Here is a 576,716-nt window from a genome sequence, read left to right on the forward strand (position 1 = left end):
ATATGTGTGTAGGGTGGGAATAGATATGTGTACACACAACGCATGCACACACACGCACGCACGCAAACACACACACGATTATGCCCTTAGCCTATGAAAAGGTCAAGAAGGTCCCACAAGAAGTCATGATACAGATAGAAGGGATTAGATCTGGAAATACACGCACACATAATCACTGATGAGATGTTTTATTATATTGCATACACTACACTTTTACATTAAATCTTTACTGTTGAGTTTTTCTGTTTCTACAATTTTTAAAATGTTGAAAAAGGAGTTGGATATTTGCCTGTAATGCAATAGGTTTTAAATGTAAAGGCCTCAGCTCCTGTTAACTGTTGATGAAAGGACAAAGAGCAGATCCGGTCTAATGACAAAGTCAACACAGGTACAGTTTCTTTTACTCTGTTTTCTTAAATTGTTTTCTGTCTCACATTTTTCTTGCATAAAGGAGCTTTAAGGGTGAGTAGTAATTCAAGGTGAGGAAAGATGAGAAAGATGCAGGTGGGAAATGGCAGTGAAAGTCCTCAGGATCATTTTGCACCATCTGATCGGTGTCTTACATGGCAGGGTCATTCTGTTAGCATATCTGCAATGGAAGTAAAGAAGTTAAATAAAACAAACAACTTTAACCATCATGTCACAGTGCAGAGAACTCTTATTTCCTTTACTATTTGTTCACTTAGTTTGTGTTTGTAGTTTGTAATGACAGGTTTGAGAGGACAAAAATGCATCTTAATATCATTTGACAGCAACATAAGCCAGGACCAGTGCATGTGGTAGAGACACATACAAATGGATTGGAAAAAAAGGCAAAAACGAAAGTGGAGGCAGGAAAAGACGCTGATAGTGATGGATGCATAAGTGAGTGAGGGAGTGGAGGAGATAAAGTTGTGTGCAGCAGTGGGAACAAGTAAAGCTGTGCTGTGAGTGCAGATAACCACAGAGGGAGGGGAGATACAGACAAAACAATTCAAGTTACAGTTACTCATGCATTTGTGTGACAAACAAACAAACAAAGGAAGGATAGTTTACAGGTACATTATTTGGTTAGAGGAGAACATTTGAGCAGGAAAAGGTTGACTTACATACAGTAGGAACTACCGTCGCTGTGTAGACAGCTTTATCTAATTAAATGGGTCCTGTGCAGTGCAGGGAGTGAAGGATGTGTCAGATGAGTGTGTTTACCTTGGTACAGTTCTGCAGTCCTGTCCTCCCTTTGAAGGGCGGTTCGGACAGAGAGACAGTGAAAGTGAAGAAATCAGTTCCCCCTGACGTGTATGTTATTGACAGTGTTGTATCTCCAACAACCAGTTTGCACAATTCTGTCCAGATTCATTAAAAGGTTGTAGTAGTATACTGTGATGGAATCATGTTTTTATCCTGCCCAGCTCCTGTGGGGATATACACACCCCTTAAATACCTACAGTAGCACAGTTGGCTGTTGCTAACCTTCTGGAATGCAATGCTATGATAAATGAGAGAAATGTGGGCACTTACATGGCTGCAAGACTGGGTTATTTTCTGTGTGTGTGCAGGTATGTGTGCTTTTGTATAGTGATTGTTGTGAGAACCACGCCATTTATGACTTTTTGAAGTTTGGTTTTAGGTGAAAGGTTAAGTTAAGTTTAGGTTAGGGTGACAGATTTAGTTGCAATGGTGCTGGGTTAGTGAATGCATTATGTCAGTGAAAAAAGACTGCTATAAAAGGTTGTGTGTGTCTTTCAGTACCACATTCGAACCAGTTCATCTGGTATAGCCCCTCTGTTAGCTGCTACCTTCTAGCTCCAGCTTCTCCAGACAGTAAGTTCTTTCAGTGAGAGTTATGAGATCAGCTGCAGCATCATTCTCCAGAATCAAACATTTCCCAAACCACAATGTTTTAGTTTCAGATTTTTTTTACTCAAGGGCCTGTGTGCCGACCCAAAATATAAAAAAACTCCTCAATAGTAAACACTTAGGCCTGCTGACATTAAGGCATTTTCTAGATATTCAGAAAACATAATGCTCTTAACTGCAGCCCATGCTAATTCAGATTCACTGCAACATTTTTTCATCTTTTTTCGTCATCCATTCCAGTCATACCGAAGCCCCTCACTTCTAAACTGCCTCTCGGCCGTGCCTGTTTGGCCCCTGTGTACTCCAACAGTGTATATTTTCACTTAAGTTGCATTGTCATTCATTCCCCTGCTGGTTCTTGGGTCTGGTACTCAGATGACCTCCAATCCTGGGAGTACTGCCCAGAACTCTGGGACTCATACCGGAGCACAAGGGGACACTTTGTCCTTCTCTCTTCCTCTTTTGTTTTTTTCCTCATTTCATTTTCATTTTTTCCCCCAGATTCTTTTTCTCTTGTTCAATTTCTTTGTTTTTTTCATGTGTGTGTGTGTGTGTGTGAGAGAGAGAGAGCGAGATTGCTGTGGGCTCAAATGTCAGAAAGTCAAGGGTTTCCCAGCCAAGCAATTACACAGACTGCAGTAACACACACACATGCAGACACACAGGTTCACATATAGAACATCAAACAAGCATGCACAAGAGTTTAAAAAATACTTTAGTCTTTCCACATGCATATTTTCCAAGCTGCCACCTGCCACTCACATTGAGATCTGCGCACAAACACACACACACAGATCAGGTGGTTTTCCAATCAGCGCAGCTGTGTGCTCTCCAGAGCAGTAAAATGATTTTTAGTCCGCCGTTGGCAGGCTTTGATGAGTCTAACACACCACTGAGTTCTGGTTCATTCTATCTGCCTACAAAGGCTCTGACGGACAGCCGCTTGACTGTTATTAGGCGCTACAAAGGCACCTGCTTTATGTGTGTGTGCACACAACAACACACACTCTTAACAAAAATGGGGTTTTGTGTGTATTTACAGAGCATGTAAAATGAATTCCTCCTGGACTCTTTGGGATTTTTTAGGCAAAAGGACACTCATTTCCCAGAGTTCCAAATATAAAGTGGCCCTTTTTTGTATGTAGCATACACTGTAGGTGGTGGAATTTGCAGGAATATAAATGAGGCAGTATCTGCAGAGTCTGTTTTTTGGTCAAGCAGGAAGCTACAGGAGTGGTTTAGAGAGCAGGATCTATCAGCTCTTCTCATGCTCATGACATAAATCATTGATGAGGTGTGTGTGTATATCTGTCTTCACCTCTCCCTGGTCAGTCCCAGCATGCAGTGAGTGTGTGTGTGTGTGTGTGCAGATCAACAATTTGTGTTGTTTTGTTTTTAAGTGTTTTTATGTGTGTTTAGTATCAGGTTTGTGTGTGTGTGTATGAGGGAGTGATGCATACATTGGGCTCTTTGAAGTGTAAAGTAACAGGCCGTTTTAACTTTTGGGTGTGAAATATTTATATGAGGAGGATTGCTGCTTTGGGAGGACGAGTGCAGAGAAAGAAAGAAAGAAAGTAGGGTGAAGTTTTGTTTAAAAATCCGACCTGACACTTATTGTGAAAAATGTACCTTTATCGCCTAACATCTTTGTTTGTGGGCCGACATAACTTCTTACCAAAGTCAAAGAATGGAAAAACCTTATTTTCCTATATGTTTTTTTTAATGCTTAGGCTATATGTAGCCTACCGGGATGCATTGCACACAGGAAGTGCAGACTTAACAGTACTAGAATTAACAAGAAACTATCACAATTATTTTTGATAGCACCCTCATGACATTAATCTCAGCAGTCACTTCCAGAATCTGTGTCACAGGGGGTTTTTCACTGCCCTGCCCCCAGGAGACTAGTGTTGGGTCATGAGTCTATTGATTCCAATGGGAGAATTGAACATGATCTCAGATTTATGATGGATTCTTTTACCCAATAATCACTAAACCATGCATGTCATAAATCAAACAACTTCAAAAACGAAACAAAAACAAACTTCTGCAATATTTGCCAAATAATGTCCTAGCTAACTCATTTTTGTGATGCTAAATGTAGCTGCTAGCTGAGCTCAAGATAAGGCGAGGAGTTTGTAAATCCACAGTTGATGGGAATGCACCCTGTGCATGGTGTCACTGGAATGCAGTTGGTGCTAAATTCCCATTGTTCAACCTGTTGTTAGTGTTGCTCTTTTCTTCATAATGTCTGTAAGGCTGAAAGAGTTCAGAGGAGGACGCCTCGTGAACTTGGCATTCCTTCTATGTGTGTTGAGAGAGTGTTAAAGGCCAAACTGAATGATTAGAGAACAGGACAAAGGACAAAAAGGTTCAGACATTTATAGAGACCTATGTGTACTTTTGTGTGCATGTTTATAAGTCTGTGAACCTGTGTGTTCAAGTCTCGGTGTGTCCGTCTTTGTGTGTGTGTGTGTGTGTGTGTGTGCATGTGCGTGTGAGGCCAGACGTCAGTATTGACAATAGCCTGTTAAGACCTGGGAGGAGACGGGCTTCATTTAACGAGGACTTGAGCAAACAGAGAATGGAGATTGAAGGATAGAGGAAGGAGGGAGGGAGGGAGGAGTGTGACCTTTGGAGGGGAGGAGGGAGGAAAACATGGGCGTGTTATCATTTTAGAGAAAGAAGGGATGGATGAAACCGACTGAATGAAACAAAGAGAAGAGGAGGAGAGGCGTGAGGAGCCAGATGAAGTCAGAATATGAAACAAAAAGATTAAAGAAAGAGGAATAGAAGCAGAAGAGGGGAGAGAGAGAGGACAAAAGCAGGGTGGAGTGAATGAGAGGAGAAGATGGAAGCGGGATGGAGGGATGGATGATGGAGGGATTTAAAGAGGATGAGGCTATGTTAGAAATTGAAAGAAAAACCACAGGCTTCTGTGAGCAAAGGTTAGCTGTGACGGTAGCAGCAACAGGGTCAAATGTGTGTGTGTGTGTGAGAGCGAGAGAGAGAAACAACACAAAGAGTGCAGAAAATTTTGTTTTGCTGTGCACACACTTACCTCCCTGTTTCTGGTTTGGGTGGAAAGCACAAGGGGAAAGAAGGGGTGTAGCTGTTTGTGAGGGTGTGCTGGTGTAGCACGAGTCGCAAATCGATAACTGATAAATAAATTATAAGCCACAAAATTTCAAAAGGCACCAGCAAATACAACTGATTCCAACACGGACAGTCTACAGGAGAGAGAGAGAGAAAACAGGTGGAGCAGGTGGGCACTGCAGTGTGTGCATGCGTGGCTGGTGGGGAGCTGTTGTGTGCTTCTTTTGTTGCAAAGGAAAATATGTAGCGACTCGGGATGTGCTAATGTTGTAAAGATGGTGTGACATTTTTTACATGCTTAAAAGCCTGTGTGACTGGTGTCAGATATCAGAAAAACCCTCACCCCAAAAACAGCCAGCCAAGTGTTTGGGAGTGGCTACAATGAAAACAAGCAATATTAAAACAATAAAAAAAAAAATTAAAATAAACACACATTATTGGTATATGTTGTTTAATATTAATATAAAATCAATAATGAAATGAGCATGTGCATCTGCATAGTGTTGCTTCTCTGCTATACTCTGACACACAACTTATCATTGTCCGCAGAAGTCCACTGGTCCCCTGTATTAATCTTTTGCTTGCTTAGGCATGTTCCTCCTCCTTCATACAAAGAGTGCATTCTTGGCATAATAAAGCTTCCATTAGAATAAGTGTCTCCACATGTGGCTTGGAGTATTTCTCTCATTCAATGTCCTTCCACTGTGCTAATATAATGGCAGATTTTAGCTATCCGGTTGGCCTTAGCATTCACCAAACTGCTCTGATGCAGTAATGGAGTCCTCTGTCCAACTTTAGCACCAATGCAGAGCAAACACAGGGCATTTATATTTAAATATGGACTATGGACTCTTCTGAAAAGTGGATACTGTATGCTGTATGCTCCAACTGCTGCCATGTTGGCATTGTCCATCTAAACTTCCAATAGAGGCAAACAGATGGAGCTAAGGTGGGTGGACAGTGGTGGAAGCAGGAAGGAACGTCTCCATCCTGTACTGCAGCATTCTGCTGTCATATTTTTATAAATCTGTCTGATGATTTAAAATTCTGTTTGGACCAGAAGCATCCATTTATTTTTTACATCAAATTTTCAAAAGAAAATAATTAGAAAAATAAATAGAACAAACACAAAAATCATTGTATGAATTAATCATATATAAAGATTGAATGGTCATTAAAAGTTAATGTGGGATGGACTTGACTCCAGGTTCTTGCTTTTTACAATCATAAACCCTGACTGTCTTTGTCACATTATGTTGGATATCTTTCATTTTGTCTTGTGATTATGTCGTCTCATTATTCACTAAGTTATTCTGCTGTAATGTGTTCACTTTTATTCAACACAAGCAGTGGTACATTACCGTTAGACTCCACACACACACACACACACACACACTTGGAGTGTGGTGTCTCCAAGGACCTGCCCTGTGTGTATATATATGTGTGTGTGATAATGAAAGCTGCTGGCTGCATGTTGTGATTGGCTGCCTCCTCAGCCTCTAGAGAAGGCCGTCTGAATGGTGCCAGCGAGACGCCAGACAGACGAACACACAAAGTGTGTTCATGTGTGTGTTTACATGCAAGTGTTTAGGTGAAGGTGCCTTTAGCAGGTGTTTTGTGTGCGTGTATGCACCTGCATGAGTGCAGATCTTTATAAATGAGTCCATGTTTGGTGTATGTAGGTGTTTTAGCTGGGTTATAGATGCTTGATGTTTCTTTTTCTCCTATTAGTTTGAAAGCTTCCTCGCTATCCCCTGCTTATCTCACAGAATTATCTCAATATAAATGTTATTACATGCTTTGGTTTGGAGTGTGGGTGTTGTATAAGTAAATCAATAACTAAGGTGCAGATATGAGAGTGTAGACACAGGCAGTGTCCCAGTAACATCACAGAAAGGCTAAAAATTGTTATTTAGCTGCCTATTTTTCTTTATATGCCATCTTCTCCTCTGTCACTTTGAGGAAGGCTTAGTTAATATTCAAATTATACTAAAGTACTGTAGTTAGAGCAGTTATAATAAATAGTCAGTGTAAACAAACAGCTTGGCCCTCTTGCTGACCAGGACATGATCTAATCTACCTTGCCATGCTAAGCCCCATCTTCACCTGGAGGATGTAAAAAGAGGAAAATATTTCCAGGCCTTTGAAAAAACAAAACAAAAACAAACAAAAACTGTATGAATTTAAATGGTGCATGTTAAATGTGTTTTTTTGGGGACATTTATGTTGTCTAGCCCATGATCACAGGAGAAACACCCGGCTAAAATTAGTCTTACCATGTGTTCACTGATCATCGGCCGAATGTACTTTTTGTTTGTCACAGTGTGTTGGTCGTGGGAATCCCCTCAAATAACAAGTGTGGTTATCTATTGAAGCGAAGTCTGCCATTCATTTACCCAGAATACATTGAAATTAAAAAAAGAAACAACATACCAATAAAAACAGTGGCTGCATGTAAAAATACAGAGGTGTTACGTCAACGCCTTCTGAAGGTCAGTCCTGACTGGTAAACAGGATGTCATTCAAGTTCACAAACAAAAAGTCAACTTGACATGAAGTGAAAAAATGTAAAAGAAAACACAGAGTGAATAAATAAAATGTGAGTTTTTTTGTGTAGCAGTGGAGACACATTACAAATTTGAGAGACCCAAAATATAAATCTTGTGTATTAGAAATAATTGGAAGCTGGAGGATCGTCTTGGTCATCTTATAATCAGCCTTTTGGAACCATGGTTACCATTACCATTGTAGACCAATTTACATTTTAATTGGTACTGAAGACACTGGGTGTTTCTTCAGTATTTGGAGTGTTCTTTGGTCTGTGGTTGGTCTCATCCATGGTTACACATCACTCTTGGGATCTGCCTCAAAAAGCCTGCACACTGACTCCTCGTGCAGCATTTTCCTCCCATCACACTCATCATGGGGTCCACACACAGCATGTGTGTGGACTGAATCATCCACAGTCACCTCACTTCATCAGTGAGTGAACTCTGTGGCAGAAATCCATCCTGCTGTAACAGCACGTGTTAAATCACAACAGAGACACAAAGAATGACGCTGGGGCTGGCTGACAGAGCAAGGGAGCGACTTCACCTCTGGACTGTGGCAAAGGGAGTGGCATTGAAAGAAAGAGGAGGGTGTGTGTGTGGGTGACAGAGAGGGCTTTGCTGTCACGCCTTTCCAGAGCATTGAAATAGTATCTGTCACAGAGGACAAGCAAAAGACAGAGCGTAAAAGTTTGGCAAAATAAAAGACAAAGAGAAAGCAGGGAAGAAGGAAGAGATAGAGAAAGAGTTGGCTGAAAGCAGCGTCTGTCTGCCGTCCCACCCCCTGACTGTCTTCCCCTCCTCTCTGCTGCCCGGACAGGGAAAGGAAAAAAAAAACAGGAGAGCAGAGAGAGAGAGAGAGATAGAGTGGGAGCTCAGCCACACTCTCTCTTTAGCGCAGGACTCAGGAATTCCAAGACCTTTGGAGTTGTGAGAACACACACTCGCACACACATGCTGCTTTTCTCGTGGTGATACAAATCCCAACAGGACTCAGGAAGTGAATGTAATCAGGAGCGACAGAGACAAAATTAGAGAACAGCCCTTTTCCTGTGGACTATTTGGCCATGATGGCACCTGCCAAGGGGAGCCGGAGGGGCTGAGGACTGGAACGGGACACAGAGGCAGAGGAAGATGCTGATGAAGGTGAGGGGACGCTCTTTTGTCTTTTTTTTATGACACTTCTAGTGAAGACATTTAATTTTTGATTTCAGAGCTGTGTGTGTGTGGTGTTTTTATTAATCTTCAGTTTTTCTTCATAACTGAGACTTTGAAGTAGTTTCTTATATATCAGGCTGGGGAATACCTTTGTGTAGGTGTGTGAAGTGCAATGGGTTGTGTGTGTCAGCTCTCCTGTATTCGGGATAGTCGGGTGATTTTCTAGTACTGCTGCACATGTGTGTGTGTGTGTGGACTTTATTCAGAGCAAGTGAAACATTTAGTGCATTTGTATCTTTGATTGAGTCCTATCAGTCAGTGATTCATCTGAGCATGAAAAGTAGTTTGCACGAGGGAGTGTGTGTGTCTTTGATGTTTTTATTTCCTGATGTTCCACCACTGGAGTGGGGGATTTATAGAGAGAATTATTATTGCTTTTGCAGAAAAGCAGTTTTTTTTATGTGTAACTTTTTCTGTACAAGAGTCTAATAAGTTTTTTTGTGCAAAATTCAGGACCTTGAAGAATGAATCTTTGTGTGACTGTAAACAAATGGTGCTTTGGTTCTTTTACACCTGCTGTTCTACTTTCCCTCCTCTTCTTCCTTCCTTTCACCTCCATGCCGCCACAGTCTGCCACTTTTGTTCTCTAATCTCATTTACTGCTGCCTTTTTCTGCAGGAATCCCACAACTAATGACAGAGGCTTATCCCTGAAACTCAGCTTTGGTCTCATCTTTTCTTTCACCCCCTCCCCTCCCCTTTCATTCTTCCTCATCTCATCCATTCATCTGCCTGCCTTTATCAAGCTTCCAGTGTCCGTTCTCCTTCATACACTTTGGCTTTTTCTTGCTGTCACTCAGAGGATCGTCTGCGTTTTGTGTGGAAGTGGGTGTGTGTACGTGCTTCCGAGCTCACAGGTGTGCATTTCGTCTGTCATTTTACCCATTCAGTCCTGTAATCCACGCTCTCTCAGGTGTTTACAACCCCTCCACCCAAAATCCACCTTAACCTTTTCATTACAGTAGTGCTGAGACCACACATTAACCCTTAGCGACAAAGGGTTACATGATAGCTATTGTGTGGTCTATTGCCTGTGATGTGTATGCTCTTTTTCTTGATGATGTTAAAGGCATAGGTAGGATGGTACAGAAGGGTGTGGCTCAGACACGATTTTTTTGTTCGTTTCAACATTTTCTGTCAAAAAAAGTGGGATGAAAAACAATACAATTAAAAAAAAAGTTTACTTGAGGTGGTTTTTGATTTCTGATTAAACACAATGATGGGAGATGGACACATTTGCTAAATAAGTTCTGATCTATGGATGTTTTTTTTTTAATATAATACCTTTCACCGAAATTGGCACAGTTTATCCACTCTAACCAGGGGTTGCTCTGACCCCACTGCTACATGTACAGCCCACAAGTCTACAATGGCTGGTTTTAACAGTAGATCCTCACCAACACTTCTCAAGAGAATATATTTTGTGTCGGATGAAAAAGTAGTCCAGCTGTAGTTTATAGTCTAGTTTAGTAGTTTTTGTTTCCTGTTCTGATCACACTGCATTGGTATGAAAGCATGAAAAAGCTCAGTGTTGCCTGCTTTACTTTGGCTGCTTTACTTTCATCAACTTGAATCTCATTTCTGTTTAAGTTAATTGCATTTTGTAGTTAATTGCACCTTATTCTGAGCAAGTTGTTTCTAAGCAGAGTTCAGTTTTGCACCAGTTAAAACTATGGATGCACTGTTCCAATAATGATGCCGATATCTGGGCTTTGCATATTAATGTTAATATATCGACCTGATACCATTTGCTTTGGAAATACTGCTGGTAATAGCTACTATACTGAGTGTGAAATACAGCTCACTGCTTGTTGTTGCTCTACGTGATAGTGGCACGTCTGTCTGTTTGAGATACAAACATCGAACTGAAGTGCATTGGCCCCAAGGATCAACTCAATTACACAATGCCAGATCTAGCTTTTTTGTCAATGCTAGATCAATTACCATTCAGTGTAAGTGGACATATGTGCACAGTTGTGTAACAGATGGGGTTATGTGTGGATAAGAGTGACTACAACGACCACTGTGCCTGATGGTGTCCAGTCTAACTCTTTTACTCTTTTCTTGGCTACCATGGTTACATTCCAGATGTGGTGGCCTACAGGTCAGAAAGGTGTTTAATGACCTGCTTTTGCTCCAGAGTATGTGTGTGTCAGCTGGTGGGCGTTACCTGACGCATTGCCTGCTCTGCATGTTGGATATCGTTGCTTATGCTCATCACTCGGCTGTCCTTGTGTGTATTCCACACACGACCCTTGCGGCGGTCTCAGAGGAGTTCTACCAAGACAGACAGGCTGTGTAGAACAGTAGAGGCATAATCGCTTTCACTACCCCGTCACTGGTTACATGTGTGCCATCTTTTTTTTTTTTTTATATGAGAGAGCAGCAAAGTGGACATTTATTTAAGCCAGCATCTCCTGTGTGTTCAAGGTGAGTCTGTTGATTACCTAGTGTGATGAATTGACCACCAGGGTAACTTGTTAGGGTTGCTATATACACCCATCCACTGCCACACAAAAACCATTAACCCCTATCTCAACCCGTCCTGAGCGGGAAAACGCATTAACCTTCCTCTTAACCTTTTCCTCTGCCTGAAATATCCGTCAGGTCACCAGAAAGTGTGCAACACATGTATACAGGAAGAGTTAGAAAGGCACCCTACAGTATCACATATGTTGCATTTGACTGTATGTGTTTGAGAAAGTATCGAGGAAAGAAAGTAATAAGGGAGGCAGTTCGAGAGAGAGAGAGAGAGAGAGACCCCATGTCAGTTTTCCTTTGTTTGAAATATTTAATGAGTGTCTGTGCTCTCTTGAAATATTGACTTTTTCCCATATAGCCAGAGGGGACAGATGGGAGAGGAGGTTGTTCTCTCATTCAAATAAAAAGCAAAAGGCTGTTAGCATCAAACTTTCATCACTTTCTTTTTATTATTTATTTTTTGTTTTCTTTTTTTGATCCTTGCGATTAAAAAAAAAAGGAAACAAAAAAAACCTGATACTTGCCCTTGATATGGAAGCTACAGCTAATGAAGTGGATAATGCGTGTGTGCATGTGCGTGTACACGAGAGAGTCAGAGCGCACAGCATATGATGAAATACAATATGTAGAACCCCATGCTGTATTTATATGTGCAGAGGCTGCAGAGAGCAGTCGTTTATAGCAAATTTTGCATCATGTCAGCTAGCTGGTCAACTATCCAACTCCGACGGTATTTTATGCTGAATAAGCAAGCTGAGGTTGGCAAGCTATAGTTGCAACTGTGCAGCATTTGAATTGATCTGATGCTGGTTAATTATTAGCTGACAAGAAAATGTGCAAACAGTATGCAAACTATGTTAGGCAGGCAGCTCAGTGTCCACTCAGAGATCATATCCTGGCTTCAAACACCCTTTCTTATTATCGCCTATCAAAGAAGGATATCTACATGTGTTTGTTAGTGAGTTATTTGTGTGGGTCTTAGCCACATTTTCTTTTTTCGATCACACTTTATTTGGTAAGGTTTGTGCATGATAGCCGAAAGATATCAAAAAAAAAATTTGGACTGTGTAGACAATAAAGATACCAAGAAGAAGATAATAGATCTTATGTTTTAGAAGGTGTCATTGGATATGTGTAGATAACCTAAACAAATGGACGGATGGTGAGATAACAAAAGGGTTGAAATGGAGGTCAGTGAGGATTCATCACTGTTAAAAAGAAGAAGATAAAGGATGCAGGGAATACCTTGAACGATACTCATGCTTTACCTTTTAAGGTTACGAGACAGTGGGGGGTAAAAATTGACCCTTTGGTAGCTATTACTGTAACTTCTAACCCAAACAATGATCTATTTCTTACCTGTACGCAGCAGCAGTGATACACAAGCACAGAATCAAAGTACATAAATGTCCACATGCAAACTAAATGGATGTCTCCTGGGTCTTGGTACCTGCAACTTATGGACCATAGTAGCCACCCTATGCTACATTTTTTAGCATGAGTCAAGTTATACACTGTACTCTAAATAATATGAGGATTTAGCTTGGAACATAAAAAAATGTGGTCTCCTCTTTTACACCTGTCTTTGTTTCTCCCAGATTACCTTTCTCTTCTTTTCACTTGCTTTCCCTCCTCATTCCCTTCTCTTACACACACACACACACACACACACACACACACACACACACACTGTCCTACTGGTTTCTTTTTTCTTCCCAGAATGCTCTGGTCCATCTATTGCTGCTGCGGAACATTCAAACTGACCTGTAATTGCACTCTAAGTTGCTGTAGACGTGTGCGAATGCCTGAGTGTGACGTGTGTGAGTTTGGACTCCAGGCCTGTCCCGTCCTATCACCTTGAGCAGCTACGCTTGTGGTGAAGGTGAGGCGGAATTAGTAGGCTTTACACGAGAAGATGGGAAAATAACGAGATTCTCAGCATCGCTGTCACACACATACGCACACACACACACACACACACAGACTATGTCCCAGAGGAATGCTTGAGGGGCTTATGCAGAGGATTTTGCGGTTCTGCAGTGTGCCTGTCAGATAAGGAAGGAGACACAGGCCTGCCTGGTGACATGCTACAGAGAGTGTGCAGTACGGCCTTTTTTTTCTTGCCTTTCTTTCTTTAACCTGTCACTCAAGTACCTACCCTACACTGCCACTGGTGTTAATACTACACACATGCAGGGACTGTCTGGGATCTCATTTGGTGAACTTATAAATGCACTCTTATACACACTGACAGGGATTTTTCCACTGTATTCCCTCACAAACCCTCCATTACTGTCTGGTCTTATGAAAACAAGCCTGATGTCAGTTCTTGATTTTTATTAAGTATTTTTTGTATTTAACGTAGTTTCTTTTTAACCTCTTTCAGTCTTCTGCTACCACCTCATGATTCACTTTCTTCCCTCTCCTGTTTGGGCCCTCTTTCTTACCCCCTCCTTCTTTGTCCTCCCCCCTCTCCTCTCACCACCTGTAATCCTGCTTACTGCTGTTTTGCAGCTGCTCAGGATCACAGATGGAAAAAGAAAGAGTTATAGCAATAGAAAGCACACAGAGAGATAAGCTGTCCAGCTTTACTTGCACTCTCTTGAATCAGTCTTTATTTTGATGCAGCTTTCAGGCTGGTTTTATGTGAACAGTGGTTTGGTGCATTGATCGAATCTACAGTGGTCCTGCTTGGTAAGGATGCAGTAATCCACCTTTTTCCTCTTCAGTCCTTCAGGCCTCTTCACTCTTTGTCCTTCCTCTTATATGCCTTTCAATTAGTCCGGATTCTCCAGTTCTCAGGTTCATCATAGTTTTGCCATTTATTCACCTATTAGCACACTGATGGCACCGGGCTACAACCCAACATTTGGAGCATTTTGGGATTCAGTATCTTGCCCATAGACACTTAGAATAAACAGTGAGTTTATTGTAATCCAAAAAATAGGTTCCTGCAGTGGAAAAGCACATTTAGATATGTGGATAAGGGGGGTTGTTGATATATGAGGGAAACCTGCCTCACTTGGTTTAATCCACTGCTCAGCCTCGGCTGAGGGATCTGAGCGACTTTTACAAGACTATGATCTCCACACAAGTGAGTCAGATCATCCTCAGACCTGCAGCTCTTGTGGAGTGCTCCCATTCTCCAGGGGTCAGTAGTGGTTTGGTGGTTTGTCTCTGTTGGGATTTAGCATCCTCTCTGATATGTTCCACCTCACCGTCTGCACATATATTACCATTTACCTTTTATATGCAGTATGTCTGCAGATCTGTCTATATTAGCTCCTTTCATATCCACGCACCACCCACAAAAACACTCCCTGCCTGCGCCCTTGGCCTTGTCTAGTCTCACTCCATCACCCCTACACAAACCCACACCCGTCACCACCTCCACCATCACTTTCACCCTCTTTTCCAGCACCATCCCCCCAGCCCCAGCCTCTTGGCAGCTCTTCCAGGCAGGCTAATTGACTCGGTCCCAGGAGGAGGGGGGATCATGCCACATTTCTAATTTGGCTTCCCCTCCTCCAGATAAAAGCTACATCCCACCATCCTTCAACCCCTCCCCTCTTCAGAAACAGTCTCTATCCCCCTTAATTGTTACTGTATTTTTTTTTTTAGTTATGGTGACCAGCATGTAAAAATATAACGTTTTTTAATGTTTGCAAGAGAATCTTTAATACTGCACACCTTGCTTTTTCTCCTGCATAGCTGGGTGTTACACTGACTGTCAGCCCCAAATACAGACATTATAGACAACTGAAAACATGAAAGGACAGATACACACACATGCACAGCTCAGCACCCCGCCTTTGCTCACCATGGGGTTCACCTTCAGAGAGCCTCGATCTCCACACACCGCACCTGGGGACTTTGATGGGCGTGTCTCAGTGTATGTGTGTGTGTGTGTGTGTGTGTCGCCATAAACCAAGCTTCACCCCACTAACAAGCAGACAGATGGAGAACAAAGACATGTTTTATCGATTGTCAAATTCTGCACAAAAAATCAAAAGAAGTCCTTAATTCCAATCATCAACATAAAAATCTATTTTCAGGAATCTTCATTTATTCTTTGATGCTATTGACACTATTAAAATATGTGTGTGTATATACAAACACTTTCATTGCCTCTTTATGACTTGTTTACAACCTGAGGTTCTTCTAATGAGGCAAGACATCATGAGTGAAAGTCAGAGCAATATCCTAACAAGGATAGCTGCACAAACCTGTGTGCGTGTGTGTGTGTGTGTGTATGTGTGTGTACGTCCATGCATCACAGATTCAATGCATATAATTTAAATATAAAGTGCTGTATCTTTGCAACAGAGAGGTGGCGTAACCCTCAGGAGCACTGACCCAAAGGGGGGTTTTACAATACACTGACTGACTGAAATTAAAGATACACACACACACATACCAATGATACATAAAACAACACTGCAGCACAGCTCCATGGCTTTGTGACAGATTAGGAGCAGGAAGCATGTTTGGTATGCAGCAATAGCTCCGGCCATTAGTGAAATGACATTTTCAGATGGACAGATAGGTATTCTAGCTGGAGGCTTGGGGTCGACTGGTGTTACGGAAGACGCTGTTGACGTTGAAGTAAGGAGTTGTTACCTACACTTAAGTGTGTGGAAAGACTGCATAGAAGAGTGGAAAATGTAGCCCTGAGTTTATTTTCATAAATGTACCATAACACAAATATAATGGGAAATACATGTACATATGAAGTTACAAAATACTTCAAACTAAAGTCTAAATCACCATCAGGTAGTTTGGGGAAACTGCACCTGCCTAAAGTGGAAGTCTGTTAGTTCAGTCTTCTTCTATCCTGTAGTGTGTGTGTGTGTGTGTGTGTATGTGTGTGTGTGTGTGTGTGGGGGGGGGGATCACTTGAGGGAGGGGGCGTTCAGATCCTGTGTGATCATCTGACTACCACCGGCATACTGATCCCCTCTGGGACACTAATGAGGAGCTTGGACATCTGGAAGGAATGTGCAGTAGAGATGTATTTAAGGGAGACTATTGATCAGATTAGGAGCCCTCTTAGATTCCTACAGGCATGCTTCTGAGCTTATGTAACTCTGTTATTGACTTTACAGTGCTTGCAGCTAATTCACGTTACAGTGCATTTACAACAACAGAATGAACTAATATACGTCAGATAATAGTGAGACTGAAAACGTTTGTCTGATGCCACTTACTATAAAAAGGAGAGAGTTGTATGTGTGGGTGAGGGGGAGACTTCAACAGCCTTTTATGTATCAGACCCTTTATGTATAACTATACAGCTCATTGCATCCCTCATTATCCTCAGTTTTCTGTGTGTGCCGCTGCTTTGATTAGCAGCTAAACGTGATAAAAGAGGCTGGCTCCATGATGCCTATATGCATTTAATTGCCTGAATATGTAAACCTTCCCTGTATTTAATGCTAATATCTGCCTCATTGTTTATGTGACAGCATTGGAATATGAGGATGTCGGAAATGAAAAGAAAAAAATACATGATTAGTGAAAACTTGCTGCAGCAAGTTGTGTCCAATCAAATATTGCTACCTGTTTCCGGTGATAGTCGTACAGATCTCGGAGGCATTCGGTCACTTTTAAGCAGTGCATTTTCACCCTTTCCCCCATAAAACAAGGAAAACAAGCAGAATTGAAGTTGCTATTTTCTCTTTGGTACATCCCACAATCCTCTTACACACCTTTAAGTCCAGCATGTGTTCCTGTGGCATTTACAGCAGATACAGTTTAACTTTTTGTCGTTCTAAAGAAGCTGGGTGGTGTTTTCAGTTATTCATTGTATTTGGTTCATTCCTTTGTGTGCCTTTTTGTGCTGGCTCTGTCTGTCTTTTGACAGTAATGGTGACAGATGAAAGCCGGGGACATAATGAGTGACCAGCATTCTGCAAGGAGTTTAGTCTAAACGCTGAAATATAAGCAGAAAGCACCAAAAGAGCAAGCTGAACAACAGCTCATTTCTCCTACATACCTAACACACCTTCAACTTGCTGACACAAAAATGATGTACACTCACACCAAAACAGCCTCTGTTTATATGTTATGTAACTCATAAGAATCCATATGTCAGTATAAAAGATTTTAAAGTAAACCTCTCTCAGCCCTCCAAACTGTCTATGATGGTAGTAACGGTCTCCAGCTGCCTCCATGGCGCATCTATGAATATAGCTGAAAAACTGATGGATCAATGATAGTGAAACTGGCCACAAACTTGGTGACAGTTAAGTTTGTACAGTTTTTATATAGTAAAACTAGGATCTGCGTCTACATAAACCACCATGCACCCCGTGTCCTCGAACCATGTCATCAGTCCTGCAGGCCTGCTGTGTGCAAGTGGAGGTTTAACAGCGGGTGTAACGACAGGCTGACACACTGATGATCACTCCCAGAACACAGGAGGAAAAAAAAAGCATCAGGCACAATTATTACCCAAGTAAGCAAGACCTCTCTGAAAGCCAGTGAACCGTGGGGTGTAAAAAGTAAAATTGCATCCATGTCATGCTGTGTGCTGCAATCTGTCAGCGGGCTGTGTGTGAAGCCCTGTCATCCACTCACCATGTGAAGTCTGAGAAGATTTGTGAAGCTGTCGGTTTGTTTCTGCCACACTGGCACCATGATCATTTATGCTTGATATGACGCTGCAAGTGTAGCTGCAGTTGTCAAACATTTTGTAGCATTTGTGTATTACTGGGTTTATTTTTTGTAGTCAGAATTTGAATTTGTCAGAATTTCCACAAGTGGGGCAGATTCATCCTTCAGCCTTCTCAACCACCTACCTGCTCCTGTTTTTCATGAATAATTCTGGAGGTCCCTTATGTACATTGCTCAAAAAAATAAAGGGAACACTAAAATAACACCTCCTAGATCTCATTGAACGAAATATTCCAGTTGAAAATCTTCATTCATTACATAGTGGAATACATTAAGAACAAAACACATAAAAATCATCGATGTAAATCAAAATTTTTGACCCATGCAGATCTGGATTTGGAACCATACTCAAAATAAAGGTGGAAAATCCAACAGGCTGATCCAACTTAAGTGTAAGTTCCTCAAGACAAGTCAGAATGAGGCTCAGTAGTGTGTGTGGCCTCCACGTGCCTGTATGACCTCCCTATAACACCTGGGCATGCTCCTGATGAGGCGGCAGATGTTCTCCTGAGGGACCTCCTCCCAGACCTGGATTAAAGCATCAGTCAGCTCCTGGACAGTCTGTGGTGCAACGTGGCGTTGGTGGATGGAACGAGACATGATGTCCCAGATGTGCTGGATTGGATTCAGGTCTGAGGAACGGGCAGGCCAGTCCATAGCATCAATGCCTTCATCATGCAGGAACTGCTGACACACTTCAGCCACATGAGGCCTAGCATTGTCATGCATCAGAAGGAACCCAGGACCCACTGCACCAGCATATGGTCTTACAATGGGTCTGAGGCCACAGCTCTCATTGATGTGCCATCCTGGATGAGCTGCACTAACTGGGCAGCTTGTGTGGGTTGTAGACACCGCCTCATGCTACCTCTAGGGGTGAGAGCACTGACAAAATGCAAAAGTGATCAAACATCAGGCAGAAAGGATGAGAGCAGAGAAATGGTCTGTGGTCAGCACCTGCAGAACCTCTCCTTTATAGGGCTGTCTTGATAACTGCCTCTCATTTCCACCTGTTGTCTGTTCCATTTGCACAACAGCAGCCGAAACTGATTCACAATCAGTGTTGATCCTAACTGGACAGGCTGATTTCACAGAAGTGTGACTGACCTGGAGTCACATTGTGTTGTTGAAGTGTTCCCTTTATTTTTTTGAGCAGTGTACATGTTTAGAAATGTAGCTGCTTGGCAGTCTAGGTGTATTGGTTGCCTTTCCAGTAGATTGCTGCACGTCTGTGCTTTTGTGATGTTTGGTGTGCTTTCCTCAAGGATTTCTTTAAAGTGCTGTTGCTTGAAGTTTCCAGCCATCGTCCTTGCAGGCTCTGAGGCGTCTGATTCAGATGAAGTCCCTTCTGCTGGCCCTGAAGTTCCCAAACACCTTATGTATGCCATTAATGCATGCTGTGCAGATGCATACATCAGATGCAGATGCAGAGTTCAGCTACCTTGTCAACCCCTCAAAATGGGCCAGAACTGTGACGGTCATAGGTCATACTCCACTGCATGTGCACTACAGTATGCACTAGGCTGTGGATCATGTACAGTGTTCTGTACATGATCCTTGTTGGTATATCCTGCTTGAAGACACCTGGGAGGCATATTCAGCTCCATTTGAATGTCCTCCAAGCGTGAGTGTTGAGTGCTTAAAGTGACCCACAATTTCTCTGCATGTTCAAGTTGCACACTAATGTCACTCACATTTGAGTTAAAATGGATAATAAATAATTGCTGATATCTGATAGTTTTAGTCCGATGCCCCAATACTGAGCTCCAGTGAAAGAGTCACACCTTCTGGCTTAAAGATGTTATAACAAAATAAAAAACGGATAAGAGTCAACGATAAAACCAGCCCTGTCTTTGGTTTCTGTCCTCCCGTCCTTTTCTCTGCTCCTCCTCCCGTCCTCACATGAAATAGTCATTAGGTGTAGTGGTAATTCAGCCTGGCTGTCTTTCCACATTAGCTAATGTGCATCAAAGACGTGGCTGTGAATGTGTGTGTGAGTGTGTGTGTGTGTGTGTGTGCGGTGTGTTCATGTATACAGTACCCGGACCCATGTATATGCAGGTCTATGTGCGTCAGCATTCTGAAGTGTGCAGGTAGAGAGCACAGCACTGGTGCTTGTGTGTGTGTGTGTGTGCATGTCTGCGTCAGAGCGCTGCCATGACACGGCTCTCTGTTCTGCCGTCGACAGGTGCTAAATAATAAAAGCACCAAGAGCAAGTAGGAGAAAGAGGAAAAGACAAGACAGAAGTACATGAAGAAAAAATAAGGGAGAAGAGAAGGAAAAGAGGAACGATCTCCAAAGTCCAGGCATCGTCCTCTAAGTGTCCTTCATTCATTTAGGTTGTCTCTCCCCTACCAGAGAGGACATTCGTCTCCTCTTCCTCTCTCAGCTGCTGTTGGCGAGTCGTGCCAAGCAGCAGCAGCAGCAGCAGCTTCAAGTCTTTACAGAGGAGAGCGGAAGTTTGGAGAACAGCAGGGAAAAGCAGCGCTGTAGGGCATAACTAATGGTTTGTTGGTGTTGTGTGTCTGTGTATGAATCAGGTAATTTCCCTCTGTGAAACATGAACTTCTGCCACATACAGAGTGGGAGACAGAGTAAGAATGGAAGACAGACGGACACTGAAGAAAGAAAGGCATCACAAGGTGACACCCAAAGTCAGGTGTCAATAACTGACGCCTGTGTGTCTGTAGTTGTGTGTGTGTGTGTGTAAGTGCTGCACGGTGTGCTTTCAGCTGATTATCACTTCATATTTATAATGTCCATAACTCAGAAACAAATATTCACCTGTATCTGATTAAATGGATGAGATCTGCTCAAGTTTAAGCTGAGTGTATAATGACAGTGTGTCAACAGAAAGTGTCATCTATCTGCCAGTGTTGCATTTCATTGATTCAACCGGATCAGAGACAGCTGTACTCGAGGGGCCCCGTGGTAACTCTATACATAGCGCACACACCAGACTGAGAGGCACACACCTGGGCACAGTGAATCCTTCCCCAAGGGCAGCTTTGAGCGGGACAGATGAGCAGAGAAGGAGGCCAAGATAAACTGCAGAGAAAGTTGCCACAATGTGGCGCTGCTGTGTGACTGTATCAGGGCTGGTAAGGAGAATGGTGTGAAGTGTGCTGACTGCTGATTGAATACACATTATGATGCTTCCTGTGTTCTCACCCACTATTTAGAATAGCTGCACTTATAGCTGATAGCTTAGGATGTGCATATAAGAAGAGAACTGCACAGAAATAAAAACAGAGAAATTCCTGTATCCTAGCATCTTCCTATTGTTTACCTGAGTAAAGCAGATTCATGCTAACTAACAGCTAGCTGGCTAACCACCCCTGGCTCTTTATACCGTGGAGTGGTACCAACTACGCTATGTGGACACCCGGCCGCTATATACGTTTGACCTGTCGGTGCCTTCTGCAGTCGTTGTAATGTCTACTAGTTTGTTCAATTTCCGATTGATTACTCATGGAAATCAATCAATAATCAATAATCCAGTCAATCATCACCTGCAGATCTAGTGAACGGATTTCCACTGAATCCCACCAAAAAACAGACCAAATCCACATGTATATATCACATATAACAACTTTAATGATCTACATGTCTACTGACAATTTTATATTTCTTCTTCTTCTTCAGATAACTTCTTTCCTGTTTTTTATAATGAGTGTGTTATTGTGCTTGGAGAATTACATAAATCAATACGACTCCACTTGGATGAGGCCACGGAAAAAATATTTTGTGAAGTCATTTTTTTGTTCATAGTGATGAGCGTGCCGGTTAGCCAGAAAAAGCACAGAGACAGAGAGATGGAGTCTGCTGGAGGCTGGCAAAGGACCATTGTGTAGACAGAATGACTGTTGTGTGTGTGTGTGTATCTGTGATATGTGTGTGTGTGTGTGTGTGTGCATCAGGACGGGTGAGTAGGCTGCGCACTGAGGCGGAGTTTGGACAATTAGAAGAATTCCTGACTACATTCTTTCCCCCTGTGAAAAACTCCCATAGCGTCAGTGTATGTGGGAGTTTATTTTAGCTTTTCAGAAATTCACACACTTCTCTTTTTTTGTCAGTTTGTGCGTCGTGATCTTTGTATTTTAGTGTAGAGCATCTACTCTGCTCTGTTCAGCAGAGAGAGAGAGAGAGAGAGAGAGCGAGAGGGAGGCAGTGTAGAAGTGACACTCAATATCCTCTAATCCCCTGTGTGTGCATCATTTCGCCATGAAAGTACCACACATGGTGAAGCTTACTACCTCTCATGATGTGTGTGTGTGTGTTTCATTTGCATCCCTCTTCTGTGTGTGTGTGTGTGTTTAGCTCCTATTAGCAGGGGATTTTGGATCCCTTCGTAGTAAATAAGACTGAGACTTGTGACTTTATCTTTAAACACATGCTCATCTGTACGCAGCATATTTCCAAACTGCTGACAGCAAACGCCACATGTAGTTGCTGAATTTCATTATGAAAATTCCAGCGCACAGCACTGACGGACTGACTGAGGGTTGCGTATTTGTATTCGGAATCACAAACCTCCCGCATCAAATCTTCTTTTGCCGTAACTTCGTGCCTCAGACATGTTGACACTTATGGAAATGAAGTGAGCTGAGGATAAGGGGATTTGTTGCCAATCCCATCTGTCATCTTCCTAAGTGGTCTCAAATCCCAGCTTGCACTGTTGGATTATATACGAGTTCTTCTGAGAGGATAATGAGCTGCAGTGTGACTGAAGCCATTTACAGGTGAAGGTTTCACTTTTTAATACTTAGAGTAGCTGAAATTTCACTGGAATCTGGCTCCATCCCAAAAAGTAACCTAAACTGCTGGTGTGATGAAAAAAACTGATCTTTTTTGATGTAAGCTGCAAACAGGTTTGTGGGTTTGTCCCAAGTTGAATGCTGCAGCATTCCTGCCTGGAAAACATATTTTGAAGAAGCGCATGTCTTTGCTATGAACTCACACACTCCTGGGTTGGATATCACATGATGCAACCTCTGTGAGGGCGGCCATACTTTAGACATGTTGTCACTTTAGGAAATGAAATGAGCCCAAAGTTGTCTTGGATTTATACCCAAGCCCATCTGTCATCTTGTTAAACATCTTCAAATCCTAACCTGTTGGATTTGCAGTAACATTTCAGGCTGTTCTGAACTAGTTTTTTAATAGTGAGCCTTACCTCAGTCATGGGTCCAGTTCAGCTCACATTTTCTTGTCATCTTTCTGCTGAGCTGTCCTCTGTCTGGCACCTGCTCAGTTTAACCAATCAAGCCCCGCCTCATTGGGACTTTTGTGAGTACCTGGATTCTGTAAACACCCCTGAAAATCCCATTTGTACAGGCCATTGTTTACACATTTGATATTCATTGTGTATATGAAAATCCATGCAATGCATTCTGGTAGTTTTGTGTTGGGATCCTACAGATGTAGGCATTAAGCTACTTTTTTTTTGCCACTTTGCACAGTGCACAGTTATCACCTAAAAAGAATATACATATCACCTAAAACTCCTTCAGAAATGCATTAAATTAAACTCCTCCTGTGTCCTTGGGCAAGACACTTTACCCGCACTGCCTCCAGTGCACTCACTGGTGTGGCGTGCCTTGCTGGTCATTGTTTGACACTGCTTGGCAGAAGCCTTGAAAATAATATTTTTCTATTAATAAAAGTATCTAAAAAAATAAAATAAAATATAGTAATTGAAACAGATTTGGAGTGATTTTTGGTGTGGTTTGATCTCCACAAACCCACATCACAGTAAAATCATTCAAACAATTAGAGGCAGCCTGGAAGACTTTCCACTAGTGCTTTATTTGTTGGTCTGTCAATCATCAATTATCTCTGTTTAGTGAAAGCACTTGAAGCGTGCAGTCCTGGAGCAGCATGAGTCTGTACGCTCCTGCGGTCCAAATGCCTGAAGTAAGACACTTTTTTTCTATCATGCTAAAACTATGTGGTCCAAAGTATTCACCTTTAAGTCATTTTGTTCTGGATGGTGTTGGAGTTTCTTTCATCTATAAGCATAAACATGAAGAGAAATATCAAAAGAATTCTTGTTCACTGTTTCTATGCTGTGGCACTTGAGGCCACACATACCTACAGTTGACCTTCAGTTTACATACAAAAGCTTGTGATCATTGTTTGCATTCCTCATGGGGACCATGTAGGGACAGCTGGACACTGTTGGCATCTGGCTGTCATGTTTGGTTTCAGTAAGGAGCCATGATCATATTTACAGGAGATGTGGGAACAAATGGAAACATTTGAATATTTAAAGCTTGCTTTCAGAGTGCGCCATTAAACTGCTGACCCTAAAAACATACATCTCAGACCTTTTACCCCCTTTCCTTTAATCTTCTCTCTCTAATGCATTATTAAGCTTTCTCATATCCGACGACATGAAAGTTTAGCTGTTTCCCTGAACCATCGCATATTTTGTAGCATATGACCCCCCCCCCCCCCCAAAAAAAAAAAAATAAAAAATAAAAATCAGCCACATAAGCCTCAGTGAGACTGCACCCGCAGACGGAACTTGTTAATTGGCTAATTAACTCTATGAAGCCCCAATCAAACAGCCAATTAGCATGGGACACATGCAGTTGGACATGGCCAATTAGTGGCAGTGTTCAGACCAAATGCCTTAAGTATGAACTCGTTAAGTGTGTTAATTAATTAGTCGGGGTGAATGAAGGCTGCCACGAAGATAGTGTACCCCCACTGCTTAGCCTGACGCATCCGACACTACAGAGGCGTCTGAGTGGATGCATGTGAGTAATTCTGAAAGAACAATTTTTGTAATCCAAATTTTTAATTCTTATAAGATATGCTTTTCTTTGACCTTATTGTTCAAGGACTGAGTGTGCTGGTACAGTGTATTTGAAAGAGTAAAAGACAAAAAAATGTTCAGTATTTAATATATATTATATAATATGCATATGTATATTAACAAAATAGCTATACAAAATAAAAGAAACAAGAAAGAAACTATTTATTCTATTGTTTTAATACGTTCTCATTCTCAGAGCATGAGATTGTGAATTGACTACACACGCTTTGTTTTAGAGGGACCTCAAAAAGTGACCTGGCTGCGACGATGGAGGTGTACTACTTCAGTTTTGCTGAAATGAGCTAAAATGTTTATGCTTTTGTCTATGTCTATCACATGATTATTATTAGTCTAACAGGTCCATCAGTTTTTTGGGTCCCCCTAGAAACATCTGCCCTGCTTTTAGGTTAAAAAAGTTTTTTTTTTAAACTAGGATGCAAACATAAAGGTCAAAATTGAAACAATAGCATCAAAGAAATGTACAGTACTACCTTCAATCAAGCATCATATATAAAAAAGAGAGACACGAATAATAATAATTATTGTAGGTGTACCTTAACAGAGGCTGGAGGAGACAGATCCAGGTCAGGAGCCTCTTTGTGAACTATTCATGTGAAAACCTATGAGAAATGTCCTGACTTTAAAGGCTAAATCAGGTTGTGTTGGTGTGTCCCCTGTCTGTGCTTGGCACTGAATGTTTGTACTAAAATAGCATTTTTTTTGTGGTGTATTAGTCCCAGGTGTCAGTCACATGTGTGGACGACCTTTTCACCCAGAGGAAAACACTGCTACACTGCTTCCATCGAGGACTCTATTTTTCCCATAACACACTGGTAGACCGCTGTGCTAATTACTTATCTAGGTAATTACAGCTGTGGTTTTTCTTTGATAAAAGCTGCAGTGTCATGAACTTGGTATGGATCCAACCGTCCATACAAGTTGCTGAAGGAAAGTAGTAATCCAGACATTTACAGTGTTCAGTAAAATGTCACAGTCTGTTATCCTGAGTGATGTAATTAGTCTGTGTGACGTTCCAAGTGGGACTCTGGTATTTGGCAGCCAAAGAGCAACAGAATGGCAGAGGAGTGAGGGGAAAAATGAGAAATAAAATGATTTATGAGCAGGCACTATGATTATTTCCTCAGCCCCCCCCCCCCCCTCTCTCTTTTCCTCTCCAGCTGTCTTCTCCTTCCTGACTTCTGCCTGTCTCTCACTTCGTCCTCTCCCCCCCATCTGCATGCGTTGTTTAACTAACCTTATTAGCTGCGTCTGGCCTATAGCTCAGACACTTGTTTAAACACAGTCTGTGGCGAGTATTTATAGTCGTTCCATTATCGCCCAACAGCCACTGCAACACAGACAGAAGTAATCAGATTACATAGTACAACAATGAGCAGTGTTTGTGACAAGTGGTCACAGAGAGGGAATAATAATGGCGTGCACTGCCAACTCATCACTGTTACTTGGTCTGATGCTGGAACCTCTTAAAGGGACAGTACACCCCAGAATCATGTGAGTTTTGGACATATTGACAATACAGGTTACATTCTTCATTCTTCAATATAATACAGACTTGTGGAAGATTTCCCAGTTTGGGATGAATAAAGTCTCTCTCTCTCTCTCTCTCTCTCTCTCTCTCTCTGTCTCTCTCTCTCTCCCTCTCTCTCTCTGTTACAATCTGAAGATGGTACCCAAAAGGAACCCTTCCAAGTATCCATGTGTGATGAGTTAGGAGCCTGAACATGTGGCACACTCACAAAATCAGCAGCTTATTTTATTTTAACTGAATAAACTCGGAGAGCTTGTATGTTGATTTCTGGGGCAGATCTTTGTTGCAGGTGTGGTGTGCTTTATATGCAGCTTTAAAGAGACACAACTGGTTGCAGATCTTGTGCTGTCTGATGCGTTTCCCATCTGAGGGATCGAGTGTTGGCCGGGCGCTGCAGGGGGAAATCCACAGCAACGAGAAAAGCAAAAGTAATTAACCACGTAACCAGGGCTGTGCTGGCAGTTAGTTTAATTTAGACTTATTTCATTTCACTCATTTTATTAAGTCTTTTTTTTAAAGGAAAAGACATGAGGAAAAGATAGAGGTCACAAAGGATGGAAAGTTGATCAGTCGGGGAAGAGAAGAGAAAATAAATGGGTGGAGGAAGATTAAGAGGAAAAGCAGAGGAAGGAAAAAATGACAAGGTCAAGGAGGAAATGAATTGATTTGTGAATAAGAAGGAGGATTCAGTGGATTTGGACAGTTTAGAGAAGAAATTAGCGGAAAGACACAAAGAAACCAGAGACGCGCTCACTCCCCTATATGTTCTATCTCACTCCTGTGGTTGTGAACTGCTGCCAGATTCGTGTGCATGTGGCTTCCGTGACCAGTGTACAACTTATTCACAACTTTCCCCTTAATTTTTCCTCTAACCAGAGAGCCTTGACCACACCTATTTTACAATCTTTCCTCAAACACATGGGCTGACCAAACACTGTGGTGGCCCTTACAATGTGGGACGTCTCCCATCATGCATCTGTCTTACATTAAGGAATCAAGCCACTCTGTTGTTTTTGCTACAGATGCACTATAACGAGAGGCAAACAGAAGGAGGAGAGAGCTAGCATGCTAACATGCTTATTGGACCCTTTAGTGGCCAAACCACTTGTTTCTGCTGGCGGAACATATGCAAATACAACTATAAAAGAGGAAATAAAAGGATTCGAAGTAATTTGATTAAAAACCCCCAAAAAAGGCCTGAGCAAGCACACACAGCAAAACATTGCATTGCATGTAACTGTTGTGGTAAAAAAGAAGAACATCAGCAGAATGTTGGCTCATTATTTCAGCATTCAGAAATCACAGTTTTCTAAAGGGCTCAGCCCAAACTTTGGTCAACCACAGGCAATGTTCTTTCAATACGCTAATACAGCCAGCCCGTGCAAGGGTTATATGAGGTTTCACGCAACGCATACATGCAGATTGCATTGTGTGTGATCCTGAACACACACACACACTTACACACACACACACACACAGAGAACAGCTCTGGCCCAGACAAGATTTATACTGGAAAAATCCCAGAGAGGTAACAAAAATGTAACACACGCACATTTTATGGTAGAATAAGATTTGTGAGAGCAGAGCTGCTACTTGTGTGTCATATTATCCTCTGAAACTCTGAGTGGAAAATTGAAAATTACCTCTTCTGGGATTAGGCCAGTAATTTAGTGATCACATGTTGAAAAAAAAGAGAAATTAAAATAACATCTTATGCATCACATTTCGTTCTCTGAGTGTTTACCTACGTCAGGCAGGCAGCTCTGGGAGGGTTACTCTGTTTCTTCAGGGCAGTTTATCTTGATGGCTCTAATTGAAATCCTTCTTAAAAGTCATCTGAACAGCTTGCGGTTTTTGGATAGAGTGGTGCGTTTCGGAAGGAAAATTGAGAAGCAAAGAGCAAATTGAAAATAAAAGAGAGAAAAGAAAATATTTAAATATGACATCACCTATTAAAGTGATTTAAATATGATGAATGGTTGAAGTGCACGCGCCAAAAAGGGGGAAAGTGAGGATAAAAAAGCACAGAAGCAAACGGAGGGACGTGCAGTGAGAGAGAAAGCAGGACAGAGAGAGAGAAAGTCAGAGGGAGAATCCCACTAATGATCAACAGATGTATGAGATGAGTAACACAGGCCTGACACACACACACACACACACAAGGAACACCTCTTCATTGTGCTACTGAGTTGCCCCCAATAACTACTCTATTCTCTATACTCTATGATTATTAACAGCAAAGCAGGTGTCAAGTGTCATGTTTTTAGACTAGTGCAAGAATTAAATGCTTTCTTTTATTGTTTACTGAGTGAGAAATTAGCACGTTTTAGCATAGCATAAACCTTTACTCACATTGAACATTAAAATAAAGTGCATGTAGTAATGATTTAATGGCCGCTTTAATAGTGAGTTATAAAGAAGTAACTCTCTTTCAGCTCAATGGGGCTTTTAGTGTCTTTCAGCCCCTTGTTTTGGATTTCAAGTCAGTGTTTTGTTCACCCTCCTTAGCAAGATTTACAAGATCCAAGAGGTGAAATAACAATCCATGCTGCCAGGCTTTGTTTAAGGCCAGTGTCCTAACATCAGTGGAACGACTGATAGATATGAGTTGTCTTTTAGTTGTCAACACCGAGAAGCGATCTGAGTGGAACTCACAGCCAGCGTTGACATTGTGAGTGGCTTTAGGAAAGTGCTCATGAACACTGCAGCAGGTAACTGCATGCTAGTAAGACAGTCACACATGAGGAGACGCACTGCAGTGATGCAGTTGCAGGCAGGAGGCTGCAGACTCTGTATTCAATGCGTTCAGTAGTCACGTTAGCCAAGCTGGCTGCAGTGTGTTGGCGTAAATGGCTTTGTGGTTACACTTCCACAGCTAGAGAGAGAGAGCGACTCTGTGAGGAGTATCAGCCCTGCTGGAAGGACTTTTGATTCATCCCAAATCTGTGGTTTTACCCAGGTGTTCATCTAACAGAGATGGATGATGGATTCAGCATTACTTCACAGATTAGAAGGAAATGTGGTGTAAAGCAGAACAAAAAGGGGGAATAACTGTTTAAAAGTTCCTACAATATAAAACTTTTCCAGCCGGTGAATCATTTTACAGAGTAAAACTACACACAGGAGTCACCTTTGATAGAGCACTGAGTGCCACTAAATTAGAGACAGATGTGTCTGTGGTGTTGCTGCACTTTCACTACATGTTCAGTACAATTAATACAACACAGGCTTACACCTTCTACATGTTTACACAGCAGAGAGCCAACTGACTGAACTGATGAAGTCGTACTGTGTAATGAATCCTTTTAAGAGCTGAAAGAAAGAAAAGGGAACAGGGTGTTTGTTTTGTCTGATGGTTATTAGTGCTTAAACTTGATCCACAGTATGGAGGTGAAAGTGAGAATATGTCGTCTAGATCCAGTCTGTTCCATACTTTCAGAACAGACCTAATATTTAATCAGTGTCTTAAATGACGTCATCATTTTCTCCCTATGACCCTGTGTTTGGGTGACTGTTTTTTAGGGACCAGGCCTAATTTTTTTGGTCCCTGTATGAGCCTATACCCCCACATAACAGAAATATTGTGCTGTTTCTTTATTGTCATAAACGTCACTTCTATCCTATTTTTCATTCACATTTAACACACAACTAGTCAAGGTTAGCTGTAAAATAGGATTAAGTTGTAGGTTGTGATTGATTTTGTCATACTACACAGAATTACATCACCATTTAACTAAAAAAAACATACTCCACACACTTGATATTAAAATTTAATTCTTTCAATTCATGCTGCCTGTCATTAAAAATAGGAAATTTTATGTCACTGTGTAAAAAAAATTCTAATAAGGAATATGATGAAGACTTTCACCAGGAGTCTGGACTTCATGTCCCCCTGGCGCCATTGCTTTATTTTAGTTTAGTTTTATCATAACTCATTTTACAAAGCAATCTATCAAACACTCTTTTTTTCCTGTCCTGCCTTCAACAACACATATGACATGACAAGAGAGAGATACGTACACACTGGTCATTTCCAAAGACTGGAAATATCAACCTCATACTCTTGGTGATGACGAGCTGACCAGAGTCTGTCAAACGTGGATTCACTTGATTCCACATCACCACAAATGTTTTTTTATATAAGATTCATAGAGTGAGGGAGGGAGGAAGGGAGGGAGGAAGGGGAAGACTGGATGGGAGAGAGATAGAAGAGGAAGAACATAGCTGATCCATGACCTGTGCACATCTGTATGCAGGACCCCCTTTGTAAAATGATGTTTATGTTGAATCCTTGTGACATTTGTCCTGCAGACATTCGTAAAAAGAACAAAGACTCCATTTGTATTTAAACCAATCAGCTTTTAGTTAAGATCTAAGAGGACATAAGGATTGATTACTTTATTGGTCACACCATTTAGCTCCCTTTGTAGCATGATGATGACGCTTTCTTGCTTTAACGTTGCTTCAATATTTTTCTCTCAGCTCCTTCATTTGTACCTTTCCTTTTTTCCTTCATGCTTCTCAGAGTTTAAACAGCTTTGTTTTTTCTCCTTGACATGTTGGCTCCAAAAAAAGGGGGAGGAGGAGTGGAATCAGAGTCAGTAAAGGAGGGCTGGAAGGAGAAGAAGAGTTGAGCCAAAAACAGGGAAATGACAGTTTGTTTGCTCAGGACAGCCTATTACTCAGAACACTCTAATCTTCCTCCACTTGGCTGACTACCTGTAACCTCAAACAGGATGGAGGGCTGGATGGAGGGAGCCTGGAAACACAGGCTTCTGTAGAAATGAGTTCATTATATTTGTGGACTAACTTGTGTATTCGACCTAATTTAGCACCATAAATAGAATAAACTACCAGGTCCTACTGAAAATAGGCGCAGTGCAGTATTTCCATAAACTGTGGTCTTAAAATAGGCGAGGCACACTCACATGATGAGACTTACTTTGATGACAAAGTATCATGCAATGCCTTAATAACTCCTCCTGTTAGCCAGCTGTGACTGGACAACTGATGTGCTTGTCTAAAGCAGAACAGGTTTTCCTCTCTTGGCATCAGATGAAAATAAAAGTCTGCACATTTCTTCCAGAACATATAGATTCCAGATTTTACTTTTTTTCCACATAGGCATTTTTACATGTGTGTGTGTGTTTGTTCTCTGTGATTTGATGTTAATGACAGCTGTTGCCTCTGTCAAAATTAGGTGATTTCCCATGTTTCCCTAGTAACCCAGAGTCACAACCCAAGTCATCTACTGTGTGTGTGTGTGTGAGACTCCTGTTTTGCCCTTCTTTGTGTCTGGAATAAATATGGATCCAATTGCTCCTCATTGGCCCTGCCACTCAAGTGTGGTGTGTGCTGTTGTTAAACCCTTTGTTCTCTGATCAGGGTTTGTACAAGGTCTTTAAATTTTAGTGGCATTAAATCCTAAAGATGTTTAAAAGTTCTGCTTGAGAACATTGTGACTCCCTGTAAAGTTTTCATTGTTTCTGTGAAAAGTGGCTCCAAATTAGAGCTCCTTTCCTGTGTTGTGAACAGTTTCTTTTAGCAGAATTTAGGGTTACTGAGATAAGTTTAGTGCTTCTGAATGCAGTATGGATGGATGGCCATGGCCAGAAGATGCCGCACAGATGTAAATGTAAATTTGTCTGTGTGTTTTGTTATGTAGCATTTGATGCATTGATGTTATACTGTTTGGAGTCAGCCAGTCTACAGTAATGAAAATGATTAGAGTAAATTCTACATTCTACATAATGATGATGACTGTCCTATTTATAAAAGCCTAAAACAGCACTTCGATGGCCTTGGTCTAGTGCAGTTTCCACTGTAAGCAAGGATTCAATGTCACACAATAAACAGCACAACCTGCACAAAGATATGAATCTGTGAAAAAACCCAAAGTGCACAGAACTATAACTTTTTTTATTTATATGACTAGATTTACATGACAAACTCACACAGTATATGGGTAAAAGTATGTGGACAACTAGCCACTGTGTGTGTGTGTTTTTTAGCCCATAGTCAAGGAATGGAAGGTTAGATCTGTTTACCATTTAGGGGTCTTAGGTTAAGTGTTCCTGTATTTTTCTTCTAATTATTTCATGGACACATTTATAAAATTTCATGTATGACTTTTTTATGATCATAAAATGTGGCTTATGGGTGGCCTGGGCTGGAAGTTACTGTTGTTTATCCAGAGATACACAAGAAGATGAATCTCAAATAAAATTACTAGTCATCCATCCCTGTACACCCCCCCCCCCCCAACCCTCCTCAATTACTAGCTGGCGATGGGGATTTCTGGCCCGCCAGACACAGACGGCCGTAAGTGCGGATGAGAAATATGTATGTACAGACGTGTGTCTGGGGGCTAAATGTTTGTGTGAACATCCTAAATCTAAAAAGTCAATTCACAATTATAGCAAAGCTGAAATGTGTGAGATGAGATGAAATGAGTGTCTCTGCAGGTGTGTGTGTGTGTGCTGCTCTGTGTGTCTGGCGGCTGCATTTTTTGCATGCCTCACTTTGGGAAAGTTATTGTAAGTGAAGCTCAGCACAGTCTATGTGTTTGCTTTGAGGTTTTGTTGACAAAGCGTTCTGGACAAAGAATTGAAAACAGGAAGTCATGCCTTTCTAACAGTGTTCAACTGATTATCATGTAATATAAAACACATCGCTGCCATAGTAGTGATTTCTGAAATGATCATATTCAAATGTGTAAAACTGGGTTTAAACATAAATAATGTTTATGCATAATGTGATCCGCTCACTGTGCTCACACTGCAGATGATAGTGTCAGACGGTGTGTGAATATATTACATATTGTGACAAGCAGTATCAACTGCGTGTGTGCCAGCACCACTAATGTTCATGTGAAATCTGTTCAATGCTGAGCTGGTCTCAGATTTCCCCTGGGGGTATGTGTGCACACACTAATAACTGCAGAACCTAGGGTTCCAACAGCCCCATGAGGAAGTGTGTATTTCTCTCTCTCTCTCTCTCTCTCTCTCTGTGTGTGTGTGTGTGTTATTAATCCTAGATGGTGCTGAGAGCAGCCTGTCTGGTTGGATCAGTGCCCATCATGATCAGGAATCACTTCTTTGGGTCGGCTCGTTCCGATCGCGTCTTAGGCCTTAATGAGGCAGCTCAGCAGTGTGTGTGTGTGTGTGTGTGTGTGTGTGTGTGTGTGTGTGTGCCTTCTCTGAATGTCTCAATGTGTTGTTTTAATCAGTGACACATGCTGATGACAGAGGAAGTTGATTGGCAGTTCTAAAAGTGACATATGTGGTCATGTGACTGATGAAGCCTATAAACAGGACAACCTTCTCTCTTAGCCTAGAAGTTTTCATGAGCTATATATGAATAGAATAGAATAGAATAGAATAGAATATACTTTATTAATCCCTTTGGGAAGGTCAGCACCAAAATGCACCTCAACCCCATTTAAGAACATACCACAGGCAATAGACTAATAAAGAGAGCAAAAAATCTAACTGCTAACCTGCCACAAAAGCAGCCACTGTAGATGCTACTTTTAGGCTATGTCACGTTCCCTGGTTAGTCCAGGGGATGAGGGGAAGCGACAATAATGTTACCTGGGCCTGAAGCACAGTGGGACACACAGACATGCACTCAACAGAAACTAATACCAGCATGAAAAAATCAATCATGGATTGCAGCAACAATGAGTCCTAAAACCTGGAAGAGAATCTGTTTTTTATGTGATTTAAAAAAGCTAACAAGTATGTAAATAGAACTACAAACCATACCAATTCTAACATTATCTTTTCATTCTGGGAATTGCAGTTGGGCATTAAAATCCCCCCCCCCCAAAAAAAAAAACTGTTAAACATTATATATAAGTATCATAAACTTTTGTTTTGTCGCAGAGCTTATTATCTGCAATAATCCAGAAGCCAGAGGAAAAATCCCATTGGCTTTTTGTCAAGGGAACTCATGAGATGCTAAAGTCTGTGTTAGCCTACAAAAATACATAATTCCTGCTGCACTCGGGTGTTCCTAATCTGGTTTAATATTCTGAGAGAAGAAGTTAAATCTAAATCAATACATGTGAAATAAGTGCATGGCTGATTTAGGGACATGCAGCACCTCCATGCATGGGTGAGCTGTACATTTGGGTGCACTGTCTGTGTGCGGGCTGAGCTTTAAAACCATCTTTTAGTAGGTGATTTCCACAGTTTCTGGCCTTTTATCTACCCTCACTGTGATGTGTTCTTAGAAATAGCAACAGGGTTTGATTAAAGTGAAGTTTAGAATTACAGGGTGATATGCAGTGCGTTTGGCTCAGAGCTAACTTATGTCTGCATATCAAAAACCGAGCATTTTTTCCCTCTTATTTATTAATACTGCATAGCTAAGACATCAAACTACATACCTGTATTCTCATGGAAGTACAAATGAATAAACATAAGACAAAATTATTCTTTATCCACTAACATAATGAGGATTTTATTATTTGCTGATCGGCCAACTAGATTTAATAGCAGTGGGAACTAGAGCAGCAATGGGCATTCCACTGAGAAGTCTGTGAGTGTGTGTGTGTAAATGTATATTTGTGTGAAAGGGACAAAGCTGTGGTCATGCAACATGCTGTAATCCACTCAGTGACCTTCACAACCTGCTCTGTGTGTGTGAAAATGTGCCACTAAAGCCATGCCTGTAGTTAAAGGTGGTCTTATCCACCCGCTGACCCTCTGAACCAGATGGTGTGTAACTGCATGCCTGTGACAGTGTGTGTGTGTGTGTGTGCCTCCTGGCACCACAGTCAAGCCTTACACCCGCCCACCCACCCTTACTGCCCTTCGGACAACCCCCCCTCTCTTCTTCCTGAGTCCTTTCAGTTGGGTGTGATCACATCAAAGTGAAACACGGAGGATTACAGGTTTTTTTGCCTCCAGGGATTTCGAGCAGGACCCCCTCTCCTTTTTTCTGCCTGATCCAAGCAAGCTTATTTAGGTTGCTTGGAGCTTTTTGGAGATACCATTCTTTCAGTCCAATTATCATGTCATCACATGCATTTAAATACTTATTTTAACCACATTTAGTCCAGAGTAAAATTCAGATTCATGTTTAGTCTGAATGCCTGAAAATCAAAGCAGACATTGCTAATTTATCAAATATAGATTCAGCTTTTAGCTACCAGTTGCTTCGATATGTCTTCCACAGTTGGTCCTGATAAATATGAAGATTTCTAAGATTCCTTAGTTGTGTATGGAGTTCTTGACAGTACATGGATGTCCCTGCAGAGCTTTGTGTACACCCTCTGATGACAAAATGCACAGGGATGTACTCATGGATGCGGAAAGTTTAACACCCACATCTCTCTCTCTCTCTCTTATCTTCCATTAATGCCACTCTCCACTGGGGCCCTTCTAATCCCTGAGGTGCCAGGAGGTCAGGGGACCGTGTCATTGCAGCCCCTCAGGACACACAGCTACATGAATGTCACACTTGTTAATATTAACATGTTCATTTCTATTTTGACATTTTTGTACGTTTTTTGTTCTGACTTCCATACATATTTGTGTTCTGCAGGATCTCACACACATACAGTAAATGATATTAATATGACATGTAACATGGCACAGTTGGCTCCATAGCTACAATGATGCTAATCATCCACTTGGTTGTGGTCAGTGTTATTTCATGCTGCTAATTTTACTCTAATGCAGGCCCACATATGTCGGCATCTGTTGAACAAATGTGTAGAACACAACACTCCCGGTGGGTGTCATGGCAATCCCAATGTCAGATCATTTCATGGGTATGTTGGCTCTGCTGCAAAAAGTGTGTATTAGGAATCCATTGTCCCTCCCTCGCCGTTGAAGAATCCGCCTGCCTCTGCATCTGTTCTCGAGGACCTTTAAAACATTCCTCATCGGGGTGTAGCAACAATGTCATGCAAAGAAGATCAGACTGGAGTAATAATAACTAAACAGGAGCGAAGCAGCTTGTATGATAACTCGATGACAGGATACCATGCAGAGTCAAAATTTGTCCAGATCTCTATGGGACTATATGGGTTTATAGACCATGACACCATAAAATCATATTCGGCCAAATTCACAAATTTTGCAAATAATAGCAGTGCATCTTGTGAAAAGAAATTAGCAGTACTTACTCTCCCAAAAACAACATTCTGCTTCCACTGAACGCGTGTCAGTAGGTGCAGTTTTTAAGGTCAATATGGCGTCATTAACTTTAATGAAGCATGACTTTCCAACGGGGAGCCTCTGGTATTTTCCTTTTTATTCTTAGTGCTTTGTTTTGGGTTGCCTTCAGAAATGGTTCATCGGTACATTAACATTAGTATAATGTGCACACAAGAGGGCATCCTTCACACTACTAAATAATCCACATACCTGATGGACCTATTCTGGGAGGTTGGCCCTCAGTGCTGGCCTGACTTCAATTTAGCAGCACAAGTAGAGGCTGTAGCTGAGATTCTTGGTTGTTGCCATGGTGCAGCTTTTCTCAGGTAGTGTTACTGAAGCTGGAATGTAAGTGCAATGAATTATTTAATGTCAGAATATCACAATAAAATCTCAATATCAGTTTGTGGGTTTCATCCCAGTTATGTCATCAGTTGTGTCGAGGCTTAAGTTATTATGTATGCACTTTATACTGAGTAATAAATCACCAGGAGACCACACTGGAGACATAGGAGACGTGGGACTGGTCTGATGGTGATCCCACTGCAATCTAAAGATCATTTCGGTTCAGTGACTTGCAATAAAACAAAGATTCACTAAGATGCTATTAGGAAACTGAGCCCTCATCTGTTTCAATAGGTCTCAGACAAAAGCTTTTGTCGGGATGACAGAGCTCACTCTGCAGCCTGCAGAGACATCAGAGTGGTTTATGACGGGCAGGTCAGCAGGGGGCCAGCGACAGGCTGACAACATACATATAGCTTTAATTGTGCACTCGTCCATATGCATGAAAGTGTTTAAAGCACTGAAGATAAGTGTGCATTGTGTGTAAAACTTTGAGCAAACAACACACACGCATACTTTAGTGAACCCCCTGATGTGAGACCCATGACCTGGTGAGAATGTGTGTGTGTGTGTGTGTGAGTCAGGGTTGCCAGGCACAGTACTGCACCTGCTACTGGAATGAACACTAAACAATACACCAGCAAGTGTCACACATTTACTCAGATTCTGCAAAGATGTTGCAATTTTACATGAAGTTTGAAATAAGACTTTATTATTGTCTGTCTCTACATGGTTGCGTGTTGACAATTCACCGCTGCTGACTTGATTGTAACGCCATACTGTCTGCGAACAGCAGCCCGATTTGCGCACACACACAAACACACACGTGTGCGCACATGCAGGTGAACACACTCCCACCAGCGAGTGTGTGTTGCTTTGCTCACTCTTGCTCATGTTGGATAAACTGAACTCCATTGACTATGCTAAGCTAATGGTAGTGATGGCAGAATTCCGCTGTGCTGCTGATGCAGCGCGAGTGCATTTGACCAGCATAAAATCGGCAGAACTCTGTCTGATCGGCAGACGGCAATCATGGCCGATCAATTGGTGCATCTCTAAATATTAGTATTTTGTATTAAATAGTGGCTGGGACATTATGGTGTATATGTTCACTAAGCCGACTGCAACAGTGTTGTAAAAGTTTGTGAGCTACAGATACATATAGGTGAAGTATGGTTTTGTAATACACTGTAGTTTGAGGTATAAATTTAATGCTACAAAGCATCTAAAGCCAGATCAAAGTTCAAGTGCCACCTCCAGGCATGTGCACACTCATATGTGTTCTCTTGGCTACAGTCCACACTGTTGGATATTATGCATAATCATGCATGGTGTTAGTAAATTAAATTATGTTGACTCTAGTAGCTAGTGTAGTACTTGACAATTAACAAACTGACCAAGTCACTGTGCAGAACATTCCCGCAGTCTGCAAGCATAGGCACAACTTTAATGAATTGCAAAATAAAGTCCAGAGCCAACTCAGAATTATCCTGTTTTTTATTTCCTGTATCTGTGTTTCAGGAATTCCATCACTGCCCCTTTAGGAGGCAAGTCTGCTGATGACACATTCTCATTCTTTTACCCAATGGAAACCAGATAAAATACTGGAAGGTTTTTCACAAGACACATATTTTCCAAACATTCCTCAAAATTATTTTTTAGACATTTCTTCCACACTTCCAAAGCACTTTTTTTTTGTAAGAACTAGCAACAATAATCTTACTGATTGTGTAATGCAGGTTTTATTCAAATTCTACAACTTGAAACTTGTATTTTCATACCTTTCTGTTTTCATGAATGTTTGACCCATACTTCAACTCAAAGATGATGTAAACCCTCATGTCCTACAGAAGTAAGCCAATTACCCTCTTACTGTAGTTACACCAGCATATCAGTCTGTGTATCACTCATTGTGTGTCTGTGTTTGCGTTGGAGTGATTTTTATCCAGACTATCTGCTATCTAAATACATCTACAGTATATATAGTATTCTGAGTCCAGTCCGAGTGACTCATAGCAATCACACCCAAGTTTCAAGCCTGACTTGAGAACAACGTGATAATAAATGAGGCATTTATTTTATGTATTGATTCCACACTTCCATCACTCACTGTCTGGTTAGGGACGTGTGTTATAATCATTAACACACAACTATAGGTTAAAAAAAACAGATAACACAGTAGCATCAACACACACACTAACACAGTGCATGCCTCTTTCCACGCCCCTCTCTCACCTCCCACCTCCCACCTTTTCCCCCTCCTTCTCTCTCTCTCTCTCGCTCTCGTTCTCTCCCCCCTCTTGAATTAAGACCATTATCCCTGCCTGCTCTCCCTCTGAGCACGTCTACTGCTGCTCAGCTCCTGTGAAAACTCTGTGGTGTGTGTGTGTGTGTGAACTCTTTGCGTTTGTGTGTTAAGAAGACTTTTATGTGTGTGCTCGCAGGGTTGTGTGTGTTTTTGTAAGTGGAGCTGAAGTGCAGCCGTTCATCAGTGGAACTGGCTTGCAGACAGGGGAATACTCAGATCTCACTGCGCCGCTTTTAAACTTGCGCACCAGCTGCTTCTTGGACCGTTTTAAGACTCTGCACTCTTTTTTTTTTAAATTATTTTTTTAAACTTAGTCGCTGTTCTCTCTCTGCCCTCGGGGCACCATTCCCATCATTGGAATTATTGATTTCTGAGAAGAATCTTTACAGGACAGGACTTTCTACCTGCCACAAATTTCTGGACAGTTTCTGGACTGTGAATTTTCAAGATACATTCTTGCATCAGTTGTTTTTACACCATAACTTTTCTGTAGTTTCTGGAGTGTCTACATGTGAGTATATTAGAGGGGAAACATTTGCCTCATACAGTTTTTTTTACTGCAATGAAGTTAAATAGGAAAAAAACCAGTGTGGTAACAATGGAAAGCATCTGTGCTGTCAGGGGCATGCTGGGTTCAGGTGGACGCTGATCCAGACTCGGAATGTTCTGAACTCTTGTGGAATTTGGTTTCCTTGGAAACGGATGGGCAGGTGAGTCCACTTTGGATTGTGATTTTCATCCTTAATTAGAAGTTATGATCATATATAAATACAGGTTTTTGGTGTTAAAAATGTTATATATATATAAATAATGGGCACAGCTTTGTGTTGAGAGAAGGTGATGATGAAACGTAGATCAATGAAGTTCACACTGTGCTCATCCTGCTGTGTGTGGGACCTGATACAAAATGTATTTCAAGTGATGCTGATAGCTTCTTCCTTCACTCTGTTATTTATGAGTCAAGTGAGTTGTCTTTCCTCTGAGAGCAGTCTGGATCAGATCCAGTCAGGAGACCAGAGGCAGCTCCGAAAGGTCTTGACTTACTGCTGCTTCTGGGTTTAACATGGCCAAATGGCCCGGTACCAGCGACCGGCTGGCTGCCCTCGCCTGAGTGGCTCCTTCACTGTCTCCTATTTCAAGGTTTCTTGTAACTTGACAAGAGGTTTAATAGTAAAACCAAAGCAAAGGAGTATTTTATATGACATTACTGAACACTAATAGACGTCCCTGTGAGTGTGTCAGCTCAGAGTTTGGGGGGTGTTTTTTTTTTGCATTGCTTTTGGATTATGGACACCAGCTGAGCAGTTTTTATATTTCTTTGTCCCATTCAAACTTTGAATAGAGGAGAATAATTTAGCCACTCTGAACGAACAGTAGCCACGGGTTCGCAGGCTGGGAAACATTCCATCCATGATGCTGGGCCAGATGGCTCAGTACCAGCAACCAGCAGAGCACCACAGCCTCCCCGGCTCCTTCATTCAGTCCGTCTCTTTCAGAAGATCCAGGCTCCCTGCCTCAAATCGTCTCGCTTTATCTTTCTCACTTTGTCTCGGATTAAATCCCATAAAGACCGATAGTCACTTTTGGCTTATAGATGCTTTACTTTGCTTGTGTTTGTGTGAAACTTTAATTTGCTCTGTGACAGGCATTACCCTTAGACCCTCCACTGAAATAAGACTGTACTTGTAAGCTGCATTACACAATGGATACAGAGGCTGCTTTTAAATACTTTCCTGAACCTTCATATGACTAAGCTTTGTACTTATTTGCTCCACGTGTAAATAACAGTGACTTTCAACACAGCCTTTACTTTCATTTTGAAACTTAAAAAGCACATAATCCTGCAATTTACATTGTGCTGTTTTGAAGCCACTTTTTACATTCTTGTTGCATTCCTCTCTCATGCTTACATGCAGACTTGCTCCCCTGCATCACCTGCTTCTTTTTGTACTTAGGACTTTTTGCTTTAATGCAATTCTGGAATCAGATTACACACAAGTGCTTTACATGCAGTGGGCTTTTCTTTAACAGGCAAATGCCAATACCGGATTTTTATCTAAAGGTCCAAAGATGTAGATCATAGCCAAATCAAATAAGTAGCTATAACTAACATATTTATTTTTTACTAACAAACACTGTTGTGATAGTTAGTCACCAAGCTAAATAGCTAAGCAAAGCTAAACTTACAGAACTAATAAGCAATGGTGCAAAGAAACAATAAAAACATTTGAATCACTGCTCGGCATGCTTATGCTGAAGTGTGACCGTGTGCAGTTCACACAACAGCCACTGGTGTCGCTGTTAACAAGGGTTGTCTAGTTCACACTTTCAGGCTATTTCACACCTTGTGTGTGTGTGTGTGTGTGTGTGTGTTTATTTCGGCACCTTAAAGTATTTCAATACTTCTACATATCATGTCATGCCATCTTCTCAACCAGCAACAGAAAACATTGTATTTGGTGAGGTGATGACATCAAAACGACACAGAGCATGCGTGTAGTCAACAAGCTGCGTGGAACCATTTTCATGGCCACATGACCTCATAAACTCCAATCAAAACTGGGAAGGTCTGACGTGTGTGTCCATACAGACCTGAGAAACTCCGTCTGGTACAGAGTCACACAACCGTAACAGTAAACAAGGTGTAAATATCAACGTTAACGAGATGTTTTTAACCTTCAAACCAAATCAGTATCACTAATGTGACACACACATTGTGTCACATGAGATGTACTTCATGTTATGAGCACGTTTTAGTGACAAAACGGTTAAACTTAAATAAAGTAGGAATGAAAACAGAATGCATTGTTGTGTGTGCAAATGAAATGACTTTCAGATGTGTTTGCATGAACATGACACCGGCCAATAATAATGTCATGATTTAACATGCAAATTTCCAAATCCAGAAACTTAAGACTGTTTATAGTAAACACTGCTTTGCCCCCGCTCTCCATTCTTTTTTTGAATTTTTCAATAAATCCTGCACTCTATCTTCCCTTCCTGTCAAACCACATTGTTCAAAAGCCACCAGTTACCTGCTGTTTCAGTCATTTACTCTGTAAAGATTAGAGCCCCTCCTCCTCTTCCTCCTCCTCACCCCTTCCATTTCATTCTTCTCCTTCATCCATCCATCCCTCCCCGCCTTTTACTTCTCTGTTGCGGCGAAGCTTAGACTTGTTGGTCACAGGCCAGGGAAACTCTTTTCTCCCTGCAGGCAAAACAATTGGCTCCTTTCTCCATCACCTCTCGCCTCCCTCATTTTCTTCTCCCTCCCTCCTTTGCATTCTCTTTTCTTTTCCTTGGGACTGTATGGATGCTGGCAGGGAGCTGAATGTCGATATTTTGTTGAATTCATTCATTCCCATATACGCTCACTTCTTTTCAATCCTCCTTTCCCATTCCACCAGTTTCTTCTCCTTTCTTCACATAGCAACTTTTCTGCCTTCATCTCATTTTGCCATACTTGTATCCACTCATGTGCCTCCTCCCTTTGTCTTTCTCCTTCTCACCTGCTCTACCATTTCATCATGTATCACACTCCTCTTCCTCTGAAGGACTACAGGTTGAACTGCTGATATCCATTCATTCATTATTACGTGCTGTACTGTAGAGTTGCACTCTAACCTCGCTCTGAAAAGCCCATCTCACCCCGGAGGCGGGCCGCTTTTGTCCGCTTGTCTCTATTTAAGTTGGTTTTTGACAGGAGGCCGTGCCCCCCCACCTAGAATCCCTCTCTGTGTCTTTATTTTTAATCCACTCCCTCTTGGCGTGCTGCTTCACTATGTCTATTGAAGCTGAACTGAATGCAAGTGTCAGCGGGCCCAATGGCTTTTTTATTAAGATGCATTATGGAACATGTGAGGAGTTGTGTATTAGTGTGTGTGTGTGTGTTTTCCTGCGAACAGGCAGTTTGTAGATAAGAATATATGATGTCTGTGTGTGTCCTGCTCATAATTTTGCAATAAAGTTAAGTTGGGCAAGCAACAATAACAGTGTGTTGGACCCATGATAATAGATTCAGAACAAACACACACACACACACACACAGCTCGGGGAGACCCAGAGGAACAATGGGACCAGTCGTTCCTTTTATAGCAGCCGACAGGAGTGTAAGCTTCACTGCTGCCCCTGTCACTCCCAGGAAATGTGAGGTGAATTGTGCGTGCATGTTTGTGTGCGTGTGTGTTTTTATTCGTGTGTGAGCTGCAGCTGCTGAGAGTGCTGACGTCCTTCTCCTTGACACACTGCAGCATCTTTGCAGCTTGTAGTGCAGAACCTTGAGCGCTCACAGTCTCATCCTTCTTTCTGTCTGCTGCACGAAAGTTAAGATGGGCAAAGAACAATAACAGTCTGTTGGACCCATGATAGTAGATTCAGAACACACGCACACACACACACACACACACATACACAGAGTTTATTGCACACACTATCACATCTTTGACAGTGACTGGCTTTCTTTACCCAAACCTGAAGCAGACCACCTCGTGCTATTCTAAAACACAGGATGGTGGTTCTGTTCATGGCTTGCATATGTGCTTTTGTCTATTCATGCATGTGTGTGTGTGTGTGACTGTGTGTGTGTTTACATACTGCAGGGTATGTGCGAGTTTATGTTCCTGTTAAGCTCTGTCCTGTTGTGTTGTGGCCTGGGAGCCATGAGCTTATGAGAGATCTCCTGTCTCCATGCTTCAATGGCTCCATTATTCATAAAACTCTGTGCCAACAGCCTAGACGGGTCTGTGTGTGTGTAAGAGTACTGTGTGTATTTTGTCATCGTTGTGTAATTTGGTATTCATATATGTGTTAAAGTGAACACTGTATCTTTTTTTTTGTCTGAATTTTAAGTTTAAAGTGTAAAATTGTTCCAATGTTGAAGAATGAAGACCTTTATGTATTTTAACAGAGATAACTACTAATCCTAGCAGCAACTACTGATGGATCGCACACTCATGTAATAACACATTGATGGGCTACTAAACAGTGTAGCACCTAGTCAGTTAAACAAGAAAGGAAGAAGTGGTATCAGAGATACTGGATACCTGCATGATGATCTTTTAAAATGAGCTCTGAGTTCTGAGAGATTATTTGCTTTTGGGACAAGGCTGTTAATCCACAGTGTAGTCTGATGTGAGTTTCATGAAGGGAAAAAGGTTGTAGGTGTGCGCTCGGCTAAAGTGCGGATTTCCCATTCATCCTGCCCCAACATCTGGGATGACGCTACTCCAGCAGACATCTGGACAAGCTAGCTTTGTTTGTATTGACACAAATGGAGCTTGCACAATAAACCCTCAGTCCCATTCTGACACCCAATCTGGCTGTGTCATGTCCACAGTAGTCGATCATGGCCACCAGGTCAATGCTTGTGGCAAAAGAAGGTTTGCACTGTTAATAAGCTATAGTATACAAATTCAATTGACTTGACAGCAGGAAGTCAGACACAAGCATGGCAGACAGAAAATAAAACACCAAGGGCAGCTGGCATGGTACATTACTGTGCTACCACTAGCATCAGTGGAGGAAACCGTGTTTAAGTACTAAAGCAATATTAAACTATTTAAATAGGTAGGCTACCCGAATCATCATGAATAGAAAGTAGTTCACACCAAGTATCAGACAGGCAAAGGTTGTTCTCTTTAAACTCAAAACAGATCATCACATGATGTTGTGATCTTTGTGTGATCTTGAAACTATCCAGACAGACTGGGCATGGGGTCAGACTGCACTTACAATGACTCTCAGTGCAGGTATTGTTTTTATGATGGTAGAACTTTTCTACAGCGTTTAAAGCATGAAGGGCAGTGATGGAGGTAATCGGTAGGTAGGAGGAGAGAGAAGAAGTCGACATTGGAAATGAAACAGGGGAAAAGCCAACTGTCTGCCTGTTAATGAGTGCCAACTGTGAGGTGCAATATAATAAAGGAGACTGTTTCTAGTCAAAGGCTTTATTGTTCTGGCTGACCGCAGAGTCCAAAGTACTCAAAGAGAGGTGTGTGTGTGTGTGTCCCACGAAGATGTTTTACAACGCAACATTCATATACATGCAGACTTACAAACCCCGCTGACCTCATTCCTGTTTTGATTGTGGCTGAGTTGTGGCATCAAGTTATTGGGGAGTTTCCTGAAACAACGACACATAATATTCAAGTCCAGCTGTGAACGAACTTTGTAATTATTGACAACAATTCAAAGCCAACAGTGGGCTCACTCACATGAAGCTAGGCGCTGATGCACTCATCCATTCATTCATCCGTCTACGTCACTGTCGGGTCATTAGTCCTCAGCCACAAAGACATCTCATTTGGTGACAAAGTCTGGCTCTGCGGAGGGAGCGCGAGAGAGAAAGTGAGAAAATGAGGGGTTTGGGGTGTGTGTGTGTGTGGGGTGGGGGGTGGTGGGGGTGTGTGTTCTGTGCTGGCACTGCCACAGACATGGAGAGGCTGTGCTCGGCTTGGCAGTGTTCACATAGTGTATCTCTGTCACACACACACACACACAGAGTCTTCAACACCGTGGACAGTGTGCGTCTGTGTGTGCTTTGGATAGTGTCCCTACTGTCTTTCTGTAATGTGAAGAGATTATAGTGTTGTTGCCATAATAGAGGCTGGCATTAACATAGCCTGGCAGGAGCATCAATATGACTCTGGCTAAATATACTTCAGACGCCAATGTTTGTGTGTGTGTGCGCATGGGGGCATCCCTGGCTTTAGCACTCATATGAGTTATATATAAAAATATGTATTTCTGAATCTTCTCCCCATTTGTGTCTATTTTTAGGTCTCCATGCCCATGTGCAAACATTTTGTTCCTTCTTGGATGTGAGAGGTGAACTTGGCTGTCCTTCACGAGTGGAGCAGCAGCCCGGCCAAGAGCGAAGAGCTTCAGAGGCAGAGTGGACATCTTTAAAGATTTACGCTGATCAGAAGGAAATTAAGGAAGACATGAACTAGAAGCTCCTTTAAAGGATCCTTAAAAACAAACTTAAAAAGCAGGTTGCTGCTTTTAAATACACGGACAGGAGAAGTGTTAACTGTGTCACACTGCTGGACATTAATCCCCACAAAACCGTGCCAAGATGATGACCATGATGATGATGATGGCGGCCATGATGGTCACCTGCAGCTCTCTGTTCCTGCTGGGGCTGGCTGCTGCCCATGCCTCTTCCAGCACCGTGGCCCGCACCTCCTCTTCATCTTCATCTTCCTCCTCCTCCTCCTCCTCCCCACGCATGAAGCTTTCATACAAAGGTAAGCACCATTACAGTGTTTCCTTCCACACACACACAAACTTTCAATTCAGCCATATCCTTTTCAAAGTAAACACTGCTGAACAGTAGCCAGCTGTAATTTGTGGTCGTTGTGATTTAGAGACACACAACCAGATGCGCGCACAGTTTAAGCACACAGTGGCAACGGTTTTAAGTTTCATCACGAGCGCTGCATGTTGGAAGAAAGCAGCTCGATGCCCAGCACAACCACAAAAACCAGGGATGTGTTCCATCACTGAAAGCTGGCAATTACAGCCTGAGCTAACTCACCAAGGACGCGAGGCTCACTGAAGGCCGTCTGCCCAGTGGAGATACAATATTTGCTCCCTTTAATTTTGATAACACACAGCAAGATCAAATGATGAAGAGTTAGAATATTTTAGTTTTATTTGATAAAAAAACATTATTTTATTTAGCTAGCAAGGACAAAGAATGAGCTAAAACGCAGGATGTGTGGTGGTCATTATCGTAGTAATTTAAGTCACAGGGAGTTGTTTTCAAAACGATCAATGGGCGACTGTAAGGTGAGGATGATACACACTTTCGTCAAAGTCAGGGTTGGTATAAGGCCGTAGTTTTAGCATGGAGGTGATGCGTCCCCACCAATGTCCAGTGATTACTAAGTTGTCCCCTCCGAAAAAAACAGATTCTCATTGAGTGCAGGAAGGGTTAAATTTTGTTCTTGTCTTGGGTCCTACCAATAGATATCCTCCTATCGTTGGTCCTACCCAAAGCCCTTGATATTCTGATTCTGACTGGGTTATATCAAGGGCTCTGGCTCAAGACAGTTGTTGGAATCTTAGGTCCCCACCAATGCCAAAAGCAAATCTACGCCATTGGGTTGGTACCTCATACATTACAATGTGGGCCACAATGGAGTCATTAGCATGTTAGCATGTCATATTTAAGTTTTCATTCTGGCATATTCGTTTGGTGCATACTTGGATATAGATTTATTTACATAAACCAATTGGTCTTCAGATACCTTTATTACTGAGCACCTATAGAGGAACCTTTTAAAGTGGCTGGCAGAAAAACATCACAGGCACGTGCCTTCTAATAGGAAGTGTCCTCTTTATGCCCAGGGATAATGTCACCACAGAATGGTGGAACTAAATAAGTCCCTGATGTCATGCAGGCGGCGAATGGGTGGCGTCAGAGTCTCAATTAAAGTTATAAATTCACATTAGAACAATAGCAGGCTAATAAAGCCACTTTAATGTGCAGAGGGCTTTGGTCTTTTTTTTCTTAAGCTCCTGGTTTAAGCCAGGCCGGCAGGGAAGGATGCAGTCCCTTTATTTCTTCAGCCTCTCGAGCCAAGAACACTGTTTTTTTTTCCATTGGCTTGAGGTAACTATTATAGCTTAAATTTACAAATACAAGCTCATTTTTCCTGGGCACTGTTCCTCCAGATTTTCTTCTTGCCAGTTTGGAAGCAGAAAGGACACTCAGTTTTTCCATTGAAAGCAATATAGTGTCATTACTGTCAGAGGATTTAGTCTTGCCTGTTCACAAGTCACTCGCCTTAGGACAGAGCTTAGAAATGTTGTTTAAATATACTGAAACGACGTGGTAATCTTCTTTATCAACCACATGACTCGTTGCAGCCCTCCAGTCAACTCACTGATTTGGATCTGAAGACTCTGATGACGGGGTTGTTCTGGCACTGGGTATTTCTTGGGTTGTTGTTTACTCATACTTAATATTTTCTTCAAGACTTAGAAAACAATACACACATGGACATAACACCACTATTTATATTGTACAGCAGAGTTTTCTGCAAGAATATGACCTGATCACATGCTATTTTGTCCGAACATCCAACCTTCCACTTCCATTGTCGATTACAGATTGAGTTTCCAATACAACTGAGAGTGTATCTTACTGTTATATGTTTAGATTTGCAGCAGTTCCATGGAGTGCGGCGGTTCGAGCTGGAGCGTTCCTGCTGCTTCGGCGCCCTGCTGTTAGATGAGGAGAGGGGACGACTGTTTGTGGGGGCCAAGAACTTCCTGCTTTCGCTCTCATTGGACAACATTGCCAAACAAGAACACAAGGTTGGCCTGAAACACAAATACACTAAACTAGACTAACATGAGTGTGTCTTTAGAATATTTAACAACAATAGTGTTTTTTAAGTTGCAGAGCCACACTTTAGCCATTATATACGTACAAACATCCACACTGAAATGAATAAAGACTCACAGAAAACTATAGCTATACAAGATAAATACAGCACATTTCAAACATCTGTTCACAGCCATTTGAAGTAAATTACACGTTTTTTGTGTCACATCTTAACCTTCATTCCTTATATATGAGTGAGTTTGATTTATGACCTGGCTGTGTAGATTCACCATAGTTGAAGCCTGTTTTTCAGTGTGTGGTTTGGTGGGGGTGGGACAGAGGAGAGGGAAGCAGATGGGAAAGGACAGAAGTGGAAGGGAGAGGAAGAAAGAAAGGTGTACTGAACCAAAGTTGAGAGAAGTAAAAACCCTCTGTTTAGTCAGGATGTTGTTTTATGTGAAGTGAAGCGCCTTGTTCAAGAACATGTTATTCATTTATGTGTTCTTTTAGGAATTTTAAAGGTCAATGTAGTTTGATCAAACATTTTAAGATATCAACAGCTGTGAAAAAGCAACAGCTACTATGTCTCAGACCACATGTGTTGTGTTGCAAGTGGAATACTTGTGTGTAATACCACTTTGTACCTCAAGGCTGTGTGGTCAATTCAATGTAGCATATATGGCAAGGCTTTCAGTGTTTATGTGTAGTATGCCTGTACAGGACCCTGTATAATGATTCATAATGTCCTGTAGATCACCAAACTGGCCACCGGTGTATTAACAAGTTTTCCTTTTCTGATTTTAAGAACCTTTAAGAGGTTTTTTTTTGTTTTGGGGAATCTCATATTAAGCAGATATTAACTAAACAACTAATTCATCCAGATTATGAGTTCATGACCCTCACCTTCTATGTTTCAGATCTACTGGCCCGCCCCTGTTGAGTGGAGGGAGGAGTGTAACTGGGCTGGCAAGGATATCACTGTAAGTCTCGGTACACCTCCTGCTTTTCATCCCATTTCATTATACTTTATAAAAGTACACAAATCAACACAATCTGTTTATTTTTCTCCACAACCTGTCAGCTAAACAGACTGTGAACGAGGCCTGATGATTCCTCATCAGTGTGCAGACACCACACATTTAACACACAGTTTAAATAAGAGGAGGGCCTCCTCTTGGAGGAGGTAACTGTCCATTCCTACCCAGCTGAACACAATGCTACCTTTTAATCCACTGGAGTCATGGGAGTCATCACAAGATGGAAAACACCACATTTAAACAGATAACATGTAATAATAGGTGCAGCACTCCCACTTCTGGACCAGCCATGTGGTGAGATCACTTCCTCACCACATGTTTATTTTACACCGTATCTGACAGAAATCTACTTAGTCTGATGCAAAGAAAGACAATCAGAGTGTTTACTCCAGACTGGACTGCTTAAGGCCTTATGCAATAATGTCATTTTTAAATGTTGTGTAAATGAGACACTCTTGATCATTATTATTGATCATAACCACAGAGAAAGACAGTAATAAGGGTTTGAATCTCAGATGGCCCGATTAGTGCTAAGTTAGTCAGATTCACAGCCAGCAGCAAACCAGCTGCAGCATACTCTATCTATAATACACTAAGTACAGTCATCATGTTTCCAAAAAAACAGGTCAGAAGTCACAGAAATCCGATTACAGACCTGCTGCATGTAAACATGTTTGGTCATATTAGGTTGCAGAGCAGGTTTGTTAACTGGGAAGGCCTGACACAGGATAAAAAAAAACGCATGTCCTGCCCATGACAAGCAGCTGTGACATTGAGCCGCAGATTAAATACATGAAAGACTTCAAATGTGAGGCAGGCCAATCACAAAATTTGATTTGTGTTGATGTGATTCTAATTTGGTTGTCCGTGATTAACCCTACGACCCGCTTCAAGTGCTTAGGACAGTTTATCCACACACACAGGCCACCATTATAGCTCTCTGAGTCTTTTTCAACTGCCAACACATTTTGAAATAAAAAATGTTCTATTTTAAACATCAGCAATACTTCAAAGAAAGTGCTGGTTAAATACTGTATGTGATTATTATGTCTAAATGTGATGTTCTGAGCCATCTTCACTGACCCACGTGTAGAGTTCACCATGTGCCTATTAGACCACCCAGGATTACATCACACACAAATAGCAACTCAACATATTTGACAGTGCATATGTGTACATTTATTCATATAAGTATCGTGTGTGTGTGTGTGTGTGTGTGTGTATAAAACAAACCCCTCATCAGTGTGATTACACAGCTGTAGCAGACAGACAACGAGCTCCATTCATACATAGATCCAGGCTCCAGTTTCACCTGACCAGGAGACTGTGTGTGTGTGTGTGTTCAGGTTGCTTTGTGTGTGTGTGTGTGTGTGTGCCCTGTTTGTATGTGTGTTTGGGAGTGAAAGTAGAGAGGGAGGAAGAAAGGGAAAGGAAAGATAAAGAAAGATGAAGGATCTGTGTTGGAAGGAGTTTTTCCCTGGTCACTTCTCATTTCTGCTTTTTCAGCCTTTGAAATGTTATTTTTATCCTTTGTTAAACACTCCCTAAGCTCTTCTTTTCTTTTGACTTTTTTTCTGGGTTAAGATTCACTCAAGCACACTGAGAGTTAGGCTGACCTCACACGGTTCACCCCTAATTAGAGAGAAGTGTGTTTTCTATAGGATGAGGCCAAACACTCTCCCTCCCGCTGGACCTCTCCTGCTCCTATTTAACCGTCAGTCCTCTTTTATTCCCAGTCTCCCTCTCCATCTATACATCGCATCTTATTTATTCCCTGGGAACTAGAAACGCATGTTGTTTATAGTGCTCTTCCATCATTTAGATGGTTGCTTTGTAACTTTGTAAATATCAGTTGTGATCACAAATAGTTGCATTTGTTTCATAAGAGAACAAAACAGGGATTTATAGTGCTCAGACACAAATTACATATTAGGCAAGCTGTATTTAATTAGGTAATCAGCATAAATGTCCCAGGCTGAGGAAATGTCCCTGCTGTTAGCCATGTAATCAAAGCAGGCAGAGGAAGAGTGAAATAATGATTCTCATGGTAAATAGACCAGGTAGTGAAGCCAATATCTCCAACATGTTCTTCATGGTTGTTTTAATAGCCTTTTTCTATTGACTACATTGGCTCATGTACGTTCTATTCTTGGTAAAACCAACCAGAAGGTGGAAAGCATGGATTCACTTTGACTTCAACAACATGTATTATTATCTCGTGGGCTCCCTCGACACAATGCAAAGAGGATTTTTTCCATTGGCCATTGGAATTATTGCGAAAAATAAATTCTTTACAGGTTTTAGGACTTATTTATGTGAGTTCTGTTGAGTGTGGAAGTTGGAGGAAGACTAATAGCAAAAACTGATGGAAGGAAAAGAGGATACTGTTTGATTACTAGAGATGTGATGGAACACAACTGCAAATCTTGTAGTTTGAAAAAATAGATTCAAATCTTTTTGTAATTATATCAGATATTTAGAAATGCCCTTGGTTTATATCATAGTTACTTTATGTAAATTGCCAATTCAATGATTGTTAAGATTCAATAAAAACATTCAAAATGCACAAAAACAACTATGACATCATGCCAAGTACTGTGCGGCAGAGATATCTATAAGGTTAGCATGCTAACATGCCAACCTCGAACCTCTTCCTAATGTGATAGCACAAGATGCAACAATCTGTCAATGTCCAACATTAAAGGAAGAAGAAGATCCTGATCAACTTTTTCAGTCCCAATAACACACAGAGCCACTCTGGTCTGACACCATCACAAATATTAGTCCAACAACCAACCATCCTGCTTATACAGATCTGCTGATTAAACTACAACCTCAACATGCTTACCTTGTTTCCCCTTCAACAAATTAAATTGATATTATTTCTCTTTGTTCCAATCAGACTTCAGTAATCAGTTTAAATGAAATAAAATCTTACATATCAGTTTATCAGCACTGCACAAACTATCACAACAAGTACCAACAAGACAGATGATGATTTGAATAAGTTGCCCACAAAAAGACAAGTTTTAAACACATCATCACTCACACACACACACCCTTATACCACAGGACAGCCAGCTAACATGCACGCAGACACACTAAAACAAACACAGACACATGCACATAAACACAGTCAGGCAGTGGCGGTAAACAGTTGAGAGTTCACCCCAGACGTTCAGTCTGACTCAGCAATGTGAGGCGTCACTGCGCAACCAGAGCCATACTTAAACACACAGACGTGGTGGATTGTGTGTGTTTTAGCCCCCACTCTGTAAACCACCTAACACACAGACACATGAATGAATCATCAAGAAATTATTAGTGAAAGTAGTGCCTATCAAAATGTTTGTGATGTAAAACAACACACATATACAGACAAAGCGTCAGGGTTCCTATTATGGTTCAAAACACTGATATTCACATTTAATTGCTTTCTGTTTAAAACTACAGCTGTTTTCTGAAGGTAATATCTCTAGAATTTTTATCATTAGAAATGGCCGAAGATGTATTTCAAGAGCTGAAAAGGTCACATATGCTGTATGAAGGAGAAGGTAGTATAGTCACACCAGAGAAGGGTTGTCCCATTGATTTCAATGGAAGGGAGCAGATATGAGCATGTCCTATTTTGTAGAAGGTAAGAGAGTTGTAACCATGAAGACCCAAATGATGTTTTCACCATCATGTCCTAGTGGACAGTATGAAAAAATGGGGTTAGCGGTTCTAACCGTACCTATCTATCTATTTATTATGTTAACTCGCTTTAACCCAACTAAATGGTGTAGCAGGGTGGTGCAGTGACTGTTGTCTCACAACAAGAAGGTTCTGAGTTGGAGTCTGAGGTCTTTCTATGTGGAGTTTGCATGTTCAACCTGTGATTTTTTTCTGTGATGTTTTCTCAGACTACTTTGGCTTCCTTCACACTGGTTAACTGGGGACTCTAAAATGGCAATTGGTGTGAGTGTGTGTATGAATGGTTGTCTTTGTGTGTCACTGCTATAAACTGGCAACCTGTCCATGGTGTAGCCTGGCTCTATTTCAGCTGGAATAGGCTCCACCCCCCACGTAATGAGATTTGCTGATATCTTTGTCAACCTTCGTATACATGATGTTAGCCATGCAGTTAGCAACATGTTGGGCACATTGTTATTTGTACAGACAAATGATATTGAAGCAATTTGGAGACAGATGGAGTCCAGATATCATTTTATTCAAAGAAAAAATGTGTCAAACAAATATCAAGTGCTCCATTGTCCTGTTCAGCAGAGGCAATCAAAGGCATTCCTGGGCTATTACAATGTGCTGTGTTGTGCATTTAATAGATTTCTACTGTCTACTACTATTGCAGCCCAGTCATATCCTCTCAGACATTAAAGTTCCCATGAACTGTTGGGCCACAATCAACAAACACAAAAAAGGAAAGAAACCAAACGATTAAAATAATGCAGCCGATTGACTGAAAATGAGGGCTTTAAATCGACGAAGCTTTGACAGGGGCAAAGATAATACTTCACTCACCACACAGGCAGAGGCTGCAGGGAGGTCACAGGCTGACTTTTGCTCACTGTTTCAACTAATGAGTCGGTGCTAGGTCAAAGGTTGACCAGTGAACCCTTGAATACACCCCACCACCTCCACCACCACACACACAGAGGAAACCTGATTGCTGTTATAATTCACCTTCCTTGTTCCCCTCCTTCCTTTCGGATCTTTTCAAGGTCTTTCAAGCATCGTTTTCTTTTTTTCTGTGTGTGTGTGTCCTACTGCTCTCTTTGTCTTTTGTCACATCAAAGAATTCACTTTGTCAAACCCCTGCTGCTGACTTGCACCTTCCTCTGCCCCCTGAAACACACAGACTCATCAGTCTAGTAACTGAGAAAAAGAAGGAAAAATGTTTGGATGATAACTTTTTGTTTGCATGACAACTTATTTTAGCCATTTAATGGGATAATAACATGGGATAAGAGACATTAAATGAGTTTTATAATGACAATGCCTCAGCCAAATGTTGAGTAGAGTAGGTCCCTTTAATGTATGCCAGTGATAAAATGTGATACCATTTACTGGGATGATGACATCCAAAAATGTCACATGAAACGCACAAACTTATGTACAACCAGGTCAGATTCATGTCTTTCCAAACTTCTGGTGACCTATGTTGTAATTTGATCTAAAGACAGATGGCACAATGGATTATTAGAGTAAAAACGGGCAGGAAGTATAGGGATGGATGTGTGACACGTGTGTGTGTTCATAGTGCTGCATCAATAGAGGAAGATAAATGATGTTTTGTGACAATCAATCACATGATTTATTCTAGAGGCCACTAAAAATAAGATTTTAATAGTGTGTCCATGTTTGTGTGGTCGTTCTTGCTCTGTGGCCATTCTTAAAGTTTTGTGTGTGTGTGGAGACTTGAGAGAGAAGCTATGTGAGGGTTGTACATCTATAAACCAAAGTCCAAGCGGGACTCCCATCATGCAAAAATAAAATAAAATAAACAATTCTCTTCTCATAAAATTAAAATGACTCTGTATCCACATGTGTGTCTGTCTTTCAGTCTGACTGTGTAAACTATGTGAAGATTGTGCACCACTATAACCGCACCCACCTGTACGCCTGTGGAACCGGAGCTTTCCACCCAACCTGTGCCTTTGTGGAGGTGGGACACAGGATGGAGGTAAGGGATTATACAAAAAAAAATCATCCAACAAAAACACACAATTAATAATAATACACAAAGAAAGGAGTCTAAAAATATGCTATATCTCCATCAGGACCATGTGTTCAGGATTGACCCCTCAAAGGTGGAGGACGGGAAAGGGAAGAGTCCGTATGATCCTCGACATAATGCTGCTTCTGTGCTCATTGGTAATTACACCCATCTATATTAGATGGTTAAAGTATGTGACTAAAAGTAAATGGACACCAGTTGTGAAAGTGGAAATCTACTATTCCTACCAGTCTGCTAGATTTGTAGCTGATGATGTGATATGGATTTATTGATGGCTCTTCCCTAAACAATCAATGTAGTCTGGTGGAAAACCTTCATCAAAAGTAACAAATCCTTAATGGGCTGGGTAGGCCAACAAACATGGTGGATTGGTGTCCATATAAATTTGTCACCTTAGTGTATTTGGGTTTTTATGAAAAACATTAGCATCCCTTTGGAGCAATCATTGTGATTGATTGTGTTTTAGGTGATGAGCTTTATGCCGGCGTGGCCACAGACTTGATGGGACGGGACTTCACCATCTTCAGAAGCCTGGGGAAACGCCCTTCCATTCGCACCGAACAGCACGACTCACGCTGGCTCAATGGTGTGTTCATGCATGTGGCAGATTATAGTGTAGTCCACTGAAAATAATCTAACACTGTACATTCTTTCTATCAGAGCCAAAGTTTGTTGGTTCCTTCTGGGTCCCTGAAAGCGAGAACCCTGACGATGACAAAGTTTTTTTCTTCTTCCGGGAGACGGCAGTTGAGGCTCAGGGTTTAGGAAAGTCCACCTACTCCCGTATCGGACAGCTGTGCAGGGTGAAAGATTGTTTAATCACTGAAGTCCAGCAATTTGAATTAAACTTGAATGCAGTGTCTTGATAAATGTCTTGTTTTATTTTGACTCAGAATGACATGGGGGGTCAGCGGAGTCTGGTGAACAAGTGGACGACATTCCTCAAGACCCGTCTGATCTGCTCGGTACCAGGAGCCGATGGCAGCGACACATATTTCGATGAGCTGCGTAAGGCCACAATGCATATTGTACTCTATCAGACCATTTATGATATATGAATAGTATGAACGGTTTCTTTATCTGAAATAGTGATTTAGTGATCCAGTTTTTCAGTAGGTAGAAAAACCAAACAAAGAGTTGAGAATTGGGCTGATTTTCCAACCTTACTTTTTTGGATTTTTACCCAAGTACACATACTGTGGGTGCAAATGGAAGAAAAGTATCATAAATTAACCAGGGTTTCTGACCTCAATTGTAGATTAGACATTCAGACCCACATTCCATCAGCCTGAGTGAGAGATTAATTGGTAGTAGATTCTGGCCCTGATCTGAAGTCGGTGGTTTGCTGTGGGTTCAAACAAAGTTTGTCTTTCCCGAGTCTTCTCGTGAGTGTGTTGTGCCAGAATTCAGAAGTGAGGCAAAATTTATAAGGCTAGAAGAAATATTTTATGATAAAGAAGACCGAACTCCACTGATAAATCTGACAAATGTTAGGTTCCAGTTAGTCTGAGCGTTTTTAACCATAAATATTTGAACTGGGAGACTGTGTGATTTTATCAAATGTGACTTCATACTGTGAAAATTCTAGAGAAAATCCATCCAAGTGTAAATCATGGTTGTTGCTCTATGTAAAAATCAGTTTGCAGAACCTCATCTCAGAGCAACAAGTGTCCAACCACAGCGTCCACCAGATATGCACTGAGGAACAGACAGACAGACAGACTGACAGACAGACTGATTTATTGAGTATCAATATTAGAACAGACAGCATAGCATGCATAAAGGGTATAAGCATAGGATACTAAAATCAGTGCATGTACAGAATAGACTAGAGGTAGGTGCATGGGTGGGGAAAATCTGCTGTTGGATGCGGGGTGCCAGCATCAAATTTGCACAAATATAAGAGGTATTTACTATTTACTATATGCAATATATACACTACAAGAAGGTACAAGTTTCAAATAAGTTGTCTATTTTTGACTAGTCTATTTTCTGCCTGATTCTATGTGAATGTAGCTTAACTAGCTACATTAAAACTTCACTGACTCTATTCTCTCAGCTCTTTAAAGCACAGCTGGATACAGAATTTTTAGTCAATACATGAAACTATGATTAAATCAAGTACACCTGATTAAAAACTGCTGCTTTGCTGTACAAATTTCCATGATGTAATAAATTCTGTAAAGAACTCTTATTAGTTCACATCTTCTAGTTGTGTGGCTTGAGTTATAACTCTCTTGATAGATCTCTCTGGTTGTATCTTTGGGCTATAATTTGATCTGATTTTAGGCTTATCTCATGACAGTGAAGGATAAACAAGGTGGAAAAATTTGTCCAGATTCTAACCCCACCTCAGGCTACATCTGTCCATCACATTCCCTTATATGAACAATGAGTCTCTTATCTTGACCATAGGTGTCCTGACCATACTTAAAGCCACATAAACAGAGAAGAGACCTCCCTGCAAAATGTGGTTATTTGAACTAAAATGCATATACATTTTAACAGGTTTATACTTGCTGAATATAATCCGCTTCATGTTTGTTGTAGGTCCCATCCTGGAACACAATACTATAATGGGACTTGATTACATATTACCAGTGACTGCATGAAGCTGCAGTGGATTTTGTTCCATGTCATGACCCTCGGCTATCAGGAAAATGTCCCTTTAAAGTAGTTAGACATAGCCAGAGGGCTTTGTTTATCTTTCTCTTAACCTTTGACCTCTGGACTACTGCCACCTGACCTGAAAGTATGCATGTGTGTGTGTCCTTCCTCAGGCGATGTGTTCCTGCTACAGACGAGAGACAGAAAGAACCCTCTGGTCTACACGGTCTTCTCTACGTCCAGGTCAGAGTCTGTTCACATTGTGTGTGTGTGTCAGGGCACGTGTACGGACATAAGAGAGAGGGAGAAAAATGTGTGTGTGTGTATGTGTGTATTGTGTGCATGGTTGTTGTATCTCACCCAGCTTCCCCTGTCCCCCCCAGCAGCAGTGTGTTTAAGGGCTCAGCTGTATGTGTCTACTCCATGAATGACATCCGGAGGGCCTTCCTGGGGCCTTTTGCTCACAAAGAGGGGCCCAACTACCAGTGGGTCCCCTTCCAGGGAAAGGTCCCCTATCCCCGCCCAGGAATGGTATGTGAATAACCATTGAGGTGCACCAAGAGAATAGTTTGTAATCAATGTACACAAGTATACTACAATTACACTTAGACTTACTCAGTTACTTACAGTTGGGCTTTTAATATTGCATTTCAGTGAACAGTTTTGCGCCATCTTGCCTCAGTGTGCACTGTCAAATGTATACTAACAACTATTAATAACTAAAATAGTAATGATAAATTCTCAGGGTTAACCAGGCTATCAAATTTGCTACCATGCTGTTTGGAAATCAGCTAATGTAACAACGTAAATACTGCTGAATCTGCACAGTCTAAGCTTAGCTTACTTCAGAATCAGAATCAGAATTACTTTATTTATCCCCGAGGGGAAATTCTTGTTTGTTACAGACACATAGAAGAAAGGATAATTGAAATGAAATAGAAATATATAATAAATATCTAAAATACCTAGACAGCATTTAAATCCCTGAGTTGTTACCTAAAGAACATACTATTGTATAAACCTTTACATAGTAAAGAGCCTGACATGAATGTACAAGTATGAATGTACAGTGTCTGAGTGACTGTTACAGTTCAGAGTTCAGTAGTTTGATTGAGACAGGCAGGAATGACTTCCTGTGTCTCTCAGTGGTGCATCGTGGGAGTCGGAGTCTGTTGCTGAACGAGCTCCTGTAGCTGGTCAGTACAGTGTGGAGTGGGTGAGAGGGAGAGTCCAGTATGGTCTTCATTTTGGACAACATCCTCCTCTGACACACCTCTGTCAGAGAGTCCAGTTCCTCTCCCACAACATGGCCGGCCTTCCTTATGATTCTAATTGCATTGATTTTGCATGCCAAATAAACAAAAGATTAGAAAAGATAGTTAGGCTTTTTTGCCATATCACTTCACCAACAAGATATGATACAAACTTATAGTTTGTATCATTAGCAAAATGAATTTTGAGCTAATATGCTAACACAATATTTATATATTCATCTAATGGATGTCATTCTTATTCTAGTTCTGACATTTCACCTAAACATTTATTTGCTTATAGTAATATATTATATTATACAAAACATGTACATTAACCTCATTCAGAGGACGTTTTATAGCAGCACTCTGTATTAGGCTTTTTCCCTTCGAATCAATGTGTGATTATGATGGCTCTTAAGCACACAAGTGTAGCGTCAGCAGGATTTGTTATGCAGAGCTTCAGCTGTTACTGCCACGGCAGAACAATCCCCATTGTATGACTGCAGAATAGTAATTGTATGAGGCCCACAGTAAAGCCTCACTCACGCCTGGGTTGTAAAATTAGCGGAACAAATTTTGAACACGAGCAATCATGCTTACAAGTAAAATGCAAAACCTGACATCTGTTGATTCAGATTTAAAATGTCAACTTAATGAACTGTGTGCACTATAGGATTAAACAAATAACAAAAAGTGCTGCTTCAAAGAAAAATGTGCAAGAATAAACTGAGAATAAATACTGTATGGTGTTACATTTTTGTATTCACACAATCCAGGTCTGGAATTTTAATTAGAGAGGGAGGCTGGACTCTGACCTGGAGTAAATCTCTCTCTCAAACCCATCACACCATAATCACCTCTCTGTGGCCTCCTGGACTGTGGCGTGGTGTGTTTCAGGCCAACTCAAATACTGATGAGTTTTGATTCCAGTTTAAATGCACAAGAACAAAACAAATTTAGTTATTAAATAGAAGTCAGTGATTGGACTCCAAACATGGTACAGAATCTTAGCTAAGAGCAGGTAGGCACAGCCAGCTAACATGACTGACTTGTTGCCACGGTAACATTGAGTGTATCTTGGATTTTGTGAACTTAGCTAAGTATTATTTGCGAGTATTACAGCAAAGTATTACATTACTGAACCCCTCCCTACTGGTAGGCCATTAAAAGGGCCTACCAGTAGGGAGTAGAGGGCAGAACCCTTCCAGCTGTATGCAAGGCGGTAATAGCAAGTGATAGTAACCAAGATATGACAACATTCTTATCAACTTTCATCCAGAAGTCTCTCATTATTGTGTTCTGGAATATGAATTGAATCTTTTTCCTCCTTAGTGTCCCAGCAAGACATTCGGCAGCTTTGAGTCCACAAAGGGCTTCCCAGACGATGTGATCCAGTTTGCACGTCACCACCCTCTGATGTACAACCCGGTCTACCCCATGAGCCGGCGGCCCGTCTTCGTCAGAACTAACATGGACTACAGCTTCACTCAGGTTGCCGTAGACAGAGTCAGTGCTGCGGATGGACAGTATGACGTCATGTTTATTGGCACAGGTAATCAATATCTCTTATCCCTCCTAACTCTACAATTAGACACATGGAATGATAATAATTCAAGGTTGTGTTGATAATTCCAGACAAAGGGACAGTACTAAAAGTGATCAATGTCCCCAAGGAGAGCTGGAATAACATGGAGGAACTGTTACTGGAAGAGCTGGAGGTTTTCAAAGTAAGTTACATGTAGACAAAAAACACATATTTAATGTATTTCTCAAGGAGACCTGTCTCACTGTCATGGAAAATCATGGCCAATCCTGGTCAAAATAAATGCTTGTTATGTTATGAAGGGTTAGATCCATGGAACCTTAAGAGCAAAGTTAGTTTGAATGACAGAAAATGCTAAAAATCTATTAAGAATTTAAATGAGTGGAATTCTGTCATGTTTATTATTTTGTGTCCTCTGTTCCTCAGGATGTGTCAACTATCACCAACATGCAGATCTCTTCAAAACGGGTATCTGTCTTTTATATTTCACATACCTATACTGAAATCTCTGCAGCATTATGGCATCATATTTGATTAACATAATGGTACCTGCCAGGACTAACTCAGAACCTGAGAATTGAAGTGTCACCTAGTGGCAACATAAACATGAGAAAGCAAATGATGAGATGATTTATGACACAAAATTGCAGAAGCTGTATTTAACACATTCCTGAATTGCTCTTTTAAAGTCGTTCCTTCTGCTGTATTTTCACAGCAACAACTGTACGTCAGCTCCGACACAGGCATCGCACAGGTCCCCCTTCACCGCTGCAGTGTGTACGGGAAAGCCTGCGCTGAGTGCTGCCTGGCCAGAGACCCATACTGCGCCTGGGACGGAACATCCTGTACTCGCTACCTGCCAAACACAAAGAGGTCGCTGACACACACAATGTGACACACACCAGATGATACTTTTGATATATCATTCAAATGGGACTGAAAAAAGTCCTGATTCTTATTGTTAATTGTAAAACTCTTTGCAGACGATTCCGTCGGCAGGATGTGAGGAACGGAGACCCCAACACACTGTGTTCTGGAGGTAAAACCTTTTGGCTGTTATTGGTTGTTTACACTGAGTGCTACTCTTAAGAGAAAAAAAAACTCCATCTGATCCTGTTCTGACTCACAGAGACTCTTGACATCTGACGTCTCACTGTCCCTGTGCAAAAAGCTCCAACATACCCCCACCCTCATTCACCCTGGTGACCTCTGTCCTCACAGACCACAATACCAGCTGCTTTAGCTGCTATCTGTCTTTCTGCCACATAACTGAATCAGGCTAATCGCTCACAGTGAAGGAGCTCCCGAGTAATACAATTACATCATGCAGCAAGCTGGTTTGTGTAAAACTAATGAAGGTCAAAGTAATTGTCTCTGATGAGATTGGGACAATGCCAAAGTGCTGATCAAGACTCAGTTTGCACACCATTGTTTCCTTATTAATCTGTCTATTAGCCCTTCCAGGATAAATCCTCTGCCCTAGTTTGGGTCTAGACATGGGTGGATTTTAAGATTTCAATGCTATCAGAGCCCAATATATCATCGACATGGTGCTGTCATTTTGAATGTCTGCTGTGAAATTCAGCAGCCACTTCTGTCTGTATGATGTACATTTCATTATCAGGGAGTGAGCCTGAGTGTCTGTGTGAATGTCCATGCAGGCTTGTAAAGGTGTCCTGTGCTTTAAAAAGTGCGTCAATGTGGACAGTTGTCCACTGTCTAACTTCCAGTTCTTTATGTTCTTAATTTCTGCCCTACTACATCCTGTGCTTCCTTGGTTTGTCCCTCGTGTCCAGTTGTTTTCTTTCCTGTCTTGCCCTTTCCACCCTTTTATCTTCTGACCTTTCACCGTTGTTCCGCCCTGTCATGTCCAGTCATTCTTGCTTGGTCTTGTAGTACTTGAACACACATGCAGAGATCTGAGAGCAATGTTTTTGTCTCTCCTGCCCCCTGCAGACCATCACAAGCACCGCATCGCAGAGAGGAAGCTGTATGGGGTTGAGGGGAGCAGCACCTTCTTGGAGTGTATCCCCAAATCCCTTCAGGCCAGAGTCACCTGGACCTTCCAGAAGCATCCACAGAACCCACGAGAAGAGGTGAGAGGGATCAATCAATCAGTAAAACGTTATTTGTGTAGCACCACCCACTCAAATCGGAGGTTAAACAATACAGACAAAAGTGAGTAATACAAAAATACATACAGTATGTGCATATCAGATGTTTAATCAATCCCAAATATACCAATAACACAAATATAACATAATCTAAAATTAGGTAGATCATGAAAACGGGTCAAGAATCATACATTTACACCTGGGAAATGAGCAAAGTGGTGTTAAAACTGATCCTTGTCTGGTTTACAGGTACGATTAGATGACCGCATCCTTCAGACAGACAGAGGCCTTCTGATTCGCCGCGTCCTAAAGAGAGATATCGGAATCTACCAATGCCACGCCATGGAACACGGCTTCACCCAAACATTACTAGGTATCACCTTGGAAGTGGTACCCTCAACATCCTCCTCCATCTCCAACCTACCTTCTGACGCCCCTGTTCGATTAGACCCTCGCAGCGGAGGAGGGTCCCCAATGACCAATCAAAAGCTTTGGTATCGGGACTTCATGCAGCTGGTGGACCACCCCAACCTGAGTACCGTCGACCAGATTTGCGAACAAGTTTGGGCACGCAAAAACGCCGGGGTCGAGCAGGTGGAGAAAAGTTTTCCTCCTCCAGTGAAGGACATTCCGCCTCTGGGTCCTGCTGCCCGACCAGCCAACAAGAAATGGAAGCATCTGCAGGAAATAAGGAAGGGGAGAAACCGCCGGACCCATGATGGGAAGCCGAACCCTCGGGCGCCACGCAGCGCAGGGGAGTAACCACACAGAGAAAGAGAAGAAGGGAGAAAAGAATGACTAATATGAGAGGAGGAGAATGATAGACTGAGAGATCAAGAACTCCAGGAGGTGAAACACACACATACACACATGCACACACACACACAGCACCTCCTCTATTGTGTATATTTAACTATTGATGCCCTTTCTATAAAGTACCCAAGTCCCTGAGTCTCATCCCTAATGGCCAGCCATTGCATGTGCTGCCTTACTGCCCAAACTGATTCTGCACGATCCCTTTACACTGTTATATTAGAATAGTGGAGTGTACTAGCAGATATGTGGGTGTAAACCCACCTTTATCTGCGGGCAATAAGATACACTCACCTGTCAGTCTCTTTGCCACTGACTAGACAAGAATAGGAGGGTTCACAGCACAGGATCCACAAGCCAGCCACAACAATGTGTCACAGTATGCACTCCTACTCTCTGGACAACACCACTGGAAAAACAACCACACAAGTTTTGGATGAACTTTTCGTACCTGATCATTTCATACCAGGAGGAGAAAAATGGTGGGTTCAAGAACAATGACAAAACCTGACTCAAAACTGGAATCACGCAATGATATATAGAAGCATGCCGACAGAATATTTCAAAACACACAAAGACAACTTCTCCTGGTGCACATAGTTCAACTAACCTCACTTCTTCTCACAGGTTTTGTGCGAACAGTCACTAAACAGAGAAACCAGCAGCTTTTGGGCAGCCTGTGGAACACATCAGCATGTTGCAAATATGGCTATATTATATAGTAGGTTTTTGTTTTATAGGGGTTTTATTTAGGCATATTGAGGAATATCACAGCAAAATAAATCACACAATACAATACTAAAAAGAGCAGCCATGTCTGTAACAGATGTGATATGATTGCTTCACTGGTCCAAACCACTAGAGAATGGGAAAAGCTCCATAATGTGAGTAGCTTCCAAAACCTCACTCTTAACTAAAGATCGCTGTGTTCCTTTATTTTTGAAAGTCACATCGAGAAGCATGGAGATGGTGGAGCAGGATTTTTAGTATGACAACCCATGTTTCTGGGCTACCGTACAAGTATATATATTAGCATGATATTTATGAGCGTTCCTTTGACACTGTTCTTGCATATATTTGTTTGTGATAAATAGATATGCAAATCATATGAGATGAGCAAGTCGCTGATTCCTCAATCAGCACGGAGAGCTCTTCCTGTTTGTGCTAACCCACAATGCATTTCGGTTTGCAAGAAAATAAAAAATAAAATAAAAAAGACAAGAAAAACATCATACACTGTTGTAATCACTTCACAATGTAGTGTTACTGGCATTAATATCATTGACTTTTGCTGCTTAATAATGTCATCTCTACATAATGGACAATTAGTACTTTAAAGTCTTCCTACTCCGTGTCTTATAGTCTAATATCTCTGTGTATTATCTGTAAAGAAACCTAGTCTGTTTGTTAGTTGTCTGTGCTAATATGGTGTATGTGTAGCCTGCCCCCTAGTGTCCATTGTGTGTACAGGCTCAGACTCAAGAGAGCCTACCTCTGTGGTACGATCCTTTAATAATATCATAGTCTATCCACATGAAAGACAGAAAGAAAGAAAGCAACCGGCTGACTTTGTAAGATAAAACATACATTTATGTTTTCTCCACATGTTTTTTTATGATGAATATGTGCTCTAATTTGTGCTGCTGCAACAAACTATCGTTTCGGATTTGGCCAAATTCACTTATGGTGAGTCACCCTGAAGGCAGCATAAACTAGATCTGTGAGTGGATATTTTTTAGATGTATGGAATCATTGTCGTTGTTATTTATATACCTTCTTTATAGAGATGTAATTAACTCTTAAACTGAACTGACGCCTATAAAAGGGACACTCTGCATTTTGACACCACACAGTAGAAAATCTACATTAATAAAATTGACACATTGGGCTTTTTAAAACTTATTTTAAACTGCTAATGCAAAAATAAATATATAGTTATTTGTTTAAAAATTAACTTCACAGTGGTGTCAAACTTGCCTGAGTATCCTTTTTAAGCCAGCTGTTGTTTTGTGCTTGAAATTGCATGACCAATGTTAGTGGCTAACGCGTATGACAATGGTGTTGGTGGCAAGACAGAGCGAGACAAAGAAAGCACAATGTTGAATATTATTATTATTATTATTATTATTATTCCTATGTATTTATGTGCAAAGATAAGCTGATACGTTGTGGTGGATTTTTATTTTTCTTATAAATGTAGATTTACATCTGTATCTGTTCATGTTCTGCTGAGAAATACTCAACATTTTTGTACATTACAGCCAATGGAGAAACTCTTCTTTAAAAAAAAAAAACAGTGTCCAATCAGAGCCTTTGTTGTGCAAACAGGCCTCCAATCAACACTTCCTGTTGTATCTCATACTAACGTGACGCACCCCTGTTCATTATAGCTCACAAGGAGAGGCTTGTGTGTGTATGTGTGTGTGTGTGTGTGTGAGAGAGAGAGAAATATGTGTGCTTGCGTGTCTGTGTGAGTTTTGGGGGAAAGCAGAGCTGTGTATATAATGGCAAAGGATGAGTTGTTGTGCAGAGCGGTCTGTAGCTGAAAGTTCAAAGGTGGAAGGCCAAAGTTAACATGGTGCACTGTAATACTCCCAGGTCTTTGTGAAATGTCGTGTCAGATTGTTTTTGATTAACACAATAAAAATATGCAGTTACTTCAAGACATGGTTGTTCAATTCACCTGATCTGTCATTAAATATACAGTGGGTACAAAGAGTATTCAGACCCCCTTAAATGTTTCACTCTTTGTTATATGTACACACAGCACCCCATACTGACAGAAAAACACAAAATTGTTGACATGTTTGCAGATGTATTAAAAAGAAAAAGTGAAATATGACATGGTCCTAAGTATCAGAGCCTTTGCTGTGACTCATATATTGAACTCAGGTGCGTCCATTTCTTCTGATCATCCTTCAGATGGTTCTACACCTTCATCTGAGTCCAGCTGTGTTTGATGATACTGATTGGACTTGATGAGGAAAGACACACACCTGTCTGTATAAGACCTCACAGCTCACAGTGCATGTTGGAGCCAATGAGGATCATGAGGTCAAAGGTCAAAGAGCTCAAAGACAGAATTGTGGCACAGATCTGGCCAATGTTACAAAAAAATCTGCTGCACTCATAAATGCTACAATACATAAAAGTGAAAAAAAAAGAATTTAAATCATGTCATCTGCCTTTCCAGTAATCAAATAACCTTCTAGGTGTTCTAGCTTTTGACCACACGGTGGCAGTGTAACACCTCCCATGTTCATTTTCATGTTAGCACTGACAATCCATTTAGAGTGGCTTGTGTTACAGGAAGTTTTTAGTAACTTCATTCTTAGGAGAGCAGAGGGAGAGAAATAAGTGCAAGAAAATGTATCCAAAAACTACTGAACCTGTGTTCATACAGATCATACAGATAGAAAAATCACTGATTTGTGATGGGAAAAGACCTGGTACTAACAATAAGAAAACCTTTTGTATATAGTGTACTCACAGCTTGGTTCTTGTTTAATGTTGTATTTATCTCCATTCAGGAAGATGTCCCAAGGACAGGATCTATGAAGTTCAATCTGTATTTTATTTTCCTAAATATTATAATTCATGCAGTGTTCAAAAAATAAAGGGAACACTTAAAGAACACAATGTAACTCCAAGTCAGTCACACTTCTGTAAAATCAGCCTGTCCAGTTAGGATCAACACTGATTGTGAATCAGTTTCAGCTGCTGTTGTGCAAATGGAACAGACAACAGGTGGAAATGAGAGGCAGTTATCAAGATAGCCCTATAAAGGACCTCTCCTTTATATGCAGGTGCAGGTGGAGAACGTTCTGCTGCCTCATCATCATAACATCCTCCAGCATGACCGGTTTGGTGGTGGGTCAGTGATGGTGTGGGGAGGCATTTCTTTGGAGGGCCACACAGCTCTCCATGTGCTAGCCAGAGGTGCCCTGAGTGCCATTAGGTACCGGGATGAGATCCTCAGACCCATTGTGAGACCATATGCTGGTGCAGTGGGCCCTGGGTTCCTTCTGCTGCATGACAATGCATGTGGCTGAAGTGTGTCAGCAGTTCCTGCATGATGAAGGCATTGATGCTATGGACTGGCCTGCCCCTTCCCCAGACCTGAGTCCAATCCAGCACATCTGGGACATCATGTCTCGTTCCATCCACCAACGCCACGTTGCACCACAGACTGTCCAGGAGTTGACTGATGCTTTAATCCAGGTCTGTGAGGAGATCCCTCAGGAGAGCATCCACCGCCTCATCAGGAGCATGCCCAGGCATTGTAGGGAGGTCATACGGGCACGTGGAGGCCACACACACTACTGAGCCTCACTCTGACTTGTCTTGAGGAACTTCCACTCAAGCTGGATCAGCCTGTAATGTGATTTTCCACTTTCATTTTGAGTATGGGTCCAAATCCAGAACTCCATGGGTTAATCATTTAGATTTACATTGATCATTTTTATGTATTTTGTTCTGAACATATTCCACTATGTAAAGAATGAAGATTTTCAACTGGAATATTTCATTCATTAAGATCCAGGAGGTGTTATTTTTTGTGTTTCCTTTATTTTTTTGAGCAGTGTAATATAATTGATTCTGACTAGATCCACTCTGTCTTGCGTGCAATGCAATGCAAATGCAAAAATGACCTATAGCCCTGTACACTTTTGTTATTGTCTCTCCCTCCCAGTCCCTGGTCCCCCCTCTTTATCAGTGTCTCCATCTTTGACATGAAGACATTCTTCATACTAATATCATCCTGACCTTCCTGTCAGCACTGAGAGTGCAGACACACAGAAATAAGTGAGAGTTCTCACATTCCTTAACACATGAAAAACATTCACACATGTTTAAGTCTTCACACACACATGATTGCAGTATGCGGTCACCAGTCCTAAACACATAGGAAATGAAATTGGGTCCATATTACTCAAACTGGCAACCCATTAGCTCCCCAGTGTTTTCAATGGCCTTCAGTGTTCTGTGTGTGTGTGTGTGTTAAACCGGGTCTGCAGGGTCCTAATTGAGGACTCATTTCCGCATGCTGATTTTAGTGCATCTCACCTGCCATTCTGTGTGTGTGTGTTTGTGTGTGTATGTTTTTTGGTGAGTTGAGATCAACAATTTGAAGCAGTGGAAGAACAGAAGCAGTAAAGGAGGACAAGGTGTTGTAGTGTGTTCACGGTTTAGCAGTTATGTGTAATATTTTGAATGTTGTGTGTACAATTGTCCGCAGTTTAGTGAGAGGCCTTGAAGTTATAGGTGTACCGGTGTATTTTTTGTGTGTCCTTGTCCATGCGAATGTGAGTGTACATGCCACACAGATGTCCCTGTGCCTTTCTCTGGTTAAGCAAAAACATATCCATATGTAGTTTTAGTGTGCAACTATAGGGTGAAAGTAAGTTGGCACAGTGCATCCTTTTTGTATGAAACATGATCACTGAGACCTCAACACACACACACACAAATGCCCTTTACACACAACATGTTTAAATTTGTCATAGTACTAAATGTGAATAACAAGGTTTTTTCAAAGCCATGCTCATGCTGTTCAATACCATGTTAAACACAGACATGTTGTACATGAAATGAGTCAAATGCAGTGTTTAAGCTCATGTTGTAAATAAAGGTAATTCAGTTGATGGAATTTAAAAGCATATTTTGAGCACTGACACATTTATGCCTGAATACATTGGTGCTCTCTTCTACTCTCAGGACATATTACAGCTACATTACATGGCACAACAACAACAACTGCTGCACTCTACTCTAGTTAGTGTGACCATTGGTTAGTTGCAAAATATTACTGGCAAGACATCTGCATCACAAGATCCTACCCTAAAATGAAATACTGGCCATCAGCCAATAATATGGCACTGACAAATACTCGCTGTATCCCCAGGATGAGCATGTCTGATTGTGATAACCTTAAACTTATATTCCTTCAGCACTATGATAAGCTTAATTATTATTTAGTGCTTTTACTTGCAATTAAGTGGAAATAATGTTGTTGTTAAAAGAGAATTAAATAATATCAGTATACTGAATACTGGTAAAAATTCAAATACATCCCAAATAATGCATATTTCTTCAAACTGAGTCCCATAAAAGTTCACATCTTGCCCAAATTAATCTTTAAAAAAGATGTAAAAAAGACTACCATTAAACTTATAATGTAGTATTGCAGTGTGGAATCTTTAAACTAAAAAAAGTTTCAGGTGCATCTGCTTCATGAATAAATGCTTTCACTACATTTCACTGCATTTTTACAATATGTTGAGTTTAAATAACAAACCATCCTTGTGATTGCACTGCTGTCTTGCACAATGAGTTCACTGTATAGTGAATATAAAGCCATTCATTAACTGTTGCCATGCTGATGATTCTCTCGTTGTTCAGTAGGTTAATTCACTGAGCTCTTATTTATAAGCACGATGAATGAAAGAGGTCATGTGACAGCTGCCCAGACTGAAACTGTATATTGTTTCTATATGGATGTAAATGTATTCATAGCTAAATGTTAGCAGAAACATTTGGTTGGCACACTAACTAATCTACAAAATAATTGTTTATATAAGATAAAATGACCATTTTTACAAACAATCCTGTCTCTCCCAGCAGCCTCACAATCTGCCACACGCAGTGTAAACACTTCCAGGCAGTGAAAGAGACTGGCAGCTCTGATGATTAATGAGCCTAATTAGTAGAAATTATCTTGGTAATTAGCCTTAGCGAGCTGAACAGCCTGTTGACACAAAGGAGACAGGACTCCTCCCCCTAACTAACCATAGTAAGCCATTTGGACACGCACACAGAGGTTGGGCCGGTGGCGATGGAAGGCGCCCACCTTCACAATGCAAACACACAGTGGGTTGTTTTACAAGGAAAATGAGTGGCTCTGCAAAAAAAAACAAAAAAAAACAACAACAACATACAAATACAATGAAGTGTTCTCCAGTGTTAACAGTGCAAGCAGTGAATATTACAGTGTTGCTGAGCTCTAATGTACATGTTCTGCCAGAGTGAATGTCCCATGAGCAAGATCAGGTCATCTGTGCCAGTGAAGGGACTGCTGTGTCCCCAAGTCACTCCTCATGACATCACCGCCTCACACACAACTGGCCCTCAATTTTTTTAATGTTAAGTTTCATACTTAAATGAAACTGAACATTGAAAAAAATTAAAATCAAATTTGTTCCAAAAAATAACTTCCATACCTTTACCCTAAAGAAAACTTTTAACAGGCACTTTAGAGGTGTCATGAACATTTATTAGTCAAATGTTATCAGTGCCAAAAGACAAAGTACGTGCACTGAATGCACATGTCAGGAAGTGTTGGCGGCAGTGTTTGTAGGAAGCATGGCTTCCTGACAGTCTTAAGTGGGACTGAGTTGCTACTCACTTCCTGTGACTAATACACACATTTATTACACACCTGGAAAATCAATTAACCCTGCGCACACCAAAGTAAGTGGAGGTTAAACACGCAGCAGAAGTAATTCACATCATTGAAGACACTTTTTTTCATATTACAGCTGCAGAAAGGTGGTAGTGGGGGCGCTTTTTGGCAACACTTTTCATTGAACTTTATGAGAGAGACTTAAAAGGACATTTTACAGCATTAGCTCAGAGTGTGCTTGAACAGGGTTAGTCTCAGGCGGGCTGTTCCAGAGGTGGCTGCTCTGTCACCGAGTACACACAGTCCTCTCAGGCTGGTCATTACAGTATACCTCTGGCTTAACAATCAAGGCAGTCTGGAAAAGAACCAAATGTAATTTTAGCTCTGATCACAAACAGGAGAAAGAACAGGAAGAGAAGTGTCGAGGTAAACAACCGTAGGTATGTGACTTATTGACCAGAGTTCCCAGCAAGTGTTTGTCCTGCTTCCAGTTGTTTATTCCTCTTTGAAAGAGAGTTTCCAATACCTAAGAGATGACTGTTTCACGAAAACACATGTTAACAACTCACATCTGTGAAAGAATATATTCAGAGATTTGCTGAAATGCCAGGAAATTAATACGCCCAAACATCATCATCAGATGTGTCCTGATGATACAAAGACAGATCAGCTGACACAAAGTGATCAAAACGAATTCACTTAGCGACCATTTATTACATTTGAACAGTGATAAACCCTGAGTATCAGTACTATTCAGTATTTGAGTATGAGGAAGAGCACGCTCTCTCCATTTGCACCTGCAATCATGAGCAAGTCAGCAGACTTTGTATTGATTACATGCTGTAAGAATGACGCATGTTTCTTTGTCTGCCAGAAAAGACTTGGACTACTTTCAGCTGCTTTAGAGTCAGGAGCTTTCTGTAACCAGATGAAAGGAACGGACAAAGAAAGATTTATGTACAAGCTGAACTCTTCTTTACAAGTTCATAATTAATGTAAACCAGCAAATGACAGAATGATCTGAGTATTTTATTTATTTATAGGGTTTAGTGAGAGGGCTATGACATGTACTCATACTTTCATATGGTACACAGTATTATTTCTGACATTGGAGACAGAAAGAGCAGGAAACTGAGAGGAGGGCAATGATGTAAATACTTGGACTTACTACCAGGTTTATATACCAGTTGATAACCAATGATAATTCATTGCTAAAATTAACTCAAATCATTGATAAGGATAATGAAATATCACCCCTTTGTCTCATAAATCAGCATCACAAAATATACAAAACCATTCCAAATCATTTTGATATGAAATTATATTAATGGGTTAAAACATGATTAATCTCCTTCAATATATTGGAACAGATTTTGATCAATTCTTCAGTGGTTTTTGGAGAGGAAGCAGTAAAGACGTTCAGACGTTCTCCGTGAGTGGGATGAGGTTTCTGTGGTTTTATGGAACATCAAGGCGGTTCTGAGCATGACAAACGATGCTGGCCTGAAAACCGAGAGATAAATAATCTACAGTCTGGTTGAATGTGGGGCGTACACTGCGGTGTTTGAGCTTGTGTATTTGTCCCGTGAGACTGCAGGGAAACGACACTGGTGAGTAATGAGTTGTATTATTGAGAGGCCTAACGACACCGGTTCAGACTCCTAACAGGTTGTAACACAGTGAAGAATGTTTTCCTTTTTCCCCAGAGGACGACTGAGACCGAACAAAACAAGATTGATGTGAAACGTTGCTTTCACCTCCCTTTTTCCTCCAGCCATCGCTTCTTCACGTGTCGCTTCACACTCAGTGTCCCATCTTCCTGTGCGCATGTCTTAGTTGACCACCTATTCTGCCTCACATTTCCCTGTAGTTACAAAGAGTCTGTTATAAGAGTTGTTGAGAAACAAAGTCTGGATTTCCGCATCATATTTTCATGATTATTCCACAGAGGAGAAAAAAGGATTTGAACCTTACACAGAAATGCTTCCTCTTCAAGATGATAGATATGATGGACTTACTATTATGACTTTCCCCAACAAATACATGTGGATTTACAGACTTGCTTCTTAAAAGTGCTGCTGACTTTACGTCCCTTAGGGCAGCCTGGTTTCAGCTGCTGACCACAAATATGTTCCTTTAGAGGAAAAACTGCAGCTTTCCCTCTGCTCTCTGCAGATTAATCTTCATCAGTCAGAATGGAGCCTCTGCATCTTCCAGCTTTTGTGGAAGTTTTATGCTGTATAAGGTGTCTTTACTTTGATAAGGATGGCAGGTCTGGCTATTTACAGTCGAGGTCGGCTGTAGGGGTTTCCCAGCCCAGTCGGTGTGGAAGATGCTAACAGCCCTGGGAACAGCAGGAAGGGCGAGGAGGACAGCTGTAGTAGGTTAGGGGAGGCAGTGGAGAGAGCATCTTGTTGGCTCTGGAGTTGAGCTGGGGGCCAGGTGAAGATGGGCAGAGACCTGCCACCACTGCTGCCATTCGGCCAACTGGAGTTCAGTGTGGTTCAGGGTCGACATGCCCAGTGAATGTTGGACGCCACCTGATGCCACCTGAAAGCTACAGCCATTACCACATACCACAAAGTAGTAAACAGCCTAAGGGTAACTCCTTACAGGTTTTTTCTTCACTTTATTGTAAATGTTATCATCAATAACATGTTTTTTTCATGCTTTTCTCTGATATTTCTTGCCAAAAAAAATAGAAACTGTCATGATCCCTCGTTCACTTTGTTTTGTCTAAATTCTTGGTTTTCAGGGTGATTTTAGTGCATTTGTATTTATGCTGGTTTATTTTGTCCCGTTTTGATTGTTCCCTGTTTCATGTTGAACGTTGCTTCCTTGTGTGTTTTACATCCTCCTGTGTTTCCTGCCTTGTTGATTACCCGCCCAGCCCTGATTGTGTTCACCTGTGTCTTGTTAACCTTGTATTTAGGTCTCGTGCTCCCCTTTGTCTGTGTCAGACTGTACTGTGTAGCCACCTTGGGTCTCTCCTGCTGCTAATACTGTATGTCCAGTGTTTTCTGCTTTCCCAGTGTTTCTTCCCAGGTCTTTTGCTGGTAGGTTTTAAGTTAGAAACTTAGATATTTACTATAACTGTATTTGTGACAGCTTTTTGGATTAATATACTTAAGGATGTTTGTTGGTTTTATTTATAAAAGCTCACTTTTTGTTTGGATTCGATCAGTTTTGTGACTCCATTTGGGTACACCTGAACTAATTCATGACAAAAGCAGACATTTTAAGTTGACCCCCAAATGTGAAAAAAGTTATTACCACAACAATACATTTCCACTTTTATGGAAATTCTGTGTGAAAATGTTTCTTACTGGCAAGCTGTAGTGGCTGGCAGTGTTTCACCAACACTGTGTAGAGTGGCTGTGGGGGTGATGTACCTCAACTGATATTTTTACCAACATGACTTCCCTTGAGGAACTGGAGCACAGGGACTAGAATCATCCTTAATGAGCTTATCCGTTGCTACTTCACTTCGTCAGGAAGAAGCTAGGAAGTCGTGAGTTGTGTGGCTGTTTACGTTTCTGTCCTTGCATCACTTTTGCCATCTCATCGTGGGTATGGTGATCCACAGAAAGGCCAGTCTCTAAGTCATGTGAGTAAAGAGACTGCCTTAACAGGCTGTTTGTTCTTTGTTTTAGAGACTGTAGATGTTGGTTTTCCTTCTTTGTGAGTGTCCAACAGCTTTTTTTGTATATCGTTAGATAAGTTGACACACTGAAAATGCATTTGTGCCTGTAGTTCAAACAGTCAAACACATGTAGCGGGAACTGTGACAGCCACATGGCTGCATGGTCTGCAATCAGTGTGAGACTTTCCAGGACATAGACATAAAAAGAAAACATCATGCCTCCAATCAGAATCGATCAGTTCCACTTTCAGCTCCTGTGGGTATGATCAGAAACACAGCACACACACTGAGTAACAAGAAAACATGTTTACAGTGCACCAGGAAAACAAGCCAAGATGCAGAGTGGGAAAACTGCCCTGTGTGGCTCTGCAATAAACTTAAATCAGAGGTTAAAAAGCTGCTGAATGTATTTGAAAGCAACAGGGGATTGTGGGAAAGTAGCAGAGACAGAAACACAACATGAGTTTGGTGAGGAAACCACTGTGGTCATAACATACTAGCTTCAGTTGGAGCATTAAATCAACAACCGTGTTCCGTCTTCCTCTCTCCACTTTTTACCAAAAGATGTTTATTGGGCTGCAGCAATATTTCAGTGCATATTAAACATGATTGTGTATTTAACCACTGCTGCTGTCAAATATGGTTCTATATACTATTTTTCACTCTGCATCTTTATTGGCAAAAGTCAAATGTGGCTATTACTCACTAAATAACATGACATGGCATTATAACAGTAATTTAAGCTCTTCAGTTTGGAGCATTATGTCTATTTAATCTATCAAAATAGGTGACTATTATAGCTGTGTTTATTCTGTATATCACATGGTTTCCTGCACTTTACATAAAGTACATGAAATATTTGTTGGAGTACACACACTGACCTACAATGGTTTCCTCCATTAAAAGCCAAGCGGGTTTTTCCATTTGATTTGTAGGTATATAAAATGTGCTTTTAATTGCTTAGAAGTAGTAGTGGTGTTAAAGATATGTGTGGGAAAGGGTCTTTTATAGGGGCTGTCTGTGCATTCTGTGCGATTATTCGGTCTGCGTTTGTGTGTGTTGTGGGTTTGGTAACTGACAGGGTGTGAGTACGTTTAGTGGCTTTGGTTGCAGCTTTCCTTTTTTATGGCGTGGTCTGTTTGTTTGTTGAAGGGACAAGCAGACACTTTTTCCACACACAAAGCCCAATTACAGCTTCCAATCACACGCATGAGCAGACCCACTAACTGGGGTAATGTAATAGGCCGACACTAGATCTGTAAGCCCAGATCACCCCTGAAATGAAGTTCATAGCGCAAGTTCAGTCAGGAAGACTCTCTTCATCATTGTTTAAAGCACGTCATTCACCAATCATCTCTCTATCTGCCTCCCTGATCTGTCCCTCTTCACCCTTCTCCCTCTCTCCCTCTCTTTAACCTCCCACTCTGGCCAGGTGATTAATAGAGCGCACCTCCCTCCCTGCCGCTCTGTCCCTCACCTACCACGGCTTAGCAGAATATTTAAGTGGTTCGTCTCTCCTCCATCTGCCCTTCAGATCGACTCTGGCAACCCTCCTTCTCCACCGCCACCACCAGGTCTTAGACCCGGGGAGACACCTGATTCTAGCGGCCTCCCCTTCTGCTCTTTCCCCCTATTGGATGTGCTCATCGCAGTTTACCTGCTTTATACAGTTCAGTAAACCCTGGACATGTCGCACAGTATTAGGTTGAACTGATTATGAGCACCTGTAAGTTATGTCAAAGGGTTTTGTAACTTTCAAACAGTTAAATGAGCGAGGAGAATCTACACAAAATGGGTTAAAACAGGTTGACTGTATAAAAGTAAGTGCTCAAGTAAAGGATTGAAATTGTGTTTTGCGTTGAAGGTCTCAGCTCTCTGAAGCAATCTGGAGGTGAATGTGAAAAACGTGTCCTAATTGCTCCTGTTTTACCTGTTAACTTTATTTGTTACCACAGGCCTCAAATCTGGGACCCGTAACATATGCACTATTGTGCACAGAAGGCACATGTGAACTGTATCACTTTTTTTTCCAAGGAATATGTGTTAGCACATTTGAAAAAACAAAATACACGAAAGAAGCCATGGGAAACAGAACAGCATCTGTCAGTCTAATATATGAGGCCAAATAACGTCATTGCAGGTGTGTAGTAGTCTGTGCTGTTGACTCTATGTTAAATGGTGCATGTCTTCAGTGCAGGAAACACCATGGAAGTTTGGCTTGTTTCAATGCAATGCTTGCTTGGTCCGGCCAAAACAAAGGTTACAGTGAAATTTACCAATCAGCCTATATGTTAAAAAGATCAGCTTTTAATTGAGTTAAATAGTATACAAGTCCACAGCATGCATGGTAAACAAAACACTTAAATACAACATAAATACACCATACATTTCAGTCAGCACATTTTTACACCATAATGATAAGACAGTTTATCAAGTGAATGAGTATAAAGATCCTGATATTGTGTCCTCAGTGTTTGTGGTTCAGTAATAATGTGGAGGAAGAAGTTGCTTAATAAAAAATGACTATGTGCTAGATGGACTGCTGACAATGTTTCAACTACAATCAATCCTTTCTCTAACAGTCTAAGGAAAGTGAGGCATATGTGCAGGCATGTATTAATAAACAAACCAACCACCAATCAGGAGCAAGCACCCAATCAATGACATCACCTGTTGCTATGAAACCTCGGGATGTTGATAAATCCTTGTCATAGACACAGCCAATGCATTTGCATGCACTGAGTATTCTGCTTATCTTTTAGTTCAGCGGGCTGTTTCAACATGATGTCTTTCGTAATGTTTAAAAGTAGGTGTGTGTGATTTTTTTTTTTGGACATTACTCCAGCCTTGCAAAATTGTTGGCTAGTTGTTTCTTGCCACGTTGACATGTATTACAAGAACCTCTGTCCACACAATTCAAATCAGTATGTCCCACATGGCATACTGGTTCAGGACATCTAAACAGCTCAATCACAGAATATCAGTGTTGGCTGTAAAATACAGTGTGGACATTAAGGCAACATTGAATCCAAACAGCCATGTAGTGTTTAACAGACTGCACTCGAACACAACTAAGAGGGCATTATTAGTTAGAAACATGTTACATGCAACAACACAGCACACTGTGCAACTGTACAAAAACTAAAAGGTTGTGTCCGATCATAAACTTCAAGTTGCTCATGGCACATGTCATTGTCCGCCGCTACTAGTGTCACATGGTATGTGCCAAAACGCTGTCAAGGACAAAACTTGACTTTTTTTTTTTTTTTTACACATTACATCTACAAAGCACTTTTTATTTTTTATTTTCAAAGATTATAAAAATAAAAGATGCCACCACACAACACAAGATACACTTTGTTTGATCATCCAAATTCCTCAAGTTGCTAAAAATGGTCCAGGATTAGCTGTCTGATTTGGTTACTCAAAACAACATGAGACTGTAGTTAGAATAGCTTGATGTGGGAGGATACCTAGCGATTAGACATCCTTCTAAGGACCCGGTCTACAGAGGTCTGTCCTCTGTGGACCACAGGAGAGTCCTTCAAGATGGTCTTGTGTTTGTGATGCTCTGCTCCTGTAGCCTAGCAACACGTAGCTGACTCAAAAGTTCATTCTTCAGCTTTTAAAGTTTAGTTTGAAAATTTCTAAGGTGTGTATAAATTTGAAATGGGACAAGCTAGCTGTGCTGTTGTTATGCAATCAGTGTCCTGCATCCTTATGCAACCCCTCAAATAGAGACACTGCTGTTGCCAAAGAATTAGTTTAACAGGTATGAGGAGCCTTCATAAGATGCTTATAGTACCTTTAAGAAAATCTCACACCTTCATCCCCTTTTTTCATTTCTCCTCTGAAGAGCTATTCACTTCCCATTAATGTCCCAACATTCCTGTTGCTTCCTATCCAAAAACAAATAGGCGTTCATGTGTATCTATCCATATTTGTTTACAATAAATCTCCCCAAAAATTGCTGAAACTCTTTCATGGGTGGATTGTGAGATAGTTTAGTTGAAAAAATTAAACTGGATACTCAGGTTTATTTTTGTTTCATTTAATCCCTCTGCTCTCTTTTCCACCTGTTAATCTGATTTCATTGACCTTAAAAGTCATATTTTAACAACAAAACTGGAGACAAATCACCTTAAAACATGTATTTACAAAGCAGAAGGAGCCATTACACTTGACCCCTTCTATTGTCCCCCTCTGTTATTACTGCACCGTTAATCCTCAGCACACAGAGGAACTGTGGGAAAGGGAGTTTAGTGGAGGTGGGGTCACCGCAGAGAGGTCTGGTTATGTAATGTTTTAACCAATGGCTGAAAAAAATGTGTGTGAAGATGTGTGGCAATTCAATCTAGTTAGGTAAAAAAAAATCATCATGTGTGTTTGCTGTCCTACATAAGATCAGGACATTTTCTACTGGTTTGTCCATAAAATGTCAGAATACTTTGATTGATTAATCACAGACATTCAATCAATAATGCAAACAATGATCAGCTGCAGATCTAGTAGACTGCAGATTTCTCATCTTTCAGAAATAAAAAGCTAAAGTTGCACATGGTGTCCATTTACCTTTGGTCACATGTTGTAACTGAAGTCGCCCTTTCACGTATGTTTAAAGGTGTTACAATATATAAGAGTGAAAATAAGTCATTGTGACGTATCTTTTTAAGGTCAGTATGAATCTCTACTCTGTGTTAAAAAATAAAGCACCGTGCCTTTAATCAGTTGAAGCATCAACAGTCGTCTCATGTTAGTGTCCAGTCTGAGCTCGTTCAGCTTATGCATTTAGTGGTGAGAAGTATTAGTGTGGGTGTCAAGCCACACAGAGAGGCTGAGATTATATACTCTACCTTGCAGATGTGTTCATCTACATGCACAGGAGCATCTGTAGTGATGGCTAACACAACACATCCGTGGCAGCTAGTTCAGACATACACACATCAATCTAGCCAGCACCCTCTGATGATGAAACGTTTTACAACACTTTTGGACTGACAGTAAGTCTAAGCAAAGTTGCAAAGTTGTGAGGTCACACATGAATATTTCACAACAAATACAGGGTTGAGCGAGGTAAGAGGCATGCTGTTAAAACAAAGTGTGTGTGTGAAATTAAACAAATGGATATGAACTAACACAAATGCTGGAAAAGAAAACCTGCTGTCATTAAGTTTAATGAATCTGTGGTTTGGTAAGTTCAGGACTTGATGAAATACAAAGCATCATTTCACATGATGTGTGCTAGGACAAAGATGTGTCAGGGGGAGTCCTCAGTGTTGAAGAATCTTAGAAGGCATCCTCTGTGTGTTTAAAAAGCTCCTCTCTTCCTTATCAGCAACATCCTGACAGTATAGCAGTCTCTTGTCGCTGCAATGTCTGTCTATGTATCCATACCACATACGACAACATAAACCTCCCACACACATGCAGGGGTTTCTCAGTTCAAACTTACACACACTAATTTCACAAAGTTTACTCTGTTTAGTGGCCAAAACAGACGCAACTATATTCTTAGAAATCCAAAGATAAAAGTGTATGATCTAGTTCTCTTCCTCTATTCCTCTTCCTTCATTCCTCCTCCCATGCCCTTAGATCCCGCGGCGTTCGGTTGCGTTCACCCGAGCTCTTGCTACGAGCTTTTCTGGCGCTCTCCTGTGCCTGGCGATATTTCTCCAGCATGCTCTTGTGTTTCCTTCTCAGCTTGTCGTTGCACCACATCCTCTCGCAGTATTCCTCCACATGTGGCAAGTTGGACGGTCCGATTAGCTGCATGATGTCCTTGAACCACGTGCGTGACTGACTGATTTGGCCGGACGAGCCTCCCCTGCTGTACGAGCCGCAGGGCATCCAGGCCCTGTAGCTCCCTGTGGATCGGTCTTTGAACGAGTCCGGGAGGCCTACGTAGTCACGTGCCATGAGCTCGTCCACAGTGTCCCCCTGGAGGACTTCAAGGGTGAGGCGGGCCAGGGTCTGCGTGAAACCATGTTCTCGAGAGCGGCAGATGTACACGCCTTCATCCTGAGGGAGGAGGCGTCGAAACAAGAGGCCGTGCTCTGTAGACAATACACGATCATCCAGCTTCACCTGAATGTGTCAAAGAGAGATTTGTTTTTATAGTTTTATATGTGCCATCACTGAAAACAACCTGTGCGCATCGTTTTGGGTTCTGTCACAGTCAAGCATCAACTTCTGGGACCAAGAAATGAAGCCCATGCAGTTCCCCCAGCAGCCATTTGGGGGTGGCTGTAAAAATCAGTCAATCCTTGTAGACCTCCATGTTAAGATTAAGATTAAGATTAAGAAAGCCTTTTGTCCCATAATGGGGAAATTGCATAAATTGTCCAACTTTACAGCAGACATAAACATGTTTACATCCTGGTAAAACACAATAGGTGTCTGCTGATAAATTAAGATTAAGATTAGGAAAACCTTTGTTTGTCCACAATGGGGAAATTGCGCAATTCATTAGATTAGGTGTAAAATTCTAAAAAATTATGGCCATCACTACTTTAAATCACATATATGTCCTGACAGATTATTCTATGACTGCATCACCTCCACCTATTTGTCTGTGCTGGGTGTTAATTGATGGACTGTCAACATCTTAGAGTGGACTCACGCTGGCTTTTTTAGAAATGTTAAAGAAGGTTCGTCCATATTTATTTACTGTCTGTGGTCCGTGTGGTCCACTGCTTTTCCATGAGGCCCTTATTGACTTCATATGCAGTCATTTCTGTAATGTGTGTGTTTTTAATGAATGAAATAACAGCTGACAGTAAACTTCAGGAGGGCCGTGGCAGAGAAACAGAGGCCAGGGTGGGGTGCTAGTTGGTGATCAGCTCAATGTGTTTATTGAATTTTTTGGGGGGGTTTGTTATGTTTTCCTTTGTGGGCCTGACCGGTCCACAGGTCAGATTATAAGGGTCTGCAGGCTGATACCACCCATGTGTTAGCTACAATTACTTTGTGCACTGTCCAAAGTCCACCTATTCTGCTTACATGTTCTAGTGAGAGGTCTAATGATTGTTTTGTGAGAACTAAACAAAGACATAATATCCCACAGAAATTTAACAGCATAAAATATTGATCTGATAACAGTTAAATGGGTCAAAGGTCAACTTCCATGTGACATAATTTATTGCAAAATTTCCTCACGTCAGCTCATCCTCACCAAATGTGTAAAATCTACCAGATGGGGTGATACTTGTTACCATGGTTGCCATGAAAATGGCCAAAAAACTTGCCTCTTGACATGATCTTTTTCGAATCCTAACAGAATTGTGAGTGATAACAAATGGAGAAGTAATCTTGCATCCACCATCCACCTTTGTTTATGTACACCTTAAAACACAGAAATATTCACTGCTGACTGTAATTCAACCTGAATTAGTACACGTTCTCTAGGATTACATACCACATTCTTTTAAAATCTGCCATGTCAGTAAAAGAAAACCACTAAAGAGAGCCCCCAATGAAGTTCAAACAAAGAACAAAGAAAAGAAGAAATTTGGGCAAACAGGATCTAATCTTCACTTCACAGCCTGAGACCAGAAAGAAAGAAAACAGGGGCTGTTTGTGTTGTTTTCTCAGCTTGAATTGTAACAGCCAGAATGTACCATGAAATCCAGTCACTGTTTTTATTCTTTTCTTTCCCTTTTTTCTTCTCTGCCACCCCTGATCATGCATGCACTTTTCTCCCTGTGTAACCACCCCTTCAGATTCCATCCCTCGGCTTCTCTAACTATCCTTCGGTGCCAACACAAACATGGCAGCCTTGTCAGCTAGAGTGGCAGCCAAATGTTTATTTGCAGGGAAACGGAGAGGGGTGGTAATGCCTTAATACTTGCATGGCTGACCGAGGCTCTCAGTTGAGCTTGGTGGAACATAACCTCAAACAGATGAATGATTACTGTGGGTGTGGGTGTACAATTTTCTAAGTAGCTCTTTAAGTCACAGTGGCCAGCGGACATTGAGTGACACTTGGGCTTTCAGTGGCATGTGGTCAAGGCTTGTAAAGAACTCCCTGTTTGTTCAAGAGAAAGAGTGATTGTGTGCTTCGCTTTGAAATACAACAGCGTAATTTCAACCATATGTCAAATGGCTGTCAAATGTGTCACCCACGTGCCAAATTCACACTCAAATCTCACTTTTAAAAGCAGTTATTTCAGTCAGACGTTCAAATCCAGCCCTTAGCGGTCTCCCAAAACTTTCCCCACCTGCCTCCCATGTCACACTTTAATACACATTTTAAGATGTCTGACTGTTCAACTTCCTTACCTCGTCCTTGCGGTCGTCATGTTGGACTAGCCAGGTGACGGCAGCTTGTGGAGAGCGAGGGACACACTCTAGAAAGGTGCTGTTGTTCTCAGTGCCATACACCATCCGGACCTCTGGCACATCAAGGTCTTAAAACAGAGAAGAAAAGATGTGAAAAGACAGTCTTGATAAGAACTAAATTTACCTGTGATACCTTACTTGGGCTGGACAAGAGTGGCTAGGTCCCACCATATCTTTGTCCATATAGTGAATCTACTGATGTCAGCATGCTAAGCAGCATGGACATTAAGGAACTCTATAGCATTAGAAGGAGTAATCCAGTATGCCCTCAGTCCAATAAGAGAGGAAGAATTCCTGTTTACATCAACTTGGCAACTAGTTTTTTTTTTTGTCTCACGGATAGATTGGTGGATCAATTCAACAACAAATGCATTTTTTCGGTCATAGAAAATATAGTAAAAGTAGTGCATTGCATTGTTAATGCGACATTTTCTTTTCCCTTACAATGCAATTATAAAGTATATTACACTTTTCATGTACTTGGCAAATGTCTTTATTAACCTCCACTAGGTGGTTTTTATCTTATCTTCATTATCTTGCATATGTAAAAATGGTGGTAAACAATCCCTCAACAGTGCTGGGGAGGAAGAAGACTGACACCGTTCTCTATTGGCATTAAGCTGCAGTCGGCAGTCGATAAGCTTAGCCTAGCATTAGAATTTTGTCTTATTGCACTGTCCGCCACTGCACTTAGAATTTACTTGTCAGTACATGTTTAGCAAAAAAAAAAAAAAAAACACCCCGGCTTCTTAAACTCTGTCTTCAACAACTGTCTTAACACCTTAACACAAAGAAACCTTGTGTAGCAGAGGTTCACACACAGGGATTAGAGGAAGACACCTCTCATCACCTCTGCTCCATACATACACTCAGGTGGGCAAAAACATCAACACAACTCTTTTTAGCCACATTCTTTTTCTTTTTTTTAGTATGACAGCATGTATTTATGAGTTATATTTAACACAAGTGCCTCATCAGTCAGGGACTGCCAAGATAGTGATTACCACAGCTGAGGCACTAAAGTTTAAAGCCGCTCCTCAGGAAACATGTGTGACATCATATAGAGGTTTGTCCATTGTCATGAACAGCCTAGGGACAATATAATAATACATCAACTTCAGCTACATGTTCCAAAAATAATAAGGGATACTAGAAAAGCAGCTAGTATGGCTCTGTCTGAAAAAAACGAAACAAGAAGTACTAACTCAAATATTGGAACTAATTAGTTTAGTCTATCTAAAAACTAGCTTGCATTGGTATTTGACTGTTATTACTTACCACTCATATTCTGATCCACACACTGCAGTGCAGGGTTTCCATGCCTGATGTCTTGTCTCCGATATCGGCGTTTGCCATTGGGGAGATATCGTGAGCATGAGGATCCATCCCAGGCACAGTAAGGATCTCTGGCTAGGCAGCACTCAGTGCAGGCTTTCCCATAAGTCTCACAGCGATGCAGCTTGACCTGCGCCACGCCCACCGGAGAGCCCACATACAGGGCTTGCTGTGAAGAGAAAAAAGGGACAAAAGCATGAAGTGGGTAACATTTTAGCTGAGATGACAAGAGAAGAGAATGTTAGAGCACAACTGCATCTACTCACCCTTTTTACTGATATATCCAGTGATGTAATGGGAGTTGGCACCTGCAGAAATTATAACAAGCTTCAGATGTAAGAGGACATAAAGGCTTTAAAGAGCCTCATTGGGTCAAAACAAGGTCGTCTTACTTACTTTAAAGACTTGTAGCTCCTCAAGTATGACCTCTTCGGTGTCTAGACTGTTTCCACTGTGTAGTGAGATTACCTTCAACACTGTGCCGACATCTGAAATATAGGCGAATAAAAAAAATGACCTTACCTGGATGGATTGCAGTTTTATTATTGACACTGTGTTGTTTCGGAACAGAGCATCTCATTGGAATGGTATGGAATCACATGACCTTTACCTGTGCCAATAAACATGACATCATACTGCCCGTCTTCTGCCTCGACACGGTCCACCACAATTTGTTTCAGCTTGTAAGGAATGTTTGCCTTCACGAGCACGGGCTGGCGCAGGGCTGGGTACACCGGCTGCCACATCAATGGGTGGCTGCGAGCAAAGTGCAGCACCGAATCAGGGAAGTCCTTGGTGCTGCCGAACTCGCTGCCAGGCTGGTTGGTGATTTTACTGGGGCACTGTTGGAGCAATGACAAAAGAGAGAAAATTTGTGCAGAGTAGTAAAATGACTTGGTGAAATCCTTGCTGGGTTAACATGTGGTACAATGGCAGTAAAGGAAATATAAGGAGGCCGGGAGAGATAAACAGAAACATGATAGAAGGAATTAAACTTTTTTGACCATTTTCCATGTTGACTCTACTTTCCCACCATTTTCCAAAAGAACTATAGCCTCATTATGGTCTTAAACTTCTGAAAGAACCCTCATTAGCAGTTTTATTGTGCCTGAAAAAGGAATGAAAGTTCACAAACACTGTTATGTGCTTGGAAACATCTCTGTAGAAGTAAAGTTTCTCCTATTTGTGGCACTGCAACAATGTGCTAGTGCTTGGCAGAGATCGTATCAGTCAAATAATTAAGAGAGCTGAAAATGAAAGCATTCTGTATGACCTTTGTTTGCTCATGATTCAGACATTGAAGAACAGCTAGTCACGCACAGTGCAAATGTTTTGCACACAGGTATGAAAATGTTAACTGGCAAATAATTGGTTCCATCAATTTCACTGGTTCATCCACTCAGTTTGGTTCATTTATCCACCTATTCACCAAACTGCTTTGTTCATCAGGGTCACAGTAGCACATGGAGAGCAGAACCACCTTGATCTGTGTCCAGGAGATTCTTCCTAGGGGATCAACAGCTGCTCCCTGTCCAGATGATTGCTCCTGGTACACAGAAGGCATCCAAACCATGCACCCAAGCAACTGGTGGCTACTCCACATTGAGAGGAGCAACACAAATGTCTGAACTTTTCACCTGAACTTTTATTTAATGGCTCTTTTTATAAGTGGACAGCTCTAACGTAGGCAGGTTTAAGAGCAGCATTAAGATGAGATCAGATTGCACTTTCTTCTGGAAAGGTTAGCTTGCATTTTTGTCAATATTTCTATGCGAAAGAGACAAAAAGACTATCGATCAAATGAAGATGAATCTCTTGGCTGTGTTCACAGCTGTACTTAGAATTGTCCACTTGTGACTGGACCACCTGAGACAATGCTCGGTATGAACAGGGCCTGGTATGTACTAAATAGTTATCCTAATTTGTCTGTGCTGAAAGGTCGTTTCACGCGTCATTCAAACTTGTGGGTCTTAGAGACTTCCTGATGAGGGTGTTTGGATGAGGGGAAGCACCATCAATAAAGAAAAGTAGCACTGCAGCAGTCAATGAGTGAAATGAAAACATCATTTCAGACTGAGTAAAAGAATGAAACACAAAAGATCCATGAGAAAGCAGTCTGTCATTTGAACACTTTAAGGTATACATACAAAATGCAAGGCCATATGGAAGAAATATTATTACTGCTGCTTATCACAACAGTAACTGAGCCGCACGATGGACGCTCAGTGGTCTGGATTCAATTTCAGAGAGGGGATTTGAACTGTGCAGGGAGGTTATACACAAATATGCACAAACTATTGATGTATAATAGTACACTCCTCTGAGCATACTTTACTAAGTGGCGTTAGTTATAATTCATTGCAGAAGGTGTGGGATGTGTAAGAAAACCCCAGCTCCAACTCACCAACTTCATATGTTCTCCATATTAATTTAATGTATAACTTTGCTGCCAGCAAGGTTTTGTTTTACAGTACATACGGCATTCATTCTTAGCAGCATGCGCTAAATCAGCTAGTGAAATTTTTACAGAGAATCTAAACACATTCTTGTGGCATTTTGGGGCCAGATCTGTGTTATTTTTGTTACATTATTATTCTTTTTTCAAATGTACGTACTCTCATAATTACATTTACTTTAAAAAAATACATTCTTGACATGTCAGCCTGTTTGAAACCTTACTATAAACATAAAACCTAAAGTGAAATATTTCCTCCATTCAGTCTGAACTCATCCAACAGTCGTTTAAGGAGGTAAGTGTGTTTGGCAAACAAAGCTATTCATTTCCATAAACAGGAAATATATTGGTTTGTTACTGTGTAAGTGCCTTGGACAAACTTCAAAGTTCCTACATAATGTGCAGCTGAGGAGAGAGATTCAGTTTTTTTTTTTTTTATTAAAAAATTGCAACATAAGAGTTAAGATCTACTCTGAGACCCTGAGGCTGCTGGTTACAGAGTGAACATTTAAAGTGGGGCAAATATATTAAACACATGTTAGTACTAAAGTCTGAGAAGGTTTGGAGATGATGTCAAATAATTCATCAATAACCTTTGTGATAGAGACAATTATTATTATTATTATTACTATTATTATTATTATTATTATGAGGGCAATAAAACAAAACTGCAGTGATTTTCATTCACAGAATAAAGGGATATGGGTATCAGTGTGGATGATAGAGACTACATCTCTACTGCAAGGAGTACAGTAAGGAGTGTATTATTATTGCATATGATCAAGCTTAAAAAAAGAATAAAAAGGCCTTTGAGGAAACAGACAAATCCAGGTTTTTATTTATTAAACTGTGTCATAAAAAGACTCCAAGATAGAAACAAGAAGCCTTTATTCCTCTCTCTGTAATCTCAGTTTCAGGCCAAGACATTCCTGTTAATCAGAGAGCCAGCAGAGTGAAACCACAGAGGTGTCTGCTCTGCTCTCACATAATGCCTCCATACGCTCTCAGTCACCCCGGTAATGAGGTGGAATTACATGTAAGACATAATCATGTGTACTGCGTTTGTGTGCGGTTGAGAGAACATGACAGAGCTCTGCTGAGAGGCGGGACGTAAACCAGGAGAGCAGTCTCTACAGCTGCACTAGCACATGCTGTATGCATATGGAAAACTTCACTACACTTCATTGATACACTTCCGACCTACTTTGTTTAAGGCCAGAATGTGTTTGGCAGAGAAGGTGGCTGAGGTATCCCCTTCTTTCATAGCAGTTTCAATACAACACAGTCACTAGCCCTTGTCTTATAGTTAAAACATAGAAATGTGTGTCATCAGCATATAAAGTGAAACCGTGCCGTAAAGGCTGGAAACATAGGAGTAGATTTAGGATTAGAGGTGACACTGATAGTCACTCACCACTCCTGGTCTGGGATAAGGGACTCTGCCTTCATAAGCACCCCACTGGTAGTCGGGTCCCTCTTTATGAGCAAAAGGTCCATTGAAGGCTTCTCTGATGTCAGCCATTCGGTAAACACACACAGCATAGCCCTGGAACACGTTACTGTGAAGGACAGAAAGTAATGTCACATCATGAATACATTTACATCATCTCAGCAATGTGTGAAGGAAAGAATTGGAAGTGCATGTAACAGAGGTAGAGTTATTAACCTATTTACACTCAGATTATTGTGTAGATATGTGTGGGTTTACTTTAACTCCACGTACACCCTTAAAAGAAGGATAATGTCAGCAGATGTGTGTGCACTTCTGTTATTTTTAAGGTGTGTTACTTAAAAATTTTTCATCAATGCATCTCTGGAAAACAGCGACCCTCACAGAAGCTGGTGTTAGAGTGTGTAACCAGTAAAGCCAGGTGTCAGTGAGTGTTTGTGGGTTATTTGTTCTGTGCTTTAAACAGACAAAGAGGCTTCATGTGTGTGTACCTGATGGTGCTGAAGATTGCATAAACATCTGGGTTTCTCTCATCCTTGGTCCTCAGCAGGAAAACATCCTCTGTTTTACATGGAAACAAAATTACTGTGTGTAAATATGTTTTGTGTGTGTGTGTGTGTGTGTGTGTGTGTACAGGAGTATGCAGTTACCACACAGGCTCATGGTTTGTGCTTGTAGATAAACTCACCAAGCTGGTTGAAGTGCGTGTCGATGCCATGAGGTCCTGGTACAGAACAGACTAATCTGGCTTTGATGAAGGTACTCCACTTGTTGACTAGCACTCTCTGACCTCCAACATCATTCTGGTGGAGAATACACAAAATCAATCAATAAAGCAGCCACATATAGCCACATAGCCATGTGCGCTGGGTCAAACTGTCACATTATGTGCTTCTGCCTCCTCCTCCTTTCTTTTTTTCCTGCATTATGGGCGTTTCTCAAAGTCAAGTACAGATACTTCCCATGCTGCTACATGACTAAGGCACTGCCTTGTCTGAATCCTTGAATGGATTGATGGATGATTAGATTGTTTTAATATTAGTTCTCTTAACATTAGGGAGGGGACTGGCCTCTGAAGGGACAAGGAAGACCAAAGTTGCCATTAAGACAGTTCTGCCCCCCACCACATGGCTGCTGATGTAGTCCACAGCTGTTCCAGAGGCTTTTCATTTGTTTTCTGCAGGTGACTTACCCATTGATCCTGGACCAATTGCCTCATCTGAGATCTTATAAAGTCAGCCTAGCTCTGCCTGGCTTTTCCCTCCTAGCTTTCAGTTTTTTGCTCATTCTAACTATACTCAGGTTTTCAGGCAAGATTTAGTCTCTCTATGTCCTGTATGATGGAGACAAAGTGATGTCAGCAGCAGTGTCCCTCGTTGGGAAATGGGTGATGTTTGGATTAATGGCTGAAGATAGGGAACGTCTTCCAGGAAATGAATGTCAATGTTAGTTACACAAAAGTGACCTGAGTAAGAATGTGTGTGAGAGTGTGTGTGAATGGAGGATCAGCGGTGATAATTGGGTTCTTGGCAAGAATCACTGTGTGAGGAAGTGATGACATGTATTCAGATAGTCCTGAGAGAGAAAGAGAAAGCTGAGGAGACATTACTGTAATCTATGTGTGAGGGATCCTCAACAAACATGGTGAGACAGAAAGTCAAAACATGAAGGAGGAATTTTGTAAAAGAGTAAATCAAAACTATACAGGCTCAGTCCACCATCTCCAGGGAAACCGCAGCTGCGTGTGTGATTATGTTTACACAGTGTACTCTTTTATGCATACCTGCATTAGCTTGTGCTTCACGCAGCTCTCATATGGTTTAATAAGTATCAATGCGTGAAAGAATGTTACAGATGAAGAATGCTGTGTGCAGCATGGAAGGAGAGAAATTCATATAATTGAGAATATCATGGTGCCTTTACTGTTCTTTAGGGAAAATAGTTGGTTGTCCCAAAAGACATTTGTCTTTTCTACAAGAGGGTTTGGACCTAATAGTAAGATAAACCCATAAAAACATTACCTCCTGTTCTGGAAAGTTAAATCCTGCACACATTTATGAGACAGCGTGAAGAAAAAGGTCCCTAAATCAAATTACAGGCCATAACGGATCCCCCAGAAAACAAGAATGTCCAGAGGAGATCCAAAATCCCTTTTACAAGCTCTTCTACAAGTGAACACACTTACAGATGTCTCATTTCTGGGGTTTTGTTTAGTTTTATTCATGATCATATACCATCAGAATCACATATGTGTCAGTGCTTGACTCTTTATTAATGCAAAATCTCAACAACAAAGGTTCCATAGCAGTGTCAAAACTTACCGCACACACACGTCCGACTCTTGTGTGTATGGCCCCCTCCCTGTCCCCCGCCTCCGAGGCCTTCTCAGTGAAGAAGAAATACACTTTATTGTTGTCTCTGTCGTCATTGTCGGGGATGAGGTGGGCAGCGATAAACTTGGGGTCTGCAGGGACGGAGTGGAAGAAAGAAGAAAAATACTGTAAGTGTGAAAGAAGGACCAATTTAAATAATAATAACTCATAACAACATATTTACACACAATGCTATTGCCCTGGTGTGCAGTTGTTATGTGAGCATTCTTATATATTTTAATATGGAATTGTGTATCAAGCAACAGCACTTTTGTGGCAAGTTATTCATTTACACAGGTAGGACATTGAATCCACAAGAATAAAGAACTTGATTGTACTTATTGTGTGTCTGTAGTTGTGTAACATTACCGTGAAGGAGCTTCTGGTCAGTCTCTGTCCTCATGATGGAGCGATGTCCCATGCTCCTGAAGATCGCAGAATCTCGTCCAAGGAAATCTGCCGTCAGTCCGGTGTACAGCTCCCCACCTAGAGAGGAGAGATCCAGTGACAGGCATTGTATGGTTAAAATTAGAGGTAAGAGAGGAACAGAACAGCTGAGTGAGAGCCTGAAAGAATTTTGAAGCACAGCAGCAAAAAATAAAAAAACACTTGGCACTGTGAAACAGTAAGGAAATGAGAGGAAAATTTTGCAGTTTGGGCAAAGGCACAGGTAAGGAAAGAGGAAATGGGACAAATCTGATACAGAGCTCAGAGGGTGAGCACTTTGAAAAATAAATTTAACATGAGAATATAAAGCAACAAAATGATCCTGTTTCTTAAACAGAAAAAAAAAACATGTTTCAGGATTATCATTAGACATGACAGCAGTTACTTCAGCTGAAAAAAAGAAACTCCACAGATAATGAAGAATTATAAGAGATAGCTTTTCCCCAATACACCTATTTGTTTTCATTTTGTTCATTTCTCTGCACTGTTGTAGAAACTGAATCCAGACAGACGTCTCTCCTGTGACCTTATAGGTGAAAATTAATTCTTCTTATTTTATTTGGCTGCAGCAACACACCTTCCTTTATCACACAAACGCACACTCATACAGTCCAGTCATCAAACTCGGATGGAATGATATGATCTTACAGGCAAATCTAAACAGAGGAGGTTGTAATAAGTGTTGACACAGCCTGGGGAGCTGATCTGTGCGTGTTTGGGAGAAAGCTCTGAATTGAAGAGAGGAGAACATTATTAAGCTGCTAACGGATGAATAGGACAAGTTTTTACTGATGAGTAGGACTTTCAAAATGTTTTTACTGTTTATGCTTAGCATCTTTTCCTTAATTGCTCTCAGGCTGATCTGCATTTTGCACAGAGGACTCAGGCCAAAGTAAAAAACTGATCTTTAATCTCAAAATTAAGGGTTAAGGTTTAATGCTCTTAATCCTACTCTGCCCCCACATTATTTATATGTCTACTGTGTTTTAGATTTAGACAGAGAATAAACCCTGATTTCTGAAGACTGATGGAATTTATTAAAATATACTTTTTCTCCACATTAGATATTCTTTTAAAGAGTTTAGTTTTAAAGAGGGGAAAATACCTAATGTATTTTTTTTGTTTTGAAAAAGTTATTAACTGTTAACTTAATAGCTGTTAAATGGACTTTGACATGTGAAAAGTGAAAATAGACTGAAATAAAAAAAGTAGTTGTCCTCAGTGACCTTTGAATTTGAATAAAAATCTGTATATGGTGACACTGAGTTTTGTCAAACTATTTGAGCACCAGATACTTATCAGTTTATCACTAAGTCAAAACAGACCTGAGGTCAGTGGTCAGAGAGCCAAGGACAGTCAAGAGCTTAACTTTGATCTGGCTGGCCATCTAACACAACCTCGCTGACCAGTCTGCTTCTGAGGACCTCTCCACACTTGTCAATCTGCCTGCCGTGACCTTCCAGTGAACACTTTGGTATGTATTGTTGTGTGTATTGCTGCTGAGATTTGGCTCTGCCCTAAAGTTTTCCCCGCCAAGTACAACACGTTGTGGAATCACTTCTGATTCTGAAACCACAAAGCTGTAAAGAGTGATGTACTGTACACACAAACACACACACACACACAGAGGAAACACACACACCCAGCCGTATGTCAATGGAATAAATTAGTGTTAATTCACAAACTATGATAAATACTTGATGACAATCTGAGAGAAACACCCACAACTATTCACCGTCGGTGTGTAAGTATGTGTGTGTGCAACATATTTGTTTTCCCTAGTTAAGTTAACATGTATTTAAGGATATAGTGCAGCGAGGTGAGAGGTGCAGAAACAAATCAGTGTTTGGCATTTTTAATAGCCACACGTGGCAGATAAAGGACACAAAACTACACAAAGGGCACGGCTAATCAGACAGCATTGTCACAGAAACTTTTGTGGTTTATTGTAAAACTTTTTGGGGTCTTTTAGCCTATTTCTTGGCTTTTATTTTAACATTAACAAGTAATACAGGGAACAAAGGAAGGGACTGGTACATATGTACCAGAGAAACACCAACAAGACAAATTACGTGGCTGTATCTGCTCCATAAACCACCTGAGAAGGCGTACAGAAAGGTAGGAAAAACAATGTGGGACATACCACTGAAGGTGCTGGCAAAGGGGAGGCTGGGGTCGTGTGGAACCTTCCCTCGTCCATTCTCCACATTCGTAGGATCCATGGTGAACACATGCTGGAGAAGAAAAAAACTCAGTTACTCTTCATTCATTCAGACCACAGAATCCATTTATCTCTTTCAGGATCACCTCTCTAAGGTACCTCAGGTCAGGTTAAATAGTATTACCACAGCCAACCAACACAGGCCTTTAATACAGGTCACTTTTGCTGAACTGAATCCATTCATTGCCTGTCTTTTTTAGTTTCACAGAAAACTGTGTCTTTCCTGAGAAAGACGGCACAGATAAGGGGGAATGCAGGATCAGTGCAGTTGCCGGAGTTCCCCAGAGCTTCCTACAAAGTTCCCAGTAAAATCAGCTCTCAGTCAGTGGAGTAATAAAAGCAAACATGGAGCATAACAGATGAATAAAGACAATAAAAGAATGCTGATAGATGCAAATTTCATAACTTCTGAACTCCCTATGAATTTTTCAAGTTCTGTTGTTTTAAAACATACTAGTTTTTTTAGGAAGCTTACATTGTTTTATGTTGTACACAGAAACTTAGTTATTTCCCAAGATTAACAAGGTCAAAACAACAAAATGTTCTAGTTTTGTTTCATCTGACCAATGGCTAAACAACGAGGACAGTTCCTAAGGGGCCTACTAATATTGAACCTGGTTTTTGGTTTGTGTGAAAAATCTGTTTCTCTGTACAAATTAAATGATTAGGGCTTTCTTAAAGGAAATGCTCGCTATACAATGGTAACAATCAGCCTGTTCATTTTAGAACAGCGTTATATTAGGGTCATGGATCTTGGCTGTACGTCGGATCACCATCCTCACAACAGCTTGTGTCCTTACAGTGAACTCTGTGTGTCTCGGTCTCTCTTCCTCTAATAGACAATGGAGTATTGTTACTCGGTGGGCGAGTCTTTGACTGCGCAGAGATCACAGGGGAGATGATGACATTGAAGTCCTCTGGATAAAAATACGGTCAAGAAGCAGAGCGGACAATACACGCAGCACACACATTATGTTTTGTACGTGCTCTAACACACAGTAAGTTATCGTAGATCTCAGGAAATATGAAGACTTCTTTATCCGTAGCTCTTTGAATGTCCATGAAAAGGTCTGAAGGACTTTTTTTACAGAGTTCCCAGCAGACAAAAGCCTGAATGAAATGTATTCATTCGATGACAAATCACTTTCTGGCAGAAGATCACAGCTTTGGTGCAGACATGTGATGATGAACATGTGTTTGTTCATTGTTCAGCATGTAAACACTTCTTCCCTCCCTATCTTAAATTTCTTATTTCCAGCAGCCTCCTGCTCTCCATCTCTGGCTCTGCTGAGGCCCTTTAGCTCGCTCGTTCGTCATCCTCATTCTTTCAGCACCTCTCTTGTTTCAAACATTAACCTCACTGCATCTCTATATGTTTCTGTCGCATGCACGAGAGTCTCTTTGTTTTTCAGGGTGCATGTATGTGTCTGTGTTATCTCATTGTGATCCAAAGGAATGGTGTTGCTGACTGTGTAGCTGATTAGACTGTCAGAGTCACTTAGGCCAAATTCGGCCAAAACAAATACACCAGAGAGCTGTGATATGAAGAGAGAGAGAGAGAGGGAGAAACATCCAGGCCACTCTGTAGTCAGCTGTGCCAAGCAAAACGCATCAGACCCCCACTACAAAACCACTGAGACAAGAGACTTCTGCCTTTGTGTCATTTAACATGACGAAACATTCACTGTTTACTTACTAATTAACCTCTGTCTTATACATTATCTAAGGTTGTGCCTCACATGTAAATGACAGAATAGGTTGCACAGGCGGCAAAAGGAGGTGGAGAGATGGATGCTGGATATAACACAACTCCACACAGGTGGTTGTTTTATGTCCCCTATAGAGAGTCATTTAATATGTTTCGGTCCACCTAGTCCTTAGAAAAAAGCCCATGCAGTGTGTCCCATCATAATAGTTCCTCCATAATTACATACAGTCTTTGCTTTTGTTCAATTTTTTGGAAAAGATCATATTTTGAGTTTAAACTCACAATAAGTCATCGTAAAAGACATCATTCTCTGATTATCTTGGCTCTTTCTTTCAATAATTTCTCAGTTCTTCCACAGGTATTGCTTTCTTGGTGATTTTCACTGGCCTGTTCAACCTACACCAGCTGCTTTTCTATCTACTCAAAGGCACAAACACACATTTCCGCACCAGTTGTGCAACGACTGGGTGCAACTTTTGGTGTGTGTCTCGCTCAAAGACACATCAAAATGCAGCAAGAACCGGGGACTGAACCACCATCCTAACACTCTTCCACCTGAGCCACAGATCTGAAGCTTAAAAAGATGAACTAACACACTTTTACAACTGCAAATGAACATCCTGCGTTCAAAGGCATCACATATAAGTTTTCTCTAAAGCTTGATTTATGCTTCTGCAGATTTAGTGTTGGATCAAAGCATTTGTACTCATGTGCACTGAATGCTGGTTAGTGGTAAGTGGGATTTTAATGCTGCTGTGCTGAGTTTCTGTTTGTGTATTTTAAACATCGTGACTGAAATTGACCAGACCTGTTGGAGTTGGAGCGTGCATTGAACGTACTGCAGCACTAGAGATGTTTCACAAGGCAGATGAGGAAATCGTTTCAAATACTTTCAGATGTCAGCAGATTATCTGGTTGATTTGTTGTCTGCTATTAGTTCCAAACACAACGCGATCGGTTCAGCAGCTGAAAGCTGCAACTCGGTAACTGCCAGTCTGTGAATGAACCTAATAATTGATCACACCTAGTACCTCCTGCATGTAGACAGCTGGGATGAATCCTTTCATGTATCCTAGTGGATACATGAAGATGCATGTAGATTTTGCTGTCTGCCTCTTACTGCTTTTAAAACAATGGTTTAGGCATCAAAACTACTTGGAGTGGATTCTGCAGTATATTCACAGGGGGTCGCTGCTGTAAACACACTGGTCAAGCTGAGCTGTTGAATCTAGGGTGACATAGGGAGAATGAAAAATTAGCCTTTCAGCCTTAATTATATCATCCATCCCTTCGACACACACAATCTCAATCTATAGCCTTTCATCGTCCTTCTCTCTTGTCCTCCCTCGTTGTAAATGTTTTGACAAAGTACAGGCTGATGCTACACGACTGTATGAACTACTGAAAACGAACCAGGGTTTGCCCTTTGAAATGTAAAGATCTCCGTCATTCTGCCCTGACTAAAGCTCCAACACGCTACAGTTTGGACTCCCTTCAAGCATCTTAAAGGCAGCTTAAACAACCCACAGAACTCATTTGACTTTGTGTTGTGTTTGGCTTTGGCCTCACTGGCTGCTCTCTCACCATTCAACTCTCAGTCTATTGAAAGCATGGGAAGCCAGAGCTCTCATTTTGTCTGTATTTGCTTTCATTCTTCTCTGCGCTCTCATTTAGATTTCTATGTTTTGATCCTATTTACATGTGTGTCTCCAAGGTTGGCCACCTCTTTTTTCTCATAAAGGAAGAAGAGGGAAGGAAGGGAAAGAAGTTAAAGAAAAAAAGCTGAAGAGACAGAGTGAAACAGGACAGGGTTTGTTGTGAATAATTATGATAAAGATTACAGAGCAAATGTTGTATGGATTGCCAAATTAAAGGACTATAAAGTGGGTAGAAAGGAATAGATGAAGCCAAATCTGTGAAATTAGCCTGAAAATGGGTTCATTCATCTCCAGTAGGGCTTTAGTCCAAAGGCAACATGCAGGCAGAATTAAATTGGGGATTTATGAGCGATTCATTTTTCATTATGTTTCTTTTATGTCCGCTTTGTGAAACCACATTACCATTGGCTCTCCTATACAGTAGGCCATTGCTGCCCAGGCTGAGGAAACATTTCCCCCACTGTGATGTCATGATGGTCTGTCATCATGGTTAAAGAGAATGAACTTGACATGTTTCTTATTCACTTTTCAGTACATGTTGAGCTTTTAAACACTTCAGACATTCGTCTGAATGAGCCCCTTTTGAGCCCCTTTTGTTTAAATCCTGTCACCGCCCTCTGTGTATGTCATCCGATGACATTGGTTCCCACGTATTCATCTTTATGTTTGAATGTGCATATCTGTCATCCTGTTTCTGCGTATTTATGTGTTCAAGTTGGTGTCATTTGTTTTGGTTCACTGTATGGTGTGCGGTCTTGTCCTCTTCATGTCATCGCCGTAACATGATGGTTTATTTGCACATCTACGATGCTGCTCAGACAGCCGCGTCACTCATCATGGGGACTCCAGTTTATGTGTGCGTAGGCCTGGGGTTTAGAGTGAGACACATAGACTAGAGATCCAGATAGTGGGTTCATTGGAATAAACATTAGATGATGACAAAAGAGTCTTTTGTAAGCCAAAATATGATCTTATATTTAATTCATCAAGTTGTTTAAATGCCTAAAAACAGATATCCATGCCTTCACCTGCAAACATTGACGGTTATTAACTGTATGTTACGCAGGTGCGCCTCGTAGGATTGGCTGATGTTTTTAGCGTTTTATAGCTTCCACAGATGATTAATATTCTTCGTTTTAAAGCGAAACTGCCGAACTAATTAGTTTCTCTCAGATTGTAAAGAGAAGTTAACATAAAATTGCATCAGAATGAAATCTCCTACCCTACCTTTAAGTGTTGAACTGACAATAGAATCTGCACCGAAGAAGCACCGACAGTGAGGAGGTTGGTAGCGAGGAGGAAAACCAACCAGCCCTACTACTGCATCCTTGGCCATACTTGCAAGAACTAATTGAAGTCATTGGATTGAAGAACAACGGTTGTTGTTCTTCAATCCAATGTCAACCTAAGTGCCAAGAACTAATTGCATTTCATAGCTTTTTAAAAAAGCATGTCGAGGTGAGCTGTATTACTGCATTCTGTTGATCATCGTTGGCCTGTAGTAGCATGTATCATTGCTGTAAAATATAATGGAAAGGCTACTCCGGTGTTTCAGTTCAACTTTCTTTTTCTTGTACTTGTGTACTTAAACTTGAGTAGAAATGTTGTGTCAGTAGTGTTTTACCAAACTATTTTTAAACCTCTGTATCTGTACCTCCACTTGAGCAATAAATTTGTGGACGTTTGACACCACTGCTCCATAGTTCTCTTAGACCCTATAAAATTTGTGTAGACAAAACAACAGCAATACGTAGAGAACGTGGTAGCATGTGAGAGATAGGAAGAGTATGTGCATGTCTGCCTCTAACGGAGATGAAACACCTTGGAGGTCAAAGGTCATCCCACCCAGAGTCCAGTCTGAGGGCTAACGGCCTCAGTTCAGGTCAGACAAACAGACGAATGTGTGTTCTCTACCAGTTAACGATTGGTTAAATAAATGAACATGCTCCCTTTGGTGTTGTTCATTCTGACAGGCACCCTGAGAGGACGTGACTGTTGTGCGAGTGGGGGGTTGAGACACACAAGCACACTGATACATCAGTCAGGATGGCTGAGGTGGTTTGAGTTTTGACACACATACAGCTGACACAACCTGTTTCTGTGGTTTCGTCTACACCTGGTGTACACAGTAAATCCTCCAAGTAACACACACACATAAATACATTCCTTGGAGCAAATGAAACAGCTGTGCAACTTTATTATCATAAACTAGTCAACAACAAATAATATTACACTTTTCAGTCCAGAAACAGACCTATAATGTATGTATGAAATTTCCCTGCAATATGTGAGATCATGAGCACACAGGGCAGTCATTGTTGGTTCCACCAATCAGTGTGCTTTCAGGAAGTACCAGCAGCTATTGGCTGGTTTTAAGGGGCAACAGTGGTCTATGAGAATGGGGTTTTTAATCACAATTGGACCGTTAAAGAGACAGATGCTTTATTCAATCACCTGCCAAGTGTCTGTCCTTTCCTAAACACTTTCCAAGAGCGACTTTCCAGATGGTTCTGTGCAAGTAACCATCTGCTACTTTAAGTTACCAATCACCTAATTCCATATGAAATGAAAAATGCTGTAAATGCACTTTCTGACTGAACACACAAGCTACACACCACCACCGCACACACAACTATCTAAAACGTTGGCACTCTCCCATCTCATTTCCCTTACACAGCTCTTTGCCAATACCCAGCCGTCCCCTTTCCACATGCCCAGTTTGACCCCATCCCGCTGGGCCCGCCAGGGAAGCACACTGGGCAACGATCTGCTGAAGCACCATAAGACCTACGAGTCTTAATAGGTCTATTCATCAAGCTTTGTCTTTTAAACGGCTCCAAGAGTGACACTGTGCAGAGGGTCCCTCTGAGCTGAGTGGATGTGTGGAGAGCCAGACTGTGCAGTTGAAAAGATGTATAGAGGCGCTTGATGCTGCAGCTGCCTATAAAGAAACTCATGGCAGAGCTCTCTACTGAGACTTGACCTCAAACTGTGGGGATTTGAGCAAAGACCTCAGCCAGACTTTTGCCTCAAACCAGAGAGAAAATGAAAAATGTCTATATGTAACAAAAAAAAAAGGAAACAAAAATTACATGTGGAGTTCCCCAAGGCTCCATTGTGGGCCCTCTACTGTTCTACATGCTTCCACTTAGTTTATGGAAAGCAACAACATACATTACCTCAACTATGCAGACGACACAGAGCTACAAATCCATATCACTAAGGGACTAAGGGTCTAACATTCTTCAGTCAGGCAAAGACTATACTGTGTGTGTGTGCGTGCGTGTGTGTGTGTGGGTGTGTGTGTAAATGTCCTTCTATTGTGTATTGTGTGTTGGATATTTTAATATGAAGCCCTTTGCCTTGTTGCTGACATGTACCATAAGCATAACATATGGTACATGTTGCTGGCATGTACCATAAGCAAAGCACTTTCCTTGTCTTGCTTCCTAACCTACAGATTATAGTCTTTTAAAAGAAGTGCCCACTCTTTTAGATGTGTTTGTCAGACACTGTTCCACCCTTCACACTGGAAGCTGTGATTGGCCAGCTGTGAGGAGGCGAGACGTCAAGTTCTCATTACACTGTCAGCTGAAATCTGATTTATAGTTTGGTAACTAAATGTAAAACGTCTAAATTGCTACACAGAGCATAAAAAACATGTATAATTTACAGTTTCTAAACATTGTCTTTAGGAAATAGAGAAAGAGAGGCCAGCTCAATATGAGATATAGACACTAAAATATGGTTCTTGCACAACTGTGACAGCAGTACACCACAGAGTTTTGCTCAAAAACACCTACTGATTGTTATTTTTGCAACACATAGAATGTGAATTTGTGGGTACATATGAGTGTTTATATGAATGAATGATAAATTCCCCTGACAGGCCACCAGAGTGCTAGCCAGCAACCACCCCACCCACCCACACACATAAACACACACATGCTTACCTCTCCTCTGTGCCCCACATAGATGTAGGCACACATGGGCTGGAAGGCACCGGTGCCACAGGCCAGGAGGTGAGTGCGATTGTATGGCTGCAGGAGGCGAACAAAGTTGGCGCACTCCGTCTGCAAAACACACACACACACACAGATATACGTGTCAAATCTTTTGCAAGCAGTTCTTTTTTCATGTTTTGGACATTAAATGAATTGTAAAAAAGTCACTTTCTAACAGGAAACCTATGTATGCACTGTCACACAAATGTTGCATGTACATAACGCACACACACGCAAACACATTCTGCAACAGGGGAGGGCCCATGAATAAATCAAGTCATGGTAACTGTCATCCAAACGGAGATAAGTTGATTTTCAGGGCACTGACGAGAACCACAATGATTTCTTCACGAGCCTTATTAATCCCACATGTTGTAATGAGGGGCCAAGAAAAGAGCTTTATTAGCTGAAATGTGATAGCAGCACGCCTATGACTCGTATCTCTGAGTGTTGGATACTGGCCAAAGCCATATGCTGATGTTGAGGAACTAATTTTATCAGGTCAAAGGAATTTCAGGCACATATGAACCTTCTGGGTGACAACATAATGATGAAGACATCAACAATAAACCAAGAGTTTTTGCAATAAAAACATGCATTAAATGTAAAAATAAGAAAAAAGACAGGAATTGAAAAGAAAGCTGCTACTGCTCCCTCAGGAACTTACTAACTAAAAAAGAAATTGAAGCACATCCGTGACACGTACGTACAAGAACAAAAGAAGGGTGACTACTGAAGGAAACGAGTATCGAGACGTGTGTGTACTGCACAGAGGTCTGGAGGAAGCTTGGGGCACGACTACTTCCTTCCTTCTTGTCGGCAACGCCAAGAAGGAAGGTATCAGCCACGGTCACTGCTTCAAGTGAACCAGGTCAAAGTCATATCTGCACAACGATCCCCTGCTGTGTGTGCAGGTGTGTGCGCTCGTAAATACGGACTGACAAAATGAACAAATTGAATAAAAGTGTTGCGGAAGTTTCTTTGCTCTACTGCGCCGCCTATTCCTACATGTGCATGTGTCACTTTGCTTTTACGAGTACCTAGTGCATTCTAGTAAATCTGTCATTTTGTGTGTGGCCCTCTCAATGTTGTTGATCATTTCCATGAGTAAACTGTAACTCTGAAGACCTGATGTAAACTATGTAACTGCACAGGGGGAAAACAGTTTACATGGTCTTCCCCTGCTGGCTTATTCCTATGCCCAAACACAACCAGGCTACTGATAAACAGAAACAGGTTTATACTAAGAATGTTTGGAAAAAAATCCAAATTTACTACTAACTACTGATCTAAGGTTCAAACCGTGGAGAGAAGGGGTCTCGGCCTGGCTTTTAAAGGGTTTCTGACATGCTGTTTCCTCCTAATAATTTACCCTAAATTACTATGTGTCAAAAAAATCTAGAATTTATCTCCATTCTAACAGACCCACCTCCTCAAGGGATAAAATTATAGACTAGGGTCCTAAAGCAATCTTCTAACAGAGCCTATTGAGCAGGCTGAGAATGAATAGAAATAAAATCCATCTCTCCCGTGTTTCCGCTCTACTTCTCAGGGAGTCATCTTGGAGATCAGCACGAGTGGAATAAAATGTTGAAAAAAAAGGAAATATATCTCTGCTCTCCCATTCAGGGATTTGGGGTTTTAGACTTCTGTGTGGTCTTACTGAGATTAAGTGGCAGTAAAGGGAGTGGTGTTCAACAGAATTTGATTGGTAAATCTGGTTTGGTCTCGCTGGGAGATTTCTGAGAGAAGTCCTTACATCCAGCCAGGAGTAAAAATCACAGTGTAAACAGGCCAGGGTCGGGGCGAGCTGGAGAAAAGAAAAGCTTTCAGTGTTCATTTATTAACCTTTGATGTAACAGGGGAAGGCTGGCCGACCACAAATGCTCCTTCTCAGCGATGCTTCATGAAAGTTTGACGTTGCCCATGAAAGCCACATTTTCGTCCCATGGTAGTTAAACGTAGAATTTTTTAATATTAAATTGTTACTTACAAGCTCAAAGACATGAGCAACATTAACATAAACAAACAAGAACACTGCCAAAACCTCTGCTATTTAGTAATTCTAAATTATGGTGATACATTTGGGGCACAATGTAGGTCAGGAAGGCCCTGTGCTTACTTTAACATCTTAACCTTTCAACATGTGAGACGACAGCAACAACAGTCAAGCAATTGTAGCCACATTGTTCAAGTGTAAAGTTTAATGTAAAAGGCTTAACGTAAGACGTTGAATGATTTTAAATGCATGAAGGTGGTAGGCCTATAACCTTCCCTATAGTCCCCCAACTCTATTATAGGACTTAAAATAATATCCAAAGGAAGCTCCAAAGAGCCTTCTCTAAGGGTGATTACCAGCTAACTCCTGCTAACAAACAGTGGACAGAGTGGAAGTTAGTGTCTAATGAGTTTGATGGACAAAAAAAATTATGAAAAAAGTCCCACTGGCTTTTTTCTAACTCTTGTGTCAGCCTGCATACAGTTTTTGAATTATCTGAACCCCTGCTAATTTTGTAAGTTTGCCCACTAACAAAAAAATGATCAGTCTATAATTGAAATGGTAGGTTTATTTGAACAGTGAGAGACAGAACATTAACAAAAAATCCAGAAAAATGCATTTCAAATAATTAATTCACATTTGTATGAATCAAATAAGCATTTGATCTCCTATCAATCAGCCAGAGTTCTGCTCTGGTTCTGGTTTTATACAGATAAGGAGCTGATATTGAGCCTCTCAGCTCGTTACCTGTATAAAAGACACCTGTCCACAGAAGCTATGAATCAATCCAGATTCCAAACTCTTCACCATGGCCAAGACCAAAGAGCTTTCCAAGGATGTCAGCGACAAGACTGTGGACCTACACAAGGCTGGAATGGAGGAGGAACTTGTCAATGATCTCAAGGCAGCTGGACCATAGTCACCAAGAAAATGACTTTTGAAGCCTAAATAATATCCCTAGAAGTGAAAAGCTGTTAAAAATGCAGCATAGTCACATGACTACTCACTGCTCTAGATGCTTGTAGCCCCACTTAGCCACTTATCAGCTTGACAGACCAGACTCCCAGTTTGTAAACTACTTTATTTGCTAATGTTACAAAGTAAACTGTGGATTTTAGCTATGAGTAAATGACAACAAAAAGTTACAAAACCTGCATATCTAATGCTTCCATGCCTACCCTGCCTTGACCTCACCAAGAAACGCTTTAAGTTATGATAAAGCATGTTTGAAACACCAACTTTTCATGGTTATGGGCCAGGTAATTAGTGCACAATGGTGTAGCCAACAGGGAGTTGCAGCAGCCAAACATGTTTTAGGATAAGTGACCTGGGCGGGGGGAGGCAGGTTTGGATACAGACAGCAGTTTCCAGTATAAAATGCCAACGTTCAGTGTGGAGAAATAAGCGCAATTCTGTAGCACTAACAGGATATGATGGCTGACACATTCACAGACACACACATATGCATATGTACAGGACATCACACACCAACACAACCAGAGACACACACAAACATCATGACAGCAGTTCAAAGCTGGACAGCTGGATGAACGGCTCTGTGGTCTTTGGTCTCAGCAGCTGTTTGATCCTCAAAGCAAGCAGTTTTCTTGATTGATTTCCAGAAAATGATGAAACCATTCAGTCATGGTGAAAAGCACTCGCCAAAGTGAATGAGAGGATTTTTTCCTAATATATACCCACTACTCCCACCATGTGACCAATCAAAGATTCATTTTAGCAGAGAAAACCACAGGCACCTACTTTAGCTTCCTGGCAGACTGCAATGAAAATTTACCAACACTTAAAACATATTTTTTTCCATTAACAAAACACCGAAGAACCATGACAATGACCTTATTTTGTCAAACATGAGGGCTGATAAAAGGATGCCCTAAGGACCACAGGAAGAGTTCAACAGCTGTCATTGTATGCATGCTCTGTTTAAACCATTATGCATGTGTGTTGCATGTTTCAGAATATTACATCAGTACAGTCAAAGAAAACAGATGCTGGCTTTTGAGCAGTCATCTGCTACCTCAATCTTAAGGTCCTAATCCCTTATAAAGGACATGGTGGCAGAACTTGTGGAGGTGGCTCGATACAGCATGATGAAGATGTGACCCGCACGAAATCAAGACTGCAAAGAGAACCTGGAAAAGCTGGCTACAGTCACAACACAGAAGACCACTGACAGATCCATGACAGGATAATGCAAGAAAAAATATAATTCATGAAAACACGTCAGGAGACGTCTGAGAATCTGCCCATGTTTTCAGCAGATCCTGAGGAATTTCTCCAGGAATGGGCAACCGGGAATGAGATTTTCCAACTAGAGCAGTTGAAACTGTCTCTGTCTCCAATTCATTCATCCATCCATCCCTTTTCTTAACCAGCGTTACTAAAGTATTCTCCCCCATACCAAATCCAAGGCCCCAGTTAGATTCGAACCAGGAACCTTTTTGCTGTAAGGCATGACTGTACCACCATATCACCCGTTTCCCAAGAAAACCAAATCAGGGCCATCTGCTGGCAAGGTATGGCCTCTGTACTCTGGAATGCAAAGGGGGGTTCTGCTGAAGGACACACTCTCTACACCGCTTTGTGGAGACAGCTACTGGAGAAAATCAAGAAGATTCAGTGTAGGAAGCTGACATGAGGAGTGCTCCTCCACCAAGACAACGCTTCAGCCCACAGTGGTGGAGGCTGCCATCCAAGAATGTGGTTTTGAACTCATCCTATTACTCTGGATTCCTTTGTTTTGCCCCATCATGAAGGTATAACTGTCGGATGTGATATCTTCTGCTTGATGATGTGATAATCAAGCAGAAGATGCAGACAGAGTAAGACACTGCACGTTTTTCTTAAGTTAGCGAGTGCCACCCTCCTGCCTGGTATTTATTTGTCTGAGCTGTGATTAATGATCCTGAAGGTCATGAGGCTGTGACTCTGGGAGGAAAGACCATCAGTAAAAACATGTTCAAGATGGGAGACACTCGTTGGTGGGAAGCTAGAGACACACACACTGTATTAAAGAGAATAAAAGTACAACCCTGATTTGTGTATTTTTCACTGGCTTTCAATGTCATATGGACAACAGTCATGCAGCTGCACTCTGTTGAGACAAATATTGTAGAGCATATATAGAGCATATTGTTTTAATTTTATTTCTGTGTAAAAAAAATCTGTCAACAAATTTGATTGTAAGTCACCAAAAACGCACAAAAGTTCAATTTCAATTTACAACTTTCACCTTTCAGAATGTGTTTAACAGTCAGCAAACATGAGATGTAACATATGTGGCCATGTGTGTGTTAAGTGTATGTGTCCTTCTCTTTGTAGATGCCAAGGGATACGGCAGTAATCCATCTAATCTGACACTACAACACTCACAGAAACACACAGAAACGTGAAGGAATGCGGGACGATGCCTGCGTAGTTTAACAAAAGCTGACAAACAGCTCCATCTCTTTCAAACACACACTCTTTACAAATAAGGCAGCATGAGTTACACACAGGCTGTTGAAGGACTTGTCTAATGATGCCTCTTCCCCACTATAGACAACACAGTAGCACACACACCCACCCACACACACACAGCATTCCCTCTGAACAGCATGTACAGGAAACACCTAATAAAACTGATATAAGACACCCAAGGCACACCTGCCACTTCAGACACCTTCAGCTACACTCACACACACACCATACCTAACCTGTTCCAGATGGAGGTGACTGTCATGACTTTTAGTAATAAGCAACTGAAAACTGTGCAAAATTGTGTGTCTTCATGGTGTGTGTCTGCATTTGTGTACTTAATAACAGTATCTAGAGGTTGATTACACATTACCCTATACTCTTATTTCGCTCTGTGTTTTGTATGCCAAGTACACTATGCTGTGCCACAACACAAAAAGCAGCTGAGTTTTAATAATATAAAATTGAATTGAATGCTAAGCAACCAATGCCAGGTCCATTTCATGGAGCTAAATTACAGCTAACTGGCTAAACACCACATTTCCTTACATCAATCTTGGCCAGTGGAAGGTTTTGTACCATTACATCAATAACTGTGGGCTTAATAACACAATAATAAAACAAAACATATATCACCCTGCGCTATCCGATTATGTGACAGACATGGATGCAAAAGTCCAAACTAGGAGGTAGGTAGGGGACAACGGTGGCAAAGCCAGCATTAAAAACTAAAGCTTAAGGGTTAAATATGTTTCCGGGTGGCACAGTGGTAAGGTAAAGGTAAGCACGTCGCCTCATAGCAAAAAGGTTCCTGGATCAAAACAGCCTTCTAAGTGGAGTTTTCTCTGGGTACCGGTACTCTAACTTCCTCTCAAAAAATTCCATTGCTCATGCTGAGTCAGTAAAGTAACTTGTAACTGTACATTTTTGAGAATGGGAAGGAGCAGAGAGTCCCATACGCTGTGAGGTAGGAAACAGCAGTGTCAGCATAATACAACATGGCATTAAACCTATCCCATTTACTGTGTATTTAGTTCTGCCAGAGGAACACATCGCTCTTTCTGTCACATATACACCATCAGTGAGACCTTCCTGTTGACACGAAGTAACTTTATATAGGTAAGACGCAGGTGGTATGATGGAAAAGACAGAAGGATGGGAGTTTTGTGTGTTAAAACCAGCATACATACCTGAAGGTCCTTCCCTGTCTGAATGCAGTTGTCTCTGTTGCCAGGTAACGGAGGCCAGTAGATCTATGGGTAAAACACAAGGAGGCGAAAGACTGCGATGATTAATTACTTCACTACTGTGAAATAATGCAAACACCCACAATATTCAGCCTTGCTGCAAAGATAATTGCTTTGTGCGAGCTTCACAAGTTCTGTTAATGCAATCAAAACATAATAATCAGCGTTTGTGTCATTATATGGGAATTATTTTCTTTACTGGTAATCAGAAGCAAATTAGGCAAAGATACTCAACACCTGATGAAACAAAGGCTTTGCAGCAGGCAGCCAAATGTTTAAGGAATTACACTTTGGCTTGTTTGAAACAAACAGATACATAATTGTACTCCCTACACACCAGCAGATGTGCTTGGTTTAGAATATCCGATAGATATTTGTCTTTTGATTGACGTTCTCTCATTAACCCACATTGTTTGTATCATTTGAAGGTTACTCAGAGTTTAAAACAGAAAAGAAAATACACATGTAGAATTCAGTTCAGTTTTCAGGTCAAGCTGTCACAGTATATGTCCCAGAATGACTGATTGGGAAAGTCCCAAACCTTTCTGCCAACTGAATAAGTAAATGAGGTGAATCTCAGATAAGCATAAAATAAAATCTGGACCTGAAACAATGGGACCGGCTTCCACACTGCTGTCTGCAAATGAAAAGAGAAAACAAACTACCACTTAGCAGGAAAGCTCGAGTCACTCTCAGCTGAGCTTCAATGACGTGTATAATGCTGTAGTTTCGTGCAGACTACCAGAGGGTTTGTCTGAGACAATAAGCCTTTGTCTGGTCTAGTAGGAAACTGACTTTGTTTTGGCTAAGAGGGAAAATGGAAACCAGAGAGGGAAACAAATGGCCCTGACTGTGTGTGTTCGTGTGTATACAGAGAACATGTGGTGTGTGTCGGAAGCTGCAATGATAGCCATAGGGTTATTAGAGAGGGTGTAAATTAGAAGAGACAACGACAGCAGAAGGAAGGAAAGACCGTGTCAATCTGTGGATCACAACATGAACCATGTTAGACCCCATAAAAAGCTGCTACACATTCACACTAAACCAGTGTGTGCTTTAGGACATAAAGCCTTACTGTATACAGTATAAGGGTGTCTAAAGTGACACGTCCTGCTGGCCTGGCTCTCTCTATAAGTGTATTCGCTGCTGACTTAATGCCCCGCCATTCTGTCGCCATAATTCTGAAGAGGAACAAAGGCTTAACAGTTAGCTGTGCAGGAGGAGCCGTCCTCTTCTGTCTGCTTCATATAAATCTACTAAATCTTGACTAGAAAGCAATCAGTGTCACTTCATATAAATGCATAGAGCTTATGGAAAATAACTTCCCTGCTTCTATATTACTGCCAGCAACTGCTTTTGTGTACAAGTTTACAATTATGAAAATCATTCAGAAACAATGATTCGCTTTATGCCTGATTGAAATGAGCATTATGACTTGTCTTAATCTTAGAGCTTAATGTTGTTTATATCGCTGAACTGCTTCTTTGGCATGATCCTGGACTCGTTTGAAAAGGTCTGGCACACTCTATGGTCTGAGCTAAAGCAGCATGATAGCATGCCTGACTTGAACTAATACACTGTGAAATCGGCCCTGCCCAGAAAACCTGGCTGGCAGCGGCCTCAGTCAGTCAGACTTGAAGTCTTCCATCCCGTGCACAAGAATCTCACTCTTTGCACGTTTTAGGAAATATGGCCGACCTCCCACAGCTACATGGGTTCCTGCCTCTGTTTATCTGTTTCAGTTCATTCAAAGTGCTCTTTTATTTGCGGTCCAACCTCAGACATAATTCATGTTTGTTATTTATCTGATCTTTGAACTAACGGCGATATTTGTTTAAACTGAGAAGAAGTCTAGCCAAAGCTTCAAACAAGTGATGATCACAAACACAGACTGCTGTCCTTTAATTTCAACTTTTATCTTCCTCTTTAAATAAACAGGATCTTCAAAAGAGACAGGAGCTGCAGAAACAACTTTTATCATCAAATGAGGTCCTGTGCTGTAATCTGAAATCCTTTTGTTCACATTCACATCATTTGAAATCACTATTTGTGTTTTCAAGCTCATTGAAGAATTTAATATATTGTTTCGAGGCTAGAAATCTATCAGCAGCTCATGCTCTTTGCTGTGGTCATATTTGTGGGATGATGGGGGACAAAGTGTGTCAAAAGGTTGGTGGTCTTTGTGGGTGATCCACATTTCCTGCGAGCTTGGGTGTCCACTGATAACACACTGTCTATTTATCAGTATTTCCACTCATCTGACATGATTTTGTGCCAAACTACTAGGATAAACTAAAACAATCCTTTAGCCCCTTATCCTAACCTTAACAAGTACAAACTTAAAACTTAACCTAACATGCACATCTTTGGTATGTGGGGGAAAACCAACACAGGCGAGGGGAAAATGTGCAAATTGCATACAAAAAGAACACAACACGATCTGAACCAGGACTAGCCAACATGTCCTAAGTTCAAAGGTGTAAAACTCAAATTGACTGTACAAAAACACACAAATCACACATTTTACGCACAGATGCACAACTCTGAGGGGAAGAGCGAGAGCAGCCACATGAAGACATTTTATTAAAAAATGACTTGCGGTCATCACTTTGCCTCTTTTCTTTTCTAAAGACCATGGCAACCAGCTCTCTCTCCATGGCAACCACTAAACAGGTGCTGGATTACTTACTAGTGTCTAATATTTAAGATGATGTATATACTTTAGTTTTAAATTTGAGTTTATCATGAATAAGAGTGTGTGACATCTACCCCTCGTAACATCAAACATGTCCATTCTGATCACTACATTTATGCATAAAATGACCAGAAATGTATCATCAATCAGGATGGAGGAACCTTAAACCTAGTTCAGGAGATTAAAAAAGTCATTTCCCCTGAGAAGTTCTGAATGTTGAAACACCACAGCCTTTCATAAGACTGCATTTGCAGTGTAACCTTTTAAGGCCAAAGGAATTCAAAGCTGGGTTGGGCACCAAAATTACCCAGGGAGCAGAGAGAGCAGAGCACACACTGAGCAAACTGTCTGAACTTTCTAAAACATACTAACTTACATGTACTTCTACCAAAGATGTCACTCAAATATCAATCCAATTTGTTTATTATTCCCTGCAATAATCATATGAAGCATTTACATTCAGCCTGTGTTTGTTTGCCTTCTGCTGGGTAATACTCATTAAAATGATTTTTCCACTTCCCAGATATGATGATCCAGTTCTGGGCAGAATGCACTGAGTTAATATCATCTGACTTATATTCAACTAAAGCCTTGTGTTTATAATTACATCCATGTCTTCACTGTTGGTCCGATTTATAGGGGAAAGGGCAGCGAACTAAGTTTTTATGCCAAAATAAATAGATAATGTAAGCTTTCATGCAGTAAAGTTAAAATCCGGTGTAACAGATTTCATTGATGCCTGTGCCATTCCATTAAATAGTTCCAACATAAATAACAGAAAAATGACATCTCTGAGAAGTGGAGTAATTTCTTTTAGCCACATTCATTACATGATAATTTAGACTAATTATTTTTATTTTGGAAATTTTAAGTTTAATCTAATATTCAGTAGGGTCAGGAAATGGGAATGCTTTAGAGATCCTGAGATTAGGATTCTGATGCAGGGATTAGCTGTGGTGACACATAGCATTTTCATCTAAGAAGCGGGGTTGCCGTAGCAACATTAACACCAATATTTTTTTGTTCTAGCACCGGCTAATGGAGTGTATTTATTCTTTATTCTTTATGCTGGTACTAAATCTCAAACAGATTACAGCACACACGAGACCCACTCCCAGAGGAGGAGGAGGAGGAGGAGGAGATGAAGGAGAATTAACAGGCAGGCATGGTGGGCAACATCTGGCTGACTGTGTGTCATCACAATATCTCTGACCTATGTATGAGCACAAAAACACAAACACTGCTGCTTCCAGCTGAAGCACACAGTCACCGGGGATTTAAATGTTAGAGTTATTCGTGTTTAGTTCTTGCTGGAAACCAGTTTAATGGAACACAAAGCATGCTTGGTGCTGTACTTGCTGGATGCCCTACTGGAAAAATGAATAATATATAAATGAAGCACATTTCCCCTGAACCAGTCTTCTACAAAAAAACAAAACATGAAATGAAATCCTGTTTTAATTTTAAGCTCACTTATTTCCCTGATGACAAGAGTCCTCCAATAAAAACCTTCAGAAGATATAACTCAAAAGTATAATAACTCCACAAATCACAGCAAAACTCATCCAGGTCTACTGTTCCACAGAATAAATTACATTAAATATGGATTACACTCTAATATGAAATACATTTTTTTCCATAATTGTTAACGTCTAGCATCTGGACTCTCTTACATAAACCAAATCGCTGCATTAATGTGACATAAACTCCAACAGATTGCACTTTATTATTATTATTTGAACCGCAAATCTGTGATCTATATAAAAGAAAGATGACCTCTGACCTTTGGATCATAGTGATCATGTCTTTCTGCCATTAAATATGAGATTCACAAAGGTTAATTTATGAAAAGATGGACATGTTCCTGCAGGTTAATCTTGATGTAAATCTTGTTAATATTGTTATCATCCCAGTAAATGGTAGTTATCACTCTCATCCACTCCCTCCTCTACCAACCAGAGGTCATCTCATCCATTGTTGTGAGCTGTTATCATCCCATTTAATAGTCATTATCTGTCAACTTATTATCTATCACCATCTCATCAAACACCACACAGATCCAACAACGAGCTTTGTCATTGGTTCTTAGCATGTTATGCTGTTTTAGTCACACATTACACTAGATGGTAACGTCCATTCTGGCTACACTAGGTCTGTACTTACAGGACGGGTTTGAGCTTTGTATACGCTTTATTAATTTCAACACAGTTTTGTTGATCCAATAGCAATGAATTGAAATATAACAGCTGTACAGGTTTGAGCTGACATCATTTTGACTTATGACTGATTTATAGAGTACTCTAACAGATGTTCTGCACAGGAGGAAAAACACAAAATTCTACACATACCTCTTCAAGTCATATATCACTGATGTGATATTAAAACCACATGCAGAATCGCTGGAACTTAAATCAAAATGCAATGATAAATGTAGACTGTGGAATAAGTAATCTTTTACTGTGCATCAATCATCACAGCCGAACGCTGCATATATAGAATCCCTCACCTCTTTGGAGTCAGTGCTGGCAGGTCCCAGCATGAGAGAGTATAAGATGTCTTTCCCTCCCAGAAAGAGACGGTCACGGTACTCATCCAGGAAGATGGCGGTAAGAGACAGCTGGCCATGTACACCGTTGAAGACAGACGACCTGTTGGTGGACAGCAGGTCTGTAGAGAGAGAGAGAGAGGGGAAAAGGGTGAGCATCTAAGAAGCACACACAGAACACACACCAGTACACCACCATGAGAATGTCTGCTCCGAACTTCTCTCATACACCTGTCTAAGGTAGGCTTAATAAAACCAACTAATGTAAAACATGGTTAATTAAGCTGTAATAGAAGGAGGCAAATATGTTTATCTGACAGCAGCTTCAGTATCAAAAGGTGCACAGAGATCGAGTTGAATTCAAGTTCAGATAGACGTGGGGTGTCTGCTGTCTATGCGTCACTCACACACACAGTTACACACAGCCATGAGCCCACTGCTTTCCTGCCTGTCGTGCACATTTTCTTTCACTGTCTCACACAAACACATATTTCTGCCCGTCTATTAGACATCGGCATGCCAAACTCCTGGTGGAGGAGTCCTCTCTGGCTGTCTCTCATCACTCATCTGTCACGCTCCTTTTTCTGTTTCCCCTACACCCCATGCACATACGGTGAGAAAGGAACCCACGTCACTCGCCACTCAGCAAGAGAATGACTGAGTGAAACACAAGGGGCCCGTGTACCAGTGACACCTTGTCCATCACAGACACAAATACACACTCAATCTGCTTTCAGTACAACTCTACATTTCTCTCACAGTAACAGGACACGTCCACTTTTTTTTAGTCTACAAGCACACACTCTTCCTCTGTCTCTGCTCCTCTATCTGCAGGCACACACACACACACAAGAGATATAAACAAAGGGATTCAGAACAGCTTCATCCTAGATCACCCTCATACAGAGGAAATATTACAGTGAAGCGAGAGGGCCGTCAAAAGTTTGTAACCCTAACTTCATCATGTTTTATTCTCTAATAGGTTCTTCACGGAAGGCAAATCAAAACCCAGCTGCCTGGCAGCTCTGGTGAAACACTGTCCTCCGCCGAGGCCAACCGACGTCAAGTAAGCCTGTTAAACATTGCTACAGAAAAATCCTCTGAAGGCAGCAAGGAGGGAAACAGTGTTGTAAGGAGGACTGCATATAAAAACTTTTATGCTGCTGGCAAGAGAATAATATGGAGATACATAAGTAGGAAGGCATCAGGGATATACTGCAGGGAGACAGGGAGCCAGAGAAAGTTAGAGAAAGAAAGTTAAAAGTAGAAGAGAGCTGGTGAATGTCAGAAAATAATGAGACAGCACAGAAAGCCACAGGACAGATAAAGTCTGATTTATTGGAACTGACAAAAAAAATGACAGACTGATAAAATGAAAGATGAGCCTGATTTGTATTAGATGCAATCTGACATAGCAGATGGTTTGTTAAACAGGACAGGAAACAGGATGGGCTTTTATTATGTCATTGTAACATGCCACGTTTACAACGAAATCTAAAGATAGCCTAAAGTCTTTTTCACGAGAATCCACCTGTCTCACAATGTAAAAAAAATGTGTGTTACTGTTTAATATTTATACCAAATGCTAGGACCACATGACCACTTCTGAGCCTGAGAAATAGAACCAACATGGAGTTGGTTGTTCCTTGTGCTGCCTCTGGGGATTGGGTCAAAAAAGTAAGACAGTCCCCACAGACCTCCATGTTTAAATATCCAACTTCACAGCAGAAATAAACATGTTTATAGCCTGCTACAAAAGAAATAAAAAACAATTTTGGCCTTTAGATAATTTACCACAACAGCTGCGGGGTGAATTTTTATTGTACTCACTGGCAGGTATTGACTTAGGCTTCACTCATGCTTCACCTTTTTGCCTGTTTCTGGATTAAACAGGAGTTTATGCAAACCACCAACCTACATTTTATGGTTTTAATCATTAGGTCGACTTGTGACACTGCAACCGCGCAAGAGCTCCAAATCAGTTGATTGCATCCATTCATTTTGGGATTCACAGACAATCGAACCAAATCTGTCAGTTATGCGTGACGATGTAAATATTTTGTAAAATGTTATCGCATTTTTAGCAAATCAAAGATGCTAGAAATGCACCACTTATTATAAATCTAGCTCTCACACGCACTTATTCTGACACATGAGGCTGGTAGAGGGTACAATCTGTGTTTTCATGACACCATTTATCAGCAGAACATACAGACACCTCGGCACATCTTCAGACAATATGTCTGTCTGTCTCCACTATTTAACTTTGTCCAAGTAGCTCTGAGCCCTGTGATGACCTCCAACTGGAGAATGAGTGATGAAAAATGACAAGACGTGGAGTATGACGAGTATGGCGTGTATGCTGAAGGTGAGAGCCCTTGTGTGCTAAGACTGTTAGGGGTGAGTTCTAATGTTCACAGCACACCTCTTTGTTTTGACAGTGAAGATAGTGGAGGATAGATGCTGTCTAGCTTAGAGACTGAAACTGAAGCTCAATGACAGTTTAAGAGCAAGCGAGAGAAAAAGCAAATTCCTTATTGAAGGCTTTAAAATGTCCTCCGGTATGATTAGGAATTATTCATTGATTTTTAATGATTACGGTAATCAATCAATGCATTCTGACATATAATGGACAAACTAGTGCCAAATATCCTTCCTGTTTCTAGACTAACCAAACTTTCATTCATATACTTATCACTGCAGCTTTTGAGCATGTAATTAGGAGTTTGATAATAATTTTGCATTTTCTGTACAGCTTCCTACAGCTTCCTGTTACAACTTGAACTTCTGATCAGTGGCCTTTCCGCTCGAGCTTTCCCCCCTTTCGGATGTGGTCCTCACGACGGGGTCTAGGACGTCAATGCACATTCTCAATTATTGTATTAATAAATCTTTCTCTCTTCTAGAATCCAGCAAACACATATAGTGGGGCTGGGTGTCTACATCATTTTTTCCATATAGTGTATATATGGCATGTTATCGCTGCTTTTCCTCACTGTCAGAAAGCTTGTTATGATCTGGGACAGAAGTTGTATACAGCCCTCCTGAGTCCAAGCAGTTGCTGGTCTGGTGTTGTGAGACCAAAATCACACATTTTGTGTTTTTATACTAGTTTTGTCACTGGGGTCTGGTGGCTTTGAATAGAGGATAGATTTATTTCTTTATTCTTTATGGCATGTGCTAGATATAGCAAACACTTCATGAATAGTTTTTCTTTTTTTAGATGTCTGGAGTGTGTTACAGCTGAAAGGGTACAGGAGCTCATTGCTTGGCTTCTACATCCTACTGACCATGGATAATAATCTCATACAGCCCCTTCTTATAGAAAATATCCCTTTAAACTAATCTGCTACAGTTACTGTGGAGCTTCCTTGCTGGGAGCATAAACATGAGTGCTTCTGAGGCATTTTTATCCCCCACATGTCCCTGTTAGTTTTGGGGGGAAACAACAAAGTCCCAGTGTTTACACCGGAGGAGCACAGTGCGCTCTGACAGATTATTCGATCATTACGTTATGCACAACACTGTGAAAGATCCAGTTTCCTGAACTTTCATCTATAAATGGGGCAACTATTTATCTGATTCCATGTGTCAAGCTCAAGCTCATGTACACACAATCTTCCCATGAATCACCTACATGTAAACACTCCAGCCAAACAGAAATGTAAGCACATAAATATAACACAAAGACACTAACACACATACATTTAGAGACACAAGGTGAGCTAATGGCTTCCATCTGCAGCTTGTTATCACTGCAGCAGCTCATCGCCTTACTGTGGAAATCACACCAGTGTCTCACCTCCCCTTTCTCCTGCTGTCTATCCACCTGTCTGTTTAACCTCTCTCTACTCTCTGTCATCCTCTATCTCTCCTGTCAATCCATCTTTAACTTCCTCTCTGGTTATTGTTCCTCTAATGATGGTGCCTTTAAGTAGCATGTCTTCAGTTTCATGTCAGTTCATCCATCTTCCTTTCTCTCTCCCCTTTGCTTCGTTATCTTTCTTCCTTCCACCTTTTAATCCATTCTGCGTCTTCAGCATCCGCAGAACATCTGTCATTGATGATGTGTATCGTTTCCCTAAAAGCAGCGGGCTGATGCTGCATCGATAAACAGCTGAGGAGCCAAACCAAAGCGACACGCAATAATACATCTGGTTTCACTGTCAGACCTCTGCAGTCTACCCCACTACAAAGATGTGCATGCAGTAATTTATTTAGAGGTTTGTTTACAGTGTCTCTCAAATGTACGAGTCAGACGGGAACTTTGCACCGCTGCTGTTTTGCATAATATTTCTATGATCTAACCAATAAGGGGAAATTAATCGCATCTGTTTTCTTTTTCTTCTTATATTAGATGCAGCAATACGTCTCGTGGAGCAGCCTGTTATTTACAACCGGAGCGCCGAAGCCCCAGTTGGGCTTTCCAAGAATTAATTCCTCAGTGTGCATAACATTAACCACGGTTACACCTTTGTCTTTATGGGCATGTTACACATGGTTAGAAAGCTTAGATTCTCTACAATTTAACCATTATTATTTTATAGACAAAATGAGCAAATAAACATAGTATTATTAATATTCATATGCATGAATAATTCTTACTAATAATTTTGCTTTCCTAAATTAAATTCCGATTTCAATTATTAATATTCATTGTGTCCATATGAAGCAGCCATTTCCTGTATGTATTTGGTCGGTGTTGGGTATGTTTTTCTTACTTTGTTACACGACAGCGAAGTGTCTGCAAAGTTTAGATTAGGCTTTGGGACACCCCCTGAAACACAACAAGCGCTCCCAATCTGGACAAGAATTACAAGCGATCTTGTGAGGTTTCCAGCCGAAATAACAGTAGCGGCCTCTCACCCGGAGTAAGCTGAGATAAGCTTCAGCCCCTGTGACCCTGCACTGCAGGATGAAGCGCGTTAATAGAAGATGGATGGATGGATGGATAACGGTAGCGGCTATTGGATATCGACAAGTCACTGATTCAGCTGTCTAGCCAATCATTTTAGCTTTCTATCCAGCTTTTTTCTAGCAGCTACACCTGGAACCGAAGATAAACAAGCAGACTTGAGCGTTGTAGTACATCAAAACTAACGTAGTTTACAAAAACAAGCCCCTCTGAGCTACAAGTCTTACTTTGGAGAGCGGTCATACAGAGCAGCCGATTAGCTGATTATCACCAGATGTTTGGTCACTTATTACTGTTTTTACACATCTTTTTCTAGCTGCACTTTATATATTTTTAGTTGTGCATTTTCACCTAGGATTAAATGAGTCTCTATTTGCAATATTTTTCATTTGATTTATCAATGTTGTGTTATGTGCAGAAAATCAGGAAAACAGAGGGGGAGCGACAGAGTAAAAAAAAGAGATGTAATCTCATGCTGACATCGCTAACATACAAATTGGGCACGGGCAGGGTGTAAGCTATGTTAAACTGTATGCAGACTTTATGTAGGCCCATAAGCGATAGTATCAGTGTTATTGTTGGCTCAGCTGAAGAGAGGGACACATCTGAAGTCTATTAGACCCCCTGTGCTATAAAATGCATACCAGAAAGACGTATGCACGCACACACACACACACACACACAGAGACACACACACCTTCCTGAATCAGTAAGTCCCTGCTTCAATCCGTCCCTTCATATGCGAGCTGACACATTTCGCTGTCACACAGACTCATTACCACGCTGACAGGCATTGCAGGGTATCATTAGATCTCGGCTGTATATTATTACAGAGTGCCAAATATTTATGGAATCTGCTGCGTGCACAAAAAGTCCTCTCATGGTGCTTCTCCTCCTCTTACTACTCCCACTCCCACTCCTCCTCCTCTCCCGGGTCTCGTATTCCCTCTCATCCTTTACATTCTCTGCTTGTGTGTGAGATGGAAAATGACTTACGGCCATTAAATCTCTGCATGAGATATGTGGAACTCACAGGGAACTGTCCTGGCAGTAATACCACAGGCCACACAGCTCATGACAGAGTAAGTCCTGGGATTTCCTGCCAACCTGTTCCTGCTCCTCACCGCCGGTGATGTGATGAGGGAGTGCACACATTGCTGTTATTTTCCATCTTTATTTTCTGTTCCTGCTCACACACTGACATATTAAAGCCTTCTTTGTCACGTGACACCTATCTGTATTCCTGTTACCAGATCTTCCCCCATGGGCCAATCAAAACACAGCGTAGGTGCGTTACCTCATCACCCTCGATCCTCATCAACTCTCATCGCCCTCCTACTTCATTCCATCATTTCTCTCTACCTCCCTCCCTGGCAGCTGCCTGCTGTCTCTCAATTCATCTTCCTCTTTTGTCCACTTTCATGTTTTGTTGCAGCCATTTTTAATCCACTCTAACACCATTACTCAACTGTACCACACGCGTGTATCACTTCATCTCTCCTGTCCAGAAACTTTTTTTTTAATTTACTATAATCTCAGTAATCCCAGAGGAATCCAAGATTTATTCTTGCTGCTGTTTTTTGTTATAATTTTTCTCTGAATTATAATACTTTATATTTGCTTATATGTTTACATGTAATCAACTTATTCTATTGTTAGTGATAGTAGTGTAATTTATGTGCTGCAGATCTGGCAAAAAAACAGATTTAAAATATTAAAAATAATAAAAACACAAACACAAGCACATTTGCATTGTTTTACTAAACAAAATATGGATTTAATTATATGTAAAATACAAAGTTTGAGAGCTGTTTGCTTGGAAACACTCAAGATTGCTAACTACGTCTGTCAACAATCACACACACACTGAGTGTTCCTCTGGTATCAGTTAAGTGCAGTGTTTGCATGTTTGTCAGCTGCCGTTTAATTGATATGTCAGCCCACAGCGCTGCTCTTCATGTCGGCAGCTCTAGTGGAACTAATTGATTGCATTTGTTTGAGAGGCGAGGCAGCCACTCAGTGTGTGTGTGTGTTTGTGTGTGAGACATGTAATGTTCCCCATCTTGGATTAAAGAAGGTTCCCATCACCTCTGACCTGTTTCTCTGTCACATTGTTTTGGTTGTGAGACAAAGTACCAAATAGTGGGACACTACCACAACACAAGAACAGACATTGTGTGTTTTTAAATTTGATTTTTGATTTTTCTTCACTTTGTGTGTGTGCTTGAACTCTAGGAGGTCCAGCTGTACTGTATGTAATTCCTGGTAATCCTTTAATGTCTTCAGTGAAAAGATATGAGCGGAGCTGACAGTGTTTATCTATCTCAGCCAGAGAAAAAGAGAGGTGGAGTGATGTTTCTTCCTCGAGTTGGAACAACAAGGCCTACCATAAAACACTGGCAGGGCATCTGTCATTTCAACACCACAACCCAGCATGCACTTGGCGAACGGTGACATGCATAAGGAGGCCAAGCTCAACATTAGTCCAAGAGAGTTTTTACAGCGATTAGTCTAATGCATTGCAAGCTTTGGGTGGACATGTACTGCAGACATTATATATGGGCTTTTGTTTGACAGGGTGTTGTGCTGTCAGATCATCCAAACGATTGTTGGCGAGTTGAAGCAAACACAGACAATTATTATCCGATCACATGGGCTAATTGAGACCACTGCAGTACTGGCAGCATAGCTCTTTATAACCAATTATCACTTATAAATTACACATCAAGTTGCAAGTCCCAGAGGACCCTGATGTGTGTAGAGTAGAAAATTATTTCATGCTGCTGATTTAGTGGCTCTAGTTTGAATGATTTGTAGATATGTGATTCTGAGAGACATAACAGAAAAACACAGCTGCATATGAAAACGTAGACATTCTTAGTCTTAGACCCTGTTCAGACTTTGTACAATAATTTTTCTCAATCTGAACTGCGCAAAATACAGTTAAAGCTAGATCCACATCCGGGAGGTGGGTTGAGTCTGAACGCAAATGCGGCTAGCGAATCTGGCTAGTGACATCATACTACCAGGTTCACAGGGACAGTGTCCGGGTTGCAGACAAAAGACTTGTGTAAACATCCATCAGACTACGAAAGCTTTGCTCAGAGTTTATTTTTAACATGGCTACAAAGGAATCACAGAGTAAACCAGAAGAACAATTGAAACCAAAGCATCCACAGATAAACCAAAGAAACTCCACAACGCATCTTAGTGGTGAATTCTAATTACCGAATAATTTGCACGATATTTAACAAAAATTTAAACAAAGGCTGCCAAATGGCTTGGGGCTGGCTACAAAAGTGAGTCTATCCTAAGTTCCCTACCTGTGACAACTGTAAAGGGTTGTTTCATTCAAAATTTTGCATAGGTAAGGGCTTGACAGACAGGTGCTAACTTGGCCATGTGATTTAACAAGGACTTTAGCTAGACTCAGAGCTGCTCATCAGAAATAATATGGGTGACTTCATGGATGGCTCATCCATATTAATAATAATGAATCTTCAGGAACTTAAGGAAAACAGTTGATGATGTCAGCATTTCAAAAAACACGTGGTACAAAAACTGTAGTTTGTAGGGAGTATTTGACAGCATTTTGTGTCTAAGACTAAGTACCTCTAGTCAGATATGCGGCTTTGTCAAACACATTCTACAACACATTGTTATCAAGAACAACTTGTAACACAGCAGATAGAAGGTCAGACCTCTGGTGGACAGCAGGGAGTGTGTCTTCACTCTTCAGGGTGTGTCAGCAGATTAGATAAATAGTTTTTCAGGGCTTGAACCTCCCTTGGTGAGGATCTACTGCTGTAATTTGGAATGTTCCTGCTAGAACAACCACTGACGTTTTTTTGTTCTCAGCAGACGCACACCAAAATTTTCTTACACATAAGTCCAACAACAGCGAAGAGCCATAAAGACTTCAGAAAAGAAAGGAGACATAGGATACTCCTGCTAAGACACACACACATCTCCCATAACTCCTATGTGTAAGTGGACTGCTTGGTAATCTACATGACAGATGGTCAAAGGCGCATTGTTGGGACTTGAACCCTCAACCTTTGCTTCTCAAAGGGACCAGTGTCTTTCAGCCTTCAGGTTAGCTCCTCTCTGCTTTTAATCCATCTATCTGTCACTCTTCCACCACTCTAATTTTCCTCTCCATTCCTGAAACTTCCCGTCTTTCCTTTTCCTTTTCATTCTACCAGCCCCTCTCCCTCTATTTATCTCTCTCCCCCACCATGACCCCCTTTTATCTGCATTCGTCTGGTATGTCCATCTTCTCTAGCACTCCTTTCTTCCTCTCTTCATTCACTCTTTCTCTTTCAAGGATCCATCAGTTGCTTTCTCTGCACATTCACAGATCTCTCATTCATTACCTCCCTCCTTTTCCCCTCTTTGAAATTCATTGATGTTTCCTCTCTTTCATGCACATTCCCCTCTTTACTTCATCTTTCAGCCAGTTGATTCCTGCCAGCATTAAAAGGCACACCGAAGAGCTGGTTCAGGCACAGGAGCCTGTGTGTACTGACCCTTTAGGGAATCTGTTGCACACAACTTTGTTGGACTATGTTTCTGCATTAAGTTTTAATCACAGTCAGACTGACTGTGTGAATGAGTGTGAAGATGATGAAACACAGACACAGGTACACTGTTGTTGTACAGTCTGACCACTGTCGGACAAAGGACCTCTGGTAGCGTTCCTCTCTGCACTGAGGTTGCAGCAGACTGTGGCTAAATGAGACTACTCAAGGTCCCTGCTGTCTCATATGGGTGAGAGGCGTTGTTCCGGATGTTTGACAGCTTGGCCAACATCCTCCTCTCACCTCGGAGTCCAGTAAGTCCAGGGGTCATCCCAGGACAGAGCTAGCCCTTTTGACCAGATTGTCCAGGGTTCTCTTGTCCCTGTCTGTCATCCTGCCACTCCAGCAGACCACTGCATAGAAAGTTCTGATGGTCTAATAAAAAGTTCTTTAAAGTGACCTTTGCTCTTCTTGTATAGGACACCTGTGTTGTCTGACCAGTCCAGTTTATTGTTGATGTGATCACTCAGGTCACCCTCACCCTCGCTGAATAGATTACAACATGACTGTTGTCCTTTGTGTTGCAGGGTCACAAATTAGACCACTATCACGTTCAGGACCACATCAACACAACAGAATCAAGTCTGATTCAAAAGTGATGGCTGGATTTGTGTGTCCATTCAGACCTGAAAAGTCTGATGTGAATCACATCATCAGAACAAAGATCACATTCAGATCAGTTCATTCTGCCAAAATGAAGCAAATCCTCATTTTTGACACAAAGCACCTTTCTAATCCTAGCTGAGTTGTTTTAATGTCTAAATCAATCTAGAGAGCAACATGACGTTTTCAATAAAAAGCAAAAAACAGTGTGGCAGGGGACATCCTAACACCCAGGGCACCTCACCCCAACCTCCATCTGTGCTTTGTGATCTACCCCTGCTCCCCATCGCTCACACATTTATAGTCAAGTGTCTCTCCTTCTGTTGCTAATCCCTCCATCTGTGCATATGTGATGTTGCCAGGTTGCCATCTCTTGTGTTGTCACAAGAGAGGTGCCACATGACACACAAGTGACACCTTAAGGAGCCCAGATGTCTGCATTAGAGGCAACTGCTCCCCTCTCTAGGCACACAGTTCAGACACACATTTAAGCATCTCAGATCATACACAGAAGCAATATGTCATATTACTCACACAACACACACCGCCAGATCTCGCTCGTAACCTACAGAGACACATATGTCTATGCTTTAACATATCTGCACCCAGCTTCCTCTCACACACTCCTTCTTCATCCTTCACATGTCAGGAACATGTAGTGGGTTTCCTCTGTCAGCGGGTCTGTAAATGCCAGACAGGAAACCTTTCATGGTGTCACTGAGGCTCCAAAATAAATATGGCAGACTTCATGAATGGAAAAAGCACTTCTGTGCACCTTTCATTTCACCATTTTTACTGTATGTGCTATACAGAAAAGCACAAAATAAAATAATGTGAAATATATATGTAACCATACAGATATATCATTAAACTACCAAACAAAGGCTACATTTTGAACTATTGCATTACTGTATGTTACAATATGCTGTGGTGCAGTTCAAACAGGACACATGGAAATAGATTTAAGACTTCCTCAGAGTTGAATTCTGAGTCAGAACTAAAGTCAGAACTCAAATACAGTTTGAGAAAAAAATAGACAGCAGCTAAAACTGATGGCCTATAGGAACATTTGTGAAATAGTGAAATGTTTGAATACTCAGTGTGTCGGTATTTATGTCCATGAACTCTCGCGGACACTGTGGATGCAGAAACTCAGCCACCTAATAATGCATGTGGTACCCTTTTAAGCCCTGAATATGGCCAATGAAAGTCATAAATGTTGTATGTAAAGTACATAGAGAAAAATACAAATTTTAGCTTAAAAAGAGCACTATATGGTGATGAATGGTGGGAGAATACACTCCTCACCTACAAGTTCATTGTAAAAGTGTGGTATGAGTTTTTCCTGCTATAGTGTGATCCATGTTAATCATGTAATGTACAATTTGACAATATTACAGCTGAACTGAATAAAGGGTTAGAACTTTTACCCAGATTTTTAGTCAGCGTCTTCTACTTTGTCTTATAAAAACACCATTATTTCTGTAATGAACATTTTAAATGTTGGTCACTGAGCTTACAGGCTGAAGATTTCATACATAGCCTAAAATAAATTGCAGACACGTGTCAAGCATCACTAAAACAATGAACACCGTTTTAAAACATTTTCCTGCTTTCCAATGCTCCATGGACCTCAGGCTTAGGCTTAGTGGAAAAAGTCTGACATGGCTTTTTTTTTTTTTTTTCCTGGATTTTAGATCAGGTCAAAGGCCAGGGGAGCGCTTCAGCTGAACTTAAGGAAAGCAAGAAAAAGACATGGCATTGAATGAACAATTACATGAAGCAGGGTGGAGGAATTGATGGAGATGGATGGAGAATGGGTAAAGAAAAGAGCTGAGAGATGAAAGGATGAGAGACGCCCTACATTCCATCAGCTACAGAGTCTCCGTCTGAGTCTCGCTGACAGATTACTCAACTCCGCCTTAGAACAACTATAGCGTCCATCTGTGTGTGTGCATCTGGGTGACGCCAACAGGGAAAACAAACTCATTAATTCACAGGCTGTACGCAAAAACAAACAGAGCCCTTCACTCTGAGAACTAATGCGATCCGATCAAAATAGGACACTGATGTGTTTGTGTTTTTAAGTGCCCCTCGCCTTAAGCGAGACAAAGTGAATATTGTATGAGCCTGTGTGTGTGAATTCAAATGAATAAAACAAGCAGGCAAGCTGACGAGAGAAGGAAGACAAATGAAAGACATACAGGGACAGAGGGATGCTTGGCGGAGGGCTGGGAGAGCAGCCAGAAACACACACACACATCACAAATCTATAGAAGCCTCAATGTCACCTCATGACACACATGAGCACACACATTCTTCCCCCTCTGGCTGAGAGCCTATATTGCAAATTAGGTTTAAAAAAAAAAACTTGAATATTCATTATATATATTGTTATTTTTACTTCAAATTAGTCTTAAATTTCAGATGAAATAGACATGTTGCCATCACTTACATGCTAAGTGCATGTTTCCTTTCATCCAACTTACTTATTTTGTGGCAAAAGCAGGCAAAAACTCCACTGGAAGTGAAACATCTGGAGCAAGTTGGTCACTGCCTGCATACAGATTTGATAAATCCTTGCTATCTGAACCTTTTCCAGGTGAGGAGCCGCTGACATTTTCCCCTCTCCCCAGCAGCACCTCCAAGGCTGAGATATGCAGCCTGCTGCAAAGCGTCAAAAAACTGCAGTTCCTCCTGCAACCACTGGGCTCTTAATTCAAAAGTGAGTCAATCCCCATTGACTTTCATGTTGTGGCAGCAGAAATAAACATGTTTTCAGCCTGGTACAAAAAATGATTTTGTTCTCTTTGCTTCTCTTTTACATTATAGTTGTGTATATAACTCATTTTCATTCTATTCAGACTTACATTTTTGCATAAATAAGGGTGCAGCTACTTTGAGTAACAGGTTGGTTCTGACTTCTATCATTCTTTGCTTGTAAGCTAATTCTGCTAACATGACAATGGTTGGAGCCTCTGTCAAGTATGGCACTTCAGAAACCTACGGGTAATGTTCATTCATGTAGTTACATACCGTCCATGCCTCTGCCGCTCCCACACAGCGGAGGACAAGAAACTGTAGCACTGCCCATCATCCCACTGTCCAAAGGCTCTATGTGGAACAGCAGCACTTTATCAGCCTGAGACAGACATGATGCTGTCATGATGCAGACATCAGATGGCTGACTGCCAGCAGAAACCCAGTCTATCCATCTTGGACCTTAGAGGGTATCAGGGGATCGTCTGGCCTTGTCGACCATCTCCATCAGGCCTGTGTGTCTTTTATACAACCAAGCAAACATTGTCTCAGCCACAAAGGGTAGCTGGAAGAGTCCCCACTTCAGAATCCCCTTCACAGTAGGTGGCACCATTCTTTGGAAAACCACATGACATAAACCGCTGAACACTCAGACAACAATAAAACAGAAAAAGCTGCTGTGAAAGCATACCTGACTATTTACACACACAAAAAATCTGACACAAGACACAAAAATAATCTACAACTTCACAGCAGATTAAAGGAACACAAAGTGCTTTAATAGTTCTTCTAAGGTAAAAAAAATGGCCTTCTTCCTGCTCAAACGTCTACCCACTAATTGATTGAAATGAGATAATGACAGCTTTTCCTGTTGCTGAATTACCTCTATGTCCTCCTGGGAGTACGAAACAGCCTCAGGGCTCACTGAGTTACACTGAGAGAAGAAGCTGGTGAAGGAAGAGACACTCAAACAGAGAAGAAAGATGGTGGAAAAAAGGACAAAAGGAAAAGATGAGACACACTGAAGACAAATGCACTGTGGAAAAACAGAAGAGAAAATGAGGAGACTTGAGTCGAGGGGGGAATTATGTAAAAGAGGGTAAACTGTGAGGTCATATTTGAGGTCATCAGGACAGGAAGCAGGGAACTGCTTGGTCACTAATGAGAATCTCACAGGCAGAGTTCTTCCCACACTTCTCCTCACATGGTTTAATTTTTTTTAATGGCAACTAATGAAGAGCAGTGGTTTTATGTGGTGCTGTTTATTGCTCTGCCAAACGGAAAATACGAGAAACTAACAAAAGCAGCCACAATGTTAAGCACCACCTCTTTCTCACGTTTGCTCTGAGCCTGGTTTTGTTTCCTCACTCTGCCTCAGCTCCTCAAATATGATGCAAAAGTACATTAAATATTATCAACTAGAGGCCAAAAATATTACCCAGAAAACAGTGTTCACAGTTCAAGGCAGCAGAAATCTGCTTAAGAAACGGTTCATCCTCTGAGGGACATGACATCACACCAAGACGATTTCATGCTGATTTGTTTGTTGGATGTTTTACAGATTTTTTTACGCACAGTGAAAATTTCCAAATAAAATATATTTACTTTTTCATAAATCACAGCCAACATCTCCATCCATTAGACATGCTGATGACATACTGAGTTTGAAATTCAACAAAAAAACTGGCGTGTATGTGAAATCTGCTTGTCTGAGTAAAGACACATCACCAGACAAAAATATACAGAAGCTTGCTCGGGTGCTTGCTTAACATATATTAGATATTTTTGTCTTTAATTAAGGGCAGGGAGGGACACAAGGATGAAACACAGCAATGCACCACAGGCAGGAACAAACTTGGGACGATTACAGTAAGAACTCTAGTCTACAGGGTGCCTGCTCTGTCGTGTGAGTTACCATAAAAGCCACATTTTAATCCAAACCATGACCTTTCCCTAAGCAAGCTGTTGCTGAACATGGAAAAACTAGTGACATCAGTGACACAACATGAAGGACTTAAACAGCAACAGTCTGACAGAGGATATGAACGCCAGCTTCCTGGGTCTGCAGACCAAACTTTACTATCTTGGCCGTACTACCAAATTACTTATTTTTGGATTAACTGTCTATTTTTGTTTCAATGTTTATGCATATGGATATGTGTTTGTTTAAAAGCACAGCTTCTAGCAAATCTGTCTCTTTATCTCTTCCATTTATTCTCTGTCAGTTTGTATTAGTCTCTCTCTTCCCTCTGAGCCGACAGGAAGAACCTGTAAGCTCAGACGGTGACTTTTCTCCTGAAAACTGAACAGGAGGAAATCCTGTGTGATATCTAGTGCTGATGATGATTGCAGAACCCCCTCAGGCCTGAGTGGAACGAAACAATGAGAGAGGTTTGGCAACACACACACACACACACACACAGACTTTACACAAACACTTTACTGCCTCATTATCATTAAACTTGAGTGAGTCATATAGTCAACAGGATTCAGATTAGAACAGTAAAAAAAGGAAACAGTGTGAAACTGGCCAAAAAGATACTGTATATGGCAGTGTTTCAGGTCTGCTAACATAATGACTTTATTAAACAAAATGGGGGAATTACTACGCAAATAATATCACAGCTATTTTTCAATATTCACAGTAATTTTCTGAGAGTTCAAAACTGAAAAAAATGGTTCTGTTAACCCTAAAATCCACCTGAGCAGGACTGCAGCATTTACAACAAAAACTAACAACAATTTATCGGCTTTATGATAATTATGTAAGATCCTTCCTATCCTTCGGCGCGGCTGTGGTTCCTAAGACGATCGCACCCCTGTGCGTGTGTGTGACCGCAGAGAGATGAACCTCTGCCATCTACCCCGGGCTGCGCGCCCCGCCTGCACCCTGAAGCCGCTTCAATCTGGAAACCACCAAATTAATCTGTGTGTGTGTGTGCCTCCTAAAACACAGCACTCCGAAACAGTAGCCAAAGCAGTGACCAAGATTTAAAACTTCCAGCGCAGACCACAACAAAGAAAACATGGCCAAGTATGGTTTTAATTTTCTGAACACTTTAAACTGGAAATAAAAAAAAAACTCAAAATAAAATACAAAAACTGTAAAAGTACAAATAATAGATCCCCAATCAACACAAGACAGATTCATTACCTTTGTAAGACAGCCTCAGCCGCGGCACGCTCAGCTTGGCCGCAGAGACGGCAGCGACAAGAAGCGCAGCTATAATCATGTTGGAGAAAGGTGTAAATCCCTTCATTCTGCCGAGGAGATGGGCTCTGCTTTACACTGACGCTGAGCTTCGGAATGCCAACACAATGTAGCACGATATTCCTGAAGGTTTCCGTGTGATTCCCCCCTTTTTGTTTCAGGATGCCAGAACATGCATCCTCAGGGTAATTTCCCCGAGTGCGTAAAAGGATCTTGGACTGCTTCTGTGCCCGCGCTCTGCCCGGGCTGCGCAGCTGATTCAATGACTCTGCTCTAAAAGCTTCAGCAGTTCACTTCCAGCAGCTGCTCAGAGAGCGAGAGAGAGAGAGAGATACCACGCCTTTACAATGGAGAGAGAGCGCGGTAGCTCCAACTGACCTGCCCCTCATTTAAGAGCTCCGTCCAAAGCAGGCGCACCTGCAGGAGCGGCCTCCCAGAAGATTTATAGCAAGATATCACTCATCATTTTTATTTAAAATCTGAACAGCTATCATGCTGGCAAGACTTAGACTGAATTACAAGGGTTCAAGGCAACATATAACAAACATATAACTTCTGTGCTCAGAAGGAAACACTGTTTCTCAGTGTGGCTAAATGCTCACGTCAGGCAGTGAGTTCAAATTTGCCTGAGCCTTTTTTAAAAAGTCGATAATTGTAGGTCCATGAGGTTTTCTGCCCTTATATATACACATGTATGGTTTATGTTATGCTACTTCTCTTATCTTGACTATTGATATGTGCATTGTTCACTTTTTGTTAATCCTTTTGCAGGTAAGTCTAAATCCGTGGCTGCTGATAGTGGAAAAGTAACATAGTTAATGTGCATTGTTACATTTTAACATAAGCATAGCTTTGGATCTGTCCTTTTTCCTTGTCTCTGCCTGTAGCTGTTTTCTTTCTCCGTATCCTTCTTTCCCTTTATCCCCTGCCCTTTTCGCTCTGTCTGTTGTTTATTGGCCCGCGCTGCAATCTGTGATCTGTCTTTGTTCCATAGTTTTTTCAAAACCTCCAAATTTTTCCTTCTATTTTCTTGTTTTGATTTGGTTCACCTTGTAATATTCCTAAATCATCATCTCCTCTTGTGACAGTTGTAGTTGATCTTCAATCCAAATAAAGTAAATAAATAAATCAAACAAACATATGCTGATGCTGCTTTATCTCATTGTATTTTTATATTTTACATGAACTAGCCCTTTAAAGTAGTAGAGTAGATTAATACATTCTCCACATTTCTGTCCCCTGTTAAACTTTCTAAAACAACCTTCTGTAATCTCTCTGTGGCATGCTCAGTCATTTAATTATGCTGTGGGGAAACCTTCCATCTCAATTGTCATGCCTATTTACTATTAAGCCTACAAGTGAACACTGGGGTCACAGCAGAATAAAAACAGAACCATTCAAGGTGTCAGCATTACTGCAGCCCCGGGTCTTTTTGGGAATACATTAGTAACAGGGAACAGATTCCCATGCAGGCAGACAGAAGACGATGGTGTGAAAGTAGAGGTGTGTGGGTGGGACTGCTTGTGTGCATGAAGTGATGTGTCTCATATGGTAACCACGGCGAGGACTTGTTTCTGGCCTCTGTATTCTTCTGTTCATTCATGTATTGAGATCTCCACATCCAGTCTGTAGCATTACAAAAGGAGCACAACAGCATGGTGAGGTGCACAGTTAGAAACCCTGCATTATGTCTGATGTGACCTTTGGCTTGTATGCAGCACTTAAAATAAATAAGAAATAAACAATAAGATATCAAATGTCTCGTTTATGGATGCCAAGTGCATATCTCAGTAAAAATCCATGTGCATGTTCTCATCAGGCAAAACCTCAAATATGCATTCAGAAATGTGTGTGTTCTCAACAATCAGACATAACTCATATAATGGCTAGATTTAAAAAAAATATCCTAATAACCCTACTATGGTCAGCAAAGAAACGAGATATTCTGAGACATAACCAAGGGTCAGACATTATCTAAACAGCTTTATATCAATAAGTTGCATTATTACTGAAGACAAATGAGACCGCAGTGCTCAGACTCCACCACATTCCTGTGGGGTTGTTCTTCATGGGACTGTAAACACAAATTTTTACTGGAAAAAATACATTTTGGTGGATCTTTGATCTATTTTCCATTTCACATTCTTTGGTTTGCTGTTTCCAGAAACACACACACGGTTGTCACAGTTGATGACTGGCAGTACGACACAGACTGTGATCAAGTTGTAAGTTGTGTTATGTGTGTTTCTTTTTTAATTCATCACCTGTTTGCCATCAGTTTCCAGTCTGTCTTCAGGCGAATGCAACAAAGTGAGGCAGGACAGCTACAACGATGGGAGATCTGAGAGATCACAAGACCCCATGACAACCAGTCACAGCAGGTTTCAAGTATGCACTTGCGTGCAAACAACAGACATTTGGTCCAGTCTGTCTGCACTCAAATGCTACCAGCAAGTAATGTAGCTCTCAGCGTAAGTTCAATCAGGAAGACTCTGGTTCCCATCATTCCCTTCATCCCCATCCGCTTCCTAATCTTTTCTCCTCCTCACTCCTCCGCTCCCCCTCTCTTCCGCTCTCTGAGTCAGGTGCTTAATAGTTAGCACCTCCCTCTCCAATCAGCTGTCTCCTTCTGTCCCTCTCCCGACCAATCACAGCTTAGCACGGTATTTAAATGTCTCCATCTCCTCTCCAGCTGCCTTCTGATCGAACTCGGCAATGTATGTACACTTTTTCGCCTCATTTCTTGTCGTCGTTCTATTCCGCATGGCTGATTCCGAGCTCGAGCCAGTTCCCGAGGATTCAATCCTCATGCCTGACGATCAGTCAGACAACGACCAGCCTGTCCTGCGCCGTAGCACCCGCCGATCTAAGCTGTTGGCGGCCGGCATCACTCCTGCTCCGGACCTCAACCTTTCCCAACTTCAGGATCTGTCAACGCTGGTCTCCTCACCTCCCCTTATTCACTCGCCCTCTCCGTGCCCAGAATCCAATCCTGGCTCCCCCCCACCCGCTCCAGTTGCAGCACCTCGCGGCCGAAAAAGAGGGAGAAAGGCTGCTCCTCCTCTGCTCCCAAGGCAAAACGTCGGGCAGCTTCTCCCACTCCTGCTGCTGCCGCCGCTGCCGCTCCTCCTGCCACAGTTGCCACTGCTCCTATCACTCATCCCGACCCGCTCATCAGCACGCTTCAAAATCTGTCGGCGTCTCTACATTCATTCGATCTCCGCCTGCAAGCAATAGAGAAAGCCCACACATCACCTGCTGCTGCCGCCTCCGCCGCCGCAGCCATGCTGCCCCCTCCGCATCCCACCTACCAGCCGGCAGTCGTCATTCCTCAATCTCTTCCTTCATCATCTGCTCATTCTCTGGCCTCTGCTCAGCCGGCTCCTCTCATAGGTAGGCCTTTTATTTCTCAGTCAGCTAACATCTCCCCTCGGCTGAGGGCCAAGATCCTGCAAGGCAGGGACATTAATCTAATCAGTCTCATTCTGCCTTCTCCTCAATGTGACAAAGCAGTTGCATCAGGCGAAAATCTCACCGCAATTTTAAAATCTGCCGATCCCAGGCTTAACAGTGACCTGACCATCGGGCAGTTTTTAGTTGCATTTGGTATCCTCCGCGACGTTATCTGTTCAGTGTTTCCTGCAAGGCGCCAAGAACTGGATAATTACCTCGTCTTAATCGGGGATCTGCACCTCAAATACGGAAAAAACATTTTCTATCAGTACCACAAGGCATTTTCAAGCAAAGCAGCATTATACATCTCCCACCATAATACTCGTCTGGATTGGTCTGTCCTCGACACAGAACTCCTCGTAATGATTGCCGGGGGATCTCAGATGATATTGTGCAACTCTTGCGGCGCTCCCGGCCATACAGCTCTCCTCTGCCCCTCCGTGCCTTTTCAGGCTGCCGTCACCCGCAGCAATCCTCCCTTCGTTCATCCCGCTATGGACAAACAAGGCCGCCAGGTTCACTTCTTCAACAAAATGCCTATTTGCAATAACTTTAACGAAAATGTATGTACTCACCCCACTTGTCACATTCTTCACATCTGTAGCGCATGCAAGGATGCGCACCCCAGATCTGTGTGTCCTCGTCGCCCACCCGCTCGGACGCACCCTCCGGTGCAAAATCGAAGAGCTTCAAAGACTTTCTAATCAATCACCCCTCTACTCCAATAAATTTAGCACACTTAGCAGCAGACCTGTCTTCTCATCCTGATTCCGTATTTGTTGATCACCTCCTCACTGGTCTCTCTCAAGGTTTTCACGTTGGTGTTTTAGCGCCTCTCTCAACCTCTTATGTATCAAAGAACCTTCAGTCAGCACTGAACGAGCAATCCATAGTTACCGAGCTTTTAGAGAAAGAAATAAAGAAGGGCTACATCTTAGGGCCTTTTAAATCCCCACCGTTTTCACCCTTTCGCACCAGTCCCATCGGCATCGCCACTCGCAAATACTCTGGCAAGAAAAGATTAATTTTCGATCTGTCTGCTCCTCGCTCAGGTCCGTATTCCAGCGTGAATAGCATGATTCCACCCGAACCGTTTTCCCTTCATTACAGCTCTGTAGATAACGCAATTAAACTCATTAAATTAATGGGCAAAGGAGCTTGGCTTTCCAAAGCCGATATCACGGATGCTTTCAAAATCGTTCCCATTCACCCTTCCCAGTGGAATCTTTTCGGCATGAAATGGGATAATAAATTCTATTTCGCTGTGCGCCTCACTTTCGGATGTAGAAGCAGCCCTTGCATATTCAATCTCGTGTCCGAAGCCCTGTGCTGGATCCTGCTAAATAAAATCAGGGTTCCTTCGGTATTACATTTGCTGGACGATTTCCTCCTAATAGATCCCCCTCACGACAGTTCGGGTTCGTCCCTAAAAAAATTAAAATCCTGTTTCAGTCATCTCGGTGTTCCGCTATCAGAGGAAAAAACACTGGGTCCCAACACCCGCCTAGAATTCCTCGGTATCACGCTCGACTCAGTTGACATGAAAGCCTCTCTCCCAATAGAAAAATTAAATCGCATCAGAGAGATCTCAAAATCCTTTTGTGAAAGGCAGGTTATTTCCAAACAGCAGCTCCTGTCCCTCCTAGGTCATTTAAACTACGCCATGCGCGTCATCCCTCAAGGCCGCTCGTTCATATCTCGCCTCCTGGATACTGCCTCCGCGGCGCCGAATCTCCATGATCTCGTCACTCTGGACCAAGGCTGCCGTTCCGATTTGCGTTTCTGGTCCGACCTGCTTCAGCACTGGAACAGCGTCTCCTTTTTCTACGACGACGTAGTTCACTCTTCCGATTCTCTTAGGTTTTTCACAGATGCAGCCCCTTCTGTAGGTTTTGGGGGGTTTTTTCAAGGCCAGTGGTTCGCTTCCAGCTGGCCTCCCCAGTTTTCTCAATTCTCCGGCTCCTCCACGCTTCACGAAATATATCCCATAGCTGCAGCCTGCCACATCTGGGGTCACCTATGGAAACGTAAATGCATCTCAGTGCTTTGCGATAATCAAGCAGTCACCGAAATCATTAATAAAGGACGCTCCTCATCAAAAGACGTCTTTCATGAGGAGCATCACTTGGTCCTCCGTCATGCACAATTTCATCATTACGGCTAGACACGTCCCCGGCCATTCCAACACTCTCGCTGATTCTCTGTCTCGTTTCAACTTTCAGACTTTCCGGTTCATCTGCCCCGAAGCCAATCCCGTTCCAGTCTCAATTCCTCCATTCCATCTTCTAGCCCTCTCCTAAATCCCAATCCCCTCAGCTCCTATTTACTTTCAGCCAGCGCCTATATGAGAAAAGGCCTGGCCTCGTCCACTCTCAAATCCTATGACTTTGCTTGGAAGGTTTTTGCTTTCTTCTGCTTATCCATTAACATTCCCCTCGAACCTGTATTTACTAACACTGTTTGTGCTTTCGTTTGTTATTGTTTTGAAGTGCGCCACTTTAAACTTCCATATATTAAAACTCTGCTAGCCGGCATTCAATTTAATCTGCGTTGTTCCGATCCTTCTTTCCCCGGGTTTCTCTCCAACCCTTCCATTAAATTGCTACTCAAAGGTATTTCAAAAGTCTCACCCTCTACCGTAGATAACAGGCAGCCTATCACTCTCCCGCTCCTTCATAAATTAATTCTAACCCTCAGATCAGGCGTATTTTCCCCTTATATCGATTCTCTCCTAGAAGCCATTTTCCTCCTAGCCTTCTACGGGTTCCTCAGAATAGGCGAATTTACCACAGCCTCCCTCACTTTCGACCCATCTAAAGACATATCTTTCTCAGACCTAGTTTTTTATCCTAGTCATTTCAAGCTTTCCCTGAAACACTCTAAGAGCAGTGGTGCCTGCTCCATAATCATAGCCCGCAATAATTCATCTTTCTGCCCCTTTAAATCCATGGCTAATTATCTACGCGCTCGCCCTCAGTCCGAACCTCTAGCGCCTCTCTTTCTTATCCCCGGAAACTGCCCTCTGTCTAGGAATTGGTTTTACGCTCATTTCAAACAAATTCTCATCAAATCTCATCTATCCCCAAATCAATACTCGGGTCACTCCTTTAGAATAGGCGCTGCCACTTCCGCTGCAGCTCAAGGCATGTCCCCTTCATCTCTGCAAACTCTCGGCCGATGGTCCTCTGCCGCCTTCACCTCCTATATTCGCCCGAACACAGACCACGTTCTCGCATCTCAGAGATCTCTCCGCCCCTGGTGAGTTATTCCATTACTGGTGTAATTATATATTCTCGTCTGCTATCCGCATGCCTTCTCCTCCCTCTTCTCGGCATTCTCTAGGCCTCATATGGACACACCCTCAGCCAGTGGGCTCATTTCTCTCATAGCCAGTGGGCTCAGTTCATGCAAGCCGCTAGCCATGCTATCCCAGCATCTAATTTATCTCAGCTGTTTCCTTCATCCAGGCATTATCGCCAGCGAGCTTTATTCTCTGAAGGTATCTTGTCTTATCGTTATTTGCAAAAATAAATAAATATATATATATATTATGAGCTCGTCCAGTTACCTCCCCTCATGTTCTATTTTCTTTTCTCTCCGGCCTTTTCCGGCCTTCTTCGACTTCATTGTCATGATCTTGTTAGTTTTCATCATCTACTGGTGGTGGTGTATCGCACTAATCATGTTATAACGTTCTCTCGCCCTTCTCTCCTATCCTGCTCGCTTCTTCTATAAATTTCATTCTGTCAGCCCGTGGGCTCTCTGATCAAGGCTTCATAATGAATCTATAATATAGCAATCTCTGCCCGTGGGCTTCATCCCGATTAGGCCGCATCTGATTCTACCTCAGCCAGCGGGCTTTGTTTAATTTAAAAAAAAAAAAAAAAAAAAATTTCTCTTTCTACATCGCCCTATTCGTCTTTAGCTTGAGCACACGCTCGCTAAATTCTTCATAGCTCGAGCTTACGCTCGCTTCAGTCCTCCCTCGCCTGCTTTACTAATCTCTCCTCTGTACTGTTTCCCATCTTTCCACTCTCTTCCTCCTCTCACGGCATCGATTGTTAATTAGCTAGTATATTCATTGCATTCTCTCTAACAAATATGTTTGTCTTTCATGTTCTCCATCTAGAGCCCGCATCGTAAGTATCATCCTTATTTCTCATCTCTGTTCTGTTTTTGGGGGGGGTTTTCTGTTCAGCGGTCTCCCCTCCTGCGGTTTCTCCCTCCTTTCGGACGTGGTCTCCACGACGGGGTCTAGGACGCCAACGCACATTCCTAAATGTATTCTCAATAAATCTTTCTCATTCAGTTCGCTGAATCTCTCATGATTGAAATGTAGCTCTCAGCGTAAGTTCAATCAGGAAGACTCTGGTTCCCATCATTCCCTTCATCCCCATCCGCTTCCTAATCTTTTCTCCTCCTCACTCCTCCGCTCCCCCTCTCTTCCGCTCTCTGAGTCAGGTGCTTAATAGTTAGCACCTCCCTCTCCAATCAGCTGTCTCCTTCTGTCCCTCTCCCGACCAATCACAGCTTAGCACGGTATTTAAATGTCTCCATCTCCTCTCCAGCTGCCTTCTGATCGAACTCGGCAACCCTCCTCCACCCCATGCACCTCCAGGCCCACGCCAGTTCAGACCTCCTATCTCTTGCCCTCCAGCTCTCCACCACCACCAGGTCTAGACCCCGGGGGGGTTTTCTGTTCAGCGGTCTCCCCTCCTGCGGTTTCTCCCTCCTTTCGGACGTGGTCTCCACGACGGGGTCTAGGACGCCAACGCACATTCCTAAATGTATTCTCAATAAATCTTTCTCATTCAGTTCGCTGAGTCTCTCATGATTGAACTGTTTTTATCAAGCATGTGTGCAGACAACAGCCATGACCAGAAGCAGGATATGAACACCATGAGGACAAATGTCCACTTGGACACAACAACATCAAAGGTCAAAGATTGTGGTCACTGTGACCTCGGACGTCTTCCCAGGAACACCTCTTCCTTGAGATTTGACAATGACTTCCATTGATGGACTTTGATCAGTAGCCATTAAAATGCTAAATATGACTTCAAATAAATATATTAAAAGAATCTTACAAAAGGTCAAGCTTCAGCCTACAATTTCAGTTTGGCGGTGTCAACATGCAACCTGCAACATGCAAGTCTAGATTAGCTGAAGTTATGATAGACACGACAGACAGATGCTTCATCTAAACACCTGCCAGATTTTAGGTGCCCAGACCAGTTTTTAGGTGCCAGCCTGTTTCAGTTTTCAAGGAGCATTGGACTGAGGAGACTCGTTACCATGGTAACAAAAGGTGAAAAGTGATGCCAATGGGATATGTTTGCAAAATTAAACATTTGCCTTAAACCAATTCATGATCTTTTCCTTAACCTTAACAAATTAAATTTGACTGAAAAAAATCAATCAACAATACACATTGTACAGCAACAACAATGCATTGCAATTTTTTTTTTCAACTCAAACATTTCACCAAGTGGTTGCACAAAACACTGAGCGGCTACGTTTGAAGCTGTGCTGATTGGCGCTTCTGCTGAAGTGAAGTGCTCTCAGTCCTCTGTGGCTCATGATTGGACAACACTTGTGCGAATGCAGATTCTTTTTGAAGGACAAACGAACGTGGGAAAGCAGCACAAGAGGCCACAAGAGGAGCAAGTGCTTGAGAGCTGAATTAATTAATTTGTAAAAGCAGCAGCCGTCTTAACCATCCTTGTGTGTGAGTGGTACTTGTCAAAGGAGCCGCTAACTGGCAATGACCTGAGAGAAGAAACGGTTATTTAACCACGAGATTTGTCAGAGGAACATGAGGAGCAGGATTTGATTAAACAAAATGAATTTCCCCTGCTCTGGTTTGTTCTCCCCTTCTCCCCCTAGCGCCGTCTGTAAATTCCTCTGTGCCATTACCAATCACAGACAATACTCATATGGATTTCAAACATGCTTTAAAAAAAATCCCACTACAGGTTTTCACTGGCTAAAGTCTTGAACAATGTAACTCACTCTCAGATATCCCATACTTCTCAGAATGACCTCTTTAAGAAATCTATTGTCTGAGGCTCTTTCTATGAAATCCTCACAGGGCCAAATCATGCTCTTCAAGCTGTCAGTAGAGATGAAACACAAGACCATTTACCAGCATCTTGACATTGTGTCACTTTGACAAATCAGGCTGCGGCTCCTTGAGTAGTGATTGGGAATGACAGGGCAGCAGTTCATGAATTTACAATGTGAGATTTAGAAGCAGAAATAGCAGATGGCACAAGACAGCTGATGTGTTTGTGTACATGCTTCAGGGTCCATAAATGTTTCATTATTTAATGCCAATAACAGTGGAAACCCACCTTATGGAGAAGATGTGAGTGGAGTAAAAGACGGAAATGACACAGGAAGGATGGAGTAGAGAGGGAATAAATAAGCACGTATGCAAACAGAGAAAGTGCCCAAACACATTCAACCAAAATCATTTAGTGAGATATAATAAAGCAGGTCATGTTTACAGGCTGTAAATAAGAAAAATGTTTATTTCTGCTGTGTAGCCGAATGTTTTAACATAGAGGTCTCTTAGGATCTACTCACTTTTCAAGGCAGCCCCATGTGGTCATTGTAGGGACTGCAGATTTTAGCACTTCATTTCTCAGCCTGGGATGCTCAGTGCTCACAGAAGACAGAACTGTTGTCCACTTAGGTCTCATGATGGAATCTGAAAGAAAAGAGAATGCAGTGTGACTACATAACTGGACCTCAGCAACTTCTACCGTAAGCTTCACCGGTGACATCAAGTAACAGTAGAGGGAAAGACACATCAGCTGTAGTTTCAGCTACATTTCCCAACATTCCCTTCACCCAGAATTGAATGAATTCAGCCAGCATTTATTTTTAATGAGAAAGAAGGAACAGCTTTTCCTACTGCGACATGTCAAAATGTCATCTGTGATAAAGACCTGGAGGTGAGAAGCCAGTCAGTGTAATGAGACCCAATGTCACAAATCTGTTTTGGCAGATAATAAATATTGTATTGGAATCAAGTGCATTATATTTCAGACATAAGCGTTTATACATATGGCATTTCGTGTAGAAATGTAGGCACTTGGAGGTTTTTGTTTCATGTGTTTAGTGTTTCATCATTTACACACAGACCTGCACATTTCATCAAGCCAAAGCTACACTTTTTTGTTCTTCTTTAGGTTCCAGTCAGTCTTATGTTCAGAAAAGGCAGCTGTGAGTGCAACAGCAACCAAACACAGAACGCGTTCCATCAGAGGAAAGAAATCAATAGAGAAAAATACTTCTCACAGCTGCTGCATCTGTGAGCAGGGGAGTGCACTGACCCAGTTTCTCACGGCCACACACAACAATCTGTGTGTTTGGCTTTTGTATGTTTATTTGTGCATTTTTAATCTGTATGTGTTATTTATTTATGTATTCACTGCTAGTGGCATTATTTTCCTGATATACAGTGAGTAATGTGGCTGCTGGGATTTCACTGGATGTCCCAGGCCCAGCAGCTGTGATGACAATTGGAAACAATGTCTGCCTATGTTCGGCTTTGTTATTTGACTAATTTCATTTGGATCAAATCATGGACAAGTAAGCATAATCTGGAAAGTATGCTCCTCCTCAACAAGCCAGCAGAGTGGACAGCTATTTGGATTCAATAGAAGAGGGGAGGCCAACAAGCCAACAATGACTCTGCTCTAACATTCTACCAGTGTCAATGTACAGTCACACCCCACAAGGACCAACAACTTCCATTACTTTCCTCTGTGGAGTATTTGGCTTTTCAAGAACTTTATATGCTGTTGGGGACGGGTCATAAAATTTAAGAAATCCCAACACAAACACAGCTGTAATAACTCTTCCCTCCATCGTCTATGTTGAGGAAATGACAAGAGACAAGAAATCTTGACTAATCCAGGAAGAAAAGAAGGATTTTTTTCTTCATGTGCTGTGAACATTGCTACTATAATGATTTGTAAAGAGAAGAAAGGAAATGAGCTGGATGAAAGTAACAAGAGACAGCATGGAATACAAGGACAGAGCATAAAGAAAAGAGACAAAACTGATGAAAGGAGAGGGTGAGAAAGAGAAAAGTCAGAGAAAGAATACATAAAGGAGAAGAGGAGGAGGCAGAAAAGAAAAGATTAGAAAGAACAAGGAGGAGCAGGCAGTTAACAAACACAGTCAGTCAGTCAGTGGAGGGGTAGGCCCCATAACTTTAGATAAAACTCTGGTTGATCCTCCTCCTGCTGAGATGGACTTCAGAGCCGAGGCTGCAGATAAGTCCGCCATAAATCTGGACTTTTCAACACAGTCACGCACTCACAGCCAAGGGACACACTGATAGATTTCCCAGAGGTAGGAGGCAGCCAAGTTGCTGCACTGTAATGCCTGAACTAGCAGAAAAAGATGACATTGTCAGTAATGTGTAGTATGAAATTAACTTTTACAGAGGAGGGTTTGCTCTACCAGCATTGGGCTGAACGTGTTAACTGACTCACATCAACCAGTAAAGAATGGGAGAAATCACAAATGTTTCTTGGGATCTGGTAAAAAAGAAAAACACAACAAAACAAAAATCTCTTTATGTCTCTTCTAGGGCTCCGTAGAAATATGGATGCAAAGTGAGTGCATACAATCATGTGTACACAAAAAGAACAATTTTTAGTCTCTGGTGTGATAATTCATCCATCATCTACCAATGCTGCTTAAGAAGAACATATGGGACCTTTCAGCGAGTCAACACTCACACCATGCAGGCCCCTTGTAGAGCCTTTATGTGCCCCAAGTCTCAATTTAGACTGATTAGAGCCTGACCTTAGCAGTGAACTCACACACACACACACACACACACACCCCTACACACACACACTCACACACAAAGAACCCCTGCCGGTCTTGATTAAGCTGTGACCCCGCCACTGACCACTGGACACTAAACAGTCCCAGACCAGGACGCAGCTGACATTCTGAGGAGACCTCATGTGGCCTACCATTGTGCAGAATAACACGAAGAAGCCTGAGCTGTGGGACTGCATGAGGAAGTCATTTTAATCTGTTTGTTCTGCCGACACAGAATTTCAAAGGAACATTAACTTGACGTTCTTGCAAAGTGTTCACTCGCCTACAAAATGTTTCTTTTGAATTCAATGCTTCTAAATACTGACCATTGATCTTTATGAGACTCTCTTTAATATGATTTGCCTTTCATTGTCTTCGTGTGATATGGACAAAAAAAAACACAAATCCTAAAAAATATGTAACCATTAAATTGGATTATTTCCCCTCTTGTCTTTTTTGTTTGTGAGGTCATTTTCATGCAGATGTTTCCATGTGTGTGTTACTGCTACAGTTCAGCTGTTGCTCTACATCAAAAAAAAAGCTTGACATTTCCATTTAAATAAAACAACTGGAATCCACTTAAAAGTGTAAAAGTGCACACATAAATTCAACACATCAAATGGAATTCTTGTACTATAATAGTTTTTTAAGTTATTTGTGTGCTTGTCAGCGCCCTTTTATTGTCAGCACTTTGTTGTTGCGCTGGGTCACCCCCTGTAAACCTGAAAAATGTTGCCTGCATCGTCCCTTCTGTTCTCAGAGCAAATGATCTTTATTAGATGTATAATTTACTCCAGGTTTTTACCAGAAACTGTATCCTGTAAAGCCAGGTCATGCAAAGGAATAACATCTATATTCTGACACACACACATAGTTTTTGTCCTGTTCCCATCATATAACTTATTTATTTAATCCTTACTCTGAGTGAAGACTGACAAAAATGCTCTTACTTTGTATCCATATGTTACTAAACCTCTCTTAGTCTTCATAACAACACGCACACACACACACACAAAATCCCTCTTGAACAACCTCTTCTGTCTTCACTCTCCTCTCCTTCTTTTAAATCATCCAGCTCTCTCCCCTCTGTTCTCCCCCACCACCAGCACTCAGCTGGTCTCCACTTAAATGCATAAAGCATCCTGCTAGGAGACAAACTAGCAGCAAGTATGTTATCAACAGAAATGCCAACATAAATTTACTTTAACAGTGTGTTGGGACAACTTTCTCCATTGCGTGCATTCCTTAGAACACAGGATTTAAAATCCGTCCTTGGTTGCACTGCTGATAGTGTACATGTATGAGGGCAATTGATTACTTACACAATGACTGCATAAAAATGATAAATGTAGCTGAATTTACGAATTATTGTTGGAGGCAAAAAGTGGAAATGCAGTTAAAGAATGTTTTTAAAGGCTGGACTACCTTATCTGAACATGAAGTTCAGATCAGTTCATTCAGGCATTTGGATCACATTTGTTGTTTTTTACTTAGCTTAATTTTTAGCAAACCCTGCTCTCTTCACAGACCAGCCGCCTATACAAATCTAATTTTAAAGCTCTTGGAAAGTTTTATGTAAAATTTGACTTCATTATCGCTACAGTTATTGCCGCTGCACCAAATATTAAATGCATTTGACTCTTTTACTTTCGCCTTACTTTACACTTCTTCTTCCGGTGCTTCCTGTCACTCATCACTGTTTACCATCTCCTAAAGCTGAAAAGGCTTCAACAATTACCATTAAATTAAAACAAACAGCCTGGTCGTGTGCGTCCACTCAGAGAGGACAAAGTGATGACTGTTCCTACAGCACGCCAAGGTCAAGACCCTGCACCGGAGCTCACAGGCCCTTAATGTGGCTGATCAGTGTGATGAAGTCATTCACATAAACACACACACACACAGACACAAACACACACACACACTCGTCATAGTCTGTAACCTCTTGACCCATAGATCACAGTGTCAGATGTTTATTTGTTGATTCCCTCCATCCTTAGCGACATCCATCATCGCTGTCAGGTTGGAGGAGGGGTGTGTGTATGTGTGTGTGTGTGTGTGTGTGTGTGCGCCTGCACTGGCATGGGTGCTGAGTGATATGCTGTGTGTCAATATTTAGCTCTAATAAAATTTAAGAGATGACATGGGTGGTCATGGTGTGTGCTCTTGTGGCCTGTAGTTTATGAGTCAGGATGTTTCTACAAAGTCAGAACTGTATGAGATTAGAATTGAATACATATAGAATAAAATTGAATTTATTTCAGTCTATGTCTATATTCAGTCTATGGGCTCATGGTGATATTGTTAGCTTCACTATTCACCCTCTAGATGGAGAATGTGCATCAGACGAGAGCATCCTCACAGTGGTCATGAGGTATGATTTATTATGTCTGAATAATGTCACCTGTACCTGACAAAAACTAATGATGACTGATTTTTATTTTCTTATTAGTAATTTCATTGTATTAAAACTGCAATAAGCACAATTATAAATCTGTATTGTATTTATGGTGTGCTTTTAAGAGTCACACCTTCACAATCTTTAACACTGTCTCAAAGGTTAATAGAAAACTGTAAAAACATTCACTGTGTCATGTTTTAGTGTTTCAGGAAATCATTTTTGACCACATTTGTTATTATAATTTTCAGTTTTGATTTGTATTTCCCTGTATAATTAAAGCAACCTTTCACTTTAATCTTTGTATGATTAAGCGGTCAGCTACCAGCACTGACCCTGTTGTTAATGAGCACTGATGTCACCTGCTAACCTTGAGTCTACTTCCAAAACTAACATCTAAAACAGACTGACTGGAATAAGTGTTTTTTTTTCTGGCTTACATTTCATATTTTTCAAACTGTAACTTGCAATCAGTGAGCGAACACTCTAGAAGTCGCACAGCACCAGGACATGTGGGCCAACTTCATCAAACTCACTCACTGTGTTGACCAAAGTAAACGTTACATTGAGAGCAAACTTTTCACTTTTGATTAAATATAAATATCAAGCCAAATTTCTAACATTTCTTTTCAAACATATAATTTTTCCCAAGGATGATAAACAGCAGTCCTGCTGCTGCAGTCCCACTCCAGGCTTTAAAGGTGGGCTGTTTAATGTTGTGTGACCCTCGCTGCCCTAATGGTTTTCATACCTCTGAAACGAGGAAAAACAAGTTGCCACCTTAAAATTTACGAGACATTATATTTCTTTCCATCAAATCTCAGTCAATCCATCATCGTTAAGGCTTATCAAAATAATCAGCAAGCCTGTAAAACAACTTAACCAGTGTTTTAGCTGAGGCGCAAGGAAAATGTGTGAGCGCACATGTGTTTGTCACCCTCCGTCTCTTTCCTTATGTTCGGTTTTTCCTTTAGACAAACATATGTTGTGATGATCATACAGAGAAGTACCAGGTTACCATTGGTTAGTTTGATTTTTGACCCCTGAGTGATCGCTGGTGGTAATCTAATAAAGAAATAAGATTCCATCTCATCTTGATTCACTTTCACATCATTCTCTGGCTCTTTTTCAGCCTTTCTGCTTCACTGATGCTCAGTCGAGCAGCTCAGTTTGTCCTCTCTTCTTAAAAGCCTTCCTTCCCAGTGAACAGACAGAGTCAGTGGATGCTTCAGAGCGTGCCCAGTGGAGCCACATTACAGCCCCCAGTGATTTCTGGATGGCAGATCACAAGTTTACTAAAATGTAAAATGGAGATGAGCTTATGAGGCTTGACTCTTTGAAGCTCCACCCATAATCTTCACTTCTGAGAGCAGCCAAATATGATGTTTATGTTGGGGACTCACAATCACAATCATAAGAGAGCATGATGACCATGGAACAGTATGGTAACCTAATGTGAGCTTCCCTCTGAGCTGGCACTAGAAAACTGAATCTGCAGCATGCAGGTCTGGAGGCCGAGAAACAGAGAGAGAACTACGAGGAAGACAGCAAACAGTTAATGACATGAATCACTAGTACAATGATACAATGATACCTGTTATACCTGTGGCTGAGGCCATGTCAACAAGTTCTCTACACACTTTAGACTAGTTACACCTTACTAAACAGAAAAGTTTTAAGTCTGGTCCTAAAAGTGGTGGTGGTTTCTGCCTTGCGAACTCAAGTTGAAGCTGGTTCCATAAGAGCATAGAAGAACATATGAAACTATCAGGTCTTCAGATATAATGGAGCTAGTCCATGTATAGCCTTGTAGGTTAGAAGAAGGATCTTGAAGTGTATCCTTGAGCCCAATGGAAGCCAGTGAAGAGGAGAAGATGTGATCCCTTTGGCTGCTTCCTGTCAGAACTTTAGCTGCTGTGTTCTGCATCAGCTGCAGACTGTTGATGGAGTAATGTGGACATCCTGATAATTGTGAGTTGCAATAGTCCAGTCTTGAAGTAACAAAAGCATGGATGCGTTTTTCAGCATCACTCTGTGAGAGGATGCTCCTGATCTTAGCAATATTCTGAAGGTGAAGGAGAAGCGGTCTTAGAGACCCGTTTGATATGTGGAATAAAACACATGTCCTTATATATCCAAAGATAATGCAGAGGTTCCTCACAGTCATACTGGAGGCCAAAGTAATGCCATCCAGAGAGAGAATGTTATCAGATAATCTAGCCCTGAGTTGTTTGGGGCCAAAAACAATGACCTCAGTTCAGAACCCAGCCTCCTGGCTGAAAGTCTGCAGTTTTGCTATATCCACCCTCTATCCCTCCATCTCTTACAGAATGCTACACCAGGCAAAATCTTGGCATTCACTTGCAGTCAATCCATTGTATTGTTTCTATGTGAAGATGTGTTGGTCCAACCAAATGTTGGCACCCTGAGCACCTTCTGACTCAGACCCAACAGGGAACCCCCCAGTACTCATACAATGTTACAAAGGTACATTTGTGTTGGGTCCCTAATTATCATCACCTACAGGGCCTACAAAAGTCACATCAGATTAAATGTAAATGTTGCTTGAAATAAACAAATGAGCGGCACATGTGTTGAAATGCTGTAGAATTTGCACTTACATCACTTTTTTATCTGTCGCTCTGGCAAACTGCAATTGTGCTTGGCTTTCTTTAATTTTCTACAGCCACTTCTGTTTCGATCTCTGTCACTGCCAGCCTCCCAGTGACCCCATTCATCTGTCACTTCCTTCCTTTCCTTTCATCATTAGGCTGTCTTTCTGTCACTGATGTCTTCAGTATTTCCTTCCTTCCTTCTCTCCTCCCTCTCTCTCTTTTATCTCTCCACACTTGTTTTTTCTGTTCTTATTAGCCTGTCTCAATAAATTCCTCTCCCCCATCTAACACCCACCAGCTCACCTCAGACACACACGCACACATTTCTGTCTAACATCATACACATTACCTGGCACATTAATATGCACTGGTCCACATCCAACATGTCTATAAAGGGAGCATAAATGCATTTTTTAATTGCTGCTAAACGGCTGTACTTGCAGGCAAAGAGAAGTGTACGCTGGGAACGATATCGTACACTATATTATTGATGCCTTTGTCTACCTCTAGTTCTATATTTTTGTAATTTTCCCATTGACAGCTGGGATAGGCTCCAGCCCCCTGTGAGCCTGTACAGAATAAAACAGGTAAATATAATAAATGGATGGATGGTTTCACAAGAAAGACTAATGTAGTTCAGAAATGTTTCTAAGCCACAAAAAGGTTTCTGCCACAATCCAAAGGCGGCCACTACATCTTAAGACCGGCAGAAGAGGTTTGGCAGCAAGCACCTGCTAGAGTTCATGACTGTCCTGCAGGACCCAGTTGTGGACACCACCATAGTCCAGACTTTGACAAGGTTTTCTGCTTGCCTGAGAAGAAGGAGGGGGAATCCTGCAGACTGTGGCTTTTGCTGCTGGTAGTGCAGCAGCCATAGTTTCATCAACACTGATGCCACGAAGCAGCAAAAGCACCAGCTGAGTATTTTTATATTATCCGTGTGACTCAAAGCACGCAATCAGAGTTTGAGGTGACACTGCATACAGAGGGTGAGGTCAAATTCTAACAGAAGGCGGTTTATTTTTACAAATACCAAGCCATGATATGCTTCTGGGCAAAGAGTCAGAGTCATAATGAAATTTACTGAGTTCTTCAAGTGCACTTTGGAACAGTTAAGAGTTATTGCAATTATGGAAAGTAGATCCTCTAGTGGTGTTTTGGAGGGTAATTCTGCAGCAAACAGGTTTGACCAAACCAAAACCAAAAAAGGAGAACCTTTCAGGGCTCCTTTTTCACTCACTTCCAGGCCAAATGTCTCTTTGATTCAGATTTACAAGTCTGTAAGTATACACATGATGATAAAATATAAGTTTGTATATGTATGTGTACATGTACAAAAATTTGACTGATCTTCAAAAAGCTGTCTATGATGAAAGCTCAGCCCATTCTCACAAAAAAAATGTAGCTGGAGGTTGAATTTTAAAGTCCTTAAAAAAGCTGTGTGTGTGTGTATCTCATCCCTGTGAACAGATGACATCAGGCAATACAATCATACAGTATGCTTAGCATAAATGTAGCATATTGTCATATGTTGGGAAATATATCCATATTTTCCTGCTTTAATGTAACCATGTGTCGTACCCATGGATTTATTATTGAACAAATGTAACATTTCTATCATGAGGATGTGTTGTTGAATTTTGTTAGAATGAGAAAAAATTAACGTCCTGACAATAATACTAAAGTATGGATGTACACTGTGTGTCTAGTTAGGAAAGCTTAAAGTTAGCTAAGTAGTATTGATGGTTAGGGTTAGCGTGAGTCTCCAAAAAATGTGAGCATTTGGCAGAAGTGACCTGGCTAGGAGTGTGTGTGAAAAGAAATACACTCCTGTCATAAGAAACTAAACCCTCATGATTTACAATTTGTGTCCAGTCCTATTACTCTCTAAATAATCCCCACATCACTCTTTTCTTGCATTCTTACTAACTCGGCCTCTCTCTCTCTCTCCTTCTCTCACACACACCTCAAAATTTACAGCACCTCTCACACACCTGAGAGACATGGGTCACAAGGTTTATGACTTCACGTAAAGGAGAGCGGTGAGATGAATGCTAGAGAACGAGAATGGATGCAAAACAGGAGATGAAGGATGGCTTGAGGCAGATGGAGGAGACAGAGGGAGGGCAGAAAGGAAAGAGGAAGGAAAGAAAAACAGGATGGAGGTGGAGCTGAAATATACAGTATATACACTATATTATATATATAATTGAATTCATGTGTTCCGATTGCTTCTGTGGTCACGGGTGTATAAAATCAAGCACCTCGGCTGCAGACTGCTTCTACAAACATTTGTGAAAAATGGGCCGCTCTCAGGAGCTCAGTGAATTCCAGCGCGCTATTGTGATAGGATGCCACCTGTGCACCAAGTCCAGCAGCAACTCAGCCGTGAAGTGGTAGGCCATGTAAAATGACAGAGAAGGGTCAGCGGATGCTGAGGCGCACCAGAGTACACCAACCTTCTGCAGAGTCAATCTCTACAGACCTCCAAACTTCATGTGGTCTTCAGATTAGCTGAAGAACAGTGCGTATAGAGAGCTTCATGGACTGGGTTTCTATTGCCGAGCAGCTGCATCCAAGCCATACATCGCCAAGTGCAATGCAGTGGTGTAAAGCGCACCACCACTGGACTGTCAAGCAGTCGAATGGCGTGACGAATCACGTTTCTAATGGACGAGTCTGGGTTTGGTGGTTGCCAGAAGAACGGTACCTGCATTGTGCAAAGTGTAAAGTTTGGTGGAGGGGGGATTATGGTGTGGGGTTGATTTTCACAAACTGGGCTTGGCCCCTTAGTTCCAGTGAAAGGAACTCTGAATGCTTCAGCATACCAAAAGATTTTGGACAATTCCATGCTCCCTGTGGGAACAGTTTGGTGTGGAAGAACTTGACTGGTCTGCACAGTCCTGACCTCAAGCCGATAGAACACCTTTGGGATGAAGTAGAGCAAAGACTGCGAGCCAGGCCTTCTTGTCCAACATCAGTGTCTGACCTCACAAATGTGATTCTGGAAGAATGGTCAAAAATCCCCATAACCCCACTGCTATAAACCCTGTGGAAAGCCTTCCCAGAAGAGATGAAGCTGTTATAGCTGCAAAGAGTGGGCCGACGTCATATTAAACCCTATGGCTTAAGAATGGGATGTCACTTAAGTTCATATGCGTGTAAAGGCAGATGAGCGAATACTTTTGGCAATATAGTGTATTTAGGTGCATACAGTGTGACTTTTCTGCTACTTTCTAAGACATATTAAAATACCAGAATCCACGTAACCGATTCTGTCAATATGGGCTTTTGTTAAACTGTTTATATGAATTGAATTGAATTAAAGCAACCAACACCAGATCAATGCTGTGTAAGTAGGTGAGGCACTCCCAGCAAAAGTATAAATGTCACTACCATGCCCAGGATAGAGAAGTATATGTACACATACACAGTATAACATGTGACTGAGAACACTGAGAAGTTTACTTGATTAATTTTATTTTCTTATAATTAAAAGAATCTTAAGTCGTTTTCATGGGCAGACATGATACAGGGTGGTTTTTTAAAACCTTAATCAGTGGCTTTAAACCACCATAAACACAAACAAATGTGTTTTAGAAATTGGCTTTAACAAAATAAGCTGCACTTGTTATATTTAATAATGATGGTTTAACCATGTAAACACCACTGTGTGATTTAATGAGCGGCTTTACCCACATAAACATAAAAGTGCTTTTTAATGGTAGGTTTTAGCTGCATAAATAGGGGGTTTGTTTTCTCTGCGGCTCTGACACTTCTTCTGATTCTGCAACTGCTGATGAAGCACAGACCTTCCCTTTAATCTCTCACCACCACCCTCCCACCCAGCTCACCTTTAAATCAAGCTTTTATACTACAGCAAACATAACTCACACACTCTTGAAATGTTTCCTTTTTGTGAATGAAGCCTCTTTAATCCCCCCCCACCCCACCACCACCACCTCTACAAGTCACATGGTTGCATTCACAAATGCGCAAGCAAACTGCTACTAATTATGTTTGTGTCTAACTACAGTTTATATTATACAACAGTGGAGCAGTGAATATTAAGCTACATCACAATTTTCAGTGAAGTTCATGGGAAGATGGCCGCCTTCAGGGTCTTTGACTGGCCTTTTGTGAAGAAATAATAATGAGTGTGTATTGTCGATAACCTCAGAGTAAGTAATATGGCTATGATTGTCTTCGAGAGTGGCTGTGCTTGTTGAAGTCTTATCATTCCACCAATGCATCCACCCACTTCAGCTGTAAGCACACACTATGTTGGTTACCAGAGTTCACTGCATAACAACATACCGCACAACTGGGAATGTGAAAAAAAAACACAGTTGTTAAAGTCAAGCCTGTATCTGCTCTGGATGTTCCTGCTCCATGTGCAATTTCTGAAAAGAACTACACAACTGGCCCTGTGACCGCTTCTCCAATCAGCAGCTGTTCATCACAGCTGTTGACTGTAACAAAGCTGTTTTTAGCCAACAATAACTGATTATATACAGACGTATGGAAAATATGAGCATTTGGACAGAGATCAACATGATAAGGACTAGCTCAAATGCCATAAACCATTGCTGAGGAAAATTTATTCGAGGAGTACTTAGTTTCAGGTGGCTGTGAGTCTAATCCACTAACAGGGGAGAGGCGGGGTTTATGATCTATACTGCACCCATCCACCAGGGGGGGCAATCCAGATGCTCGCCACACTTTTGGGGAGCTGTCATGTTGTCTAAGTTATATACAGTCTACAGTGGTTGGGTTGGAGAATTTACTGCATGATTAGGTCAGAAGACAGTTGGACTGTGAGGCACTGTGAGGACACACAGCTGGAATTATGGTTTACATTACAGACAGAACAAGCAGCAGTTGCAGAAGATAAATCAGATGCACACCGCAGCTATAAAAATGGCTCCATGGTCTGCTTTTGATGCAGAGCGAACAGTAGCGTGTGACACTAAACAAATAATGTCTGTGTCAGAGGTCCGGTGACCTCTATAAAACTTGTGAAAAAAGCTCTACATATAGGTCTAAAATTTGGCTGAAGTTTTTTCAAACATACACACACACACACATATACACACACAAACCCCTCTTTAGCCCTCGGGCTAATTTCCTATTTCCATGCGGCGCCTTGTCCCTAATCCACGGGTTAGACTCTGCTGAAATGGCTCCCCATAGCTTAACCATACACACACAAACATAGTGCTACACACACAAATACACACACACGAAGAGTGTAACCTTCCCACCAGCAGCCCCGAGGAAGCCCTGAAGGCCTGTTCAACCTCCTCTCCCCAATGCAGATGTGTTATTTTACATAGTGTATCATCATGGACTTTATTGAGCAGCAAAGTCCATGCTCATGCACTTTTTAAACTGTTCCCTTTCAAAATAAAATGCATCACAAGAAAATGAATACCCCCATCACTTTTCATGTAGTTGCTATAGCAATCCCACCAATTAAATGCTTTACTAACTTACTATACATAAATGAAGAATATATTTACATTTATATGTGACTGCTCCTATGTCTAATCACACTGGAGCAGTGTGGGATACAGCTTGGTATGCACAGTAGTAGTGCAGGCACACACATATACTCAGTCCAGTGGTGGGCCCTACAGACTCCCTGGGGATCCACAGATTACCCCCAGCCAAAACCACTAATCCCCCTCACATACCTACCACACACTCACACACACAGGATTTCTGTCTGTTCTCTTCTTTTTCCTAATATATCTTATTTTATGGGTCCATATCAGTTGTTGTGGGACCTTCAACCACAGGGGTCCTGTGTTGGCTAAGGTGCTGCAGGACCAGGCAGTTTAATCGACAGTGGGCCCTAAAGGTCACAACCGCTGCAGGTCTCTCACAGGTTAACCCACAGGGGACCCCATGAGGCAAAACTGATGTGGACCCTGCATGGGATAACCCACCCAACAAATACACTACAGACAACACACAGGTAAACCCAAAGGGGATCTGTGTGGGTAAACAGGTGCAGTGTTACCAAATGCACAAATGCTGATTTTTTTTCCTCCTTTATGCAGCTGTAGACACTGTGCAGTGAAGAACCAAAACACTTACGCTTGTTACATACTCCTACATACTCTATTACATACATGAAGAATCTCATCTGATATTTCACGAGAAATGTGTGCAGACAGACACACACTCGCACAGGTTTTGAAAACAGTTCACTGCTGAACAGCAGCAGAAACAGCAGTTTATGTGATCCTGTTTGTAGATTAGAAGAAGTAGAGGAAGATTCTGGACTTCACGATTTGCCTAAATATCATTTTACCTGAAAGAGGGACAATAACGAGCTTGTAGCATGATAACAGATTGAACTATGTCTGGCAGACAGTAGTGTTTGACCTGTGTGGATTGTGCACTCATTCACCATGTCCACTGTGAAATTCCGACCAATCACACAGTAGTCCTCAGACACGATAAACAAAAAAATGTTCTTCCTTAAGTTCGTCCTTAAATGTCTACCAGTTTTGTTATTTCCTTGTGATGACATCAGCAACTTTGTGACATCAAACGTACTTGGTGATGTTGGATAGGTTTTAGCAACAGAACTGCTTAGTTAAGTTTGGAAAAAGATTATGGGGTTAAATTAAAAATGAGTGATGCTCCAACAGAGTCTGGCCACACTGTCTCACCAGCTAGTAACTAACTTTGTCTGACAGTCTGTAGGTGCTGAGCTGGAGGCCTTCTGAACAAAGCTGCCTACACAAAGCCGACCAAGCATTTGCAGAATCTCTGCCCTGCCTTGTGCTGCAGTCCCATTCACTGAAAGGTGAGATGGATTGACTTCAATACAAAGAAGAAATGCTGTAAGACAAGAGGTAAGGTTTTTTTTCCCCCACAGAGGATTTACTGAAACCACTCTGCTCTACCTTTAACCTTTGTGCTCCTCCAGCCATCTGAAAAACCCATGTGAAGAAAAAGGAGAAGTCCGTCTGAATTTTGTTCAGCGATTCATTTTCACTCGAGGCTCTACAGGTTTCCATGAGAGGAGGTGATGTGCCCTGTCAGACTTCTCTTAGTTGTTAGTAATAACACTTAAGCCTAACAATACAGTGTGACTTTCTGCTACACGGGACGCTGCTGCAGAGCAACCTGAGCCATTTGTGAATAAACCCAACTACAAAGCAATTTAACAGCACTTCATCCAGGTAGATGGCTTAACGACACATAATCGCTCCCTTGGCAACAACTTTACCACAAGTATCTGATGGTTTCACAGCGGCTAAGCTGTCTGCGCCGTAACTAAGACGAGGTCATGAGGTCAAAGGTTAAAACTACACTGGCTCCTACTGGGAGATCCGGTTGCTTAAGGTATATGTGACGTGAGTGTGTGTGAGTATGTGTGTGTGTTCAACTCCTGCTGACCATCAACTCAATATCCTGTGCAGCTCTATATGCTGGCTGAGAGATGTTTGCTTCTTTTCATCTCCCAAACCTTTTCTTGTCATGTACCTTTACTTTCTTTCACACTTATTACATTAAATCTATTTCTCATTATTCCTTTAACACAGCGTCTTTCCTGCCCTCTTCTTTTGAGCAGACCTTTCCACTTATACACTCAATCCATCACCACAACCTGCTCTCTGGTCCCCTGATACCTGTTTCAGAAGAATCCAGTGCTAAACTAAAAGCAGATTACACTTCTTTCTTTTCAAATGTGGAGATGACAGAGACAGAGGGAACAAGAGCCGGCCCACATTTAAAGGATTATCACTTTTAACCCCTAAAGAAAGAAAAGGATCCTTTTTCAATTTGAAAGGATTACTTTCCCGTCTTAAAAATTGGACAAAAGAACAGAAGAGAAAAAACAGCCTGCCCAATGGGTAAGGGTCAAGAATGGATGAGAATCTGTCCATTTTTCTCCAGGATTATCATCACATTGCATGCTCCCTGGTGGTCCACTGCTGACGAAGGCAAATATTGTGCACAATTCCTGCAAGCTTAAATGAAATAAGTGGACAGAACTCTGTCTTTTTGAGGTGGCTGGTGACACGAATAACAAAACCTCAGAAAGCTTGATCGTTAACAGCTGTTAGATAGAGCCACAGCCTTGTGATGCAGGCAGGTAGAAATGCACCTGTGACTCTTTAGGGACTCTTTAGGATAAGATATGAATCAGTCTGGTATGTAGAACATCCCTCATTAATTCAATTCATTTCGATGCTTATATTTAGTCCAGTACATTCAGACAGATTTGCATTGTTCATAAACAATGTTGGACCACAAAACCCTTTAAGAAACTTAACATCTCTTTACAATGGTAAAAAAATGGCACCAAAATGGTAACATTCTAACTCAAAATGTGCAACAATGGTCAGACGCCAAAGGAGGAGGGTTAATCGGAAGGAGTTAGAAAAGAAGCAAAGAGACGAATAGAATAGAGGAAAGGATAAAAAAAATGGGACTATAAAGACAGAGGGAGGGTTCTTGGTATCCATGGAGGTACATAATGAGAATCTCATGATATGGGGCCTCTACTTTTCTCTGTCCTCTGCCTCCCCGTCTCTTCCTCCCTCTTTCTTTCATTCTAGCCTTTCTCCTCTTCTTATCCTCTCCTTGCTGTTTTTACCAGTGCCCCTCTTGGTGGAGGGGCACCCTCTTCTAAAATCCCTCCTGCTTCTCTCTCAACCAGCTGCATGCGTGCACGCACACACAAATTACTTGACACAATTTGCATAAGAAAAGAATCTCTTTTTAAAAATGAATCAGATCTGAGACATTTACTAATATTTAAACTGTGATTTTTAACAAGTATACCTTTTGACTCTCTCTTGTCTGGAAGGCTGTGAATAAAAACCTAATCTATAATAGCTGCCGCTACATAAAAAAAAAAATGTAATGTGGTTTTTAAATTAAAACTGCATGAAACAAAGTGGCACTTTATCTTTACGGCTAATTTATCCAATCAGGATAATATCCTGTTCATATCTCCAGAGCTGACCGTGACCAGCTGAACATATGTCAAAGCAGCCAAGCACAAAGTGCACAAAAAAGTGCAAAGTGCAGAAAAAAAGAGATCCACATTATATAGCCGACAAATTCATTTTACAGTCACAATGAGCACTAAAGAATAGCTAATTCACATTTATTTGTATTATTAGTAGCAGCAATATTAAATAACAACTGTTATTGCCAATCAAAACTGTCAATAATTGATGATTAAATATTATTAGGCTCACAGAAGAAAGCAAAAGCAGTTTAACTACAACTTGTAGTATTAAAGGATAAAGGATTCAAAAAGGATTGATTTGGAGCAGTATTAATTTATGTTGACCACAAGGGGGCAGCAAAGCAATGACCAACAGCAGCCTGTCGAGGTAATGGATTAAATAAAACTGAATAACAAAAAAAAAAAAAAAAAACCTGACCAGCATTGATATGATTGTTGATAAGATCTGTGAAGTGCTGTGGACTTTGTGATCATAATTCACTCACTATAGTGTTACAGCTCCTACACTTTTGGTCCAATGAGGAAACAATGTTTTAATGTGTTAATGGTTGTTAGACTTGTCACAAGCTGTTGGTGTACTTTGGCCTTCAGAGATTTACTTCTTGGCAGGTGTAGTACTCTACTCTGCTGGGCGTGGCTGTTTTATAGGCTCCTAAAGTGCATTCTGGACTGAACATTTTTATGTTTTTTACTTTTTACTGATTACAGCAGTTCAGATCCATCTCTGTCCATCATCCATCAAGCTTCATTTCAACACCTCATCTACCCACATATGTAACCTTGACCCTTTCTCTTCTTTTTGGCCCTGTTCTTTTATAAAGCTTTGCACCCTCTTTACCCCCCCTGTCCCTCTGTAATAAAATTCCTTTGGGCTGCTTAGGTGACCACAGGACCACCGATGCGCTTTTCATGCCTTTTTTTTCTTTTTCTCTCTTAAACCTTAAATCATGTGATGATATAAGACTGTTTACAACTGCAGTAACTACAGAGTCAAACTGAAGACTGATCTAAAACTCCAGGAAACAGACCCAGATCTGGATGAATAATAGACATGTCTTCACTCTGGGGTCAGATGGGCTAATCCCTGCCTTTAGAGGAAGGATAATCAGATGCATCACAAGTGCAGTGAGACATTCTGTGATCTCTGACACATTAGTGAATGTCACCCATAATCACATGATTTGATTTTTCACAGGGGCCACATTAACTTCTATACAGAAAGCTAAGGGCCACATATTTTTCATTTCATGTTTTTTTTTTAATATAACCATACATTGGACTAATACTAAAGTTCTGTTATACCTCATGACATTTTCATCATTCTGAGAATCATTTACTCAGAATGACTTTCTCCAACTTTTATAGCAGATTTTATGGACACACACATTGCCCCCACTCCCCCCAAGCACTTTTAACCCCCGCTCACACACACAGGTGTGCGGGACTCAACATCACACACATGCACAAACACTCATCCATCATTTTGACACACATTGGTCAGACACACACACAGATGCACACACCAAACCACTGATGCTAACACTCTTCCACTTAGAGTGTGTTTTTACAATATTGTAATGGATGAGTCCATTAGTATTCAGTATTTTTCACACCCTCACTGGCACCAAAAGTGGGCCGACCCTTTCACATTAACAAGAGCTTTCAACACACTCCTCACTTCACATGATGAAATACAGAGAAGGTCATCGTATCCGTTCATTCTTTCAATTATAACACCTGCAGTCATGCATTGATTCAAATAACAATAAATAAATGCAATTAAATAATTGTATCTGAATGAGTGAGTGTGTGTTTGATGCCAAAGCGCTGTGAGAAAGATGACATTTACATTCACTATGTGCTGACAGTGAGCCAGTAGACTCAGAAGTGAGTTTATGATGGATGAAAGGGTGTGTAAGTGTTAGGACTGACTTATTTACCTGTAGCCCAACCTTGTGTCCAGAAACACAGACAGATAAGTGTGTGAGCATGTGTAGGTGAGAGTCAATCAGGCACAGGTGGAACACATCAGGGCGGAGCCGGTAATCAGCAGGAAAGACCTGAAATGAGAGGGAGGTTAGAAACTTCAAAATAAAACAGGAAACAGGCACGCTTTCAAAATACCACTAGACCAACAGGTGGAGACCTGAAAATAAGCTATGAGGATATGAAATTTGTGGAAATTCCAAAACAGAGCATTCTGGAAGCAGATGTGGTTGAGTACTGTACTGATTACAAAACTACAAACAAAACTGTGATCACCTGGCCTGTAAACATGAACAGTTTTAAAGGATTTATGACTGTCACTGCTTTAGTTATGGAGACTTAGTTGGTGTTTTCATGCAGAGTCTTTCTCATACACAGATACACACACTTTCCAGTAGTAACTGAGGACTACATTGTGTTCTTTAAGTGCTCCCTTTATTTTTTGAGCAGTATATTATATGCTCCTGCATCTGAGTTTCAACCACAGCTTACACACACAGCTCACGCACAGAGCAGGCTGATATCTGCTATTGGTCAATTTTAATAAATGGCACCTCAGTGGACCCATCACAGCCAATAGAATAAAAGGGCGGTCCCTAAGTCTCAGTCACTTCAACCATCCTGGAAAGTGAAAGTGAAAGTGAAAGCACTGACAGAGTGAAGGACACGGTATGGGAGGCTGAGGACAAAGCTGCACAGGAACAGCCGTCGTGTATGAACACTTTTTCCTTCATCTGTGCAGGTAAGATCAGTGACATTAGACTGTGATCTGTGTGGCAGAGTTAAAGGTAGGGTAGGAGATTTTGAAAACTCAGTGAGTCAGCCAGATTTTGGAAGTAAGCACACGCCCTTTTCTCTCAGAGCTCACCCCGAAGCCACGCCTCCCAACCAGTCTGTGACTTCGCCCATCATGCACGTACCTCTCTGGTGCATGCAGAGCAGGGAGTGACAACCAGCCAATACTCCGCGCAGGTGCGCCTCGTAGGATTGGCCCCGGATTTCTACCAGACGCGTTACTGCAGCGCAGCGTCAAGCGCTGTGAAACGCTTCCATTATAGTCAATGAGAGTATTTACAGCGGCCGCGCAGCAGCGCGTTTTAGAAGCGTCCCAGAAGCGTTGCTGCGCGCTGCTCCGCGAGTGATACGCGGCAGTTCTATTTTGGAGATGTGTCGCGCCGAACACGCGTCTATTTGCACCAACTACATCGAGCAGACAGGAAGTCAGTCACCAGAATAAAATAGTTTCCGGTGGATTTTCAAAATAAAACGCCGTCAGACTGAAATCTCGCTGATTTAACGTCGCTACCGGCAGAGAAACAGCCACAGCCATGTACGAGGAGAGATTCAGTTTGAAAAGTAGAGAAACGGCATTTTATATGATAGAACATGCTTTTTATAAGGACGACATCAGAAAGCAAAAGGCAGGGAGAGAAGCAGCAGCTGTTCTCAGAGGGGAAGGTGAGGAGCTGCCCTGTGTGTTGAGGCATAGGCGTAGCTGCCATTATATCAGAGGGGGACGTGTCCCCCCCACATTTTCAAATGGCCCGTTTGGACCCTCACACCTCCCCACACACAGTGGACATGAGGAGGTTCCCAACAAAGACACAGAGAGTTAGAGTTGTTTTCGGCATTAGGCCAGGTTAGCTTCTGTTAGCCTGCTAGCTTCAGCCTCGCCGAGCCAGTGCACAAAGCCGCCTGCTCCTATTCTTATCAGCAAGAATAAAATACATGTGATGGACCGTCAGGACACAGTGGAGCATTATATGAACAGGGACACACTGATGTAGCAGATGAGGCAGTGCATCATTATAAACACATCCACAAGGCTTGTTGTGAATTCAGCAGTTTTATAAGCAAATAAAAATAAAGACATGCATTTTTTGTAAGTTAGTGTTTTTAGTGTTTCAGTATTATCTGCATTAAGCAGAGTTTGGTTCATGGTCCAACAACTTTTTGAAATTCATATGATGAGAAGACCACTGTGTTAAATCAACATATGCTGATGTTATTTCATTGATGATATATATTTTAGAGCTCACTTATATTGGTTGTTAATTGAAAAGTAAAGCAGAATCCATCTCCATCTCTCTACTCCATATTTGGGGTTGGTACTGAGAGTGAGTCAGAGGCAGGGCCATCATGTAGGGCCAGTGGAGGAAGTTCTATTGCTGAGGTGAGTGATGACGGAAAACTCTATCAGGTGGACATGAGGGAGATTTGCCAGTTTTTTGTCTGTAAATGAGAGAAGGCCTCAGATATGGAGGCTTTGTATCATCTGTTAGTGTAGTAGCAACAGTATGGTTGACATGACTGTTGTTTCACTTGGAATTAGTTTCTGTTTGTCACCGAGTTTTTGTTGAATTTGTCTCTGAAATAGTCATTAAGTGTTTACTTCTGTAGGTAAAATAGTTTAACAACCTGTTAAAATCCTCTTGTTGGTGTTGTAAAAAAGGCTGCGGTTCTCAAAAACTAAATATAGAAGACAACATGCTTTGCTTCAGCTGACAAAGTATAATACACAAGCAATTCAAAGCATGTGAAAACCCAGGAGAGCAAATACACACCACAATAAAGTGACTTCTTTCCTGCATCCTCCCTGCCATTGTTTTTTAACAGTGCTTAGGTAGCTGTCACCTGACAAATGAACAAGAGAGTGTACTGTAAACACAGCCTGAGCTGTGAATGAGAACGAGGAAGTGACAAATGAAGGATGAACAAGAAGCTGCCAACACTAAAAGATAACCCTGTTATGATGTTCTGATTAAATGTTGTGATATTGTATAGTAAGTTTTTGTATATGTATTTGTATTATATTATATATGTATATGTGCTTTATTTGCATTTTTAAATCATGAGGACTACAGATGAAAACTAGCCTTCTAGCCAATTCTGGCTTTTTTTTAACCACATGTAATCATGTGTTTTTTGATTGCACTGCCCTCTTTTAAATAAACTAATAATAATAATAATTTCCATCCAGACTGAAAGCAATAGACATGTTAAATGTTGACATGTTAATGTTAATGTTAATGACATGTTAAACTAGTAAACTTCTTTTTTTGATTGAAACTCAGCTTTTCCACGGTGTCCTTTTTATTGGCTGTTTCCTTACATTTCAGACAGGCTTTTCCTGCACCCTGTGATGTTTCTCTGAGTGATCTGTGAAAAGAAGGAGCAATGGACGTCAAGGGAGAAACAACAAGGTAAATTGAAGATGTGGCAGTTAATATGGACAATATGGGGTCAACTCTAAGTATGCTGTTAAGCACATGCACCTAATGTAAACTATATAACAAAGAGGCCTACTTTTCTCTTCAAAATGTAGTCATAGAATGAGTTTGAGCCACAGGTTGAACATACATATTCCACCAATGGATCTAACTCACCACCAGATGGTGCTCACTTCACAGCTGAGTCCCTTCACCTGCGTGTCGAAGACATGCGGCTGAAGGTCAGATGACACGACTACAAAGTCAATAAATGACCTCCATTCTAGGTGTCCCGGTGCCAGGTGCACTAATGAACAACCCTGTGCTCAAAACATGGTGTTTGTTATGGACAGACCATGACTAGCACAGAAATCCATTAACAAAACATCACTCAGGTTCAGATCAGGGAGGCCGTTCCTCCCAGTTGCTCCTCTCCAGATGTTACTGTCATTGCCCACGAGGTCATTGAAGTCCCCCAGCAAGTTGACACAGTCCACAGTCAGAGCTTTTTGGGTTAAGGGACACAAAAGACTTGCTTGTAAAATAAGATAAGAAAATATTCAGATCTCCATTTAATTAAAAAATGTTAAAGTTCATGACTCGGGTCGCACAGAATGGGAGGGCCCAATAATCGCTGCTTGCACCTTTAATTAGGGCCCGAGCACGAAACGTGCGAGAGCCCTATTGAAATGCAAGCGTTTATTCTCTTTTTGTCTTCCGCGTCATTTGCCACAAATTTGACCCCCTGAACGTACTCAAAAAATCACCAAATTTGGCGCACAGGTCAGGTAGGTGAAAAATGGCGATCTGAAACTGTCGCCGCGACAGTGACTTGCAAAATGGCTCTACAGCGCCCCCTAGAATTTGAAAATATTCAGCGTAACAGCTATGACCATGAAAATTGGTACGCTGATGTATCGTCTCATGCCAGGAAACATGCCTTTGGAAAAAAAAATCCACCCCCTACAGGGTGTCGGCCATCTTGGAAAAACCACGCCATGTTCCAATTTGCACACCCTGCACTTTTGCGAACTCCTCCTAGGAGAATTACTTGATACGGCTGAAAATTGGTGCACTTGCTCTTAAGGGGTCAGGGACCAAAAGTGATCAAAAAAGCAGCACTTCGCCACCACGAAGTTGACCCTTCGCCAATGCACACAAAATTGATGTTTTTGTGGCTATATCTCCCACATACCTCATCCAATGTGAATGAAAAAAATCAGGCATGCTAAGCCTGTCTTTCTGAACAGATTGATATGCAAATGAGCTCATAGCGCCACCTACTGGCGGTATGAATAGTGTTCAGGCTGATTTTTCATGTTCCACACCTCGTATTTGAAACTCCTCCTAGGAAAATACTCAGATAGACCTGAGATTTTGTCACATGGTTCCTAAGACATGGCTGAGCAAAAGTTATCAAACGCAGATCAATGTTACACCGTGTGGGCGGGGCAACACCACAAATGTGACCCTTCACCATCATAGAGAAAGCTGCTGTGTTTCTTGATTTATTAATCCTACCTGCCTCTTACTCTATCATAACATCAGCCCCTGTGCACCTTTTCATATCCCCTTATTGTCATATGAGGGCGTGGCAACATGGCTCAGCAGCGCCCCCTAGAAGGAGATCTGAGTCCCCATTTGACCTACAGACATGAAAATTGGCATGCATATGTGTCACCTCTAGACGAGAAAAAAGTCTCTTGGAGCTATCCTCTAAAACACACAGGAAGGCCGCCATTTTGAAAAAACAACTGAACTCCTCCTAGGGGATTTGTCCAATCCACCTGAAAATTGGTCAGGTTACTCTTAAAGCATTAGTTGATGAAGATTCTCAGTCATCCAGGTCAATCTTCTCTACGTTAAAGCATTAGGAACCAAAAGTTAAAAAACGCAGCACTTCGTCATACGGTCTGGCTGTGGCGCTGCCACGAAGTTGACCCTTCGACAACGCACAGGAAATACATGTTTTTATTCCTGTATCTCCCACATACTTCATCCTATGTGGATGAAACTTTACAGTCATGCTGAACATCTGACTCTGCACGCATTGATATGCGGATATGCTACAGTCACTGCGCCACCTACTGGCCGGAGGACCTGTCTTTTGTATATGTGTGCTTTGGTGTACTCTTCTGGCTTGCAGACCACAGCTTGTGCCGGTATAGGAAAGACAGAAAAACTGTTATTTAAACAATTCCAACTATTATAAAAAAGGGACACAAAAGACTAAAAGACGTGTGTGTAAAAAAAGATAAGATAAAATTCAGATCTCAATTTAATTAAAAAAATGTTAAGTTCATGACTGTGTGCTTTTTAGGGCCTGAGTGTTGCAAAGGCCCTATTGTAATTGTAATGTCTTTTCTTAGTTTTTATCATTTCCCCTCCCAAATAAGTGCAAATGCGGTAATCCTTCCCTGTCTTTACACACCCAAATGAGGATCACATACTTGAAGTCCCACAGAGACAGCTGTGTGGTTCCCTGTATCAGGCTGCTTGTGACAGTTGCAACTGTTGAACCTTAGCCATTAAACATCGACTGCTTATAACTGCCGTGCATCATCCTAACATCCTGAAATTTTTTTCATGTCATAAAAATCCGTCACCGGACACGTCTGCGTGCTCATGAGTTACCTGCACAGTGCCACCTACTGGAAACAGGAAGTAACTGCTTATTGACTATTTTCATGTATGAATCAAATGTTTTGGGGCGTTTGACGCGCAGACAGGTCTCCACAGTTCTCATGGGGTCTGGCTACACCTAGTGGACACATAGGGTACTACTATTTTAATACAATTTTTCAATCATAAAAAGAACAAAAAAGACTGAAAGATGTGTGTGTAAAGTATATACTGATAAAATTCAGATCTATTTAATTAAAAAATGTTAAAGTTCATGACTGTGTGCTTTGTCTTTGCTTTTCAGACCACCTTCTCCTGCACACAGTGATGCTTCTCTTAGAAGTGACCGGTCTAAAGAAAATCCACCAGCCTTCAGTGAACAGAGACCAAGGTAAAAAGAAAGAAAGAAAAACCTATTTTAACTATTATACAAAAGGACACAGAAGATTGAAAACCATGAGCAAAAAACATAGGGCCGGGCAATGTGTGGCCAGGTGAGCGATACCAACACACACAAACCCCAGACAGCTCCCTTATAATGTGAGTTCTATTTCCAGACTGTTCCCTTCAACTAGAGGACAGCATTAATTTGGTTGAGTTTTCCGTCTTGTTATAATATAAATAAATGTCAGAATCCGTGTTTTGTCTTTCTTTTCCTTGATTCTCTTAAACTGTATAGAATAGGAGGGAGGGGAAATTATTTCAATGCAAGGTAAAAGGTAAAAAAGTACAAAGTTACCTAGGAAAAAGACCATAAAATAAAATAGAATGTACAAAAGAAAACAGTAGTGGCTATCTCTGTAAAATACAATAAACACTACTGAATATGCAGCCAAAAAAATACAATTTTGTCACACACACACCAGCATTTTAAAAGACGAACTCACTTCTCAATGGTGGACAACCTATCCAGATGGACAGCGCAGTCTCCCCGCTGCACAAACCAAACATAGTCAGGAACTGAAAAAAATCTTAAACCAATAATGCAGACAAGGTGATTAACAATCAAATACTCACACCGACACAGAACGTCAGAATCCACAACATGAGTCACCTAGCTGCTTCTCTTTCCCTGAGTAGCCTCGTGTTTTACCAGTTTGTCATGCGGATGAGCAAGAGTCGCATTCTAGTGACTTCACACATGCCGACGCAGGTAGGCACCCTAATAAAACCGATGGTGTAGCTACCCCTACTGGACACCTAGCAGAATGACACCGGACTGTAAAAATGATTACCGTATTTTTGCGACCATAAGGCGCACCGCATTATAAGGCACAGTGTCAGCTACAGGGTCTATTTCAGCCCAGTGCAGAGACAACAGACATCTACAAAACGTCCAGTGAAAACTCTCCAGCCTGAGGATGACCGGCTCAACTTTACAAAAGGTCTGAAAAACACTGAGCTTTATGGTCAAGTTCTATCTCTGGTCATATGGGTCATTCCATGTGAAATCATCCAGCTTCAGGCACAACAGATGGATGACCCCATCAGATATTTTTCAAAAAAACTCACAGATATACATCTATCGATATTATAAGTATAATCCTGAGTTTTAGGTCTGTAGTGGGACGATAGGGGAGGCAGTGGCTGCTGGTCCCACGGATCGCAAGGGCTGCGAGGGCCCATCATCGCTGTTTGCAGCTTTAATTTAGAATTTTCTTTGCTTTTCAGATTTTGAAATGTCAGTTGTGAAAAAAATAAAATTCTGATTTAGCTTTCTAAAGGAGAGACCATTTAGTGTAGTTCTAAGTTGTCTAAAGCTCAGCCAGTCTGATTCTAATCCTGACTTGCTTGCCCTGTGCCAAGCAGCATTACGGTCATGCATTACACCTGACAGCTCCTTAACAAACCACAGATTATGATGTCCTTTAACTCTAAATTTGTGGAAAGAGGCATGTTTATTCACTCTAACATGTCTGTTGTGACAGAAGTTTCACAAGAGTAGATAGCGAATCAGCATGGACAGATAAAGGAAAGACAGAAAAACTTATTTAAACAATTCCAACTATTATAAAAAAGGGACACAAAAGACTAAAAGACGTGTGTGTAAAAAAAGATAAGATCAAATTCAGATCTCAATTTAATTAAAAAAATGTTAAGTTCATGACTGTGTGCTTTTTAGGGCCTTAGCACTGAGTGTTGCAAAGGCCCTATTGTAATTGTAATGTCTTTTCTTCGTTTTTATCATTTCCCCTCCTAAATAAGTGCATTTTTGGCCCCTTTGCCTTGCACGATAATTCACAAACTCACTCCTCAGGTCTGGCGAAACATTTGATATTTTGTGGTCGCTGCAAAGGGGCGGGGCAAAATGGCGCTACAGCGCCCCCTTGAAATTTTCAAAACCCCCCTCGCATTTGGCTTAGTTTGGTGTAGGTGCACGAAAATCAGTCCATGTTTATCATACCGAGACGCACCAAAAAGTCTCATGACACCATGACCTCAAACTAACAGGAAGTCCGCCATCTTGGTTGGAAGTTGCTGATTTTGGCGATTTACACCTTTGGTATGGGTACAAACTCCTCCTAGAGATTTCACCTGATTGACTTCATATTAGATGCTTAGACTGTGCTAATCAAAAGTTATCAAAGGCAGCTGGCAATGACAGTGACAGTGACTCAGACAGTGATGAGAGGGAAGCTGGCATGTTTGAACTCGCACAGTTGTTTACTGTTTATTGTACATTGTTGTAATAAAGTTCAACTTAACTCACTGTTTTGCTTTTGTCACTTTTTTTTTGGGTAGAACATATGTTTTAGTGTAGCATGCGCCTTATAATACGGTGCATCTTATGTATGTGTCGAGTACAGAAATAGACCCCGTAATTGAAACTGTGCTTTATGGTCATGAAAATGCGGTAATCCTTCCCTGTCTTTACACACCCAAATGAGGATCACATACTTGAAGTCCCACAGAGACAGCTGTGTGGTTTCCTGTATCAGGCTGCTTGTGACAGTTGCAACTGTTGAACCTTAGCCATTAAACATCGACTGCTTATAACTTTGCCGTGCATCATCCTAACATCCTGAAATTTTTTTCATGTCATAAAAATCCGTCACCGGACACGTCTGCGTGCTCATGAGTTACCTGCACAGTGCCACCTACTGGAAACAGGAAGTAACTGCTTATTGACAATTTTCATGTATGAATCAAATGTTTTGGGGCATTTGACGCGCAGACAGGTCTCCACAGTTCTCATGGGGTCTGGCTACACCTAGTGGACACATAGGTACTACTATTTTAATACAATTTTTCAATCATAAAAAGAACACAAAAGACTGAAAGATGTGTGTGTAAAGTATATACTGATAAAATTCAGATCAATATAATTAAAAAATGTTAAAGTTCATGACTGTGTGCTTTGTCTTTGCTTTTCAGACCACCTTCTCCTGCACACAGTGATGCTTCTCTTACAAGTGACCGGTCTAAAGAAAATCCACCAGCCTTCAGTGAACAGAGACCAAGGTAAAAAGAAAGAAAGAAAACCTATTTTAACTATTATACAAAAGGACACAGAAGATTGAAAACCATGAGCAAAAAACATAGAGCCGGGCAATGTGTGGCCAGGTGAGCGATACCAACACACACAAACCCCAGACAGCTCCCTTATAATGTGAGTTCTATTTCCCGACTGTTCCCCTCAACTAGAGGACAGCATTAATTTGGTTGAGTTTGCCGTCTAGTTATAATATAAATAAATGTCAGAATCCATGTTTTGTCTTTCTTTTCCTTGATTCTCTTAAACTATATAGAATAGGAGGGGGGGGGAAATTATTTCAATGTAAAAGGTAAAAAAGTACAAAGTTACCTAGGAAAAAGACCATAAAATAAAATAGAATGTACAAAAGAAAACAGTAGTGGCTATCTCTGTAAAATACAATAAACACTACTGAATATGCAGCCAAAAATACATCTGAACAACACATAATACATTTCACAAGACAATCCAAATCATATAAAACAATTTTGTCACACGTTGATGAAGATTCTCAGTCATCCAGGTCATCATACGTTGAGAAGATTGAAGCAAGGCGTCTGGATGTAGAGAGAGAGATGTTTTCCTGAAGACGTTTCGCTGCTCATCCAAGCAGCTTCATCAGTTCTGTTTGGTGGGGAAACCTTAGTGGGGGGTTTGGGTAAAACTTAAAAACAATGGCACTAAATGTTTCCACAAAAATGGCTACATGAAACATTAAGGTTTACACTTGTAGTTTCATTTATGCACATTAATTTTTCACAGAGTTTGAAAAGTAGTAAGTGAATCAGATCTCACACCAACAGTTATGTTAAAATGTGTCTGTCTGAATTATATTTCTTTTTTCAGCTCTGTCCAGAGAAAACAGACATCAACACATCTGCCTTATCAACCTGAGGATGACCCCCTCAACTTCACACAAGGTCTGAAAACTGTTTTCAAGCTACATGGTCAAGTTCTATCTCTGGTCTGCACAGTCACTGCTGTCATGAACATTAAGGATTTCAAAATAATGACACAGCACAGAGAAAAACTTCAAATTTCACTGCACAAAAACATATAAATGAGCTGGAAACTTTAAGGACTTGATCTCCATGTTCTTGGATGACACTCCAGTCCATTCAGCCTGCCCCCACCCTGGGGCTAAAGTAGCACTTTTGCAGCTTTACTGGTGTGTCATGATAAAACAGGGGTGTCCAAACTATGGCCCATGCCATGCCCTGCCAGCTAAACAGAATAAATCACACAAAATTAACAGCCAATTCTTATTTTTATTTTTTTTAACAGTGGTCCCTCATTAATCGCGGTGGTTACCTTCCAAAAACAACCCGTAATAGGCGAAATCCGCAAGGTAGTCAGCTTTATTTCTTTAACAATTATTACAGATGTTTTAAGGCTGCAAAACCCCTCACTACACATCTTATACACTTTTATTTTTAAAGAATAAAACCAAAGATCAAACCTTGTTTTCAGACCCAAATATTTGTTTGAGAATTAAAATATAAATGTTTTCCTATAAATAATGATGGATTTTAGAATTAATTTAATTTTACGATCAACCTGAGGTTGGACACATAAGAAATTAATAATAGTGACTATGAATAGTGATTATTTCATAGTTCCTCTGACCGCGCCTCTTCGTCCTGACACTGCTTCACTGTAAAGTCTTTTTCCACTGAAGGCGCAGGTGTCTTTTTCCAAGTAAAGAACATATGGGTAGCTATTGGCACTCTTTTTTTCTTCTGGTCGAGAAGATTTTTATAAACAGACATGCCACCTTCTATTATGTTTGAGAACTGTAATGAACGCAAAATCAAGGGTCCCATTCTTGCGCAGCTCGCTGAAGTTCATTGGCTATTCTCACCATGGTTGGCAAGTGATCAAGTGTTAATTCATCCTCCTTGTCTATATCAACACTTGTGTGATGGAGGGACCATCTTGGATCACACTTTTAAGTCCAAAGTGTTTCTGAAATTTGTCCAACCATCACTGGCATTAAAAGGGCTTTGTTCTGCATGCCAATTACTCTTCGATGGCCTGGGCTCTGCATCATCTTGCTCCTCACTGTCATGGATGTCATCGCTGTCAGGAGAAGTAAAGGTTTTTAGCTTTTGTGCAGATAATATTGGTATCCAGCGTAATGTTGTTTTTCCTGCAGTCACTGATCCACAAAGCTAAAGCAGACTCCATCCTTAGGATGGTCTTGTTGTGGACGGTTATAACCCTTTTTGCATCCTTGTTGAAACCTTCCTCTTTCTTTATCTAACGAACTGAAGATTCATTTATTCCATAATGACGCCCTACAGCCATGTAACTTCTACCTTCCTTTAACATGTCCAGAAGGCCAACTTTTTGTGGGATGGTTAGAATCTTCCTCTGCGTCTTGGGTGCAACCGCAGGTGCCTTTGGCGGTGCAGAACTTTTTGTAGACGAGGTGGGGTTTGGAAAACGTGCAAACATACAGTACAGCACTTCAGAGTCACACTGCTAACAATCGAAGATTTATGTAAATTTGACAAGCTGAATGCATTCTGTACTGTACAGGAGACACAGCATGAAGAAGATTGATTGACAGTGGTCTACAATGGACAATGGTCCAATCAGGACACAGAACACAATGCTCTGTGAGGCTGCGGAAATTAAATTAAATTAACAGCATGCACATCTTTTATTGTTTATTATAAAGTCATCTGGGACTGTTGGCCACAAGTATGGACACTTAAGCATTATCAAATCCTCCCTGAAAAAAGTTTGGACACCCCTGTGATAAGATAACAAGTACACTCAACAAAAATATAAACGCAACACTTCAGTCCATCTCATGAAACAGGAGCAAAAACAAAAGTGTTGCGTTTATATTTTTGTTGAGTGTATGTCAAAAGTCATATAGTCTGTTAATCCAAACACAGAATACAATCGTATGTACGAAATACGTCCATATTCGATGCGTTGTTAGTGGAGACATAAATATGACTCATGGGGGATGTACTATCAGCCAAAAACGGCATTTTTTAAACCCAAAATACTGAATCAACTGGGGAGTCACACTTAATCTTCTGGGTGAAAATCATGTGACAGAGGTGTCACCTGTCAGGATAACGCAATGCATTTTAAAAACTGATGCAAAAAGGGTACACGTACAGTGTGATAATGTAATACAAAGGTCAGGATTAGACTGTCACCCAGGTTTGAGTCTCAGCTGACACCACTTTTGAAGAGCTGACCTGGTAGTTGGCACCAATCCACTCAAGTACTGAGCTGACCAATTTAGCTAGAAAATACCTCTCAGCACAACGCAGTACTGCAGAGAATGAACAGCTCTTTAGTTCAGGAGCTCACATTCTTGATGACACAAGAATTAGGCTTTTTGCTGAAAATACAGAGATACTTCTGTTTATCAACAAGAGCCTGCAACTTACCTTTTCACCTTCAGATAACTAGTTATTTGAAGGTGAGTTGCAGGTAGTTCCTTTATGTTAAAACTAAAACTCTATTGTAGGTGACTGTGCTGCCTTTTTTCACAAATAAAAGGTCTTTGTTAAAAATTATCTGGCATTGTGCTTATTGAAACTTTCTTAGTATTGAGATATACATATAAACATCAAAAGTACTTGTGATATTGGTATTCAAACTCAGTATCGGTGAGTACTCGTACTTGGTCTGAAAAAAGCGCTATCAATCATATCTACTTTTAGTGTATTGAATTTTGTAAATATACATATTTTTTATCAGCATTTGATAAGACAGTGACCATTGAAAAGAGTGTAATTGTTATGAGCATCATTTAATTTTTGAAAGAAGTTGTTGCACAAAGAACATGCATAGTAGCTTCTAAATAGCAGTTCAATTCTGCTTTTAATGTTTAAGGAAGGAAAACATTAAACCAGTTAAAACTGCCAATAGCAGACAGAATGTCAAGGTAAGAAACCCATCTACTGTCACATTTTGAAACTCCACTGTACCATCTGTATTTGCACTATAGTGACAACTGCAGTGTGCCTTGTACACAATATTAAACAATAACAACTTGATAAAGTGAATAACAATTGATTTCCCATATAAAAAATAATCATAGAAAAAAATTTCAATCCATTAGTATTAAATCTATGGAAAATTTTCAAAGTAATATTTTTATGTGGACAATGAGCATTATTGTCATATTTGTTCAGGCAGGCCACAAATTCAAGCGTTACCCAAACTCCAGTACAGAAGATCCTTTAAATGCATGTCACTATCAGATAATTGTCTCCTTTGTATCTCACTGGTCAAATCTCATATAAACTTCTTCAGTCTGTATTTAGTGCTTCTGTGAGCTGCACTGCTGTCCTTCTAGTGCGGCATCACTAATGGAAACGTCAGCCTGTAGCCAATTTAAAATAGCATAACAAATCAGCAACTTCAAGCAAAGGAGAACTTGTATTGATGATACTTAGAAGAAGCACAGGCTCTACGTTTTTAATGTGTAAAGGTAGTAAAACAGCTCAATTATGATCAATATGACAGCTATAATGCTGTTTGATTGTTCCTAATGTTCTCTTCATTATTTTGTTTTTTCTCAATTTAGAGGATCCTGCTAAACAGAGACTCAAAGAGAAGACAAAGAAACAAATCTGTGAGATATATGAGAATGAACAGAGTCAAGCAAATGTTTACTCAGAGCTCTATGAGGTCACAGAGAAGAAGAAGAAGAAACATGAAGATAAACTAATGAACACCAACGATGTATTCAAGAATGCACAGAGAGTGCTAACCAAGGGAGAGGCTGGTATTGGTAAAACATTTCATACAAGGATGTTCATGGTTGACTGGGCAAAAGGAAACTCCAACCAACACATAGACTTCATCATCCCACTACAGTTCAGTGATCTGAATAGAAGAAGAGAAGAAGTTCAAAGTATGGAAGATCTGCTCAGGTCTCTGTTAAAAGATGACAAAGAAAGTGGAATTTCCTACTCCAAGTGTTCATTAGCTTTTGTCCTTGATGGTCTGGAGAACTGTCAGCTTCCACTTGACTTTGAAAACAACAAACAACTCACTGATATCAACGAACCAGCCTCCATAGATGAGCTGCTAACAAACCTCATCAAGGGAAACTTACTGCACACTGCTCATATCTGGATCATCTCTCAGCCTTCTGGAGTTAACAAGATTCCTCCTGAACACATTAACAAAGTGACAGAATGTCGAGGTAAGAAACCCATCTACTGTTATTTTTAATAACACATCTGTATATGCACTAATCACAATATTAGTACAATTAATCCACAATATCAAACAGGCTACTTGAGCATAAAGCGAATAAGTTGGAGTTAGGGCTGGGTGGTATACCGGTTTATATCGAAAACTGATGTTTTTTTTCATTATGATATTAATTTTTCATATACCGGCAACACTGTGTGTGTGAGACGCTGTGTGTGCTGCAGTGGAGCCGCATGAGGAGTTCTGCACACTAGTTTCTCATGAAGTATGAAAAGTCCAGTCCAAATGGATTTTATTCTTATTACTGCCACCTCAGGAACACAAACAGATTCCTCTGTCCTCGTGGAGTATTTAACAAGTTTAAGTCACGTCACTCCACCTCCTTCATCTAGTCTGCGTTCACTTGAAGCCACGAGTGAAGATGAGACACACACACACCATTTGTAATTATTTTTAAAACAATAAAAATGATCGTTCATTAATCGTAATTGAGGAAAAAACCTGAAGTAATCACGATACTACTGGATATAAGTAATAACTCACAGCCCAACTGTATTCCATGTAATAGTAATGTGGATTTTTTTTTTGTACAATTCGTGGTATATGGTAACCACTCTACTACTGCAATAATTCTTCTCACAATCAATGCAGTTAACAAAAACATGCATGAGGAGAGAAAATACCATCAAATACGGGAATACCATTATAATAATATAAAAATACCATGATATAGAATTTTGGACATACCGCCCAGCCCTAGTTGGAGTTCTCATTTATGTTTTGTCTTTATTTTGTTTATCTATGAATTATTTTCTACATAATATTTCATGTGGACAGCGAGCATAGGATTTGTTCAGGCATGCCACAAAATTAGGCTTCACCCAAACTCCAGTACACAAGCTCCTTTAAAATCTAATCAGCATCACATGATTGTCTCCTGTGTATCAGACTGGTCAAATCTCATGCAGGGTGCCTCATGTAAACTTCTTCAGTCTGTATTTACTGCTTCAGCTATCTAATGCATCCACATAATGTACATTGAATGACAGACAAATATCAAAACAGAGTCACACAAACACGTGATGCACATATACATTATTTGTGATTATATGGTGTAATCATAGTGACAGGGTGATGGACATAGTGTATTTTATAGCTTCTCATGCCAGGAACAATGCTTTATAATAAAAGGTGATGAGGCTTTCTTGTTTCATATCTGTGTATCTGCCACCATAGATGTTTAATTGATGACAATTGAGTTTTGTTTGTTCAGAGACCGTGGAGCGTCAGAAGCAGCTGGTATCAAACATGAGAAAAAGATTTATTTCAGTTGAAGACACACCTCATCCTAACCAGAAGAAAACAGAACACATAATGAGAGACAAAGCTGGCAAAGAAACTAAAATAAAGGAGCTATCTGACATTTTTAAGGATGAAAAGCACAAGAAAATCAGAACTCTGCTGACTACTGGAGAAGCTGATATTGGAAAATCCTCCTATGTGAAGAAATTCATAAAATCATGGGCAGAAAATAAAAAGTCATTTTTCAGTATGTTTACAAGTTTGTTCGGCAAAGATAAAGAAGTAGTTATATTTCCTCTTACATTCTCTGATCTTAATCGAATAACAGAGGAAGTCAGCTTGGTGGGACTTCTTAATCGTTTCTTCAAGGAAACCAAAGAATCTGTAATCTCTGACTATGAACAGCTTGAAGTTGTCTTTGTCTTGGATGGACTGGACACATATGAAGGTCCTCTGGACTTTGACATCAAAAACAAACTGACTGATGTCAGAGAGCCAGCCTCTGTGGATGTGCTATTGATGAACCTCGTCAAAGGAAACCTGCTTCCTTCAGCCAAAGTCTGGATAACCTCCAGACCATCAGCTGCCTGCAAGCTGCCTGACACCTGTGTGGACAGGAGGACAGAAATACGAGGTAAGGCCAGAGGTGCAGATGAGCTGCATTTTAGAAAGAAAAAAGCAGTCTTTCACCAACAGTAGTTTCTTTAATACATTCATCTCATCTGTCCACAGGACAGTCTGACTCATACATCTTGTCCTATACAGATACTTGGTCAAGAATCCTTGGCATCAGATTACAATCCAAGTGAATACAATAACACATTTTTTTGCATAAGGAATAGAGTATTGAATCAGATTGTAAACAGTGGTGGATTTTCCAGTAGGGTAGCTTAAAAATGAATGAAACTGAAACTTTGTAAACTTTAAAAGAATAAATTCCACATTTCTGGTTAAGACATGTGACTACATTGTCACCACCACCCTCACATGAAACCCCTGATATAAAAAAATCACATAACAGTGCATTTTGTCTGTAGCTATAATCTGCAGGGTGCATCATAATAACTTTACACTGTGGAGCACAGGGACAAATAAATTAAAAACATGTACTTCTTCCAGACATTACAGAGGATTGCGTTTTCACACTGTATACTGTTTACTTTCTTTATATGCTCATCATTGTTAATGTTGGTTCTTCTCAATTTAGTTGATGCCAAGGAGATCCTCAAAGAGAAGAAGATGAAGCTCATCCTGAATCAGCATGAGCATCAGGTGAAACAAGTGAAAACTGACTCAGAGCTCTATGAGATCACCCAAAACCAGGAACCTGTATATAAACTAAAGACCAGTGAAGTATTCAAGAATGCACAGAGAGTGCTAACCAAGGGAGTGGCTGGTATTGGTAAAACATTTCATACACGGATGTTCATGGTTGACTGGGCAAAAGGAACCTCCAACCAAAACATAGACTTCATCATCCCACTACAGTTCAGTGATCTGAATGAAAGAAGAGAAGAAGTTCAAAGTATGGAAGATCTGCTCAGGTCTCTGTTAAAAGATGACAAAGAAAGTAGAATTTCATACTCTGAGTGTACATTAGCTTTTGTCCTTGATGGTCTGGAGAAATGTCAGCTTCCACTTGACTTTGAAAACAACAAACAACTTGCTGATATCAATGAATCAGCCTCCATAGATGAGCTGCTAACAGACCTCATCAAGGGAAACTTACTGTCCCGTGCTCATGTCTGGATCATCTCTCAGCCTTCTGGAGTTAACAAGATTCCTCCTGAACACATTAACAAAGTGACAGAATGCCGAGGTAAGAAAGGAAATGAGAAACACATATTTCACATATTTCTTCCAAAAACAAATGATAATAAATAATATTACTACCAACAATGCTCCATCATAAATATGATAAAATGTTTCTCAAAGAACTCAAAAAAATATTGTGCTCCCTGAAGATTTTTGTGTTTTTTGTTTTTAAGGTAAGGTGTTTAAAACTGAAAAAAAATCACCTTTAATATAAACTCTGTTTTGTCTATTCAGAGACCTTGGAGCGTCGACAGCAGCTGGTATCAAAGCTGAGAGAAAGATTTAGTAAAGAGTACATTAAAGTTGAAGACACTCCTCATCCTAAACATAAAAACATAGAACACATCATCAGAGAAAAAGCAGCTGAAAATGTGACTAAAGTAAAGGAGCTATCTGACATCTTCAAAGATGAAAATGACAAGAAATTTAGAACTGTGCTGACTACTGGAGAAGCTGATATTGGAAAATCCTACCTCATGAAGAAACTCATAAAATCATGGGCAGAAAATAAGAGTGGGTTTTTTGATTTCTCTTGGTTTACAAAATGGTTGAGTAAAGCCAAAGATAAAGAAGTAGTTATATTTCCTCTTACATTCTCTGAGCTTAATCTGATAACAGAGGAAGTCAGTTTGGTGGGACTTCTTAATCATTTCTTCAAGGAAACCAAAGAATCTGTAATATCTGACTATGAACAGCTCAAAGTTGTCTTTGTCTTGGATGGACTGGACACATATAACCTCAACAAGTCCAAAAGTCCTCTGGACTTTGACAACAACAACAACCTGACTGATGTCAGAGAGCCAGCCTCTGTGGATGTGCTGTTGATGAACCTCATCAAAGGAAACCTGCTTCCTTCAGCCAAAGTCTGGATAACCTCCAGACCATCAGCTGCCTGCCAGCTGCCTGACACCTGTGTGGACAGGAGGACAGAAATACGAGGTAAGGTTAGAGGTGCTGGTGAGTTATCTTACTTGGTGATGTAACCAGGGAAATTTAAAGTTGTTCAATCAAATTCAGATAGAGGCCAATAAACATCCAGAATACTCAAAACTACAATGAAATGACATCCATCCAATAATTCTTTGTCTGTAAACCATTTGTGTAAAATCAGTATGACGAAGAAGAAAAGGATCTGATCATCCAGACAGGAATGGACATATTACTGAGCAAAAATGTCTTCCTTTTTAAAAGCAGGATTCTTACAGTAAATCTGGCCTCACCTTTAGTTGGATATTATGATATGATATGAAAATATGAAAATGTTTTCTTACAGAAAAGCCTGCTGTTGTCAGTCAGCGGAAACTCAAATCTCAACTCGAGCAGCAATTCACCTATGTGTCTGAAGGGATTGATCGGCAGAAAATTTCTGCTCTTCTGAATCAGATCTACACAGATCTCTACATCATAGAGGGGGGCACAGGAGGAGTCAATGATCAGCATGAGTGCATACAGGTTCAAGATGCAAAGTCCAAACTAGTGAGAGAAGAAAAACCCATTAAATATCATGACATCTTCGAACCTGCATCTTCTGGGAAAATCAAAACTGTGCTGACAGTTGGAGTGGCAGGAATAGGAAAAACATTTGCATCAATGAAGTACATGCTGGACTGGACTGATGGTATTGCAGCTAAAGACATTTATTTTACATTTCCACTTCCTTTCCGGGAGCTGAATTTGAGAAAAGAAGAACACAGCTTGGAGGAACTCATTCATCAGTTCTTTCCAGCAATGAAGAGCTCAGAAATAACCAACTATGACCAGTACAAGACTCTGATTGTTCTGGATGGCCTTGATGAATGTTGCTTTGATCTCAACTTCAATCAAAGTGTTCACTGGAATGATGTGAGGAAGCCAACATCAGTGAATGTTCTGCTGACAAACCTCATCCAGGGAAATCTGCTTCCTGAAGCTCAAATCTGGGTCACATCTCGACCTGCAGCATCCAGCTTAATTCCTGCTAATAAAGTTGACCGGGTTACAGAGGTGCGAGGATTTAATGATGAGCAGAAGGAGGAGTACTTCAGAAAGAAATTCAGCAATAAGTTGTTAGCTGAAAAGATCCTTTCACATGTAAAGAAATCAAGAAGCCTTTATATCATGTGTCACATCCCAGTGTTCTGTTGGATCACTTCAAATGTTCTGGAGGACTTTGTGGAACGAAACCAAGAAGAAGGAATGCCCAAAAACCTAACAGACCTGTTCATCCACTTTCTGTTGCTACAGTGCAGACAAGCTAATGTGAAGTACAGTGAAGGTGAAACAGATTCATGCTGGAATGACAGAAACAAGAACACAGTCCTATCTTTGGCAAAACTGGCCTATGAGGAGCTAGAAAAGGGAAACTTTCTCTTCACTGAACACAGACTGACTGAGTGTGGCACTGACATCAGAAATGCTGCAGTCTTCTCTGGGTTACTCACTGAGATCAAACGAGAAGGCTGTGAACTGTACCAACAGAAAATGTTTTGCTTTGTTCATCTGAGCATTCATGAGTTCATGGCAGCATTCTATGTCTTTCACACATTCAACACCAAAGGAGAAGACCTGCTGACAGTACCTTCTTCACTGGTTTCACACATATCTCTATCAGATTTCTACATGAAAGCAGTGGACAAGGCTTTAGGTAGTAACAAAGGAGACTGGGACATGTTTCTGCGCTTCCTGCTTGGCCTCTCTGTGGATACTAATCAGTATCTACTCCAAGAACTGCTGAAAAAGACTGAAAATAATGAGAAGACCCACAAAGAAACAGTGGAGTACATCAAGAAGAAGATCAATGAAGACAAAAGTGATCCAGATAGAAATCTTAATCTCTTCTACTGTTTGAATGAGCTGAATGACCACTCTCTTATTGAAGAAGTCCAAAAGTACCTTCAGTCAGGAACACAGGAGTTTGAACAGTTCTCTCCCTCACAGTGGTCAGCTCTGACTTTTGTGCTGTTGACCTCAGATGTGAATCTTGGTGTGTTTGATCTTAAGAAGTATCTGAAATCAGAGAAGGTTCTTAAGGGAATGTTGCCAGTCATCAGAGTCTCCAAAACCACTTTGTAAGTACCTTCATGAATTGTTTCTCTTTAAAGCATGATATCAACAACTAGTACTGTACTTCTGAATGGTGACTCCTTTAACTACTGTCATAGAGATCTCTCACTTCACCCTGCATATCTCCATGTGTATTACCCTGGCTGTGTCCTCACCTATGCGTGTACTGTCACATGACCCAAGATTTTGGGGATGTGAAAGCACATCAGAGTTGTTCTGTCTGCTCCTACATTTCAAGACAGAATTGTCACAAGTTTAACAACATTAACATGACCCATCACTGCAATCCTGACTTTTCCACACATCTGTCTGGCAGCCTTTCTGATAACAGATATGTTCACAGGCTGACTTGGTGTGAGCTCTCTGAAGAATCATGCAGCGCTCTGACATCCTCAGTCCTTAGCTCTCCATCCTCCAACCTCACAGAGCTGGACCTGAGTCATAATGACCTGCTGGATTCTGGTGTGCAGCAACTTGCTGGAGGGCTTCAGAGTCCACTCTGTAAACTGGAGATTCTCAGGTAAGTCTCTTATTACATAAATCAACAGTTCATTGTGTCCCATGTCTGTGGCGGTCTTTATGAGTCTGGTTGCCAGTGCCATTTTGTTTGCTGTTGTGTGCTGGGGCAGCAGCTGAAAGGAGACACAAACAGACTCAATAAACTGATCAGAAGGGCCGGTGATGTTGTGGGGGTGGAGCTGGACTCCTTGACAGCAGTGTCAGACAGAAGAATGCTGTCTAAGCTGCAGGGGATCCTAGAGAACAGCTTCCATCCTCTCCACCAAGTGCTGCTGAGGTGCAGGAGTACTTTCAGTACCAGACTGATCCCTCCTAAAAGCACCACTGAGCGCCACAGAAGGTCATTCCTTCCTGTGGCCAACAAACTGTACAACTCCTCCCTCTGAGATCAGACAATCTGATCTAACACACTGTCTTGTTAAATATATATATAATTGTGGACACTGTCCGATTTTACCACACACAGTATATAGTATACAACTACCAGTTTTGAATTGCCTGGATATTACTTGAATGTTTATTAGTTTATTAGTGGCTGCAGTGGCTCTAATACCCGGAAGGTTGGTGGTTCGATCCCAACTCCTCCCTAGTCACTGTTGTGTGTCCTTGGGAAAGGCACTTTACCCGCACTGCCTCCAGTGCACTCAATGGTGTATGGCGCTCTTTGCTGGGCTGCCTTAAGCAATTTCCCCATTGTGGGACTAATAAAGGTTTCTTAATTTAATTTAATTAATTTAATTATTGTTTAGAATTTTATTTAGGTTTTTTATTTTTATTCTATTCTTACTATTTTACCTTGTTTTTATTTTAACCTGTTGTTAAGTATACATGGAGCACCTGGAATGCAAGCAAATTCTCCCTGGGATTAATAAAGTATCTCTGATTCTGATTCTGAGTCTGACTGCTGTGTAAGTAAGGCACTCAGCAAGCTATAGTTTGCTGGTACATGATGTAAAAATCAAATGCAACAGGACTTGTCCTTGACACAAAAATACATAATGATTATTTTTAACAAGAGTCATTTCTGACTGTGTGGTCTGCAGGTTGGCAGGCTGTCAGGTGACAGAGAAAGGCTGCTGTTTCCTGGCCACAGCTCTCAGATCCAACAAGAAGTCCCAGCTGAAAGAGCTGGATCTGAGTTATAATCACCCAGGAGACAAAGGAAAGAAGATGCTCTCTGATATAGCTGATGATCCAGATATGAAGCTGGAGACAGTATGGTATGTTCAAATGTTGGGATGTGTGTGTTTACAGAGCAGGTCATACTACTAGCTACACTAAAGCAAAATCTGATTATAATCACTTATTTCATGTTAAGTTGGTGAATTCAATCACTGGCTACCTGCTACTAAAACTATGTCTACTTTAAAGTAAACTGTAACTGAAGTGGAAATCACAAATATGTTTGCCCACTTCTGTGGAGGCATTTGAATGGAACTGTTGGATTGATTCAGTGGTTAATTGCTAACTGTTGTGATGTGACTGAGTAAAGGAAGAAACAACATTTAAAGACAGACATTTGACCATTATACAAGACTTAACTGTAGGGTATTAAGGAAGTTTACAGAATAGCAAATATGAACTTAATAATGTTACACGTTGTTCTGCTGCCTCAATCAGTACAGCAAACGTCAATTATTGTGATTGCACTGTATCAAAGAATAAGCATTTCTTTTTATTTGTACAGTTTTGACTATGATGGAGAGCATGACCACTCTCTTGTTGAAGAAGTCAAAATGCAGCTCCAGTCAGGAACACAGGAGTTTGAACAGTTCTCTCCCTCACACTGGTCAGCTCTGACTTTTGTGCTGTTGACATCAGATGAGAACCTCCATGTGTTTGATCTGAAGAAGTATCTGAAATCAGAGAAGCTGCTTTTGGCAATGTTACCAGTCGTCAAAGCCTCCAAAACCACTTTGTAAGTACTTTGATCAATCATTTCTCTTCAAAACATGATTTCAGTATCAACCAACTGCACATTAAGCATTTTTTTACTTAACCTGAACAGTAGTTACATATAATCTATAATAAGTCAATCCAGGTGTCGGTTACACTTCTTGTGTGTCACATCCGTTTGTCCAGTGTTTCACTGTGTTGTGGTCTGGACCTATTCCTTTCAGGATTGAAGACATTACCTCAACTAGAGTGTACTTCTAAATGTTGGCTCCTTTAATGCTGTGCTAAACATCTCACACCTCAGCATGCATGTCTATTATGCATGTGTGTTACCATAACAAAGAGGACATACTGGTTCCTCACCTATACATTTACTACCACCTGACCCAATAATTGGGGAAGTGCAAGCACAGCCAAAAAAGCCAAATACAGTGATGATCCACTAGTGACTTGCTGACTTTTCCAAACATCTGTCTGGCAGCCTTTCTGATAACAGATATGTTCACAGGCTGACTTGGTGTGAGCTCTCTGAAGAATCATGCAGCGCTCTGACAACCTCAGTCCTTAGCTCTCCATCCTCCAACCTCACAGAGCTGGACCTGAGTCATAATGACCTGCTGGATTCTGGTGTGCAGCAACTTGCTGGAGGGCTTCAGAGTCCACTCTGTAAACTGGAGATTCTCAGGTAAGTCTCTTATTACATGAATCAACAGTGCATTGAGTCCCATGTCTGTGGCGGCCTTTATGTCGCTCATGTGTGTCTGACTGCTGTGTAAGTCAGGCACCTAGCAAGCTATAGTTTGCTGGTATGTGCTGTAAAAAATCTAATGCAACACAAACTCATCTTTCCTTACCACTCACTAAAATACATAATGATTATTTTGGACAAAACAAGAGTCGTTTCTGACTGTGTGTGGTCTGCAGGTTGGCAGGCTGTCAGGTGACAGAGAAAGGCTGCTGTTTCCTGGCCACAGCTCTCATATCCAACAAGAAGTCCCAGCTGAAAGAGCTGGATCTGAGTTATAATCACCCAGGAGACAAAGGAAAGAAGATGCTCTCTGATATAGCTGAGGATCCAGATATGAAGCTGGAGACAGTATGGTATGTTTCAGAACAGGTCACAGTAAATCTCTTTCTATGCTAAAAGAGAAAGTATCACAAATTGCTGGTCTATGGACTCAATTTCAAATCGAGATGGTGAAATTTTGAAATTGCCAATTACTAGCTCCCATGCTAAATATGGAGCTTATGTGGTTGTGTGCATAAAGCAACGTTTGAAGTCATGTGTCACAGAAGTGGAAACCACCGCTGCTAGACAATTGGTCATTACAAACATTTAAGTATTTACTATTAAGGCAGTTTACAGTATTGCAGATATGAAGTTGAAAGTGTACCAACTTTTTCTACCTACTCATGCAGTAACAAAAACTATGTCAAATACTGTGATTGCGCTATAATGAAGAATGGACATTTCTTTTTATTTGTACAGTTTTGACTATGATGGAGAGCATGACCACTCTCTTGTTGAAGAAGTCAAAATGGAGCTCCAGTCAGGAACACAGGAGTTTGAACAGTTCTCTCCCTCACACTGGTCAGCTCTGACTTTTGTGCTGTTGACATCAGATGGTAACCTCCATGTGTTTGATCTTAAGAAGTACCTGAAATCAGAGAAGCTGCTTTTGGCAATGTTACCAGTCGTCAAAGCCTCCAAAACCACTTTGTAAGTACCTTCATGAATCAGTTCTCTTCCAAACATGACTTCAGTATCAACCAACTGCACATTAAGTATTTTTTTACTTAACCTGAACAGTAGTTACATATAATCTATAATAAGTCAATCCAGGTGTTGGTTACACTTCTTGTGTGTCACACCTGTTTGTCCAGTGTTTCACTGTGTTGTGGTCTGGACCTATTCCTTTCAGGATTGAAGACATTACCTCAACTAGAGTGTACTTCTAAATATTGGCTCCTTTAATGCTGTGCTAAACATCTCACACCTCAGTCTGCATGTCTCCATGTGTGTTACCATAACAAAGGACATACTGGTTCCTCACCTATGCATTTACTACCACCTGACCCAATAATTGGGGAAGTGCAAGCACAGCTGTACACGTCACAGTTGCTCCGTCTGCATCTACACACTAACCTTAAGCTGTTTTTCCCTTTTTCCCGTTTTGACAACAAGGAAAAGGCCCAAGTGTCACAACATCATCATGACCCATCACTACTTTCCCTTTTACCATTGATCAAAAGCCAAATACAGTGCTGATCCACTAGTGACTTGCTGACTTTTCCACACATCTGTCTTGCAGCCTTTCTGATAACAGATATGTTCACAGGCTGACTTGGTGTGAGCTCTCTGGAGAATCATGCAGCGCTCTGACATCCTCAGTCCTTAGCTCTCCATCCTCCAACCTCACAGAGCTGGACCTGAGTCATAATGACCTGCTGGATTCTGGTGTGCAGCAACTTGCTGAAGGGCTTCAGAGTCCACTCTGTAAACTGGAGATTCTCAGGTAAGTCTCTTATTACATAAATCAACAGTGCATTGAGTCCTATGCCTGTGACGGTCTTTATGTCGCTCATGTGTGTCTGACTGCTGTGTAAGTCAGGCACCTTGCAAGCTATAGTTTGCTGGCATGTGCTGTAAAAAATCTAATGCAACACAAACGTGTCTTTCCTTAACACTTACTAAAATACATAATGATTGTTTTTAACAAAACAAGTCATTTCTGACTGTGTGGTCTGCAGGTTGGCAGGCTGTCAGGTGACAGAGAAAGGCTGCTGTTTCCTGGCCACAGCTCTCAGATCCAACAAGAAGTCCCAGCTGAAAGAGCTGGATCTGAGTTATAATCACCCAGGAGACAAAGGAAAGAAGATGCTGTCTGATATAGCTGATGACCCAGATATGAAGCTGGAGACAGTATGGTATGTTCAAATGTCAGGATGTGTGTTTACATGTGTGTATTTGTAAAACTTAAATATCTAGTGCAGTTGATACACTGGACATTTCTAAGTTCTTTATATAATAAAACAACTCAAGACATAATTACAGTGAAAAATAAGGATTAAATATAAAGATCTGAAATATTACCATTTAAAATTCATCATTAAAACAGACAGTCCAGACAGAGGACCTTAAAACCATTAGGGGAGAGTGGGGTATTTTGTGCCAAGGGGCAAGTATTGCCACCCCTGTTATTTAGAAAACCATAGATGGTCATGTGACCACATAATTATGAAGAGGCATCTATTTCACTCATCCTGCAAAGAAGGGAGACACATGGCTTGAGGGTTACGCACATTTAAGTTAAAAAAACAAGATAGAGGATTGTTTTTTTATTTTCTTGTGCTACAGTTTAAAATGTGAAATTGGGTGGGGTACCAAGGACTGTGTTGAAGGGCCTGTACTCCAATCAGATTTCTGTTAAAAAAAAAGATCAAGCAGGTAGCAATATAATATAATTGATTAAAGGGGACTTGTTACATAAGGACCTGATATTGAACACCCCAAGTTTTAAGTCAGTTTGAGTAGGACCAGAGATTATCTTCTTGATTGTGATCAAATTTGATTGCAAGACACTTTACCCTCTTATCCACTCAGTGACCTCTAACTATTATGCTTGGGGAGAGTGTTCTCCCCAAGGCCCCAGGTTAAACAACAGAGGCTCATTGTGTTCTAGTTGCTGACAGCAGTCTTGGTGGCTTTAAAGGCCATTGATGCTAGTGGTCTGAGTGAGAGAAAGAGAAAGAAACAAGACTGGATGCAGGCTGTAGTTGTCAAGCTGGAGTTGAAAAGGGAGGGGCAGGTTGAGTTGAACTAAGCTACATGATTTTGGGGGAAGAAGAAAAAGAGGTGGTGCACCTAGGGCCTCTGGGCTCTGTTGAAGATACCTGAGACCTAGTAAAGCTTGGTGTGAGGGGGACCACTTTGATTCCAGATGTCACCAAACTCTGATAGATGAAGTGATTTAGGAACCCAAAAGGTGAAGCCAGGGGAGCAGGTGAAGCAGAGTGTGGAGGAAAATACTGTCAAATACTGTGATTGCACTGTATTGACTACATTTTTTTTTGTACAGTTTTGACTACGATGGACAGCATAGATTAAAACCAGGCATGAAGAAGTGTAAGTCTTTTCTTTTTCTGAAACTGATTTAAAAATGTTGGCTCAATATCACAATGAAAAAGTATATTGAAGTCCAAAATAGGGACAGCTGTACCACACAACTAACCCTAACCTTAACTCAACCCCTAACCCTAAGGGCAGCGTAATAATATTAATATTAATGTGATATGAAAATCAGTGCTATCAGTAAAATGCCAGTAAAATGATGGAGGTGAAATTGGTGAACTCATTGATTCTTTTACAGGTACTGTTGAACAACATTTTCTTCTTCTTCTTTAGCTTCTGAATGAAAAAATTCATTACAGCCATGTAATTGTTTTCCTTTAGAGGCATTGGCTCAATAATGGTTTCTTTTTATCTTTAAATGTCCTGAGAACTGAGAACATACTTATCATCGAACATCAGTGTAGACGTTATAGTCATTTGACACTGCCTGCCCTCAGTTTAGTATAAAAATGTGTGTGTGTGTTTTCAGATGGTGCTCTTCTGAAGTTTGATGAAAATACAGCAGGCAAAAGGCTCGTTCTGTCTGATGGGAGCAAAAGAGTCAAAACTGTGCAGAAGGTGGAGGAGAAGCCAGAGCGACTTCAAACTCAGGACAGGTTTTTGAGGTCTCAGGTTCTTTGTGATAAGGGTCTGAAATGTCTCTGTTACTGGGAGGTGGAATGGAAAGGAACAGTTGGCATTGCTGTGACTTATGGAGGTGTAGGTAGAAAATGGGACAGTAGTGGTGGTCTAGGATGCAATAAGAGTTCCTGGAGTGTGGTCTTCTCCAAAAATGAAAGGGCTATTCTAAAAGGGGAAACATTACAACATATTAATGAATGTCCTTTTAATAAGATAGCAGTGTTGCTGGATTGGGAAGGTGGAACTCTGAGTTATTACGGTGTCTCATCAGGAAAGCTGAGCCTCTTACATACATTTCATGCAAAGTTCACAGAGCCAGTGTTCCCAGGATTCTGGTTTAAGAAAGGCTCAGTGACCTTGTGTGACTGAGCCTGTACATGACATTTAAACATTAACAGTATATGGCTTCATAATTTCAGAATCACTGATTGAAACACAGCTATGGCATCCTGTGGTTGTAAAGCTGTAAAATACAGACCGATTTTCTAGTGTCTTCCGTCCCACACATTTAGTATACACACACAAGTGGCATAGCTCCAAAATACATATCATATTTAGCTGGGCCTAAAACTTGTATCAGTGCCCCGTCTTTTGTCATAACTATATATACATTACTCAAAATACATGACCCCACCCTGACATACGCACATCCTCACACAGAAAACTTGACTTTATGACACACTAAAACACCGATGTGTGGAAATGTGAAGCACATACAGTATATAGTACAAGTGCACACAGGCTTACTGAAGCTTATGTAATATTTGAAAACAGCTATTATGGGATAGGATTTTTGTATTTACTATTGTGTTTTATGAAGGTTCCGTATGACAGGGTTTCCCACACATGGATCAATTTGTGGCGGGCCACCACATAAATAGCCAACACGATTTAAAAATATAGCTATCCTTCTGTTCATTCAACTCCATGCAACTTTCTCTCTCCCTCTCGTTCATGCATGCACGTGCACACACACACACACTGACAGCTGATTCGTCCACTCGTCCTCTCCATGTGCTATGCCTGATGCCTAAAAACTATTGAAGGAAAACCCGAATCAGCAGATATTTGCACAGACGGTCGGCGATATCTGGAGTTCACTGAACGTTACTGATAATGGAAGGTCCTGGCAGGGATCTAGTAAAAACTTATTTGTCTTATCAGTCAGAACTAACTTAGAGAATTAAGAGTGAACTGAATCAATTCAAAATGCTTCTTGTAGCTTTAAAATTGTCATTAGCACAAATTATTATATAAATAGTATGAAGCAATGTTTTTGCTTGGCAAATCTAACTTGCAATGATTACCACATTTGTTATTTATATCTTTTGTGATGGTGTTTTTTTCACCCATGAATGAGTTCCAACTGATGCAGGTTGCTATGCTATGCTGCTATGCTATTCCTGACTACAGTTGGGAGGCTGAAAAAAGTTAACAAATTATAAGTAACATAAAGACTAGTAATTTATTTACTTATTATTACATCGTCTGATTATTTATTTTAGAGATAATAGTTTTTGTCATAATAATTTACAGACACTATCATTTCGCTGTGCACATGTCCTGCGCACTGAGCGAGACTGAGCTCATCCAGCATGGTCTGGGTATTATGGGTGGAACGGTTCATGAAAAAAATAGGAACCGTTCGGTACACGTGTTTCGGTTCGGGGGAGTGTTCTGTTCGGTCCTGGACATGGCATCAACTAATGCAGGGAGGCATTTTTACCACAGCATATAGACGAGTGTTGGCAACTTGGCAACTCGCTACATTTGGTGACTTTCCAAACTTTTTTTAAAAAATCAAAAGCATCTAGTGACTCTCTCTGGAGACTTTTAGAGACTGACGTGAAATCATTCTGCAGTCAGGCTACTCTCCTCGACAAGCAGCAACCGTGAGCTCCTCCCCCGCCTCAGCGCATTTACAAGCAGTCAGTCTCTGTAGCTTCACGCAGCAGGTTCAGCTGCAGGCAGAGCAGAGAGACCCACATCACTCTGCGTCCAGTCGTGCACAAAGCTGCCGCAGGGACCATAATGGCTTACAGAGCAGGATGTAAATAGCATATTTCAATGGCAAAAATAAAATAAAAACACGAACATCTGTACCGTTAGCTTAGCCTAGCGTAGTCATAGAGTTCAGGCTATCCAACTAGATGTGATGAGCAATGGTGGACAAACCAGTGCAGCAGCGATGAATTGTAAACGCACAACTATGCAGAGACAGAAATGACATGCTGCCGTGCAAAAAAGATAAATAACATGAGCTGCTTAGTTTGTTTGATAAAAGAACAAAGTGTAGACCTGTTCTATAGGAAATGTTTTCTTAAATAGCTTCTGTTATGATCTGGTGCTATATAGAAATTAAAAAATTAAATTGACTTGACCTGATATAATGATGGGAAAAACTGAACTGATTCTTAAATATATTAAATGTTGGATAATTAGGATATATATATATATTTTGTGCTCATCTATGGTATTTCCAGAGTGTTTAAAGTAAGTAAAGTAAAAACCTGAACAATGTGAACCGAACCGAAAACCGTGACCTCAGAACCGTGATATGAACCAAACCAAGGATTTAGTGAACCATTCCACCCCTACTGGGTATATCTGAAGGATGCTGCCGTTGTTGCGAGCGGGTGCGCCTAAAGTTATAAGACATTTATTAAAATAATGTTTAATAATGTTTTGCAAACATACAGACAAGGCAGCTTTCCATTTTTAGCTGATATGCCATGTTCGTAGTCAAGCTGTGATAGACAATTTATTGATCCGCGAGGGGAAATTCAGGATGCAAAATGCTGCCACACTGCAGATGTCTCTGACATGGAAGAGGAGGAGTGACTGTAAATGACACGGTCAAAACAAAATAAATATTTAGCAAGTAGTGAAAACAATGGGGGTGTTCAAAGATAGACTGTTACCTGTGAAACAGTGCTCTGAAAACACCCCCATTAGCACTTGGTACTTTGCGCTACAAAAAGTCGACCAATCAGAATTTTGGTCAAGCCAGAATGTATCGACTAATAAATCAACCAGTCGACTGGGAGATTACAGCTCTAATACTGATTTTCTAGTGTCTTCCTTCCCACACATTTGTAGTATAAACACACAAAGTATTTTATTTAAAATATTTTGCATGATTATCATTTTCTTTTTTTGTACATATGTTTGTGACTACAAAAATGTAAAACAGTGTTCCTTTTCATAGTCAGTGGAGTACAGACAGCCATGAAGAGAGGCATCAGAAATGTCTGTATTACTGTCTGCTGCAATGTGAAAGCCTGAGCGACATTTGACATGTATGAAGAATGAAAACATCAACTCGTCTGTATTCTAACCTGCTGTCTTCTACCAGAGAACCATACAATTGCAACACAGTTTTATTGGGGGATCCATATTGAGATAGTAGAATATGGAAATAAAAAATGTTAATGTGGGAATGTTCTAATAAAGACGTATTGTTAATAATTCTTCAAGTTATGTGTTTAAGTAGCGAATGTATTCATTCTTTTATTTTGAAAGGGAGCGTTTTATTTTGAAGGCAGTTTATGCAGTTCCTTCTGCTTTCCTCACGTTTTCACATGTTTACAACGGTGCAGCAGTCACTGACGATGTAAGTTATGTTCCCACTGATGTGAAATGAATGAGTACATGTTACTTACCCCCTCTGTTAGTGTTGCTCCCCCATGGTGTGTGTTTGCACTCTTTAAGATGTCCGTTTTAGCATAATCGCGATTTAGCACGCTAAGCTAATTCAGTGTTTATATGGCTGTTAGCCTCAAGCTTTTTTTTAGCTACATATTTATGTTACATGGTTAAAGGTGGAAACAGCACATGTGACTACATAACAGTTAATCCTTATTTGAATGTATTTTATTTACATTTTTGTGAAGTTATTATTTACTGTATTCATTTAAGCATTTTATGCAATGCTAAAAGTCCTTTGTTTTATACATGTTTCAGAAACTGCCCTCTACAGTGCACTGTATTGCTCTGTATCAAAATGCACCACTGTGTCCAGAAAGTTCTGCAGTAAAACTTATAAACTCATCTGATGTCCTGTGAGTTTTCTGACCGAAGCCCTGCAGTGGTCAATCAGGCAAATTCAAATCAGCATCAGAGGTCACAATCCTCAACACGTATGCTTATGCTAATTATAGAATTTTTATCATCTATTTTAGTTCATGTTACACATGTTGTGTATTTTTAGGACCTGAGCACGAAATGTGCGAGAACCCTATTAAAATGCAAGTGTTTATTATTATTGTACGTCATTCTTCTTCCGGCTCCGGTATTGCGATTTTGACCCCCTGAACATGCTCAAAAACTCACCAGATTTGGCACAAAATTGTCCCCCAACAAAAATCGCGACTTGACACTGTCGCCATTGGCGGGCGCAGCACTTCGGCATATGGATGTTACACCGTGTGGGCGGGGCAACGCCACAAAGGTGACCCTTCGCCACCAGAGAAAGATGCTGTGTTTCTTGATTTATTCATCCTACCTGCCTCTTACTCTATCATGACATCAGCCCCTGTGCACCTTTTCATATCATCTTATTGTCATATGTGGGTGTGGCCACACGGCTCAGCAGCGCCCCCTAGAATGAGATCTCAGTCCCCGTTTGACCTACAGACACAAAAATTGGTACACATGTATCATCTCTAGACAAGAAAAAAAAGTTTGGAGGTATCCTCTAAAACGCACAGGAAGTCCACCATTTTGAAAAAAACTCGCCATTTGGCATTTTTCACTCCCCGCACTTTTACCAACTGCTCCCAGAGCATTTGTCCAATCCACCTGAAAATTGGTCTGGTTACTCTTAAGGTATTAGGGACCAAAAGTTATCAAAAACTCAGCACTTCATCCAACGGTCTGGCTGCGGCGCCGCCACAAATTTGACCCTTCGCCAATGCACAGAAAATAGAAGTTTTGTGGCTGTATCTCCCTCATACTTCATCCTATGTGGATAAAACGTTACAGTCATGCTGCACATCTGACTCTGCACACATTGATATGCTGATACACTACAGTCACTGCGCCACCTACTGGCCGGAGGACCTGTCTTTTGTATATGTGTGCTTTGCTGTACTCTTCTGCCCTGCAGACCACAGTTCATGCTGGTACAGGTGGGAGAGAGGTCGTGGGAATATAGGGGAGGCAGCAGCTGCTGGTCCCACGGACCACAAGGAGTGCAAGGGCCCATCATCGCTGCTTGCAGCTTTAATTTTCATTAATGTCATTAATAATAAGACTTTCTTTGTAAACATAGTATGGTTGTTATTCTTCCTTTCATGTTATATCAAATAATACATCAAGCAAGCACTGCAAGTGCAAGAGGGCTCTGAAGGTGCAAAACTCAACATGCTACTGTATTAGTGCTGGGTGGTATGACCAAAATTCTATATCACGGTATTTTATATTATTATAACGGGTTCCGGTATTTGACGTTTTTTTCCCCATCATGCATGACGTGTTAACTGCATTGATTGTGAGACGAATTACTGCAGTACAGTGGTTACCCTACCCAGTCATGAGAATTTACAAAAAAAATCCACATTAGTATTACATGTAATACAGTAGGGCTGTGGGTTAATATTTAATATCCAGTAGCATGGTGATTATCGTGATTCAGGGTTTTTCCTCAATTACGATTAATGAATGATCATTTTTATTGTTTTTATTGGGGGGGGCTATACTCATGGCTTCACGCTTCACGCAGTCTGTGTTCACTTGAAGCCACGACTGAAGTGGATGAAAGAGGCAGAGTGACGTGACCTCAGCTTGTTAAATACATTATGACAGAGAAATCCTGAGGTGGCAGAAATAAGAACAAAATCTGTTTGGACTGGACTTTTCATACAAATACTGCAATTCAATTGGCTAATGAGACTTTATTTTACACCAGAAAAACCCTTCACTAAAATTCAACATACAGATCCCAGCTCTCTGTAATAGATGCAGAGAAGATAAGGGCACTTGCTTCCATTGTCTGTGGTTATGTCCAAAAATCAGAGAATTTTGGAGAGAGGTTAAGGAGAGTTTATCAGTGAAATTAATGCTGGAGTCCATTTTTTTATATTTGGCATATACCCTGAAGAAATTCACGTAAATCGCCATGAAAAAAAATCCTCACGAATCTATGATTTTTTCGTGAGTGATCGCTCCGCATGGAAAGAAATGGACAAAGCAAGCATAGCGAAATGGTTCAAAGAAATATCAAAAAAGACAAACAAGATGTTTTTTAAAAAGTGTGGGGCTAATTCATTAATTATAATTAACAAAGATTTGACCTGCTGCACATATCTGGGACATCATAACTAGTCCTTGTATAGATCCACAATAATATGCTGCATTTTCACAATACTATTCATCTGAAAGTACTCTCATGGACTTGTGCTCTGCCTTTAAATGTGCCTTTTTGTTTGTCAGTCTGTCTGTGTGTGTTCATTTTGTATTCGTATCTCTAGAAATTAAAATCATTTAAAAAGAAAAAGGTTTTGGCCCTAGGAACAATTCACATTAAAAAAAGGCATGCACATTTTAAATTCTGTCTCTTTCTCAGTCCAATGGACTGACGTGTGTATACATCTGAATGTAGGTACTAATCTACTGACAATGAATGACAAGGAGCAAAAGCAAAGACAACATGAGAAGTGAAACAAACCTTTGGAAAGAAAACCAGCCTCTGGAAGCTCTTTCATTGTTAATATGAATCTACTTCAAATCTGTGAAGAAGCTGAAAAACTACATTCAGATCCAGTTCCCACATCACAGACATCAGATCTGTTTCATTCACTCTCTTTCTGCTTATTTTATTCTGTTATATTGATCTGCTGTTTCTCATTGAAAGCACATCACAGCATTTCTGCCTCCATATCTGAAGACTTGTTTTAATTAGAAAGTTGCCTGTGCAAGGCTCAAGTTTAAGGAATTGGCGTTTAGCCTATGTGCTGAATGGAGACAAGGGTTGTTTGTGTGTGAACTGAAAAGAAAGATTACAGGAAAGGTCCAAATTTTAGGGTGAATATGTTTAGCTATGGTCATGTTAATAAGTACAAAACTCTTCTCGTTAATGAGGCCAAAATATGAATAAAAAGATAATTAAAATGACTACATTTAAGTAATGATTGGGTGCTCCAGCTTCCTCCCATCATCTAAAGACGTACTTGTTAGCTCAATTGATGCCGCTAAGTTGCCTTTAGGTGTGAGTGTGAGTTGGACTGGCGACCTGTCCAGGGTGCAGCCTTTCACTACTGGATTGGCTCCAGCTGCTAGGCTCCAGCCCCCTATAACCCTGTACTACATGACAAAGCAGGTTCAGATGATGGATAGATTCTAACCCAACTGAACAGACAGGTTTAAAAGATCATTAACTCAAAACCATTGTTCAGATTGAGAAATTATAAAACAATTACATAAAGTTAGAACAAATGATGTAGCTTGGGCCCCCTGTAACCATACAGTATTTATTTAGTGAAGGCAGAACTGGGCACTACTCCAGAATTTCTCCAAGAGCCCAACACTTGGGCTGTGTTGGACCATTGTTCACTTTAACTACCTTTTCAAATGTTGTTTGGTTATATTTGGCAACAGAACTATTGACTGCACTAAAAGTTGTCCATGCAATTCTGTCCACACACTGTACAAAAGTAAGGCCAAAATATCTGGCTTGCTGCTGCTGTCCCAGAAAAGGGAATCTGCAATCAGTTCAGCCACAAGTGCGTCATTCAGTTAGCATGGATGCTCCATCTCCATGAACAAATTCCAAAAGAACAACACAGCTGCCTCCATGTACTTCCATTCAGAAGTTATGGTTCACAACATCTGACCATGCCTTTTTAATTGAGCATTTAAACACAGCCGATTAAGAAAGCCCCTTCACGTCCAGGCTCCAGCCAGGCCCAGGCCAAACACACATTCAACAATAAGCCAGAAGGGTTAGGAAGGGTTAAACCAGAAAGTAAACAAAGGGCTCCTACAGATACACAACTTAGCCGAACAAGTTCATTTTGTTATTGGCTACCAAAACTGTCAATAATTGATTAAATATGATTAGGGTCACAGAAGAAAGCAAAAGCAGTTTGTACAATTTGACAATTTGTAGTTTGAGTTTTTAAAAAAGGATTCAAAAATTGATTTGGAGCAGTATTACTTTACCTTGACCACAAGGGGGCAGCAAAGCAATCAACAACAGCAGCCTGCGGTAATGGATTAAATAAAACTGAATAAAAAAACAACCTGACCAGCATTGATATGATCTGTGAAGTGCTGTGGACTTTGTGATCACAATTCACTTGCTATAGTGTTACAGCTCCTACAGGTTTGGTCCAATGAGTTTTCAGGAAACTATGTTTTGGTGTACTTTGGCCCCTTCAGGGATTTACTTCTTGGCAGGTGTAGTACTCTGCTGGGCGTGGCTGCTGTTTTATAGGCTACTTTTTTTCTTTTTTACTTTTTAGTGATTACAGCAGTTCAGATCCCTCTCTGTCCATCATGCATCAAGCTTCATTTCACCACCTCATCCACCCACATACTGTATGTAACCTTGACCATTTCTCTTCTTTTTGGGCCCCTCTCTTGTTTAAAGCTCTGCACCCTCTCTTAACTTATACAGAAAGCTAAGGGCCACAGATTTTTTTATATATATATAACAATATATTGGACCAATACTGAAGTTCTGTAAGACTTTTTCCAACTTCAGTGTTATAGCAGATTTTATGGACACGCAAATTGTTGTTCAGTTTATCAAAACCTTCGAAACGGCTTACTCTTCGTATTACTTACCCTACCCCCACTCCCCCCATGCACTTTTAACCCCCACTCACACACACAGGTGTGCAGAACTCAACATCACACACACATGGACAAACACTCATCCATCATTAGACATGAAAACGGGTCAGGGGTGAAAAAGGTGAGAAGGGTAGTGCATGAAATACTGAGGCCCAAAAATTGATCTCCATTACAGGAAGTATAAACGGGCTGAAATAATCACATATCATCTTAAAATAATTTTGGATCATGTTTAATGAACACAATTAAATGAAAACATTTATAAAATGTACTCATACAAATTATGGGCAAACTAGTCAAGTCTGAACATACTGATTGTCTAAGCCAGTTCACCTCACATGTCATGCCATAAAAAATATGGGGGAACATTTTTGGAGGGGGCGGGGGGCGTTTTTAACTTCCTACATGCCATTTCCTGCATTCTGGTGGATTTTAACAGGTTGTTAAACAGTTATTTTACCTACAGTAGTAAACGCTTAAGCTGGATCCATACTCCATGAGAACAAAGAACTTTCTTCTCGCTGTCGGCTCTCTGACTACAAAATGACATCATTTTGTTCTCGGAGTGCCTGTTCGGCAGCTTTCACGGACACATGGCTTGGGCAGAACTTTTTCTCTTAGTGGTGTGCAAGAACAATTGTGTGACTGGTCGGAATTCAGTGGGCATGATGAATGTGGAGATTATCACGGCGTTACACACGACGCACACATTAAAAGGAGAGGGGATGTATCTTCTATCTATTGTCATGCTATACGCCCTCTTCCCCGAGCATTATCAGCTCGTTAGGCCAGGTAACCACGACGCGCACAATCGTCAAGATTTTGTGTGTGACGTCGCTGCAGTGGGCAGGCCATATGAGTTCTGCACACACGCTTCTCGGGGAGTCTGTGCCGAAACAAACTTTTTTTTTTGGTCTTGCCACCCCATTTTTTTCCCTTCAGATCTACGCGATTCACGTAGGTCACCTATTTTGGTTTCAAAACAGCGAATTCCACCAAAAGGTGAGGGATTTTCATGTCTGCATCATTTTGATACACATTGGTCAGACACACACACAGATGCACACACCAGATGTCTGATGCTAACACTCTTCCACTTAGAGTGTGTTTTTACAATATTGTAATGGATGAGTCCATTAGTATTAAGTAGCGGGGTCGTCTATTTTTCACACACTCACTGGCACCAAAAGTGAGGGTGAGCTTTCAACACACTCCTCACTTCACATGATGAAATACAGAGAAGGTCATCGTATCCGTTCATTCTTTCAATTATAACACCTGCAGTCATGCATTGATTGAAATAACAATAAATAAATGCAATTAAATAATTGTATCTGAATGAGTGAGTGTGTGTGTTTGATGCCAAAGCGTTGTGAGAAAGCGCAACAGATGGAGACCTGAAAATAAGCTATGAGGATATGAAATTTGTGGAAATTCCAAAACAGAGCATTCTTGAAGCAGATGTGGTTGAGTACTGCACTGATTACACAACAAAACTGTGATCACATGGCCTGTACACATGAACAGTTTTAAAAGATTTATGACTGTCACTGCTTTAGTTATGGAGACTTAGTTGGTGTTTTCATGCAGTCTCTCTCATACACAGATAGACACACTTTCCAGTAGTAACTGAGGAGACAACAGCAGACCTGTCACTCCAATAGTGGTTAATATATAATGTCACTGCAGCATAGAATGAAACTGAGGGGGAGATTAACTGGATTATTAACAAGCAGGAGTAAAGACCAAGATATTGAGCTGAGATATATTACACTTCTAGCTAAAGTCAGTCATAGACTGTGTGATGGCCCTGCTAATGCTCATGTTTCTAACTGACAGAACTCTGTGTAGTATGAGTAAAAAAAGGAAACAAAGGCTGTGCTGTCATTAAATCTAGCTCTACTACTGTACTTTCTGAATTTTGAAAAAAACTAAATACACTTTATGTCTGTAAAAAACTAAAGCGAACACTAAAATAACCCCTTCTAGATCTCATTGAATAAAAATATTCCAGTTGAAAATCTTCATTCATTACATAGTGGAATATGTTGAGGACAAAATAACATGAAAATAATCAATGTAAATATTAAAATTATTAACCCATATTAACCCTACATTGTGTTCTTTAAGTGCTCCCTTTATTTTTTTGAGCAGTATATTATATGCTCCTGCATCTGAGTTTCAACCAGAGCTTACACACACAGCTCACGCACAGAGCAGGGTGATATCTGCTATTGGTCAATTTTAACAAATGGCACCTCAGTGGACCCATCACAGCCAATAGAATAAAAGGGCGGTCCCTAAGTCTCAGTCACTTCAACCATCCTGGAAAGTGAAAGTGAAAGTGAAAGCACTGACAGAGTGAAGGACACGGTATGGGAGGCTGAGGACAAAGCTGCACAGGAACAACCGTCGTGTATGAACACTTTTTCCTTCATCTGTGCAGGTAAGATCAGTGACATTAGACTGTGATCTGTGTGGCAGAGTTAAAGGTAGGGTAGGAGATTTTGAAAACTCAGTGAGTCAGCCAGATTTTGGAAGTAAGCACACGCCCTTTTCTCTCAGAGCTCACCCCGAAGCCACGCCTCCCAACCAGTCTGTGACTTCGCCCATCATGCACGTACCTCTCTGGTGCATGCAGAGCAGGGAGTGACAACCAGCCAATACTCCGCGCAGGTGCGCCTCGTAGGATTGGCCCCGGATTTCTACCAGACGCGTTACTGCAGCGCAGCGTCAAGCGCTGTGAAACGCTTCCATTATAGTCAATGAGAGTATTTACAGCGGCCGCGCAGCAGCGCGTTTTAGAAGCGCAACACACAGGGCAGCTCCTCACCTTCCCCTCTGAGAACAGCTGCTGCTTCTCTCCCTGCCTTTTGCTTTCTGATGTCGTCCTTATAAAAAGCATGTTCTATCATATAAAATGCCGTTTCTCTACTTTTCAAACTGAATCTCTCCTCGTACATGGCTGTGGCTGTTTCTCTGCCGGTAGCGACGTTAAATCAGCGAGATTTCAGTCTGACGGCGTTTTATTTTGAAAATCCACCGGAAACTATTTTATTCTGGTGACTGACTTCCTGTCTGCTCGATGTAGTTGGTGCAAATAGACGCGTGTTCGGCGCGACACATCTCCATAATAGAACTGCCGCGTATCACTCGCGGAGCAGCGCGCAGCAACGCTTCTGGTAGGCGTAGCTGCCATTATATCAGAGGGGGACGTGTCCCCCCCACATTTTCAAATGGCCCGTTTGGACCCTCACACCTCCCCACACACAGTGGACATGAGGAGGTTCCCAACAAAGACACAGAGAGTTAGAGTTGTTTTCGGCATTAGGCCAGGTTAGCTTCTGTTAGCCTGCTAGCTTCAGCCTCGCCTGGCCAGTGCACAAAGCCGCCTGCTCGTATTCTTATCAGCAAGAATAAAACACATGTGATGGACCGTCAGGACACAGTGGGGCATTATATGAACAGGGACACACTGATGTAGCAGATGAGGCAGGGCATCATTATAAACACATCCACAAGGTTTGTTGTGAATTCAGCAGTTTTATAAGCAAATAAAAATAAAGACAGGATTTTTTTTGTAAGTTAGTATTTTTAGTGTTTCAGCATTATCTGCATTAAGCAGAGTTTGGTTCATGGCCCAACAACTTTTTGAAACTCAGATGATGAGAAGACCACTGTGTTAAATCAACATATGCTGATGTTATTTCAGTGATGATATATATATATATTTTAAAGCTCACTTATATTGGTTGTTAATTGAAAAGTAAAGCACAATCCATCTCCATCTCTCTACTCCATATTTGGGGTTGGTACTGAGAGTGAGTCAGAGGCAGGGCCATCATGTAGGACCAGTGGAGGAAGTTCTATTGCTGAGGTGAGTGATGACGGAAAACTCTATCAGGTGGACATGAGGGAGATTTGCCAGTTTTTTGTCTGTAAATGAGAGAAGGCCTCAGATATAGAGGCTTGTATAATGTGTTTGTCATGACCTGGTGTTTATTTATGGTTTTGTTTTCCTTGTTTTGGGTTTTTAGTTTAATCTGTGTTTAGTTGTTGTTATTTTCCTGTAGTTCTGGTGTTTTGTTTCCTTGGGTTTGTGTTTTGTGTTTCTAGTTGTCTAGTCTTGTTTTGTGTTTCTAGTCTTGTTTTGTGTTTCTAGTTGTCTAGTCTTGTTTTGTGTTTCTAGTTGTCTAGTCTTGTTTTGTGTTTCTAGTTGTCTAGTCTTGTTTTGTGTTTCCTGTTTTACTTTGGTAGTCCTGTCCTCCCTGTGTATTGTCTTGAGTTTTGCTTCCTGTGTTTTCCCTCCTTGTTGATTACCAGCCCTGCCCTCATGTGTGTCACCTGTGTCTCGTTGTCTTCCCTGGTCCCTGTGTATTTAGTCTTTGTCTTCCCTGCACTCTCTGCCAGTTTGTCTTGTCGTCACCAAAGGGGATTGTGTTTAGTCTTGTCCTTGTCTCTGCCATGCCCTGCTACCGCCATGTGACCAGGTTATGCCATGCAATGCCTTTAGACCTTGTTTTTGCTTTTTGTTAAACTTTGGACCTAGCCTAGCCTTGTTTTTGATCCTGTTCTTTCTGTGCTAAGTATGTTGTTTTTGCCTCACCTAGTTTTGCCACAAATAGTGTGATTTTTAATTTGTTATTTTGTACTTTACCTTCGACCACGCAAAGTGTGATTTTTAGTTTGTTTTGTTTGCCCTCCTGGCATTTAAATAAAAGACTGCTTTTCTTTGAAACTGCTCTGCTCTCTGCAACTGTGTCCTCATCCACCACAACTCCTGACAGTACAAACTGGCCACTATGGACACAGCAGGCACAGAAGCAGTTAAACCGGCTGCCTTTAGCCGCGGCCCAGAGTTCGCCCCGTACGAGCTGGTGATCCTCTGGAGCCAGGCCAACCAGCTGAGGAGGAAGCTCCAAGCTGAGCTCAACCTGGTGGATCACCTGCCCTCACCTCCCGCGGACAGGAGGGAGGTGAGGGGGTTGGTGGATCACAGGATCTCGCTCCTGCAACAGCTGGGGGAGTTGTGGAACCTGAAGGAGCAACTCAGAGCCCAGATGGACTTAGCTCTGAGCGCTAACCCGTGGCTCCACCTCCATTATGCCAGGGCGTTCGAGGACATGGGGGAGTTCCGGGCGCCTGTGGCCCCCATGCTGCCCCCCTGGTTTCCCCGCCCAGTCCTCGAGGGCGGGCTCCAGATGACGTCATCCCTTCCGGTGCCGCCAGAGGGCGGGCTCCAGATGACGTCATCCCTTCCGGTGCCGCCAGAGGGCGGGCTCCAGATGACGTCATCCCTTCCGGTGCCGCCAGAGGGCGGGCTCCAGATGACGTCATCCCTTCCGGTACCGCCAGAGGGCGGGCTCCAGATGACGTCATCCCTTCCGGTGCCGCCCAGTGGCGGGCTCCAGATGACGCCATCCTCTCCGGTGCCGCCCAGTGGCGGGCTCCAGATGACGCCATCCTCTCCGGTGCCGCCCAGTGGCGGGCTCCAGATGACGCCATCCTCTCCAGTGCCGCCCAGTGGCGGGCTCCAGATGACGCCATCCTCTCCGGTGCCGCCCAGTGGCGGGCTCCAGATGACGCCATCCCTTCCGGGGCCGCCCAGGGGTGGGCTCCAGATGTCGCCATCCCTTCCGGTGCCGCCAGAGGGCGGGCTCCAGACGGCGTCGCTCCTCCCGTCTCGGCCAGAGGACGGGCTCCAGACGGCGTCGCTCCTCCCGTCTCGGCCAGAGGGCGGGCTCCAGACGGCGTCGCTCCTCCCGTCTCGGCCAGAGGGCGGGCTCCAGACGGCGTCGCTCGTTTCCTGTCGGGACCCTGCAGGGTCCCCTGCTCTGGTTTCCTGTCGGGACCCTGGAGGGTCCCCTGCTTCGTCTTCGTCTCTGGTTTCCTGTCGGGACCCTGGAGGGTCCCCTGCTTCGTCTTCGTCTCTGGTTTCCTGTCGGGACCCTGGAGGGTCCCCTGCTTCGTCTTCGTCTCTGGTTTCCTGTCGGGACCCTGCAGGGTCCCCTGCTCTGGTTTCCTGTCGGGACCCTGGAGGGTCCCCTGCTCTGGTTTCCTGTCGGGACCCTGGAGGGTCCCCTGCTCTGGCTTCCTGTCCGGACCCTGGAGGGTCCCCTGCCTCGTCTTCGGCTCTGGCTTCCGCTTCGTCTTCGGCTCCGGCTTCCTGTCTGGACCCTGGAGGGTCTTCTGCTTCGTCTTCGGCTCTGGCTTCCTGTCTGGACCCTGGAGGGTCTTCTGCTTCGTCTTCGGCGCTGGTGTTCTGCCCGGACCCTGGAAGGTCTTCTGCTTCGTCTTCGGCGCTGGTGTTCTGCCCGGACCCTGGAGGGTCTTCTGCTTTGTCTTCGCTGGTGTTCTGCCCGGACCCTGGAGGGTCCGCGGCCTCGTCTTCGCTGGTGTTCTGCCCGGACCCCGGAGGGTCCGCTGCCTCGTCCTCGCGGGTGTTCTGCCCGGACCCCGGTGGGTCCGCTGCCTCGTCCTCGCTGGTGTTCTGCCCGGACCCCGGAGGGTCCGCAGCCTCGTCATCGCTGGTGGTCTTCCACCCGGACCCCGGAGGGTCCGCGTCTCCATCGCTGGTGGTCTTCCGCCCGGACCCCGGAGGGTCCGCGTCTCCATCGCTGGTGGTCTTCCGCCCGGACCCCGGAGGGTCCGCGTCTCCATCGCTGGTGGTCTTCCGCCCGGACCCCGGAGGGTCCGCGTCTCCATCGCTGGTGGTCTTCCGCCCGGACCCCGGAGGGTCCGCGTCTCCATCGCTGGTGGTCTTCCGCCCGGACCCCGGAGGGTCCTCAGCCATGTCCATGCTGTGCTTCCGCCCGGACCCCGGAGGGTCCTCACCCCTGTCCATGCTGTGCTTCCGCCCGGACCCCGGAGGGTCCTCACCCCTGTCCATGCTGTGCTTCCGCCCGGACCCCGGAGGGTCCTCACCCCTGTCCATGCTGGGCTTCCGCCCGGACCCCGGAGGGTCCTCACCCCTGTCCATGCTGGGCTTTCGCCCGGACCCTGGGGGGTCCCTGTCCCCTCCATTTCTGACTCTGCCCCCCAAGCACCCCAGACTCTCGTTTTACGGGACCTTTGTCTCCGTTGCCCCTGTTGGCCCATGGCCGGGGCCTTCATGAACTCTGGGACTTTGAGTTATTTTGATTCATTTCTGAGACCTTGAACTCCAGCTCCCTGTGTTTTTATTTTTTGGACCCTTGTTTTGTGTTTTTAGGAACGTCTGGGAGCCGTTCCTTGAAGGGGGGGTTCTGTCATGACCTGGTGTTTATTTATGGTTTTGTTTTCCTTGTTTTGGGTTTTTAGTTTAATCTGTGTTTAGTTGTTGTTATTTTCCTGTAGTTCTGGTGTTTTGTTTCCTTGGGTTTGTGTTTTGTGTTTCTAGTTGTCTAGTCTTGTTTTGTGTTTCTAGTCTTGTTTTGTGTTTCTAGTTGTCTAGTCTTGTTTTGTGTTTCTAGTTGTCTAGTCTTGTTTTGTGTTTCTAGTTGTCTAGTCTTGTTTTGTGTTTCCTGTTTTACTTTGGTAGTCCTGTCCTCCCTGTGTATTGTCTTGAGTTTTGCTTCCTGTGTTTTCCCTCCTTGTTGATTACCAGCCCTGCCCTCATGTGTGTCACCTGTGTCTCGTTGTCTTCCCTGGTCCCTGTGTATTTAGTCTTTGTCTTCCCTGCACTCTCTGCCAGTTTGTCTTGTCGTCACCAAAGGGGATTGTGTTTAGTCTTGTCCTTGTCTCTGCCATGCCCTGCTACCGCCATGTGACCAGGTTATGCCATGCAATGCCTTTAGACCTTGTTTTTGCTTTTTGTTAAACTTTGGACCTAGCCTAGCCTTGTTTTTGATCCTGTTCTTTCTGTGCTAAGTATGTTGTTTTTGCCTCACCTAGTTTTGCCACAAATAGTGTGATTTTTAATTTGTTATTTTGTACTTTACCTTCGACCACGCAAAGTGTGATTTTTAGTTTGTTTTGTTTGCCCTCCTGGCATTTAAATAAAAGACTGCTTTTCTTTGAAACTGCTCTGCTCTCTGCAACTGTGTCCTCATCCACCACAACTCCTGACAGTGTTAGTGTAGTGCCACCAGTGTGGTCGACATAACTGTGGTTTCACTTGGAATTAGTTTCTGTTTGTCACCGAGTTTTTGTTGAATTTGTCTCTGAAATAGTCATTAAGTGTTTACTTCTGTAGGTAAAATAGTTTAACAACCTGTTAAAATCCGCAGGAAATCACAACTACTTCATATTATTATATTATATTTCATAATATACTAATGTACTTTTTTCACCACCCACCCACAGAAGGTGTGTCCCCCACATTTTTAATGCTTCCTACGCCACCGTGTTGAGGGAGTAAACCAAGTTTTCAGTAAGTGCTCTGTAACTGCGCTTCTGAAATGTTCGTGGTGTAAATTGATGTTGACAGACAGACAGACGGGCGCATTGCGTCCGTAAATCTCCTACCCTACCTTTAAGAGGAACAGTTACTATCACTTCGGACCTCATGGCACTGCAGCCAAGTTACTTAGAGCTAGTGTTGGGAAGTTTGACTCTTTTTACTGACTTTTTACTGTTGAACACTAAATTGAACGAATCTTTTTGTGAGTCATTTCATTCATTTTTACAGCTGGTGGCGCTGTATCCCTCTTGTTGGTGTTGTAAAAAAGGCTGCGGTTCTCAAAAACTAAATATAGAAGACAACATGCTTTGCTTCAGCTGACAAAGTATAATACACAAGCAATTCAAAGCATGTGAAAACCCAGGAGAGCAAATACACACCACAATAAAGTGACTTCTGTCCTGCATCCTCCCTGCCATTGTTTTTTAACAGTGCTTAGGTAGCTGTCACCTGACAAATGAACAAGAGAGTGTACTGTAAACACAGCCTGAGCTGTGAATGAGAACGAGGAAGGAATCTGTGGAGCCTGTCATGTGACAAATGAAGGATGAACAAGAAGGAGAACTGCTGTGAACTGCCTGTCACATGACAGCTGGTAGAGGACAATTGAATGCAAATCTAATTTTGACAATTATTGGGACAATTAAACCAATAATTAATAAGTTCTCTAAAATATTTACATGGTGCATTTATTGTGTCCAAAATGTGACATTAGGGAGGAGGCGGCAATCGCCAGGAGGAGGAGTGAGCGCACAAGGAAGGGGAAGACAAGACACCTGAAACGACGGGGAGGTTAGGGATTTCAAAATGAAACAGGAAATAATACAAATCAGAAAATCAAACTAGAACTAAGGCAAACACAGCAAAACTACAAAACAAAAGCCCTGTCTAAAGCTGAAACCCTGACAACAGCTGCCAACACTAAAAGATAACCCTGTTATGATGTTCTGATTAAATGTTGTGATATTGTATAGTAAGTTTTTGTATATGTATTTGTATTATATTATATTTTAATTTTATTATATTTTAAATCATGAGGACTACAGATGAAAACTAGCCTTCTAGCCAATTCTGGTTTTTTTTAACCACATGTAATCATGTGTTTTTTGATTGCACTGCCCTCTTTTAAATAAACTAATAATAATAATAATTTGCACATGACACATCACTACTCAGAGCTGTCATGATGATGAAATTATAATTAATATATCGCTTCTACTTCTTGCCGTAAAATAATATTGGTTTATTAACTCGTGACTTAGATTAAATAAATTAAAGTTTCAACTTCATAACAACAAAATAATACCATTCACAAAGCAATCTTCATACAGTCAAAAAACTGTTTGCTTCCCCATTCATCAGCACCAGATGCTATAATTTTCCCCACTTAAATCACCTGTGGCAGCCTGTGGCACCTATTTACAATTACTCAATATGGCTCTTACAATCTCAATCAAAATTAACTAAACAATTAAGTTAAATAGCCCACATGACAACATCTATACACATTTCTATTATGAATGCAAACTTATGATTCTAATTATTAGAGCAGCTTCCCTTGCTATAGAACTGAAGAAAAAAGCTACGTTTATAAGAAAAATGAAACATAGAAATGGTTTGAGCTGGCATACAGCCAGACTGAAAGCAATAGACATGTTAAATGTTGACATGTTAATGTTAATGTTAATGACATGTTAAACTAGTAAACTTTATTTTTTGATTGAAACTCGGCTTTTCCACAGTGTCCTTTTTTATTGGCTGTTTCTTTACATTTCAGACAGGCTTTTCCTGCACCCTGTGATGTTTCTCTGAGTGATCTGTGAAAAGAAGGAGCAATGGACGTCAAGGGAGAAACAACAAGGTAAATTGAAGATGTGGCAGTTAATATGGACAATATGGGGTCAACTCTAAGTATGCTGTTAAGCACATGCACCTAATGTAAACTATATAACAAAGAGGCCTACTTTTCTCTTCAAAATGTAGTCATAGAATGAGTTTGAACCACAGGTTGAACATACATATTCCACCAATGGATCTAACTCACCACCAGATGGTGCTCAGTTAACAGCTGAGTCCCTTTCTTCACTTGCGTGTCCAAGACACGCGGCTGAAGGTCAGATGACATGACTACAAAGTCAATAAATGACCTCCATTCTAGGTGTCCCGGTGCCAGGTGCACTAATGAACAACCTTGTGCTCAAAACATGGTGTTTGTTATGGACAGACCATGACTAGAAAGCACAGAAATCCATTAACAAAACATCACTCAGGTTCAGATCAGGGAGGCCGTTCCTCCCAGTTGCTCCTCTCCAGGTGTTACTGTCATTGCCCACGAGGTCATTGAAGTCCCCCAGCAAGGACACAGTCCACAGAGCTTATAGGGTTAAGGGACACAAAAGGCTTACTTGTAAAATGAGATAAGAAAATATTCAGATCTCCATTTAATTAAAAAAGGTTAAAGTTCATGACTCGGGTCGCACAGAGTGGGAGGCCCCAATAATCGCTGCTTGCACCTTTAATTTAATTATTGAAATGCAAGCGTTTATTCTCTTTTTGTCTTCCGCGTCATTCGCCGCAAATTTGACCCCCTGAACATACTCAAAAAATCACCAAATTTGGCGCACAGGTCAGGTAGGTGAAAAATGGCGATCTGAAACTGTCGCCGCACCAGTGACTTTCAAAATGGCTCTACAGCGCCCCCTAGAATTTGAAAATATTCAGCGTAACAGCTACGACCATGAAAATTGGTACGCTGATGTATCGTCTCATGCCTGGAAACATGCCTTTGGAAAAAAAATCCACCCCCTACAGGGTGTCGGCCATCTTGGAAAAGCCACGGCACTTTTGCGAACTCCTCCTAGGAGAATTACTTGATTATTATATGAAATTGGTGCACTTGCCCTTATGGGGTCAGGGACCAAAAGTGATCAAAAACGCAGCACTTTGCCACCACGAAGTTGACCCTTCGCCAATGCACAGAAAATTGATGTTTTTGTGGCTGTATCTCCCACATACCTCATCCTATGTGGATGAAACTTTACAGTCATGCTGAACATCTGACTCTGCACGCATTGATATGCTGATATGCTACAGTCACTGCGCCACCTACTGGCCGGAGGACCTGTCTTTTGTATATGTGTGTTTTGGTGTACTCTTCTGGCCTGCAGACCACAGCTTGTGCCGGTATCGGGGGAGCAAGGTAGTGGGACGATAGGGGAGGCAGTGGCTGCTGGTCCCACGAACCGCAAGGGCTGCGAGGGCCCATCATCGCTGCTTGCAGCTTTAATTTAAAATTTTCTTTGCTTTTCAGATTTTGAAATGTCAGTTGTGAAAAAAATAAAATTCTGATTTAGCTTTCTAAAGGAGAGACCATTTAGTGTAGTTCTAAGTTGTCTAAAGCTCAGCCAGTCTGATTCTAATCCTGACTTGCTTGCCCTGTGCCAAGCAGCATTACGGTCATGCATTACACCTGACAGCTCCTTAACAAACCACAGATTATGATGTCCTTTAACTCTAAATTTGTGGAAAGAGGCATGTTTATTCACTCTAACATGTCTGTTGTGACAGAAGTTTGACAAGAGTAGATAGCGAATCAGCATGGACAGATAAAGGAAAGGCAGAAAAACTGTTATTTAAACAATTCCAACTATTATAAAGAAGGGACACAAAAGACTAAAAGACGTGTGTGTAAAAAAAGATAAGATAAAATTCAGATCTCAATTTAATTAAAAAAATGTTAAGTTCATGACTGTGTCCTATTGTAATTGTAATGTCTTTTCTTCGTTTTTATCATTTCCCCTCCCAAATAAGTGCATTTTTGGCCCCTTTGCCTTGCACGATAATTCACAAACTCACTCCTCAGGTCTGGCGAAAAATTTGATATTTTGTGGTCGCTACAAAGGGGCGGGGCAAAATGGCGCTACAGCGCCCCCTTGAAATTTTTAAAAAACCCCCTCGCATTTGACTTAGTTTGGTGTAGGTGCACGAAAATCAGTCCACGTTTATCATACCGAGACGCACCAAAAAGTCTCATGACACCATGACCTCAAACTAACAGGAAGTCCGCCATCTTGGTTGGAAGTTGCTGATTTTGGCGATTTACACCTTTGGTATGGGTACAAACTCCTCCTAGAGATTTCACCTGATTGACTTCATATTAGATGCTTAGACTGTGCTAATCAAAAGTTATCAAAGGCAGCTGGCAATGACAGTGACAGTGACTCAGACAGTGATGAGAGGGAAGCTGGCATGTTTGAACTCGCACAGTTGTTTACTGTTTATTCTACATTGTTGTAATAAAGTTCAACTTAACTCACTGTTTTGCTTTTGTCACCTTTTTTTTGGGTAGAACATATGTTTTAGTGTAGCATGCGCCTTATAATACAGTGCATCTTATGTATGTGTCGAGTACAGAAATAGACCCCGTAATTGAAACTGCGTTTTATGGTCATGAAAATGCGGTGATCCTTTCCCTGTCTTTACACAGGATCACATACTTCCATATAAGTCCCACAGAGACACATGTGTGGTTTCCTGTATCAGGCTGCTTGTGACAGTTGCAACTGTCGAACCTTAGCCATTAAACATCGACTGCTTATAACTTTGCCGTGCATCATCCTAACATCCTGAAATTTTTTTCATGTCATAAAAATCCATCACCGGACACGTCTGCATGCTCATGAGTTACCTGCACAGTGCCACCTACTGGAAACAGGAAGTAACTGCTTATTGACAATTTTCATGTATGAATCAAATGTTTTGGGGCGTTTGATGTGCAGACAGGTCTCCACAGTTCTCATGGGGTCTGGCTACACCTAGTGGACACATAGGGTACTACTATTTTAATACAATTTTTCAATCATAAAAAGAACACAAAAGACTGAAAGATGTGTGTGTAAAGTATATACTGATAAAATTCAGATCTATTTAATTAAAAAATTTTAAAGTTCATGACCGTGTGCTTTGTCTTTGCTTTTCAGATCACCTTCTCCTGCACACAGTGATGCTTCTCTTAGTTCTTCTTCTAAAGAAACTCCACCATCCTTCAATGTACAGAGACCAAGGTAAAAAGAAAGAAAGAAAACCTATTTTAACTATTATACAAAAGGACACAGAAGATTGAAAACCATGAGCAAAAAACATAGAGCCAGGCAATGTGTGGCCAGGTGAGCGATACCAACACACACAAACCCGACAGCTCCCTTAATGTGAGTTCTATTTCCCGACTGTTCCCCTCAACTAGAGGACAGCATTAATTTGGTTGAGTTTGCCATCTAGTTATAATATAAATAAATGTCAGAATCCATGTTTTAATTCTCTTAAACTGTATAGAATAGGAGGGAGGGGAAATTATTTCAATGTAAGGTAAAAGGTAAAAAAGTACAAAGTTACCTAGGAAAAAGACCATAAAATAAAATAGAATGTACAAAAGAAAACAGTAGTGGCTATCTCTGTAAAATACAATAAACACTACTGAATATGCAGCCAAAAAATACATTTCACAAGACAATCCAAATCATATAATACAATTTTGTCACACATTGATGAAGATTCTCAGTCATCCAGGTCATCATACGTTGAGAAGATTGAAGCAAGGCGTCGGGACTTGTAGAGTTTTCTTGAAGACGTTTCGCTGCTCATCCAAGCAGCTTCATCAGTTCTAACTGTTTGGTGGGGAAACCTCAGTGGGGGGTTTGGGTAAAACTTAAAAACAATAGCACTAAATGTTTCCATAATTACCTGTGATGATCTGGCTGACTGACTGACGACTGAAGACAAAAATTCAAATTAATAACTGTGTGTTTTTTTTAATAACCATTGCATTACAACTCACCCTCAACTGCACCCAGTGATGTTTCGGCAAGAACTGACCACTCCAAAGATGATCCAATAAACTTCAGTAAACAGAGACCAAGGTGAAGAATGACGGTTGCGCTTAGTGCTACACACTAACCCTTATACCTTATGGCCTCTACATTGTGCGATTTTTATCAATTTTATAAGACCATTGCATGACACACTATGCAACGTGGATCTAATAAACTTTGCTACGACATCAAGTATGTGAGATAGTCATCCTAAATTTCTGACACCATTAGAATTTTATTTCAGCTTATCTTTGGTCCCAAGACGCTGACAACGGCCGTTGTGGAACCACACAGTGCAACGTAAGACCACCACCACAACCAAAGATATCTTCACAATTCTACTACGGTGGTGGTCAAAAATCGCAGTGTAAACCGGCCATTAGACAAAAATGGCTACATGAAACTGTCACGGCCCCTGAGGTCCTAAACGCCCTAGCCGAGCTGTGGACGTGACAGAAACATTAAGGTTTACACTATAAATTGTAGTTTCATTTATGCACATGAATTTTTCACAGAGTTTGAAAAGTAGTAAGTGAATCAGATCTCACACCAACAGTTATGTTAAAATGTGTCTGTCTGAATTATATTTCTTTTTTCAGCTCAGTGCAGAGAAAACAGACATCAACACATCTGCCTTATCAACCTGAGGATGACCCCCTCAACTTCACACAAGGTCTGAAAACTGTTTTCAAGCTACATGGTCAAGTTCTATCTCTGGTCTGCACAGTCACTGCTGTCATGAACATTAAGGAATTCAAAATAATGACACAGCACAGAGAAAAACTTCAAATTTCACTGCACAAAAACATATAAATGAGCTGGAAACTTTAAGGACTTGATCTCCATGTTCTTGGATTGTGATTTGCCCATTCAGCCTGCCCCCACCCCGGGGCTGAAGTAGCACTTTTGCAGCAGGTGTCCAAACTATGGCCCATGCCATGCCCTGCCAGCTAAACAGAATAAATCACACAAAATTAACAGCCAATTCTTCTTCTTTTTTTTTAACAGTGGTCCCTCATTAATCACGGGGGTTACCTTCCGAAAATAACCCGCAATAGGCGAAATCCGCAAAGTAGTCAGCTTTATTTCTTTAACAATTATTACAGATGTTTTAAGGCTGCAAAACCCCTCACTACACATCTTATACACTTTTATTTTTAAAGAATAAAACCAAAGATCAAACCTTGTTTTCAGGCCCAAATATTTGTTTGAGAATTAAAATATAAACTTTTTTCCTATAAATAATGATGGATTTTAGAATTACTTTAATTTTACGATCAACCTGAGGTTGGACACATAAGAAATTAATAATAGTGATTCAGGATTATTTCATAGTTCCTCTAACCGCGCCTCTTCGTCCTGACACTGCTTCACTGTAAAGTCTTTTTCCACTGAAGGCGCAGGTGTCTTTTTCTGAGTAAAGAACATATGGGTAGCTATTAGCACTCTTTTTTCTTCTGGTCGAGAAGATTTTTATAAACAGACATGACACCTTCTATTATGTTTGAGAACGGTAATGAACGCAAAATCAAGGGTCCCATTCTTGCGCAGCTCGCTGAAGTTCATTGGCCATTCTCACCATGGTTGGCAAGTGATCAAGTGTTAATTCATCCTCCTTGTCTATATCAACACTTGTTTGATGGAGGGACCATCTTGGATCACACTTTTAAGTCCAAAGTGTTTCTGAAATTTGTCAAACCAGCAATCACTGGCATTAAAAGGGCTTTGTTCTGCATGCCAATTACTCTTCGATGGCCTGGGCTCTGCATCATCTTGCTCCTCACTGTCATGGATGTCATCGCTGTCAGGAGAAGTAAAGGTTTTTAGCTTTTGTGCAGATAATATTGGTATCCAGCGTAATGTTGTTTTTCCTGCAGTCACTGATCCACAAAGCTAAAGCAGACTCCATCCTTAGGATGGTCTTGTTGTGGACGGTTATAACCCTTTTTGCATCCTTGTTGAAACCTTCCTCTTTCTTTATCTAACGAACTGAAGATTCATTTATTCCATAATGGCGCCCTACAGCCATGTAACTTCTACCTTCCTTTAACATGTCCAGAAGGCCAACCTTTTGTGGGATGGTTAGAATCTTCCTCTGCGTCTTGGGTGCGACCGCAGGTGCCTTTGGCGGTGCAGAACTTTTTATCGACAATGTGGGGTTTGGAAAATGTGCAAACATACAGTACATCACTTCAGAGTCACACTGCTAACAATCGAAGATGTCATGTTCCTGGGTTTTGATCCTTGTTTTGTTGTCACATTGTTTATTTTGTTGTTTAGTTGTAGGTTATCAGTTTATTTCTTCTGTGTGTTTTCCTCTTCCTTTTCCTCTCTCTCCCTCCTATCATCTTCTTTCTTCTCTTCTCCTCTTGTCTTTCTCTGCTCCTCCTCAGTCCTTCCCTCTCTCCTTCTGTTCCTCCTCCCTGATTACCTGCTCCTCCCTAATTGTGTTCACCTGTGTCGTCTCTCCTCTTTTTAAGCCCTGTGCTTTCCCTTTGTCTTTGTCAGTTCTTCCCCCATGTGAACCCTGTGTGAACCCCTTGTGATTACCTACCGTCCACCGTTTTGTCGTCCTCCTTCTTCCTCCATGTTTCCTAGTTCTCCCTTCTTCCTCAGGTTTGGTTTCATTTATTCCTTTGTGTTTATTTGTACTTTTTGCATTTTTGACTGGCACTGTGTTCAGTAGCCCTCCCTTAGTTCACCTGCTCCTCTGGACTGGTTTTTTGTGTTAGCTTTAAATAAAGCTCCCGTTATTGAACATTATTTTTGTCTGCGCCTGGGTCCTATTAAAACCCCACACCTCACATAACAGAAGATTTATGTAAATTTGACAAGCTGAATGCATTCTGTACTGTACAGGAGACACAGCATGAAGAAGATTGATTGACAATGGTCTACAATGGACAATGGTCTAATCAGGACACAGAACACAATGCTCTGTGAGGCTGTGGAAATTAAATTAAATAACAGCATGCACATCTTTTATTGTTTATTATAAAGTCATCTGGGACTGTTGGCCACAAGTATGGACACTTAAGCATTATCAAATCCTCCCCGAAAAAAGTTTGGACACCCCTGTGATAAGATAACAAGTATGTCAAAAGTCATATAGTCTGTTAATCCAAACACAGAATACAATCGTATGTACGAAATACGTCCATATTCGATGCATTGTTAGTGGAGACAATATGACTCGCATGGGGGATGTACTATCATTTTTTTAAACCCAAAATACTGAATCAACACTTAATCTTCTGGGTGAAAATCATGTTACTGTTATGTGGGGTGTAGGTTTTAACAGGACCCAGGCGCAGCCAAAAGTAAAGTTCAACAAAAGAAGCTTTATTTAAAGCTAAAACAACAAAACCAGTCCAGAGGAGCAGGTGAACTTAAGTAGGGCTACTGAAAACAGTACCAAAGTACCAAAAAACTAAAGAAAAGATCAAAAACACAAACCAAACCAGAGAAGAGGAGGACGACGAGATGGTGGACGGTAGGAAATCACAAGGGATTCACATGGGAAGAACTGACAAAGACGAAGGGGAAACACAGGGCTTAAATAGGGAAGAGACAGCACAGGTGAAAACTATTAGGGAGGGGCTGGCAATCAGGGAGGAGGAACAGAAGGAGAGAGTGAAGGACTAAAGAGCAGGGAACAGGAGGGAGGAGGAACAAAAGGAGAGAGGGAAGGACTGAGGAGGAGCAGAGAAAGAGGAAAAACACTGAAGGCTAAATAACAAAATAAACTATGACACAACATGACAATGAGCAAAACCCAGGCTCATGACAGTGACAGAGGTGTCACCTGTCAGGATAATGCACTGCATGTTAAAAACTGATGCAAAAAGCGTACACGTACAGTGTGATAATGTAATACAAAGGTCAGGATTAGACTGTCACCCAGGTTTGAGTCTCAGCTGACACCACTTTTGAAGAGCTGGCCTGGTAGTTGACACCAATCCACTCAAGTACTGAGCTGACCAATTTAGCTAGAAAATACCTCTCAGCACGATGCAGCACTGCAGAGAATGAACAGCTCTTTAGTTCAGGAGCTCACATTCTTGATGACACAAGAATTAGGCTTTTTGCTGAAAATACAGAGATGCTTCTGTTTATCAACAAGAGCCTGCAACTTACCTTTTCACCTTCAGATAACTAGTTATTTGAAGGTGAGTTGCAGGTAGTTCCTTTATGTTAAAACTAAAACTCTATTTTTTACTGACTGTGCTGCCTTTTTTCACAAATAAAAAGGTCTTTGTTCAAAATTATCTGGCATTGTGCTTATTGAAACTTTCTTAGTATTGAGATATACATATAAACATCAAAAGTACTTGTGATATTGGTATTCAAACTCAGTATCGGTGAGTACTCGTACTTGGTCTGAAAAAAGCGCTATCAATCATATCTACTTTTAGTGTATTGAATTTTGTAAATATACATATTTTTTATCAGCATTTGATAAGACAGTGACCATTGAAAAGAGTGTAATTGTTATGAGCATCATTTATTTTTTGAAAGAAGTTGTTGCACAAAGAACATGCATAGTAGCTTCTAAATAGCAGTTCAATTCTGCTTTTAATGTTTAAGGAAGGAAAACATTAACAGTTAAAAACTGCCAATAGCAGACAGAATGGCAAGGTAAGAAACCCATCTACTGTCAATTCAATTCAATTCAGTTTTATTTATATAGCGCATATTACAATCAGACATTGTCTCAAAGCGCTTCACAGGAACCCCCCTAAGAGCACTGTGGCAAGGAAAAACTCCCTTTAAGAGGAAGAAACCTTGAGCAGGACCCGTCAACTTAAGGGGGAACCAGTCCTGCTGCTAGTCAGAGAGGATGAGGGAGAGAGAGAGAGAGAGAGAGAGAGAGAGAGGATGAAGGAGAAAGAGAGAGAGGGAGAGAGGAGCAAACATGATACAAACATGATACAGTACAGAGCAAACATGACAGCAAGATGAAACAGTGATTATATTGCAATAGATATCTATATATATCGTCGGTCCATAAGTAGGAATAGTAATTTGATAGTAAAGATGAGCAGCAGGGGCTAGTGAAGTCGATGAGCACAGGAGAGACTGCAGGTCAGTATGCAGGTCTTGAGACCTGCAAAGAGAGAGAGCGAGAGCGAGGCACAGAACTACAAGGAAGACAGTTAACACAGATTATGAGACGATATTACCCAGTATGATCCAGACTAAGGAGAGTGGAGGAGAGGTCAGAGGGTGTTCAGAGGATCGTGTTTGTGCCCCCCGACAACGTAGAGCAAGAGAGACTTCACGGGCCGGACTGCAGGTCATCATCCAGGTCTTGAGACCAGTGTGAGCCAGACTAAGGAGAGAAAAGGAGAGGTTAGAGGGTGAGAGGGTAACTGCTCAGTGGATCATGTTTGTGCCCCCCGACAACGTAGAGCAAGAGAGACTTCACGGGCCGGACTGCAGGTCATCATCCAGGTCTTGAGACCAGTGTGAGCCAGACTAAGGAGAGAAAAGGAGAGGTTAGAGGGTGAGAGGGAAACTGCTCAGTGGATCATGTTTGTGCCCCCCGACAACGTAGGCCTAGAGCAGCATAGCTGTGCTACACACTAGGTCTAAGGCTAACTGTACACCTTACTAAACAGAAAAGTTTTAAGTCTAGTCTTAAAGGTGGAGGCAGTATCTGCCTCTCGGACCCAGATTGGTAACTGGTTCCATAATAGCGGTCCCTGATAGCTGAAAGCTCGTCCTCCCATTCTACTTCTATGAATCCTAGGAACTACAAGTAAACCTGCACTCAGAGATCTGAGTGTCCTATTAGGAACATATGGTACAATCAGGTCCTGCAGATACAATGGAGCAAGTCCATGAAGAGCCTTGTAGGTTAGAAGAAGGATCTTGAAGTGTATTCTTGAGTCCACTGGGAGCCAGTGAAGAGACGCTAGGACAGGAGAGATATGATCCCTTTGGCTGCTTCCTGTCAGAACTCTAGCTGCTGCGTTCTGGATCAGCTGCAGACTGTTGATGGAGTAATGTGGACATCCTGACAATAAAGAGTTGCAGTAGTCCAGTCTTGAAGTGTCACATTTTGTAACTCCACTGTACCATCTGTATTTGCACTATAGTGACAACTGCAGTGTGCCTTGTACACAATATTAAACAATAACAACTTGATAAAGTGAATAAAATTGATTTCCCATATAAAAAATAATCATAGAAAAAAATTTCAATCCATTAGTATTAAATCTATGGAAAATTTTCAAAGTAATATTTTTATGTGGACAATGAGCATTATTGTCATATTTGTTCAGGCAGGCCACAAATTCAAGCGTTACCCAAACTCCAGTACAGAAGATCCTTTAAATGCATGTCACTATCAGATAATTGTCTCCTTTGTTTCTCACTGGTCAAATCTCTATATATAATCTCTATAAACTTCTTCAGTCTGTATTTAGTGCTTCTGTGAGCTGCACTGCTGTCCTTCTAGTGCTGCATCACTTTAAAAATGGAAACGTCAACCTGTAGCCAATTTAAAATAGCATAACAAATCAGCAACTTCAAGCAAAGGAGAACTTGTATTGATGATACTTAGAAGAAGCACAGGCTCTACGTTTTTAATGTGTAAAAGTAGTAAAACAGCTCAATTATGATCAATATGACAGCTATAATGCTGTTTGATTGTTCCTAATGTTCTCTTCATTATTTTGTTTTTTCTCAATTTAGAGGATCCTGCTAAACAGAGACTCAAAGAGAAGACAAAGAAACAAATCGGTGAGATTTATGAGAATGAACAGAGTCAAGCAAACTTTGACTCAGGGCTCTATGAGGTCACAGAGAAGAAGAAGAAGAAACATGAAGATAAACTAATGAACACCAACGATGTATTTATGAATGCAAGAACAGTGCTAACCAAGGGAGTGGCTGGTATTGGTAAAACATTTCATACAAGGATGTTCATGGTTGACTGGGCAAAAGGAAACTCCAACCAAAACATAGACTTCATCATCCCACTACAGTTCAGTGATCTGAATAGAAGAAGAGAAGAAGTTCAAAGTATGGAAGATCTGCTCAGTTCTCTGTTGAAAGATGACAAAGAAAGTAGAATTTCCTACTCCAAGTGTACATTAGCTTTTGTCCTTGATGGTCTGGAGAACTGTCAGCTTCAACTTGACTTTGAAAATAACAAAAAACTCACTGATATCAACGAACCAGCCTCCATGGATGAGCTGCTAACAAACCTCATCAAGGGAAACTTACTGCCCACTGCTCATGTCTGGATCATCTCTCAGCCTTCTGGAGTTAACAAGATTCCTCCTGAACACATTAACAAAGTGACAGAATGTCGAGGTAAGAAAGGAAATAGGAAACACATATTTCACCAACTAATATTACTACCAACTATCTATCTATCTATCTACTATATAACTATCTAGACCATTGTTTTTGTCATGTTATAATAATTTACAAACACTTTCATGTCACAGAGCGACACTGAACACAGGAGCGCTGCTTTGCTGGAGGAAGTTGAGCTGCGATTGACAGACTTATTGATTACTTTATTGATCCGCGAGGGGAAATTCAGGATGCAAACTTTTTTCTGTTGTCTATGTTCATGAAATGCTGCCACACTGCAGATGTCTCTGACATGACAGAGGAGGACCGACTTAAATGACACGGTCAAAACTAAATAAATACTCAGCAAACCACTGGGCTGGGTACTCGTCAACAGTGTTGGGAAGAATACTTTTAAAAAGAATTCAGTTACTGAATACAGATTACATGCCCTAAAACGTAATTTGTAATGTACTCAGTTACATTACTCAGTCAGAGTAACGTATTCTGAATACTTGGATTACTTACACATTGAATTGCATTCCTACAGAGAACGCTATAAATATAAAACCTTTTTGTTTTGTTTGTTTTGTTTACATTCAATAAAACCTGTCCAGACAGTTACAGCTGACTGCTTTCACATCAATGTTATTCTATTTAAAGAAACAAACACGTAATGATGACAGAATAATTTATTTTTAAACAATGCAACCAAAGGTCATTTTACACACAGAAACACATCAAACAGACCCATATATAAAACTAGCTGACTGCAGCCACACGTTCATACTTAAATGTTAAACATCAGATTTAGACGGGGTTAGCTAGCAGCTAGCAGCTAACTAGTTCACTCCTTCAAGTGACACTAACAGTGTATCGGCATCATGACTAAGGTGCATTAAGCTCGCATTTTATTCTCAGACTCTGACCCCCACCAGTCCGTCTTCTCTGTCCTCTCTGTCGCCCGCAGCTGCAGCTTTCTGTCCAGTTTGCCGACATGAACCAAAAAACTTTAGCTTTGCTCAAAGATGTTGTATTGACAGTAAGAGCTCTCACTCCAATGAATATTCACCATCATACACACGTATATGACCAAACAATGAGACAAGCGGTAAGGAGTCAGATATCTGCTGTTAACAAGATCTTTGTTGTAAGAACAAAAGATTGTTTACGTGACTCATCCAGCAGAGTGAATAAATACGTGAAAGTACGTCGTGTAATCCACTGATTTGAACAATGTAACTGTATTCTAATTACCATCTCTTTAGAGTGTAACTGTAACGGAATACAGTTAGGCCTACTCAAATTTTGTATTCTAAATACGTAAAGTCGGTACATGTAATCCATTACTCCCCAACACTGCTCGTCAATTTATCTGTCTCTAGTGGGTCAGGCTAAACCAAAGTAGGTGTGAAACATTAGCCCTTGGTACATTCCTCCCGATAAAACTACACGCTACACAAAGTCGATCAATCAGGATTTGGGTCGAGCCAGAACGCATCGACCATTTGACTGGGAGATTACAGCCCTAAAACCTACAAGGAAGTGACATCCATGCAATAATTCTTTGTCTGTAAACATTTGTGTAAAATCAGTATGACACCAAAGAAGAAAAGGATCTGCTCATCCAGCAGGATTCTTACATAAATCTGGCCTCACTTTTAGTTGGACATTATGTGTAATTCAAAAACTGATATGAAAATGTTTTCTTACAGAGAATAAGCCTGATGTTGTCAGTCAGCTGAAACTCAAATCTCAACTCAAGCAGCAATTCACCTATGTGTCTGAAGGGATTGATCGGCAGAAAACTTCTGCTCTTCTGAATCAGATCTACACAGATCTCTACATCATAGAGGGAGGCACAGGAGGAGTCAATGATCAGCATGAGTCCGGACAGGTTCAACATGCAAAGTTCAAACTAGTGAGAGAAGAACAACCCATTAAATATCATAACATCTTCGAACCTGCATCTTCTGGAAAAATCAAAACTGTGCTGACAGTTGGAGTGGCAGGAATAGGAAAAACATTTGCATCAATGAAGTACATGCTGGACTGGACTGATGGTACTGCAGCTACAGACATTTATTTTACTTTTTCACTTCCTTTCCGGGAGCTGAATTTGAGAAAAGAAGAAGAACACAGTTTGGAGGAACTCATTCATCAGTTCTTCCCAGCAATGAAGACCTCAGAAATAACCAACTATGACCAGTACAAGACTCTGATTGTTCTGGATGGCCTTCATGAATGTCGCTTTGATCTCAACTTCAATCAAAGTGTTCACTGGACTGATGTGAGGAAGCCAACATCAGTGAACGTTCTGCTGACAAACCTCATCCGGGGAAATCTGCTTCCTGAAGCTCAAATCTGGATCACATCTCGACCTGCAGCATCCAGCTGTATTCCTGCTGATAAAGTTGACCGGGTTACAGAGGTGCGAGGATTTAATGATGAGCAGAAGGAGGAGTACTTCAGAAAGAAATTCAGCAATAACGAGTTAGCTGAAAAGATCCTTTCACATGTAAAGAAATCAAGAAGTCTTTATATCATGTGTCACATCCCAGTGTTCTGTTGGATCACTTCAAATGTTCTGGAGGACTTTGTGAACCGAAACCAAGAAGAAGGAATGCCTAAGACTCTGACTGACCTGTTCATCCACTTTCTGTTGCTACAGTGCAGACAAGCTAATGTGAAGTATGGTGAAGGTGAGACAGATTCATGCTGGAATGACAGAAACAAGAACACAGTCCTGTCTTTGGCAAAACTGGCCTATGAGGAGATAGAAAAAGGAAACTTTCTCTTCACTGAAGACAGACTGACAGAGTGTGGCACTGACATCACAAATGCTGCAGTCTTCTCTGGGTTACTCACTGAGATCAAACGAGACGGCTGTGGACCGTACCACCAAATGTTTTGCTTTGTTCATCTGAGCATTCATGAGTTCATGGCAGCATTCTATGTCTTTCACACATTCAACACCAAAGAAGAAAACCTGCTGACAGAACCTGCGTCAGTGGTTTCACACATATCTCCATCAGATTTCTACATTAAAGCAGTGGACAAGGCCTTAGATAGTAAGAACGGAGACTGGGACATGTTTCTGCTCTTCCTGCTTGGTCTCTCTGTGGATACTAATCAGTATCTACTCCAAGAACTGCTGAAAAAGACTGAAAATAATGAGAAGACCCACAAGGAAACAGTGGAGTACATCAAGAAGAAGATCAGTGAAGACAAAAGTGATCCAGATAGAAATCTTAATCTCTTCTACTGTTTGAATGAGCTGAATGACCACTCTCTTGTTAAAGTCCAAAAGTACCTTCAGTCAGGAACACGGGAGTTTGAACAGTTCTCTCCCTCACTTGGGTCAGCTTTGACTTTTGTGCTGTTGACCTCAGATGAGAATCTTGGTGTGTTTGATCTTAAGAAGTATCTGAAATCAGAGAAGGTTCTTAAGGAAATGTTGCCAGTCATCAGAGTGTCCCAAACCACTTTGTAAGTACCTTCATGAATTGTTTCTCTTTAAAGCATGATATCAACAACTAGTACTGTACTTCTGAATGGTGGCTCCTTTAACTACTGTCATAGAGATCTCTCACTTCACCCTGCATATCTCCATGTGTATTACCCTGGCTGTGTCCTCACCTATGCGTGTACTGTCACATGACCCAAGATTTTGGGGATGTGAAAGCACGTCAGAGTTGTTCTGTCTGCTCCTACATTTCAAGACAGAATTGTCACAAGTTTAACAACATTAACATGACCCATCACTGCAATCCTGACTTTTCCACACATCTGTCTGGCAGCCTTTCTGATAACAGATATGTTCACAGGCTGACTTGGTGTGAGCTCTCTGGAGAATCATGCAGCGCTCTGACATCCTCAGTCCTTAGCTCTCCATCCTCCAACCTCACAGAGCTGGACCTGAGTCATAATGACCTGCTGGATTCTGGTGTGCAGCAACTTGCTGAAGGGCTTCAGAGTCCCCTCTGTAAACTGGAGATTCTCAGGTAAGTCTCTTATTACATAAATCAACAGTTCATTGCGTCCCATGTCTGTGGCAGTCTTTATGTCGCTCATGTGTGTCTGACTGCTGTGTAAGTCAGGCACCTAGCAAGCTATAGTTTGCTGGTATGTGCTGTAAAAATCTAATGCAACACAAACTCATCTTTCCTTAACACTTACTAAAATACATAATGATTATTTGTAACAAAACAAGAGTCATTTCTGACTGTGTGGTCTGCAGGTTGGCAGGCTGTCAGGTGACAGAGAAAGGCTGCTGTTTCCTGGCCACAGCTCTCAGATCCAACAAGAAGTCCCAGCTGAAAGAGCTGGATCTGAGTTATAATCACCCAGGAGACAAAGGAAAGAAGATGCTCTCTGATATAGCTGATGATCCAGATATGAAGCTGGAGACAGTATGGTATGTTTCAGAACAAGTCACAGTAAACCTCTTTCTATGCTAAAGGAGAAAGTATCACAAATTGCTGGCTCCACGTCTATGGACTCAATTTCAAATCGAGATGGTGAAATTTTGAAATTGCCGATTACTAGCTCCCATGCGAAATATGGAGCTTATGTGGTTGTGTGCATAAAGCAACATTTGAAGTCATGTGTCACAGAAGTGGAAATGACTGCTGCTAGACAATTGGTCATTACAAACATTTAAGTATTTGCTATTAAGGCAGTTTACAGTATTGCAGATATGAAGTTGAAAGTGTACCAACTTCTTCTACTTACTCATGCAGTAACAAAAACTGTTTCAAATACTGTGATTGCACTATAATGAAGAATGGACATTTCTTTTTATTTGTACAGTTTTGACTATGATGGAGAGCATGACCACTCTCTTGTTGAAGAAATCAAAATGCAGCTCCAGTCAGGAACACAGGAGTTTGAACAGTTCTCTCCCTCACACTGGTCAGCTCTGACATTTGTGATGTTGACATCAGATGAGAACCTCCATGTGTTTGATCTTAAGAAGTATCTGAAATCAGAGAAGCTGCTTCTGGCAATGTTACCAGTCGTCAAAGCCTCCAAAACCACTTTGTAAGTACCTTCATGAATCATTTCTCTTCAAAACATGATTTCAGTATCAACCAACTGCACATTAAGCATTTTTTTTTACTTAAACTGAACAGTAGTTACATATAATCTATAACAAGTCAATCCAGGTGTCGGTCACACCCGTTTGGCCAGTGTTTCACCGTGTTGTGGTCTGGACCAATTCCTTTCAGGATTCAAGACATTTCCTCTAGAGCGGAGGTCTCAAATTTGTGGCCCCCCACTTGACATCAAAGTTTAGTGTCAGTGTGGCCTGCACACACACTCACACACACTTATTTGCTGAGGCTGGTCCTGTGCATTTTATTTTTATCATTAATTGCCTCTTCAGTATTTCTCTGATATTTAGTTTTAATTTTTTTTTGAGGAGTGGCAGTCTCCGTTCCGCTCGGCGTGTCGTTTTTTGTCTCTGCATGCTCGCACATTTCTCCGCTGCGGAGGAGTTTGCCCCCCCCCTCCCCCCCCCCGACACACACACACACACACACAGGCGTGCGCACACACATGTGAGCGTACTGCACCAGCGGACAGAGAGCGCGCATTGAAAACTGTGTCAAGCGACGTGCTGTCTGTTGGACAGTTCTCCGCAGCCTAGCCATGCTGGTATGTTGATGGTGTTTGTTTTCAGGTGCTGTGTGATCTCTGTGCGCATGTAGCAGTGCTCCATCAGAATATAGTCCCAGAATGGATCAAAGTAGGAGATTGCCACGTGTTAATCAGCATTTCCATTTGTGCTCGCAGGTCACATGAAGTACTTGGAATTTCTTTCTTTCTTTTTAATCAGGATGCTGATGAATAGAACATGTGTTCTCAGTAGCTGCCCTCACTTTAAACAAGCGCCAGTGAACAACTTATTTTCATGTTAAAGCAGCTTGACATATTTTATTTAATTTCTATTCACAATTGATTTTGTTATACTAGCTTACATAAATGTCATTGTCTGTACTGCATCTCCAAAGGTACAGCAAATCACCCATTAAGGAATATGACATGCAGTTTATTTAGTAAACAATGTTTAGATTTTAGTCAGTGAAACTGAGGGAAATTCAGGCCCAGGAAAATCGCCGCTTATCAATTAATCGTTAATCAAATCTGCAAACTCAACTCAACTCAACTTTATTTATAGAGCACTAAAATCAACCCAGTTGGCCAAAGTGCTGTCCACCAATACAAAAGCATATAAAACACGTAAAGATAAAAAACAATAAAAACATAGTAAAAACATAAAACAGTAAAAGTCAACATCTCAGACTGAGTTAAAAGCCAAAGAGAAAAGGTGTGTTTTCAAAGAGGATTTAAAAGCTGCAAGAGAGTCAGCCTACCTAATGTGCAGGGACAGATTGTTCCAGAGTTTGGGGGCAGTGACTGCGAAAGCACGATCACCTCTGGATTTCCTCTTTGTTTTAGGGATTATTAAAAGAGACTGATCTGCCGACCTGAGAGAGCGTGAGGGAGTGTATGGCTGAAGCAGGTCGGACAGATACTGTGGGGCGAGGCCATAAAGACATTTAAAAACAAATAAAAGAATTTTAAAATCAATCCTAAAATGCACTGGGAGCCAATGAATGGAAGCTAAAACCTAAAAAAAGAAAAATTGTTATGTTCCCCGGTTAGTCCAGGAAATGAGGGGAAGCAACAATGTTACCCAGGCCTGAGGAAGAGACAGCAGTCGAAAACAGTGACTATGAATTAAATTTATTTACTTAAATGAATAACAAAAATAGTAAATCAAACACAAAAGCAAAACTAAAAAGATCAGTGCTAATTATCATGCTCTCGTCCCTCTGGACGGAGCAAAGACGCATGGTGTGAGCGTCCACAAGTTGGCCCACACTGGCCCCGGCCATGTGCACACCTCCAGCTGATGTACTTCTGCTGATGAGGACCAAGTGGACTCAGGTGTGGATGATCCACTTGGTTCACTGGAAGCATTAGGAACCTGCACAGAAAGCAGAGACACAGACATACACACAACAAACGAGTACCGGCATGTAACATAAAAGCAAACCCCCGGTTTGCCAACTAGAGGGTTAACACACACGAAGTGATCCCATTACTACACGAAACAGAAAAGTCCTGCCCACAGAACCAGTTCTGCCTTTTAATTAATGGAATCACAGACCACATGGCCACACACGCTACCGCCACAACCACTACTATGGCCGGCAGCACCTCTGCCCATAGCAGAGAAACTCACGAAAGTTTAAGCACACACGAACTCACACCCCTGCTCACAGCAGAGAACACAACGAAGCGTACGCAAACACACATGAAAACCGAGTGCGCACACACACCTCTGCCTCCAGCAGAGAAACACACGAACGTAAGTGCACACTCGCACACCTCTGCCTACAGCAGAAAAAACACAAAGGACAAAGTGTACATTAACACACCTCTGCTCGCAGCAGAGAACACACGAACGAAGCGCATGCTAACACACAAGCTAAACCATACAGAGTTCCTAAACAGACTGTCCCAGTTCCTGCCCAAACAAACTCACCTGTCTTCTGGAGTGTGCCAGGCTCAAGGCGTCTTTAAAGGCTGAACTCCAGTGGCCGAGGCCCTGGAAAGCCTAGAAATGTTTGATCCTACGTATCGGCCACAACATTTTCTGATCCCTTTATGTGGTGAACCACAATATTAAAATCTTGTAACAGCAGGGACCAACCAGCGCATGAGCCGTTGATTGTTGTTATGCATTTGCGAAAGAAACACCAGTGGGTTGTGGTCTGAAAACACAGAAACTGGTTTGGAAGTAGAGCCAACATAAACTTCAAAATGCTGCAGTGCCCACAGCAGCGCCAATGCTTCCTTTTCTATTGTGCTATAATGTAGCTGGCACTTGTCAAATTTCTTTGAAAAGAAACACACAGGATGATCGATTCCTTTTTCATCCTCCTGCAAAAGTACAGCGCCTGCTCCGTGAGTGCTGGCGTCAACCTCCAGTTTAAAAGGACACTCGAAACTGGGAGCAGCCAGCACAGGTGCACTGCACAGGAGAGCCTTAGCAGAGACAAAGGCCTGCTGACACACATCACTCCACACAAACGGAGAAGAAGGACTTGTCAGGCTAGTGAGAGGAGCCACGACATTTGCAAAGTTTTTACAAAATCCCCGGTAATAACCACACATGCCCAGAAAGCGGCGGAGCTGTCGTCTTGTTTCTGGCACCAGGAAATCTACAATGGCCTGCACTTTGGCCAACAGAGGGCGCACTTTCCCTTGTCCCACCTGTTTCCCCAGATAGGTGACCTCAGCTTTTCCAAATTCACACTTAGCCAAATTCAGCGTTAGTGATGCCTTCTCTAAGCGCTGAAATACCTCTCTCAAGGTGCTCATATGTTCTGATCATGTGAAAGAATAGATAACAATATCGTCGAGATAGGCCTCACAATTTCCAACTCCAGCAAGGAGCGTGTTCATGAGCCGCTGGAAAGTAGCTGGAGCGTTTCTTAAACCAAACGGCATGACTGTGTACTGGAGGAAATGGTCAGGAGTAATGAAGGCAGAGATCTCAGAGGCACAGGGAGAGAGTGGCACCTGCCAGTAACCCTTTAATAGATCCAGTTTTGTCACATATTTAGCTGAACCCACTCTATCGACAGTCGTCCACACGGGGCAGAGGAAACGAGTCAGGCTTTGTAACAGCATTCACCTTACGGTAATCGGTGCAGAACCGATGAGTTTGGTCAGGCTTTGGGACAAGGAGTGAAGGCGAGCTCCACTGACTGCTGCTTGGGACAGCAAATCCATTTTCTATCCAACCTCTTTTTTCATAGCGGCGCGTTTCACTGGATTCACGCGCTACGTGAGCTGCTTCATGGACTGGTTATCTCCAACATCCACATCATGCTGAATGATTTTAGTCTGTGTTGGTGTGTCACCGAATATGGACATGTGTCCACGAATGAGGTAACAAATGTCATCCCTGGCAGATTGGGATAGATCAGACAAATGTTCTTCCAACTTTTCCAGAATTTGTGAGTTTTCCAAGCGCGGACTAGGAACTGCAGCAGTCTGCTTATGCAGCTCATCACCATCAGACTCGCTGGAGTGCGGCACCACAGTGGAGACGCACGTGACGGTAGCAGCTGTTGGCGTGCCGGCACCCCGAGGAATATACCTCTTCAACATGTTTATGTGACACACACAAGACTTCTTTTTCCTGTCGGGAGTCTTCACAACATAATCAGTTTCACTGATTTTTCTCTCAATTTCATACGGACCAGAGAATTTGGCCTCAAGGCCGGAACCCACAACAGAACGAGAGTGTCTCCTGGCTGAAAAATGCGATTGTGCATCTTTTTATCATAATGCTTCTTCATTTTGGACTGAGCGACAGCGAGTGATTCTTTGGCTTTTTTTCGCATGCAGTGTGTAACCGTTCTCTGAAGGAACTAACATAAACCAGCACACTGTCCGCAGGGTTCGGCTGGTTAGCAAGCCATCTCATCTCTCTCAGAGCATGGACTTAAGTGTTTGGTGAAACCTCTCCAGTGGGTGATACGCACTGGACACATTATGTTTAACAGCCAACTCTGACATCACCTGGGCAAACACTTTTGACATGAAGTTTGTTTCTTGGTCTGTTTGAATGCGCCTTGGCAACCCGAAGGTAGAGAAGAATTTTATCAGTGTCTTTATCACTGACTTCGCCCGTAGCGAGCGTAAAGGGACAGCCTCTGGCAAGCGTGTGGCAGCGCACATCATTGTCAGGATATACTGATGACCGGATTTTGTCTTTGGCAATGGACCCACACAATCAACAATCACATGTTCGAATGGCTCACCGATTACAGGAATGGGATGTAATGGGGCCCGAGGAATCACCTGATTAGGTTTTCCTGCCATCTGACAGACGTGACAGGAACAGCAAAATTTTACCACATCAGACTTTAACCCTGGCCAAAAAAAGAGTATTCGCTGGTATGTTTTTTTACACCCAAATGACCAGAAAGGACATGATCGTGGTCTAAATGTAACACCTGCATACGGAAGTCTTTTGGCACCACAATCTGAGTGACAGAACAACTTTCATCACTGGACACAGGGATCCATCTTCGTACAAGGACGCCGTCATCAAATGAGTAATTGACTGACTGTGTCACATCTTTCCTCTCTTTAGCAGCAGACAAACAGGCAGACAATGTGTTATCAGACTGTTGAGCATTGATAAGTACTTTTTTATCTATATCTAAGTCATTTGCATTTGGCAACATGCCCACATCCACAGACACAACAGACTCATTTTTGACTGAGTCTGAAATGTCTACGACGTCAAGCTTCCGAGCTTGAGTGCGTGTCACGATGCACTGTGGAAAAATAGAGCGCAGATCTGGCACAGACGGAGTATTTATATTATTCTCCGCGATTGGGTCATCGACAACGGGAGGAAATACCTTTTTCCCTGCAAGATCATTTCCAAGAATGATATCAATGCCTGCTACAGGTAACTGATCTCGCAAAGCAATGCGCACAGTGCCAGAAATCAAAGGGGAGGAGAGCGCAACTTGGTGCAGCGGCATGCGCACCACACTTAATTTAATTCCCCACGCCAACAAATCAGAACCGCAGTAACTTTTCTCTGAAAACGGCAAGACGCCGTGTCGGATCAGTGAATGCTTAGCACCAGTGTCTCTCAAAATAGTGATTGGAACATGGTCCTCCTCGCTGCCACTTAAAGAAACAAATCCTTTTGAAATGAAAGGTTTAAAATCATCATCAATCTCTGATGTTTCATACAGATCTGGTGCAATCTGGGTCTCACTTTGGATCAAACTCACAGGGGAAGGATTTTTGCTCTTATTTTGTTCTTTATTCTTTAGTACAGGGCAGGCTGCAATAAAGTGACCAGTCTCATGACAATAAAAACATTCGTATGTCTCGTCACAGCCAGGCTGCGCCGAAAGGAAAGACTGGACTGGGGGTTCGCAACGCACAGGTGGCACAAAGAAACTCTTATGAGTAAGCTCAAACTCATCAGCCAGAACAGCAGCTGCAGCAATCGTGTCGACCTTTTGTTCGTTTAAATACAACTATTCGATCAGGAAGACACTTTTTGAACTCCTCTAGCAGCACCAACTCTCGCAGCTGTTCAAAACTTTTAGTGCCGGTAGCGTGACACCACTTGTCAAAAAGCACTCCTTTTTCACGCGCAAACTCAACATAATACAGGTTGACAGTTTTGCTCTGAATATGGAGTTTAGAGTATTTTGTGAAAAATCCTACAGTCCAGCAGTTGGACGAGTGTAGGAAGGTGGATTTATTAATGATTGCTGCGCGTTTTCAGGTCAGAGTGCCTCACAACATTAAAAAGGAGGAACTGAAACAGCTTTTGCAGGAAAAGCTAGTGGAGGAAGATCTGTGTGTGTCTTTGCCCTCTGTAGAGGAGGCGGCGAAAGCTGACGTGAGCTCCCGTGACACGGTGCGGCCCAGCCCAACCGCTCCCTCTGGTCCTTCTGTTACGCCTGCTATGACGGCAGAGAAGATGCAGCTAACTCACAGAATAAAAGAAATTGATATTAGAAATCGCGAGTTAGAGGTGGAGGCCATGCACCTGAAGGTGAGGGCCTTAGAGCTAGAGCGTCTCCCCTCTGCGACTCCACACCCATCTGCCTCACGACAGGTTCCTCATTCTCCTCATGACACATTTGATGTGAGCAAGCACATTGCTTTAGTGCCACCATAGGCGTCGCTACCATTATATCAGAGGGGGACGTGTCCCCCCCACATTTTAAAACGGCCCATTTGGACCCCCCCCCCCCCCCACACACACACACACACACACACATTTAGTGAGTAGGAAACTCCACCTAACGCTGTTTCGCTTGCTCGTGAAAAACTCCGTTCCACTTGGTTCATAAGAGAATAACCTCACCACTGAAATCCACTCCATGTTTTCTCCATGGTTACCACAGCGCTGCAATACCGTTACTATAGTAATGAAGTTGATAAAGCCAGTGGTTTCTTCGAGTGAGCGTAAAAACACCGTAAAGAGAACCGTCAGTCCTGGTCGAAGCTGGAGGAGGTGACGTCAGTGTCATCCCACAAAGTCCAGCTCATGCTGAAGCCTTACTGCTTTGTCACATGGACCCAGGTGACGTTAGGTTGATGTTAAATCAACTTAGAAAAGTTGGGAGGAAGCTGCTGTTTACTTTCAGTTACAGTAGACGGTCTTATTTGTCTAACAACATGTTGTTTGCCTTTTCTGCTCCCTCCCCACACACAGTGGACATGAGGAGATTCCCAACAAAGACACAGAGAGTTAGAGTTGTTTTCAGCATTAACCCATATTGTAATAAGGCCAGGTTAGCTCCTGTTAGCCTGCTAGCTTCAGCCTCGCCTAGCCAGTGCACATAGCCACCTGCTCCTATTCTTATCAGCAAGAATAAAACACATGTGATGGACCGTCAGGACACAGTGGAGCATTATATGAACAGGGAAACACTGATGTAGCAGATGAGGCAGTGCATCATTATAAACACATCCACAAGGCTTGTTGTGAATTGAGCAGTTTTATAAGCAAATAAAAATAAAGACATGCATCTTTTTGTAAGTTAGTATTTTTAGTGTTTCAGTATTATCTGCATTAAGCAGTTTGGTTCATTTTTCTATGGGATTTGCCAGTTTTTTGTCTCTGTAAATGAGAGGCCTCAGATATGGAGGCTGTTAGTGTAGTAGCACCAGTATGTTTGACAAAACTGTTGTTTCACTTGGAATTAGTTTCTGCTTGTCACCGAGTTTTTGTTGAATCTGTCTCTGAAATAGTCATTAAGTGTTTACTTCTGTAGGTAAAATAGTTTAACAACCTGTTAAAATCCACAGGAAATCACAACTACTTCATATTATTATATTATATTTCATAATATACTGATGTACTTTTTTTCACCAACCACCCACAGAAGGTGTCCCCCCCACATTTTTAATGCTTCCTATGCCACTGAGTGCCACCATTCAGAGAGTCTGAAGTGGATTGCTATTTTAGTGAAAGAATCGCAACCACTCTGAATTGGCCTAAAGAAATGTGGTCCCTACTGTTTCAATGCAAACTTGTAGGTAAAGCACATGAGGTGTGTACCGCCCTCACGCTTGCATAAAGTCTAGATTATGATATTTTTGATTAATGAATTAATAATTTGCATCCCTATTCTGACCTGTTATTAATAAAGATTGAGACGATTGGACCAGTTGTACTTTTTTGGAATATTTGAAACCCTTTTTTCTAATGTGGCCCTAATGCGGCCCAGCCTCACCCAGACTCTACCCCCAGCGGCCCCCCGGGTAAGTTGAGTTTGAGACCCCTGCTCTAGAGTGTACTTCTAAATGTTGGCTCCTTTAATGCTGTGCTAAACATCGCACACCTCAGCCTGCATGTCTCCATGTCTATTACCATAACAAAGGACACACTGGTTGCTCACCTATGCATTTACTACCTGCATTTACTACCTGACCCAATAATTGGGGAACTGCAAGCACAGCTGTACATGTCACAGTTGCTCCGTCTGCATCTTTTTGGGCAACAGTGGTTCAGTGGTATAGCAGGGTTGTCCAATAACCGGAAGGTTGGTGGTTTGATCCCAACTCCTTCCTAAGTCATTGTTGTGTGTTCTTGGGCAAGACACTTCACCCGCACTGCCTGTGTGGCACGCCTTGCTAGTCGTTGTATGACACTACTTGGCAGCAGCCAATTTCCCTCTGGGATTACTAATGTATCTAAGATAAAAAAAAATAAAAATAAAAAATCTACACACTAACCTTAAGCTGTTTTTCCCTTTTTCCCATTTTGACAACAAGGAAACGGCCCAAGTGCCACAACATCATCATGACCCATCACTACTTTCCCTTTTACCATTGATCAAAAGCCAAATACAGTGATGATCCACTAGTGACTTGCTGACTTTTCCACACATCTGTATGGCAGCCTTTCTGATAACAGATATGTTCACAGGCTGACTTGGTGTGAGCTCTCTGGAGAATCATGCAGCGCTTTGACATCCTCAGTCCTTAGCTCTCCATCCTCCAACCTCACAGAGCTGGACCTGAGTCATAATGACCTGCTGGATTCTGGTGTGCAGCAACTTGCTGAAGGGCTTCAGAGTCCACTCTGTAAACTGGAGATTCTCAGGTAAGTCTCTTATTACATAAATCAACAGTCCATTGAGTCCAATGTCTGTGGCGGTCCTTATGTCGCTCATGTGTGTCTGACTGCTGTGTAAGTCAGGCACCTAGCAAGCTATAGTTTGCTGGTATGTGCTGTAAAAAATCTAATGCAACACAAACTCGTCTTTCCTTAACACTTACTAAAATACATAATAATTATTTTTAACAAAACAAGTCTTTTCTGACTGTGTGGTCTGCAGGTTGGCAGGCTGTCAGGTGACAGAGAAAGGCTGCTGTTTCCTGGCCACAGCTCTCAGATCCAACAAGACGTCCCAGCTGAAAGAGCTGGATCTGAGTTATAATCACCCAGGAGACAAAGGAAAGAAGATGCTCTCTGATATAGCTGATGATCCAGATATGAAGCTGGAGACAGTATGGTATGTTTCAGAACAAGCCACAGTAAATCTCTTTCTATGCTAAAGGAGAAAGTATCACAAATTGCTGGCTCCACGTCTATGGACTCAATTTCAAATCAAGATGGTGAAATTTTGAAATTGCCAATTACTAGCTCCCATGCTAAATATGGAGCTTATGTAGTTGTGTGCATAAAGCAACATTTGAAGTCATGTGTAACAGAAGTGGAAACCACCGCTGCTAGACAATTGGCCATTACAAACATTTAAGTATTTGCTATTAAGGCAGTTTACAGTATTGCAGATATGAAGTTGAAAGTGTACCAACTTTTTCTACTTACTCATGCAGTAACAAAAACTATGTCAAATACTGTGATTGCGCTACAATGAAGAATGGACATTTCTTTTTATTTGTACAGTTTTGACTATGATGGAGAGCATGACCACTCTCTTGTTGAAGAAGTCAAAATGCAGCTCCAGTCAGGAACACAGGAGTTTGAACAGTTCTCTCCCTCACACTGGTCAGCTCTGACTTTTGTTCTGTTGACATCAGATGAGAACCTCCATGTGTTTGATCTTAAGAAGTATCTGAAATCAGAGAAGCTGCTTTTGGCAATGTTACCAGTCGTCAAAGCCTCCAAAACCACTTTGTAAGTACCTTCATAATTCATTTCTCTTCAAAACATGATTTCAGTATCAACCAACTGCACATTAAGCATTTTTCTTACTTAACCTGAACAGTAGTTACATATAATCTATAATAAATCAATCCAGGTGCTGGTTACACTTCTTGTGTGTCACACCCGTTTGTCCAGTGTTTCACTGTGTTGTGGTCTGGACCTATTCCTTTCAGGATTTGAAGACATTTCCTCAAATAGAGTGTACTTCTAAATGTTGGCTCCTTTAATGCTGTGCTAAACATCTCACACCTCAGCCTGCATGTCTTCATGTGTGTTACCATAACAAAGGACATACTGGTTCCTCACCTATGCATTTACTACCACCTGACCCAATAATTGGGGAAGTGCAAGCACAGCTGTACACGTGACAGTTGCTCCGTCTGCATCTACACACTAACCTTAAGCTGCTTTTCACATTTTCACATTTTGACAACAAGGAAAAGGCCCAAGTGCCACAACATCATCATGACCCATCACTGCTTTCCCTTTTACCATTGATCAAAAGCCAAATACAGTGATGATCCACTAGTGACTTGCTGACTTTTCCACACATCTGTCTGGCAGCCTTTCTGATAACACATATGTTCACAGGCTGACTTGGTGTGAGCTCTCTGAAGAATCATGCCGCGCTCTGACATCCTCAGTCCTTAGCTCTCCATCCTCCAACCTCACAGAGCTGGACCTGAGTCATAATGACCTGCTGGATTCTGGTGTGCAGCAACTTGCTGAAGGGCTTCAGAGTCCACTCTGTAAACTGGAGATTCTCAGGTAAGTCTCTTATTACATAAATCAACAGTGCATTGAGTCCCATGTCTGTGGCGGTCTTTATGTCGCTCATGTGTGTCTGACTGCTGTGTAAGTCAGGCACCTAGCAAGCTATAGTTTGCTGGCATGTGCTGTAAAAAAATAAAACGCAACACAAACTCGTCTTTCCTTAACACTTACTAAAATACATAATAATTATTTTTAACAAAACAAGAGTCATTTCTGACTGTGTGGTCTGCAGGTTGGCAGGCTGTCAGGTGACAGAGAAAGGCTGCTGTTTCCTGGCCACAGCTCTCAGATCCAACAAGACGTCCCAGCTGAAAGAGCTGGATCTGAGTTATAATCACCCAGGAGACAAAGGAAAGAAGATGCTCTCTGATGTATCTGATGATCCAGATATGAAGCTGGAGAAAGTATGGTATGTTCAAATGTCAGGATGTAGGGCTGGGCAATTAACCGAAAATATATCAAAACTGACATTTAGACCCTCTAACAGACGTAATCTTACTCATTAACGTTAATTCAATTATTACTTTTCTGTGATGTCCCCTTGCTGTAAAAAATACAAAATAAAAAAAAAAATAAAAAAATAAAAATGCTCATTACGTACTGCAGAGAACAGAGAACTCTGTTCATGTTCTAGAGGTGGCAAGAACAAAAACAAACTTTTCATACTTCACAAGAAACGTGTGTGTAGTCCTCATACGGCTCTCCCACTGCATTGTGCAGAGCATATCGTACACACACACACACACATACAGGTTTTAGAGACGTTACGCTTGTCATGGTTTCAGCCAGGTCTTTTATTTTGTAGTTCATTTTCTGTTTGTATTAGTTTTAGTTTTACTAGTCACTTCCTGTTTTATTTTGAAACTTGATCTTCCCCTTGTGTTTCAGTTCTGTTTACTTCCCCTTCCTCATGTGTGCTCCCTTCCCCCTCCTTTGATTACCTGCTCCGCCCTAATGTGCTTCACCTGTGTTCAATTGTCTTCCTGCCCTCCTGTGTATAAAGCCTGTGTGTTGTGTCTGTGGAGTGGTTGTTTAGTTTCTCCAATGTACAGATCAGAGCATTCCTCACTGCACTGGACTGCATATATCACATTGCTGTGTTTCTCCCTGGGAATCTTATCCTTCGGGTGAACCAGTCTCTGTCTCAGTGTTGTCATCGGTTTGAAATGGACCGGGATGTCATGGTTGTTGAAGATCCTGCGGAGTTTCTCTGATACTCCTGACACATATGGAATGGAGATGTTCTTTCTCCGCCTGGTGTTGTCCTTCTTCTTGTTGTTGGGGGGTCTTGTTTTCGTGGCTTTGATGAGTGCCCATTTGGGGTAGCCACATGTTTGCAGGGCCTTCCTGATGTGGTGTTGCTCCTTCTTCTTCCCCTCTGAGCTGGTTGGTACAGTTTGTGCTCTGTGCTGCAGGGTCCTGATGACTCCCAGTTTGTGTTCCAGTGGGTGGTGTGAATCAAACAACAGGTACTGGTCCATGTGTGTGGGTTTCCTGTACACTTCCACATTAAGGCTCCTGTCCTCCTCAATATGTACTGTGCAGTCCAAGAAGGCCAGATTGTTGTCCCTGGTGTCCTCCTGAGTGAACTTGATGTTGTTGTCCACAGCATTGATGTGTTCTGTGAACCGTTCCACTTCGTTGGTCTTGATTTTGACCCAGGTGTCATCCACATATCTAAACCAGTGGGTGGGGGTGGTTCCAGGATAGGAACTCAGGGCTCTTCTCTCCACTTCTTCCATGTAGAGGTTGGCCACAATAGGAGACACAGGTGATCCCATTGCGCAGCCGTGCTTCTGTCTGTAAAAGTTCCCATTGTACTGGAAATAAGTGGTGGTCAGGCAGAGGTCCAGCAGGTCACAGATGTGGTCTGGCGTTAGGTTGGTTCTCTCCTTAAGTGTGCTGTCTTGTGTGAGGCAAGTCCTTACCATCTCTGTGGCTTCTGATGTAGGGATGCAGGTGAACAAGGAGGTGACATCAAATGAGACCATGGTGTCATCTGGGTCCATTTGGATCTTCTCCATCTTGTTCACAAAGTCCTGAGAATTGTGGATGTATATAACTCACTGGTGTGGCATGCCTTGCTGGTCATGGTATGACACTGCTTGGCAGCAGCCTTAAACAATTTCCCTCTGGAATTATTAAAGTATCAAATAGTATAAAGTATAAAATAAAAAATTATTCACTCTGCTGGATGAAACAAGTCACATAAAAAAATCTTTGTCTTCTTACAACAAAGATCTTGTTCACAGTGGATGTCTGACTCTCCTTATTGTGTGGTCATATACGTGTGTATGACGGTAAATAGTCATTAGAGTGAGAGCTCTTACCGTCAATACAACATCTTTGATCAAAGCTAAAGTTTTTGGTTTATGTCAGCAAACTGGACAGAAAGCTGCGGGTGACAGAGAGGACAGTGCAGCCGGACTGATGGGCAGTGGCGGTTTTGGGCACGGGTAGACCGGGCGGTCACCCGGGGCAGCATCACACAGGGGGCGGCACGAGCAGTTGGAAAAAAAATCATCTGTGCGGCAGTTTTCTATGTATATTATGGATCACTGTGTGGAGAATTGGCAAATTAGCGCCCCCTGCAGCTGCAGGCGCCCCTGATGCTGAGAAGCTGCCGCACAGAAGCTGTGAGAGGAGGGGAGGGGGCGCGAGGGACAGCTGACCTCTGGGTCTCCAAAGGAATGGACAGGGAGTGAAGGAGGGAGGTCTCACTCTGTCCTGATAGTGTGCGTCACTGGGTGTTTGTGTATAGTGTAAATAGCGTGAATGATCGAAGGAGTGAGAGGTCTTACCGTTAAGATCATTAAACAACACGGAAGTTTTGGGGCCAAGCCAAGACAGCAGCAGGACAGGACAGACAGCAGTGCTGCAGGCAGAGAGACAGAGGACTGTAGTCTGATGCTGGACTAAGAGTTTGATGCTGCGTGCTGTGTTTTTATAACGTCCCTCTATGATGCGCTGCTCTGGCTCGTCGGTTAGCTAACAAGTTATCTACTGTCTGCTAACATAAGTCCGTTCATCAATGACAGGCTGATTAACGATAAAGTAAGAATACTGCTGACTGTCAGCTGGATTATGAGTTAAATACAGGTGAAAAAGTGGGAATGATTATTTTCTATCCATATTTTTCATCCATTCATTCCATTCTCTTCACGCGATGCCCACAGCCTGGACCATCACACAGGTTTCAAAATGACTAGTTGAACAAAGTGTTACCCATTACAACCTTTATGCTGCTTATTAAAATCTGAAAGCACTATCATTGCTAATAAAGAATTATATTTATGTATAAATGCAGTCCTGTTTTAATACAGTGAAATATTTTTGTTTTGTCTGAATTTTTTTTATTTTTAGATACTGTTTTAATCCCAGAGGGAAATTCTTTACAGCTGCTGCACAAGCAGTGTCATACAATGACTAGCAAGGCGTGCCACAGTGACTAGTGACTAGGGTGAAGTGTCTTGCCCAAGAACACACAACAGTGACTTGAGGAGTTGGGATCGAACCACCGGTTATTGGACAACCCTGCTATCCCACTGCGCCACTGTTGCCCCAATGAATAAGCAAGGACATACGTTTGATTCAGTACAATTGTAGTGCTCTAGTTTACATGCCTTATGTTACGGTAGTTTAATTTAAAAAATTACTTACGGGGGGGGGGGGGGGGGTCTCGCCCGGGGAGTAATTCAATGTAGAACCGCCACTGCTTAATGCTCCTACACTGTTAGCATCACTTGAAGGAGTGAACTAGTTAGCTGTTATCTGCTAGCTAACGCCATCCAAAAGCTGAATATCATTTAAGTACAAACATGTTACTTGCAGTAAGTTATTTTTATACATGGGTCTGTTTGATGTACGTATTCAAACACTGTTTCTGTGCGTGTAAAATGACTGTTGGTTGCATTGTTTAAAAAATATACTATTCTGTCATCTTTACGTTCTGTTTGTGTTTCTCTTCCGCGGTAAAATGTAGATTCTGTTTTAATTGGCCAAAAACAGTCAGGGCCAGAAAGAATTCTGTTCTTGTTCTTGCCACCTCGGAACCACAAAGAGATTTCTCTGTTATAGTGGAGTATGTAACAAGCTTATGTCATGTGACTGGGTCTCCTCGATCTAGTCTACGTTCACTCAAAGAGAAGCCATGAGCAAAGCTGACATTGAAGAAAAGTAATGAAAATAATCGTTCATTAATTTTTATCGAGGAAAAAGCATCAAATAATTGTGATATTGATTTTAAGTAATATTGACCAGCCCTATTAGGATGTGTGTTTATATGTGTGTTTCACAGATAGGTCATACTGAAAATATATCTAATCTAAGTCAAAATCCTATTTAAGATAGGAAATTCAGTTACTGGCACTGCTACCACACTAATTATGGACCTTATGTGCATGATGCAACAACATTTTAGGTGTTAGATGTTACAGCATTGGAAATGACTGCTAGAATTTTAACTCTATTTTATTAGCACAGTTTGCATTGTAGGAAATGTGTAATTGCCAATGTACTACTTATTTGATGTACTTCACCCAGTACAGAAAATAATCTCCAAAATTGCAACTGCACATTTTAGGAAGTAAATGTTTATTTTTGTTTTGTCCAGTTTTGACTTCGACGGAGAGCATCGATTAAGACCAGGCATGAAGAAGTGTAAGTCTATGATCAAAAATGTTGTCTCCATATTACAAGAAGGTGCTTGATATTCTGGGAACCAGATTAATAGTAGTTATGGCTAAAATACGCGTAAGCACAAACCTGTGTTGCAAAATCAGAATCACACAAATGTCAAGACCAGCAAAACTCATGTAAATGATATTATTGTGATCAGAAATCTAAATGCTGCTATCAGTCCAACTTAAGTAAAAAATAGTGAATAGGTGGGTCTCACTGACATACATATATATTAAAGACAATGATGTTATTGTGACTGTTTTGTGTCTGTATTTTTGTTGTGATCTGTCTACTACTTGAAAACCTACAGAATAATGTGTATGTGTGTTTTTAGATGGTGCTGATCTGAAGTTTGATGAAAACACATCTGTCATCAGGTTTGTTCTATCTGACAGGAGCAAAAAAGGCAAAACTGTAAAGAGGGTGAAGGAGAAACCTGAGTGACCTCAAACTGAGGACCGGTTTTTGAGGTCTCAGGTTCTTTGTGATAAGGGTCTGAAGGGCCTCTGCTACTCAGAGGTGGAATGGAAAGGAACAGTTTTGCTATGACTTACAAAGGTGTACGTAAAAAATGAAACAGTAGTGATACACTATTCATCACCGGAAAACATCACGTCCTTTTGATAAACAGTGTTCCTGGATTGGGAAAGTGGAACTGAGTTATTACACTGTCCCATCAGGAAAGCTGCATCTCTTAGGCCCCGTTCACACTGGAGAAAGTCATTCCAGCTAGAGTAGGATTGTATCTGGATAGTCTTTATCCTGGATACTTTCAGACCTATTTTCAAATTTGGCACACACAAGCCTGTCCGCACTCAATCCGGCTTAATCTGGCTTGTTTGCGGTCCTCCAAAACACTAGGTGGCACCTCGTAATATACAGAGTCCGTTCAGGCTGCGGTAGGACCACGTGTGCGCATGCGTCGTGCGGTTTTTTGTCTCGCTCCCCGTGAATTGGAAGTAGCACATCGCTAGCCGGATTCACTCATCTGCATTTGCGTTCAGACCTGAGCCACATTTGAGCCAATCCGACTAGATCCACCTCCATGAGGTGGATTGATATCAAGCTGGATATATTCGCAGTGTTCACACTCAGAAAAAAAAGGATATATCCAGATACGGCCCAAATCCCGCTCTAGCTGGATTGATTTCCCCAGTGTGAACAGGGTATTAGATACATTCAATGTAAAGTTCACAGAGCCGCTCTTCCAAGGCTTCTAGTTTAAGAACGACACAGTGACTTCAGTGGCCATGTAAAATGTTAAAAAAATTCTTGAAGAAATGTATGTGCTTTATTTATTGGTTTGCCTGCACCCAGTTATGATGATTCTCTGACAAGTGACCAGTCCATAGAAGAACCAAATTTCACAAGGGAAGCAACAAGGTAGAAAAAAATGTTACTTGGCCGATAATAGATGCTGAATCTGGGACAAAGGCGAATATTTTTTGAAATGGCCACGTGAAATGGAACTAGTAATTATACTGACGTTCTTACATTTCAGACCACTTTCTCCTGCACCAACTGATGTTTCTCTGAGAAGTGACCAGTCAAAAGGAGACCCAATAAACTTCTCGAGAGAAGACACAAGGTAGACAAAGATGTCATTTGTCTAATAACAGATGCTACCTCTAAGAAAGAAAATGGACGGAAAGCAATGGCCGTGTAAAATGTGTGGTCTGGTACACTGAACTTGAAGATCTGTTAGGGACACAGAGCCACTCTTCCCAGGCTTCTAGTTTAAGAAAGACACAGTGACTTCAGTGGCCATGTAAAATGTTGAAAATTGCTTAATGAAATTGAAGTTTGGCATTATGTGCTTTTTTATTGGCTGTTTGCCTGCATCCAGTCATGTTTCTCTGACAAGTGACCAGTCCATAGAAGAACCAAACTTCACAAGGGAAGCAACAAGGTAGAAATGTCACTTAGCCGATAATAGATGCTAAATCTGGGACAGAGGAATATATTTTGAAAGCAATGGCCATGTGACATGGAACTAGTAATTATACTGACCTGCTTACATTTCAGACCACTTTCTCCTGCACCAACTGATGTTTCTCTGAGAAGTGACCAGTCAAAAGGAGACCCAATAAACTTCTCGAGAGAAGACACAAGGTAAAAAAAATGTTATTTGTCCGATAATAGATGCTGAATCTGGGACAAAGGTGGAATATATTTTGAAAGCAATGGCCATGTGACATGGAACTAGTAATTATGCTGACATGCTTACATTTCAGACCACTTTCTCCTGCACCAACTCATGTTTCTCTGAGAAGTGACCAGTCAAAAGGAGACCCAATAAACTTCTCGAGAGAAGACACAAGGTAGAAAAAAAATGTCATTTGTCTAATAACAGATGCTACCTCTAAGAAAGAAAATGGAAAGCAATGACCGGGTAAAATGTGTGGTCTGGTACACTGAACTTGAAGATCTGTTAAGGACATCCATCAAAATTCAGGAGAAAAAAACACAGAAATACTAAAATAATGCACTTGTAAAACAAAAACATAAAATCAGTAAAGTAATGCCAGTTGTGAGACAAAAGCAGAAAATTCAGAGAGCCCAATGACAGCGTAAAATGCACTGGTAATTGAAGCAGTCCTGCCAACTAGAGCTACAGCCCTTTCAACCCCAAGCCTATTTTTTAAGGCCTTAGCTTGAAAATGGCATGCCCAAAATGAATAGAGTATATCTCAGCAACCACAAGGTGTTTTTGAATACTTTTGGTGTCATAACAAAGGGAACACCTGGGAAATTTGCTCAGATGTGTAAGTATTAGTTTGTAAATTAAAATGGCACAAAGCAAAAATGAAAAAATAATTCTCGTCTGTTGAAAATTTACACTTTTACAATGAATATCTCCCTAGAAATGATGCAGTTGAAGCACCCAAGTTATCTCAAGCTGTAGCTAAGCTTGTGGACATTATGTCTGCCAAGTTTCATTTCATTCTAATTTGGGAAACAAAATTACATAGGGTTTAGTCCAACCTATGTAATTTTCAAGATGGCAGCCTTGTGCTGGCCATCTTGGAAATTATTAAAGTCTTGGAATTTGAATCTTTTGATGAACCAAACTATATATTTCACTTTTAAGTCACTATTGGTGTTCATCACATCTATAGGTTATAACAGATGTATAAAGCAGATAGGTCAGACCCAGATATTGCAGCCAATACTTCGACAAATAGGCAGGCTCAATACTTCGCAATGGACAGGTTGATTAGGATGATTGACACCTCTATTGAATAGTCAGAACCTACAGATTTGACAGACAGTAGTAATATTTGTGCTAGACTCACCAATGGCCAGAGAAACATAAACAAGCATTCATTGCTTTCAAACTTTGCTTTCAGACTTTTTATTGCAAATTTACAGAAGTTTTTGTTACTCCCTCTAAACTAGTGATTTACTTTTTCATATGACACCTTGTTTGTTTGTGTGACTTGTAGTATCAGAGAGCTAACAATAACCATGTGGCAAGTGGGTTGACTTTGATATGAGAGTTTTATTTTGATGATTGATAATTAATGTGCATAGTGTTGACGTGTGTAAATGTTTGATGTGTGTAAATATAACTTATATGTGCTTAGAGTTTTCCTGTTTAATTTGATATGTGATATTATATTTTTAACATGGATAGTGTAGTGTTATATGGCTTTTATTGTTGGGTGCGTGCAAAAGCCCCCTTATAAGGGGGCTGTGGGGTGGAAAGGGTAAAGTGTTATAACGTGGTCCCTCTTTTATCACAAGGGTTACATTCCAAAAATAACCCGCAATAGGTGTAATCTGTGAAGTGGTCAGCTGTATTTTTTACAATTATTATAGTCACCCTCACTACACACTTCATACACTTTTCTCAGACAGGCATTAACATTCTCACCCTGTTCTCTCTTGTTTAAACATTCTCAAAGGGGAAAAATTAGTCCAGTATTATAGAATGAAACCAAAGATCTAAACCTGTTTTCAGTTCGCATTCTGTACTGTTCAGGAGATACAGCAACGAGGAGATTGCTTGACAATGGCCTACCAATCGGAATGCAGAACACAATGCACTGGCCGCGAAAGGTGAACCGCGTTATAGTGAGGGACAGTGGCAGTTTTGGGCGTGGGCGAACTGGGCAGTTGCACAGGGCGGCATCACACAGGGATGAAAAAATAAATAAATAAAATAAAATAAAAACTCAGAAGCGGTTTGTTTTCTATATTATATTATCATATCACTGTGTGGAAAATTTGCAAATTAGCGCCCCCTGCAGCTGCAGGCGCCCCTGCTTGCTGAGAAGGTGCCGTACACAGAAGCTGTGTGAGAAGGGGAGGGGGCGCAGGGGGACAGTTCACCTCTGGGTCTCCCAAATGGAATGGAGAGGGAGTGAAGTAGGGATGTCTCACTCTGTCCTGATAGTGTGCGTCACTGCATGTTTGTGTGTAGTAGCGTGAATGATCGAAGGAGTGACCGTTAATACAAGATCTTTACCATGTCAATGAACCGAACAAACAGCAATGCTGCAGGCAGAGAGACAGAGGACTGTAGTCTGATGCTGGACTGAGAGATCAGATCAGTTTTATAATGTCCTTCAACAATGATGCAGGGCTCTGGCTCGTCGGTTAGCTAACTAGTTAGCTACTCTCTCCTAACATAAGTCCATTAGATTGTTTATATTTTATTCCTTTTATTATCATCTATTTAGCAGCCTCTCCTTACTTGATGCCCACAGTCTGCACCATCACACAGTTATCAAAATGACTAAGTGCCCATAACTGGTTATGTGTACACATAACAACCTTTTATGTTGCTTACTGAAATCTGAAAGCACTATTATTGCTAACAAATAATAAGATTATATTTGTCTATAGTGCAGTCCTGTTTTGGTACAGTCAAATATCATTGTTTTGTCTGAATAAGCAAGGACATGTGTTTGACTCAGTAGAATTGTAACATAGTACATGCCTTAAATGGCAAAAAAATGATATAGGGGCTGGCTGAAAGGGGTTCTCGTCCAGGGAGTAATTCTATGTAGAACCGCCACTGGCGAGGGACCACTATACACAAAAATATAGTGCACTTTATTACATATCCACTATTGCAGTATCAGAATGTGTCTTAGTGTTGTCTGAATTGCATTACTTTTTTCAGCCCAGTGCAGACACCAGGAACAACTGTGTCCACAACACATCCTGTGACAAGTCAACAAACTGAAGATCGCGCCCTCAACGTCAAACAAGGTCTGAGCAGCACTGTTTTTTCCCCAGAAATACACTGACACTGTTGAGTATTAAGGAAGTCAGACAATGACAACTATGGTTTTTATTTAGTCATGTCTTCATGGTTTCACAAATGGCCCTTAACATCAGCCTAATACAATCAAACTTGAGATGTTAAATAGTCAGATAACCATTTCCTCGGCTCCCCTTAGCTCTCCCGTAATCCCACTGTTTGAGGTTATTACTGATCAGTGGTTGCTGAAATCAGGATGGCCAATTACTGAGCACAGACTGAAGGTCATTTGAAGCCAGAATACACTCTATGATGTAGGTGGAGCAGCTTCACATCAGTTAAATATTTATACCTCCCATGGAAGGCTATGTAAGTAAAGCAGCTGTAATCATTATTTTTTTTTACCTTCTCATAAATACATATTCATATTTTTATTGAAAAATCGTGATAATTATTGTTCATACAGAAGATTGAAGCAAGGCGTCTGGACTTGTAGAGTCTACATGATTCATGATGACCTGGATGACTGAGAATCTTCATCAACACGATAATTATCATTATCGCCCAGCCCTACATTTCCCCTCAAAAGTGTGAACTATTGCTATTATTACTTTTGTTCTTATTTAAACATATGGAACCTACTGACAAACAGTGTCCTGGTAAGAAACTCATCATGTGTCAGTTCATCTTCTGAAAAGAGACAACATACATAGATATAATGAAGTATTGTTTTTTGATGTGTTGCTCTGCATTCAACTGCAAAAAAAAATAACTACCCTATACTATATTTTTAACAGTTTTAATTGAACTGTCGTTCATCGCTAGTAACATGAATATTATTCTGTCTATTCAGAGACCTTGAAGCGTCGGCAACGGCTGATATTAAACCTCAAAGAAAGATTTTGTAAGGAGTGCACTCAAGTTGAAGACACAACTCAACCAAACCAGAAAAACACAGAACATGTCAGGAGAGAAAGAACATCTGGCAAAGTGGCTAAAGTGGATGTGCAATCTGACATCTTCAAAGATGAAAAACACATCAGAACTGTGCTGACTACTGGAGAAGCTCATATCGGAAAATCCTACCATGTGAAGAAATTTGTAAAATCATGGGCAGAAAATAGGAGCGATCATTCAGTTCTCACTGGGAAAGACTCAGCAAAACCCTCAGTGGGAAGAACCAAAGAGAAAGGAGGAGATAACAAAGTAGTTATATTTCCTCTTAAATTCTCTGAGCTTAATCTGATAACAGAGGAAGTCAGCTTGGTGGGACTTCTTAATCATTTCTTCAAGGAAACCAAAGAATGTGTAAAATCTGACTATGAACAGCTCAAAGTTGTCTTTGTTTTGGATGGACTGGACACATATAAAGGTCCTCTGGACTTTGACAACAACAACATCCTGACTGATGTCAGAGAGCCAGCCTCTGTAAATGTGCTATTGACGAACCTCATCAAAGGAAACCTGCTTCCTTCAGCCAAAGTCTGGATAACCTCCAGACCATCAGCTGCCTGCAAGCTGCCTGACACCTGTGTGGACAGGAGGACAGAAATACGAGGTAAGGTTAGAGGTGCTGTTGAGTAATCCAATAATTAGATATAACTAGGCATTTGGTTCTAGGGGCACCATCCAGGACACAGTCTGGGACATTAATATTTCACAATTAAGGCGTAGGCAGCTGTTCAATCGGTTGAATCCTCAGTCATGGGATGATGTGAAAAACACTAAACTTGTTTAAAGTTCAATAACTTAAATGACTTTGACTTTGAGGCAAGATTAAAGATCACCATAAAGACATCAGGCTTATTTTATGAGAAAAAGTAATTCTTACATGTGAGTTTCAAAAATGAAGTTTAAAAAAGATAAAAACATGGCTTTATGAAAGAGCCAGGTACAGGCTTAAAGAGCACAAAGTCTAGAAGGATAGTGTTTATGTTTTGTGTATCTTCTAGGTGGAGAGAGATCTGGGGCCATATTCACAAAGATTCTTAGTGCTAGGAGTTTCCCTTAGTGGTGAAATTCTAAGAAAATTCTTAGAATTATGATGTTTTCTAAGAATTTACCCTTATAATTAAGACTAAATCCTAGTAAAGATAAAAAAAGGTCTTCAGGTAAAACACTGTTAAGAGTGGAGAGCGGGACTTTTAAGAGGTTTAATAGTTCCTTGAACAGGGAGAACTTGACACGCAAATTCGTGAAGCGTTCCTCATTTTTGGGGCAACAGTGGCTCAGTGTTATAGCAGGGTTGTCCAATAACTGGAAGGTTGGTGGTTCGATCCCAACTCCTCCCTAAGTCATTGGTGTGTGTCCTTGGGCAAGACACTGTGGCGCTTGTCATTGCTTGTCATTGTATGACACTGTTTGATTGTATGACACTGCTTGGCAGCAGCCTTAAACAATTTCGCTCAAATAAAAAATAAATTTAAAAAAATGACGGCGAGATACGGCGGAGCTATGAATGACGCTGAACACATAAATGCTGAAGAATAGAATGAGCAGGAATAATGTTTGTGGTTGAATATGAAGACTACAAATCTTAGTAAGGACTCTTATCTTAAAAGTCTCAGAGGAAGTGTTTGCTAAGCATGACGCATTGTTTAGGAAATGTGGTAGGTTGACAGAAAAAAAACATGAGAACGCGTTCCTAATAATATAAACAGTATAGAATGGACAATGACATGACAGTTGTAGTCTGAGATAATGATGTGATCATAAACAAAAACTGTTATGATGGAATTCAGCCTGTAGGATATTAATTCAATTCATTTTTATTTATATAGTGCATATTACAATCAGACATTGTCTCAAAGCGCTTCACAGGAACCCCCCTAAGAGCACTGTGGCAAGGAAAAACTCCCTTTAAGAGGAAGAAACCTTGAGCAGGACCCGTCAGCTTAAGGGGGAACCAGTCCTGCTGCTAGTCAGAGAGGATGAAGGAGAGAGAGAGAGAGAGAGAGAGAGAGGAAAGAGAGAGAGAGGATGAAGGAGAGAGAGAGAAAGAGAGGAGCAAACATGATACAAACAGAGCAAACATGACAGCAAGATGAAACAGTGATTATATTGTAATAGATATCTATATATATCGTTAGTCCATAAGTAGGAATAGTAATTTGGTAGCAAAGATGAGCAGCAGGGGCTAGTGAAGTCGATGAGCACAGGAAAGATCAGGGGCCAGACTACAGGTCAGTATGCAGGTCTTGCGACCTGCAAAGAGAGAGAGCGAGAGCGAGGCACAGAACTACGAGGAAGACAGTGAACACAGATTATGAGATGATATTATCAGTATGAGCCAGACTAAGAAGAGTAGAGGGGAGGTCAGAGGGTGAGAGGGAAACTGCTCAATGGGTCATGTTTGTGCCCCCCGACAACGTAGGCCTAGAGAGAGGTCAGGGGCCGGACTGCAGGTCAGCATGGTCAGCATGGGTGTTGAGACCTGTAAAGAGACAGAGAGAGAGCGAGAGCGAGGCACAGAACTCCACTAACTCACTTAGAACACTAACTTAGCACTTAACTTATACACTTAACATACACTTAACTAACTTATCACTTTTCACTAACTTAGCTCCACTAACACTATGTGGTGGAGGCTAAAGATGCTGTTTTACTCCTCAGTTTTACTTCTCAGCCTGTTCCAGTGGGTTTGAACTCAGTGCATGCAGTAGCTGTGTCCACAGGGAATCGTCAGGTTCTCCTCCTTTATCACACTTTGACTGTGGACATGCCACTGAAGCATTCACCTCACATTACTGCACTAGCGTAGTTACACCTCATGTTGGTGATTGTGTAAATATTTCAATTCAGTTCAGTTCAGTTTCAGAAATCGTCTCAAAGCGCTTCACAGAAACCCAGAGCGTGAGACCCAGAGCCTGAACCCCCTTAAGAGCACTGTGGCAAGAAAAAACTCCCTTTAAGAGGAAGAAACCTTGAGCAGGACCCGTCTACTTAAGGAGGAACCATTACTGCTGCCAGTCGGCCGGGTAGAGGAGGAGAAGAAGAGGGAGACAGGACAGAGAGGATGAAGGAGAGAGAGAGAGAGAGAGAGAGAAACAAACATGCAGCAAACATGATACAGTACAGAGCAAACATGACAGCAAGATGAAACAGTGATTATATTGTAATGGATATCTATATATATCGTCAGTCCATAAGTAGTAATAGTAATTTGATAGTAATCAAAGCAAAGATGAGCAGCAGGGGCTAGTGAAGTCGATGAGCACAGGAGATCAGGGGCCAGACTGCAGGTCAGTATGCAGGTCTTGAGACCTGCAAAGAGAGAGAGCGAGAGCGAGGCACAGAACTACGAGGAAGACAGTAAACACAGATTATGAGACGATATTACCAGTATGAGCCAGACTAAGGAGAGTGGAGGAGAGGTCAGAGCATGCTCAGAGAATCGTGTTTGTGCCCCCCGACAACGTAGAGCAAGAGAGACTTCACGGGCCGGACTGCAGGTCAGCATCCAGGTCTTGAGACCAGTGTGAGCCAGACTAAGGAGAGAAAAGGAGAGGTCAGAGGGTGAGAGGGAAACTGCTCAGTGGATCATGTTTGTGCCCCCCGACAACGTAGGCCTAGAGCAGCATAGCTGTGCTACACACTAGGTCTAAGGCTAACTGTACGCCTTACTAAACAGAAAAGTTTTAAGTCTAGTCTTAAAGGTGGAGGCAGTGTCTGCCTCTCGGACCCAGATTGGTAACTGGTTCCATAATAGCGGTGCCTGATAGCTGAAAGCTCGTCCTCCCATTCTACTTTTATGAATATAGGAACTACAAGTAAACCTGCACTCAGAGATCTGAGTGTCCTATTAGGAACATATGGTACAATCAGGTCCTGCAGATACAATGGAGCAAGTCCATGAAGAGCCTTGTAGGTTAGAAGAAGGATCTTGAAGTGAATTCTGAGTCCACTGGGAGCCAGTGAAGAGACGCTAGGACAGGAGAGATATGATCCCTTTGGCTGCTTCCTGTCAGAACTCTAGCTGCTGCGTTCTGGATCAGCTGCAGACCTGTTGATGGAGTAATGTGGACATCCTGACAATAAAGAGTTGCAGTAGTCCAGTCTTGAAGTGACAAAAGCATGGATGAGCTTTTCAGTAGTATCACAGTATTCAGTATCACTGTGAGAGAGGATGCTCCTGATCTTAGTAATATTACGCAGGTGAAAGAAAGCGGTCTTGGAGACCTGCTTAATATGAGAGACAAACATGTCTTGATCAAAGATGACTCCAAGGTTCCTCACAGTCGTAGTGGAGGCCAGAGTAATTCCATCCAGAGAGAAAGTATTATCTGATAAACTAGTTCTGAGATGTTTAGGTCCAAAAACAATGACCTCAGTCTTGTCCGAGTTTAATAGTAAAAAGTTGGAGGACATCCAGTCCTTTATGTCCTTTAGACACGCCTGTAGTCTGACTAGCAGCTCCGTTTCTTCAGGATTCATGGATAAATACAGCTGGGTATCATCAGCATAACGATGAAAGTTTATGCCGTGCTTCTGGATGATGTTTCCTAGAGGGAGCATGTAGAGGGTGAACAGGATCGGTCTGAGCACAGAACCCTGCGGAACACCGTGGTTAACCCTTGTACCTGTGGAAGAAACATTGTTAGCATGAACAAAGTGAAATCTGTCAGATAAATAGGATTTAAACCAGCGCAGTGCTGTTCCTTTAATCCTGATCTCGTGTTCTAATCTGTGTAGCAGGATGCGATGATCTACGGTGTCGAAGGCAGCACTGAGATCCAGTAGAACGAGTACAGAGACGAGTCCCCGGTCCGATGCCATGAGGAGGTCATTGGTGACTTTAAGCAGTGCTGTTTCAGTGCTGTGATGGGCTCTGAATCCAGACTGGAAAGCATCGAGCAGACTGTTCCTATGCAGGTGGTCATTTAGCTGACTTACAGCTCTTTCGAGTATTTTGGAGATAAAGGTGAGGTTGGAGATTGGTCTGTAGTTTCCTAAGACGTCCGGGTCCAGTGAAGGTTTTTTAAGTATCGGAATGATCACAGCAGTTTTAAAAGCCTGCGGTACATATCCTGTTTCCAGAGACAAGTTGATCTGTCCTAATATAGACTCTCTGATCAGAGGAATAGCATCATTGAGGAGCCGTGAAGGGATCGGATCCAGAAGACAGGTAGTAGGTTTAGACTTGCAGATGCTGGTGGTCAGCTCAGGGAGGCTGATGGGCACGAAGCAGTCCAGAGTTAGGTCAGGATCCGTTTCCAGAAGTGGCGGTGTATCCTCAGCGGTCACAGAGAGATTGTGGTTGATTTGTCCTCTAATAGTGGTGATTTTATCGGTGAAGAAGCTCATGAAGTCTTCACTACTAAGAGCTGCAGGAATGCGAGGCTCCACAGAGCTGTGGCTCTTTGTCAGCCTGGCTACAGCGTTAAAGAGAAAGCGCGGGTTTTCTTCTATTAGTGATGAATAGTAAGCTGTCCTGGCTTTGCGAAGGGACTTCTTATACGTCAGCAGGCTGTCTCTCCAGGCCCTCTGGGAGTCATCTGATTTAGAGGACTGCCACATCCTCTCCATCCTTCGTGTAATCCGTTTCAGTGATCGGATATTTGAGTTGTACCACGGAGCTAGCCTCTTCTGGTTTGTAGTTTTCTTCTTCTTCAGTGGAGCAATCCTGTTTAAGACTGAGTGTAGTGTGTCTGCAGTGTTGTTGACAAAGCGGTCCAGCTCTGCAGGAGTAATATTTACCGTAAGTTGGTACCCCCATCAGTACTTGGGACTGTGGGGAGTACTGGTAGGATTGCTGTCCTAAACTGCTTAACGGCGTCTTCAGACAGACATCTGCTGTAGTAGAACTTTTCCTCAGGTGCTGGTAGGTCTGAAAGAGAGAAGTCAATGGTTATTAATGAGTGATCTGAAAGAACAGGATTTTGAGACCACACTAGCAGGTTCTCAGCTTCAGGCCGTAGGTGAGAACCAGGTCGAGGGTGTGACTGTGGCAGTGTGTGGGTTCATTTACTAACTGAGAGAACCCAACTGAATCCAAGAGTGAGTTGAAGGCAATCTTCAGACTGTCGGAGTCTACGTCCATATGAATGTTAAAGTCACCCACTATAATGACTTTATCTGTGCTAGGGGTGGGCGAATCGATCTAAATATCGATAGTATCGATACCAAAGTTAGGATCAGTAATTACTCGATACTAGCATGATTAGATCGATATTTCTGTACCTATACCTTCAGCAACTTTACTCGTATTTACTCGTGGTGCAAACAGCGCTCCTCTCTCACTCTGCTCAGTGCGCAGGCACACTCCGCCCCACTCCCTCCTTCTCCACTCTGCCGGAGCAGACGGAGCTCCTGATTGGCTGTAAAGTGCAGCTACCGTGCTGGAGACAGCAGAGAGGAAGAGGAGCGCTGTTTGGAGTTATTTCACAGCGACAGACGAGAAGAAGAAACTGCTACTTGTGAGGTGTGCAGGAAAGCGACCTGCCACTGTGGAAACACAACTCATTTACACAAACATAAAGCAGCAGACCCCAAATACCTCGAGCTGCAGAGTAAACAGAGGGAGGAAGAAGAGGCAGATCCCCGAACATGAACCAGAGACAGTGGTCACTGACAAGGCTTTACTGCAAAACACTCATAAATATCCCGGTAGATGATTTAAAAAAGTGAAGGTTTAGATTGAGTAATCTGCAGCATGAATTAATGGTGTCTTTCTGAGTGCAGTAATAAGACATGCAAATTTAGCAGAATGACTGAACTGTCATCATATCATCAGCTGAAATAAATCTTGTTTTTCTCAAATTCCAAAATATATCTAATAATGTAATTATATAAGTTTATATAATGATATGTATTTCAGTATGATTAATATAATTATGCTTTGGTGATAACTGTTGAAGGATCTTTATTCTTCATATTTAGGCTCCATGCAGATAGGTGTTAAACTTTTATAAAAGTATCTTAGTCATGCTGTTTCACCTACATGATTCACAAAGAGCCATGGCTGTCACAAGGAGCATCGCTGACATGATTGTGAAGTTAAAATTTCAAACAATTCTGCACTTCTGTTTGCAGCTTGATTTACTTAACAAATGTTTCTTGTGTATTATTATTCTGCTAATCACGATCAACTATTTAAAGGCAAAAAAGAAGGCAAAAAAATAATTATTTATGATCATGAAATTTCAAAGTAAAAGTCGGTATCGGTATCGGCGATACTGGCCCTGTATTTACTTGGTATCGGATCAATACTGAAATCTTCAGTATCGCCCACCCCTAATCTGTGCTAAGCACTAAACTTTAGGGATGTCCCGATCAGGTTTTTTTGCCCTCGAGTCCGAGTCTGAGTCATTTGATTTTGAGTATCTGCCGATACAGAGTCCCGATCCGATACTTTCTATAAAGGCACTCATTGCGGCAAAACCCGTGTGTGTGTGTGTGTGTGTAGGCCTGTCACGATAACAGATTTTGCTGGGCGATTAATTGCCAAGAGAAATTATTGCGATAAGCGATAATATTGTCAAATCAATGTTCAACTAACATAATGATAATGACATATAATGCAAGTACACCCTTTCAAAGATCAATAAATTTTAATTTCTAAAGAACATTTAACATTGGAAAGGCCCCCAATTATCAACACTATTATTATTATTGTTATTATTAATGATATTAATATTATTATTATGAGTAGTGGTAGGCCTATTACCATAGCTTATCTGAGCATAGTCAATGGAGTTAAGGCAAACCAACTAGCACGTCATGAGCAACAGAGCCAAACAACACGCACTCTACCTGCTGCTGGGAGTGGGCTCACCTGTGCGCACATGTGTTTGTGTGCGCACGCGTTTGCGTGTGTGTATGCGCATCAGCGAATTTTAAAAATGCCACCATGTAGACAGAAACACATAAAATAGCAGAGATGGCACAAGAGGACTGGGCAAGAGGACTAGACTGGGTGGCGCTGCCGCGAGTGCCGCCAGTGAGAAGGCAGAGAACTTCACTCGTACAACGCGGACTCTCTTTGATGGCACGTTGTATTCATAAGCATGTTTAGTCTTGTGGTAAATTGTGTGGAAGTGTTGAACCAGTGTTGTGCAGCTGCACAGCTCTCTGTGTCGCTAACGTCCAAGCCCTGCAGCGCTGTGACGCACCGTGGCGACGCAGACAGCGAGCTGACAGAGGTCTGCTCAGAACATCCCGTAAACGTCACGCAATGAGTTAAAAAAAAATAAGAACTACCTGTTGGTTTGACACATTTTAAGACAGAAGCCGCGAGACATATTAAATCTGACGGCCGGACTTTGCACACTTTATACGCTACGACGCACCAGAGTGACGCCTTTTGTCATCCAGCCTCTTTGGCAGCGAGAGGGGGAGAGAGGAAAACAAACAAGCGTGCAAATGTAATTTATCGCGGCCGAAAAACTTAACTTATCGTGCAATTAATTGATTTATTGTTTATCGCGACAGGCCTGTGTGTGCCTGTGCCGCCACACTGGGAGATATCACACACGCAGTACATCGAGGTCTCGAACCAGGACCTGTCGCACCAAAAGCAGCTGTCATACCCCTGCACTACAAGACACAGAGCCACCCTGCACAGAAGGCGTTAATTTTGACAGCCCTAAAAAGTATATATCCGAGTCCTGATCAGGAGGTAATGTCCGATTCCGATCGAGTCTGAAATCACGTAATCGGGCCCGATTTCCGATCATGTGATCGGATCGGGACATCCCTACTAAACTTGATAAGAAGTCTGAAAACTCCAGCAGGAACTCTAAATAAGCAGCAGCAGGTGGACGATACACTACGACGAGTAAAACAAATTCTGACTTCTTCCAGCTTCCGTGAGACAGGCTGAGAGTGAGACTCTCAAAAGAACTATGAGTAGACATTAACATGGGACAACTTGCTCAGCTGTCACCAACTTTCTGTGATTGCTGTCTGGAGGTGCTGGTTGGTGCAGATTTACCTGCAAACAAAATGGAAACAGGTGAAAGAATGCAGAGACCAAACTGGACAGAGATTGCTGCACATAAACGGGGATCTGCTCGTACAGGTGATGGCTGTATGCACGTATTTTGAACAAAGTTTACATGAAGCATAACAACATATTACATTAAAGCCTAATGGATTATTTTTAGGTGAGCCACCCCCTAAACAGCTGTCCCAAGTGGCAGAGACAGTTTAATGTCCTTGAGCAATCCGCATTAAGCAAATAGGCCAATGGTACATGTTTTTTTTATGTTAGCATATCATTGATGTTGGTTTCTAACAGCTTTTTCTACAAAACAATGAAAAGTATCTACATCTTTAAAAGTAGGGTAGGAGATTTCATTCTGATGCACTTTTTGTTAAATTAGTGTAACTTCTCTTTACAATCCGATAGCAACCAATTAGTTCGGCAGTTTCGCTTTAAAATGAAGAATATGAATCATCTGTAGAAGCTATAAAACGCTAAAAACATCAGCCAATCCTCCGTGTGGACCCTGCATGGAGTATTGGCTGGTTGTCACTCTCTTCCTGCTCTGCACGCAGCAGAGAGGTACATGCATGATGGTTGAAGTCACAGACCGCAGCTCATCTTCAGGTAATGCGCGTCCATGTGATTGGGAGGTGTGGCTCTGAGAGAAAGGGGTGTGTATTTACTTTTGAAATGTGGTTGACTCTCACTGAGTTATAAAAATCTCCTACCCTACCTTTAAAAGCAGGATTCTTAGAGTAAATCTGCCATCAACTTAGAACATCCCGTGTAATTCTGTGTAAAATTATATGAAATTGTTTTCTTACAGAGAAGCCTGATGTTGTCAGTCAGCTGAAACTCAAATCTCAACTCAAGCAGCAATTCACCTATGTGTCTGAAGGGATTGATCGGCAGAAAACGTCTGCTCTTTTGAATCAGATCTACACAGATCTCTACATCATAGAGGGAGGCACAGGGGGAGTCAATGATCAGCATGAGTCCAGACAGGTTCAAGATGCAAAGTTCAAACTAGTGAGTGAAGAAAAACCCATTAAATATCATGACATCTTCAAACCTGCATCTTCTGTAAAAATCAAAACTGTGCTGACAGTTGGAGTGGCAGGAATAGGAAAAACATTTGCATCAATGAAGTACATGCTGGACTGGACTGATGGTACTGCGGCTAAAGACATTTATTTTACATTTCCACTTCCTTTCCGGGAGCTGAATTTAAGAAAAGAAGAAGAACACAGTTTGGAGGAACTCATTCATCAGTTCTTCCCAGCAATGAAGAGCTCAGAAATAACCAACTATGACCAGTACAAGACTCTGATTGTTCTGGATGGCCTTGATGAATGTCGCTTTGATCTCAACTTCAATCAAAGTGTTCACTGGACTGATGTGAGGAAGCCAACCTCAGTGAATGTTCTGCTGACAAACCTCATCCGGGGAAATCTGCTTCCTGAAGCTCAAATCTGGATCACATCTCGACCTGCAGCATCCAGCTGTATTCCTGCTGATAAAGTTGACCGGGTTACAGAGGTGCGAGGATTTAATGATGAGCAGAAGGAGGAGTACTTCAGAAAGAAATTCAGCAATAAGTTGTTAGCTGAAAAGATCCTTTCACATGTAAAGAAATCAAGAAGCCTTTATATCATGTGTCACATCCCAGTGTTCTGTTGGATCACTTCAAATGTTCTGGAGGACTTTGTGGAACGAAACCAAGAAGAAGGAATGCCCAAAAACCTAACAGACCTGTTCATCCATTTTCTGTTGCTACAGTGCAGACAAGCTAATGTGAAGTACAGTGAAGGTGAAACAGATTCATGCTGGAATGACAGAAACAAGAACACAGTCCTATCTTTGGCAAAACTGGCCTATGAGGAGCTAGAAAAGGGAAACTTTCTCTTCACTGAAGACAGACTGACTGAGTGTGGCACTGACATCACAAATGCTGCAGTCTTCTCTGGGTTACTCACTGAGATCAAACGTGAAGGCTGTGAACTGTACCAACAGAAAATGTTTTGCTTTGTTCATCTGAGCATTCATGAGTTCCTGGCAGCATTCTATGTCTTTCACACATTCAACACCAAGGGAGAAAACCTGCTGACAGAACCTGCTTCAGTGGTTTCAGACATAACTCTGTCAGACTTCTACAGGCAAGCAGTGGAAAAGGCCTTAGATAGTAAGAACGGAGACTGGGACATGTTTCTGCGCTTCCTGCTTGGCCTCTCTGTGGATACTAATCAGTATCTACTCCAAGAACTGCTGAAAAAGACTGAAAATAACGAGAAGACCCACAAGGAAACAGTGGAGTACATCAAGAAGAAGATCAATGAAGACAAAAGTGATCCAGATAGAAATCTTAATCTCTTCTACTGTTTGAATGAGCTGAATGACCACTCTCTTGTTGAAGAAGTCCAAAAGTACCTCCAGTCAGGAACACAGGAGTTTGAACAGTTCTCTCCCTCACTTGGGTCAGCTCTGACTTTTGTGCTGTTGACATCAGATGAGAATCTTGATGTGTTTGATCTTAAGAAGTATCTGAAATCAGAGAAGCTGCTTCTGGCAATGTTACCAGTTGTCAGAGTCTCCAAAACTACTTTGTGAGTACCTTCATGAATATTTTTTATTCAATATTTTCTTTCCTTCAGAACATGTACTGCTCACAAAATATTTTAAGTTAAATTACATGTAATGCCACCTGACCCATGATTTTGTGGTGAAAGCACATTAAAGGTGCTATGCTTCTACACAGTTTTTCTACACTGTTTTTACATTTTCCAATGTCTGATGGTATGTGGCCTATATCAGCCTATACCGGCAATTCCATTTTAAGTAGTTGTTCAGTGTAACAGAGATGCTTAGAGAATCACACAGGTTTGCTGTACTGATGTGTGTACAGCTCATGTGCCTGTGCAGCTGCCTGATTTAAACCTTACGAACAGCACACTTGACTTTGTATTAATGATGTAATTGAAATCAGACATTTTTTCTACATTTCCTGCTGTCACTCGTTTTCCCACCTTTCCATCACACTGCCAAAGAACATACATTTACTACCTAACCCTAGATTTTGGAGTGATAAAAGCACATAAAAGTTATTATGAATATCTGCAGCCTTTTGAAAATTCCATCTTGTCATTGCCCAAAAGCCAAACACAGTGATGATCCACTAGTGACTTGCTGATTTTTCCACACATCTGTCTGGCAGCCTTTCTGATAACAGATATTCTCACAGGCTGAGTTGGTGTGAGCTCTCTGAAGAATCATGCAGCGCTCTGACATCCTCAGTCCTTAGCTCTCCATCCTCCAACCTCACAGAGCTGGACCTGAGTCATAATAACCTGCTGGATTCTGGTGTGCAGCAACTTGCTGAAGGGCTTCAGAGTCCACTCTGTAAACTGGAAATTCTCAAGTAAGTCACCGTTTAATTTATCATGTTTCTTAACAGGGGCGTGCAAAGACCATTGGACATGCAGGTGCTCAAAGTGAAAATAGGGCACATGGAGCATGAATTTGAAACACCATTTAGGATGTATAAAGAAAATGTGTTAAATTGAATTTATAAGCTGTACAAAATTTTAATTTTTAATGAAGTAGAAGCCATTTCCTGCATTCTGGTGTATTTCAACACCTATTTTACAGACAGAAGTAAAGGGTTAACTCAACAACTATTACTGAGAGATTCAATAATAACTCCTTATTTATTTTAAGCAATGATGACAAATACAAAACAAACTGAAAAGAAAACAGTGCTGTCAACCAAGATTATTATAACAAAACAGGTTTACATCTGTTACTTTCTACCTCTGTGCCACCATGACTATCGGCCTAACCACAAAAACTACATTTCTGTTTCACTGTATTACCAATTAGACCATCAGCTGGACTGTCAGATTTTAGAGACTTCACAGAACAGATCAGATTAAAGAGATTAGAAACAGATTACTCAAAGCCTCCAAAAAAGCTTTAAAAATGCTCCACAACAGGTAACTTAGTTCACCATGAATCTGTGCTGATTTGTCTGCTTGTGTCGATCAGCACACACAAGCAGTTCAAATGAAGTGACTGAAACACAAAGGGAGGGATCAATATAGAAGTAAACCTGCTCCCTGTCTCTCACTCCTGGCTTGCCCTATATGCCATAGCATCTGCTGCGCAGTGTGCTTGCAGCTGAATCTCAGACCGCACCTGGTAACAAGAAGTTCTATTTTCTGATTGGCTGATAGGTCGCTAATTGCTACAGCTGTGAATGTGCAGTGCTGTCGGTTGTCTGGTTAACTCGCGGCTGTAACTTGTTAGAGGTGTGTGCAGTCAGACGTCGCACTGGACGCTCATGGCTCACTTCACTTCGTCGGTCATCCTGGAAAACTACACCGTGCACAAACAAACCGCCACTGCAGAACCTGCTCACCGGACCAGCGGTTTACTCCCTTGGTGTCACGACCAGCAGTGGCCAACCATCTCCCAGCTTAGCAGCGCTCAGCTACAGGGCACGACGTCAGGGCAGAGAGGGCACATTGTGGATCAAGTGGCCGACCAACGTAGATCTAAGTTATTATTATATCGGTCCATTTACTATTATTTTGGACCACACAGACTGACTGTCACACACAATAACAAAATAAATTTACTTTGACAAAAGGGCACTTTGGAAATCAAAGGTAAAGGGGCGGGTGCTCTAGCACCCTTTGCATAACTTCATGAAAAGCTGCATAAATTTGTTTTGTAACACAGTGCTACAGATTGTAATACTAAAGTGACGCTATTACCTACCAAGGGAGTTTACATCTGTGTTTCTGGTCGTTGTTTACATACCTCCATGAGGAGGCTGAGGAAGTTCGGCATGTCACCAAAGATCCTCAGCAGCTTTTACAGCTGCGTCGTTGAGTCCCTCCTGACCAGCTGCATCACTGCGTGGTAGGGCAGCTCTAACGCCATGGACCGCTTCAGAGAGTGGTGAAGACTGCATCTAAGATCACCAGATCATTCTCTGCCCTCTCTGCAGAGCATCTACCCGCGCAGAGTCAACAGGAGAGCTGCCTCAATCATCAAGGACCCCACCCACCCCCAACAAGGTCTGTTCACTCTCCTCCCCTTGGGCCGGAGGTACAGGAGTGCGAAGTGCAGGACCAGCAGACTCAGGAACTATTTCTTCTCCTCTGCCATCAGACTCCTCAACAGCTGACAGGAGTCTGTAACAATGGACTCTACCCCGCACATACACACTGACTGTTTATACACTGACATGTTTACACACCGACTGTTTACATGCTGACATGTTTACATGCAGTAACAGTAACTGCAATACTGTTTATCTATTTATTTGTTTATGCACCTTAATAACTGCACATGTACAATTGTTTACCGCCTGACCTCCTTTTTGCACAGCTCAATTTGCACAACAGCTGATGTAGCACACATGCACATTTATATGTATATATAGCTTCATTTACTTCCATAGTTTATATTTTGTGTGCTTATTTGCATCTTTTTGCTATTGAAATTATTCTATTTTGACATTCAGTGTGAGCAGCAAAGTAAGAATTTCATTGTACAGGGAAACCAGTTTCTATGCTTTGCATATGACAATACACGCTTTGAATCTTGAATCTACAGATTGGATTGGATGTAGCTTCAAAGTCCGGCCACTGGCCATCAGATTTTATATGACCCACGGCATCTGTCCTAATGTGTTATTTTTAGCCCACCAGCTAAACAGAGTAAATCATACAAAATCAACAGGTATTTCTCATTTTTTAACTTATTGTGTAATGTTTACATGATGTTCTGAGCAGACCATTGTCAGCTGTCATCACAGTGCATCACACACTGCCGTAAGGCTTGGACGTTGGTTACAGCAACACAGAGGGCTCTGAAGGTGCACAACACTGGTTCAACACTTTGACACAATTCTACATGACTAAACATGCTTATGCATACAGCCTGCTGACAGAGAGTGTCTGTGCTGTACAAGTAAAGTCCTCTGCCTTTTTCACTCTCTCAGATATCCGTTTATTTTATCCGTATATTTTTTTACAACTCACTTGTTTCTCGGACTTAAAATTACGCATAATTATAGGCGTTGCCACTTGAGTGACAGACAGTTGACGTATCACAGCGTGAGTTTCCTGCTCCCACAATCGCCCGCCCCCCTAAACCCCGCTCGTGCTCCCCCTCTTTGTCCATATTTGGAGTATTGGCGGACATGACGCTGTCAACATGGCGGCGGTCATCACGTCCCGGAACCTCCCACCGAGCCTCAGAACGTCTCTTCAGAAACAAACGGGTGACGTCATGGAAGCTCTGTCCATAGTTTTTACTGTCAATGGTCGCACCCAACACGCGTCTATTTGCACCAACTACATCGAGCAGACAGGAAGTTGGGCACCAGAATAAAAGAGTTTCCGGTGGATTTTCAAAATAAAACACTGTCAGACTGAACTCTCGCTGATTTAACATCACTACTGCCAGAGAAACAGCCACAGCCATGTACGAGGAGAGATTCCGTTTGAAAAGTAGAGAAACGGCATTTTATATGATAGAACATGCTTTTTATAACATCAACATCAGAAAACATCAGAAAGGAAAAGGCAGGGAGAGAAGCAGCAGCTGTTCTCAGAGTGGAAGGGTAAAGCAGGGTAAGATTTCCCAATACAATAGGCCTATAATAATTTAGTAATTGTAGCTATTTTATGAACATTGAATATATTGTGAGATGTAAAAAAGACAACAATGACATCAATGCACCGAAGTGAAAATTTGTGCCGAATACCGAATAGTACCGAATACCAAATATCATGTTTTTCACTGTTTTCTTAATATTGCATAAATAGTCTAGAATACATTTTAGCCACGTTTTTTTAAAAAAGTAGAGTTTTATTTAATATTCCACACATTTGTTAAATATTACGGCAGCCTTTCCTTTTCAAAAAATAAAATACAGTGCAGATCCTCTGCACACATCCGACAAATACTGTCTGCTAGCTATTGCGTAACAGGGTCTATGTGCTCCACACCAATGTCAAAGCCAATGTCCTCCACAACACTAAACATTTGACCATCCAAAGCCATGTACTTCATTATCTTCTTTGTGGTTCCATTTGCTTTGCCACTGTCCTTTGCAAACTTTTTCTTTTCAAAGACATCGGACACAGACAGAGTGGGCCTCCTGTGATTAGCTTTCCTTTTAGCTGCGGCAGCTGTCTCTTTCTCTCACACTCGGCATGCTGTTTGTGTAGTAGCCCTTAAGCTCCGTGTGGAGGAACCACTCTAGATAATTTGGCGGAATGTTCATTGCAAACTGCAATTCTGTTATCGCTCTCCTGCACTTTGAAATATGTCCACACCGCCAACATGCTAATTCGCACCAGGTCACAGCATCACTGTACATTGCGTGATTGCATCACTTTTCGGCCATGCTTTTAACTCACAAAACCGAAGAATAAAAAAAAGTTTTAAGGTTAATTACAAATTAGTCTGTGTCTGAAAGGAGGGAGCATGGCATCACAATTGTGGCTCTCCATAGTGATGTTGGTCATCTATAACAATATGATGATGAACAATCAGCATAACTTCATCAACATTTCACATTTGATATAAGTTATCACACACCTGACCTGTCTGTAGAGCTGCAGACAGGTCAGTGTAAATATACGTACATAAATATTCCAATACACACATTATGCATGAATGCATTGTAATATTGTAAACAATAATGGCAACTTCTACTGCAAGGCATGTCGAAATTTCACCCAGGAGACAAAGAACATGAGAAACCAAATAAACTTTGTGGTTTTAGGCTGAATTAATTTTGGATGTTATTACCGTTAATAAACTGAATGATACCCTGATATCTTTGTTGTGGACTTGTTTTTATGTATGTATGCCTTTTCATTATTGGCACCATTTGTTTAATGGGAAACACAATTTGCGTATGTAGAAATTGTGCTTTAATCACAAACTAAATGAGTAACATAAAATCATTACATTAATTGAATAATCTTTAGATTAGTCGATTAATCTAACAAAATAATTCAATGCATCAATGAAAAAAATAATCAATAGTGACACCCTAAATGACACACAATTAGTCATTGTGTCACTCATGTAGCTGTTTGCTATATACAACAAGGCAGCTAGCCAGGTATATTTTACCAGTATGTACTGTACATATTCAGAAACTTCTGAATATTCTTTATGTAAAAAAAACAATAATACATAATTATGTCTTGCGGTGTTTGTGGTCTGCAGGTTGGCAGGCTGTCAGGTGACAGAGAAAGGCTGCTGTTTCCTGGCCAGAGCTCTCAGATCCAACAAGAAGTCCCAGCTGAAAGAGCTGGATCTGAGTTATAATCACCCAGGAGACAAAGGAAAGAAGATGCTCTCTGATATAGCTGAGGATCCAGATATGAAGCTGGAGACAGTATGGTATGTTCAAATGTCAGGATGTGTGTTACATTTGTGTATTCACAGAGCAGGTCACACTGAACCTAGCTGCTCATCTAAACTGTTCATCATCCTTCCAAGTCTGTGTACAGTGTTTTCTGCGCACCTGAAGAGGCTCTTGCACTTCACTACATTCATCACACCAAACTAAATTCCGACCAATCACACAATTGTTCTTGCACACCACTGAAAAAAAAGTTATGCCGTGACCATGCATCAAGAACAGGCTGCAAGAGCTGCCGAACAAGTAATCTGAGTATCTTGAGTAATCTGATAATAAAAGCAGGAGTTAGAACATAGAACACGAAAACAACAGAATCGGGAGAGAGAGAAGCCACTGCACATGTCTGCGCCGCCGTCTTGTTACTATATAAATATAATATATAATATATAAATATAGCACGGTGAAGCCAGAAACCTTCATGCAGCCAGATCTTTTTCTCTTTTTTCCTCTCTTTTTTTCCCCATAGTTGAGTCAGGACATGCCTAGTCCTTTAGGAGGCCAGTATCTGGCTGTAACCCACAAGACAGGGTATGGAGAAAGAACTGAATAATTGTGCAAACAAGCAAAACCATGAAATCTTGAATAGTGGCAACAAATCTTCCTTCTCTTCCACTTCAGACATGTTCAGCTAAAGTGCTGTTTCTGTCGATGTTCAATAGTGAAACGTCTAACCTGTGTGTGTGCCCCTTCCACTACCACAAAACAAATGTAGGCTACTAATCGGCTGTGGGCAAACGGGTGTGGAATATACTCGCACACTGCCTAAAATTTATTTAGACGCACATGTTCAAGTAGGTCAGCAATTTACTTGCTCTGTCTCCTGATTTGATGGCATAATTCAAGCATTTGGCTGCAGTCTGGAACCCTGATAATGTTAACAATGTACCCCTTTGTGCACTGTGTTGAAGTATAAACTTTTCTTTTTATTTACAGTTTTGACTATGATGGAGAGCATGACCACTCTCTTGTTGAAGAAGTCAAAATGGAGCTGCAGTCAGGAACACAGGAGTTTGAACAGTTCTCTCCCTCACACTGGTCAGCTCTGACTTTTGTGCTGTTGACATCAGATGAGAAGCTCTATGTGTTTGATCTTAAGAAGTATCTGAAATCAGAGAAGCTGCTTCTGGCAATGTTACCAGTCGTCAAAGCCTCCAAAACCACTTTGTAAGTACCTTCATGAATCATTTTGATTTAAAACACGTTTTTAGTATGAATGCACTGCACGCAAAGTATTTCTAGTTAAACAGGCCAATAGTGACCTATCATTTGTTAAGAGGCAATTCAAGTCTAGATGCCAAATTAGGAATTGAGCATAATTTAGTTTGAGATTCATATGTATTCCTTCCCATTTACATTGTTATTTATGTCACATGTGTGAGTACAAAGTCATCAAGTTATAATATCTGTCATTTAGAATTTTGATGTGATCAGCCATTCTGTTTATTTATGGGTGGATAAGAATATGTTTAGGCCAGGTAAGACACACAGGTGTGTTTATCAGTTGGGTTGGAAGGCTGCATGGGTTTCATGCCAGAAAGTTTTCTGACCATGTGATTTTTGTTATTTTGATGAACGTTTGAGATGGACATAATGATTTAAACTTCTGCGTCAAATCAATGGTGTACTACAACAGAGGCCCCATCTTTGTAATGTGGTGAAGAGTTGAACGAATGATCAAATTTCCTCACTTTTTTCAATGTGTCATGTCCAAAGTCAACAACAAGTTTTGCAAAAGGGTAGTGCAGTAATGCAAAGTCTGTTGCTACCAATCCAATCAATCACAGTGCTTGAAGTCTGCGTTGCCTTGACGCATAGTTACAATTGTTTGAAGGTCCGCATCAAGCCAATGTGTAGAGATCTGCAGTATTTCAGTGTTGATTCCACACAGAAGTGAAAATCTGATGTGCCCAACCTTAGTGGCTTCTTTGACTATCTGATGTTACTACACCAAGGATTATTCATTATTCATTCATTACCTTATTTATCTTGTGTCAAAGCAGTGGAAATAACTACTACTAGAGATTTACCCAGTGTACATTACACACTACATGGTATAAAGCTAGTTGCAGCAAATATAAATTTCACAATGTATCGCTTTGTTCTACTGCCTCACCCAGTAAAGAAAACAATATAACAATACTACAACTGCACTGTATTAAACAATAAACACTCTTTTTTGTTTTGTACAGTTTTGACTATAATGGAGAGTACGACCACTCTCTTGTTGAAGAAGTCAAAATGCAGCTCCAGTCAAGAACGCAGGAGTTTGAAAAGTTTTTTCCTTTGTACTGGTCAGCTCTGACTTTTGTGCTGTTGACAACAGATGAGAAGTTTGATGTCTCTGATCTTAAAAGTATCTGAAATCAGAGAAGCTGCTTCTGGCAATGTTACCAGTCGTCAAAGCCTCCAAAACCACTTTGTAAGTATGCCAGTCACAGTGATGATCCATTAGTGACTTGCTGACTTTTCCACACATCTGTCTGGCAGCCTTTCTGATAACAGATATGTTCACAGGCTGACTTGGTGTGAGCTCTCTGGAGAATCATGCAGCGCTCTGACATCCTCAGTCCTTAGCTCTCCATCCTCAAATCTCACAGAGCTGGACCTGAGTCATAATGACCTGCTGGATTCTGGTGTGCAGCAACTTGCTGAAGGACTTAAGAGTCCACATTGTAAACTAGAGATTCTAAAGTAAGGCTTCATACCTTGTACATGTTGTGTATGTATATGATTTACATCACTATCACTACAGAGCAACAAATGTGGACTGCTATTTGACCAAAGTTGTGATAAACAGTCCAGTCTGAAAATCATTATCTCACTCGTGTATCTGTTTGCTGAGTACGTCAGGCAGCTAGTCAGCTATAAATTCCCACTATATACTGTACATTTTCGAAAATGCAAGACACCATTGTTCTGGCAAAAAAAACCACAATAACTTCTGTCTGTGTGTGGTCTGCAGGTTGGCAGGCTGTCAGGTGACAGAGAAAGGCTGCTGTTTCCTGGCCAGAGCTCTCAGAACCAACAAGAAGTCCCAGCTGAAAGAGCTGGATCTGAGTTATAATCACCCAGGAGACAAAGGAAAGAAGATGCTCTCTGATATAGCTGATGATCCAGATATGAAGCTGGAGACAGTATGGTATGTTCAAATGACAGGATATATGTGTTTTTGCAAGGTCTTTAGTAAAACTGTATCTACATTACTCCAAGGAAAAATCTAACTGAAGTGGAAATCATTGGTGGAAAGTTTACAAAGTAGGGATGCACCGAAAATGGCCCAAAAGTGCATTTTCGGCCAAAACACTTTTATCACCAAAACAACACGGCCGAAACAGGATGTTGTGATGATGCAACCAGCATGGGCTTGTCTGGACGCTCCAGCATGTCTGCGTAGTCTTTTCTTGCTCCATTTGAGCAGCTAACTAAAGAGATCGGCTCCTCTGATGCATCTACGTTATTATTGCTGACGTTATTCTTTTAAATGCAGCACTAAAGCATCTTCTAAGCAAAGAGGTTGAGACAGATCGCAGAGTGAAAACATTAAAAAGTACACTCGTAGTCCATCAGCACGCGTTTCACTGAAATCTATGGTATTGGTCCACATTATAAAGATTATACTTGGATGTTGAATAAAGCAGCGTGCACGAGACATGATCCAGGCCAGGTGGATGCGTAGATTTACTGTTCTGTTCTGTTCTGATTTACTATTTATGTGACTACATTTTTTTAATTTGACACATTGTTTATTTATGCACTGACCCTGTTTAAATAAGATGTACACATGAGTGGGGTTAAGCTAAGTTTTTGTTTTTATTTTATATTGTACATTGCTTGAATTTGCTAAATAAATATTTTCATAATTTTGTAATTGCTTTATTCTTTGAAACATTAATATTAAGTTGTGCATTTGAGGTTAGTACACAGTTATAGCCATAAATGCAATGGTACTAATAATTGGAATAATATGTTTTGTTTCGGTGTTTTGGCTTTCGGCTTTGGATTCCTCATTTTCAGTTTTCGGTTTCTGCCAAGAATTTTCATTTCGGTGCATCCCTATTATAAAGTAATTCAATGGCTGACTGTTAGCTATCGTGCTAAAGATGAAGCTGTTAATTTAAGCAACAACATTCAAAATCATGTGTAATAGCAGTAGGAAGGTCTACTACTAGACATTTGGCCATTATATGAGGTGTATCTATGGATGAATTTCTTTTTATTTTGTACAGTTTTGACTATGATGGAGAGCATGTCCACCTGCCTGTTGAAGATGTCAAAAAGTGCCTCCAGTCAGGAACACAGGAGTTTGAACAGTTCTCTCCCTCACACTGGTCAGCTCTGACATTTGTGCTGTTGAAATCAGATGAGAACCTCCATGTGTTTGATCTTAAGAAGTATCTGAAATTAGAGAAGCTGCTTCTGGCAATGTTACCAGTCGTCAAAGCCTCCAAAACCACTTTGTAAGTACCTTGATGAATCATCTTGTGTATCTGCCCACATTTGTCCATTCTTTCCCAGCCTAAAACTACTACTACTAATAATAATAATAATAACAACAATCTAAAAACACAGACATTGAGTCTAATGTCTCTCACAGTTGTTATGTCAACAAGATATATTTAGCCACTAGCCACCATTAAAAAGTTAGAATTTATGTGTACAGATAACAATGTTAAATTTAGTGATTGCACTGTTGAGGAATAAATATTTGTTTTCCACAGTTTTGACTATGACGGAGAGCATGACCACTCTCTTGTTGAAGAAGTCAACAAGTGCCTCCAGTCAGGAACACAGGACTTTGACCATTTCTCTCCCTCACACTGGTCAGCTCTGACTTTTGTGCTGTTGACATCAGCTGAGAACCTCCATGTGTTTGATCTTAAGAAGTATCTGAAATCAGAGAAGCTGCTTCTGGCAATGTTACCAGTCGTCAAATTCTCCAAAGCCACTTTGTAAGTACCAGTGAACTACCACTGAATTTGAGAATTGTGGAGGTAAAAGCACAGCAGGGGAGGTTCTAGACAGGCATGTATGAGGGGGCAGTCAGAAATATGAAGGGGGCATCATGTGTACACTTCATGTTAAAGCAGGTTTTATTTCTCTGGTCTTATAGTGACAGCATTTTCCTTACTGAATTGGGTTGTTAGCTGTGTTCAAAGCCAGCCCGGAGAAGTGGATTGCACTTTGTCAGGCCTCTACCTTCATACCTGTCCAACTTGGGTGTCCCACCTGAAGACTAAGCTTCTGCTGGTATAGCTCTTAAGGTCACTGAGGCACACAAACCCCCTGACCACTATAAGGTGGCAATCCCTCAGGGGGGAAACTGAAAAATAAAAATTAAATAAATAAAACAAAATAAAATATCCTTAATCCAGATTTTATCAGTCAACAACAGAACATTTATTTGGATGGTCTAATTCTCAAAAAAGGTTTAATCTAAAGTAGGACTTAACACACTATAACTAGGATATTTACAAAACTGAAAGGTAGTCTTATATACATAAAGCACAGCAGATATGCTATAGAACAGATCATTTATGTTTTATCTTTTTATTTTTATTTGTTTTTTATTTTTTGAAAGCACTCTACTCCTCTTTTCTGTCCACTCTACTCTACAACAACAGTCTCCTATTTCCCTTTGCAAAAACTTTCACAAATTCATCCATGTCCAAGTTATTTGTTATGGACTTCTCATGGGCCAAGATCACCAAATTCTGCTTTCTTTTGTGTGACATGACAATAGGGAATTAGAACCCTGTGACTGCAGGCTGCAACTGAGTTGAATCTAGAAATGCACTAGATTTGGGTACAAGACTAGATATGGCTTTCATCAGGTCAACATTCCTCTGTGAAAATCTAGTCTCTTATTCTGAAATAGCCCTGTCAAGGATGTTGAGTAGAGATCTTTTCAGAGACTGATGGGGATTAAGGGTAGGATTATCAGAGTCGATATGGCCCACAGTTGAGAGCACAACACCTTGACCAAGGTGTTTGCTCATTGTTCTCCTTCTCTTTGGAAGATGTGAATCATCTTCAGCAGCTGCTTGAGATAACTCTGCCCAATATTCCTTACGAATGTTTTTTAGGGACTCCAGTGCTGCACCAACATCCTCAGAAGCACTGCACATAGTCCACAGACTGGGACTGTAGAATTGCATTTGCTGGTTTCAAGACACTAAGCGCCTGCACTAAAAACTCTCCAGTCTCAAAGAAGTGATGTCTCCTAATTTGACATAGCAGGCCTGATGCCTCAGTGCACAGGTCAACTGCAGCATCATCATCCTCTGTCATCTCAGATAGGATACTGAGAATATGGTCTTGATTTTCAACAATGCACCTTGTCACCTCATAGTGGTTTGTCCATCGGATTTCAAGCAGCCTTTTAAGATGAGGTGCATCATATTTCTCAGACACATGATGGTGCTGAAAAAACTTGTAAAGTGAACTAGAGAGGTCAAAAAATATTTTTGCACATGGTTCACTTTGCATCGCATGCACAACTACTAGGTGCAGTTGATGGTTGTAGCAATGGATATATGGAACATATCTAGAAAGCTTATTTTGCAGCAGAGCTTGTACACCACCCCTTACCCCACTCATCACAGAAGCCCCATCATAACACTAGTATGTTACACTAGTAGCTAAGTATGTTGTCAGCACTGTAGCCAGCATCAGAAAGGTGTGTCAATATCTTAGAGGTGATGTACTGTCAAGCAACCCAATAAGATGCTCCTCTGGCACAGAATTGCTGACAAAGCGAATCATCACAGACAAATTTTCCACATTGGACCTGTCCCTGGTCCCATCACTTTTGAGGAAGAACCATACAGAATCAGCATTTTCATATTTTTTCCTGATCTCTCTAAGCACCATGTCTGCCAGTGTTTCAATAATTTAATTTCGGATATCCTTAGATATGTATTTTGCATTCTTTGGGATACTAGCAATGTTTGCAAGCTTCTCATCCTTCTCTAAGGTATACTCCATTAGTTTTAGAAAGAGACCTGAAGCGATGTCATCATTACCTGCTTCGTCCGACCTCAGGGTTTCTGCAGTCCCACAGAGCCACAGCTCATTCACACAGAGAAACTTAACAGCACTGCCCACACTCTTGACATAGTAATGTTTTTTTCAAGTTGTGTTTTACTAACCAACAGGGAGTCAACATATCCTGCTTGAGTGAGAAGCAGACATCTCGCTCAACACAATATACTAGCCATGGTCGTGTGCGGTACCAGGCAGGATTAAATGATCTTAATGTTGTACCAAATGCATGCTTTGGGTAGCTACCCAGTACTGGCTGAGATGGTGCATTGCTATTTAAGTCACTGGGTAGCTGAGCAGGCAGTTTGGGGACAGTGCTTGTTGGGGAAAGGACAGGAGAAGCAGTGGTTGCTGATGCTGAAGCAGTACTACTACTAGTAGTAATAGTCTCTGATGTACTAGCAGTATCATTGCTGCCACTGTTAGTACTGGTAGCAGCAGCACACTTTTTAAAAGCTCTGAAAAACTGATGCATTGCATTGTCTGTCTGTCAGTGACTGTCCTGCTGAAAGCTGGAGTGGAAAGTAAGTAAGCTAGCTTTGTAAAAACTGCTGTGATTATATGAAACAAAATGGTGTAGAACTACAGTCTGGGGCGGGGCTTTACGTAGGGGTCTGTCAGACAGCGGCCATTTGTCTCCAATCTGTCACATTCAACAGACGTGGACACGTCTCTGTGCTGTAACGCTGCAGCTTCTTTAAAGTCTTCCCTCTCAATAACCACACTGAAACCTGACACTACACCGCTAGACTACTTGTTGACTCATTTGCATACAGACGCTGATTGGATGTTTACTCAGGGCTCAGGGTGTGTGTGTGCAGCCTGTGAATACACACAGCGGAAGGACAGACACGAGGGAAAGCTAATAAACAGTGCCCCTTCTTGACGTTTTTTTTCCACTACCGATGGGGATTTTGTCAACTCGTAATATATATATTTTGGGAGTATGTTAACATGTTGTTTCTCAACTTCTAAAAATTTTATTTGAAGGGGCAAGACATTTATTTGATGGGGCACTGCTCCCTCTTTCCCCTGCCTAGAACCGGCCCCAAAGCACAGCAAAGCTGCTCTGCGTGACACAGCTTTTTTTCCTCATTTTCCCATTTCAAAAAAACACAAGTGCAAAAACATCAACATGATCCCTCAGCGTATACCCTCTTGCCATTGACCAAAAGCTATATAGTGACTGATCCACTTGTGGCTTGCTAACTTTTTATGCTTATGAGAACCTTGAGTCTTCTTGTTCTGACATCTGTCTGGCAGCCTTTCTGATAACAGATATGTTCACAGGCTGACTTGGTGTGAGCTCTCTGGAGAATCATGCAGCGCTCTGACATCCTCAGTCCTTAGCTCTCCATCCTCCAACCTCACAGAGCTGGACCTGAGTCATAATGACCTGCTGGATTCTGGTGTGCAGCAACTTGCTGAAGGACTTCAGACTCCACACTGTAATCTGGAGATTATCAGGTAAGTCTACGTAACAATTAGCAGGTAAGCTATAGTATGTAACATAAAACCCACCAACAGAGGTGGGTTGCAAATAATCCATTGACTCCAATATCTATGTATTTCTGTTTCTTGTATAAGTCAGACAGCCTTCCATATACTTTGCCTCTATGTACTGTATGTATTCAAAATTAAAACCATTTGTTTAAAACCATTTATAAGGACACAAAATGCATAAGGTTGAAACATAAGAAACACAAATAACTTGATCACGGGTTGTCTGCAGGTTGGCAGGCTGTCAGGTGACAGAGAAAGGCTGCTGTTTCCTGGCCACAGCTCTCAGATCCAACAAGAAGTCCCAGCTGAAAGAGCTGGATCTGAGTTATAATCACCCAGGAGACAAAGGAAAGAAGATGCTCTCTGATATAGCTGATGATCCAGATATGAAGCTGGAGACAGTATGGTATGTTCAAATGTCAGGATGTGTGTAAGTGTATGTGTGTGTGTTTGTACAGCAGGTCATAATAAAATGATAGCTACTCTAGGGCAAAATCTTATTGAAGTGGGAATCGCAAATCACTGGCTCCACTACTGGGAAGTCATTTCAAACGAAGTTGGTAATACTAAAATGGACCTTCTGTGATTGTGTACATGAAGCAACAACACATATCACAACAGTTGAAATGACTGATATATCTGGCTACTACCTCACCGTTAAAGAAATACCAAAATGTCAAATAATAATGTCAAAATGTGATTGCGCTATAATGAAGAATGGACATTTCTTTTTATTTGTACAGTTTTGACTATGATGGAGAGCATGACCACTCTCTTGTTGAAGAAGTCAAAATGAAGCTCAAGTCAGGAACACAGGAGTTTCAACAGTTCTCTTCCTCACACTGGTCAGCTCTGACTTTTGTGCTGTTGACATCAGATGAGAACCTCCATGTGTTTGATCTTAAGAAGTATCTGAAATCAGAGAAGCTGCTTCTGGCAATGTTACCAGTCGTCAAATCCTCCAAAACCACTTTGTAAGTACCTTCATGAATCAGTTCTCTTCAAAACATGACTTTTGTATCTTTCAATAAATGGTAAATAGCCTGTATTTATAGGATTTGTCTTGTACTCAAAGCACTTCCACACACAAGCACAAGCATTTAGGGTTAATTGTCTTGTCAAAGGACACATCCACCTGTAGCCAGGGTGGGGGCTCAAACCGTGGACAAGTTATTGGACAACCACTCTACCATATACACCTACTGTATACAAAGGACTTCTTGTTAAATGGGTCAACAGTGACCTATGATCGTACATAACAGGTGTATGGTATGCTAAATCATCTAGCTTCAGGAATTTATCATGACCAAACTACTTGAGATTTGAAATTTGTTACATTTTCTGATTCTATGGGAAAGGTTAGCCAGATACCAAATACCAGATTCATACTTGCAACAGAGGCCATGAAGTAAAGGCTTAAACTTGGCCGAAAACCAACCAAAAACTTGGAAAAGAAAATTTCAAAGGGCTGTATTTTGCAAATGGTTACACTTACAGACCTACAACTCCAAATTTCTACATAACATTGATAGATGTACATCATTGTTTGAAAAATATCTGAGGGGGTCATCTGGCACCCCTGGATGAATTCACATGGATGTCCAAGTACAATAACCTAACCCATCACTACATTGCCTTTTCCCATTGTCCAAAAGCCAAACACAGTGATGATCCACTAGTGACTTGCTGACTTCACACATCTGTCTGGCAGCCTTTCTGATAACACATATGTTCACAGGCTGGCTTGGTGTGAGCTCTCTGAAGAATCATGCAGCGCTCTGACATCCTCAGTCCTTAGCTCTCCATCATCAAACCTCACAGAGCTGGACATGAGTCATAATGACCTGCTGGATTCTGGTGTGCAGCAACTTGCTGAAGGACTTCAGAGTCCACTCTGTAAACTGGAGATTCTCAGGTAAGTCTCCTTAACATGTATGTTACAGTGTACAACATACAACTCATTCAGAAACAGACTTATATATTTGATCAAAGCTGCTACAAAGAGAAGTCTGATGTCCATGGAAACCATTGTGTTGTATTTTTTGTGTAAGGCTGTAAGGCAGTTAGCTGTCAGAATGAATGATATAAATGAAAACATTAAACAATATATTTACAGAATTAAACTGATTTCTGACTGTGTGGTCTGCAGGTTGGCAGGCTGTCAAGTGACAGAGAAAGGCTGCTGTTTCCTGGCCACAGCTCTCAGATCCAACAAGAAGTCCCAGCTGAAAGAGCTGGATCTGAGTTATAATCACCCAGGAGACAAAGGAAGGAAGATGCTCTCTGATATAGCTGAGGATCCAGATGTGAAGCTGGAGACAGTATGGTATGTTCAAATGTCAGGATGTGTGTTTACATGTGTGTATTCACAAAGCAGGTCATACTGAAAATATAGCTACTCTAAGGCAAAATATAATTTATATAAATGAATTTCAAATGAAGATTAATTCCTTTGATGGTTTATTGCAAACACGATGCTAAAGGTGGAGCTCACATGAAGGGAGGAACAACATTTGAACATGCTTCACAGCACTACAAAAGACTTGGTCATTATATGAGGTTTAACAGGAGGCTGTTAAGGTAGCTTAAAGTATAGACAATATGGCCATTTACCAATTTGTTCTTTTATGTGACCGGTATGAAAAATAATCCCCAACAACTGCACTGTATTGAAAAGTATACATTTTTATTTTCTTCAGCTTTGAGTGTTGTGGAGAGCATCGGTTAAAACCAGGCATGAAGAAGTGTAAGTCTTTTCTCTTTTTGGTATGAACCTGTGTTGCAATATTAGCACCACACAATTATAATGCCCAGCAGAACTCACATTAATTACATTATTATAAATTGAAGAGGGGGTTAACAAGAAGTAAAAAAAAAAAGTAGTAAAAATTGTGTTCAGTATAGATATCTTCCTCATTTCATTGTCAAAATAGGATAAACTACTACTACACCAGGAATAATTGTGTGTGTTTTCAGATGGTGTTAATCTGAAGTTTGATGAAAATACAGCAGGCAAAAGGCTCGTTCTGTCTGATGGGAACAGAAAAGTCAAAACTGTGGAGAAGGTGGAGGAGAAGCCAGAGCGACTTCAAACTGAGGACAGGTTTTTGAGGTCTCAGGTTCTTTGTGATAAGGGTCTGAAATGTCTCTGTTACTGGGAGGTGGAATGGAAAGGAGCAGTTGGCATTGCTGTGACTTATGGAGGTCTAGGTAGAAAATGGGACAGTAGTGGTGGTCTAGGATGCAATAAGAGTTCCTGGAGTGTGGTCTTCTCCAAAAATGAAAGGGCTATTCTAAAAGGGGAAACATTACAACATATTAATCAATGTCCTTTTAATAAGATAGCAGTGTTCCTGGATTGGGAAGGTGGAACTCTGAGTTATTACGGTGTCTCATCAGGAAAGCTGAGCCTCTTACATACATTTCATGCAGAGTTCGCAGAGCCAGTCTTCCCAGGATTCTGGTTTAAGAAAGGCTCAGTGACCTTGTGTGACATAAACTAAGCCTGTACATGACATTTAAACATTAACAGTATATGGCTTCATAATTTTAGAATCACTGATTGAAACATAGCTATGGCATCCTGTGGTTGTAAAGCTGTGAAATGCAGACCGATTTTCTAGTGTCTTCCTTCCCACACATTTGTATACAGTACATACACAAAGTATTTTAAGTAATTTTGCATAATAATTTTCTTTTGTTTGTACAAAAACGTAAAACCTATTACGTATAGACAGCCATGAAGAGAGACATCAGAAAGTAGTGACATCTGTAGTGTGAAAGCCTGAGCGTGATTGGACATGTATGAAGAATGAAAACATCAGAAGAACTGTCTGTATTCTAACCTCAGGGTTCCCATTTTCAAATTTAAAATCCCAGACTTTTTCCATACACAAATTCTCAGATTCCAGTATGCTCAGATTGTGGCATATCTCCAAAATGCATATCATATTTAGCTGGGCCTAAAACTTGTACCAGTCCCCCGTCTTTTGTCATAAATATATATTAGGGGTGTGCGATTTGGTGATCAAAGATCGTGAAGGATTTGAACATGTCGGCAATCTGCCACAGCAGACAGATCGTTTTATCGTCCATAGTGCACCTTCAATTAATTGCGGTTCTATGTTCACGCAGACGCATGAGTTTTTTCCTCAGCCAACTCTCAACTTCAGGATTACCAACGTGTAACTCTGTAGTGGAGCTTTTTGACATGTGCAGTTCTTTCTTAAAGAGAAGGATACGAGGCCTGACAACCAGTTATGCTTTGTTCAGAAATGACATGCCTCTGTGCACATAAAATAAATAACATAAAGCTATTTAGATTGTTTAGTAATAGAACAAGGTATTGCCTGTTGTATATTAAAAAAATGACATCTGTTATGATCTGGCACGTTATGTAAAATAAAATGAAATAAAATTGACGGTATGGGGATTGAAGGTAGGGGAAATACTGAACTGATTCTTAAATATATTTTATGCTTATATAAATATAAACCGAACCATGGATTTGAATCTCTCCACACTTACTGTATATAGATTTGCACATCTTGATATACTTTATATTTGGACACTGTAAATTACTCTGTACATTTCATATACCTTGTACTTGTTTGTAATGTATTTTATTTATACATTATTTTATTTATACATTACATATAGTAAATACGTGCACCTAGTCCATCCTGTACATAAACTAATTGAACTTTTTATTTTTAGTACCCTATGTTTATACACTTATGCATGCTATGCTGTCTGTTCCTATGTTGTTGCTACTGGTAACCTGAATTTCCCCTTCGGGGATAAATAAAAGAATTCTGATTCTGATCTAAATGACTTCTGTTATGACCTGGTGCTATACAGAAAAGTCCAAAATAATAGTAAATGGACCTTCAATTGAACTGCAAGTGTGTGCCGATCAACACAGATTCATGGTGAAGTTACCTGTTATGGAGCATTTTTGCATCTTGTTGGGGTAATCTGTTTCTAATCTGTTTAATCTGATCTGTTTTGTGAAGTCTGTCTCTAAAATCTGACAGTCCAGCTGATGGTCTCATTGGGAATACAGTGAAACAGAAATGTGTTTTTTGTCATGGTGGCACAGAGGTTAAAAAGATGTAAACATATTTCGTTCTAATAATCTGTTAGTGTAATGCCACCATGAGGCTGATAAAACTGTTTCATTTACAGTTTGTTTTTACAGGAGTTATTATTGAATCTCTCAGTAATAGTTGTTGAGTTAACCTTTTACTTCTGTAGGTAAAATAGCTCATCCACCAGAATGCAGGAAATGGCTTCTACTTCATTAAAAATTTTGCACACACACCGACAGCAGCCTATCCCGCTCCTCCTCTCTATGTGCAATGCCTGACACCTATAGACTGTTGAAGGAAAATCCGAAACGGCGGATATTTGCACAGAGACATTATTGATTATTGATTGAACATCAAATACTATTGACACAGAAATTCACAAATAAATTGTTCAAATAAAATCATACAATGTGATTTCCGGATTTTTGTTTTTAGGGGAAATGCACCTATGCTGAAAATTCTAGACCCCTCCATGATTTCTCAACAACGTAAACTGAACCAAACCGAAAACCGTGACCTCAGAACCGTGATACAAACTGAACTGTGGATTTTGTGAACCGTTCCATCCATAATATATAAAATCAATCAATCATCGGTTAATAAATAGTGATAGTCGTTTAATAGTAATTGGGGATATAGAAAATTACTATATTGTCAATACTCGAATATACAGTAAATCCAGTTTTCACGCAGCTGCGTTTAGTCGTGGGCATCGAACCACATGTTTTTTTTTTTTACTCTCTCTCATCTCTCCTCACAGAGAGATCGAATGAGTGCACCTACCAGTACTTATGTACATCACAAGTGTCGTGCTTGTAACTGCATACACATGACAGCACGTAACAGCGTAGAGCTCAGGTAGCGGTAGCTGCAAAGCTACAACAACAAAACTGTGTTTTGGAAATGGTTTGCCCAATGTAGGCTGTTTTAGTGAGTGTCTCCCTCTCGAAGAGGACGAAATCCCTGTTTTAACTGTGTGCTTCAGCTGATAAAACTAGCAGACAGCATGCAGTGTTTGTGGTCTAATGTTAATCAGTTAATCTCTTTTCTCATCAGCCCTAGTATGAACTGAGCTGATGAGAAAAGAGTAAGTACGTCACCAATAGATCCAAAGACACCATGTGTAAACATTTACACCACAGAAACTACAATTTAAGTCCATGAATTCCCAAATATTGTATATATACACTGTTAAAATAAATAAAGGGAACACTTAAACAACGCAATGTAACTCCAAGTCAGTCACACTTCTGTGAAATCAACCTGTCCAGTTAGGAAGCAACACTGATTGTGAATCAGTTTCAGCTGCTGTTGATGTGCCATCCTGGATGAGCTGCACTACCTGAGCAGCTTGTGTGGGTTGTAGGTCATGCTACCTCTAGGGCTGAGAGCACTGACAAAATGCAAAAGTGATCAAACATCAGGCAGAAAGGATGAGAGCAGAGAAATGGTCTGTGGTCAGCACCTGCAGAACCTCTCCTTTATAGGGGCTGTCTTGATAACTGCCTCATTTCCACCTGTTGTCTGTTCCATTTGCACATCAGCAGCTGTGCGGTAGTTCTACGGGTGCTACTCTGGTCACATCACAGACCTCAGACCTGTTTCATTCACTCTCTTTCTGCTTCTTTCATTCTGTTCCATTGATCTGCTGTTACTAATTCACAACTCATTTAAAGCGCCTCACAGCATTTCTGCCTCTATCCCTTATTAGAAAGCTGCCTGTGCAAGGCTCAAGTTTAAAAAGGGTTGTTTGTGTGTTTAAATTACAAGCAATGGTGCTTGCTCAGGTTCAAACACTGATCACCATGTCTTCATATATAAACAGGAGCATTTGGGTGAAGTACAGTAGATAACAGTGACTCTTAAACCTGCATCCTCTGACACCACCTTCCTATCCTTAGCAATGCAACCAGAAAACAGCAGGAAGCCAAGGGAGTTATCGCCACAAATACAACTTTCTACACCTGCAGCCCATCCGTGGGTTTGTTCATTTTTACAATCTGAGCCTTTCAATGGAATAAAACGAGGGGGCGGGTTGCACACTGCATGACAGACTCCCTCCAACCACACAAACACAGTTGTCTGAACCTCAAAAGCATACATACTGCCCAGCAACTATTAGGAACAGTAGGCCTACACATTAGCACCATAGAACGACAACCATTATTGGTTTCAATATGTCTCACTCGCAGACACACGCACACACACAGCATAATGATCAATGAGTTTTACCCATTGACAGTAAATCTATGGACAGAGCTTCCGTGACGTCACCCGTTTGTTTCTGAAGAGCCGTTCTGAGGCTCGGTGGGAGGTTCCAGGACGTTGATGACCGCCGCCATGTTGGCAGCATCACGTCCGCCAAAACTCCAAATATGGACAAAAAGGGGGAGCACGAGCGGGGTTTAGGGGGCGGGCGATCGTGGAAGCAGGAAACTCACATTGCGATACGTCAACTGTCTGTCACTCAAGCGGCAACGCCCATAATTATGCGTAATTTTAAGTCCGAATACAATTGAAACGAGTGAGTGGTAAAAAAATTCTTGTGGCTTGTGGTGATAAAATGCTAGCAGGAACAAACCCCGCCTCTAACACTGAAAATATGAAAACTGTTTCACTGTCACTTGAAATGAGCGTAGTGAATTTATTGTCAATCGTTAATTCACCAAGCAGCAGCACCAGCCTCCGAGGTTGAGGCGCAATCCCGCTGTTGGTTGACATTTACAGAGGACCAACCAATCACAGAGCTGATACCAGGCTGTTCCTCCCAGCAACTACGGAGGCAACAACGACCTGATTGGAAAATAAAGGGCTTCTCGCATTTAACCTTTTAGATTGTAACACAGGGCAGCAGTGGTTATCAAAGTGGCTTCACACAAGCAGTGTTGCCAGATTGGGTGGGTTTCCGCCCAATTGGGCTTCTTTTAAACACGTTGGGCTGGAAAACAGGTTTTTTTCTTGCATATGGCAGTCTGAACATTAAGATTCTATGGAGGTTGTGATTTGGGCTGGGTTTGTTTGGCATTGGGTGGGTTTTACGTTCAGTTTGGGCTGGAAACTGTCACTCAGATCTGGGAACCCTGCATACAAGCACATCCCATTTCAACTAGCATGGATGCTCCTACTCCATGAACAATTCCCAAAAAGAACAACACAGCTGCCTCCATGACTACTCCCATTCAGAAGTTATGGTTCACAACATCTGACCATGATGTTGCTTTTTTAATTCATCATTTAAACACAGGTCAGCTTGATAAGAGCTAGCCATAGTGCTATAAACCATTTCTGGGAAACAAAACTGATTGAAGAGTACTGTTGTTTTTGGTTGAGCCTTTGTCCCATCTACTATGGAGGAGGTGAGGTTTATGACCTATGTCCAACAGTTTAAACTGAAGCCACTGGACTTTTCCAGCTTTTTCTGAAGTGGCTTCCCCAGTTCCACTCAGGGGATAAACATCCTTATTAAAACCAGGTTTTAATTATAGACACCTCTTCACAGTCGTGCATGTTCTCAGTTGTAAAAGTCAGATTACTCTCAAGCTATAAAACTTCTTCCCCGTCTTCCCCACACATACACTGAAATGTCCCACCTGACAGATGTCCTCTATCCTTTACCTTTCTGAGCCACAGTCCAATATTTAAACTTGGACATTCATTCAGAGCAGCTGTTTCTTCTGGTGTATCTCCACTTACTGGGTTGTTTGGTTCCCTGGTACGAGCCTCCATTCACTACAGGGTCATCTATGTCAGCCTCACTTGATTTACCTCACAGGCACATCAGAGCTGGTTTAACGGTTCAAAAGGAGGCTGTAGTGCCTGGTGATTTAGATCACTGCAGTAAGGTGAGTCCAGTGCTGACACACTGTGACTGAAAATAAGGGCTTTCACCACTCCTCACTTCCAGTCCACAGCTCTGCCCTGCAGCCTGGAAGACAAAGTGAATTAGACTGAGAGCTGAAGGGACCAAACTTTTATGTCATTTAATACTTTGGGAAAAAAGTATCAGTAAGTAACAGTTGCACTGTTTGCACATGTGTATATATGTGTGTGTGTGTGTGTGTGTGTGTCCAGCTGTCATTTAACCCATCCATCCTCAGGTTGTCTATCCTGCTTCTCACAGACCACTCACATTCCTCCACCTTCCCATGGTCCCATGGAGCCAGAGTGCACGGCTGTAGGGCGTTACCATGGAGCCAGGGTGATGGGGTCACCTCCCTCTTTGGTCCATCAGTGATTAGATGAGAGCTAGTGGGGTTAGATAGACAGGAATAAAGAGGGAGGGAGAGAGGGAAAGAATGAATGAATGTTTCCAGCACATCTTTCTGTAGTGTACTGTATTACAGAATGGGATTATCTAACATGATGTGTCTTTATTTCCTTTTTATTGGCCTATTACACATGCCTGAAAGACTCATATCTGCTTCCTTTATCTTCCTCACAGTGCCTCTTTTAGTTTTTCCTTCTGTTTCCTCTGTGTTTCATGTTGATTTATGGCTGAGCTTATCACAGAGAGAACATGTGTTTCTATCCATCAGCTCTCACTTATGTATGAAGCACACACAGAGAAAATGCAGCAGTGACCTTTTATTTATGACCCACAATAGGCCTGTTTTTTCTCTGCGTACACACTGATGTTGACATGAGCTTTACTCCTTCCCTGCTCCAGGAAGCAGAGAGGAGGAGTTCCAGCCAAAGTCCCAAAGAAGTAAAGTCACAGACAGGACAATGTTCAGTTGGTGTCAAAACAGAGAGGACATTTAAAGACAGGCTGTTATCAAACAGTCATTTTTCAGCAGAGTGGAGACAAAATATGAAATATCAATTTACATAGAGTCACTGACAGAGTGTGTGTGTGTGCACATGTGATGTAAACAATTCAGAATTGTGTGTCTGCATTTACACTTCTTTAAATTGACTATAACTTTAAACCAAGGCTTCACTCTTCAAATGTAATGATTTATATCACACAATGTGTGCAAACAGGGTTATGTTCACACACACACTGACACACACGCAGGGCAGTGTTGATTACCCATGTGTAAACACAGCCTGTTCGTTATGGGTCAAAAGCAGCCTGCAGGTAAGGGTAATTGGTTCCAGATTTTTTTGCGTGTGTGTATGAGTTTGTGTGTGTGTGTTCGATGGTCTAAAAGTGGGTTCATAATAGTTCAATGAAAGATAAAACATCCATAATGCTCCTTTAATTCTGTCTCCATTATATTCGATTCTTAGCTTTGTTTATTTGTACATTTTAAAAAAGCATAGTACATACAACTTAAACACAAGCCTAACTGTGTTAACCTCTTTCCATGTTTCTCTCTATGGAGCCACACTGAACCATGTTCCAAACCTGTCACTCAGAGAATTTGACTTGACCCAGACTGTTAACGTGACCCCTGTTCCTTCTGTTAAACTGTGCCCCTCAGGCCTGTGGATACACATGTGTCAAAACAACATTTATCACCTCTGGAACAGCTGCTTTTCCCTGAACACTGTCCTCATTCCTTTTCATCCCTCTGTCCCTCCCTGCCTTCATCTGCTTTCTTTTTCCATACATCCCTCCACCCAGATGTTCTCCACCTTGTCTCAGCGGCCCCTCACAATCCTCTTCAACTCAGGCCCAGGTTGTAACAACAAATGCAGTGATTCTTGTATTTCTTTTATTTCATATTTCCAGTCATGTATCTGTCATCATCATCCCTGCTGCTCGACCTCTTGTTCCCCCTCGTTACGCCTTTCTGTTTCTGTTCTGTACATCCTCCTCTTCAGTGTCTTTTCTCTATCTCTTTCTGCTCCTCTGCTGTGGAATGATGGATGATGGGGTGATTACTCAGAAGTGAAGCGATGTGGAAGAACAGTGTTGTGGGTCAGTGGCTTTAGTTCTGTGATTTGTATATGTCTCCCACTGGGACGTCCAAATTCAACACAGCATCACCAGCTCTCTGTCTCAAGACTTTCTTTGTGTTTCTCTTTTGATTTAAGACTAACTCACCTCAGAGAGACATGGCCTCTGCAGCCTCAGATCTAGTCCACTTTCTTTTAAAGGGACAGTTTGATTCAATTACATTGGTCTGTAGAATAAACCTGCTCAGACTCAGTTCATGGAGCCAAAAACACCAACTGAGGTTGGAGAACATTTTAAGAACAAGATTACTGCAAAGGGTCGGTCAAAGAGTTCAGTTCAACCAATCACTGAGAAGAATGGGAAGTAACACTGACACATAAAAAAGATAAATACCAAAATAAAACAGGAAGTAACACAGCTAACACAAAATACCATATTTTTAAATAAAACAGGACACGTGCGATGTCAATGGACATGGATAAGTACTGAAGATTGTCCACTCAAAATTAGGGCATGATACCAGTTTTCCATGTCCGATACTGATACCACAAAATGTATCGATTCCAATCCGATCCAATTTTTACTATTTTTTCTACACACTAGTGTAGCCCTCCAATGCTGGTGAGAGCTGGGAGCTGAATACCAGCTGAACTTCAAGTGGCACATACCAGCTTTGAAATGTGTTATTCCTGGTCTGTTGGACAGACCTGCTCAGACAGGGCTCTCCTTCAAAGCCACAAGAGTCAGAGGAGGAAGAGAAAAATGTGGTGTCACAAAGATGTTTAACCTGGAGCTGCTCTGCTGATACTAAATGGGCGATCTACTCTGTGGGAAGTGTTTGCTGGGATTTTACATTGCAGCTGTGTAAATTCAGCCGAGCACTATGATGTCTATAAAAAAAGCAACCTGATGGTTGTGTACTTGTAGCCTCCTCTCTGATGGTTGTGTACTTGTAGCCTGTGTGCAGTGATTTGTTTGTGTGAATTCATACCACCAGTTGAATGTTGGGTTGTAACATCACTTGCATGTTCTGAGCCGCTGCCATGTCAGTCCAGGATGTGAAAGCTGATTTTCCTCTTAAAAGCGCAGCCATGGAAAATCTGACTGTGACAACAGGCTCCCTGCAGAGCGGACCAAATCAGAGAGCTCTGTTCCAACTATAGGATGTGTGCAGGCTAACATGTGGAAGGACGTGCATGTGCATGCGCTTGACAAATACACAAAAGCGGTCTGAAATGTTTTTGGCATGCATTCCTGCCATGTTGTGTGCATCAGCTGCAGGTTCTAGGATGAGAACTGTGGACTGTGTGTGTGTGTGTGAGCTTGACGGATTGCCTGAAGAGAGATTTGTCACTCAGCAGGGGAGCACACAACACACACACACACACACACACACAGGACAATGCTGTGTGCAGTTCTTGATGAGCTGAGATACATGGGAACATGGGAAAGAAGAGTGTCTGCAGGTTATGGATGCAGATGAATGCATGTGATTGTTACATGACATGTAAGGTTGTGTGTCTGTGAACTGTGAGTGTGTAAGTGTTTGTTTTCTTAACGTGCGTTTCTGGGATCCTGAAGGGTCTTTACATGATCAGAAAGGCCCCTGACAAAATAAGGAAGAGTATATTATCACTGTGTGTTAATGCATGGGACAGAAGAGCAGGTAGCAGGCTCAATGAACACAGATTAAACCATCCCATTGTCTCTGCTGCCATCTAGTGGTATTTTATTTTCTACTCCTATCTACTGCTTTTTGTAAAACAATATAACCAGTACAACAAAAGAAGATACATCTACAGTATATTGTTTCTGTTCCTGTCTTCCATCTTTATTTTACATTGTGTGAACTGCTAATAATATAATATAAAATATTATTACTCCTCTGATTTCTGCAGGTATAAGTGAAAAATGATTTACAATGATATTTGCACATCCAATACAACCTTGTGTCACCAATTTGAGTTCAAATCCATCAATCAACAGATTCCACAAACACACACATGCATACTACAGCATCCACAGATACAAAAAGTAAGACCCTCTGGTGTCATAACACTCTGGTGTCATAACACTAGAATGAAAGGGTTTGTAGGGTCAGGGTGGGTCAATAGGAGCAGTTAACTGGTGATGATCCATTTGCATTCTTATTCTATTAAAGCACCAGTCAATCAACAATAACGCAGACATGACTGCAGCAGAAGCAATGTCTTCGTGAACAGCAGGAAGTGACCCAGATTACAAGTAAATCAAATGGGATATTTCGTCATATGATCATGTAGGTTGTGTCACAATAAACTGTGTCTAAATTACAGCACACACCCTTATGGTATCATATAACATTGATATCAACAGAATGGTTAATCAGAAACAAGGATCATAAAACTGACCTTCAGTTCTGTGTGGTGCTTCCTGCTCTTCTTTTAGCATTCATGTTAATTGGACTGCTGTGTTGTTTCCTGGAACCAGCTCGATTACTGTGTCTTTCTGCAGCTTTTCATCATTTGACCTTCAGAGCAGGTATTTTACTTTCATTTAAACTGTGCTGTGATATGAATAAGGTTTAGCTCCTATACAGTGTGTTGTTTAGAACATGTTTCATACTTAGACACAATCTGCTTCATAGATCTGAGTCAGTTAGTTGTACACAGCCTGTGGAAGCAGCAGCATAATGTCTTCATGCACCAATCACAGACTTGAGACATTGATTGTGTCACTTCAACAAGTACAGTAGTTTTTTTTCAATCATAATTCAAGAAAAAAAAATCAGTGAGATAATGTTTCCCTGCTGTTGCTGAATTGGTTTAAAAATACAAAAAGAAGAAAAAAGAATTACTTTTTAATCTCAGTTAAGTTGTGGTAGCAGCATTTTACAAGCAATAAATACAATATATACAAGAACATAATACTCTTATATACACACACAGCAAGCAGATCAAAATGAAGATAAATACACAGTTAATGTAACTGAGAAGTTTGAAGTGCACCTGCGATGATGCTAAAATGTCTATACATGTATTTGTTTTAATTTTATGTGACTAATGATTACTGTTATTTTTTCCACAGTGCAGCCACCAGTGAGGGACTATGCCCTTGAGATTAAAAGTGAAACTGAAGTTAGTGATAAGGAAAAGGACACATGAGGCCGAGGACAAAGCTGCACTGGAACAAACATCGTGTCTTTTTTATTTCAGCTGTGCAGGTAAGAGCAGAATGTGCTCTAAAATTCCCTGGTAGATGGCTGTGTTGACTGTGAACTTCAGAAAACACAGTAGACCAACACAAGCAGATGACATGGCAGCCCAAGTCATCACTGTAGACTGTATGACTGTACAAACTTCATACTGCACTTGGAAACCTTTGCAGGTGTTAGATTTTCATTATTATACAATCATCAACATTTCATGAAATAAAGGGCTGAAATATTTCACTCTATGTTTAATTAATCTATATATTACACATAAAACACAGTAATACACAAAAACTACTAGGCTGAGGTACACAAAGAAGGGGAAGACACATGGAATGAGAGGGAGGTCAGTGATTTCGAAATAAAACAGGAAACAATATAAACACAACCAAACACAAAATAAAAGCCCTGGCTCAGAGCTGAGACCCTGACAATATGTATACTGAATCTACTGTATATATTCAGTTTATATATTTCTTGTACTCCACAGGCCAGTGGTGCTGCTGTTTCCATGAACTGAACTTAAGCAATGGACCCAAGGTAAGAAACTGTGGTAATGTTTCTGATCTGTTTATGAAGAAACGACAATGAAACGTAAAATAAACACAGTTCCAACCACTCTGCTCTCAGGTAAAGCAAGCGAGCAAGAAATCATCTACAGTAGTACCTAGGATCAAGCATAATTTGTTCTGTAATCGTACTGTATATCAAAGCAAATCTCCCCATAAGAAATAATGTTAATGATTAGTTCCAAAACCCCAAAATATTCATTGATAAAATTGATTAAAAAAATATATAAAGTAGGAGGGTTATTGCGTAGACAACTTTAACTATTACTGCTGGTATCTGTAAGTGTATCGCTTAATTTAGTGTTTTTTGGACTCACTGTATCTGTGTTACTGTGACGTGTGTGTACATAAAGCCCTCATGTGCACATGCACACAGGCTCACAATGCTAAAGAATATCATAGGCTATATGCTCACACGGATGTTGACTATACGAGTAAAGTAGACAGACTGAGACCGAACATGGGAGAGACAGACGAACCACCAACTCAGTTATAATTACGTGATGCTCGACAGACAAACCGTTTTTATTAGATTAAAAAAACTATTAAAATGTATGACTGTGCTTTTTTAAAATTGTCTTTGCTTTCAGGTCCCTGTCCCCTACACCCAGCGATGTTTCTCTGAGAAGTGACCGGTCTAAAAGAGATCCATTAAACTTCAGTACAAAGGGTCCAAGGTAAAAAGAAAAAAAGAAAAATTTGAATTGATAAAATTTTATCATACAAAGGGACACAAAAGACTGAAAGATGTGCATGTAAAATATACTGAAAATTAATTTCTACATTTAATTAAAAAAACTGCTAAAATGTATGACTGTATGCTTTTTTTTTTTTTTAAATTGTCTTTGCTTTCAGGTCCCTGTCCCCTACACCCAGTGATGTTTCTCTGAGAAGTGACCGGTCTAAAAGAGACCCATTAAACTTCAGTAAACAGAGACCAAGGTAAAAAGAAAGAAAGATTTGAATTTATACAATTTTAACTATTATAGAAAAGGACACAAAAGATTGAAAGATGTGCATGTAAAATATACTGATAAAATTCAGTTTAAGTCTAATTAAAAAACTGTTGACTGTATGTTTTCTTTGACTTGTCTTTGCTTTCAGGTCCCTGTCCCCTACACCCAGTGATGTTTCTCTGAGAAGTGACCGGTCTAAAAGAGACCCATTAAACTTCAGTACAAAGGGTCCAAGGTAGGAAGGAGGAAAGATTAGAATTTATACAATTTTAACTATTATACAAAAGGACACAGATGATTGAAAGACATAAGCATGTAAAATGTTCTGATAAAGTGCAGTTCTATTTGATTAAAAAAAAAAACCTGTTATGACTGTGTGCTTTGTCTTTGCTTTTCAGACCACCCTCTCCTGCATACAGTGATGTTTCTCTGAGAAGTGACCAGTCTAAAAGAGATCCATTAAACTTCAGTAAACAGAGACCAAGGTAAAAAGAAATAAAAATTAGAATTTATTAAATGTTATCATACAAAGCGACACCAAAGATTGAAAGACATGCATGTAAAACATCTTGATAAAATTCAGTTCTCTATTTATTTAAAAAACCTGTTAATGACTGAGTGCTTTGTTTAAATTGTCTTTGCTTTCAGGTCCCTGTCCCCTACACCCAGTGATGTTTCTCTGAGAAGTGACCGGTCGAAAAGAGATCCATTAAACTTCAGTAAAGAGGGACCAAGGTAGGAAGAAAGGAAGAAAGATCAGAATTTATACAATTTTAACTATGATACAAAAGGACACATAAGACTGAAAGATGTGTATGTAAAACATACCGATAAAATTCAGTTCTCTATTTATTTAAAAAACCTGTTAATGACTGACTGCTTTGTTTTAATTGTCTTTGCTTTCAGGTCCCTGTCCCCTACACCCAGCGATGTTTCTCTGAGAAGTGACCGGTCGAAAAGAGATCCATTAAACTTCAGTAAACAGAGACCAAGGTAAAAAGAAAGAAAGATTAGAATTTATACAATTTTAACTATTATAGAAAAGGACACAAAAGATTGAAAGACGTGCATGTAAAATATACTGATAAAATTAATTTCTCTATTTATTTAAAAAACCTGGTAATGACTGAGTGCTTTGTTTTAATTGTCTTTGCTTTCAGGTCCCTGTCCCCTACACCCAGCGATGTTTCTCTGAGAAGTGACCGGTCTAAAAGAGATCCATTAAACTTCAGTACAAAGGGTCCAAGGTAAAAAGAAAAAAAGAAAAATTTGAATTGATAAAATTTTATCATACAAAGGGACACAAAAGACTGAAAGATGTGCATGTAAAATATACTGAAAATTAATTTCTACATTTAATTAAAAAAACTGCTAAAATGTATGACTGTATGCTTTTTTTTTTTTTTTAAATTGTCTTTGCTTTCAGGTCCCTGTCCCCTACACCCAGTGATGTTTCTCTGAGAAGTGACCGGTCTAAAAGAGACCCATTAAACTTCAGTAAACAGAGACCAAGGTAAAAAGAAAGAAAGATTTGAATTTATACAATTTTAACTATTATAGAAAAGGACACAAAAGATTGAAAGATGTGCATGTAAAATATACTGATAAAATTCAGTTTAAGTCTAATTAAAAAACTGTTGACTGTATGTTTTCTTTGACTTGTCTTTGCTTTCAGGTCCCTGTCCCCTACACCCAGTGATGTTTCTCTGAGAAGTGACCGGTCTAAAAGAGACCCATTAAACTTCAGTACAAAGGGTCCAAGGTAGGAAGGAGGAAAGATTAGAATTTATACAATTTTAACTATTATACAAAAGGACACAGATGATTGAAAGACATAAGCATGTAAAATGTTCTGATAAAGTGCAGTTCTATTTGATTAAAAAAAAAACCTGTTATGACTGTGTGCTTTGTCTTTGCTTTTCAGACCACCCTCTCCTGCATACAGTGATGTTTCTCTGAGAAGTGACCAGTCTAAAAGAGATCCATTAAACTTCAGTAAACAGAGACCAAGGTAAAAAGAAATAAAAATTAGAATTTATTAAATGTTATCATACAAAGCGACACCAAAGATTGAAAGACATGCATGTAAAACATCTTGATAAAATTCAGTTCTCTATTTATTTAAAAAACCTGTTAATGACTGAGTGCTTTGTTTAAATTGTCTTTGCTTTCAGGTCCCTGTCCCCTACACCCAGTGATGTTTCTCTGAGAAGTGACCGGTCGAAAAGAGATCCATTAAACTTCAGTAAAAAGGGACCAAGGTAGGAAGAAAGGAAGAAAGATCAGAATTTATACAATTTTAACTATGATACAAAAGGACACATAAGACTGAAAGATGTGTATGTAAAACATACCGATAAAATTCAGTTCTCTATTTATTTAAAAAACCTGTTAATGACTGACTGCTTTGTTTAAATTGTCTTTGCTTTCAGGTCCCTGTCCCCTACACCCAGTGATGTTTCTCTGAGAAGTGACCGGTCGAAAAGAGATCCATTAAACTTCAGTACAAAGGGTCCAAGGTAAAAAGAAAAAAAGAAAGATTCAAATTTATAAAATTTTATCATACAAAGGGACGCGAAAGACTGAAAGATGTGCATGTAAAATATACTGATAAAATTAATTTCTACATTTAATTAAAAAAAACTGTTAAAATGTATGACTGTATGGTTTACATACCATCTGCTGTATGACAGGTCCCTGTCCCCTACCACCCATGTTTCTCTGAGAAGTGACCGGTCTAAAAGAGATCCATTAAATTTCAGTACAAAGGGTCCAAGGTAGGAAGGAGGAAAGATTAGAATGTACTATTATAACTATTATAATATAAAATAACTAATATAATATAACTATAACTATTATACAAAAGGACACAGAAGATTAAAAGACACGAGCGTTTAAAATGTCTTGATAAAATGCAGTTCTCCATTTCTCAATCAAAATGTATATTTAAATTTTAAAAATTTAATTAAAAACTGTTTAAGTCACCAGTCCACAAAACACTACTTTAAACATCAATAAAAACAAACTAAGCTTAAAAAAAGAACAGAAAAACTGATGATAGTTGCATTAAATGGTTACTGCACCTTTGTGATGGATGTATAGTCTTATCTCAGCACTGTGTGATTTTAATGAAAAGACGACTTCTGCTTCCTTGGCTCAACTCACCTTTTATTATCAATGTCCTGACCAAAAAAAACAAGAGCACAATGTCTTACAGGCAGGAATGCAATAAGCTCTCCCTCATTAGTAGATGTAGTGTATTTTTTTCTTACACTGCAGGCGCTGGGCCCAGTCTACTTTGCCTAGGTCTTGTCTAAATTATATTTCTTTTTTCAGCCCAGTGCAGAGGCAACAGACATCCACAACACATACAGTGGAAACTTACCAACCTCAGGATGACCCCCTTAACTCTACACAAGGTCTGAAAAACACTTTTTGTTTCATGTAGCTTCTAAATGTCGGTTTATTTCTGCTTTCAATGTCTAAGGAAGGAAAACATTAAACCAGTTAAGATGAAAAAAAACTGCAGATTCATCTCCACACCCAATCCTACACTGTGTACTGTTTGATTGTTCTTAATGTTCTCTTTATGATTTTGTTTCTTCTAAATTTAGAGGATCCTGCTAAACAGAGACTCAAAGAGGAGACGAAGAAAAGAATCTGTGAGAAATATGAGAATGAACAGAGTCAAGCAAACTTTGACTCAGGGCTCTATGAGGTCACAGAAAAGAAGAAGAAACATGAAGATAAACCAATGAAGACTAACAATGTATTTATGAACACAAGAACAGTGCTAACCAAGGGAGAGGCTGGTATTGGTAAAACATTTCATACAAGGATGTTCATGGTTGACTGGGCAAAAGGAACCAACCAAAACATAGACTTCATCATCCCACTACAGTTCAGTGATCTGAATGAAAGAAGAGATGAAGTTCAAAGTATGGAAGATCTGCTCAGGTCTCTCTTGAATGATGACAAAGAAAGTAGAATTTCCTACTCTGAGTGTACATTAGCTTTTGTCCTTGATGGTCTGGAGAACTGTCAGCTTCCACTTGACTTTGAAAACAACAAACAACTTGCTGATATAAATGAACCAGCCTCCATAGATGAGCTGCTAACAAACCTCATCAAGGGAAACTTACTGCCCACTGCTCATGTCTGGATCATCTCTCAGCCTTCTGGAGTTAACAAGATTCCTCCTGAACACATTAACAAAGTGACAGAATGTCGAGGTAAGAAAGGTATTTTATCATTAATAGTTCATCCTCTGAAGTAGATGCAGAGTACAAAAACAATGTTTTAACAATGTTATGAAGCATTGTTGTATTTTGCTTTGCTCTGCATGTACCACAATGAACTCAAGATTGTGTTGAACATTTTAACTGCATTTAAAACAGAAAATTTCCACTTTTTGATTCATGCTTAATCTGTACTTCAACAGTAACATGATAAACTGTGTTTTGTCTATTCAGAGACCTTGGAGCGTCGGCAGCAGCTGGTATCCAAGCTGAGAGAAAGATTTAGTACAGAGTACATTCAAGTTGAAGACACTCCTCATCCTAACCATAAAAACATAGAACACATCATGAGAGAAAAAGCAGATGAAAATGTGATTAAAGTGAACGAGCTATCTGACATCTTCAAAGATGAAAAAGACAAGAAAATCAGAACTGTTCTGACTACTGGAGAAGCTGATATTGGAAAATCCTACCTCATGAAAAAACTAATAAAATCATGGGCAGAAAATAAGAGTTCATTTCTCACTAGGATTACAGATTGGTGGAGTAAAGCCAAAGAGGAAGTAGTTATATTTCCGCTTAAATTCTCTGAGCTTAATCTGATAACAGAGGAAGTCAGCTTGGTGGGACTTCTTAATCATTTCTTCAAGGAAACCAAAGAATCTGTAATATCTGACTATGAACAGCTTGAAGTTGTCTTTGTCTTGGATGGACTGGACACATATAAAGGTCCTCTGGACTTTGACAACATTATCCTGACTGACGTCAGAGAGCCAGCCTCTGTGGATGTGCTATTGATGAACCTCATCAAAGGAAACCTGCTTCCTTCAGCCAAAGTCTGGATAACCTCCAGACCATCAGCTGCCTGCAAGCTGCCTGACACCTGTGTGGACAGGAGGACAGAAATACAAGGTAAGGTTAGAGGTGCTGGTGGGAAGTCATCTTACAATGAGATACGGTCAGGCAAATGTAAAGTAGTTTCATTAAAGTTGAACAATAAACAAGAGAATTTGGGTTAAATCAGGTTCTGACACCATTTCTTATTTTTAAAAAAAAGTTGAAATTGGATCCAACATAGTATATTTTCAATTTTACCCTTGGCCCTCAACATCATCCTAATAGAGGTTGATGTTGGTCTCATCTGTCCACAGGACAGTTTTGTCCCATCTCATCACATGCAGATAAGTGGACAGTGGACCTGTTGGCATCACTATATTACATTTAGAGGTGTTTTTCAGTGTGAAAGGCAGAAGATTTGTCTGTAACAGAACTCTGTCAGGAAGTCTTTAATATCAGAAACAGATCTAATGTAAGATGGACTGGTGACCTGTCCAGGGCGAACCCCGCCTCTCACCCGTAGCTGGGATAGGCTCCAGCCCCCTGTGATCCTGCACTGCAGGACAATGCGGGTTCAGATAATCGATGGATAGGTGGATCTTATGTGACTGTAGCGTGGTCATAGGGTGAGTTTAAACCACAGGTTTAAACAGATATTCATAAAAATGTAACATAGCTGCAGCGGTGAGAGAGAGGTAGTATGGAAGAATATTTTGCTTGAGGCAGTGCAGAGGTTAAATGTTGAATTACTATTAAAAATACCATAAGTAAAAAATATTGCACCTAACCTGTACTGTAAAAACTCTTTTTAGTGTAGGTGTAGCTTCTCTGTGTAAAAAACAGAGGTGAAAGCTGCTAAAAAATAAAATATAAAAATACAATGAATCAGTTAAGTATAACATCATGGCTGTACCTTAGTTAGTTTGCATTTGACATATTAAAAAAGTAAATATCACACAAAAATGTCCTCTCATTTATAGGTTTATGGTTATGGGTGGATTGTATTAATTATTAATTATAAAAAACTAACACAAAAAATGTTTCAAACAAAAACACAAACTAACCTAACAACACAAGAATGAACACAGGGATTAATGCAGTTATAGTAAGACAAACTGTTAAAGATCAAGGCTGTTTGATTGTTCTTAATGTGCTTTGTGATTTTGTTTCTTCTAAATTTAGAGGATCCTGCTAAACAGAGACTCAAAGAGGAGATGAAGAAACAAATCTGTGAGAAATATGAGAATAAACAGAGTCAAGCAAACTTTGACTCAGAGCTCTATGAGGTCACAGAGAAGAAGAAGAAGAAGAAGAAGAAGAAACATGAAGATAAACTAATGAACACCAACGATGTATTTATGAATGCAAGAACAGTGCTAACCAAGGGAGTGGCTGGTATTGGTAAAACATTTCATACAAGGATGTTCATGGTTGACTGGGCAAAAGGAATCTCCAACCAAAACATAGACTTCATCATCCCACTACAGTTCAGTGATCTGAATGAAAGAAGAGATGAAGTTCAAAGTATGGAAGATCTGCTCAGGTCTCTGTTGAAAGACGATAAAGAAAGTAGAATTTCCTACTCCAAGTGTACATTAGCTTTTGTTCTTGATGGTCTGGAGAACTGTCAGCTTCCACTTGACTTGAGCAAAATACTCACTGATATAAATGAATCAGCCTCCATAGTTGAGCTGCTAACAAACCTCATCAAGGGCAACTTACTGCCCAGTGCTCATGTCTGGATCATCTCTCAGCCTTCTGGAGTTAACAAGATTCCTCCTGAACACATTAACAAGGTGACAGAATGTCGAGGTAAGAAACCCATCTGCTGTCATTTGTAATAACACATCTGTATATGCAGTAATGACAATGGTATCATGACCATGTACCTGGTCCAAAAGGTAACAATGGCTACTTGATAAAGTGAATCAATTAAATTAAATTAATCATTAAAATAATCACAGAAAAAAAGTTCAATCCATCAGTATTAAATCTATTCAATAGTTTCAAAGTAATATTTGATGTGTACAATGAGCATAGGATTTATCGAGGCAGGCCATGAAGTCAAGCTTCACCTAAAGTCCAGTACAGAAGATCCTTTAAATGCAGATCAGATAATTGTCTCTTGTGTACCTCACTGTTCTTATGCAGGGTGTCTCATGTAAACCTCTTCAGTCTGTATTTACTGCTTCTGTGAGATGCACTGCTGTCCTTGCTGTGCTGTCACTTCATAAATGACACAATTAGCTGTAGTGTTTTGATCTGCTGCTCTGATGCTTTATGTTTGTCCACATATATACACATAGAATGTCAGAACAGAGCCACACAGACAGCTAAAGTACAGCTAAACTGTTAACTATTGTCTTATAACACCATATAATCAATAAAGTGATTATATGGTGTAACATTGTTGAGGAAGCTTCTCTGAAAACATATACATCATGCCAAGAACAATGCTTTATCACAAAGGTGATCATGCTCTTGTTTCATGTGTATGATTTTTAATTGATGACAACTGATTTATGCTACATCTGTCCTTCATCACCATTAACATGATGAACTTTGTTTTGTTTGTTCAGAGACCGTGGAGCGTCAGAGGCAGCTGGTATCAAACCTCATAATAAGATTTCTTTCAGTAGAAGACACACCTCATCCTAACCAGAAGAAAACAGAACACATAATGAGAGACACAGCTGGCAAAGTGACTAAAATAAAGGAGCTATCTGACATCTTCAAAGATGAAAATGACAAGAAAATCAGAACTGTGCTGACTATTGTAGAAACTGATACTGGAACATCCCTCTATGTGAAGAAACTTGTGAAATCATGGGCAGAAAATAAAAAGTTACTTCTCAATAAGTTTACAAGTTGGTTGGGCATAGCCAAAGATAAAGAAGAAGTTACATTTCCCCTGGAGTTCTCTGAGCTTAATCTGATAACAGAGGAAGTCAGCTTGGTGGGACTTCTTAATCGTTTCTTCAAGGAAACCAAAGAATCTGTAATATCTGACTATGAACAGCTCAAAGTTGTCTTTGTCTTGGATGGACTGGATACATATAAAGGTCCTTTGGACTTTGACAACAACAACAACCTGACTGATGTCAGAGAGCCAGCCTCTGTGGATGTGCTGTTGATGAACCTCATCAAAGGAAACCTGCTTCCTTCAGCCAAAGTCTGGATAACCTCCAGACCATCAGCTGCCTGCAAGCTGCCTGACACCTGCGTGGACAGGAGGACAGAAATACGAGGTAAGGTTAGAGGTGCTGGTGAGGCACATTTACAAAGATAAAAGCAGGCTTTTACCAAATTGCTATTAAATAAAAAAATGCTATTAAATAAAAAAATGTATGTTGTATTTAGAGTAGTTTCTTTTTTTCATCGTCCTTTGGACGGATGAGACCAACATCAATGGAAAAAACGATACTTCGTCAAGAATGTTGTTTGGTGACACACTGCATTGCAATCCAATTGACTACAACAGAAGAGTTAGAGTAATTAAATAAAATATAGGGGGACAGGTCACTTTTAACCTGATCTGTGTTGTCTTTTAGTAAACCTTAGTAACTAGTCAACAAAACTGAAAATGTGTAAACTTTTAAAAAAGTATAGTAAAGAATAAATTGCACATTTCTGGCTAAATCATGTGACTGTATTCACCATCACCCCTCTCAACTAAACCGAAAGATAAAAGTTTGAATGTCCCAAACATTATGGTCCCTGACATAATAAGAATACATAACAGTGCACTGTATACTGTTTACTTTCTTTATGTGCTCATCATTGTTTCTGTTGGTTCTTCTCAATTTAGCTGATGCCACGGAGAAATTCAAAGAGAAGAAGATGAAACTTATCCTGGATCAGCATGAGGATCAAATGAAACAAGTGAAAGCTGAGTCAGAGCTCTATGAAATCACCCAAGACCAGGATCCTGAATATAAACTAATAAAGACCAGTGAAGTATTCAAGAATGCACAGAGAGTGCTAACCAAGGGAGTGGCTGGTATTGGTAAAACATTTCATACAAGGATGTTCATGGTTGACTGGGCAAAAGGAAACTCCAACCAAAACATAGACTTCATCATCCCACTACAGTTCAGTGAGCTGAATGAAAGAAGAGAAGAAGTTCAAAGTATGGAAGATCTGCTCAGGTCTCTGTTAAAAGATGACAAAGATAGTGGAATTTCATACTCTGAGTGTACATTAGCTTTTGTCCTTGATGGTCTGGAGAACTGTCAGCTTCTACTTGACTTTGAAAGCACCAACAAACTCACTGATATCAATGAATCAGCCTCCATGGATGAGCTGCTGACAAACCTCATTAGGGGAAACTTACTGCCCACTGCTCATGTCTGGATCATCTCTCAGCCTTCTGGAGTTAACAAGATTCCTCCTGAACACATTAACAAAGTGACAGAATGTCGAGGTAAGAAAGGGAATAGGAAACACATATTCCCTAGTCCATCCTCTAAAATCAAATAATAAATAATATTACTACCAACAATGCTCCATTATAAATATGATGAAATGTTGTTGTTTCTCAAAGAACGTAACAAATATTGTGCTCCCTGAAGATTTTTGTGTTTTTTGTTTTTAAGGTAAGGTGTTTAAAACTGAAAAAAAAATCACCTTTCATATAAACTTTGTTTTGTCTATTCAGAGACCTTGGAGCGTCGACGGCAGCTGGTATCAAAGCTGAGAGAAAGATTTAGTAAAAAGTACATTCAAGTTGAAGACACTCCTCATCCCAACCACAAAAACATAGAACACATCATCAGAGAAAAAGCAGCTGAAAATGTGACTAAAGTAAACAAGCTATCTGACATCTTCAAAGATGAAAAAGACAAGAAAATCAGAACTGTGCTGACTACTGGAGAAGCTGATATTGGAAAATCCTACCTCATGAAGAAACTCATAAAATCATGGGCAGAAAATAAGAGTGGTTTTTTTGATTTCTCTTGGTTTACAAAATGGTGGAGTAAAGCCAAAGATAAAGAAGTAGTTATATTTCCTCTTACATTCTCTGAGCTTAATCTGATAACAGAGGTCAGTTTGGTGGGACTTCTTAATCATTTCTTCAAGGAAACCAAAGAATCTGTAATATCTGACTATGAACAGCTCAAAGTTGTCTTTGTCTTGGATGGACTGGACACATATAAAGGTCCTCTGGACTTTGACAACAACAACAACCTGACTGATGTCAGAGAGCCAGCGTCTGTGGATGTACTGTTGACGAACCTCATCAAAGGAAACCTGCTTCCTTCAGCCAAAGTCTGGATAACCTCCAGACCATCAGCTGCCTGCCAGCTACCTGACTCCTGTGTGGACAGGAGGACAGAAATACGAGGTAAGGCTAGAGGTGCTGGTGAGTTATCTTACTTGGTGATGTAACCAGGGAAATTTAAAGTTGTTCAATCAAATTCAGATAGAGGCCAATTAACATCCAGAATACTCAAACCTACAATGAAATGACATCCATCCAATAATTCTTTGTCTGTAAACCATATGTGTAAAATCAGTATGACACCAAAGAAGCAAAGGATCTGCTCATCCAGACAGAAACAAGACATATTACTGAGCTAAAATGTCTTCCTTTTTAAAAGCAGGATTCTTACAGTAAATCTGGCCTCACCTTTAGTTGGATATCATGTAATTCAAAAACTGATATGAAAATGTTGTCTTACAGAGAAGCCTGATGTTGTCAGTCAGCGGAAACTCAAATCTCAACTCAAGCAGCAATTCACCTATGTGTCTGAAGGGATTGATCGGCAGAAAACTTCTTCTCTTCTGAATCAGATCTACACAGATCTCTACATCATAGAGGGAGGCACAGGAGGAGTCAATGATCAGCATGAGTCCAGACAGGTTCAAGATGCAAAGTTCAAACTAGTGAGAGAAGAAAAACCCATTAAATATCATGACATCTTCGAACCTGCATCTTCTGGAAAAATCAAAACTGTGCTGACAGTTGGAGTGGCAGGAATAGGAAAAACATTTGCATCAATGAAGTACATGCTGGACTGGACTGATGGTACTGCAGCTAAAGACATTTATTTTACATTTCCACTTCCTTTCCGGGAGCTGAATTTGAGAAAAGAAGAAGAACACAGTTTGGAGGAACTCATTCATCAATTCTTCCCAGCAATGAAGACCACAGAAATAACCAACTATGACCAGTACAAGACTCTGATTGTTCTGGATGGCCTTGATGAATGTCGCTTTGATCTCAACTTCAATCAAGGTGTTCACTGGACTGATGTGAGGAAGCCAACCTCAGTGAATGTTCTGCTGACAAACCTCATCCAGGGAAATCTGCTTCCTGAAGCTCAAATCTGGATCACATCTCGACCTGCAGCATCCAGCTGTATTCCTGCTGATAAAGTTGACCGGGTTACAGAGGTGCGAGGATTTAATGATGAGCAGAAGGAGGAGTACTTCAGAAAGAAATTCAGCAATAAGTTGTTAGCTGAAAAGATCCTTTCACATGTAAAGAAATCAAGAAGTCTTTTTATCATGTGTCACATCCCAGTGTTCTGTTGGATCACTTCAAATGTTCTGGAGGACTTTGTGAACCGAAACCAAGAAGAAGGAATGCCTAAGACTCTGACTGACTTGTTCATCCACTTTCTGTTGCTACAGTGCAGACAAGCTAATGTGAAGTACAGTGAAGGTGAGACAGATTCATGCTGGAATGACAGAAACAAGAACACAGTCCTGTCTTTGGCAAAACTGGCCTATGAGGAGCTAGAAAAGGGAAACTTTCTCTTCACTGAAGACAGACTGACAGAGTGTGGCACTGACATCACAAATGCTGCAGTCTTCTCTGGGTTACTCACTGAGATCAAACGAGAAGGCTGTGAAATGTACCACCAGAAAATGTTTTGCTTTGTTCATCTGAGCATTCATGAGTTCCTGGCAGCATTCTATGTCTTTCACACATTCAACACCAAGGGAGAAAACCTGCTGACAGTACCTGCTTCAGTGGTTTCACACATATCTCCATCAGACTTCTACATGAAAGCAGTGGACAAGGCCTTAGATAGTAAGAACGGCGAGTGGGACATGTTTCTGCGCTTCCTGCTTGGCCTCTCTGTGGATACTAATCAGTATCTACTCCAAGAACTGCTGAAACAGACTGAAAATAATGAGAAGACCCACAAGGAAACAGTGGAGTACATCAAGAAGAAGATCAATGAAGACAAAAGTGATCCAGATAGAAATCTTAATCTCTTCTACTGTTTGAATGAGCTGAATGACCACTCTCTTGTTGAAGAAGTCAAAAAGTACCTTCAGTCAGGAACACAGGAGTTTGAACATTTCTCTCCCTCACAGTGGTCAGCTCTGACTTTTGTGCTGTTGACCTCAGATGAGAATCTTGGTGTGTTTGATCTTAAGAAGTATCTGAAATCAGAGAAGGTTCTTAAGGGAATGTTGCAAGGGAATGTCATCAGAGTGTCCAAAGCCACTTTGTAAGTACCTTCATGAATTGTTTCTCTTTAAAGCATGACATCAACAACTAGTACTGTACTTCTGAATGGTGGCTCCTTTAACTACTGTCATAGAGATCTCTCACTTCACCCTGCATATCTCCATGTGTATTACCCTGGCTGTGTCCTCACCTATGCGCATACTGTCACATGACCCAAGATTTTGGGGATGTGAAAGCACATCAGAGTTGTTCTGTCTGCTCCTACATTTCAAGGCAGAATTGTCACAAGTTTAACAACATTAACATGACCCATCACTGCAATCCTGACTTTTCCACACATCTGTCTGGCAGCCTTTCTGATAACAGATATGTTCACAGGCTGACTTGGTGTGAGCTCTCTGAAGAATCATGCAGCGCTCTGACATCCTCAGTCCTTAGCTCTCCATCCTCAAACCTCACAGAGCTGGACCTGAGTCATAATGACCTGCTGGATTCTGGTGTGCAGCAACTTGCTGAAGGGCTTCAGAGTCCACTCTGTAAACTGGAGATTCTCAGGTAAGTCTCTTATTACATAAATCAACAGTTCATTGCGTCCCATGTCTGTGGCGGTCTTTATGTCACTCATGTGTGTCTGACTGCTGTGTAAGTCAGGCACCTAGCAAGCTATAGTTTGCTGGTATGTGCTGTAAAAAATCTAATGCAACACAAACTCGTCTTTCTTTAACACTTACTAAAATACATAATGATTATTTGTAACAAAACAAGAGTCATTTCTGACTGTGTGGTCTGCAGGTTGGCAGGCTGTCAGGTGACAGAGAAAGGCTGCTGTTTCCTGGCCACAGCTCTCAGATCCAACAAGAAGTCCCAGCTGAAAGAGCTGGATCTGAGCTATAATCACCCAGGAGACAAAGGAAGAAGATGCTCTCTGATATAGCTGATGATCCAGATATGAAGCTGGAGACAGTATGGTATGTTTCAGAACAAGTCACAGTAAACCTCTTTCTATGCTAAAGGAGAAAGTATCACAAATTGCTGGCTCCACATCTATGGACTCAATTTCAAATCGAGATGGTGAAATTTTGAAATTGCCGATTACTAGCTCCCATGCGAAATATGGAGCTTATGTGGTTGTGTGCATAAGCAACATTTGAAGTCATGTGTCACAGAAGTGGAAATGACTGCTGCTAGACAATTGGTCATTACAAACATTTAAGTATTTGCTATTAAGGCAGTTTACAGTATTGCAGATATGAAGTTTTTTTCTTTCTACTTACTCATGCAGTAACACAAACTATGTCAAATACTGTGATTGTGCTATTATGAAGAATGGACATTTCTTTTTATTTGTACAGTTTTGACTATGATGGAGAGCATGACCACTCTCTTGTTGAAGAAGTCAAAATGGAGCTCCAGTCAGGAACACAGGAGTTTGAACAGTTCTCTCCCTCACACTGGTCAGCTCTGACTTTTGTGCTGTTGACATCAGATGAGAACCTCCATGTGTTTGATCTTAAGAAGTATCTGAAATCAGAGAAGCTGCTTCTGGCAATGTTACCAGTTGTCAAAGCCTCCAAAACCACTTTGTAAGTATCGTGACAAATTACTTCTCTTTAAAGCAAGATTTGAACAACTAATACTGTACTTCTGAATGTTGGCTTCTTTAACTGCTGTCCTAGAGATCTCTCATTTCACCCTACATTTTTACATGTGCAGTACCCTGGCAGAGTAGATACTGCATCCTTACCTATGCATGTACTGCCACATATGACCCAAGATTTTAGGGGCGTGAAACAAAAGCTACCTTTAGCGTTTGTTGTTTTTACAGTCATCTATTTAGAGCATGAGTTATCACAAATTCAGCAACATCAACATGACCCCTCACCACCTTCCCACTTTCATCTATGTCTAAAATACAAACAGTGATGGAGTTACTAGTGACTTGCTGACTTTTCCACACATCTGTCTGGCAGCCTTTCTGATAACAGATATGTTCACAGGCTGACTTGGTGTGAGCTCTCTGAAGAATCATGCAGTGCTCTGACATCCTCAGTCCTTAGCTCTCCATCCTCCAACCTCACAGTGCTGGACCTGAGTCATAATGACCTGCTGGATTCTTGTGTGCAGCAACTTGCTGAAGGGCTTCAGAGTCCACTCAGTAAACTGGAGATTCTCAAGTAAGTCTACACTATGTGTATCATATGTCATACTGCACAACACACACAGCAACAGAGATGTTGCTGTCATGTTTAGTCAAAGTTGATCATCTATAGAAGTCAATGTCTGTGAAGATTACTCCTGTCACTTGTTTATCTATTTGCTGTGTAACTCAGACAGCTAGCCACCTACATGTTCCAAGTATGTACCATATGTATTAACAAAAGTAAAAACATTGGTGTAGGCACGTAACACTTTTAAATACAAACATAATCATTTCTGACTGTGTGTGGTCTGCAGGTTGGCAGGCTGTCAGCTGACAGAGAAAGGCTGCTGTTTCCTGGCCACAGCTCTCAGATCCAACAAGAAGTCCCAGCTGAAAGAGCTGGATCTGAGTTATAATCACCCAGGAGACAAAGGAAAGAAGATACTCTCTGATATAGCTGAGGATCCAGATATGAAGCTGGAGACAGTATGGTATGTTCAAATGTCAGGATGTGTGTTTATACATGTGCATTTGTAAAGCTTAAATATCTAGCACAGTTGATACTGGGCATTCAACACCCCAAGTTTTAAGTCTGTTTGAGTAGGACCAAAAATGATCTGCTTGATTTTGATCAAATTTGATTGGAAGAGTGTACCCTAGTGTTTATTGGGACAATGTTTTAGTGTTAAAGATAACTGAGACCTAGTGAAGCTCTGTGTGAGTCGGACCATTCACACCCAAATGGTGAAGCAGGGTGTGGAGGAAAACACTGTCAAATATTGTGATTGCACTGTATTGACTACATTTTTTTTGTTTGTACAGTTTTGACTACGATGGAGAGCATAGATTAAAACCAGGCATAAAGAAGTGTAAGTCAAACTTCAAAATGTTGGCTCAATATCACAAGGAAGTACAAATATAAAGTATATTAAAGTCCAAAATAGGGACATCTGTACCACAAAATTATGAAGGGCAGTGGAATTCACAGTAATATTAATGTGATGTGAAAATAAACGCTATCAGTAAATTAATGGAGGTGAAATTGGTGAACAAGTTGGACTCATTGATTCTTTACAGGTATGGTACAGGTGTTGAACAACATTTTGTGTGTGTTTTCAGATGGTGCTCTTCTGAAGTTTGATGAAAATACAGCAGGCAAAAGGCTCGTTCTGTCTGATGGGAGCAAAAGAGTCGAAACTGTGAAGAATGTGGAGGAGAAGCCCCAGCGACTTCAAACACAGGACAGGTTTTTGAGGTCTCAGGTTCTTTGTGATAAGGGTCTGAAATGTCTCTGTTACTGGGAGGTGGAATGGAAAGGAACAGTTGGCATTGCTGTGACTTATGGAGGTCTAGGTAGAAAATGGGACAGTAGTGGTGGTCTAGGATGCAATAAGAGTTCCTGGAGTGTGGTCTTCTCAAAAATGAAAGGGCTATTCTAAAAGGGGAAAACTTACAACATATTAATAAATGTCCTTTCATAGGATAGCAGTGTTCCTGGATTGGGAAGGTGGAAACTCTGAGTTATTACGGTGTCTCATCAGGAAAGCTGAGACTCTTACATACATTTCATGCAAAGTTCACAGAGCCAGTGTTCCCAGATTCTGGTTTAAGAACGGCTCAGTAACCTTGTGTGACAAACTGATGTGATACAGTACTGATGTCTACCGTACACTGATGCTCTACATGACACTGATACATCAACAGTAACATGGTTGTAAAATTTTCAGTAAACAGATTGAAACACAGCTACAGTATGGTATGTTGTGAAATATAGACTTTACATTGTCTTTGTGTCTGTTTGCCTACATTTGTTTTGAAAGGGTTTTGTTAAAATGTTTTTAATCATGACTTAGGCAGCTACTCCTGTGCGGTTAGTTCTTTTGAAGGAATATTAGAAATGATTGTATGATCATGGTTTTCGTTTTTGTGCATTTGCTATTCATTACTGGAAAAATTTAAAAAGGCTTTCCTCAAGGCAAATGTCTGTCTGCAGCAGCCTAAAAGTGGTCTAACTGTTATGAACCAAAAACACCTTTCATATAAGAAGATACGCCTCACAGCATGTAGCAGCGGAGAGCTCAGGTAGAAGTAGCAGCATTTTTCAGCATACCCACAACCATTTATGGGAACTAGTCAAGTCTGTGTGTCATGGGGATAGAGGCTGCTAAATAGATGAGAATGATACTATGGTACATTGTGCTAGAGCAGACTGCCCAAGTGATAAAGTCCAAAACAGACATTAAATGCTACCAAAACATCCCCAAAAACAGTGGCATGTGAGCCACAGAGCGACACATACCACTTTAAGATCGACATATACCACTTCGATAGTGGTATGTTCATGTATCACAGAGTAACACCCGGAACGCAGTGGACAACAACATCAAGTTCATTCTTCTCTACCCGGAAATAACATGAGAGTGCAAGACACCTTCTTAATAACGTAACTCCTATAGCCTAATCTGAAAAATTCCAATGCTGACAGAGTTCTGAGAAGCTGTGCTTTCCGTCAGTATATTATATACGTTATGTATTATGGTATTGCACGCGATGTTGTTCCAAAAGGAGGGACTGTTTGACTATGACTATACTTCATTTTTGCACTTTTACTTTTTATTTGTAAACCTAGAGCCCTAGGCTCAAACAAATGGATTAGATTGATTCTTAACATGTACAGGTTCCCATTTCAGATGTCAAATGAAACTTTCATGTGCTACAAGAATATTTATCTAACTAAAACCCTGGAAAAACTTAATGTTGGTTTTTGTTTTTTCTTAACAATTAAAATTCAACTACCTCCAAAGCACTCAGACACAGGGTATTTTCTCACTATTTTATAAACATAACATCAAAATATGTCCAAAAGGCCATTTTTTGCCTTAGTAGGTAAAATGAAACGACTATTGAGACTCTTCATATTAGCAGCACAGACTGTAACCAGCGATCACAGAACACCAAATAATTGTATTTTAAACTACACAATACAATTCAATGATATGTCAATGAATTACATATCATCTCTCTCTAACACACAGACAGGAGATAAAAAAAATCACTTTGCACGGCAGTGTGTTGGTTTTTATAAACTTACCCTTTGATGGTCGAAATGTTTGGAGATGGAGATGGTTGAAAACGCAGTCCATGCATGAAGCAGATGAATGAAGCAGATGAATGAAGCAGATGAGGGTACAGTCATGAAACTGCTCTCAAAAATCCACCTGCAGTTCGTTCTTAATGGAAAATTAAGGCCAAGTCTGAGAGTCGGGCCGCCAAACAGCAAAGAATCCCCGAAGTGATACTTATTCCCTGGTTTTCTCCTCCTTATAACATCCAGAGTAGACCCTCCTCGGAATAAATCCAACCGTTCAAAGTTATTTTCGGAAACGGCGTCTTCTTCACTGGGGTTACTTGGAGCTCGTTTGGCTTCGATCACGAACTAACAAGCTAGCTAAGAGGCTAGCTAAGAGGCTAGCTAAGAGGCTAGCTAACTGTTGAAGGATTCCCGTAGCAGGAAAAGAAAGAAATGTTTGTAATAACAAAGCCGATTATATATGCTTTGATTTGTCAGTTTCAAACCGTAAATGCTTTTACTGTCACTTGAAATCTCTTATTGAATAGTTATTCTTAGGTCCGCTGTTACCTTACGGAGACTCACTTCCGGGGCTGAGAAATGACTCTGGCTGTGTCCCAATTCAGGGTCTGCATCCTTCGGAGGACGCAGCCTACGCGGTCTCAGGAGGCCGCGTCCTCCTGAGGATCCTCCGGAGGATCCTCCACCGTTGGTAAATGGGACGGTCTGGCCTTCAAATCACTTCCTGATTGTGGCGCGACGTCATAAATTTTGCCCCGGGAAAAACAAAAGCAGCGACAGCGACACAACACGGACTACACAACAAGCGGGACAACAGTGTGGATTTAGACATTTGGAATATTTTAATATATTTATTTGTTGTTGGAGGAAGAGGAGAGGCGGCTCCAGCGGCAGCAAAACCGGTGACGGCTCATTTTCTTCAGGCTGGGAGAGCGCAGTGGGGAGGTGATGGTAAGCTGCTGTTTATATTATTGATCATAATTAATGTACCGGTTACTGAGCAAACGCTAGATATATAACCAGTAGATAGACAAATATGATTAAATGTAATTTATATTTGATTCAATCGTAAGACTTGATACAGGGTCTGTATTAAACCACTGCTTTAATGTGTCATTAAGCATCAGGTCTGTCACTGCACCAGAGAATTACTGCTGGGTGGAGGAGAGTGGGGGCTCCCTGCAGGACCAGCTGTCTGTCCTGGAGGAGGTGTACTGACCATCATCACCTTTGGAGGGTGAGGATACATATTTTATAGCTTTTCATATTTTAAGCTGCTTTGGAAGCCGCTCTGTTGAAGTTATTATTTTTATTTTTGCCCTTTTTAAAAACATCTTTAGTAACATGGCAGCCGCCGATCGTCAGCTCTGCAAACCCTGATGGACGATGTGGTGGACAGAGGAGACAGACACCCCCCTCCCCCAGATGATGTCCCACTCACAGCCAGAGGACTCCAAGGTCTTCACCGTGGCATCATCCAGTCCAGCAGCACCAAGGACTCCTGCTCAGCCAAACATTTATATATATGTTCTTTGTAAATAGTATTTTCTGCTGATTTTTATAAATAATAAACTGTACATTTTCATAATGCCCACTGGTAAATAGTTAGAAATGTTCAAACTGTGTCTTTGTAAATATTGTACATAACACAACACACACACAATAAATGATTTACTGTGGCCACTGAGAAGTTGTTCAAAAGTTTACTTCAATTATAAATAGGTGAAAACACATATGTAACAAGGTTAGAAGAGTTTAAGAACACAGAGACAAGAACGATTTAATATACAATTTAATAAGTAACATTTAAATAACAGAACATAAAATCACTGCTGTCCACCATCCTCTGTATGAGCTGAGGTCTGTCCGTTCTTTCTCTGCTCTCCCCCTCTCTCTCTCTCTCTCTCCTATCTCCTCTCTCTCCTCTCAGTCTCTCTCGTCTCTCCCTCTTCTATCTTCTCTCTCTCTCTCTCTCCCTCTCTCTCTCTCCGTCTCTCTCTCTCTCTCTCTCTCCTCTCCCTCTCTCCTCTCTCTCTCCCTCTCTCTCTCCCTCTCTCTCTCTCTCTCTCTCCCCTCCCCCCCCCCCTCTCTCCTCTCCTCTCTCTCCTCTCTCTCTCTCTTCCTCCTCTCTCTCTCCCTCCCTCTCCAGCCTCATCTCCCTCCGTTATCAATTGTCAGGTTTCTTCTGTCTTCTCTCTGCTCCTCCTTCAACAAATGACAACAGGCAGAATGACCGTTTGATATAATAACGATAATATTGCTCCTCACGTGAACTATACTTTATACTATACTACAGTAAACAACAAGAAACAACATTCAATCAAAGCGTTTAGTTTACAGCTCCTCGTATCAACAGGACGTCATGTTTGTAAATATAAAACTCATTTTTTTAATGCCGCTGTCACTACTAGCATTTTAAAACTCTCGAACTACTGCTCTGTACTTACATTTAAATGTGAATTCGGCACTCCTGCCGCTGCCGCTCGCTTGGTCCGTCATCGTACTATTGGACAAAAAGTAGGCCCGCAAAGCATTGTGGGATATTTAAGGCCACGAAGGATGGTAGCGATGCGTCCTCCAAATTCAGGCAAAAGGAGGACGCATTTGGAGGACGCATTTGAAGGACCCTTCGACTTTTGGCGAATTGGGACAGCCTTCGCGCAGCTTTGTGACGTAAGCGGCCTTAAAATGCGCACTCCGAAGGATGCAGACCCTGAAATGGGACACAGCCGCTGATACCTTCTTCTTCTTCTTCTTCTTCTTCTAATTTCCGGCAGACTAGATAATGACGCTGATGGTGGTTTACAGATGAAGCACTGACCGTAGTCAGTGGTGGAATGTAACTAAATATTTGTACTTTTTCTGTATTTATACCTAAGTAAACATATTAGTACATGCTTTAGACTTTTACTCCATTACATTTTGTAACTATTATCTATACTTTCTACTCCACTACATTTCTACAATGTTTGTTGTTACTCGTTACTTTTTATGAATACAGCTTCACCAAAATGCTGCCTCGATCTACACGAACATATGGATTGTGTTGCTGTCTCTGAAGTTTAAATGGTCACTGTGTGAGTAAATGGACTGGAATCACTGCAAACATGGAGTCTAGTATGCAGACAGAAAGACAAAAATCTACAGTTAAATGTATTCAATGAACTTTTTACTGCAATTATTTTACTGTTGTTAACAAATACATATGTTTAATGAAACCACGTCGGACTCTGTAGCGCTCTCTGGTCCCATCGCCAATGTGACCAGTGATGACATGTTGCTGGCTGTCTTGTTGGTGTCCAGAAAACAACGTGGCCTTTATAGATAACCGGGAGACTTTCTGGGGAAAAGCTGGTCTTATTAGGAGAAGCAGTATCCATCGCACCTGGGGGTGGTGCAGCTCTTATTTAAAGTAATGTTGCCAGGTTTATTAGACAACCAACCCCCTGACAACCCAGGGTTGAGGCCAGGAGGCAGAGTGTCTGTCTTACACACTTCTCTGCTGCTTCTATAGGACAGTGGCCCTCAATCATTAAATAAAAATATAAACATACACAATAACACTAAATTCCTCATAGAAGTGGTGTCAGTCCCTTGTCCTCCCACAGTCAAACTATAGCACAAAATTCAAGAGCTGTTCATCAAAATAACCTTATAAAAATACACACAAAAAAAATAGGTCAGGTGTGGATTATGAGACTTGGCTGCAGGAGGAAGAATATGTTTTCAGCAGTTTGGTTACATTTAAGTAGAGCTCTGCATGCCTTTGTCAAGGGTCATGGCCATCAGAGGAACACCACAGTGGTATCTTTAATTTATTCAAGGGGAGCCTTTGCCACGCCAATCATTATTGAGGAGAAGAAAGAGCAAGCACACCATCTCAAACTGCAGCATCTCTGCTGCCCTCTGGTGGCACTACAATGGAAACAACATTCCATTTAACAACAGAAATTCCCATATTCTCCTTTGCATGAAAAAATAAATATTATATTTATATTTTGTCTACCATTCAGCCAAACAAAGCTGCTATTTTTCCCAAATAAAATATAAAATCACAACAACAGAGAAATTATTCTATACATTATGTTCCTGAGTGTGCTTGCAATAAACAGTGTTAAAGCTCATAGTTGGTCCTGTACAGGTAATCCACTGTTTACAGCACTTTATTCTGAAAGATCTTGACCGGAACTAGTAGTCGTACACTTCCTGGTTAAAACAAAACAGAGGATGAGCTTATGACGCTGTACAGCTGTTGCAGTAAGTACGACACACTGACAGCCACCGTGCACATGCCAGTGTGTTTAATGTGTTATATCATAGCATTAATATCTTGACCGTACTGTGAATCCCGTTTAATTGACGAAGGCTAATCACTGTCGCTACCTTGCTAGCATAAAAATAAAAACGTGCAACAACGACAATTACATCTGTTTGATTGTACACGCAAACAATAATGAGGTCTTGTGAGATGTTTAGATGTTAGAACTTTTGTCGAGCTCCTGTTATTGTTACTTCAAAGCCACAACGTCAATATTAGCATGCAGTAACGGTGCTATAAAGCTATAAATTACATTATTATGCCAGCTATGGCTATCAATAAAAAAATACACTGACAGGCCCGTAATTCATCTTCCTTTGAAATCATTTCGTTTATCTAACATTGATTGACAGCCAATACCTATGCATATTAATTTCTTAAATATAGAACTTTAGATTAAACAGCTCTTTATTCTTGTTCTTTCCTCTTCTTCATAGACTAATGAGAGAATGGCTCACATCAACTGATGGTCCCTGGTCCATCTCTACCCTCCCTGGATGTCTCTGTTTCTGTGCACAAAATAATGGAATCACTACATTACCGAGGACTTCGGAGCACTGCAGTAGAAACCAGAGAGCCCACTGGCCGCCTGTTATTTGATTGACTGTCTGCCTATTTTTTTATAGCAGCGTTCGAAGCAGTATGAGTGATTTAACAGAATTTGAAAGATGCCAGATCGTTGCTGCGCGGTTATCAGGTGCATCAGTCACAAAAACTGCACAGCTGTTCAACGTAGCGAGAGGAACAGTCTCAAGAGTTATGACTGTATACATCAAACACGGACGAACAGCATCGGCAAAGAAGAATAGTGGCCGCAAGTCAAAGCTTACCGAAAAGGACAGACAGACACTTCTCAGGATTGTTGATGAACACCCTGAGTATACAGCTTCAAAAATAACCTCAGAGTTGAACAGACACCTCTCTCACACCGTCTCAGTAAAGACTATACGCCGTGAGCTCCACAAAGCTGGTATTTTTAGAGGAGCGGCCATTCGGAAGCCAGAGACAGAGACTGACGCACAAAAACCAGACAGAATGAACACTGAACCTGATGCACAAAATCCTGGTGAAGACAGGATGACACATGAAAGACAAAGAATTGCCAAAAGGTGTGACACACAACAACCTGTAGGAGACAACTGAAGATCTGAACCTCAGGCTGGTGTCCAAGAGTACAAGAGTACGCACACAGGTCTGATGAAAATAGCACAGGACTTGGGAAACATCAACATGCACATGTCATGAAATAGGTCAATAATATAAAGCTCAGCTGTAGACCAATGCTAGTCATTGTTGTTACACCACATTGTTGTTGTAATGTAAAGCATGCCCTATATGAGTTAGTAAGTACAAACATTTCTTATAGTAAAGTGTGCGGTGGTGTGTATTTATATAAACATTTAAATAGCTAATAATAAATTGAAATGACAGTTGCATCCCACACACTCTTTGCTGCTGATGCTTTGATGACTTTGTGTATTTATTTTGATTAATTGAATTGACACACCTTTACTAAGCTGTCCTTGCTTTTGTTGCATGCTTATAGCAATTGTATACGACCCACAATGGCTAGAAAAGAAAATAGGACTTGAAACACTTAACAATAGATGGTTTTTTTGCCGCTTATAAAAAATGTTACATTACCAATGCATTTTGTTTTGTTAAGGTTTATTTCTTCCTATCAGTAAAGAATTGTTTTCTATTATGCAGATTTCAAAGTAATAATATGCAATGTCTCTTATTTACTGAGCAGTAAAGAGTTAGAAGTTAGCAGTAAAAATGTTTTCAATAAATTAAATAGTCCGTACAAATCCTACTCAGATTTCAAAAGGTAAATGAAAACTGTACATAATCTCTCTCTAATGACTACATAACACATCCTTTATTACATGTAACCTGTTGTAAACACATTTATTGAACAATTTCACTTAGAAAAAATCAGATAAAAATCGTTGTGACATATATGTCACATTAAGGTATTTTTTAGCTGAGATGGTCATAATCTGCTCGGTTAAATTAGCTAATTCAATGATATCTTTTACTACGGTTAAATTAAATGTATATTCAAACAAATGTAAACCACAAACATGGTATATTAATTAAATTAATATCAAACAAAACTATCGTAAATAAAATAAACAGACCAATTCATTCATTTCATAATTTTCTTTAGTATGGATAAGAAAAAGTTATATACCATCAAGGATGCACTAGCAGTCATCCAGGGAGAAGGCAGGGAGTTTGAGGGAATGGGGATATATGGGATGGGAATATAACTCAGATGACAATTCTGAAGACCCTGACTATAATTCCAGCAATAAAGATATGGAGTCAAGTGAGTCTGATGAATCAAATGGTGGGGACTCAGGTGATATAGATCAAGTCCCTATGCCCCAGATGAGCCCTGGGCATAGCTATAACTATAACTATTACTATATAACTATAACTATATGGCTATAACTCTTTCTGGACACTGGAGTGTGCATTCAAAGGGCAAAATGTTTCGCCCCTGAGACAAACCTCATATTTCAGTTCATCACAGCAGAAATCCTCAAGTTACTGAAGGACCAAACAAATTAGTACAGTGTATAAAAATCTCTATGTCAGCAACAGTAACACCACTGTTAAAACCCTTTCAGGTCTAAGGGTTGAGGTTTCAGTTTTTTCCTCGCCTGGCATTCTTTGTGAATGTTTGCTCATAAAATGGTCATCTTGTAATGTACAATCAAGTATTATACATCTTCTTTTTCAGGATAACCTAGACTTTCATCATATCCAGGCTATTGTGGTGTCACATGACTGTAATAAAAATTCTAGCACCAGAAAGAGAACGAAAAAAATAAAAGTTAATTTATTTAAACTGAAGAATTTACCATTAACACCCAATAGGACACATATGTCATGTTACAATTTTTGACACCAGGGGGCAGTGTTTTTAGGGTGGGGGAAAGTCAAATATCACATATCTATGTCAAATATTAATATACATATGTTTTCTTGGACGCTTAACGCCCAATGTGACATATATGTAACTTTTCAGATCTTTGACAATAGGGGGCGATATTTTGAAAAAATATCAGAAATGTGTTCTTTAGGGTCTATTTAGTCTGTGCTATCTTCCCCATAATTTCCCTTTAAGGAAAAGGGGTGTGGGTTCTTATGGGATACGGCACATATGTAAAAGAAATATTCTGTGTTGAAAACTATAGGGTAAATATGACTAATATATTTTCTTGCTACAAGCTGCTTGTTTTCGTGACTGCGCCTGCGCGTCCAAGAATGACGCAATGATAGACCCGGAAGTAAACACAGCTGTGAAAGCTGTGGTATTACATTTAAAAGATGGTGTACGTGTCCAACGGTAAGTCCTTTGTAATCGTCCATTTTTTGTTGTCATTACGAGTAAGTATTTCTGTAAAGGTAGTTTTATATATCGAACGTTTGCAAACATGTCACTGAAATCAGAATATGTGAAGGCAGATAGGTATTTTGACTAGTAAAGCCGTGTAGCTCGTTAGCGTGCTAGCTTAGCCTAGTGAAAACTGCGTAGAGCATTGAGATTTGCTGAGTTATGATGAACATGTATTGTAATATGCTATGTTAAGGTAATGTAACCTGGCACCGTGACCCAGATTATCGGATATCTATATCGACATTAAGCTATTATATTTTTTAAAGTGTTTACCGCACGCATGATCTAATGAGGTTTTAGCCTGTGTTGGCAGCAGTTTGAGTAAACCGGATCTGGTAGAGTCTAATACGATCCACACAAGGCTTTGTGTTTTCCCTAATGTAATTCCTGGCATTTCAATCACCTCTCAGGCCAGGTCCTGGACAACAGGACGCAGTCACCATGGAGACTCTCTTTTCTGATTGGACTTTTCTGGGATGCTGTAGAGTTCATTGGCCTATAGTAAGTCAACTGGTCAGATAAAAATGGAATTTACTGTATCAAATTGTGAACTATTGTGTTGTCTGCTATGTTATCCTGTCTTTGATGACGGTTTACTATGATGTAATATTATAAACATACAACTGCAAGAGCAAAGCTTTAGCTCTGATTATGTTTTCACCTTGGTAACGTTGGCTAAAATCATAATGTCAGTTTTGTTGAAATTTTGTGATAAATCAGAGAAATGAGAGAAACAAATGTTTGTTTTGATTCACTATAAAACACTGCTTACTACTTTGTTTTTCTTTGTCCTTTTAACAGTTTTAAGACACTGATTCATGCTGATTTCTCAAAGGATAAATATGGTGTTTCATCACGCTTCAGAGACGACAGAGGGTAGGTTGCTGGAAGTTTTGCATACATACAGGAGGTTATGTAAATGTCTTGATCTTAACAAACGAAAGTAAGTTGATCTGATCAGAATCGTGTTTACTGCCATGTAAGTGAAGGGGGTTCACATTACTAGGAATTTGCCTTAGTGATTGGTGCATACATAAAAACATATAATAATTAACATGAAATAAGATAAAAACTAAGATAAAATTAAGGTAAATAAGTAAACAAGGTAAACTAAAAGTAAGGCTATAAATTGACATAACAGACATACAATGAACAGAACATAAAATGAGTGGTGGTTGTAGTGGCAAACATAGACCCTTATATGAATGAGTGTAATAATGACAGCATGTATTAAGTTTCTCGTAAGTAGATGGGGAAAAAAGTGAATAGTGCATTATTGCTCCACTGTTAAAACTTGCTCGTCAAAGTGTTTGTACTGTAAACTGTAACTTGAACTTAAGCTCTTGTGAGTACATTATCCTCACGTGTGCTTACTTTTGCAGTCCTCCAGGTCCCCCTGGTGGCAGGAGAAGGATGGGCAGAATAGCCCACGGCGGAGGTCCCACTCCTCCTCCAACGGGTGGAGGATGAGGAAGGTGAGAGAGTTTTGTTTATATATGGTTAATTATTGTGTATATTCCTCTGATTTTCTATACCTTCTATTTACAGAAGATGTATTATGAGGTGTACAGTAAATGTTAAAGAAAAAGACATAAATAAATCTGTGTTATGTAGTTGACTGTAGTAACCTTGTGTCTGCTATTGTGGTTGTGAGTCTCCACACATTTCAAATTAGTGTCAATTTGCTGTACACTTAACTGTATGATTGAAGTATACAAACTCACCATAAAACTATAAATAATCTTCTTAATCTTAATCTTTAATTCTGTGAACTGAAAATGACCTGTGCTTCCTTTTAGGTAAACGCCTACACATACAGTGTAGGCGTGGGGCTTTTCACAGTGTCTGCCTGCTGGGAATACAGATGGTTATGTCACAGTGCTGAGCCCCCTCCTCATGAGCTGGCACTGCCACAAGCAGTTTCTTGACGTTTTTCTGGTAATTCCTACACATAGGGGCCGGATTGACCGATAACAGCAGCTCTCCACATCAATTGTTCCCTTTATCCTGCTTCTGCATTTCCAATTTGCTGTCAAATTCTTTGTCTTAGACATGTGCACCCCTGGCTTTTTCGTCCTAGTTTGCCCTTGTTTTTTTATCCTTCTGTTGAAATAAAGATTTACTACTGAGTTTGTTTCCCTCAATTATTGTCACACTTTGCTATCTGACAACTTTGGTTTTTGAGGTGCTGTGCTGATAAATGAGCGTAGTGGAGGTTATGATGCTATGTTAAATCTAAAGAGTAGAGTAGAGCAGGTAGAAGTGTTAGCTACTCACTCAGAAACTATATTTGATTTAAATTGAACATGCAGATCCCACAGTAATTGTAACTATAATGTATCAAAGGGTGATAGGTTTATTTACAATTCCAAATATTATTTACAGAGCACCAAAGAGTCCTTTCTGCCTCCCTGTGACTACATCTGTGTTCTTATTAGTAACACTCTTAAAAACTATTTTTAAAAAAATAAGGATTTTTTTCAAGTTGTCAATACCCAGAGGTTATGTAAGCACTTAAATGTCTTTGGTTTCACCAGACAAAGGCAGCCCTTTCACGGAGCATTCGGACTCCGAAGCGCTGCCACTCCCGCTGGTGGATCCACATCTCCTGTGTGGTGTCCAGACATGCCAGCACTGCTCCCCCCTTCCACGATATTTGCTGAGGATCCATGTCCTAGAGAGCGCACACACACACAGCAATGTGCAACACATTAAGATTGCAGTGTGTAGTATATTTTGCACCTGTCTCTTCGGAACACACTGTACATGTTACAACTTGATCTGTTCCCGTATTTGTTCAAGTGTACCAGAAAACCGTGAAGTTGTTGCTTTGAGTTGTAACCACAGTTTCTATGGTGATTTCATAGATGAGTCAACTAGAAGTAACCCCGCAATCAAATGTCAGCCTTTGTGAATAGCACAAAAACCTATAACACCTGCTTCCTGCAGTTAAGACCTATGACTAATTTTGAGACTATACAATGTATCACAGATTACCTTTGGCCGAGTGATGACTTCCACATTGTCTACCAGCCTCCTGAAGGAGGGCGGCATCTTGTTGATGATGCGGTGAAGCAGAAACTCCTGAGCACCATGAAACATCAGCCCTCCTCCCACTACCAGGATCGAGCTGTACATCTTTCGTTTGGTTTCATCTGATGCTGGCAAAACAAAAAATAAAAATTAGCTAATTAGCCTTTTTATCTGTCATAGTCTGTCCCTCCTTTGCTTCCTTACCACAGCAGTCGATGCTGTGCAGGATTGCTTTATCCAGTCCCAGTGCTTTGCTCTCAAACTGGCTCATGATAGCAGTCTTCCTGGAGAAGTGAGCAGACACTGCCTCTTCTACTTCACCTGCCCCCATCAGGCATTCACCCTGGGAAGGCCCCAGCTCCATCTCCCCATGAGATCCTCCTCCAATACCACTGCTGCCACTACCACAGCCCCTGGGCAGATCCGACAGTTCCCCGACCCCTCCTTGACTACTCATCTCTCCATCCAAACCACCACCTGGTCTGGACATAGCCTTCCGGTCTGCAGAGGTTTTGGAGGACTGTTGAAGTATAGAACCATAAATCACCTATCCAAAGTCAATTTAATGTATCCATAGTATCTGTGTGTGTTACCTGGTCCTGTTTGCTCTGAGTGGCAAGCAAGTAGTGTTCATCATGAGGATCCTCAGAGTCACCTTGGGAACGGTACTGAAGTGATGTCATCTTCTGACCTACGATACCAAATGTGGTCGGGTAGAAAAGACCCATGGGTGCCTAAAGACACACAGGGCACGAGACACACAATCCTCAAATAGTGTCAGAGACACAAAGAGTATGTCAGCAACAGTCTTGAACAGTATCTTTTTTCATAGTAAAATCACTAAAATAAATACTTGTAATTTTTCATCTCCAAGTCGAATCTGGTACAGAAGAGCTGGGGCATCTGGGAAACGTGTCTGAAATTCATGATCCTGTAGTCCAGATATGTCCTGTTAGAAAAAAAATTGAAAAATGTTGATTAATATTGGAATAAATGTGCATATTTGTTCCTCCACCCTGCAGCTGGAGTTATTAACCAACACTCACTTGATCTAGATGGCAGAAAGTCTCTTTGAGATGCTGTAGGAGCTGACAGTCCAGTCTGTTAGACAACTGACACTCTCTGTAGGGAAACGCTGCCCTTTGCAGGAGCCAGAAGAAAGTACGGGTCACATCTGAGCCACCATATGCCAAACACAACCTGTAACAAGAGCAGGCCATGTTATACTGTAACTGCAAAACACTGGTGTCAGACATTCACATATGCCTTCTGTGACATTCAACATAAAAGTGGTTCTTTGCCCCACCTCGAGTTCCGATGGGACACTCCATCCTCCACGCAGCAGAGACTGGTTTTCTGGTCGCCCACATCCACAACACAAGCACTGCTTAACCCACTGCCAAATGTAGCGCACACAGACTCCTGGTGCACAATGATTGCTATATACACACACAGGACAGAGGGTAAGCAATGGCAACATCTTACATGGATGCTGTTATTTTGTGTTGTGTACTACCTGAGAAGCCCATATTAAGCAGTAGCATGTTGACAACTTCCTTGATGTGCTGTCTGTTGTAGATATCAGGGACCAATAGGATGCATCTGTAATACTAATAACCAGAAAAAAATCATTATTATTTGTATTGAGGAAAAACTCCTTTAAAGGTCTCCTCATCCGTTTTCTTAGATTGTAGCTGTTCTACAATATATAGGAATGCCTCACCTTTAAATCTTTGAGAGGGATCTCCAGATGCTTCTGAATGACATGGCTCCAGATCACTTCGAGGTCAGCCAAGACAGCGGTCAGTGAGCCTCCAGGACCAGCATGCAGATTGAGCTGCCCTCTGACCATTGGCCAGTGGATATTGTAGCAGTCTGATGGATTCACATAAAGGGCCTGCAGGAGTGAGGAGTGCAAATAAAACAGGGATAACAGGGACAATAACTTTAGGTACAACAATACATGTTGTATTTGTTACAAACTCCTTTGTAGACGTGCACTGACCTCCTCTCCAACCAGATAAGGAGGATGGTGGCTTGTGTTTGTCCACTTCACCCTGGAGCTGCTGTCAAGTACAGCCGGACGGATCTGGCAGTTATACGCTCTTGCCTAAACACACACATAAGCACAACTATTACACAAACTTAAAGCACATATCATTAGAGGTTGACAGATAAATTAGTCAGCTAAGTGCTATTTTCTTAATAATCAGCAGCGACCGACACCTGAGCATAATAATTTACATTACCTGTTTTGACAGATCTCTTATGTCTGGTTGGAAGGGGTGGACCCAAATCCCAACTATGCTTTCAAATTAGTAAGGAAATCACTCAGGATCCACTTCATCAATGGCAGACTGACATACTGCAGTAAATTTCTAAAACCCTGCAAGCTGATATCTTTGTTATTTGGAGACACCATTACTTTCCATCCTTTTGTTGCCCCCATTACAACTTTTTTGTTGCGGTTATCTAATATTTTCCATGCAATGGTAAAATGTCTCAGTTTCAACATCTAACATGTTCTTTAAGTTCTACTGTGAATAAAATATGGGTGTATGAGATTTGCACATTGTTACATTCTGTTTTTATTTACATTTTATATAAAGCGTCCCAACTTTTTTTGGAATTGGGGTTGTTACTGTTGAGTTATTCAGCAGCCTGACAAGATGTGTGATGTCAGCGATCATGCAAATGGTCCATTTCAGTGGCGCTTAGAGCATTTAAATTATGAATGCCTTGCAAAGGTATTCTGCCACTTAGACTAAAATCTAACTTTTCAGCCACCAATGAAAACGATATATATTTGGCACAAACCTAACACATCTTATCACTCCAAGAAGAACATACCCACGGTCACCATCAGAACCCAGTCAACTTGAAGGAGCTGGAGCAGTTTTGCCTTGAGGAATGGTCAAAAAGCTGTATGTGCCATGCTCATAGAGACTTATCCAAAGCGACTCGCAGCCATAATTACCACAAAAGGTGGCTCTACAAAGTACTTTTGCAAGGCACTGTATATCACACTTCTGCTCACTGCTTTGCAGTATCACATACAAACATGCATATAAACATCAAAAACCAACCTGTTCAGCAGACACAGGGGTCCTCCGCACTCCATTTGACATCTTCTTAGACCAGATGGCCTGATCAACCATTTTAAGGCCATTCTGCCTCTGCTCGTTACTCTCTGGTTTCTGTTGGACAAGAACATGAAAAGTGACACCAACTCCAAAGAAACACACACATGGTAACACACCGTATAGTGGCTGTATTATAGTGGTTGTGAGTGACATACGTTGAGACCCTCTCTCAGCAGCCACGCATCTTCGTGTCTAGGCTGTCCGCTTTGTTTGTGTCTGCGTGCAATCACATGTGGGATTGTGACAGGAAGAGTGTCAGTTGCTCTGCCGATACGCAGTGTCCGTGAGCCAGGATGGATAACAACTACAAAATTGCTTTGAATTTGCTGTGAAGGAGGAGAATGAATATCACAACATTGTCCTCAGCAGGTGAAATAGGGTTATAAAACTAAGCCATTACGCGAACCATAAACAGCACATGCCCTATGCTGCGGGTATTAGGCCAAACTTTGATGATGAATGTATAAATAAAACTTTGTATTTCACCTCCTGAAGGGGCTCTGGGATGGCCGGAGGAGCGATGGGTCTTTTCACCCCGCGCTGCTGCTCCTTCTCTCTCTCCTTGTCTCGTTCCTTTTCTTTCTCCTTGCCGTTGTCCTGCTCTTTTTCGGCCTGGGTCATACTCGCTGGTTAAAATAATCGACTTCACAGTCAGAAATAACGAAGTAGCGAATTCAGAGCGCACGTAAAGCACTTTAGGATACAATCACAGGCGCGTACCGTACAGTGCTGCAGCAGCGGGGTGTTTTACTTCCGTGTTTGATCACGTGGCAAAGAAAGTCGGTTCCTATTGGCTAAAGACGTTTTCTCTCCTTCCAATACTTTTCATTTAATAAAATCACGTGGTTCACAAAATGATCGTGTAAAAACAAATACAGTAATGCAATTTGATAACTATGTAAGAAAATAACTCAAATTAAACAATATTTGCTATATTTTAAACCAACAATTAGGTCGTCAATTAAAAGTTTAATGTGTATTTTATGCATATTACATGTGATATGCATAGATTAAACATATTATGCTTAATCTCAATTCAAGATTAGATAAATAAAGATTTTATTTTTTTATTTTTTTAACATCAGTTATTTAAGTACAATATATATATTCCAGATAACTAATAATAAAAATAAAAAGAACTAACAAGCTCTTTTTATTATTGCCTATCCTGGTATATTCTCATGTCTTTAGCAGAAGGTCAAGTGGTTCAACCAGCTGCAGCTGACTATAAAGTTCTTCATGTTCTGTTGAGGTACATGAGTCAAGCAGGGTACACTGCCAAGTTTGTGTGTAGTTGGGCAAAACAATCAAGAGTATGCAGTCATAAAGAGAAAAACATCTGTAATAATTTAGGTCATTCAGCCTGGGCTGTGTGGGAGGACAGACTGTTATACTGAAGTACTAAATGCATAAAGTTTAGCTAGAAGTTTAGCACAGCTTTGCAAAATGACACAAATCTCATGTGACAACAGCTGCTTCACAAACTAATATACCATGTAAAGCAGTTCTTTAATTCACATATCACAGATCAAAACTCTCCAACACATGTCCAAAAACATCTTTATATCATATGTAAGAAAATAAAACTCGTACAAAACATAATAACGGATACAGTTATACAGTTTTCTTATATAACCCAACTTTCTCACCCATCAGTTACAGATGTTTAAACAGAGATGGCTGCAGACTAATAATTGCTCTTCTTTGGAAATGCTTGGCTGATGTCCCTTTAGCATTTCTACAGCTTCCCTCAACTTTGCTGTGCTCTTTTCATTGTAGAAAAGCACTGGTCTGAACAACAGATTGGACATCTTTCCACCTTTACACTGAGCACAAAGGCTCTTGCACAGCTTGTTCAAATCCTTCATCAAACAAAAGGACTTACAGGCCATCAGTTCCAGTGGAAAGGTCTGAGGTCTCTTGACCTGCTGCTCTCCCAGCTGTACCACGCAGAACTTAGCCAGCTCACTTGCACTCTTTGCATGACTCGCCACCATGTTGAGAACTAGAGGGTAAAGGTCATGAGCTGCAGCTGGAACACAGGGTTCTGGAAAGCTGTAGTTGGGATGATACCGGTTGGACTCTGAAGAGGGCTGAAAGGCCAGACAAGGAGAGAGGTTTATTCAATAATATGGGTAACCAATACACTCAGCTGAAACAATGTTTGCACTTTTTGCGCTCATTGATTTAAAAATACAGAGGTTTCACCAATAAAAATGATGCAGCAGAAAAATATTGGAAAAATAGATGCTTTCCTGTGTCTACCTGCGGGCAGACGATGAGCACTTGATCTGCACGGTTAGCCTGTTCTGCCAGCCAGCGCATCGGCCCCAGCTCTGCGATCTTTTCTTGCTGCCACATATCAATGGCCACGCTGCAGCCACCATGCCACTGCAGGAACTCTGCCAGCTCCACCACAGCCCGATGGAAGGCTGCACTCTCAGCAGGGTACACCACAAGCACAGGAGTCGGAGCCATTGGAGACTTAGGTATGTTTTTGAAACCCAATGTTTTTGAAACAACATTGGATCCACAACTTTTATCTTGGGAGTAAGAAAACCAGAAAGGAGAGGTCAAATGGATTGTTTAAAAGAATCCAGACACATTTCTGGGAGAGAGAGAGAGATATTATGCATCATGCATGTCATAAATTGGGGTCTGTCATGTACTTACAGATTAGGTAGCAGAAACTCAGGATCATCAAACCACCCAATCCTCCAAGAATAAGAATGATGACATTTGTTGCTGTCATACCTGCACAGAAAACCACAAATTATAATGCTGCACTCAAACCTCACTCAGACTAGGTTAAACCTAAACTAGGTTGAAGTGAATTAGTGTAGTAAGAGTGCTGTGTGAGTCTTACCTGAAACACCGGGCTCAGAAATGATCTCCACTGGAATGAACAATTTAACAAATTCTTTAAGGATTGTGATACTTAACACATATGCATACAAGTCATACAGACATTTTGACATGCAGATGCTTTTCATTCTCATGTATGTAAATGATTTCAATCAAACAGAAAAAGGGGCGTGAATGTATAAAACTCAATTCAAACCTTCAAACACATTGAACTGCTCACCTGTTGTTCCTTCAGGAGTACTGGGTCTGACAGTTGCTAGGAAATAAAAGATATTCCAGCTTTTATCAACATTAACATTTTCTGGCCCAAATTTTAAGAAAAGTATTAATTAGTGCTTTGAAAAAAAGAGCATCAGTAAAGTTATAGGAACTCACGCAGCACATGACGAGGAATGTAAATAGAGTATGATATGTGAACCTTGCCACCTCCCACTCCAGGCAAAGGAAAATTAGAAACAGTTACTGTGGTGCGTCCATAGCTTGTGTTTACTGCATAATGAAACCATATCTAGATATGAAGAGATAACATGCTTATTTTATTCATGCTGTGTAAACAATTAAAGGCATAAAAAAATCTATAATTAATCCAAATTTCATTGAGGATACCTTCTCCCCGACAAGGCCTGCTTCGGCCAGAGGTGGATTATATTTACATAAGTGATCTGGTTGTCCTGATATTTCGATCCATGTGCCTGTCAGGTAATCAATACTAGCTGCAAGACCGAAAAAAATGACATCACACATCAATTAGAGCCAGTCAATGGAATCCATGTCTTTAAGGAAGCATGACATAAGTTTACACTGACTAATAATATAATCTATAATAATATTATAATGTAAGAATAAAAACAATAAAGTAGAAACATGGAAAACATACAAAATGTACCTCCTACCATCTATGTTGATCGCCCAGCTTATGTTCAAAACGTCAGCTGCTCCCTTTGTCTGCAGCTCCACTTTCAAGTCCGCTGGCTTTGATGAAGAGAGGTTATTAACTTGGCGAAATCCTGGAACAAGAGAGAGAGACAGAGAGAGAACAGTGTGATCCCACAAGTTGAAACAAGTTGTATCCATCCATCATCTGTAGACCTACCCACTTGTCCTGGACCACAGTGTGTGTGTGTGTGTGTGTGAGTGTGTTGGACCATCACAGATAGACAAAGAACTAAAACAATTTTGTAACACCATGATCCATAAAACGTGACTTTTTAACGCACTGAACTCTGTTCAGTCTGAGCAAAGAAACAAACACTTTTTGAGACTCAATGCTGTATTAATTAATTTGTTAAGAGTATGTAGATTTCCATATATCACGCCAGCCATGTTGCTTATTATTAATTATAATAACAACAAAATAAGAAATAACTATATATATATATATATATATATGTATGTATATATATAAATGGCCTACCGTGAAAAATGCCACAATCTAGTTTCTGCAAAGACATCAAAGAAACAGATCAATCACGTGAGATCATTATTTTACTTTAATATAAACAATTAAAATAACATAAAGTCGAGAACTTACGATGTCGTTGGTCGCCGCCAGCATCGCGACATGAGCGAATAAAAGCAGCATCACGGTCCACATCGTGGCTTAAAAACAAGACGTAAAACACACGTAGAAACACAGACATCCGCAGCGCGTGTGCGCCTGTGATGCTGTCGGTGAATAAATCCTCCGTTACGGTAACGCGCGGGTGCAGCCCCCTAAGCCCCGCCCACCACCACTTCCTCGGTGACAGTGAGGGGTTCCCGACAGTTTCCCTGGAAAAACAAGGTAAGCTCCGCTGTATTCCGCTGCCTTATCAGACACCTCACCGCATCTGCCTGCATGTAAACTACCCCACCTAATATTAAATGATAGTTTGGGGACACTCGGTGATTGTCCATTCTGTCTCCTGGCCATGAAGTCCAGGCGAGTGTACGAGCTTCGGACCGCTAACCACAGTTTCAGCAGTTCATGCGATTTACGGCTAAATCTTAACAAAAGTCTCAGCAGCGCTGTCACAGCCAGCTTCACTCACTGAAGCTGCTTTTAAAGGATCAAACTGTAACTTATAAACAACAAAACGTGTGCACTGTTGCGTAATTCTCACTTTAAACATTCAACGCAGTAAATGAGCGTAGAAAGTAAGTCTGAAAGTTACAGGAATACGTTTGTTTGTTTGTTTGTTTTTGTTGGAAGAGACCCGTTGATATTTTCAATTATTTGCAGAACACAGACAGACTGATAGTGAGCTGCTGCTGTTAGCTGATATGACAGTCGTGACCTACATATGTCTCCCTGTCATGTCAGACTGTACTTAAGTATTTTATGTATGAGGACACAATAAGTAATTGTCCTCAGACTAAAGGTTTACAACCAGGCAGATACTTTATTGCACACTTGATACACACACACACACACACTCTCTCTTGCTGATCTTGTGGTTTGCTGATTCAGCTTGATGTTGGGTCTTATCAGACCGAATTGCAAAGTGAGGCCTCTGCTGAGAAATGTGACGTAAGAGTTTTATCTGTCCAAATTGGAACACAAACTGTGGAAAAAAATAACGACAAACATTATTAAACCTAAGCTGTGACTTCTGAGAAGGGCAACATGTGCCACACGTACACTGCATAGGCAGCAGGAGTATGTGGGCACCCAGCCGTCACGAGTGAATTCTTCCACAGCTGGATCGTTTCTTTGAACGGAAACAGGAAGCTGACAAACACACAAAATGTATCTTCACATATCTTCACATATGCTCTAACACCGCAGCAGGCAGTCAATGAATATAGCTCAGGTGTTAGTCTGGAAAACAAGAGTGTTTTCAGAATATTTTCCACTCATAAAACATCAGAATTACATTGATTGATTAATTATGGACAATCAATCAATAATGCAAACAATCACCAGTTGCAGATGTGGTAGACAGCAGCATTAAGACAATTAAATACAGACTAGCAGTATGCTAAAGTTGAACACGGTTTGTTCAGACTGGATTTGTTTCCAGGCAACAATGAGGAAGGACAGCAGGTGTACAAAGGTTGATTATAAAGCAAGCAGGTCATTGTAAATAATTACATATTGTTAGATATATACTTCATTAATCCCCAAGGGGAAATTCAGGACTTGGAGTTAATTCAGGAGTTAATTCAGGAGTTAACAGTTTCTAATTGATGCCACTTACTTGGAATTGAATCATTTATAAAATAAAGATGAGTTCTGTTTGTTTTAAAGTTTATTCATTATTTTCCTCCTCCAGCGTGTCCTTCAATGTGTGCCGTTCCGTTTTCCAGTGAATGAAGAAAATCTTCCCAGAATGTTGTCATTGGCCACACGAGGCCACATTGGGGTCCAAAGAGTGTTGACAGGGACTCGGTGTGGAGTTCTGAGGGACAGCGGGCGCTGGCAGAAATCTCATATTGACCCCAAGACTAGCCAAAATGGCTCTTTCTTTCCCTTCTGCACCTCCAACCATTACAAATGCTTCAGTGCCTCAGCTTCATCATCCCCCACAGCCAATCAGAAAACACCATCCTTCAGCTATGTCATCGTTGGAGCGGGATCGGCGGGCTGCGTTCTTGCTAACCGCTTGACAGAGGATGCCCATGAGTCTGTGTTGCTGCTGGAGGCCGGGCCTAAGGACATGCTGCTAGGCAGTGTACGACTCTCGTGGAAGATACACATGCCAGCTGCACTGACCTACAACCTCTGCGATGACAAGTACAGTAACTGAATTATCTCACTGTAGTTCTGTACAGTTTAGTGTCTTTCATTTATGACTACACAATTCACTTTTTGTAAACTGTTGAAGAGCAATTTAAAAAAAAAAAAAAAAAGTCCAAATTAGGTTTGACACAGGTTCAAATGGTATACAGACCTGTTCTTTTCATTTCTCTCCAGGTTTAACTGGTACTATCACACTTTACCTCAGGCCCACATGGATAACCGGGTGTTGTACTGGCCGAGGGGGCGGGTTTGGGGAGGGTCCTCTTCTCTCAATGCCATGGTGTACATCCGCGGGCACGCCGAAGACTACAACCGTTGGCAGAGAGAGGGCGCAGAGGGCTGGGATTACGAACGCTGTCTGCCTTACTTCAGGAAAGCTCAGTGTCATGAGTTGGGAGAAAACAGGTACCAAACCAAAAAAAAGACTCTGATGCTCTTTTCATCCCCAGCCACGTCACTGTCCTGATTACACACCAGCTGATTGTCAGAGCATCACACGGCCTTTCCATACTTTTAGTTTAAAATGTGCCACTTGGCATTTAAATTCAAAAGGATTTCACACTGTCAGCATCTGTTTTTAAATCAGATTACATTCACCACGCAATCTGTGTGTTATGTGCATTATACATAGAGAGACTGGAAAAGAACGATTAAAATAAAACCATCTCATTTGTCTGATAATAATATAGACAGCATATCTCAGAAAGATAGCAACCGTGAAAATAAAATGACTAATACTCCTTTAGTATTGATCATTGATTCCCTGAACTGAGCTGCTCTCATTTTGTTTCTTCTTTGCGTTGCAGGTACAGAGGTGGCAGCGGCCCTCTTCGTGTATCCAGAGGGAAAACTAACCATCCCCTTCACAAGGCGTTTATTGAGGCGGGGCGGCAGGCAGGATACCCTTTTACTGATGACATGAATGGATACCAACAGGAAGGGCTGGGCTGGATGGACATGACCATTTATAAAGGTGAATACTGCCACACCATTGTTATCATGGGCAATGAATTGTAATAGTATTGTATCATAAGTTACTTTCCTAACCTAATTCAGTGTGAGAGAGAGGATGTGAGGTAGTCTAAATGAGCATAAAGTGTTGTTAGTGTTGTTATTTTACACACAAGATTTGCTATGTTGATATCTGAAACTTGTAGGATGTACCTTTCACTGCCTAAAAACTGTTCAGGCAAGAGGTGGAGCACAGCCAGCGCCTACCTGAGACCAGCCCTGGGGCGCCCCAATCTGAAGACAGAGGTGCGCTGTCTCACCACCAAGATCCTGTTTGATGGCAAGCGAGCTGTAGGCGTGGAGTACACACAGAATGGACAGACAAAAAGGGTAAGGGACAAAAATGTTACAGTAAATATTGAAGTATAAAGAAGTAGGCTCACTCCGTTTTTCTGTTCAGGTGTTTGCAGAAAAAGAAGTCATATTGAGCGGAGGAGCCATCAACTCCCCACAGCTCCTCATGCTGTCTGGGGTGGGAAATGCAGATGATCTGAAACAACTTGACATTCCTGTAATACAGCACCTACCAGGTGAATTATATATTGCTGGAGGCATTTTTGTTGTATTACAGTGAGGGGTATTAAGTCATCTTCTTGCCTTCCTTCTCTCTGCCCTCTCTCAGGTGTTGGTAGTAACCTGCAGGACCATTTGGAGCTCTATGTCCAGCAGCAGTGCACTCAGCCCATTACCCTGTACAAGGCACAGAAGCCTTTCCGCATGGTCAAGATAGGACTGGAGTGGCTCACCGTGTTCACTGGTAACTGAAGTTGCAAAAGTTGAAGAAATTAGAGTATAGTTAAAAAATATTACACACGCAACACTTACATGATCATACCCACCTTCTCCTGCATGTTTCTGTGGAAGCCAGCAACATGACCTGACTTGCTGTCTTTTAATACTCGTGTGAAACAACAAATATAATTTAATATAAAGTGATTATAAATCGTACAAGACATTTTAAATGGCAATTTAAATAACAATTGTCTCTCACAGTTGGCCATCGTATTTTTTTTTCCCTTTGGAAGAGGCAGTTAGCCTATCATCCCTGAGTGATCAGCAGCGCAGCACTAATGGTCTGTTAAATGTGAAACACAAAGTTCCAACTCAAAGCCAACAGTTCTCAGGAGGCACATTTGCCTGCAGCATATGTTGTTTTGAAGACTGTGTGTGGATATGTGTAATACACAGGATCAGTCTGAAGAGCAGCAGCATTCTGTGATGCAGAGTCAGATCGTAGTTAATTGTGACAGTACACAGGATGAGTCAGGATTGGTGAGCTTGGTGTTTTTTTTTAGTGTGTCTACCTGATGACACTGTGTCACATCATCTCACTTACCACAATGCCAGGTTATGGAGCAACAGCACACTTGGAGAGTGGAGGCTTCATTCGCAGTCGACCGAAGGTCACACACCCTGATATCCAGTTTCACTTTCTGCCCTCACAAGTCATCGACCATGGACGTGTTGCCTCCAAGATCGAGGCTTATCAGGTGTGTTAAGCTTGTGTGCAAACAGTACTGCCACCAGCATGACACAACAGAGAAAGAGAACAATTACAGTATTTATTCTGCATGTTATTAATTGTGCAAAGCCTAGGTAAGGAACTTACCTGTGCATTTCCATGGAAAGCCAGTTACTGCTTCCAAGAAACAGCCTTTCCTTTGAATCATTATATATTTACAGCTGCTTTCCTAAGTAAATGTATCTCCATGGAACTGATAACAATTCCTACATGGTCTTCTATGGAAGTGATGCAAATGACCCTGCAACCATAGCAGCACAGTTTCCATCTGGCAAATGAATTATTAACAATACAATAAATCCTAGTAATGGCCAGCTCCATCCTAATTGAAAAAAATGTGGTGTCAGTCAGATTGGTTTAAGGTTGACCAGTAATGTTGTGGTGTTGCAGGTTCATGTTGGGCCAATGAGAAGCACCAGTATTGGCTGGATGAAGCTGAAGAGCCCCAACCCTCTGGATCACCCAATTCTGCAGCCTAACTATCTCTCCACTGGTAAGATGTAGTCCCTGTACATCACAGAGTACATCGGTGTCCCTCTTTAGATTCTTTGCTTTTAAAAAGATTGAATAACTGAAGAAATATTTTCATCTTTGAGCACGTTTCTGATCGTCATTGCCTCCCCTCCTGTCAGATATGGATGTGTGGGAGTTCAGGGAGTGTGTCAAACTCTCCAGAGAGATTTTTGCCCAGAAGGCCTTTGAATCATTTCGTGGTCCCGAAGTCCAGCCGGGTCCTCAGGTCCAATCTGACGCAGACATCGACGCCTTTGTCCGCCAGAAGGCAGACAGCGCCTACCACCCGTCCTGCACCTGCAAAATGGGATCTCCCTCTGACCGCATGGCGGTGGTCGACTCGAACGCGCGTGTTCTCGGTCTGGAGCGGCTGCGTGTGGTGGACGCCTCCATCATGCCAAGCATTGTCAGCGGAAACCTGAACGCTCCGACCATCATGATGGCAGAGAAGGCTGCTGATATCATCAGAGGGCGCCCCCCACTTGCTGACACAGGTGTTCCCGTGTACCAACCACGGACACTGGACACGCAGAGATAAACAGTGAGGTAGTCATCACATCACAACATTATCAATTGCAAGCAAACAGCGGCAGTGAAAGTTTGTCTGTTAGATTGACTGCCGATGTTCTCAGGAACGTAATAATTCATAGATTTTATTTAGTCAAACATGGTTCACAGCAGCCAGTCAAGATTGTTTGTCCAAACAGTGTCGGCAACACATTGTGTTGTCTGTTTAGATCAGCTGTCACCAAGGTAACAAGCCTCTTCCTTCCTGAAAACATGCACTTTTAGCAGTTCTGTTTTCAGAGGTGTCATTTCAGCGAGCCGGTGATATAATCTGCATAAAATCTGCAGTTTGGTTCAAATTCCTTGTCATCATGTTCTGAATAAGCCACAGTAAACAAAAACACTATTTTATTCATCAAATTTGATGCTAGCAACATGAGACAGTGGCGACAAATGACCGAAAAGGTTGTGTAAAACCGTTTCTGGTGGATCATCTCAAATAATGAGTGCATTTCACTTTTTCACTCACACTACAGGGAACAACATCTTCTCAATGCAAAACCCTACAAACTCTCAAGCTGCTGAATTTAAAGTTATACATGTTTTTTAATGCCATCACAGTCTGACCTCACTATAGCACACTTTCAGCCAAGGGTACACATCTCAAAGAGGTAGAAGCTCTTAAAGGCACCGTTTCAGATTATCTACGAACTCGAACGATAAATGGTGTATACACTAAATACTAAAGACTAAACTTCACCAAAAACAGACTTTAAATTTTAGGTGTGTGTGTGTTCACAAAGACGATTGTGTGTAGCTGATGAGATGAAGAATTTATTAACGCCACGGTGCCTCAGTATGTTTAATCTTCAGTGTTAATTACTTTATAAACAGAATGTGACTGACATTCAAATCTAAGCTATGAATTCAAATCAAATGCAATAGGATTATTATTATAAGTGCCGTCTTATTAAGCTTTGCACTACGCCATAGAGTATATATTGCATCTCATCGATTATTGTTTACATTATAACGCAGTATTGTACAATGACTGGAATGTTAAAATCATCCGTGTCTTAATGAAGGAGGAAACGTGTGAATCATGAAGGGAAAATTAATGTGAAGAATTTTTCGCTTGCTTGTTCTGCATTGATTGTAAACACCCCGTCCTGACCTTGTCCTCGTGACTTTATTAGGCGATCATTACAAAAAAAAATCAGCATGTTCCTCATTTGCAGGCAAAAGATCAGATTTACAAAACAGGGGGGGGGGGGGGTGATTGGTACAAAATCTAAAAGGTACTAGTGCTTTTGCTACAAAGTAGATAGAGCATTTTTTTTAATATTCATACAACAGATGGGTAGAAAGGAGAGAGGGTATCACTTTTTACAAAAACACTGTACAGATTTTATACATTGATGTCATTTCATAGACTTCACAATAAAGCTGTGTTGCACAACAAAGCTGTGTAGTGTTTGTGGTTCTGTCTCTTTTGATAAAACTAAATGTATTTGGACAAAAAAAACAACTTCTGATGGTGCTAAATCTGTTTCCCCTTACTTATGGACTTATCAGACAGAATTTGCAGCAGGAACTTAAAAAAAACATGGCCACCTCATAGAGAAACCAACATGTAACCTTTGGCTGCATTTACACAAGAAACAAAAAGTTCTCATCGTTGCTGAAATACAACTCAGGACTGTGGTACGCCTGAGGTAGACTATCAGTTTGATCTTTTGCACATATGCAGTTTTTTTTAACCGCAGTTTCACCCTGGGTATGAAAAACTGGAAAAAATCCAGGAAACTGTCCATTAAACACCTGCAGCAGTCACACAATCGCCACAATAAAGGGTGCACAGCAATAACAATAGTTAAAACATGAGTAATCTATGAGTAATAACGTGTGTAAAAGCACTCCATGACCCCCTGTTTTGGTTTCGAAGAAGCCCTTTGATTGACCTGACAACAGTATTGAGATTAAGAAAAAAAAAAAAATCGCCCACCACCTGACGCACCAGGTTTTCTTTTCTTTTTCTTTTTTTTCTTTTAAAGTTGACCCGAAGACATGTCTTTTACAGTTGGCAGTGGTAAACAAACATTGGTTGGTGGTGGGGTAACTGTGCATAAGTGTTGCTTCTCTTCACTGTGTTGTTTAATCAGCTGGCAGATTGTTTTGGATATTTGTGCATGAAAAAACGGGCAGCACTAGACATCCACCATTTCATCTCAAGAACACACCCAAACAAAAAAAATCTATGGGTTAATTCAGTTATTTGGGTCGTGTGAGGTTATCTGACACATCAAATCAAAATCAAATTAAACTGCAGAAAGAAGTGAAATCTGTCATGACTGTTGACAGATGGAGACTCTGCTTCAGCTATCAGACAGGACTTCGTTTGTTTTATTGTCATCAAAAGTTTTCCCCCGAAGTAGTTTGACATTCCAGATTGGAAAGACTGCATGCCCTGGTGCTATCAGTCATGCACACACATGTCTTTTTCAACTTTAACCTTGGAATTCAAAGAGAAATTGCAACACATTTTTTTCTTTAAATTTAAGAGGCAAAGAAAATTCTGACACTAAATTGTGACTTTAGAGAGAATTTAGAGAATAATCTAAATTCTGACCTAATCCTAACTCTAACAGAATTTCAAGGAACATCTGGACTGACGGTAATTTTAAATAAATTTAAGCAAGCAAAGAATGCCTCCCAAAGAGTTCAGAAGTGAAGTTGAAAGCAGCGAATGATGAAACCAAAATGTTTCTTTTCTATATATTTTTGGCTTCGCAGTCATGCTGGGTAAAAAAAGAGCAAACTGTAGCAGTGTTGTTGTTGTAAATAAGGGGGACAGACATAAAACAGAGGGACATGCCAGAGGACAAAGTCTTTTTCTTTTGATATGTGGCTTCCTCTTCAAGTCAAAAACAGAGAACAACGTATACCCCTGAAGAATCCAGAGCAGCTCCATTCAAACATACCAACTGTCATTGCTTTGGATCAGCCTGATTAACTGAAATAAACAACAAAACGTGTGTTTATTTCAAGTGTTTTTTTTTAAGTAATTAGAGTCATGGAGGTGAAAATATAAAGGTTCAAATCACATACATGTTTATGTACATGGAGTTCAAGTGAGGGCTGGACATTTTGCAGCATGTCCACATGTTTTTAGAGTGTTTGCCTCTGAACTGAACACTCTATTGAAATGAACTCGGTTTGGGAATAAATCTAACGTTAGAAACATTCCCCACACTGTGGTCAGCGAGTGATCGGAATGGTGGCACACGTTGTGTTGTATTGGCTCTGAGTAAATACTGAGTGAACAGCGTAGGATTGGTGGCCTTGCTTGAGAGAGGTCATCATAAACGGTGCAGCAGAACAGCGACAGAGCCGCCATCCTCACATTGTTCACCCAGTATACTGTACGGATGCAAACACCCTCCAATTAAGGCTGATTTAGCTGATCCTCAGTCACTACAATAAATCTATGAGCTGTATTAAACCATAGTCAATAACAAAGAAATTATAAACGTCTTTTGAGGAATGTATTGAATTCCTGGTTGGTTGATTGGTCTGAATTTGTATCCATAAACTCGACCATCACTTCTGTTCTCCACTCAACAGAAAGAGAAAAAACAAGGCACTTTGTTCTCTTATCCATCCCTGTTTTTACATCTTCCCTTTTCACTGTGGTAAAAATTTCAATTAAAAAAAAAAACCTAAATATAATCCAGTGTGAGGCCACTGCTATAGCAAAGTGATGCATATCATCTCGTCTGTTAGGTCCTCCTCACATTTCACAGCCACGTACGGCTCCTCATCGCTGTAGTCCCGGATACTGTGGTCCCTAAGGTGCGCGACGGCACGTGAGTCCGAGTTCCCCGTACCCCCGGTGTTGCAGTTACCCACGTTCCCGTTCAGCAGGTTTGTGGCAGCGCTCTCCATTTCGTCTATGGTTATCTCGCAGGCGTCTGCGATCTCATGTTTGGTTGCGGACACAAAATTGGGGTCCCTGGCATATTTGCCCAAACCTTCGGATATCAGCACCTGAAACACAATGACAGGAAGATAATTACAAATCTGAAAACGTGACGTCATTTTTATCCTTTCCTTAATTCACATCATGTACAGACGATCCAGTTTTCTGATGGATTCAGTTGAACAGAGCTTTGTTTTGTACTCACAGCTTCCACCAGACTATTTGCACTTCCTTTCTTTTGCAGTAAGTGTGAGCAGCTATTAGCGGGTAGCTGCAGGCGTGAAGGAGAGCGGCTACGGCTGGGAGAGCCGTCCGGACCATCTGTGTACCACGAGCTCCTCTTCACGGCTCCAGGGAGGCTGCTAACACTTCCAGAACTGCGCCAGTCAACCTGAGCACACACACAAACACACACACATCTGCAATCAGGATCATACTGTGGAGGTTACTAAAGTTTAGGGTCTTCCCTGATGGACACCGTTATGTGTCCATTTACTTTTGATCACATAGTGTTCATACTCCATTGCAATTTAACCAGTGTTGCTATGGAAGCCTTTTAAACTCTGGTGCAGTTTAATTGAAATCTAAACCAATGCTGTCTTCTGTCACAGTGCTGAGACCTGTATGAGCGGTGTGTACGAGGGCGAGTAGTCACGGCCAATAGGGGAGGCAGGAGGCGTGGCCCATGAGCGCTGCGACCTGGTCGGAGACAGCCGGTAAAGTCTACTGGCATCGAGGCCGGCCACCGCCATAACCTGAGGAAGTGAGTGAGTGAGTGAGGCCACTCAAAGGTGCTGTTCATGATATACATTACACAACAAAGCTGCGTGCGATCCTCTGTCTGTGTGCGCACCTGTTGCTGCACCAGGTGTAGCGGAAGAGCTGTGCATGACGGAGAGGGAGGAGCGTCATCTTGACTGCTTCTTCGGCGTAGACACTCAAAGCTGAACGTTGGTCTGTGGGAGGCTAAGACGACACACAAACAATGAGTCTGTGAGTGACATTTAAGGAAAGATGTGAGGTGAACGATAATAAAAACAATACAATAATAATAATAAAGCAGCTCACCCTGAGGTGAAGGTAAAAACCATCTCCTTGGTGACCGCCTACCATCCTCACAGATAGGCTGCTGGTCATCATCAAAGTAACTATCAGACTGCTGATCACACCTTGAAACTTCAAGGTCAAAATCTACCTCTGTAACATCACGGCTGTCCTTTTTGGACAACCTGTGGAAGAGATGAAATAAGCTTGATGCAGTGAACATAAAGAAGAACTGTTCCTCGTGGTAAGCATGTTCTTGTCGTCATGGTACCTGTCCTTTGTGAGCATGATGTCATCTTCATGGAACTCCTCCCCGCTGTAGTATTCTCCTGAGCCTCGGTCGTCATCGCTGTCCCCGCCCCCTGGCTCTTCTCGCCGAACGGTGGGGTAAAGTCCTCCGCCACTTTCTGACCTGCCATGAAAATAGAAAAAATACAGTGAATCCCTTTTTTTAATTAATAATATCTGCTTAAGGATTAAAAACAAGGTCAAGATCCGACAGCGTTTGGAGCAAAATGCCACCCAAGTAACAAAGTTCCTTTAAGGTTTAGAATATAAAATATCTAATATATTGCATTAGAATGCATTATTCACTCTAAATTGTAAATGTAGGTGACATTTCCTGGTCTAATAGCGGCTCACTTGATGCTGAAGAAAATAAAAGGTCAGGGAACAACTGGGTCGTTGTGGTCCATGCAAATAACTAAGTATGCTGAAGTAATCCAAAATATTTATTAATTTATTGCCAGCACTGTACTTTGTAACATCATGTACATACCTAATATAGGCCTCATAGTAGCGACTCCTGATCCAAGGAGAGGAGATGGGTCAGGGACGCACAGGAGGGTGGGACAGAATGGGAAGAGAGGTAACATGCAATGACACAAGAGGACAAACAGGCTTAAAATGACAGTCATCTATAGGGAAAAAGGTCATGCTGGGTAGTTTGAGGATCAAACACCCTTATTCTGCCTTTCTGGCATTCTGTTGTCAGTCTATAATGACTGCACTAACATGAAGCTGTTTCCAAGTGGTCCGCCATTACCTTGTAGAGTGTGACCTCCAAGTCTTGTCTCGTCCTCCTTTGCTGTAAGTGGTTGATCCATTTTTGGTGGAGGACGGGCGATTCCGTCTTAGCAAACACTTCTGCTGCCTTCCAGCGGTCATGGAGAGAAGTGAGGGCACGTTGGCATTGTTGAGGTTGGCATTGGAGGGTATTGGTGATTGGGGACAAGTGGTGGAATTACAGCCGGAGTAATTGAACAGATGAGGGCTGTGATGATGATGATGATGATGATGATTGTACTGGATGGGCGGAGAGTCCATCTCGGTCTCTCCTTCCCTGTCGTTGCTGCTGGCTCTCCTGCTAATTTGGATAGGTTCAATGGAGGCGCTACAGGAGAAGGGCAGGATCTGCAGCGGCCGCTGTGTGACGGTGGTCGGGTGTGAGGAGCCCTGCTGATCCCCGCTGACATGGTTGATGTGGTTCCCAAAAAGACAGCCATTACGCTGTGGAGACACCAGAAACCAATAAGAACTTCAACAGAACCGCATAATAAGTTACAATGGGCTGTCTTAAAAGATTTGAGGGGAACTTTATGAAGGTTTACCCTGTATATTTCCTCCTCTTCCTCTCCGTTTTCTACTAGGCCTTCCTCCTGTAGGTCACATGATATGGCTCGTTGGATCTCTGGTCCAATGTCATGAAGAGTTCGCAGGCCCGCCTGCAAAGACAGCACCCATGGTCATAAACCTTTATACAATGTGTGTCCTGGACAGCATGACAGCTTTTTTTCCCAGAGATGATTTGTGGCTCGTTAGCTAGTTTTTTTTAATAACACCGATCTGTGTTTGAGTGCTCATTTTTTCAGTATGTTCTTATCTTATTAGTCATTGTTGGCAAAAAAAAGGATGAAATGATGTCACAGTCAGAGGCTGATGGAGCAGCCAAGTGCAAGACACAGAAGTATGTGGGGGTTTGGTTGGATCAGCAACAATGCAGGTTCACATTTTGACCTCTACTGCCCCATCTCTGGCCCCAATATGGCATCGTTTTCAAAAATGGTCATTTCTGACACACTGACAGGAACATAAGCAGATCACTTTATCTTTTGGGGTGTAGAATACCTTTGCTGAGCAATTTAACAGCCACTTTAGATCCATTAGATTTTTCCAGTCTTTAGAGAATAGGTAGCAACTAATCTCAAACTGTTTTTTGGAACATGACAGTCAGTTCACTGCAATAAAATGGCCTCCAAAAAGTCAACAGATCTCAGTCTAAAACAGCACCTTGAATGTGCTGCAAATCTTTGCCAACTGTTGGATGCTGCCATGTTGACAGTAAAATCATTGAGGAATGTTTCCAGCATCTTGTTAGAGAGTGAAGGAAGTGACAAACTACCTTTGGCCTTCCGTGGGCATGCTTTGTGTATGGTGGCACCACATCACATAGACACTGTATTTTACTCACCTGTAGAGCTAAGGTTGGGTTCTCCCATGAACGCCTTCCCACCAGACCTTGCTCTTTGCGCCTCTTGAACTTTCTGAAGTAGTCCTGTATCAGGAAGGTGGCATAGAACTTCCCCACTGTTACCTCGTCATCTGAGAGGACAGACCAGACACACCAAGGCCTCCCGCGTAAGCACCAAAATACACACACACACACACCTCAGTTCTTTTATTATCCAGTATCTATGGAAATCTAAGCCACCACTTCAAACATGGAAACTGTAACAGTGTGTGTGTTCAAAGGAAAATGAAAAAAGGAAGTGACCATGGGAGCTCTAATTACAGCTACATGTTTGTCTGCCTGTCTAATGACATTTGCACACACCGCAGGGTTTAACAGATAACATCTATGCCTGCAGCGCTTATCTTGCTTCATGTCTGCAGCTGTGTGTGCGCAGGTATTAATCAGTCCTCCATCCCTCACACACACTCACACACACACACACACACACATGCTGCGTGGAAACTGAGACAAACAGCATGTACAGCTAATTTGTCAAACAAAAAAAACAGCCCGCAGTAAGAAGCACATGCAAGACAGCGGCAACATCAACAGAAAGTCAGCTCTACACATCCTCTAACACAAAAAGGAAACTACACACACAAACAGACCAGCTCTCATGCAAGGAGGATAATCAAGTGTGGGTCTGATCCCCTCAGAGTAAGTGGTTGCCAAAGCAAACAGGGGAAGAGAGCCTGAACACTAAAAAAGCAGGGCTGAATCAGGGTGTGTAGGAAAGTTGTCACAGAGTGACAGATGTCATCAAGATGGATGCTTTAAGATGGACGCAAGACTCCCTCCAACTCGACAAACTGAGTGGTGGGGGCTAAAATTATGATCCATCCCAAAGCACCTGACCTGTTTCTCTACAGCACCCGACACAGCCAGAGAGAGACTACAAAAGGGTCTGTCCAGAAAGAAAGCCTGTCATTACAGACATCAGAGGATGTCATTTTATTTATCTTATGTATAGTGGGGTTAATTTTTTGCTATAATTCAAGCAATTCTCACAGCAGATTTTCCTTCTGGACACAACCTGATGGATTTATTTTTCAAAGAGAAGTATCAGCCTAGTTTCATGCCACCATACTAAAACAGAACTGCTCTAAAGAGCTCAGGACGGCAGAAAGAGAAGACAGAAGGCCAGCGACTGAAAGTGCAGGAAGCTGTGGACCAGAGAAGCTCGGCAGGAAGGAGTTAAAAAAAAAAAAAACAAAGTGAGAGAGAAGAGTTAGCAACTAACACACAAAGAGGCATGCAGTAGAAATAAGTCCGGCAAGCAGAAGCATAGTAAGCACAGACACTAAAGAAGCTACACGGATAAAGCAGGAGGACGTCACATCTGTTTTGAGTGGAAGTAACCAGCTGGCTGTAACATGATGACCCTCTGTGTTTTATTTATTAATACACAGTATAAGTATACATGTATTGAATAACAGCTAACGAATATAACCTGGTGTAAAATATTCCTACAGAATAATGATCCTTCATCGCTACATAACTCATGTTATTGCAAGCCATGTCGCTCATATGTCTGTGTAATAACCACTGACCGCCTGCAGGGGGCACCACTTGGTCCAGCAGCTTCATGCTGGTCCTCTTCCAGATCTTCTTGATCACAGCTCTGAGCTCCTCATTGGCTTGCTCCAGGTTACCTTAGATAAAGAAGTGATAATTAAATAATAAAAATAAATATAAACAAATATTTTTATGTATAATAATCCTACAAATACATATGTATATATATATATATATATATACTGTTAATATATTGTGTGATAAGTGGTATGTGGCTCTGAGTGTGTGTTCTCTTTCTCTCCCAGGCTTCATGGTCACCCATTATTTACCTTAACTAATTACATTGTATTCAATCATTTACGTGCCCTGTTGTTGTGCCATGTCCTCAACACTACTGAATATTTATGGCTCCCTCTTGTGGCCAAATAATAAACACGCACATCCTTATGTGATGCATTAATAAGCCTTTATATCTTTAATCTGATCTATGAATTGATATTAATTTTATCAATGTAACGTAATATTGCTCCATATATTGCTTAAAGTTCATTATACTGAAATCAAAGTTTCAACAAAAGCACCATTTTTTACTGCACCTCAAAATCCATAAGAAAATCATTTTCATACCCCTGACTGCAGGTTGCTTGAGATGCACACTCACCCTCAGTCTTTATCTTGAGAGCAGTACGGACCAGAGCGAACAGTGTGGCATTGAACATCACAGTGCCGTCACTGTTCAGCGGCATGTTCATCGCCACCAGACGCTGCAAGAATAAGGGCATGAATTTATACGACAGAGATGATTGTCAGTAAGTATTTAGTAAAACTACACTTGTCAGTGAGAGTGTGTCCGAGTGCAAACTCACCTTACAGGCCACTCTGTGAGGGCAGAGCTTTCCGAAGCCCAGCGGAGGCTGAATCCTCCTCAGCAGGGTTACCACGTCAAGATGCTTTATCCTCCCCCTGACAACAAGGTACGGTCACATAAAATGACCACACAGCACAGTCGACACTATCACATGGCCTGATGGGCAATTTGTTATAATACTAATAAACAGGAATTATCATTGCATATCATGCATGGGTTTGTAGGGACCGTATTTACCTCCTTGAAGGACAGAAGGTGCATTATCATGTATTCTACTGATTGATAAGGACAAAGTATGCCAGATTACTTTCCTTAACAATAAGTAAACAATGCAGTTTGAATTGAATTGAATTGTCCAGTTTGAAGGTGAGGGTCAGAAGTCCCCAATAACCAATAAGCACATTGGTCACATGGGTTCTTCTTTGTTGTTCTTAATTTCTTCTTTGTGTATGTGAAAATGATGCATGAGACAAATTGCTTGTTATTATTATTATTTTATTATTATTATATTATTGCTTCTAATGTGTTGTGTTGTGTTTTTATACACCGTCAGATGTATCAAAGTGTTGTGTAGGATAATTACCAAGAGAAAATACAATGTGCTCTTCTTTATGGGTTCTAAGCACTCACTTGGCTTCTGGGTCGTACTCTGACCAAATCCTCTTAAATTCATCCAGATGATGCGGCCCAAGAATGGACCAATCGCGGGTCAGATAGTCAAAGTTGTCCATAATGACAGCTACAAACAGGTTGATGATCTGAAACCAGAAGATTTTTGTGTTGTAATCAATTCTGCGTGAGTTTCAAACAGTGCTGGCAGCAAATGCAAAACAAACAAAAAAAGATGTCTGCAGAGTACCAGGAAAGCACAGAGCATGTAGAAGCTGATGAAGTAGATAATGGCAAAGTTGCTGCCGCAGGTTCGCTCCTCTCCGGGGTTGTAGTCAGACTCTGAGTCGCACAGTTTCCCCGGCAGACAGGCCAGCATGATCTCCTGCCAGGCCTCTCCTGTGGCACACCTACCACAGAACAAGCAACAACATGAATGCATCTAATTAATAATCAATAATGACTAATAAGAGGTTGTAACCGACAGTTCAAAAACTATGCAAACCTGAAGAGCATCAGGACGGCCTGAGGAAACGTTTGAAAGTTGTTGTTGCGGTTGATTTGTGTTCCATCCACCATGGCTATTTTCCCGAACACCTGAGAACAGAGGAGAAAAATCAGAGGGGATATTTGATGAACTTCAGTCATGTTCTGCTCCCTTTGCGATATCCTACCTGCATTCCAATTACAGCATAAATGAAGAACAGCATGGCTATCAGGAGTGCAACATAGGGAAGAGCCTGTCAGGGAATAAAAGAGAAATAGGCATGAAAACACTGAAATCTGCACAGCGTAAAGTCATCTGACACACTGATCAATAGACTTCTGGTCAGAATGTACATCACAGCGTCACCTGGAAGGACTTGATGAAAGTCCACAGCAGAGTCCTGATTCCTTCTCCTTTGCTCAGCAGTTTGACCAATCGCATCACCCTGAACAAGCGAAAGAAGGTGATGGAGATGCGAGCGCTGTCCTCCGTGTTCTGAAGCAGAGGAGGAGAAAAAAACTGGTTACAGAGTGAAACTAAATAAATAAGTCAACGTGTAACATCACAGCATAGCAGTTGTAGCATGTGTTCGTTCATGCGTTCAGTCATACATGCAGTCATGTATGAGCCATATTAGCAAGCAACATGAAAAGTGCAGTAAAGTCCTGATCTGCCTGCATCTTTATAACGACAGTCAACCTGCATGCAGAGTAAAGGATCCATATGTAAGAACTGGAACATATGTTCATTCGTTCATTGTGTTCTTTGTGCGTGTTGATGTGTTGTTGAACTGTTTTCTAGCTCTCTAAGTTACCACTAAGAGCTGCCGGTTACAGCTAGCTTAGCATAGGGTGGATTGGTGTAGATTTGCTTTTGACATTGGAGAACAGAATTTAACCCTTTCTGCACCCAATGAGAACATGTTTTTTTAGGAGGGGATCAAATGATTGGTGGGGACGCATCCCCTTTGTCCATGTTAAAACTACGCCCTTGGGTGGATGTCATAATTAGCAAGCTTGCCATATTACATGGCTTTGTGATCCATGATGTGATATTTCAGTGTATAGATTTGGTATAAATTATGTAACAATACAAGATGTGTGCAATTTTCTTTCAGTACTATTACCCAGCTAAACTCCTAATCCATCAAGCTACACCACACTGATTATATAGTTTAATCCAACTTTGTCATAACTTAGGTAGTATAACAATATAATGAAAAAGCCATCACGCTGGATTCTCTGCAGCTTTCTTCATAGCCTCAGTTTTTTTCATTCTTACATTCAGAACCTTTAAACACCTTGTAATGGACACACAGGAAGGACTTACACATACCATACAATGTGGATCACTAATTCAGGGACAGAATAGTCTGAAGACAAACAAACCAAAAGACAAACTGTAATTGATTGTTGTTACGCTTAAAACACAAAAGATGGACCAGTATCTGTCCTACGCAATAACAAACATGTAAAAAAAACCTTTAAGCAATGCCCATGAGGTGTTAGTCATCTATGCTGAAATGTAGACTGACAAACGACCAAACATTATCCAGTCCTCTGTGTCATGCCATGCACCCAGACAGGACACCACAAATGTCAGCACACTTTCGGTGCCAAAAAAAAACAAAAAAACAATGCAACAAACCAGGTGATTCCAAAGCACGACAAACACAAACCCTCACACTTAAATAAGTGGGACCAGTGTGTGGTTAAAGAAAATAAAAATAATAATAAGCATGTCAACGATACCAGCAGTAACTGAGTAGCACTGTCACGACAACAAGAGGTTGATGCTTTGATTTTTTTTTTTTTTGGAGGGGGTGGGGGGGGGGTGATTATAGAAAGGTGAAGGTCTTAAAGGAGGGCCTTTCCTCTTACCCCTGGTTCCACTATCATCTTCACAACAGGAATGGCTGCCGACTTGAAATCAAAAACCTAAGATTAATCCAAGTTACACAACCTAGCTGCACAGCAACCGAACCATGAGCCAGGTCCAACATCACATGTCATCGTAACACACAAAAAAAACACCTTCATTAAAATACACAGCAAGAGCTCCATCACCTGACGTGCAAAAGCTTTATCACACATTCTCAGCAGATTGAAATGTAATCTGTCTTAGATTAAATTAACATTCTGGCTATAGACATAACAAGGAATGTTTGCAGGCAAACTAGGTTAAATATAAATCATCATTATTGTCATATCCACTCACTTATCCATTCATTCAAATAATGCTGACATGGAGAAGCAGGTAGAAAGCATGGACTCTGACACCAGAGGGATGTACTATGAAGACAGAATAACAGGTTAATTGGGCATGCTAAGCTTGAAGCCAGAGCTTTGAATTCAACAATTCTTCAATTCTTTTAACCATGCTAGATCGCCATGGTAACATACAATATGCTGCAAAGTGTAACCTGGTCTTGAACTGAATAAATCTGTTGGGAGGGATGTTTTAGTGACGTTTTTTCACCATGACTGCCACTGATTCTCAGTTGAGAGAAATTATGAAATACATGCAGGCTGTTAGAGACATAATTCATACTTTCCCCTATGTAGGAACAATAAACAAACAAGTACAGTCTATAGATAGCATACTTACCTTTGCTCACATGGATCAATACATCAGGATTGAAAAATTTAAAAATTAAACTTATATTTTATCTTCCTGTATTTATCACAGCATTCCATGCAGCAGCCATGTTGCTTTTTATTATAGTGTACTTTAAAATTCTTTGCATAATGTCTACCTGCTCCTCCATTATAGCACTGCCCTCTGGACACAGAGTGACAGCAGCAGCTGATTAAGGTAGGAGCTCTATCACATGTAAGACAGTTAAATGGGGCGAACTAAGCTACATTCAAAGACAACAGTCCCCCTCATAATAAAGGACAATAAAATTAAATAGATCAGTAAAAAAATTTGAAAATTATTCAAATTGTTTATTTTATCCAATAAATTGTTTATTAATTCTTTGTCAAGTCTCAAAAGCAAAATCTTGCCCTTGATTGATGTTTATTGTGAGGGGAGACCTATGATCTCGAACGCAACTCTGATGCTAAAGAAGCGCACACTAGTGGGAAACGACACCATAAGACATATGTGATAAATGACTACTTACATTGATCTCAGTGATGGCAATGTCAACCACACTACCCACAACAATTAAGGCATCAAACGTGTTCCATGCATCAGCAAAATAGTTCTGCAAGCACAGGCGACAAAGACATAGAAAAAAAAGAAGAAAGAGAGAGAGAGAGAGAGACAACAGAGCAGGGAGGAAGAGGAAGAGGAAGTAAAACAAAATACAAAAAAGATGTGAAAGATAGACAGAGGAGAACATCAAAAAGTTGTGCTTTGATATAACAGAGAGGTCGAAAGTCAAAGTCAGTCGTGTCACTATGATTAATCTTCTATTTTTACAGACATGTTTCGAGATGAATAATTCAACTGTAAATAGACTTTAAATTAAACAATTTTAAAGGAAGTGACGGAGAAGTCATGCCTTTTAGCTGAGTGCTGCTAATGGAGCTCTACAAGCCCATCATCACAAACTGGGTGTATAATGTTTATCTGAAAGAGTTCTGCAATGAGCAGAAACAAATGAAATAAAGAAAAAAAAATAAAGGTTAAAGGAAGGAGAGCAGGGAGAAAAGGAAAGAACAGGAGCGCGACAGCAGCAGAAGGAGAGCAGGAAGGGGGAGTGAGTTGTACATACTGACGTCTTTCTACCTGGCTGAGTATGATGTCGACTACACTGCCGATCACTACCAGAGCATCGAAGACGTTCCAGGCGTCCCCGACGTAGCCCTGAGTGTATGCAGTATGCACAGCCAGCAGGAGGGGGGGTGGGAGAGGTGGGGAAGTTTACAGCGGAGGGATGAAGGGACACAACAAGGGATAAATGGAAGAGGAGTCAGCCAATGAGCAACGAGTCTGAAGAGGGAGTTAAGAGGTGAGGAGGAGGAGCTTGTCACCATCTTTGATGGTCGGTCCTAAGACAACCACAAGCTAACTTAAACATGAAAAAAAACATTTTATTCTTTAATAAATTCAAATAAAAATTTGCCAAAAATAAGAACTAATATAATTGTCTAAAACACAAAAAATGTCCACCTTGCAACCAGCAGTCATGTGAAAAAAAAAATATCAGCAAGTGTTTGGATGTTCTCACAGTGCTCTGTCACTGATATGAAGTGAAGAACGGCATGTGAAAACCCTTGTTTTTTCACTATTGATTACACCATCTGGCACATGGAAAAATGTTGCTGATTACAGTTTATTTTTTTTGTAAAGTCAATAACGTTTAAATGATGAAATGAAAATGATGTTCCCTCTACTTCTGCCATGCAGTACTTCATATTGTTCATACTGTCAATTTAAAATGAGCCCACTATAACAATAAGGAGTGAAAACACGGGGAGGGACAGCTCGGGGTAAAGAGGGTTATCAGGAAAAGGACTTTCAGTTTAAAAATAACAGGTAGAGAGAGGTAGAGAGGAGACTCACTCGGGGTTTGAAAGCGACGAGCTTGAGGATCATCTCTACAGTGAAAACTCCGGTAAAGACCATGTTGAGGATGTCCATGGCATAGTTAAACAGATGAGACTGACCATGGTGCTGGGAAGAGATGAGTAGGCAGATTCAACACAGATACAGCAGATACCATAGGGGCAAAAGTCAATGGACACCCAGCCACCATATGTGTTTGCTGGCCATTTTTTTCTGGTTCCCTCTTCAACCTATTAGGCATTTGTGAAGTCTGATGGGGTGATGATGTCAGGATAGGCACATTCTTCTGACAGCTCTAATGTTGAAACAGTAAGCTGATAAACACACAAAGTCATCATCTAAATCCTCATTATATGCTATAAATCGTGCAAGTTTAGTCAATAGATGGAGTATTAACCATAAAATTAATGATGGACAATCAATAATAATCAATAATGCAAACAGTCATCAGATTCAAATCTTGTAGACTGCACACCTTTACTACTACTAAAAACACACCGGCAGTATGCTAAAGGCGCACATGGTGTTATATGCAGCAGTCGACACACGCTTTATATTATTGAGAATAAATATTGACAAAGTCAAAGTTTTTTCAGGAGCTAAGTAAAGTGGACTTACCTGAATAGCCAGACACAAGGTGTTGAGGATGATTAGCACAAACATGACATACTCAAAGCCGGCCGAGTTGACCACATACCAGAACTTGTACTGGTATGGGTTTTTGGGAATGTAGCGCCGCAGAGGGCGAGCTTTAAGAGCGTACTCCACACACTGACGCTGCAGGGATAAACAGGGACAAGGACATCACCTCTTTGTGTTTTGTGAGTGAGAATTGTCCTGATTGCAGCTCAGAAGCTAAGGCTGGCTCACAACATCATGCTCAAATGCACATAAGATGTTCTCACCTGGTTCTTGTCCAGCTCGCAGTTCTTGTACTCCTTCTCTCCCTGCTCCTGGAAGGTAACGATGACGAAACCGACAAAGATGTTCATCATGAAGAAGGCAATGATGATGATGTAGATGATGAAGAAGATGGAGATCTCGATGCGGTAGTTGTAGATGGGGCCCATGTTCTCCTTGTTAGAGTCGATGGCCTTGTACAAAAGACTGTGGGGACACAGTTTTAACTCACTATTAGTGTCAAAGTTTTATCACTAATGACAATTCTATCATTGACTTAATGATTGGCATCTTCCTATTTATCATGCAGCACTTACGTGGGCCATCCTTCGAAGGTAGAGACAGTAAACAGTGCCATCATGGCCATGAGGACGTTGTCAAAGTTGAAGTCACTGTTGTACCAGATCCTCTCCTTGACCATGGGCAGCGCTGTGTCCCCATTGTTATAGAGAATGTATGTACCCCTAAGATTTAAACATCATGCTTATCATATACATATGTACACGACAACAAAACCGGAAACCAGAAATGAGTGAGAAAAACTCACTTGCACTCCTCTGGGCTGGACTTGGCATCATCTGTGCAGCGGTAAAATTTACCCTAAAAAACAAAACAAAACACACTCACACACATGTGTGTATAACTCTCAGCTTCTTTACAATCGTGTGGTGAGCCAAATCACTTCCTCATCACAGTTGTACCACACAGTGCTCTGGTACCTTGAACAGCTGCACTCCGATGCAGGCGAACATAAACTGTAGCAGCGTGGTGACAATCATGATGTTTCCGATGGTCCTGATGGCCACAAATACACACTGGACCACATGCTGCAAAGCACACAGGTACACACTGTTACTAGAAATCAGAGGTCGGGACTCGAGTCGGAGACTCAGGCTCTAGTCGTGCTTGAGTCGTACAAACAAAGACTTGTGTCTTGACTTAGACTTGGGTGTTGGGTGAACAATGTTCATTTCATGGATTTTCACTATTTCATTATGTCATCCATTTCAGTTTTCAACAAGTACACAGAACTACATGATAAGCAAAGTGCTCCATGTTGTGTCATTGCTGTTCTGACCTTAAGTCCCTTGGCTCTGTTGATGGCTCTGAGTGGACGGAGAACCCGCAAAACACGCAGAATCTTTACCACTGAGATAGCGGAGGACCTATGGGGGACAAATATGCAGATTGTTATGATTATGACAAATTCTGTCACCTGCTGCCCAGTATCAGTTAGTTGTTGAACATCTCAGTCCACTATTTATGTATCCCAAGGAGGTTCTGGTCACCTGGCAACCTCACACCGAAAGCCATAAGGTGTGTCTCGGTTCCAAAGCTGCATCCTCTAAAGCAGTGGTCCCCAACCACCGGGCCGGGGACCGGTACCGGTCCGTGGGTCATTTGGTACCGGGCCGCACAGAAAGACTGAGCAAAACATATATTATTCATTATCTGAGTCTGAAAGCTGTTTCATTTATAAATCGATCAGATTCATCTGCCTGTGCCTTTAAGCACCTGCCCAGACGCTTGTCTCGGTCACGGGATACGGAACCCCAAAATTAAGCCCACAAGCAGCAAAAATGAATAAAAAACAAACGTCTTTGGAGAGCTTCTTCAGAAAGGGGAAAAGGCCTAACGAGGAGACAGAAGAAGAGGAGCCTACCCCTTCAAAGAAAAAGAAACCTGCATTTAAAAGACTATATCAGGAGTCCTATTTAAAATACGGATTTATTGCAACAGGTGATTCTCACACACCAAGTCCGCTCTGAGTGATATGTGGCGACAGACTCGCAAATGAGGCAACGAAGCCTTCAAAACTGCGAGACCGAGCACCCTGCATTAAAAGACACGCCATGGAAGAAAACATGAACAAGAACGACTGAAGCAATTAATGACGGCCAAAACAAAATTACGGAGTGGACTGGAAACACACTTCGGGTGTCATTGTCTCCCATTATCCCTAGATGGGACCGCCTCATTGCTGAGAAAGCTCAAAGGCTCCCACTAATTAAGCATAAGAGTAAGTTGTCTTTGTATGCACTTTTTTTTCTGTGCCGGTTCGTGAAAGTATTGTTTTACATGATACCGGTCCGTGGTGCAAAAAAGGTTGGGGACCGCTGCTCTAAAGGGCATAAAAGGGTGCATCAAGTATTGTTGAGGTGACCTGGCCTACAGTGCACTTAGGGCTACAGGTTGCATAGCAACCTGAATATTTCTTGGGGAAAGAAAACATCCCTGGTGCACAGAAAATCTAAAGTTAGATCCAAGAAGTGCATTTGTTGTCCACTTTTGAAGGAGGTTTCAACCTTTTTGTAGCTCCAGAACTGAGACATAGTTATGTTCAGCAGCACAAAAACACTTACTGGATACCAAAGGACACCAGGGACACTCCAACAACCAGCAGGTCCAAAAGGTTGAAGTAGTTTCTACAGAATGCCCCTTTATGAAGGAACGCTCCGAACGCTGTCATCTGGACAGAGAGGAGAAAAGAGTCAGGACTCACAGAGCTCCACCATGACACATGGGGTTGGAGTGATCAAATCAAATGTATATGTACTAATAAATGTAACGTTTTTTTTCATGTCCTTTTACATTTATTCAGACCTTGTATTTCATATATGAATGTTAATTCTATCTTCAGGCTTTAAAGGTTTTGGATTACCAAAGAATAACTAGAGGACATCAGTAATTCTGCAATAATTCAACAATGTATAAATATGTACATCAACATTTAAAAGTATAAATTGACAAGTCTGGAGTCACACCCACAGCAGGCGACAAACAGGTATAAACATACACAGTACATATAGCATATAAACATGGGGAACATTTCCATAATCAGGGCCTATGATCTTTTCATGGACTTTTACCTGATGCAGACATACAGCAAGCAACAGGGTAAGGCAGAGGGGTGACTTTTATATGTCATCATTTAACTGCTTCTGATTTATGTGGATTTCTTTTTAATCTTTATTTGTGCGTAGAATTTGCAGTCAGGCTGCGAAACATACAGTAAAGTGTTGTGCAGGATTGGCGGTCTCACTCTCAACTCGTCACTGGGTCATGTTCCCTATAGTCGATTTTTAAGGTGCATGGTTGTCTGACGGACTTTAGTACTCCAGATTAGATTTAGGATTAGACACAAAGAGACCTAAGAGTGAGATTACGCTTATTTACGGAGCTCAACCTCAATTTCAAGTCCATTTAAATGATATATTTGCCTGTACAACCTCACATGGCAGATGTGAAGGCAACCTGACAGCACCAACCGTGACAAAGTTGGGAGTGAGAAAATGTTGAAGTTCATCTGTTTCCTGTTCCAAATATTTCAAATATTCTTAAAAACAAAACAAAAAAAGACTAAATAATGGGGAACTGTTAGTTGTGGTGTTGGCAAAGATTTGATAAATGGTTTATAAATGCCACCACAGTCATAGTGCCAAAGTCCTTGAATATTGTTTAATCTTCTGAAGGTTTATGAAAAAAATAGCCGGAGTTATAGTAATCTGAAAAGACACTGACCATAATCTGGTCGAGGATGTTAAATGGAAGTGGACCGTAATGGAAAAGTGAATAACAGACAAAAAAGGGTAAAAAACAAAAATCTAACATACGCTGACAGATTGGCACTATGACAACAAAACAAGCAGGTGGCGCCATTCCAAAAAACTAAAGAGACGAAAATGAGGGGAGGAAGGATGTGCGCAGCAAGCTTGGAATTGTTAGGTTGTTGCTGATGCAACGTAAAAAAAAAACACTTTTATCGTTTACCTTAATAAGGATCTCAAATGTAAACATACTAGTGAAGACATAGTCTGCATAGCCTAGGATCTGAGGAGGGAATCAGAGTGACATAAGCACGCAGGGTTACTGAAGCTCTACCCAGCACAGCACAGCACAGCACACACAGGACATTTACCTTCAACAGGATCTCAACAGTAAAGATTGCCGTGAAAGCATAGTCAAAATAACCAAGTATCTGCAAGAGGCAATGCACAAGTTCATGTCAGGATAACAGCACAGGGAGGAATCTAACACACACACATCAAGCTGCTCATGTTGGATTAAACACAGGTCAAATTCAACATGATGTAAACATAGTGTGAAATATGTAGTATTTTCTTTCAAAAGGCAGGTCTTTAAGCAAATAATACAATACACATACAATAATCTATAATTATAATAATAAATGTAAGCTAAATCTTTTTCAATGGCAGGCAAAAAAGTCTGAGTATGGAGGCCATGTTTTGTTAATAGTTGAGTCTGTGTCATCCCATATGGAAATCTATCACATGACATACCCCCTCTGTGCCCTGAGTGAAATCACTGGTGATACCCTGGTATGGCCTGCATACCATAATAGGTTAGTAGGTAGTTAGTAAGTAAGGTTCAAATCATGAGCACGTCTGTATGCTGAAAAAGGAGCCATCATTTTCACACATATTGATCAATAACAAACAAATAAATAGAGCATTTAAACTTCATCTTTAGTGACAGCTGCAATCTAATGAAGAAAAATGTGAAAGGTAACATAGATAGTATGCGACTCTGTACCTTTTTAGTCAAATTATGGATGTTTCAGCATATTATTGGTCTTTGTATGATGATGTATTCAGTACTCTGCTCTAATCTGTGCCTCATCATCTCCTTTCCCTTTAGTCCTGGACTGTATCTCAGATCAGGTGTTTCATACAGTTCAAGCTATTCAGAGTGTGACAAACATGGCTACACGCCGTGCTCTATGAGTACTCCTGCTCACAACAGTCAGCATGTTGACTTTGAATTATGGATCATAAGTGAATGACTTCAGCTGGCATCATCTTGCTCCCTTTTATTGGCTGCTTATATAGTACTACACTATATGAGCTACAGTATGTGGACAGCCAGGACTCTATATGTGTTTGCTGGCGTCTCTTTTTCTGGCTCCCTGTCCAGCCCATTTACTGATGAAGGTGGGATGGTGCTGACATCAGGACAAGTTGTTCAACACCAAACTGGGAAGATGATTTCTGCATGGATTTATAATGTATAATCCAAAGAAATACATAAATAAAATAAAAGTGGTTTGTTTACGTACAATATTTCGAGCCGAGAAGTTGCGTATGGGGTCCTCAGCAGCCAGAGACACAGAGCTGAGCATGATGAAGACCAGGATGAGGTTGGTGAAGATCTGATGGTTGATCAGTTTATGGCACAAGACGCGAAACCTACAGAACAGAAGCAGAAAAGTGAGTACCATAGGTTTAATTTTAATTTTACCTTCATTGCTATATATTATTTTAGTTGTTTAGATGACTCACGGGTTAGTGCTGCTGAAGATGAAGAAGGCACTGCCTTCGGGGATGGGCGGAGTCTTTTCTTTGACGGTGTGTTCAGAGAGCCGCAGGGGGCGAGGCCCTGAGGGGACTTCTGGGAGGTCATCGTTATCGTCATCATCACACACTAGAGAATATTGGTTCAAATGTGAAAACAGTTCTATTTCTAGAATCATTTATTACTATCACACATTTATAAAATACAGAACAATGTAGAGGAGGAGCTGTACCTGGAGGGTCGATTACAGGATACGACTCTTTGTCCTCCTCTAGCAAGGCCTCTGCTGGGACCTACACACAATGATCAGGTTTAATATAATAATATGTGTACACTAATATGAAAAAAAATCAATAGTGCAGCAGTTTACCTTGGCCTCACCCTCCTTAGTGTCACTTATTTCAGCTCTCTTCTTTTCTGCGCCTGTGTCCCTGACGAGCACAGATCAAATGAGGAGTAAACAATAAGAGCAGAGGAAGAAAATCATGCAAATATACATTTAAAAATATTTCAATGTAAAGTACTTGGCACTATTCTTCCTCTTCTTTGCCTCTTCTTCCTCCTTCTGTGCTGTGTTGAGGCTCTCGGCGTCTGCCAGGTTGTCAACAGCGATGGCCAAGAAGACATTTAGCAGGATGTCTGATCATGTGACTTAAAGAAGAAACACTGACCAACAGAGAGTGACATTATTATTATTATTATGATTTTCACTTTGGGACATCTGATGAAGGATACAGTTTCCACAGATGAAGAGGATGATGAAGTAAATGCACACCACCATTCCAGAGGAGGCGGGCCCTCCGTAGGCCATGATGCCATCATACATCACTGTGTTCCAGTCTTCTCCAGTCAGGATCTGATACACAAAAATAATGAGATTCGCTCCAGCAAAGCATACTGAATGACCTTATGGTGTCTTTCAAACAAAACAAACCTGAAAGACAGTGAGCAGGGCTTGGGGGAAGTTATCAAATGTGCTCCTTTTGGTCACAGTCTCATCAAAGTTGAACTTTCCCCCAAAGAGCTGCATGCCGAGCAGGGAGAAAATAATGATGAAGAGGAAGAGCAGCAGCAACAGAGAGGCGATGGACTTCATCGAGTTGAGCAGAGAGGCGACCAGGTTACTCAGCGAGGCCCAATGACTGTAGAAGAAAAATTAGCATAACATGAACAACAACAAGCTGCTTTTGTTCGAACTTCGTGCAGCAGATTGCTTTTGCTCACCGAGTCACTTTGAAGATTCGAAGGAGGCGCACGCAACGGAAAACAGAGATACCCAGAGGAGACATGATGGCCAGCTCCACCAGGATGGTCTCTATGATTCCTCCACACACCACAAAACAGTCAAAGCGGTTAAACAGGGACACAAAGTAGGCCTGCAGGCCCAGACTGTACATCTTCACCAGCATCTCCAAGGTGAACAAGGCCAGCAGAACTTTGTTGGCTGCATCTAAAAAGAAGAGAAGTAAATACACTGTGAGGACAAAGACTTCTCACAGTCGACCAAAGTCAAAGACATAATGGAGCAAAACAGATACCTTGGACTTCTGTCAGCCAGTCTGGCTGGTTGTAGTGCTCCGAGGCGATGGTGAGAGTGTTGAGGAACACCAAGATGATGACCAGCCAGTAAAACGTCACAGATTTCACAGCTGCACGGCACTTCCTGCGGCAGAACCGGTTCCACCGTCGCCACTGACGACTGACAGACAATTTGACAAATTTCAGAGTTCTCTCGAGATTGTGACGTGTTTATTTACATGTTTAAATTTGATATAATAAAATAAGCATGACTATGATTCCAACAACAGCTGACTGGAGGGATAAAGGGAACAAACATGATGAAACTGATATTAGTAAAATGAAACACAGGTAAAAACAGCAGGAATCTGAACAACAAAGGAAAAATCAGCCATGCAAAATGAGATGGTGCATTGGTGTGACAACAGGTTACTAACCTGCACTTTGACTTAGTAATTTTTTGACTGGGGAGAATAAAAGATGAGGCATCATTTAATAAAAAGCATGTGAAATTGTATTTGAGTCAAATGTGCTAAATAAGTCTGTCTGTGTAGATTCTTAGCCGTCCAGGTGCAGGGCCATTCTACTGTGAGTGGAAGGAAAGTGGATTTCTGTTTGGTCTCAGTTCTGATTGACTATTGGGGAGTTCCAGGATTACATATGGCGGAGGGACACTCCAAAAGCGCACGCTAACAACATCACAATCCACTGAGGTCCTTCATGATAATGCCCCTTCAAGAACCAAGAAGTCCATTTGTCTTCAATGCAATTTAAAAAAAAACTCATAATGATATTGAGTCAGTCAGTATAATCTCTGAATGTCGTGTTTATTAAGACACACTCACCACATGGGTCCACAGCAGCGGGCTTTGACCTCCTCTCCATTGTGATTGTCTGTGTTCACTGATTCAGTTTCACTTGTGGGCATGCTCGCTGCAGGGTCACACACAAACACACAAACACAAGAAAGTCAGTGAAACTGTTCCATCAATGACCCCCAAGCCTTCTATCAAAGAAACAGGTTTGTCACTTCTGTGTATAATAACTGACCCCCCCCCCCCCCCATTCCACCCATGCATTTCTGGTTTGGCTTGGTTTTTACACTGATAAAATCTCATGTCGTATGTTTTTCAATCCAAAACCAAAAACTCATGCAGTCAAATAATAAAACTTAAAAAAAACTTTTCATTCTCTTGGAGTCTCCAATTGTTATGCTTTCTTATCAAGCCAGGCCAAACTGCAAGAAAACAAAACATGAAGCTGTGAAAGTAGCAGGTGTTAAAAAGATGAAATGACTCCTCCACAGAGTTTTGACATGAAAAAAATAACAACTCAATACTGATGTTTAAAAAAAGAAACTAAAAATATTTATCGTTTGATCCCCAAATCTTATAAATGGTTAAACAAACATAAGAAAAAAAGACAGATAAATAAATATTTGGCTTGTATAAAAGGTTTGTAATTGCAACAAACATGATGAGTACTTACAAGATGAAATACTGAATATAATGAAAACTATTTTTCCAGCTCCCAGATATGATACACACACACATATATATATATATATATATATATATATATATATACTGAAACCACTATGCATACAATTGCTTTACTAAATTATGAATGAAAGGGATTTACAGTGATGATGGGATGAAGGGCGTGAAAACACAAACACTGTGACCATCCTGTTTACTTTACTGTCCGCTGAGACTGAGTCATGGGATTAATGGAACACTTGGATTTTAGCTAACTCGTTAAAGGCAGTGTCAGGTGCATGATGTGGTAGCAAACTGCGAGGAAATACACTATGTGGCCAAAAGTAAATGGACAGCATGTACAGCTTTATCATACTGCTGTTGTGTTTTTAGTGGTATAAGTGTGAAATCCTAATGCTGCAGCCTCCTACATCTGCAGACAAAGCCGTGGAAAATGTCCTGACATTGTTCACATTGTGTATCTAAAGTGTGTCTAAAGTCAGTTGCATCCTTGCCTAAAGCTTTTTGTTATTAAATAATTAATATAATTAAAATAAAGAATATTTTTAATCACATAAAAACATATATAATTTAAAGGTATGCATCGACACTAGCACGACATGACTTATAATTATACATTCATAAATATAGTATTTTTAATAAACTAAAAGTTATGACACACATGTTTGTGTTCTTGATTAATATAAAAATCTGCACACATTTTTCTACCTTGCAGAGAACATCAGGTTAATCCTCCAACCCATTTTACCCTTTCCATTATGCTTGTGAGAGGTGAGACAGAAGTTGGATGCGATAAAGCTGAATATGTTAAGATGAAATGAAGCTGGTGGTGATAAGAATGGAAGGTAATGATATAACAAAGCACGCACAAAAAAAGCAGAAGCAAAGCACATGCATGTCATGGAAAAGGTGTTTGTGATCATGCAGAGGAGAATGCACACACGTCACACACTCGCGCACACAAACACATTTACCCTGTGTCTCTGTGGACTGAGTGAACCAGCCAAACTTTCCTTTCTTCTTCTCAGTGAGGTCAGCCAGCGTGACCCCTTGGTATTATCAACATGCAGTTCACACAGCCAGACAGCAGAGGAAGCAGTGAGTCAGTACACAGCAGAACAAGAGAAGAGAAGAATGTACGGCAAGAGAAGCTGCATTACAAACTACTGACAGTCACACATGCCCAGAGAGTAACGTCTTGTCCTGAACTGTCTGCGATAGCATGGACTTATTGCAGTGTAATTCACACAATATATTAACTCTTAGCATGAAGTCAGTTCACATAAATGGGATGATGGAAAGAAAGTTGCTTTAGTAACTTTCATACTTTCACATTTTTAGCAATAAGTACTGATGAGAACAACTCACAACACTGTGTGACAATTTTTAAAACATACAACACAACTGCAGCAAATACAGAAACGGCAGTGGTGGTAACTGTGCCGTCATTATGTTTTACAGATAGCTTAGTAGTAGTATCTAAAATAAGACACCAGGCTTAATTAACATTTATATTTCCCTGTTTAATTCTGTACTGTGTTTTAATTCTGGACAGAGCAAAAAAAAAACACACAAAAGAAGGCAGAGAAGAACTGTTGGCAACAAGAGAGGACGCTATGAAGAAACAAAGGGGAGAAAAGGAGGAAAACTAATGTTAGCAGCAATCTACAGACAGTTCTTTACAAGGCACGCACACACTGTAGGAGTCAGGACAGAAAGTTCAGAGTGATCGGCAACAGCAGCTGTGGTATAAAAGCAAGGCAACTACTGGAGGACACAAAAACTGACAGGTAGGAGTGTGTGTGTGTTCAGACTGCACCAAGATTTACACAAACCCACATGTATCATTATATATTTTGTCATTTGAAATCGACACATTCACGTCATCGATTCAATGTATTGTTTCAAATTCAAATGTCAAGCCCCTATTATGAATGGCATTTGCCATTTCTAGGTCACTAGCTTAGATATGAACAATGGCTTCTTCCCCTCGGAGTTTAGACATTCCTCTTTATCCCTTGGCAAAAACTGGTACAATGAAGCTTTAAGTGAGTACGCTGACAAAGCTTTGAAAGGTTAGCTACCCAGAACAAAGGTCTGTTGGATTAAAGAGCCTGTGTGGTGGGCCGGCTGACTATAAAAGGCAGAGCACACTCTGAAAACAGGTGCGTCTCATAGCAAATGTCTGTTTCGTTTTTCATTTGCTGTTTGGTGACATTTAGCCATCAAAACTACTCAGTTAGGTTTAGTGAAGGTCACAGCTTGAGTTAAAACTGACACTTTCACAAGGAGGGTGCTCGTTATGTAAACATGGTCTTTATAGTCACCTTCAAAAATACGATCACTGCTCATTAGAGCCACACCGACCCTGAAAAACATCTTCTGACATCATAATCTAGTTCATGCCTCAGTCCTGTCAAACTCACCTCTATTCTCAATCTAACAGCACTTCCCTGGTCAACTGATCTTCTTGTCCTCTGTCTTTCAGCCACAAAGGTCTCTTTTTAATCTCATTGCATGGTTCAGTCTGTCTTTTTGTGCATTCCTCCTCCCCACACCTCCACCTCATCCTGAAATCTCCATCAGTTGCACCACAAACACCACCAGCACCTAAACTCTGGGATGACACTGATGGCTCACTAATAAATCCTGTTCCTTTTCAGATGATCTTTCCTTATTGTAATAAGGCCTGGGGGTAGCACGTGCCACCCCTGGAATCTGATTGGCCACCCCGCTCAGATGGGGAAGTTTGAGTTGAATGCATGTGCCATGAGAATAGAGATAGTACTCAGGAAAACACAAAGAAGAAGGCTAAACAAGCCACCCTTGCATACTCAAGTGCCCCACTAGGGCTACCCCAGTAAAAAAAAAGGTCCGGACATGCCACTGCGATCAGGCATTATGTGACTGAACACACACTACTATACACACCGGTGAGAGAGAAAAAAACAAACAGTCGCAGCTGCATCCATTGTCCATATCTCTGTGATCGCCTACAAATGAGAACTGCTAAATAGGTGCCATGAAAAATATCTATCATGAATAATCAGATGCATGATGGTGAACAACGGAAACTGTGAAGGAGCCTTTGGGCAGTCGGCCATGATATAAGCACTCTGACATCATGTAACGTAGGTTTAAAATCCACTTTCTGACTCATCTGTGAACAACAAAGGGATGTGTGTGGTGTTTTCACAAACATGCATCTATTTACTGTGTAAGGAGTGAAGGTGAGACCAAGAAGCCTTTTACTGCTGACCACAATTAAATCTTTCTTCTACTGAAGTGCATGTTGCAGTGCTCTTTATTCAAATGAGCATCTAATACCTCTTAACACAACAACCCCTCACTTTAACCCAGTCCTTTTTTTCATCATTTGGTTGTTTTCACACGCTGTGTACTGTGCACAAAGGTGTGAGGGCAAAGGAAGTATTCCTTCAATGGTGAATATGTGCATCCAACATGTCAGTGAAGCCACTGTGTGTATGGAAAAAAGGCACATGTTGTCACGTCGGACAATATGAATAAAACCCAGCTAACTCACGATTACGCTTGCCCTCCTCGTCTCCCTCCTCCTCATTCTCGGGGTCGATGTCCTCAGCTTGGGTGATCCAGTCCAGGTAGCCCTTCAGGTCTTCTTCCAGCTGCTGCTTCTCACGTAGCTTCTGGAAATCACCTCGAGCCTTGGCCTTCTCTCGCTCTTTGGAAAACTCTCTGGAGAGAAAAAGCATGATGTCAAACATGGATGCGTGGCTGTGTGTTCAGTATGGCTGCCACAAGTTCCAAATAAATGACTAAGTGGATATAAAGTTTGGATTCCTTACTCATTTCAACACTTTCTTCCGTTTATTTGCTGCTTCAGCCATGACTTTAAACTTTGCTGCCAACTCTGTTTGTGGATGTAACGTATGTCGTAAAGTAGAAATATTTTGTAGTCCTTTTAAGGTACAGGTTCCTATCCGAACCCCAAAGTTTCCTAGTTCCAGTGCAGGTAATACAGACACTCTCCAGCAAAGATGAAGGTGTCATGCAATCTGTTGTGAGCTGATGGACCATCATAGTGATTTTAGAAATACAGTTTGGAGGCTGAAAAACTCCATAGTGTTGCTTTAAGCAAATTATTAATGTGTTATTTAGATTCTGCATTTGCAGCAAACAAGAATATAGTCAGAAGCACGATTCATACAGAATCATAGAACCTACCCACTCAACACACCCAACACCAGGTTCAGAACAAAGAAGGATCCAAAGATGACCAGACTGACAAAGTAGACCCACGGCAGCTCAAAGCCCATTGCGTCGTTCATCTGCACAGGCAAAGAAAAAAAATCAGGATTAGTCGGGTCACAGTTACTGTATCTTCTCCCTTTTTGTCATTCCAATTTGTTCAATGAGCATCTAGCCATCAGCTATCACCCCAAGAACTACAGATGAGAAGCTCGCTACACATGCAGGTAGGTTGTGTTGGTGAATGTTGTCAAAGTCTGAACCAGGTACTGCTGTCATCCTTTCACACCTTTGTGTCACTTCAAATCATAAAAACTCTTAATGCAGACTTGCTCTCTATTTTCTGTGTTTCCATGGTGACGAGTTCCCACCAGAGACACCAGCATGCAACGAGACCATAATCATGCCACTGATACCGATCCTGTGACTTCTGTCACCTCAGCTTCTAAAACCTACAGGTATTATTAGTGTCACAGTGACATAACTTCAGGTACAAACATCTTGCATAGCTCAAGGATGTGACAACACCAGCACTGGATATAAAAGGTTATAACATCCTTCGTATATACACCCAGTCATTCCACCTTTTTATTGGAATTTTCAGTATTTCTGGAAGAAAAGGTCAAAGTTGTAATTTAATTTATGCATCTGTGTATTTATGATTCTTTCATTTCTAATTTCCTTCCTTTCACCTCATTCTCAGCTGTATGTGTGGAATTGCCATGGTAACACATACGGCAGTAAAGAGTGTGTGAGAGAGACAGAGAGAGTGAGGGTCTGAAAGAAAGAAAGAGAAGAGGAAGAGGTTCATTATTCCATACATGAGGGTCTCCCCATATAAAAGGATGTGGGTGGACTGTCAGCGTTTTGCTTAATTAAAAGCTGTTTTTGCTAATGAGAAGCTGAGGGTTGGGAAGCTTTTTTACATTTAAAAAACTTTTTAAGTAGGGTGATGGTTAACCCTGTAAAAGAAGACCTCCCTTTAAAGAAAAATATAGCATAGGAGAAACACAGGTTTTAAAATTTTACAGATTAAAGATCATTATTTTTGAGATCATTACCTACAGCTGCTCTGTCTCACATTTTGCCCCATTTTACAGTAGTGTGTAAATATAATAATACAATACACACTTTAAGGTGCTATTAAAAATAATATTCCTTCTCTGTATAATGTATATATCTGTATATGTGGCAATGGGATTCATAAAACTATAATGCTACAATCCCTTAAAGGTTCTAAATGTAACCTGAAAACAAGGCAATTTATTGGCCCAATCATCAGCAGGAGTTTGGATGAATCACATGAATAAGATGCTGTAATTTTTACTTATTTTGTCAAGATACACTATTTTTAAAAGCTTCTGTCTCTTTTTTGCAACACATGGCTCAATACAACAAACACATGGTGCCCTGTTTGGGATTCATCAGAGCAGTTTTGATGCAGATTACCCAGTAGAGGACATCAGTCCAGCCTTCCATGGTGATGCACTGGAACACAGTGAGCATGGCGAACAAAAAATTGTCAAAGTTGGTAATGCCATTGTTGGGTCCTTGCCAGCCTTCTCGGCAAGCTGTGCCATTGAGCAGACATCGACGGCCGTGCCCTGACACAGCGCATGGTGTGGGCTCTTCTTCTGCGAGGGCACCTGGAAGCATGGAGAAAGACGAGTGAGTCTGCTGGTTAGTGGTGTTTCTGAATAACTTCACATAATGTCTAACCCAAAAAAAAATCTTGGGTGAAAGTGAAGTCCAGTGCTAGTTACACCACCCTGCATGCCTGCCTTCTAGCATGGACCTTCACAGTTGTTCTTGCCATCCAGGATAACCATAACCATAACAACCATAACCATGTGTTGTATCTGGAAGATGTAATTATTCACTGAAAGTGTAGACCATACGTCTGGATGTGACATCAAATATCACCTTGTCAGTACAAAGACGGCTCTTATCACATGCATTACTGTTGCACATTATTCCAATACATATAAGCAAATACAGACCTCTTGTATGTTTTTGGGAGGCCATGTATGAGAGATAGGTAGAAAATAACAACAAAATGGTGTCATTATGTCGATGAGTGTAACAAGCTTGTCTGTGATGTTTTAAAGTGCAAACTGGAAGTTTCTATGTAAACATATTGTAATCTTCTATGTAAACAAAAAATGATACATCAATACCTGCTACAAAACATAGCCCTTCAAAGAATATAAACAGTGCATATACACACACATGCAGCATTGTCCAGCTTCAAATGCATGCTACCCCTACCCACACAAGCTAAGTGCCTTTCTCAGTGCCTGCGAGCAGACACCGGCGAGTGGGATTAAAGGGAATTTCTATATCGCTCTATCATGGCCTCTCTTGACTTAAGTCTACAATGCTTTTCCTGACGTCAACAAGCAAAAGGATGAAAGCAGGAAGAGGGGAAAGAAGAAGAGAAGGTGCATGAGTGGGTGTGTGATAAAAGGGAGAGCGACACATCATGATAATTGTTGGCGTTCTGCGGTACAGCTTAAAAATCACCATGACTTAATCTGCACCTGCCATTTTAGAGCACGATGCTTCCTGTGTTGACATTTGTAACATCCGTCTACATATCCTTATTTCTTTAATAATAAGGCCACGTAACATGGAAACAGTGCCAGAGCAAAGGTCAAACATGTTTACATAATAGCCAGATATTAGTCATTTAATCACTAGATTTACCACCATCTGTTGTCCTGTCCTATTTTCAACAGCTTGTCACCATTCACATACACGGTGTCCATTCATTCAGGGATTAAATGCTGAAGCCTCTTACACCGTGGGCTGTGTGTGGGACTTTAAAGTGTAAAAAGTCTCATTATTAAAAAAAAATAAACAAAATCAAAATAAAGTGAAAACAGTCTCACCTGATTGGATGACGTAGCAAGTAGCGTGCATTTTGCCAATAAAAAGCTCCAGGCCGATGATGGCGTAGATGATAATAACAAAAAGGACCAGGAGAGCAATGTGAAGCAGGGGAACCATGGCTTTAATGATGGAATTTAAAACCACCTGTAAACCTGTAAAGTTACACAGAAATTATATTCAGAGAGAGAAACCCGAGACAAGTAACAACAGGATATTAACTAAATCAAAAATAATCAATGGGCTTCTGGTATGTGCGCCTACTGTATTACTGCAGAACACACACACAGCTGTATGTACAGAAAAGACAAGCACACATGCACTCTATCTGTCATGTTGTCAGTGGCATCATCCATATAAAAATTCTCCATGATACCACTGATTAGACACAAGTGCCATCAAACCGCCCTCTGTGCCATCGGCAAACACGCTGAAATATCATGGCTTAATTCAACCGCACCAGAGAAGACAAGTGTTAGACTCCAGCAGAAGTGAAAATGTCATTTCATCTCAGTAAGATCTTCATCTCTCCCAGAGGTCCTTCTCCACCTCAAGACCAGAGAATGGTGTGTTTCCATGGCAACTCAAAGAACGCAGACACAGGCCATGTGTTGATGTAAGGTCATATGACTGCTGAAAACAGAAACAGTGAAAGAAGGAGCAGCATCTCCTGTGTGATGAGACAGATGTCTTCCTCAGAATTTCATTTGGAGTGACTGAATAATAAAGTATTATAAAGTTTATATATAGAGATATTTTTTAAGACTTCTTCATATTTCTGTTCTCTTGAATTGATTTTTTGTGGATGCTGCTGCCTTGCCAGTCTCCATGGTTACATGCATCTTTAGAGGTATATGTTCCCTCATCAACACATGCCAATCAGCCAGTGTTTCTCTTAATGTTGTAGCTATATTAGAGGTCACTTGGGGCAGCAGAACCTATGATTTGAAGTCAGAGACTCACTGGGAACTCCAGAGACAAGGCGAAGAGGTCGTAGGACGCGAAAGGCTCGAAGGGCCTTGACATCAAACCCTCCCGGTTTGCCTCCGGACTGGCCGCCAGAGTCAGCGTCTTTGGTTATCATCTCCAGAACCACGCTGAACAACCTGCAGATTAAAGAGGCAGAGAAAGCAAAGCGGAAAGATGAAAGCAAAAGAGTCAAGACAGTGGAACAACAAAGACATGTGTCCTGTTTGTACTCACACCTGTGTGTGCAGGTGCAAGTGTGTCTGCTGATACATATGCTTCATGTAATGTCCTGTAATTATCTTTGATTTTTCACAGCCCATCACAGTTTACATTGAAGTCCTACAGCAGGCAGGTGGTCTGCTGATGAAAACCACAAACACAAAGCACTGTGCATCTGCATAAACCTCACAGCTCTCCAGATACTGGACATGATGAGAATTTATAAGCTGGTGATCTATTTTTGATTGAGAGTCTGAGGCAAATGATGGACAGCTACATGTTGAATTAGGATGTGTGGGATGTTGCTGGCGGAGCCCACCAGGCGAACACAAAGACAGCTGGACGGGAGAGGTTCCTCCATACCTTCTGAGGCACAACACGTCCTCCACATTTTCATATAAATGATTCTATTGAAAAACATAGCAGCAGACCATGTAGATGACCCCAGTCAGATGGGAATATGGGACATCATGGCATGACTAATCAGAAGGTGAGGATTTACAGAAAGCATGTGAGTGGGAGAGTGAACACAGAAGACAAATCTGATGTAACCGGAGGGAACAATTTGACAAACTCTGTCAGCCCATCTGACCAGATAACAACTAAACGATCCTGTCCATCATTTGTAACGACTGCTGAACGCTGCAACTCCAGTGTTGTTCCACACAAAACAGACGACTCCGGTACAGTTTCACTGAATTATGAACGCAGCACAGGCGAAAGGTAACCAAAGGAACCTCAAATGAGATATTACAATACACAATACAATCCTAAAAATGCCATTTGATAACACAGAAGGAGCACAAACAGGACAACAAACAAGCTCAATAGCACAATACTGCAAAACATACATCATAAAAGGTCGTATGTGTTGTGGTTTTGATCCTTACTTGACCCAAGATCTGTGACCCGAGGGAACAAAGTGCCATTCTTCATTGCAATATGGACAATGAGAATAAAGATTCTATTCTATTCAGATGCATAAAACCTCTGGATAGCTTCTGGTCACATGTGCAAACATGAGTCTCAGTGTAACACACAGTGTCTTTGGTTTGGTTGAAGTATATGTTTAAAAAAAATAAACTGTGAATGTGTGTTTTAGTGAATGTTACGTGAACTCACCCCACTATGACGATGACAAAGTCCAGCATGTTCCAGCCGTTTCTGACATAGGAGTTTTGGTGCATAACCAGGCCGTAGGCAATAATCTTCAGAAATGTCTCTATTGTGAAAATAATCAGGAAGGCATATTCTACTGTTTCCTGCACAGAGGGAAAGAATGCAAGGAAGAAAGAAGAGGGAGGGAGAAAATAAATGTTCATTTGTAAACATATAAGTCAACTAATGCAGATTTTTGGCACAAATGATCAGACCAAAAGATAAAATGATTAGAAATTGTGGGTCAAACGTCACTGTGACCCATTAAATAACACACATTTTTGGTCCTTCTATAAATCTGCACAACTAAAAGAAGATTTCACATAGTTGACTAAATATATACCCAGTGAACCAGAATACACTGACAACAAGATAATAACCCCAAAAAATGCACATGTTAAATTCACATGTAAGTGCAGGTGCAGATACCTATCCGCTTCCTGGGTTGGAACACTTTGTGTACAAAATGACAACTCATCAGATGTTTTCTGAGAACTCAAGGTCTCCATCATTTATGGAGGGATGTGTCTGTGGGTGGAAGCGAATCACACTGTCCACCCTCAAACATAAAGGCTTACAGCAGTCATAATAACAATTCAATAACAGCAAAAATAGAAAAGAAATGATCATAATTTTATTGGTGAATCTCACCAAAGGTTAAAAAATAAAAGTTTTTAGTCATACTGTATGTTCTCTGCATCATCCAGACGTTTCCATGGTAACAATGTGTCTGGCAATGGAAAGAGGTTTCTGAATTTGTATATATCCATCCACATCTATTGCTTACACATGATTTCACTTTCTTTCACCCTCTCACACAAACACATTTCCCTCTCCTACGTATCTCGTTTCTCTTCTCTCTGTGTGTCTCCCACACACAAACACTCTCTTGTCTTTCTCACTCCAGTTCACCGAGCAGGAGGTTAGTGAGTCGGCAGGTTTTAGGGCCCATTAAGCTAAACCCTTCTTGTTGATTTAAAGGACGCACACAGCACGCGAAGCGCACTCGGACAGCACGCACAAAGAAACGCGGTCGCTGAAAGACACCGATGACATCAGCAGCACGCAGGCTCAGACTTCACACCCACACATGCAGGCAGTGAGACCTGCAGCGGTACACAGACCCCAACCACACTGCTGACAGGCAGCCAGCCAAGCGGTTTCACAGAGGGATTATTACACACTGCTGCCAGCGCTGGTTTAAAGACAGTTAGAGCACTTATAGGGGTGGAAAGGTAGACTTGTTAAATACTCAGCAGACTGCCTAAAGAGGAAAGAAAGATTATTAAAAAGAACAGAGGAAAACAAGGAACAAAAACTTCAACATCCAGAATGCACCTGGCTTTTTGTCCCATTTTCATTCCCAATAGCTGATCAATGCATTAAAGTTACACCAGGAGATACTACACCTGTTTATTTTCAACTGATCACTCATCACTGCAGGCTACTTTAGAATTATAAACATTTTTCTAAATATTTGAAAGTATATGATAGTTTATGTTTATTCATATCAAAATGGTCAATGGGCTTATTTTATTTTATTTATTCTCCTAATTGCAAAGAATATCATTTCAAATATCATCAAATATCATTTTTAAAGCCTGCATAGCAACTATGCTAGCAGTTTCTGACAGTAAAAACCTCCATGCTGCTGACATGCTTATCCTTTTTTCCACACTCACTGACACACTGACATTGTTTTTTTGATGCACACACTGGGGAGTGCGCGTCAGTGTCAACAAGCCATTCAGTTCACAAAAGCAGGATTTTTGGCATCTGTAAATTGTGACTATTTACTATACTGCACACCAGCTGCAGCCCAAAACAAATCAGGCCATTTAACACGAGATACAAATAAACAGACACAAACCACGTCTCTACATTTAAGTTGTATTTTCAATAAAGGTTTTTTTAGCTGAAACAGAAAAAACTAATCACTGCTTTGGTCAGACAGAATTATCCTGATCCTTTAGATGAACAGCTGTGTGACTATTATTTTTTAACAAAGGCCTTTTCTTTGTCTGGCTCTTAATTGTTATCTGGTGTAACCTGTGTGCTGTATGCCTGCAGTGGCTGGCGGATGACCTGTAAAGGTCAACAAGCACCATGATTCAGAGCTGTTTCTCTCTGATAAGAGCGTTTGTAGCACACACACACACACACACACACACACACACACACACACACACACACACGCACACCTGCCTCCATCTAATTTAACATTCTTGCTCTGCCCTGCTGTTGTTTACACATGTCTGAAATGTTCACCCTTAGCTTAGTAAACAGTGTACTTATATATGTTTAAAGGAGATGAATGTATTTACACAGTCACACTGCTTTAGGCCCACCTGCCCTTTGCGCCAACAATGTAAACCACTGCATTGTTGTGTGTGTGTGTGAGTGTGTAAGGCAGATTATCAACAAGGCATGAGTGAAGAATGGAGATTATTGCAGCACAATGGAGAGAACAAATGAAGTGCTCACCTGATCTCACATAACAAACATGTACAAAAAGCATACAAACACACACATACACAGATTTGCACACAAAATAGAGGAAAGTGCACATTGGAGAGTAACACACAAAGCTGTGAGATGTGTCAAATTTAGCACTGTAAAATAAACCCATGTACAAAATGTTGTAGGGACACACACACACACACACACACACAGCTTCACTTCAGCTGGATTATGGCTTTTTCTGTGAAACAGCTACAAGGAGAGATTTAATCACTGATGGATATTACATTTCACTTTTACATAAAGATTATTGTGTTAGCTGGTCAATAAAATTCAATATTAAAACTAATCCAACTATTCCCAGACTGTTTAATTCCTGCTATTGAAGGACCATAGCTTCTGATAACGCATTACCAGGAGAACAGCTTATACAGTAAGTTATACTATATAATGCATATTCGTTATACCACACTACACTTAAACTTACTATTCATTAACCCTTTACACTATGTGCCATCCGGAGCCTGTTAACCCTCTTGAGTGTGAAGGTGCTTGTATTCATCATAGCCACTAAAGCTCACTTATTTTCAACGCAACATTGTCACACTGATGTATTATAAATCTTTTGTAGTCAGAAAATAACTCTTAAATCTGAAAACGCTACAGTAAGAATTTCACACATACAAGCTGAGAAGCCACCGTGTAATATTACACTTCAGTAACCACTGTCACAGCTTCCTTGTTATTTCATGTGTACAAAAAAAACACATAATTTCACAGAAATGCTCACAAAAAAGTTCACAACTGAAAAATCTAATACCATATGTTGATGAAAATTAACTTTGCTTCATAATAACTAATGTCAACAAGCCGAAATTAGCTGAAAAAACCCACCCTGTTACACTGAGCCCTTTGGGAGGTCTGTTTTTCTGTAATTGGACGAGACATCTGTCAGTATTACAAACTTCAATGAATATATATATATATATATATATATATATATATATATATATATATATACTCTAGATTTCATCTATATCTTATATTTTATATGGCCCTTAAACATATGTACATACATTATATTTGCATATAGCACCATTTGTGTTGTCTTTGAATCTAAATAATGTGCATAAAAGTCACTTTATTTACAACCACAAAACGAGGACACAAAGATTTGCTCTTTCAGAAACTCCATGTGTGTCGCTGTGCTTAGTTTAGTCCTTTAGTTAACATTAATTACATGTGTGGTGAGGAAGAGTGCATTTGTCCTGCAAGACATGTTTGCTGTCCACAGAACAGAGACTCGGCCACTGAGAGAGAAGCTTTGATTGCAGGAGGAGCTGTGCATCCAATAAGCTCTAAAATCCCCTGTTTTGGCACGCTGGACAAGAAATTTGGGCTGCTTCAGCTTAAGCCAAAAGAGCCAAGAGTGTCTGTGCTGAGGATGAACATGATGTACTGGAGATACACGGAGACTTAAGACCACAATTTTACTTAGGGGGAGTCAGGACAGGCTGGGTTAAGAACACTCAGGTAGACAAGGTCGTTGATATGAAAGGATGTGAGTTCAGTGATGGAAAGACAAAGACATGATCATAAAAATTCAAGTAGTAGCAGCAGTGGTGTGTGTGTGTGTGTGTGTGTGTGTGTATGGCTGAACTCTGCAAGTACCACATGTTGTGTGAATCTTTGCAGTTATACTAGCAAGTAAAAGTTTCACTCTCCAAGTACACATGAGAACCGAATTCATTATTTCAAAGGGAGTTTTTCCGCCTGGTGAGAATTGTCGTGACTTCCTCCACAGACAGCATTGATGATATTATAGATTGTGAACTAAATGTGCTAAAACGGACAACAGTGCACTGTCAGAAAACGGGACAAAAGTTACTTGAGATATCTTCTGTAAAACATTAAATGTAAGAACTCTAGATTCAAATACTATTAAAAGGGAATAAAAACACTCATATTAATAAAATGTGTGTACTTTTAACCTTGTCTATCATCTTATATGACAAGTGTTTGTGTGTTTAAGATTAAAAGGCAGATGTTTTTCGCCATATAATCTACGCCTAAATAAATAGATAAAAAGATTCTTTGGGACAGCCGAACTGTCAGACATTTAGTGGTTTGACTGCAGGCTTTAAAACCTCTCCATTCACATATCATTATCTTCCCAGCACATCATTGTGCACATGCACAAAACTGCATACACCCCGATGGGTGGTCACACCGAGCAGTGATTCCATATTTGACACTTGTTTACTGCATCTTTACATTTATGCACACAAGGTCTGTGCATCTATTTGTGTGACTGTATGCTTAAAATTGATCAGAGAGAGGGGCTGGCCCAGCACCACCATCATGACTGACCTGTCTAACAAATCAGCTGGGAGCAACACAGCACCCACACACACAGCAGACCCAGGTTCAGTCGATGTCACTTCCCTCAGTGATGATAACATGAGCTGACAGAATGCTCAATGCCATGTTGCTCAGGTCAGCCAGTGTAAGCGTGTCTGTGTGTTTGTGTGTCTGTGTGTGTGTGCATTTATTTTCACCCAGGTGAACACGCTTCATCCCAACAGGTACTGTGCACAAACATAGATATCAATTTGTGTCTGATACCACAACAATCTGACGTTTTTCTCTCTTGAACAAGCAAAAAAAAAGACATCTACTCTCTTTATATATTTTACTCCCTAAAAGGAAGAAATACATGTGACAGGTGCTGCAGCAGGCTCACTATCGTCCTAACAACATGGCATTTAATCATTTGCAGGAGTGAGAGTGTTGTAGTGTGACTTAGTGTCTGTGTGCTAGCCAGTGTGTGTGCGGTCATGTGCATGCAGGTGATTCAGCAGGGCACCCAGAAGCAGGCCAATCAGTTCCTATTAGCCTCTGTTCCCTTTGGTTTTAATGAGATTAATGGAGGCCAGAAAGGCGGAGGATTTCCTGCTCACTGCCTGGGAACACAATAATATTAGAGTCAGTTTTATCACTGTTAGTGTTCTTCTTATTCTCGTAGAGAATTAACACACTGAATTCTAGCTTTGTGAAGGAGCCATGTTAAATTTTCTCCATCACAGAAAAGGACGTCTTCTCTGTGATGTCAGGATGGATGTAGATTGTACAATACAGATACGAGCTCTGCTGTAACTGCTGCTCTGATGTGACTAAGAATCATTTAATGTGCATCACTGAGTGAGAAAGGCAGTGCACGCTGTGGGAATGTTCATCAGTTGGGGACATTCTGCCAAGTCTGTTTTACCCACGCATCTCATTGAGTCAAATTCAATCTATTTGCTCATTACCTGTGATTTTACTCAACCATCGAACTAAAATGGAACAATTACGCCGTGGCGTAAACGTCAGGAGAGTACAGAGGAGGAAGATGTGTGCCTTTAGATGATGGAAGACCTGCCTCATCTGAACAAAAGTGAACCTTTAATCCTGCTAAAAGCGATTACACATGGAGAAACAGTCATTTTATATGTTTGCTCTCCCTGTTGCTACCTTGACCTTGGTAATGGGCGCACGCTGTTCGATCTGAGAAATATTGTTTTCTACTTCCAGCTCCAACTGTGCTACTCATGATGTCATTTCAAAGCTCACAATGTACCACGGCCTGAGTGCTCACACTGTATGTGTAGAAAACTCCCTATAGGCCACTTACAACCACTTTGTCCGTTCATATTTCATCATTTTTTTTCACTTATCCGGGATCAGGTTGTGGGGGAAAACTCAACATGGAGGAACAGTAGCTCCTTAACAGATCTAAGGCGAGTAGATCTGTTAGCATCGTTAACAAGGCTAACAATAGTGACTGTTTCCAGCAGCTGTTCCTCTTATTCACAGAGGTCACCACTTCACCAAACTGGCCTCCATAATTTGTATCTGTCATATTTGTCTACAGAACACATCTCATCGCCATGGTAACATCTGATGCTCTGCTACTGAGAAAAGTGTCTGACTCGACAAGAGTGAAATTCAGTAGATTCAGAGTCTGGAGTGGATTGTGCAGATCAAAAAACAGCCCAGAAACAGCCTAAAATAGTTCAGTATATGCTGTATCATGGGTCATCACTAAGCTCCAAGCTAAGAAAATGACGGCAACGTTAAAGTGTTAACTTGTGTGAACCTGATTAGCAAAGGATGCACATTAATAACAGAATGAGGATAACATGATCTTATCTCCTCATCTTCAGTTCTTCCTCATTCTCATCCTTCAATCACCTACAATCACCTCCCCACCCCTCCTTCCCTTTCTTCTCGCTCTTATCATCACATCCTTGTCCTCCCTCGTCCCCCTCTCCTTCTTACTTTTGTCCACACTCTTGACCACTCTCTTGTCCTCTGCTTCTTTTCTCAATTTCCCATTCATCTCGCCCTCCTCTCAGTCTGCCTCTCCTCTCCTATCTCTCTCCTGTTAATTGCCTTCTACACAGACATTCCTCAAGTCTCCATGGCCACAGTTGTCACGGCAGCAGGCTGTGCTGTATGTAAAACAAGGAGGCGGCACAAAATCTTGGTAAACACCCAGCAAGTTAAAATACATGTACAGCACATGCATCACATAACATTTAAATATCCAACACACCGTCACCAGTAAACATGTATTCACTGCCTCCTTTAACATCTCACAACCACAACAAAGGTCACTGTCTTTTCAGCAGCATCAGAGACACTGAAAATGACACTAGATTAATGACTAAATTAGCTGATTAAACCTCCACACAAACAGAAAAATCACCATTATGCTCCACAATGTAAAAAAGAGTGCAAATTCATGTTATAGTTTAGACGTAATTGACCTCATGCAGGACAGTAGAGCTAAGGTGGGCGGGCAGTCATGGAAGCGGGAACCTTGGCTGTAAGTCTGCACCTACCTGTCACTCAACATGATCACACAATGGTCACACAAAGAAGTGGGAAATACAAAAATTCACCTATGTAAGGAAACTTTACAACAGGAGGTCCACTGTAAAGTTAAACATTCCAACATTGGAGTCTGTGGCTGTGTAAAATATTACCTCCTACTTACTATATGGGTGGAAACTCTTACCCACAGCAGGTTGGACAAAAAAACACAATTCAATATGGAAGATGCCACAACATAACAAACACTCCCCCTCCCCCCCTTACACACACACATATATATATATAGATATAGATATAGATATAGATATAGATATAGATATATATTTATATATATAGCTCTGCACCTCTGAATGCCCATATATTACAGAGGACATTATCTTACCTGAGTGACATGGATTTGTCATATTTATGGTTATATATATATAATGTGTGAGAGTCACAGTGTCACAGGCATGCTGCAGGCTTTAGATCACTGCTTACAGTCGGGTTATAAATTCTCATTTGTCCCATGAGCCATAAACCTGCTAAGCTCTAACAGATAATCTCATCATATTTCCTGGTCCTTCAATCTACTGTCACTTTCCTTCATTTTCCTTAAACACAGTCATCTGAAACAGTTTATAGTTTATTAGTTTTTAGCTTCCAATGTATAGCGTACATCCTTGTATTCAGCAGATCAAAATTTGGTCAAGCCAAGCAGAACATTGTGTTGTAGTCATTTGGTCTGTGTGTGGACTTCACACTGCTCTGTAGCCAATTAAAAAAAAGAAGTGTGCTTTTTGGTAACAAATACCTCAAACTACAAAGTGTAATATTTAGCTAATATGCAAACATTTAAAGTGTTACACCATTAACATCTAACCTCAGTGAGTGTGTATGTTCCTCCAGTCTAACACACAGTGTGTTTGGTTCACTGCAGTTACATGGAGACTCTATATTTAACACATGATAATGAGGAAGAGGAGTGACAACTCAGAGGAGGAAGGAAATGACTCACAATGTTGGGACTGCACTCTAATAAAGTTGTATGATCACAGATGTCCTAGGGCTACTTTAACAGTGACTACACACACACACACAATCTCTGCCTTTCTGTGGCTGTTAATGAGGAGGCTTTATCTCACACACTGCTCACAGAGAACACCTAAGGATCATGGTTCCGTAAACCTACCCACATACATCATTACACACACAAACTGAAGCCAACAGAAGCAGTGGGGATAAGTATGCTGTGTTAAACTACTGAGGTTGACTTACTAGGTCAACACACAGTCACTAGCTGCCCTAGTCTAATTACCAATACTATCAATTGATTTGTGTGTGTGTGTGTGTGGGTGTGGGTGTGTGTGTGTGGGTGTGTGTGTGGACAGACCTCACACATAGACTGCTTAAAAATCATTCATTCATTACATAGTGGAATATGCTAAGAACAAAATAATATAAAAATGATCAATGTAAATCAAAATTATTAACCCATTGAGGTCTGGATTTGGAACCATACTCAAAATGAAAGTGGAAAATCACATTACAGGCTGATCCAACTTGAGTGGAAGTTCCTTAAGACAAGTCATTGGTGGATGGAACGAGACATGATGTACCAGATGTGCTGGATTGGATTCAGGTCTGGGGAACGGGTAGGCCAGTCCATAGCATCAATGCCTTCATCATGCAGGAACTGTTGACACACTTCAGCCACATGAGGCCTAGCATTGTCATGCATCAGAAGTAACCCAGGGCACCAGCATATGGTCTCACAATGGGTCTGAGGATCTCATCCTGGTACCTAATGGCACCTCTAGCTAGCACATGGAGGGCTATACCTCCAAAGAAATGTCTCCCCACACCATTACTGACCCACCACCAAACCGGTCATGCTGGAGGATGTGGCAGGCAGCAGAACGTTCTTCACGGTGTCTCCAGACTCTGTCACATCTGTCACATGTGCTCAGTGTGAACCTGCTCTCATCTGTGAAGAGCACAGGGCGCCAATGGTGAATCTGCCAATCTTGGTGTTCTCTGGCAAATGCCAATCACCCTGCGCGGTGTTGGGCTGTAAGCACAAGCCCTACTTGTCGGGCCCTCATACCACCCTCATGGAGTCTGTTTCTGACAGTTTGAGCAGAAACATGCATATTAGTGGCCTGCTGGGGTCATGTTGCAGGGCTCTGGCAGTGCTCCTCCTGTTCCTCTTGGCACAAAGGAGGAGGTAGCAGTCTCCTGGTGTACTGGCCTGTCTCCTGGTATCTCCTCCATGCTCTGGACACTGTGCTGACAGACACAGCAAACCTTCTTGCCACAGCTCCCATTGATGTGCCATCCTGGAGGAGCTGCTACCTGAGCAGCTTGTGTGGGTTGTAGACACCGCCTCATGCTACCTCTAGGGGTGAGAGCACTGACAAAATGCAAAAGTGATCAAACATCAGGCAGAAAGGACGAGAGCAGAGAAATGGTCTGTGGTCAGCACCTGCAGAACCTCTCCTTTATAGGGGCTGTCTTGATAACTGCCTCTCATTTCCACCTGTTGTCTGTTCCATTTGCATCAACACTGATTCACAATCAGTGTTGATCCTAACTGGACAGGCTGACTTCACAGAGGTGTGACTGACTTGGAGTTACATTGCGTTCCCTTTGTTTTTTGAGCAGTGTCTACAATTTTTCTTTCAGGAAATAATTAACAATCAAATTGGCAAAATATCTGCTGACACAAACATCTGTGTCTGTAAAATATTTGTATTTTTTCTGATGTTTCAAGTAAAATTATGATCAGTGGACATCACAGTTTTATGAAATAATAATGCAATACAATTCGTCCATTCATTGCTCAGTTCTGAAATATAATAAACCTCTAAGGCTAAAGGCAAAGTGATGTGTCCTTCTTCACCCACACGTATGCAAAAAGACACAACCCCGCACAGACAGACACCCACGTGCTGGGTGGGCCAGTGTGCTGCTTAATGTGACCCTCATTTCTCCTCCTCTCTAAACCTTTAATCCCTGACTGAGAGAAAAATGACGCAACCTGACATTCTGTTCTCAGACTTGCACTCAAAACATGCGCAGGTTTGGTAGACACACGTATTCTTGTGACAGAAACAAAAGCATGTCCACTACATTTAATCATTTTCCAATGAAATGTCAATATCAATAAGCTCACACATGGCTGGTGGGTACCTAATGCTACACAGCCTGGATGCTAGGACAAGACACACACTGAAAGTTAACTCAAGATGGTGAACAGACCCACTTTAAAACTTTAACAGTGCGTGTAAGAAAAAACAAACATCTACACGTCAGGTTTGGTTTCATAGTATATTAAATTACATAACAGCAGCCAAAGCTCATTTATTAACCCTTCCTTGTACAAATTATCCCATCACAGCCACAGTATATAATCAGTGATTTGCCTTGTCTGCAGACTGAGTGCAATGAAACACGTTACAATCACAGAATAACATTGGAAACTTGGAAGAAAATCCCTAAAGATATTTCCAGGTCTGTTTATGAGAGTACTTATTGAAATTTTCACTACAGTGTAACAGCCTGCCGCAGCATCTGCCTGTGGCTGTAACCAGGGCATTATTGTCTTGTTACCATGACTTCAACCTTGATGTTCAACTCTGCATTAGACAATTATGTGGGCACATTTGACTGACTCATGGCAAGGTGAAGGATTGTGGGTAATCTGGAAATTTGCACCAACGTAATCCTCATTTCTGATTGGTTATCCAAGAACAGACTAATGTTGCTGTGTAAGCGGTTGTGACCAGTCTCTGGATATCAGCCAAAAGAAAAATCCTATATTGCTATATTATCCTATCATGCAATGGGGGCTTGTTTACTTTCACTTACTAAGATTCATTATCCAATCATCTGTCAATATGTCCGCCAAAAAACTACATATTGTCTGTGTCAGCTTACAGTGAGCAGACTGAGCATGTACACTCCAAAGACGAGGTCATTAAGCTGTTCTCACATGCATACACACACACGGTACTCTCACATAGTACATTCATATAGGACTCTTATAGGATTATGAGCTGATCATCAGTGTATGTTAGTCAGCCAGTCGTCAAAGTGGCCGTCATAAATCTGCTAAATCACACACCGGCTTAACGGGATATTATTCTCTGCACAGTGGGGAGAGCTGTAGAGAACAGCAGAGAGAAAGTGACTACATTTCAAAAGGTAGAAGATTATTAGACCCAAGAGAAACTGAGAGGAAAAGCAGACATGAAAACCACAGGAAGAAACTGAGTCAGTAGAAAGAATGACACATCTGATCATCTGAGAGCGACAGAGAGATGAGAAGAGAACACAAGTCACAAATGTGAAAAACAAACAAAACAATGACCACGAATAAGAAAGGACAGCATGTACTGTGACTCTAGGCCTTCGTGCTCCATGTCAAATAGCTATAATAATAGTCTTAAATGAGACGACTTCGATCTGCCTGTAGCTTGTGGCGAACACACAGAATAGCAAACAGACAGTGAAGTTTAATGTTTTAAATTAATACTACCCCAGTGCACATCAGGGAAAAATATGAAAGGGAACATAGCATTTCAGCATAACATTTCATTGTTATGCTGATGACTGTCAAATTTATCTGCCACTAAAACAGGGAGAGGCTTCTTGTTTAGAGAAACTTTTAGAGTGTATTGCAGAGATTAAGGCATGGATGTCATTAAACTTTCTCAGCCTGAATGACGAAAAAACTGAAGTCATGTTGTTCGGCCCTTGTGATGCTTCCAGAATTCATGTGGATCTGGGTCCTCTGAGTCAACATGTGACACAAACAGCCACAAATCTAGGGGTAAAAATGGACAGTGGTCTGAAATTTGATGTGCAGATCAAATCAGTTGTCAAGTCCAGTTTTTATCATTTACGACAACTAGCCAAAGTCAAGCCATTTTTATCAAGACATCACTTTGAGATTTTAATCCATGCTTTTATCTCATGTAGACTTGACTACTGTAATGCACTTTATGTTGGGCTCAGCCAGACGCTGCTGTCTCGTCTGCAATTAATTCAAAACGCTGCAGCCCGTCTTTTAACAGGTACCAAAAAATTTGAGCACATCACTCCGGTTTTAGCTTCCATTCATTGGCTCCCAGTGCATTTTAGGATTGATTTTAAAATTCTTTTATTTGTTTTTAAATGTCTTAATGGCCTCGCCCCACAGTATCTGTCTGACCTGCTTCAGCCATACACTCCCTCACGCTCTCTTAGGTCGGCAGATCAGTCTCTTTTAATAGTCCCACAAACAAAGAGGAAATCTAGAGGGGATCGTGCTTTCGCAGTCACTGCCCCCAAACTATGGAACAATCTGCCCCTGCACATTAGGCAGACTGACTCTCTTGTAGCTTTTAAATCTTCTTTGAAAACATACCTTTTCTCTTTGGCTTTTAACTCAGTCTGAGATGTTGACTTTTACTGTTTTATGTTTTTACTATGTTTTTATTGTTCTTTTTATCTTCATGTGTTTTATATGCTTTTGTATTTGTGGACAGCACTTTGGCCAACTTGGTTGATTTTAAAGTGCTCTATAAATAAAGTTGAGTTGAGTTGAGAGTTGAGTAGATTGTTTAACTAAAGTCACACGTTTAGGGCCACAATCAAGGTAGATTCTAAAAGTGGGACTAAGGATCAGATCTGTGTGCCCATATAAATATACACTCTCCACTTTTCACTTGGGCACACGTGTTCCAACACATCAAACACTGTTTGGCAAACAATATGGGAGAATTCAACATCATCTAATGATGGTGGCTGGTGGTTATATATAAATAAGGTTAGATTCAGTTAAAGATCATGGTGTGGGTTAAAAAAAAACATTCTCTGATATCATTAAAAAGGCAAAACTTTACTGTTCAGTCAGTGAGGGTCCCACTGTGGACCACTTCTGTCTTTGCTACCACAACCGTGGCCTTCATCTGGCCCTGATGAAATGAATATGAGCCTCAAGTGACCCACATGTAAAATAGCAAATGTGGCTCAAAATTTTTAAATTTATTTTTGGCTAAAATGTTTTTCTTTACACTGTGGCCCACATGATATATTTGGTTCATTTTTAGTCAGGATGTGGATATGGTGTGGCCCGCTTGTGGCTAAGATGTGGATCACTCCAAGTGCCATCAATCCATGCCGTAAGTAGGCCGGATAAGAGCGCTGAAGTGATTTGGGGCCAAACCAGTTTTGCTATCTGGAATGGTGGGCACCATTTACATATAACCACAGGTGATGTCAGCCTAGCTTTCTTAGAGAGCATCAGTCTGTAATACTAGTCTATGTGAATAGAGACTTCAATAATGAGTTTACAGTGTTAGACAACCAGAAACCATCAGGCCGTAGCCACGTTTTAGATGGCGTTGCAGCAACCAATACCCAAAATACAATCTGTTCCAAAACCTAACCATGTAGATGTGTTGCCTAAACAATGACTGACAGCAATAGAAAAACAAACTGTAGCGCCCTGCATGGAAATCCTCACCCTTTCTAACACAAACACATAAGTGCAGGTTGCATGTGAATATTAACAAAACAAAAACATATTAGCTTAACACATGTAGACAAATAGATCAATAGACAAGATAGAAAGAGGGAAACATATGTCACATGACATTGTTCACCAAATCTCAATGGACCCTCCCACTTGTAAGCTTCCACCCATTCAATCCATCCATCCATCCATCCATCCCTCTTTCCCTCTTTCTGTCTGCAACCTCCACTCATTTAGTGACGACTAATCCACTGCCGAGCTTAATCCCTCAACCTGCTCGCACACACACAGACACACACTTTCTCTGTCCTCCTGCACGTTCCATCCATCATTATAACACACACAACCTTGTACACAAAACAAAACACATACTTATCATCGCACGGATCCCTCAAACTTAAACAGTGACACTGAAAGCACTTATGAGATCCATCCTGAAAGACCCTGAAAAGATTATATATGCATGCAGCTGAGTGAAATCATTCAGACTAAAACTATTCTAGTTTTGTGAAGGTTTATTTTGCACTAATATGCACTTTGTAATTAATGTGATTATTTTAGAAAATAATTATACACTGATATTTGGCCAAATTAGTAGACTGTGAGTAGGCAAGCTAAGTTCTGGTGTGAACTGCAACTTTTCTCACTTCCAGACTTGCTTCAAGTCTGAGCCCCGGAGGTTGCAGCTTGGTTTAAACAAAGCCTTTCAAAACATTAATAACACTGCAAATATCTCCTATTTACAACAAGCCACTTTCACTGGCCACTGTCACCACACCACCACAATGTGACTTTAACTGAAATCAAACACTCATTTCATGTCATTAAAAAACAGCATTATTTGTGAGCTTACTGTCACCATTTTAAATGATTCATCACATCAAACCTGCAGAAACAGGAGCCCACAGGGCTTTTTTGTTGTTTTTTAGACGTAATTGGTCACGTTACTTCTCAGTGTTGTTGTTGTTGTTGTGCAACTAGATGACTGATCAACAAAGTGGGCTACACCTTCCCACAACTGCAGAAATGTTTATGGCTGTATCAACAAATACAGTCCTACCACTGTGTGCTTCTGAGTGGGCTGGAAAAACTGTATCCAAACACTTAATGCTGATTATTCATATATATGCCAATCATAAGTGAAGGGATGAAAATAAGAGATGGTTTTCTGTGTTTGTGAATGCATATCAGATGTAGGAGGTACATCTATACACAGGAAGATTACAAGATTAACAATTGAAATGATCAATATGGTGAACAATATCAAATAAGAAAAGAAAAAACTTGATCAGAATGATCAATGACTAATTGCAGATAACTCTGCCTCTGATGTGTCTGTGTCCAACATGTAACTCTTTGTGACAGAACATACTTTTTCCTTCTCACACACGGAGCTACTGTACATTGCGACTGATGAGCGTAGACTTGGATAGCGTGAATAATCCCCATCTGTTGATGGAGCATGGTACGTTTCTCTCTGCCTGTCTCTCACTCATGCACTCAAACACACACACAAACATGATTCCCAATGAAGCTAAGAAGGTCACTTTCCAGCCTCAGAGGAAATAAAAAAACACACACACACAAATGTGTGCGCTGCATGACAAAGTGGTCTGAGGACGCTGCTGTACTTTTAGGATTAAGCCTCTATCAAAAGTTTATGCTGCTCTTTTGGCGATACAGTCTGGGTAAACACACGCAAACTGAAGCTTTATTGTAGATATTCCTGATCTCTGCTGTGTATCCAACATGCTCAAAAAAAGAAAAAAAAAACCTGCATCCTAAATCTCATAATCCAGCTTCATGAGAGCTTGAATTCAAACTTCTTTGGACAACAAGATGCCTGAGGTTTATCACATCAGAACAGAGTGAGAGGAGTCGCTGCGACAGGCCCAGCTGTCCGCTGCCCCACGTGGATTTAACCTGACATTGAGAGTTTGATAGAGGAGGAGCTCACAGGTGCTGAGACAGCATGCCAGTGTCAGTAGACATGAACAGGGAGAGGGACTGCTCTCCTAAAATATACTGCTTTGATATTAGGACCTTTTAACCTGTTCCTGTCCCGTTAAATGTCCTTTATCACAAGACTGTTGTCATCCTATTCGTCAAAAAGACTTTTGTGCAGGTGACTGGGGTTCTACTCCTGCAGTCACTGTTTTTCCTCTGACTCTCATTTTTACCTTCATTTTCCATCACTCACTGATAAAGAACAGAGTAAGTTTAGCCTAAAATTGTTACCCACTATTCTGAGTCCCACCAGAGACACCAGCAAGCACTTACTCATGATGGATGATATTGCCCAATCAGGCCTACTAATGGCTGCAACAGGGTCTAATTTCCTACAATTAAAGCCTAAAGACAAGCCCTGATAACAGTCTAATGACCTGTAGAGCCTTGTTTACAGCTGAGATTTGGATATGTAAGGGACTCATATTTACAAAACGACAACAGAAAAACTGCTTTTAATTGTTACTGAAGATTTTACCAAGTGTCAAGATGATCTTGCACAGTTATGATGAGATAAAGTCATTCATTTTAGTGTGAAGCATTAATTGTTATTTTGATGCTGTGAGATGATAGTAATTATGCAGGCTACTCCCCCTGTGTCGTTTCCCGTATGAAGCTGCTGTGACACAGAGGGTGACCCACTGAGTGTGTGTGTGTCTTTGTGAACAAACACAGCAGGATCTGTGTGTGTGTGTGTCTGTGTGTGTCAACAAAACAATGAAACCCAACACATCTACCCAAATGATGCTGGGAAAGCCCAGTGAGGAAACTCACACATCCAGCCAATCACACTCGTGCAAAATATGTAGCACACAAGAAATCCAGCAGTTGACTGTGACTGTTTTATGATTAAGTGTTAGAAATGAACAAATTAAAACATAAGTATAGTCAAGCAATGCAAATGCATTAAGGTTGTCTAAATCTATTTTGTTGTTCTTACTGTTTATAAGTCCATGTTGTTAATAAAAGGCAACCTAACTAGATCAGTAAACACTTTTATCCTGATTTGCCACTCTTTCTGTGTGCATGTCTTTTCGATCTAAAACACATGATACTAGGCATATATTTCAAACTATAAAGTACACTTATATCTAGCCTATATTATCAGATGGTGATGCCACGTATTCAGAGAAACATTAACAGAAAATATAAACTGTTAATCACTGTGTCCAATATATATCTGCTTATACACCGCAGTATAGAGTCATTGGGATATATTTAGGAAGATCGATTGGCATCCTGTTGTTTCTACTCACCAGTTCTTGGTTGGTAGAATTGGAGTCGTCTCCAGGAAAGGGGATGTAGATGGCTAAGGCCACACAGTTGGCAAAAATAGACAGAAGTATAAAGATATCAAACGGTCTAAAAAGAAGTGATTAAGGAAGAATAAAGGAGAAAACAGGTGACGGCATTCTTAAGCTGGATTGTGTAAACTTAATTTGACACATTTAATGGTGAGTTAAGGATACTTCCACTCCACCAGGCTGATGCAGGCCCTGCGGATGGGGTTGTTGAGGGTGAGGCAGAATAGAGCTCTGGGTGGTCTGCTGTTGGTGGATCCTCCCTGCTTTTTGCTTTTGGCATACTGCTGCCTCTTCCTCTGCGCCAGCGAACCCACGGGAGCCGGTCCGGTGGTGCAAACCGAGGGGCGAGAGTTCATGTTGGGCTTCGCGGCATCTGCCCCTTGCGCTTGGCGAGCAGCACTGATGGCGGCATGCCAAGCGAGGACCGGGCTGACGCCAGTCCCAGACCCACTGGATCCCTGGATACTGCTGTTGGCCCTGAGGAGGCCATAAGAGGACCCGACGGGCTTGCCGGTGCTTGCTGGAGCTTGCAGGGGTTCAGGTGGATGGAGCTGGTGTAGGTGGGTGCGGCCTTCTGACCAGAGTGCCGAGGTGTCAGTGGAGGAAGTGGTCCTTTTGTTGCTGGCATACTGTGCCCCTGATGATGAGGGAAGAGACAAAATGGAGACAGTAAAGCTCAGCTGCACATGTGTCTACACATTTTAACATTGTGACAGTGATTGAATGCAGCCTCCAGCTAAACACTCTATAGTTCACAGATCGGATTCTATCCTGCAGACACACTGACATCACACATGTTTGTTATTTACACGTTAACGCTGGGTCGATTACATCATACAGCGCCGCATGCAGGCCAATAAGAAGGAGACAAACAAGCTAACAATGATATTAATGAACAGCAAAAAACACCATCTGAACCATTATGAAGCATGTTTCTAAAACTGACACGTCTCTGCACTTGACATTCTGCTTTTGTTTTTACTCCTTGCACCACACTCTCTTCTTTGTTTACATCTGGGGGGGGGGGGGGGGGGTGGCGTGTTGTTTTTAATGTAACCACTGGGGGGCAGCCAAACTGGCTATTTTGAAAATGTAGACGCTTTAAGCTGCAAAAGGAACATAACAATAAGTCGGACATAAACATATCATTAATAATGTCATACATTCATTAACACCCTTTACACCAATACGGATTGGAATTTTGGAAAGAATCATAAAATTGAGGATAGCTTTGTAAGTGAATGTGTAAATGAGAGAGAGAGGCAGCAGGACAGCCTGAATGAGATAAACACACTCTTTTAAAATCAATGCAGCCACGAGTGTGTGCCCTTGACACAGTCACATCTACAGCAGGGACACAGAGAAGACTGTAAATAACTTTTCATATCAACAAATACAGGTTTGTTTATTTTACTAGTGGCTACATTTAACAAAAAGTAAACGTCATGATGTTAAAGACATCATGCAAGTATTATCAGCCTCACCTTCAATTCAGCTGTAAACTGAGGTGAGAAACCCAACACTGAACCTGAGTTTGTGTCTGAATGAGCGGAGCTTCATATAAGCTGCAACATGTGGCAAAATTACAGACTGTTGTTGATGCTGTTAATGATGCTCACTGCCTGTCAAACAGGCCTATATAGATATATAAGATGTAACAGGAATTATCCAAGCACTTCTGCCGGACTGCCACAGGCTGCACTCCCTCCACTTTGTTTTTTAACACTTCTAAACTCTCATTATAAAAAGAAAAGAAAGTGAAAGTTGATTGAGCAGGATCTTTATCCTCAACATGTCACATGATTCCCTAAGGACTGTCTGACCATATTATACCAAACATGCTGATGCTTTTTTTCGGAAAACTCGCTTCCCTGTGGATTTTAATGAGCGCTGTCATCCCAACCAGAACAAACACCGACACAATCCCTCCACGGGAATAAGTGGGGGGTGAAAAAAACCGTATCATGCAGATGAACATAAAAACGACACGGATTAAGCAGAGAATAAACCAAAGAGCGGTCTCGCCCCCTCTCGCAGCGCTCCAACTCCTGCGCTCCGTGTTTTTTTTTTTTTACCTTCAGACTGTTCATCCGCCTCTTGCATCCTCGAATCCACATTGAAAAGATACGTTTTAAATCCAACTCATCATTGGGAAAAAACACACACACAGCCAGAGATGTCGACGGCGCGAACCTGAGCGGCGCCGTGTAATTATAAAATGTTTGCCGAGCGCACAGCCTGACGAGCGCCAAACATTTTTGCCACATCCGGGTGCCTGCCTGCAGATTCACGGCGCATCCGAGAGGACGCGCTGGCGGCAGCAGCAGCGGCGGCGGCGGCGGCGGTCAATCCCCCCTGCTGTCAGTTATTCTCCCTGTGACCAGGGACGGACTTCAAAATAAGTTGGAGCAATAGGCTGCTGCTCTGTACTTCAGTCACTTGCTGACATATATAGGAACAAGGTGGAGACGCACCTGCTGCTGCCACAGATAACTTCCAAAAACATGCCTGCATGAAAATCTGCTCTATTTTATAGCCACAACTGATAAATGTCTTTAAAAAAATAAATACATTTACGAATAAAACAGTGGAGATGACAACAATGAAGCCAACAGAGCGTCATTCTGTCCCGGATCCCCATGCGTCATTGGAGAAAGTCTTAAATTACTGCCAGAACTTACCCGCCCGGGGTCTTCCCCTTATAATAAACGGCATTCTGTCACCTGGCTCTTCTCTGGGGCCTCATAGCGCCGTTTTCTGCCCTCACTCCGCGCCGATTTGAGAGGAAATGACTTGTTAGAGCTGTGCTGGAAGGTTACCAGTGATTGGATTACCTGTGCCTGTATGGAGGATAACAGTTTCACAGTAGCGCGTAATCCCCCCCGATTATAATCCCTGCTCCAATGTTCCCTGCGCAGAAGCAGGTGAGGCAGGGAGCTCAGATGTGGCAAATAATAATAATAAATCTGTATGTGATGGTTTTAAAGTATTTGATCAAAGAAATTGGATAGATGTACAGAACAGGTGCCAGTACGCACTGATATAATAAACCATAGGTTGCCATCTGTCAGAGCCAGTTGTGTAACCCCCAAAAGCCTGAAGACTGTATACTAACAATGAGAAGCATCTGCTCATCCATAAGCACGTTTCTACTGCTTTTACGCATCATTTTCTTCGTGTACCAGCACACTGACAGTTGCTTGCTAGATGCAAGATCATCTGTGGCTTGTTCCGTTTGCTCTTCAGCGTTTTACCTTGTTACGTCATGGTGGATGGTGACTGACAGATGGCTCGTTCAGTCACCTGCAGAGGAGGTGGAGCCCCCACCCCCTTCTGTGAACTGTAGACAGTTTCAGTGATCTGCCATTACCAGCGCTCGAGGTTACTTAAAAAAACTTGTTACAGCTACTAGTTACTTTTCCCAAAAAGTAACTGAATTACATCAGTATAAAAGTAACTATTTATCAGGGAAAGTAACTATTGCGTTACTCTCTAAACAGCGGCTGTGGCTCAAGTGGTTGCACCACTGGTGTGTGAATGTGTGTGTGTGCAAAAAAATGTAATAGTGATACATTATACTATGATCATTATATTATACTATATGATCATTACTGGATGTTTTAGAAGTTTTGATAACGGCAGAATGTTTTCCACAACATACCTGACCATCAGTCTGTTTGGTTCTGTCTGTCACGACATTTTGTGGAGCAGAAAAATCCAGATTGATCTTTTTGATGATTGAGTTATCACCTGGGTTTGGGCTGCTATCAGCTGTCTCATATGTTGAAGCGTGTGACGGTGTGCTTCATGAGACTTGAATTGTTTGTAACCGACGTGGAAACACACGCTGTTCCTGGACATACTGCACACGTCACATATAAATTGCTGCTTTTTATCTAAACGGGGGAAAAGTAAGTTTTTAAAACAACACTAAGGATTCACTGGACTCACCATAACAGCGTGTGACTTCTTCCTCGTTGGTGTGTGCGCCTGTGTTTGTCTGGACGCCCCACTCTGCCTCTGATTGGTTTACCATGAAATTGTCCTCTACCTTAGCCAATCACTGCTTACAGTGGTTTTTACTCGTTACTGAAAAAGTAACGCCGTTTATTTATAACTCTGTTTTCACATCAAAAGTGGTTATGTGTCGTAACCCTAGATTCTAGACCTGCTGCCTCCATCAGTATCCACTGGCCATCCACCCATGTTGGCAGCAAGGCCACTGTGCGCTAAGCATAAACCCAGCAGTGACAGTGTGCTACATAGGGTTTGATGTCCGAGGCTACAAGAGCTATTGATTTCTGATGATTGTAGTATACACGGCTGTTTTTGTTCTGTTGACAAAAAGCCTATAGATTTCCCCCCTAGTTAGCATGCACATTACCACTTATTTGTAATGTTGCCTAACTTCAGATTTTTAAAAAAAACACGTTGACGATGGCTAAGCTCATAAGACATTTCCAGCTGCACTCTGACAAATTGCGAATGACCTAAATCACATTCAGATTAATCTCTACGGATAAATAAATAAATAAATATTTTCTGCACGGAAACTTTTTTCGGGAGCCACTGTTTCTGGGGACAGCGGAAGTTATAAGTGTCTGCAGAAATCCGTCCGTGTGGGAGCAACAATCACATTCAAGATGGAGACCGTAAATGCTGGACATATGATGAGCTTAGCAGCACTACAGAGACAAGACCCGTACATAAACAATTTGCTAGATGTTACCGGCCAGGTGGCTCTCTACAACTTCAACTCCAAAGCAAACGAATGGGTATGTTTGTGAGTTTTTGTAGGACACTGAACAGGTTCGCGGAAAGACACCAGAGCTAGCTAAGTATTTAGTTAGCATGCTAGGTTCTTGATAAAAATATACATATGACTGCGCAGAGGGTGTTTTTGTTTTTCATTGCCTATAACGTATCCCAGTAATGTACCCAGTTGTTGTGTTTTGATGCCAGTGTCGATGATAGGTTAGCGTTATCTTGTTTTAACTAGCTGAAGTTGAATATCAATGCTAACAACGTCATACAGCACGTTTTGATTAGCGCCTGTTTGACACCGAACGCCTGTTTTCGTTTCAGGAGAAGACAGAAATTGAGGGCACCCTGTTTGTTTATTCGAGGTAAGGACAAGTTCCTCATAAAAATCACGACGTCATTGAAGTTGTTTACTTGCTCGTTGCGTTACATTTCTTTGCGCTGTCATGTGATGTACCGGTGTAGGCCGCAGTCTTTGTAAACAAACCAGAGCGGTTCGTCTGCATCCCTATGCTTTGGTGTTTTATATAGATGTAGTGCTGTTAAGAAAGTGGTCCTGAGTTTTCCCAAGGCGTTTATCTTTTTCATGCAGAAGAAAGTCATTGATTGTATCTCATTAATTTATAACAGGGATTAATTTGGTCTGGTGCTCGAGAGAGCTCAGCGCAGCGGAATTTTAAAAATACATGAAGTTAGTCAAACAATAAGCAACAAGTGATCGCGTCTTCACAGTCGCCACAAACACTGGCTCTAACATTACTGGTTAAAGACATTAAATGATAAATGCCTTACTAAATCTAACACAGAAGATGATGTATAGGTCGTGCGCTGTGATCAAGTGAGATGTTCTTGTGTTAAGGTCTGCCTCACCTCACCATGGATTCACTATCATGAATCGACTGAGTACTGAGAACCTTGTGGAGCCGATCAATAAAGACCTGGAGTTCCAACTACAGGATCCTTTTTTACTCTACAGGAAAGGCAACTGTGAGTATGTCGGCCTATAAAAACACTTAAATAGTAATGTCATACAGCAGAAAGACAAATATTTCTTCCATTGAAATCTGATGTACTTTTATAATGGCTGAGCTTTGCACCCTTTTTACTTGATTACTTTTATTGTCTTATTTGTGTAATCAGTTTGAAAACAGCGAACTGTATATGTACACACCTCTGAAAATGCCGAACAAACACCTGCCCAGTGTTCTTTGGAACATCTCCTCTCCCTTTTTCTTGAAGCCATTTTGCGGTTTTGAAGAATTAAGCAGGAACAGTTTTTCACTCATGGCCCTACGCTGTCCCACCAGACAGCACCGGTCTCAGCTTGGGTCAGCCACAGTCAACATTTTGCATTGGGTCCACAACCAAAAAAAAGACTTCAGGATCCAATTGAGGAAGCACACTACTGTTTGATATTATTATACAAATGGTCATTTCCCCCAATGAGGTCCTCTGATGGAAAAGGTTAAACAGGAAGTACAGTAAAACTAATAAAGGTCCTCAGATCTTCAGAAAGTAACTGACAGCGCTGCCACCAAGGTAATCGATCAGAAGTCGGAAGAGAAGTTTCATCAGCGCAATGAATAAGGAGTTTGATTGTTTTCCCATTTGTTTGCTGATAAGAAAAAATAACATGGCTAAAGTCAATGTCAGAGTAGACTGCTCCCCTTTTGGACTTTGCTTGCCCATCAGCCTAGCTGGTATGGAGGACATGATGCAATGTTTTTGTTGGCAGGTTCTCCTCCGCTTCACTTGAGGGCTGTTGTCATTTTAATTCCTCAAAGTGGCGTCCGTTGCTGATTAAAATTTAGGTTAGTCCACAGTATTCCTTGGGTTGTGCTGAGATATTTCTGAAAGCTGAAGACAGGTCAAAGTAAATTCCAGCGGGTGGTATCCTCCTTTGGTTTTTGTTGTCTCTGATTTTGGTCTTGTCAGTTTTTTCAGTAAAGCAACACACGGGTGATTCAAAAATAGTTCACTGATATTATTGTATAGATTCTTCAGAGATCTGTTGATAATGAACTTGTAGTTTGAAGAGTGGTGATCTTGCTGCTCAAGGCTGATAAGTGTACACGATCAATGCTGTTGTGGAGACATGTTTTTGGACCCACACCTGTTTACACAGCTTCATATTCCCCATGGTAGCAGTTGATGCTGCAGGGAGGCAAACACTCAGGTTGCTAGGTTACCTCAGCCTCTTGAGGAGCCTTGAAATACAACAGTATTTCATCACACACACACAGTTAACACATGAGTACTGAAAGGTTAACTAGAGAGTGTTTCACCAAATACTGCTGATATACACCTTGTTTTTTATTACATAGTTTTGGGGAGATGTGAACATACTGTGGTGACATTTTATTAAATACTATAATTGTTTAATCATGTTTGGATGCATGTTTTTCTGACAGTGGGTATCTACAGCATTTGGTTCTATGACAAGAGGGACTGTCAACGCATTGCTCAGCTGATGGTCAAGTAAGTCGATGCACATTTGACAAAGAAAATGACACTTATGCTTGCTGTAGACTTTATGTTGTGCTTTAATTCTTCCCAGGATTGTTAAACAAGAAGCTGACCATGCTCAGCAGAAGTCACCAGAGATGACAGAGCCTGGGAGAACTAATGGTGTGTCAGAACCCCGGCCCATCGACATCCTGGAAATGCTCAGCAAGGCCAAAGAGGAATATCAGAGAGTAAGGAGAAAAAAAACACTGTCTGTGCAAATATAGCATTATTTAGTTTATTTAGTATTTCTTATTTATAGACGACCATGCATCATATACAAAAACACTCATTTATATCTGACTGAACTAATATGGCATTTGTTGTCAGCACACTGAAACACCAATCTGAGCAATAGATTTGATTCCCCCCCCCCCCCCCCGTGCATACAAGAGATTACAGTGATGCAAAACCCAGGATTATTTCAGGTGTGGGGGTGTCTGTTTCATGAGCTGGAGGTGAAATCTGACTTCATGCATTCTCCCTAACCTATTTTTGTGTCCCCATCATCATCTGGCTCTATTTGAAAAATTAAAAATACAATTTAATTTCAGAATCAGAATTACTTTATTTATTACTTTATAAAGAAGAAGAAACATATTTGCTACTGTATAAAAACCTTTACATAGTAAAGAGCATGACATGAATGTACCAGTATGTATGTACAGTGCCTGAGTGACTGTTACAGTTCAGAGTTCAGTAGTTTGATTGAGACAGGCAGGAATGACTTCCTGTGTCTCTCAGTGGTGCATCGTGGGAGTCGGAGTCTGTTGCTGAACAAGCTCCTGTAGCTGGTCAGCACAGTGTGGAGCGGGTGAGAGGGACAGTCCAGTATGGCCTTTATTTTGGACAACATCCTCCTCTGACACACCTGTCAGAGAGTCCAGGTCCTCTCCTACAACATGGCCGCCTTCCTGATGATTCTGTCGAGTCTGTTTATGTCCCTTACCCTCAGACTGCTGCCCCAGCAGACAACAGCATACATGATGGCACTGGCCACCACAGACTCATAGAACATGTATGATATGTATGAAATGGAAATATGATGTTGTGTCTGTCATGCAGGCGCAGGCAGGTGATATCGATGTCTCTGCAGGACCCAATGTGAAAGCAATGATCAACTCCACAGAGCATGCCCACAACGCGCCGCCAAATGAAAGAGTACATATACATACATAGCACAGCTGTTGATTTGTTCACGTTCAGTCAACCGTTGTTTGCCTTGTTTTGACTCATCAGCTTATATTTAATTTCTTTTTTCATCCCACCAGAGCTCTCATACAGTGGTGAAGCAAATCACAGTTGAGGAACTCTTTGGCTCATCTCTCCCTAAGGAGCCGTCTTTACCCACCATGCCCACACAGAACCCTCCTGTTCCCAGTGATCCCTCTCCTGCATATGTCCAGCAACAGCCATATCCCACTCCACCTAACCAAAGCCAACTCCTTGCCCCCCAACCTGCATCCAACCAGCGGCACCCAGCTCCTGGTCTACTACCAGCTCCCTACGCGCTGCACCCACGTCCTGTTTTTCAGACTGTGGTCGCCCGTTCAGACTCCCAGCCTCACTGCCCAGTCTCCCCTCTCATGGTGCCTCCAGCTGGTTCAGAGCAGCGTGCTGTCCCTACTGGTCCCACGGTGCCTCCAGCAACACCTGCGGCCTATTTGGGACAGGAGATACTCAACACCCTAAAACCAACAATGCCATCTGTAAATTCTGACATCCACAAGCCCATTCTTGCACCCAGCTTCCTTCCCAGCACATTGTTTCCACCCCATAGCTTCCAAGAGCCCCTGGGGAAACTTCTGCAGCACAAAGAGATGGAGGTTTTCTCTCAGCCTCCAAACCTGATGAAACCCATGTCTGTGAGTCTGTTTGCTGATACCACCCTTGTCATCTGCCTTTACAACAGCATGTTAGTTTCTAATTTTGGTCTTTTTCCAGGCTGTTCCCATGAGTCCAGGGCTAGCTGTCAAAGGCATGGAGAATTCGGTGCTTCTGTCCCCCAGCGCTTTCCAGCAGAACGTCAATAAGGCAACAGCAGCCTCATCAGTGGTCCCTCATGCTCCCTCTGAGCCCTCATCAGCCTCAGGAGGAGCTGTAGATCCTTTACCCACAGCATGCACTAAAACACATCTACAGGAGACTCTGATACACCTCATCAAGGTACACGAACACACGCTGGCAGCAACATTTCATTCATCTGTTTCAAAAGTAAATATATTCAATTGGTTCTTATGTGCTTACTTTGTAGAATGATGACAGCTTCCTCGCTGCCATTCATGATGCCTACCTTCAGACTCTATCTAAGGATTTTAGCAACATGAAGCTATAGTCCTACTTCAACCATCATGCTGTTACTGACGGAGCTGTGACCACTGAAGACAGCAGAAGATAATGGAGCCTCACAGAAGCACACACTTCTAAAGAATGAGTCCATCTGCACCACTTAACCCCTCTGGATTAGAACTACCATTGGAAAGAAGGATGAGAAAAGAACTTCCCAGATCGGCCATGTGTTTTCTTTTATAAGTATGGTTTAGAAGTTGGCCAGTTATTCAGGGAGAGAACCACAGTGGAGCTTCGGTGACCTCTAATCCCTTTTGACTTTTAGACATCTTAAACATTATGGCATTTACAGAGGCTGCTTCTCGTCACACATCTATGGAGTTCTTGTGGTTGATTGTGGGATACAGTGATCAAACGCTCCAACTGCTTATCAGGACAAAGAACTGCTTTGGTGGTCTTTTTGTAGATGGACTGTCTCGCTGTGTGGCGTTAAAAGTGACTACTGATTCCTATTTTCCTTCCACTAAAACCTCAACATAATGCTGAAGCATGTATATTTTTTGTAAGGCCACAGAGAAGCTGCACAGTAATTGTTTTTGTGTCATTTTGTTTGGCAGAACTTTTTTGTTTCGACCATTTCCAGGAAAGAACTTTTTTAGCGTACGACATTTAACACACACACCAGCTTTTTTTTGCTACATTTTCCATGCTCCTCCCGTATGTGTAACATCATCTCTCCTCCATTAGCAGAACTCGCTGGAGGTTCTTGGAGGAGACTGTGCAATAGACAAAAGTCACAAAGCCTTTAGGGATACCAGCATTTTAGTGTGATTCTATAGAGTTGTGAGGACCTTCACATGATCTATAATTGAAATGTTAAGATTACTTAAAGTTTGGATTATTGTTTACATTCAGTAATAGCTTAAATACCAGTGGAGCTGATGTGCTTTTGAAAACTCCAGTCTGCTTCAAAGTAGTTGAGTTTATATCCAAACTGATAATGACAGAAAACTACCTCTGCTCCCGTTTCTCAATTTATTTGTCTTGAGTCACAAAAACTTAACCTGGGTTTTTTTTTTGTTTTATTGTTTTGTTTTGTTTTTTTTTGCAGTAAAAAGCTACTGCAGCAATTTTACTTTCATTACCACAACAGAGGTAGGAAGCGGCACATCTGTCTGTCTTGTTTTCTTCCACTCTTGTTACAAATGCTCACCTCACAAACGACCATTGAGACATAAATTTAGAATCAAATGATGTGTTGCAGCCAATGGAGCAAAATCTGTTCGCTTCATTCCCATGTACTAAATTTTCTTTTCAGAGCCAACACACTTCTTCATGTGTTGGTTAAATAAAGAATGTTTGCAATGTACAGATTGTTTTTAATTCCAGTCATATTTAAGGTTTTAATTTTGTTTTTTAATGCTTGATATAATTTATCCCATTCAGCAGAGATGTGATTTTTTGGGGGGGGGATTCTTTTCAGATTCATTTGAAAACTGTTGTCACTGGGCGTAATTTTGTTTATTATGGCTATTTTCTAATATTAAAGATTTGAAAGTAGGAAGTGTCTTTGTTTTGTTTGCCACTTTTTATTTTTAATTGGCTGTGAAATGAGCAGTGCATTCATGTGCTGCTTGTTTTTAGTAATAAAACAAGGAATGATTTTAAATCAAAAGCTTAATGAATCTACATTTTCAATGATTGAAATGTTCACGGAACTTTTATATCCTTAGGAAAAGTTTTGGTGTGTAATTAAAAAGGCCGAGTGATGGTTAATGATCAGAATATATGTGGTATAAGATCTAAATAAATAATTAGCTATGCCAGTGCACTCCAATATGAAGATTTTAGAATAGCAAAAGCATGTTAAAGTCAATCTTGGCTGAAAGTGGGTCTGTATTGTTTTTTCAGTCATCTGCCATGTTTCTGCAACAACTTGACCTATACAACCTTTTTGCTGACTATTTAAATTGTGTATGACATCCACCCACATGTAAACAGATGTGCAATCTTTGACGTTATTTTTTTTGGTTCCTGTCATCTGAACACATGTAGCTGCACAATATTTTCACTGTGTAGTGATTGTAAGTCTACAATCTATAATATGTGAGTCTACATAGACATGGAATATGAAATGTACCTTGACTGTTGCCAGGTATTTATAGGATTTTTCGACTCAAAGGGAAAAAAATAAGAACAAATGTAGAACATTTTTCAAGAATTCTGCAGTGTATCTGTTTGACCTCCAGGTGTCACTAGCTGCTCACCGTAAGGCTGCAGTGCCCCACAGCATGGAGCTGTACTACTGAAAGCATTAATGTGGTGTGGCTGTTTGTGTGAATTTCCTCTGATATTTTGATACACATATACCTATCAAATCCTGTATAAAGTATAAAGGTTTTCCATCTGGATCACCATCACAATGGACTAGCTAGACCCCTGCTGGTCCAATTAAGGTGCCTGCATTTAGTTTGAAAAGTCTCCCAGTCCTTAGCAGATTCCCACCAATAATTTGATCCCCTCCTTAAAAAAAACTGATTGGGTGCAGAAAGGGTTAAATTCAGTTGCAATCATAGGTCCCCACCCTAACCCTTCCTTGCATGTGTATACATTACAGGCCTACAGCTAATCGGGTTAGCCTCTGCTAAGGTGAGCTCACTGTCATTTGTGATCCCTCTTTTTGCACGCCATGCACCTTTCTTCCTGCTCTTCACGCCGAACTGTGTCACAACAGGCCTTCTGCTTCAGATCAGTTCCCCTTATTGCATTGAGTGTGCCTTTAAATTCCACACCCACTTGTTTTGTAAATATGAAAATGTTTTATGCGTTAAGTAGTTTTCATGGTTATATTGCTGAAGACCGAATTGGCACATGCATGAAGCTGAATGTGCAGCTACATGAAAAGTCCATTACCTGAGTGACAGCTTATGTGAGGCTATTTATAGGACAGGCTTCTGTGCATCTGTGGCCTGTATAAATTCATGAGGTGAGTTTATGTGCTAAGAACATACAGTTGGAGAAAATCATTACCCCCCCCCCATTAAAAATGTCATCTTTTTATCACATATTCACCAAGTGTGCTTAGATCAAAGCTTTTTAACATGTTTCCTCAGGAGATGTGACTCGGACTTGTTGAAAGCTGCACCAAGTGACTCCAGGCTGTTATCATACAGAAAGGATACACAACTGACTGTTAGCATCAGGGAGGGGTCAAAAATGTAACCACATTTCCAAACCAGTATGTCAGAAAATATTGTGTATTAAACAGACAAGCATGGGAAATATATATTTATTTTATTGTTTCCAGCTAGTAGCAATGTACAATGTTTGCACTTTATTACAAACCTGCCATGTTTTTGCAAACATGTCCTCTACAGTTTGGTCTGTGTACAAAGTTTTTGTTGCGCATCACATTCATACCTAAACTGGAACGTGATCCTTGTCTTTGTGCATTCTAATTTCAGGTTTCCTCGTTTCTGCTGGACACAACATTGTATATATATAGTGAGCAGTATTCAGACAGTACTACAAGGTTTCACAGAACTACAGTGAACCTGATCGTCCTTGACTAGTGTGCCACGAGCGTGCACTTGCGCGTGAGAGTTCGCGTGTGGCCTTGGTCTTGATCCACAGCCCTCCTACTCGCGGTTGTGATCATGCGTGGACAGTTTGGACTAACTGTTTTTTTAGCCTGAGATTAGCCATATTCATAGGCTTTACGTGCAAACACGCCCCCTCTCCCCCTCTCCCTCCTCCCCCTCCTCCCCGCGCTCTGTCACTGTCCTGCCTCTTTTAACCCGGTAACCGTCCGCTGCGCACTCGTCGCGTTCATTTTTTGGGACAGCAGACCGGGGACTTTTAACTCTTCACTCTGTTTAACGGACTTGTGCGTGTGCGTACGTGATTTTTTTGGTGCATCATCATCATCATCATCATCATCATCCATCAACATCCAGATGGAGGACTACCACAAACCGGACCAGCAGACGGTGCAGGCGCTCAGGAACATCGCCACCCGCCTCCGGATCAACTCCATCAAGGCGACAACTGCAGCGGGCAGCGGGTAAGATCAGGAACGGGGACCGAAAGAGTCCGCCTATAGGTGGGCACGGTTCACTTCCAGGGGCTGATTATAAATCTACATGGATTGTGCTGGTACGGCTGGAGCGCGGTTTATGAGAGTGGGTGCGTAAAAACACAGTATGACTATTTCCTGCTGGACTTACAGCAGGATAGGAAGAAGCAGCCATGTCAGGCTAAGAGTGCAAATATTGCATGGTGCGTATTATAAACCCAGACCTTCTGTGCAGCATTTGTGCGTAATTAACACTTGGAGAGTTTACGCACCGCGCCACCGAGCCTCTCATAATAAATAAAACACGTTATTACGCAGAGTTGTTCGGTGAGAAATTGCTGCAGGTGCACCACTGTTCCGCTCTGTGATCAGTTATGTAACCGAGGAGCACCGGCACGATCCCTGTCCCTGATCCCGTCACAGCGCAGTCAGTGGGAAGGCTGCAGCTCGTGGATGGCGGTGTGGCGTGAGGCGCTGCAGCCGATGAACGGCACGAACGCGCTTCCACCGCCTCCCCCGTGCCTCCCCCCGCTGCGGGCGCCGTCGACACATCAGTAATAATAACTAAGCAAAAAAAAAAACGTCCGGTGTGGAATTTCAAAATAAAACTCACAAATACGCCGCAACAAAATCAAAACATAGCTCCTTTTTCCTTCTTTGTGAGGTCCACACACTTTGTGTGTGTGTGTGGAGGAGTTAAATAGTAAACAACAATATTTATGAGTTTAAGTTGCTGCTGCATGTCATTAAAATAAAACGAACATAAATAAAAATCCTTATATTTTTCACCTTGCATCATTTTTATGTTATTTTATTTTGTTTTTGATTGATCACATCTTTTCCTTCAGGACACTAAGGCAAAATTCAGGAAGCCTGGTGGAGGTATTTTAAGATAAATGTGTTACATTATCACCACTTTAACAACACAGCAAATGATGGTTTTCTATTTTCCTGTGTGTGTGCATGAGGCAGTCCAAATGCATTCACACTTATTGATGTGCGTCTGAGAGAGGCTTACTGAGTATGATGTTGATTCTGATGCTCTGACCCCGACAAAGTCAGGCTGACTAATATGTTGTGTGCCTTACATAACTCTGACTACAGCATGAATTAATGCAGTGGATTAAAAGGGATCAGACTGCTCGTTCGCCTCTTCATCACCTGCCCTTTTTCCTCATCCTGTATATGTCCTGAGCATGCTGGTAGAGAGTAAGAAGACTGAAACGCTCTTTGTGTGTAATACTTCTCTCACAATTGTTGTGTTGCAGTCATCCCACATCATGTTGCAGCGTGGCAGAGATCATGTCTGTGCTGTTCTTTCATTCCATGAAGTACCAGCCTGAAGACCCACGTAACCCCAACAATGACCGATTTGTCCTCTCAAAGGTAACACACACACACAGTGTCCGCATATCACATTTATGCCACAAGATTTGACAATTGATTTGCCACTCAGTTATCAGACAAGTGGACCTGAACATGGTACCATGTTGATAAGCTTCACACCAGTGACACAGACATGTGCATAAGCTTTGATTTGTGCCTCTTCAGGGTCATGCGGCCCCTGTGCTGTACGCCGTGTGGGCAGAGACCGGCTACCTGAAGGAGAACGAGCTCCTAAACCTCCGAAAGGTCGACTCCATCCTGGAAGGACACCCTGTGCCTGTGAGGTGACATTCAGACCTGACAGTTCAGAGTCTGAACGCTCATGTGTTCAAATATATCATCACATATTAAATACATTGGGGGGGGGGGGGTTTATATGATATGACCAAAGAATTATTAGTCACTAGTTTGTAGCTGGTCTGAAAACGACACAGTGAACTTTTACACATTTTCCTCCTGTCCTTGCAAAAATACCAGACATTTTTTAATCTTGGGCCAATAAGTGGATGAGTATAGACTTCATTTTCCTCCTGCACATTGTGTGTGTGTGTGTTTGTGCGGAGACATGAGTAAGGTCACTCCGATAACACACATGCAGGCAGTAACAAAGCTGTGCCTGTGTGTCAGAGACGGTCTGTGCTCAGCTCCTTTCTCCTGCACTGCAGACATCAGTGACACTGTGTCCACATGAAACCATATTGACAGAACTCTGGAAGCCATTAAGTAGCTAAAAACAACCTGTCTGCTGGATTTCAAGCTTTCCTGTTCTGTAAACGTGACCTCTCATGCAAAAAACAAAAACAAAAAAACTATCTGAGGAGTCAGGTGCATGTTTTATATGTGTGTGTGTCAACAGAAGCAGCAGTTTGTGGATGTGGCCACCGGATCTCTGGGTCAGGGGCTGGGAGCTGCCTGCGGAATGGCCTACACTGGAAAATACTTTGACAAGGCCGGGTAAAGTACACAAACTCACACTCACGTATAATGCACAAGATCCTGCAGAGTGTGAAATTATGCATGACATAATGTGCGCTGCGACAAACTGTGCAGACCTATGACATTTTAAACCTGCCTCTATAGATTCCCAGACTGGGTTCTGGGTTTTGCAGAATTTGTAGCACAGTATCTGAAATGGATCGACGTTATTTTGCATTGCAACATGTACTTTAAGTGCACGATTTCATGTGCATGTGCATGCAGGAGCATAATGCCTCTGTCATAACAAGCCTGCACTGTGGCGTTCGGGTACTACTCAGCTGGATGTTAGCTGATTTGAATCGCTCCACATGTGCCTCCTTTGTTCCCAGTGTGATCTAGAACCAACCGCGTGGATTTTAACCTGACAATGGACAGACACAGAGCTGTGCACCCCGCAACGGTTCACAACCATACAAAAGCGTCCGAGTCTGACATTAACTTGACACATTTATTTCTGCGCAAAACAGGACATGTCAAAGGCGGTTTTGTTTATCGCAGACAGTCAAGCAGGCGGTGAGGGAATGCTGTATTTGCAGTCTGAGTTGGCTGCCCTTGACATCTCTCTCTCTCTCTCTCTGCATTCTGTCTGCACTCATTGTTTCTGCTCTAATAATCACACATGCAAAGGCTCCCATATCTCGGCCTCACCCATTTCTCTCTTCTTCACAAAAAAAGCAGAATCCCTGCTGTGCTTGTGTTGCGTCTACAGCAGATAAGTGTGTGTATGTATTCACTGTAGATGTACAGTATGTATGGAGTGTGCTGACTTTTTCTCTGCAACGCATACAGCAGCATGTCAGGTTAATTCATTGCAACATTTCGCTCAGTTAGATGGCTGCGTGGTTTTATAGTAGAACCACAAAAAAACTGCTTGAATAGCAACTACATCAACTTCAGCGGGGACATTCGTGCACATAGCTGAAGCTGGTTCTGGTCATACACTGTAAATTAAGATGGCCGAACGAGGGGCCTGAATGAGTGATTAACACTGACAAATATAAAATAAAAAAATAACTAACTCACTCAATTACATTGTTGACTTTATTAAAAAAAAATTATTTCTTAATATTCTCGAAGACATTCCTGAAAACACTGTTAGAAAATGAGGTCACAAGTGATACAAACTGAACAAAGGTCACACTACAGCTTCCTTCTCCGAGGTCTTATTAAAATAATAATCCATGAATGAACATATTCAACATACATATCACACATTTTAGAAACAGATGTGTAGGCTTTAGGTATCGGTTTAACAGGTTTTCCTCTCTCTCTTCCCTCCATCTCTCCATTCATTCCTCTTTTCTTTTCTTTTCTCTCTCTCTGTGTTTTTTCTTTGTGCTCGGGGTTGGAATGCGTAGTTTAATGCGACGTGTCTCAGCCCATCTTCCAGTTTTAATGAGAATGTGTCTATTTGACTGGAAAGCTGTCAGGAGTCGTTACGCCACAGAGGCAAGTGGCGAGGATGATCAGAGCGTGGCAGGGGTTTAAGGGTGGGGTGGAGGTGTGTCTGACGTGTGAAAATAGAGATGATATAGAAAAGGATCCATACACTCCAGGTTTATTAACCCTCTTTCTGGTTGTAGCTATCGTGTTTTCTGCCTGCTTGGTGATGGAGAGATGTCAGAGGGTTCAGTATGGGAGGCCATGGCCTTTGCCTCTTACTACCAGTTGGATAATCTTGTTGCGATCATGGACATCAACCGGTTGGGTCAGAGCGAACCGGCTCCACTACAGCACCATGTGGAGAAGTACCAGCGGCGCTGTGAGGCCTTCGGGTGAGCAGGGGGGAGTCAGTAGGAGTTAACACAGTGTAGACCCTTTATAACTACAATTCAACCAATTCAACCAACACCGATGTTTATCGTCATCTGTGGCACTAACTCTGATCCTGTTTCCTCAGCTGGCATGCCATCATTGTGGACGGCCATAGCGTGGAGGAGTTGTGTAAGGTGCTGAGTCAGCCCCGCCACCAGCCTCTCGCCATCATCGCCAAGACCATTAAGGGCAAGGGCATCCCAGGTACAAAAACCAGTCTCACATGATGTGAATCCTATCCTTTGATGACTACATGAGCTCTGCAGGACCCACCTTCAGGACCAAGATTGTCCTCCATAATCCCAGCAGCGCTTTAGTGATTAAGGCTGCTGCAGTTCCATAATCCCTCAGAATGTGTAGGATACACGACCAGCAGCAGCCCATTGTACTCATGTTATGACAGGCGGAAGGCAGAGTGCAAGACCACGTGTATGTGTGTATGGGAGTGAGAGGCAGAGGCATACTGTGGTTACAACAGTAAGGTGTGTGTGTACAAGAGCAGTATGCCTATGTTTACATAGGATTGTCAGGAATCATACTGTTGTAATCCTGTGACCTTCAAGTTCTAACCTTTGACCTTCCTAAGTAGCTCATTGTGAGCCATTGAAGTGGAAGTTTGTTATGAGTGTGACAGTTGGCAGTGCTGATGTTTGTGTGTGTTTGCATGTGCGCTTGGGCAGATGAGGAATTTATTAAGTAGTTCGTATGATAACATCAGGTGTGTGTGTGTCTTTCAGTGGCTGAGGATAAAATGGGCTGGCATGGGAAACCCCTACCCAAAGATATGGCTGATAGCGTGATAAAGGAGCTGCAGAGCCACATCATCAGCTGCAACAAGCGCCTCTATCCTTCTCCGCCCCATGAGGACACGTCACCCGTCAGCCTCCGTAACATGCGCATGCCCAGTGCGCCCAGCTACAAACTGGGAGATAAGGTGAGATCATTTCATAATTCAAATAAATGTGGGGAAGGTACATTGTTTATTGACACATAATCTACTTCACATGTTGTATTGATGCAAAGCTGGTTCAAGAGTGGTCTCTTGTATTTTGTCCCCATGTAAACAGATTGCTACAAGGAAGGCTTACGGTGTAGCTCTGGCCAAGCTGGGCCGTTACAATGAGCGCGTGGTGGCTCTGGACGGAGACACCAAGAACTCCACCTTCTCTGAGCTCTTTAAAAATGAGCACCCCAACCGCTACGTGGAGTGCTACATTGCAGAGCAAAACATGGTAAGAAAGCGATGGTGCTGGCCAATCAGAATGGGTTATAGTCACATCGTCTTTGACCTCAGCAATGATGGCCACTGACAAGATTATTTACAGATTAAAGAGTAGTCCTTGGATTTAATGTATTTGTTTGAGTCACCAAAAAAAAACAATAGCAACAATAGCTGCTGATATTGAGCATGATAACAAGCAGGATTCTTCCATATTACCCATTTTATTTTTGTTAGCATGCTAACATTCGTCACTTTACCACTAAGCACAGCCCAAAGCTGACAATTGCTAGCATCAGCATGCTAAAAAAGTTTAAGGTGTCCTATATGCACCTTCAAAATGTAAAAAGTTTATTTCTCTACAGGTGAGCGTAGCCATTGGTTTTTCTGTGCGAGACCGAAATGTGGTGTTCGCCAGCACCTTCGCCACGTTCTTCAGCCGAGCCTACGACCAGCTCCGTATGGCCGCCATCTCCGAGAGCAACATCAACCTCTGTGGTTCCCACTGTGGCGTCTCCATCGGTCAGTTTCTATCTGTCCTCTCTTTTGTATGTCTGAGTCGCTTTATTATCACTTCAGTCAATAACAACTATTTTGCTCACATGATCTTCCACACAGTCTCACTGACCTTTAACCTAAAAATGGAATTAGCTGCACGCCTCTCACTTCACCTTCTCCTAAAATTGAGTCCACTGGATCAAGTTATAATGATATATATATATGCAGAATGCATGTTTTCACTGCAGTGCATTTCTCCTTGGTGATTATTTTTAAATGGACTGAAAGTGAAATGTTTCCCCCATCTTCTCAACCTGTTGTTGTGTTGTTCATATTCCTCTCAGCACTGCTCCTGTCCTCCCCCTCTCACTCTCTGCCTCTGGTCATGGACGCGGTGACCACACCCCACCTCACCCTTCCCTTCTCCTTCCCTATCTCCTTCCTTCTCCTCCGCCTTTGCAGGTACATTGCATGCCCACTTCTTCAGACTGAATGCATGCTAGTCTGCTAGAATTTATTTCCCAGCCTACGGCACACATGTGAATGTCACTTTGCCTGACTTCTTTGTTTGGTGCTGGTGTGGTGATTGTATTCAGGGGAGGACGGCCCCTCTCAGATGGGTCTGGAGGATCTGGCCATGTTCAGAGCTATTCCCACGGCAACGGTCTTCTACCCAAGCGACGGCGTGTCCACTGAGAAAGCTGTGGAGCTCGCCGCCAACACAAAGGTAGCCATAATCACTTATAATAAGTTTTAAAATATATCTTTAAGACCGATCACATGTAACGTCTTAATGATTCGTTTCAGGGTTTGTGTTTCATCCGAACAAGCCGCCCAGAGAATAACATCATCTACAACTGCAACGAGGACTTTCACGTTGGACAGGCTAAGGTTCGTCTTCTCACTGCCATTCACTAATAGTGTGGGATCTAAAGAAAATCTGCATGTTGGATCTGACTAGAGTGTGTGCACTCAGGTTGTGTTTAAAACCAATGACGACCATGTGACTGTGGTTGGAGCTGGGGTGACCCTCCACGAAGCTCTGGCTGCAGCTGAGATGTTAAAGAAAGGTAGGAAATATTGCACTATTAAAGTGTCTACGACACACTCAGCGTCTAAAGATAAAACACAGCTCAGTTCCCTTCCCCTCCTCTCAGAGAGAATCAACATCCGTGTGATTGATCCGTTCACAATCAAACCCCTGGACTCCAAGACCATCATTGACAACGCCAGGGCCACCAGAGGACGCATCATCACAGTGGAGGATCACTACTATGAGGGTGAGGAGTCTGCGTGCACAAAAACCACAAATTACCCGGACAAAATGACAACATGGGGCTTGTTGTTGGTTCAGTAGGAACCCGCTGAAATAAGGCTCCTCCCTGCAGCACCACAAATAGTTAATGTTTTTTTCTTTAATGTGAGAATTTAAGACAAAAATAAAACCAAGACAGGCACATAGTGGCCAAAAATCCCCCAAAATAATTCAAACCAACAGGAAAAAAACAACGTGACTGTGATTTCTGTTTGCAAATGACATCATTCATTTTACAAAACAAATACCAAATCCTCATATTATTACTTGTCAGTGATGTTATGTCTATCAACACACTATGTGAGAAATGACAAGACAAGAAATTACACACAAATAAATGTTTCATATGGTATATGTTCAATAAAATGAGACTTCAGGTAGCTCAGTTTCATCCATAATTCTGCTGCATGATGCCAGCTACCTGCTTTATTAAATAAAGCCAAAGAACCCAGAATAACACAAAAACCCCAACTAAAGCCAAACTCAGAGTAACACACAGACAAACAAGAACAGAGTGGAAGCACCGGGATTAAAAACACTGTGAGAGGTGACGAGACGCAGGTGGAAACGATCAGAGTGGGGCAGGTAATCAGAGTGGAGGGAAAACAAAAGGAAGTAAGAAAAAAAAAGAAAAGACCATCTAAAATCCAATAAACAAAAATAAGGATACAATATCGACCTTATTTGGTCATTTCATTATCACATCCAATGAAAGGGACCTTTAACTAGCAGGCATAGGAAGGATTGTTGCAGCAGCTTGCATGTTTGTGCTGCTTGGATCTCACAGATATTAAAAAAAATCCCTTAAGGCAGCGAATGACATCTGCAGATAGAGAGGCTCTGAGGAGGGGAGGAGGGGAGGAGGAAGGAGGCGCATGCACTGTGAGAGAAGGTTCTGAACATTAAGAAAAGCGTACATTGGATATATAAAAAAAATCAAATATGGAGGGGGGAGGGAGGACGTGGTGGGGGAGGAGCCTGTCAGGGTTCCTTAATTTCAGCTCAGGCCTGTGGGCTCTGACTGACCTACATACAGCAGCAGCACGACAAAAAAACAAGCATCCTAAATGTGCTTTGTCTCTCCTGCTCCTCTTCCATGGTATGTATTTGTTGCTGTTTGTCGGGGCGTCTGACCGTATTCAAAGACAACCTATGAAGCCAAGGGGGGTGTGAGTGTGGTGTGAGAGGAGTGAGAAAGTCAAGGGAAGGTGTTGTCAGAGCTGTCACTAATTATCAGATCTGTGCAGAGCTCAGTTGAGCATAAAGGGATGAAATATGAATACATCTGAATATTAGAAGAAGCATAACTGTGTGTGCCTTTTAAAGATGTAATCAATGGTCCTGCCTCCTTCCACAGGTGGTCTGGGTGAGGCAGTGTGCTCGGCGGTGGTGAACGAGACCGGCTTCACCGTCCACCGCCTGGCAGTCTCCCAGGTGCCCCGGAGCGGTAAGCCCCACGAGCTGCTCCGGATCTTTGGCATCGACCGTGACGCCATCGCTCAGGCGGTCCGTAAGATGCTCAGCAGCGCCGCCAACGCAAAGTAAAAAAAAAAACAAAACAAGGCTGCACTAAGTGACAGCAGCAGGAACAGCATAGTAAATGACTCTGTGGTTAACTGAGATCACCATGGAGTCAACAAACAAACCACCAACACAGACAGAGGGGCAGCACTTCTGGCCCAGTCACGCTCTCCTCCTCCTCATTAAACGATCTACAGTGTTTGTTTTAAAAATATTAAAGATACTGTGATTTTTTTCTCCTAACTCTCATCAATGTGGTCACCCCCCCCACCCCACCTGATTTTTACTCCAGCAGTTTATGAGTTCAATAAAGACACCTCCTCCCCCTCACTCTGACACCTCCTTGTCTCTTTCTACCTCCCCAGACAAAGTACTGCTGTAGTGTTTCAGTAAAAGCAGTGAATGTGTTTCAGAGTCCTTTTTATCATTTCTGTGGAATCCCTCTCACTTCTTGGGTTCAGCATTTTTAAACGTCTGCACCCAGTGTGACTTTGTAAATCCACCTGTCTCCAGAACCAGCAGGGTGGGGCGGATGGTGTTGTTGGGTCTGATGGAGCACTCACTGGTTTTAATTGTTTTGACTTGGATGGGACTGCTTCACACCAATAAAGGGATACTTTCTTCACAACACTGGTATCTGAGGTCTTTTTTTGCGAGTTGTTGCATAAAATGACTGCATTCAATCTGTAACTGTTCTGTTTGACTTGGTTTTTAGTAGAATGAAGGTCTTAAGCTATCAGGCACCCCTCCTGTGGAACCAGCCCCTGGTCTGGGTTCGGGTGGCAGATACTAGTTCTACCTTTAAGATGTGGCCTAAAACCTAAAGGCTTTCTTTATGTTGCATCATAACAACCTGCAACCTGCCATGTTTGTTTTCTATAAAATATAATGAATGCTGGATGTTAATTCTTCTCCTCTTTCTCTCACTCCCCTCTGTCCTATCCACCTCATCCTCTCCACTTTAAACTATGTAGGCAGCCCACAGGTTGTCAAACATGAAGCTATACAGGCTAAGGCTAGAGGATTAGCAGCACTTCTTCATTAAATTACTTACATACAGTTGTGTTCTAAAGTTAGTACCCCCTCTATATGTGTGAAAACAATAAAATCACCTGTTTGTTGTGGGTCATAGTATGAGGCAAATACAACATCTGATAAAGATAAAAGTGTCTTCTTCACAACATTGATTCAGTTCATTGAGGTTCTTGGTCATTCACTTATGCACAGACCTCTTAAGGTCTAAGCACACACTTTCAATTGGGTTGAAGTCAATCAACTCCACTTTGGTCTCATGTGTCCATAGGACAAGTGTTGTTCTTTGTTCAGATGCAGTCTAGTGAACCTCAGTCCTGCTTCCATGTGTTTTTTAGACAGAAGAGTCTTTCTCCTGGTAACCCTTCAAACAAACTGTACTGGTTCAGCCTTCTTCTAGTTGTGCTGTCACATCAACACTGAGCATGCTCAGTGAGGTCTGTAGGCTCTGACATGTTTTTTTACTTATATTTTTCATATCAAATAGTTCAGATTGATGTGCAGCAGCAGCAGTTGCTTCTCTAACACCATTGTTTATGTCTTTCTCTCTTGTCATTGTGTTAACACACACCTAAATATTCCAGAGCAGCAAACTGTCAAAACGTCTGTTTTTATAGAGGTCTGTGCACCTGCTGATGATCAATTCATCAAGGACTGATCATCAGCAGCACCTGCTGCAGCTCAACTCAACAAAACCTATGGAAGCAGTGAGAGGGGACGCAGTATGAGCATGTTCTTTTCAGCTTCATTTTAATAAATAAATACTTAGCACAGGAACATAAGAGTTACATGTTGTTGTTTGATTTGCTTTATACTAAGACCCACTATGATCAAATTTTGGGTTCTAACCTTTCAACATGACACGGCATGTTTAAATCTATATTTTTATCTTGTGGTAACTGTGAATGTTGTTGGTGTTTACCTGTAGCACTGACTGCTGCCCTGATCAGTGCACTGAACTCCAGCTGGTGAGGAGGACCTCAGAAGATTGGATGTGATATTTAAGTCAACCTTTGACCCAGACTCCTATAGCTCAGCGGGCGTCTGTCTGCTCTTTGAGGTGGATACGGTGTGTCAGCTGTGGGTGTGGTGGAGGAGGAGAGTAAAAAGGATGGACAGATCACGTGCGTGAATGTACAGTATGTGCGCTCTCACACTCTGTAGGTGCTGTGGATGCACACAGTGGGGGGGTCGTTTCTGTCTCACCCCCATCTAAGCATCTGTTTGCATATCTGTCAAGCTGTTGTATAGATTCTTCCCCACTAATGCACACAGACAGCCCAACACACACACTAATGCTACATATGAACACATGTGAAGTGTCTCTGTCAAACAAAATTGCTGCAACGTGAGGACACACACACACACACACACACTGCGCTCACAAATAAAATACATTACAACATGCTCAAAATGCACACACAGGGTTACATTACATACAGCCCTACATACATAAACACACACAAATATGCCCACCTATCAAACACACACACACACACATGATCTGGACTGTCACAACCCCTCATATACATCATAAAGTATTACACAATGGTCTGTGTGTGTGTGTGTACTGTATTACTGTACTTTATGCATGTCTGGCTGCAGGGCTGTAGGGCCTGAGCTCCTCATTTTCTTCCACTTCACTAACCCCCAGACACCCCCCCCCCCCCCAACACATACACACATGTCTGTTTCCCAGACACAAAGGAATATCAATGTACAGTACACTGTCTCATTGTACAACTCCAACCCAGTAAAACCTGCGACTAGCATCTAGATAATTAGTATTTATAAAATCCACTTACACTCACTCATGTGTCTACCTCCAAGGTTCAACGACAACTGGTCTACAGTTGGTCTGGATCTAGTTAAAGGTATGGTTTTGCAATTGAAATATGTAACTGGCATTCGACCCTCTGGCCTCATGTGGATGTGCTATGGTGGATGTATTTACTCCTCACTAATCTGTCACATTGAGTCAGTCAGTCCCGCCCTACCCCTTAGCTCCTATGAGCGCCATGCGGCCCCTGGAGGGTCTGTCGGTGAATTTCGATGGCGACGAGATCATCTGCCGAGAGCTTCAGGTCAGGCCTGCAGCTACGCAGACTGTCACTCATGTGCTGCCCCGCCCCTGCTACGCCTAGATGATAACCTACAATGACCCCCATCCACCACAGGGCAGTCTAGCACGTAGCGCCATGCCACACTGGCCGCTGAACAGGCATATATCATGGCAATGGTTGCCAAGGTGACAAGGAGGCAAGGTCCAAGTATGTGTTGGTATACTCTTGGTATAGAAATCTGGCCTGAAGTTAGGCCCTGCCCTCAAAGCAGACCACCAGCTGAGATAGGAAACAGGGATGCAGAGGAAGGGTGTAGGAAAAGGGATGGACAAAAAAGGGGTTAGGAGGAGGATGCTGAGATGGAGGGAGGGTGATGTAAAAAGGGAGAAAGGGGAACACAAAGAAGAGAGGCTGTCATCATGCCAACTGACTCCATCTTAGAAACCACCATTTTGTAGTCCAGATGTCTTCATTATCTTCTTCATTGTGTCAAAGCATTGGGCGTATATCCGACTAAGAGAGTACATGCCAGCAACATTGTATTAAATTACCTGGTGAAGTCATATGGCAGACTGCTCAACCATCATGTCCACTCAGTGTTTTACTAGTAGTAACATGTAACACGTGTATCTAGCCCTTGGGTAGCCTACAGTCTCTGCTGCCCCTGATGTGGACTGAGCACTTCAGGGAATGGATGGATGTTTTTAAATTGTTTTAAAACATCATTTTCAAAGTGTTTTCAGAATGATTTCTGTATTGTTGTTCACCAAACATAAATGCTATGCTGTGACCTATGGACATTCAAAAAGTAGTGAGGTATTGCAGAATCTGTACAAGGACCCACACTGCTCTCTAGTGGGTAAAACTAGTCACCTTATTGATTGTTATGACTGCTCAAAAAATAAAGGGAACACTTAAAGAACACAATGTGACTCCAAGTCAGTCACTCTTCTGTAAAATCAGCCTGTCCAGTTAGGATCAACACTGATTGTGAATCAGTTTCAGCTGCTGTTGTGCAAATGGAACAGTCAACAGGTGGAAATGAGAGGCAGTTATCAAGACAAGCCCTATAAAGGAGAGGTTCTGCAGGTGCTGACCACAGACCATTTCTCTGCTCTCATCCTTTCTTTCCACCAGCACCACGTTGCACCACAGACTGTCCAGGAGCTGACTGATGCTTTAATCCAGGTCTGGGAGGAGATCCCTTGAGTATGGTTCCAAATCCAGACCTCCATGGGTTAATAATTTTGATTTACATTGATCATTTTTATGTTATTTTGTTCTCGACGTATTTCACTATGTAACGAATAAAGATTTTCAACTGGACTATTTCATTCATTGAGATCTAGGAGGTGTTATTTTAGTGTTCCCTTTATTTATTTATTTTTTGAGCAGTGTATTAGTATATATGAAACAACACTTTTTAACCACAAAACTCCCAATTTATAGAAAGGATGACAACATTATGAAAGGGTTAAGCATCAGTGACAAAACCCAGAAATGACAATGTGACTCAAAGTCAGTGAGAGAAGAACTGTAAACTGTATTAAACCTTACAGGGTGCTCTGAGCATGGTCAGCTTGCTCCTTTGTAAAATGGGCTGTAAAGATGAAAATATTATGAAAAATAATTTTCCATTTACGATCTACACTAGGATTAAAGCCATCCGAGTTTTCACAGACCCTCAAATACAATTTATATTCTTATAATGAGTTTCTCCTCTGGCTTCATTCACCACTCCATCTTTTGACAGCTTGGCTGATTATTACTGCCCCCTGCTGGACACATCTGAGGAAAGAAAATCAAAACAAGGACTTCCAGACCTCACACATTTGATTCAAAATCAACATTTTCTCCAGAAAATGCTGCAGCAATGTAATTATATTTCACTCTGCTGCTTCTGCCTTCTTCTTCTTCTTCTTCCTATTCCTCTTCCTCTTCTTCTTACTGGCTGTACTGTCAGTCTGTCCAGCTGTAGGTGTCAGTTTGTCCTCCACCTCTGAAACCTCAGACTCGTCTTCTGAAGCTGTGTGTCTCTTCTCACCAGCAGGAGGACTGTGTAATGTTGTCTCTGGGCCACTTTGAGAGAAAACAACAAGAGTCAACATCACAGAGAGACGGTTTTATATTAATGAATTACACAGCAGCAGGTTTCAGTCATCAGATGGGATAATTGATAGATGACATTATGCACAGTTCCAAATTAAAATCCCTACTAGAGGATATTGAAAAAGTCTTATTGGATGTGGCGAAACATAAATAGACCCTTTGAACCCTATCACAGGTTGGAATGTAAACAAATCACCACAGAGAATCAGTTTGCACCAACAAGAATTTGTTTAAAAAAAAAATCTACATTTCTCAGCACCACTAGGGAGCTTCAAGTGGCTCACTGGCTCGCATCATGTGACCAAAATTCAGTCTGGCTGATCTGCTGATGTCTGTGTTTAAAGAGAAGAACTACAGATAAGTCACATAATAACCATGTACTGACCTCATCTGAACAACTGCTTCCTGCTTGGAATCCCCGCCTCCACTGTGCTTCTCCAGCAGAGCCACGAAGAAGCCGTGTGTGCGGGTCTTTGTCGTACTGGCACGTAAACACTGCGAGAGCGGCTCCAGGCCTCGTTCAGGCCACTGAGCCAGCAGAGGAACCAGCCTGAAGCAGAAAACACACAATCTTACCACAACATCTGTTTGGCTTAGACTGAAGTGTAACAGTAGGGGTTAAGGGGAACGACATGCAGACATGCAGACCAGGTTCTAACACAGACTGTCTGTCCGCAACACTGGTTTTCATTTAACGCTGTAAATATCTGCAGCTTACAAAGAGCTACAAGAAGCACATGCTCACGTTTACTTCTATTTAGAGCTAGTGGCTTGTTGCTACCTGAAGTTGGGGTTCTGCTGCAGACAGGCTGTTATGACCTCCTCGTTTTCCTGCCTGTGGATGGAGCAGGTGGAGTAGACCAGCCGCTTCAGGCGGGGGAACCTGAGGCCATGATTAAGGCACCGTAGCTGGAAAGAGGCCAGGGAAGCCAGACGAGCCTGTTCCTTCTCCGGGTCTGCAGATGTGGTGTCCCGCAGGCACAGCATACCTGGACACATATATTGCATTTCAGTTATTTTTCATTTGTTGGCACATTTGTGTTCTGTTTCCTGGTTTATCAATACTCTAGTTCTGCAAATCAACTAAAGGTGCATCTACCTGATCCACTGCAGGAGGGATCCAGCAGGACATATTCAACATCCTTATAATCCTGGCTCTCTGGATCCACCTTGAGGAAGTCCTGATTGGCCAGCTGCTGACAGGTGACCCCTGCTCGGAGCAGGAGAGTCGACATTGTGGACAATCGCTTGGCATCCAAGTCAAAGGCGAACAGTCTGCCCTTGTTCTTCATGAGAGCTGCCAGGTGGCTGGTTTTGTTTCCAGGAGCAGCGCAGGCATCGATGACAGTGCTGCCAGGTGGAGGGTTGAGAAGAAAAGCAGGGAGGCAGCTGGCTTTGTCCTGCAGGATGATGTGGCCGGCCGTGTACAGGAAGTGGTCATGGAAGTCGGTTTTAGGTGAAAAGACCAGCAGCTCTGGTAGATGCAGGTCCCTCACAAAGTCTTTCTTCTTCAAGGCTAAATCATCCAGCCGGACGGCTTCTCCCAGGTAGGAGAAACCGTCCCTCTTTAAGTAGTCCACAGCGTCCTCCACGGTGGTTTTCAGAGTGTTCACGCGCACATACCTTGGCACCTGGTCCCCGGCGTGCTGCTGAACCCTGGCCGGAAGCAGGTCTTCATTCCTGCTGACTCTCTGCTTCACCTTCATGCGAGCCAACACCGCCTGCATCCTGGAGCGATGCTTCATCATGATGGCCTTCCAGGAGCCGCCGCACTTCAGCCCCTGTCCCATCAGCAGGTCGTACACCAGCACTTTGGCCAGGTGCATCTTCAGCTTGGTCTGCTTCAGTAGCTTCGTGGACTCGATGATCTCCTGCAGGATGGATGAAAACTTCTGGGTCTCACAAACCAGAGCGAACAGCTGCTTGATGTTTCCAAATTTACTGTCGTAAACCAAAGTCTTCAGAGCGCCCTGTTTCCGCTCTGCTTTCTCCAGTATCTCAGCGGCTTTCACGTACAGAGACATGGCGAAAACTTTTAGCTAGCTAGCGTACCAGGCTAACTTGTTATTTTTTAAAACCTGTTTTACGTTTGTCAGCAGATCTGATATATTCCTTGACGTGACAGCGCTTCTTCCTCACTCACACACAAACGTAAGACCACAAACACGTTCGTTTTCTCATCCACGCTTCATGATCGCTTCTCCGCCGTCCGCATGCAAGAGGACCGGTCGTGACTCCGGAAGTACAACTTGACGCTATACTGTGTACGTCATACGTACGTCTGTCACTGACTACATAATTAGGTCAACTTTAAAATAAAACCGTTTACAGCCATGATAAAACATTTTAGAAAACTTTCTTTATTATATATTGCAAGTACAGTTTAGATATTTTCAGAAGAGGTCAAAGGATACACATTCACTCAAGTGTTTATTTTCACAATATATATATATATATATATTTTAAAAAAAAATCCCAATTTCTGCAAAAAAAAAAATCATCTAGCTTTATGTTAAGTTTTGTTTGACCTACCTGGAAAAAATAGATGAATAATGCAAAATTGCCTTTTTATTTATTTGCATGTTTGTGTATAGCATATAATAGTGGTTAATGCATGTAAAGTATGGCTGTTCTTTGGAAAGAAGACCTAAGCCGTCATTGTTTAGCACTTCCCCCGGCCTTTTTAACAGTCTTTGTCTTCACAGAGTTTTTGTATAGAAGCAGTCTCTCTGTAGTGTGAGGGGGTAGACGGTTTCTCTTGGCTCTTACAATACACACTGCCATCGGACAGAGCCGGTCAAAGCCCCCTGAAGTGGCCGGTATAGCCAGCAGCTTCCTGGCGAGGCTTTGGAGCCGGGGAAACCGAGAAGCAGATTTCCAGTACAGAACACTGGAACTGCTTTCTGACAGTGGTTCACTTAGGTATGTCTCTAGTTCTGATATCTTCTTATTCTTTGCAGGCAGCTGGAGTAAACTGAAGGTTGACTTGCGCTTGAGGCTGTTCCCGTTGACTCTGTCACAGTTGTCATCTGTGGTGCCACAAGTTCCCTCCATTGCTGTGCTGTCTTGGCTTTCTTCTTCCATATCCTGATCCTTAATTGGCTCACTGCTGGTTTGGTTTATAGCTGCCTCCACAGTAGCCGTTTCGGAGGTCTCCATGTTTTCTAATGTGGATTCCACAACAGACCGAGCCTGATACTTTGACAGAGGAGTTAGGAATTCTGTCTGTCCTTCCACTTTGGCATCAGAAAACGGCTGGAAAAAAGGTTAAAAGTCAGGTTAAGGAGTTCTAATTCATTTTTTAAGTAGTTAACAGTATTATATCTTTAGTCCATAAACAAATGACAATAAAGCAGCCATACTTCACTTTTACCTGCAGTTTGATTCTTGGGTCAAGTACAGCAGCTTGTATCACATCCATTTGGTAAATCAAGGATTGGAAATGTGTGTGAAGGCCTGTGCGCAGTGCTTTGCTGAAGTGTGTGTAGTTGGTGACACGGCTCTCCAAGGCCTTATCAAGGCCAACAAGAGAAGGTATGATAAAAGAGATGGTCACACCACTCCCTTGCAGAACCTATGTTAGAACAGATACTGTTTTTCCACGCATGTATACAATATTTCCACCTCGAGCATTAACGCAATCTTATTGCTACAAAACATCATTTCAGGATACTTAAAAAGAACATCCTTCAAAAGCTAATAAAAGTCATCAAACAAAAAAGATTTCATAGTAATTCATCTGTCATAACCACATAAAGTTCAGTTTAACTTGATCTAATACCTGCAAAGCCTCCTCAAAGGGCTCAAGGAGACCCAGAATGTCAATCACTTGCTCCCTCTTGACCATCACCAGAGGTGGGGCACTAGCTGTGTCATTAGCTTCTATGCGAGCTTGGGCCAAAAGAGTCATAATGGAGGTCCAGGCAGACTCTTGGACCATGCGTCGCAATGACACCATCATGGAGTTCCAGCGGCAGTTACTGGATGAAGGGCACAAAGACACGTTGCACTCCTTTAATAACACCTAAAAGAACAAACAATAGTCATGTTATAATGGATTTAGAAACAGCTCTCATCATTTTGGATTTGCCATGTCATTTGTGGATGCATAACAGAAGAGTTTAAATACAATATATAACCTGGAATTTTTCTGACCTCGCTCCAGTAGGCACTGTTCTTGAAGAAAGCCACCACATTGTGCACCTGTGACAACATGTTCTCCACTACTCTGGAATTCTTCAAGGCATCTTTGATAACCATGTGCAGTTGTTTGGCAACACAGGTAGTCCTGGTTCCAAACTTCAGCTCTGAAAAGGGGGACTCAGTTTCTGACATTTGGTCTGACAGAAATGCCACAACTTCATCTCCATCTTGTTCTCCCCTGCTGGATGCACACATGATCTTGTAGTCACAGAATAAGTTGTTTGCAGCTAGGGTTTCTTTGGCCTGGTTGGCCAGGACGTAGCCGATGCTGTGAGAGAAGATGCCATAGCTAAGCAGTACACCTTCAAACTCGCTGGCCACAGCAGTGCTGATGTTTTTACGGTTGAGGCAACGGAAGGCCACAACAGGGCGACGGATCTGCCACAAATCACTGATGAAGTGGAGCTGCACAACAATGATGGGATCCTCGGCTGACTGGGACTGACCCCCTGTCCAGAGGTCAATGGTGACATGAATACTACTTCCACTGTCTTTGGTTTTAGCAAGGCAGGCTTTGAGGTCACGGATGAGCTGAGGTTTGATGGTTCTTTCCACATCGTCATAGAGCTGCAGGCCCATGGAACGCTGGGACAGCCTGTTGTATTCTGGGCCGATGCTATTCATGAATGACCTGAAGCCTGTGCCTTCAACAAAACTGTGAGGAACAAAGAGCAAACACATCGGTATTACACAATTAATTATGTGCAAAACACATAATAGCTGCATCAAAAATGGGAATATCTGTGCTATATAAACATTTTTCTCATTTTGGGGTACAAGTCACCTGAGTGGCAGCATGTCCTCAGCGATCATCCTCAACGCTGCATCAGCTAACTTCTTCTGGTCCACTTGCGTCGCTGATGGTGTAGCACCAGAGCTGGAGCCAGGACTGGAACTTGAACTAGGAGGGAAAGAGGAACTGGAAGAGAAGAACTCCCTCTTCGATGATGAAGTCTGTGGAGGTGGGGCGACTTTTTTCTTCTTCACATTCTGGTGCTCGTTGTGCTGCGTTGGTGTCTCTGGCCTCACCTGCAGCACAGCAAAGAGTGAAACCTAACTTGCCACCAGGTAACATTTTGGAAGCATTTTTTTTGACCTCACTGACCACCCGCAGAGAAAACCAGTACATCGCACACAGTGAGCACACTTACCACTTCAGAGAATACTGGTTCAGCATCTAAAACAACATCACATTGGAAGTCCACCTGTAACACAGAGATGCAATATATTACAAATTATACTAATTTTCCTTTCACACGTGGGATTTGTCAGCAGTTCACAAATAATTAGTATTAGTCATAAATTAGTAATACTTTTTTTCAAAATATAAAGCACACATTTAAAAAACTAATTAATAATAAACATGTAATGTGGAAAATAAAGTACTATACCTCTCCTTCAGCAAACTGTTGAATATCAAGGGAAATGCGGTCAGCCTCATCTTTCAATAGGCCCAACTCTACTTTACGCTTGATTGTGCAATTCCAGTGATTCTTCACTGCATTGTCTGTTCTGCAAAGAAGACTCAAACGTTAACTTTCAGTTCTTCCTTAATTAAAGCTCATCAGCTACTCGACCACTGCTATGTGACCCACCTTCCAGGGAGCAGTTTGGAAATCTCAGCCCACCGGTTTCCTAGAATAGTATGGGCTTTGTAGATGATGAGGTCTTCCTCATCAGTCCAGGAGCTCTTTTTGACCACTGGGTCTAGGTGATTGTGCCAGCGCTCACGACACTGTTTACCCATGCGGCCCTTCAGGTGCTTGGCAATCACAGTCCAGTGTTTAGTTCCATACTTCTCCACCAACTCCATTATCTACACAGAGCAAAAACATGTGTAAAACTAGACAAATGATATGAGCGATAACAATGTTGGCCTAACAGAGTATGTCCCTGCATGGTTTAATTACCCACCTTTTCATCTTCCTCTCTAGACCAGTAGCCTTTCACTAAGTCAGGATTTAAATGTGTTCTCCAGCGCTGCATACACTGGACTTCTGTCCGCCCCTGTCCAAGCAACAGAAATATTTAGCTCTTCCTTGTAAAACTCTAAGACATATTTCATAATCCAAAATTAATAGAATTCATTGTGGAGAGACGGCTGGGGTTCTTATATTTGTGTTTATCCCACTTAACATCACAGAAAGAATAATGCATCGTTTGAATGATTTCTTCCAAATTCAATTAATTAGTTGTATTTCTTGACAATTTTTTAAACAGGTACTTACTGGTAAAAAACTGGCAATGGTTTTCCAGTCTTTTCTTCCAAAGTTGGTGATCAAGATTTTGAGATTTTCATCCTGTGTAGCAGAGAAAGAAATCAGTACAGACAAAGTACTTTGTAATGCAACCTTTAAAGCAGGGGTGTCCAAAGTCTGAATTATTCTGTCTTTCTATTCTGTTATTTTTGGCCTGCCAGTTAAAAAGAATAAATCATACAAAATTAACAGACAATTCATATTTTTTTACTCATTGTGTAATGTTTACATGATGTTCTGAGCAGACCATTGTCAGCTCGCTGTCTGCATTGTTACACAGTGCTGTAGGGCGTTGGACGTTGACGTTCTGATTTGGTTCAGCACTTTTACACAATTCAGACTAAACATGCTTATGCATACAACCTGCTATCAGAGAGTGTCTGTGCTGTACAAGTGAAGTTCTCTGCCTTCTTACCAGCGGCTGGATAAAAGCAATCTTTCCAGAAATACCAACATTTGTAAAGAAAATATGAACTTGTTTGGCTCCATTCATGTGAGCAGACTGTTATAATCTGTGATGTTATGTAGTGGTAATGAGCAAAGAAATGGCTCTCCATACCACCAGATGGCAGTAGTCTGTATCTATGTATTCTATAAATGTGTCATTGTAAAGCTAGAACTGTGGATATACACTGCTCAAAAAATAAATGGAACACTTAAAGAACTCAATGTAACTCCAAGTCAGTCACACTTCTGTGAAATCAGCCTGTCCAGTTAGAAAGCAACACTGAAGCTGCTGTTGTGCAAATACATTTACATTGATCATTTTTATGTTATTTTGTTCTCAACGTTTTCCACTATGTAATGAATGAACTGGAATATTTCATTCATTAGCGTCTAGGAGGTGTTATTTTAGTGTCCCCTTTATTTTTTGAGCAGTGTACTTACTGATTACTGTAAACAAATCAGCACTTCCTGCACTCTGTCATAAATTAAACAGATAAATTGCTCACATACAGACCAATAATATACCAATACCTGACAGTTGGTTTGTGTCACAGCCCCAATGCCTAACTGATTTATTAAAATTATATTGATATGCTTAAGAATATGATAGCAGATAAAATCATCTTCACCTCTTCTTGAGTCCATTTCATTTTACACTCATTCTTGTCAGCTGGGTCAGAGTCATTGCATAGCTTAGTGTCCCCGTCTTCCATGCTGCAAACAGATCAACACCTCAGTATAAACAAACAAACAACATAAATAACAATGGTAATCGTTTGGTAAAAGCTTATGTTGTATTTGACACTCTGAAAGTCTATTCATATGTAAAAACTAAAATTTTTTTTTAGGTCCATTCACTTTCAATACATTAGTTAAATATCAGCACATATGTAAAATCAGATAAGGCTATCATTGTGAAATGCACAATTTGTTGCTCTCCTTGTGTTAAGTGTCTTTAAATGCTAAACTTAGCAATAAGTGTCTGTTACTGCTAAATACTTGCCGGTATGCTAACTGAAGCTATTGCTAACCAATAACTGTTACTGTGTGTACAGGTCAAAACACAATGACAGTTCTCACTGCAACTACTGGCTGGTTCACACTTCGTCTAGTTTTGCTAAATTATTACATGTAAGTACAGTATTGCTCCCTAGAGCAACTTTGCAACTTAAACTTCACTTTGCAGGGGAGAAAAGTTGCTCCATCTGTCATTGTCTACAGCTCACGAAACAAAAAAATGACTTATTTACAAGCAAAATATGCTTTCAGTATCATGTTTTTAACAGTACTTTTACACCACTCGTGTACTTCACGTTCCTGTCCTGAAACCAGTTCTGCCAGCATGCATGCTGTGCTGCAGCAGGAGCCGAGTTCACTGCCCACAGAAAAGCTGAGATAGCTAAGGAGCTAACATTAGCTTCAGCATACCAAACAATTACGTCGAAACAAATGTGAAACTAAGCGTATAAGTAAAACACTACATTGCGCGACACACAAGACACATTTATTGGGATTAATTAGCCAAAAATAACCCCAAAGAACAGACTTTACAATCAAACTTGTGTCTAACTTCATGCTAACACATCGACTAGCAGAGCACCTGAGGAAACGTTGGCCATTTGATAACAAAGTAGAGCACCCCACCCGGCACACACACGCCAATGCAACGAGTTGGTGATATTTTTATAGACGAAAATGAGTGTTTTGAGATCATTTTCTGTGTTTGTGACAGACACCATGGTCTGACGTGGCAGTGCAGATAATAAATTAGCTTACTTTAACTGCACAGACCATATCTGCCTCTCATAGCGCAGGGTCCGACTTTTCCAGCTCACTACAGACCACGGTCTTTGTAAACGGACGTGAGCGGGACAAAAGTACCTTTTTAGTCACGTTGTCACACACAACAAAGCCATGCGTCTACTTGCTTTAAAGACGGCGACATTTTTGTAACCGACCGGCTGCATGACATTTCCACCTGAAGCACAGCACATTCTTCTAAATAACACTACATGTTGTTCCTCACACTTACCCGCGCGACATCCCTCCTCTGTGTCTGCTCCCTGCTAGAGATGCAGACTGGACTTGTTTTTACTAAGACGAATGTTTTTTTTAAAAAATCACCCGATAACATGTGCCAAATAAACGCGCTAACGTCAAACGACTAAGTAGTTTTGTAATTATTGGCGCTGTGTCAGTAGAAATGTACCCAGGACTAACAAATGGGGGTCTGTTCAAGAACACCCATGGCTGCACAGCTACACACATCACCCGGAAACGACCCACGTGAGTGACGGTTTCAACCGGCGCTAATGGCTAGCTGCTGCTGCTGCTGCTGCTTCACATGCACTCAGGAATGTGCCATAAAACACAAATAAATCAGCTTTAAACCAGTTTCAGTGAAATATTCATCTGTGTAGTATAAAGTCTTTGACATCACCGTAGCTTTAAAGAAGCTTTTAAGCAGATTAACATTCACAAAATCCCCAATGTGGCTACTTCTGGTAGGCTAATGTGATGCAGCTAACACACATAAAATTAAACTTGCTTTTAGTGGGCAGCAAACCGAACTCCACACGTGATGGAGTTACAGGTTACAAAATTAAATATTGTTTTCAAAATGTAAACATGTGTTTCATTATTTATTGCGAAGTATAAAGGTTGTAGTTTAGTTGCACAGTTGCTGGTGTAATTTATACAAGCTGACATTAGCCTATTAGCATTGTTAGCACACTAGCTACTATGCAAAAAGTTATAGTGCATATTTTTGGCAATTGAATCTAGAAACCTAACCACTGTCCGAAAACTTAAAAACAATGTTTTACAACCTCACTTATTACAGGAACTAGAAAAAAAATGTTTTTTTAACATGATATATATAAAATAATGTATACTCACTTTTTAACATCAGTTTGTGCCTCTTTCTTGCTGGTCTTATCTCTAATGGGCGATAATGGTTGATTGGAGTAAAACTATCTGGTAAACATATGGCCCACTTGTCTTTTAAATGACAGGGTTCTGGAGATACAAACGACGGCCTGTGCATTAAACTAATGATAAATATTTTTCTATGGCGCCACCAAGAGGTCAGTTGGAGAAATCTGAACTTTATTTTATTTTGTTAAAATACTGTTGGTGTTTTAGCACTTTTTCCACATGCAGGTCTTTCATATAAGCCATCATTTTACCCAGAGGATAAAAGAAACCTTCAAATCCTCACACTGTGAAATAATGATCCACAGCAGAGCGTGATGAGAAGTATGTTTCTCCTGGCTTGGAAATAAGTACAAAACAGTGATGTTATCATAGGTTTCACTGAGGTCCAAAAACTTTACATTATAGAAAATAACTTGTTGAAATAATTAATATAATAACAATGTTTAATTCAATTCTGACCACTGCTAAATTTTCAGTACAAACATCTTGTATCCATAGCTACCAAATGATGGACAACTTTCCGATAAGTGTTTGTGTCCCCAGAAAGTCGCCCAGTTATGTTTAAAGGCCGTGTTGCTTGGTGAACACCACAAAGACAGCCAGCGACGGAGTGATGAAGTCAAACCACCTCAGAATCATGATTCCTTCATGAGTGCAGGAACAGAGCAGCTCTATGAGCTCTCTGTCTTTTCTCACATTGCAGCAGCTTTCATCTGTTCTTAGTGACTTCTTGTGTTTTTGACCTTGTGTTGTTGGATTTTTCAGTTTTGTGTTATTAAAGCTTAATTCTTCTTTGTTAAGTTCTGTTTGTGGGTCACTGTTCGGGTCCAGTCTTAACGTGATCTGTGGAGAGTGGAACTGTTTAAGGTTCCATCAAATCAGGGATCTGTTCAATAAATGTCTTCCAGCCTCTGACATCTGAGTTTTTTAGCAATTCTGAATAAAACTCTTTCAAAGTCTACGAGCTAACGCTGCTACAGTCACTTTAATACAAACACTCTGATGTTGTTATTGATCCTTGTTTTCCTCTGTCTGTTTTCTTCAGTGATGTGAAAAGCTGATGGACAAAGTGTCCACCTCCATCTGAAGGACCAGGGACTCACTGGAGGACAACAGTGTTCATATTTCTTCAGAGAAGATTTGAAGCAGGCTGACATCCGTCCTCTGGAAGTTTCTCTCTCTTGGCTCGCAGCATTCAGCTGTCAGTAGGTACATACACAGACATGCAAGCGATAAGAAAAAGGTGGGACATGGGTGTTTTAGAAGATCTTTGCAGGTCCCAAGCAGAATAATAAATACATGACTTATTATATCCACCGTAGAACAAAAGGTCTGGACCTCAGACATGTTTAATAATTACTTACACACAGTGCGTTTCTCATTTTGACCACACTGAGGGGCAGTTTCACCACCCTGTCCTCTTTCCAGAGGTAAACATAGTTGCATGTTAATAATTAATCACTTGATCTCACCTGGAAAAAAATAAAATCAATGAGTCTCCACTGGTCTTTTTGTTTGCATAGGTCTGTGCAGTTATTTACTATGGAAGACTGAGCAATAAAAGCTGTCAATCAGAATACACAGTTCATATTTGAATGTTGTTCGATAACATATGGTAACACATACTGTCCACATACACAGCCACACAGCACCAGTCACAGTGACATCACAAACTGCTCCTTAAAAAGCTGTAAGCAAATCCAGTCTTACTGACCATCACGTCACTGCAGTGGCATCCCACGTGATCACACAGTTGTTATTTACCAGATTATTATGAGCATGCAGATCTTTGTGAGTGAAACTAAATAACACAGTAGTAAAGTCACCCCTGAAGTGAAGACTCTTGATTGCCTTGATGGTACCACAGGTTAAAGTACTTTTTGTATGTCTATTATGGTACGATTATTATCCCTATTGTAGTAATGTGAGCCACACCATTGTAGTTGATAATGATATGATGACTACCTTGTATAATAAATGTTCACATCACATTTTCTCAGATTTGAAATTTTAGTACAACCAATGATCACTTTTTAATTCAAACTAACCATTACTTAAGTCCCTGTCTGTCTGTAACCTGATGAGATGAAATCATTTTTCATTGTTTAATCACGTCATGTCATGTTTAATGAGGCATTCAAAAGTACATGGAAATGTTTTGACAGCTGTTTGATTTATTAACAGGCTTTCTGTGTATGTAAGGTACACACACAGAGACAGAGACAGGATTCATCCTACAGTTGGCATCAGTCTTCTATGACACTGATCTTAACCTCATCCGGTAAACAGGGAGGCTGCTGCTGCTGCTGGCAGCATGACCTGCCAGCAGCAGCAGCAGCAGCAGCCTCCCTGTTTACAGGATCAGTCAGGAACAGCAGTTTGAAAAGGCAAAAGGTAAACGAACAAGGTTAAGATCATCTACAGGAAGAAAAAAGAACAAAGATCAGGATATATTGGTGCTTTTTTAACATGAATATTATTATTAACATAAACAATATAGCAATATTGTTGTTTATTATTGCTATATTGTTGAATAGGTAGAATTTTTAACCTCATCCAGAGTTCTAAATTAAAGCCACTGCAAAAATGTATTTCAGTCAAAATTCAGTTTTTTCCCTCTACATTCTGAAATGAAGGCAGACTTTATCATCTCACAATCCAACTCTGAATTTCAAATGTGGACAAATTATATTAACTTTAAAGAATTTAAGACTCAAATATTTTACAGTGTTAAAAGCAGATCAAGACATAAACAGTGTTACATCTTCTAACTGTGTTGCCCATTATTGCCAGCACTGAGTACTGTAAGGCACTGAACCACTTTACTACAGTAAATAAGCCAACCTACATGCGACTGTATGTTTTCATACAGCATGTTGGATGCAGCCTCACTGCAACACTTTTATACTGTTGCATAAACTACTGAAAGTAAAGACTATAATCTACGAAGACTTTCCTCAGTTACAAAACAAAACCAGTCCTCATAATAAACACCCTGACAGTGTTACTGATATCGTTTTTAGCACTTTTCTGGTTACTTTGGTCACTGGTTAGGATATTTATGCTATAAAGGAAACAGGATCTTTCAGATCTGCTGTGAAATTGCATCAGTGAGACGGACAAAAGCGAGTCTGGATGTACACAAGGAGACAAAGTTGTGTTATTCCTTCTTTTGATGTGTGAAACACGTCTTTTGTGTAAATCCAGCCTCATGTAAGAGAAAGGAGTGAAGATTACTGCACAACTTCATGTTGATCCTTGATGTTTCTCTGCCAACAGACGCAGGACTTCCAGGAAAAAGGTTTGTGTCTCAGCAATCCGAGCAATGACTTCTCTGCAGTCAACACTTTAATAATCCCTGCCGATTCCTCCAATGTCACATGAGTAGAGCTTATTTTTGTGAGATCTTTGACTCCGAAGAGTTTTGATCGCTTCAGTCAACAATTATTTCGAACTAACTGTTTAAAGTTACTTCGTGGAGCTTTTTGTCGGTATATGCATCTCACAAAAAGCTGTCGTCGCCACCGACAAAAGAGAAGCCGTTGAAGGCATTGCTGGCGCTGGTGCTGGCAGTGAACTCTGGGGTTCTGCCTACAGAGCTGGAAACCATTTCTCTGGTAAACTCTGGGTCAATATGCTGCATGTCAGCTGGGCCCCTCTGAAAGAAAGGAAGTGCGAAGGTACACCTTGGTAAAACTGAAAGGTGTGGTGCAGCCAATCAACCAATCAGGACTGAGTATTTCCTGTTGCCATGACACCGTCAATAATAGCGACTAAACTTAGGAACTCATTGCTGTCACTGGCACAGCTGTATGCAAATTATGCAACATGTAAAAGAGTAAAAGAGGCGTGAGCACTCACCACATCAGGGTTGTAGGGAGGAGTGATTCTCTTGTGGTAAAGGTCGTCCCAGTTAATTGGAGTGAAAAAAGTGTGGTTCTTTATTTCTAACTGTAAAAAAAGGAAACAAAGTAGGGACATATGATACACTTCATAGTGCTGTTATAAACATTTATCCTGTAGCTGTTTTCTGGGAACAATTTCCCGTTTTTAGCAACAACAGACTCACAAAGTCGGCAATGGCTCCGAGGCGTCTGTGCTGGTCTTTCTGGAGGAGACCCACCAGCAGAGAGCAGACGGCTTCAGACCTGCCCAGAGGCAGCGGCAGCGGCTTGTGGAGGATCCCGTCGTACATTTCGCTAACATCCCGACTGTAGAAAGGAGGCTGAAGAGGAGAGGAGTGAGAAGATAAGATCAGCCATCAGGACAGAGAGGAAAGGATTTACACTATAATTTATGTACAAATACAATATACACTGGTTTTGACCCCATACTGTCTCCATGGACCCAGGCTGAGACACTGGATTTATGGTTTGCACTGTATGCTGCACTGTCTGACCGCTTGCCTTTAATGTAATGGACATTCATGTATAGATGATAATCCAGCTCCACATCTGAAATCAGGCTTCGTGGCGTTTCCATTGGTTGTCTAGGTTAGCTTATAATTTGGGATTCATTATGGTGAGAAAGCTAGATACACATACCAGGCTGTAAATCATCTCATAAAGCACTGCTCCCAGACACCACCAGTCCACCGTCCTGTCATATGGCTCCTTACGGAGAATCTCTGGTGCCAAATACTTCAGAGAAAAAGAGCAAACAGAACAGATTAGAAACAATTCAGTGAAAGGAAAGGATAAACAACCTTTAATAATCTGAATGTTTGTGTCTGTACAAACTGCTCCCTGTATTCAGCCTGGCCAGCCATAACTCCACACATACAGTAGATCCAGTCAAGAGTTTAGAAACGGACAAAACCAGACAACAGTCAGGAACTGTTGCATTTTCTTGATACTTCTGGTTGTGGCTCTGCTTACATCACATACCTGGTACTGCCCCTTGGAAACCCAGCTCGAAGCCACAGGGACCAGACTAATTCTTTGTATAGAGTAGAAAAAGAGTTAGGATGGCTGGCCAGGTTACTCCCTATTTCTGCATTGACCCTGATGGAAAACCCTACTACAGTTGTCACTGTTGGATTGAGCCTGCTCTATAATCTGCAGTGGGGAAATAAAAGCCTTAACTGAAATACAATTTACTAGCAAAGTTTGAATTTGTATGTACTCACTTCTGGAGTGCCACAGAATGTAGTGGTGGTTCCCTCTGGTTCTACGCCTTCTTTGCACAGCCCGAAATCTGTCAGCACCACATGGCCCTGCACACACACACACACACACACAGGCATTACTTTTTAAAGGAATTGTAAATGCAATCAAAAGAGCTACCGAGTGCACTGTGACTTACCTGAGAGTCTAAAAGAATATTTTCTGGCTTCAGATCTCTACGGTCAACAAAAACAGATCAGGCTGTCAGAGCAGGAAGGATCAAGATGGATCATCTGTGAACTGACCTCACATTTCACATCAACTCTGACCTGTAAACGATGTTAAGGGAGTGAAGGTAACCGATAGCACTTGCTACCTCAGCTGCATAGAACCTCGCTCTGGGCTCAGAGAAACACCTCTCTCTCTGCAGGTGGAAGAACAGCTGCAGACACACAGTGGAGACAACATGATGAAGGGTGCAGAATGGAGAGGCGTATCAATTGTACGTCCCCATTAAAAATGCATTTAAAGTTCATTTAAAAATGAATGATTCTCTGCTCATCTTTCAATCTTTTTTTTTTATGTACCTCTCCTCCATTAACGTAGTCAAGGACAAAGTAGAGCTTCTCTGAGGTCTGGAAGGAGTAGTGCAGGCGAACCAGGAACGGGTGTGTCAGGCTCTTCAGCAGCACGTTTCTCTCTGCCATGATGTTCTTTTGCTAAAAAAACAAAACACTAAATATGTTAAAAAATAGTGTAGCGGTCTTTTCTTTCTCCTGTACAGTTTCACAAGAACAAGAACCATTAGTGTACAACGAAAATAAATGAAAGACAATAGAAATTTTCGAATTTCCAAGTACTTCAAGGAGATGATTTTCTTATATATATATATATATATATATATATATATATATATATATATATATATATATATATATAATTGTGTGGCTCATTGCTTTGTCATACTGTATTTTTAATTTGCCTGTTCCTGTAGTGAACTGCTGACACAGCAAAAACGGTAAAAACGATCACATGCACATGAATACAGGACAAAATCAAAGTACTGTGTGACAGTTTGGCTGTTGTGAAGTGCAGAATAAGAACCCTGTTTATACAAAGAAACCCCAGTGCGTTTGGCCTGGAGTAAATGTGAATGAGTTCTCATGATGCCGCTATTATAAGGATCACTTTGTTAGTGTTTTAACACACATATTTTCAGTTACAAATAAAGAGGTGTCGAAGATGATTAGGGACCACCCCCCCCCCCCCCCCCCCCACCCACAATTCTGAGAAAAACCCACACATTGATCATTTGTATATATGATGAGTATAAGAGTCATTTTCTAAGAGAAAATCAGCTTGTGAGAAATAAACACTTCCTCTAAAAACATGCACGACAAAACAAGGAAGAGAGAGAGAGAGAGAGAGAGAGAGAGGGAGGAACCATGTAACACTTTAACCTGAGCAGAAGAAAACAAAGGAAAGGAGGATCGGTGTGATGTGAAGTGGCCGAGTTTACTTTCTTAGGACTGTAAAATGTGTCCTTTGCACAGAACAAGCCGTAGATTAGATAAGATTCAGATCATGTTGCTGGGTCAAAGTTTACTAATAACTCTCATACACACACACTTTCCTCTTGGCTCGTGTTTTGACATATTTTCCACCTTCATCTTCTTATCATGTTATGAATCAGAGGGGTGTATCTTACTGTCCTGGCCTGATGTGTGTGTTTATAAGCACTTTAAAAACATCTATGTGTGCTGTGTAATATATGGAGCTTCAGACTGTTCATGTTTGTGTTCTTCACCTCTTTTTTCTTCAGGATGATTTTCTTCTGCAGCACCTTGACGGCGTAGAATTTGTTGTCGGCTTTGAGCTTGGCGAGCAGGACCTGCATGAAGGTTTGTTTAGTTTAGTCCTTTTGTTTAGAAAACAGTCTGCACCAGCATCTGGATGCACTGCGATCAGGACATTGCATCGAAAAAGTGCACGCAACACAGATATGTGATCTGTGGAAACAGATGATACGGGGAAATCCGACCTGCGTGTTGATACACGGGAAAAGGGGGGAAAAAGGCTGACTACACCACTATTATTAACAGTGTATTGTACACTCTGAGGTTTATTTTCTAATATTCTGCTGTTCGGCTGGCTGGTCAGGCCTTTGTGAACTGTACAGTTAATCATTCATAAAGCGTGCAGCAAATTTTGATCAGGCAGGCAGCAGGTAGACTCTCTCTGACCAATGTTGCAATGTCAGCAACAGTTTGCTTCTCTTTTTATTCTCTCTGCTATCTCACAAGGTCACCACAATAAAGCTGCTGCCACTACAGGGTAACTATTCATTTATAGGATCCACCATTAATACCTGTGAGTGGTTTGGCCATTGAATATGTGAACTGAGTCCCAACAAGGAAACTACAAAAAAAACAACAACAGGAGATACATTTAACAATAAAGAGGTAGATAGGCAGATAAGTGTTACCTTTCCAAAGGTCCCTTTGCCAATGACAGCCAAGAAGTCAAAGTCAGTAGGCCGGGCACTGAAAAAAAGATATATATATAAAAAAAGATCAGTTTATGGTACTGTTTGGCAGATAAAATGACACAGTAACCCTCTGAAAGAAATGGTGACACACAACAAACTCTGATGCATGTGGGATTTTTTTAAAAGTTTCATATTAATAATGCATCATATTTAAGTATCACTGCAGGGCCGGCCCGAGCCTTTATGGGGCCCTAAGCAAAGTTTCATACCACCACCTCAGCATTAGATGCTTCATCATCCTATAGGCTGCACTGTGTGTGTAACATACCCACTATCATAACCATACCATCCTGTTTGTATTAATCAATGTTATTTTTTAAAATATAAAATATGTATTTTATCATGGACTTTTGGTGCTCTTGGGGGCCCTAAGCGACCACATATTTCACATATGCCTTGGGCCGGCCCTGTATCACTGGGTCGGTCTCTGTGTACTTAACCTCACTAGGAAAATGTGGTTGATAACATTTTTTTAGCCAGCAGCCTTGGGGCAGGTCCTGTTTCCATGGCAACCAAGAAAATAGCCAAAGAAGCTTGGTGCAGGCTGTAAATAAATTCTGATTCTGAAGAGCTGCCTTATGTCTGGGAGGTTGCAGAAATGAAACGTTTGCCTTGTAACTAAGCAGCATCCGCTATGTTCCAAAAAACGCCATGAGTAAGTTTCAAAAGCTGTAGTTCCCTCTGTGGCCTATAGGGGCTGTCTCTAAAAGTGAATCAATCTCCACTGACATACATCGAAACACTAATCTCCACACTTCCATGTTGAAATGTCAAACTTTACAGCAGAAATAAACAGGTTTACAGCTTCATATATATGAACAATTGAGAGAATGTTAGTATAAATATATTCATTAAAATGGGCCTCCTATTTTACACAAATGCCCATCTACCTCAGCTCCATTCATGCATTACCTCTGTCTGTATGTGGATTAACCAGGAGTTAAGGTGGACTTGGAGGATGCCAACATGGTAACGATCTGAGCCTCCCACAGAAAGTTCATACATATTTTGTTATAGTCTGTTATGAACATGTGTTAAATGCTGTGAAAGGATGTGTTTTAAATGCTAAGAGTGAGACTGAAATTCACAACAGTGAGGCTTGCACAGTGGGAGTTTGAGTATAGAGTCTATGTGAGACAGTAGAATACAATGAAAAAAGACAGATATATAATCAATGAGAGCACTGACTGTGGGTTTGCTGAAGGTCCCAGATTGACATCATCATGAGGGGAGGAGGGAGATGCCCGCAGCTGCAAAAGAACAACACATACAGATCAAATAAAATAATTATAATTTAATCTAAATATAAAACAAACAGCTTGAGCCATGAGTAAGTATCAATATATAAATATCAGTGCACTCACATTACAATGTGCCATGGATGTTATATTCCACTCCCACTGAGGACGCAGACCTGTAAGAGGAGACATTTTAAAATACATGGCATCTTCCCATTTTTCCTTATTTGACAGCTCTCTACCCCACCACCTCTGAGACTAAGAATAAAAGGTCCAGTTGAACTGCTGACCTCAGTGTGATAGCCTGGAGATCCAAAGGAGCAGGTACACCTGGTTTGTGAGAAATGAGATGCTGGAACAACACAGAGACAATGAGGGACTTTGTGTGTGTGTGTGTTACACATGTCGTAAGGACACAAATCATAAATCACTGAATGTCAGTACTATCATTAGGGTCTGGCTGTCTAGTTATAGTTAGAGCAGAGCCATTTGGTGCCCTAGGCGAGACTACAGTGCCACTTACCTCCCCCCACCCCCGCGACAGCCTTCACAACAACTAAATCCAGCCCCCCTGCCTTATAACTTATCAGTTACAACTTGGAATCGGGTCCAATGTCAGACTCCTCTGTTTTAGCTTGGACTTTGTTTTGACCATCTTTACTCTTATTTTCAACCGCAGCTACTGATTGACTCCTTACCACTCTCTGCATGCTCTGCTCCGCTACTCTGACATGATACTCGCAGCAATCATCGGTCAGGATTTGCGCGAGATTTGCGTCGTGAGCCGCGGGAACTCCTGCCTGCCTGCTGCAGCTCTCTACCTGCGGAAGCGCCCCCTCCAACAGGTGGCGCCCTAGGCGACCGCCTACAGCGCTTAATGTCTGCTGAGGTGATGGAAATATAAATGTGTGGATGCACGGTGTCTGTGAACTTGTTTACATTTTGATGTGTCATTTTCCAAACATACGGGATGACCGAGGTCAAACTCTCTCTCACACACACACACACACACACACCACACACACACACACACTCAAAAATGAAACAAAAGTACTGTTTTTTAGTTTGTGCCCTCGCCTTAGATTAACTGTCACATTGAGATATTTGGAGACAAAGATCCAAATCATACGTTATTTATTACATTAAAAATAATTAAATTTAATAGCAGGTGTATTAATAGCTTATTGCTCCTATCCTCCTCTGTAACTTTCTGTGTGATATTTTTTTGCAGAATGTCTAAGATTTTACATTGCATACATTTCTTTTCCCCAAGACTGTATATCTATAGCTATTAACAGCCACTCTAAGGTATTACTACTACTAATTAATAATAACAGCAGTAGTAGTAATAATAGCAATACTGTGTAACAGGTCTATTATTTAGAATATAAGACAAAGGATCAGAACCCAGAGTTTCCTTGGTACATGTACAATTATCCCACACAAGAGGAAAAACATGCACATACATTAGAAATGAGTAGAGTTTGCTGCACCTGTGAAGGTGTGTGTGTGTGTGGTGAGCGCAGTCAGCTGAGGTCAAAGAGCCGTCAGAGCCCGAGGAGGCTGCAGCTGATCTGAACTGGTTTCACACGTCAGGTAGGAGGGCTAGAAGCGGTGCAACCACTCAGACTTTCAATGGCACTGTGTGTGTGTGTGTGTTTTAAAGAGAAGAGGGCTGGCTGTCCACACATCCGGTTTTTGCTTTCAAATAATACACATGATCTAATGTTTACAAATATTGCCACAGGGGGTGATTAAATACAGGGAACATGCCAGTCATGTAAATAAACATTAAGATCAGCCAAGAAAATGAATGTAAAGTTGTATTACACTGTCAAAATGTGAAGAGTTCTTAGCATCCTCATTCCAAATTACAAAATAAAAAATACCTGTACACATGCTGCTGCTTTAGCTGTGCATGATCTGACCCAAATGGTCATTTGAGTTTGTGTCCTGTCTGTGGTCTGCCAGTAGCACTGGGGTTATCAGTGACGGCTGCTTTTCTAGCCTGTGCAGTGGAACAAGAAGATAAGGAGTCATGGCAGGAGAGGATGTGGAATGAGCTGCCACCACCACCAGCACAGGGGACTGTTGACGACAATACGGTCAACAGGCCGGATGTGATATAAGCAAAGTGAGTTTATAGTCAACACTAGAACACAGAGGACACCTGCACAGGCACGGGGAATACAGCTCTTATGATCCCTCAAATGAGACCAAGAAGCATCAATCACACAAGACAGCTTTGGACGTTTATTAATTCATATGGACTGAATGACGTTTGTGAACCAAGATTATCTGAACACACGCACACACTCACACACAGATCCCACCAGAGAGACACACAAATAAGTATTATATTTGAGATTCCAAAAGCCCTTAAGACAATCAGCTTTCACCTCACGATATCAGCCCCTCAACACAGTACTTGTAACCAATGCTGACACAAAATGTAAACATTTCACCCGAACACAGCCTGAATGAGTTTCCAATCGCAGAGAGCTCCGCTGGCTGGATTCCAAACATTTGTGTAGAGTGCGTCAATGTGGGTTTTTTGCACTCTCTAGTGACCGAGTGTGGGACTATCATTGTGTAAAATCCATTAGGGTTTCACAGTTGTGCTAAAATGCCAATGCAGAGTCTCTTTTAGAAATGTTTAAAAAAATAAGTGTGCATATACAGACAAAACTCAAACACTGTGTCATTTCTGTCCTTTGACTCTTGATCCAGAGCAGAGGGTAACATTTTGAACATCACAGCTCCTCCATGATCAAAGACTTCACACTGTGGGGGTGGTGGGTTTGCAGTGAGGAGGATTTTCAGGCAGTAACACAAATAAAGTCCTTCGGAGTGATCAGGAAAATAAGCAGAGTCCTCCTCTCTAAACCCAAACAGACTAAAAACAGCAGCTAGCTTATTCGACTACACTCCTCCAGTGCAACAATCTGTCTGACATGTGAGGAGCTGTAACCTTCACTGTTACTGAATACAGTACTTCTGTTTTTCTTTTTTTTTATTGCACAAAACATGAGGCTTAAAGAAGCCTCACTCACCTGCCTCATATACTGCATTTAACTTTCTGCCCCCCACCCCCCACCCGCCATGTCAGAACAACAACAAACTGATGGTTTTTTTTGTCCAATCTGCACAGGGTTCTTATCAAATCTAACCATCTTAAACTAAATGACCCTCTATACAGCCAGACTGTGTCTCAGCTGGCACCAGTTCTTTGTCAGGAAGTAAAAGTACTGACAGTACAAGATTCAGAATCTGTTGCTGCGCCCCCCGATAAGCTAAATAATAATAACTGCATTCAAATGGACTTTATGTTTTCTATCATTAGGTAGAAAAAGTTTTGGGGTATCAAAAAAATCTATTTTAAGTCTAATTTAATCTTTTAAAAAATGGTCTCTAGAAGCTTTACAAAAACTCAGAGAGATATTAAATAAAAAAAATCCTGAAAATGATTTGAAATCTGAAACCGTCTTTGACACGGAACTACTGCCCCTTTAAGGTCTTTTAAAGTCTTGAATGGCCTTCAGGTAAACACAAATTGGGGTGAAAACTTCAGGCTCGGATCTAAGTGCTGTGTTCAACACTCTCTGACAAAACATACTGCTACACTAACTGGAAACCTTTTGGTGGACTGGTACAGTAGTTACAATGGCAACAGAAATGATGTGGAGGTCCCCCAGGCTCCATTTTGGGGGCACTTTTCAATTCACTTCACTTTTTTAATCTGCACTCAGTTCCTCATAATGACAAAGTGAAAATAGAATTTTTGCAAATTCATTAAAAAGGAAAAACTAAAAAAAAAATCAGATTAGCATAAATATTCAGACCCTTTACTCTGTGTTTAGTTGAAGCCCATTTGGCAGCAATTACAGCCTGGAGCCTTTTTGGATTTGACACAATGAGCTTTGCACACCTGGCTCTGTATTTTCTGCCATTCTTCTTTACAAATCCTCTCAAGCTTTTGTCAGGTTGGATGGGGCCGTCAGTGGACAGCCATTTTCAGGTTTCTTGGCTGTGTGCTTAAGGTCATTGTCAGGTTGGAAGGTGAACATCGTCTGAAGCCCAAATCAGTGGAGAGTTGCAGTGATGGTTGTTCTTCTGGGACTTTGTCCCATCTCCACAGAGGATCTCTGGAGCTTACTCAGTGACCATCAGGTTCTTGGTTACTCTTGGTTCTTGGTCTCTTACTTAGGTTACTAAGGCCCTTCTCCTTCCGAGTGCTCAGTTTCACTAGGCGACCAACTTTTGGTGAGGTCCTGGTTGTCCCAGACTTCTTCCATTTGAGAGTTATGGAAGTCACTGTGCTCCTGATAATCTTCAGTGCAGCAGAAGTCTGTGCATCGCTGAAATCCTGTGTCTGAGCTCTGCAGGCAGTTCCTTTGACTGCATGGCGTTTGCTCTGATATTGTCTCCTGTGAGGCCTTTTATAGAGAGGCTGTCTCTTTCTGAGTCACGTCCAATCAATGTAATGTGCCTCAGGTGGACTCTGATCAAGCTGTAGAACCATCTCAGCAATAATCAGAGAAATGAGAGGACCTGAGCCACATTTCAAGTGTTGTTGCAAATGCTCTAAATGCTCATGTCAATGTCATATTTCAGTTTTTCCTCTTTAATACATTTGCAAACATCTCTAAAAGCTGTTTTCACTTCTGTTTTCACTTTGTCATTATGAGGTACTGAGTGTAGATTAATGTGAAAACATGAACAAATAGTTGTGGGCAGCAACAGGATAATAATTCAATAATTGTAGCACCTTTTTTCATCTGTTTCCAATCAGCAAATTTTCAGTGTTTTATGGTTTATAGTAATAATTGAACCCTGATACTGAACCAAACACATCAGCTCTAAAAATAAACCAAATTCTGAAACTTCTTTTGTCTTCTTATATGAATTTCCTTCACTACTCCAAGAAAAAAATGATTTTTAACTTCTTCTAATCTCAGCATAATTTCATAACCCTCATCTGACTTGACCTTGCCTCCCCCCTCCCCCTCCCTCTCTCTGATGGGTACAGGACAGTAAACACATGAAAAAGGGGTCAGGGTCTTTTTCCCTGCAAAACAATGAATTTGGCACATGATGATCGGCGACCTGACACCCTCAGCAAGCGAGGACTGGATCACTTGAGTCCCTCGTCTGTGCTCTTGAACATGAGGATGGCGTTTGAGATCTTGAGGGCGGGGCCTAGCTTGATACTCATGATCTTCACAATGTCGGTCTGGGTCAGCAGCAGGAAAGCTTCCCCGTCAATCATCTGTGACACAAATAAGGTGGTGGTGATAGGCTAAGATGCTTGTTTTGTCTGATATCCATGAGTGTACACACAAGAGACGCTGGTTCGATTCCCGAGGAGGGCGCCATTTTTGTTTGTTTTTTTATTTTCTTTATAGAGTCATTTCACATGCTGTAGTCACTTTGTTATGTTTAGGCAGAGAAACTACTTTAGGAGAAGAATCATGACCTGGTTGCCATGGTAATGAGTCCTGTGTTAAATATGACTAAAGTGACAGCATGGCCACCCAAACATAGGACAGAATTCTCAGTAAAATGCTTGTTCTTGTTCAGAATATTTTATGCCTTCAAAGGACTTTTTCCATTTTAAATTGTGTATAGCAAATATGAGAATTATTCCAATAGTTAAGAGTTAATAATTAAACGTTGACACATGGCGGTCTCACCTCTTCTTTGAAGAGACGAGCCTGTTCTTCACAGCCGATTAAATTCTGAACAAACCTGAAGACCTGCAGGACAGACACGTCCAATTTCACATCATCCGAACAGACATCAGAAGGTACAAAATGAAACAAAAATGAAAGTAAACACTGATATTTTCTCACCTCTTCTACGCTCCATGCAGCCACCTGGCTGGCATGAATGCCCTGAACGCCAGGCAGCAGCTTGCAGTGCTGCTCCCAGCACAGAGACAGAGTCCTGTCTGACTGACCGCTCAAAGCTGACATGAACAGTGATGGATATACACCCTCTGAGGACATGCCTACAGACAAAGACATATATACATGCATAAATACATGCACAAATATACTCTCAGCAGCTTGCTTCAAAATTAAACTGAAGTATCTATATAAAAGACCGTTTTAACTACACATGTGAACAGGACATATCTGACATAACACAGCACTAAAAGCAAAAATAATAAAATAAAATCAACCAACATAAAGATGTAATTTAGCATTTAGAAAAACTTACTCTGATAGTCTCTCTGCTGGTTCTTTCTGTATTTGGGAGGACGACCAATCCTTTAAACAGAGGAAAAGTTTACTCTGAGACAAAAACAAATGTGCACCGGTACATTCACACACACACACACACACACACACACACACACACACACTTTACCTGCCACGGTAATGAGTCTTTTTGGTCCTCTGACCAAAGAATAGGTTCCTCTTGCACTCTGAGTCTGAAAGGTCAGCCTTCAGCCTGCCCTGGTTCCTCTCTGCCAATGGGCAGCCTGATATGCAGTGGTGGGCAGTGAAACGACCGGTCACGTGCCCTGAACCGTCACAACCAGGAGTCGGACATTTCCTGTTTTAAAGACAGATGAATGGAAGTTTGTTTCCAGTGCACTTTGAAGCAATATGTTAAAATGTTGTGTGTAATAGTGGATGAGTAATAGGACAGGGGTTGAGTTCCTTGCTTACCTGTTGTGAAAGCTGTACTTGTTGGTTCTGGGGTGGTTGATGGGTTTACAGGGAACAGAAGAGGGGGAGGTGGACTGACCTGTAACAGGAGGCTCCCTCACACCTACAGGGCACATAGAAAAAAATGAACCTGCAGCCTTATCATTAGATGCCACAAAACATTGGTTAATTAATTATTTCTATTTATTATGGGGAATGACTCAGCCTCTGCTTTTTAAGTGATGTGTTACTGGTTGCTACCATGCGGCTGCTGTATTTTGGTGTCCCGTGGAGGAACTTTTAGTGGGTGACCGGTCGCCTCACACCAGCCTACAGGATGGATGTCTGGGTGATCTGAATCCATCCACTCATCATAGACGTGACTCCACCCATCATAATGGACCTGAACACGGACCACAGGTCACGCTGACACACATTTAAATACCGTGCATGCACAAACACTCCAAAGTCACAATTTCTTGTCACCTTGATGCGATGAGTCTCGACCTCCTCCACTGTGGCCACTCTGATCAGACCAGGACTTCTCTTGTCCACAGCTTCCAGTTTCATCTGAGGCTGGAAGCTGTGGGCGGCCCGCTAAAGGCAGAGCAAGGCATGATGGGAAAACACATTCAACTACTGCCCTTATTTTTACAACAAGGCACATCAAACAGTATGTTTTTTACTACTTTTATGTTTTAAGGCTCTTGCCATCGCTACACAATCAATGAGAAATCTCACCACTTTAAAGGCTTCTGCAGCCACGGCCTTAGAACCAGTTTCCTCCAAGTATCGAGACCAGGAGAACCGGCCCTGGTCTGGGTAATCTGGTGCAGCAAAAACAAACAACATTAACATTCACATATCTGTATTTGAGTTTAAGACATGTGAAAGGACAAAAGGACATGTGTGAGGACCTGAAGGGCAGAGCTGTTTTTGAAGTTTATGACCCATGCGGAGTCTATAAACATGATCAAACTACTGATTAACAGGGAACGGACTGGTCACCTTGGGGTGGTGTTAAGGGTAGGTTCCTCTCCTGGCACCAACCAATAGGGTGAATGTATGGACTGCTGGCATCACACCTGCACATTTAAACAAATCACAACATCCAGAAATCAGGTACAATTTAATTACCATTCACTCAGTGGTGATAAAAAACAACGAATACACACAAATGTATTCATGTGGAACCTTTAAAATACAACACTATAGAAATTCCTGCTCTTGTCTGTAAGTAGTTGTAAGTAGTTGATATCCTTGGGCATGTTGAGACTTTTAATCTGAACCACTGGAAAGTAAATATATTGATGCTATCTTTAAACTCTGCTCCACTATGACACTGTTTTGTAAAAATTAACCAGGAAATATTAGATCCCCATTTTTACATTTGCTTTCCTATACATATAATTTCACATCACAAGCAGCTTCAATCATTCCCCAGAGGCCATAAAAACTCACCAGTAGTCGTACGTGTCATCCCAGTTGTCAAAATGAACCAGGAAGCGGTTGTCCACCACGTCGGTGACGGTTGCTACACAGATGAGGGAGGGGTTCATGCGGTCGACCGCCTCCAGCTTCATTCCTATCTCAAAACCACACTTCACATCGATCTAAACAGAAAGAACATACGCTGCATCAGATGCTGCTTGGCTGGAAAAGACTCACTGCCAGTTATCACAAATGCTTGATTGCAGTTGTTGCTGCTAAGGTGGCACAACCAGTTATCAGGTGGCAACGCAGGTACACGAAGGGGCAAACACTTTTTCACACCACCTTATAAGCTGAAGGTTTCACTGAAACTATAAAATGACAGTCATCTCACCCATCCGTGTGGCACTTACCCTCCCAGGACTGGCAAAAACTTCTTTGGGAGCTACTTGTGCTTTAGTCATTCTCAGATAGTTGGTCCAGGTAAACTCCTCCTCTTTACAGCCTGCAAGGAAAAAACAGAAGATACACACAGAGAAAAACACAGTACAGCACTGAGGAGACCAATTCAACATTTTTTACTATGCTCATCTGTGTGACAATATTAAGAATACCGGTGTTGTATTGTTACATTGAAATATAGAGATGGTACAAAGCAGTGAGCCATGCTTAGCCAAGCCCACAAATATGGGAGAAAAAGGTCCACAGAAAATAAAATCTACTCATCAGCTGCTTGAAAACTGATTAAAATTCTATGTCCCTTTGATATATAGATATATAGTTCACTATAACATATACATATGCTGTTATTGCTCCTACAGTCATGTTCGTAGTGGGTCTTTGTATTACACACATCCCTCTTTAGGTCTTACCACAACGTTTCAGTTGGTTTAAGATCTGGACTTTGACTTAGGCCATGCCAAAACTTTGAATCTTTTATTTTTCAGTCTTTCTGAAGTAGACTTGCTGCTGTGCTTTGGATCATTGTCCTGTTGTAAGACCTAATTCCCACCAAGATTTAACAGTCAGACTGATGTCCTCACATTTGTCTGTAGAACACTCTGGTATAGAGGAGCTCATGGTACTAACTTTTAACTAATCATATATCAAACAAACCACTGGTAGTAAAACAATGCTAATGTAAGAATAAGCATAAGTGGTGGACTGTATGTTTTTGCATGCTGACACTGCAGTGCAGAGTGTTTTCACCTCTGACCTTTGGGGGTGTGCAGTTTGTGTCCTGTGCTCTCACACCAGCCTGTAGGGTGGATGTCGGGGGAGTTGGCATTCACCCAGAAGTCGTGACAGTCGGAGTAGCCATCAAAATGTAGCCGCAGTCGGTAACCGCAGACCTGCACAATAACATGGTATATTAGAAGAGGGCAGCACAGGACTGAACTACACCTGTGTACAATAACTGCTTTATAACTGCTATAATGTCAACTTATTAAACAGTCATCCTGGCTATTCAAGGTGACCGGGCCCCTCAATAATGGGGTCTCCCTGCCCAGCATGACAATGCCAGTGCATGTCTGCTTATCTGCCTTACCTCAGCCACAGTGAGGACAAAATACATGGACGGATGCTGCGGATCGATGCCTTCCAGCTTCATCCCCTGTTTGAAGCCGTTTTTTACTGTTGGCACTCTCTGGGACTGGACACAAGAAACAGAGGAAATGTTTGTGTTGGTGTGTGTCAAACGTTTAGGTTCAAACCTCAATTTGAGAAACTGAAACATACCTCTTGGAAAAGCTTGTTAGGAGCAGCAATGGTTTTGGTTTCCTCCAGATACTGGGGCCACGTCCACTGCTCTGTCTTACTATCTCCACCTTCAACAGAAATATCAGTTTATTATGAAAAACTGTATGATGCTAAAAGCAATGAGAAGTGAAAGAACACAGATAGGTGAAAATTCTTAATGGTGAAAGGCAGACACAAAAGATGTCAGGAGATGTGTAAGAGATATAAGAGTAAGATAGGTATCATATTAGAAGTGATATGTTGTGAATTGTGATACAGCTAAAACATGATATAACCTAATTCTACACTACCATGTGCCATGAAAGGTCAGAGAAAGACCTGGTGGAAGATAAAGATGAACAGATGATGTCCTGTGAAAAATTTTAGGGTAAACAAAGAAAGAAGCACAAAGAACTGATAACATATAAGACGAGTTGAAAAAACAAAGCGAAACAGGACCAGACCTCCTCTGATGTGTCGCATGTCTGATTTGGAATCATCCATCTTCTCATCCTGTAAAACACAGTTACTGAGTCAGGGCAGATTTTGAGCGTGAAAACAAACATGATGATGTTTGACCTATCTTGGCTTTAATCGCCATGTAACTTAATGTATAGTCATGCATAACTGACTAAATCCAACTTTTTATCTTTGCATGTTAAATAGAAATAACAATGCTGTTCCACCATGCCCTCGATGTCCGAGTCTTCCTCTGATGGACTCAAGTACTCCTTCCTCTTCCTCTTCCTCATGGGTTTCAGGTGATCGGCGTTAATGGAGGACAGTCTCCCACCTGCTGGCACCTTCTCCACACCGACAGTCCTCCTGAAGTGCAGGGAGGACAGAGTGTGCACATGTATGCAGAGATGCATGTGTGAACATGAAGACTAGGCCTCTGTTGGGAACATACTTCTCAGTGATGGGGTCTCTACGTAGCTCCTCTGTGTAGTTTCTCTGAACTCTGGGATCGTGGTGCGGTTGTCCCAGTACGACCTGGACTTCAGGCGTGACAGACACCAACCTCTCCGGCTCCACAGCTGCACCTCGCACAGAGCTAACAGCAGCCAGCACTTCTGATAGGCAGGAAACACACGACGCTTCAGACAAAGACTGGTGATACAGCAGTTTTCTGGCAGATGGTTGAGTACTTGATTACATTTAGCAAACCATAAAAACCAGGAACTCGTCTGATATTCTTTTTTTTTAAATGCTGAACACTGAAAGGTAGTTAAGGGGACAGGGGACAGCCCCTCTATGATGTAACAAAGCCAGGATTGTTAACTCAGTTCCCACTATTTAGTATAATTTTACACTCCAACACCTAACATGTGGACATAAAACAGATGTAACACTGTACAAAAATAGATACATATCACTGCCAAGCAGATTGAAAGGCAGTGATTGGTCAGTGTCAGTGTATGAATATTATGCCTCCCTCTCTCTCTGTACCAGTTTCTGCTGTGGACCAGCCTTTCCTAAACACATTGTACTCAGCTATCTGTTAGCTGTACACATGGGTAATGCTAACAAGTTAACAAGAACAGCAGTTACTTTTTATTTGTTTATGACAATAGGGAGTGTCTTCTCACATAAATAAGCTTCTTTAGTTAATCCAAAGATGTTTATTTCTTCAGTTAAATTGGAGGATCAATGGAAAGTGGCTCATTTTTGCTGCTTGATTAGTCTTAGTACACTACATTTAAACCAGTAATCCAGGTCTCCACCATGCACACATCACATAGAATTTACAAGTAGCAAGCTAGCTAATTTAGCCAGGTCACCTTTGCCACAGTAGGTAGTGTGAAGGCTGCTGCATTACAATCTGATCATACCAGTAGTATCAGTAAAACGCTATTATTCCAATTCACTATGATTCTGACATAATCATACAAACAGCTTTACAGATCACTGCACTGACTATGATAGAGCAGGAAATATACATTCATTTTAAAACTGGCAGTGACATTCCCTGGCTGTTCTGTGTCACGTGTGCAAAGTGGAAATGTTTGGCTGAAATGCAGCATTTTGTGTTCAGCGCCTGATGTGACTGTGCAGCCTTATGTAACCATGACTCTACCTGGTTTGTCGGGAGTGCTTTCTGCTTCAGCAGATCTCCCAGAAGTCCCTGCTGCTGGCTCAGTGGTGCTGTTGGTGGTCCCCGGGGTAATCAGTGTGCTCAGAGTTCCTACGTCACTCACACAGAACTACAAACACAAACAATAATGGATTTATATGTCAAACTGTCCTGATGTTTTTGCCATGTTTGTCCATACAGCATCTGACATTTGTCTGTATCCACATGCCTTTTCTGTTCTAAGTACTAGATTAAATGTCAGATGGCGTTGCTGTACACATGTGGACGTCGCTGCTAAACCTGGTAAAACAACCTACCTTCAGGTTGCTACTGGGCAGGATGGCCATCCCCTCCTTCCATTCCAGGACGTGGACGATGCTACAGGCCCCTCCCACCTGCGCTGTCAGGGTGGGCGTTGCCATTTCATTGGCCCCGCTTCCTTTTCCTGGGTTACCCACGGCAACAGCCGGAGTCACCTCAACTTTCGGGTGGCTAGGAGCTAAGGAAGGCATGGACATAAAAAAAAATCATTTTGTTGACATGTCAATCAATATAAATAAACTTTTTTAGAATATGAAATTTTAAAAAATGTAAACACACAACTTTAAACAAGTGCCAATACAGGTGAAAATGTCTGATGTCTCTTAATCACAGAGAAAAAAAACATTTTTTTTTGGAGGTAAAGGACATGACTTTTAGCGCAGCTACTTGGTCAGAGGGCCCACATGGGCACGCTGCCACCCTGAGCTCACCTGGGAGGAGAAGAGCTGTGGTGGTGTGAGCCTGGGGCCGAGCCTTTTTGGCCACACCATCACTCCCGCAGATGAGGATGGTCTCGCCGGAAGACGAGGACGTGGTGTCCATCGGTGTGCAGTCTGGTTCTTTGGACGGAGCCTCCGTGTTGACTTTGGCACTCATGTCTCTTGTGCTGAAGCACTGAAAGGCAAACCATGAAGAAAAGTATAGAGAACAGGGCTCACTGGAGAAAAAAATGAGGATTTAACATTTATATTATGTCAAAAGTGTCAGAACAGACAGATGAAGGATCACTCTTTTATTTTTGTTTTACTCTACATGAAGTGACTACAACTTTATATTTGATTTGAAGGTATAAAAGGAGTTGGTTGTCCTTTGTTATGAGGATATATCATTGATGTAAACATTTCAAATGAAAAAATAATGTAATAATTTAATATCACAGAAAGGTATGACCACTTGCAACTTTTCTACAGCCGTCCATTATCTTCCATAAAATGAGTGAAACAATATTTACGCGCAGGCTTCTAAGTCCGCCGCCACCCCCACCCCCCCTCCAGCCTGCCTCCCTCCCTCCCTCACTCCCTCACCCCCAACACACAGACTAAAATACAGCATTTCAGTTAAAATGGCGGAGGATCTGAAATCCTTGAAGCACAAAATGTGAAAGAGCAGACTCTCAATTGTTTTGAAATTCCGACTTAATGAAAAATGAACATTGTCAGCCATTCTGGCAAAAACCCCTACACGACTGAGCAACATTGTCACATCTGAAGAGCGTTAAGCATGTTAAATGTTTTATATTATCAGCGGTGCGACTGCTTGTTATCGAGACGCATTTGACTGAGTAGGTCAATTAACCGCGCGTGCCATTATCAACATTATATGATAAAGATAAAAGCCTGTGTGGTTCATCACATTCAAAACGCCAAAACGGTTCACCCCAGGACTAAAACACGTCCATCCCCCTTAAAAGCCATGTGGGTCAAAGACGCTCATGTCAGCTACAAAGACAATAAAGTTGTAAATGTCAATTTAATTCGTCTTTGCAGATTTCAGGAACTGAATTTTGGCTTACCAGCTCTTATCTCCTGCGGCTCCGGGGCTCCGAGAGCGCATGCGCGGACCCGCTGTACAGTCACCGCTCGCTATTATAACGCCAAAAAGACTTCCAGAGCGATCGCTCTACTTTCAGCAAGTCGACAACAAATAAATATGGCACTTTATTGATAGACTATTGGAATCTGTACTGTAGGCTTTCACTTTGAGTACAGACGCATCTGTGACATTAAAACCAGCTCTTCCTTTTATTCTCCGAGTACCTTCCTCTATGAAAGAGCGTTTATTATGTAATTAGCAGGATATATAGGTCATATCGATACAGCAGTTAAGGTTTTTGTTATCTTGACACAAATAAACAGCATACAACACAGATATATTTTAATTAAGATCTTTAATGAACGCAAAATACAAAAAAAGGACATTTTTCATTAGACCTCATTCATGGAGAAAATATGAAATTATCCTGCAAGATGGAGAAAGTGGCTGCCCTCTGGGAGTCTGATGTTTATTAACCCACAGCAGACCTTCAAGAGATCTGAAATCAGGACATCTGCAAGACGGCATCAACTTCACACCTGAAATAAACAGAGGCTTGACAAACCCATTAACCCCTGAACTGAACTACCAGAAACAAAGAAAACAACCTAGTCAGAGCAGTAATCGCAGCAATGCAGGAAACGCAAGAACAAAACGCTGCAGTGAAGCTCTCAGATTATGAAAGTAATATAAATTGGCTTCCACAGACTGCTCATAGTTGCAGGAAAAAATAAATCATTACAAAAAGATGAAATGGAACATTTTGTGCCAAATACAGTCTATGTACAACAGGTTAAAAAGGGACCTTAATAATCCTACAAATTGTTCATTATGCAGTTCTGTGGTACAAGCTGTTGCATCCCAGATACGCTTTGTTTCACACAAGACTGCTTGAAAAAGCAGTTTTTGAGACTGTAGATCAAAGAAGGAAACGGCTCCAGTCCTGTGGCCAAATACTACTTTTCTCCCACAATCATGCAGGCTAAACGAGCACCACACAAAGGTCTACAACACCATGGCAATTTTAGACAAACCTTTGAAGGTCAATTATCTATCAAAAACTGATACAAACCGAGTAAAAGTACATTTAAGATGCCTTCGTCATAATCAAGCCATGTTTTACTTTTGATAAAACAGACAAGACAAAGCTAGTGTTGACCAATCAAGTTGAAATATTTGGGACAGAGCGACTTAAAACTACCTCAGGTGATGATTTTAAGACAACACCCATGTTGTTCAAAATAAGGGTGCACTGGTAATCCGAAATGCAAGCAATCCTGGCACTGTGGTGCACTGTCGGCAATATACTGCATCTACAACATGTTAACAGAGAAGTGCACACTTGAAGGAGAAAAGTAGATGAGTCAGGAAGCATAAGCGAGTTATTACAACACTGTTCATCACTATGTACAGCATGAGGACGAAGCTCAACAACAAAAACTCCACCCATCTCCACCACACCTACTAATCCTGAGAAGCTGATCTAGACCGCGAGCGAGATCTTGAGCGAGAGGCCGAACGTTTCTCTCGTGACTCAGAGCGACGATCATCCTCCCGTGGGGAGCGAGAGGCAGATTTGACAGCACGCTCTTCCTTTCCGTTTTCAACTGGGGAGGCTGAACGACTGCGTGACTTCTTCTCGCCAGACATCTCCTTTGATCGACTGCGAGAATCGCGCTCAGACTTCACCTTAGAACGGCTTTTTGAACGAGACTTTGACTTCCGGTCAGCTGAGCGAGACCGTGATTTTGAACGAGATTTGGATTTGTGGGATCGAGAGCGGGACCTGCGGTTGCGGGAGCGTGATTTACTATCTCCAGACTTGGATCGAGACTTCCCCCTTGACCCGGAGCGAGAATGATGGCGTCTCTTGTCGCTGCGGGACCGAGACCTATAGGAAAAAGCAGAAAAGCATAAAAGTTTGAATTAAAAATATCTAGCACAGAATAAACCAACTTCTGCATTTTATTAATACATACGGTACTTTTCTGAACTAAATTGGCATTTACCTGGAGCGGGATCTTGAGCGGCTCCTTGAGCTTCTGCTCCTGTGACTCCTGCGGCTTCTGCTGCGGGAACGGCGGTGACTACGAGATCTGAGGACATTAGCACATAAGTCAAAAACAGAACTGTGGCCAATTGTTTGACAATATTCAACATTTCAAAAGTTATCCTGAATTTTGAATAGTACCCAATTTTGTCTTTGGACAACTTGGCTACTGCATATCTGAGGTAATGTACCCTAGACTGTATTGTTAACACATGAACAACTCTAAAACAATCTCAAAAGCGAAAATGTCCCAACCTGGAGCGGCTGCCAGAGTATGACCTGCGTTTGCGAGGACGATCTTCCACCAGGCGTATTTTTCGCCCATTGATGTCAGTACCATCCAGCTTATCCAAAGCCCTCTTCATGTCAGAATGACTCCGGAACTCAATCACTCCCTCATTGGTGCGTTCCTTGTGAGCATCTGCATAGGTCACCTCTCCTGCCTGGCGCATGAAGTCCTGGTGGAGACAAAATGTGAAAACATGTTTTTTTATTCTGTGTAAATAATTTACCTCTAGCTAAAAAAACATGAATCCAACAACAGTTACTCTGTTTATAGTTACCTTAAGGTCCTGCCAACTGCAGCGACTAGACAAGTTCTCCACGATAAGACGATATTCAGTACGGACTGGAGGTCCATACTTGTCTCGGCCAGAGCGGCTCCTGCTGCTATAACCACTGCCTTTAAAAACAGAAGGACATAAAAATAAGTCAGACAGCGGAACTGACCAAAACACAAAGACCTACCGGCTTGGGCTATCAAATAGACAGAAGGCAGTGACTTGCCAGATCAATGTCCAAGGGGGTATAAATTTGACCTTATTAAAGAAAGGAGTCCCTCTGATCCCATTTTCAAACTCAGAGCTCTAGGTAAGAATCTACAGCCACTACATAGGCTTTTTAAAGATTGAATTGTTCAGCATATTGAAGTTGTTCTCTGCTACAAAGAACACCACTGCATCTGTTTTCGGCAACACAGAGCCTTTCTTACTGCGGTACATGACACTTCATAAACAAATGGACAGTGATGTTCTTTCAAGACCTCTGAACCCTGCAACACAAACACAAAGGACGCATCCTTTAGGTTACGGACACTGGTCGATCAAATTGGCTAGGTCTAGTGTAAAGAATACAACCATCTTTTGGTATTTACATTACCGGATGTCAAACTGAGAATTTCTTTTCCAGTTTTTCACTTACAACATTTCTCTAGATTGCAAGTTCTTTAATAGAGCCGATCCACTTATGTTTGCTGTCAACATAGAAACCAATGGCAATCCTCACCATCACCCCTGGTCTATTGGCAAAAGGCTGCTGTCATCATGGCTTCCGGTTAGGTCAGCCAAGGATCAAGGGGGGGCAAAGGTCACACACACATTGTAAGGTGAAAGCCAAGGCCAAACGGGACAGGCAGTCATCTTAGCCAGTCATCTTTAGCCTCAATGGACTCTCAGCCTCAGCCCGCAACTGGACTCTTTCAAATTGAAACATCAAGGACGTTTGTTAATGTTGAATATAAAAAAATATACCAAAATTAAAAAATACACATTTCACATAAAAATGTTAGTGTAGTCCTAATGATTCAGCTAAAACTACACTAGCTAAGAGTGGAGAATCAATTAAGTTTTTTTTCTCTCTGTGGCGCAAACAAATTTGAAAATTCGCACCACATGTCTCACCAAAATAACTGCAATCAAAGAGTGCCCTGCAAACAAAACTCTGACTTGCAGATTGTTGCTCCTTTGTGGAACACAGCCTAATCATGTGTGAGTGGCCTATAATCACTGAGGAGGAGCAAAAACATGCAGTCATCAACCCTGAGTGATCAAAACTTAAAACATCTGCTCAACAGGATGAGATCCACCAAATCACATGTATTCCTTGAATGATAAGAATGGCAAGGAGTGACTGTATAAATATCTCTCCATGCGATAAAGCTAATATGTAAGAAGAAATATAAATAAAGCAAATATTGCTGCTGTACTAGTAGAGTACTTTGAATATTGGACGTGAAATCACTTAACATAGAATTCAAGACTTCATACTAAAAGCTCTGACAGTGAATTATCTGTTAACTTTGTGAATGGCGTATGGCGTAAGTATAAGACACTGAAAACAGTCTCTGTGCAGTCCACATCGACACCTCACCCCAAGGGGAATAGGGAAGAGAGGGTATCTTGTAATAGACTGCACTTACTGCGCCCACCACCCCAATAACCCCCACCGTAGCCATCTCGGTCTCGTCGCGGTCCCCGTGCATGCTCGACGATCACCCGCTCTCCACACAGCTCCTTCCCGTTCAGCTCGTACACGGCATCGTCGGCGTCCCGGGTGTCCTCAAACTCCACAAATCCATAGCTGTAAAAGAAGGGCACAGGTATAACTAACAAATTGCAAAAATGGGGATAGGTTATATGTACATAATACTTTGTTCATAAACACTGCGCTTGCTAGCTTGCTAGCCGTCTTTAGCTTGGCCTGTGCTAATTCCGCGCTGTACGAAATACAAAGACGCCATGTTTGACCATGCGGCATTTGCCAAATGTGGACGAACAAAGTTAAAGAATCGAAAGAGTAGGTCCTAATGTTCATATTCCAGTAAAAACATCATTTTACATCACAATCCATTTTAGTAACCGAGATATGATATAACTGTTCAAAACGTTCAAACGTTACCGTGTCCGTTGTGACGTCGTTCGCATGAATGCCGAAAGCTAGGAGCTAACTTAGGGCTACATGTGCACACGAGACTCACCCGTTCTTTAAATCGATTTCCATGAGTTTTCCATATCCGCTGAAAAACCGCTGAATGTCTTTCTCGCGTACATGGTAGCTTAGTCGTCCGATATAAACTCGAGGCATGGTGGTTTGTCTAACACTGTTATCTTAGCTATCTTTCTCCGCGGCCTCTTCCACGTAGTACTCCCTCTGCTGCTGTTAGCACTCTGAACCTCTCTGCCCTGAAGCGTTCAACGATTGGGCCAATCCAGCCAATCAGCGTGGCGCAAGTTACAGGGCATTTCCTGTATCAAACTTCAAATTAAAAGCATAGGTTTATAAAATTGTCACACAGCAAGGGAATAAGGAAATATGTGACCCAAGTAAAATTTTGAATTATAATCTATGAGATGCCTTAATCCCTTTTACTTGTTTATTTGTTGGATACTAGCTCATCTGTACAGTGTGTAAAATCAGTGACGTTACAACCACCACTCATTTTATGTTCTGTTCATTGTATGTCTGTTATATCAATTATAGCCTTACTTTTAGTTTACCTTGTTTACTTGACCTTATTTATCTTAATTTTATCTTATTTCATGTTAATTATTATATGTTTTTATGTATGCACCAATCACTAAGGCAAATTCCTAGTAATGTGAATCCCCTTCACTTACATGGCAATAAACACGATTCTGATTCTGACTTGTGTAAATTCACACACACCTGACTTGTGTGTGGCTACAGTTACAGGATTTGTCTCCTGGCAAATATAAGTATTACCTGCCAATGTAATAAGACTGAAGTCACTGATATTTTTTTTTTAAGTACAGGTACAACAGCTGGAGGGCACACACGCTACACTGGCTACAGTTATTGATCTCACAGAACTGAAAATGCTGCGTAATAGCCCAGATGGATGCAAGCACAGAGACAGTAGTGGAGAGAGAGAGTAGAATATTTTATTTTTGTAAAAACCAGGCTTTAAAATGATTCCAGCCAGACCTTCCTTTCCACATTCCTCTGGGAAAAAACAGAACCAAGATATCATGTCCAGCAATACTGGACTCATAATATCATATTGTGGTGTAAGTTTCTTTAAATCACACTCTGACATGCTCAGAAGACTTTTAAGGGGACTGGCATGAGCTAAACAAAATCATTCTTTTGAAAAAAAAATGTTTATGAACTTTTGAGTTGTACTAGTCAAATTTCTACTGTTTATGAAAGTTTATTGATCCAATCTTGATTATTTATGCCACAAAAGCACTCAAACACACAGTGTAAATTTCCATTTTGGCCTCACACACTACCACATTATTAAAGCCCTCTTAAATATGTTCTCCTGTTCGAGCCTCAAGCAGTTCGATCTGTATCCACGTCTCCAACACAGTGACCTTCTCTGTGGCTTGTCTAACCCTAGAACATTTTTAAGCGATGATTGCTACAATTACTAGAGCAAATATAGTGTGTAACTGCAGATCAACTTCATTTTAATTGGGCTGGCTGTGTGGGGCATTGTGTTCTTTATTAGAAGAAATATTAGTCAAAAAGTGGGAAAGTGAAGGATTCAAATTGTGAAGGTGATCTTGGAAGCGATCAAGAATCACAGCAAATGGGGAAAAAACTAGCACGTGGTGAGGGTTCTTCTGTCCAACAACCAGTTAAATGTATCCAACAATGTGAACATCATTCATCTGCATACAGTGCCTGAACCCCGTCTGTCAGCTTTACATACTCTCTCACTCCCTGTCCGGTCAGGCCATGACACCACTAAACAGCCAAACCCTCCCGCAGTTCATTTCAGAGAGTCCTTTTAGCAAATCAAGGGGGGCGTCCGACCCTAGCTCTGGCCCTTCTGAGAGGGAAAGGGTAGGCCGAGAGAATAGGGGGGAGCCCAGTTTTCATGGCCTTTAGTTGGCTTTGGCGCGAAGCTGTGCTCTCTTGCCAGTCACAGCCTGGAAACCGGTCTTGATGCTGGCGACAGAGCAGCGGGAGTGACATGTCTCGCACTGCAGGAAATAGAGACGAGTATCCTTCTGAAGGATGGTCTCTGGGGAGCGGCAGGTGTGACACGTCACATATTCCTCTGCAAAGGTGAAAAAAAACAGCGTTAGCACTGCAGTACATGGCTCGACTGGTTGTTCATGCATTAATATAGACTCCATAAATCATAATAATAATAATAGCCACTTACTGATATATCTTCTCAACACATTTTCTATCTGTTTCTGTTGAAATCTGCCTTTGATCACAAGTTGGTTATTTCCATCTATGGAGCCACTACAAAAACAAAGGAAGACATTAAAATCAAAATTTGATCAGAAAATACATACTGTTATCTAAGAACTAGGTCAAAAGAACTGACAAAGTCCAACTACCTCGTGAATTTAAGACGGATGGAATTCAACTCGCATCACTAAACACACAAAACGTACCTTGTTCCCAGCTCAGCCAGCAAAAAAGCGAGGAGATGTTTAGGCTGACGATGCAACCTGTGATGAACCAAATAAAAGGTCAGTTTCCACTGTAAATACAAAACCACATGGGAGGTCAGTGTGCGAAAGCCTTACAGTTTGCATATGTCTGTGAAGTTAACGAACGAGGTTTTCTTGGTTCCCACTCGGACCACCTGAGGAGGCTTCATCACAAACTTCCTCTTCTCTCCAGCCACCATGTCTGGGTTCTTCTCCCTCATGATGTTGAAGACTCGGGTGAGAAGCTGGATGAGAGACACCACAATGAGGCCATTTTATGGTCACCTCAAAAAGCTTTGATCTCGTCGTCACATGTTGAGTGCTATCCTACCTCATCATATGTGTAGTCTCTTTCTGAGCCAGCCCAGGCCGGTCCTGTGGAGGAGCTGAATGAGATTCCATCGTTGTTTTTTCCCTCATCATCCTCCAGTGCTACAAACACAGGACGCAGCATAATATTATTAAATGTGAGCCTTCTTTTAGTTCTCTCCTTTAAAAGGAAAATTTTAACATTTAATCCTACCATCCTCCTTTTCTAGTGTCTCTCCCTCATCAAAGTCGACCTTCTTTGTCTTCTTTTTTTTGGTAGGAAGCACCAGATCCAGGTTGTCCTCTTCCACCACCTCTGTCTGTTCTCCTTCAATTTTCAGCTCCTACAACATTTTACAAAGGATTTAGACATGTAGAAAAAATAACAATCAGAAAGCAGGAGTAGAAGTGGAGCAAGCCACAGATTGCACAGACCTTTAATCCCTCTTCGATGTCATTGTCAAAGACTTTTTTAGGTTTTTTCTTCTTTTTCTTCTGGTTGAAGAAGTTCAGGTCGTTCAAATCATCAGACGGCTCTACACACGATAAACAAACACCGCTCATTTCCAGCCTGACAAAGACTCCCAATTTGGAATAACCAAACATTTAATAACCAAATAAACATTTGTCTTGAATGTAGGCTTTTCATCCTCACCTTTCTTCCTGCCCTCATCTTCATCTAGATCCATCTCCTTCTCATCTCCAGCCTCTGGTTCTACCTCCTTTGCCTCCACCTCTTTAGACTCCTCTCCGCCTATTCCCTCTCCTCCATCCTCATCCAGCATGAAGGGCTTCTTCTTCTTCTTCTTCTTCTTTGTCATGTTGGGATCGAAAATCATCTGCAGGAGGGATAAGAAAGTTTACGACTGGAGGAAAAACTGCGATAATACCGGGCAACACGGCTTAACTGTGTTTAATATGGCACCTTATTACTAATTACTAATACAGGGACAGTAGAAATGTATATAAATCACAATCACCTCAGAGGGTATTAACAATGAATATTAACAGTAACCTTAATTTATGAAACAATTGAACAAACAGCACATGCACTATATGACTAAACTCTCTGATGTTGTAATGTATGTATATATAACCAGGGATTCATTTGACCAAGCATAATAAAACGAAAAAGAACAGAAACGTACAGATTTTGGAAAACATGGCGACATAACAAAAACACTGTTACACCTTAAAACCCACCATGACCAGCTCTGAACACTGAGAACACGAAGCTAGAGTAAACGTATGGTACTAGTTGACGTCTAAATGTTGCTGTGAACCTGCCGTCTGTTTATATTTAGGGTTTTTCCCTTTTCCCCAAATTTCAATATGGAAAAATAATGCACTCTTCCTCTTTTATGCTGCAATATGTGGTCAAGGAAACAATTTGATGAAAACATCGCGTTTCGACCTCATAACAGACATATGGCACCTGTTATCTAGCACTGTAACGGATGTAAATAGAAAAACAACCAGCAGCTTTGGGACTTTTTGTTGTTAGCTGAAAATATAAAGGGTTAGCGTCGAAGCTAGCAACGAAAGCTAAGGCTACAAAGCAGCTATCGGCCCTTCCGTTTGAATTATCAGCGGTTGCGACATTTAGGATTAAAAGGCCACAATGTGTATAATTAACACGCACGATGTCAGAAATCGTGCTTTAGCTATATAGTGGATGTTCCGCTCTTTCTGGCGGATTGGGCCGCTACTAGCTCAGCTACAGCCATGTGAGCGGTGCGGCGGACAGGGAGGGAGCAGCAGTACTGAGGCCCAAAGTCATCCTAAACATCATTACGACCCGATAATTCGACTAATTTCGCCCAACAAGTCCACACGCCAACACGTATAGAAAAGCAGATAGCTCGGGATAACTTACCTCGTCTCCTGACATGTTTGCAGCGTGAAAAACGATAGAAATTCGGCTACTTTTTTATCCCTCGATCAGTCCCCACACCGCCGAAGATTTCTTGCATCAGCGTTTGGCAGCACTACGCAGGCGTGAAGTCAACCGATTCTGACGTAGAAAGAACGCGACACCTCTGACTCACTCTCAAGCAACCTCAAATATCAAGAGTTGGAGAGATCGTGCGTTACTTTTCAATTAACATCCAATATAAGAGAGCTTTAAAATATATATATCATCACTCAAAATAACATCAGCATATTTTGTTTGATTTGTTTGATTGCTGCAGCTGAAGCGTTGCTTTGATGCTGATGTGAAGGATTGCTCTGATTTGCTGGAGAATCAAAGCAATTCAGAGCTTTGTATGCCTCTGTGCGTCAGCCTGTCACCACGGTAACAGCAGAGGAGACCTCAAAAACCACTCCAACTTTGAGAGCCTGGCACGCAGAAACGATTCGGAATTTGAAAATTCTGAATACAAGTTTGATAGAGCAGCATCTAATGAGCGTTATGAATCAAGTGGAACGGATTTTTCTTCATAAGCAATCGAAACAGCATCTGGTGGAGTTTCCTACTCAGTAAATGTGTGTGTGTGTGTGTGTGGGCCCAAACGGGCCATTTTAAAATGTGGGGGTGGGGGACACGTCCCCCTCTGATATAATGGTAGCTACGCCTATGGATTTGTACATATTTATTATATTACCCAGACATATTTTAATAAATTATATTATTACATTATTATACCATTTATCAGTATGAATGAATCTGACAAGTGGAACATATGGACTTGTCAGCAGTGTAAATAAACCTGGGTGCTGTTGTAAATAAATGCACATTATCAGTGTAATCAAACCACAAACTCTGGACACTGACATGCATGCACAAAAACTATTATCAGCAGCATTCAAATTTCAATAGGTTTCAATAGGGTATTTACGTTTGCCACTGTGCTCCAGCTGCTTTGAAAAAAGTGCTGTACAACACTGAATTTGGAAAAAAAAAAGTATCCACCACAATAAACAAATTGAAAACATGTTTTAATGATTTTGCAAATAATATTTGCATATGGATAAATAAAACATAGAAATGCAAACATGCTTGTCCTTGTGCACATCTGTCCACACAACGAAACTAAAAGGAAGAAAACTTTAAACTCCAAAATGCTGATGCTGTAGATTGAGTATAATCTAATCTTTTATAAACCACTATCTCCCTTTGGATGCAGTTAATAAGATGTGACAATAGTTTATTAATACTATTTTTTTTAAACATACAGTTTAAAACAAGACCCTTTAAGTGACAGAGCAGAATGAAAGCGTTAGGTTAAACGTGATCTCTCCTTCTGGCCCTGTGGAGTGATCTGTTTTGTGATTTCCCGTCGTTGCATGCTTCACACAACCTCAACTGAACCTCTCGGTGACAGCAGAAATACAGTATAGAAAGAGAGACACATCTGGGATATTTACAGCAATTAACAAGAACCAACAGTGAGAACGCCTTTGAGGGAGGGGAGAAGCAAAGAGGACGGAGACAAAAGCACGCAACCTGAAACAAAACTGGTTTGGGTTTTGGTAAACACACGTCTTTGTAGCTTCTTAACCCAGCACATGCTCAGCTGCACCTCCATTTCCAGATGCAGGTCACAAAAACAAGGGAGCAAAAGGTATTTCATTTTGTCAAAAAAAAATTAAGTTAAAGGAAATGCCACTATTACATATAAATATGTGTGGAAATAGGTTTGAAATTTAAGGATTGGGTTTACTCGCATCATCCGGTGATGTTAACAACATCACACGACGACTTCATTATGGCACCACAGAGATTCTTTTATCACGCTGCTATCTAAACTCTGAGCGCGCTGCTAATGACCGTGCCCTACTACCAGGACTGAGAGGTGCTAGTTCTGAAATCCACAGTAAAAATGTTAGTCGTCCTTTTCCCGGGCGCAGTGGAAGAGCTTCAATATAAAAGACCCTAAGTGGCTCGATTGCACTGACCACCCAGACGGTCTGTAGATTTTGTGAAGGGGATAGGAAAAGAAAGGCTACAGCATTGTTGCTTTTTTAGTGTTACATAAAGTAGACAGTCAACTCTCATCAGACACACAAAAAACACACAACATCCTATCAGTCCATTTGTCCCCCCACCCCTGTTCTTTCATTTCCCTCTCTGACAACGAGGCAAATGCTGCATTTACATGGCTTCCATCGCCCAGCGCTGCAGGTCTTCTATGTCATCCTCATCCTCCTCTTTCTTGGCTTTGGGGGTAAAAAGAAAAAGAGGCAGTGAAACATCTGGTCTATCGGAGCTAAGGACCCTTTTGTACCCCCCAACCCTCACATCTTGAGTAATATAAAGTCACCGATGGCATCTGGTCGACCAAATGTCACACAATTAAGCGGAGTAGTTCTTCAGAGGCATTCTTACCAGGTCTGGAAGGTAATGAAGTAGAAGGCACGTTGGGGAGGGGGGTGCTCTCTGGTCCTCCGATCTCCAGCAAGTTTTTGTCCAACTCCTCTTGTTCCAGCTCATCCAGCTCTGCCAGAAGCTCATCCTGAGAAAAACAAGCCAAGAACTGTGAGGATGACCACAATTCATGCCATACCACAGTGAAGCAACACTGCATTTTATTTTGGAGTGCCTCAAGTCTGCTGACTGAGTATTAGAAAAAGAGCATATTCCTTTTTTTGTGCTGCATCATCCCAGGATGACTGAATACCACTGTGGTGATGCTTGTCTGTGAATAAGGCCATTCAAGTCTAACACTATATATCAATAATAATTCCAGGAATGTGTGTGTGTGTGTGTGTGTGTGTGTGTGAATTGCTTGACAGCCATCGTTTCAATCTGCTTCAAACACAGTGGGTGTTTTGCCGGGCAAACGGTGAAATGCAGCATTGAGTTTGAATTTTCTGGATATTTTGGCTCAAAGTTGTTTTCTGTTCTGAAGCTGCAGAGCTGCAGATATACTAAGGGGACTATCACAGAAAGACCCCTCTAAGACGCTTGATTTCACATGATCTTGAGCTGGCAGGTACCGTTGTCAGCAGGACACTGAATGCAACAGTGACTTAAGTCATTTGCTGCACACATAGAGGAGCGCTTCAGCAGGAAATCGATAGTAGCAATTGGCCAATTATGAACAAGGATCCTGCAGTATGTGGCAGCAAATGTTTCAATTACTCCGCAGCCCACAGAGCAGCATTTTCAGGGTGATTTCACTGCCTTTATATCTCCATATAAAACTGTATATATCTTATAATCATAAATGTATGACTGCAGTCAAAGACTGAAGAAAGAATTGGAGCTAAACACGTTTCTATTGTAATTAAATTTAACATTACTTTTCTTGGCAAGCCTTCATCATATAAGCAAGCAGTCTTAGAAAGGTCTGGCAGTGATTTGTTTAATTTCACATGTGAACTAGATGAGTGAATTTGGATGTAAAATGACACATTTAGCGAAATAAAACCCCACTAATCTGAAAAACTACAACCTTAACAAGCATCACCCACCTCATCGAACTCCTCTCCAAAACCAACAGGTTTAGAGATGGCATCGGATATTTCCTGGGCCAGCTCCTGCTGTTCTGTAATATCCTGCATCAGCTCATCCACCTTGTCAATGTCCCTGAGATAATAACAAGGAAGAGAGTCTGTAAGTGATCGCAAAAGTGCGGCATGAATGTTTGGTCAGAGAATGACTCATCAGTGACTGGATGTTCACTCTTACAGTTTTTCATGAGTACTTTTCATGGCCTTGGCAGCGAGGCCCATGTTCTTAAGCACTTCAGTGTTAGTGTTGGCATTCTCCAGAGCCTCTCTCTGGAACTCGATGGTCGACAATGTCCCGTCGATCTGAGCGAGCTGCTTCTCATAACGCTTCTTTCTTTTCAAAGCCTGCAGTGCCGCTAAGGAGAGAGAGAGAGAGAGAGAGAGAGAGAGAGAGACCAAAAGAAAGCAGTCAGCTCGATCAGAGAAACTGTAAATCACTGAGCTGTGTTTACTTCTTTAATAAGAAGAACAGCTTTTAGAGATCTTGTGCCCAGTAAGGTGACACATAAAAGTGACATTATCTAAAGGTAATCAGAAAATAAATGGTTAGGATATAACCTACTCTTAGAGACCATATCAAGAAGGACAATCAAGTACTCTCTGTGACCAGTGTAATGGAAAACCTGGGACATAAAAATCAACAACCTCAGTGATGTGACACACACTTCCACCTGATAAGCTGCACAAAGTGTCATGCTTGATATGAGTCAGTGAGTCACTAGTGACACTAAAACACACATTACAACTTTCAACCTACTGTCTTTGACTTTACCATAAGGCCAATTTTCCTGTAGTATTCCACATTACCTCTGGCAAGTTATAATTAGAGATAACTATCTAGATCTAGGCCTCAGTCTGTTTCTGTACTGATCAAGACACTAATACAAACTGATCTCATCACATCTGATCTCAACAGCAAAACATCAAAGGATACAAAGCGAAAAGATGATGGCCATAATCAATGATCAAATAATCTAATATGTCAGACAATCAACCCATCGCGAGTGGCAATCACAGCCCTGTGACAAACGGCTGCCAACAGTTACGGCAGCTCGGAAACTTAGCCAACTTGGCTAACGCCCTAGCTAACATTTAGCTTTGGGTGGTCAGCAGGGTAAATGATAAGCACAAACACGCGCTTTAAGTAAGAGAGCACGTATATTTCACCTCTCTTGTTTTTCGTGCCGTTTTTCTTGGCGATTTGCAGTTCCTGCTCGATCTTCTTTTCTAAAAATTCCTGTTTCTTCGTTAGCATCTCCTCGGTCTCTCGGAGCTTCTGGATCGCCTCCTGTGCACTCGGTCCCTTTCCTCCTTTTCCCCCTCCTCCAAATATTTTGCCAAACAACGACATAACTAGAATACGGCTACACACTGCCTATAAAAAAACAACAAATGTAAAGTACTCCAACAAACAAGCGAAACGGACGCTGCCTCACAGCTAGCCTACTCCGACACTTCGCCCGAGCCTGGGACCTGGAAGGATTGTTGACGTTTGTCTACTTCCTGGATACGGCCCACTGACGTCATGGTGGTGTTGCTAGATGTCTCCCTCTGCTGGACAACTGTAGGCTGTTTTATATCAATAAACTATTTTAGGATCCAAGAATTAAAGGAACGTTGTTATTAGGGCCCGAGCAATGGTGCAAGAGCCCTAATAAAACCCTAGGGATTATTTCCCCCCCTTTGATCGCATTTTTGGAGGCCTTAACATGCCCCAAAACTCACCAAACTTGGTAGAAAAATTAATTCGCCCGAAAAATGTTGAAATTTGCTGACTTTTGAAACGCACATGGGAAAATGGCTCTATAGCGCCCCCTAACGTGTAGCCCGTCTGGCCGGTTTGACACAGGATCATGAAAATTGGCACACATATGTATCACCACAAGACGCACAAAAAAGTCTCTTGGACCCCCCCCCCCCCCCCTCTAAATCCAACAGGAACTCCGCCATTTTGAAGTTTGCGGTCATTTTTAGCGGTTTGTGACCCTCCTACAAAACTTGTCACGCCTCACATACTTCATCCAATCCAGCTGAAACTCACTGTGTCCTCTCAGGACACCATAGGGAATAGACGCATTCCAAAACTCTGACAAAAGTATTAAGGTGTGGCCAGGGCGTGGCCTCAAGGTTGACCATTCACCATTACAAAGGATCTCGCTGTATTATTTGTTTGTTATCTGTATTACTGGGCAGCCACTCCTACAAAACTTTTCACGCCTCACATACTTCATCCAATCCAGGTGTAATTCACGGTGTCCACTCAGGACACCATAGGGAACAGATGCATTCCAAAACTATTTCAAAAGTGTTACAGTGTGGTGGGGGCGTGGCCTCAAAGTTGACCATTCGCCATTACAAAGGAATTTGTTCTATTTTCTGCAGTACCACCGACATAGTTCATGCAATGTGGACAAAATCTTATAGTACTGCTATGGACCTGAGTCTTAACAGACATATATGCTAATAGGATGATACTGTCATAGCGCCACCTACTGGCAACAGGATGTTTCTCTTGTAAACATGTGTTTGCTGTACATCTGGAAATGTGAGGAGAGGAGAACATAGGAGAGCATAGCATAGGAGACGAGAGGAGAGGAGCCTGCATTAGCCATGCGGATCGCAAGGTGTGCGAGGGCCCACAATGCTGCTTGTTTTAACTTTTTTCAGTTTTTAGACAAGCAGGAATTTAGTGAAATAGTTTGTAAACACAAAGATGACATCACAGTAAGTGGCTGTTTGTGAGCAGGAGAACAAGCTAGGGTTAATCTTAGCTTAGCATAGACCGTAGTGCAGTGAAGACACACATCTGTGTGACTGTGAAATAAAAGAGCTCCTGCCATCATTTTTCTACGTTTAAAGACAATATCAGTGCAGCCCAAAGGCACAAACACAGAGAAACAGATGTAGGTGAGAAATCCTGACTAATCAATAAGAGAATTTCAGAGCTGTAGGAGCATTTATGACTGTATGTGTCTCACTTTAGTACCTGTAGCCCACAAATCAGAAACTTTGTTACAGGTACTGTAGATCTTTGCATGTTTTTGCAGGACATGTTGGGAGGTTTCTGTGCAGCCAAGTTCCCACTAGGGGGCAATAGAACTCCACTAACACTATATTGTGGAGGCTAAAGATGCTGTTTTACTTCTCAGCCTGTTCCAGTGGGTTTGAATGCAGTGCATGCAGTAGCTGTGTCCACAGGGAATCGTCACCAGGTTCTCCTCCTTTACCACACTTTGACTGTGGACATGCCACTGAAGCATTCACCTGGGGTAAGGTAGGTAAGAACCAGGTTGAGGGTGTGACTGTGTGTGGGTTCATTTACTAAGTGAGAGAACCCAACTGAATCCAAGAGTGAGTTGAGAGAGTCTTCAGACTGTCGGAGTCCATATGAATGTTAAAGTCACCCACTGTAATGACTTTATCTGTGCTAAGCACTAAACCTGATGAGTCTGAAAACTCCAGCAGGAACTCTGAATAAGCAGCAGCAGGTGGACGATACACTACGACGAGTAAAACAAATTCTGACTTCTTCCAGCTTCCGTGAGACAGGCTGAGAGTGAGACTCTCAAAAGAAGTATGAGTAGACTTAGGTTTAGGATTCATCCGAAGACTGGAGCGGTAGATTGCTGCCACTCCTCCTCCGCGACCTGTGCCTCCACACTCTCAAAACAGATGTGTTAAAAATAACATATCATGTGTTAAAAATTAACACATCAGCGTGTCTAGTTAAGGACAACACATTTTGTGTTGCTTTTAACATAATCAGTGTGTAAGCACATCTAACACACATTGTGAGTTAAATATGTCAACACAAAGATGTGTTAAAAATAACACAAAGATGTGCTATTTATACAAAATTCGTTTTACTTTCTAATACAGAATTTATATGCTCAAAACCCACTAGAACACTCAAATTTGCATTGAATTCAAGTGACCTTTATTCAAAATAATTCTGTCACTGCAAAAAAACATGAAATATAATTTCATGGCAAACATTAACATACATCAACATTAAACAAACAATGGGATGACCTGTAAATGATCACTGCAGGGACATCAGGTTACACCATCATAAACTGCATGACCACATAACAGGCAGTACCATTAACTATCCTCTCCCAAATTTTGCAAGTAAGTAACTGGCTCAGGTGTGTCACAGGTAAAGCAGTTAACAGTAATGCAAATTTAGACAATCAATTTGTATCTGGGATTAATATATAGTGCATTTCCACTGAAAGATGACAGCAAGTCTAGGGGTCTGATGTCTGCTATATCGTTTACATTTATCATTTCATACTCATCAGTCCGCTCCACCACATATGAAAATAGATGGTCATCAAAATATTTAACAGTTAAAATTTTGAGAAAAATTAGCACCTCTTCCTTTTCACAATTGGGAACCATATGTAAAATCTCTCCAAACAGACGCTCCTCTCTTGCATCACAGTTTAAAGCAAGAACACAACCCATTTTATATGTCTGACCATGCCAACAGATAGAGTGAGCCACATGAATTTTGTTGCAAGTGCCAATATCATACCCATGTTGTTTCAGATTTTCAATTAACAGATTACTTTTTTCCAAAGATCCAACCATCACTGGAAAGCCGCTTGGTACAGTCATTTTTTTCATCAGTGGATCACTAAATTTCCAATTATACATACTTTGAACTTGATTCTTGTAAGCCAAAGTCTTAGAAATATTTATGAAATTACACACAACATGAGCATGCCTTTTCAGGGGACCATGCTTACTCTCAAATCTCATACACCATAACTTTAAAAGTGGGCCAAACTTTATCATCATGCGCCAATAGTGAGTCATAAAATGATGTTTTGGAGTGAGTGGTCTGTCTGGATAAAGAATCTTGAACAAATTATGGTGATCTATAACCAACTGCTTTAAAAAGACAGAAAGTCCAATGCTGACAACTGGAGCAAATACTATGCTACAGATTTCTCTGAGGAGAAGGAACAATTTCCAGTGTTGATCATGTTCATTAACAAAATCTCCAATTAGGAAGGGTAAAAACAGCAAAAGGCACCACATCTGACTGGCTGTTTGTCTTATAGGATTATCTGAGGTTCTCAAATTAAGAATGACACTTGGTTTGTTTTTTTCATTTGCAAAACCGTAATCAAAGCTTACCAATCTGTCATTAAACTGCTCTAATGTGAAAAACTTTTCATTATAGATGAAATGTTTTAACATCAGTTTCACTTCAACCAAGGCAACACCCTCTAAAATGTCATGCATAATGTCAGGACAAGAATTTTCAGTTACATGAAAGTAATTCAGTGAGTTTAAACAGGAATCCTCTTTTATACCTGTTAAAGATGGATTGTTATGCACAACATGTTCTTTATAGTTTTCTTTGTTACGAAATTCCTGGTGATCATCATCAAACACACACTGGGCAGCTTGTTTGTCAGTTAGACAAAAATGGCAAAATCTGTTTGCTGAAAAGCTTTCTAAAAACCCTCCAAGTGAATGGCAGGCAAGATTATCAGCAGTCAAAAGGCAGACAGTACCATGAAGGAGAGAAATCTGACCCTCAATTTCAACTTTTATCCCATCTGTTTCAAGACCTTGAATGTCATCCAACAAAGGTGCTAATATTTTGTGAAAGCCATACAGCTCCCTGTCTATGGAATTGAAAAGTAGACAGAGGTGAATGTTTGCAAGGGAGGAGTTAAATTCCACAGGCAAGTTTCTCAAGCAAAAGTAAACAGCTCCCATTTTATGAACTTTAGTTTTTGACCCCAAGGGATTAGTCGTTTCCAAATCATCGAAATATAGTTGGATTTGTAGGGCATTGGGATACCTGCTGTATAATTTATGACTTGCAAACTGTGTGCCATCACAATAATCATGCATTTTACCATCAACACTTTTGTTCGATTGCTTATAGAGTTTTTGCATCTTTTCACTACCAAAGAGAAACTTTATGGTATCGATAATTGAGATATACTGACAAGTATCTGCAGCCAGTACTTGAGTCAATTTTCCATGCTTTCTTGCTGTGTCACCTCTGTATCCTAAGAACATTTCTTTAGGTTTGACAAGGGAGTGTTTTTCAGAAAAATATTTGCACATTTTATAGGGCGTATCTACCTCTGAAAACATATTTCGTGCATTTTCAAAGTCCTGCATTAAAGATTGGACAGCTTCATCATTTGATATATTGTAGCTATTAATCACAGAGGCAGTTTTCTCCTTTAAAGAGTCCAATGTCTTCTCCAGTAGCTCTTTAGTGCACATAATGCTTTTCTGTACATCAGTTAAGGTGGAATTTGATGAGGAATAGATTTTGGCTACATACGATGCTGCACAGTCACGGTGGTCTGAAACAGGAAGATCCATAGGAGTGTCCAAAACAGTGTCCAAATTAGATTCAGAAGTATCCATAGCATGGGAGCAAGATGGCACAGAAACATCCTCTGACATACATACATCACTGAAACGGCCTTGATCAAAATCTTGTGGGTTAGCAACTGAAATGTGTTCCCTATTGAGATGTCTGGTATACGAATTGAAGTTATGGTATGTTCTTTGACAGTGGTTTTGACTACATACAATTGTATAGTCCTGTCCATCAGAAATTGCATGAACTTGCCTAAGATGTCTGATTAGTGTCCTTACGCTGTTTGAAATTGACTTCTGGCACTTGGGACACGTGTACATGTTAACTTATACCAATGCCTGAAGCTTGGCAATTAACTCCAAAACCTTTGACCTCTTTGCACCTGAGATTGGCATGTCATAAACATGCTCAAAAAAAGAATACACTGACTCAAGTTGGACAGGATAGGCTACGTTGCAAACCCACAACATTTTGAACAGCTTGTCCAGGGCGCATGTCAACCCTTCATCTTGAAGTGGAATGGCGACTTTGTCATTCCTTGCCACAATTATGTACTGAGCTGTTGTACTGGGATGTCCTATACACACAAGCTTGGGCTGGTGGACTCCTGCTGCTCCGGCTGCGGCTTCTAACGATCCTTGTAGAAGGCTGGGGATACTCGTTCCAGTCTGAGAAAACACAAATGTCAAATTTTATTTTAAAAACATAGTAAAGTAGTAGTGTGTAAATAATTATTTATTCTGGCAGGTTCATCAAAAAGTGTTATGTCTTGAAAACTAATATGTAATTAGTAATTTATTCACTTATGTATTTATTTATGAATCCATCCAACCATCAAGCATTTCATGTCACACATTACACCACCAAAGTAGATACTCAGCCAGTTATATTTTGTAATTTATATTCAAATAGTTAAAAGGTTAAGTTGAACTAAAACATGACTGAATCATGTGATGTTACATTTATATTATGTGTGAACGATGATGACAGAAATAGTCATATTGCAGGACCATAGAAGAAAAAGACAGTCTTCCTACCGGTTTCACTTCCAAGATGTAGGACAGGGCTGATTTGACACTGCATTTTGTCCATCCTTTGCTCCTCCCTGATGCAGTCGGAGGTAGATAACGGGTGAGTAACTTTAGGGCTCTGAAACAACGTGACTCTGCAAAGAACAGACAGACATACGGTAATTAGTACTTCCAACTCTGACATAAGCTGTCAATCAAACTGCCATAACAGAATAAACAGTGTCCACAAGGCTGTGCTGGGTGAATTCAGACCCAACAGTCAAAAATAATTACAATTTGTTTTTTGATTTTTTCAATACAGTTCAGCCCCAATGGGGATGTGAATTAAAACACAATTTAATATTGTTTAGTATGGTCATGAAGCCCTAGAATGTGTTTTTTACCGTGTCTGGATAAAAAGACATGGCCTAGTGCCAACCAAACACAAACAATAGATTGACATTGTATCTGTTATACATGGAGGGTACCTGAACTTACCATCAATCTCCTCACCAACTGACGGCTCACTAGGGTCATTTTCATTTTCAAGTGTAGCCACTTTCAGGAGTTTCGGAACAATATGCCCTTCCCATTTCCGGAGGAAGAGGTCTTCCTTGCCCGGAAACATTCTCGCAAACTCTGCATCAATCTGAAGAGTAGCAATTTATACTAGCTTATATTCACAAATACTGATTAACCTTTCCTAGGCTATGGCAACAGATAGTAATTCTTGAACTAAGGTGGTGTTCCCTTCTCATTTTAAAACGAGATAATCATTAAACCATACATAAATGTATTTATGTCTATTTTTTCAGATTCTTAATGTTTATCTACAATACAGTATGCTGAATACTTACCAAATATGGCATGTCTACAAAGCGAGGGTACTCCTGGAGAATCTCTTCTACTGTTGGTGACTGGCTTGAGATCCAGAACCTGCGGTTGTTAAAGGTTTTCTGCATGCCCATTTTGATAGATGTGAGGTTCTCAGGAGATGGTCTGATCCTTTTGGTAGCTGTTATCCAATCCTTGGCGGACTCTTCTTCCCCTTCTGAAATTGCTTGTAATGTTATAGCTACTCCAGAAGCCTCACTGGACTTTCCGCGTTTGCGATAGCGTCTCTGATCTTCATGAAGGTTTCTCCGCAGGTTCCTCAGTTTCAACTCAATGAATCCACAGTGGGACACTGGATCATAAAAGTGCTCCTGGAACACATTTAAGCAAAGGAAATAGTTTTTATAAACGGCATTTTCACCATTTTTATGTGAGTATCATGCTATTGCTTTTATTATGAGCTCATTTCAGACAATGTTTTCTGTACCTATTATATCAATTGACTAATTTATTGATGTTGAACACTACTAAATTTGTTTGTTCAACTTAATTTCTCCACGGCAATTAATAAAGTTAATCTTAATCTTAAAAATGTGCAAAAACATACATTCACAAACATTAATATCTCAAAGTGCATTTCATTTTAACTCACTTGATTTTCAGTGCAACTGAAATATCAAATATCAAGGAAGAAAAAATAAGATGAGGAAAACACAATAAAATTAATACTAATAGCTCTATAATAATAATCTCTATTACCTCAAAAACTGAGATACCTAACCTTAACTTATCTTTAACAATAGATTTATAACAAGTCGTACAGTAAGCTTAACTAAATATTGCTATGCAAAATTGTAATCAACTGAATGACATTTGTTCACACTTACAAATCCTTCATTCGCCTCTTGTATCTTGATCTTTAATGATGGGAAGATTGTTGTTATGCTTTTAGCCAACATCAGTTTGTCAGCATTGGAGGGGTAACTGAAAGCAAAATAGAAGATTTTGAGCCCAGAAAAAAATTTAAAATGCAATAGTGTAATAAAGATTACATCAAATTTTAGTATTATGTTATGAGATAAGATAAGATAATCCTTTATTATGTTTCATTTTGGAGCACATGTACTATAAAAAATGATGGTCTAGATGAATGATCAATCAACTCACAATCCCCGTCGCTCAACCAGATCGCTGACACCTGTTCTCACAAGGAGTTTTCTGGATGCCAGAGAGAGCGTTCCAGATTTTTCATATTCGGCAAGTACACTTGGGGCTTTGTTATTAATTAGCACCACCAGATTGGCTGCATCAAATCTGTGCACGCCATCATTTTCTCCTTGGCATTTCTGTGAAAGCAGATTACAACACACATATTGCATTATACACACCCTCTTCCATATATAATAAAACAACATCTGTAACCAATAGATATTGTAAATACCTCCAGTGGACCACTCTGACAAGCTTCACTAGCACTAGGTTCAGTCTTTAAAAGAAATAAATGTCAATGCTAATTGTGAAGATTGTGTGACTGTAAACACTCATTATCATAATGACACGTACCTCCCATTGACCGCCTGCACCTTCAGTGTGTGGTTGAGCCTTAAAGAGAAGATGATGTTATTAACTGACCTAGAGGGGCCGAGTTTATAAAGAATGTGCACAGGTTCAGGTTGGTTTTGTGCCATTTTTGGAAATAGAGTAACAAAGTGTACCTGATTTTGATTTGCCTCCACACATTCAACTTGGGTCCCTTGTGTTGATAGAAAGATGTGATATCTATCCAAATCCTTCAGTTCCTCCTCATTCATGTCAACATCAATGTATTCCATGAAATCAGTATTATACTTTAACAACCTGTCAAGCACACAGCCAGTTTGCTGGGCTAGGCTTTGATCAATGAGATCCTTGGCACTGTTAACATGGAAAATGTTTTTAGCAACTTCTGTCTTATCTTTAAAAGTGGTTACAAGGACTTTGCTGGGTTGCAGGTTATCCTGTGTGTTCTGGAAGAGGAAGACATAGTTACAATAAGATAATCTGAACTATCAACACAGCATACAGACATAAAAAGAATGATGATGCAACTGGGACACTTTTTTCTATAAAATAAATGTCAGAAACACAAATAAGTATATCAAATTACTTATTTACACAATATTATTACTTGATTTCTTATTGTCACTATATAAATCAATTTTCAGAAGTGTCTAAAATGTCTAAATGTTTTGTCACTGAAATATTTGTGTGGCAAAAGAGCGCTGTTTACTGTGAGCGTCTGAGAGTAATAACTCTCCTGTTCACCCGGAACGTCTTCGACGTAACTTCCGGGTTAGCGTAACAAAACACAGTAACGCTAATAAGCCAAATAAACGTTTCCAGTAAGAAATAAGAGTGTATAATAGGGGTATACAAAACAACGCACATTCCGACTAAGATAACGGTCCGCTATGCCCCATTATTGCATTCAGAGCCGCTTTTCAGACGTGTCGACGATCCAGCTAGTCAGGGGAGCTACTCCTCGTCTTCAGAAGACATCTTTGATACACTATGTCAGAGCACAAAGGCTCTACAATTGGATATTTGAGCCCCTTGTGATATCGCTCGATAGTTTTGATTGGACACTGACCTGCCCATAGAACAGCCCATTTACAACGCACAAGCCTGAAGTGTCCTCTTTTCGAGGAAAAAAACAGAACGCCTCTAGCCATTACCATTCCTGAGATATGAGCGACTTTGTAAGACATACGCTCTCATGTCTTATACGACATGGTCGACTCCCCCCTCCCCACACACCACCGCTCTCCCCAACACCGCGGCGGAGAGAGCTCGCGCTAACAGAAGGGAGATAACCAGACCCAATTCAAAAACGAAGCGCCGTTAAAAACACACACCACCACCAGTCCCAATTTAATGTTAGCTATCCCCACCGCGGTGTCGGGATTAATCGTTAATATCCACCGGGTTTCATGCCGTGTTCAAACGAGCGACTATATAAAGTTCAAGTCGAATTTATGTTGTGTAATTTCGTTAATATGGTATAACACCACAACAGAAGTCTGTCTTGTGCTAGCTAGCTTGAAAGCAGTCCTGCTGAACAAAACGTAAACTGTATCATGAATTCCCTTAAAATGTGATTTAGTTGGTGGATTATTTACATTCCAAATTTACCCTGACACATTACAGTTGGATGATATATTAAGTTAATATATTAATGAATACTTACCGATTGGTAGTGGTGCAGACCAAGCGAGGCACCCTCCATCTTCTCTGTGGCGCATAGGCCAAATGATTAAAAAAGGATGCCCCCTTCCCGCCTAAACCTGCTACTGCACGGGTTTACCTGGGCTGAAGCACAGGGGTCTTCTAGATTAACTGTAACTAAAGGTCAAATCAATTTAAAATCCGTCATGTAAAATAACACAGACTGTGTTAAACTCCCCATTATAGTAAGTGTGTTAATAATTTTAGGCTTCTTAACACTTTTTGTGTTGAAATCAACACAAAAAGTGTTAAACATGTGACAACACATTTTTTGTGTTATTTTTTAACACATCCTTTCTGAGAGTGCAGGAACACGTAGTTAACATAACTAGACGGAGTTGATTCTTTTAAAGCAACATATTCTTCATCCTGTAACCAAGTCTCAGTGAGACAAAATATATTTTTTTAGATACTTTATTAATCCCAGAGGGAAATCAGTGTGATGATCAATAATTAAATCATTAACTAAGAGCGACTTAGGGTGGAGTGTTCTGTTACCTTGTTCTATGTGTTTGTGTTAGTGTGTATTTTTATGAGGTTATTATGATTAATATATCTTAACTTGTGTGCTTGATGAACTGTGGGAGGATGTGCGACTGACACCACTTCAATAACATTATTAAGCTTAGTGTTTCTATGTGTATTTGTAGTTAATATGTTTTTAATGGAGGGCGGCAGTCCTCCAGGAGCAGCAGAGAGGTGTGTAGGACAGCGACTCTGCCTCCTGGCCTCGACCCTGGGTTGTCAGGTTGGTCTAATAAACTTGGCTATGTTGCTAGAAATCAGGGCTGCACCACCCTGGGTGGGATGAATGCCGTCTCTCCGCTTTGTCTCCCCCAGAAAGTTTCCCAGTTATTTATAAAGGCCACGTTGTTTTCTGGACACCACCATGACAGCTAGCGACAGAGCGAGGACATGCGGATAAAGGGGAGGGGAGGGGACCAGAGAACGCTACTGAGGATCATTGTCGTGCAGGAGAAACAGCAGTAAACTATCTGTGATTCATATTTTTATTACCTGAATGATGTCACTGTCAGGTCACTGCTGGACAGAATATATGGCTTCAGTTCCATCATTTAGTGTTGTTGTGTTGTTATACTCGCCTCTATGTTCTGAACCCTAACACTGTGTGTTCCATCTTCACTCACTGTTCTGCAGTAAGTCTGGATGGAAACCTGAAATATCTGTCAGATTCAAGTCTCAAGTCACTGAGGGCAAGTCAAGTCTTCGTTTGTGTGACTTAAGTGCGATTCTGCGCTTGAACCACTCATATGGTAAATGAACCAGAACAACCACCTGTTATTTATATTGTTGTATCTTGTACTATATTAAATATTCAACATTCAGACACTTATAGGCATTTTTTTAAAGTGTGTGTGTTGACTTAAATCTGAGAATTTACTCTACTTTTTTTCCTCAGAATTGTTAAATTCTGGAAAAAAACAGGTAAAAATCTGAGTTTTTTTGCACAGCTTTAAGAAGTTTTTAGTGCCTTCTTTTTAGTTGTGTGTGTGTGTAAAAGGCCTTATTGAGAATTGACTTGAGAATTTACTGAGACTTTTTTTTGGCCCTCCTTTTGTCTGAGATATATAGCTATACTATATATATCTATACTCTTCTTTATGTCTTTTCAACAACTCAATGGCGGATGCATACCAGTTCTGCTGTTCAGGAACTTTTGAAGAGAGCTCGTCATTACTGTCCTTGCGCAGAGTTACCTGTTCCTCTTGCTCATGAGGAAGAGGCTGAACCATCTGTAGGCTTTCTTCTGTAGCCTGCTGCTTAAGGTTCAGCTCATTATCCAGGGAAGACCCCTCTCTAACGTTGTTAAGGAGCTGCTGCATGCACTCAAGGCTTTTGTCATTGACTGCTAGTGCCTCTTCCAGGTTCAGGAGGTCCAGGTTCGAAGCTTCTTCTTCAAAGCAGTCTGTGGACTTGCCTGTGGCCTGCAGCTCTTCAACAGTGTCTCTGAGGTGCTGATTTTCATCTGTAGCCTGAACATCCAGAGACTGTTGAAGGGAAATCATGTCCGCTTCCTTCTCTGCCAATGCACTCTCCCATTGTTTCTGCTTAATGGTCATCTGCTGTTTCAGAGAAGCCAGGTCGGCACACAGCTGAGTGTTTTCCTGCTGTAGCAGAGCAATACTCTGGCTCTGCACAATCTTGCAAGTTGTCGGATCGTTCATCTTTATTTGTTCCTCTGTAAAGAAATGGTTCTCTCTCAATGGTAAATAATGCTGAATGCTCTCGTGTGTGTACACTTGAACTGTGCTAAATACTGAACTAAGCTCCTTAGCTATAACCTTTCTAGACTTTAATATGACATCATAAGACTGACGTCTTATGATGTCATATCATCATTATCTTATGATGTCTTTTGATGTCAGAGCCTTTGATTATTTCAGAGCCTTTCATAAGAAGTCAGTGAAGAGCCTATGATGTCATCATATATCTGTGGATGCTCTCATTGATCCAGGTCATAGTAATTTCCAAGAGTTTAAATCGAGGTAACTTGACTCAATGATTGTTTTTTCCTTCATAATACTACTACTAATACTAGATCCAACTATTACAGGTGTGGATGTGTTGAAAGGATGGAAATGTGAAAAATTATGACCATCGTGCATTGACATCCGACACTGAATGACTGAATGACACAGCAGATGACATATGAAAACACCGACTTGTATTTGTTTTTCCTTTCTACAGGCATCTCAAATGTACATCTCAACTTTGGCTTTGCCTCCTTCCACTGAGGACATCAAGAAGGAAATGGACAGATACAGTGTTGGCATTCTCCGGAGCCTCTCTCCGGAACTCAATGGTCGACAATGTCCCGTCGATCTGAGCGTGCTGCTTCTCATAACGGTTGTTTCTTTTTCAAAGCCTGCAGTGCCGCTATGGAGAGAGAGGCCAAAAGAAAGCAGTCAGCTCGACCAAAGAAACTGTAAATCACTGAGCTGTGTTTACTTCTTTAATAAGAAGAACAGCTTTTAGAGATCTTATGCCCAGTAAGGTGACACAGAAAAGTGACATTATCTAAAGGTAATCAGAAATTAAATGGTTAGGATATAACCTACTCTTAGAGACCGTATCAAAAAGGGCAATCAAGTACTCTCTGTGACGAGTGTAATGGAAAAACCGGGACATAAAAATCAACAACCTCAGTGACATGACACACACTTCCAGAGTTACCTGTTCCTCTTGCTCATGAGGAAGAGGCTTGTTCTGAAGGTTTTCTCTGTCCTTTTCAAGTTTGTTTTTTCTCCCATCCAACTCTTACCTGCCTCAGCTGTCTCCTCCTGTTCTCCCCCTTTCTTTCTGCAACCTCCTTTTCAGCTCTGCCAGTTTTTGAATCAGACCTTTTCTTTTCAGGACAGTCTGGTCAGCCTGGGTCAGGTCAGCTTGCAGTTCCTTCTTTTCCACTTTCTCCTTTTCCTTGCGTTCCTTCTTTTCCACTTTCTCCCTCTCCTTGCATTCCTTCTTGCGTTCCCTCTTTTCCACTTTCTCCCTCTCCTCGCGTTCCTTCTTTTCCAGTTTCTCCCTCTCCTTGCGTTCCCTCTCTTCAACTTTCTCCCTCTCCTCGCGTTCTCTCTTTTCCACTTTCTCCCTCTCCTTGCGTTCCCTCTTTTCCAGTTTCTCCCTCTCCTCTCGTTCCTTCTTTTCCAGTTTCTCCCTCTCCTTGCGTTCCCTCTTTTCAACTTTCTCCCTCTCCTTGCGTTCCCTCTTTTCAACTTTCTCCCTCTTCTTGCGTTCCCTCTTTTCCAGTTTCTCCCTCTCCTTGCGTCTCTGTTATGTGGGGTGTAGTTCTTAATAGGACCCAAGCGCAGACAAAATAATGTTCAACAAAAGGGGAGCTTTATTTAAAGCCAACACAAAAACCAGTCCAGAGGAGCAGGTAAACGAAAGGAGGGCTACTGGGAACAGTGCCAAACAAAAGGTAAAAAGTACAAAATAAACACAAAAGGATAAACCAAACCAAACCTGAGGATGATCGGGGAAACATGAGGAAACACGGAGGAAGAAGAAGGACGAAGAGGTGAATCACGAGGGAGTACACACGGGGGTGCACACGGGGAATCACAAGGGAAGAACTGACAAAGACAAAGGGAAGGCACAGGGCTTAAAAAGAGGAGAGACGACACAGGTGAACACAATTAGGGAGGAGCTGATAATCAGGGAGGAGGCTAGAGGAGGAGAGAGGGAAGGACTGAGGAGCAGAGAACAGGAGGGAGGAGGAACAGAAGGAGAGAGGGAAGGACTGAGGAGGAGCAGAGAAAGAGGAGGGAGGAAGAGAAGGAGAGAGGGAAGGACTGAGGAGGAGCAGAGAAAGAGGACAAACACTGAAAACTAAATAACAAAATAAACAATATAATAAAAGACAAGGAGCCAAGACCCTGGCTCATGACAGTCTCTCCTCATGTTCCTTCTTTTCCAGTTTCTCCCTCTCCTCGCGTTCCTTCTTTGCCAGTTTCTCCCTCTCCTCTCGTTCCTTCTTTGCCAGATTCTCCCTCTCCTCTCGTTCCTTCTTTGCCAGTTTCTCCCTCTCTTCGCGTTCCCTCTTTTCCAGTTTCTCCCTCTCCTCTCGTTCCTTCTTTTCCAGTTCCTCCCTCTCCTCGCGCTCCTTCTTTTCCAGTTCCTCCCTCTCCTCGCGCTCCTTCTTTTCCAGTTTCTCCCTCTCCTCGCGCTCCTTCTTTTCCAGTTTCTCCCTCTCCTCGCGCTCCTTCTTTTCCAGTTTCTCCCTCTCCTCGCGCTCCTTCTTTTCCAGTTTCTCCCTCTCCTCGCGCTCCTTCTTTTCCAGTTTCTCCCTCTCCTCGCGTTCTTTCTGCAACTTCTTTTCTGCCTTTTTATGCTCCTTCTTGGACACCTGAGGCTCACTGAGTTTTTCTTCCAGGAGACTCTTCCCCTCTCCAACGTTGTTAAGGAGTTGCTGCATGCGCTCAAGGCTTTTGTCTTTGACTGCTAGCGCCTCTTCCAGGTTCAGGAGCTTGGTTTTCATCACCTCTGTGCTCTCCTTCAGTTGGTAGTTGAGAGCCTCTTTTTCCCTGGTCAGAGTGACGATGATGTCCTTCTCCTCTTCTATGTGGGCGTGCAGAGTGCTAAGTTCACAGGTCAAATCATCACACCTCTCCAAGTCCACAGACTGCTTCGAAGCTTCTTCTTCAAAGCAGTCTGTGGACTTGCCTGTGGCCTGCAGCTCTTCCACAGTGTCTCTGAGGTGCTGATTTTCATCTGTGGCCTCTTTAAGCTGCACATCCAGAGACTGTTGAAGGGAAATCATGTCCGCTTCCTTCTCTGCCAATGCACTCTCCCATTGTTTCTGCTTAATGGTCATCTGCTGTTTCAGAGAAGCCAGGTCGGCACACAGCTGAGTGTTTTCCTGCTGTAGCAGAGCAATACTCTGGCTCTGCACAATCTTGCAAGTTGTCGGATTGTTCATCTTTATTTGTTCCTCGGTAAAGAAATGGTTCTCTCTCAATGGTAAATAATGCTGAATGCTCTCGTGTGTGTACACTTGAACTGTGCTAAATACTGAACTAAGCTCCTTAGCTATAACCTTTCTAGACTTTAATATGACATCATAAAACGTCAGTCTTATGATGTCATATTATCTTATGATGTCTTTTTATGTCAGAGCCTTTGATTTCAGAGCCTTTCATAAGAAGTCAGTGAAGAGCCTATGATGTCATCATATATCTGTGGATGCTCTCATTGATCCAGGTCATAGTAATTTCCAAGAGTTTAAATCGAGGTAACTTGACTCAAGGATTGTTTTTTGAAGACGTTTCGCCACTCCCCCAAGTGGCTTCTTCAGTTCTGCTTCAGCGTTATTAAGTTTGGTTGCCCAGCAACCAAACTTCTTGTTCTTCTACGTCTTTATTATTATTAGTTTGGTTGCCCAGCAAAATATATATGACACCAAGAAGACCAAGATGTTAGAAGTATTTTAAGCTTCGAATGGTTTCTCCATCTGTCCGGTAACAGACTGATGCTACTTTCAGCTCCGTCTTCAAATGGCGGCTCACAGGTTCAGGTTGCCATGGATGCATGGTTGCTCATGTATGCATGGTTGCCATGCATCCAAAATCTCCTCTGAGTAGACTGCTCAGCAGGTTGCCATGCAGTTGCATGACAGAATTTTTTTTTTGGGTAAAAACAAACTTGCTGTGGCAACCAAACTTGCATTTTCTTCAGGAAATGCAAGTTTATATGTTTTATTTTAACATTCAAAATGTATAAAAATCACAACCCAAAATTTTAGATTATTCAACTGCTAAATTTAAGGTTTTGTTTTCATTTTTCTGAGCTTGTCTTTCAATAATTCTTAGTTTTAATCTGACACTGTATACGCATTAAAAGAGACATTTGGCGTGTTGGTTTTAGGGCCTCAAATGGCTGCAAATTATTAACACAAGAGCTGTTTCTGTGGTTTTCTCTTCTACAGGCAGGAGACTGGTTCAGACGTGTTTTTGTTCAGATTAGATCAGATTACAGTGAATTTATCTAGAACTGTAATTTGTCAGAAGGCTGATTAGCTATTCAAAGAAAATCTGTTGTTTTTGCTGGGTTTGTGGTTTGTGTAGAAACAAAATGGAGACGACCAATGATGATGATGATGAAGATCTTTAAAATATTTATTATTATTATTATGTACGTTTTTTGGCTCAGCATATCTTCAGAATGCATGGGCCGATTCAAACCATTCAAACATCAAAAGATTCAGCTCATTCAGGACATGTCAATAATAATTGCAAATATTCAAATGACCGGGGACATTTGAGGTCTCTTCTTCTGTTACCATGGTGACAGACTGATGCTACTTGATGTTACATGACTCTGAGTAGACTGCTCAGCAGGTCGCCATGGATGCATGGCAACTTGAATGTTAAACCATTCAAACCTCAAAAGATTCAGCTCATTCAGGACATGTGTGGAAACCGTCAATAATAACTGCAAACATTATAATATTAAATGAAACATTTTCCATGTCTTCGGTTGGCTCAGCATATCTTCAGAATGCATGGGCTGATTCAAACCATTCAAACAGTGACAGACTGATGCTACTTGATGTTACATGACTCTGAGTAGACTGCTCAGCAGGTCGCCATGGATGCATGGCAACTTGTAATATTAAAGATATTAAACATTTTCCATGTCTTCGGTTGGCTCAGCATATCTTCAGAATGCATGGGCCGATTCAAACCATTCAAACATCAAAAGATTCAGCTCATTCAGGACATGTGTGGAAACCGTCAATAATAATTGCAAATATTATAATTATTATTAAAATGTGAGACACTATTGAAATAATCCGAGCTGTACCAACAAAACGTTTGCAGGGTTGGATGATGACGTTATTTTCTTATACCTAATAATAAACTGTACAACAATGTGAGAAGACTCCACCCACTCAGGCGGCAGCACTGCGGTGGCATCCTGGAGTAAAGCCATGTTGTTAATGACTGCTAAGGTTTCTGTCCAAGGGACAGAACGCCATGCTGCTCTAGCCAAAACCAGCAGTGCATCAAGCACTGTTTATTATTATAACAATGGCATACTGAGTGAACTACACTCAACAAAAATATAAACGCAACACTTTTGTTTTTGCTCCCATGTTTCATGAGATGGACTTGAAGATCTAAACTTCATTCCAGATACACAATATTACCATTCCTCTCAAATTGTTCACAAATCTGTCTAAATGTGTGATAGTGAGCACTTCTGCTTTGCTGAGATAATCCATCCCACCTCACAGGTGTGCCACATCAAGATGCTGATCTGACATCATGATTAGTGCACAGGTGTACCTCAAACTGTCCACAATAAAAGGCCACCCTGAAATGTGCATTTTGTTTCTGCTTTATTGGCGGTCTGGGGACTCAGAACCAGTCAGTATCTGGTGTGACCACCATTTGCCTCATGCAGTGCAACACATCTTCTTCGCATAGAGTTTATCAGATTGTCTATTGTGGCCTGTGGAATGTTGGTCCACTCCTCTTCAATGGCTGTGCGAAGTTGCTGGATATTAGTGGGAACTGGTGCACGCTGTCGTATATGCCGGTCAAGCACATCCCAAACATGTTCAATGGGTGACATGTCCGGTGAGTATGCTGGCCATGCAAGAACTGGGACATTTTCAGCTTCCAAGAATTGTGTACAGATCCTTGCAACATGGGGCCGTGCATTATCTTGCTGAAACATGAGGTGATGTTCATGGATGTATGGCACAACAATGGGCCTCAGGATCTCATCACGGTATCTCTGTGCATTCAAAATGCCATCAATAAAATGCACCTGTGTTCTTCGTCCATAACAGATGCCTGCCCATACCATGACCCCACCACCACCATGGGCCACTCGATCCACAACATTGACATCAGCAAAGCGCTCACCCACACGACGCCACACACGCTGTCTGCCATCTGCCCTGAACAATGTAAACCGAGATTCATCCGTGAAGAGAACACCTCTCCAACGTGCTAGACGCCATCGAATGTGAGCATTTGCCCACTCAAGTCTGTTACGGCGACGATCTGGAGTCAGGTTAAGACCCCGATGAGGACGACGAGCATGCAGTTGAGCTTCCCTGAGACGGTTTCTGACAGTTTGTGCAGAAATTGTTTGGTTATGCAAACCAATTGTTTCAGCAGCTGTCTGAGTGGCTGGTCTCAGACGATCTCGGAGGTGAACCTGCTGGATGTGGAGGTCCTGGGCTGGTGTGGTTACTCGTGGTCTGCAGTTGTGAGGCCGGTTGGATGTACTGCCATATTCTCTGAAACGCCTTTGGAGACGGCTTATGGTGGAGAAATGAACATTCAATGCACGAGCAACAGATCTGGTTGACATTCCTACTGTCAGCATGCCAATTGCACGCTCCCTCAATGCTTGTGGCATCTGTGGCATTTTGCTGTGAGACAAAACTGCACATTTCAGGGTGGCCTTTTATTGTGGGCAGTTTGAGGTACACCTGTGCACTAATCATGATGTCAGATCAGCATCTTGATGTGGCACACCTGTGAGGTGGGATGGATTATCTCAGCAAAGCACAAGTGCTCACTATCACACATTTAGACAGATTTGTGAACAATGTTTGAGAGGAATGGTAATATTGTGTAATATTGTGTATCTGGAAGTTTAGATCTTCAAGTCCATCTCATGAAACATGGGAGCAAAAACAAAAGTGTTGCGTTTATATTTTTGTTGAGTGTATATACATTTTCTGTCCTTCTTGTTTATTTATTTAAAGTTTTATAAGTTTTTAATCAATACCTCCTAGGAAAACAAATATCTTTTTTTTATTCAGTATTTTTACCATAGTTCAAGTGTACACACACGAGAGCACTCAGTGATTCAAGCATTCAGGATTATTACCATTCAGGAACATTTCTTCACCTAGTACACTAATGGGGGAACAAATGATGACGAACAATCAAACAACCTGCGATATTCTGCAGCACCAGGGGGATGCTCTGCTATGGTCATTGCAGGACAACTGTAAGCTGCATGCCGACCTGGCTTCTCTGACACAGCAGATGGCCCAGGAGCAGCAGTCAGGAGCAGACAGGAACATTTCTACACCTGGTTGCAGGATTCTGCAGAGCCAGAGGACTGCTCTGCTAAGCGCACAGGACGAAATCGCTCAGCTGCATGCCGACCTGGCTTCTCTGAACCAGTAGATGGCCCTCAAGGAGCAAAACTGGGAGGAGCAGTCAAAAGCATCAAAGGAGGATCTGGCCATTAAGCAGAAACAATGGGAGCGTGCATTGGCAGAGAAGGAAGAGGACATGATTTCCCTTCAACAGTCTCTGGATGTGCAGCTCAAAGAGGCCACAGATGGAAATTGGCACCTCAGAGACACTCTGGAAGAGCTTCAGGCCTGCAAAGCTTCTTTGACCTGTGAACTTAGCATTCTGCAAGCCCACATAGAGGAGGAGAAGGACATCATCATCACTCTGACCAGTGAAAAAGAGGCTCTCAACTACCAACCTGAGGAGAGCACAGAGGTGATGGAAACCCAACTCCTGAACCTCGAAGAGGTGCTTGCAGTCAAAGACAAAAGCCCTGAGAGCATGCAGCAGCTCCTTAACGACATTAGAGAGGAGAAGAGGCTCCTGGAAGAGAAACTCAGCAAGCCTCAGATGTCCAAGAAGGAGAAAAAAAAGGCAGAGAAGAAGCTGCAGAAAGAACGTGAGGAGAGAGAGAAACGGGAGAAGAAAGAGCACAAGGAGAGGGAGAAAATGGAAAAGAAACAACGTGAGGAGAAGGAGAAACAAGAGAAGAAGGATCGCAAGGAGAGGGAGAAGCTGGAAAAGAAACAATGTGAGGAGGCAGCAAAAAGTCCTTCCAGATATGAGGAGCTGGCCTCTGAACTTTGCGAACTAAAGAACGTGTGGAGTTATTAAATATGGTACGCACTCTGCAAGCTGTCCTGGACCAGGCCAACCAGACTGTCCTGCAAAAAGACGGTCTGATCCACAAACTGGTCTTCCCTGGAAGAGGAGCTGAAACTTGAGCAGCAGGCTACAAAGGAAAGCCTACAGAAGGCTCAGCCTCTTCCTCATGAGCAAGAGGAACAGGTAAAACTGCTCAAGGACAGTAACGACAAGCCCTCTTCAAAGGTTTCTGAACAGCAGAACCCCATCAACTCCCTGACGGCTGAAAACAAAGCTCTCCATGAACAAGTGAAGGAGAGCAAAGCCAGGCTCAGACAGATGGAGGAGGAGGAGGAGGACGCAAAATCTGAACTCCTCACAAAGAAGTCCTCTAGGAGCAGCTGAAAAAGGCTAAGAGGCTGCAGAGACAACAGATAAAGCAGGAGAAGGCCAACAAGAAAGAAGAGGAGGAACTCCTCACACTCCTGTTCTATAAAAAACAATCGAGGCTGCAGAGACAAGAAGACACGCCCCCGCAGTATAAAAAGATAGTATAGTATAGTATATAGTAAGAGGCTGCAGAAACGTACAGCTTACAAGCTGTCAACAATAACTGTCAACTAAAATACCATCTGACAGTTGTGCAAAAAAATCTGTTTTACGTTTTTTTTTTCCAGAATTGTTTAATTTCGGGGGGAAAAAAATGGTAAAACTGAGATTTTTTGTACAGTAAATTCTCAAATTTAAAACAACCTTAACAAGAAGCCCTTCACACACACACACACAAATCCCCCCCCCCACCACACACACACAACTGAAAAGGAGACACTTAAACCTCTGAAAGTTGTGCAAAAAAAAATCTCAGATTTTTACCTGTTTTTTCCCAGAATTCGACAATTCTGAGGAAAAAAGTAAAGAAGTAAAGTACAGTAAATTCTCAGATTTAAGTCAACCTTCAAAAGAAGCCCTCTTCTCACACACACTTTATAAATAAATAAATAAAATAAAAATATCCCCCTCCATGGACCGCCACCTTATCGTGGTGGAGGGGTTTGAGTGCCCAGGTGATCCCAGGAACTATGTTGTCAGGGCCCCCCAGCAGGGTCTCCCAAGGCAAACAGGTCCTGGGTGATGGGTCAGACTAAGAGCGGTCCAAAAAACTCCTTATGAAGAGTACGATACCAAGGAAACGTGGCTGTACGTCTGATTACTTTACTGTTATCTTCATCGAGGTATGTACCTGCACCTGAGGTATGCGAAAGCACATCTGGACAAGAAAGAAGCATTTTGGAAAGAAATACTGTGAGAAGAGCCTGAGATAGAGTTCTTTGGTCACAACCAGAGGAGGTATGCATGGTGGAAACCGCACACTGAACTCCATGAGAGGAACTTATGGCCTACTGTGACATTTGGTGGCGTGTCCACCATGTTATGCTGAGCTGAGCTGAAAAAATAAAGTTGCTGCTTCAAAAGCTGATGCAGTGATTTCCCTAAGGGGTGCCCAAACTTTTGCAACTTTTTAAGACTGTATATATACACACACACACATACACACACTCTGTTGTGCTACTTATATAATATTATAAATATACCTGTGTTCAGGTGTTTTTGTGGAATTGACCCACTTCTCCTGTTCACCAGAACGTGCAGACCAACAGAAGCCCCCACAACCCCCGCAGTAACAACAACTCAGTTAGTTCAGCTGTGAGGAAGACTGTTAAACACACGTCTCAGGAGGGACGCCTTCTTTCCCTCCTGTGTCACTGCAAACACAAATCTGCTCTCACCTTCTTGGGTTTGGGCAGGATGGCACCGGAGGACGTAGTCACCGCTGTCCGGCTCCGTGTCACCGTCTTCCTGCAAGGCGTCAGCGGCGAGCAGCGAGCCGACAGCCGGACCAGGCGACCGAGGGCCGACGCCATGTTCCCAGCGTTTGCAGCAGCAGACATGTGGAGAAGGAAACGTTTGTGAAGGGAAACAGCGCCACCTCGTGGTTTTGCTCAGACGCTGCATCCAGCTCACCCAACGCCGTCCACACGATAGATGTTTTATAAATTTTTTTAATAAATCTATTATAAAAAACCTATTTGTGATGACAACATTTATTGTGCCGTTTTAAATTTAAGTCTGACTGAAAAATGGTGGAAGAATGTTATTTGCTCCATTAAAAAAAATGTTTTTTAAACTTATATTGGGATAGATATGCAATTTCCCCATTGTGGGACTAATAAAGGTTTATTTTAATCTTAATTTTGTATATTCATGTTCTTCATATTAAACCTTACATAAACTATTCTGAAGAAGACTTTATTCTTATAATGTAACAACGTTATTGTGCAACCGGTGTAATAAATATCAAAATACTGATAATTTATAAGCTTTGCTGCGTCTTTTTCTAATGATAAACATTAATAAACTGGGATTTTTATGCTAAAATAAATAAATAAACGCACTACATCGCAACACTTCAACTAGACATAATGCTGTAATTCCAAACGACCAGTAGGTGGCAGAAGAGACTAAGAAACAGATAGAATTCCCATCAGCCCTTGCGCGGTTCTGAAGGGTATAAAAGAGAGAGAGGTTCTGAGCGGTGGCTCAAGGATGACACGCAAATTCGTGAAGCGTTCCTCATTTTTCCAAATTTTTAAATTGAGACTTCAGTTTGCCGAGAAGTAGTACAGCTACTGCTCCACCTAGCGGTAGCCAATATGGACGACTGGTTGCCGAAACAGATTTGGTCTGTTATACACCTGATGGATTGATTTAAAGGATTTAAATGCTAAATATCATTTGAATTCTTTTGATGACACAAAGAACGTTTACAGAATATCCAAAGTCTTTACCCAAGTAATTAAAAATATGTTGGATATACCAACTCCAAAATTACATAAAGTGAAAATAGATGATTTACACCTAATAAATGATGAACATAACTATATTTCTTAAGTACTTAATACTGTAGTATTGCATTCATTTATAATGCATCTTAAACAGCATTAAGTCAATTACAAAAGAGCCAGATAGTCGGTCCTATGCTAACTGTGGCTGAAGCCATATCTACAAAATATCTGAAGCCATGCCTATTGGGCCTATCACACTATGGATCACATAGGCCTTGTTAAACAGAAAGGTTTCATTGAATACACTGAAGAGCCACTCTTCCACAGACCTCCCTTCAGCCTTCGCACAGAACCACCTGTATGTTTTGTAGGAAGTGTACCTATACTCTTTTGTTTTCTGCTGCCCACAGTGCCGACAGTCAAATTGCAAGAACTTCGGTAAGGTGCTAGAAATCGCCCTGCCTCCCGTGCACGCTGCACCTTCTCCTCGTGCACTCCAAGCTGTGGTACGACAAACACAAACAGTGTTTGTGGACGGTCCAGCTGTGGCGGTGGAAGGAGCAGGAGGAGGAAGGGGAGCTGTGGAAGTGAAGCTGATACGATAGATGCCATCCTGTCCTTCCTCCGCTGATTGAACCTCAGAGGAAAACCGTGACAGTGTGATTGACAGAATAAAGAGACAAATAAATACACAGGTCTTACCACTGTGACAGGGTGCACTGATTAGCAAGTGTTTTGGCATCAGTCTGGTGGAGGTGGCAGAGCTGAAGGAGCCTTTGGAGAGGTGGCAGCTCCTGCCCCCTGGCCAAGGATGGTGCTGCACACAGGATGGTATGACATAAACAATATGCACCATGCAGAAGTATTTGTTGAGTGGATTGAAGGGCTGAATGGTAAGTATGGGTTGTACATGGCTGGTATGTGATATGGCTTGTCGCGGTGGGAAAGCTTGTTGCACAGGCTTGTGACACTGTAAATGTGTCAAGCATACCAGCAAATGCATAGTCGAGGTGACATTAGTGTTTGTAAATTATGCTATGTAGATTGTCCATTGTATGTGTAAAAGATACCTGGGTCTGTTTAATTGAGTTTTTTAAGGATAAGGTGCCGCCTGGTCACGCCCTCCATGGGTTTAAAAGACTCATGGGAAAGCGGGCGCGAGGAGGCCAGAAAGAGAGAAGAGAGGAGAGAGGAGAGGCGGAAGCGACCGGAGGAGAGAATAGTGATCGACGACCGAAGCAGTGATTATTGGAGGCGCCAGCAAGAGAACGGCTGCGGCCTACCTGAGGGGAAGCTCCACGTATCTACGGACTGGACCGATTATCCATCGGATTAATCCTGCCGTAACCTGGGAGTTTATCCATTCATTCGGTCAGGATATTGGTACGCTCTGGCGAGCGATTTTGGACCCCAAAACGGGTCGGCTGGATAGCTCAGTTGATAGCTTCCTGGACTGCCACGTGGGAGGCTCGGGTTCGAATCCCGGGTGAGATCGAACTTATTTTTGTTTTCTCATTTTTTACTCTCCCAGAGACGCTGGAGATCGCTATTGTTTGGAATTCTCGTTTGGAGTTGGTGGAATACCCATTTTTGATTTCTTTATATAAACAGAGCAGAAACGGACTGCATCTGTGCAAAAGACAATGAACACTGACTGAGTGTGGGGTTTTGGTGGGGTTGCATAGGTGTGGTGTATGACCATATGTTAATACATATTTGAAACGTGTTCTTGTGTTTGGTGGTTTTGTGTTTTTTCCTTAAAACATTGCAATAGCACGACCCCTTGGTAGTAGCTAATGATAATAACCTTATCAAATTGTTATAGGCTGATGATCTCTGCAGCCTGCTGATGCGTGACAAAGGCATGGTGACGCAGTTCCACCAGAGCCTTGGCCAGATCGGCAACCTGACGGCAGCCACTATGACCATCTGGCCCAACAAACACATGCAAAGCACAGACATGACTGACGAATCCTTACAGTGTGTTCACACACAGCTGACCCTCAGAGAGAATGAGGAAAACAGGCCTTTGCAGTACTCACAGTCGTATCCTGCTCCTCAGCCTGCTCCACCTCCATCCCAGGGCAGTCATCTTGGGATGGAAGACTCAGAGAGCTCTGTGCCTTGAAGAAGCGCACTGTGATGAGACAGGCATGAAATCTCATCTGGCACCAGATTCTCCTCATACCCCTCTTCCTTCCTTCTGCCTCTCCCTCGGCCTCTTTGACATCCTGAGTACCAGGATCCCAGTCAAGCTCCTGCTCCAGCACATGATATTACATTTGACAACATCTAAACACAGATGAAAAAGCTGACATAACAACAATAAAGATCTCTACTTAGTCCTCAAGCATACCTCTTTACCAGCCTGCTGCTGGGCATCTGAATCTGGTTTATAATCCGTTATTTATAACCCGTTATAATGTAATGTTATTTATAACAGGTTACCGTGGGGCAAAGTGATTAACATAACATATTTAATGACCAGGAGAATGTATATATAAGTGTATGTTTTGATTTGGTGATCGTATGTCGAACTTGTTGTGGTTTCTGTTGTGGTCTTTGCCGTCTCCATGGTAACTTCAATCGGTTAGTACGATAACATAACACACATGAGACCTTTCAGTGTATCCACTGCATTCAGATTTGTGATTTTACCAACTAGCTAGCTAGCTAACTGTCAACATGGTCGCACCGTTTGTGTGCAAAACAATACCATTTTATTACCTGTCCACAGCATCCCAGGCTAATTGTATTGACACACATTCACACCCTGTGCTAAAGTCTAAATGCTTGTATGCACTACACTGCACTTTATAACATCCTGCTGGACTTGACCATGCCATTACACTGCAAAGTAGCTCTGTTTTAAGTATTATTTTTGTATTTATTGTCTTTTTTAGGGCCTGAGCACCAAACAAGAGCCCTATTGAAACCCTAGGGATTTTTTTCCTTCCCACTCTTTGATCGCATTTTTGGAGGCCTTAACATGCCCCAAACTCACCAAACTTGGTAGAAAAATTCAATTTTTTCCCAAAAGGGGAGGTTGGAAACCATTAGACACCATGAAAGTTGACATACCTGTTGAGGAGTTGGTGAGTGAGTTATGGGCGTACTCCACCCAAGCTAACTGAGAGCTCCAGGAAGCCGGATTGCGGGCAGTGATGCAGTGCAGGGCTGTCTCCAGGCTCTGATTGGCCCGCTCTGTCTGTCTTAGACTGGGGGTGGTAACCAGAGGAGAGAGAGGGGGTAGCGCCAATCTGTCTGTAGAAGGCTGTCCATACCTGGGAGGCAAACTGAGGACCCCGGTCTGAAACAATGTCCACAGGCAACCCATGAAGGCGGAAAACGTGTTGAGTGAGCAGGTTGACAGTCTCCAGGGCCGAAGGGAGCTTAGGAAGGGGAATAAAATGGGCACACTTAGAGAAACGATCCACAACAGTTAGTATAGTGGTGTTACCGTCTGAAGGGGGCAATCCAGTGACGAAATCCAAGGCTATGTGAGACCAGGGGCGGCGAGGTATGGACAGGGGATGGAGAAGACCAGAAGGTGCATGATAGGGGGCACAGACAGAGCAGGCATTAATAAACTTAAACTAAAGATTTTTTCGGACATCTTCGGCCACCAGAAGCGTTGCTGGATGAAGTGGAGGGTCCGGCGAACTCCAGGATGACAGCTTAATTTAGAAGAGTGTCCCCACAGAAGCACTTGGAAATGCAGGTGGTTGGGAACGAAGAGCCGTTTAGGAGGGCAATCGAGAGGAGGAGGATGACCAACCAGAGAATCCTTGACAGTAGTCTCTATGTCCAGAGTAGCAGCACCGACAAAGCAGGAAGGGGGGAGGATGCAAGGCACCTCAGGGTTGGGAGTGTCTGGTGAGAACTGCCTGGAGAGAGCATCAGCCTTAGTGTTTTGTGAACCAGGGCGGTAGGTCAGGGTAAAGTTGAAAGGACTGAGGAATAGAGCCCATCGAGCCTGGTGGGAAATGAGACGCTTAGCAGAGCGGATGTAGGAAAGGTTCTTGTGGTCAGTCCAAATCAAAAAGGGAACCTCGGCTCCCTCCAGCCAGTGGCGCCACTCCTGGAGAGCCAGGACCACCGCCAACAGCTCTCTGTTACCCACGTCATAATTCTTTTCAGCAGGTGACAGGCGACGGGAAAAATAGGCGCAGGGATGAACCTTGTGATCCTCTGAACTCCGCTGGGAGAGGACCGCGCCTACTCCAGTCTCCGAAGCATCAACCTCGACAATAAACTGGCGAGAAGAGTCAGGGTGGATGAGAATAGGTGCAGTAGGACTCAGAAAACAGAGTCTTCAGGTTAGAAAAGGCCGTCTGAGCCTCAGAGGAAGGGCTTAGCAGGGGAGGTTAGGCTGGTGAGGGGAGCTGCCACTTTACTATTTACTATAATTCCTAATGAACCTTCTGTAGAAGTTGGCAAAACCCAGGAATTGTTGTAGCTTTTTCCGTGTCTGAGGAATGGGCCACTCCACGACAGCTTTAATCTTGGCAGGATCAGGGATGAGTTGGCCTGTGGTGATGATGAACCCTAGGAAAGAGATCTTGGGCACGTGAAACTCACATTTCTCCCCTTTAACAAACAGTCTGTTCTCAAGGAGGCGTTGGAGAACCTGGCGAACATGGAGGACGTGTTCAGACAGAGAGGGGGAGAAAATCAATATGTCATCCAGGTAGACAAAAACACAGCGGTTGAGCTTGTCTCTGAGAATGTCATTAATAAGGGCCTGGAAAACAGCAGGGGCATTAGTCAATCCAAATGGCATGACGAGATATTCAAAATGTCCTAGAGGAGTGTTGAATGCTGTCTTCCATTCGTCTCCCTCGTTAATGCGAACCAGGTGGTAGGCTGACCTGAGGTCGAGTTTGCTAAAGATCTTAGCATCATGGAATGGCTCAAAGGAGGGATCTATGAGGGGAAGAGGATATTTATTCTTCACAGTGATATTGTTCAACTCATGATAATCGATGCAGGGTCGGAGGGATCCGTCCTTCTTTCCCATGAAGAAGATGTCAGGGCTGATATAAGATGTCCCGTAGGACACAAGCGCAGCGGAGCCGGAAGTATAAAGCAATTCTCAGTGTTTAATTCAAGCCAATGTTCGGTACACGAGTAATCAGTCAGCGTAGCAAAAGCATCCAAAAGGGCAAAGGCAAAAACAGTGGTCAAAATCCAAAGCAGTGGTCGGTACACAGTAGATAAGTCCGCGAGGCAGAGGTAACACAAAGGGCAAGGCAAAAACAGTAGTCTGATCCAAAACAGGTCATACACAGGAAAATCCAAAACTCACTCGAAAACCCACTGGGGAAATCACAAGAGCGGGAGGCTACTTGGACGGCTGTGTCGCATGGATTACTCACAAGACGAACTGGCAACGAGAGGGAGGAAACACACAGACTTTAAACACAAGAGGGCGGGAAGCCACAGGTGAGGCACATTAGGGCGGAGCAGGTAATCACGGGAGGGGGGAATGGTGCACATACGAGGAAGGGGAAGTCAACAAACCTGAAACACAAACGGAAAGATGAATACCAAAATAAGACAGGAAGTGACTAGTAAAACTCGAGTTAATGCACACAGAAAATAAGCTATCAAAATAAGAGCCCTGGCTCAAATCCTGACAGAAGAAACCAGCACCGACAGGGGAGGAGGAAGGTCTGATGAGGCCTGCAGCCAAGGATTCCGTGATGTACCTCTCCATGCAGTCTTTCTCTGGCCTAGAGAGTTTATATAGCTTGCTTGAAGGTAAGGTGGCTCCAGGTAGAAGGTCGATCGGGCAATCATAGGGTCGATGAGGGGGGAGCGAGGTAGCCTTAGCCTTACAGAACACTGGGGTGAGGTCGTGGTATTCAGGGGGCACAGAGGATAGGTCAGGTGGTTCAGAGACAGCAGGGGGAGGAGAATGAGCGGGAGGATTTGCAGCTTGGAGACAGTTAGCCAGACAGAAGGGGCTCCAGTTTAGAATAGTACGGCTAAGCCAATCAATATGAGGGTTGTGAGTGACTAACCAGGGGAGGCCCAAAACTATAGGAAAGGCAGGAGAGCTAATAACGAGGTAGGAGAGCGTCTCACGGTGATTACCCGACAGTAGTAGAGTAACAGGGGAGGTACGGTGGGTAACTGAGGCTAGCAACCTGCCATCTAAGGCATTAACTACCTTAGGGGAAACTAGAGGTTTAGTGGGTAGATTAGCTTGGGAGGCAAAAGCTGAGTCTATAAAGTTGTCATCGGAACCAGAATCTACAAAAGCTGAAAGAGGCAGAGTTACATGGTGGAGGATTAAGGAACCAGCTAACGTAAACTGAGTGAGGGAGGTTAGAGAAGGGGAATGGAAAGGTGTATGGCTCACCAGGACTCCCTCGTCTACTGGTGAGCCGGCAGGAAGGCAGGAGATGACCAGGCTCACCACAATAAAGGCAGAGGTTCTCCTGTCTCCTCCTGAGCCGCTCACCAGGGGACAATTTGGATCTGGAGGGGCCTAGGAGGGGTGAAGCCCTTCTCTCTCTGTCTCTCCTTCAGCCTAGCATCTATCTTAATAGCCAGAGAAATAAGAGAACTAAGGGGCCAGGGTCATCCCTGAGGGAGAGTTCGTCTTTAATTTTATCAGATAGACCCTTGTAAAATATTCCCTTAAGAGCCAATTCATCCCACCCAGACTCAACAGCTAGGACGCGAAAATCAACAGAGTAGGCCGCAACTGAACGTGAACCCTGACGGAGATCGAGCAGGCGTTTAACCACCTCTTGGCCCTGCAAACGGTGGTCAAAAATCTTACGCATCTCTGCCATGAAAGAGGGGTAAGAGCGAAGGACAGGTGAATCACTCTGCCAGAGGGCAGTAGCCCATTGACTAGTCTTGCCCCACAGTAAATTAACCATATAGGCCACCTTAGCCTCATCTGAAACATAGGAAGATGGCTGCTGACTAAAAACTATAGATCACTGAAACAGGAATTGGTTACACCAGTGGTCCCCAACCACCGGGCCGGGGACCGGTACCGGTCCGTGGGTCATTTGGTACCGGGCCGCACAGAAAGACTGAGCAAAACATATATTATTCATTATCTGAGTCTGACAGCTGTTTCATTTATAAATCGATCAGATTCATCCGCCTGTGCCTTTAAGCACCTGTCCAGACGCTTGTCTCGGTCACGGGATACGGCCCCAAAATTAAGCCCACAAGCAGCAAAAATGAATAAAAAACAAACGTCTTTGGAGAGCTTCTTCGGAAAGGGGAAAAGGCCTAACGAGGAGACAGAAGAAGAGGAGCCTACCCCTTCAAAGAAAAAGAAACCCGCATTTAAAAGACTATATCAGGAGTCCTATTTAAAATACGGATTTATTGCAACAGGTGATTCTCACACACCAAGTCCGCTCTGAGTGATGTGGCGACAGACTCGCAAATGAGGCAACGAAGCCTTCAAAACTGCGAGACCGAGCACCCTGCATTAAAAGACGAGCCATGGAAGAAAACATGAACAAGAACGACTGAGGCAATTAATGACGGCCAAAACAAAATTACGGAGTGGACTGGAAACACACTTCGGGTGTCATGTCTCATTGCTGAGAAAGCTCAAAGGCTCCCACTAATTAAGCATAAGAGTAAGAGTCTGTTTATGCACTTTGTTTTTTTTTTTTGTTTTTTTTTTCTGTGCCGGTCCGTGAAAGTATTGTTTTACATGATACCGGTCCGTGGTGCAAAAAAGGTTGGGGACCGCTGGGTTACACGACCCTACATCACCAGCATAAGGCTCAGGGGGAGGAACGAATGGCTCACGTGTAGTAGGTAAGGCAGGCTCAGCAGCAGAAGGAGGGTTAGCAGGTGGTGTTTGCTCCTCACAGTCTCTCACGCGTCCTGAAAGCAGGTTTAGCTGCGTTAGCATGGAACTCATGCTGGCTGACAGGCTGCGGAGGTTGTCCGAGACGTCCTGAATTTGGGCCTCATGTCTTCTTAACACGGCTTCCTGAGCGCTGAGAGCCTGAGCAAATGACTCCGAGTCTGCTGGGTCCATGCTGGCTGGATTGTTCTGTAGGGTTTTCCTAACGAGAGGACCCAGAAGCAGAACAGAAGCAGAGGGTTGCTTAAGTTCAGTTTAATGAGAAAAGAAATAACAAAAAGCGAATCCAAAAGGGATCAGTTCACAAAAGGCTATGCTGTTTGGCGTGGCTGGCTAGGAGCTGGCTAGAGGAGCAGTCAAACAGGTTGGTTTCCTGCCAAAGAGAAAGAGGGAAACAGTCACTGAAAAAGGCTGAGAATGCTCAGATCCACGATGAGGAAAAGCTGTAACTGACGAGTTACCAACTATGTAGACAATCCAGCGTCGAAGCAGAGAAGAGCTCTGGTATAAGTAGAGAGCAGAGATGAGACGAGGTGCAGGTGTGCCAACCTCCAGCCGGCAGGTAACCACGCCCAGCACTTCAGAAGAGAGACATGCCTCCAAGAGGAGGGAGAAAAACAGAAGTCAACACAATCATGACAACAAATAAAACCCAATCCCCATATCATAACAATGATAGTCTTTTCTTCAAATTACCTGTGAGGAGACACATGTATAAAAGGACATTATTGTTATTCATTGTTGGTGCTATTAGAGTTTGAGGTAAAGATTTTTTCCTAATGTTTTCAGAAGCCTCCAATATTACATATTCATATCTGAGGACGCAAAAACCTTTAAAAAATGATTACGTGTTCACTTCTTGATCCCCTACTGTCTGATATATGATCAAGTACAAAAGTCTTGTTGTTGTTGATTTGCCTCCTTCCACACTGTTTTTTGGTCTGATTTTGATATTTCCTGACTATCTTTTGCCAGTTTATCTTCTTTCATAGATATATGGACTGTATATTATACAGTCCACTTTCATTCCAATGCAATAACTCAAAATAATACATTTAAACAATATGCTCCTTTAAAACATCCTACCTATGCTTAGTCACAGCTTTTCTTACATTCCATGTAACAATTAATAATTAAAGCTGCAAGCAGTGATGACAGGCCCTCACACTCTTTGTGGTCCGCGGGCCTCATAGCCGCCCCCTCCCCTATCGCCCAACACATCCTCTATACCCCTGGTACTGGCACGAGCAGTGGTTTTCAGGGCAGAAGAGTAGACCAAAACACACATAAGACAGGACCTCCGGCCAGTAGGTGGCGCAGTGACTGTAGTGTATCAGCATATCAATCTTTGCAGTCAGATGTTCAGCATGACTGTAAAGTTTCATCCACATAGGATGAAGTATGAGGGAGATACAGCCACAAAAACACCTATTTACTGTGAGTTGGCGAAGGGTCAACTTTGTGGTGGCCCCACAGCCAGACCGTATGACGTATTTTGATAACTTTTGGGCCTTTATGCCTTAAGAGTAGCCAGACTAATTTTCAGGTGGATTGGACAAATCCCCTAGGAGGAGTTCGTAAAAGTGTGAGTGAAAAATACAAAATGGCGGACTTCCTGTGCGTTTTAGAGGATACCTCCAGGAGACTTTTTTTCTCATCTAGAGGTGATACATATGTGTTTTTTTTTAAACGATTTTTGTGTCTGTAGTGCAAACAGGGACTCAGATCCCATTCTAGGGGGCGCTGCTGAGCCATGTGGACAAGCCCACATATGACAATAAGGTGATATGAAAAGGTGCACAGGGGCTGATGTCATGATAGAGTAAGCGTCAGGTAGGATGAATAAATCAAGAAACACAGCAGCTTTCTCTATGGTGGCGAAGGGTCACCTTTATGGTGTTGCCCTGCCCACACGGTGTAACATTGATCTGCGTTTGATAACTTTTGCTCAGCCATGTCCTCATAACCATGTGACAAAATCTCAGGTCTATCAGAGTATTTACCTAGGAGGAGGAGTTCAAGCACGAGGTGTGGAACATGGAAAATCAGCCTGAACACAATTCATACTGCCAGTAGGTGGCGCTATGAGAGTATCAGCTCTTTAGCATATCAATCAGGGAGTGCAAATTGAAACATGGAGTGTTTTTTTCAAAATGGCGGACTTCCTGTACGTCGTGGAATTTTCGTCCAAGAGGCTTTTTTTCTTGTCATGGAGTTTCAAGTCTGTAGCAGTTGCAGTGAATATTTTCACACTTTAGGGGGCGCTGCAGAGCCATGCGGCCCCGCCCAGCAATGGCGACAGTGTCACATCGCGATTTTCGTCGAGGGACAATTTTGTGCCAAATTTGGTGAGTTTTTGAGCATGTTCAGGCGGTCATATTGGCTATACCATGGCCCGAACGAGAATCCAGCATAATAATAATAACCCTTTGCATTTCAATAGGGCTCTCGTATGAAACTTTTGATGTTTGAGCGGCTTGAATCGGTCAATGCATTCTGAAGATAGGCAGAGCCAAAAAACGTATGGAAGAGTAATAATATTATAACTAGAAACGTCAGGGTTTGTGAGGGTGAAGCGGACACAGATGCAGAATCAGAGCAGTTTAAAAATAAAAAAGCAGTTCTTTATTGCAGGCCAGGAGGGCAAAAATCAAAAGACCAAAACTTAAAATCACACTAAGTGTGGCAAAAGGACGTGGCAAGGCAAAAACAATAATTAAACAAGGACTATAGCTAGGCTAAATCAAAAGTCAAGCAAAAAGGCAAACAACATCCAAATACATAGCATGGCATGAAAAACCTGGGTAATGTGGCTTGGCTTCAAGACGAGAGCAAACCCCAGGAGTGACGAAGACAAACTAGCACCTGGTGCAAGGGAGACAAAGACTAAATACACAGGACCAGGGAAGACAACAAGACACAGATGAGGGCAGGGCAGGTAATCAAACAAGGAGGGAAACCACAGGAAGCAAAACACAAGCAAATGCAGAGGGGGGACAGGACTACCAAAGTAAAACAGGAAGCACAAGACAAGACACAAGAACTAAACAAAAACCCAGAGAAACAAAACACTAGAACTACAGGAAAATAACAATAACTAAACACAGATTAAACTAAAAACCCAAAACAAGGAAAACAAAACCATAAATAAACACCAGGTCATGACAAGAAAAACATTTCCTGAAGAAAATGCAAGTTTGATTGCTGCAGCTGAAGCATTGCTTTGAACGCTGATGTGAAGGATTGCTCTGAATTGCTGGAGAATCTACAATCTGAATTTAAGTTGCTGAAATGCAGTTAAGAATTTGAAAAGATGAAGCTCTTATTTTGAAAAATAGAAAATGTTTTAATATTATGAAGATATGAAAAAGAAACAGCTGAAGACAAGAACAGTATGAAGTCATGACCTTAAAGAATAGCCTGTGAATATACCATATGAAAGACTATAAGAAGCACAGGTTGTGTGATTTGAAAGCATTCGGAACAGAATGATGTTTGAACGGTTTCTGTAGCTGAAAGCATGTGGAACTAGTTACATGTCAAAGTTGAAGGTGGTTTTGAAGGCTCCTCCATAGACTCCCATGTTAAAAATGACCCGGAATGTCCTGAGATGAACATTTTGATAGTTGAATGGCTGAAATCGGTGAATGTGTGCTGAAGATACGCTGCGCCAAAAAATGTACGGAAGAATAAGACAGAAAGAAAGAAGAAAGAGTGTGAAGAAAGAGTTTGATTGCTTGCAGCAATGTGTCTTTCAGAAGAACTGGTGACTCCTGTGACAGCCACCTGTTGCAACAGCAGCCTTTTTTTTGGAGAATTGGTGCATGCACCACAATTTTTTTTCCCTCAGGCTTGGTGCATGCACCACATTTGGTGCATGTAAAAAAGAGGAATTATCTAGAAACAACTACATTTTCCTCTTCAATGTCTCAGTCTGCATTACTTTGGTCCCAATAGATATCAAGTCCTTCGCCATGACAGATAATCCATTAGGAGTAACACACAGGCCACCCTAAACAGGTGGTGTAGTCTGAGGCGTGTCCTCGGGAGACAAAAGGGACGACGCCTGGACGTCTGGAGCCCGCCCTCTGGCCGAGACGGGAGGAGTGACGCCGTCTGGAGCCCGCCCTCTGGCCGAATCCAAAAACACAGGGCTGAACACTGAAACACCAAATTACTCACTGAAATTCACTGAAACCAACTGGCTGAAGAAAGGCTGGGACACTCGGATTACTCACAAGACGAACTGGCAACAAGGGGAAGGAAACACAGGTGAAGCACATTAGGGCGGAGCAGGTAATCACAGGAGGGGGACGGGAGCACACATGAGGAAGGGGAAGTGAACATAACTGAAACACAAGGGGAAGATCAAGTTTCAAAATAAAACAGGAAGTGACTAGTAAAACTAAAACTAATACAAACAGAAAATGAACTACAAAATAAAAGACCTGGCTGAAACCATGACAGTTCCTGCTCGATCTTCTTTTCTAAAAGTTCCTGTTTCTTCGTTAGCTTCTCCTCGGTCTCTCTGAGCTTCTGGATTGCCTCCTGTGCACTCGGTCCCTTTCCTCCTTTCCCCCCCTCCTCCAAATAGTTTGCGAAAACATGACATAACTAGAATATTGCTAAACACTGCCTATAAAAAACAACCAATGTAAAGTACTCCAACAAACAGGTGAAACGGACGCTGCCTCACAGCTCGTCAGACGCTGACGAAGAAGAAACATACTTCAGCGTCACCGGCAGGGCGGCCGGGCGTCGCGATGGGAGAAATCCCTTCGGCATGTTCTCCCCTGGATCTCGACATGCAGGACATGTGCAAACGTGCAGCTGCAAGGCTCAACATCCCGTGGCCCACGGTTCAAGCCGAGGAAGTCAGGTCTCGCTTTGATGGCAAGAAGCTGCCCAAAGCAAAGAAGACGGGGAAACAAGTGCTGCCAATTTCCCCAGAGCTGCAGCGGCTATGTGGAATGCTAAACCATACAGCGAGAAACACCCCATCTCGGGGAGCTCCCTGTTGGATTGTAAGGGGATGGAGGCTAACGGCATCTGGTGAGTTTGGGGTTTCGCCTGAATATAGAAAAAAGAATGTTGACACCTTCTCAGTGCATCACCTTCATAGGCCTGACTTTGGACTCTCTCCAGGGCAGAGCTTTCCTTTCTCAGGACAGGGTGGTGGCAATGAAAGGATGCCTTGCACTGTTTCACAGGGGCAACACAGTCACACTCAGACAGTGTCAGAGGCTGTTAGGCCTGATGGCCTCATCTGTGGTGGTAATACCCCTGGGACGCCTGTACATGAGAGGGCCTCAGCGATGGGAGCCTCCCTTGGCCTAGATCCTCTCCGAGATGGTCATCGAAGGGCGAGGGTTTCTGTGGACTGCTCCCTGGCTTTGTGCCAGTGGAAGAGCCCAGGGTTTCTGACCCAGGGTGCTACCATGGGAACTGTTTCGGCCAGGGAAGGTGATCTCTACAGATGCCTCTCTCACAGGCTGGGGTGCTACCAAGCGGCAACCTTCAGGGCTGAGCCAGAGTGGCCCCGCTGGGGATCGATGCACTGGCACACGAGTGGCCACGTGCTCTCCTGTATGCCTTTCCCCCAGTGGCTCTCATTTCTCCAACTCTGGCCAGATTGAGGGAGAAGGAGCTGGTCATGATCCTGGTGGCTCCACACTGGCCAGCGAAACACTGGATGGCGGAGATTTTCCAGCCTCTAGTGGGCACGCCATACAGTGGCGGTTTTGGGCACGGGCAGACCAGGCGGTCGCCCGGGGCAGCATCACACAGGGGGCGGCACCGTTACCGTTAAGATCATTAAATAACACAGAAGTTTTGGGGCCAAACCGGAGAGACAGCAGAGCTGCAGGCAGAGAGACAGAGGACTGTAGCCTGATGCTGGACTGAGAGTTTGATGCTGTGCGCTGTGTTTTTATAATGTCCATCCATGGTGCGCTGCTCTGGCTTGAGGGTTAGCTAACAATTTAGCTACTGTCTGCTAACATAAGTCCGTCCATCAATGACAGGCTGATTAACGATAAACTAAAGTAAGAATACTGCTGACTGTCAGCTGGTTTTATGAGGTAAATACAGGGTAAAAAGTGGGAATGATTATTTTTCATCCATTCAGCCTCTCTTCACTCTCTGCCCACAGCCTGGACCATCACACAGGTTTCAAAATGACTAGTTGCCCAAAGTGTTACACATTACAACCTTTATGCTGCTTATTAAAATCGAATTGAAAGCACTATATACTACTATATATAGCTAACAAAAAATTATATCTATGTATAAAATGCAGTCCTATTGTAGTACAGTGAAATATTTTTGTTTTGTCTGAATAAGCAAGGACAGATGTTTGATCCAGTACAATTGTAGTGCTCTAGTTTACATGCCTTATGTTAGTTTAATTTAAAAAAAATATAGACAATGGGGATTTTATTTTTTATACCATTTATCATCATATTATCCATTTTGCAACCTGTCATGTTTGTTTTCTGTAATGTTTTTGCATGTTTGTTCCTCTCTCTCTCTCCTTCATCCTCTCTGTCCTGTCTCCCTCTTCTTCTCCTCCTCTTGGGGTTCAGGCTCTAGGTCTCTGTGAAGCGGTGAGTGTAAAACGCGCTATATTAATAAAACTGAATTGAGTTGAATTCCCCCTTATTTAATGACCTCCGCTTTTGTTGTTGTTTTTTTTTTGTTTTTTTTTTGGAGGGGGCGGGGGGTCTCGCCCGGGGAGTAATTCAATGTGGAACCGCCCCTGACACCATGGCAGCTGCCATTACGCAGGGACCTGCTATCCCAGGCACGAAGACACGAGAGCATGCTATGAAAGAGAACTGGAGGTTATGGCTATAAGCATGGTTCTCTGATCAGCATGAGTGAGTGTCTCACCAGACCATGGAAGCGAGGAAGAGGTGAGCTTGTTTGAATGGCGACTGAAGCTATGTCAGCCCCGAGGGCTGGTGTAGTGTAATTAAAGCTTGTCGGGATCACGCAGGGGGCGTTCTCCCATAGTGAGACACTCACTCATGCTAATCAGAGAACCATGGTTATAGCCATAACCTCCAGTCAGCCTACTCCGACACTTCGATCTTCTTCTTCCTTCAGTTGACGATTGTCTACTTCCTGGATGTCTCCCTCTGCTGGACAACTGCCGGCCGTACAGGGCATCGCTGTTACCTAGTGTTTTAAATCAAACTATTTTAGGATCCAAGAATTAAAGGAACGTTGTTATTATTTGTTTATCTATAATTAATTTAGACAACACGTCCCTCCATTGGCTGTAAAAAGTACACTTTTTGTTTTTAAATAATATGCCAAATTTGCACTACTATAATCCCAAATTATTAGTTTAAATACCATGAAATTAAACAAGACTATTCAGTTGCAGTGTTATATCTTCTTAAGATATAACACTGCAAACATCTTGTAATGTGGTTAAAAAAACCCCAGATAATTCCATCTTTAGCACACAATGTACGCTGCAGTTAAAAAGATGTTTACCAAATGTATGATTAAATTTCTGAAAAAAACATCAGGTCACATTTTTGTGTTGATCTTAATCATGTGATATATTTTTAGTTTCTCTTAAACCTAATTTGCTCACATGTTTGAACTACACTGTACAGAATAAGGAGACTATTTTCACACACATTTGCTTTTTTTTTCTTTTTTTTTTTACCAGAAGCTGTATGTGTCAAATCATACCAAATAATATTAATGGATAAAAAGCACTGTGGGCTACTGGTAATATATAAAATCAGTGTTATATATGCTCCAGTTTTTCTGCTGTCGTTACACCCTTTATGATTCAAGATGGAACCACACTCTGAGGTGGATTTCATTAATGACTGGGCTGCTCTAGTGTCAGACAGCATGAGCCGTCACATACAACACACACACACAACTTTCTTATACCGTGACCTAGATAAAAAAAGTAACTCTTCACAGAGGCAGACAGTAGGGGGTTTATGTATTTTAATTCATTATGATGCTACATGATCCATGGTGGTTTTTACTCAGTTTTTTCCTTTACTACAGTATGTTAATAACTTTGCCATGTATCTTTTTAAGTATTTTTATTATTATGTACATACAAAAGAGTATCCAATTGTGAAATGTGTGATTACACTGATGTGACTGTATCTCTGCAGGTGTGGTCTGAAGCGCTGATACCTTTTTGTGTGTAGTGTGTATTCACAGGACAGTCCTCCTCCCAGCCGCCCACATCCACATGTCTCCGCTCCCCGAGCTCCCTCCGGCAAAGAAACAAAAATGCAGATATATATATTTCTATATATATATATATGTATATATTTTTAAACAGCCGAGCTTGCCGAGATGGTCATGTGATAGCCAAGGTAATACAGCTGTGTTATCTCACAACCATCAGAGCCCAACAGGAAGCAAAAGGAAAGGATGAACTAAAAGAAACAAAACACACACACACACACACACAAACTGATAAAATGGTCCCTCCTGAAAAGGCAGTATGTTGTTGGTTTTGCTAGTATCATGTTTAACACTGAGAAAAAAAAAAACGGTCATGAAAATAAATGTAGGCCATTCATGCAGACTTGCACAACTGAATATAGTGCATTTGGATATTATAAACAGAAGCATTGTGGTTACATGATAATACAAGAAAACAAAGCAAACAATGGCTGTGATACACTGGAGGACGTAAAGTCAGTGCTCCATGGGAAGAAAGAAATACAAAAATCAAACGAGGTGGCCAAATCTACTGGTACAGAGTCGATCATATGTAACATCCACAGCTTTAAGGTTGGAAGTTCTTACCAAGAAAATGTGTCAAGTGGAATGCTGAGCAGCATCAATTCTTTATCATCATCTTGATTTTACCGAGGCGTTTATTTTACAAATGGCCCACAAAATTGATTTTTTTTTTGTCTGGACAACTAAAATCTTCAAAAGTGTTAATTATGTTTTTGTGTTTTCCCCCATTTTTTCTGTTGTGTACACAAAATCGTTCCAGATGCCAGTTTTAGTTTGACAGCAGCTCACTTCCCTCTGTTCTAACACAGCCTGTGACTTCACCATTTGTGGTCTCCTCACATTAAAACATCCACACACATTCAGTCACATCAGCACTCCAGCAGGAGGCAAATTGACAAGACACACACACACACACACACACAGAGCCTCTGCTGGCTGCTTTGTTTTTCAAAAGCTGTAGAAGATATTACATAAAGTTATGTTTTTCATTGATCAGCTGTGTTCACCTCTCTGCAGAATATGGGTTGTGGAGAGACTTTCAGGAGTGTTAAGAGCTTTCAACAACGTGAGTGAGAAACTGAATATATCAATGAAAGACGTCAGACATTCAGCCAGCATGAAGCCACGTCCAAGCCCCGCTAAACTTTGACCTGTGCAAATTGGAGGAGATCATTTAGGAAGGAGAGATGGACGGAAAGAACAGATCAAAAGGTGGTGATTATTTCAAAAACGAAAAAAAAAGGCAAGACAAGTGACAAAAACACCCACACATTAACTTGGGATACCTTACTTTGTTTCCTTATTACACTTTAAATTATGTTCCATCCAAACTAACCGTCATGATATTGCCTTAAATGTTAAAAAAAAAAGAAGACAATATTTCAACATAAACCCAGAAGACATCCCCGTTGCCGCCATTGACACGTGTTCTCCCGAGCATGCTGTTCATCCTTCCGTCACTGTGCTATGTCCATCTGTGTCTCTACAGGGCCAGCTTGCCAATGATGACTCCGATCACAAAGAAGAGCACGCAGAGCGCCAGGACGCGGGTGCTCAGGCCTTCGTCTCTCATGGCCGTGGCCGCCATAGCAGAGGAGTGAGGAGCGCCCACCGATGTCACCTTTCTCTTCCGCAGGCCATCGTCCTCCTGTGAAGAAGACGAGTCAGATATACTGTCAAACAAAACCTCAGCAAACACGGTGACAGTCGCTATCACCCTCATGGACTCAAAGTGGCTCTTCAAAGACCCACGGGTGACGTCCCATATCTTAGCTGTAAACAGCACCCAAGTCACAAAAGGTTCTCTAATACCCCATGAAGAGGCTCAAAGGTGAACTGCTGAGATAAATGTAGTGACCCAAATAAACTCTCCTGTGACCCACCTGTGGTCCTGACCCAGTCTCTGGGAAAGGATGCTGTACAGAAGAGAGCAGCCTGTGGCCTAAGGCTCTGCCACATACCAGAGAAGGTTATTTATTTTTAATGACATCTTTTAGGGTGTTGGACTTCAAAGGAAGGACAGCAGTCCTGGAGACTGAATGTTTAATTGATGATATTATAACCATAATATAGTTGTAAAAGTAACCCTAGTTGCTAGTTTAGTCCATCATTTTTAAGACCCACTGTCTGCAGAAACACTGACATATATCTCCACACGTCCTTGCATACAACAGGAAGAGCTAGGACAGAAAACACGAGCCTGAAAGAAAACACAGACATCCTATTTGTTTTAGCGTGTCTCACCCTGATCTGTTTGTTTTCTTCCCGTAGCCTCTGCACCTCCATCTGCAGCCGCTTGCACTCCTCCATAATCTTCTTCACCTCGCCATCATCCAGCGAGGCGCTGGCTGACTTGGGCAGCACAGAGTGCTCAGTCTTAACAGAGGTAGAGGAAGACACAGTTTTGTTGATTTCACTCTCTTGCTGTGGAGAGAGAGTGAGGGTGGGGGCGGGGGCGGTTGGTGGGATGAGAGGAAGAAGAGGAAAAAAAAACAAAAAGGGAGGATGGAGGTGATGAGAAGACATACAGATTATGTGGTAGGTGGTGAGTTGAAAGTACCAACAAATCATAAATTAATAAATAAATCATATAATGGGTAATACAGTGATGAGTTGCAGATGGGAGGGAGAAAATACTCTACAGTAACATTATATAAATGACTCTTTCCTTCATAACACTAAGTGGATCCAACTATTACAGGTGTGGGTGTGTAGAAAGGATGGAAATGTGAGAAATTGTGACCATCGTGCATTGACATCTGACACTAAATGACTGAATGACACAGCAGATGTCTGACACAGACTTGTACTTACAGTTTTGTCATTTTCTAGAGGCATCTCAAATGCACATCTCAACTTTGAATCCATCAGCTCTTCAGGCTTTGCCTCCTTCCACTGAGGACATCAAGAAGGAAACAGTTCAGAGATTCGTGGGATTCAGTTCACGCATTGATTCTTTGGCATCACATGAGCTGTGTTTATCCTTAATACACACCCTTAAATCAAAGGAAACGTCACAAAATGATCTTCTGCAGGACTACATTTTCAGAAATAGGGATGTACGTACACAATATAGCTGTGTTAAATACTCAGTTCTGATTGGTTGACTATAGCATTCTATGGTCAATTATTTTTGACCAAACCACTGCTACCAGTTTGTGCAGTAATACAGTCATTCTAAGACCACATCACCTTATCCCATATTACACTGTTCAGTTTGGCTATATCTGGCAAACAGGCTGCCACCATATATATAACAGACCACTGCCAAAGACACGGTGCTGGTCACTGGGCACGAGAATCTCCCCAGAATCTGCTGAAGAAGTCTGAGAAATTTCATCAAGAGGGATAAAGTGCAGCGAGTTGGTCATTATAGCAAATTTAATCCTGATGGAATGACCTTCGCACTCCTAATAAACCAAAAGAGTACATATTTTTGTGGTCATGATTTAAAATAGCCTCCGCACTATAAAAACTGGCAGATGAAACCTGCAGCACTCTCCTCGTTTGAGGATCAGATGCCCTAAACAGCTGTGCTCACAAAACAAGAGACAGGCACAACTACTATAACTATGATCCATGAATAAATAATAGTGTGTGTGTGTGTGATTATTTCATGAAACATGTACTCACAACTCCTTCCATATCAGTCATGTCGAATGGAGCCAGCATGGACTGCACCATGAATTTGTGTTTACTCTTTTCATTGGGATCATAGTCAAAAGGCTGAAGCATAACTGTGAACAAAAACAACGACAGAACAGACAGAACATTAGGGAGTGACCGATCTTCAATATGCACTTCTTTGAACATGAACATACAGTACAATCAAAAAATCAATAGGGAGGGAGCCATAACTGCTATTTCAATGCACTAGGACATAGTAAAACGGCATGTATATGAACAACAGCACTCAAATCTGGTTCAGAAAAATAAATAAATTACTGTACCCTAAACTAAGGTTTAAAAAGTTTTCCACTCAACAATTTGAATTTTAAATTCAATAGTTAAGATTCTTTTTTTCTTGTGGCCAACAGAGATATTCACCCGTCTAGTCTGTTTAGACACGAGATAATGTTTTTGAGATATCAGCTATCAGCTTTGCTTTTGAGTTGAACTATCCCGTGACACAGTGGATGCCGTCATAAATGATTGCAGAAGTGCAAGAACACAACAGCAACGTGTCTGGGAGTGACAACCAGGACATTGGGCATGTGTAGTATAGGTTTTATACAACTGCCACATGTGGTGTTTTCTGTCAGTGTTTGAACATCTCTGGCAGTTTCTTCGCCTTTTTTTTTTATATGTGACTTTAGGCCAGCATCAATGGACCTAAAGGACCTTCTTTGCTACAAGGTGAGGAGGAGGGTGCCATGTCATTAAAAGCTGTCTGTCAGTAAAATCAATTTCTCAGGAGAAAGAACGCTCTCTTGGACACTCTGAGCTTCAATCAGTCGTGCTGCCACGGTGAGGAAAGTTTACTACTGGTTAATAAACTCGTGACAACACTGATGTTATCTGGTACATTGCACACAACACGAGAAAATATATTCGCCTATGATGCAAGTGCTTGAACTTGATCTGTAAATCTTCGCCTAACTCCAGTGCAAGCTTTCACTGCAGGGCTCATTTTAGCAGCCTCGCCGTGTCATTGATATTGTGCTAAACTGATGCGTGGCTGAGACTGTTTACTATTTTGACTAAGGACATCTCTCTACTGTGGCTGAATCCAGGGCAAGCTGTTATCACTAAGACGAACAACCCTTGTTTTAAGAACTTTGACCATTGGGGTTATGTTTGATATGATGGTGAATGGATGTTTTTATTTGGTCCTGGGTTCTTTGACATTTCATGGGGAAAATGCTAAATTAGACAAATAACAAAGCTTGTTATTGGATAGCCTTATAATGATTGGAGTGTTTACGAAACCTACTCCTTTATTTTTCTCCAATATCTGGGCCAATGTTAATCATGTAAGACATTCATTTTGTTGCTACAGCTGGGGATTAGGATTACTTCTCTTTGCCAATCAATGCACAATTGTACAGTTTTTTTTTCTGCAGATACCAAATAACTGGCTTCTAAATGAGAAAATAAAAACACTGTATTGCATCTATAAAACCAAGCTGTCTCAGTTTACAGCTACACTAATAAACCTTTTGTTTCAAACTGCATGAATTTTGCTGTGAGCGTCCACACTGCTCTGGGGTTTGCAGAGACCAAACAGAAACAGAGACCGACCCTGTTACATTTTCAGACGTAGCATGGACCGAGTGACACATTTGGAAATGCTTCCAGCCTAGTTTCATTTTGAGTTGTGTTCTGGAAAGCTGTGGAAAGTTGTGGAACGCAAAACTCTGGAAGCAATGTAGCAGACATTCATGTTCAATTTCTGATCAGGCCTTTATCAGACATACCCTAATTTATCACGCCCTCCCTTTCACATGATGCTTTTCTGGGAGAGAACACACATCAATTCTACATGGATAATGAATTCCAGGTTTTACTAACATTGTTGTCTATGGCAGCAGCAGCAGTAAAATCATTTTTATCACGCACTCCTAAAAACATGACAAGGGCACAGGTTATTTTTAAAATGGTGGGAAAGCAGAGATCACCATGTACTGAGAGGATCATAAAAAAACATAAGAAGTTACAAACCAGAAACATTGATGGAGGTTCCGGCGTCAATGATGCCACTGTTTGGGCGCACACAGTATCTGCGAGGTGCGGTTGTCTTAACTTTGAAACACACATTTCTATCTGTGGGGTTAGTCAGCTTCAGAGTGGCAGTGACCACATCTGTAAATGGGCCTGAGGAAGACACAGAAAAAAAATTACACAATGGACCAAAGGAAGTACATGTATCATTTAGACATCTGTCTAGTAGCTCGGTTGCAGATGTTTGTATGGCATTTTGTACAAAGTTTGGACTCCAAACCAAGACTTGTTTAGCAAACACATATTTATCTACAGCAATGAATACAAGGGTGGGGCAGTGAGGGACTCCACCAACATTGCTAATTATCAACATCAAAACGGTGCAAAGAGCAGCAAGGAGTGCAAACACTGGATGTATTATTTGTGCTCCACCCTGTGCCAAAAAAAAGCTTGTTTGATCATCTACAAGCGGTCTCTTTCCATGTTTAATGACTCCCCAAAGAAATAACCAGCCCCATTGGACAGATGAAGCAGAAGGTGTGTGCTTTTAACCATTTATCACACTGCACATGGAGCTGAATGGGTGTAGGCATCATGGCTCTTGTTAGCATCCTAAGGCTTGGCAATAATCAGTCAACACTCTACTACTGACTGATCCTATCACCCATCACTCAACCCATTTCTGCAGCACCCAAACGCAATTGTTAAGGGAAACAGCATTAACCCTGGTGCTCCAGATCAATCACTATTCTCATAACCATTGTTCCTATAAATAGAAAAGCTGGAAAGGAATTCGGGTTTCAGAGTGGCAGAAAACGGTAAAGCTCTCAGGCTTGCTAGCTTACAATATTGTGAAATAAGCAGGGTACTAAGGCTAAGCAATGACACCGAGAACGTAGAAAATGCTAGAACCTGAACTTCTTGGCAGTCGGGCATAAACAACAACGCCGCGACAAAGATGTACGCCAAGTCTCATTTCACATTACGATGTTTCACATGCTGTCAGGAAATGAACGAAAGAGCAAATGAGGATTAAAGCAATGGTGCGGCGGCCTTGCCCTGACGCTGCAATGACAGCTAGCACTGTGCTTGCTAGTTAGATTAGCTGAATGCTACGTAGCTAGCTGGGTAGCATCGTCGCACAAAGTGTCGTTTCACCTGTCACCGCCACGACTGTCATACACCCAGCGTAGACCACAGCTAGCTATTCCGGTCTTATTTAAAAAAGGCCAACAATAGCTAACGACTCACTGCCAAGCACTATAGCAGTACAAGCAAAAAGCGATTTACAGGCTGTGATTAAGGTTCTAATTTAGCCATCTACCCCGGCCCTGCCCTGCATTTTTTTGCCGTTACCTCTGAATTTGAGTTCATGTTGTGGCTCTAGCACCAGGACTTGTTCTGTTCTGGCCATGTCCCAGGGCTTCTTCCTGTCGTGACGGCGGAGGACAACAATATTTAACCGCAGGTGGCCCGTAGAGGTGAAGCGTCTAGCTCCCGAAGAAACAGCCTGGCTGTCCTCTGTTGTTTTCTACGGGAGGAACGAAGAGGAGCAGCAGGAGATCTACAAATGCACCACTACTCGAGCTGACGGGCTCGCTGACTGACTGCCACTGACAGCTGCTGGGGGCTAACGTGCTAACTGCTAGCAGCAGAGACGGGGAGTGGCGTCATGGCGTCACGTGATAGGTGGGGCCAGCAGAGGACGTCGGCTGGTTTGCTGGAAAAAGAAATGAACTCTCAAACCTCAAACACAGATTGAAATGAAGCAATATTTTTAAAACACTAAAAACTATATATTTATTATTACTACATGTATTAATTAATCCATGTTTGTTAAATATCAGTAGCTTCCTCTTTTAAATATGACCTAGTTAAGTCTATAAAACGTCATATGCTAATGACTGCAGTAATATGCAAACATCTGCTTGACTTGTAAACACTATAGACAACTAGAAAAAAGCATTTCCTGAAGAAAATGCAAGTTAGATTGCTGCAGCTGAAGCATTGCTCTGAATGAATATGAAATATGAATGATATGAAAAAGAAACCGCTGAAGACAAGAACAGTATGAAGTCATGACCTTAAAGAATAGCCTGTGAATATACCATGTGAAAGGTCTGAGGCTGGAATAATACCATAAGATTGTAAGAAGCTCAGGCTGTGTGATTTGAAAGCATTCGGAACAGAATGATGTTTGAACGGTTTCTGTAGCTGAAAGCACGTGGAACTAGTTACATGTCAAAGTTGAAGGTGGTTTTTAAGGCTCCTCCATAGCCTCCAATGTTAAAATTGCTCCAATGTTACGCCGAAATTGCTTAGTATTTGAATGGAATGTCCTCTGTGAGATGAACATTTTGATAGTTGAATGGCTGAAATCGGTCAATGTATGCTGAAGATACGCTGCGCCAAAAAATGTAAGAAGAAGAAGAAGAAGAATCACATTATATTGGATGTGTTGATTTTTGCATTTACCCTGGTTGTTCCTGCTGACACCTCGGCCATGTAAAAAGTAGATCAGATCACACTGCCGGTCATCTTGTTTCACTGCAGTGGTTTTAATATCACAGAAATTACACTGTTAACTGTCCAGTTAGGATCAACACTGATTGTGAATCAGTTTCAGCTGCTGTTGTGTAAATGGAACAGACAACAGGTGGAAATGAGAGGCCCTATAAAGGAGAGGTTCTGCAGGTGCTGACCACAGACCAGTCCTCTGCTCTCATATCTTTCTGCCTGATCACATCACAGTTTGATCACTTTTGCATTTTGTCAGTGCTCTCACCCCTAGAGGTAGCATGAGGCGGTGTCTACAACCCACACAAGCTGCTCAGGTAGTGCAGCTCATCCAGGATGGCACATCAATGAGAGCTGTGGCAAGAAGGTTTGCTGTGTCTGTCAGCACAGTGTCCAGAGCATGGAGGAGATACCAGGAGACAGGCCAGTACACCAGGAGACGTGGAGGGGGCTGTAGGAGGGCAACAACCCAGCAGCAGGACTGATACCTCTTTTGTTCAAGGAGGAGCAGGAGGAGCACTGCCAGAGCCCTGCAACATGACCTGCAGCAGGCCACTGATATGCATGTTTCTGCTCAAACTGTCAGAAACAGACTCCATGAGGGTGGTATGAGGGCCCTGACTGCAATTAAGTATCAGGATGAGATCCTCAGAAGGACCCCAGAGACCACATGCTGGTGCAGTGGGTCCTGGGTTCCATCTGATGCATGACAATGTGATTTTCCACTTTCATTTTGAGTATGGTTCCAAATCCAGAACTCCATGGGTTAATGATTTTGATTTACGTTGATCATTTTTATGTATTTTGTTCTCAATGTATTCCACTATTTAATAAATGAAGATTTTCAACTGGAATATTTCATTCAGTGAGATCTAGGAGGTGTTATTTTTTTGAGCAGTGTATTAATTAGTGTACAAGCTGTCCATCAGGTGTATAAATTTAAATATTCATATTTCTCCTCTGGTGTTCACAGCTGATCATTTACCTATATTTGAATTGAGTGGCATGTAGTGAGATTTCTGCCTCCTCTCAAGTATATTGAAAGAAAATGAGGTCCTCAAGCAAAGTGCCAAAGTACAAAAACTATACAACAGCAAAGTCCCTTTCCAGAAATCATGGCTGTGTTATTAAGAAAATCCACAGACAATTTCATAAAGGAACAATCTGCAACTGTATCAGTGTGGAGAAGGCAGCGTGCAGCTCAAATGTGGAGGACACAGTTAAAGTTTACATCCAGTCATGCCGTCACAAGCACGAATCTCTAAAACTCTACAACTCACTAGCACGGCAGGCCACAGAAAAGAAAGGTTCTCTCACTAAAGGCCATGTTAAACCATTTTCTATTCATTTTCATCCTGAAACTTCAAGTCAGCATGACCACCACATAAAGACACTTATGTGACCATATCACAGCTTATAAAGCATATTGATGAGTTTTGTATATAGGTAGCTCTAAAGACATCCAGTGACGTGAAGCTTTTGAAGCGCTGGGACTAACCTGCTGTATGACTGTAGAGTCAAATTCAGCCCCATCACATTTGGTGTCTTTGGAAAATGTGGACTCTCTACTACAATTAAAACTTAAGTCTTTACAGTGTGAGTGTGACAAAAAAGTATCAGCTGTCTTGCTTTCCAGATCAAGATTGAACAGATCTTTTCCACTTAAATTCTCTGGTAACAGCCCATCAGTTACACTATCATGGCTGAGCAAGAAGAGTTTTTTTTTTAAAATTGAACCCGAATGTCCACATTGATTTACTACCTTCACCGATGTAGTCCCAGTAAATACATACTTTTGTGTATCTGAAGAGGAAATGAGAAATGTCTGCTAAAGGAAACTTCACTTCCTCCTGTGTGAATTTACAACAACGCTTCCTGCTGATAACATTTTAGGGATAAGATTACAAGAACGCAGCGTCGCCTGTGTCTGTGTGTGTTTTTATGTGTAATGACAGGCCTGTTGCTGTCTGCACAAAAAAAATCTTTATTTCTTAGAGCTCCTGTTCAGAAAGTAGAGACCCATATTATATGTACACATTAAATGAAGACTAGGGCACTGAAATGAGAGAGATGCTAATACTGTACAGGCCGCCTCTGCTGTGCAAAGCTAGGCAGGAGGCCTCCCGTCCCCCTCATCAGAAAATAAACTAAAATTCTTTTTTTTTTTGGTCATTTTTTTTGGCCTTTTTTAGCAAAAGAATACAATTTGTGTATAAACCAGCAATGTTTTGCATCTCCTGTTTTAACCCTTTAAAATGTACTTTGCAGATGGAAGAAAACAAAAGAAACCTGAACACAACTTCAGTTGAAAGGATTTAAGTTATAGCAATACGCACACTATCAAGTGTACAATTTGTCAAGGTTCATTTGATTCTAATAAAATACTTTTTTTTTTAAAACCCATATACATTTCATATATTTATCTTTTTGGGGTATATGGATCCAAAAATAGACATTTAAATCATAAAGAGAGAACGGGAGGATAGGGGGAAGCGAAATAAAACTACAGAAGCTACGAATGTTTGTTCACCATTCTCTGACAGAGAGAGAGAGAGAGAGAGAGAGAGAGAGAGAGGGCGAGAACAAGGACAGAGGAAAGAGAAAAATACGAAGAGACAGGGGGATAAAGAAAGAGAGAGAGAGAAGGGAGAAAGCGAGGGCAGCGGGGAGTTAAGAGGGGGGGATTGGCCAAGCTATACAGCGCAGTATGACACCCACTTTAGCTCATTACACACGTACAGTCGTGATCAAGGCACAGGGATCTTCTAAAAGTTATTCTTTTCAATAAAGTTGTACAAAATAATACATTTTACAGTCTGTACAAGAATAATAGTTCAGCAGTAAAGTAAAGACAGACATACAAAGGAGCAAGAGGTCGGCGAGGAAAAGAGGTGACATGAAGAATGATGGAGGGAGGAATGGAAGGAAGGTGCAAGCAGGTTGTAACAAAAAGTCCTGTTTGTTGTCATTGTCTTTTTGCTTCTTTTTTTCATATTCCAGGATTATATTTTATTTTCTCTTAAAACAAAAAGAGAGCACTGTCAGGATGATAAAAGTGCAAAATGGATGTGATGTGCAAGAGAGAGGGAAATAGGAGAGGGTGTGGGTGAAGATGGAGGAAAAAAAAAGTGGGCGAAAAAGGAGAGTGACAGACGGAGAGAGTAAAGATAAGAGAGCGCACAGGGCACAATGGCACAAAAGTCTACACAGACAGAAACAGCTGTGGAGACAGTAAAACAGGATGAGAGTTCTCTTTAACTTATATGGTACTGTACTGTAGAAGGATACGTTTTTTTGCCTTCCATTTAAGTTCCATAAAAGTTGGCATTTTTGTTTCTTTTTTTTTTTGTTTTAAACTCAATACGTCGTCCCCGCATTTTGCTCCACTACCAACAAGGCAAAGTCAGGTGGCCAAAGTTTTGTGGAGAGGTCGTCCCCATCAAACGTGTCCGCCCTCCATCGGAGAAATTCACATCAGGGTCGGCTCCTTCCGATTTTCGACAAACCCCACCCCGCTGAAGTCTCACTAGCACACCGGTGTTCAGTTTAGTCCGTGGTAATGCTGCTCCTCACGGGCTCGGCCGTGCAGTCAGTCACTTGGTCTGTGTAATTTAAGAGCACTGTTCCGAATAAATCAGCCAGCACCTCGACGAGGGCTGCCGCTTGTCGACAGGCCCCTTCTGGATTCACTCCTGTTGTGCAGTGCGATAAAAAGCAGGTGTGATATGTTCCTGTGTGCAAGCAGAGCATGTGGTTGGATTTAAAGATATCTATTAGTGATAGGAAGGTTTGGTGTACACGGTTCGAGTCCAGTCCTGAGCACAGTGCTTGAGTTTTTTTCTGTGTTTTTTTTTTTTTTGTTTAATACAGTGTTCAGCTGATCTGTTTATGCTCTATTTGCAGTATCTCTTTCCCAGTTGCATTGAAGAAGTAGCTCTCTTAGTTTTCATCTTGATCGTAGCTGCATCAGAATCGCATCAGAATCGTAGCTGCAGCTAAAACCCTCCTCACTGCAGCCCAGACCAGGCCACCCTGGGCTTATAGAAAGATGACGGTAAGGATGTTGAGGGGTGAGGAGCTGGGAATATGGCTGAAGGTGGAGATCAGAGTCTGTCGATGGGTTCGATCCTCAAACGCTTCTTCAAAATAGCTCTTTCAACATCAGGTAGGGAGTTTGCATGAGGGAGAGTTCTGGGTTCGGGGTGTGTTTATCGTAAGTGTGTATGTTTGTTTTTTGGCCCCCATTCTATCATAATAGCTCACACACTTCTGTGGGAGAGTTCAGAGACTCATGGTTCAAGGTGTTTTTATAGTTCGATCCGTTTTTTATGTTTTTGGCTGTTCCTTCCCATCACAACAGCTCGTACTGCCGCAGGTGCATCCGCTGGATGATGTCTCGACAGTCGTTAAAGACACGCCGGATGTTTTCCGTGTCAACAGCGCAGGTGAAGTGGGGGTAACAGTAGTGCCTCCCGTCGCCGCTAGCTGTGCTGATCCTCTGTAAAATAGAGAAATAAATAAAGACAGAGAGAGAGAGAAATAAGTGGGTGTAACACACCTGTAAAGTTACAGCTAGCTGGTTAACCTGCTGACTTGCAAGGCTTGCACAACCATAGATTAGACACATTTACGATCACATTTATAACCAATAACGTTGTATCATGCTAGCTGGTAAAAAAATATAGCAACCTAGCATCCACTCCAGTATTTTTCTATGGATGTCACTGTCAATGAAATGTCTACCATTTTTAAGCACTTAGACTAGACAACCCTTTTTGTCATGTCATGTTTAAAAAATGAATTAATACTTTTGTCGCTTGACCAAAAACCAGATAAAACCATCACAGCTGATCCAGTGAACTTACCAGGAATTCATCTCTTATAAAGTACTTAGCCCTTGTGACACGTGGATCTTCTCCGGGCTCTGGTGTGGCTGACAAAAGAGAGAGAAGCTAATGAGTCCAAAGTTCTTTTAACATAAATTTATGTGAATGAATCACATAATATCTAGTAATCAGGTAGTTATTGCATGACTAGACATTTTTTTTTCATGTGAGGTAGACAGGTTGATCTCAGCGAATCAATTATGACCTCTTGTGGTCACTGTCAGTAAATGCAGTGTCCCTCACTCAATACATGTATTTGCACAAATGTTTGAATGAAGAACTCCACTAGGAAAAAAAAGGAGAACTAAAAGAAGCATCTCTGCATGATGTGTCTGCATTAAAGCTTAGGAAGGCTCGTGCAGTGGTGGAACACTGGCACATCAGATCAGACACTTTACCCTGTCTGGTTACAACAATTCATTCAATGCAATGTTCTCCCTTCCCTTCCAAATATAAAAGTGCCTCTGAGTTTAAGTGAAACGGCAGTAAGACTGCTCACCATCATCTGGCGTGGTGTAGCGAGCAAATTCAGGAAAGTATTCCTCGATTTTGGACTTTCCTGCGAGCACCTTCTCTGCTAACAAGTCCTGTTTATTTAGGAACAAGATCACAGAAATGGTCCGCAGCCACCTGCACAGAACAAAACATTCTGAATTTAGATCATGCACATTCAATTATCCAACTATGCCTGTATGTGGAGAGAGGAATGCGAAGGAATTATTGTTTGGCACTGGCCAATCCAAAACAGAGGTATGTATGCTATGCATAACACACTTCACCTATTATTCCAGATGTTCTTGAAGAGATTGAGGGCCTCCTGTAAACGGTTGGTCTGATTGTCCTCTCGGATCACCATGTTGTAACTGCTACTGGCCACCACAAAGATGATGGCTGTTACATCTTAGGACGAGGAAGGAACAGAGGTAAATGAGACACAGTGAGAGAAAAAGATATCATCTGATTGAAGGGGGAGGAAGAACAAATAAACACAAGTTACCATTAAAGCACTGAATCCATTTCCGGCGTTCATCCCTTTGACCGCCAACATCAAACATACTGTGTAGAGCAAACAAGAGACAATAGTGTAAACATGTTAAGCACTGCCATCGAGTGGACAAACTGTGCATAACAGACCATGTTAACACTGCAGGCTGATTTATTGCCGAGATCTAATACTTGTTTGATTTGAAATGTGGGGTATAGGGATCCAACAAATAGACATCTTTATTTATAAGTGGATATGATGATTGCTACTTAAGTAGGTGTGTGTGTGTGTAAAGTGGGTCAAAACGAGAAGTGATGGGTAATTGAAAGGTTAAAGATTTTCTAAAACAGACTTTATCGCAAAATTTCAGCATGTCTGATTCCCATAAATGCATACAAGTCACACACCACTGCTCAAACTATATCTGAGCCACATATAGGCATGAAAACCTTTTGCCTGTTGTATCCTGAACAACATTACAGGTTTATGACAGATCTTATGAGTAATCGGGTTAATTCCCTTCACTTTTCTTTGTGTTCTTACTTACTGGAAATTAACTTTGTCCACTTGGAATCTTGTCTCAAAGATCCCTGAAGTCAGTACTCGGCACCGCAACAGATCCTGGTCAAAAAACAGAAAATGTAACAAAAAGGCTGTTAACTAATCTACAGGATTTTGATGCTTACACTGCAGAATCTGGGGCAGGCTTTACACTGTACAAATTGCTTTTGTGCCTTGGACTTTTTTTTCTAGATCAGGGTGAAAAACTTGAAGAAAGTGGGACATAACATTTTTTTATTTGCCACCTCCAACTTTAAGGGTTGTGCAAGGCAGCTTATGCAGAGGTTATTACGAGGCTATATAAACTCTGTGCCTCTCTTCCACCTGAACTCTGTGTCTGCTTTGACCACACATACAAAATACACTTCCCCTTTAAATACCAATGTGACAATAGCGGCATAGTGAACCGAAACTAATATTAACTTTGTGATGAAAGAGTTGAACCCCACCTGATCAGATGGAGTGTAGTCACTCTGTTTCACAATGTCGATTTTGTCTAGAAAGCTGAAGAGAAAGAGAAGGAACAACATGGAAAGAAAATAGTTACTATGATATTATTATCAAGCAGTGGCTTTGTGTTGCTGAACATGTGCTCTAAAAGCATCCTCGCTGTTCATTCAGCACTCATCCAATATCCCAAAGCATGCATGAATGTTGTAAGAAATGATTAAGACAACACAGACAGCAGGTGGCACACAGATCCAAAAACCACACACTCGTTTTTTACTTTCTGACTTGCTAGATATTTATGAGAGAAGTGTCACTTTACTTCACAGAGTTGGTTTCATCCACTGAGTGAAGTGGGCAAATTAACAGGGAAAGTCAACTTCTCATTCATTAAGTTTAGGACATGATGTCCAGCCCTGACACCAGCGATGGGGCTACAGGTGAGTTGTCCACCCCCTTGTATCACTGTCAATCTTATAGACGTCATCTACTCCTTTACTTTGTGTCACAACAGTAAAAGCATCTACATGGACCTTTACCATTCAGAAAACTGAAAACAGATACAGAGACGGAGCAATGGACCAAAAAAAAGAAACAAAAAGAAAAAGAGCATGTGAGAGTGAGTGTGAAAGGAGCAGAGGGAGGGAGAGAGAGAATAAAAGCGTGGTGGTGTCTGACATTACAGAGCAGATTTCAAAAATAGCTCCCTAGCGCCCTGGCCTGCAGCACGGTTACTATGGAGACCCAACCACAGGCACTATTAATAGTCTATCAGCTCCCAATCCTGTGCAGCTGGAGTAGCTCCAGAAAAAAAGAGACAGACAGACAGACAGACAGACGGACGGACGGAGATGGAGAAGAGGAAGAATAAAGGAAAGAAAGCAAGTGAAGGATGAGTGTGTGTTTTGGTGCTGAAAGTATGAGCAAGAGGGAGGGAACACAAGGTTGGGCTGTACCATCTAATTACCTGAGGGAGAAATACAGGGAGTGAGTTTTACTCATGTAAAACACCAAACTTGTTTTTAACATTCTCATTCTAATAATTGCAATAATCACTATAAGGTGAATAACTAGTACAACACAGTGGAGGCTACAGGCTTGTAGTCCAGAAAGGAGCAGTAGTCCTTCTCAAACATCACCCCTCCTCCTCTGCTAAACATCCTCTGATCTGTAGATGACTCAGCCTCGGCCATGTTTGCTCCCAAACACTGCAACTGCTGCTGTTACACGACTCCTCCACTAAAAATGCTTCTACCTGCTGCTACTGCTGCATTAGAAATATTAGGTAGAAACAAAAGTATCTTATACATATTATAAACGTTTAAGATCACATCCAGGGACTCCTTGTTTTCAAAAATGTTCTGGCATGCTTGTATTTAGACAATACAGTTACTAATTGTGTTAAGTCTGTGCATGGATCTAATATTCATCAGTTAGTTTATACCTGAGCATAAAGTTTGAGTTTAATGATATTACACAAAAGGTAAAAAAAGGGTTCTTGTTTGTTCGTTTTCTAATTGTGTCCAAACTGTCTGCCTGTCCCCCTGCTGCCCACTGTGGTTGCATAGATAATTTATATCAATCATATACTGTTCACAGGAGAAGAAATCTGGTGTGGTTGTACAGAGACCTGCTGCAGACAGTGTAGAAGTATGCAAATTTTATTAGCTTGGCCTAGCGTCAGCAGACGTGAGGAAATAGCAGGAGTATGCTAAGTTTTAGCATTGTAATGCTCCATGATGGCACTGCAACAGTGTTGTGTTATATACATTGCATTTTTAATCATTTAGTCATGTGAAAAAGAGCCCAGAATATTCCTTTAATGGTCAGCCAGCAGGCGTGTCCTGTGACTGCCACTAGATGTGAGTGAAGAGCTGTTTGACTTTACATTAGCTTTAACTTCTCAGAATGTCTTTTACAAGCCATCATGACTGAATTGACAAATATTCATTGTTATAATAAATAACAACAAAGAGTGTGGCACTCCCACATGCCATGTTCTCACTGGACAGTGCTTTAAAAAGTGACATCACCACGAAGGTTAGTTGGCGGTTATTTACTCACTATTGTGCACAGTCGATAAGCTGATACTCGTTGGACCTCTCGTAGCATGCTCGCACCCCCTCATCCTGCCACAGCGTCTTTGCATGATCGTAGAACTCCTGAAGAAGGACAAATAAGAACATTCATACTTGCAGCTTAGCACATGGTGTTTCAAAACACATATTTGCTACTTGTGCAGCATTAAAACAGGTAAACCACAGTTATTATTACACGTAGGCCCACACTATGTGCCATATATAGTGTGTTGTAACCACACAAGAATCATCACAACACAAGGGGGATCTATATTGTTGAGAACTACAAAACACCATAATGAGAGCTATAATGTAAGAAGTTTTTACATCAATGAATGATCATTACAATCGATGCAGCAGATGTTCTGATTAACTTTCAATATCTGACTCCATTGTTTTTTTCTTACTAAAATTCACAAGTGTCTTTAGTCTTTGTAATAGTATTTCTAAAGATATTTTTGGCTGTCTATCATGATGGCAGCTTTTTCCCTGTTCTGCAAGCCTCACACATGGGGTTGATTTTGGCTGAGCCTAAAATTCACGTGTAAATATCTATGAATTATTAACAGATTATTTTAAATTATTTGTAACTGTATATATCAGGGTTTTCAAAGTCATCAGTTGATGTCATCATTGGATGGAAAAAGCAGCTCAATCACAGATTAGCATGTTAGCATGTGCCAAATGAACACATACTTCCATCCAGATTCAACACCATGACCAAAACACATATTTCTCTCTCTCTCTCTCTCTATATATATATATATATATATATATATAAAATAATTCACAACAGCAGCTTCTGAGACTGAATGAAGTGAAAATTAAATTAAGCCTGGCCCCACAGGTGGCTGAGGATAAACGTTAGTCTCTAGGCCTCGATAATTAGTTGATGGGAAGGTCCCACTGAAACTACTAAACCCACATAGACATTACCCATCAGATCATTAGTTAACCTCTGTGTCAGTGGCACAGCTGCTACGTGTATCAAGGGATTATCACCTTGCATATTGGGACGACTGCACACATGACACACGCATAAATGCTGCTCACACTGTTGTAAAAACACTTCCCTCGGCAAAAATCGTTATATATTGATCACCAGTCACAACAAATGGTGAAAATTTGTCCAACTCTAATAAATAGGAGCAATGACTCTGCATCTCAGGTGCTACTCACGGATGGAAACTCAAAGTCCTTCTGGTTGACGAGGTTGAGGACGTATTCGATCCGGTACTGATTCTGTGGACATGCCAATTGTACTGGAGGTGTCAGGGTGCTCATGGCTGTTACTATGGTCTGTAACAAACACAAAACACAAACAAAATAAGTGTAAATGACAGAACCACATAAGGGACACAAGATGTTTCACTAGTGAAAGGAGAACAGGGCATCAGGCCACATTTTATTTGTCCAAACTTTTTTTTTTTTTTTTAACTAACAGCAGAAATGATATAAACACTGACACTTACCTCAATTGCCTCCTTAATGTTATTTTTGATGTCTTGTATTTTCTGCTTCTTTTCTCTAAAACAAACACAAGTTTAAAGACAGTCATGTTAGAGTGCAGCAGTATCTGTCTACCAGTAAATAATCACTTCCACTCAGCATTCCTAAACTGATTAAACAGCAAACAGTAAGATCTAAATGTTTTGAAACCCACAGTCATTACAGATTTTTTGATGCACTACAAACTATTAAAAAATACTGTAGTTTGTTTAGCAAAATGCTGTGCTGTAAAAATGACAGAGTGGAAGTTTCATGTCGCCATGACGAGGTACACTACACTCAGTGCACTGCATTAAGTTTGTTTTTGATCCAGGAGGGTAAACAGACCTTCAGTGGTACGCGTGGTAGAGAAATTATGTCTGCTGTGAAGGATAGCAGTGTACAAGACATTTGGACTCTGTGACAGAAGTATTTCTAATAAAGGCAACCAGAGAGCCAGTCTATCTTTCACCTTGAGCCTCAGTTAGGACAACAGTGCACTGTGTGTGGAACAGTTCTAAAGGTGGACTTCCTTATTCTGTTTCTGTTTTGACTTTTTCACAGGGGCTACTACTACAGTTTGATCTATTCAGATTATCACCACAACTTCTCCCTATTATAATCAATTGATTTGAACCAGTATTGTGTTTGTATGAAATACAAGACTTCACTTACACCGCACCAACATCAATATGCTGCGATATGTGCAATATATTTATGCCAGTCGCTAAAAGATTTCATTTGCACTGTTACTTTTTATTCTTTATTCTATTTTTATATTTATTCAGATACATTTTAAGTGTGCCTTTTTCATAGTATTTGAAGAAGAATATTTCTCAGTTGTCTCTTTGTTGTCTTGAACTGTATAGGGTTTTAAAAGTGTCATATCATTACATTATGCTTGTATTTACATTTTACACAGCGTCCCATCTGTTGCAAAGTTCTATAGTCACGACATCACGTCTTACCTAACTTCTTCACTAACACATTTTTCTATAATTCTCATGAAAACAATGAAGCAGGTTACTGAGAATTTAGCACATATTTTAAGAAAAAAGCATGCAAGGTCATTGTGCACCAAAAATACAGAAGAGAGCAAGAGAAAGAGAAAGAGAGGGGGTAAGAGTTTATTGGGTTAGATTTGAGAAGGCCCTGTTTGCATTTTCAACCTGATAGTCATTAAAAATCACATGGTGCTGTGTGCACTCTGCAGTCTTGCTTCTGTGTCTTTCAAGAGCGAGGGGAACACATGCTAGTTGCAGTGATGAGGTTTAGTGATTTGTATCATTTCCATTATAATTTGTGTGTTTTTTTTATCAAAATATTACAATAGTTTATCACATTTACGTTGACAAAAGTCAAGACTGAATAAACTCATGATTGAACATCATTGATACAAATCAATACAAATTTGTCCTTCCTTGAAATTGGAGTATCTCATAGAACAGATAATAATAGCTGTGTATTCCTATGTATGGATGTGATATGTCGGCCTTCGACAGCCTGGCTTAGATTAAACCCTTCCTGAAACATGTCCATGAGGCCCTAAAACCAAACAACTGCCATAACAGAAGAGAGGCTGGGTGATCCCAGCAGCCCATCTATCCATTCATTCTCTTGTAGGGCTACATCCGGTACAGGGTTGCCTTCTGTAATCCGGCAAAAGGGGGGCTGAACCCCAGACAGGTAACCAGTCTAAAGTACAGGACTGACACAGCCATACAAATAAATGGATCAAGGGCCAATTGAAAGTTGCCAACTGACACATGATGCACGTCTTTGGAAAGTGATAGGAAGCTGGACTATCCAGAAAAAACCACCACGTATGGGGAGAACACGCACGCCCCAGATGGCTAACTGAACATTCTTGTTGTGAGACATCAGTGCTAGCCACACAGAGCAGTCCACATCTGTAAAACCGGTCTTTGAAAGATGGCCAGCTTATGTGCAGAGGAAATGACCAGATTTGAGAGAGTGTCAGTGCAGGCTGTAGACACCTATATACTGCACACACAGGGGACTCCAGGCTGGCTGCAGTAGTATAGAAGGAACATCTACAAGTTGCACTATGCTGCCATTGTAACAACCGTTGATTTTACAAATGCAGCTAAAGCTAGCAAAATGTCTGCAATTTCAAAGTATTCGTCAATACGACTGATTGTATTGAGTGTGTTTTCGTACATTTAGCTAATGGGTTTCTGAGAGCTTTAAAATACACACTATCCCACACATGTGCAGTCCTCTGTTGTCTGCCATCTCACAGCTCTAGTAAGAAAGCTGGCAGTTAAGTGCCTTGCCCAAAGGTAGCTCAGTCATGACTGTTCAAAGAACAGGGAGAGCCGAGTCATTCATTTTCTAAATCTGGCCACCAATTGGAACTAGCAGTCTTCCGGTCACAAGCCAACAACTCTGACCTTAACACGTTACCACAACACTCACTCTATTCACCCCAAATCTTTTATCACAAGTGTTATTGAACCCTTTAACTCCCAAATCGGTGTATTTATGTGCTGCCTGAGGATCCAGGCACATTAAAACATATTACTATGGTTATCATGTGAAGACCCACAAGCAAAGGGCCTGCAAGACAGTTGTTTTGGTTTTAATAGATCTTCATAGACAAAGGTGATTCATTGTTGTAAGCTGACATCTGACCACACAGTCAAACACATACATGAGGAAAAAATAGATGGAGAGATACAAGTGTACCACACATGAGGAAACAAAAGAGCAATACAAGGCCTGATAACCAAATAATGTAACATATCTGTTAGTGATGCTGCTATGTCGCTGTGTGTTTGTGTGTATGGCTGTCTTCAGTAACACCCAACAGACATATATTGACAGACACTCACACACTGCTCAGTGTTGTGGAGTCACGCGCTGGGTCATATGCTCCAGTCTGCCTTAGGTGCTGATTTTCTAGTCTAACCTTGCCTCCATCTCCACCAATACATGACCACTAGCCGACTAATACATGCCTAGTCACTAACACAAACACACACGTACAGGTTTGTCAGGCTCTTTCTGAAACATAACGCATTCACAAAGACCCTCTCCCTAACTTTAACATTTGCGAATTAAGCCCCCAACCATCACATCCAAGTACGGTATACAATCAAACAGCACTTTAAGGGGTGGTCAGGTCAAATGATCTTTATGAAGACACAGACGCACACGTTAAAGGTAGTTCTTTGCTTGTGAAGACAGCAAAGCACAAGTTACTGTGGCATTTTGGAAAAAAACACAACATAGAACAGAAGAAGATTATTTGTGGAAAAACATCAATACCCAGAATGCACTGGGTTTTTTTAGTCTTCTTCGGTTGTTGCTAATACATAAACCAAAACACTAATGTGAGGCTAAACTGATAACAAGAAGGACGGCATATTATAACATGTGCATTCCATGTTTTCACACTATAATGCTGCTGTTACAAAACACAGCCACTACTGCTCTCACTGTGCTGCTCCTTTCACCTCACCAGCTACAATTCTTTTTTCTATTTCTTTAAGGATCATAAAATGTGTATCCAGCATTCTCCTGCCTATCTGTGGCCCAAAGCTTTCCTGTAACGGTTACATATGTTTGTCATCCAAAAGAACCTGCAGACAGCGACTCCATCAGCTGCCCCTAGCAGCTCTGCACATCACCTCATTGGCAGGTAGGTTGGAATTTCAGCTGATTCCTTATGGTGTCACAGGCAGAGGTTTCAAAACTGTATATTTTAAACTGCAAATCACTGTCAATTAATTTAGTACTGACTGAGGTTAAACAATGTTGACTAAACCATCTAAATGGCCATGTTTAGCCAGAACAATCACACGTCTATCACCTTTGCCTAAGTTATTTCTGTACTTTATACACAAATACATCTCACAAGTCCTGTGTACATTGCACCCTGGTACATGTAGGCACTGCACTATTACATATACAAGCAAGACAACTCAGAAACATAGGCTACAGTGAGGTACTCTGCAGCTCTGCTGTACTGCTCTTCTGTAAAACTTCTAAGCCTGCCTTGCCTACTGCTCGTCAAATTAAAAGCAGTGATTATGTGACAACATGTTTTTCTCTGATGGAATACTTTGTTCAATGTTGTACATGAAAGTCATATTGGTTTGGCAGCATCCTATGGAGCTCACACTTCATAAACCATCATGATGGGTTGACAGAGCGGTTACATTTTAGGCCTTTCATCCTGGCTGCTAATGACACAGAGCTTTGAAATAAACATGGCTGATACTGATGAATATACTGTTACCCAGTTTTTTTTCACAGTGTCACTTAGTGCAAAAGTAACCAATGTAACACACCACACCACCGTTTAACACATTACTCCAATGGCCTCAGTGAGGTCACAATAAAGAAACGGCTTTAGACAAATACACTGGTCTCACTGAGGGTCTGAGAAGAGGGGCAGGTTTAGCCTTGACTTGAGGTTTTTCCACAACACACACCATCACAGGCTTTATTTTCCTTAAAAGTAGTATTATACTCACTCTGCATTGAAGCCGTTGACATGAAGGATCCTCATCTGTTTCACTATGGTGCTCTTTCCTGACTCTCCAGCTCCTTAAATTAAAAAAGACGACAAATCAGAATTAAAGACATTATGGGCAAGACAGATGCACACAATCATAGTGCTAGGATAGAGATACACATCTGTCTGGAATACCATTCACAGTATGTGTCATGGTGGGATATTTAAATCTTTAATAACCTTGCATCTGTTTTAATGATGTCCATCAACGCACAGCTGCTTACAACCAACAGCAATGCCATGTGGCTCACTTTCTGACATGCAGTAGTATCATAGACTTTCAATCAGAATTGTAAAGTTGTTTTAAGTTATGGTTTGCCTGCCTCCAGTGAACTGTTTAACGACAAACTAACGTCTTCCAACTTTCTGATTTTCCTCTTGAGTTTCCATTAAAGAATCTCATTAGATACATTTATATCCAGAAGTTTAGATTCATTCAGTTTTAGATGCAATCCCATAAAAGACACGTCTGAGCTGTCTCTATCTCTATGTGGAATGGCAGTGAGTACAAAATACAATCACAATATTTTCATTCATACTGATCAACATTTATCGCTGCATAATAGTGAAAACATGATAATGCCCATAACAATGTAGGTTAATAACCATCAGAACAAAACAACAGTAAACAATGCTTTATCATCCAAAATAGGATAGCATAGCCTGTGAATTATTAAAATAATGTAAATAAAGCTACTATCACAAATTCCTTTGTTTCAGGGGTACAGCAAAGACTAAAAAACGGAGTGGAGGACAGAACCCCAGGAATGTATAGATACAACTTATAAAGACAATGTAGTGGAGTTTGGCGAAATTATTGCTTCTTTTCATTTGGGGGCCACAAAAAAGCAACACAATAGATGCTCCTTATGACATAACCCACTAGCACTGTCTGAATGGACCAACATGTGGCCACACATCCATACTCTGTGTGGTTGCTAGAAAGTAGTCCTTCCAACCTCACTTAAAGAAATACACTTCCATATAACTGCCTGTTTCACAGTTTTGTCATGCAGCTGTTTTAAAGGCAAACGGTAGTACATTGATGTCATTTGCCTTTTTAATAAATAAAGTTAAAGTCAAAATAACTATTCACTGCATTCTCATGTTACTTTTGAGCCTGAGCCTGGCTGCACATGTCTGTGTAACTTACATTGGTGGCATGTCGCTGTTAGCTGTGTGTTGCAGGTCTTTGTATGAATTTGTCGTATCTGCTTTAAGAAATGAACGTGTTTTGTCAAACCTGCACAATTACAAGTGACCAAGTTAAAAATAAATGTTTACAAGCTCTTTTGCAATGCCCAGTGCCATTGCTTTCACATAATAGATACTGTGACCAAATCTTTGCTTAAAATAATGTAGTCAATGTAAGAGTTAAATATTTTAGAGTACCCCTGATGAAGGCCACAAGCTCGGACTATAAAGTTGCTTCATACTGTACCCTACAAAGACTGCAGAAGGTTTGACCTCTTCATGCTTCTTCCCTCTTCCATGTACTTTGGATGCAGATCAACATAACCCATGTGCAGCGAGACCAATGTGCTTTGTTTGTGAAAACAAGTGGCTATGGCTAAGAATGTTCCTGATATTAAAATCTGGGACAAGAGACATAATATGCAGACTTCCTTCTCTGCCATATTGGACCTGTATTGATAATGACTGCCGGAGCTGAACTGCTCTTGTTTTTACCTTAAGCCACAGATTTACCAATTACCTTACATCATCTGACAAAATACAAACCATGTTAAGCTGTTTGAATGACTGGCAGTTTTGTACTATGACAATTTAAGCAGTGTTTCCCTGTTTTCCCCACCAATAGGATACCCTGGTGGTAGCCAAGAACATCAGAGGGGCCACACAAGAGTGTGGCACTGGTGCCTTTTGGTGGCTCAGCAAACTACCGTGCATGCCATGCTCACAAATCTGACTGTCAACCTCATGTCAGTGTGTCAGCTGTCTTGGTTCTCCTCCTGTCACCTTCTCCCACAGTGATGAAGCAGAAATACTGTAGCCTCTAGAAAATATAATGGCACTTTTAACAGCACACCACAATAAACATTTAAAAAAGTGGTGTCTCTCATTACACAGAGGGAAGGGTTGATATTACAATTTAATTCAAATATAACATCAATATAGTCTCTAAATAAGAAAGAAGAGAAAACACTTCTACCCCAATTCTACAGCTAACATGGCTGCTATTGGGCCTGCTAGTCAAACTTCTTGACAAAATGAATCAAATATCAACTTCTCACTACGTCCATAAACTCACCGTTTAATCCAGTGACCAGATCAGAATTGTAAACTTCAAATATACTGAGCCACCTGCTACATAGATTAGCTATAAGCAAAGATAGTTAGCATTTTGTGTTAGAAAACACATTCTACATGAAGCATGTGCCAGCTCCTGGCTGTCATTTAGATTGCATAGATATTATAACCAACATGGATACAACTCAAGAACCAGGCCTGGCATTCTTTTAAACGTCTTGAATCTAAAGTTCTTTGCTGTGAGTCCTGTATGTATGTATGGGATTAAACCATCACCATGCTGTGTATTCCTGAAAACTGTTTGTGTTCTATTTAAACGAAGCAGATGGACAATAATAAATAGTTTTGATTTTGATTATATTTTTTTTTTGGTGCGACCCTGAGGCAGCAGTTCACCTCTACATCACTGTACACTTTCAAACCAGCCGATGGAATTCTTTTTTTGTTGTTGTTTTGCAGACTGTCATGCTGAAAAAGCCAGCACGGTGCTGCATTTTTAGCCTCCTGCACTGGAAAAGTCACACTGTTGACAATGTTTCCCAAAACAACATCCCAGAAGGTTATGCAGGGAGGAAGCAGTCACAATTGTGCAAAACTGAAAGGCCTTGTGTGTAAAGCAGCCAGCAGAGCAAAGGGGGAAACATATATATATATATAAATACATATATATATCAAACTCACCTAAAAGTAGTAGTCTGTGTGTTGCTCTGTATATCTGCTTGTCTTTTTGGAGCTGCTTCTCTATCTTTTTGTTTGCTTCTCTTTGTGCCTTCTCCTCATTTCTCTGGTCTTCAGTCTTACTGTTGCCCAAACAACCCATCTTCCCAGGAAAAAATAAAAAAGGGGGTCCAGGGGAGGAGGAAGAGGTGGTGGAAGAAGAAGAAGTAGTAGTGAAGGTGGAGGAGGTGGGGGTGGTTTTGAAGAAGAGAGGGGGGGGAATAAATAAATAAAATAAACTAGTCTAGATCCCTCGTTTGACACACGGATTTGGCAGCAATGTTAGCCACATTCACATCGTCTCACGTCCCGGGCCTGCTCCACAAGCTGTCTGCGGTGCCGCTCGGTCCAGATTATGTGTCCATAACGCGTATTTTGCTGTCATAGAAAGAGCAGGATACTGTTGCTGACGACACGGAGGCCGCCTTCTCGGTTTGCCGAATCCTGCTCAGGCTTCTTTTTTTTTCCTCCTTTCACACACAGCAGCTTTTAGCTTTTGCTTTTTTTTCCCCACTCTCTTCCCTCGTCAAGTGTTAATTGTAATCCACAATGTTTGTTATGACACTAAAAAGCGTGATTTCACCTCGAACGGAGGCAGAATAAACAACCTCATTTGCATCTCCGAAAGCCCGGGTCTTGCGTCTCACTGCTGCCCGTTAACAAGGAGCCGAACTCGGCGTGTCCGAAAAGCTCGCCCGTGCTGTGGCGCGGCTCGTTTCCACGTAGCCTTTCATGATAAACATTTCCATAGGCGTATATACTCTCTATTGCTCCGTCTCCCCGACGGCTGTCTTTCGTCGGGGACCCGGTAGGACAGCGGGAAGGGAAAAAAAAATATTGACACACAAGCGAGCTACATGTGTGATATTCTCATCGCTTCCGTCGTCATCCGGCTCCTTTTCATTCTTCGCATCAAATCAACCGACAGCTCCGAACTCACTGCGGCGGTCTCTTCGTCTGGATCCCCCACCACCTCCAACTCCGAAACGATCCAGTATAGCCCCTGATTTGTCCTCCTTATTTGTGATGGCTGTTCCTTGCTGTGTTTCTCCTCCAAAGGGCCTTCTCTCTCTCTCTCTCTCTCTCTCTCTCTCCCCCTCGCTCTCTCTCTCTCACTCTGCCCCTCGCTTTTGTTGCTGAAATGTCTTATCTGCCCCTCATATCACCGCCGAGCCTTCAAAAAACTGCGCACAGATAGACTTTTACCAAATATTCCCGGCTCTCGGTTCCAATGGTGTCCTCTCAAGAGTGGGGGGGAAACGATAAAAAAAGAAAGAAAAAAGAAGACGTGACCAAGATATGAAAATCCCTCGAAATGTATCCACGTTGTTTTTTTTGTTGTTTTTTTTGCAGGTGAAAAAGCAACCCCTGCTGTCAGGCTCGGTTCTTATAGCCTACATACGACCTGTTTACGTGTGTGTACACACTGTCATACAAACATACAATATTCTTCTTGAATCCGAGCTGGTTAAACAGGCTACAGGCTTCAGACTACATGTGCATTTACATTCACAAAAAAAAAATAGGGCACGGGGTTGTTGTAGCAGGACGTTCCCACCGTGAAGGCCGCTCCCCTCCTGGTCGCCGGTCGAGGAAGGTGAAAAGACAGAAATAACCAATTCTTGGAGGTTATTATTTTTCTCCCCTTTCTCTCTATTTGCTTTCTCTCTCTCCGAGAATAGTAGCCTACATTGAGAAGATAGACAGCGCTGAAGAGAGACGGGGTGGGGCCACACGGCGCTCATTGAACCCTGGGAAGGAAGGACCGCGAGAGGAGGAGGAGAGGCCGCTTCGCCTCGTCACGTGGGCCGGGCGCGGAGCTGCGTCAGCGTCACGGCTGTGCGGAGAAGACGGCGTCAAAGGAGCATGGAGGCTCAGAGGAGCAGCGTGAGCAGGACATCTGTGTTAATAACAGTGCAGCTGGTGCAACTTTTATATAAGTAAATAAGTATTGTGAAGGTTTGTCATGTAGCAACAATGTGTTATATTAAAAAAATAATTACTAAAACACAACTAAAGCCAGTACACAGCAATGCTATAACACACACTACACACACACATATATATACACAGACAGATGTCCACTGAAGCATGCTAGTCAGCTAACAATGTAGCAATAGCTGTTAGTGCAACTGGAAAGGAGGAAGTGATGTCAGAGATACTAGTGTTTAGTACAAACAACATGTTTCATTTAATAAATGAATTAGACGGATCTGAAACAGGCAGAATAAAGTCATCTAGCATCTTTGTTCTTGCATACACATGTCTGAGGTGGCCGGTGTGCTCAAATAAAGTCTCACTTCACTCAAAAGTGATACCTGCACAATAGTGCTTTTGAGTTTTAAACACAAATATGGCTACAAATATGAACAACATGACCCCCATTATTTAGTGAATACATTACTTGAAGGATGTGAAATAGGATATTTCTGTGATAGGTAGGGGGTGTGTCACATTGTTAGCTGCCTGCTAAGCTGGCAGCCCGTGCACCTTTACTTATGTGCTACCACTTTACTGAGTTTAGCTGGGTGTTAAGCAGAGTCAGACAGTCAAAATGGCAACGACCACAACACTTTGTTTCTTTTTTTTGTTTTTGTCTTTAGGAGAAGGCATGGATTGTTCATCCATCTTTACTTAGTCTATATTGCTGGGGCTAGTGGTGGATAGATTTGGCAAAAATGCCAAGTCAGATTTGACGCGTAATCTTTTGGACATTGTCTGTATTGTCGACAAATACATACGTATCACAGCCTTTTGTGCATTTTTGTTTATCCATCCATTCATTTTCTGAACTTGCTTATTCTGTACGGGGTCACAATGAGGCTGGAGCCTATCTATGGAATAGAGGCAGGGCACCGATCCAGAGAGGCAGAGCACCAATTCATCGCAGGTCAAGCATTTTGCTTGTGTCTGATCATTACACATTTTTTTAATCACAAAGGGAAACGTCAGCTCTATCTCTTTTTCATTTCCATATACAACAACTTACTGTATGCCTTCATCTTCAGATTTTATTGCAGTAGGCCACATTCTTCAAATCCCTGTATAACTCTATCTCCTGTTGGGATAAACTCTCCCTTTAATGTGGGAACTGGCTCACTTTTGGCGGTCTCAAGTGGCAATTCAGGGAACTGCAGTTTTTGTTCTACCATGTTGGCTTCAGAGATGCTATCCCAGGTATATATGCAGGATGTGACAATTATAATAGCAACTACTAAAGGACGAGTAGCTTATTGGCAAACACACATTGGCTGTATGATGGATAAATGATAAGATAAGATAAGATAAGATAAGATAAAACTTTATTAATCCCGAAGGAAATTCTTGTGCCAGAGGTATCAAGTCACATTAAAGGAAGTTAAGTGCAGAGTATAAGTATGTGTCACTATAACCCAAAATAAGAGTACAGTACGCAGTATGAGCACAATATATGATACATGGATACAAATATGGAGATGTAAGGTGCAAGTAAACATAAATATAGACGGAGGGAATGACAGTGATGCCTGACATGATTATCTAGCGCTTCTCCCTACAGAAAGTGGAGGAGTTATACAGTCTGATGGCCACTGGCAGGAAGGACCTCCTGTGGCGTTCTGTGCTGCTCCTCGGTAGTCTCAGTCTACCGCTGAATGTGCTCCTGTAGGACAGCAGTGTGTCGTGCAGGGGGTGAGACGTGTTGTTACGAATACTGAGGAGTTTCCTCAGTATCCTCCTCTCTGTCACCTCCACCACAGACTCCAGCTCCACTCCCAGCACCGAGCCAGCCTTCCTAATGAGCTTGTTGAGTCTGTTGGTGTCGGCCGTCTTCATCCTGCTGCCCCAGCACACTACAGCGTAGAAGATGACGCTAGAGACCACCGAGTGGTAAAACATCTGCAGCATGGTCTGACAGACGTTAAAGGACCTGAGTCTCCTCAGTAGATACAGGCGACTCTGTCCCTTCCTGTATATTGCCTCTGCGTTTGTGGACCAGTCCAGTTTGTGGTCAATGTGGACACCCAGGTATTTGTAGCTGTCCACAATGTCCACATTGGTACCCTTGATGCTGACCGGGTTTGGGAGTGTCTGGTGCTTCCTGAAGTCCACCACCAGCTCTCTTGTCTTTGTGACATTCAGCTGCAGGTGGTTCTGTCCGCACCACTCCACAAAGCTGTCCACCACACTCATATACTCCGCCTCCCGACCTCTGCTGGTACAGCCCACAATGGCAGAGTCATCCGAGAACTTCTGCAGGTGGCAGGACTGTGAGCAGTGTCTGAAGTCCGATGTATTTAAAGGTGTATGTGTGAACAGGAATGGAGACAGTACCGTGCCCTGGGGTGCCCCCGTGCTCACTATTGTGTCCGAGACGGTGTTCCTCAGCCTCACAAATTGTGGTCAACCTGTAAGATAGTTAGTGATCCAGGTGACCAGTGGGGTCTCTACCTGCATGTCCAGGAGCTTCCTATTCAAAAGGGCAGGCTGCACGGTGTTAAACGCACTGGAAAAATCAAAGAACATGATTCTAACAGTGTTACCTGCCTCCTCCAGGTAGGTGTGTGCTCTGTGCAGCAGGTAGATGATGGCGTCCTCCACTCCAATACGGGGCTGGTAAGCAAACTGCAGGGGGTCCAGCGATGGTTCCACAACAGCACGCAGGTGTTTCAGGACCAGCCTCTCCAGAGACTTCATCACATGTGAAGTCAGAGCAACTGGTCTGTAGTCGCTGTGTGTGCTTGGATATTTGGTCTTGGGCACAGGAACAAGGCATGATCACCCCACACTGCACTCTGAGGAATTAAAATCACAGTGAAAACCAAATTCAATCAGCAAGTCAGTTAGACAGTTTTTTCTTTAAAAATTTCATTTTTTTAATTTTAACCTGAAAATTTTAAGAGTTGTAAAATACTATTAAAGAAGGCAGAAGGGTGAATTATTGTGAATAATTAGTTCCTTACATAATCAGACATTCATCTTTTACCATCAAAATGTTTATTTTTACAAACATAGCTCTTTATAAAAACACGACTTTCTGTCATGTAAATGAGTGAATTAATGAATATATAACTGTTACACTTAGTTAAATAATATCAGTCATCTAGAGAAGCCATTAGAAGCCATCAGCTCAGTTGCTGTTATAACTGTTCACCACTAGATGGCAGCAATCCTCTAACTATAAGCAGCATGTTATGGTATCCCTAAGAGTGGCATAATTCACATATATTTCAGATTAAAAAGAAATAATTTAACTTACATTTAAAGGTACTTTCTGGCGTTTTGAAAGTAAACTTGGCTGTTTACTAATAGCACTGCAGACTAGAAAATACTGAATACTCAGAATCAGAATCACAATTCCTATATTTATTCCCAAAGGGAAATTCCTCTTTGCTACAGACATACAAGATTACCAACCAAGATTTAAAAGATGGCATATAATTAAAATTTGTCTGTGTGTTCCATTAAAGTTCAGAGTTCAGTAGTTTGAATGCGACAGGCAGGAATGACTTCCTGTGTCTCTCAGTGGTGCATTGTGGGAGTTGGAGTCTGTTGCTGAACGGGCTCCTGTAGCTGATCAGCATGTTGTGGAGCGGGTGAGAGGGACAGTCCAGTATAGTTTTTATTTTTGACAACATCCTCTTTTCAGACACCTCTGTCAGAGAGTCCAGGTCCTCTCCCACAACATGGCCGGCCTTCCTTCCATGATTCTGTTGAGTCTGTTGATGTCCCTCACCCTCAGACTGCTGCCCCAGCAGACAACAGCATACATGATGGCACTGGCCACCACAGACTCATAGAACATCCTCAGCATTGTCCTGCAGATGTTGAAGGACCTCAGCTGCCTCAGAAAATAGAGGCGACTCTGACCCTACCTATAAACAGTGTCCATGTTCTTACAGCAGTCCAGTTTGTGGTCCAAGTACACCCCTAAGTACTTGTAGTCCTCCACCACCTTCACACTGACCACCTTGATGTTGGTAAGGGTCACTGGAGCCTTCGTCCTCCTCAGATCCACCACCAGTACCTCTGTCTGTCACATTGAGCTGTTGCTCCACATGACATAAAGTTATCCACCATGACCCTGTACTCCCTCTTATCATTGCCAGTAATAGATCTGCAGAGTGCAGAGTCATCAGAGAATTTCTGGAGGTAGCAGGTGTCTGTGCAGTAGTTGAAGTCTGTGGTGTAGAGAGTGAAGAGGAAGGGAGAGAGGATAGAGATTGGGGGTGGGGTGTGGGGCTGTAAGCATCTCTGCAGTAGCATAAAGCAGGTCTATTGTTCTGGTGGGACAGTCCATGAACTGAGTGAAGGTGGGAAGAGTTTTGTCCAGGTTGATATGATTAAAGTCACCTGAGACATAACAACATAGGAAATTCAAAAACAGGCTTTTGTGTTAGATGACCTCAGTGGGTGGACATGTGAGGGACTCATGTGACTATATCTCATAAATGTCTCATTACTAACCTGTGTTCCTTGATCTGACTGTGTTTTAAAGCTCAGGTGTGTCTAATAAATGTATAACGACTATGAGAGTACCGGAGGGGGACTGGGTGACGGCCCTTTGTTCTTGCTGTGAGCATGTGACTTGGAGTGAAACTTCCTGGGAATGGATGGAAGCTGCATTGTATGTGGTAGAAAGATGATGTCTGAGGCCACCGCCTCTGTTAAGGGAAGGTTTTTCCAGCTTAACATAGATGGCTTCCTTGACTCCTCTTTTAAACCAGCTGTCCTCTCTGTCTAGGATGTGGACATTGTTGTCCTCAAAGGAGTGTCCTTTCTCTCTGAGGTGGAGGTGAACAGCTGAGTCTTGTCCTGAGGAGGTGGCTCTCCTGTGCTGAGCCATTCTTCTGTGGAGTGGTTGTCTAGTTTCTCCAATGTACAGATCAGAGCATTCCTCACTGCACTGGACTGCATATATCTCATTGCTGTGACACTGAGTTTTGTCCTTTAATACCCCGTTCACACTGGGGAAATAAATGTGGCTAAAGCGGGATTAGGGCTGCATCCAGATGTATCCAGATGTGTTTTTTCTGAGTGTGAACACCTCGAATCCGGCTGTGTTGATTTCAATCTAGCTAGATCTAGCCAGATTGAAATCAAACTAGATTGGCTCAAATGTGGCTCAGTTGTAACCGCAAATGTGGCTAGCATATCCGGCTAGCGACGTGATACTTCCGGTTAGCGATGTGATACTTCCGGTTAGCGACGTGATACTTCCGGTTAGCGGGGTGCGACACGGGCCTACCACGGCCTGAACGGACTCTGTATATTACGAGGCGCCACCTAGTGGTTTGGAGGACAGCAAACACGCTGGATAAAGCCGGATTGAGTGCGGACACAAGTGTGTGCAAGCCAGATTTGAAAATAGGTCTGAACGCATCCAGTTTAAAGGCTGTCTGGGCTCAATCCTACTCGAACTGGAATGACTTTCTCCAGTGTGAATGGGGCCAAAGTGAACCAGTTTCTGTTTCAGTGTTGTCATGGGCTTAAAACAGACCAGGATGTTATGATTATTAAAATTATTGAGTTTCTCTGATTCTCCTGACACATATGGGATGACAATAGTTAATATCAGTCGGTTGTTGTCCTTTTCCCGCTGTTGGTGGGTCTCCCAGAAGAATAATTGGTTGTGATGAAGAACTGAGGCTGAGGCCGATAAGGCTGCTGCAGTTCAGATGGGAAAGATTATGAAATGAAATGCACAGAGATGGCAGACAGAGAGTGTTTTAAAGGTCAGCCCTGTGTTATAACCAACGTAAAGATCTGTGAAACAACATACATTATTAAGGTTCAATAGGATTTATTGATGGGTGAAGCATTACAACTGCTGACTCATGATGAGCCCTGTGAACCCTTTGTGCATACACGGCCTCAGTCCATCAGTCGCCAAGAAGATGCAAACTGCTTTTGCGAATTCTCAACCAACCGTTCCCTAATTTCAGAACCCACATGCATGGAAATGATGAGGCACGACTGTCTGTGTCTCACGACTTCAACCCATTAAAAGCAGACGCGTTTACACCTGGTAAACACTCTTTTCAAAAATGACACATGCACTGGCTCCTCTGTGTCTGCTGGGAATGCTTCTGTACGCAGTGCCTCAATGCACTGTCCCAGCCTCAGAGTTCCAGCTGGAAGGAGATTATCTGATAGGTGGAATTTTTGATATTCACATCAGCAGCCTTGAATATCACAGCAGACCAGAAGTCATCAAGTGCTCCAGGTGAGTTTTAAAATAAATCTGAAAAGATCTCTTGAAACTGATGTAGTGTGCTCTGTGGAGCTCATGCATGCAAGTGTGTGACTACAAATGTAACATCAATACTATATTTTCTACAAACCTCAACCAGTTAATTATCAAAACTGCGGTAAAACCTCTAAATAAACATTTAACAATGCATTGACAGTAACTAAACGCCTTTCTCTCCACAGTAAAACCTTCCTTCTCCCAAATTATAGAAGGTTTCAGCTGATGAGATTTTCTGTAGAGGAAATAAACAACTCTACACATCTACTGCCAGACGTGTCTCTCGGCTATGAAATATTTGACCACTGCTCAGATGCGAAGAATTTCCCAGATATTTTCAGACTCATGTCAGGGAGCGGACTGATTAACCCTTTGGATGACCCATACAAGTCCAATCAGTCCAGAGCGATAGCAGTGGTCGGTCCCTTCACAAGCACACAGACTCTGACTATATCTCCGCTGTTCATGGCAAATCTTGTTCCAATGGTAATTTTGTGTTTTGACTTGTATCTGAAATAGTTTTTAATGTCAGAATTTCTGGTCACTCTAAATATCTTCTCCTCCACTCCTTTAACAGGTCAGTTATGGATCTTCTAGCTCTGTCTTTTCAAAAAAAGTGCTATATCCCTCTTTCCTACGTACAGTGCACCCCAACAAAGACACCATAGATGCTATAGTTAACATTTTACAGCACTTCAATTGGCGATGGGTTGCTTTCCTTAACAGTGAAAATGATTTTGGTATTGACGGACTAGAAATGTTCACACAGAGTATCAAGGACACTGAGATCTGCCTGGCTTATTCCAAAAGTCTCAGCGACAAAACAGATTACGCCCAAATATTCAGACAGATCGAGGCCCAGAAGATACACGTCGTTATCGTCTTTGCTCCCAAACTGAATGCTGAAGCCGTCATCGGGTCAGCCATAGAGCTAAATATCACAAACAAGGTGTGGATAGCAGATGATGGCTGGTCCTTAAACAAAATAATTCCAAAGATGAAGGGAATCCAGAATATTGGAACTGTGCTTGGGGTGGCTCAGCCAGTAGTAAATATACCTGGTTTCAATGATTTTATCAACTCTACCAAAAGCCAGCCTCTTTGTGAAAGTGCAGAGCAGCAGGGGTTTTGTAACCAGGTCTGCAACTGCAGCAGCGTGAGCGTCGAGGAAATCCAGACTGCAGACCCCACCTTCTCTTTTCCTGTATACTCGGCTGTATACGCCATCGCTCATGCGTTACACAGGATCTTACAGTGTGAAAGTGGCAGATGTAATAAAGCTTTGACAGCTTACCCACATCTGGTAAGTACACAGATACATTTTTACTTTGCTTTGTTGTCAGCGGCAACACATGTAAACTATTTTTACATTTATCAGGTTTTGTCATTATAAATCAGGGGTAACAAACTAAAGAGAAACACCCCTTTAAAGCTCTTAAAGGGAAGCTTCACCCTGCATATTTTTTGTTTACCTAAAAGCAGAGGCACCCACATTCTTTGGTATAAGGGTCAAGACTGAATCAGAAAGAAGTAAATAAATAAAAATGGGATTTATTGTGGCTATATGTGTATAATTCAAAAGAGAACGCCATCTGAACTTTGCGTGTCCTTTGTGTTATCAGGTTCTAGCAGAGCTGATGAATTCCAATTTTACACTTTTAAATCAAAGCATTCACTTCGATGAGAACAGTGATCCTAAATTCGGATCCTTTTCTATTGTCTTCTGGAACCGAAGTGGTGAAGCACAGGAAATCGGTTTCAGTTATTTTCGTCCACAAGTAAATTTTTACATCAACAGCACCGCAATTGAGTGGTACAATGGAGAAGTAAGTATACACTTCACTACAGTCCTATTTTTTTTCATCTCTTACATTTTATGTGTTGCTAAATAAAACATCTTGTACAGGTGCCTACATCACTGTGCTCACCAGAGTGTCCTGTAGGATATGCAAAAAAGCAAACGGGTGCCCACAAATGCTGCTTCATGTGTAATAAATGTCTGAATGGAACTTACGTCAACATCACAGGTAAATTTAAGATAAAAACCAGGGTTGCCATTCTTGCCACAGCTGAGTGGATTGGACATTCAAACAGTAAGAGCACTGAACATGCTTTGTATTACTGAAAACACTGTGTAGTGTTTTGCTACAGGTTTGAATGATGTGTTTCCTTGGTGGGTGTGTATACAAGCGTGTTTTTAACTCTTTCAGAAACAGAACTTAACACTGTCTGTCCGTCATGTGCCGCAGAGAATCCCTCCACCTGCCTGCCCTGTAAGAAGACAGAATGGTCTGAAGAAGGAAGTACATCATGCAACCTGCGGGCGGTGGAGTACGTCGCATTCACAGACCTCGGAGCTATTGTGAACTTGGTCGGGGCCGGGGCCTTGGTGGGCGTGGCGTTGGCCATGTGTGTTCTCTTTGTCATCAACTACAACACGCCTGTTGTCAGATCTGCTGGGGGGCCAATGTGCTTCCTCATTCTAGGCTGCCTTAGCCTGTGTAGCATTAGCGTGTTCTTTCACTTTGGTATTCCAACAGTTGCATTTTGCACCTTAAGGTACTTGCCGTTTCTTTTGTTCTACACTGTTTGTCTGGCCTGTTTCGTTGTGCGCTCCTTTCAGATTGTTTGCATTTTTAAAATAGCTGCCAAGTTCCCCAAACTACAAAGCTGGTGGATGAAACACCACGGACAGTGGCTGGTCATCACTGCAGCGTTTCTCATTCAGGCACTCTTACTTCTTATTGGAGGTCTTATTGTCCTCCCGAAACCTTACAACGAAACAGTCTGGTACCCAGACAAAATCGTCCTGAGCTGTGACCTCACTCTCACATCATCCTTATCTTCCGTGTTCTTACTCACATTTTTGTGCAGCCTTTGCTTCATTTTCTCCTACATGGGGAAAGACCTTCCAAAAAACTACAACGAGGCCAAAGCCATAACCTTCTGCCTCCTCCTGCTGATCTTCACCTGGATCATCTTTGCCACTGTACACATGCTTTACCGTGGACAGTACATCCAGCTGCTCAGTGCTCTGGCGGTTCTCTCCAGTCTGTACTCATTTCTGCTGTGGTATTTCCTTCCCAAATGTTACATCATTATTTTTCAGCCTCACAGAAACACACAGCAGTACTTCCAGGGTCTCATTCAGAATTACACTAAAACTATTAGCCAGTAGCTGCCTTCGACACATACGTGTCAAAAGAGAAACTTTAGGCCCTACTTTCAGTAAGTGGCTTATTTTACTGCACTAGATTTAAACATTTTCTTTGTTTTAACTTAATATCAAATGAGAAACAGGGAAGTAACCCAGGTCTGTCAGAATTAGTTGGTAGAAATATTGAACATTTGTAGCAGCCTGAGTTTGACCAGGGAGTTTTGCCAGCAAGTAAGCACATTTAAGAAATGTTACTACATGTACTAACAACTGTCTAGTTTATGTAAATACTGCATTAGCATATGTGTGACACCACTGAGATCAACTGGTACTTAAAATTTAGTTGTGTTTACAACCTCAATGTGTAAGGATGTAATGCCACATTTTACAAGTCCTGAGCAAATGCTCATGGATGTATGTGTACACTTATATAACACTAGTATGATTCAATAAAATGTGTGTTTTGTGTTCAACAGTTTTTTTGAGATTGATAAAAAAACACGGGCTCACTACATGACCATACACCGAGTAACCTAAAGTAAATGTACACCATGTTAAATCTTAATGCTGCAGTTTAAAAGATCTGCACCTGATCATTAGTTGTGTGTTTTTTTGTCTGTATTTTGACAGATTTGGCGGACTGGCATGCCAACATGGTGAAGCCTTCCACAGGGACTCACAATAGCACTTCAGGCATCTGGTTTATGTTATGGAAGCTTTATTTATAGTTTTTTTTCTTTCAATGGAACAAAGCAGTGGGAAATGTCCATCAGTTCCAAACTTTCATTTGTTGACTAATTCTTGCAGCTTCCGAGCATGTAATGAGAATTTAGATGATAACTTTGACTTCCTATATGCACATGACAGCTGAAAACTAATAGAAATAATATTCCCAGCACATCACAACAAGATTCATAAAGACACATTCAAATGACAGGAAGTGAAACTACACAACACAATTATAGATTAAGGTTTAATAAACACATACAAATGATTTATCGTCTGATCATTTCCTACCTGTGTTACCTGTCGGGCTGTTTAACTATACAATCTAGATTTTAATTATACATGGGTCTCATTATTATATGTACAGTATTCATTTCTGTACATTTATTATAAAGCATTTTGGCCTTTACTTTGAATATTTTAGAATGGGTCTGTGTTTTTGATGCTGAGTCATAGTTAGAACTGACACCTGCCTCTGTGTCACAGGATGAGGGTTTATGCCTTCCTACTGTGCAGAAGGAGGACTTCCTCCCTTCCACCAGGTGGTTTGCAATATTCAAATCAGCGCATTCATCATGTGTTTCTCATAATGTTTTTCTCTTTCAAATGATATGTGTGGTTTGATGTAAATTGCGTACAGATACTTTGGAACTGGACCCTGCTGTCTGCTTTACAGAGACTAAAAACAATACTAAAATTCAAAATGCCTATATGCTCTAGTGGAGTAAAAAGAGATTCTATATGGACATGATCCTCCCTAATGAATACAGCAATGATTGTAGAAAAATCCAACTAGTGACGCACATAGTGTGATTTTAAATAAGATCCCACAGTAAACCTGCCGACTGGTCATTTGTTTCCAGTGCCACATTGCAGGAAGTCGACAAAAACACAATGTTATCATCATTATATACTCTAAAGCAGCTATAATTAGTCAATGGATGTTTAAAACTGCCTGGAAACAGGAACGTGTTTTTTCACTTGTCAATAAAACGTCAGAATACATTGATTGATTAATCATGGACAATCAATCAATAATCTAAACAATCATCAGCTGCAGATCTAGTAGACTGATAAACTCATCAGTGCATCAAAAGTACTAGTAGCTTATAGTTGGCTATTAATGCAATATAACAGCCGGCATGCAAACAGCAAGGTTCTTGAAGTTAAAAAAACAGACAGCATAAGAAAATGGCAACTTGTGATGGCTAGACAACTGGATCAGAGCATCTCCAGAGGGGTAGGAGTTGTGGAGTGGTCCTGGTATGCAGCATATGGTACCTACTGTACATTAAGGTGTCTGTGAAAAAACAACTCATACTCCAGTGACAGGGTCAAGCTCACGAATGATCTCTTATGACAGAGATGATAAAAAGGAGTCAGAGAACACATGCACAGCTTGCTGTGTGGGTCATTGTCTCTCTGCTGACTGTCCTCCATAAAACATCTACGGCAGACATGTATGCAAAAGTCACCACTGAACCATGGAGTAGATAGCAGCAGGGTGCATTATGGGTAAACTGCCAGAGGCGGTAAGAGACTCTGCTATTAGACTTCATCTGAGAGTGTAGACACGTAGCCAACATTGACCCAGACCTGTGCTCCAAGGTAAAGCTTGTTTTTCTTCCTTTGACACCCTGCTTTGTTTACATGATTTATCTTCTGGCTTATGGTGCTCATTAAACTTTGCAGCACTAGTGTTTAGGGTGCTTTTGCATACTGATTTGTGAAATCTGTTTCAATTATTTGAATAAAATTAATGACATGCAATCCCACGTGCATGGAAATGATCACTGGAGGTCTAACCGGCACCAGTGTGTCACTGACCTACTAAAGGAAAAGGAAAAGCCCATTGGAGTGCAAACTGGAGAAGTGAAGGGGAGCTAACAACGATGAAACATTTTCTGTCTTCTCTGTGTCTACTGGGAACTTTAGTGCATATCTGGAGTCAGTGCACCTACCCAGGCTCTGAGTTTCAGCTGGAAGGAGATTATTTGATTGGTGGACTTTTTGAAGTTCATTATGTTGGGCCAGGAGAACGCAACAGACTGGAATTTGCCAAATGCTCCAGGTGAGATTTAACATTATTCTTAGTAGATTCTTTAGACAGGAATATATTTCTATTTTAAATCGTTTGTAGAAGAAAACATTAGTTGCACCCTGATCACAGTCATAACATTAGGTCTAACCTATTTCCCTTTTATAACCTTCATATCTGTATTAGCATTGACAGATAATAATGAAATAACCCTGCTGTCCTGTCTTCTTGTCCCCAGTCACCCCTTTAGCCTCTCAGATTATCGGAGATTTCAGTTGATGAGATTCTCTGTAGAAGAAATCAATAACTCTACCAGCCTGCTGCCAAACGTGTCTCTTGGCTATGAGTCATTTGACGACTGCTCAGACCCTCAAAATTTTCCAAGTATTTTCAGACTCCTGTCAGTCAATGACATGGTTCAACCTTGGGCTCTAGTGCCTTACAAGAACCTGTCTAAAGTGATCGCAGTGGTCGGTCCTTTCTCAAGCACTCAGGCCCTGACTATAGCACCACTGTTTATGGCCGATCTCATTCCTATGGTGAGTCTGAAAACTATTACATGAGGCAGTTTTTAGTTTGTGATGGAAAATAATCAATGTCTCTCTCTTTTAACAGGTCAATTATGGATCTGCTATTTCTAGTTTTTCAAAAAAAGCTAAATACCCCTCGTTTTTTCGGACAGCACGTCCTAATAAAGACAGGATAGACGTTATGGTTAAGATTTTACAGCACTTTAAATGGCGCTGGGTTGCTTTCCTTTACAGTGATAATGATTTTGGTATCGATGGACTGGACAAGTTCGTACAAAGGATCAAGGACACTGAGATCTGCCTGGCTTATTCCAAAAGTCTCAACGACAAAACAGATCACTCCCAAATGTTCAAACAGATTGAGGCCCAGAAGACACGTGTCGTTATCATCTTTGCTCCTGCAATGAGAGCTGAAACCGTCATTCGCTCAGTAATACAGCTAAATGTCACAAACAAGGTGTGGATAGCAGGAGACTCGTGGTCCTCGAACAAAAGACTCTCAAAGATGACGGGAATCCAGAATATTGGAACTGTGCTTGGGGTGGCTCAGCCAGTAATAAAAATACCTGGTTTCAATGATTTCATCAACTCTACCAAAAGCCAGCCTCTTTGTGAAAGAGCAGAGCAGCAGGGGTTTTGTAATCAGGTCTGCAACTGCAGCAGCGTGAGCGTCGAGGAAATCCAGACTGCAGATCCTTCCTTCTCTTTTGCCGTATACTCGGCCGTATACGCCATCGCTCATGCGTTACACAGGACCTTACAGTGTGGAAGTGGCAGATGTAATAAAGCTAAGACGCTGTACCCACATCTGGTAAGGTTTATTTTTATTAGTCAGCTTTGTTTAATCCTATCTAACTGATGTACAAAGGGGAGGGTAGAAGGGTAGAAGGATTTGGGCTCAGGCCTATTCTATTCAATAAATAGACATTGATGTTAAAAAACCTTCACCCTCACATAACATTTTCAGTGTGAAGGTATAACAATAATGAGTTTTTACATTTTGTGTGTCCACATCAGGTCCTAGAAGAGTTGAAGATGTCAAATTTCACACTTTTAAACTGGGACATTCAGTTTGATGATAACGGTGACCCCAAATTTGGATCCTATTCCATAATTTTCTGGAACCGCAGTGGTGATGCGGAGGAGGTGGGCTTTTATAAATTTCACCCAACTGTCAACTTCTACATCAACAACAGTAAAATTCAGTGGTATACAACGGGAGAGGTATGTTTCTCCCTGTGACTCTACATATTCTTTTGATGTGTTGATATTCTATATTGTCATTTTCATGCTATTGGTTTTGTTTTCCCCTTCCACAAGGATGCATGTCTGTGTTAGTGTGCATTTACACCGACACAACCCTCCATATAAAGTTGTAGGGATTTCTAAATGTGCAGTAAAATAAAGCAACCTGTAGGAGTATCTTTAAAATATATAATGCTGCAAAGGTCACTTCTTATTTTATTACATGTCTTATGCAGGAACCAACTTCATTATGTTCCCCAGAGTGCCCTGCAGGATTTATACAAAAGCAAAATGGAATCCACAAATGCTGCTTCAGCTGTATAATCTGTCCAAATGGAACTTATGCCAACATTACAGGTAAACTATTTAAAAATGTTGCTACTTTATACCTGTAGATAGGGACTGATCGATGGCCATGTACTGCATGTGTAAATAATAAACCTAATGAGGATTCACTGTTTAATTTGTGTTTCAAAGTGGTTTCCCTCCATCTGTTGTATTGATTGGTTGTGATGTAAATGACATCGTGTCTGTCCGTCATGTGACGCAGAGAATCCGTCCACCTGCCTGTCCTGTAAGAAGACAGAATGGTCCGAAGAAGGAAGTACATCATGCAACCTGCGGGCGGTGGAGTACGTCGCATTCACAGACCTCGGAGCTATTGTGAACTTGGTCGGGGCCGGGGCCTTGGTGGGCGTGGCGTTGGCCATGTGTGTTCTCTTTGTCATCAACTACAACACGCCTGTTGTCAGATCTGCTGGGGGGCCAATGTGCTTCCTCATTCTAGGCTGCCTTAGCCTGTGTAGCATTAGTGTGTTCTTTCACTTTGGTATTCCAACAGTTGCATTTTGCACCTTAAGGTACTTGCCGTTTCTTTTGTTCTACACTGTTTGTCTGGCCTGTTTCGTTGTGCGCTCCTTTCAGATTGTTTGCATTTTTAAAATAGCTGCCAAGTTCCCCAAACTGCAAAGCTGGTGGATGAAACACCACGGACAGTGGCTGGTCATCACTGCAGCGTTTCTCTTTCAGGCACTCTTACTTCTTATTGGAGGTTTCATTGCCCTCCCGAAACCTTACAACGAAACAGTCTGGTACCCAGACAAAATCGTCCTGAGCTGTGACCTCACTCTCACATCATCCTCATCTTCCGTGTTCTTACTCGCATTTTTGTGCAGCCTTTGCTTCATTTTCTCCTACATGGGGAAAGACCTTCCAAAAAACTACAACGAGGCCAAAGCCATAACCTTCTGCCTCCTCCTGCTGATCTTCACCTGGATCATCTTTGCCACTGTACACATGCTTTACCGTGGACAGTACATCCAGCTGCTCAGTGCTCTGGCGGTTCTCTCCAGTCTGTACTCATTTCTGCTGTGGTATTTCCTTCCCAAATGTTACATCATTATTTTTCAGCCTCACAGAAACACACAGCAGTACTTCCAGGGTCTCATTCAGAATTACACTAAAACTATTAGCCAGTAGCTGCAGACAGGAGCTGAGCGTGCATCTCCTTTTTTATTGGAATTAAACACTGTACTTAGATTAAGCCTATATTTTACACATATTTATAACTTTTAGATGGCAAATCTATGAACTGACAAGAACAAACGTACGTAAGTCAAACTATAGGAAAAGAGAAATTCCACAATTCCCAAACTGAAGCCACCATTCTACATTCCAGATTGCTGAACTTTTCCAACCTTGCCGGCTAAGCACTGTAATTCTGCATCCTAAAAATACACTTTACTTTTACCAAGAGGGAACATTTGACTTCCATCAAGATCCTTGGATGTATTTCTTCCTAAAATTAAGTGGACGTAGTGTCATGTGGTGACTCACCACACGGTGGCAGTAGCTACTTCACAGTGTTGCAGTCTCTTTATGGGACTGTCACTTTTTTCATTTCTTTCTTTTTCTTTTTGTTTAATTTTTGAAAACTTAAAGATAAAGTTAGGTCTTGTCAGATTCACACATCAAGCTTCTTCATTCGGAGGATCATGCTGCTTTTGTTGAGTTTTGTTTATCTTGTTTCTGGCATAATGCTATTTTTTCCTTTAATGTCATTGCACCATATGTTAAACCTGTTGAGACTTCTGCCCCTGAAATCTCAAAACAACATGGTGTAACATATAAAAGTGAAAATAAAGGAACATTTATAATCTTTTTCACTTGTTTGTGTATTTGCTGTATTATCTAATGAAACAAGTGACACTGACAAGTCATTTGTTTTTTGGTTGATTGGTGCATCAAGAAGTTGACCTGAGACAGATCGAGCGTTTCTTTCTCCATTTGAAAGTCAAAGTTTCACACCGTGACGCTCTGCAAGGGCCCGGGTGCCCCACAAAGTGGAACGGAAAGAGCCTTGCCGCAGGGGGTATGCGCCAGTTCCACAGGGTAAATTGCCGTTTTGTTGTCGCTATTCAACTTCCTGGCAAGAAAAATGGGAGGATGGACCGTGAAAGTAGGAACGAATTGGTAAATAGTGCCACTTAGCATGGCATATGGCGCGTTTGGAGAGCTGAACGCTGACACCAACAAATTGACAATTTCATACCAATTTCAGAGTTACATTCGCCACACACGAAGGCGCGAGGAATTTCTCTCCCTGCAGAGATTAGGCCAGATTGATACAATAACAGCTCAGATTAAAGAATACTTACTTATAGTCACATGTTTCAAGTATAAACTTAGATCAAACAAGGAGCAGCTGCACAGACGCTCAGCAGCTCCAGAACTTCCGTCCCTGTGGTCTATAGGGGCCATCATGCAGTGATGAAGTTTAGTTTTTAATCGTGCGTTATTTAGTTGAAGCTGTTTCTGCTGAGGGGACATTTTTCCCCGTTATAGAAAATATGGAGCGCGGAAAATTGGAGGAACGCCCCGTGGCTTTTCACTTGTTGCTTTCAATTTTCCACCTCGGTCAGATAACAGAGAGAACCCTGGGAAAAAAAGTTGGCCAGCAACTGGCGCACCTTTCTTCATCCAGAGCAAAAACAAAGCGCACTCTTAAGTAGAGGGCTTTTGCGTCTGGTGGCCATATGGGATTGATTTTTTGTTTCGTTTTAAATGCAGGGTGTAGAGCTCTCATCTGTCAGAGTGCGTAACTCTGAGGGACCCGCGGCCTCATGTTTCATCAAACCTGTTCTCGGATACAGACGTTCTAAGCCCGTCTCTCTCACAATTTGATTAACAGCAACAACAACAAACAGACAGTTAATGCCTAAATAAATTCATGAGTGGACCTGAATGTCTTTCCATCCTCATTGTCAACAGGACAGGACCTCTTTCACCAGTGACGTGCTGGGGTTAATATTTAGTCTAAGTTCTCTGTTCTGTATTAACTGATGTGTAAACTATCCGAATACTTTACAGTCATAAATCGGCCAAGAAACGTGCGTAAAGAACATTCGTGATGTAAATTCGTAGATAAGACAGTGCGGATCCAACGAGAGACGTCAGGAGAAAAGTGTTTAATGTTTTATTAATTGTTAATTTGATTAACAAGCGCCGAATTTTCACGTTGCTCACATGGCTGTTGTTTTGAGCACGACTAAAGACAGTGCGCGCTAATGGCTGCTTGGTTATTCTCATTCAAATCTAACTCTAGTCCTTCAGAGTAAATGGCAGATGTTTTGCAATTCAAGGCGCATCAATACCCATGCGCTTTAGTGTTTAACAAAGGCGCACTCCTTTTGTTGGCCACTTGTGTCTTTCACTTCAGAGCACGACAAAGGCTTCATCCTCCAGCGAGTTATAAAGTTACTTTCCAGTCAGTTCATTTCGGCCCTTGAGAAAACCTTAAGCGATGTTAATGTGCACCTCTGGTCTTTTCATGCGCTAACCCCGGCACACACAGGCAAACAGCGGCCATTGTGTCCCCAAACCAAAGTAAGAAGTCTTTAAATAACCCGAGGCCCAGTCTATAGAAATTCATGATGCCGTTTCTATTTGATGTTTGATCAGAGAGGTGCCAACAGGTCCGTCGCGTGGCTTTCCAAAATAGAAAAGAAGAAAAGCTGTGTATATTTCTGATTTTTTCCACGCACCTGTCAGTGTACCTGCTCCTGATTTTTTTTTTTTTTACTGTGGGCCTTGTTGCTCACAATGAGCGTTTTGGTCACACCAGTGCAGCCCCGGGTCTCTGTGAATGGAAGGCGGTACATCGATTTGCTGCGCTCACGGTGAGCCAAATTAAGGGCCGCTGGCTGCATATTTTAACACGGTTCTGCAGTGGAGGGCAGTCATGTCAGAGCCTCACAGAACTGTTAAAATAAACAAAGTAAGATTTTGATGACGTCTGCAAATACGAATACCTGCTTCCTGTGATTCATTCCGGCCTGTTTTGAGAATACATGTCATGTTTTGGTTTACAGTGTGCTGAGATGAATTACATTAACATGGTGGCGGTTGTCATCTTTAAAAATGCACACCGTTTCCCTCTGAAGGCGCCTAAATAAAGGATAACCACCCTGTTACTGCTTCTCTTAGCATAAGGCCAACCATTGGCTTGCAAATGCCACCACTTTCCCTTTTGGAAGAAAATAGTTTATTGCAGTAATTGCATAATTGCCTCACTAATTGTTGTTAACAAGTTCCCCAATAGTCCAATTATTACAGCAGCATTGTGAGGTCCCCTCCGGCAGGAATCCATGACAAAGGTACGATTGGGTTAATGAATGACCCGAGGCTGAAAAGTGAAAGTTAAGCGAAGGCCCGATCCCTTTTATAAACATACACTTAACTTGTCATTTAATGGCACTGGTATTATTATGTCCATTTGGGACACAAGTTTCTCGCTGCGCTATTCTTATGGATAGATGATGGCATAACGATGCATGAGGGGAAACGAGGCGCATTGGAGGGAAAACAGTTTTAAAGCTTGGTTGCATTCCTTCACTGTGGAGCCCATCAGCCCTTCCTTTCACTTTTTCAATTCTTCTGATCCCGAATAGAAGTGCTAATTGAAATTATACCGCGTAATCAGCGGTGAAATCTCCCCTCTGTGACGCAGGACACGCAGGGGCTGTTGATGCCACGCTGGAATCAACCCTCCACGGTCCTGTGTCAAAAAAACTAAGCGTGAAAAATGCAGATAATGCGGCGCGCAAAGGGACAAAAGACAGCAGAAAGACCACTACACCAGAACATCTCGACCAAATTTCATACCGATTAAATGCGCCAGCATATAGCAGCGCAACATGGACAGCAATTTTACGCAATTAGTGATACAAGCAGGACAATCGAGTGGTGCAGTTCAAAACATTTTGAACGATCATGACTTTCATTTAGACCTGCGAGGCCAATCAATTAGGTGCCAACAATGGAAAATACAATAATTGGGTTTATGATCCGAAATACCAAGCCGTGCGTAAATCTGCGTCCAAGCTGGATATATAAAAAATAATTTTCAATATAAAAGTACAAAAAAAACTTTTATATTTTATATAACTAAACAGCGTGAATACTGTTCTCATAAACACAAAGAAATTGCTCTTTGGTCTTATTTTTTCTTTTTCTTTTAGACAGTTCTTCTCATACCAGGACCAGACCTGGCCCTCAATCATTTTAACACGCGCACTGCAGGACGGGCCAGAGAAGATCTTTAAATTCACGTGTCTTTCCATCTAAATCATTTTCCTACGTGCTCAAACACTTCATTTGATGCACTGAACGCTTTACCTTATCTAACATCACCAAAGCGCAGCTATAGATATAATTCACCTTCACATTAGAGGGCCCTTTCCAGATAGTCTGTGTGGGAGCACATGATGCGCAGTGGACTGCAGTCAGCTCAATACATTGTTTCAGCTGGTATGACTTTCCCAAGCTTTAGCCCCTTTCAGGGAGCACTGTGGAAAATCGGGAGGCGAGGAACCAAGAACAAGGGGCGGCCCGCGATTCTCCTCGGTGCCTCACTGAGCCTGGTATGAAGACAAAAAAGTAGTGACGCACAACCAAAGATTCCCCAAAGTGTGAAAGTGTCCTTAAAGGTAGCCCAATTCAAGCTTCTATATGCTTTTTGTCCTTATGTATTTGGTGTTTTATGTACAGCCTATTTAAAAAAGCGCAGTTTGACTAAAGGAGCATTTTGTTACTTTTTAAGTTTGCAGGTGAAGATTTTAGTGTTTGTTTTTTTTTTACTGTCAGCACCAGAAAATCGAAATATTGTGAGGACACGAAGGGAATTACCACGGTGCTGCCTTCAACCTGCTGGCGTGAAACTCACATATAAAAGACTGAATACAGGAGTCAATGGCGACTACGCTGCACGCCAAGCAGCTAACCTTTGTTATTATATTTATCATTTTTACGCTTCTCTTCAGGTTTTCCTGCCCCACACGTTGACTGTTGGGCGTTTTTTACAAGGCTGTGTACAGAGTTTACATTTAATCCTGGTGAATCATGAATTCCCGTGGTTTACCATTAACAAAGTATTGTTTTTTTTCAATATATTTACAAGGCAAACAGGGATCTAAATGCAGCCAAATTGCCCCATACAGTCAAGTGAAATTAACAGTCCTCATCTGCTGATCGATCTGTCAGGATTATTTATCAATGGCTAACATTTATTCAGCATAATTCGTTGTTACATGTGTTTTTCATGTGTGTGTGTATTTAAACTGCATCAGATCATTTGATTTTTTTACATTTTTTTGTTGTTGAGGAGTTAGACCCCCTGGTTTTGGCTGTCAAATGACGCCTATGTTGCTCATTTGAGCGCGAGAGACAGGCGGGACTGTTTGCATTGAGATGTTAAGTGGGTGTCTGTATATAAGTCCACTCAGGATCAACTCGGTCGTTCGTGAACCAGCGAGGGGAAGAGATTAACTTCAAGGAAAGCAAAAACAAAGGACTAAAAAATGGTGGCGACTACAGAGTGCGGAGAAAAATCCAAACTTACTCCTGGAAACAAGGTGCGTAAAACATATGAAGAAGAAAAAAAGTGATTTAAACATAGAAATGTAACATTGCCAAAGTTTGCTGTATGTAATATTCATATTTGTTTCCTCGCTTTACTCTCAGGTATCCAAACCACTCATGGAAAAGAAACGCAGAGCGCGCATAAACCACAGTTTGGACCAGCTAAAGTCTCTTCTGGAGAACTACTACAGCAGCAGCGTGAGTGTGCAAGCAACAGCTTCACCATTCCAAGCGTTTTCCTTTAAATGTAAACGTTTTTTAGAGTCAAAGTCTCACTGTAAGTTTTCTCATTTTTCAGATTCGAAAGCGCAAATTGGAAAAAGCAGACATCTTGGAGCTCACTGTGAAGCACATCAGGAACCTCCAGAAGATCCAGAGATGTAAGTTAGAATCCCATTAGTACATGTGTGTGTGTGAAATATTAAGGATCAACGCATGATGTAACTTTACGCACAACTTTACGCACAGAGTGTGTTTCTTACCTGGCGTCTTTTCGTTGCTTTCAGGCACCACAGCGGTTTCAGAGCTCTCCGAGTACCAGACCGGCTTCCGCAGCTGTCTGGCAAACGTCAACCAATACTTAGTGATGGCAGATAAGTTGAATGGGAGCGACCGCTGGAGGTTATCGCAGCTTTCCGACAGACTGGGCGCCTCTGGGAGAGCGGTGGATGTTTCCAGCACCACGGACAGCGGCCTGGATGCTCTCTCACCGGCAGCTGGAACTGAGCAGAGGAAAGCGGCCAGGACTGACGCTGCGACACGTCACGGCGCAAACACAAGCAAGGACGCACGGCAGGCATCACAAGCTGGTCTTCTATCCGCGCACAACACTAATGACACAAAAAAACACAAAAAGTCAGACTGCGTCAGTCACAGGAACGAAGCTGGAAACACGCAGCACAGCGTGTGGCGGCCTTGGTAGTGATGACGTCATAGCTTGATTGAATGTTTATAATTGCACTATAGATTTACACGTTATGCTATTACTTATAGGTTATACTGTATATGCATTATTTTCTTAATAAAAAGGATGAGAATCTATGTTGTCGTCTGAGCATTTAACTTGGGTGAAAAAGAGTCATCTCTGTAGAAAACAGAGGAGTTTTAAGTGAATGTGGCCCCGAAACATGAATGACCGATGGCACCACGTTACCAAGGCTGTTGTTACTATAGCAATATGTGAAATTGAGATTTCTTTGCTAGAATTTCCGAGCATATGCATCTATTATTTTTTTTAAAATAATAATAATTTCCATGCTTTAAACTAATGATCTTTTACATTGGGGCACAATTAAGAAATGATTTTATGGAGCTGACATCTGCGCATAAGCAGAACCAGGAGAAGTGCTCTTTGACTGTCATCTCCTCCATTATTCTCTAGTTTCACACATAAGTACCGAAACAGTGGCGGCCAAATGGGACGCTTGTCGGACAGCAGGACAATTTTCTGCTGCCGGCTGCAAATTAGGCTGAACGCATCCTCTTTTGTTGGTGCCCATACTCTCTACAAGACATGTGGAGACGGAGTCTTGAGGGGAAAAAAAAGTTTAGCTCCAGACTTTTACGCGTTTACTCTCTTTCATAATACCTATGAAAGTTTCCACATTCTTCCACAATTTCCATTGTTTGTTATTAAATTAAAATCTCACATTTATCTTCTGCGCACGTAAACAAACATACACGAAACTTCTGCATTGAATCCAACAGTCTGAAGCAGGGTTATACTGCACTGCGCCTCATCAGCTGCTCTGTGTTTTGATTGGAAAAGACAGATTTATATGTGCAATGCAACACAATCCAACCAGTAACGAAGTCACAGCCTGGAGTAAACAGGAGCACTTTGTGGATATCCCATTTTCATATGCTGCTGCAGTATAGCTGCAGAATTTTACGCCACTGACACTGCATGTTATCTGTGTTGTGTATAACACACTGAATGCATTTGCTGCACTGCACTTGCAGTTCCACTGCGGTTCTGTTGCGCATCAGTCAGCTGAACAGTTTTCTTCCGCTCTGTCATAAAGTGTCTCTCCATTCATGAGGAGCAGCGCTGGAAAGCACGGCACCTTGCAGCGAGGAGAATTGCGGAAACGCCCACAGCGCTTTCAGATGGCGCATTCTGAAAAGACGCTGCTGTCTCGTAGGAGAGTTGTTGAGAGCTGTTCCTGAGTGTACACTCGGGACAAAAAGTTTTTTTACTTTGGGCCACAGAAGTAACAACTCAACTCTCTGAAGTCTGTGTTATTCCAGCTGTTTTTGTCTGCTCCGGTTATCTCATAATCCATATGTAAATCTTCTTAACTCTCTCCTCACAAAGTCAAAGCTGCTCATTTAATGAGCGCTACATGGGCCCACGGCACAAGAACAGTTTGTTTAATACAAGAAAGCACATACCACGTGACACCCACTCTCAATGTCCTTATGCTTATTCTAAGAATTTCTATGAACTCTTCCTAACATTGTTTCACAAACCAAGTTTGGTCCATTATAACAGGGACGAGCTGAAACTGAGGCGAGGGGGAGAATACGTTATTAGCATTAGACTGGATCAGGTCAAGCGTGCGTAACAGGGCAGACGTGTGTGAACTGCGCTGGTAAATATGTCCCTGTTGTAGGCCAGATGCAGCACAGTCATGGAGTGCAGTTACTTACATGTGTAGTGGACATAAGACACAGAAGATGGTTCAACCAAAAAATAAATAAATAAGGACAGACCTATGGTTCCAGCACCGTGCGCATACAGGCCTCTCCACAAACCACTGGCACCTGAAACAACAACACAACCAGCAAGCTTCCCGCCAACAGCAACTTCCGGCACTGAGAAATAAGTTTAACCCGGAAGTGCCAATAACTGCACTTCCTAAAATGGCCACTAGCTGCCTGCAACATGTGTTGATCCCCAAAGACCTCCATGTTGGAAATGTTTACAGTGTTTACTAACAGGGCCCTGAATACTGAGGTCCAAAAAGTCACCATTATAAAAATATGAACAGGTTGAAATAATGAAAACATGCTTGTATCCATCGCTCAGTCCCTCTCCACCTTCCAGGCCTTCATCAGTTGACTCACCACAGGAAGTGAAGCAGCTCACAATCATTTAACACGAATTTTCCTGTATGGCAGCTTCTATTCGATGTTTGTATAAATGTATCGTTGGTCACACGCTGCACTGAAGCTGACAGTAACACCTATATCCTAGTATCAGCTCATGTTGTACATTATGTGTATGTATTAGTATTTGATGATCATTAAAGTGATGATAAGAAAGTTACCTGGCAGCCATCTTTAGTTCCATCTGACTGAACTGATGTGCGCTTATTATTTCTGGTCATATGTGTGTGCTGCCACCTGAAGCTCACAGACATCTTAACCCTCCTGAACTGCACGCCTTGTGTTCATATGGACAGATTTCTGACTTACACAAGCTTTTTTAACATGAATTTAATGAATCACATTTTTATTTTGATTTAACCCATTTTTTGCAGCACATTTACTGCAGTATAACTATTACTAATATGATTTGCTTGCTATTTTTTATCATTTGTGTCATTTTAATTTTTTAATGAGTAAATTCAAATAAACATACAGTAATTTATCCTCTTCCTACATCTACCCTCTGACTGTCTACGTACTAGACTGCATGTTTACAGTGACACCAGTCCATTTACTCACACAGTGAACAACTATCACCTCAATCTCACTCTTCCTTCATGAGTGCAGAAACAGAGCAGCTCTATGAGCACTGACAAATGCAAAAGTGATCAAACATCAGGCAGAAAGGATGAGAGCAGAGAAATGGTCTGTGGTCAGCACCTGCAGAACCTCTCCTTTATAGGGCTGTCTTGATCACTGCCTCATTTCCACCTGTTGTCTGTTCCATTTGCACAACAGCAGCTGAAACTGATTCACAATCAGTGTTGATCCTAACTGGACAGGCTGATTTTACAGCAGTGTGACTGCCTTGGAGTTACATTGTGTTCTTTAAGTGCTCCCTTTGTTTTTTTAGCAGTGTATTATTCATTATTTCAATTTATATATGTGTAAATTGGTCAAATACTAATTGGTCAATTCATCAAGTTTAGACTATGCAGTTTCCCACCGGCAACAATTGTTGGCAAGTATAAAACCTCAATTTTCACCAACAAAACCAACATGAAATTAAAAAATATGTACATATTATGTGTTAGGAAGGTCTAAGCAATGAGATTCATGCAGTTATTTTGCAGGGAAAAATTTGGCATTAATTGTTCTGTTTGTGGGTCACTGTCCGGGTCCAGTCTTAACGTGATCTGCAACGTGTGGAACTGTTTAAGGTTCCATCAAATCAGGGATCTGTTCAATAAATGTCTTCCAGCCTCTGACATCTGAGTGTTTTAGCAATTCTGAATAAAACTCTTTCAAAGTCTACGAGCTAACGCCGCTACAGTCACTTTAATACAAATCTGATGTTGTTATTGATCCTTGTTTTCCTCTGTCTGTTTTCTTCAGTGATGTGAAAAGCTGATGGACAAAGTGTCCACCTCTACCTGAAGGACCAGGGACTCACTGGAGGACAACAGTGTTCATATTTCTTCAGAGAAGGCTTGAAGCAGGCTGACATCCGTCCTCTGGAAGTTTCAGCGGCAACACGTTGGGACACCGCCACTCCGTTTGAACTCCTCCTCCATCATGGTTGTAGTTTTTCAAAGAATCATCTCAGTTAGTGTATGATTCACATCAGTTTAACACTGAAACATCCATTGTTTCCTCTATAGAAACATCTGTACATCGCCTATTTATGTCTACATCCAAGAAACACACTGCAATAGTTTAAAGTTTTCCAGCCGTCTGCCTGCCTTGCCTACTGGCAGGTGGCGCACCTGAGCAGAGCGGTCAGTGGCGTGAAGAGGCAGCTGAAACCGCTCAGGACAGTAATTATGCAAAAGTCTTGCTATAATAAGCAGGTTATATAAAATCCCACCCAGAAGCAGTAGACATGTTTTTTTCCTGCTGTGAAGGTGGACATGGAGGTTTATGAGGCCTGATGCACTTTTAGTGCCAGCCCCTAGAGGCTGTGAGGGGAACTGCAGTTGTTCAGTCTTGGAGGTTCCTGCTCGGACAGATTTAGAAACATACCTCAAGTCTTAAACATAGGAGAAATGTGTCTCCATTCAAATTATAACAAAATAATGACAAAATGTCACTCCTTGTCTCACTCAAGGCCACACACACACGCAACAATCTGCTGAAAAATTCCAAAAACACTCTGAAACACCAGCTTGTGAATTTAATCCGTCATTTCTGTTTAACAAAGTCATCATCTGAACAAGAAAATCATAACATTGAACTTCATTCATTTTTGAATCATAAATCTTTGAATATGTTACAAAATTATACTTAAACATTATAAACACATCAAAATGCAAAAAAAAAAACCAAAACAAATCTTTGACAGCAAAGTTTGACGTGGGAATGTGGCGTGCTTCCAAACGATGATGCATTTCAGCCAACGTTTCAGTTAGAAGAGGCTGCAAACAGTGCGAGGAATGATGGCAGGAGAGTGAAAAAACCAAACTGTGGATGGTTAACAGTTTCACAACTTATAAGGCCGTCAAAGGAGGAACTTTGTATTGTTGTCATATTGGAATTTCTTGAAGTACATTCACCTTAGCTACTGAGAGGTGGAAGCTCACAGCCGCTCCTGCTCCTAGCTTTTGTCAGTCCTGTTGTTGTCCTCAGCAAATAATTATTTGCACTGTCTGAGTGTCTCACATTTTTTTTCCCCAAATCAAGACCAAAAAAAATAAATAAATAAAAATAAAGCTAAATCTTAACTCTCCTCACCATCTTTGCTGAGCACTAAGTGGGGTTTTAAAAACACACGGGTCCATCTGGTGCATGTAATGAGGTAATATGATATATAATGTCAGCTTTTTCTTGAAGCATGTGACTTGGTAAAACTATCCTCTTTTCTTTTTAGTATTTCCCTTTTTTGTAGGTTCAGCTACACCTGCAGAGACGGAATGCTACATTTAAATCACACCCTGAAGGCTGTGAACTGTCCGAACTGGTGGATGTGTTTTTTTAGGGGTTCCCTTTTAACCGGCTACTTCAAAAATATGATGCTTTTTTTTACAGAAACAAATAAAAGGTGAGGTCGGGTTGACGTGCTCAGTTAAGGAGGATAAAGCACCATTGCATATTAAGTCTGATGATCTGTATGTCTTTGCCGTGTGGTGAGCAACTACTGTGCATGAAGATCGTCACTGTCCAAACAAACATTGGATTCATAAAAAAAAAACATCATGAGGAAATGTTTTAAGCAAAGCTCCCATTAAAACAGAAAACACCAAAAACCAGAAATCCTTCATATGTACATGACGTCAATCTTCTAGAAAAATGACTTCACAATTTCCGTTGAGGATTCAGGGGTCTTCACGTTATATTTCAATATCAGCATCACACAGTAAATGTAAAACTATCAGGCATTTAGAAGAGTTTGGGGATATCACTCTCAGATTACTCCAACATAGGGTGCTCAACAAAAAAAAAAAAAAAAGCTTTTCATGTGTGGTGAATATTAATGTTAATACAAAACGTTTCCAAAATAAAAACAACATGAAAAATGTGTCACATCCTTTCATGGGCAGTGTTCAGGGAAGTCTGTGTCCATACAACAAAACACACAGTCGTTACTATTCAAAACACAAATAGAAATCAATCAAATACAATTTGAGTTCAAGTTTTTTTTGTTGAGGGAGAGAAACAGAAAAAGTCATCACCCTGACAGCGACTTCCTCCAAATCATTCAAAAGAAATGATATCAAACGACAAAAAAAGGGGCTGTAGGAATGCTCACACGTTTTAAAAACTGTTTCTTGGTGTCAGTGCTGGAAAGAAAACAAGTGTCCTCAGTGGATATTTGTGACATGGACCGTCCAACCTAAAGCAACAGGCCCATTCAGAAATGATGTCCAAACCTCCTAAGGCCATTTAACCACAGCAGATGTTTATTTGTGGAACACTGAAAAAACAGGGGCACAAGTAAAAAGGCTGACTTGCACCAGCATGTCACTTTCCACCTACCACCAACCTTCATGAAATGACTTGATGTTATTAAGAGAGGGGCCTTCAGGTGGTGGAGCCCACAGAGTCTGAGTGAAAGGTGATGTACCCCGAGGACGATGCTGAGGGTGTGCTTACAAAACTGTTTGTGCTTCCTTTACTCTCAGCCTTGCTGAGATGCTTCTGACGCGCCCAGTCAGCTCCAGCACCACCGCCTGTCCTGGACCTACCACCAGAGTGTCCTGGGGTCTGCTGGCCGCGTCCAGGTGAGCCCACGTCACCGTGACGGTTTCCATCTCGTGGGAACTCCCGGCAGCCTTTACCAGAGCCGCAAGCTCCGGGGCTCTTCTTCCCAGCAAGTCTGTCTGGTTTGGGGGAGCCATCGGGTGAGGTGCCCCTACTGCTGCTGCTCCGTTTGTGTTCCGAGGACCGCCTGAGCGCTTGAGGCTCACGCTCAAAGTCTGTGAGCGGGAAGTGAGGGAGGATGACCGTGTGCTGTTCGTGCACGTTGGGGATGAGTGAGATGGTGGATGTGCGGCGCGGGCTCTTCCTGGGGCTCGGCAGCGGCGTCTCATCTATAAAGTTGATCACTTCGTCGCGGCTGAAACACCGCAGCTCGTCCTCGTAGCGCTCGCCGCCGCAAACCACGCGGGGCAGGTGCCTGAGGGAGTGCATGCTGTCCTCAGAGCGCCGCCGTTTGCGGTGGGGGTGATGGTGGTGGTGGCTCTCCTCGTGGTAGGAGACCAGGCTGCTCCTGCGCCTCTCGTGGCGCGGCAAGGTGGAGCTGTAATGGGCACTCACTATCATGTCCTCGGTGGAGCCCCATCGGTGCAGGTATGAGGGGATCCGGTCGCTGGTCCACATGTCGGTTTCGTCGTGGGAGTATCTTCTTGTAGGGGGCACCTGCAGCGCGAGACACAGACCAGACCCTTCAGATATAAAGTTAACTTATACAGAGGTAATGTGTTGTGCAGCATTATTAAAGTTTTATTCATTAACATTATCATTAAAAAGAGTAGTACATGTAGGATTATTCAACTTGCAATGAAATTTAGTTTCAATATTTTAAATTAACAGTAACAAGCACCTTTTTTGTTTTGATGTGAAATCCTACATGTAGCACGTAGCTCATAAATACTTTGTCCAAGTTCAAATTAATCCCTCAGCATGCATCAATAAATCGCCTCCATTATCTACTGATGGTAACTGCAAAGTTCCCTACATAGTATACTCACATTCCATTCTGTTCTGACAACTATGCAAGAGAGAGAGGGTTTGTCAAGGTGACGTCAAGAGCCTCAAGATTGATATCAGCCTGCCCCCCTGTGGTGGCTTTTAGTAAATGCAGAGAAATTAAACAGAAGAGGATACAGTAGCAGAGAGGTGAGAGGGCTGAACAGCAGAGGGCAGCACAAGCATTAGAATGACTTCAGATGCAGGATGGACACACAGAAAAGAGAGACAGAGCCAATAAAGCCACAAAAGGCTTTATCCTGCAATCAAACCACCTGAGGAATGCCGCAGCATTTCTCAAGAGGAGGTGCTGCTCAGTAATGATCTGTTTGTGGCCTTAACCCGACACAGACAGAGGGGCTGTGTCACAGTTTAGGCGGATGTCCTGTAACAAAAAAAAAACAATACAACACATAAACACAACACAGCTGTGTATTACTCTACAACTGAAGGAATCTACTGCAGTGTGAGAAGCAGTATCTGACACAGAACGATGGATGGAGTAATGAATGAAGTGACAGCTACTGTATACATCTCTGTTTCCAGACTTCTTCACAAGTCCAATTGAATGGAGACACTGGTTTTTGACTGGTCTTCATAATGATGGACAAATTTTAAATGTTTTTTTTTTCCAGTAAAGGTAAGAGCTGGAGCTTCAGGCTGTACAGAGACTACTGAAGCCCCGTCAGATCAATACAAAGATGACACAGTGTTAAAATGCTTCATATTGCGTAGGTTGTATTAGTTACATATCTTCACCACAGTCTTCCAGGCCAAGTCCAGTCATTTATAAATCATCTGTAATTTCATTTTTAGTTTGATCCAATAACTCATATTGGGCCAGAATTTAAGAATCAAAACAGGAAAAAATAAAAGATTTTGCTGAATTTGCCCTAGAAGGCTGCATGTTGGAACAAGCTTGGTTGTTAAAGCAGGCTGAAAATAATGAGCTTTTCACTGCTCTGCGTCTGACTGGGATGGATGCTGGATCCAATGGACACAATGCTTTTGGGCAGAACATGAGCGGGTGTTTATAGTGCTTTCCTGAAGCCTTGAGGGATCCCTGAAATGTAGAAGGTAAGTCCGTTACTAAACTCTTACCCTCTTACAGAATAAGAAAAAAGGCAGTGAAGTGCTTGTTGGTCCATGACTAGGATACACTACTTGAGAAATGAAGCCTGTCTAATGCAAATGGGACTGCTGATGGTCATATTTACCAGAGTGTTTCTGATTCATGTAAAATAAAAAAAAGGAAAAAACAAAATAAAATACTGAGAGATATCATCACAAAATGATTCTAGAAAATTCAATCAAAATGCTGCATAGGCCCATAAGGCCATTTCACCATGCACATTAGCAATGAGGTCAAAATAGTTCAACTGATCATTAAAAGAAATGAAGAAAATCAATAAAAATATACCTGCAAATACTGCATTTTATCTTCCTGTTGTTCCCTCAATGGATACCCTTGCAGAACCCCCCTTTCTAAGGTTGAGAATTCATACTTGGCATTACGGTCTATCGTCACGATTTCAGGCGCCGAGCTATAGTCATATGGTCTGTCATATATTAAGTCGGCATGAATTCCTCCATCTTGGCTGTTTTCTGCAAAGTGCAGAAAAGTACGAGCGTCAGGATTAGAGAGCAACGGACTCAATACACAAGACAGACAGACAGACAGACGAATAAATAAGAGAGACAAGTTCAATTGTTCTCTGATTTGTTGACTCTTCTTACGGGTCTGCTCAGGCATATGGTGTTCAGATCAAAAAAAATGTTCGCCAACCAAAAAGGTATTTAAATGTTTTAGAAAGATATGAGGAAGCCAAAGATTGATTCAGATTTTAGAAACTATGCCAAACAGTTTAATAGTTTAAAAAAATATACAACAGAGATTTTGCTGTATAAAAACCCATCTACCAAGTATATTTTCCCATGTATGTTCCTTTCAGATGGGTGTAAAATGCTGATCTTGAGGAAAATGCTGGCCAAAAGGATGAAGGATGAAATTTGCACAAGCAGCTTGGCATGCAAGTCAGTAGTAGCTCGGGTGGAAAAAAAAAAGCAGGAAACAATCCTTATACATACAACTGTGATGAGATATACATGGCAAGCCCTCTGGAAAAAAAAGCAGAGAACTGGCAGTGTTAATTATCACACAGAATATGGACTGCCTTGTGTTGTGCTATGGATCCTGCTGGACAACGAGCAGTTATGAGGGAGAGGGTCAAAAGGTTTGGAAGGTTAGAAATAGGAGAGAAGGGGATCAGATTGGGTTGAGTTTAAACAGTGCCAATATGTTTAAAAAAAAAAGACAGACAGAGCCATCAGTTTGCTCACGGAGCCCGTCTATGATTATCATGTGACCTAATTTTGGGACCAGATTTTGTTGAAGTGTCTGTGATTCTCTGGTGCAATGTTTTACTGTCAGCCCCCCTCAAATATACACTCACACACACACACACACTGCTTTCTTTCTCTTTTTTCTATCTACCATTTCGCTGCCCTGAGGCCACTAAGTCTGACCGCACAAAACAAATGAAACAAAACAAAATTAAATAAATGATAAAATCATTTGTTTCAGTAACCAGAAAAAAACGTGGTGTATCCTTTTGTGACATGAGGGAAATATGACCATCATGATGACATGAAAAGTGCTTTGCAGCTTTTATGGCACTTGTTCAGTTTGCCTCTGGATTCTAACAATAAATGGGAACCATTTGTTTTATCGTCCTCTCACGCCAGGGCATTGTACAGGATGACTGCCCGGTTTAAAAGCATTAGAGTGAAAAATGCTGCAAGGTAAAAATGTCCTTTGTCCAACAATAATCTTTTTTTCCTTTTTCTTTTCTTTTTTTTAAATGACATCAATCTCATAGCACGGTGAAGCAAAGCAGTTACAGTACACAGCATGTACAAAAAAAAACACACAAGATACATTTTAGAGAGAATTAAATGACACAGACACTTTTCACTTCAGTTTCATCTCCTGACAACAAAGGTCACATGATAGGTCACATGATAACATTTGACCGCTGATTTCAGACGTCCAGCTACAATAAACCACAGCAAGTCTTGATATTCAATAAACTGTTTAGCCAACAGCACAGGACTTACCCACTGTGTGCAAACGGTTACACTTTGTAATGAAGCTACAAGTCAGAAGTGATGCTTGAAGTGATGGTGCAGCCTGAATTCAGTGTGGCCTGCAGTGCTGTTGTTTTGTTGCAAGGTTGCAGAGATTTGGAGATCTCAGCTCCAGGGTGAGCTACACTCCTGCACATTCATTATTAGAATATGTATACGTATTATAAAGTGTACAAAAATGCATTAAGTTAAATTATTGAAATAGTTAAAGTGTGATAAATGATGTTAATGTTATTATTATTTAAATGTAAATGTGTTATTAAAGATTCATTGTGTCACTGGCCTGTAGCCCAGACATGCTCATGTTGTCCTAAACAGTCCATTTTTCATATGCCAATAGTAAATCAGCATATGTTTAATTATAGCAAGTTTAAGTCTTGCTGTCTTTTTGATGGAATAAAAAGCACTTTTCCCTGATACTGACCTTGGTTCCCTTCTGTAGAATTGTTTCTCTTTGTTTTGCTCCTAACTATTCCCTGGTCTAAGACATGAAGTCTTCAGTGATAAATGTTTGCAATACCTATAGCCAAAGACAGTCAGAAACTCAACAACAATTGATTCTGCTATCACATAATTTGTAGATAAACTGCAGTTACATTTTAAGAAGAAATCCAAATGATTTTAGGAAGCATTTAGAAACTCTAACAAATCCAGACTGAGCTGTCCCGGGAATCCATTTCTGTGTTCACATCATCAGGTGAAGAGGAGGGGAAAAAGGAGGCAGGGCTGGGAGGAAGGGACCCGACAGCAGCTTACCCTCATCCACGTCGTCATTGGACATGATGGCCACACACTTCTCCCACACCATGCGGATGTCTGCCCGGTAACGGTCACAAGCCCAGAGGAACATGGGCAGCAGGATGGACTGGGCGATGGAGCACCACAGCACACACAACACCATCCAGTTGTAGGAGCGGTCGAACTTCAGACTAGCAAAGCTCACCACCTGCACAGAGTCAAGGAGTCAGAAAAGATCTGTTCAAATGAATGTAATAGTCCTATTTAACTATTCTATTAAAATCCATTCAGCCATTTCTGGGAGATGGATGTTACTGCTAGCAGGATGTGGACAAAGCTGCAAAGCTGCAGTTTATTTACAGTCCACACACAGACAGGACTCAAATCTTTATGGTTTACCATGTTAAATGAGCAGTGATTGACAGTAAACACATCACTGTAGTCATTAAATGGGTATCACCTTGTTCCTGTGCTATATACTGTGTCATCAGCAGGTCAGACCACAGCATTACATAAGTGCTGTGGTAAATTATAAAATGATGGTGAAACAATCCACTATTAGATTTTAGGTTTTAAAATTACCTCAGGAATTGAAACGAAGTGCAGACCTTCCACTGACCAGTAACCTGCCGTAAAAACTAAAAAAATAAAAACTCAAGCACTCTCAGTAGACACTCCACAGGAGTAAGTATAATCCCTCAGATGCAGGTTTTTATGTTTGCAAATGTTACAGACAAGAGCTCTGGCATTCTACAAGCAGTCTGTCACACACAGAACAAACAGAGCGGCCATGGTTTGCCACTGTTATCACATTTATGAGCTTATTTGAAGACTCTCCCTCATCCAGGTCATGTTATGTCTGTTGGACATTAGTTTATTTAATATCTCAACATTTAGAGTAAAAATACTGAGAACACAGTTCACAGTTTTTATGGTGAGGACAGGCTGTTTTAATATTTTATGCATACATGTAATTGCTATGAATACATTTAGGATTTTTTTTAAAGAAAAAAAATGAACATTCATCCATTTGAATCATTACACTCCAGATACTATTTGTAAAGATTGATAATTCAGAATTTCATAAAACTCGGTTGTGCTGTTTTTAGCATGTATATGTGTTGTAACGGTGGTGATTGTATAATCACTTCAATTCATTTGTATGCGTTCCAGCTTTCCATGCATTTAAATAGCTCATTACATCAGGTCATAAAAGACGGCGCGCGGACCTTTTGTCGTTTGTGTCACTGCACTTGAAATTTGATCTTTAATCAGGACTACCTACGCTCTGCTTTGCACATATGAGGAAACGCAATCAGATGTTGACATCTTTTCAAATAAACTCTTTCTTTACTTTCAGCTTATGAAGCAAAACGAGCAGAGTTCTACCTCTGATCCGCCACCGACACGTCTCAGCACAGAGCTGAGGTGCTGTTAAGGACACAAGCCAAACACAAACAGAGGCAACACAAAGAAATACTACAGGAAATTACATTGCTCATATTCATGTACTATGACATTTTACTCACTAATTCATAAAATGAATTTTCCAGTGTTCTCTCAGTGTTTGTGCCTAAAGACCTGTGAGCTCATCCATGGTGAGCAGCTCTGACCACCAAGGATTTAATAATGGAGTTCATTAAGTCTCTCACATTCTGTTTTTGTAGAGACTACACTGGGCATGGACAAGTTTCAGCATGGACCTTACAGTGCTTGTACAGTGTTCCTGGTTGTACGACAACATGTAAAAATATTTTTGTTGAAAATGAGACCAAATTTAAGTATGATAGCAGAGACGGTCCTGTATTCCTGTTTTGAATAAGAAAGAGAAGGCTGTCAGCTATTGCTCAGGCACTGGCCATAGGCTACAGATTTGGATGATCTGATACCAAAGCTGTGGTCTGATTTAAGAAGCCAAAACCTGCAAGGAGTAAAAATACGTTTCTTAACGAGACATTTTGAAGAAAAAAAACGCTTCCATAGTACAACCTGAAACAAGGTTGTCACAGTGTTATTGTGTCAGAGAGAGTAGAAGGTGCTTAAAACACTGCTGATTTCATCTTCACTGTCTCACATCTCTACCCAAAACATAACAATAATAACATAATAACCATTCAACTAACAACACTTCTTTGATTACGCACTAAAGAACCAGTTGTGCTTTGGGCTCATCATTAAAGCCTTTGTGCAGAAGTTTCTATTTGGCTTGCCCCAGGAGTAAAACAAAATGATCACATAACTAAGACAATGTTTTGTATAAACTATATAATTTTAACTAAAACCGATGCTCTTTGGTTCACATGATGTTTTCCCACTTAGAAACCAAGTCCACCCTCATTTAACTAAACATTCATCCAGGTGGCCCTGCTCGTGCACAAGCATGAGTAGAGGGTACTTGCTATTAAAAACGCTTATGAGCTTAAAGCCCTGCTGAGGCTACTTGGTTTTTGAGAAGACTGGCTGGCTAGTTTGGCACCACAAACAATAAGCCTTGAGCTTTCTGCAGGCTCTCAAGTCTGCATAGAAAAACCAGTGAATGAACTTGTTAAAAAATAAATGAGCACCTCAGGGTGGAATTTGCAAACCAAATGGCGACACAGTGAAGCAGAGCTCACTCACTGATAAACCACTTTAAGGATCAGTTTGCCAGAGGTGGTAGAAGGAACATACTCTGGTATTATTGAGCAAGACAACAGGGGGGAGATGATTCCAGTGTTAACTGGTTCTTCTGATTCTGTTGGCTAACACAGTCATTTCTACTATTAAAGGTGCTTTCTTCATAGACTTCATTGAAAACCTATATCTTGACTGTCTGTGGATGCTCTCATTCATCCAGGTCATAGTCAAGTTTTAATTGAGGCAACTGGACTTGAATGCACCATCAAATAGTTCTTTCCTTAAATATTACATTTTAATGCCATCCAACTTGGGCCACGGTGTCTTAGTTATCAGCACAGACTCAAAAATGGCAGCCGGACTCCACTGTGTAGCTACATCTATAAACACAATCTGCTCCTCATGCTATTTGAAAAAAAATCTCAATCTCAGATGCTGGTACAGATACTTTAACATTTTGCACGGCACACCTTGCTTTTGAGCACAACTGTTGATTAGTAAAGTGGTTGGACAAAACTATGAACTACATGAAAATCTGTTCCACAATTCTAACAGCTGCATTTAAAAAAAAGTTGACCTTTCACCTTCGGGACTATTTGGTTTACTCATCATATGTAGGCAGCGAACTCACCAGTATGGGGAAGCCAGTAAGGAAGTCGTATATGAAGACGATGCCACTGATCAGATAAGTGATTTGCAGCGATGTCTTGAGAGGCTCCGACCCGTCGATGGATGATCTGCGCTTCCCCTGAGCGTCCTCCACCACTATGGTGGGAACGTTGAACTTGTTTTTATCTGCGTTGTGGCCCGCCTGAATTGAGAAGGTCTGGAAGAGAGCGATCCCGATACAGATCACGCCCATGGCCACACTGCCGCCAATCAGCAGCAGGAAGCACACGCCGAAGCCCAGGCCGATCTCTGTGACTATGAATCTGCAGTCAGAGGTGTAGAAGCGGTCAATGGTGTCGTGCCAACCCACTGCTGGGAGTGTGGACAGAATGAAGGAGACCATCCAGATGCCCATCACCGTGTGCACTGCCTGCTTCTTTGTGTTACTCAACCTGGAAGCAGAACAATAGATTTTGGTCAGTTGGTTTTGTTTTAACATTAATACCACAATCCTTCTGCTAGGGTTTCAACTCTTAAACAAACTTTTTTTAGACCGAACCTCTGCAAAGATTAAGTTAGAAGATGGTGAAACAACAAACGCCTATGTGCGCCTTATCAAATAATTAAAAGGCAGCACTAATAGGAGGGTCTGACAGCATGGTTTTATTTCATTAGGAGAGTACTGAAGGTGAGCAGGTGTGTCACCACATTCGTAAATATAGACCAAACATAAGATCTGCCATAGGAATACTGTAAACGCCACAAAATGGCAGATCTGTATCTGGCACATAAAGCACTATCCCACCTACTCATCACTTAGATAAACTGAAGATGAATGTGGAGGGAAATCGATTCTTTGCTGATAATAAAAAATTGCCTCTCATGTCTCTCGGCCTATTTGTCATCTAGGTCTATTTCAGCACGAAGGGATTTCTATTTCCTCTCGGCCCCGAGTAATTGTTACAGTTGAACAATTTGCTGAATGTGTCTGTGTCCTATGGCAGCGTGGCACTTTTCAAGGTTTGCAGCACGCATACATCTAAGAAACATGGTGAGCATTAACTAGTATGTTCCTTTTTACAAAACCTAAAGTCTTGTCCTATGTTTTGCATGTAAAGTATTGCTGAACTGTATACGGCATTAGCAACAAATCAAACAGTACCTAGTAGTTACTTTTACATCTGTTTATTATTAGCATCACTGTAGTACGTTTAGGAAAAAGGCTGTGCACATTAACCTCCAGTTTTTTCAACATCATATGGTCATGTTTGGACTAGATGATGAAATCCATCCCCCTTCATTATCCCACAAAGTCACTGCAAACAATATATTTGACATTCGTACAGAGAGTGTGTCAAATGTCAGAAACTGCTAGCACAGCTGCTGTCTGCTTGTGATAGCTCTGCATTAGTGTTCCTTCAACACCACAAGATTAATAACCCAATTTAATAAGTTAATTTCAGAAAAGACTGGATGTTTTCTGCAATCAGGTGGAAAAATATGTGAATATATCTGTGTCTGTATTTGTAATCGGCCAAAAGGATTTAAACAATATTAGGAAAAAAGCAATATCATGCATTCCCTTGTAAATACATCTCCCCTGGTGTATTGATTGTGTACTCTAGGTGTTAATTCTAGGTAAAGTGTTTCTGACAGGAAACCTACGAGAACCAGAAAAAACCTAGTCTTTTCTTCCATAAAATCATCTGAAGCTGTACTGCTAGATTTATGTTGCCTTCACCTGTAGAATTAGTCAAAACTAGATATGAATTTACAGTAAAGCTTTGATTTACTGACACATTTTGAAGGGAGGAGCAGTAGCCTCCATCTTTGCTCTGTGGCTTTGTGCAAAGACAAGTAGGTCTTGTTGTCACAGTGAGTAATAGTGCTAGCCTTTCCTGAATGTGCCTGAGGTACATGGCGAGGTTACATCACCAAGCTGCATGAATCTATTACCAGAGAGAGAGAGAGAGAGAGAGAGCATTGCGAAGGGAAAAAACTCCCAAGAGATAGTGAACGCAGGGTGATGAGAACAGCTGCCGAAGTACAAGGTTGGAATTTATAATTCAGCCTTTCAGTGTATGTTAATGTCAGAGACGAGGCAGCCATGCTAGCTCAGCAGGGCAAACATGGAGCAAATGAAAGATGAAAAGCAATTACACGCTGTATCACCTGAGCTATCACTTCACTATAATGCTGTTAAAAGTGACTTGTAAATAAGAAGACGAGCTGCTGAGGGTAAAGTTTATGTTTCTAGGCAGGAGATGAGAGGGAATACAGTCAGAACAGACGAGGGAGATAAAAGTATTTGTGTAAAGCCTGATATCACCATACGGACATCAGCCAATTGTGGCAGCTGCAAGACTAATACAGATAGCAAGAATGAGCATAGATTTAAAAGGAAGTTTGCATATCTTATTTGATAAGTCTGCTTATCTGCAAAATTGGCTATAGGCTGAGCATCTTCAGGCACAATGCCACAGGAAGTACAATCACTCTTTGTTTTTCAGCAGGGCAGGAAGAAGAGCAAAGCCACAGAATACTGATCCCACATAGTAGCGTTGTATGTATTGTGCAGATATGAATACTGATTTCATAGTGTCCTGGCTGTATTTGCTCTAGAAATGCATTCAACTGCAAATGATTGTTCTGCGCCTGATGGCCAGAAAATGGAGATCTGCACAGCCATGAATAACAACTGAATTGTAACAAAGCCAAGAGCTCTGAGGTGTGCTTCAAAGTGACATGCTGCACAAACCTTTACTGGACATTACATTATACGAAATGAGGTTCATGGTTTAACAAACAATCACCAGCCCACATGTCACACTAAAGCAGCACTGGTACAGATATAGCAGGAAGCGGTAACATCTGATTATGTGTGAACAGCAGATGTCTTGGGAGTCTAACAAGTCCAAAATGGTGTTATAGTGCAGTTACTGTGAGGTGAATCTGATTTGTATTATTCAGTGATACTTAGTAATACATGCTGTGAGGAGCAAAATGAAGGAAGAAGCTAGAGCTGGCAGATGCTCCGTCTAGAGGGTTTCACATGGTGTTACCCCAAATAACTGTGACCAGCAGATGTGTTAGCAGAAGAGATTTCCTGCTCACAAACTGAGGAAAACAGGCTGACAGGTGACACAAATCTCAACATGTCCCTGTCTTCTCTGAGGAATCCGCTAAGAAAGGAAGCAAGATGTCCAAAATGGGCAGCTTAGATACCAGTGCACTGTTTTTCTATGTTTTTGGCAGCTGTAAAGCATCTCTTACCAAATCTGTAGCAAAGATTTATGGATGAATGTAGGACAGGCAAAAAGTACTAAAACCTGACCAGAATCTATAGAAATCCGTTTCATTTATGGCAAAACTGTATCTTCAGTGTACTTCTAAGTAAAGAGCAGGGTTAGTACACATATGATATTTTACTTACGACTTGCTATTACACTGTACAATGCTGGCAGTAGAGATGTCACACTCTAAATTTTGTACAGTGTGAAATCTGGCAACATCAGAGCCATGTTGGTGTGTATCTAACAAAACATTGCTCTTTTTCTGTTCATATTTGTTGTGTGTGTGCAGTAAAGAGTTTGAGTGATTGGCACAGGGGTAATGGGTGTATAGATGGACATTGATTACATATGACAGGCATATTTTTCCTGCCAGCTTTCTGTCACACAGACAGGTAGGTCACCAAGTTTTGTCTGCTAGAAGAACCACCTTGCTGTGATGTGTAAGCCCAGAGATATATAATCTAAATGCTACAAAAGGACCATTTAAAATATGAAACAATTATTGTAATATTGTAAAAACAAATCAGATGTCTTACCTGTAGTTTACAGGCCAGCGTACCATCCACATGCGATGATAGGAGAGCGAGGTGACGGAGAAGCAGGTGACGAGTGTGAGAGTATAGAAGGTAGAGACAAACACTTTGCACAGACCTTCATTCCACTCATAGTTGGAGTGCTGACGCCGCAGTGTTATGACACAGTACATGGTAATAGGGATGGCCATGTTGAGGATGTGCGTGCCTGCCAGGGTGCAGATGAGGAACTCCAGTGGTTTCCACTTTTTCTGCTTGGCACTGACACTAAGGATGCTCCAAGTGTTGGCCAGGATGGACACGCCTGAGCAGACCAGCCAAGCCAGCGTGTTGGCGTTGATGACGTCATCCTTCATGGTGGTTGCCTCATCCACCATGTTGTAGTGGGGCAGGGCGGAGCCTGGGGGGCTGCAAGGAACTGTTGGTAAGAGCAGGTACACACAAGGAAAAGGAGGTGGTGGTGATGGGCAGGAGGGGATGCAAGGTGTTGCGCGAGGCAGGCATCCTATCTGAGTGGGCGTGCACTGTCCATGGGTCTGGTACAGCAGGGAAAGGACATAGTTGTAGTGCAGCACAGTGGGATGTTAGAGGCGGGAGAGGATGGCAGAACAGGGTCCCTTACAGGCCTGAAGCTGGAGACAGGGAGAAAGGAGAGACCAGAAGCACAGTGGTCAGAGGGAGTGATAATATAAGGAGAAAGGATATAAATCAAATAAAACATCATGGAAGTCATCAGTTTCATGAGACCAACAGTGAACAGTATTTTTATTTTTATTATTATTATTTATTATTATTTATTTTTGAAAGAGAATAACTACTCAGACAACTAAACTTTACAGAGACCTGTACACAAAGCAGAGAGATAACATGAGATTAACAAGACATATGAATGACCAGTCAAAGATATAAGGAGGAAAAAATAAACATCAGTTACTAAAAACATACAATTAGTGATGTTAGTGAGGCAGTCAAATAATCAAATAAAAAAAAAAAAAAGAATTGGAAGACTTCCAATTGTTCAGTAATACAAAAATATCCACACACAGATCCAGGGTTAATCCACTTCACATTAATACACGATCGATACTGTCAGGCAGGTGTTGTTTCAGCTTTTTCAGGCCCAACATTTTGGCAACAGTTTGATTCACTTTAAGGGACATTTTCAACATAACTAGCTGTGAGTAAAACCTTCAGAGGCTAAGGTTTCCTATGCAACAGCAAAAAATATGATTAGCTTAGCTGAGAGGGTTTTGGCATGGTCTACCACCGATCTGCTGTAGGCAACACCCCTGAGAGGGGGCACTGGAAATGACAAAGAACACGTCACCATCACTCTGCTCTCACTTCCACCGATCCAGTCTTCCTCTGTCGCGCTTTCCCACAACCACACCCTAAAATATCAATCACTTTCAGTCCAGCTGAAACTACAGGGCAGTGGAGAGCGTGGTGACCATTGCAAAAGCAATCACCATGTGACCCCAGTCAAAATCTAGTCCTTAATACTCTCATCCAGTGTAACTGTCAACCTTGTGCATTTATGTGACTGTGAAAACACAACAAGAAGCTATGACAAGAGAGGAAGAACTGTACAAATAATCTGAAACACATTCTAATGCAACATTATTCCAACTTCATTTTCAGAAATACTACATAACACTGCATCAGCAGATCAATGAAAATGAAGGTTGTACACATATTATCCATTTCAGGTGATGCCTGCCCGATCTCAAGCTAAAACTGAGTGAAGGCGAAGAAAGTGTTAATGATAGACCAATTTAAAGATTGTAGTGGAAGCTCTTAACGGTACAAGGTCTGATTTGTTCTGTGTCAACTGATGTACAGCTCTGTGGTGTCTGTATGAAAGGCTAGCTCAGTGTCACATACAACATTTACTGGTAAATATATTCCCCTTTGTCTCACATTTACATTGGATTAACCCTATTTTAATTAATTACCTATTACCTATTAAAGATACTTTTGGTAAGTAGTAGGAAAGCCATAACCTGAAAAATGGTTGCAAGTAGATCTTCCAACACTGGACCAGTGGCGTGGGAAATTTACTGTATGGAGAGACTTTTGTTTTAAGACCTGAGTTGCGGAAATGTACTGAACACTGGGAAAAATGGATTGCGTATGCACCTTGATTAGTATGATATTATACCGTGATGTACAGTATATGTAAAAGACTATCATGATTTTAACTGTGACACCCATGGTGAGCTCATGTTTACTGTACATGCAAATAAATAAATAAATAAATAAAAAATGGCCTCAGCAGCCTGGTTTGACTCCAGGCAGGCTGGACTATTGATATGTATCTCCCAATGTCCATTATTATTCATCCACCTACATATAAGCTTAATGTTAAAAAAGATCCTTAACAAAGCAGCATTTCACTATGAAGATCAAGGAGAACACACCGTGTCCACACCTTCAAAACAAGAGAAAAAACACATTAAGCTGTGGTGGGATATGAAAGGAGTGATTCATTGCTTTGATCCAGGAATCCCTATGTGGTAGGGGTGGACTGACCAAGTCAAAGCGCCCATATGCAATATACACAGGTAATGCTGTTTGCCTGCCAATGGAGGAAAGCAAAGTTTTTTACTATAATGACAAAAAGAACCATTTCAGCTGCAAAAGAACACACACTATAATTGAAGTCCAAAGTATGTGTTCCAGTTTGAGGCCTTTCCAGGTATTAGACCCAGAGTAAATCACAAGCTCCCGCACAGCCTGTGATTATTAAAACATTATATTTCCTCCTCACGTATCTCTCAACCTCTGAACTACAGATGACACTGAAATTACAGCAGCACCTGTGTCTCTCTGTTGACTACCCAGCTCTTATCCATCTTCCCAACAGTGTGTCACCCTGACCCTTTCTCCTTAATATGTGTATCTGCTGTCCAGGAAACTAGATTGTGATTTAAAGTCACTCATGTTATGTTCACCAGCGGCAGAGACACAAATCAGAGAAGGACACAACATTAACATGCTATCTGAAAAACATACAAGCACTACAAGGACAAGACAAAAAAACATCTCTGTTGAATCAAAATCAAAGCCCAGCAGAGCTGATACCCCATAAGTATGCTTGTGGTACATTTGGAAATGACATTCAAGCTCTTTAAATGATTAGATGGTTTGGTTACATCAGTCCCCAAATGCATGTTTGAAGAAAAATGGAGCTCCCTTGGACAAAAAGCCTGGTCAAAGAGTAACACATCTGACGATTTTTATGAATTTATAACACACATTTTGGCCTGAGTGGCCTTTAATTGCCGATAACTGATAATTGCCCTTGAGTGGACTAGAACTTCCAGCAAGGCAACAATACAGCATGTGCTGTAATAAAAAAAGTCATGTTTGACTTTATGGATATAACCGTAAAACAATTCCTCTTTCTACTCACACACACACACACATGTTGTATTTTAGCAGTGTAGGAAGAGAGCAGTGGAAAATGAACTTAAAGCCCTTCTGCTTGGGTGACTCATGAGACTCAAGAGGGACACCAGCAGCTTTCAATTAAATACAAGAAATTGTGGTAAAGGTCTACCAGGGTTATTCCGGGATGTTTACAAGCAAGCGCAGTTTTTTTTTTACCTCTGGGAGTAGCTGGAAATACTGTGGAGATTTTGAACAAATAACATACTTTTAACTTTAATCCCTTCCTTATATCCTTCTAGCCTTTGTGTACCATCACTCTACCCCATGTTGAGCCAGCTAACCTTTGTTACTTCTTGGCATATTAGGAAATAAAGTGTGCTGCCTGCTGGGTTACTGAGAATGCACCACATTCTTTTTCACTTTCCTCTGCAGTAATATCTACATGGTGGAATTCGTTCAATTTAGTCAGCTGGTCTCCTCAAGCACCAAATAACAAGGTAAAAGAAAAATGGATCAAAATGTACCTAAGCACTGTGTTTACACTCCACTGCGACATCCTCAATCCAATGTCTGTCAAATTTAACTTTCACTACATTCCTATTTTCTTGTGTAAGATGGACAAAAAAATATGCAATGCTGGCAAGTATCATTAAACATACAAGCACATCTAACCTAAAGGAGCCAGGCTTTTATTTTGAAACTTGGAACAAGCAGTAGCCTTTTGTGTTACGGTATGGTCCAATGTTTTGTTGTGTGTCTTCTCCTGTAACAACCTTTTAAACCTTAAACTAAGATTAATTTTGAAATATCCTGGATTACATTCTGTTCCTAAATTAAAGTTTATGTTTTGTTTGGGACTTAATAGTCTGAAAGCAACATGATAAGTCAGAAAAATAAACAAGATATCTTCCTTGATCTTGGCTGAGGTCTTTGCCAATTACATAGCTTTTTATAGCACTTCCCACCCAACATGAGTGGGTTCATTTGTTCAGTATAATTTATTGTTGCAACAGTTGTAGCACTTTTAGTGTGAAAAGAAGAACATATTGTAAGCACTGGCAACTGTGGAGATTTTGTTCAGAATCTGAGTCAAACTAGAAGAATGTTGGTGCAAAAAACTATGATGTTTATTTAAAATATGTTAAACTAAGAGTTAAACAGTGGTTTAGTAGTTGCTCTAGGAATATTACTCATGACAGGAATAGCGGTGGTAATATTTGCAGCACTGGTTTTATTTAAACGCCTGACTGACGGGCTTCCTGACCACAGTGGAACTAACAGCTCGATCACCCACAATCCCCTGGGCCTCCAAGCCAAATCTGTCCTCTACACAAGGGAAATCAGCACTGACAATCTCACACACATGCAGACAGGCACACACATACAAACACACACACACTGTAAAGACTTTCTAACATCGAGATACTGAATGTTAAATGAGTCGCACAGATTTGTTGTGGCACCAATACAAGAACACTGCAAAAACAAAAATATGCTGTTATTCATTTTAATAACTCTATTTACACTTTCACTAACCTCCATAAGCAGTTTGCATGCTACATGACCAATTACTACAGCAAAGATAACATGAATAATTATTATTATAATAAATATATATTATTTGAATGAAAGCCAATGAAATAACCATCGATCCATCTGTTTTCTTAACCTTTCTACTGTCCTCCAGGGTCACAGGAGGGCTGGAGCCTACCCCAGCTGTCAGACAGGCCACCAGTCTATAGCAGGACTAACATAAAGAGACAAACAATTTGCACCACCACTCCCAAACTCCACACAGAAAGGCCCCAGCCAGATTCAAACTTGTGAGGTTTGAAACGTGTGAGGAGGCCTAGCCGTGCCACGCATACCAAACAACCCTTTACCTTAAATTACACATGACATTTTCCCATTTAAAATGTGTTAAGAAAGACAGTTTTAAACTAACGTTGTTAAGGTTGTAAACTGAAAGCAAGTGAAATATTAAAAGTTAGGAGTCAAGCATTTAAATAACATAAAACCTTGTTTCCAGAGAGGACATAAACCACACCCTACCTCCTGGGTGAAAGTCAGGAGGAACATTGTAACCACCTTCCACTTCCATTTGTAGACTTTTGTAAGTGTTTCTATCTGGTAAGGGATATTGTCACATGAGCTAGCCATTAAAGGGAAATTAACCCAGACATTGTGGTAAACTGTGTTTCTGTGATGACAAATTACACATTTTTTTTTGCTGTGCTTTGCAACTGCTTCTTAGGGAAGTGTGAAATCATATTGCACGCGTCACAATTTGGACTACTGAAGAAACAGACCAAACACTTTTTCATTCTTCATCTCTAACTATAATCAGCTGAGATAGGGCAGGGAAGGGACAAGCGTGTCCAGACAGATTTTGGCAGGCAAAGAGAAGGATTTATTTGTTAAAACAAAGGCCAAACTGCCTGACAGTGTGTCAGAATGAGTTTGGAGCAGTAATTAAGTAAAGAAAACTGCACAAGGACTGTCAAAGTACTAACAAAGCACGCTTTTCAACACAATGTCGGTCAGTGTGCTAGGTGTGCACAGAGTGAAAGTGTGTGGGGTAGGTGTGTAGTGCTGGCCCAAATCTCTTAGCTTCACTTTAGCAGAGTAAACCATGGAGCGGACCAGTTTTTTAAGCTGCCTGCTGACAGCTGGGATGCATGGGGTCTCTGTGCCCAAACAGCCATCACTGAGCTGTTGAACAGGAAAACAGAAAGTCTCTGCCCTGAGAGATAATGCAGCTTTCCACAGAGTACACTCTCAGTACCTAATATTATATCTCTGATGCTTATCCAGAATTGGTGCTTTATTTAAAAAAAAAAAAAATCAAGTCAGCAGTTTTTCTTGCAGCACCAGCTACTATCCTCTGTGGTTAGGGTATACCATTCTTTGTTACTCTTATCTGAGGATGTGGAAACTGTGCTTTTTAGTGAAATAGGAGACGGTTCTGAAACCATCAGCTGAATAGGTAAACAAATACATCAGCTTTAAAAGTTGCAGCTAACACATATAAGTACATGTAAACACCACCGTTTCTCAGTTTTGGCTGAAATGAGGATTTACTCCAACAATTAAGAAATGCAACTCTTAGACTTCATAAAGATGGGAGGGGGTACAATGAAGTGCAGCTGCAACAGCATTTGGAAGTCATACTACCTATAACAAAACTAATAGCAATTCTTACTGTGATGTGTAAGCCAGTCAAACACTCCGTACCTAAATACAAAATACAACAAAATGTCCACTAAGGTAAACACATATTATTAATAACAATTTGCCATTGTGTGGTTATTAACACCAGGCAAGTGCTCCTACTTGACTTAACACTTTGGCCTGTCTGAACCCTCCATACTGCACACATACCCTAAAACCCATTGCGCAACACTGATCCAGGAGTCGACCTCCAACAATTTACAATAACCCCGACCTTCCTCACACAGCTGAGTTGAAAGTTGTCCCTGACTCAGCTTGAGTTAGCATGACCTGTTGCTAACTTATGCTACCACCCTACATCTGAACTATGAAACTAAACCATTATGTTATGAGTGCGTATAATGCTTCCATAATGGCACGAAGAAGAGAGAGAAAACTTTCCAATGAAATATGTGGGAAAGGTTACGCTCTATTCCTAATCCTGTCCATGTACTTCTCAATAAAACTTAGTGAAAATAAAAGCAAAGATAAGAAGTAACATTCCATGTAGCACAGACACAGGCCTAAATCCCAGTTGTATGGATGTTTGTCTAAAAATGGGTTATTGCCACAATCTACCCTTCCATGTCTGTTTGTGCTTTTTATACTCACATGCCCTACTATATACAAAGACATGGTTAACAAAACAGTGGCCTATGGTGGAAGAAGATGGGTCACACACCTCTAATTAAATGAATGTGCAGATCCAGCTGAAGGTCTGCAGTTACTGACTTAATGCATTTCTGTTTCAGAAACCTGCAAACTCAAAAGATTCATTGTTGTCTTTTTTGCTATGAAGTTGGAGGGAACACCCTCCTCACCCACCACTGGTATTCCACCTACTCTGTCATATGTGTGTGAGGATGTGTTGTTAATTTGTTAACTGCAGAGACAGATTTCTAAAAAGACGGAGTGTGAAATCCCAAAACACACACTGAAAAAAAGCAGAGAAAGAATCAAAAGGAAAAGATGTCAAAAAAAAAACTTTTGATGGAAAGAATCCAGAGTAGCCTATAGCATCATACAGACAGCAAGAATTCATCAACCACTACTTGCTTCCAGTCCAGGCATGGAAACGTTGACAGTCTGCTCCTCTCCAAGGTGAACTGAGGATCTTTTCTTGTGGAAAAATGATGCAACCTACACAATCCTTATCTACATTCATGCTCCAAGGTAAAACAGGAGGTACTGCTCTTTAGCATGTTTTCATTTTCTCACTGTTTTCTCAGTGTTAAATGATTTTCAGAGCAGGACCAGTGTGTCAAAAGCTAGCTGGCACGTTGGTGTCTGAGATAATCTCAATAGAATTATATCACTAATCATATACTTAAAGCCAGCTAACATGGTATATTCCATCATCACCAGAGAGCACACAAGGAATTAGACCGGCCCTCAGACGCTAAACACTATCAATATTCCTCATCTCCACTGAGGGCTCATTATCTAGTCATCAATGAGAGTCTGGAGGAAATTCTTTTCTTGCGTGACAAATCGTCAGTGTCTGACTTAAACTCACGGGCCTGCAGAGAAAAGATACCTCAACATACATGATCAAGCTCATTAGAGGCTAACATTTTGTTACATCAGCCATTTTCAAAAGCTCCTACCTATTTTATGAACTTAACATTTAACAGTCTTGTTGTGGCTGGATTTAAATGCCTTGCGCATGAATCATCTATCTGCCAGATCTCTGTGTGTTCACCCGTGTATTAAAAACTGAACAAGGCAGTCCATAGTGCCCTCCTCAGACCTTAGACTAAATTTTGCTAGTTGCAATTTCTGCAGTGCCAGTGAAGTACCCCAACACCTGCCTGCAGCAAACAGCACCAACCAGTAAGATATACAGTATGACTCAAGTTGCACCAGATACATCCAACAGCATCTCACACATGTAACACTAAGGGTTTAGAGATAAGCAGGGAAACTTTCTAAGAAAATGTGACAAACTTAAGTAGCCCATGTCCATGATTTGATCCTGTGTTACACCTGTAGCCAAAGCACAGAGACGTTCATATCATGCCAGCCTCTGCAGAGCGAAAGCCAGTTAGTCACATGTGATTGGCAAAGACCGTATGTGTGGGGAGAAGGCTGCCAAACAGTTAAACTTGGTGCCACTTTCAAAGCATACTGTGTCACAGAGAATATGAGTCATGGCATCATAATGTTAAAAATACAATGGAAATCGTTGCTGTGCTGAATTAAATACAATTGTTCTTAACGTTCTCACTTGGTGGTTGTGTGTGGGTGTTAAGAGTGTGTTGAGGTAGCTGCCCATTGTGTTATATGCAAGTTGTGTGGAAGAGTTTAAGTGCTAGTTGTACTACCACATTTTGGTAATGCATGGCTGTGGCTGAAAAAAGTCAACAATAACTAACATTGGTATAATAATGAATTATGTCACATCCTGCATAAACTATGTGTATGGCCCAATAGGGCAGGCTTAGGCTAAAATATTCCAATACAATAAGACATGCAAGAGGGGGTATGCCATGAACCACAACTCCCTGTTGCTTTCATCTACATGACAGCCAGTGGGTTTACTGTGTCACCAATAACAGACATTCCTTATAAGATAAGCTATTGGTAAACCGCTATCACCTCCTTGCATTGCAACCTGATTGAATCTCTTGTTGTGTTTGTTGCATAGCAACTGCCACTGCCCACTGTCTTGCAAAAAAACATTCAACAGAAAATAAACATCAAAAAGCTAAATTGACTTGTTCCCTCTGAATATACTGTATTAAGAAAGAAGTGAACTCCAATTCTGTTTTTGATTTTACAAATACTACTTCCTGAGCTCTCCTAGTAAACCTCCCTGCTTTTCATAGGAGTCAGTAAATGACATTACTATTATTAGCCAATGATGATATGTCTGTATGCTGCCCACTCATTCCATATTCCTGATTATAGCAGCTGTTAACAATCATCATTAAAGGATATCACTGACACTTGTAGTGCCATGCTTTGCATTGTGGGGCTGTTGGACACAAGTTGCTAATAAATCAGATACTAAAGGAGAGTTTAACAGTGAATAAATGTTGACAGGCTAAATGGACAGGAATTCAGATATAGTACCTTGGATCTAATGTGGATCACTCACTTTCTAGTCTATTAATGGCCTGCAAAGGTTTTAATTGATATGATGTTCAAGAGCGAAGCAAAGATAATTTTGGAAGGACCATTAATTTGAGAATGCTAATTTTTTCCATGGAATAATAATGCAAGTAACTCCCGCCCTTAGGTGCTGTCACCTTAGTATCCATTACAGCAGATGATATCAGACAGCAAATAAGCAAGAGCACCTACTCAAGGACTGAAACAACAACAATAATATGTTGTGAGCGCATGCCCCTTCCTTTTAATCACAGCATTTCACTAATGCGCAGCAGGGTGGCAGAGTGACTTGGCTGCCTGAATCAGGGCCCCGTGTCAGATCTGCTCCGAGCCAGTGAAAACCTACCGGCTCACCATCAGAAAATAGAAAGGTGCTCTGGGACATTGACCTTTGAGCTTTCTAGCAAGTGAGGTAAGCTAAGATAATATCTCAATATAATCAATATCTTCTTGCTGTAGATCAGATATCTATGTAGAAAATGCTGGGCTAAAGCACTGAACTCAACTGAGCCTCAGAACAATCGTAGATTAAATAATATGGTTCTCTACTCTCAGCAACTAAATCTCCAATGAATCCATCTGCATGTCATGTCCCTGATCCATCTCCCTACACTTTCTCTTTATTTTGTAGCTATTTCTAAAAAGGCAAAAACGATGTCAGTAGGTTTATCCTGATGATGAAGATGGAAGAACATGGTAGGATCCAATTACCATAAAGCAGGTTTTTTGTATGCTTAAATGTAATCTTTCTCCAGAATAGGTTTAAGTAAACACGGTCATTGCATATGTGCTTTCAAACTAGCTAAAGATTGTGATTCACTAGTCAGTTAAGTCCAGACTATTTCAAATGCATTTTGAGACTGAATAGAACATGACTCATTTTGTTGAGCCTGTGAGGATGCATTAACAAACCACTGTTGAAGCCAAGCATGACATCATTTTCATAAATAATCAGTAAAGATGACAAACTGCACATACTTTTCAGTAACACAATGCTGCCTGTCGTATAAACCATAAATTTACTGATAAAGTAAAAGGCAGAATTCAATACACTGCGTGATGTGCCTGTGACGCTCGAGCTGAGTGGCCGGCCTGTTACAGACTAAGTAGCTGAATTTTCCATCACAAACCTAACCCTTGAGGCTTTCTTCCTGTTTGTGTTGAGCTACCTCCAGCTATGACTGTAGCTGGATTACTGGGCACCATATGGCAGAGTTTGTCTTGGAAACAGTCACGTATTTTAGATGAATGAAGATGACAGACTGACGGCATTCATCAGATTATTTATCTCAAACTGCTGGATCACATTTCAAAAACACTCCCTTTATCGTCATTAATGTCAAACTACCGTCCAGTGTTGAGTAGGAAGGCGGTCACTGTGTTGTGGAATTGGGCGAAGACAAACTAACATGGTCATAAAATGACAGAGCTGAACGTGTGACAAACAAAATGTCACACATGCCCCGGAAAACACTGAGATCTGCTGTGAGGCTTTTTGGTGTGGCAGCAACTGTCACATGCAGCAGTGAAAATTATCATTGGCCACTTTCTGACGAGTGACTAACATTTCTACCATCGCCTCTTTTTCTACTGAGATTTCTACTGGATTAAACTAGATTAAAATATAATTTCAGATGCTTGTTGATTATGTTAATGCAGTAAAAGCATACAAGAAAAACAGTGCCTCTCTTTCTCTCTCTATAGAAAAATTAATTTCTAAAGACAACAAAATATTTTGTGCTAATTTTGCAGAAAAAAAACACAAATTGTGTAAAAAGGTATGGGAGAGTTCTTCCGACTGCAATTGAAAAATAGATGGCACACCAGCTAAGTATAAAAAAAATCTTCATGGACTGCTCATGAGCTGCAAACACTCACAACACAACTAAATACAGAAGGGTGCTGCAGGGATGCAAACAACAGATTTTACATCAGGGGAACCCAACAAGTGACAAACACGGCCTCTGTTCATTGCTTTTGACTTCAGAAGTCCGCTACTGGTCAGTGGTGTTAGAAATGAGATCAGACGTTTAAAGTTTATTTGGTTTAATCTAACACTCTTGTAACATTCACTCTTTGCCTGTTGTTTTTTATTACCCTGCCAATTCTAATAATCCAGTTGGCATCATGATTTGGAATCCTGTTGTTAGCAGTATACTTGCAGCTTATTCTGATTTGCATGTGTTGTCAAACTGATGACAATGGTTTCTGGTTTTGCTGGTGTTTTGTCTATTTGCATAGTGTTCTTCAGTTGCAGTGTATCGGGTTCAGGTGTGAAACACTGCTTAAATTGCACACATTTTCAAAATCGCCTTCATATGTCTGCATAACTGCCCTTTCTTTGTATGTGTGGTAATCTTTGTGATGACAGCATCCTCTCTTCTAGTGTCAGCCTAGCTTCAAGCCTGTAACCACTACTGTAACTAGGTTACTGAATTTGTCCCCTCCACTGATGGATCTCCTGTAAGTCACCAACAGTGCGATCAGTGTAATTACCAGTCATACAGAACATTGTTTTAATGTAGGTCAATTGATGCTCATACTGAGTTAAGTAAGAGCAGGATAAAAAAAAATCATTTAATCGTTCAATCAGGCTATTTCCCTGTACACCATATGATTGTAACGCAGCACCAACATAGGTCAGATCAGATCCACAGGAATGTTACATTCTGATTGATAATATTTAAAACTACTTTTTCCCCCTCATCAGCTGAGCTGCTCAGGCAGCAGGACACCACCTGTTTGGATGTAGCCCCCTTTTCCTCCGTTTTAAATGTAGCTAGCTAATCAGTGGTGATTAGCTAGCTACATCCACTATTATTAGTCTTACATTACCTTTCACAAGATGTTCCGGCTCCTAGTGGCTCATCATTCCCGTTGAATGAGTGGTTTTTAGTCAGAACAATTCCTGTCCATCAAAGTGGCAGCATTTACATCCCAAAAACTGAGCAGCGTCGACAGCGTCAACTTATCAAACGTGCGATATGAAAAGGATGAGCCCCGAAACACCGCCGCCGCCGCCACAGCTGTAGCTACTCCTCTTATATACCTTGTTGCCCTCTTTTGTCTAAATAACGGGTGGGGGGGGGAAACAAACAAACAAACAAACAAACAAAAACAAATGATCGACCTGTTTGGTTACAAATGTCCGTTTTCCCCCTGCACTGATCGGGCAGCACGACCTCAGACGGAGCAGGTAGTTTTAGCAAAAAGACGGAATTCTTCTCTTTCCTGACACGAGCGAGGCGACGGACGAGGCATGACTGCTGCGCGCTCCCGACAGCTCCGGCTCGCCCCCGAGTCAGACACTGTGGCCGTGGGAGTGAACCGCAATAAGAAATAATTCATGAAAAAGAGGTCGGCATCTTTCACAGAGCAGGGACTGCTCGAGCAGGGTGCATGCATGTTTGGAGAGAATAACATTTAAACTGGCACGAAGGCAGCATTTAATAATAATAATAATAATAATAATAATAATAATAATAATAATATTATAATAAAGGTATTTTACTTTGACATATTTTGCCTTTATAACAGAACAGCTTACACTGAAGCGCAGGCAGCAGAATCAGGCCTTTCACACTGAAGCACGTTTTTCCTCATGTTATTCATGCTCCTTTAAAATGGGCATTTTCATTGACATTATACGACTTGTTATGTAAGACTCCTTCCCTGGATGATTCTGTTCTAAGAAGGCTCTCCTCCCGCAGGGCTTAGATTGTACCCAGTCAAAAAAAAAAAAAAACTAATAGGCCCTACATGAGAGAAGAAAGACACACAGAGGTCTCCTGTGTGTCTTGGTTTTGCCACTATTATGAGGATTATTTTGATTTTCACGTATTAAGTCTGATGAGCAGCTTCCCATTCATTAAAACAGATATACACCTGAGAGCCTCAGTCTGTTCAGTGGTGACATGTTTCCAGAGACTGGATCTGTGTCCTGACTTTACAACTGATCCTGTCATAGCCTATTAAAGCTGCACTGAAATCACAACAAATGTCGAATAAATCCAGTAAAGTTAAAGCCTATTAGACCAAACAAGTCTACAAGGTTTTAAAAAGATCCACAGTGAGAGCTGCACAGCAGAGAATGATAAAAGTTTATGCCAAACATCTGGGCAACTTACTTCCTACTGAGTGTCTCTTGCTATCAGTGAAGTTAGCAGTGCAGCTGGACCATAATCAGCTTTTGATGCTTACATTTGCTGAGACTAGATCCAAATCAGTCCTGAACCCAAGTGCAGGGGGTCACGCTGTGGTCCGAAGGCTCAACACATTAAACATCTTCATCAATTGCACGATTGCAAGAAATGTTTCCAGGGGAGCCTAAAAAGTGACGCACCTGGCTGTGTATACTTTTGTATAATTTGTGTATAATTTTCAGGTTATGTGTTGCTAAATGGATGAAGCTGTTTTCCTAAATCTCATCATTATCTTGACCGGAATAAAGTCAACATTGAGACATTTAACAGCTTTCACTCTCGCAAGCTGTCTCTGAAGATGTGACCTCAGCAATGACATCGGAAATAGAGGTCATTGCTGCACAACCTAGGTTATAAAAAGACTTACAAAGTGAAAACAGAAACCTGTCAGAATTCAGCTTGTCACATACTGTACACCTGGCCTTACACAGTATATGTTTTTATATATAAAAACCACTAAAACTTGAATTAAGTGTGTAAATACAGTTTGACATTTCCTCACTTTCACCAGGAATTCTTCAAATTCCATAAACAGCAGTTAAAAACAATATCCTTTTGATGAAATACTCTGATCTGAAAGAATTTGAGGCAGAAAAAAAGAATCAAAGACAGAAGAGGTGTCTCGAGCGTCACTTCTGAGAACAGCATTGTTACATTTTGAACAGTACTCTGCTGGAGCTGGACTTCATCTTCCTTTATCTCAGAGACTTTAAGATGTTCACTAGTTAGCTGTCAAGGTAAAATGTGTCAGGACTACATTAGCAACTTGTCATGAGGGAGCGTGAACTAACAATGCAGATTTGCAGAATTACAGTCGGCGTCAATTCATTATTATTGTTTGTTGTTGAGTGTGATGATGTGATCATGTGCAGTCTGATGTCAGGTGAGCTGAATGTATAGTGTAACAAAAACAAAGTATTTTTGTAGCCCCACCAAAAAGTACACACACACAAACTTTTTTTTTTTTTTACGATCAGTGTTTCCATCCTCGCCACCTCTCTGTGCAGCGGTGTCTGTGCCTTCCAGTCTAGAGGTAGCCAAATTTAGTACAGTACTACTCCCAGTGAGGTCCGCTGTGGCTAAAAAAGAGGGAGGTTCCGGACCAGACAAAGAACAGCCCATCACCTACTCCTCTGCAAGGAAAGCCCAGCTGGCTCTCAGCCCAGATAACACAGGCTGGATGAATGTAGGCCTTGTATCTCAGCTCTGTGAAGGTGTTCCAGGAAACACAAACAAAACTACTTTTTTTTTTTCCAAATGAAAAAAAGAAAAACAGTGAGTGTTTTCTCTGTGTGAGGCCTTTGCCAGCACACTTAACAGAGGCACTGCCTCATACAAATATTGACATACTTATTCGCACCAGTGACCTTGAAGTATAATGTGCACGTGGTTCGGGTTTCTGTGTCTTGTCTCATGTGTGGAAAGCAAAGCTGCCGCCGATAGAAAATCACTGAAGAGACTTGAACTGTGAGGAGAAAATGCAAAGGAGGTCACTCAGTAATGAAAGCTAACACTACCTTTCCTGATCATTTATCCTATTTTCAGGGTGCTTAATGGTGTTTCTGGTGCACCGGAGGATCATTCATCTAAGTAGTCTCGTCAGTCTTACTGCGCTGGGTGGGAACGCTGCTATCTCCTACCTTAGAGTGTTGATAGAGTATCCTTTAGCTAATGTGTGACACTTGTCATGTGATGCCATTTAAAGCAGGCTCCAACATTATCATTGCTACCTGGAAGAGAAACATCAATTTCACATAATGTCTTCTCTTCCATTTTAAGTCTCCACATAAGTTACCATGGTTACCATATTGTGTCACTACTTATAAAAAGCCAGCTGCTGCCAGCTGAGAAGCCGAAGACGCTAATGAACGTTGTTGCAAACGATGGCGGAACTATACAGTTTCTGAATGTTTGCAGATCAGGGGCGGTCAGGCATGCCGGTGCTGATGTTGTACACAAGAGCAGATGCTTTTCAATGAGGTCATATTTCCCAGAAGTCTTGTCTTGCCATCTGAGATGCATCCTGTCTCCCCGTATTGTGTTCTCCCTCCCACATGCTCTCCTTCTCCCACAAGACGTCTCTACTTCTACTGGGGTTAAAAATAGATATATCCCCCCGGTGCAGCTTGGGCCTAACTTTATTTTCATGGAGGGAAATGAAAAGCACACATACTGTGCTGGCTGGAGGGACACAGGGAAAAAAAACAATAACCTTCAAGAGTCAATGACAAATCAGTTTCAGTTCATGTAAGAAGGAAACAACTGTTCAAACAAACAGACATTTGAGTGAGGTTCAGACCTGCGTCGCTCCCTGAGCTTTAATCTCCTTTATTTCACCTGGGGTTTGATCTCAAAATAGTCTAATACTATTACATAGGGCAGACAAATTAGATTCTAACCTAAGTGAACGTTTAAAATGAAAAACTAAAACTGAAAAAAAATATTCAAATCAGAGTCATGACATATGGACATGGACCTGATTCACCTTTCTGATATTAATCATACTTTTGCATAAACTCTGAGAAATCCTCCCCCGTAGGCAAAAAAACTGACACTGAGAGACACTCTCGTTGGTTTAGGACACATTTGTAAACATGAGGAAGAGGAATATATGTTAAGGCAGAGCGAAGGTTGGAGTCAAAGCACTGCACACATGCTGAAGAAGAAGAGGAGGAGGAGGAGGAGACCGGATGGGGGATGTGAGAAAGATGTAGGCTGAGTCAAAACCCCCAAGCTCCCCTGATTTCTCTGTGAAAGACACAGTGCTGAAAAGACGGATAGCGCGTGCCCTCTCCGCCAAGGCATGCCCAGGACAATGACATCATCATCATCAAACTAACAAGGACACGAGGCGAGAGCCCAGACTCACGCTTTTATTATTATTCATCATTATTCACTCACTTATTCATGGTTTTCTCTGCTCTCAGACTATCACTTTGCTCTGACACAATCATTGAGTCTTCATACTTTAAAGATCTTCTGTCTGCACAATACTTCACTGATACTTTGTGCTGATAGTGATCATGAATAGTCTTCATATATAAATAAACATCTCAAAATAAAAATACTTTTACATACAGTACACCTTGGTGTGTAGCAGAGGGGGGAACAGGTTGTAACAGGAGGCTAAAGTCACAAAACAGAGAAGAGGGTTTTTATACTGCTGCTGAGGTTATACTGCAGGTGTTTTAATGCAGAGGGGTCACTGCTGGTTCCCTTTATCTGCCAGTCTCTTGGCTTTTTTCTGAAGGTAACGCGCTTCGCCCTCCTCGAAACGTCTCTGCTCCTCCTCTCCTTCAATCTAAAGAAAAAAGAAGAAAAAAGCATTCAGATGCATTCATCATCTACATTATAGTGCACAGGAATGTTTCTGCTTCCTGTTATTACATTAACCGTGGACATGCAGCTCTCATCTAATTTACCAGACTCTGCTGCTGTAATTCATCTTCCTGCTGAAACATGGCACAAATGAGTAAAACCTGGTGAGACCCTGCAGAATGTGTTGGAATGTAACAAAGTACTTGTACTTCTTTACTGTACTTAAATACATTTTTACACATCTATACTTAAGCAAACATAAAGACTTTTACTCCATTATATTTTGCAGCTATTATCTATAATTTCTACAGTGTTTGTCGTTACTTGTTACTTTTTATGAATATAGCTTCACCAAAACATGGATTGTGTTGCTCTCTCTGAGGTTTAAACCAATCAGGTGGCTCGATCAGCTCCAGTGACCGCAGAGCTTCCGTTTGGCAGCAGCAGACTAGACTGTCACTGGCCTCCTCTGCAGCTGACCTTACCACTGAACATGGATCTGTAAGACTTTTACTTAAGTAAGATGGTTGATGTAGCACTTCTAGTTTATTTAAGTATATATTTTACTGGGTAATTGTACTTTTACTGGAGTACTAAGCTTCAGTACTTCTTCCACCACTGCTTCTTTTAATGGTTTTGGTTTTGTGCTTGCATATTTGTCTTTATAACTGCATATGTAGAAGTTTGACTTGGTGGTTTCTAGATGAAGCAGCTTATTGTTGGCTCAAACAGTGTGAATCATCTTTAAACATATTTTTTTT

The 576,716-nt window shown here is 41.5% G+C and overlaps 26 protein-coding genes, 2 long non-coding RNA genes and 1 pseudogene across 42 annotated transcripts in view; 12 read left to right on the plus strand and 17 right to left on the minus strand.

Moving 5' to 3' along the window:
* The first annotated feature begins 8,144 nt into the window (after window positions 1-8,144).
* On the plus strand, window positions 8,145-66,152 carry sema3b (sema domain, immunoglobulin domain (Ig), short basic domain, secreted, (semaphorin) 3B). 3 transcript variants are annotated; one of them, XM_028409352.1, is made up of 18 exons: window positions 8,145-8,630; window positions 45,830-46,299; window positions 48,219-48,376; window positions 49,304-49,366; window positions 54,984-55,103; window positions 55,201-55,294; window positions 55,624-55,743; window positions 55,818-55,960; window positions 56,051-56,165; window positions 57,938-58,007; window positions 58,148-58,295; window positions 60,350-60,569; window positions 60,653-60,744; window positions 60,987-61,028; window positions 61,276-61,433; window positions 61,544-61,599; window positions 62,517-62,656; window positions 62,924-66,152. In XM_028409352.1, the coding sequence occupies exons 2-18, from the start codon at window positions 46,128-46,130 to the stop codon at window positions 63,434-63,436; spliced, it is 2,424 nt and encodes an 807-aa protein (XP_028265153.1). In that variant the 5' UTR covers window positions 8,145-8,630; window positions 45,830-46,127; the 3' UTR covers window positions 63,437-66,152. The 3 variants fall into 3 exon arrangements, with proteins under 3 accessions (XP_028265153.1, XP_028265155.1, XP_028265154.1); XM_028409354.1 differs by having other exon boundaries at window positions 58,151-58,295; XM_028409353.1 differs by lacking the exon at window positions 8,145-8,630 and adding an exon at window positions 39,062-39,762.
* Window positions 66,153-77,352: 11,200 nt separating this feature from the next.
* sema3bl (sema domain, immunoglobulin domain (Ig), short basic domain, secreted, (semaphorin) 3bl) lies at window positions 77,353-163,789 on the minus strand. Of its 2 annotated transcripts, XM_028409062.1 has the most exons (19): window positions 163,700-163,789; window positions 163,570-163,616; window positions 156,806-156,925; window positions 138,590-138,713; window positions 112,441-112,601; window positions 107,183-107,245; window positions 100,469-100,588; window positions 93,072-93,162; window positions 90,851-90,967; window positions 90,431-90,573; window positions 88,798-88,912; window positions 88,601-88,670; window positions 88,074-88,218; window positions 84,815-85,046; window positions 84,601-84,692; window positions 84,471-84,512; window positions 84,148-84,373; window positions 82,810-82,937; window positions 77,353-80,616 (listed from the first exon to the last, which is right to left on the minus strand). In XM_028409062.1, exons 5-19 carry the CDS (start codon window positions 112,471-112,473, stop codon window positions 80,101-80,103), a joined length of 2,133 nt encoding a protein of 710 aa, XP_028264863.1. In that variant the 5' UTR covers window positions 112,474-112,601; window positions 138,590-138,713; window positions 156,806-156,925; window positions 163,570-163,616; window positions 163,700-163,789; the 3' UTR covers window positions 77,353-80,100. The 2 variants fall into 2 exon arrangements, with proteins under 2 accessions (XP_028264863.1, XP_028264862.1); XM_028409061.1 differs by lacking the exons at window positions 138,590-138,713; window positions 156,806-156,925; window positions 163,570-163,616; window positions 163,700-163,789 and adding an exon at window positions 128,492-128,805.
* Window positions 131,312-134,301, plus strand: LOC114438272 (uncharacterized; annotated as a pseudogene).
* Window positions 157,490-300,900, plus strand: LOC114438033 (uncharacterized). Its single transcript, XM_028409059.1, is given in 43 exon segments — window positions 157,490-157,593; window positions 159,971-160,054; window positions 162,987-163,073; window positions 166,058-166,144; window positions 167,004-167,077; window positions 170,719-171,342; window positions 172,627-173,289; window positions 173,863-174,474; window positions 174,705-175,409; window positions 175,744-177,517; window positions 177,856-178,032; window positions 179,075-179,251; window positions 179,719-179,949; window positions 180,436-180,612; window positions 180,852-181,028; window positions 181,417-181,647; window positions 182,267-182,443; window positions 182,679-182,855; window positions 184,007-184,053; window positions 184,529-184,555; window positions 236,097-236,112; window positions 237,237-237,323; window positions 237,582-237,644; window positions 237,761-237,847; window positions 237,970-238,056; window positions 240,867-240,955; window positions 241,801-242,505; window positions 251,699-253,475; window positions 254,111-254,287; window positions 259,126-259,302; window positions 260,258-260,488; window positions 261,839-262,015; window positions 262,287-262,463; window positions 263,551-263,781; window positions 264,043-264,273; window positions 296,398-296,574; window positions 296,812-296,930; window positions 296,933-296,987; window positions 297,372-297,602; window positions 298,017-298,193; window positions 298,474-298,650; window positions 298,982-299,028; window positions 299,279-300,900. Coding segments are annotated over 42 exon segments (11,865 nt in total). The 5' UTR covers window positions 157,490-157,593; window positions 159,971-160,028; the 3' UTR covers window positions 299,599-300,900.
* LOC114438036 (uncharacterized) lies at window positions 207,545-214,471 on the plus strand. Its single transcript, XR_003670958.1, has 3 exons — window positions 207,545-207,771; window positions 208,323-208,396; window positions 214,423-214,471. It is a non-coding gene; the product is annotated as an uncharacterized LOC114438036 (long non-coding RNA).
* Window positions 214,477-272,864, plus strand: LOC114438034 (protein NLRC3-like). The gene is made up of 12 exons (XM_028409060.1): window positions 214,477-215,046; window positions 216,747-218,520; window positions 218,859-219,035; window positions 219,272-219,448; window positions 219,844-220,074; window positions 229,037-229,213; window positions 229,449-229,625; window positions 230,021-230,251; window positions 230,873-231,049; window positions 231,288-231,464; window positions 235,668-235,714; window positions 270,845-272,864. Exons 1-12 carry the CDS (start codon window positions 214,566-214,568, stop codon window positions 271,369-271,371), a joined length of 4,353 nt encoding a protein of 1,450 aa, XP_028264861.1. The 5' UTR covers window positions 214,477-214,565; the 3' UTR covers window positions 271,372-272,864.
* A 7,923-nt stretch (window positions 300,901-308,823) lies between the features above and the next one.
* Window positions 308,824-311,109, plus strand: selenok (selenoprotein K). The gene is made up of 5 exons (XM_028411000.1): window positions 308,824-308,929; window positions 309,391-309,481; window positions 309,782-309,856; window positions 310,363-310,455; window positions 310,780-311,109. The coding sequence occupies exons 1-4, from the start codon at window positions 308,911-308,913 to the stop codon at window positions 310,448-310,450; spliced, it is 273 nt and encodes a 90-aa protein (XP_028266801.1). The 5' UTR covers window positions 308,824-308,910; the 3' UTR covers window positions 310,451-310,455; window positions 310,780-311,109.
* A 209-nt stretch (window positions 311,110-311,318) lies between these two features.
* On the minus strand, window positions 311,319-315,908 carry actr8 (actin related protein 8). The gene is made up of 13 exons (XM_028410999.1): window positions 315,643-315,908; window positions 315,312-315,482; window positions 315,100-315,210; window positions 314,019-314,123; window positions 313,737-313,910; window positions 313,530-313,623; window positions 313,320-313,452; window positions 313,060-313,213; window positions 312,867-312,962; window positions 312,607-312,747; window positions 312,218-312,533; window positions 311,978-312,141; window positions 311,319-311,654 (listed from the first exon to the last, which is right to left on the minus strand). The coding sequence occupies exons 1-13, from the start codon at window positions 315,775-315,777 to the stop codon at window positions 311,511-311,513; spliced, it is 1,938 nt and encodes a 645-aa protein (XP_028266800.1). The 5' UTR covers window positions 315,778-315,908; the 3' UTR covers window positions 311,319-311,510.
* Window positions 315,909-316,699: 791 nt separating this feature from the next.
* Window positions 316,700-319,979, minus strand: il17rb (interleukin 17 receptor B). 2 transcript variants are annotated; one of them, XM_028409325.1, is made up of 10 exons: window positions 319,553-319,979; window positions 319,436-319,460; window positions 318,908-319,028; window positions 318,628-318,734; window positions 318,397-318,529; window positions 318,242-318,277; window positions 318,023-318,052; window positions 317,830-317,910; window positions 317,422-317,699; window positions 316,700-317,249 (listed from the first exon to the last, which is right to left on the minus strand). In XM_028409325.1, the coding sequence occupies exons 3-10, from the start codon at window positions 318,915-318,917 to the stop codon at window positions 316,809-316,811; spliced, it is 1,116 nt and encodes a 371-aa protein (XP_028265126.1). In that variant the 5' UTR covers window positions 318,918-319,028; window positions 319,436-319,460; window positions 319,553-319,979; the 3' UTR covers window positions 316,700-316,808. The 2 variants fall into 2 exon arrangements, with proteins under 2 accessions (XP_028265126.1, XP_028265125.1); XM_028409324.1 differs by having other exon boundaries at window positions 318,915-319,028; window positions 319,553-319,974.
* Window positions 319,713-326,758, plus strand: chdh (choline dehydrogenase). Its single transcript, XM_028409319.1, has 10 exons — window positions 319,713-319,804; window positions 321,276-321,736; window positions 321,917-322,147; window positions 322,549-322,715; window positions 322,932-323,083; window positions 323,154-323,283; window positions 323,376-323,510; window positions 324,101-324,243; window positions 324,666-324,768; window positions 324,908-326,758. Exons 2-10 carry the CDS (start codon window positions 321,333-321,335, stop codon window positions 325,324-325,326), a joined length of 1,884 nt encoding a protein of 627 aa, XP_028265120.1. The 5' UTR covers window positions 319,713-319,804; window positions 321,276-321,332; the 3' UTR covers window positions 325,327-326,758.
* Window positions 326,738-378,924, minus strand: cacna1db (calcium channel, voltage-dependent, L type, alpha 1D subunit, b). Its single transcript, XM_028409326.1, has 49 exons — window positions 378,743-378,924; window positions 376,833-377,304; window positions 376,620-376,725; window positions 359,484-359,623; window positions 358,137-358,279; window positions 357,176-357,328; window positions 355,734-355,930; window positions 354,261-354,364; window positions 353,602-353,771; window positions 351,032-351,106; window positions 349,404-349,491; window positions 348,579-348,739; window positions 348,265-348,490; window positions 347,975-348,182; window positions 347,776-347,896; window positions 347,565-347,679; window positions 347,411-347,471; window positions 347,273-347,333; window positions 347,028-347,169; window positions 346,805-346,934; window positions 345,647-345,706; window positions 345,499-345,558; window positions 344,091-344,197; window positions 342,806-342,893; window positions 342,447-342,554; window positions 342,275-342,327; window positions 342,045-342,191; window positions 341,733-341,934; window positions 341,446-341,604; window positions 340,825-340,935; window positions 340,048-340,125; window positions 336,676-336,804; window positions 336,497-336,562; window positions 336,328-336,419; window positions 336,073-336,232; window positions 335,844-335,971; window positions 335,212-335,308; window positions 335,007-335,109; window positions 334,381-334,482; window positions 332,789-332,919; window positions 331,929-332,042; window positions 331,364-331,827; window positions 331,097-331,123; window positions 330,590-330,730; window positions 330,343-330,503; window positions 330,128-330,240; window positions 329,895-330,029; window positions 329,480-329,665; window positions 326,738-329,342 (listed from the first exon to the last, which is right to left on the minus strand). The coding sequence occupies exons 1-49, from the start codon at window positions 378,768-378,770 to the stop codon at window positions 329,043-329,045; spliced, it is 6,723 nt and encodes a 2,240-aa protein (XP_028265127.1). The 5' UTR covers window positions 378,771-378,924; the 3' UTR covers window positions 326,738-329,042.
* Window positions 378,925-381,257: 2,333 nt separating this feature from the next.
* On the plus strand, window positions 381,258-387,786 carry dcp1a (decapping mRNA 1A). 3 transcript variants are annotated; one of them, XM_028409320.1, is made up of 9 exons: window positions 381,259-381,442; window positions 381,753-381,793; window positions 382,288-382,415; window positions 383,840-383,906; window positions 383,986-384,124; window positions 384,999-385,094; window positions 385,205-385,798; window positions 385,878-386,099; window positions 386,188-387,786. In XM_028409320.1, exons 1-9 carry the CDS (start codon window positions 381,311-381,313, stop codon window positions 386,266-386,268), a joined length of 1,500 nt encoding a protein of 499 aa, XP_028265121.1. In that variant the 5' UTR covers window positions 381,259-381,310; the 3' UTR covers window positions 386,269-387,786. The 3 variants fall into 3 exon arrangements, with proteins under 3 accessions (XP_028265122.1, XP_028265121.1, XP_028265123.1); XM_028409321.1 differs by lacking the exon at window positions 384,999-385,094 and having other exon boundaries at window positions 381,258-381,442; XM_028409322.1 differs by lacking the exon at window positions 381,753-381,793.
* Window positions 387,787-390,042: 2,256 nt separating this feature from the next.
* On the plus strand, window positions 390,043-399,568 carry LOC114438534 (transketolase-like). Its single transcript, XM_028409971.1, has 14 exons — window positions 390,043-390,285; window positions 391,566-391,683; window positions 391,849-391,962; window positions 392,540-392,637; window positions 394,245-394,436; window positions 394,562-394,680; window positions 395,214-395,410; window positions 395,544-395,708; window positions 396,061-396,217; window positions 396,790-396,920; window positions 397,001-397,084; window positions 397,170-397,263; window positions 397,351-397,473; window positions 398,866-399,568. Exons 1-14 carry the CDS (start codon window positions 390,179-390,181, stop codon window positions 399,051-399,053), a joined length of 1,887 nt encoding a protein of 628 aa, XP_028265772.1. The 5' UTR covers window positions 390,043-390,178; the 3' UTR covers window positions 399,054-399,568.
* Window positions 399,569-403,477: 3,909 nt separating this feature from the next.
* On the minus strand, window positions 403,478-406,460 carry nsun5 (NOP2/Sun RNA methyltransferase 5). The gene is made up of 4 exons (XM_028409982.1): window positions 405,333-406,460; window positions 405,015-405,222; window positions 404,619-404,783; window positions 403,478-404,203 (listed from the first exon to the last, which is right to left on the minus strand). The coding sequence occupies exons 1-4, from the start codon at window positions 406,255-406,257 to the stop codon at window positions 404,011-404,013; spliced, it is 1,491 nt and encodes a 496-aa protein (XP_028265783.1). The 5' UTR covers window positions 406,258-406,460; the 3' UTR covers window positions 403,478-404,010.
* A 253-nt stretch (window positions 406,461-406,713) lies between these two features.
* On the minus strand, window positions 406,714-415,216 carry mybl2a (v-myb avian myeloblastosis viral oncogene homolog-like 2a). 3 transcript variants are annotated; one of them, XM_028411069.1, is made up of 12 exons: window positions 415,182-415,216; window positions 411,771-411,855; window positions 410,665-410,736; window positions 410,351-410,443; window positions 410,032-410,252; window positions 409,828-409,948; window positions 409,588-409,641; window positions 409,221-409,465; window positions 408,389-409,091; window positions 408,015-408,257; window positions 407,607-407,807; window positions 406,714-407,488 (listed from the first exon to the last, which is right to left on the minus strand). In XM_028411069.1, the coding sequence occupies exons 1-12, from the start codon at window positions 415,199-415,201 to the stop codon at window positions 406,889-406,891; spliced, it is 2,658 nt and encodes an 885-aa protein (XP_028266870.1). In that variant the 5' UTR covers window positions 415,202-415,216; the 3' UTR covers window positions 406,714-406,888. The 3 variants fall into 3 exon arrangements, with proteins under 3 accessions (XP_028266870.1, XP_028266871.1, XP_028266872.1); XM_028411070.1 differs by lacking the exon at window positions 415,182-415,216 and adding an exon at window positions 413,174-413,401; XM_028411071.1 differs by lacking the exon at window positions 415,182-415,216 and adding an exon at window positions 412,742-412,746.
* Window positions 415,217-416,232: 1,016 nt separating this feature from the next.
* Window positions 416,233-424,599, minus strand: sgk2a (serum/glucocorticoid regulated kinase 2a). Of its 2 annotated transcripts, none has more exons than XM_028409557.1 (14): window positions 424,463-424,599; window positions 423,260-423,321; window positions 423,096-423,145; window positions 422,920-422,981; window positions 421,669-421,726; window positions 420,991-421,074; window positions 419,771-419,902; window positions 419,513-419,625; window positions 419,383-419,419; window positions 419,207-419,293; window positions 418,623-418,718; window positions 418,148-418,303; window positions 417,940-418,029; window positions 416,233-417,736 (listed from the first exon to the last, which is right to left on the minus strand). In XM_028409557.1, exons 3-14 carry the CDS (start codon window positions 423,108-423,110, stop codon window positions 417,581-417,583), a joined length of 1,086 nt encoding a protein of 361 aa, XP_028265358.1. In that variant the 5' UTR covers window positions 423,111-423,145; window positions 423,260-423,321; window positions 424,463-424,599; the 3' UTR covers window positions 416,233-417,580. The 2 variants fall into 2 exon arrangements, with proteins under 2 accessions (XP_028265358.1, XP_028265359.1); XM_028409558.1 differs by having other exon boundaries at window positions 423,260-423,299; window positions 424,463-424,586.
* A 1,656-nt stretch (window positions 424,600-426,255) lies between these two features.
* l3mbtl1 (L3MBTL histone methyl-lysine binding protein 1) lies at window positions 426,256-436,736 on the minus strand. Its single transcript, XM_028409556.1, has 22 exons — window positions 436,705-436,736; window positions 435,623-435,806; window positions 435,188-435,369; window positions 434,874-435,000; window positions 433,707-433,869; window positions 433,483-433,621; window positions 433,261-433,309; window positions 432,797-432,885; window positions 432,606-432,710; window positions 432,273-432,408; window positions 431,470-431,561; window positions 431,087-431,238; window positions 430,634-430,710; window positions 430,367-430,452; window positions 430,112-430,222; window positions 429,887-430,028; window positions 429,647-429,749; window positions 429,342-429,530; window positions 429,192-429,241; window positions 428,822-428,979; window positions 428,663-428,725; window positions 426,256-428,238 (listed from the first exon to the last, which is right to left on the minus strand). The coding sequence occupies exons 2-22, from the start codon at window positions 435,786-435,788 to the stop codon at window positions 428,104-428,106; spliced, it is 2,514 nt and encodes an 837-aa protein (XP_028265357.1). The 5' UTR covers window positions 435,789-435,806; window positions 436,705-436,736; the 3' UTR covers window positions 426,256-428,103.
* Window positions 436,737-437,262: 526 nt separating this feature from the next.
* Window positions 437,263-441,728, minus strand: LOC114438711 (serine/arginine-rich splicing factor 6-like). 2 transcript variants are annotated; one of them, XM_028410235.1, is made up of 6 exons: window positions 441,530-441,728; window positions 440,999-441,132; window positions 439,338-439,456; window positions 439,030-439,232; window positions 438,734-438,820; window positions 437,263-438,615 (listed from the first exon to the last, which is right to left on the minus strand). In XM_028410235.1, exons 1-6 carry the CDS (start codon window positions 441,634-441,636, stop codon window positions 438,189-438,191), a joined length of 1,077 nt encoding a protein of 358 aa, XP_028266036.1. In that variant the 5' UTR covers window positions 441,637-441,728; the 3' UTR covers window positions 437,263-438,188. The 2 variants fall into 2 exon arrangements, with proteins under 2 accessions (XP_028266036.1, XP_028266035.1); XM_028410234.1 differs by having other exon boundaries at window positions 440,972-441,132.
* A 706-nt stretch (window positions 441,729-442,434) lies between these two features.
* Window positions 442,435-446,289, minus strand: eif2s2 (eukaryotic translation initiation factor 2, subunit 2 beta). The gene is made up of 9 exons (XM_028410956.1): window positions 446,155-446,289; window positions 444,934-445,117; window positions 444,714-444,814; window positions 444,493-444,622; window positions 444,301-444,401; window positions 444,066-444,214; window positions 443,931-443,987; window positions 443,690-443,775; window positions 442,435-443,581 (listed from the first exon to the last, which is right to left on the minus strand). Exons 1-9 carry the CDS (start codon window positions 446,167-446,169, stop codon window positions 443,406-443,408), a joined length of 999 nt encoding a protein of 332 aa, XP_028266757.1. The 5' UTR covers window positions 446,170-446,289; the 3' UTR covers window positions 442,435-443,405.
* Window positions 446,290-447,197: 908 nt separating this feature from the next.
* Window positions 447,198-451,247, minus strand: LOC114439200 (charged multivesicular body protein 4b-like). Its single transcript, XM_028411019.1, has 5 exons — window positions 450,903-451,247; window positions 449,914-450,091; window positions 449,697-449,811; window positions 448,609-448,735; window positions 447,198-448,439 (listed from the first exon to the last, which is right to left on the minus strand). The coding sequence occupies exons 1-5, from the start codon at window positions 451,084-451,086 to the stop codon at window positions 448,375-448,377; spliced, it is 669 nt and encodes a 222-aa protein (XP_028266820.1). The 5' UTR covers window positions 451,087-451,247; the 3' UTR covers window positions 447,198-448,374.
* Window positions 451,248-453,649: 2,402 nt separating this feature from the next.
* LOC114438918 (uncharacterized) lies at window positions 453,650-461,220 on the minus strand. 4 transcript variants are annotated; one of them, XM_028410564.1, is made up of 10 exons: window positions 461,170-461,220; window positions 459,659-459,949; window positions 459,507-459,545; window positions 459,385-459,429; window positions 459,111-459,289; window positions 458,831-458,927; window positions 457,967-458,314; window positions 457,608-457,758; window positions 457,137-457,264; window positions 453,650-456,767 (listed from the first exon to the last, which is right to left on the minus strand). In XM_028410564.1, the coding sequence occupies exons 1-10, from the start codon at window positions 461,206-461,208 to the stop codon at window positions 456,426-456,428; spliced, it is 1,659 nt and encodes a 552-aa protein (XP_028266365.1). In that variant the 5' UTR covers window positions 461,209-461,220; the 3' UTR covers window positions 453,650-456,425. The 4 variants fall into 4 exon arrangements, 3 of the variants coding, with proteins under 3 accessions (XP_028266365.1, XP_028266367.1, XP_028266366.1); XM_028410566.1 differs by lacking the exon at window positions 461,170-461,220 and adding an exon at window positions 460,573-460,706; XM_028410565.1 differs by lacking the exon at window positions 461,170-461,220 and adding an exon at window positions 460,369-460,555.
* Window positions 461,221-463,871: 2,651 nt separating this feature from the next.
* On the minus strand, window positions 463,872-473,529 carry LOC114438941 (uncharacterized). Its single transcript, XR_003671010.1, has 2 exons — window positions 473,368-473,529; window positions 463,872-464,105 (listed from the first exon to the last, which is right to left on the minus strand). It is a non-coding gene; the product is annotated as an uncharacterized LOC114438941 (long non-coding RNA).
* Window positions 473,530-490,341: 16,812 nt separating this feature from the next.
* Window positions 490,342-497,828, minus strand: LOC114438804 (vesicle-associated membrane protein-associated protein B/C-like). Its single transcript, XM_028410369.1, has 6 exons — window positions 497,531-497,828; window positions 496,175-496,327; window positions 494,147-494,250; window positions 493,328-493,408; window positions 492,758-492,937; window positions 490,342-492,161 (listed from the first exon to the last, which is right to left on the minus strand). The coding sequence occupies exons 1-6, from the start codon at window positions 497,586-497,588 to the stop codon at window positions 491,997-491,999; spliced, it is 741 nt and encodes a 246-aa protein (XP_028266170.1). The 5' UTR covers window positions 497,589-497,828; the 3' UTR covers window positions 490,342-491,996.
* A 2,827-nt stretch (window positions 497,829-500,655) lies between these two features.
* On the minus strand, window positions 500,656-518,434 carry gnas (GNAS complex locus). Its single transcript, XM_028409446.1, has 12 exons — window positions 516,629-518,434; window positions 513,639-513,711; window positions 509,121-509,175; window positions 508,828-508,947; window positions 507,635-507,732; window positions 505,573-505,627; window positions 505,110-505,183; window positions 504,575-504,633; window positions 504,357-504,477; window positions 504,077-504,207; window positions 503,557-503,624; window positions 500,656-503,189 (listed from the first exon to the last, which is right to left on the minus strand). Exons 1-12 carry the CDS (start codon window positions 516,765-516,767, stop codon window positions 503,043-503,045), a joined length of 1,140 nt encoding a protein of 379 aa, XP_028265247.1. The 5' UTR covers window positions 516,768-518,434; the 3' UTR covers window positions 500,656-503,042.
* A 6,254-nt stretch (window positions 518,435-524,688) lies between these two features.
* Window positions 524,689-528,069, plus strand: LOC114438737 (taste receptor type 1 member 1-like). Its single transcript, XM_028410265.1, has 6 exons — window positions 524,689-524,867; window positions 525,077-525,377; window positions 525,469-526,194; window positions 526,514-526,717; window positions 526,798-526,918; window positions 527,141-528,069. The coding sequence occupies exons 1-6, from the start codon at window positions 524,689-524,691 to the stop codon at window positions 528,067-528,069; spliced, it is 2,460 nt and encodes an 819-aa protein (XP_028266066.1).
* A 2,597-nt stretch (window positions 528,070-530,666) lies between these two features.
* Window positions 530,667-534,108, plus strand: LOC114438733 (taste receptor type 1 member 1-like). Its single transcript, XM_028410260.1, has 6 exons — window positions 530,667-530,845; window positions 531,051-531,351; window positions 531,428-532,153; window positions 532,360-532,566; window positions 532,824-532,944; window positions 533,138-534,108. Exons 1-6 carry the CDS (start codon window positions 530,667-530,669, stop codon window positions 534,064-534,066), a joined length of 2,463 nt encoding a protein of 820 aa, XP_028266061.1. The 3' UTR covers window positions 534,067-534,108.
* Window positions 534,109-539,334: 5,226 nt separating this feature from the next.
* her3 (hairy-related 3) lies at window positions 539,335-540,427 on the plus strand. Its single transcript, XM_028409497.1, is given in 6 exon segments — window positions 539,335-539,367; window positions 539,369-539,442; window positions 539,444-539,498; window positions 539,608-539,703; window positions 539,804-539,885; window positions 540,012-540,427. Coding segments are annotated over 6 exon segments (756 nt in total).
* A 4,516-nt stretch (window positions 540,428-544,943) lies between these two features.
* Window positions 544,944-571,700, minus strand: gpr153 (G protein-coupled receptor 153). The gene is made up of 6 exons (XM_028410759.1): window positions 571,271-571,700; window positions 558,722-559,350; window positions 554,915-555,344; window positions 551,686-551,875; window positions 549,203-549,387; window positions 544,944-547,452 (listed from the first exon to the last, which is right to left on the minus strand). Exons 2-6 carry the CDS (start codon window positions 559,093-559,095, stop codon window positions 546,616-546,618), a joined length of 2,016 nt encoding a protein of 671 aa, XP_028266560.1. The 5' UTR covers window positions 559,096-559,350; window positions 571,271-571,700; the 3' UTR covers window positions 544,944-546,615.
* A 3,790-nt stretch (window positions 571,701-575,490) lies between these two features.
* acot7 (acyl-CoA thioesterase 7) overlaps window positions 575,491-576,716 on the minus strand; it is a 34,835-nt gene continuing 33,609 nt past the window's right edge. For both annotated transcript variants that reach the window (XM_028410586.1, XM_028410585.1), the window contains exon 9: window positions 575,491-575,938. In XM_028410586.1, coding sequence (XP_028266387.1) covers window positions 575,840-575,938 — 99 coding nt within the window. In that variant the 3' untranslated portion in view covers window positions 575,491-575,839. The remainder of the gene's footprint in view (window positions 575,939-576,716) is intronic.

This window comes from Parambassis ranga, chromosome 7, assembly GCF_900634625.1.
Source record: "Parambassis ranga chromosome 7, fParRan2.1, whole genome shotgun sequence".
NCBI lineage: Eukaryota > Metazoa > Chordata > Actinopteri > Ambassidae > Parambassis > Parambassis ranga.

What these genes read in the sequence shown, in the direction of transcription:
- sema3b (XM_028409352.1), top strand. Translation starts at nt 46,128, where the DNA reads ATGATGACCATGATGATGATGATGGCGGCCATGATGGTCACCTGCAGC. An exon ending in TTGCCAAACAAGAACACAAG is followed by an intron (nt 48,377 to 49,303) that starts GTTGGCCTGAAA and finishes TCTATGTTTCAG; the next exon opens with ATCTACTGGCCCGCCCCTGT. An exon ending in AAGAGCTGGAGGTTTTCAAA is followed by an intron (nt 60,745 to 60,986) that starts GTAAGTTACATG and finishes TCTGTTCCTCAG; the next exon opens with GATGTGTCAACTATCACCAA.
- sema3bl (XM_028409061.1), bottom strand. Translation starts at nt 128,597, where the DNA reads ATGAAGGGATTTACACCTTTCTCCAACATGATTATAGCTGCGCTTCTT. An exon ending in GCTGAGGCTGTCTTACAAAG is followed by an intron (nt 112,602 to 128,491) that starts GTAATGAATCTG and finishes CTCTCTCTACAG; the next exon opens with ACCTGCTGTCCACCAACAGG. An exon ending in TGGATATATCAGTAAAAAGG is followed by an intron (nt 84,374 to 84,470) that starts GTGAGTAGATGC and finishes TTCTCTTCACAG; the next exon opens with CAAGCCCTGTATGTGGGCTC.
- LOC114438034 (XM_028409060.1), top strand. Translation starts at nt 214,566, where the DNA reads ATGAACACCAACGATGTATTTATGAATGCAAGAACAGTGCTAACCAAG. An exon ending in TGTAAACTGGAGATTCTCAG is followed by an intron (nt 231,050 to 231,287) that starts GTAAGTCTCTTA and finishes TGTGGTCTGCAG; the next exon opens with GTTGGCAGGCTGTCAGGTGA. An exon ending in ATGAAGCTGGAGAAAGTATG is followed by an intron (nt 231,465 to 235,667) that starts GTATGTTCAAAT and finishes TGTTTTGTCCAG; the next exon opens with TTTTGACTTCGACGGAGAGC.
- selenok (XM_028411000.1), top strand. An exon ending in GTAGAGTTCATTGGCCTATA is followed by an intron (nt 309,482 to 309,781) that starts GTAAGTCAACTG and finishes TCCTTTTAACAG; the next exon opens with TTTTAAGACACTGATTCATG. An exon ending in CGCTTCAGAGACGACAGAGG is followed by an intron (nt 309,857 to 310,362) that starts GTAGGTTGCTGG and finishes TTACTTTTGCAG; the next exon opens with TCCTCCAGGTCCCCCTGGTG.
- actr8 (XM_028410999.1), bottom strand. Translation starts at nt 315,777, where the DNA reads ATGACCCAGGCCGAAAAAGAGCAGGACAACGGCAAGGAGAAAGAAAAG. An exon ending in CTTATCTGGTTGGAGAGGAG is followed by an intron (nt 313,911 to 314,018) that starts GTCAGTGCACGT and finishes TCACTCCTGCAG; the next exon opens with GCCCTTTATGTGAATCCATC. An exon ending in CTCAGAGCAAACAGGACCAG is followed by an intron (nt 312,534 to 312,606) that starts GTAACACACACA and finishes ATACTTCAACAG; the next exon opens with TCCTCCAAAACCTCTGCAGA.
- il17rb (XM_028409324.1), bottom strand. Translation starts at nt 319,615, where the DNA reads ATGTGGACCGTGATGCTGCTTTTATTCGCTCATGTCGCGATGCTGGCG. An exon ending in TACTCCTGAAGGAACAACAG is followed by an intron (nt 318,053 to 318,241) that starts GTGAGCAGTTCA and finishes TGTTCATTCCAG; the next exon opens with TGGAGATCATTTCTGAGCCC. An exon ending in GAGTTTCTGCTACCTAATCT is followed by an intron (nt 317,700 to 317,829) that starts GTAAGTACATGA and finishes CTTACTCCCAAG; the next exon opens with ATAAAAGTTGTGGATCCAAT.
- chdh (XM_028409319.1), top strand. Translation starts at nt 321,333, where the DNA reads ATGTTGTCATTGGCCACACGAGGCCACATTGGGGTCCAAAGAGTGTTG. An exon ending in CATGAGTTGGGAGAAAACAG is followed by an intron (nt 322,148 to 322,548) that starts GTACCAAACCAA and finishes TTTGCGTTGCAG; the next exon opens with GTACAGAGGTGGCAGCGGCC. An exon ending in TGTAATACAGCACCTACCAG is followed by an intron (nt 323,284 to 323,375) that starts GTGAATTATATA and finishes GCCCTCTCTCAG; the next exon opens with GTGTTGGTAGTAACCTGCAG.
- cacna1db (XM_028409326.1), bottom strand. Translation starts at nt 378,770, where the DNA reads ATGCAAGAGGCGGATGAACAGTCTGAAG. An exon ending in ATCTTCAGCAGCACTAACCC is followed by an intron (nt 346,935 to 347,027) that starts GTGAGTCATCTA and finishes TCTGTTCTGTAG; the next exon opens with GTTTCGCGTCTTGTGCCATA. An exon ending in GCGAGCTGGACAAGAACCAG is followed by an intron (nt 341,605 to 341,732) that starts GTGAGAACATCT and finishes TTATCCCTGCAG; the next exon opens with CGTCAGTGTGTGGAGTACGC.
- dcp1a (XM_028409320.1), top strand. Translation starts at nt 381,311, where the DNA reads ATGGAGACCGTAAATGCTGGACATATGATGAGCTTAGCAGCACTACAG. An exon ending in ACTCCAAAGCAAACGAATGG is followed by an intron (nt 381,443 to 381,752) that starts GTATGTTTGTGA and finishes TTTTCGTTTCAG; the next exon opens with GAGAAGACAGAAATTGAGGG. An exon ending in ACCTGATGAAACCCATGTCT is followed by an intron (nt 385,799 to 385,877) that starts GTGAGTCTGTTT and finishes GTCTTTTTCCAG; the next exon opens with GCTGTTCCCATGAGTCCAGG.
- LOC114438534 (XM_028409971.1), top strand. Translation starts at nt 390,179, where the DNA reads ATGGAGGACTACCACAAACCGGACCAGCAGACGGTGCAGGCGCTCAGG. An exon ending in ACCGATTTGTCCTCTCAAAG is followed by an intron (nt 391,684 to 391,848) that starts GTAACACACACA and finishes GTGCCTCTTCAG; the next exon opens with GGTCATGCGGCCCCTGTGCT. An exon ending in TTCACGTTGGACAGGCTAAG is followed by an intron (nt 397,085 to 397,169) that starts GTTCGTCTTCTC and finishes GTGTGCACTCAG; the next exon opens with GTTGTGTTTAAAACCAATGA.
- nsun5 (XM_028409982.1), bottom strand. Translation starts at nt 406,257, where the DNA reads ATGTCTCTGTACGTGAAAGCCGCTGAGATACTGGAGAAAGCAGAGCGG. An exon ending in CAGCAGAACCCCAACTTCAG is followed by an intron (nt 404,784 to 405,014) that starts GTAGCAACAAGC and finishes TTTCTGCTTCAG; the next exon opens with GCTGGTTCCTCTGCTGGCTC. An exon ending in GAAGCAGTTGTTCAGATGAG is followed by an intron (nt 404,204 to 404,618) that starts GTCAGTACATGG and finishes TTTCTCTCAAAG; the next exon opens with TGGCCCAGAGACAACATTAC.
- mybl2a (XM_028411069.1), bottom strand. Translation starts at nt 415,201, where the DNA reads ATGAACACTGTTGTCCTCCA. An exon ending in ATGAACACTGTTGTCCTCCA is followed by an intron (nt 411,856 to 415,181) that starts GTGAGTCCCTGG and finishes ATCTGTTTGCAG; the next exon opens with CATGGAAGACGGGGACACTA. An exon ending in ACCCAAGAATCAAACTGCAG is followed by an intron (nt 407,489 to 407,606) that starts GTAAAAGTGAAG and finishes CCTTTTTTCCAG; the next exon opens with CCGTTTTCTGATGCCAAAGT.
- sgk2a (XM_028409557.1), bottom strand. An exon ending in GGACCTTCAGCAAACCCACA is followed by an intron (nt 421,727 to 422,919) that starts GTCAGTGCTCTC and finishes TCTTTTTTTCAG; the next exon opens with TGCCCGGCCTACTGACTTTG. An exon ending in TCGGAGCCATTGCCGACTTT is followed by an intron (nt 418,030 to 418,147) that starts GTGAGTCTGTTG and finishes CTTTTTTTACAG; the next exon opens with TTAGAAATAAAGAACCACAC.
- l3mbtl1 (XM_028409556.1), bottom strand. Translation starts at nt 435,788, where the DNA reads ATGAGTGCCAAAGTCAACACGGAGGCTCCGTCCAAAGAACCAGACTGC. An exon ending in AGAGACCCCATCACTGAGAA is followed by an intron (nt 433,622 to 433,706) that starts GTATGTTCCCAA and finishes CCTGCACTTCAG; the next exon opens with GAGGACTGTCGGTGTGGAGA. An exon ending in AAGACTCATTACCGTGGCAG is followed by an intron (nt 429,242 to 429,341) that starts GTAAAGTGTGTG and finishes CTCTGTTTAAAG; the next exon opens with GATTGGTCGTCCTCCCAAAT.
- LOC114438711 (XM_028410234.1), bottom strand. Translation starts at nt 441,636, where the DNA reads ATGCCTCGAGTTTATATCGGACGACTAAGCTACCATGTACGCGAGAAA. An exon ending in GAAATCGATTTAAAGAACGG is followed by an intron (nt 441,133 to 441,529) that starts GTGAGTCTCGTG and finishes CTTCTTTTACAG; the next exon opens with CTATGGATTTGTGGAGTTTG. An exon ending in CGCTCAAGATCCCGCTCCAG is followed by an intron (nt 438,616 to 438,733) that starts GTAAATGCCAAT and finishes TTTTTCCTATAG; the next exon opens with GTCTCGGTCCCGCAGCGACA.
- eif2s2 (XM_028410956.1), bottom strand. An exon ending in GAGACTACACATATGATGAG is followed by an intron (nt 444,215 to 444,300) that starts GTAGGATAGCAC and finishes TCTCTCATCCAG; the next exon opens with CTTCTCACCCGAGTCTTCAA. An exon ending in TTCACAGACATATGCAAACT is followed by an intron (nt 443,988 to 444,065) that starts GTAAGGCTTTCG and finishes GGTTCATCACAG; the next exon opens with GTTGCATCGTCAGCCTAAAC.
- LOC114439200 (XM_028411019.1), bottom strand. Translation starts at nt 451,086, where the DNA reads ATGTCGTTGTTTGGCAAAATATTTGGAGGAGGGGGAAAAGGAGGAAAG. An exon ending in CGGCACGAAAAACAAGAGAG is followed by an intron (nt 450,092 to 450,902) that starts GTGAAATATACG and finishes CTCTCTCCTTAG; the next exon opens with CGGCACTGCAGGCTTTGAAA. An exon ending in AAAAGTACTCATGAAAAACT is followed by an intron (nt 449,812 to 449,913) that starts GTAAGAGTGAAC and finishes TTATTATCTCAG; the next exon opens with GGACATTGACAAGGTGGATG.
- LOC114438918 (XM_028410564.1), bottom strand. Translation starts at nt 461,208, where the DNA reads ATGGAGGGTGCCTCGCTTGGTCTGCACCACTACCAATCG. An exon ending in TTGTAGACATGCCATATTTG is followed by an intron (nt 457,759 to 457,966) that starts GTAAGTATTCAG and finishes GCTACTCTTCAG; the next exon opens with ATTGATGCAGAGTTTGCGAG. An exon ending in AGTTGGTGAGGAGATTGATG is followed by an intron (nt 457,265 to 457,607) that starts GTAAGTTCAGGT and finishes TGTTCTTTGCAG; the next exon opens with AGTCACGTTGTTTCAGAGCC.
- LOC114438804 (XM_028410369.1), bottom strand. Translation starts at nt 497,588, where the DNA reads ATGGCCAGAACAGAACAAGTCCTGGTGCTAGAGCCACAACATGAACTC. An exon ending in ACATGAACTCAAATTCAGAG is followed by an intron (nt 496,328 to 497,530) that starts GTAACGGCAAAA and finishes TGTCTTCCTCAG; the next exon opens with GCCCATTTACAGATGTGGTC. An exon ending in AAGAAAACAAACAGATCAGG is followed by an intron (nt 492,162 to 492,757) that starts GTGAGACACGCT and finishes TCTTCTTCACAG; the next exon opens with GAGGACGATGGCCTGCGGAA.
- gnas (XM_028409446.1), bottom strand. Translation starts at nt 516,767, where the DNA reads ATGGGTTGTTTGGGCAACAGTAAGACTGAAGACCAGAGAAATGAGGAG. An exon ending in ACACAGACTACTACTTTTAG is followed by an intron (nt 513,712 to 516,628) that starts GTGAGTTTGATA and finishes TTTTAATTTAAG; the next exon opens with GAGCTGGAGAGTCAGGAAAG. An exon ending in TTATAAGAGATGAATTCCTG is followed by an intron (nt 503,190 to 503,556) that starts GTAAGTTCACTG and finishes TCTATTTTACAG; the next exon opens with AGGATCAGCACAGCTAGCGG.
- LOC114438737 (XM_028410265.1), top strand. Translation starts at nt 524,689, where the DNA reads ATGACACATGCACTGGCTCCTCTGTGTCTGCTGGGAATGCTTCTGTAC. An exon ending in GAAGTCATCAAGTGCTCCAG is followed by an intron (nt 524,868 to 525,076) that starts GTGAGTTTTAAA and finishes TTCTCTCCACAG; the next exon opens with TAAAACCTTCCTTCTCCCAA. An exon ending in AACTTACGTCAACATCACAG is followed by an intron (nt 526,919 to 527,140) that starts GTAAATTTAAGA and finishes CATGTGCCGCAG; the next exon opens with AGAATCCCTCCACCTGCCTG.
- LOC114438733 (XM_028410260.1), top strand. Translation starts at nt 530,667, where the DNA reads ATGAAACATTTTCTGTCTTCTCTGTGTCTACTGGGAACTTTAGTGCAT. An exon ending in GAATTTGCCAAATGCTCCAG is followed by an intron (nt 530,846 to 531,050) that starts GTGAGATTTAAC and finishes TCTTGTCCCCAG; the next exon opens with TCACCCCTTTAGCCTCTCAG. An exon ending in AACTTATGCCAACATTACAG is followed by an intron (nt 532,945 to 533,137) that starts GTAAACTATTTA and finishes CATGTGACGCAG; the next exon opens with AGAATCCGTCCACCTGCCTG.
- gpr153 (XM_028410759.1), bottom strand. Translation starts at nt 559,095, where the DNA reads ATGGTGGATGAGGCAACCACCATGAAGGATGACGTCATCAACGCCAAC. An exon ending in CGCTGGCCTGTAAACTACAG is followed by an intron (nt 555,345 to 558,721) that starts GTAAGACATCTG and finishes TTCTGCTTCCAG; the next exon opens with GTTGAGTAACACAAAGAAGC. An exon ending in TTACTGGCTTCCCCATACTG is followed by an intron (nt 551,876 to 554,914) that starts GTGAGTTCGCTG and finishes GACTCTGTGCAG; the next exon opens with GTGGTGAGCTTTGCTAGTCT.